This window comes from Pseudophryne corroboree, chromosome 6 (assembly GCF_028390025.1).
Source record: "Pseudophryne corroboree isolate aPseCor3 chromosome 6, aPseCor3.hap2, whole genome shotgun sequence".
NCBI classification, from domain to species: domain Eukaryota; kingdom Metazoa; phylum Chordata; class Amphibia; order Anura; family Myobatrachidae; genus Pseudophryne; species Pseudophryne corroboree.
Window position 1 is genome coordinate 266,930,326 of NC_086449.1, and position 576,716 is coordinate 267,507,041.

Sequence of the window (576,716 nt, forward strand, 5' to 3'; positions counted from 1 at the left end):
CTGCATATGATTCTCTCACCATTGAAAGAATGGTGGAGGATTATATGAGTGACCGCATCCAAGTAGGCACGTCACACAGTCCGTACTTATACTGGCAGGAAAAAGAGGCAATTTGGAGGCCCTTGCACAAACTGGCTTTATTCTACCTAAGTTGCCCTCCCACAAGTGTGTACTCCGAAAGAGTGTTTAGTGCCACCGCTCACCTTGTCAGCAATCGGCGTACGAGGTTACATCCAGAAAATGTGGAGAAGATGATGTTCATTAAAATGAATTATAATCAATTCCTCCGTGGAGACATTGACCAGCAGCAATTGCCTCCACAAAGTACACAGGGAGCTGAGATGGGGGATTCCAGTGGGGACGAATTGATAATCTGTGAGGAGGGGGATGTACACGGTGATATATCGGAGGATGATGATGAGGTGGACATCTTGCCTCTGTAGAGCCAGTTTGTGCAAGGAGAGATTAATTGCTTCTTTTTTGGTGGGGGTCCAAACCAACCCGTCATTTCAGTCACAGTCGTGTGGCAGACCCTGTCACTGAAATGATGGGTTGGTTAAAGTGTGCATGTCCTGTTTATACAACATAAGGGTGGGTGGGAGGGCCCAAGGACAATTCCATCTTGCACCTCTTTTTTCTTTAATTTTTCTTTGCGTCATGTGCTGTTTGTGGAATGTTTTTTGGAAGGGCCATCCTGCGTGACACTGCAGTGCCACTCCTAGATGGGCACGGTGTTTGTGTCGGCCACTAGGGTCGCTTATCTTACTCACACAGCTACCTCATTGCGCCTCTTTTTTTCTTTGCGTCATGTGCTGTTTGGGGAGTGTTTTTTGGAAGGGCCATCCTGCGTGACACTGCAGTGCCACTCCTAGATGGGCACGGTGTTTGTGTCGGCCACTAGGGTCGCTTATCTTACTCACACAGCTACCTCATTGCGCCTCTTTTTTTCTTTGCGTCATGTGCTGTTTGGGGAGGGTTTTTTGGAAGGGCCATCCTGCGTGACACTGCAGTGCCACTCCTAGATGGGCACGGTGTTTGTGTCGGCCACTAGGGTCGCTTATCTTACTCACACAGCTACCTCATTGCGCCTCTTTTTTTCTTTGCATCATGTGCTGTTTGGGGAGGGTTTTTTGGAAGGGCCATCCTGCGTGACACTGCAGTGCCACTCCTAGATGGGCACGGTGTTTGTGTCGGCCACTAGGGTCGCTTATCTTACTCACACAGCTACCTCATTGCGCCTCTTTTTTTCTTTGCGTCATGTGCTGTTTGGGGAGGGTTTTTTGGAAGGGCCATCCTGCGTGACACTGCAGTGCCACTCCTAGATGGGCCCGGTGTTTGTGTCGGCCACTAGGGTCGCTTATCTTACTCACACAGCTACCTCATTGCGCCTCTTTTTTTCTTTGCGTCATGTGCTGTTTGGGGAGGGTTTTTTGGAAGGGCCATCCTGCGTGACACTGCAGTGCCACTCCTAGATGGGCACGGTGTTTGTGTCGGCCACTAGGGTCGCTTATCTTACTCACACAGCTACCTCATTGCGCCTCTTTTTTTCTTTGCGTCATGTGCTGTTTGGGGAGGGTTTTTTGGAAGGGCCATCCTGCGTGACACTGCAGTGCCACTCCTAGATGGGCCCGGTGTTTGTGTCGGCCACTAGGGTCGCTTATCTTACAGACACAGCTACCTCATTGCGCCTCTTTTTTTCTTTGCGTCATGTGCTGTTTGGGGAGGGTTTTTTGGAAGGGCCATCCTGCGTGACACTGCAGTGCCACTCCTAGATGGGCCCGGTGTTTGTGTCGGCCACTAGGGTCGCTTATCTTACTCACACAGCTACCTCATTGCGCCTCTTTTTTTCTTTGCGTCATGTGCTGTTTGGGGAGTGTTTTTTGGAAGGGCCATCCTGCGTGACACTGCAGTGCCACTCCTAGATGGGCACGGTGTTTGTGTCGGCCACTAGGGTCGCTTAGCTTAGTCATCCAGCGACCTAGGTGCAAATTTTAGGACTAAAAATAATATTGTGAGGTGTGAGGTATTCAGAATAGACTGAAAATGAGTGGAAATTATGGTTTTTGAGGTTAATAATACTTTGGGATCAAAATGACCCCCAAATTCTATGATTTAAGCTGTTTTTTAGTGTTTTTTAAAAAAAACACCCGAATCCAAAACACACCCGAATCCGACAAAAAAAATTCGGTGAGGTTTTGCCAAAACGCGGTCGAACCCAAAACACGGCCGCGGAACCGAACCCAAAACCAAAACACAAAACCCGAAAAATTTCAAGTGCACATCTCTACTTTTAACAGATAATATTCATTTTTGTTGGTAATATTCTATTTAAAGTGATATCCCTGGGGTTATAAGCTCTGGAATAGTACTAATTTGTACTTCTGTTATAAAATTAGCAGTAGGTCTATAGCTATAGAGATGTCATTCTAAAGTGTGTATTTTACTCCCGGGAGAATTGTTGTTATTATAATCCAATTTATGCATTAAAATATATGCTTTTTTATTTGATTATCTAGCGCAACTTGGTAATTTTTTCTACTAAAGCATACTTCCAACATTTCCAAATGCCAAATCAGGACATAATCAACCCTGCCCATGATCTATCCAAACACAGCTCCAATCTGTCCACAAACACACAGCGGACAGTCCTGCAGACTGTGCGATTTACTCTAAAGCAGAGGTTCCCATACGCGGTCCTCAAGGCACCCCAACAGTCCAGGATTTAGGTATATCCATGGCTCAGCACAGATAGTTAAATCAAATTGATTTAGGTGCTAATTAAGTCACCTGTGGCCAAGCATGGATACATTTAAAACCTGGACCGTTGGGGTGCCTTGAGGACCGTGTTTGGGAACCTCTGCTCTAAAGTATTATTCCTTTTACCCGCCTATATAAATTATTAACACAAGATCCACTATCGAGTAGAGATGTGCGGCGGGCACTTTTTGTGTTTTGGTTCTGGTTCCATCCTCGTGTTTTGGATCTGGATTGGTTTTGCCAAAACCACCCTTTCATGTTTTGGATCTGGATGATGTTTGAAAAAAACATAAAAACAGCTAAAATCACAGAATTTGGGGGTAATTTTGATCCTACGGTAGTATTAACCTCAATAACATTCATTTCCACTCATTTCCAGTCTATTCTGAACACCTCACACCTCACAATATTGTTTTTAGGCCTAAAAGTTGCACCCAGGTGGCTGTATGACTAAGCTAAGCGACACGAGTGTGCGGCACACCTGGCCCATCTAGGAGTGGTACTGCAGTGGCAGGCAGGATGGCAGATTTAAAAAATAGGCCCCAAACAGCACATCATGCAAAGAAGAAAAAGAGGTGCAATGAGGTAGCTGTATGACTAAGCTAAGCGACACAAATGTGCGGCACAAACAACATAGGACGTGCTAGAATTTGCCCAGATGTAATACACGCACAATATTAGTGGCACAAGAGAGCGTACCCCTAAACCACACACACACACATGGCAAAGCCTATAAAATCAATTAGGATAATAATAACCCTTTTATTTGAAGCTATTATAACAATATGCAGCACAGGCGAGCGTACCCCTACACCACACAGGGCAAACCCTGTAAAAATGATTTGGATAATAATATAAGTAATGTACATAACCCTTTTATTTGGAGTAAATAATATACAGCACAGGACACCACCACCACTGGACTTATGGCAGCACAAGTCACCACCACTGGACTGATGCAGCACAAGACAGCACCACTAGACTGGACTTATACGGCAGTACCACTGGAATTATATGGCAGTACCACTGGAATTATACGGCATCATCACAGGACTTATACGCCAGTACCACTGGAATTATACAGCAGGATCACTGGACATATATGGTAGTATCACTGGACTGGAGTTATACGTCAGTACCACTGGAATTATACGGCAGGATCACTGGATTTATATGCCAGTACCACTGGAATTACATAGCAGGATCACTGGCATTATACGGCAGTACTACTGGACTTATACGGCAGGATCACTGGACATAGACGGCAGTATCACTGGACTGGACTTATACGGCAGTACCACTGGAATTATATGGCAGGATCACTGGACATGTATGGCACTATCACTGGACTGGACTTTTACGCCAGTACCACTGGAATTTTACGGCAGGATCACTGGAATTACACGGCAGGATCACTGGCATTATACGGCAGTACCATTGGACTTAAACGGCAGGATCGCTGGACATAGAGGGCAGTATCACTGGACTGGACTTATACGCCAGTACCACTGGAATTATACGGCAGAATCACTGGACTTATACGCCAGTACCACTGGAATTATACGGCAGTATCACTGGATTTATACGCCAGTACCACTCGAATTATATGGCAGGATCACTGGAATTATACGTCAGTACCACTAAACATATACTGCAGTAATACTGGACTGGACTTATACGCCAGTACCACTGGAATTATACGGCAGGATCACTGGAATTATACTATAGCCAGTACCACTGGAATTATATGGCAGGATCACTGGAATTATACGGCAGTACCGCTGGACATATATGGCAGTATCAATGGACATATACGGCAGTATCAATGGACATATACGGCAGTACCACTGGACATATACAGCAGCACAGGGACACCACCACAGGACTGATGCAGGATAGTACAGCACCACTGCAATGGACTGGACTTATACAGCAGCACTGGACATATGGCAGCTGAAGACACCACCACTGTGACTGGACTGATGCAGCACAATACACCACCACTGGACTGATGCTGCACAAGACAGCACCACTGGACTGGACTTATACAGCAGCACTGGACATATGGCAGTAGAGGATACCACCACTGTGACTGGACTGATGCAGCACAAGACACTACCACTGAACTGATACAGGACACAGAGGACGGAGACACGTCCTCTCTCTACACTCTCCAATGCCAGAGTGAAAATGGCGGCGACGCGTGGCTCCTTATATGGAATCCAAACCCCGCGAGAATCCGACAGCGGGATGATGACTTTTTGCCTCGTTCTAGTTTCCGAATCAGGCGGGAAAACCTGAGCCTGACTCGGATCCAGGCTCGGCTGGTGAAGTTCGGGCAGGTTCGGTTCCCAGGGAACCGAACCCGCTCATCTCTACTATCGAGGAAGGCTGAGAGAAGCCCTAATGCAAGGAGTTTTGTTAACGTACTAAGATCTGATCAAAATGTTATCCCAATCCTACTTCTGCCACTAGTTACCTGCTATTGTGTCTTTTTTTTTTTCTCTCTTCATTGCTCGCTTCCACCCCACCATGTGTTTTTCCTGTAATGTTTGCCTCCACTGATTGCACACCTTCCCATTGTGCCCTACATGCAGGGTACATCATACTACTACATAAGCATCAGTCTTCCCATATATGAACTTGGCCCTTGTATGGCTCACCTCCCACAGTGTAACCTTCAAAGTGTGCCCAACATGGCTGCCCCATATGATACGCTTGTGGATGGGATGAAAAATACATAGGCCTGATGGTTTTGATGGAACCCTACTCTGAACTGTAGGACTCTGAAATCACCCCCATTTTGTGTCATTTCTTCTAGGGGTGGACTATTCCACCCTGGGTAATCCTACGCTGAGCGCCCAAGATGGCTGCCGCACCTGGTACCTTTGTGAGGGTGGAATACACAACCCTTGGAAGTTATTGCCCAAAATGCCTACACCAATCCTGCATTATGCTTTCTGTGTGCTTAAGGTTTTCTTTTATGTCTGTGTTGCTTGTTTATTGTTGTATTACTCTAATCCTCTGTATCATGTGCATTGTTTTTGATATCTGTAAAGCGCCTTGAGTCCTGTTGGAGAAAGAGCGCTAAATAAATAAAATTATTATTATTATTATTATTATTAACATAAAAGCACATCACACTCTGAACTTACAACTTGAAGTCTAATTAATGCTTAGTTAAATAATAATAATAATATTGTTATTGTGCAGTGCATGCCACACTCGCGTCTGATTCAGATGTGATAAGAAATATGGTATCCCGTCTCTAGGTCGACCACACTTAGGTCGACAATGTCTAAGTCGACCACTGTTGGTCGACAGTAAGTAGGTCGACATGGTCTCTAGGTCGACATGTTCTAGGTTGACATGACAGAAGGTCAACATGAGTTTTTCACTTTTTTTCAGTTTTTGAACTTTTTCATGCTTTATGATCCACTTGGGCTACAAATGGGAACGGTAACCTGTGCCGAGCACAGCAAGGCACCTTGTCCGAAGCATGGCGAGTGAAACGAGCCATACGAGGGGACGCGGTGCACTAATTGGGGTTCCCGGTCACTCTACAGAGAAAACGACAGCAACATTTTTTTAAAACTCATGTCGACCTTCTGTCATGTCAACATTGTACATGTCGACCTAGAAACCATGTCGACATACTTACTGTCGATCAATAGTGGTCGACCTAGACACTGACGACCTAAGTGTGGTCAACCCTATGATCCACACCCTGCTTACATATGGTAATGCAGCAGGAGGCGTCGGGTATAAGTAGATACCTCCTGCATGCATGTGTGATTCTCTGCAGACGCAGCATCAGATCACCTGTGACACCAGCAGCCAGCTGAGTAACCCATCGCTGAGGCCAGGAAATCTCCAGTGAGAGATGGAAACCCTGGCCAGGCCATTCCCACAAAATGGAGGTGACATGCCTACTCTTAGGGAAACGGAGGCCGTAGCTGCCCACTCCCCACCCCAAACAGCTGCAGACTGTCAATCAACTGAAATCTGCAGACATACTACGCCAACGACACAGGACCCTTACTGCACATGTGCATAACTCCCAAATGTCCCAATTTTGGCAGGACAGTCACTTTTTTCATGGTCTTTCCCGCTGTCCCATCTGCAGGTTGCAGTGTCCCACGGTGAGGGGGAGGAGAGGGAGGGGGGGGGGGGGCAGTTGGGAGATTCCCCCCGTAACTCGAGCAGTGGTAAATAGATGCTGTGCGCATGCGCACATTGTCTATTCCCTGGCAGAGATGGACAGGGGGCATGGCCAGGAGCTCACTGGGCACTGTTCATGCCTCCATAGTAAGGAAACTGGGGGTCGTGGTTAGCGATCACAACACTTGCTGTGAGGCCACGCCCACTGATCAGAGGCCACACCCTCTTCAAGGGACAAAGAAATTGGAAGGTGTGCATGTGCAACACAGATCTGGCGCATGCATAATGTAACGAACATCAGTACATTGCGCCTCTAGCCACAGCAGCATTGTGACCTGAATCAGCCCCCTGTACATGAAGGAGATTTGGTCGCAAAATTGGTAAAAATGACTTGAAGAAAATAAGCACATGGATAGAGTATTCCCATCTGTAGGTTTTTGCCATCATTATCTGTGGGTAATTGCTCCTGTACTGTGGTAGATACAAAAGATACGCCTCCTAATAGGTATGTGTTCTTGATTTTGCAGGCCTGCATGAGCTGCATCTGTGTAAACACTTACTGTACTCAGTCTTCCCAGCATTCACAGCGGCGGAGGGCACCCTATGGTGAAGCAGAGGGACAGCAGCAGCAGCGCCTCTACCAATTACACAGCGCTGCTGCGGCTCCCTCCTCCTCCTTCTCCCCCGTATCGCTGCGCTCTTCTCCTCTCCTCGTGGGCGGCTGTGTGCTGCGGGCGGCGGTTGCCCGCAGCACACAGCTGCGTGTAATGAGTCAGTTTGACTCATTACATGCTTTGGGCCCCTGGACAGTGGCGGGCCCCAGTGCAAGGCACTGCCTGCACTGGCGGTAGTTCCGTCACTGTACTGCACTGGAACTGTGCAGAGCATCTTACTGTAACCCTCAGTCCTATTCTCTTTAGCATGTTATTCACAACCAAGCAACATTCAATATGACAACATTATGTGTGAAATAAAGTAATCCAGGTTTGTTCCAAACTGCATCATGCAGACTACACACTTAGGGGGACATTTACTAAGCAGTGATAAGAGCGGAGAAGTGAGCCAGTGGAGAAGTTGCCCATGGCAACCAATCAACACTGGAGTAACGTCTATCATTTGCATACTATAAAATTATAGAGAGCTGCTGATTGGTTGATGGGGCAACTTCTCCACTGGCTCACTTTTCCACTCTAATCACTGCTTAGTAAATGTCCTCCTTAGGGCCTTATTCAGTATTGGCATACTGATTTTATGCCTAGTGTGCACGCGTAGGGACCGTTCTGCACGTGCGCAGACAGGGCGAGGGCACAGCATGATTGACAGGCAGAGGCATTCACGGGGCAGTCGGGGGCAGCAATGCAGCGTTGCGGGGATGTGGTGTCAGAAACAGAGACTGGTCCGAGCACATGCGACCGACGCTTCGGGGAAAATGGCAGCAGCCCGATTGCCTTCGCAGCCAGCCTTATTCGGCGATACGATTGCAATTGAATTACGATCGTATCACTGGCGACCATTAGCATGCCGGGCGGCCTTGCCCTGTGCTGGGCAGTCCCCAGCATGCGATCCCAAGCAGTTGCAGTTTTGCTAATTTAGCAAAACTGCAATTGAAGCTGAATGAGAGCCATACAGCGCCCCCCCCCTTCCCCCCTCCCAGTGGCGTAACTAGAAATTTTTCTCCCCCAAGCCAAAAAATCCTTCGGCGCCCCCCCCCCCCCCCCCCCCCCATACACCCCGTAATTGGCACTAGCAAAGGTAGAAAAATGCGCGCGCCACAGGCGCGCGCTGGCAAAAAGGGGTGTGGCTTTGTCGAAATGGGCGTGGCTTTGCGTGGAGGGCGTGGCATTGCAGGAAAAGACTACCTTATACCCCAGTTTTGCAACCTGCACGCCCAGACGTTGGCCACCACAGGAAAGAAAAATAATCCTGATTCATGCCCCTTACATTATTTGTCATTTTTCCTCCTTATAGTAATGCCCAGTGTACATTATTCCACATACTGCAATGGCCCTTAGACAGTATTCCACACACAATCAGTGATCGCGCTGAGCCAAAAAAAAAGTGGGTCCCAGGGACCCTTCACTTTTAAAAATTGGGGTCCTACCGGTCTTTTTCTGGGTCCCATCGGAATGAAGGTTCTTATTAATTTTAATCTTGTTTGGACACTACAAAAGTGTTGCAAGATGGGGGGGATGGGGTGACAATGCTGCTGGGCTGTGTAGCATGCAGGACACCCTGCACCAGAGCTGTAACTAGACATTTTGGTGCCCTTAGGCAGAAAGTGAATTGGTGTTAGACCACTTAGACCATAAAGAACAGGTAGTGCGCGCCGCAAAATTTTAGGGGCGTGGCTTCATAGGGAAGGGGCGTGACCACATAATAGTGTCAATTCACATTACACCACACAGTAGTGGCGCTTATACACATTGCACCAGGTAGAACCTCCTATGCACACTGATCCAGGTAGATCACGTCATACACTTTGCTCCAGGTACAGCACGTCATACACTTTGCTCCAGGTACAGCACGTCATACACTTTGCTCCAGGTACAGCACGTCATACACTTTGCACCAGGTACAGCACGTCATACACTTTGCACCAGATACAGCACGTCATACACTTTGCACCAGGTACGCACCAGGTACAGCACGTCATACACTTTGCACCAGGTACAGCACGTCATACACTTTGCACCAGGTAGAGCACGTTATCATACACATTGCATCAGGTAGAGCATGTTATCATACACATTGCCGCTAGGTAGAGCAAGTTATCATACACATTGCCGCTAGGTAGAGCAAGTTATCATACACATTGCGTCAGGTAGAACACGTTATTATACACAATGCGCCTGGTAGAGCACGTTATTATACACAATGCGCCTGGTAGAACACGTTATTATACACAATGCGCCTGGTAGAGCACGTTATAATACACATTGCACTAGGTAGAACACGTTATTATACACAATGCGCCTGGTAGAGCACGTTATTATACACATTGCACTAGGTAGAGCACGTTATCATACACATTGCGCCTGGTAGAGCACGTTATTATACACATTGCACCAGGAAGAGCACGTTATCATACACATTGCGCCAGGTAGAACACGTTATCATACACATTGCGCCAGGTAGAACACGTTATCATACACATTGCGCCAGGTAGAACACGTTATCATACACATTGCGCCAGGTAGAGCACGTTATCATACACATTGCGGCAGGTAGAACACGTTATTATACACATTGCGCCAGGTAGAACACGTTATTATACACAATGCGCCTGGTAGAGCACGTTATTATACACAATGCGCCTGGTAGAGCACTGAGGCACATTGCAGTAACCACTCACTTATTACCTCCAGTTGCACGAAGGGGCCGTTTGACACAAGTGGCTTCGCCCCCAGCAGCTACTCACTGACACTCACCATTTTTTCTGACAGCACAGTGCAGTGAGTGCACTGGCACAAGTAGCCAGCCTGCGCCTGTAGTAGCCGCAGCCTGGAGGAGCTCTATGTGAAATCGCAAGCAGAGGCTGTTCTCTGGCAAGAAGGAGCTCGTCCAATCGCTTCCCCTGACGGGCTGGCCACTGCTAAATATACCGATAATCAGTTCCAACTGTGTCAAAGTAGTGGAGCCCCAGGTGCAATGGGAAAGTCAGTGTCACTGCACAGTTGTACTGATTACTGGTATATTTAGCAGTGGCCAGCCCGTCAGGGGAAGCGATCGGAGGAGCTCCTTCTTGCCAGCCTCTGCTTGCGATTTCACAGATAGCTCCTTCATGCTGCGGCGCCGGCTGGCTACTTGTGCCAGTGCACTCACTGCACTGTGCTGTCAGAAAAATGGTGTCAGTGAGGCCCTGACACTCTGAGCGGCCTCACATTGCACACACGGAGCTTGCAGCCCCCGGACATCCCGCATCTGCACCAGCTACTCCAGGTGAAGCGGGGCGATGCAGCACTGTCTACTGCTTACCTACAGCGGGAGCTGTGCAGCCCGGCCGGCTCCTGCTGGAAGGTAGTTGTCGGGTCTCGGTGGGGCGTTGAGCGGGTCCCGGGTAGGGGGGTGGCGGCGGGCAGATCCGGAGCTGTACTCCCAGTCGCAGAGGAGGGTGCTGGCGGCAGAGCGGCAGTGGAGCCGGATGAGCGGGACCAGTCTGTCAGCCCTGCAGCACAGATTCATGTGCTGGCGGGAGCAGGATTCAAAGCGGAAGATGCTGCAGGCTGTGATTGGATGGAGACTACAGGAGGTGATTGGCCGAGGAAACAGCCAGTCACCTCCTGCATTCCGCTGACAGGCTTAACACATGCAAACACATATTCAGATCAGCGCGTCCTGTGGGACCCGCTCATCTTCTAAATGTGAGTCCCGGGCGGCTGTTTCTGGGTAAAATACGCGCCATAGCGCGTTTTTGTGATCACTGACAATAATGCACATGACACAATATGCACACACCGTAATGCCCCCTACACATTATGCCACACACCGTAATGCCCCCGACACATTATGCCACACACCGTAATGCCCCCGACACATTATGCCACACACCGTAATGCCTGTGACACATTATGACAGGAATCGCAATGCCCGTTATACATTATGCTACACACTGCAATGCCCCTGATACATTATAGCACATACAATGTCTGTGACACAGTATGACACACACCACAATGATCCTGAGACATTATACCACATACCACAATGCCCGTGACATAGTATACAACACACCGTAATGCCAGATACATTATGACACACACTGCAATGTCCGTGATACATTATGCCACACACCGTAATGCCCATTACACATTAAGTTCTACAGTAAGGCTTCCAATTACTTTTAAATTACCTGCTCGTTGCCAGGGGTTTCATGCTCTTGGTTCCATGCACGGTGCCAGGATGTCATGCTCGTTGCCAGGAGTTTCATGCACTGGGTGTCATGCTCGTTGCTAGGGGGTAGTGCTTGTTGCTAGGGCCGTGCTCCCAGTGCCACATATGCTCCCAGTGCCAGATATTCCCCCACAGTGCCAGGTATATGCACCCAGTGCCAGATATTCCCCCACAGTGCCAGGTATATGCACCCAGTGCCAGATATTCCCCCACAGTGCCTGCTTCCCCCCCCAGTGCCAGGTATATGCCCCCCCAGTCCCGGGTATATGCCCCCAGTGCCGGGTATATGCCCCCCCAGTGCCAGGTATATTCCCCCAGTGCCAGGTATATGCCCCCCCAGTGCCAGGTATATGCCCCCCCAGTGCCAGGTATATGCCCCCAGTGCCAGATATATGCCCCCCCAGTGCCAGATATTCTCCCACAGTGCCAGATATTCCCCCCCAGTGCCAGGTATATGCCCCCAGTGCCAGGTATATGCCCCCAGTGCCAGGTATATGCCCCCAGTGCCAGGTACATGCCCCCCCAGTGCCAGTTATATGCCCCCAGTGCCAGGTATATGCCCCCAGTGCCAGATATCCCCCCCCCCCAGTGCCTGCTTCCCCCCCAGTGCCAGGTATATGCCCCCAGTGCCGGGTATATGCCCCCAGTGCCGGGTATATGCCCCCAGTGCCAGGTACATGCCCCCAGTGCCAGCTATTCCCCCCCAGTGCCTGCTTCCCCCCCAGTGCCAGGTATATGCCCCCCCAGTGCCAGGTATATGCCACCCCAATGCCGGGTATATGCCCCCAGTGCCAGGTACATGCCCCCAGTGCCAGGTATATGCCCCCCCAGTGCCAGGTATATGCCCCCAGTGCCAGGTACATGCCCTCAGTGCCGGGTATATGCCCCCCCCAGTGCCAGGTATATGTCCCCAGTGCCAGATCTGCCCCCCCAGTGCCAGGTATATGTCCCCAGTGCCGGGTATATGCCCCAGTGCCTGCTCCCCCGGCCCCCCCCCCTATGTGTTGGAGGGACACGAGCGCATCGCGCGTCTCTCCTGTGTCCCTCCTGGCTCTCCCCCGGCTGGTCTAATAAAGGAAGTGCCGTTCGTGAGCCAATCAGAGCTCACGAACGGCACTTGCTTCCTTAGACCGGAGCGATGCGCTCGTGTGCCTCCAACACATAGGGGGGGGGGGGCGGGGGAGCAGGCACCGCAGGGAGGGAGAGCCGGAGAGGAGATCGCAGATTGACATGCGGACGCTCGTCCGCATGTCAATCTGTTCTAAATCAGTGGCGCCCCCGCAGCCCCTCGCCCCCAAGCCACCGCGAGGACTGCGGGGGCAGTAGTTACGCCACTGCCCCCTCCCTTGTTCTATCCATTTATATTGTAGAAAATGAAAAAAACATTGCATACACGATGAAATTCATTCCTATACCTGTTGAGCAGGTTTTGGGCGTTGCTGCAGACTTTCTGTAGAATTTCACTAACTGCAGGGAAGAGTCACAGCCATTTAGCTTTATTTAACAAAAAGCATTCACAACTTTGCAGTTCGGTTATTTCTTGTATGTAATGTTAACATTTCCTCATTTATCTTCATTTTTTTCTGGTGTGCAATAACAGGAAGCGTAACACTTTGTAGATTGCACAGGGAGTTCAAGAAGTCCTCTCACAGTGACTAAGGACCTCATTCACAGATGAACGCAGATTGCTGCATACGCAACCAGATCTGCATCCATCTCCTCACATGCTGGGGGCCGCCCAGCACAGGACAGGGCTGCCCAGCTTGTGTGAGGCCTCCCCCCAATGCGTCCACAATTAGATTGCGTATGCATTGGAACTAAGGTTGAGTGACCCCTAGCAGAGCAACCCGGCTGCGCTGTCAGGCGGTCGGCCTCAATTTATTTAGTAAAAGGAGTAAAGCATAGGACGCCAGGCCTATTAGGACGCTGCAGTGGCTATTTTATGAAGTGGCTAGTTATAAAGTGGCAGCACAAAACAGCAGTGTTATACCTGTGTTTAACCGAAGAAAAACAGAAGGCAAACAAACTAACAAGATAACAGAAGAACTGCATCACAACCACAAAACGCTGGAACTTTATGTGGCCTCTCTGTGATACCCGCGTTTGGGGTACCCCTTCTGCTAGTTAAACCAGCTGCAGATGCACTATGAGGATTAAAATCCTTTTTACACTGGTTGCTAAGCAACTATGGCAACCAGGAGGGAAATATGTATAGCACTAGGACCCTGGGCTTTCCATCAGGATCCCTGCAGAGCGGGAAGCTGGGAGCGCTCTGATTGGCCGTGTTGTGTGGTGAGAGAAGAAGGGAGGAGAGCTGCAGTGAGCAGAGAGAGAGAGAGCAGCATGGCAGTGGAACAGGAGGCAGTGTGTCATGTGTGGGTGTGAAGAGCTGTACGCGGAGGTCTGGAGGCGCGCTGCGCTGGGAGAGACTGGGCATCGAGAGACGGCTGTCATCCTGAAAAGCAGCAGTGAGAAGTGACCGGCAGGAGCTGGCAACAGCAGCAGATAATACAGGTACTCTACTTCACCCCAGACAGCCCCCACATATGGGCACCCAGACCAACAGTGATCACCCTGACAGCTTGCAACATCACAGCCCCTTGGGACAGATCACAGCAGGACTCTATGTACAAGGAGAGGGACATATGGGATTTATTTGGAGCTGCCTGCCATTGTACCAGAGAGAGTCTTAAGGGATAGGGTTGTGTGAGACCCTCTGCTTCCCCTTACCACTGCAATTGCAAGGAAAACACGAAGTGACACTTATCCCTAGACTGTTTGAGCTGCAGCACAATGTGTGTGCCAGGATTGGGTCATTTGCTCTGTGACCCACTGTATGTGAAATTACTTACTCCACAGCGCCCTCTATTTGAAGCATTGCTATACTGTGAGATGACTTACTCCACAGCGCCCTCTATTTGAAGCATTGCTATACTGTGAGATGACTTACTCCACAGCGCCCTCTATTTGAAGCATTGCTATACTGTGAGATGACTTACTCCACAGCGCCCTCTATTGGAAACTGGTGCTATACATGGCAAGTAGCTGCTCCACGGCACCACCCGTTGGATTACAAATACTGTGCACAGTGCAAACTCATTCTACAGCACCCCCTGTAGGACAGTGATATAGCTGGAACATTTTGTCAGCAGCATAAACTGAACATATCCAATCTAGCGCCATCTAGTGACCCGTCAGTATAACGCATGCATACTCATGAAGCGGCTGTATAAAACGTCTGAATGTTGAAATTCTGAAATGCTCTTGTGTTATGTTATATTTTTAGTATGTGACTAAAAGTATCATGGCTTATTGAATTGCACTGAACTCTACTAAGAGGTGAATTTGGTCACATGGACCAGTGACTAACACTGTTTATAATAAATCTTTGTTCTGTATCCCACCGTAGTGGTCCTTTCACCTTTAAGGGGGGGTGTTGTCTATACTGGGGTATCCCCGTCCCTTCTGCCCAGGTCCTCCGCAGCCTTTCCACGCAGATTCCGCCCGACGTCGCGACAAGCAAGAACCGAACGACCAGAGAGGCCGCAACTGGACAGGCGTGAGACTGCAGGTACGCTTTACCACCTATCACATCTCCTCGCATCAAACATGAGAACACCAAGACCAGGCTTAGCACCTCTCTGGCTGAGAACATCAAGCCTGCCCCCGGGCCTAACCCCCAAGATGAACAGGGAACTGTGGGGCACAGGACCAGGTTCAGCAGGGACATCCCCATTGCTTCTGAGTATTGAGTATGCCCCCCACATTCTCCTACCCACCCGTACTAAGATCTGATCAAAATGTTAGCCCTATCCTACTCTGCCACTAGTTACCTGCTATTTTTTTTTTCCCTCCATTGCTCGCTTCCACCCCACCATGTGTTTTTTCTGTAATGTTTACCTCCACTGATTGCACACCTTTCCATTGTGCCCTACATGCAGGGTACATCATACTACTACATAAGCATCAGTTTTCCCATATATGAACTTGGCCCTTGTATGGCTCACCTCCCACAGTGTAACCTCCAAAGTGCGCCCAACATGGCTGCCCCATATGGTACACTTGTGGATGGGATGAAAAATACATGGATCTTGTGGTTTTGTTGGAACCCTACTCTGAACTGTAGGACTCTGAAATCACCCCCATTTTGTGTCATCACTTCTAGGGGTGGACTATCCCACCCTGGGTAATCCTACGCCGAGCGCCTAAGATGGCTGCTGCACCTGGTACCTTGTGAGGGTGGAATACACAACCCTTGGAAGTTATTACCCAAAATGCCTACACCAATCCTGCATTATGCTTTCTGTGTGCTTAAGGTTTTCTTTTATGTCTGTGTTGCTTGTCTATTGTTGTATTACTCTAATCCTCTGTATCATGTGCATTGTTTTTGATGTCTGTAAAGCGCCTTGAGTCCTGTTGGAGAAAGAGCGCTATATAAATAAAATTATTATTATTATTATTATTATTTAATCGTAGCGACTGTGTGTGACATCATGCACCTGCCCCGAAAATGGTCCCGGTCTGCCCCCGTACAACTGTGCTGCGGGTCGGTTCTGAATGACCCTCTGTGTGCTAAGTAATATCACAACAGAATGTTTTTTAAACACTTAATTTACATAAAATCAAAGAGCGATTGTTGCTTATTTATCTACATTAATACCCCCAATGGTTAGCATTCAAGTCCAATGGTGGGGAAACAGCGCATGTGCAGGACCCGTCCTGCATCCTCGTATGCAGTTGTCCCTAAGCCCCAGACTGACTGACAGACTTAGGGACAATAGGTAAATAAAATGATTAATACAGTGTTTGAAAAATGACAGTAAGGAGCTGATTGGTTGGTACTTTATCTCTCTCCATGGCTTAGTACATCTGCCCCTATGAGAGATGATGCAAATATTGTTTTAATATGCACGTGAACAAATGTAGAATGTAATAGAGCGGACACTCTCTGGCATAAGGAGCAATACAGCCTATATAGGGAAGGTGTACAGTAGTTGTGACGTCAATGGTTGTCTAAAGATAAACATATTACACAGTTGTTTACACAAGGATTTATCTCACTTGTGTATTATACTATAAATTGGTTGGAATTGTCTTCTTGGAGATATTTTTCTAATTTTCCATCTCTTGGTCTACTGTATTTTTTTTTATTCTCACCCATAGTCATACCTTCAACTTTGGCGTGCCCACCCACTTGATCTTTGGTAACAGGATTTAGGAAGGAACTCTATACTTTTCAGTTCAAGAGCATGGGCAATTTCGTAATGTTGGTTGCTCAGTGGAACCATAAAGTGTGGTTCTCTTAATGGTCCGTTATATGACAGGACATGAGTGCTGAACTGTAGATCTTAAAATATATACATTTAAATAAGAGACAACTCACTGAGCAATCTTTAGAGACATTTATTTAACGAGGAGCAAAATTCAGCTGGATTACAGCTCTTAAGGTCAGATTCTAAGATTGCTCATGATTTCCTCTGCTTTTTGACGAAACCAGTCATTAGCAGAACCTGCTCTTGCCTGTATACCAGGCTGTCTTCAGTCCTCTATCCCATCTGTGCGCTACTGGATGGTGCAAGATTTTTTATGTCTGATGATCTTCTCACCACGCTGTCCTTCTTTCATCTTCTCCAGTGTTTTAATGATCTAAGCACACATAGAAAGCACAAGTATCAGTATTTATCAACAAGTTTTAGCTAGTTAAGTTATTGCATATGAGAAATGGTCTCTAGCCAATAAGATCCTGTCATTTTCCAAACACAGGATATTTAGGAGCGGATTGTCTGAAGCACCATTTATCATACGCAACATGTTTTAAACAGCTAAAACTCATTGATAAATAAATGGTCCCCCGTAGTGAAATTACGGAAATATATTTTTTCTAAAAGTGGCAGTTTAAAGCCTTATGGAAACGCAGGCACCTATTACATTATCTCTTTAGCGCTATTCAATTGCATATACACGGTCGAATCACATTATTATGACCACCAACTAATAGCCAGAGTAAATGCTGTGGTCAGCATGGACAGCATCTAGACGGGCTGGGAGTGACTCAAGGTGCTGGTAGGTTGGCACAGGAACATTTTGACTGTAAACTGTGCCACTGTAGCGCGTCGGTCAACCCTCACACACACCTTCGTAGCTGATGTTCACCTCTCACATCAATGGCACATGGTGCTCTGCATGTTCCATGTTGGTTATTCGCAATGGTGCCATTTGTCCAGTCACAACACACCTTTACCACAGCAGCACGCAAACAGTTCACAAACTGCGGTATTTCGGGAACACTGTTACCCTTAGCCCTGGAAGCGGATAATCATCCCTATTTGCAACTTGGATAATTCGCATTTTTTACCCATGACAGCAACAAGTGAAAGGTGTGCAGACGGCCTATCGAACACTTTATATACCCACCAAGCCAGCGCAAGACACGTGACGTACTTCATGGACTACGCGTTGCCGATGTCAAATGTAGGAGGTGGTCACAATAATTTGTAGTTTAGTTTCTTTGGAAAATGATGAAACAGACTCCTGACAATACAAATCTCGACACTTACGTCTTCAGGGAATGGAAATCCACCACATTCCAGTTTAGAGAAGATCAACTCATCGTTAACTTTGACTTCAAAGCTATCTATTAAGGGAAAAAAAAAAAAAAAAGGGGGGGGGGGAAGGGGAAGGGGAAGAAAATTTTACAATACCTTTTGTGCCCAAAAGAATCACACGCCAGCCTTTGTCCCCTGTTCAACGTTTCAGTCAGTGATTTATCTGCATATATTTTGTTATTCATTCAACTAAGGGCATCAGGGAAGGTATTATTTGGAAGTGCATGTGAGACTTTGTGCTATATATATATATATATATATATATATATATATATATATATATATACACACACACACACACACACACACACACACACACACACACACACTCTGCACCCCCTATTTGAAATGTCAAGAAGCAGGACACAGCTTAACCTTATCCAAAAATATCACAGGCTCTTCTGAACGGTGGACTGCTCCCAGCTCGACTTCCTTAAAGATGAGCTGCCACAGGCACAATGGTGAGTGGGGACAAATGAGCAGGGTATGGAACAATTGGAGTGAACCACCACATTTGGGACATAATAACTGCCAGGCTTTGAGTAAAAGAACATATGTGGCAAAATATTGCTTTGCTGAAGTATCCATATATCCTTGTGTTACCCAAAGAGAGTAAAATTATCCAAGGGCAGAATTAGTTGTTCTTACTGTTTGCTTCCCCTAGATTATGGCAGAAAAACATCAAGGCATGTAAATGCCACTAAGCTATCATATAAAGAACTCAATGGGCCGATGTGGATAAGAATGGATGCCAGTTAGAGCAGGGGAAATCTGAATTGTGTATGTAAATGCAGACTTGCATGTATCTGGCACTTGCACAATTTTATGACTGGGTAAGTAGAATGGATAAGGGAAGGAGAAGTCTAAATGCCGCCATACATCTGGCAACTGTTTTACCCATTTCCCAGCTGGAATAGCAGCCATTAATGGTCAGAGATCTGTCTGCAAATCGGGGAAATTCTTCATGTAAAAAATCCTTGATTTGCTAATATATGTAATTTTGGGGCGGGATTGGAGAATCGAGATCTTTAAACCTGTTAAATATTCCCAGTTCCTGCCCCAGATAGGGAAATTGCACCAATCCGTAAAAGGTGTATGGGGGCCTACTAAAGTTATATATACACACAAGTGCAACAATACTCTGCACCGGTTAGAAGGTAGCTGTAAATAAGTACATGTTGGACTGCCAACACGGTGCCGGACAGATCATGAGATGTGTATGGCATCTGCTGTTTTTTGCATGTGATTTTATTTTATTTATTTATTTTTAAGTGTCACTTCTGCCCATTTTGAGAATACCTGCATCAGCCCAATAAATAACTTGAGGACACCAACTATAAAAATGTGATCTGTTCTGGGGGAGGAGCCATTAAGAAAACTGGTTATGCAGGTGTTAAACACAATAAAACATAGGGCCCAATTCAGACCTGATCGCTGCTGTGCGTTTTAACACAGGCAGCGATCAGGTCATAACTGCGCATGCGTATGCACCGCAATACTCACACGTGTCGGACAGCAACAACGGGTATCGCTGGTCAGCGATAGGATGGTGCGAAAAATTTATTTGCACGGGCGTTCGCAGGTGATTAACAGGAAGAGCCCGTTTGTGGGTGGCAACTGTTTATTGGGAGTTTACGGGAAAACGCAGGTGTGCCCAAGCGTTCTCAGGGAGGGTGTCCGATGTCAGCTCCGGCCCCGATCAGCCTGTTCTGATCGCACTGTAGGAGCAAGTATTATTAGCATTTTATATCCTGTGGGCAAAACCTTTGAAAAGCTAACTCTTAGTACATGAGGCCCCTTAATGGAATGATGTAAATGATGATGATGACGACGACGACGACCTTATACTTACTAACTCTGCCAACACCACCACTGATCTCCGCATCAGGTACATGCTCCTTAATAATAGATGCAAGCTCCCGATAACGGGGCTCATAGCCTCACCTTCCACTAAGGAGAGAAAACAAGGATAGTATTATATTTAATTACCTTGTTGATTGCTGGGTGCCGAACTATATATTCTGCCTATATTACTATTAATTCAACATAAGTTCTTAAAACATAACTGAATTATGATAATGTAACATAGGGTAGTCACTGACCTAGGTGTATAGCAAATAATACAATTTATGAACAAACATTACTTATTAATATTGATAAGTACAAATCTGTAACAAGTCACAAATGCGCCCTGTGCCGGCATCGCCCCCATGTATGCACATTGTCATGACGTAACCCGCATTACGTCATTAGGATGCTCCGGCGGTGCTGCTGCAGTGACTCTGGCTGTAGGGTGCTGTTCCAGGTCCCCCGTTAGCCAGAAGCAAGGACAGCTACGGTCCGACTAGGGGTGTGCCGCCGCATAGAGTGCATGGCTCTGTGAGACGGCACCTGCAGCACACCCCAGGTTATGACCCTGGATAAGTATTTACTAACCCTTACTTGTTATTATAATATACTGATAGATTGCAGGTGCTGGATATTTCCTGGGTTTGATTTAAAATGCAGCATGTATATAGATTTTTGTTTTGTATGCAAAATACTAATTAAGACAACCCACACACATTCTATCTAGGTGTATTCTACTCATACTAATTTGTCTTTTAACTGCACATGAATAATCCAGACACATATTTTAGGGCACCTTACAACAGAAATTTGCTCATACAGGGGCACATGTACTAAGCTTTGGAGAATGATAAAGTGTAGCAAGATAATGTACCAGCCAATCAGCTCCTAACTGCCATTTTAGAGGCTGGGTTTCAAAAATGACAGAAGCTGATTGGATAGTAGTTTCTCTCCACTAGCACTCTCCAAAGCTTAGTACAACTGCCCCATAAGGTTGAAAAAATGAGGAAATATTTCCAAGGGGCTTCGATGGAATAAATATTTGCTGTAGTTGTGTTGGAATCATCATGTCATGGCAACATAATGCCTTACAGGTAGTTATGGAATTGTCCAGTGGTCAGGTCATATTAGGAATCTGTGTCAGAACTCAGCATCCAAGAAAGTACAGCTATGCCTACATAGAGTGCATCTTCCATACAGAGGGCACCCAATGGGCGTGGCCCTGCGCCAATGCTCAGCTACGCCCTCTAGTATCAGGCTGGCCAATCTCTTGGTGGCCCTGGTAGTGTCCCACGCCTCTACAGACTTCAATAACATTGTATCATGGACAGATCATTCTGTAGGTTTAGCAGCGGTTGGGGGGAATTCAATTTGGCACGATGGACACGATGTGCCATTCTGGAATGACATATATAGTGCCCATCAGCAATGCAAGTTTTACCTTGCACCAGATCATGGCTGATATGTGCGCAACTGGGCGTTGCCACAGCAAATTGCGTTCAGTTGAAATCCCTCCTATAGCAGTAAAGAGGCTAACAGAACTGTTCTATGATCATGTCATTTTGGATGGATATAGGGGTCTATTGGGGTATTCAGTTAGTGGTGGTGGCTGTGAGGTGCAGGACTTTTGACCATTTATTTAGCACCGCCACCGGTAAGTCTGCGATGTTGCTTTACTGTAATTATTGGTGAGGAGTGCAGTCACACATCGCCGATAACTGAATACCCCTCCAGGTCTGTATTACATGGAACAGAAATATCATATTGGGCAGTAGTGGTTATCATTACTGCCTCAAAGCACTGAAGTCTTGGGTTCCACCCACCAAACGTCCTTTATGGGTGGAGTTTGTATGTTCTCTCTGGTTTGCATGGGTTCCCTCCAGGTACTCTGGTTCCCCGCCACAGTCATTAGACAGACAGTTGAAACTTGCACCAGCCCTAGGGCAGGTGCAATTCCTCCGTCTGAGTACAGGGTCCTGTGTAAGGGGACACAGACGCTTATAGCGACAATACCCGCATCTGCTTACCCACCCCCTGTAACCTCCACAGCACGCCCACTGAATACCACTGGTTGTACGTCCGATTCTGTTTTGCATCTCGGAGCGCTAACAATCAGGCTCTGTGCCAGAATACGGTCTATAACTCACATCTTCACTGCATGGAAATAAATGGTCTTATATAACCAGTTTGTAGTCTTATCTCTATAAACACTTACAGTAGGTTACATAGTACATACAATATCCTGCCATAAGGCGGTTTGTTTTTGCAATCTGATCTTTCCTGGTGATCCAGCACCCCTGCAGCCATACACTCTATTTCTCTCGTGTAAGAAAACCATTGCAAAAATCACTACTAGAACACTGCTGATCCATTACCACTCAAATTACTAGGAATCGTATGCATAGTCTGTGCTTACCAGTATTCTACGTAAATCTTCAGTGCTTGGCCCTTGCTCTGCATTCTGCTGCCTGTAATGTAATCAATGTAATGATGCTGGACGCTGTGTTGCTGCTATTTAAGGCAGCTGCAGGGAGTGGTCGGTGCAGGAAGAGGCTGCCCAGGAAATGTGCCTAGTCATCCCCAGTCAGTGCATCCTCTAGCCCCACCATGTGACTTGTTACCTGGACGTTCTGTATCCTAACAACAGCAGCATCACGCACTAAGCAGTAGCTGCGACACTTTCTTTCCAGGACTCGAGTTGGTTTATTTCTACTGTCTGAACAAGAATGCTTGGTACCAGCGTCAGCAATGGCGTGGTTACAGCAATCTGTTTCTGGTCACTCAGCTGAGATTGTATGAGGCTGGAACTGGAACCATACTGTACGTTCCATTCTGGGGCGAAGCACCCCAATAGGACGGCTTTCTTTATATATTTCTGTTCAGTAGATGGAAAAACCTGTTTAGTTCAAGCTTTTGTGTCGTGTGACGTTTCTGTGACATTGGTACACAATACACACAACAGGTTTACAAAGTTCGCTTCCACATCTACACAATTAGTCTTTCTATTATGCTGTTTGCACAGCGGCAGATCCAATCATATTTCAGAGATTCCTATTATTTAATAATGTCTTCTTTGCCACGAGGCTGAAGTTAGCTTCTTATTCAAGCTCCAGCTTCTTATTCAAGCTCCAGCTTCTTATTCACTTCTTATTCGAGCTCCAGCTTCTTATTCAGATCATTCAGTTTTGCAAGGGTTAATGAGTCTTGGGCAACAAATTTGACACCTGAAATTCACATAGTAGGGTCCCTTTCATATGACCCACATGTATTTTGCATTGCCCAACACTGGTTTGGGCATGAAATATGCTGGCAAAGTGGGCACATACACCATATTATGAGTTACTATTTTGAATAAATAGCTGTAGTTTTGCAAGGGTTAACAAGTCTCGGGCAACAAATTTGACACCTGAAATCAACAGAGTGGGCTCACTTGCATATGACCCACATGGATTTTGCCTTGCCCAACACTGGTTTGGGCATGAAATATGCTGGCAAAGTGGGCACCTTAACACTATAATTTTCGATTATGAATAGGTAGCTGTAGTTTTGCAAGGGTTAACGAGTCTCGGGCAACAAATTTGACACCTAAAATCGACAGAGTCGGGTCACTTGCATATGATCCACATGGATTTGCCTTGTCCAACACTGGTTTTGGCATGAAATACGCTGGCAAAGTGGGCACCTTAACACTATCATTTTCTATTATGAATAGCTGTAGTTTTGCAAGGGTTAACGAGTCTCGGGCAACAATTTTGACACCTTAAATCAACTGAGTCAGGTCACTTGTATATGACCCACATGGGTTTGCCTTGCCCAACACTGGTTTGGGCATGAAATACGCTGGCAAAGTAGGCACCTTAACACTATCATTTTCGATTATGAATAAGTAGCTGTAGTTTTGCAAGGGTTAATGAGTCTCGGGCAACAATTTTGACACCTGAAATCAACAGAGTCGGGTCACTTGTATATGACCCACATGGATTTTGCCTTGCCCAACGCTGGTTTGGGCATGAAATGCGCTGGCAAAGTGGGCACATACACCATATTATGATTTACTATTTTGAATAAGTAGCTGTAGTTTTGCAAGGGTTAACGAGTCTCGGGCAACAATTTTGACACCTGAAATCAGCAGAGTGGGCTCACTTGCATATGACCCACATGGATTTTGCCTTGCCCAACACTGGTTTGGGCATGAAATACGCTGGCAAAGTAGGCACCTTAACACTATAATTTTCTATTATGAATAAGTAGCTGTAGTTTTGCAAGGGTTAACGAGTCTCGGCCAACAATTTTGACACCTGAAATCAACAGAGTCGGGTCACTTGCATATGACCCACATGGATTTTGCCTTGCCCAACACTGGTTTGGGCATGAACTACGCTGGCAAAGTGGGCACCTTAACACTATCATTTTCTATTATGAATAAGTAGCTGTAGTTTTGCAAGGGTTAAGGAGTCTTGGGCAACAATTTTGACACCTGAAATCAACAGAGTCGGGTCACTTGCATATGACCCACATGGATTTTGCCTTGCCCAATACTGGTTTGGGCATGAAATACGCGGGCAAAGTGGGCACCTTAACACTATCATTTTCTATTATGAATAAGTAGCTGTAGTTTTGCAAGGGTTAACGAGTCTCGGGCAACAATTTTGACACCTGAAATCAACTGAGTCGGGTCACTTGCACATGACCCACATGGATTTTACCTTGCCCAACACTGGTTTGGGCATGAAATACGCTGGCAAAGTGGGCACATACACAGTATTATGAATTACTATTTTGAATAAGTAGCTGTAGTTTTGCAAGGGTTAACGAGTCTCGGGCAACAAATTTGACACCTGAAATCAACAGAGTGGGTATCTTTTTAATATGAAAATTGCAACATATATTAGATAAATATGGTAAAATTCATAAAACAAGACACACAATATACACTGAATTGTTGTCTAGCTAATCAAACAGAAAGCAACAAAGCTTGTATGGCTGCACACACTGCCAGTACAGCTTAACACAAATCAGCTAGACAAAACCAACCTACTATACAAACAATACACATCATAACCACAAGCAATGAAAAAATGAATGAAACCTTTTAGCCACATGTAAACCGTTTCAACAACAAAAAAACAAAAAGAAAATCTACGGGGAGGTGAAGAAAAGAAAGACAGAAGATGAACAAGAAAAGGATTTCTGCTACCCACTCAAGGGGGTTTCAAATGGCGCCAGAGCCTGGACCCCCCGACAGCATCCAACCTCCTCCTGTCCATATCCATCATCCTCCTAATCTCGTGTAGAATATTTCCCACCACCACTTCACAGGGGAGGAACTTTGCTCTGAGAGAAACCTGACACCGTGCACTCCATGTGTGAAACCTAATTGCTAAACTAACTAAAAAAATTGTGGTTAAATCATATCCTTTATACCCAATGAACGTCCCATAAACCCACTCAGGGTAACTATGCCCCGAAAGGCACGGGATGCGTAAGGCCCTTGAAACCGCTTTACAAACCTTTATATTGAAGGGACACTCAAGGAGGAAGTGGTCCATTGTTTTCTCCTCCCCTAGACATTCCTCACGTGGGCAACCACGATCATCGGCACTTGAGATTACCCCGCACATAAAGTCTCCCTTGGAAGGAAAGCCAGGCAATATCCCTGAACTTCAGTGGGATTCTCTGAGAATTAATCAGAGACAACCCATTTGAGCAGACACTGCCCGGGCAGTCCCTTAACAACAGCGGAGCATAGAAGTGAGTCTGTAAAATTCTTCCCTCCAACTCCCTTCTAGAGAAGTTTTTGACTTCACCCACTTCCAGCCCCCAAAGCCTCGTCATCTTCAAGCACAGTATAACGTAGATCGGGAGGTAGCTATGCCGGACTCCAAGGGTTTTTACTCAGCCACCATCCATCCAGAGCCCGAGGAAGGGAGACACCCAGGCCCTAAAAATTTCTACCCATCGAGGGAGAGTTTCTAGAAACAAACTCCTTAGACTTAGCTTTAAAAAAGTTGTAGCAAAAAACATTATAGGGTTGACCATTCCCTCGATCTGTAGGTAAACCCTCTCTTGGCCAGATTTATTCCATTCCCCCATAACATCAGGAAGAATAAAGAATACATCCTAGTCCACAAAGATTGTGGCAAAAAGCACACATAACTGACATACAAGAAAAGCGGAACCATGTAGGTTTTGCACAAATCAACCCTTTCCCTGAGAGAGAGCTGCCACCCTCTCCAGGACCACACCTTTCTAGTAGCATCTTCCAGCCTCTTATCCCAATTTTGAGTGGCATAATCACCACGGCCAAATTTATTACCTAGAACTTTTATCTCTGGACTGGCGTGGGGGAGACTATCCGGAAGGGCAAACTCGTCACCTTCCTCACCCATCCAGAAAGCTTCACACTTGTCCTGATTGATCCTGGAGCACGAAGCCTCAGAGTACTCACAGATAAGACGTTCCATGTCATGCGCCTCTGCCACAGACGACACGACCACAGTAACATCATCCGTATAGGCCGCCACTCTCAGTGGTAGCCCAGGGCCCAGCTGCACCCCTGCAACAGTAGCGCACTCAATCCTCCGCACAAAGGGGTCAATTGTGAATACGTACAGAAGGGGGCTCAGGGGACAACCCTGACGGACACCCGAGTCAACCAAAAATGCAGGCCCAACCCAACCGTTGACAAGCGGGAAGCTCTCAGCCTAATTGTAAATGACACATAGCCAATCTACCACCCTTACTGGAAGACCATACCTTTCCTGCACAGCCCATAGGTACTGATGATTAACCCAGTCAAAAGCCTTAGACTGGTCCAACGCCAGCAAATACCCCATTTTTCAGCACGACATTGCTCCACGGCCTCCCGGATGCCAAGGACAGCACTAAAGGTGCTTCGACCCTTTACAGTGCAATGCTGAGGCGGGGAAAGTAAAAGCACGGAAACTTCCATCAGCCGATTAAAGAGTACCTTTGCCAGAATCTTCCTGTCCGTATTGAGAAGAGCGATGGGGTGCCAATTCTCAAAATGGGCTGGGTCCTTGCCTTTAGACAATAATATGAGAGCAGAGGATCTCATAGAGGGAGGGAGCACTCCCTCATCCAGGCTTTCATTAAATACCTCTACAAGACGAGGAGCCAAGATGTCTGAGAAAACTTTTAAAAAATTCAGATGTTAACCCATCTGGGCCCGGAGATTTTTTTTATAGACAAACCATCTATAGCCTTCTTGACCTCCTTCACTGTCACATCATTCCCCAAACAGTCAAAAGAAGGATCAAGCTGCTCAAGCCCAGGTGTCTCTCTCAGGAACCGATCCATCCTCTATCTAATGAGTGACTGCTCAGACAAAAGGTCAGAGTAATAAGACCTGATGACTCCCAAAATACCCTCCCTGTCTCCATGAAGAGTACTCTGGTCATCAAACAGGCCCCGGACCTCCCTCAAATCAACTGATTTTCTGCAACTCTGGTAGGGATCAGGCGAGTGGTATTTCCCATAATCCCTCTCCAAAATCAAAGAAGCCAGACGATTATACTGATATTCTCTCATCTGAGCCTTCACCCGGGAGATTTCCCCACAATCCCTACGCACAGAAATCAAGAAATCTAGTTCCTTTCTCAGGCTTTGGTAGATACATCTTTTTGTCAAGTTTCTCCTGAATACTAGCCTTTGAAAAAACCTTTGAGTCCTCTTTTTACACTCCTCCCACCACTCAGATCTACTCCAACCAGCCTCCAGAAGTGTTTCCTGCAGTTGAAAAAAGTCTCTAAAGGACTGTCTAACTCCCTCCTCCTTCAGGAGCCCGGAAATTCAAACGCCAAAGGCCCCGTCCTTTCTGAGGGGTTTCTGAGACGTTCAAAGCACCACACAGAAAAACGTGATCGGAGAACTCTACTGGCTTTGTCTCAGGAGGCAAAGTTTTCAAGGACTCCTTAACAAAAAACCTATCTATCCTAGACTTACGGCTACCACAATGATAGGTGAAACCAGTGAGGTCTGGGAAATGGCGAACATGCACATTGACCAGACCAACCTCTCTAATCATGCTAACTAAAAAAATTGGATTCATAGCCCAGGGTCATCTTTGTGACTCCCCTATCTTTTGGCCTAATGACGGTGTTAAAATCACCACCAAAGATGATCTGCCGTAAAGAGAAATGGTTTTATCTCCCTGAAAAGACATTTCCTGTCCCAAGCTGTTTGGGGCCCATTGATGTTTATTAATCTCAGGTCATGTCCTCTCAGGTTGACATCCAAAACCATGCACCTACCTACCTGTAATTCTATAATCCTATGCACGTTTACCATATCAGTAAAAAGCACTGCCAACCCACAGTACGCCTTGGCCGCAAGAGACCAGAAGGAAGGCCCACGCTTCCACTGACCCTTGACCCGATGAAGTGTGGCCAGGTCACCTATCCTGGTCTCCTGCAAAAATAAAAAATCAACATCAACTGTATTGAAAAAATCAAAGGCCAAGAAACGAGCACGTTCGGAAAACACGGAAGCCACATTAATGGTGGCCCATCGCATAGGTTGGGGATCCATGTTTTTTGGATTATAGAAGTAGGATCCCATTCACTTTTTCTTTGCTTGTCTTTTAGAGTCCTCATCTGAGGATCCAACTCTTTTACATGCCATCCCAAAAGGGATAGCATCCTCGTCAGACAGGGAGATTTCTTCCACCTCCCCCTCCTCCTCCTCACTCACACTATCAGCAACAGGGACCACAGTCTCACTAAGTAGAATCTCGGACCCCTTCCTACGAATCCCCTTCCCAACAACACACCCCTCCTCCTTTACCACCTCGTCCGGGGGAGGATCCGGGTCAGGGGCCTTTGGGGTACTAATAAAGGAGCCACCTCTGGGACCATCCCCACCAGGGGACCCAGGAGTTTCATCAACCACCAACACACCTGAAGAATGAGGTGCTTCCCCTTCTGGACACTGAGCTACTTCAACCACGTCTAACAGGGGCCCTACAACTTGGCTCAACTCTATCCCCACAGGATCCCACTCATGCTCCCCCTGAGAACCATTTATTTCCAAGTGTTTAGTTTTGCTTTGGGCTTTACCTTGTCCCATTTTTCCCTGTTTATCCTTAGCTACAACCTCCTTCCCAGCAACTGACAGATTAGAGGCCTGCTTTGGCTTTCTATTTTTTGAGACATTTGGGACAAAAACTTATTCTTTTTCCCCAACCATGACCACCTCCCCCTCTTCTTCATCATCAGAAGAAGACAGGACATCGAACTTATTTGAGGAAACAACATCTGCCCTCTTGTTTTTAGGCTTCCACCTCCTCCCTTTATTGACGATCTGAAAGGATGCCTCCCCCTTTTCTGGCTGAACCTTTTCTTTCCCACCATCTTCTATTCTCTTCGAGATGTCCTGATGCTGCACAGTTACCGGTATGCTATCTTCGTGACCAGGACCAACCTCCGGCACCACTGCTTCCACCCCTGCACTATAATTATGCAAAGCCTTAGGGCATCGACTGTAGGGATGACCAACTGCACCGCAAAGATTACACCTGACCTTGCTGCATTCCCGGGACCCATGCCCCAACTGGCCACACAAAGCACATTTAATCACCTCACAATCGCTACTGAGGTGACGGAAGTCACCATACTTATGACAGGTTCTGGGTTGCCCAGGGTAGAAACACTGGAGCCGATCACGGCCAATGTATATGTGTCTAGTCTCAGCCCCTACCTGGTGTAACCTCACAAAAGCCGAATAGGCACAACCCCAAACCCCCCTAGTATGATCAAACTTTACCAAAGGAGATAGTACTGTACAAGACCTAGACAACCAATATATAATATCAGCAGGGGGAAGTGATTCATTACGCACCAACACAGTGATCTTAGCCCTGTCCTGCCTCGTGATGGTATGGACTTTGAAAAAACAATATGGTTCCTTCATCTTGTTTTTCTCCCAACGGGAGCCAAAGGCCTGCAGGCCATTCAGGGAGAGGAAGCTCAGGTCGAAATCTGGAGTTCTCACTGGGTGAATGCATGCAAAAAGATCTACAGCCTCAAACCCCAGTGAGAAGATCATAACTAAGAACTCCGACTTCGAAGGAGACTCCCCATCCCCTACCCATCTGAACTGCACCATATTTCTTCTTTTTATGGGCTGACCCCCACTCACCCCGAACTGAAGACCAGCACTCGTCCGACCAGGAGCCGCCAAAGAATTAGCGTACGAACCAGCACCCGGCCTAACCTCAGAGGGAGTTACAGGGAGACCTTCAGGTACCAGACCACTACCAGCCCCTATTCCCACACTCCCCAGCCCACCAGTCATCCTGACCTGGTTCGCCTGAAGCAAATTCACAGCTGCTAGAGCCCTCACCGGCATATCCATGTTACCATATACAGTTTCTACCAACATAACTTCTTCAGAGATTATCTACAGCTGGCAGTCCTTGAGCCAATCTCTGTCCCTCTTTCAGTATGGCTTCATACTTTGAAACACCCATCAACGTGGGTAATGATGTCACCTGCGATGTCATACCCGATGCGTCTTTGGCCCCGCCTCCCTCAGCCACCACGGCGACTAAGCCAGAGCCAGCCACCACAGGCTTACAGGGATGGCCAGCCTCAGCATCAACCACGGCCCGCGCCGCCCCCACACTTGCAACTTTAGAGGCGAGCGTTTCGGGGACAAGTCCACAGGGAGCAGCGACAGTCACCAGAGTCCCAGCAACCGCCACGCCCCCGCACTGTCACCACCCAGCACTCCCTCCAGGAGAGACGCCTCCCCCATTTGGAAGCCACCAGATACTGCCATCATTGGCCTTTCCACGATATCTACAGAACCATGCACGATCTTAGAAACATTACTTCCATCACAGCTCCCGACAGCCCCTTCCTTCTCCATAGGCTGGACTCCCACCTCCATACCCTCCATTGGAGGTTCTGATGCCGCTACTGAACGTGCCAGGACCCGGTCGCCACCGCCATCCTGTTCAGGCAGAGATTCCTGCAACTCCTTTTTCCCATGAGGCAGAACCTGACTACACAATGCTGACGCTGCCACCGAAACTGCAGGGATAGAGCTGCTACTGCCCCCACCATCCTGCTCAGGTAAGGACTTCATCAACACTTCTTTCTCCTGAGAAAGATCCAGATTACATAATGCTTTAATTCTTTCCTTTACTGCGGCTAGGCTAGTACTTAGCTCCTAAATCTCATCCTTTAGGAGAGCTCTCTCACGGCTGCTACAAGTGTTTCATTTCCTTCTCTTGAGGGAAAGACGAGAGGTTAAACAAGTCTGCTCCATTTTTAACTTCCAGGCTCATATTCACATATTCATCCATAGAGGATTCTGAGCTGCTATCAGAGACCACAGCATCCCCCGCTTCACCACAGGCAGGTACCTTCGCCATATCACCGCCTGGGGTTTCCTCACCCGGAGAGCCAGCATCCCGTGGTTTGGGGGTCACCAGTTTGGGATCCTGTTTCTTCACAGGGTCCACAATCACTGGGACTGCCACACTGACCAAATCTCCCAATGCTGGAACTTCCGCGGCTGTCTGCAGGCCAGAAATCCTAGGGACTCCTTTGGGCCCAGCAGCCCGGGACTCGCCCTCATCGTCCTCCCCAGTAGGATCCATCCTCCCCTGGGAGGATCCCAGGGGAAACACCGCAGGCTTCAAAAAAGGACCTGGGCCTAAGCTCTTTCCTGTGCAGTCTTCTACAGTCTCAGGCAACAAATCTGACACCTGAAATCAACTGAGTCGGGTCACTTGCATATGACCCACATGGATTTTGCCTTGCCCAACACTGGTTTGGGCATGAAATACGCTGAAATCCATGTGGGTCATATGCAAGTGACCCGACTCTGTTGATTTCAGGTGTCAAATTTGTTGCCCGAGACTCGTTAACCCTTTCAAAAAACTACAGCTACTTATTCAAAATAGTAACTCATAATATGGTGTATGTGCCCACTTTGCCAGCGTATTTCATGCCCAAACCAGTGTTGGGCAAGGCAAAATCCATGTGGGTCATATGCAAGTGACCCGGCTCAATTGATTTCAGGTGTCAAAATTGTTGCCCGAGACTCGTTAACCCTTGCAAAACTACAGCTACTTATTCATAATAGAAAATTATAGTGTTAAGGTGCCCACTTAGCCAGCGTATTTCATGCCCAAACCAGTGTTAGGCAAGGCAAAATCCATGTGGGTCATATGCAAGTGACCCGACTCTGTTGATTTCAGGTGTCAAAATTGTTGCCCGAGACTCGTTAACCCTTGCAAAACTACAGCTACTTATTCATAATCGAAAATGATAGTGTTAAGGTGCCTACTTTGCCAGCGTATTTCATGCCCAAACCAGTGTTGGGTAAGGCAAAATCCATGTGGATCATATGCAAGTGACCCGACTCTGTTGATTTCAGGTGTCAAAATTGTTGCCCGAGACTCGTTAACCCTTGCAAAACTATAGCTACTTATTTATATTAGAAAATGATAGTGTTAAGGTGCCCACTTTGCCAGTGTATTTCATGCCCAAACCAGTGTTAAGCAAGGCAAAGTCCATGTGGGCCATATGCAAGTGAGCCCACTCTGTTGATTTCAGGTGTCAAATTTGTTGCCCGAGACTCGTTAACCCTTGCAAAACTACAGCTACTTATTCAAAATAGTAACTCATATTACGGTGTATGTGCCCACTTTGCCAGCGTATTTCATGCCCAAACCAGTGTTGGGCAAGGCAAAATCCATGTGAGTCATATGCAAGTGACCCGACTCAGTTGATTTCAGGTGTCAAAATTGTTGCCCGAGACTCGTTAACCCTTGCAAAACTACAGCTACTTATTCAAAATGGTAAATTATAGTGTATGTGCCCACTTTGCCAGCGTATTTCATGCCCAAACCAGCGTTGGGCAAGGCAAAATACATGTGGGTCATATGAAAGGGACCCTACTCTGTGAATTTCAGGTGTCAAATTTGTTGCCCAAGACTCATTATTCCTTGCAAAACTGAATGATCTGAATAAGAAGCTGGAGCTCGAATAAGAAGTGAATAAGAAGCTGGAGCTTAAATAAGAAGTGAATAAGAAGCTGGCTGAATAAGAAGCTAACTTCAGCCTCGTTTGCCCTTTATTCTTCTGTTTGTGCTGTTTCTTTTGATGCAGCCTACTTTGTAAGGCTCTGTGGAGCGCAGACCCCTTGTTACACCATATAAATAAAGGATAATAATGTTACAAATGTCCAAAAAGCAGATGAGTGAAACATATAAATGGCCTATTGTGGGATCAATTGGAGGGGTGTGGTATGGAAGGTTGACCATACTTAGGTCGACAGGTCAAAAGGTCGTCATGAGTTTTTTTTGGGTGTCGTTTTCTCCGTACAGTGACCAGGAACCCCAATTAGTGCACTGTGTCCCCTAGCATAGCTCGCTTCGCTCGCCATGTTTCAGGCAAGGTGTCTCGCTCTACTACTGCTGCGCTCGGCATAGGTTACTATTTCATTCGTAGTCCACGTGGATCGTTAACTGTGAAAAAGTTCCAAAAAAGAATAAAAATTGTGAAAATCTCATGTCGACCTTTTGACCTGTCGACCTAGAACAGGTCCACCTAGAGACCCTTTCGACCTAGTTACTGTCGACCAATAGTGGTCGACCTAGACATTGTCGACCTAGAGACCGGATACCCAGTTGGAGAGTGAAGTGTAGAGCTGCAAGAGAATGACCAGCACAGGAAGTGTCACAGTAGGAAAGTAATTAGAAAACAATCTTGCGACTATCACTATGTGTATGGTTACACAGATATATAATGCAAACGCCAGACATTGCCACAATACACAGCCACGGTGCTGTTCTGAATAGCCTGTTGTGTAAACTAATTAGCAAATTTCCGAGCAATTATTACCTAACATTTCCTCTGTGTGATTGCAAACAACTTGGTAACTTACACTATTTTAAACATATTGGGGGTGATTCCGAGTTGTTCGCTCGCTAGCTGCTTTTAGCAGCATTGCACACGCTAAGCCGCCGCCCTCTGGGAGTGTATCTTAGCTTAGCAGAATTGCGAATGAAAGATTAGCAGAATTGCAAATAGAAATTTCTTAGCAGTTTCTGAGTAGCTCCAGACTTACTCACAAATAACGATCAGTTCAGTCAGTTTCGTTCCTGGTTTGACGTCACACACACGCCCAGCGTTCGCCCAGCCACTCCCCCGTATCTCCAGACACTCCCACGTTTTTCCCTGAAACGCCTGCGTTTTTCTGCACACTCCCAGAAAACGGTCAGTTTCCGCCCAGAAACACCCACTTCCTGTTAATCACACTACGATCAGCAGAACGATTAAAAAACTTAGTTACGACGTGAGTAAAATACCAAACTTTTGTGCTAATTTACTTGGCGCAGGCGCGCTGCGTACATTGCGCATGCGCAGTTTGCGACTAATCGCTCCGTAGCGGAAAAAAAAATAACGAGCGAACAACTCAGAATGACCCCCATTATCAGCAACAGGGCCTAGAGAATTTAAAGCCTAATTCAGACCTGATTGCTGTTGTGCGATTTCACAAGGCGGCCGATTATCAATCGACTGCACATCCGTACGGATCGTAGTGCACACGTGCGGGGCCAAACTGCGAAAGAACTTAGTGTCTTTTTTGATCTCTAGGTGTTTTGGCACACTGGGCACTAGATTGTGAGGCTGCGGGTTGCCCCTGGCACCAGTTTCGGCACACTGGGCACTAGATTGTGAGGCCGCGGGTCACCTCTGGCACCAGTTTCGACACACTGGCCACTAGAGTCTGAGGCCACGGGTCGCCCCTGGCACCAGTTTCGGCACACTGGGCACTAGATTGCGAGGCCGTGGGTCACCCCTGTCACAAGTTTTGGCACACTTGGCACAAGATTGTGAGGCCACAAGTAGCCCTTGGCACAAGTTTCGGCACACTGGGCACTAGATTGTGAGGCGGCGGGTCGCCCCTGGCACCAGATTTGAAACACTGGGCACTAGATTGTGAGGCCGCTGGTCGACCCTGGCACCAGTTTCGGCACACTGGGCACTAGATTATGAGGCCACAGGTCGCCCCAGGCACCAGTTTCAGAATACTGGGCATAGATTGTGAGGCCGTGGGTCAACCCTGACAACAGTTTTGGGACACTGAGCACTAGACTGTTAGGCCACGGGTAGCCCTTGGCATAAGTTGCAGCATACTTGGCACTAGATTGTGAGGCCGCAGGTAGCCCCTGGCACCAGTTTTGGCACACTGGGCACTAGATTATGAGGCCACAGGTCGCCCCAGGCACCAGTTTCAGAACACTGGGCACTAGATTGTGAGGCCGCGGGTCACCCCTGACACCAGTTTTGGGACACTGAGCACTAGATTGTGAGGCCGCGGGTAGGCCCTGTCACCAGTTTTGGCACACTGGGCACTAGATTGTGAGGATGCGGGTAACCCGTGGTACAAGTTTCAGCACACTGGGCACTAGATTGTAAGGCCGCTTATTGCCCCTGGCACCAGTTTCAGCACCTTGGGCACTAGATTGTGAGGCCGTGGGTAGCCCCAGGCACCAGTTTTTGCACACTGGGCACAATATTGTAAGGCCGCGGGGTTGTCCCTGGCACCAGTTTCGGCACACTGGGCACTAGATTGTGAAGCCATGGGTCACCCCTGGCACCAGTTTTGGAACATTGAGCACTGGATTGTGAGGTCACGGGTCACCCCGGGCACCAGTTTCAGCACACTGGGCACTAGATTGTAAGGCCATGGGTAGCCCTTGGCACAAGGTTCAGCACACTTGGCACTAGATTGTGAAGCTGTTTGTTGACCCTGGCACCAGTTTCGGCACACTGGGCACTAGATTGTGAAGCTGCTTGTTGACCCTGGCACCAGTTTCGGCACACTGGGCTCTAGATTGTGAGGCCGCGGGTAACCCTTGGCACAAGGTTCCGCACACTTGGCACTAGATTGTGAGGCCACGAGTCGCCCCTGTCACCAGTTTCAGCACACTGGGCACTAGATTGTTAGGCCACAGGTAACCCTTGGCACAAGTTTCAGCACACTGGGCATTAGATTCTGAGGCTGCTTGTTGCCCCTGGCACCAGTTTCGGCACACTGGGCACTAGATTGTGAGGCCGCTTGATGCCCCGACACCAGTTTCGGCACACTGGGCACTAGATTGTGGGCCGCGGGTCACCACTGGCACCAGTTTTGGCACACTGGGCACAATATTGTGAGGCTGCGGGGGCGCCCCTGGCACCAGTTTTGGCACACTTGGAACTGAATTGTGAGGCCTTGGTTAGCCCCTGGGACCAGTTTTGGCACACAGGGCACTAGATTGTGAAGCCACGGCTTGCCCCTGGCACCATTTTTGGCACACTGGGCACTAGATTGTGACGCCGAAGGTTGCCCCTGGCACCAGTTTCGGCACACTAGGCACTACAGTTTGAGGCCGCGGGTAGCCCCTTGCATCAGTTTCAGCACACTGGGCACTATATTGTGAGGCTGCATGTCGCCCATGGCACCAGTTTCAGCATACTGGGCACTAGAGTCTGAGGCCGCTGGTAGCCCCTTGCACCAGTTGCGGCACACTGGGCACTAGATTGTGAGGCCGGGGGTCGCCTCTGGCACCAGTTTCGGCACACTGGTCCCTAGAGTGTAAGGCCGCATGTCGACCCTGGCACCAGTTTCAGCACCCTGGGCACCTGATTGTGAGTTCACGGGTCGCCCTTGGCACCAGTTTCGGCACACTGGTCACTAGAGTGTAATGGCGCATGTCGCCCTTGGCACCAGTGTCAGCACACTGGGCACTAGAGTGTGAGGCCGTGGGTCGCCCCTGTCACTAGTTTCGGCACACTGGGCACTAGATTTTGAGGCCACGGGTAGCCCTAGGGACAACTTTCGGCACACTGGACAATACAGTGAGACCGAGGGTATCCCCTGGCACCAGTTTTGGCACACTGGGCACTAGATTGTGAAGCCACGGCTTGCCCATGGCACAAGTTTCGGCACACTGGGCACTGGATTGTAAGGCCGCGGATTGCCCCTGGCACCAGTTTCGGCACACTGGGCACTAGATTATGAGGCCGCGGGCTATCCTTGGCACACTTGTCACTAGACTGTGAGGCTGCGGGTCGCCCCTGACACCAATTTTGGCACACTGGGCACTAGATTGTGAGGCCTTGCGTAGCCCCTGGCAAGTTTCGGCACACTGGGCACTAGATTGTGAGGCCTTGGGTAGCCCTTGGCACCAGTTTCGGCACACTGCTCACTAGAGTCTGAGGCCGCTGGTAGCCCCTTACACCAGATTCGGCACACTGGTCACTTGATTGTGAGGCCGCGGGTCGACTCTGGCACCAGTTTCTGCACACTGATCACTAGATTGTTAGGCCACATGTCGATCCTGGCACCAGTTTCGGCACACTGGGCACTAGATTGTGAGGCCTTGGGCAACCCCTGGCACCAGTATCGGCACGCTGGGCACTTGATTGTGAGTCCATGGGTAGCCCCTAGCACCTGTTTCGGCACACTGGGCCCCAGATTGGGAGGCCGTGGGTTGCCCCTGGCACCAGTTTCGGCACACTGGGCACTTGATTGTTAGTCCATGGGTAGCCTCTGGCACCAGTTTCTGCACACTGATCATTAGATTGTTAGGCCACATGTCGACCCTGGCACCAGTTTTGGCACACTCGGCACTAGATTGGGAGGCCGGCGTCGCCTCTGGCACCAGTTTCGGCACACTGGGCACTAGATTGTGAGGCCTTGGGTAACCCCTGGCACCTGTTTTGGCACACTGGGCACTAGATTGGGATGCTGGGGGTTACCCCTGGCACCAGTTTCAGCACACTGGGCACTAGATTGGGAGGCCTTGGGTAACCCCTGGCACCAGTATCGGCACATTGGGCACTAGATTGTGAGGCCTTGGGTAGACCCTGGCAACAGTTTTGGCACACTTGGCACTAGATTGTGAGGCCGCAGGTATCCCCTGGCACCAGTTTCGGCACACTGGGCACTAGATTGTGAGTCCATGGATCACCCCTGGCACCAGTTTCGGCACACTGGGCACTAAAGTGTGAGGCCGCAGGTAGCCCCTGGCATCAGTTTCGGCACACTGGACACTAGATTGTGAGGCTAGGGTTCACCTCTGGCACCAGTTTGGCACACTGGTCACTAGAGTGTAAGGCCGCATGTTTCCCCTAGCACCACTTTCGGCACACTGGGCACTAGATTGTGAGGCCACGGGTAGCCCTTGGCACAAGTTTTGGCACACTGGGTACTAGATTGTGAGGCCCCTGTCAACAGTTTCGGTACACTGGGTACTAGATTGTGAGGCTGCGGGTAGCCCCTGGCAAAAGTTTTGGCACACTGGGCACTAGATTGTGAGGCCGTGGGTCGCCCCTGGCACCAGTTGTGGCACACTGGGCACTAGATTGTGAGGCCACGGGTTGCCCCTGGCACCAGTTTTGGCACATTGCACTAGAGTGAGGCCGCGGGTCGCCCCTGTCACTAGTTTCGGCACACTGAGCACAAGATTGTGAGGCCACGGGTAGCCCTTGGCACCAGTTTTGGAACCCTGGACACTAGAGTGAGGCCGCCGGTCACCCCTGGTACCAATTTCAGCACACTGGTCACTAGAGTGTGTGGCTGCGGGTCGCCCCTGGCACCAGTTTTGGGACACTGGGTACTAGATTGTGAGGTCTCGGGGCGCCCCTGGCACCAGTTTCGGTACACTGGGCACTAGATTGTGAGGCCTTGGGTAGCCCCTGGCAACAGTTTCAACACAATCGGCACTAGATTATGAGGCCTTGGGTAGCCCTCAGCATTAGTTTCGGCACACTGGGCACTAGAGTCTGAGGCTGCTGGTAGCCCCTGGCACCAGTTTTGGCACACTTGACACTAGATTGTGAGGCTGCGGGTAGCCCCTAGCACCAGTTTCGGCACACTGGGCACTAGATATTGAAGCCGCGGTTTGCCCCTGGCACCAGTTTCGTCACACTGGGCACTAGATTGGGAATCCGCGAGTCGCCCCGGCACCAGTTTCGGCACACTAGGCACTAGAGTGTGAGACCGCGGGAAGCTCCTTGCATCAGTTTCAGCACATTGGGCACTAGATTGTGAGGCCGCATGTCGCCCCTGGCACCAGTTGCAGCACACTGGGCACTAGAGTCTGAGGCCGCTGGTAGCCCCTTGCACCAGTTTCAGCACACTGGGCACTAGATTGTGAGGCCAGGGGTCGCTTCTGGCACCAGTTTAGGCACATTGATCACTAGACTGTGAGGCCGCATGTCGACCCTGGCACCAGTTTTAGCACACTGGGTACCTGATTGTGAGTCTGCGGATAGCCCCTGGCACCAGTTTCGGCACACTGGGCACTAGATTGTGAGGCCACAGGTAGCCCCTGGCACCAGTTTCAGGACACTGGGCACTAGATTGTGAGGCTGCGGGTAGCCCCTGGCAAAAGTTTTGGCACACTGGACACTATATTGTGAGGCCTTGGGTAGCCCCTGGCACCAGTTTCGACACACTGGGCACTAGATTGGGAGGCTTTGGGTAGCCCCGGGCACCAGTTTCGGCACACTTGGCACTAGATTGTGAGGCAGCAGGCAGCCCCTGTCACCAGTTTCGGCACACTGGGCACTAGATTGGGAAGCCGCGGCTTGCACCTGGCACCAATTTCTGCACACTGGGCACTAGATTGTGAAGCCGTGGGTCACCCCTGGCACCAGTTTCGGCACACTGGGCACTAGATTGTAAGGCTGCGGGTCGCCCCTGGCACCAGTTGCGGCACAATGGGCACTATATTGTGAGGCCGGGGGTCGCCTCTGGCACCAGTTTCTGCACACTGATCACTAGATTGTTAGGCCACATGTCGATCCTGGCACCAGTTTTGGCACACTGGGCACTAGATTGGGAGGCCGGCGTTGCCTCTGACACCAGTTTCGGCACACTGGGCACTTGATTGTGTATCCATGGGTAGCCCCTGGCACCAGTTTCGGCACACTGGGCACTAGGTTGTGAGCCTTGGGTAACCCCTGGCACCAGTTTCGGCACACTGGGTAATTGATTGCGAGTCCATTGGTAGTCCCTGGCACCAGTTTCGGCACAATGGACACTAGATTGGGAGGCCGTGGGTAGCCCCTGGCACCAGGTTCGGCACACTGGGCACTTGATTGTGAGTCCATGGGTAGCCCCTGGCACCACTTTCGGCACACTAAGCACTAGATTGTGAGGCCTTGGGTAACCCCTGGCACCAGTATCGGCACGCTGGGCACTTGATTGTGAGTCCATGGGTAGCCCCTGACACCTGTTTTGGCACACTGGGAACCAGATTGGGAGGCTGTGGGTTGCCCCTGGCACCAGTTTCGGCACACTGATCATTAGATTGTTAGGCCACATGTCGACCTTGGCACCAGTTTTGGCACACTGGGCACTTGATTGTGAGTCCATGGGTAGCACCTGGCACCAGTTTCGGCACACTGGGCACTAGATTGTGAGGCCTTGGGTAACCCGTGGCACCAGTTTTGGCACACTGGGCACTTGAATGTGAGTCCATGGGTAGCGCCTGGCACCAGTTTCGGCACACTGGGCACTAGATTGTGAGGCCTTGGGTAACCCCTGTCACCAGTATCGGCACATTGGGCACTAGATTGTGAGGCCTTGGGTAGACCCTGGCAACAGTTTCGGCACACTTGGCACTAGATTGTGAGGCCGCAGGCATGCCCTGGCACCAGTTTTGGCACACTGGGCACTAGATTGTGAGCCCACGGATCACCCCTGGCACCAGTTTCGGCACACTGGGCACTAGAGAGTGAGGCTGCAGGTAGCCCCTGGCATCAGTTTCGGCACACTGGACACTAGATTGTGAGGCTAGGGTTCGCCTCCGGCACCAGTTTGGCACACTGGTCACTAGAGTGTAAGGCCGCATGTTTCCCCTAGCACCACTTTCGGCACACTGGGCACTAGATTGTGAGGCCACGGGTAGCCTTTGGCATAAGTTTTGGCACACTGGGTACTAGATTGTGAGGCCACGGGTAGCCCCTGTCACCAGTTTCGGTACACTGGGTACTAGATTGTGAGGCTGCCGGTAGCCCCAGGCAAAAGTTTTGGCATACTAGGCACTAGATTGTGAGGCTGTGGGTCGCCCCTGGCACCAGTTGTGGCACACTGGGCACTAGATTGTGAGGCCGCGGGTTGCCCCTGGCACCAGTTTTGGCACATTGCACTAGAGTGAGGCCGCGGGTCGCCCCTGTCACTAGTTTCGGCACACTGGGCACTAGAGTGTGAGTCCGCAGGTAGCCCCTGGCATCATTTTTGGCACACTGGACACTAGATTGTGAGGCTAGGGTTCGCCTCTGGCACCAGTTTGGCACACTGGTCACTAGAGTGTAAGGCCGCATGTTTCCCCTAGCACCACTTTTGGCACACTGGGCACTAGATTGTGAGGCCACGGGTAGCCTTTGGCATAAGTATTGGCACACTGGGTACTAGATTGTGAGGCCACGGGTAGCCCCTGTCACCAGTTTCGGTACACTGGGTACTAGATTGTGAGGCTGCGGGTAGCCCCAGGTAAAAGTTTTGGCACACTAGGCACTAGATTGTGAGGCCGTGGGTCGCCCCTGGCACCAATTGTGGCACACTGGGCACTAGATTGTGAGGCCGCGGGTTGCCCCTGGCACCAGTTTTGGCACATTGCACTAGAGTGAGGCCACGGGTCGCCCCTGTCACTAATTTCGGCACACTGAGCACAAGATTGTGAGGCCACGGGTAGCCCTTGGCACAAGTTTTGGAACCCTGGACACTAGAGTGAGGCCGCTGGTCACCCCTGGTACCAGTTTCAGCACACTGGGCACTAGAGTGTGTGGCTGCGGGTCGCCCCTGGCACCAGTTTTGGGACACTGGGCACTAGATTGTGAGGTCTCGGGGCGCCCCTGGCACCAGTTTCGGTACACTGGGCACTTGATTGTGAGGCCTTGGGTATCCCCTGGCAACAGTTTAGACACAGTGGGCACTAGATTATGAGGCCTTGGGTAGCCCTCAGCATTAGTTTCGGCACACTGGGCACTAGAGTCTGAGGCCGCTGGTAGCCCCTGGCACCAGTTTCGGCACACTTGGCACTAGATTGTGAGGCCGCGGGTAGCCCCTAGCACCAGTTTCAGCACACTGGGCACTAGATTGTGAAGCCGCGGCTTGCCCCTGGCACCAGTTTCGTCACACTGGGCACTAGATTGGGAAGCCGCGGGTCGCCCCTGGCACCAGTTTCGGCACACTAGGCACTAGAGTGTGAGACAGCGGGTAGCTCCTCGCATCAGTTTCAGCACATTGGGCACTAGATTGTGAGGCCGCATGTCGCCCCTGGCACCAGTTTCAGCACACTGGGCACTAGAGTCTGAGGCCGCTGGTAGCCCCTTGCACCAGTTTCAGCACACTGGGCACTAGATTGTGAGGCCAGGGGTCGCCTCTGGCACCAGTTTTGGCACACTGATCACTAGACTGTGAGGCCGAATGTCGACCCTGGCACCAGTTTTAGCACACTGGGTACCTGATTGTGAGGTCGTGGGTCGCCCCTGGCACAAGTTTCGGCACACTGGTCACTAGAGTATAATGCCACATGTTGCCCTTGGCACCAGTGTCGGCACACTGGGCACTAGATTGTGGGGCCGTGTGTAGCCCTTGGCACAAGAATTGGCACACTTGGCACTAGATTGTGAGGCCACCGGTTGCTCCTGGCACCAGTTTCAGGACACTGGGCACTAGATTGTGAGGCCGCATGTCGCCCCTGGCACCAGTTTTAGTACACTGGGCATTAGAGTCTGAGGCCACTGGTAGCCCCTTGCACCAGTTTCTGCACAGTGGTCACTAGATTGTGAGGCCGCATGTCGCCCCTGGCACCAGTTTCACCCCTGAAACTAGTTTTGGCACACTGGGCACTAGATTGTGAGGCCACGGGTAGCCCCTGGCACCAGTTTCAGCACACTGGGCACAAGATTGTGAGCAGCGGGTAGTCCCTAGGACCAATTTCGGCACAAGATTGTGAGGCTGCGGGTCACCCCTGGCACCAGATTTGGAACACTGAGCACAAGATTGTGACGTCGCGGGTCACCCCTGGCACCAGTTTGGCACACTGGGCACCAAAATGTGAGGCCGCGGGTAGCCCTTGGCACAAGATTTAGCACACTTGGCACTAGATTGTGAGGCCGCGGATCGCCCCTGGCACCAGTTTCGTTACACTTGGCACTAGATTGTGAGGCCTTTGGTAGCCCCTGGCACCAGTTTCGGCACACTGGGCACTAGATTGTGAGGCCTTGGGTAGCCCCTGGCACCAGTTTTGGCACACTTTACACTAGAGTGTGAGGCAGCGGGCAGCCCCTGGCATCAGTTTCGGCACACTTGGCACTAGATTGTGAAGCCGCTGCTTGCACCTGGCACCAATTTCGGCACACTGGGCACTAGATTGTGACGCCGCGGGTCACCCCTGGTACTAGTTTCGGCACACTGGGCACTAGATTGCAAGGCCGTGGGTCGCCCCTGGCACCAGTTTCAGCACACTGAGCACTAGATTGTGAGTCCGGGGGTCGCCTCTGGCACCAGTTTCGGCACACTGCTCACTAGAGTCTGAGACCGCTGGTAGTCCCTTGCACCAGATTCGGCACACTGGTCACTTGATTGTGAGGCCGAATGTCGACCCTGGCACCAGTTTCAGCACAATGGACACTAGATTGTGAGGCCAGGAGTCGCCCCTGGCACCAGTTTCGGCACACTGGGCACTAGAGTGCTGCGAGTCTCCCCTGGCACCAGTTATAGCTCTGCCTTGTAGGCCGTGAGAAGTATAAAACGACATTGATTACAGTGAACTCGGGGTGAAGAGCTTAATTGGTTTTCCTCTGGATTTAGCAGATGCTTTTTCTGTTTATTGCTAAATATTTGGAATATAAGATTTACATTGCTAATACAGTTGTATGTAATCTAATAAACATATTCTTAAAATTGAGCTGGAGTAAATATTAAAGTATTATGAGCTGGTTTTAGCATGTGATTAGCTACAGATAAGTACACTACATGGGTGGTGATCATGCAAAACTACTAACTTCAGCCCTATTACTCTGTGCAGAGCATATTGTACGTGCCATCGCACTCCGCATAGTCACAGAAGTATGGGCAACATCTGTACTAGCAATTTAGAGAAGGTATAACTGGGCTGTATTGGGGCATTCCCACTGGGGTAAAGTTAAGTGAGGGCGTGTCGATACAATTGTGGTCTATGCAGCACTGGACGTAAGCGTAAATACATCTGTTTTCTCTAACGTCCTAGTGGATGCTGGGGACTCCGTAAGGACCATGGGGAATAGACGGGCTCCGCAGGAGACAGGGCACTTTAAGAAAGAATTTGGATACTGGTGTGCTCTGGCTCCTCCCTCTATGTCCCTCCTCCAGACCTCAGTTAGTTTGAATCTGTGCCCGGACGAGCTGGGTGCTGTTTAGTGAGCTCTCCTGAGCTTGCTATAAGAAAGTATTTTGTTAGGTTTTTTTATTTTCAGGGAGATCTGCTGGCAACTGACTCCCTGCATCGTGGGACTGAGGGGAGAGAATCAGCCCTACTCTCTGAAGCTAGGTCCTGCTTCTTAGGCTACTGGACACCATTAGCTCCAGAGGGATCGTGCACAGGATCTCACCCTCGTCGTCCTATCCCAGAGCCGCGCCGCCGTCCCCCTCGCAGAGCCGGAAGACAGAAGCCGGGTGAAAGAAGCAAGAAGACTTCGAAATCGGCGGCAGAAGACTCCAGTCTTCATATGAGGTAGCGCACAGCACTGCAGCTGTGCGCCATTGCTCCCACACTACACCCACATACTCCGGTCACTGTAAGGGTGTAGGGCGCAGGGGGGGGCGCCCTGGGCAGCAATTAGAGACCTCTTTGGCAAAAGTTTGCATAATATACAGTTGGGCACTGTATATATGTATGAGCCCCCGCCAAAAATTGTACATGAAAGCGGGACAGAAGACCGCCGTCGAGGGGGCGGGGCTTCTTCCTCAGCACTCACCAGCGCCATGTTTTTTCTCCACAGCACCGCTGAGAGGAAGCTCCCCAGTCTCTCCCCTGCAGTTACACGGTAGAAGAGGGTGAAAAGAGAGGGGGGGCACATAATTAGGCGCATAAATCAAAATAAACAGCAGCTACTGGGTTAACATTAAGTTACTGTGTTATTCCTGGGTTAATAGCGCTGGGGTGTGTGCTGGCATACTCTCTCTCTGTCTCTCCAAAGGGCCTTATGGGGGAATTGTCTTCAGATGAGCATTCCCTGAGTGTGTGGTGTGTCGGTGCGTGTGTGTCGACATGTCTGAGGTAAAAGGCTCCCCTAAGGAGGAGATGGAGCAAATATGTGTGTGAGAGGGTGTCTCCGTCGACAACGCCGACACCTGTTTGGATATGTGTAATTAAGTGCTAAGGTGAATTTATTGCACAAAAGATTAGAGAACAGATAGGAAATCTACCCATGTCTGTCCCTATGTTATCCAAAATAATAGACACTGATATTGACACGGAGTTTGACTCCAGTGTCGACTACGATAATGCAAAGTTACAGCCAAAATGGCAGAAAAGTATTCAATATATGATTATTGTAATAAAAGATGATTTGCATATCACTGATGACTCATCTGTCCCTGACACAAGGGTACACATGTTTAAGGGGAAGAAAGCTGAGGTAAATTTCCCTCCTCTCATGAGGAAAAAGAGCGGGAATCTCCAGACAAGAGACTGCAGTTTCCCACAAAGAATTCTCAGGCAGTATCCTTTCCCCACTAGAGCCAGGATATGATGGGAATCTTCCCCTAGGGTGTCACGTTTGCCCAAAAGGTAGCCCTGACGTAACAGCTATTCTCAGGGATCCTGCAGATAGCGTGCACATTCTGGTACACTACTCAGACCGGCGATTGTGTCGGCATGGGTTTATAGCGCTGTGGCAGCGTGGACAGGTACCTTATCAGCAGAGATTGAGACCCTAGTATGTATATAGATATATATATGTATATATAGAGATATATATATATATATATATTAAAGATGCTGTCTTAAGAGATATGTATATATAAAACATGCCCAAAGAGACATGAGTATACTGGGTCCTAGAGTCAAAGCTATGTCGATTTCTGCTTGACGTGTCCTGTAGAATATGCAATGGACAGATGATGCCGACTTAAGAGGCATATGGAAAGCTGAGGATTGTGTGGAGAAGGGTTCTCGGACCTGGTCTCTACAGCTATAGCTGGTAATTCTGATATTTTGCCTTATATTCCTGCACAGCCTAGGAAAGCACGACATTATCAAATGCAGCCTTTCGAACACAAAGAAACAAGAAAGTCCGAGGTGCGTCCTTTCTTGCCAGAGGCAGGGGCAGAGGAAAGAAGCTGCACAACACAGCTAGTTCCCAGGAACAGAAGTCCTCCCCGGCCTCCACAAAAATCCACCGCATGTCGCTGGGGCTCCACAGGCGGAGCTAGGCCCGGTGGGGGCACGCCTTCGTAAGTTCAGCCACAAGTGGGTTCACTCCCTGTTAGATCCCTGGGCAATAGATATTGTGTCTCAGGGATACAAGCTGGACTTTGAGAAGATGCCCCCTCACCGACGGCCCTGCCGGCTTCCCCCCACGAGAGGGAAACAGTGTTAACTGCAATTCACAAATTGTATCTTCAACAGGTGGTGGTCAAGGTTCCCCTCCTTTAACAAGGAGGGGGTTATTATTCGACCATGTTGTAGTCCCGAAACCAGACGGTTCGGTCAGACCCATATTGAATTTAAAATCCCTGAACATATACCTGAAAAGGTTCAAGTTCAAGATGGAATCGCTAAGAGCGGTCATTGCAAGCCTGAAAGGGGGAGATTTTATGGTGACTCGGGACATAAAGGATGCATACCTTCATGTCCCCATTTATCCACCTCATCAGGCGTACCTCAGAATTGCGGTACGGGATTGTCATCACCAATTTCAGATGTTGCCGTTTGGTCTCTCCACGGCCTTGAGAATATTCACCAAGGTAATTGCGGAAATGATGGTGCTCCTGCGGAAGCAAGGTGTCACTATTATCACGTACTTGGACGATCTCCTCATAAAAGCGAGATCAAGAGAGGAGTTGCTGAACAGCGTATCACTTTCTCTGAAAGTGTAACGGCAACACGGCTGGATTCTATATATTCCAAAGTCGCAGTTGGTTCCTACAGCTCATCTGCCTCTCCTAGGCATGATCCTAGACACAGACCAGAAAAGGGTTTATCTCCCGATAGAGAGAGCTCAGGAGCTCGTGACACTGGTCAGGAATCTATTAAAACCAAAACAGGTGTCAGTGCATCACTGCACTCGAGTCCTTGGAAGGAGGGTGGCATCATACGAGGCCATTCCCTTCGGCAGGTTCCATGCGAGGACCTTCCAATGGGACTTACTGGACAAGTGGTCCGGATCACATCTTCAGATTAATCACCCTACCCCCCAGGGCCAGGGTGTCTCTCCTGTGGTGGCTGCAGAGTGCTCACCTTCTCGAAGGTCGCAGATTCGGCATTCAGGACTGGGTCCTGGTGACCACGGATGCAAGCCTCCGAGGGTGGGGGGCAGAGACACAGGGAAGAAATTTCCAAGGGCTGTGGTCAAGGCAGGAGACTTGCCTTCACATCAATATCCTGGAACTAAGGGCCATATACAACGCCCTACGTCAAGCGGAGACCCTGCTTCACGACCAACCGGTTCTGATTCAGTCAGACAATATCACCGCAGTGGCTCATGTAAACCGCCAAGGCGGCACAAGGAGCAGGGTGGCGATGGTAGAGGCCACCAGAATTCTTCGCTGGGCGGAGAATCACGTAGGCGCACTGTCAGCAGTGTTCATTCCGGGAGTGGACAACTGGGAAGCAGACTTCCTCATCAGGCACGACCTCCACCCGGGAGAGTGGGGACTTCATCAAGAAGTCTTCATGCAGATTGCAAGTCGGTGGGAACTGCCACAGGTGGACATGATGGCATCCCGCCTCAACAAAAAGCTGCAGAGATATTGCGCCAGGTCAAGAGACCCTCAGGCGATAGCTGTGGACGCACTGGTGACACCGTGGGTGTTCCCGTCGGTCTATGTATTTCCTCCTCTTCCTCTCATACCCAAGGTGCTGAGAATCATAAGGAAAAGAGGAGTGAGAACAATACTCTTTGTTCCGGATTGGCCAAGAAGGACTTGGTATCCAGATCTGCAAGAAATGCTCACAGAGGACCCGTGGACTCTGCCTCTAAGACAGGACTTGTGCAACAGGGGCCCTGTCTGTTCCTAGACTTACCGCGGCTGCGTTTGACGGCATGGCGGTTGAACACCGGATCCTAGCAGAAAAAGGCATTCCGGATGAGGTCATTCCTACGCTGATAGAGGCTAGGAAGGATGTGACGGCTCAACATTATCACCGTATATGGCGAAAATATGTTGCTTGGTGTGAGGCCAGGAATGCCCCTACGGAGGAATTCCAGCTGGGCCATTTCCTTCACTTCCTACAGTCGGGAGTGACTTTGGGCCTGAAATTGGGTTCCATTAAGGTCCAGATTTCGGTCCTATCCATTTTCTTTCAAAAAGAACTGGCTTCTCTTCCTGAAGTTCAGACGTTGTAGAGGGAGTGCTGCATATTCAACCCCCTTTTGTGCCTCCAGTGGCACCTTGGGATCTTAACGTGGTGTTGAGTTTCCTGAAGTCACACTGGTTTGAGCCACTCAAAACCGTGGAGTTAAAATTTCTCACGTGGTAGGTGGTCATGCTATTAGCCTTGGCTTCAGCTAGGCGTGTGTCAGAATTAGCGGCATTATCACATAAAAGCCCCTATCTGGTTTTCCATATGGACAGGGCAGAATTGCGGACCCGTCCACAATTTCTGCCAAAAGTGGTGTCATCTTTTCATATGAACCAACCTATTGTGGTGCCTGTGGCTACTCGTGACTTGGAGGATTCCGAGTTGCTGGATGTGTTCAGGGCTTTGAAGGTTTATGTAGCCAGAACGGCTAGAGTCAGGGAAACAGAGTCTTTGTTTATCCTGTATGCATCCAACAAGCTGGGTGCTCCTGCTTCATAGCAAACTATTGCTCGCTGGATCTGTAACACGATTTAGCAGGCTCATTCTGCGGCTGGTTTGCTGCTTCCAAAATCAGTAAAAGCCCACTCCACAAGGAAGGTGGGCTCTTCTTGGGCGGCTGCCCGAGGGGTCTCGGCATTACAGCTTTGCCGAGCAGCTACTTGGTCAGGTTCAAACACTTTTGCAAAGTTTTACAAGTTTGATACCCTGGCTGAGGAGGACCTTGTGTTTGCTCATTCGGTGCTGCAGAGTCATCCGCACTCTCCCACCCGTTTGGGAGCTTTGGTATAATCCCCATGGTCCTTACGGAGTCCCCAGCATCCACTAGGACGTTAGAGAAAATAAGATTTTACTTACCGGTAAATCTATTTCTCGTAGTCCGTAGTGGATGCTGGGCGCCCGTCCCAAGTGCGGACTTCTTCTTGTTAGGGTCTCCTGCCCTGTGCTGCCATGTCGTCATGGCAACCGGGAGACAAGTGCTAGTGGAGTAACCTGAGCGCAGCTGATACTCCGGTTCGGGTCTTTTGCTGTGCAGTGGTTATAGGCTCTGTGCACGGCAGGGGATCCGGTGCTGGTTTTTGTGCTCACAGTCTGTGAGGTCTGAGTGGGGCGTGGACAGCACCTGCTTTATAAGGCCTCTTTTCAGGGTAAGCAGATGCTGCTGAATCTCTGTTGGTTAGTCAGTTCATGAAAGTTAGCCAGTACTGTGTAGCTTTGTATTTGTTTGTTGCTTACTGCAAATAGGCCTGGGGATTTGGTATTACACTCTGCCAATCCAGACCTAGCAGTAAGACTGGAGTCAGTCGTTTAGCTTGCTGGGGTTCTGTTATTACTCTGTGAACTTAGCAAGTTTGCGGCTGTATTCTAACACTTGCCGGTCTAATCCTGTCTCACTGTGCTAGGTGTCAGGGGTCAGTTTAGTGGCAGTAAGCTTAAACCTGTGCACTGCAAGTGAGAATCAGGATTGTGGAGGCTCTCCTTGTGTCTATCATTCCATCTCTGACCAAGGAGTTTACTGCCACACCCGTTGGTAACCCTTTAGGGTTTTGCTGTTGCCCTTAGCAACAGCATTTCGGGTTCTCTACGTATTAAAACACAACATCTTGCTTTTTACATCTGAGCAGTTCTAATACAAGGGAGATACCCAGTTCCTTAGCCTCTGGGCTTCTCTATTCACTGTGTGTGTATTTTGTTACCCTATCACCTTCTGTGTACGTTATGTCATATTCCCCAGTTTGTCTGTGAGTCCATTTGTTTTGCATAACAGTTCAAACACCAGTACATTCCTGCAGACACTGGAGTGCATAACAGTTCTGACACTAGTACTTTCCTGCAGGCACTGGTGTGCATAACATATTCAGCAGCCTAATACTCCTGTTGAAATTTTGTGGGAATATGGAGCATACCCCTCAAAATACGTTGCAACAGGTGGTCGATCAGGTGCAGGTCCTGACTCGACAATTTAATGATTTGTCCATTAAAATGCACACCTCCCAGGCTGCTGGCGGAGCTCCCGCAGCAGCAGCACCTGCAGGGGTTAAGGAGCCGAAAGTAAATCTCCCGGATCGTTTTTCTGGAGATCGCTCGCAGTTCTTTTGTTTCAAGGAGAGCTGCAAGCTATACTTCCGGCTTAGGCCTCAGTCTTCTGGGTCGGAGATTCAGCGGGTGGGCATAGTGATTTCCTTGCTACAAGGAGACCCACAGGTCTGGGCATATGGGTTGCAGCCTGACTGTCCGTCGCTTAAAAGTGTTGATGCTTTTTTTACGGCACTGGGCATGTTGTATGATGACCCTGACAAGACGGCCTCAGCCGAGGCTCAGATTTCGATCCTTAAGCAAGGGCGAAGGCCAGTTGAGGTTTACTGTACGGAGTTTCGGAGGTTGGCCCATGATACCCAGTGGAATGACCCAGCCCTGAGACACCAGTACCGAAGAGGTCTTTCTAACCAGATAAAGGACCAACTGGTACAATATCCCTTGCCTGATAGCTTGGATCAGCTCATGCAGTAATCCATCCGGGTGGATAGACGGCTGAGAGAGCGTAGGCTTGAAAGGGAGACTGAGATTTCCTTCCTTCCCAAGGGAACCTCAGACTCTGAGGAATTTTCTGAGGAGCCTATGCAGATTGGGGCTACCCGCCTCTCCTCGCGTGAGAAGACGCGGAGGAGACAGCAGGGGTTGTGTTTGTACTGTGGGAATAAAGGTCATGTGGTAGTATCATGCCCAGAAAAGCCGGAAAACTTCAGGGCCTGAGGGTGATGGGAAATATCCTGTCAGGCCAGAAGTCAGAATTTCCCAAGAAGACTTTTATCATTCCGGTGACCTTGAAGATCCTCGGTCAAACTGTCAAGACTGAGGCCTTTGTGGACAGTGGGGCCGACGGGGTTTTTATGGACCGCCAATTCGCCCTAAAACACTCTGTTCCCTTAGTACCCTTGGCATCGGAAATTGAGATTTGTGGGTTAAACGGGGAACCATTATCCCAAGGTAAAATTACCTCTTGCACTAGCCAGATTTCTTTGTTTATTGGAGCCACACACTCTGAAAAATTGTCCTTTTATGTGACTGTCTGTACTTTTGCCCCATTGGTGTTGGGGTTACCCTGGTTAAGGGCCCACAATCCTCAATTTGACTGGGTCTCTGGGGAGATTCTTAGTTGGGGTACTGATTGTTTCAGGAGTTGCTTGAGCCTTCCAGTCAGGCTCTCGCAGCTAAGTTTGCTAGGATTGCCAGGGTGTTATGCAGATTTTGCGGACGTGTTCTCCAAAAAAGTTGCAGAGGTACTACCTCCCCATCGCCCCTATGACTGTGCCATTGATTTGTTGCCAAATGCTAAGCTTCCCAAGAGCAGGTTGTACTCCCTGTCACGTCCTGAGACTCAGGCTATGGCAGAGTACATTCAGGAGAACTTGGCTAAGGGATTTATCAGACCTTCACAGTCTCCAGTTGGGTCGGGGTTCTTCTTCGTGGGTAAAAAGGACGGTTCGTTGCGACCCTGCATCGACTTCAGGGAATTGAACCGTATCACGATTAAAAACTCATACCCACTGCCTCTCATTTCGGTCTTGTTTGACCAGCTTCGTACTGCCACCATTTTTTCTAAGATTGACCTACGCGGTGCGTACAATCTAATCCGAATAAGAGAGGGGGATGAATGGAAGACTGCCTTTAATACCCACTCAGGGCATTATGAATATTTGGTGATGCCTTTTGGGCTCTGTAATGCCCCGGCAGTCTTCCAGGATTTCATGAATGATGTGCTCAGGGAATATTTGGATAGATTCTTAGTTGTATACTTAGATGACATCCTAATCTTCTCCCATTCCCTGGAGGAACATCGGAAGCATGTACGCTTAGTCCTCCAGAAACTCAGAGACCACCGGCTTGGGGCGAAGCTGGAGAAGTGCGAATTTGAAGTTCAGCAAATCGCATTTCTAGGATATATTATCTCCCCAGAAGGTTTCCAAATGGAGGGTTCCAAGGTACAGGCAGTCCTGGATTGGGTGCAGCCCACTAGTTTGAAGGCGCTTCAGCGTTTCCTGGGCTTTGCGAATTTTTATAGACGATTTATCGCTGGATTTTCGTCTATAGTGGCGCCCTTGGTGGCACTCACTAAGAAAGGGGCGGATGTTGCTCACTGGTCTTGTGAGGCTAAAGCGGCTTTTGCCCGTCTCAAAAGGGCATTTGTTTCGGCCAAGGTGCTGCGACACCCAGATCCAGAGCGTCCTTTTGTGGTGGAGGTGGATGCCTCTGAGATGGGTATTGGGGCAGTGCTTTCTCAGATGGGAGTGTCTGATAATCGCCTTCATCCCTGTGCTTACTTTTCCCGTAAATTTTCGCCTGCCGAGATGAATTATGACGTGGGTAACCGGGAATTGTTGGCTATTAAGGATGCACTCGAGGAGTGGAGACACTGGCTTGAGGGGGCTAAGTTTGTGGTCTCAATTCTCACTGACCATAAGAATCTGGCATATTTAGAGTCAGCGAAGCGTCTCAATGCCAGGCAGGCACGATGGGCTTTGTTTTTTGCTCGCTTTAATTTTTTGATAACATATCGCCCTGGGTCAAAAAACATCAAGGCTGATGCGCTCTCGCGGAGTTTTGCTCCAATCCAGGAGACCACCGAGGAGCCGTTGCCCATTGTTTCCCCATCATGTATTAAAGTGGGCATTACCCAGGACCTCTTATCATTAGTCCTTAGAGCACAGGAGCAGGCTCCTCCAGACCTTCCGGTAGGTCTTTTGTTTGTGCCTCCTAGGTTAAGACAGCGAGTGTTCCTGGAATTTCATGCCAAGAAGTCGGCAGGTCACCCGGGTATTGCCAGAACTCGGGAGTTGCTATCTAGGGCGGTGTGGTGGCCCTCGGTGGCTAAGGATGTGGATCAGTGGGTTCGGGCATGTGACATCTGTGCCCGAAATAAGACTCCTAGAGGGGTTCCTGTTGGCCCATTACATCCACTCTCTATCCCATCTAAGCCATGGACCCACATTTCAATGGATTTTGTGGTGGACTTGCCCAAATCCTTGGGGATGACAGCCATCTGGGTTGTCGTTGACAGGTTTTCGAAGATGGCGCACTTCGTTCCACTGGTTGGGCTGCCATCAGCCAGACGCCTGTCTGAATTATTTATGCTGCATGTTGTGCGTCTCCACGGGTTGCCACTTGATGTGGTCTCTGACCGCGGATCCCAGTTTGTGGCCAAATTCTGGAGGGCATTTTGTTCCGATCTCCAGATTTCTGTCAGCTTGTCGTCAGGCTACCATCCGCAGTCTAATGGGCAGACTGAAAGGGTGAACCAGTCCTTGGAGCAGTTCCTCAGGTGTTATGTCTCCAAGTGTCAGACTGACTGGGTTGCTCATCTGTCCATGGCGGAGTTTGCCTATAACAACGCGGCTCACTCTGCTACAGGGATCTCTCCCTTCCTTTGTGTGTATGGGCATCATCCTAAGGCCAATTCTTTTGACCCCCTGGACTCCACGCCTGGTGGTTCCTCTGTGGTTTCGGTCCTTAGAGGTATTTGGCGGAAAGTGAAGAAAGCCCTTGTGTCTGTGTCATTAGTGACCAAAAGGGTTTTTGATAAGCGGAAAAGACCCTGCAGCTTCAAATTAGGAGACTTCGTCTGGTTGTCTACCAAGAATTTGAAGTTGAGACAGCCATCTCATAAGTTAGGGCCCCGGTTCATCGGCCCTTATAAGATCACCAGGGTTATCAATCCGGTGGCATTTCAGTTAGATCTGCCCCGTTCTTTGGGTATCAATAAAACATTTCATTGTTCCCTTTTAAAACGGGCGATTAGTAATCCTTCTTCCAGTGGAAGACCTTCCCCTCTTCTGATACGTGGCCAGAGGGAGTTTGTTGTTGAAAGGATTCTTGACTCCAAGGTGGTTCGGGGTCGGCTGTCATTTTTGGTGCACTGGAAGGGGTATGGCCCGGAGGAGCGGTCGTGGGTGCGCAGTTGTGATCTTCATGCCCCCAGACTGATACGCTCTTTCTTCTCGCAGTTCCCCGATAAACCCGGTGGTAGGGGTTCTTTGACCCCTCGTCAGAGGGGGGGTACTGTTAGGGTCTCCTGCCCTGTGCTGCCACGTCGTCATGGCAACCGGGAGACAAGTGCTAGTGGAGTAACCTGAGCGCAGCTGATACTCCGGTTCGGGTCTTTTGCTGTGCAGTGGTTATAGGCTCTGTGCACGGCAGGGGATCCGGTGCTGGTTTTTGTGCTCACAGTCTGTGAGGTCTGAGTGGGGCGTGGACAGCACCTGCTTTATAAGGCCTCTTTTCAGGGTAAGCAGATGCTGCTGAATCTCTGTTGGTTAGTCAGTTCATGAAAGTTAGCCAGTACTGTGTAGCTTTGTATTTGTTTGTTGCTTACTGCAAATAGGCCTGGGGATTTGGTATTACACTCTGCCAATCCAGACCTAGCAGTAAGACTGGAGTCAGTCGTTTAGCTTGCTGGGGTTCTGTTATTACTCTGTGAACTTAGCAAGTTTGCGGCTGTATTCTAACACTTGCCGGTCTAATCCTGTCTCACTGTGCTAGGTGTCAGGGGTCAGTTTAGTGGCAGTAAGCTTAAACCTGTGCACTGCAAGTGAGAATCAGGATTGTGGAGGCTCTCCTTGTGTCTATCATTCCATCTCTGACCAAGGAGTTTACTGCCACACCCGTTGGTAACCCTTTAGGGTTTTGCTGTTGCCCTTAGCAACAGCATTTCGGGTTCTCTACGTATTAAAACACAACATCTTGCTTTTTACATCTGAGCAGTTCTAATACAAGGGAGATACCCAGTTCCTTAGCCTCTGGGCTTCTCTATTCACTGTGTGTGTATTTTGTTACCCTATCACCTTCTGTGTACGTTATGTCATATTCCCCAGTTTGTCTGTGAGTCCATTTGTTTTGCATAACAGTTCAAACACCAGTACATTCCTGCAGACACTGGAGTGCATAACAGTTCTGACACTAGTACTTTCCTGCAGGCACTGGTGTGCATAACACTTCTGCAATACTTGTATATAGTTATTGCTTAAATAAGGGTTATGTTATGGTTGCATCAGGGTTGATCTGATGCTCCGTTGTTGTTCATACTGTTAACTGGGTATGTTTATCACAAGTTATACGGTGTGATTGGTGTGACTGGTATGAGTCTTACCCTGGATTCCAAAATCCTTTCCTTGTACTGTCAGCTCTTCCGGGCACAGTTTCTCTAACTGAGGTCTGGAGGAGGGACATAGAGGGAGGAGCCAGAGCACACCAGTATCCAAATTCTTTCTTAAAGTGCCCTGTCTCCTGCGGAGCCAGTCTATTCCCCATGGTCCTTACGGAGTCCCCAGCATCCACTACGGACTACGAGAAATAGATTTACCGGTAAGTAAAATCTTATTTTCAGGCATTACATTTGCTGGCTGCTGCAAGTCTGCCCTGATGATGATTACAGGTATCAAACCAAGGGTAAGATGTACTAAGCCATGGAGAGAGATAAAGTGGTAGATAAAGTACCAGCCAATCACCCCTTGTCTTTTTTTCAAACACTGGCCCTCATTCCGAGTTGTTCGCTCACAAGCTGCTTTTAGCAGCATTGCACACGCTAAGCCGCCGCCTACTGGGAGTGAATCTTAGCTTAGCAAAATTGCGAACGAAAGATTCGCAATATTGGGAAAAGATTTATCTGTGCAGTTTCTGAGTAGCTCGAGACTTACTCTTCCAGTGCGATCAGTTCAGTGCTTGTCGTTCCTGGTTTGACGTCACAAACACACCCAGCGTTTGCCCAGACACTCCCCCGTTTCTTCAGCCACTCCCGCGTTTTTCCCAGAAACGGTAGCGTTTTTTCACACACTCCCATAAAACAGCCAGTTTCCGCCCAGAAACACCCACTTCCTGACAATCACACTACGATCACCAGAACGAAGAAAAAACCTCGTAATGCTGTGAGTAAAATACCAAACTTCTTAGCAAATTTACTTGGCGCAGTCGCAGTGCGAACATTGCGCATGCGCAATTAGCGGAAAATCGCTGCGATGCGAAGAAAATTATTGAGCGAACAACTCGGAATGAGGGCCACAGCCTGTAACATTGCAGTAATGAGCTGATTGGCTGGTACTATGGGGGTAATTCCAAGTTGATCGCAGCAGGAATTCTGTTAGCAATTGGGCAAAACCATGGGGGTCATTCCGAGTTGTTCGCTCGTTATTTTTTTTTCGCAACGGAGCGATTAGTCGCGAATGCGCATGCGCAATGTCCGCAGTGCGACTGCGCCAAGTAAATTTGCTATGCAGTTAGGAATTTTACTCACGGTTTTTTCTTCGTTCTGGTGATCGTAATGTGATTGACAGGAAGTGGGTGTTTCTGGGCGGAAACAGGCCGTTTTATGGGTGTGTGCGAAAAAAACGCTACCGTTTCTGGGAAAAACGCGGGAGTGGCTGAAGAAACGGAGGAGTGTCTGGGCGAACGCTGGGTGTGTTTGTGACGTCAAACCAGGAACGACAAGCACTGAACTGATCGCAGATGCCGAGTAAGTTTGAAGCTACTCAGAAACTGCTAAGAGGTGTGTAATCGCAATTTTGAGAATCTTTCGTTCGCAATTTTACTATGCTAAGATTCACTTCCAGTAGGCGGCGGCTTAGCGTGTGCAAAGCTGCTAAAAGCAGCTTGCGAGCGAACAACTCGGAATGACCCCCAATGTGCACTGCAGGGGAGGCAGATATAACATGTGCAGAGAGAGTTAGATTTGGGTGTGGTGTGTTCAATCTGCAATCTAATTTGCAGTGTAAAAATAAAGCAGCCAGTATTTACCCTGCACAGAAATAAAATAACCCACCCAAATCTAACTCTCTCTGCACATGTTATATCTGCATACCCTGCAGTGCACATGGTTTTGCCCAACTGCTAAAAAATTTCCTGCTGCGATCAACTTGGAATTACCCCCTTTATCTCTCTCCAAGGTTTAGTACATCTTACCCTAAGTGTAGGAATTAAGGCCCTCATTCCGAGTTGTTCGCTCACTAGCTGTTTTTTGCAGCAGTGCAAACGCTAAGCCGCCGCCCTCTGGGAGTATATCTTAGCTTAGCAGAAGTGCGAACGAAAGGATCGCAGCGCTGCTACAAAAAAAAATTGTGCAGTTTTTTCTGAGTAGCTGTAGACCTACTCCTACCTTGCGATCACTTCAGACTGTTTAGTTCCTGTTTTGACGTCACTAACACGCCCAGCGTTCGGCCAGCCACTCCCCCGTTTCTCCAGCCACTCCTGCATTTTTATCTGGCACGCCTGTGTTTTTCAGCACACTCCCCGAAAATGGTCAGTTACCTCCCAGAAACACCCACTTCCTGTCAATCACTCAACGATCAGCAGTGCGACTGAAAAGCGTCGCTCGAGCTTGTGTAAAACTACATCGGCTTTTGTGAAAGTACGTCGCGCGTGCACAGTGCGCACCATACGCATGCGCAGAAGTGCCGATTTTTAGCCTGATCGCTGCGAACAATGGAAGCTAGCGATCAACTCGGAATGACCCCCTAAGTTCATAACTATCGGTGTATGAGCGGTGCCATTGCACAGGGTGCATGGCCTTGTGGATGTCACCATCGATACCCCATGGCACCTGCATGTGGCTTGCAGGGTGCCAACTAGCACTGCTGCTAAGCTGCCTGGAACATCCAAGGACTGCTCTGGGCAGGCACCTTGCAGCCTGTGGAGCTGCCTGGAGCATCCTTAGGATGCTCTGCCTAGAGCCCGAGGCCACTCTCCCTAAGTGGGATTACATTACATCACAGGTTTAGGGAGCATGGTTGGTATGAGAAGGCATAGAGCCCTGTTCTGGCCCTGGTAGGGGGATGGTAATGGAATCCCGGCGCTTGGGATGCCAATGGTCAGAATTCCGACACCTAGTAAGTAAGTATTCTAAGCCTCCCCCTCTACCCCCCTAACCCTCCCTCCCCGCAGCCCAACCCTAACTTTCCCTGCTTAGTACCTAACCCTAACCCTCCCTTTCTGCAGCCTAACCCCCTCCCCTTAATGCCTAACCCTAACCCTTCCTTTTTCGTGCCTAAACCTAACCCTCCCTCTAGTGCCTTAACCTAAGCTCCACCCCCACGCAGCCTGCCCTTGCCCCTCCCCATAATTGTTACGAACGGGATGCCGGCAGTCAGGATTCCATCACCATCATTGTCATCGATGTCGGTATCCTGGTGTCAGTCTTGTGACCAGTGTCAGGATTCCAGCGTCGGTATTCTGACTGCCGGCATCCACAACGCCAGTATGCTAACCAGATCCCCTGGTAGGAATAGGTACAGAGTGCACCGCAAGATGCTTTCCTATAATTGATGCGTCTTCTCCTGCAAAATCAAATGTCGTTTTTACATAGCTACAGTACCTGTGCCCAGGGCTGGATTAATAATGGGGCGGATGGAGCTGCAGCACCAGGCCTCCCCATCAAACACTGCCAGTGTCACCTTACATGATACAGTATAATATGCAAAAAAATAACAATAGGTAGGTAACATCAAATGAGCACCCTGCCAAAGCGGGTGGTCATCAGTATGCCGACTGACGGGATCCCGGCGCACAGTATACCGGCGCCGGGATCCCGACAGCCGGCATACCGACAGTTATTCTCCCTCGTGGGGGTCCACGACCCACCTGGAGGGAGAATAAAATAGCGTGGCGCACGTAGCGCGCCACCGTGCCTGTAGCGTGGCGAGCGCACAAGGGGCTCATTTGCGCTCGCCACACTGTCGGTAAGCCAGCGGTCAGCCTCCCGGCGCCGGTATGCTGGTCGCCGGGAGCCCGACCACCGCCATACCATAGTGAACCCTGCCAAAGCTGCCTGTAAAGAGGACACACATAAGGAGAACCTCACTCCTTAACTAAACAAATAATGCAACCAAAAATTTTAATGTCCTTTCTATTGGCACTTATTATTGAAATCAGTCAATATATAGTAGAATGATACATCCCTTATTGTCTAAGGCAGGGGTGGGGAACCTCAGGCCCGCGGGCCGTATAAGGCCCGCAGAGCCACTTGATCCGGCCCGGCTCAACTAACCGTGGAGATGCCGGGCGCCAGCTGAGATTTTGTTACTAGCGGGCGCCTGGCTTCTTCCCCTCAGCAGCAGCCGAAGGCAGGAGCTCACTCCTGAGCTCTGGCTTCCGGCTCTGGCAGTGTGCGGCTGTGCGTTTCGCAATGGGAGAGATGTCATGATGTCTCTCCCATAGTTCTGAGGAGCGGACAGCCAAGCGGAGGGCAATGGTCTGGAAGCAGGAGCGGGGCTGGTGAGTATTGTGGGTTTCTCTAACGTCCTAGTGGATGCTGGGGACTCCGTCAGGACCATGGGGAATAGCGGCTCCGCAGGAGACAGGGCACAAAAGCAAGCTTTTAGGATCACATGGTGTGTACTGGCTCCTCCCCCTATGACCCTCCTCCAAGCCTCAGTTAGATTTTTGTGCCCGTCCGAGCAGGGTGCAATCTAGGTGGCTCTCCTAAAGAGCTGCTTAGAAAAAGTTTTTAGGTTTATTATTTTCAGTGAGTCCTGCTGGCAACAGGCTCACTGCATCGAGGGACTTAGGGGAGAGATTTTCAACTCACCTGCGTGCAGGATGGATTGGAGTCTTAGGCTACTGGACATAGCTTCAGAGGGAGTCGGAACACAGGTCACCCTGGGGTTCGTCCCGAAGCCGCGCCGCCGATCCCCCTTACAGATGCTGAAGATCGAGGGTCCGGAAACAGGCGGCAGAAGGCTCTTCAGCCTTCATGAAGGTAGCGCACAGCACTGCAGCTGTGCGCCATTGTTGCTACACACTTCACACTGAACGGTCACGGAGGGTGCAGGGCGCTGCTGGGGGCGCCCTGGGCAGCAATATTTAATACCTTTGATGGCAAAGAATACATCACATATAGCCATTGAGGCTATATGTATGTATTTAACCCAGGCCAGATATCTCAAAACCCGGGAGAAAAGCCCGCCGAAAAGGGGGCGGGGCTTATTCTCCTCAGCACACAGCGCCATTTTCCTGCTCAGCTCCGCTGTGAGGAAGGCTCCCAGGACTCTCCCCTGCACTGCACTACAGAAACAGGGTAACAAAGAGAAGGGGGGCATATTTTGGCGATATTTATATATTTAAAGCGCATATAACAAAAACAACACCTTTTAGGGTTGTTTATATACATTTTATAGCGCTTTTGGTGTGTGCTGGCAAACTCTCCCTCTGTCTCCCCAAAGGGCTAGTGGGGTCCTGTCTTCGATAAGAGCATTCCCTGTGTGTCTGCTGTGTGTCGGTACGTGTGTGTCGACATGTATGAGGACGATGTTGGTGTGGAGGCGGAGCAATTGCCGGTAATGGTGATGTCACCCCCTAGGGAGTCGACACCGGAATGGATGGCTTTAATTATGGAATTACGTGATAATGTTAGTACATTACAAAAGTCAGTTGACGAAATGAGACGGCCGGAAAACCAGTTAGTACCTGCTCAGGCGTCTCAGACACCGTCAGGGCCTGTAAAACGTCCCTTACCTCAGTCAGTCGACACAGGTACCGACACAGATGAATCTAGTGTCGACGGTGAAGAAACAAACGTATTTTCCAATAGGGCCACACGTTATATGATCACGGCAATGAAGGAGGCTTTGCAGATCTCTGATACTGCAGGTACCTCAAAAAGGGGTATTATGTGGGGGGTGAAAAAACTACCTGTAGCTTTTCCAGAATCAGAGGAATTGAATGACGTGTGTGATGAAGCGTGGGTTAACCCAGATAGAAAACTGCTAATTTCTAAGAAGTTATTGGCATTATACCCTTTCCCACCAGAGGTTAGGGCGCGCTGGGAAACACCCCCTAGGGTGGATAAAGCGCTCACACGTTTATCAAAACAAGTGGCGTTGCCGTCTCCAGATACGGCCGCCCTCAAGGATCCAGCAGATAGGAGGCTGGAAACTACCCTGAAGAGTATATACACGCATACTGGTGTTATACTCCGACCAGCAATAGCCTCAGCCTGGATGTGCAGTGCTGGGGTAGTGTGGTTGGATTCCCTGACTGAAAATATTGATACCCTGGATAGGGACAGTATTTTATTGACTCTAGAGCAATTAAAGGATGCGTTTCTTTATATGCGAGATGCTCAGAGGGATGTTTGCACTCTGGCATCGAGAGTAAGTGCGATGTCCATATCTGCCAGAAGAAGTTTATGGACGCGACAGTGGTCAGGTGATGCGGATTCCAAAAGGCATATGGAAGTATTGCCATATAAAGGAGAGGAATTATTTGGGGTTGGTCTATCGGATCTGGTGGCCACGGCAACTGCCGGCAAATCCACTTTTTTACCTCAGACCCCCTCCCAACAGAAAAAGACACCGTCTTTTCAGCCGCAGTCCTTTCGCTCCTATAAAAACAAGCGGGCAAAAGGACAGTCTTATCTGCCACGAGGCAGAGGAAAGGGTAAGAGAGGGCAGCAAGCAGCCCCTGCCCAGGACCAGAAGCCCGCCCCGGGTTCTACAAAGCCATCAGCATGACGCTGGGACTTTACAAGCGGACTCAGGAGCGGTGGGGGGTCGACTAAAGATTTTCAGCAATCAGTGGGCTCGCTCACAGGTGGACCCGTGGATCCTGCAGATAGTATCTCAGGGTTACATGTTGGAATTCGAAAGATCTCCCCCTCGCCGTTTCCTAAAGTCTGCTTTACCAACGTCTCCCTCAGAAAGGGCGACGGTATTGGAAGCCATTCACAAGCTGTATTCTCAGCAGGTGATAGTCAAGGTACCCCTCCTACAACAGGGAAAGGGGTATTATTCCACACTATTTGTGGTACCGAAGCCGAACGGTTCGGTAAGACCTATTCTAAATCTGAAATCCTTGAACCTGTACATACAGAAATTCAAGTTCAAGATGGAGTCACTAAGAGCAGTGATAGCGAATCTGGAAGAAGGGGACTTCATGGTGTCCCTGGACATAAAAGATGCTTATCTGCATGTCCCAATTTACCCCTCACACCAAGGGTATCTCAGGTTCGTGATACAAGACTGTCATTATCAGTTTCAAACGCTGCCGTTTGGGTTGTCCACGGCACCTCGGGTCTTTACCAAGGTAATGACCGAAATGATGGTTCTTCTACGAAGAAAAGGCGTATTAATTATCCCTTACTTGGACGATCTCCTGATAAGGGCAAAGTCCAGAGAACAGCTGGAAGTCGGTGTAGCACTAACCCAAGTAGTGCTTCAACAACACGGGTGGATTCTGAATCTTCCAAAATCTCAATTGTCCCCGACAACACGTCTGCTGTTCCTGGGAATGATTCTGGACACGGTTCAGAAAAAGGTGTTTCTCCCGGAGGAGAAAGCAAGGGAGTTATCCGAACTTGTCAGGAACCTCCTAAAACCAGGAAATGTGTCAGTACATCAATGCACAAGAGTCCTGGGAAAGATGGTGGCTTCTTACGAAGCAATTCCATTCGGCAGATTCCATGCACGAATATTTCAGTGGGATCTGCTGGACAAATGGTCCGGATCGCATCTGCACATGCATCAGCGGATAACACTGTCACCAAGGACAAGGTTGTCTCTCCTGTGGTGGTTGCAGAGTGCCCATCTGTTAGAGGGCCGCAGGTTCGGCATACAGGACTGGGTCCTGGTGACTACGGATGCCAGCCTACGGGGCTGGGGAGCAGTCACACAGGGAAGAAACTTCCAGGGTGTATGGTCAAACCTGGAGACGTCTCTTCACATAAATATACTAGAGCTAAGAACAATCTACAATGCTCTAAGCTTGGCGAAACCGCTGCTTCAGGGTCAGCCGGTGTTGATCCAGTCGGACAACATCACGGCAGTCGCCCACGTAAACAGACAAGGCGGCACGAGAAGCAGAAGAGCAATGACAGAAGCTGCAAGGATTCTTCGCTGGGCGGAAAATCATGTCATAGCACTGTCAGCAGTGTTCATCCCGGGAGTGGACAACTGGGAAGCAGACTTCCTCAGCAGACACGACCTTCACCCGGGAGAGTGGGGACTTCATCCGGAAGTTTTCCACATGATTGTGAACCATTGGGAAAAACCAAAGGTGGACATGATGGCGTCTCGCCTCAACAAAAAACTGGACAGATATTGCGCCAGGTCAAGAGACCCTCAGGCAATAGCTGTGGACGCTCTGGTAACACCGTGGGTGTACCAGTCAGTGTATGTGTTTCCTCCTCTGCCTCTCATACCAAAGGTACTGAGAATTATACGGAAAAGGGGAGTAAGAACAATACTAGTGGCTCCGGATTGGCCAAGAAGAACTTGGTATCCGGAACTTCAAGAGATGCTCACGGAAGATCCGTGGCCTCTACCTCTAAGAAGGGATCTGCTTCAGCAGGGACCTTGTATGTTGCAAGACTTACCGCGACTGCGTTTGACGGCATGGCTGTTGAACGCCGGATTCTAAAAGAAAAGGGCATTCCAGAGGAAGTTATTCCTACCTTGATTAAAGCTAGGAAGGAAGTGACCGCACAACATTATCACCGCATTTGGAGAAAATATGTTGCGTGGTGTGAGGCCAAGAAGGCCCCAACGGAAGAATTTCAATTGGGTCGATTCCTACATTTCCTGCAGGCAGGATTGTCTATGGGCCTCAAATTGGGGTCTATTAAAGTTCAAATTTCGGCCTTATCAATCTTCTTCCAGAAAGAATTGGCTTCAGTGCCTGAAGTACAAACTTTTGTCAAGGGTGTACTACATATACAACCCCCAATTGTGCCTCCAGTGGCACCGTGGGATCTAAACGTAGTTTTGGAATTTCTCAAATCTCATTGGTTTGAGCCTCTCAAATCGGTAGATTTGAAGTATCTTACATGGAAAGTAACCATGCTATTGGCCCTGGCTTCAGCCAGGAGAGTTTCAGAGTTGGCGGCTTTATCGTACAAAAGCCCATATCTGATTTTCCATTCGGACAGGGCAGAACTGCGGACACGTCCTCATTTTCTCCCTAAGGTGGTTTCGGCTTTTCACTTGAACCAGCCTATTGTGGTGCCTGCGGCTACTAGCGACTTGGAGGACTCCAAGTTACTGGACGTTGTCAGAGCATTGAAAATATATATTTCAAGGACAGCTGGAGTCAGAAAATCTGACTCGTTGTTTATCTTGTATGCACCCAACAAGATGGGTGCTCCTGCGTCTAAGCAGACGATTGCTCGTTGGATCTGTAGCACAATTCAACTTGCACATTCTGTGGCAGGCCTGCCACAGCCTAAAACTGTAAAAGCCCACTCCACAAGGAAGGTGGGGTCATCTTAGGCGGCTGCCCGAGGGGTCTCGGCATTACAACTTTGCCGAGCAGCTACGTGGTCAGGGGAGAACACGTTTGTAAAATTTTACAAATTTGATACTCTGGCTAAAGAGGACTTGGAGTTCTCTCATTCGGTGCTGCAGAGTCATCCGCACTCTCCCGCCCGTTTGGGAGCTTTGGTATAATCCCCATGGTCCTGACGGAGTCCCCAGCATCCACTAGGACGTTAGAGAAAATAAGAATTTACTTACCGATAATTCTATTTCTCGTAGTCCGTAGTGGATGCTGGGCGCCCATCCCAAGTGCGGATTGTCTGCATTACTTGTACATAGTTATTGTTACAAAAATCGGGTTATTATTGTTGTGAGCCATCTTTTTTAAGAGGCTACTTCTTTGTTATCATACTGTTAACTGGGTTCAGATCACAAGTTGTACGGTGTGATTGGTGTGGCTGGTATGAGTCTTACCCGGGATTCAAGATCCTTCCTTATTGTGTACGCTCGTCCGGGCACAGTACCTAACTGAGGCTTGGAGGAGGGTCATAGGGGGAGGAGCCAGTACACACCATGTGATCCTAAAAGCTTGCTTTTGTGCCCTGTCTCCTGCGGAGCCGCTATTCCCCATGGTCCTGACGGAGTCCCCAGCATCCACTACGGACTACGAGAAATAGAATTATCGGTAAGTAAATTCTTATTTTTTTTTTCTTTTAATGTGTGTAAGTGGTGCTACTAGAGGGCATATCTAATGGGGCATATTTAATGGGGCATAACAAGTGACTGGGGGCATATCTACTGGGGCATAACTACTGACTGGGGGTATATCTACTGATTGGGGGCATAACTACTGACTTGCTGCATAACTACTGGGGGCAGGCTAATTTTTAAGTTGATAATTTTTGTATGGCCCCCGGAGGATTTTATAAATATCCAAATGGCCCTTGGTAGAAAAAGGTTCCCCACCCCTGGTCTAAGGACACCACCTCTACTTGGACCACAGTGCAATTGTGGGTTTGTGAGAGTATATATAGCCTGTTAATCTCTTCTCCTTCACAATCTCTCACAAGACGTTATAGTCAGATGCATAAAATAGGTGAGAGGTAAAATCGTATTTTGGACCTTATTCAGCTTCAATTGCAGTTTTGCTAAATTAGTACAGGGCAAGGTCGCCCAGCACGCAAACAGACACCAGCGATGAGTTTGCAATTCAATTGCAATCGCACCGCTAAATTAGGGAAGCCCCCTGTCTGTGTGGCATGGCTGCGAAGGCAGGCGCAGAGCGTCCATGTTTCCCGTTGCAGTGGCCACGTGTGATGTCACGCGGCCACCCTGAAAGTAACCCAGACCCCGCTCCTGTTTATGCTGCACCCCCTCCCCCCCCCCCGCAATGCCTGCATGACCACCCTGCAAACGCCTCTGCCTGTCGATCATGCAGAGGCATTCGCATCACTGAGATACGAACGCATCTCCTGGATCGAGAACGCTCAGAACTAATGCTGCACTGGCCCGAAAATCGTCAGTATGCGATCCATACTGAATAGGGTCCGTAGTGTAGTACGTTTTAATCTAAACATGCAGAGTTTAAAAAAAAAAAGTATAAAGGTATAGAAAACACACATAAAAGATAAGCATTCCACAAGATGGTGTGAATAAAAGTGCAATTACAGACTGTGCATGAAACCAATGTAAAATAGCACTCTGCATAGATGTTTAAAGAAGTACCTGCGGGTGTATTGCAACCACAGCATAGCTCCCTGTCAGGAATCCTTTACCATCTACCGGATAATCCACACAAATGCCAATGCATTTCTGGGACCTTTCAAGGCCAGGAATAGTGGCTTTTTCTCCCACTGGTAAAGGCTCCTCTCTATCTATGGCCGCCAGCCCCAAGTAGTACAATGATTACTCCCTCGCTACTTACATCTATACTGTATTATGTTTTGAGAATTGTGTGTTGCTCTTTGTTACCTGTACTCCATTTTTGTTTTTTAATTACTGTTATGCTAAGTTTTGTCTCCCTGTACTGTCCTTTGTACGGCGCTGCGTAACACTTGTGGCGCCCTATAAATAAAATGTAATAATAATAATAAGATGCATCATCGCTTGGAGAGTGCTTAAATGGAGAGCGGAAAAGTACCAGCCAGTCAGCTCCTAACTTTCATTTTTCAAACACAGCCTGTAACATGACAATTAGGAGCTGATTGCTGATTGGCTGGCACTTTCTCTCTCTCCATTTTATCACTCTCCAAGCGACGATGCATCTAGCCCAGTGTGCTAGCCTCATCTCCTTCACAAAATTAAATACCAAATCTAGCCAATCATCTGTAGAATAGGTAATTTCGCTATAGACAACACACCTGCCTAAACAGGGCTGCCTCTCAGTGCAGCACATCCCTGCACCAATCCAGGGGCAATTGCAGGATTTCTAGAGGGGGGTTTCCAAATGCAATCTACAATCTCCCACTCTGCAAAACATTGGAGCAAGTGCGGGAGTCTGAGGGAGCAGTAGAAGAAACAGTACTGACCCTGAAACATATATGTGCACATTAGTATTTTTAAACACTTGATAGTGTATGGAATACAGTATTTATAATTAACACTATAGATGGTTTATAGGATAGACTGTATCAAACATATTTAACTAATATAAATAAAATAAGTGGTTAATAAAAGGTTAAACATACCATCATAAATACACAAATATAATAGAACCAGTAGAGACAGAACTGTACTGTCTAAGCACACATTATCCCACCTCATGCCTCTTCTTCCTGGCAGCTACTCTCAAAATACAAATGCTCATTACTTTCTCTCAAAACAATAGTAATGATTGACCCCGTTCAAAATATGGTATGGTATCAGCAAGGGTGTAGCTACCATAGGTGCAGGCAGTGCAGCTGCTATGGGGCCCAGAGCTGAGAGGGGCCCACCTTCCCTGTCAAAGTTACATGTGTTATACACATTTTTCGCCATTGGGTGGTACGTAGGGGTCCTTTCAAACTTTTTCCTTGGGGTCTGCAATATATCTAGGCTGTCCCTGGACCTGCTCATTGTAGTGTGGTATAAAATGAACTGGAGGGCATTTTAATGTTATATAATATGAATCGGGGCACTGTAATGAGGCACAATAAGAACGGGGAGCACTATATATAATAATGTGAATTGGGGGTACTGTGCGGCATAATGTGTACTGGCAGTTCTGAAATGTGACATAGGGTGAACTTAAGCACTACTGCGATTCATAAAAGAAACTAGAGCACTACTCTATGGCATAACATTAAATACGACTCTACTATGGTTCAGAAAATGAACTAGGGCACTATTATAGGGCATACAATAGCCTTGTCCCATCCCTGTCACTTCTGTTCTGGTGGCCCTGCCTCCCCTCTCTCTTGTCCCTGTCACCCCTAGCCTGTCCCATCCTTGTCACCTCTATGCTGGCCCTGTCTCTCCTCTCTCCTGTCACTTTTTTTTGAGGGGTGGGGGCACCAAACTCTAACTTGTCTCTGGGCGACAGGGATGAATTTATGTCACTGGTGGGTACTGTTGGGAAGCATATGAGTGAAAAGCTGGTAAGCAAGGGGCATGTTACATGTGAGGAAAACTGTGGTAGGCAGGGAAGCATGTAAGAAAAAAGCTGGGGGGCAGGAGTGGATTGAGGAATAAAATGGTGGGCCAGAGGATGTGAGGCAGCTGTTGGGCAGAGGGGCTTATACAGGTTGAGTATCCCATATCCAAATATTCCGAAATACGGAATATTCCGAAATACGGACTTTTTTGAGTGAGAGTGAAATAGTGAAACCTTTGTTTTTTGATGGCTCAATGTACACAATCTTTGTTTAATACACAAAGTTATTAAAAATATTGTATTAAATGACCTTCAGGCTGTGTGTATAAGGTGTATATGAAACATAAATGAATTGTGTGAATGTAGACACAATTTGTTTAATGCACAAAGTTATAAAAAATATTGGCTAAAATTACCTTCAGGCTGCGTGTATAAGGTGTATATGTAACATAAATGCATTCTGTGCTTAGATTTAGGTCCCATCACCATGATATCTCATTATGGTATGCAATTATTCCAAAATACGGAAAAATCCGATATCCAAAATACCTCTGGTCCCAAGCATTTTGGATAAGGGATACTCAACCTGTATTGGAAAAGCTGGAGGGGAGCATTTGACAAAATGTTTGTAGGGCACAGGGCATATGAAGGATGAACTGGTAGTTACAGCAGGGATGTGCAGTGAGGTAAATTGCTGGGGAGGCACTGGCTAGTGCTAGAGACAGATTTACACACAATATATGAGCCCAAGGGCGCATGTGGGCATTATACAAAGATGTAGCAGTATATACTGCTGGAAATTTGGTGAGTTTTGATCAGAGATGTGCAGAAAAGATAGGGAAGGCACCGCCTCACCTGCCATGGACTGTTTACTCCAGAGTTTTGACTATAAAAATGATTAGACCACAAGCCATTGAGTTACAGGGATGTTTGAGTGAAAAGCTAGTAAGCACGGATTCAGTATGATTTACCGGCGGGCAGGATGTCGCCTGTCAATATCCCAACAGCGGCATTCCACCCGTCAGAATGCCGGCAGTGGGGCGAGTGCAAAGAGTTCCCTTGCGGGCTCGCTGCACTTGCCTGGCTGCGGGTTCGGTGGCTCGCTGCGCTCACCACAGGATCTATTCTAATCTATCGGTGTCATGGACACCCACGAGTAGGAATAGTCCTGTTGTGCCGGGATTCTGGCTGGCAGCATTGTCAACTGTCGGGATTCCGGCGTCGGGATTGTGACCGCCGGTATCCCAACAGCCGGCAAATTAAATGCATCCTGTAAGCACATGTAGGCTAAGTACTGTAATTAGAGTAGTATAGTAGAAAGGGGCTTGGGAGTGCCATGGGAAAAGCATTTTGACATGGATGAATTGGAGAGGAGTGGGTACTAAGTCAGTTGTGGAGATGTGCCCTGTACCCCAGGACACATCCCAGCAGCAGCATGCAGGGGCTCTGTGTCCCCTGCGGGAAAACATGTCTCACAGCGCTGGGACAGTGTGTCTGTCCCCAGCGCCCTTTCAGTGTGTGGCAGCGGCGGGTGTCCGGTGCAGGGATCAGATGTCAGCGGAGTCGGGCAGCACCGCGGCAGCGGCGCTTTAAACTTGGCACCAATTTGGCTGCCAATAAGAAGCGCCACCCGCGGGATTTAAAATCCAGCGCCGTCCAATCATAGGAGGGCGCGGACGAGCCAAACGGCGCTCGCTGCATCATAGGCCCCGCCCCCAGCGTGTGACGTCAGACGCCGGGCGGGAGCCGAAGAAGAAGCCGCGCCGAAGAGCGGTGAAAAGCCGGGCGGCGCTGAGGAGAAGACGCCGTGGGAAGAGCTCCGGTGGTCGTGGAAGAGGCCTGAAGACAAGGGCAGCTCCAGAGAAGATGTCCAGCGGCGGCTGGACACGGAGAGGCGACAGCGGCGCCACTGGCCAGGATGGGCCAGTGGCAGAAGAGTGAAGAGGAGTGCTGGAGAGGCCACCAGTCGAGGAAAGCAAAAGAGCTAACGAAGCTCCCCCCTGGTGCCTCTCCCAACTGACAGGTAGGCCGGTGAGGGCGCCCCCCCCCCCCCTTCTCTCCTCTCTAGACTACCAGGGTCTTCGGGCATTAGGCCCGTGGGCACAGTCAGGCCACAGGCCTTTGGCAGCGCTGTAGGCGGGTACTAGGCCCGTGGGCAAGATCAGGCATTAGGCCTGCGGGGATATTACAGGGCATTAGGCCCTAGTTCAGTTTGGCGGACGCTAGGGATATAAGGTGGCCCTAGGCACTAGGCCCAGGTCACCCAACGGGCCCCAGGTTAGACGGGCGCTAGGCCCGTGGGTGATGTCAGGCCTCTGGCCTGTGTGTGATTAGGGGCTCTAGGCCCTGTAAATAAGTGATCCCCGAGGTGTGTAGGTAGGCAGGCCCCCTTGGCCTGAGCCCCATATAAGGAAGTGTACAGTGCCCACCCCCCAGAGAGCAGGTAGGGATTTAAAGGGACAGCACCGTTTTATCTTGTACTCTGATATTGTGATGTATGTTGTTACCGTGCAGGGCAAAGTGTTTGTTTTAAAGTTTGTGCATATTTTGTGTAGCACCACCCACACGAGCTAGTTTGAGGGCTCTGTTCATGTAGCTAGTGTAGAGGACGCACACTAGGGTAGTTCTTGGCCCTGCACGGCTGTTTTCTCTTTACCTCCTTACAGGCACCTGTAAGTGGAGAAGATAGGAGTGCAAGATTGTGACGGTGAGTAACATCTGTCCGTTTGTTCCTTTTGCGTGTGTTTGTCCCTATCTGTCTCCCTTCCTTCAGGGCGAACGGTGAACCTTGCACGCAGGTGCAAGGTTGAATTTACACCTGGTGCGAGAGTACCGATAGGTGAAATTCGGGCTCTGAGGCCGTGCGCCCAGGATGACCTTCACCTAGCCCGAAAGCTCCATTTTCCTCAGTTTCGGAGGGCGTTTCGGTCCACAGTTAGGAGGAACGGCACTCAGCAATCTCCTTCCCCCTAGGTCATCGTGTCCGGGTCCAACTGAAGATTTCCAGGTCCGTTGAAGGTTTCGGTACCTGAAGGTGAGAGAGTGCGGCGCCTGGTAAGTGGTAAATCTACACCTGCACGGCAGAAGGCACTACACCGCACCGCCACCCTCTTACATAGTATCTCACCTAGAGCTCCACAGGGACTGAATCCAGCTCTGGATAAGATGGTAATGTGTTGGGTTTGAGAAATAGGAAATTTGCTGTATATTTTAACATGGTAATTAGCATGGTGACAATCGCTGGGTATTTACTAGAACCAACGTGTCATGTTAGCATGCTGAGCATTATTATTATTATTATTAGTGGATTATTACTGCGAATAATTCATGTGCATTGACTAAATTTTAGTATTAAAGAGAATGTCCTTTTTTGGATAATTTGCCTCCATTACATATGTAGCAAAAAGGGGAAGAGTAATCCTCCAGTTCCTCGCTCTTCCGCAAATGTACTCTTTTTTTTTTACGTACTCTTCTTTTTAACCTGACTTGTGCTGAAGTACCATCCATATCCATCTCGTATTATCAACAGTGTGGACTTTACTAAATATAACTGGACAAAGTGTAGTAAAAGGTTTAGGTTGTAGCAGCTCTACTACAGCAAAATTGAGCAGGCTGCAGATTCATAAACTGTATGTACTAAGACAGTGATACACAGAAAGACATACCAGTTTAACAGAGATTACACTGAAAACAGTTATTTTAAAAAATACATTTTTATTCAACAGAAAATATGATTGCCATTAAAATACCAATGCATATCATAACAGCATAATACCAGAGGATTGATATAAAATATTTTGCATCTATATTTCCAAATACATTTTTTGGTTCATTTACAGTCACATTTTTAACATCCAAACCTGGTTCATATATAATCATATAGTTGCCATGTGGCTCTAGTATTAGCTCTTCGAGCCAGATTTAGAAATGATTGGGTTCAAGACCTGATAATTATAATTCCTTATCACTTACCGTGGCAATAAGGAATTCTAGATCTCCGGGTAGCACCAAAATCACATACAGGAGCCGCCCGGTGCTCTAATAGGAGCCCATCCCTGAAGTGTGTAAAAGTAAAGTGATCGCTAATGTGATCGCTGTATTATCAGATTCTGGATCCCTCTCTTGATACTTTTTGCGTAATGTAGCCCATAGGAAACAGTGGCTAATACCATCTGAACACGGGGTTAGTTGCCGGGGCCAATATCCGGAATGCAAAGGCAAATCTGACAGTTTAGCAACCCCCATTGACACTTGTAGGGGTTGCTTTGCTTTCGGAAATAGAGAGGTATCTGAGATATCTGCTGCAGTCTCTCCATGTTAAATGCTGGGATGCTTAAGTAAAATGTGTGGATACCACCTGAAAAAGGCTGTTTTGTTCTGGAAAAATGTTGTAAACAGATGCAATTATGCAATTCAATTGAAAAATACTGTGTAAACTGTGCTCTTGCTAATTGAAGTAGACCAACCAAAAAACAGCGCACAGCCAAGAATGTAGTCCTCAACAAATGCCTAGGCACCATGCTCACTACAGAGAGCTATAGACTGCTGGGTTGCATTTATCACACTGGCATGCCAAACGTCCACAAATAGGATCATGCACGCCTGAGCGCTATATATTTTGATTTCTTTGTATATTGTCTGTTTTCTTGGAATTGTTTGTGGTTCCTATTCAAAATATTTCTCAGGTTGCTCCACATTAGCGCACAGAGGCACCTCAAAATCCTTTTTAGTATAATAATAAGCAGTCCTTGGGCAATTTCAAGGATGAAAACCTTACAAAGGAGTGTAAAAAATATCAAATATAATAGTGAATTAATAGGAAATGAATCATTCTATACTACATATATATGATGCACGTCTCCCTCACGGACAATTCTTTTATTTGAAAACAAAAAACAGTACTACCTTCAGCAATGAGGAACTACAATGAGGACCACTTATATTAACTTGTAGAGAAACCTATTAGGAGAATGAGGAACTGTAGTGTTACATCTGAATACTACAGTGCCTTATGGCTAAAATAAGGAGATTCATTGTATAAGGCTCCACTCATATCTTTGGCACAGATTGCATATCACATGTTTTAATCTATTATACATTTTATTCTGTGAAACAAGATTTGATCATATAATACTTTCATTAACTGTTACATACTGTTGGAAATATACATGTCTGATGACATCCCCATGATGAAGTGATCCAATCAAATGTACAATAAACACAAGGGGATCACATATCCGTATTATGATGGGTTTTCTGACAGATGAATTGTCACCCATCTACCAGAGCCACAGCCTATATTGCATAGTATATAGCAGTCTAGTATACCAAGTCATTTAATGCTAAACCATAATATAAAAACAGCTTCTAGAAAAACCATCATGTTCCATTTGGATGTGACATTTTTGCTGGACATCACCAGTTTCTCTCAGATTTTTATAGTTATAAACTTCAATACTGAGTGAGCACAACCAGCCTGTTATTCATACTGTATACCAAAATAAATCCAACATAGCTGCTGCTACTGTTTTATCTGGACAACTTTGAACTTCCAACTTGTGTCCATGGGATACAGCAGAAACAGAATGTATGACACAAATACGGTAGGATAAAACTATTATTAAGCTTTATTTTCCTATTTGTCTCAAAGCTTCTATTTTTAAATTCTTCATTTACAGCAGTTATGGACAAAACACAGCATGTGATATAACTACAACCCCCAGGATGTTCCTCTGGATATTCATACCAGTAACTATTTTCTCTGTTGCCTGATGTATTAATGAATCTGATGCCAACACATTAATAATGTACCTTCTTACACGGTGTATATCAGAGTTATGCTCAAATGGATTTTTTGGCTTTCGCCAATGTACTGTGGGTAAACCATTAGCTACAGGGCCGTACATACGGGGAGATTTATCCCAGAGATGAATGCTGAGCGATCTAGCACGAACGCTCAGCACACATCTCTCCCCCGCTCAGCACACAGCACGATGTGTTCTGAGCGAGGAAGGGGGGACGGGGGGAATGCTCATTTCCAGTGATCTAACTAGATTTGGCCTGGTACCGGCGATAGCGTCACGAGGGTCCACGCATCGCTATCGCTATGGGGCATACACACGGAGAGATCAGTGCTTAATTTCTAAGCAATCTAGCCAGATTGCTTAGAAATTAAGCACAGATCTCTCTGTGTGTACCCCCCTTAATGCTGTATTAGCTACAGGTCTCTTACAATGTAATGATTCTTAGCAAATGTAACACAAGCCTCCATTAGGCATCAGGTGCCATACAGTAGGTAGCAAGTGCTGAAAAATGCAATATAATGCACATACTACATTTTAACATATATGCTTTCACTCAGCGGTGGTATTGTGGATTGCTAGTTAAGTCCTTCAGTATGACAATGGCTTCCATTGCCATAGCATAATTGTCCTAATGCTAAAACATAATTAAGGGTGCCACAACCTTTTTGGTTGGGGGGGGGGACGGGTCAGCGTGGGCAAGATACTATTTCACCCTGTCTCCCATAAATCGCTGAATGTTGCCCTCTCAGGGCACCTGGACTTACCTGCCACACCAGCTACCTGATGGCAGAGATATCTATCCATCTAACAACAGATGCGGTCTCTGTCAGCTTACCCGCGTGTACGGATCGCAGGGGCCGCATCATGATTTAATTTTCAGCAAAACCTTATTGGAAATGGGGTAAGATAGGGGGTGCCGTGGGGGAAAGGGGTGGGATAACAAAGGTGAGCTGACAAATGGGTGGACAAAGGTGGGTGAGAGAAGAGGTTAGTAACAATTGAAGTGGTAGGTGAGAAGGGTACAGGGCAGGTCCCAGAGGAGGGGCCAGCACACAGTAACTAGTCACACACCTTAAGGGCTGGACCTGGATACAGGGGGGTGGAGGGCCCTGGAGGCAGGTGGAGAAGGGCTGTGGGGAGGGCGGAAAGGGTATTATCTCCTTCCTGACACTGCCTGTATTAACTGTAGATGGCAGTCGCACTGCGCCCCTTAACCCAATACTTTCACAGACACCTCTCAAATATTTAGAGGTGGGCAAGCCATTCACTCCCCGACCCCGCCCGCCCCTGTTCCTGTGCCTATATACATAATTCACAATGTCAGGCTCTCAGAGGTCAAACAAAACCAATTAGAGATGAAATGACCTACAACACATTGCAGCAATTCATTGTACTATACTATAATGCAAGTTACATGACCAAGGGAGCTGTAATTAGTCACAGCATGACATTGACAGGTTGCTGGCTTGACCTTTCTGTTCCATAGCCTTCATTGAAGATGTTAGTGTTCCTTTGGAGTAAAGCTTCCTCTGTTATGTACTCATTCATTTTCATCTCTGTTACAACACATAAATACAGTCATCACATATGTGCAATAACACTGATGAAACAAAAGACGTAAAACATGGCAAGTGCATTCTTATACTATAACCCTTCCGCAGAAATCTATAGAAATATTAAGCAATGAGGTCAGTCAGTTACCACAACACCCACATGAGCGAAAGCACACACACACTGTGATCCTGACAACATGTAATAGTACATATACGTGGGTGGCACTGCATTTATTTCTACAAGGGCCGACATTCCCTAAATTCATTGCATTTCGGATGAAGAGCATGTTGTGTATTTTATGAACAGTTACTTATATAGTACCAGCATATTAAGTGACACTTTACACCTGGGAACAAAACAGTAATAAAACAAAACTGGGTAATAACAATCAGACATAAGAGGTAAGAGGGCCCTGCTCGTAATTTTACAATCCATGAGAAATTAGGCACTGATACACAAGGATAAGTGCTACCTATTTCATATTGGTCCAGACAGATTGCAGAGGTTCTTGGGGCCAGCGGTATGTGAAGTGAAAAAAGAGAGAATATTTAAAACAATGGGCCTAATTCAGACCTGATCGTAGCTGTGCAAAATTTTGACATGCGGGAGGACGCAAAGCACAGGGCTAGTCCGCCTCGCATGTCTGGCAGTCCCCTTGCCGCACAGGTACAAAAGCATCGCACGGCGGTGATGCTTTTGTACCTGAAGAGTAGCTCCCTAACAGCGCAGCCACCGCGGCCTGTGACGTCATGCAGCCACCGCGGCCTGCCCCCCGCACAGTCCGGGCACGCCTGTGTTGCCAGGACTGCGCCCCCAAAACGGACGCCCAATGCTGCCGGCCCTCCCGCCCAGCAAACGCCTCTGCCTTTCAATCGACAGGCAGAGGCGAGGGGGCGGGGGCAGCACTGACATGCGGGGTGGACTAGCCCTTTGCTGAGCGTCGCCCCGTATGTCTGGAAAGATGATCGTAGCTGTGCTAAATTTAGCACAGCTACGATCAACTCGGAATGACCCCCATAGTCTTTTAAACTGCTGTGTTTTTGCCACTGCTCTGTTGTTTAATTTAGCCAGTCTGCTCACTGCAGCCTTGTCCTATATTGGTGAACAACACTGTCAGCTGTGAGGTGGTCAGAATTGACTGGAAATGGGAGGGAATTAATGTTATACCCCTTTCACACATATGTGATGTGGGTTGGGGCTGCGTTACCGTCTGCTGGGATCCTGGCGGTCAGCATACCCATCCGGGTGCAGGGGAGCGAGCGCAACTAAGCCCCTTGCGGGCCCGCTGCGCTCGCCATGCAGCGGGCAAGGTGGTTCGCTGCGCTCATCACAGTTTCTATTCCCACTCAATGGGTGTGACAAAATTTCTAGTGTTCGGTATCCCAGCGTCGGCATGCTGACCGCTGGGATCCCGCGCACCGATCAGCTAACTGCATCTCCATGAAAATCCCGGGTTTTTGTACTTGAACATGCATCTACCTGGGATTTTGGTATGTCTGAAAGCAAACTCTCTTTCCCAGAGATGGACTGAGACTCTGGAATTTGCCGGCTAGCTATACCAGGCAATTTTCTGGGTCGCAAGTCTAATGGGGTTATTATTTAGGTTAATAATACTCTAGGAACAAAAAAAGGACAACATTGTGCGATTTTAGCTTTTTATGTCAGTTTAAAAAAAAAAAAAAAATGAAATCCAAAACCGGTCTCAGCGATTTAGCAAACCCAAAACCGGACGATGTTTTTCACTCTTCTGCACTCAGGGCATCTCTCAGTAAATAATCAGGGTAAAGTGACAGAAAGCAGACCTCTGAAATGACTTTTTCCTTCATAAGAATACATTAGTTGTTGTCTACTTAGAAAGCAATTTGCTGGAAAACATTTGGACAGATATTGTTTTATGAGCAGTAAAACATCTTTTTCTTCAGTGGTGTATAGAAATCCTATAAACTTTCTCTTTTTATGGAAAACATCCCAGCATCACAGAGAAACCTATAATTAGGCACATCTCAGAAAAATAATCTGCTACTGAGCATATATAGCAAGTATTACTATGGCATACTATACAACATTCTGAGCCACGCAGTGGTGATGTTGGACGCAGTAAGGTAATGTTTTTGTCTGTGCATGTGTCTGAGTTGCACCACACATGTATCCCAATGGTGTTCATTCAGAGTCGCAGTACAGATTCAGATGTATGCACCAAGAAGTGTATTAGAAATGTGTTGTGCGCTCACAGGGGGTTGTATAATCAGATGCAGATGTAACTGTTATGGGTGTGTGGCTGAAAGTGGTTGTGTACAGAGACGCTGAATGCTCACATTGGAGGCCATACTGAGACAGATGATAGGCACATAGCATGGGGCTGTTGCAAGTGTCAATGTTATGACAGATTGCAGCGTCTGTAGTCACTGACAGTGGGCGTCTTAGTCCTTGCACATTGAGATGCACAGCTGTACACCACAAAAACCGCAAGGATGACTGCAACTGCAGCCAACTCAGAATCAGTCCTAATGAGGCAAGAGCCCACCCCCCTTAACAAACCCCACCCCCTCAATAGACTAGCCCCCATTTGGGCTGCTTTCCTTGGCTGGTTTTCCATCCCAATCCGCCCCTGCCCTTAGGGGAGGTTTATTACAATTCTAATTACGTAGTTTTCCTATTTCCCACCTGATTAATACCTACTGTATGTTACATTTCAGCTTCCTAACATATCGGGAAGTCAGAGAATTAGTGATGAGTCAGTCAGTGAGTGAGGGCTTTCACATATAGATAGATAGATAGATAGATAGATAGATAGATAGATAGATAGATAGATAGATATATTGCTGTATGTGCGATGTAAGAAAACCTGTGGGAGAAAATGAATAGGAGGCTTAGAGGGACATGTACTAAGCAGTGATAAGAGTGGAGAAATAAGCCAGTGGAGAAGTTGCCCTTGGCAAGCAATCAGCATTGACGTAACATTTATAATTTGCATACTATAAAAGTATACAGAGCAGCTGATTGGTTGTCATGGGCAACTTCTCTACTGGCTCACTTCTCCACTTTTATCACTGCTTAGTACATGTCCCCCTTAGAATGCAGTCAGGCCACATATGTGTAGCACCATACATAGGGCCTAATTCAGATCTGATCGCTGCTGTGCGTTTTCGCACAGCGGGCGATCAAACACAAACTGCGCACACGTATGCACTGCAATGCGCAGGCGTGCAGCACGGCTACAAAGTGGATCGCCGCTCAGCAATGGGTTTGTGCGAAGGAGATTGACAGGAAGAGGGCATTTGTGGGTGTCAACTGACCGTTTTCAGGGAGTGTTTGGAAAAATGCAGGCGTGTCCATGCATTTGCAGGACGGGTGTCTGACGTCAAATACGGTCCTGAATAGGCTGAAGAGATCGCAGTGGCTGAGTAAGTTCTGGGCTGCGCAGAGACTGCACAAAATCAGTTTGTACAGCTCTGCTACACATGCGTTCACATACTTGCACAGCTAAAATACACTCCCCCTGTTGGCAGCGACTATCCGATTGCAGGGCTGAAAAAATCGCTGTCCAGTGATCAGGTCTGAATTAGGCCCATAGGTGCTTTAAAAGTGGAACCTGAACCAGTTACTTTCAATCTGATGAAGTCACTAACATGAGTGGAGGTGGTTGATAGATAGACAGTCAAAAGGTCGACATGGTCAAAAGGTCGAGGTTCCTTACAAACTGCTAAAGAAAAACTGTGGTGACAAATGCACCACAGTTTGTGATACAAAGTTCATACTGCAAATGTGTTGTGTTTTGACTAAAATTACATCTTGTTGTATTTTGACCATAATAATATCTTCTTGTGTTTTGACTATAATCACATATTGACACTTGTGACAGTAACTGCTGTGAAAAGTTCATAATGACGGTCAGATGTAATAAGCCTTGAAAAATTATACATTTCACAGTGATAAGTACCAATTAACCATCTCCTAACTGTCATTTTTCAAACCCAGCCTATAACATGGCAGTTAGGAGCTGATTGGCTGGTACTTTATCACCGTGAAATTGATCACTTTAAGGGTTAGTACATCTATGTTTCTATGTCTATCTCATCCTAAGTGTTATATTAATTATCATCTAAAATTAATTTGAATACGGGTTCCTACTGTAAGTTGAATAGCTCCAAAACGAAGGTGCTCCCTGTCAACTTCCCCCCAGCTTTATTACAATTTTTGAAAGCTCAATACACTTACACCTGGCAGGATAGAAGCTTTAAATATCTGGAGGTTCAGATCACCACAAAAGTGGCCTACCTTATAGCCTCCCCTTTCACATGAAAATAAATGTCACAAATGACTTCAGAATGGCTTTGAAAATGATGATTCTCCCCAAGTTACTGTATTTGTTTAGAACAATCCCTATTTTACTCCCTAATTTCTTACTGACCAACTTTAATACTATTTTCACCAAATGTGTCTTTTCGTATGGGCTCAATGGGCAGTTACCCAAGGGCCCCAGGAGTATAAGGGCCCTAGGCTGATAGCTGATGGTCCCCTTTTTCCAGACATACCAGATTTTTGAAAATCTGCCCTGGAGAACCAGAGATAACCAACTACACAGCAGTGGCCCCATCCAAGCCTGTTAATTGATCTTCCCAGCCACATATCTCAGGTTCTTTCTGACTGACACTGGCAGCTTGTCTCTACTTGTCTCTACTTTATCGTTGGTGGATTGCTGTGGCTCCTGAACTCTGATCCCCAAGTCCCCAGTATCTCCTGAAAGGTGGAACACTCTAGTATTTTTTTATCCTATTAAAAAGCTAACAAATCTATTTCCAGGAACTGGAGATACTGTATCTGCAATCAAGCAATCAGTCCTCCCACCAGAAAGTGATGGATATTAAGCCCATTGCAGTATCCACCCCTCCCCTGTGAATTAAACACCCCCTACCGCCCTGGAAGTCATGTACCGAAGCCCCTTCATTCAGCCCAATGCCCCTTCTACAGTTTAGTGTTCCCCCTACCGCTCCATCTCCCACCATATGCAATAAAGGAGTAATTAGCAGAAATTACTGCTCCAGGTCCTACATGCTGTGCGGAAGACACAACACCCACTACCACCTGTGGAACATCAAAGCTGCCACTGATATCACTCCCCACCCCTATCATTGGAGGATTGGTAGGGGTCCCAGTGCATTGCTTTTCCCAGGGGCCTACACTGCTGTTAAGACGGGCCCTGAGGAGCTTTGGCGTTTCCCGATTTACACCCCTATCTACTAGCATGTATCCTGGCTCAAATAGGAGTGTGGACTATTCAGGATGACCCCAAGTTGTGAGTTCTGTTAGAACGAGGTATGCTGTCCCCATTCCCTCTAACTGATATGTTAAAGTTACTGGCAGACAAAGGAAAGTATGTTAACCAGAGAAAACGGCTGCGCTGAATGTCAGAAGTGCAATGAAAAGAGAGCCAACATATGAATAATATAAAAATGTAATATGTAATAAAAGAGATGTTATGATATAATGATACCGATATAACAATGAACAATAAAATAACCCACAGAACTTGTCTCAAAGTGTCTGCACAACTGGAGGACTTATAATGTGTTGCAGCTATAATGTAAAGCTGAAGTCCATGTTCCACAGCTGCCGATGAACACTGCTATGAGTGCACAAACAATAAACAAATGGTGCAATAGTAAGACTCCAATGGTAATTATCTTTATGTCACCAGTTAAAGTTCAGTTGTTGATACCTCTCGGGTGGGCTGGTCCGTGTGCCGGGCGTCCCCGGTCGGATGTCCTGCGTTGCCCACAAAAGCTATGCAGCAGAGAGGGAATAAAGTGCTGTGTGCTGTAGAACTTGCTGGGACGGCTTGAGTGGTAACAGCCGCTGGAGACGGAAAAGCAGTAGACAACGTGTCCGGCTGAGTATGTTGGAGTTGCACCCAAGTATGACACCTGAGCAAGGTGTGTGGAGGGGCGGGTCACTTTATTCCCTCTCTGCTGCATAGCTTTTGTGGGCAACGCAGGATATCCGACCGGACTTCAGCTTTACATTATAGCTGCAACACAATTTAAGTCCTCCAGTTGTGCAGACACTTTGAGACAAGTTCTGTGGGTTATTTTATTGTTCATTGTTATATCGGTATCATTATATCATAACATCTCTTTTATTACATATTAAATTTTTATATTATTCATATGTTGGCTCTCTTTTCATTGCACTTCTGCCATTCAGCGCAGCCATTTTCTCTTGTTAGCTTTCTTGTTACATATCGACACATAGGTGTTCGGCTAGCGCAGAATCTCAGAATTTGTTTTTAATACATATTATATATTATGGGATGCATCCTCTGCTGAGGCGCTTTTTCAGCAGTTAATTTACCTTGTTCTGTTTTTGCAAAGGAAAGTATGTGGCCACCAGATCGTTTGTGATGCAATCTGCACGAAAGGCTTGGCTAAAACTGGTGTCCAAGTTGGACGATGTCTCCCTTCCCTTCACTGATCTTACATTGATGGGCTTGGTGTGCCTAATTCCGGATTTGCGATTTGACACTTGGCTGTCATCTCTCAGTGAGGTGACTGTGATGGATTATCTGTTATGCTTTACTCAAATACAATCACAGTTCTCTTTATCCCATAGGGATTCTGTGATTTTTTACAAATAAGACACTGGTTTATGGAGGCCACACAGTCCCCTCACAGAGTATCTCCTATATCTAAATATATTTGAGAATTACTTACTAAAAAGAACAGTAGAGGTGGTATAACAGTGTTACAACCTCTTAAATTGCTCCCAAACGCCACCAAAATTTGCTTCTCAGATGAAATGGGAAGCTGATCTTGCATATACTGTTTGATCGGAGGAGTGGCATTTAGTTTTCCAAACCTGTTTCCAACTGTCAGGGTGTATGTCCCACACTGAACACTTTTATAAGCTTCTTCACCGCCTATATTTTACGCCTGTCCATCTACATTCTATGTGGCCTTCTACCCCCAATATATGTTGGCACAATTGTGGCAATGTGGGAACTCTGCTTTACATTTTCTGGTCATGCCCTGCACTCACTAGTCTTTGGAATTCGGTGTTTGCTCTTGTTACTAGAGTCCTAGGATTCTCTGTAACCCCACATCCAAAGTTATTCTCCACTTATATTATGGTGCTCTGTCTCCTAGTGACGATTGCATAATGGGTCATATTCTTATTTCAAGAAGCTTTCGTCAATGGCTTATTTCGTCAATGGCTTATTCCGTCAATGGCGCACACCAATAGTTCCTACTATAGATGCTATTGAAAATGCGGTCCACTCCCATTATGAGTTTGAAACTGCAGGGGCCGTATATTACTTTTCAGTTTCCTGCCCCCTGTTGCGCTGGCTTCCCTGGAGCATCTATGGGGCTCTGTGATAACAATCAATAGAATCCCCTCACCGTAGTTGCAGAACTGTAAGTGGAGGGCTTAGGTGCAAAAATATAATTTGGGCCCACCTCCTCCAACCCAACTTCATTATTGTTCTGGGGGTAACTCATTGCTGGTCTGGGAAGCAGTGGGCCCCTTAGTCCTCAGGGGGCCCGGTACAATGCACTTGCTGCCCCAATGGTAGTTCCGTATCTGCCTCGCTGGATTTGGACACTTAAGTGTTTCTGTCTCATATCAAAGCCTCTCTGTACTGCATGACAGACTTACCTTATCAGCCAACACTCCCATATGCAGGGGTTAAAGTGGGCCGGAACGGGGAGGAACTGCGTTCCGTCACCTCCTTCTGGAGGCGGAAACCGTTCCGCCTCCGCCAGCCCACCTTCCCCTGGTTATACCCGAACAGATTCTGCAGATGAGCCGCGCTGCATGTCTAAATAGATGAGGGAGGCGGGCAGCACTACAGTGACATAGCCCGCCTCCCTCCTCCTATGACAAGCTGGGAATGAAACGCGGTGACGTCATGGAGCGACGTCTGGCTCATTCCCATCAGCGCGCCGCTCACACCGCACAGGGAGCAGCAGAGGAGCTGCTGCTGGACTTGCAAGGCGGAAAGAATGCCGTTGCAGTGCAGATTTGGAGCGGGCACAGAGATAAGAGCACCCAGACAGCTCCTACCTTACACGCAGCTGCACCTACTCTGTTCTGGATGTGAGAGGTGCACACAGCAGCCCACAGGGTACAGTGAGTGAATGCTGAAGGGAGGTATGGGGGGGGGGGGGGGGGTTCTACTTATATCACATGTCTCTAAATAGTATTCTGAGGTTTAGGGTTTTGTTTTTCTTCAAATCGTTGTTTTTTTGGGGGGGCGGGGTTTGGGGGGTGTTGTTAGTACTCATTGAGGATTTCTGGGGTTGTTATTAGTGAATAAGGGTATGGGTGCTTTGGGGTGTTATTAATGAATGAGGGTGTTGGGTGCTTTGGGGTGTTATTAATGAATGAGGGTCTGGGTGCTCTGGGGATTTTATTAATGAATGAGGGTGTGGGTGCTCTGGGGTGTTATTAATGAATGAGGGTGTGGGTGCTTTGGGGTGTTATTAATGAATGAGGGTGTGGGTGCTCTGAGGATTTTATTAATGAATGAGGGTGTGGGTACTTTGGGGTGTTATTAATGAATGAGGGTGTGGGTGCTCTGGGGATTTTATTAATGAATGAGGGTGTGGGTGCTTTGGGGTGTTTTTAATGAATGAGGAGTGTGGGTGCTGCTGATGTATTAATAAAGGAATGGTGGATTGGGGTGTATTAGGTCAGGTTATGGATCTGCTTAGCTGACAAATGAAACAAAACTAATATAAAGTGTGTATTGGGGGCAGCTTAGACTAGGGCAGTGGTTCTCAACTGTGTACCGTGCCTCTGGACCAGTGGCAATCAAAAGAAGGGGCGGCTATTTCAAAATCTGGCATGAGCCAATCACGGCTCGGGGACTGGCAGCTTCTCATTAGCTGGCGGTCCGGGAGCTATGAATGGCGCACAATTGGCGCCAGATTCAAAGTGCAGCCTTGCTTCTTTTGAATAGCAGCCGGTCTATGAGCCAGGACTATCTGGCAGCCGCTGCCAGCTTTACACCACAGCCAGGACCTGATGATTCAGGCCACAGCCACTGATGCAGGAGACCCAATTCTCCAGAGTCCAGGCTTTCAGGATGCAGGGGGTGAGAAAGAAGCAGGGGGTGAGTTGGGGGAGGGCGTGAAAGAAGCAGGGGGTGAGACAGGGAGGGGGTGAAAGAAGCAGGTGGTGAGTTGGGGGAGTGAGAGGAGCAGGTGGTGAGTTAGGGGAGTGAGAAGAGCAGGGGGTGAGATGGGGGAGTGAGAGGAGCAGGGAGTGAGTTGGGGGAGTGAGAGGAGCAGGGAGTGAGTTGGGGGAGTGAGAGGAGCAGGGAGTGAGTTGGGGGAGTGAGAGGAGCAGGTGGTGAGTTGGGGGAGTGAGAGGAGCAGGTGGTGAGTTGGGGGAGTGAGAGGAGCAGGTGGTGAGTTGGGGGAGTGAGAGGAGCAGGTGGTGAGACGGGGGAGTGAGAGGAGCAGGGGGTGAGACAGGGGAGTGAGAGGAGCAGGGGGTGAGACGGGGGAGTGAGAGGAGCAGGGGGTGAGACGGGGGAGTGAGAGGAGCAGGGGGTGAGTTGGGGGAGTGAGAGGAGCAGGGAGTGAGTTGGGGGAGTGAGAGGAGCAGGGAGTGAGTTGGGGGAGTGAGAGGAGCAGGTGGTGAGATGGGGGAGTGAGAGGAGCAGGGAGTGAGTTGGGGGAGTGAGAGGAGCAGGTGGTGAGTTGGGGGAGTGAGAGGAGCAGGTGGTGAGATGGGGGAGTGAGAGGAGCAGGGGGTGAGACGGGGGAGTGAGAGGAGCAGGGGGTGAGACGGGGGAGTGAGAGGAGCAGGGGGTGAGACGGGGGAGTGAGAGGAGCAGGGGGTGAGACGGGGGAGTGAGAGGAGCAGGGGGTGAGTTGGGGGAGTGAGAGGAGCAGGGAGTGAGTTGGGGGAGTGAGAGGAGCAGGTGGTGAGATGGGGGAGTGAGAGGAGCAGGTGGTGAGTTGGGGGAGTGAGAGGAGCAGGGGGTGAGATGGGGGAGTGAGAGGAGCAGGGGGTGAGATTGGGGAGTGAGAGGAGCAGGGGGTGAGATGGGGGAGTGAGAGGAGCAGGGGGTGAGATGGGGGAGTGAGAGGAGCAGGTGGTGAGTTGGGGGAGTGAGAGGAGCAGGTGGTGAGTTGGGGGAGTGAGAGGAGCAGGGGGTGAGATGGGGGAGTGAGAGGAGCAGGGGGTGAGATTGGGGAGTGAGAGGAGCAGGGGGTGAGATGGGGGAGTGAGAGGAGCAGGGGGTGAGATGGGGGAGTGAGAGGAGCAGGGAGTGAGTTGGGGGAGTGAGAGAGAAGCAGAGGCTGAAAGGGTCGCAGGGAGAGAGAGGTGCAGGGGGTGAGATGGGGGAGTGAGGCACAGGGAGTGAGAGGTGTAGGGGGTAAGAAAAGGAGAGAAAGATTCAGATGATTAGACACAAAGGAGAGCATATAGGGAGTATGGGATACCTAGGATGAAGATATGGACACATGAGGAGAGTAACAGACAAAGGAAACAAGAGAGAGGTGAGCAAAGGTTGTTCAACATATACTGCTATATTGTGAATCGAATCTAAAATTAGGAGGGGGGGGGCACTGCTGTGGGCATTGTGTGTGTAAAGGGCACTAGTATGTTGGGCGGGCAATGTGAATAAGAGTGTGCTACTGTGAGGCATTATTTTTAATTAGGGGTACTTTGAGTGGCCACGCCCCTTCCTTGTGAGGCCACACCCCTTTTGCGGTGCGCGCCTTCGGCGCGCATAGGGTGAGGGGTCGTGGGGGAGATGAGTTCCCCCACCTCTCCAGTACCACTTTAAGCCCTGCCCATATGTATATGTAAAAGCTTGCAACTTGACAATTTTTCCTGTTATTTGGTTTGTCTGTTTATCCATTTTGAACCTTATTGTGGACCTATGTATTTTATGATCACAAGTTAAATTTTGTGTACCTCCCTGCCTCTTCCCCACCTATTCCCTCTTTGTTTCTGTACCCTTTTCCTTCCCATTATTACATTTGCGAAACTTCAATAAAAAAATGTATATAAAATAATTAATTAATTAATTTTAATTTATTTTCTACGCTTGACCCATCTGAATCATGAAAGCAAAATACAGTATGACAAAGCCCTCATTTTCCAGACAGTATGGGGCCATTTAGTTGCACACAAAATACTGTGCAAAAATTATTGGAAAATGTTTGGGTCCTATAGTCACACAAAAAAGGAGAACGAACAAACAATGCACTGACAGGTTCTATAATTGTCCCCCAAATACCACTATGCGCTTGTTTTATGCCAGGTCAGATACTGTAATTAGGTATTTTCATGAAGCAGTGAAAAGAGTGGACAAGTGAGCCAGTGGAGAAGTTGTACATGGCAACTAATCAACTGCTACATATAATTTTAAAGAATGCACATTATAAATGTTATCTCAACACTGATTGGTTACCAAGGGCAGCTTCTCTTCTAGCTCACTTCTCCACTCTTTTCACTGCTTCATGAAAAGACGTCAATGAGTGTTAAAATTAGGATCTTAGCAACACAATATATCTTGAAAAAATACACAAGCGAAGCCTCCATAAGTATTACTAACACTTCAGACATGCAAAACATGCATACATAATATATTGTGCACCGAATCATAACTCATCACACACAGCATCAATCTTCTGTATACAACATCTCTCAAATATTAAAAACAGAAGACTTTATAAATATCAGATATATTGTGCCTGTGAGATCTGTTAAATTTTCCAGCTGACGGGATCCCGGCGGTCAGGATACCGACGCCGCAATCAGACAGCCGTAATCCCGGCAAAACAGGACTAATCCCACTCATGGGTATACACGACACCCAGAGAGTGTGAATAGATCCTTTGGAGAGCGCAGTGAGCAACAGAGTGCGCAGTGTGGCGAGTGCAGCGAGCCCGCAAGGTGACTCTTTGCACTCGTCCCGCTGACGGCATTCTGGCGGGTGGGATGCTACTGTCGGAATATGGACAGCCGGCATCCCGCCTGCCGGTAAATTATACTGATTCTGTGCCTGTTATGTCACAAAATACATATATTGTTTAATAATAATGACATAATAAGAATAATTGTATTTAGTTTTTGTAAATGTGGTGCATATTACCGCAGACATACTACTCCACTTCCTACTTACCTGGGAGTTTTAGATATCGGCAGCACGTGTTACACTGATGTTTTGTACAGAAGTTTTTAATGGCATCATCCCCAAGATTTGCTGGTCCAAATACCATATCATTTAATCTGGTGAAGAAGAAGAAAGGCATACTGTATATGGATGTATGATTTAAATAATGGAAGATACAGGTACACAACCGATTTTCCGGCAACCGATGATCCGGAACCTCTTTTAATCCGGACAATTTTGATTTGTCCGGATTAAAGGGGGTTAGGGACATCCTTTAATCCGGAACATTTTCTGCGCATGGGCGTAACACGCAGTACGTGCAAGTGTCAGTGGGTACAGCTTCCACGGACACTGCAGGTGACATAGCAAGCATCAGTGAGGCTGTTATGGCGTCCAAGGTCACAGCAAGTACCGCACATGGGCAGAAGACACAGCGCGCACAAGTGTCAGTGAGTACAGCTTCTGAGGGTACTGCAGGTGACACAGCAAGCATCACACACTACTGTGTTTATTCATTAATTAATATTATACTGTAGCATATATTTTACTATTTATTGCTTTAGAAATGTTCTGAAGGTGCAAAATTAGTTTCCACCGTTAATCCGGCAAAATCGATAATCCGGCACGGCACTGGAACCGAGGATGCCGGAAAATCGGTGGTGTACCTGTATTATAAGATTAAGCCTTTATTATCATTATATGGTTTTAATGAACTTAACTATGGGGGCTATTCAGAGATTGATGCAGATTTTGCTTACTTAGATGACCCTCCACTAAAGTACTAAAAATTGCTGATACTGTACAATTATTACCTACAGAATACATATGGTGCTAACCTGGTTGCAATACAATGATAATTAATTAAGCCTTTTTTTGGATTCTTTTTAAAAAACATATGCTTCACCAATGTGCAGATATAAATGCTCAGATTTATTGCATGTATGAAGGTCACATATTACAGTTATAGGCCGGGATGTAATGGGAGCCGATAATGGCAAAATGTCTGTTGTTTGAGGCTATTGCCACAAACATCGTGCATTTTGCAAAGTCGGCTAATGTAATAGTGGCTGCAAAGCGGCTTTTTCGGATGCTTCCGGCTCTAAAGTAGAGAGCCCGATAAAAAGTCGGATCCAGATGTTTTGCCTGTGTTAAGTATACAACTCGGCCAATGTAATGAAGTCCGATATTACAAGCCGAACACAAAACAACTCTAAAACTATCAGAGAATTTAGAGGTGGGTTTTTTTGGCCGAGTTTGTTATGAAAATGTTAGAAATCAATTATAAGTACACGTTTCAAGCACATTTGCAACGACTAAACACTTTTCAATACATTTTGACACTTAAAAACTCCAAAAAACCTTTGATCGGTAAAAATGCTCCACATGCTGTACATGTAATTTTTACATTATTTTCCCTGGAACATGTTTATTAGAGTCATATAAATGTTCTAAGTCGCACAAGCAGTTTCAGCTGAATCCAATGATATGTGACATACCTTTATTCTGTCTATAATTTCCAAATTCTCCATGTACTGTACCTTTTTTTTTTTTAACACACAAATGCGGCATAGACGCAAATGAATGTACTAAGGACCCGATTCAGACCTGATCGCTGCTATGCATTTTTCCTCTTACGTCCTAGGGGATGCTGGGGTCCACATTAGTACCATGGGGTATAGACGGGTCCACCAGGAGCCATTGGCACTTTAAGAGTTTGAGAGTGTGGGCTGGCTCCTCCCTTTATGCCCCTCCTACCAGACTCAGTTTAGAAAATGTGCTTGTCACAGCTAGGGGAGCTCTACAGAGCTTTTCTAGTAAAGTTTAACTTAGAGTTTTTTATTTTACAGGGAGGCTGCTGGCAACAGCCTCCCTGCAGCGAGGGACTAAGGGAGGGAGCAGTGTCCGCCCTGCGGGGTCTGATCCACTGTCTCCGCTGACTGGACACTGAGCTCCAGGGGGGTCTGATCGTTCTCCTCCACAGGGGGCCGCTCGCCCCAGCAGCATGCCGGCAACTCCTTACAGAGGTGAAGAAGTGGTGAGTGAGACACCGACCCTCCTAGCAAGCGGGGGGCCGGTGTGAAGATGGAGGCAGCGGGGAGGGAGCACAGTATTAACTGCACTCCTGGGAAGGCTCAGCGGTACATGGTGCGGTGCTGTGAGGGGCGCCCTGGGCCATCGCTTACCCCCTACACTGGTCCAGAAGCCTGTCGGTGTCCTCGGATCTCAGCCAGCACTAATTCCTCAGGCCAGTATAATCCATGAAGAGCGGGAAGACAGCGCCATTAAGGGGGCAGAGCTTCTCCTCAGAGTGGAGCCAGCAGCGTTTCAGCGCCATTTTCCTGCCTGCACAGCACTGAGAGGAAGAACAGGTCCCTCCACAGCAACTCCAGCTATCTGTACACGGTACCAGGGGTTTGTAGAAGGGAGGGGAGGCTGTAATAAGACTGTGTGTCCTATTAAGGTGCACAGTCAACGCTGACAAGGGGTCTCCCTTTGCTAAAAGCGCTGTGTGTGGGTTGGCTCCAATCTCTGTCTCTATCTTGCCATTCTTGGGGGGGAAACTCTGTCTGCCCCCACCTGTGTGTGTGTGTGTGAAGTGCTTGGTGGTCTCCTTTAGCTATGTCCAGGGACACTGTGTCATATGCTGCAGAGGATTTATCCTCCCAGGATGATCCCATTCCAAGTAATCAGGATAGCACTGGTTTAGTACAGATACCAGCAAGGGAGCCTGAGTGGTTTTCATCTATCAAATCTTGGATTTCTCAGATTTCTGACAGGGTTGCAAGTAATGAATCTGCAACCCAGGTATTACAGAGCTCTATGGCAGTATGGCCGGTTTCTGGTACCTCAGGATGCCCCGCTATATACCCTCACAAACGTGCGCTTGTGCATGTCTCACAATACCAATTCTGATACCGCAGACGGTGATGGGGATGTGTTGCGGGGGTCCGCATCTCTTGCAAAGGGGGTGCAATTGTTGATAGAGGCTATCAGGGATGTGTTGAATGTTAATGATACCACACCTGAGCAGGTTGAGGAGGCTTTTTTCACTGAAAATAAAAAAGCCTTGCTAACCTTCCCTGCGTCAAAGGATTTGAATGCTATATTTGAAAAAGCATGGGTAAACCCTGAGAAAAAATTCCAGGTCCCTAAAAGGGTCCAGGTGGCGTTTCCTTTCCCTGAGGAGGATAGGAAAAAATGGGAAAACCCGCTGATTGTTGACGCATCTGTGTCCAGACTCTCAAAGAAGGTGGTTTTGCCTGTTCTAGGATCTACCGCCTTAAAGGAGCCGGCTGATAGGAAAATTGATAACATGCTTAAATCAATGTACACTGCTTCTGGGGGCAATATTACGTCCCACTATTGCTAGTGCATGGATTGCAAAGGCAATAGTAAAGTGGTCGGCTACCTTACTTGAGGATTTGGATACGATGGATAGGGATGATGTTGCATTATATTTACGCAATATACATGATTCAGCAGGTTTTATGGTAGAATCCATGAAAGACCTGGGTTCCATAGCTGCGGGAATATCTTCCATGTCTGTTTCAGCTCGTCGGGGACTGTGGCTGCGCCAGTGGTCGGCTGACGCGGAATCCAGAAAAAGTGTGGAGTCCCTACCCTATACAGGTCAGGCTCTCTTTGGGGAAGCTCTAGACGTGTGTATATCCACGGCTACAGCGGGTAAGTCTCCGTTTCTTCCCTCAGCAGCACCTGCTCCGAAGAAATCCTTCTCTTCATCTGCAACGCAGTCCTTTCGGCCTAACAAGCCTAGAAGGGCCAGAATGTCCAATACCTTCTTTAGGGGAGGTCGAGTTAAGTCCAAGAAACCTGCAGCTGCAGGTTCCCAGGAACAACAGCCTGCTTCAGGTACGCCAAAGTCCTCCGCATGACGGTGGACCGCGCAACGTGGAGGTGGGGCCAGTGGGAGCGAGACTGAAGTGAGGTCTGAGTATCGCCCGGCCTGGATTCCTGGGTGATAGATATTGTATCCCAGGGATACAGGCTGGAATTTCAAAGTCTCCCTCCTCATCGCATTTTCAAATCAGGCTTACCAACTCTGTTTCAGCAATTGCTTAGTGTTCAAGCTTCGTTGGCTTGACGTGCCTTGTATGTGTGAGCTGGTATGAATCTCACCACTATCTGTGTATAATCCTTCTCTCGAAGATTTCTGTCTCCTCGGGCACAGTTTCTAGACTAAGTCTGGTAGGAGGGGCATAGAGGGAGGAGCCAGCCCACACTCTCAAACTCTTAAAGTGCCAATGGCTCCTGGTGGACTTGTCTATACCCCATGGTACTAATGTGGACTCCAGGATCCTCTACGGACTACGAGAAAAATAAGAATTTACTTACCGGTAATTCTATTTCTCGTAGTCCGTAGTGGATGCTGGGGACTCCGTAAGGACCATGGGGAATAGCGGGCTCCGCAGGAGACTGGGCACTCTAAAGAAAGATTTAGTACTATCTGGTGTGCACTGGCTCCTCCCTCTATGCCCCTCTTCCAGACCTCAGTTAAGGAAACTGTGCCCGGAAGAGCTGACATTACAAGGAAAGGATTTTGGAATCCTAGGGTAAGACTCATACCAGCCACACCAATCACACCGTATAACTTGTGATAAACTTACCCAGTTAACAGTATGAATAACCAACAGAGCATCAACCAATGGATGCCAACATAACATAACCCTTTATTAAGCAATAACTATATACACGTATTGCAGAAAGTCCGCACTTGGGACGGGCGCCCAGCATCCACTACGGACTACGAGAAATAGAATTACCGGTAAGTAAATTCTTATTTTCTCTAACGTCCTAGTGGATGCTGGGGACTCCGTAAGGACCATGGGGATTATATCAAAGCTCCCAAACGGGCGGGAGAGTGCGGATGACTCTGCAGCACCGAATGGGCAAACACCAAGTCCTCCTCAGCCAGGGTATCAAACTTGTAGAACTTTGCAAATGTGTTTGAACCCGACCAAGTAGCAGCTCGGCAAAGCTGTAATGCCGAGACCCCTCGGGCAGCCGCCCAAGAAGAGCCCACCTTCCTTGTGGAATGGGCTTTTACTGATTTTGGATGCGGCAATCCAGCCGCAGAATGAGCCTGCTGAATCGTGTTACAGATCCAGCGAGCAATGGTTTGCTTTGAAGCAGGAGCACCCAGCTTGTTGGATGCATACAGGATAAACAGCGAGTCAGTCTTCCTGACTCCAGCCGTCCCGGCAACATAGATCTTCAAAGCCCTGACTACATCAAGCAACTTGGAATCCTCCAAGTCACGAGTAGCCGCAGGCACCACAATGGGTTGGTTCAGATGAAAAGATGACACCACCTTTGGCAGAAACTGCGGACGAGTTCGCAATTCTGCCCTGTCCATATGGAAAACCAGATAGGGGCTTTTACATGACAAAGCCGCCAATTCTGACACACGCCTAGCTGAAGCTAGGGCCAACAGCATGACCACTTTCAACGTGAGATACTTTAGCTCCACCGTCTTAAGTGGCTCAAACCAGTGGGATTTCAGGAAAGCCAAGATCACGTTAAGATCCCAAGGTGCCACTGGTGGCACAAAAGGAGGGTGAATATGCAGCACTCCCTTAACAAATGTCTGAACCTCAGGCAGTGAAGCCAGTTCTTTTTGAAAGAAAATGGATAGGGCCGAAATCTGGACCTTTATGGACCCTAATTTTAGGCCCATAGTCACACCTGACTGTAGGAAGTGCAGGAATCGACCCAGCTGGAATTCCTCTGTAGGGGCCTTCCTGGCCTCACACCAAGCAACATATTTTCGCCATATACGGTGATAATGTTTTGCTGTCACGTCCTTCCTAGCCTTTATCAGCGTAGGAATAACTGCTTCCGGAATGGCCTTTTCTGCTAGGATCCGGTGTTCAACCGCCATGCCGTCAAACGCAGCCACGGTAAGTCTTGGAACAGACAGGGCCCTTGTTGTAACAGGTCCTGTCTGAGAGGCAGAGGCCATGGGTCCTCTGTGAGCATTTCTTGCAATTCCGGGTACCAAGTCCTTCTTGGCCAATCCGGAACAATGAGTATTGTTCTCACTCCTCTTTTTCTTACAATTCTCAGCACCTTTGGTATGAGAGGAAGAGGAGGAAACACGTAGACCGACTGGAACACCCACGGTGTTACTAATGCGTCCACAGCTATCGCCTGAGGGTCCCTTGACCTGGCGCAATATCTTTTTAGCTTTTTGTTGAGACGGGACGCCATCATGTCCACCAGTGGCAGTTCCCATCGATTTGCAATCTGCGTGAAGACTTCTTGATGAAGTCCCCACTCTCCCGGGTGGAGGTCGTGTCTGCTGAGGAAGTCTGCTTCCCAGTTGTCCACTCCCGGAATGAACACTGCTGACAGTGCTAGTACGTGATTCTCCGCCCACCGAAGAATCCTGGTGGCTTCTGCCATTGCCACCCTGCTTCTTATGCCGCCCTGGCGGTTTACATGGGCCACTGCCGTGATGTTGTCTGACTGAATCAGCACTGGTTGGTTTCGAAGCAGAGGCTCCGCTTGACTCAGGGCGTTGTATATGGCCCTTAGTTCCAGGATATTGATGTGCAGACAAGTCTCCTGACTTGACCACAACCCTTGGAAGTTTCTTCCTTGAGTGACTGCCCCCCACCCTCGGAGGCTTGCATCCGTGGTCACCAGGACCCAGTCCTGTATGCCGAATCTGCGGCCCTCGAGGAGGTGAGCACCTTGTAGCCACCACAGAAGAGACACCCTGGCCCTGGGGGGCAGGGTGATCATCCGATGCATCTAAAGATGCGATCCGGACCACTTGTCCAGCAGATCCCACTGAAAGATCCTCGCATGGAACCTGCCGAAGGGAATGGCTTCGTATGACGCCACCATCTTTCCCAGGACTCGCGTGCAGCGATGCACCGACACCTGTTTTGGCTTTAGGAGGTCTCTGACCAGAGTCACGAGCTCCTGAGCCTTCTCCTCCGGGAGAAACACCTTCTTCTGGTCTGTGTCCAGAATCATGCCCAGGAAGGGCAGACGCGTCGCAGGAATCAGCTGCGACTTTGGAATGTTCAGAATCCAGCCGTGCTGACGCAACACTTCCTGAGAGTGTGCTACGCTGATCAGCAACTGCTCCCTGGACCTCGCCTTTATGAGGAGATCGTCCAAGTATGGGATAATTGTAACCCCTTGCTTCCGAAGGAGCACCATCATTTCCGCCATCACTTTGGTAAAAACTCTCGGTGCCGTGGACAGGCCAAACGGCAACGTCTGGAATTGGTAATGACAGTCCCGTACCACAAACCTGAGGTACTCCTGATGAGGCGGATAAATGGGGACGTGCAAGTAAGCATCCTTGATGTCCAGAGACACCATAAAATCCCCTTCCTCCAGGCTTGCAATGACCGCTCTGAGCGATTCCATTTTGAACTTGAATTTCTTCTGATAAATGTTCAGGGATTTTAAATTTAAAATGGGTCTGACCGAACAGTCCGGTTTCGGTACCACAAACATAGTGGAATAGTAGCCCCTTCCCCTTTGAAGGGGGGGGACCTCTACCACCACCTGCTGGAGAAAAAGTTTGTGAATTGCCTCCAACACTATCTCCCTTTCCATGGGGGAAGTTGGTAAGGCCGATTTTAGGTAACGGTGAGGGGGCATCACCTCGAATTCCAGCCTGTATCAATGAGACACAATTTGTATAGCCCAAGGATCCACCTGTGAGCGAACCCACTGGTGGCTGAAAAGTCGGAGACGCGCCCCCACGGCTCCTGGCTCCGCCTGTGGAGCCCCAGCGTCATGCGGTGGATTTAGTGGAAGCCGGGGAAGACTTTTGTTCCTGGGAACTAACTGCATGGTGCAGCTTTTTTCCTCTACCCCTGCCTCTGGCAAGAAAGGACGCACCTCTGACCTTCTTGCTCCTCTGAGAACGAAAGGACTGCATTTGGTAATACGGTGCTTTCTTAGGTTGTGGAGGGACATAAGGCAAGAAATCTGACTTCCCAGCCGTAGCTGTGGAAACTAGGTCCGAGAGACCGTCCCCAAACAATTCCTCACCCTTATAAGGTAAAACCTCCATGTGTTTTTTAGAGTCGGTATCCCCTGTCCATTGCCGAGTCCATAAGACCCTTCTGGCAGAAATGGACATTGCATTAACTCTAGAGCCCAGCAGGCAAATGTCCCTCTGGGCATCCCGCATATATAGGACCGCGTCCTTGATATGTGCCAGGGTCAGTAGAACAGTGTCCCTGTCCAGGGTATCTAACTCCTCAGACAGAGAATCCGTCCATGCAACTACCGCACTACACATCCAGGCCGAAGCAATTGCTGGCCTCAGCAGTGTGCCAGAATGTGTATAAACCGACTTCAGGATAGCTTCCTGCTTTCTATCCGCAGGATCCTTTAGGGCGGCCGTATCCGGAGACGGCAGGGCCACCTTCTTGGACAAGCGTGTCAACGCCTTGTCTACCCTAGGGGAGGATTCCCAGCGTAACCTGTCCGTTGGCGGGAAAGGATACGCCATAAGTAATCTCTTGGAAACTATCACCTTCCTGTCAGGGGAATCCCACGCTTTTTCACATAATTCATTTAATTCATGTGAAGGGGGAAAAGTCACTTCATGCTTTTTCTCCCCATACATATAAATCCTCTTGTCAGGGACAGGATTTTCCTCAGAAATGTGTAATACATCCTTCATTGCTACAATCATGTAGCGGATGGCTTTAGTCATTTTAGGCTGCAACTTTGCCTCATCGTCATCGACACTGGAGTCAGATTCCGTGTCGACATCTGTGTCAACTATCTGGGATAGTGTGCCCTTTTGAGACCCTGACGGCCTCTGCGCTGTAGGATCAGGCATGGGATGAGACCCTGACTGTCCCCCGGTTACAGTTTTATCCAATCTGTTATGCAAGGAGTTTACATTATCATTTAACACCTTCCACATATCCATCTAATCAGGTGTCGGCACCGTCGGCGGCGACACCACACTCAGCTGCACTTGTTCTGCCTCCACGTATCCTTCCTCATCAAACATGTCGACACAGGTTTCGTACTGACACACCGCACACACACAGGGAATGCTCTGACTGAGGACAGGACCCCACAAAGGCTTTTGTGGAGACAGAGAGCGAGTATGCCAGCACACACCCCAGCGCTATATAACCCAGGGATTACACTGTACCTTAGTGTTTACCCTGTAGCTGCTGTTAATATATATATACTGCGCCTAAATTTATGTGCCCCCCCTCTCTTTTTTACCCTTTAATGCACCTGTATACTGCAGGGGAGAGCCTGGGGAGCGTCCTTCCAGCGGAGCTGTGAAGAGAAAATGGCGCTGGTGTGCTGAGGAAGAAGGCCCCGCCCCCTCAGCGGCGGGCTTCTGTCCCGCTTTAATGTGTAAAAAATGGCGGGGGCTCGGGCATATATACAGTCCCAGACTGTATATATGCCTCTCTTTGCCAAAAAGGTACTTAATTGCTGCCCAGGGCGCCCCCCCCTGCGCCCTGCACCCTACAGTGACCGGAGTGTGCGGTGTGCTGTGGGAGCAATGGCGCACAGCTGCAGTGCTGTGCGCTACCTTAAGTGAAGACAGGAGTCTTCAGCCGCCGATTTTGATGTCTTCTTGCTTCTGCTGCTTCTGTTCTTCTGGCTCTGCGAGGGGGACGGCGGCGCGGCTCCGGGAACGGACGATCAAGGTTAGGTACCTGTGTTCGATCCCTCTGGAGCTAATGGTGTCCAGTAGCCTAAGAAGCGCTACCTAGCTGCCGTGAGTAGGTTTGCTTCTCTCACCTCAGTCCCTCGTAGCAGAGAGTCTGTTGCCAGCAGAAGCTCTCTGAAAATAAAAAACCTAACAAAATACTTTCTTTTCTAGCAAGCTCAGGAGAGCCCACTAGGAGCACCCAGCTCGGCCGGGCACAGATTCTAACTGAGGTCTGGAGGAGGGGCATAGAGGGAGGAGCCAGTGCACACCAGATAGTACTAAATCTTTCTTTAGAGTGCCCAGTCTCCTGCGGAGCCCGCTATTCCCCATGGTCCTTACAGAGTCCCCAGCATCCACTACGACGTTAGAGAAAAGATTTACCGGTAGGTAACCAAAATCCTATTTTTTGCGATTATCGATTGACTGGCATGCAGTGAGGTGATAGGTGATAGATAGAAGAAGGTAGTTAGCTGCAGGGGTGAGAGAGGGAAGGAGTGGTGTAGGGGTTATAGACAGATGGAAGGAGGGAGTGAGGTGCAGGGGTGACAGATGGAAGAAGGGAGTGAAAACTGCAAGGATAAAGAGGAATAAAGGATATGATAGATCCAGGGCAGGTTCTAGACCTTGTTGCGGCCAGGGCAACAAGGTCTCGAACCGCCCCCCCCCCCCCCCCCCCCCCACCCCGACAGGTAAAACAGGGTTAGTGCGCGCCGATGGCGTATGTCAAAAAAATAGGGGCACGGCTTCATAGGGAGGGGGCTTGGTCCCTGTAGTTGTGCCCATAGTAGAGATGCCCCCTGTACATTTGCCCCTTTAGATGTACCCCCAGTAGAGATGCCCCTGTAGTTATGCCCCCTTAGCTGTACCCCAAGCAGTGATGCCCCCTTTAGATTTGCCCCCATTAGATGTGCCCTCAGTAGAGATGCCCCCATTAGATGTGCCACCAGTAGAGATGCTCCCTTTTGGCGCTGCTTACAAACACTAAAAACAAAAAACAATACTCATCAGCCCTGCTCCCGCTTCTTGACCGCTACTGCTCCGTCTCTGGCTGCCGCCGGCTCGTCTCTATGGGAGAAACATCATGACGTCTCTCCCATAGCAGTGCCGCACAGAATCTAGAGGTCAATTATGACCTCTAGTGTCTGTCTGAAAATGGAGCCGGCTGCGGGACGCAGGTGGGCAGCGGGCACCTGTGGGGTGACTGCGGCCGCACCCGCGGTCCGCAGCGCCCAGGGCGCCAACACTGCTCGCCCGTGTCTAGATCTGCTCCTGGATAGATCCAGGGGGTAAGTAAGGGAAGGAGAAAGTTACGGGAGCAGGGCTGACACTTGAGATATTCAGGGAAGGTGAAATAAAACAGATATGGGGAAGAGGTGGATGGACACAAGGTAGGTAGGGAACACAGTTTGGTTAATTATATATTATATAATATGTTTTCATTTATTCAATGTAGTGTTAAAATGTATCTAAAATAGATTTTTTGTAATAAAAAACCTTCAAGTTTCTGGGCTTCTAGGTGTACCACAGATTCCCGGCTGTTCTATTAAATTTTCCATAGCCCCAGTTCTAAATTCCCACTTCGACACTGTGTGTGTGTGTGTGTGTGTGTGTGTGTGTGTGTGTGTGTGTGTGTGTGTGTGTGTGTGTGTGTGTATATATATATATATATATATATATACACACACATACACAAATATATACAGTATATATTTGTTTGCTTTCTTGAGAAGGGATGGGGAGGAGGAGGGGGGATGATTATGTTTGTAAGTATGGAAAAGTTAGGTAATGACAATGAAAGCAAAGCTTTAGACCATCCATGATGTGTGGCTGTATCCCATGCTCACCTGCTGGCTGTGATGGCCACATCAAGCTTGTAAAAGTTGCATATTTGGGGGGCGTGGCCTGACCGGGATGGAAGTCAGCAGCATTTCTGCAGAGCTCCTACATTGCCTCATATAAAAGTGCCCCTTTTACCAAAAACAGCCCTGTAATTATGCCCCTTGTCTTAACTCATTTGCCTCCTGTCACCAGCGGACACCTCGGCGACGAGCTGCGGAGCCGGGAGATGCTACTATACGTCTCTGCGGGTTGCGGCCTTCGCCCTCTGCTAAGCCGGGGACTCGATTTTCACGTCCACCCGGCGGCTGAGCTCCACGCCGGAAATCGCGGGGAAACGGAGCCGCGGACGCCGCTCCCACACCATCCTGCAGCCTCACAGTGCCTGTCTCCCCTCCAGGGACCCAGCGGAATTCACTGACACACAGGGCAGTTAGCCCTGCATCACTACAAAGGAGGTGAGAATCACTTTAAGCCGCGGAGCACTCATACAGGCCTCTGCTGCAGCGGCAGCCATTTTATCTCTGACTTTCAAGTTCTCCCCAGCACTTAAGCATCATACCTGCCTCACTTTATTCCATATTCCTTGTCACTCTCCCTCCCTGTGCTGTTTTCTTTGGCAGTGTTGCTGGATACTGGAGGCCTCACACCAGCATTGCAAGGGCATATTGCACTGGCTGGCATTACACCCCAGTTTAAATAAGATTTTACTTACCGATAAATCTATTTCTCGTAGTCCGTAGTGGATGCTGGGGACTCCGTCAGAACCAGGGGGGATTAGCGGCTCCGCAGGAGACAGGGCACAAAAATAAAGCTTTAGGATCAGGTGGTGTGCACTGGCTCCTCCCCCTATGACCCTCCTCCAAGCCTCAGTTAGGATACTGTGCCCGGACGAGCGTACACAATAAGGAAGGATCTTGAATCCCGGGTAAGACTCATACCAGCCACACCAATCACACCGTACAACTTGTGATCTGAACCCAGTTAACAGTATGACAACGTAGGAGCCTCTGAACAGACGGCTCACAACAAGAACAACCCGATTTTTTTGTAACAATAACTATGTACAAGTATTGCAGACAATCCGCACTTGGGATGGGCGCCCAGCATCCACTACGGACTACGAGAAATAGATTTATCGGTAAGTAAAATCTTATTTTCTCTAACGTCCTAGTGGATGCTGGGGACTCCGTCAGGACCATGGGGATTATACCAAAGCTCCCAAACGGGCGGGAGAGTGCGGATGACTCTGCAGCACCGAATGAGAGAACTCCAGGTCCTCCTCTGCCAGGGTATCAAATTTGTAGAATTTTACAAACGTGTTCTCCCCCGACCACGTAGCTGCTCGGCAGAGTTGTAATGCCGAGACCCCTCGGGCAGCCGCCCAGGATGAGCCCACCTTCCTTGTGGAATGGGCCTTGACAGATTTAGGCTGTGGCAGGCCTGCCACAGAATGTGCAAGTTGAATTGTGCTACAAATCCAACGAGCAATCGTCTGCTTAGAAGCAGGAGCACCCAGCTTGTTGGGTGCATACAGTATAAACAGCGAGTCAGATTTTCTGACTCCAGCCGTCCTTGAAATATATATTTTCAATGCCCTGACAACGTCCAGCAACTTGGAATCCTCCAAATCGCTAGTAGCCGCAGGCACCACAATAGGCTGGTTCAGGTGAAACGCTGACACCACCTTAGGCAGAAAATGAGGACGCGTCCGCAGTTCTGCCCTGTCCGAATGGAAAATCAGATATGGGCTTTTATACGATAAAGCCGCCAATTCTGACACTCTCCTGGCTGAAGCCAGGGCCAGTAGCATGGTTACTTTCCATGTAAGATATTTAAAATCCACCGATTTGAGTGGCTCAAACCAATGGGATTTGAGAAAATCCAAAACTACATTAAGGTCCCACGGAGCCACTGGGGGCACAACCGGGGGCTGTATATGTAGTACTCCTTTTACAAAAGCCTGGACTTCAGGAACTGAAGCCAATTCTTTCTGGAAGAAAATCGACAGGGCCGAAATTTGAACCTTAATGGACCCCAACTTGAGGCCCATAGACAATCCTGTTTGCAGGAAATGTAGGAATCGACCCAATTGAAATTCCTCCGTGGGGGCCTTCCTGGCCTCGCACCACGCAACATATTTTCTCCAAATGCGGTGATAATGTTGTGCAGTCACCTCCTTCCTGGCTTTAACCAGTGTAGGAATGACCTCTTCCGGAATGCCTTTTTCCCTTAGAATTCGGCGTTCAACCGCCACGCCGTCAAACGCAGCCGCGGTAAGTCTTGGAATAGACACGGTCCCTGCTGAATCAGGTCCCGTCTTAGAGGTAGAGGCCACGGATTTTCCGTGAGCATCTCCTGAAGTTCCGGGTACCAAGTCCTTCTTGGCCAATCCGGAGCCACGAGTATCGTTCTTACTCCCCTTTGCCGTATAATTCTCAGTACTTTTGGTATGAGAGGCAGAGGAGGAAACACATACACTGACTGGAACACCCACGGTGTTACCAGAGCGTCCACAGCTATTGCCTGAGGGTCTCTTGACCTGGCGCAATACCTGTCCAGTTTTTTGTTGAGGCGAGACGCCATCATATCCACCTTTTGGTTTTTCCCAACGGTTCACAATCATGTGGAAGACTTCTGGATGAAGTCCCCACTCTCCCGGGTGTAGATCGTGTCTGCTGAGGAAGTCTGCTTCCCAGTTGTCCACTCCCGGAATAAACACTGCTGACAGTGCTATCACATGATCTTCCGCCCAGCGAAGAATCCTTGCAGCTTCTGCCATTGCTCTCCTGCTTCTTGTGCCGCCCTGTCTGTTTACGTGGGCGACTGCCGTGATGTTGTCCGACTGGATCAACACCGGCTGACCCTGAAGCAGGGGTTTTGCCAGGCTTAGAGCATTGTAAATCGCTCTTAGCTCCAGTATATTTATGTGAAGAGACATCTCCAGGCTTGACCATACTCCCTGGAAGTTTCTTCCCTGTGTGACCGCTCCCCAGCCTCTCAGACTGGCATCCGTGGTCACCAGGACCCAGTCCTGTATGCCGAATCTGCGGCCTTCTAACAGATGAGCCCTCTGCAACCACCACAGAAGAGACACCCTTGTCCGTGGCGATAAGGTTATCCGCTGATGCATCTGCAGATGCGATCCGGACCATTTGTCCAGCAGATCCCACTGAAAAGTTTGTGCGTGGAATCTGCCGAATGGGATTGCTTCGTAAGAAGCCACCATCTTTCCCAGGACTCTTGTGCATTGATGCACAGACACTTTTCCTGGTTTTAGGAGGTTCCTGACAAGTTCGGATAACTCCTTGGCTTTCTCCTCCGGAAGAAACACCTTTTTCTGAACCGTGTCCAGAATCATTCCCAGGAACAGCAGACGTGTTGTCGGGGTCAACTGAGATTTTGGGAAATTCAGAATCCACCCGTGTTGTTGCAGCACTACTTGGGTTAGTGCTACTCCGTCCTCCAGCTGTTCTCTGGACCTTGCCCTTATCAGGAGATCGTCCAAGTAAGGGATAATTAATACGCCTCTTCTTCGCAGAAGAATCATCATTTCGGCCATTACCTTGGTAAAGACCCGAGGTGCCGTGCACAATCCAAACGGCAGCGTCTGAAACTGATAATGACAGTTTTGCACCACGAACCTGAGGTACCCTTGATGTGAAGGGCAAATTGGGACATGCAGGTAGGCATCTTTTATGTCCAGGGACACCATAAAGTCCCCTTCTTCCAGATTCGCTATCACTGCTCTGAGTGATTCCATCTTGAACTTGAATTTTTGTATGTACAGGTTCAAAGATTTCAGATTTAGAATAGGTCTTACCGAGCCGTCCGGCTTTGGTACCACAAATAGCGTGGAGTAATACCCCTTTCCCTGTTGTAGGAGGGGTACCTTGACTATCACCTGCTGAGAAAACAGCTTGTGAATGGCTTCCAATACCGTCGCCCTGTCTGAGGGAGACGTTGGCAAAGCAGACTTTAGGAACCGGCGAGGGGGAGATTTCTCGAATTCCAACCTGTAACCCTGAGATACTACCTGCAGGATCCAGGGGTCCACCTGTGAGCAAGCCCACTGCGCGCTGAAATTCTTGAGTCGACCCCCCACCGCTCCTGAGTCCGCTTGTAAAGCCCCAGCGTCATGCTGAGGGCTTTGCAGAACCCGCGGAGGGCTTCTGTTCCAGGGAAGGAGCTGCTTGTTGCCCTCTCTTACCCTTTCCTCTGCCTCGGGGCAGATATGACTGTCCTTTTGCCCGCTTGTTCTTATAGGACCGAAAGGACTGCGGCTGAAAAGACGGTGTCTTTTTCTGTTGGGAGGGGGTCTGAGGTAAAAAGGTGGATTTCCCGGCAGTTGCCGTGGCCACCAAATCCGATAGACCGACGCCAAATAATTCCTCCCCTTTATACGGCAATACTTCCATATGCCGTTTGGAATCCGCATCACCTGACCACTGTCGTGTCCATAAACTTCTTCTGGCAGATATGGACATCGCACTTACTCTCGATGCCAGAGTGCAAATATCCCTCTGAGCATCTCGCATATAAAGAAAAGCATCCTTTAATTGCTCTAAAGTCTGTAAAATACTGTCCCTATCCAGGGTATCAATATTTTCAGTCAGGGAATCCGACCAGACCACTCCAGCACTGCACATCCAGGCTGAGGCGATTGCTGGTCGCAGTATAACACCAGTATGTGTGTATATACTTTTTAGAGTAGTTTCCAGCCTCCTATCAGCTGGATCCTTGAGGGCGGCCGTATCAGGAGACAGTAACGCCACTTGTTTTGATAAGCGTGTGAGCGCCTTATCCACCTTAGGGGGTGTTTCCCAGCGCGCCCTAACCTCTGGCGGGAAAGGGTATAATGCCAATAACTTTTTAGAAATTAGCCCTTTTCTATCTGGGTTAACCCACGCTTCATCACATACATCATTCAATTCCTCTGATTCAGGAAAAACTACAGGTAGTTTTTTCACCCCCCACATAATACCCCTTTTTGTGGTACTTGTAGTATCAGAGATATGCAAAGTCTCCTTCATTGCCGTGATCATATAACGTGTGGCCCTACTGGAAAATACGTTTGTTTCTTCACCGTCGACACTAGATTCAGTGTCCGTGTCTGGGTCTGTATCGACCGACTGAGGTAAAGGGCGTTTTACAGCCCCTGACGGTGTCTGAGACGCCTGGGCAGGTACCAACTGGTTTGACGGCCGTCTCATGTCGTCAACTGATTTTTGTAATGTGCTGACATTATCACGTAATTCCATAAACAAAGCCATCCATTCCGGTGTCGACTCCCTAGGGGGTGACATCACCATTACCGGCAATTGCTCTGCCTCCACACCAACATCGTCCTCATACATGTCGACACACACGTACCGACACCCAGCAGACACACAGGGAATGCTCTATTGAAGACAGGACCCCACTAGCCCTTTGGGGAGACAGAGGGAGAGTTTGCCAGCACACACCCAAGCGCTATAATATATATGGGAACAACCCTATATAAGTGTTGTATCCTTATAGCAGCTTAAATATAGTAATATCGCCAAAAAAAGTGCCCCCCCTCTCTGTTTTACCCTGTTTCTGTAGTGCAGTGCAGGGGAGAGTCCTGGGAGCCTTCCTCACAGCGGAGCTGAGCAGGAAAATGGCGCTGTGTGCTGAGGAGAATAAGCCCCGCCCCCTTTTTCGGCGGGCTCTTCTCCGGAGTCTGTGAGATCTGGCAGGGGTTAAATACATCCATATAGCCTCAAGGGCTATATGTGATGTATTTTTAGCCATAAAAAGGTATTATACATTGCTGCCCAGGGCGCCCCCCCAACGCCCTGCACCCTCCGTGACCGCTGTGTGAAGTGTGCTGACAACAATGGCGCACAGCTGCAGTGCTGTGCGCTACCTCAGGAAGACTGAAAAGTCTTCTGCCGCCTACTTCTGGACCTCTTCCATCTTCGGCATCTGCAAGGGGGGTCGGCGGCGCGGCTCCGGGACGAACCCCAGGGCGAGACCTGTGTTCCGACTCCCTCTGGAGCTAATGGTGTCCAGTAGCCTAAGAAGCCAATCCATCCTGCACGCAGGTGAGTTCACTTCTCTCCCCTAAATCCCTCGATGCAGTGAGCCTGTTGCCAGCTGGACTCACTGAAAATAAGAAACCTAAAAAACTTTTTCTAAGCAGCTCTTTAGGAGAGCCACCTAGATTGCACCCTGCTCGGACGGGCACAAAAACCTAACTGAGGCTTGGAGGAGGGTCATAGGGGGAGGAGCCAGTGCACACCACCTGATCCTAAAGCTTTATTTTTGTGCCCTGTCTCCTGCGGAGCCGCTAATCCCCCCTGGTCCTGACGGAGTCCCCAGCATCCACTAGGACGTTAGAGAAATATAATACCATATACCTTATCATTATATCTGCAGCACCCCTGTGCGCCCGGTCTGTTGCCACCTGTGGATTCTATCATCATCCACTCCTACCCCACATTTCCTGTGATCTCTATATCTACAAAGCTGAATATCCCAATTTCAATCCCTGTGATTCTCAGTACATTGTGGAGGAACCTGCGGTGCTGCTGGTCAGACTACAGTCCTTCGCTACAACACAATTTGAGATATCTACTTACTCTGCCAGGGATGCATTCACAGGAAAATTCACCCACAAGATTTGATATGTAACTGTACTTATGTAATGCGCTAATAGCCTTCCTAGCAAGCCTCAGCTTGATCAATAAGAGGGTGTCACTACAACTCCGACACTAACCTCTTTTGTCCTTGTTATTGCCTATATGGAAAAATACCTCACATCCTCTGCATCCACGCAGCCTCTTCAACAACGCCAAGAGAAACGTAGAGCAGACGCAAATATAACTTCTAACGCAGATACTATGGCTCTGTCTCCGGCTGCCAAAAAGTCGGTTGCTCCTCCAGACACCTATGTTACTTACAATGATGTGGTAGAGGCGATCAAAGCGACCATGGGGCCACTATTATCACAAGCAGTGTCGGACATTACCTCGCAATTAAACCGACTCACTCATCGTGTTGAGGAAACGGAAAACAGAGTTGGCACCTTGTTTCAAGACGTTTCTCATCTTACTCATGTAGTTCCCAAACTGGAGAAGGATAATTACCACCTCTGGAATAAGGTAGACGACCTGGAGAATCGGTCAAGAAGAAATAACATTTGTCTCGTGGGTCTACCAGAATCAGTTAAGGGCCCAGCCCTAGCCCACTTTGTGCGCTCTACTCTACCGACCCTTTTGGGGGTTGAATCTGAATGCCGCGACCTCGTCATTGAAAGAGTTCACAGAGTGGGTCATCAGTCGCCCTCTGCTAATAACCGCCCTCGGGTTGTCCTTTTTCGTTGTCTTAACTCTCTACATAAACAGACATTGTGGTCGGCCTCCCGCAACAAGAACCCTATTTTATGGGAATCAGCTAGGCTATACTTATTCCAAGATTTTTCAGTTGAATTATCCCGAGCACGAAAGGCCTTCTCTCCCATATGCTCCCGTTTAGTAGCTGATCACCGGAAATTCGCTCTGATTTATCCAGCCAGACTTCGACTATTTGATGGAACATCTCACAAAGATTTCAATACCCCCGCTGATGCTGAAGCTTTCTTGGCTGAAGCTGGAAGTTCTACCTTTCAAGCTGACATTGCTGATCCTCCTCCTACTACTCACTAATCTACACGGTGTTCAGATTAGACTGTACCACTGCGCCTTCTCATGGCTCTTACTCACCGAACATGACTAGTCTTATATTGATAGCCTCACACTTTTTCGGATGTTTAGGTTTAGGTCTAGCAGTTATCGGTATTATTTCCTAACTATGTTTGAGGCCTGTACAATTTTGCCTTGCTACCCTATACTTATCAAGGCTTTTCAAGTGCATTGTATTTTGTTGGTATACTCATATATTGCTTATCATTCTTCTAATGATGTTGACATTATTTGTTCTGTTTTGTATTTGTTATTCGTTATATTCCCCCTGTCTGTCTGTTTGTCTTTTTCCTCCTGTTTCTTCCCTCCCCCCCCCCCTTCCCTTTCTCTTTTTGATTGACAGGTTGAGTCGGGATGTTCCTTTCTGGTCCTTGTTTAGCTCCCCCATCACGTAAATGTCAGTACGAATAGGTACGTGGAATGTGGGAGGAATCAATTCCCCAGCTAAAAGACGTAAGATACTTACTTATATCTCTAAAATTAAATTAGACATTGTTTGCCTTCAGGAAACACATTTAACTCACTCGGAATCACTGAAGTTACAGATATTGGGTTGGAAATTATTAGTAGCTGCTCCATTTAATTCCAAATCGCGTGGAGTAGTCATTTTGGTCAAAAAATCCTTACCCATCTCTATCTCTACTTCAGTGATCGATCCTGAAGGTCGTTATTTGATTGCAGAAATTTTACTCAATAACTCCACGTATGTTTTATGTACAATCTATGCTCCGAATGTTTATAGGAAATCCTTTTTTACCAACTTACTTGCCAAATTGTTGCCATATAGCTCTAGCCCCATCATTTTATTAGGAGATTTTAATCTCATCTCCTCTCCTATACTAGACAAATCCACATAACAAAAATCACCCTCCTTCCTCCCAAAGTTAGGGATCCCAGCCCTTTCTGAACAACTCTGCGTGATTGATGTTTGGCGTGCACTGCATCCGACCGAAAAGGACTATACATGCCTGTCGGCGGCACATCAAACTCTTTCTCGCATTGACTATATTCTAGTAGCTACCTCCTTATTTCCCAAAATACATGAAGCCTCCATTGAACCTATAGGTTTGTCGGACCATGCGCTAGTCTGGATTACCCTTCAAACTACAATAGATAAAGGCCCTTTTAGACTCTGGAAATTTCCCAATTATCTGTCACAATCCGTGACATTTCGTCAGAAAATCGAGTCCGCATGGATGGACTATAAGTATGCCAATTTGGATTGTGAGTCCGCAAATCCTTCTCTATTCTGGCAAACGGGTAAGGCATTCCTTCGGGGTGTCATTATCTCGTACGTTGCAGCTGAGAACAAACGGTTAGCCACATCATATTTAGACTTACAATCCAAATTGACTGAGTCTTATCAAGCATATAAATCTGCCCCTTCACCATCTAATAAATTAACATATACTACAGCGAAAGTTCACTTTGATGAATATTTTAAACTTAAAAGCGAACGATCACTTTTCACTACTAATTACAAATTTCACAAATTTGGAAACAAGACAGGACGCCTTCTTTCCAATCTCCTAAGAGGCTCACAGCCACAAATGCTAGTTCACCCCCTCCGTCGTGAAGATGGCTCCTTAACAAACTCGAGTGACCAGATCACTGATGTTATGAAATCTTTCTATGAAAGAATATATTCTGACTCTCATCACGACAATCCTCCCTTACTTACTAATGATCCCTCTCATTCTTGGACGTTTCCCTCCCTTCCACAGTTCCCTGAGGAATTCTCACATTTATTGGAGGCCCCTATCTCCATTGAAGAAGTCACGAGAGCTATTCAATATTCCAAACCCCTAAAAGCCCCTGGTCCGGATGGCCTAACAGCGGAATTCTATAAGATTTTACTACCTAGGTCTGGGGAAAATGTGGTGGCATTTTATAATAATATAATCAGTACTCAATCTGTGCCTCTTTACTTTAACTCGGCAATCATTAAATTACTCCCTAAACCGGGTAAAGATCTATCCCTACCAGGATCTTACAGACCAATTTCCTTACTAAATTTTGATTACAAATTGTTTACTAAGATTTTAGCCGACAGACTGAAACTATATCTACCCCAGATTATACACCCGGACCAGACTGGCTTTATTTCAGGTAGACACTCAGTTGTTAATGTCCGTAAAATCTTGGCAATGATTCATCACTCGATCTCTCTCAATTCTGCCTCCCCTAAGATGATTGTATCTTTTGATGCCGAAAAGGCATTTGATTTAGTAGAATGGAACTATCTTTTCTCCACTCTACGTTTTTTTGGTTTCCCCCCATTTTCATATCCATTCTACAAACACTATACCATTCCCCCCAGTCACAAATTTCCTGTAATGGTTGTCTTTCGACATCCTTTTCTATCTCCCGCGGAACAAGACAGGGTTGCCCTCTATCCCCCCTTTTATTTGCCATAGCCATAGAACCACTAGCGATTGCAATACGTAACTCAACGTCAGTTGAAGGCATTGCTATCCGTTCCAAACAGCTAAAGGTATCATTATACGCAGACGACATGGTTCTTTTTCTTTCCAATCCATCTTCCTCTCTTCCAGCTGTCCTAAACCTCATTTCTTCTTTTGGATCCATTTCTGGCTATAAAGTCAACCTAGACAAATCAGTGATCCTCCCTATCCATGGCCCACCCTCGTTTTTTCAATCACTTCCTATTCTTCAGTCCTTTCATATTTCTCAATCCTCGGTTAAATATCTGGGTATACATATTTCAGCGGATTTATCGGACCTTTATAAATTTAACTTTACCCCAATCATTGCCAAGATTAAAAACTACCTGGACAATTGGATGTCTTTATCCATCTCCCTCCTAGGCAGATTAGCAGCCATTAAGAGTATTTTATTTCCAAAAATCTTTTATGTAATGCAGATGCTGCCGATTAGACTTCTCAAGAAAGATGTTCAAATTTTTAACTCTTTCTTTTCCCGCTTTCTGTGACAAGGGAAACGTCCTCGAATAGCCTATTCCAAATTACGACTACCCCGTAAGCATGGAGGCCTCGGCTTCCCTGATCTAACTTTATATTCTAATGCTATATTTTTTCGATATATTAGTGATTGGTTACTCGACACTAGTTCTTACACTGATACTCATTTGGATACTGCGTTGTTCTCACTCTACTCTCCAAATGCCCTGTTGCACTCTAAATTGTCTGATATTCCGACTTTCATTAAAAATAATCCCTTATTTATGGGCACATACCGGTCCTGGACTATAATAAATAGGAAATTTCACGCTAATCCTAGCTATTCCCCATACACGTCACTATGGGGGAATCCTGCTTTCCCCCCTTCTTTGTCTAATATATCTTTTCTTCAGTGGAAGGAGAAGGGCCTGGCCTCGATAACGAAAGTATTTGACCCCGGTGGCACCTTCCTTTCGTTCACCGACCTCCAATCCAGATATTCTATCCCATCTCATCATTTTTATATGTATCTCCAAACACGTCATTACATTCAATCCCTACCCACTCCTCCGACCACGGATAAAGTGATGTCACCATTTACTTCTCTCCTCAAACTTATCTCCTCCGTACCGTACAAAATTAGTTTATTGTATGAACCCCTAGCTTCCATTTCAGCCTCATCCCACTGGGAATCCTCTCTACAGAAATGGTCCATAGACGTCCCGGGTATCAACCTATTGTCAGACCTGCTCTCTCAATATGACACTTCTCTAAAATTTTTGCAATCTTTTTATTTTCAAGAGGTCCACATTAGAATGATACATAGAGCGTATATCTCCCCTGCTCAAAGGAGATATATGACAACCCTTGAAACCGGGGCCTGCATTAAATGCTCAATGTCTCATGCCACATTTATTCATTGCGTGTGGGAATGTGGTAAAATAAAAAAATTCTGGAATAAATTGATCCAACTAATCAACTCCATGTTCTCTACCACCGTACTCCCTGACCCTTTAGCATGTCTATGTGGAAATTTTAAAAACTGGGATTTAGGCCCAAATAAGAAATTAAAACTCCGTTTGCTAATTACGATTGTTACGGTTGCTAAAAAAATTATTCTTATCCATTGGACCCAGCATTCTGCTCCTTCCATATCAGAAGTCAAACACAAATTGTTACAAATATTATATTATGACAGACGCACTACTATGCCTGACATTGAACATGGAGTTGAAAAATTCTATCATAAATGGGAATATTTCATTAATATATTAGACGAGCATTCGCAAAACCATATTCTTCAATTATTTGAAAACACTTCATGGAACTTACTTAGGAGACTTTCTACTGATACAGGACATTTGTCCTAGGTTGAAAATCTACCTATTTAGATTTCGTCTGACAACACTAACTTGTCAGGATAGAACACCGGACTTAAGATGGTTTATTATCCCTTTCCTCCTCTTTCCCATCCCCTCCCCCCCCCCGATTCTTTATATGGTTTTGTTTTGTTTAGTTATGTTCTTACATGTGTTCAAAATGGTTGAGACATTTCACCATCTGTCGGATAGCTCTCTTTTTCTTTTACTTTGTTCTAAAAGGTACATTATGCTCTGACAGAATTATAATTAATGGAAGACTTTTTCTCCTTGGCTATTGTTGGATATGTTTGTACAATACTTTCTACTCTTCAGTCGTATTACTGGATTTTCTGTATGTTCTTTGTGGCTCATTTATTGCGATAATTTGAATTGTCCACTAAACTTTTGAAAATTCAATAAAATATATTATAAAAAAAAAAAAAGTTGCATATTTTGTCTTCTGTGCTGGACTCTTCTTGGCCTGCTATCTTATGGGGGTGTACTTCACTGGTGGCGCAAAAGGACAGAGAAGAGAAAAGGGGAGAGAAGAATTGGCATAGGGCTAATCTAGGCCTAAGTGTAATAATGTGGTTTACTCCCCTTGAGGAGCCAGCAACCTAGAAGCAGATCAATCAGTGGCCAACATCGATTAACTGAAAAAACAAAAGAAACAGGATTCTGCTACTTACCAGTAAATCCAATTCTCTGATTCCACAGGGGACACTGGAGGCTTATGCAGGGCCGTAACTACTTGTGTGCCAAGTGGGCTTGGCACACAGCGCAGTTGCCCTGAGGGTGCACGGCCAGCGGCATGTAATGAGTCAAATTGACTCATTACATGCCGCCTCTGAAGTCCGCGCCGTGCGCCGCAGCCGCGCTGGAGGAGAGAGAAGCGCCGGAGGCAGCTGAGAAGGAGGAGGAGGGAGGAGGACTGGAGCCGCAGCAGCGCTATTTCATTGGTAGTAAGCGCCGCTGCAGCATCCCCCTCTCCTTCCGTATAGGCTGCCCCGGCGCTGCTGTGGATGCTAGGATGCGGTTCCTCCATCCCAGCATCCACAGCAGCGCCAGGCAACCAATACGGAAGGAGAGGGGGATGCTGCAGCGGCGCTTACTACCAATGACATAGCGCTGCTGCGGCTCCAGTCCCCCTCCCTCCTCCTCCTTGTCCGATGCCTGCACACTGCACAGAGGGAGATGCCAGCACGAGGAGCCTGTCAGCGGGGAGAAGGTAAGTATATCCCTCTCTCTCTCTCTCTCTCTCTCTCTCTCTCTCTCTCTCTCTGGGGGACACCGTCTGCCATAATGTGTAAAAAGGGGTCCTGGCTGCCGCAATGTGTAAAAAGGGGGCCTGGCTGCCGCAATGTGTAAAAAGGGGGACTGGCTGCCGCAATGTGTAAAAAGGGGGACTGGCTGCCGCTATGTGTAAAAAGGGGGACTGGCTGCCGCAATGTGTAAAAAGGGGGACTGGCTGCCGCAATGTGTAAAAAGGGGTCCTGGCTGCTGCAATGTGTAAAAAGGGGGCCTGGCTGCCGCAATGTGTAAAAAGGGGGCCTGGCTGCCGCAATGTGTAAAAAGGGGGACTGGCTGCCGCAATGTGTAAAAAGGGGTCCTGGCTGCCGCAATGTGTAAAAAGGGGTCCTGGCTGCCGCAATGTGTAAAAAGGGGAACTGTCTGCTGTAATGTGTAAAAAGGGGGACGCTGTCTGCTGTAATGTATAAAAGGGGCTCTACCTGGTGTAGTGGCGCTACTGTGCAGCGTAATTTGAATAATGGAGACTACTGTGCACCGTAGTATGAATTGCTATTATTTTGTGGCCACGCCCCTTTCCCATGAAGCCACGCCCTATATATTTTTCACGCGAATACGGCGCGCACTGCCCCTATCTTGCATGGGGGAGGGGCGCCAATGTCGTTTCTTGCACACAGCGCTAAAATGCCTAGTTACGGCACTGGGCTTATGGCAGTGGGGTATAGACGGGTGGATAAGTGGAGCCGTCACTTTAAATTTATAAGTGTGACTGGCTCCTCTCCCTCTATGCGGAAAGAACAGAACTTTAGAGAAGGAGGTTAAACGTATGAAAAAGAATATAAAAATTGTGTAACAATCTGCACAACAGATGCAGTCACAACCAAACATACAATGGCAGGAAAACATCAGCGCATTGCGGGCATCCAGTGTCCCCTGTGTGAATTGGAGAAATAGATTTACCGGTTAGTACCAAAATCCACTAGGAGTCACTGAAGCCTTGTGACAGTGGGGACGTTCCAGAGCACCCTCACGGGCGGGAGACTGCTGAAACACCTGCAACACAGAGCAGCCAAATTGAGATTCAGGGGTTGCAAAGGCATCAAATCCATAAATTCTGATGAGTATTTTGTCCAGCCCAAGTAGCTGCATGACACAGTTGCATGGCTGAAACCCCTCGGGCAGCCATCCATGAAGGTCCCACTGAATGTGTGGAGTGTGTAGAAATGGATGCCAGTGGAATTTGAGAAGAAGCCAGATAGGCTTGTCGAATAGTGAGGTGAATCAAGCGATTCAACGTCTGTTTTGATGCAGTCCACCCCGGCTGAGCTGGATCATAGAGGATGAAGGAAGCATCTGATTTCCTCAGTTGAGCTGTCCTGCTCAAATACTGTAGATGCGCAAGGCTCCTGACACATCCAAAGAGTCAGAGGATGCAGAGTCCTCTAAAATAACAGGTACCACAGTAGGCTGGTTAATGTGGAAAGAAGAAACCACTTTGGGCAGAAAAAAATCCTGCTTTGTATGGAGTTCCGTTCTATCCTCATGGAAGACTAGGTAAGCAGAGCGACACAATAAGGCTCCCAGTTCCAAGACCCTTCTAGCTGAAGCAAAAGCCAAAAGAGAAATTTTCCAAAATGCTCAAATAAGTATTACTTTTTTGTCATGATGGATTGCACCTGAATGAGGAGGGGGCAGTGGTGCTGAGGGGAAGGATGGTTAGAAGGTTGGAGGAAATTTTAAACTAGGTGCCTGGGGGGAGGGTTTAGCAATAAATTACGGGTCATTCAGTAAGAATAGCTGGGGTGGCGTTAGTGAACAAAATGGGGGAGGAGTAGGGGGGAGGAATCGAGCAGATGGAAAGGGTAGTAACATGGGAACTAAAAAGGGTTTTAGAATAACAGTAACCAATGATGATTATGGGTCATCTTTGCTGCATAAGAATTATGATGTCCCTACCATAAGGGGAAATACATATCTCAATTGTATGTATGTAAATGCTAGAAGCCTTACAGGTAAAAAGGGGGAACTAGAAATCCTCGCAGCAAGCAAGGAATATGATATTATAGGCATTACTGAAACATGGTGGGATGAATCTCACGATTGGACAGTCAATCTAGAGTGTTACACGCTGTACAGGAGAGACAGACTAAATAAATGGGATGGAGGGGTATGTCTTTACGTAAAGCCATCTCTAAAACTTGTTATACGGGAAGATATTCAAGAAGGGACTGTAAATACTATTGGGACGTTATGGGTAGAAATTGCATGCGGGGGTAAAGGAATAAAGAAGTTATTATTGGGATTATGCTACAGGCCGCCTGGTATTAATGTGTCTGACGAGAAATTGTTACTGAATCAAATTGAAAGAGCAGCAGGAGTAGGAGACATAGCAGTGATGGGAGACTTTAACTATCCCGAGATAAACTGGAAAATCAATTCATGTAATACTGCTAGGGGCAATATGTTTTTAAACACGCTAAATGATAATTACTTAGTTCAATTAATCGAGGAATCAACTAGGTACAATGCAATCTTAGACCTGGTATTAACTAACAATGGGGAATTGGTATCAAATATTGAAGTAGGAGAGCCCATAGGTAACAGCGACCACAATATGGTCACATTCAATATCAGTTTTCATAAGCAGTCCCATACTGGCTCAACTAGGACTCTAAACTTTAGCAAAGCCAACTTTGACATGATGAAGGAAGCATTAAGGGACATTGAATGGGAAATTCTGTTTCATGGAAAAAATACTACAGAGAAATGGGATGTATTAAAATCACTGCTAATTAATAATACTCGTAAATTTATTCCCACCAGCAGCAAAAAAAGGAATAAAAATCCCAAACCAATGTGGTTTAACAAAAATATAAAAGAATTAATGGACAAAAAAAGACGAGCATTTAAAAAATACAAATCTGAGGGGGATGCAGAGTCATTTCAGCACTATAAGGACTGTAATAAAATTAGTGATGAGCGGATTCGGTTTTACTCGGTTCTCAAAACCGAATCTTATTGGCTATCCAAAACACGTGACATCAGTGTCAATAAGATTCGGTTTTGAGAACCGAGTAAAACCGAATCCGCTCATCACTAAATAAAATATGCAAAAAAGGAATAAGAGCAGCTAAAGTAGAAACTGAAAAACTAGTAGCAAAGGAAAGAAAAGCGAATCCCAAATTTTTTTTAAGTACATCAACAGCAATAGACTAAAGAAGGAGAGTATAGGCTTTTTAAAGGACAAGAGGGGAGTCTTAATCAAAAATTATAATGACATAGCAAACAAACTAAACAAGTTTTTTTCAATGGTTTTTACCAGAGAGGACCAAATGCTGGATCTAACACAAAATCTCAACAAAGATAATGTCCCACTGCTAAATGCTTATTTATGTGAGGAGGTAGTCTGTGACCGATTAAAAAAGTTAAAGATTAATAAGTCACCTGGTCCCGATGGAATTCACCCGAGGGTCCTTATGGAGCTGCACGCTGAACTAGCAAGACCTCTATTTTTGATCTTCATGGATTCGGTTAAATCGGGTATGGTTCCCAAAGACTGGCGTATAGCGGAGGTAGTGCCGATATTCAAAAAGGGGAGCAAAGCTGAACCAGGTAATTATAGGCCAGTTAGTCTTACATCTATAGTGGGGAAAGTATTGGAAGGTATTCTAAGGGACAGTAATCAAAAGTTCCTTGAAGCAAATAAGGTCATTAAAAGGAACCAACAAGGATTTGTGAAGGACAGATCATGTCAGACCAACTTACTTGGCTTTTATGAAACAGTAAGTGCGAACCTTGATCAGGTCAAGGAGGTGGATGTAATCTTTTTAGACTTTTCCAAAGCTTTCAACACTGTACCACACATGCGTCTTATCTATAAGCTACAAGAAATAGGGCTAGGGAACACAATATGCACTTGGGTCAGTAATTGGTTAGATAATAGAGAGCAGCGCGTTCTAGTCAATGGATCATTTTCAAATTGGACTAAAGTACTAAGTGGTGTGCCACAAGGGTCTGTACTTGGACCACTTTTGTTCAACATTTTCATCAACGACCTAACAGTAGGTCTAGACAGCATGGTGTCAATTTTCGCAGACAATACCAAATTGTGTAAGGTTATAAATACGGAGGGGGATGCTGAGTCTCTTCAGAATGACTTAACTAAACTGGAAGCATGGGCAGCAAAATGGAGAATGAGGTTCAACACAGACAAGTGTAAGGTAATGCACTGTGGGGGCAGGACCAAAAATAACACCTACATAATAAATGGGATAATATTAGGGGATTCTGTACTGGAAAAAGACCTAGGGGTTCACATAGATAACAAATTAAGCAGCAGTACCCAAAATAGGAGTGCAGCAAAGAAGGCTAATAAGATATTAGCATGCATAAAACAAGGAATTGATGCAAGGGACGAGAGTATTATACTCCCATTATATAAATCAATAGTGAGGCCACATCTTGAATACTGTGTGCAATTTTGGGCACCATATTACAAAAAGGATATCCTGGAGCTAGAAAAGGTTCAGAGGCGGGCGACCAAACTAATCAAGGGCATGGAGACGCTGGAATAAGAGGAAAGGCTTGCAAGGCTAGGCATGTTTACATTGGAAAAGAGGAGACTAAGAGGGGACATGATCAACATCTACAAATATATAAGGGGTCAATACACAGAGCTTGGGAGGGACCTGTTTTCTATAAGATCAGCACAGAGGACACGTGGTCACTCGCTTAGGTTAGAGGAGTTTCCGCACATTGAGGCGAAAAGGTTTTTTCACAGTAAGGACAATACGTGTTTGGAATTCCCTGCCTGAGAGAGTAGTAATGGCGGACTCAGTCAACACCTTTAAGAATGGGTTAGATAAATTCCTATTGGATAAAAATATTCAGGGCTATGGTGCGTAGGCACACATTATAGTTAATATAACTAGTCCTAACAAAAAATAACTAGTCCTATAATAAGACTGCATAGGAGACCACAGATAGGTTGAACTCGATGGACAGTTGTATTTTTTCAACCTTAGTTACTATGTTACTATGTTACTGTAGGAAAGAGAGTGTCAGGTTTAGGTCCCAAGATGCAGTGGGAGGAACAAAGGGAGGCTGCAATCCAACCAAGCCCTGGAGAAAAGTCTGCACTTCCAGAATTAAGGCTAGGCATCACTTAAAAAAATTGGAGAGAGCAGAGATCTGCGCTTTCAAAAACACTAGCCTTAATCCAGACGAGTAACCTGCCTGAAGAAAAAGCAGGAGTCGGGACAACCTGAACGTCGTGGTAAGAAACTGCTTACTTTTGCACCATACCACGAAAGATTTCAAAATACGATAACAGTTCGTTGAATTCACACGCTTTCGAGCCTGAAGCATAGTTGGAATCACAGACCTGGGAACACCCCTCTTTCTCAGAAATGCGGTTTCAACAGCCATGCCGTCAAATGCAGACGCTGTAAGTATAGATAGACAAATGGACCCTGTTGGAGAAGGTCCTCCCAGAGAGGCAGTGGCCAAGGGTCGTCTATTAGAAGAAGCTGCAGGTCTGAGTACCATGCTCTGCGAGGCCAGTCTGGAGCTATGAAAATGACTGTGGCATGTTTGCGCTTTATGCACTTGAGGACTCGAGGTAGAAGATGAAACGGCAGGAATAGATGAGCTGACACATCCAAGCAATCGTTAAAGGCGTTCACCGCCTTTGCTTCTGGGTCCCAAGTTCTGGAGCAGTACTGAGGGAGCTGATGGTTTTGCCAGGACGCCATGAGGTCTATTTGAGGCTCGCCCCAACGACGGACCAGCTGCATGAAGACCTGTGGTTGTTACGCCCATTCTCCCGGATGAAGATCCTGATGACTTAGGTAACCCATTTCCCAATTGTCTACTCCGGAGATGAAGATGCTGAAATCGCTGTGGCATACTTTTCGCCCAGAGGAGAATGCGATTTACATCCTGCATGGCTTCTTTGCTTCTGGTTCTGTCCTGTCTATGTATGCAACCACCGTTGCATTGTCTGACTGGACATGAATTGCCTGACCGCTGAGTAGAGGAAAAGACAGATGAAGGGCATTGTACACCACCCAGAGCTCCAGAATGTTGATAAGCAAGGATGACTTGTGAGGAGATGACTGCCCCTGGAAGTGACTGTCCAATGTCACTGCACCCCAACCTTCGAGACTGGCAAACCATCATCAGGAGAACCCAGTTCCATATGCCAAATTGATTCCCTTCTAGGAGGTGAGAGGGCTGCAACCACCAGAGCAAACTAGGCAATGCAGCTGTAAGCGTGACCCGGTCCACTGGGAGAGGAGATCCAGTTGAAAGGGTCGTAAATGAAAATTACCATACTGGATGGCTTTGAATGTAGCCACCCTCTTGCCCAGCAGGCAGAGGCAAAGGTATACAAAGACTCGCTGAGGTGCTGAGGTTGGAGAACTAGCCAGACCAGCTCCTGTATCGCCAGAGCTTTGTCCAGCAGAAGGAAAACCTTCTGAAGCACCATATTGAAGATCATCCCTAGGAACTGTAACCTCTGAGTTGGTTCAGGTGTCTTTTTGGGAAACTGATGATCGATCCTTACTCTATCAGTACCTGATGGGTTAAGGCAATGTACTGTAATAGCCTCTCCCTCGACCAGTTCTTTATGAGGAGTTCGTCCAGGTAAGCAATGATGGTCACCCCTTTCACATGGGGAAGCATCATCATCACTGCCATCACCTTTGTGAACACTCATGGTGCAGATGACTAGCCGAATGGGAGGGCTCTAGAACTGGTAGCGAGAATCCCTTATCTCAATTCTGAGGCAGGTCACCTTGGAATGTGGCGATAGGCGTCCTTGATACAAGGAACTCTCTGCAGCACTTGCTTCTCCTATCTGGCTCCCCTTCTTCCCTCCCATATTGTACTCCGAACGGGGACGGCAGAGTTTCACAGAATGATGTGGTTGCATTGTGACGCCACGTCACAACTGCTTCATTGCGTGAAACTCCGCCCCCCAGGCGGAGTTCTATGGATGGGAGGAGGTGGAGCAGAATAACAGTGCTCGTGGGCTAACGCCTACCAGCAATTATACACCCCTTGGCAATGAACATTACCATTGGCAACGAGCATTACCCTTGGCAATGAGCATGGATCCCAGAGCATGAAACCCTTGGCAACAAGCAAGGATCGTAAAGCATGAAACCCCTGGCAACAAGCATGACCCCCAGCGCATTAAACCCATGGCAATAAGCATGGACCCCAGAGCATGAAATCCCTGGCAACGAGCATGACACCCAGCACAAGAAACCCCTGGCAACAAGCAGATAATTTAAAAGTAATTAGAAGCTTTACTGTAGGGCATAATGTATCACAGGCATTGCGGTGTATGGCATAATATGGTGCAGGGGGCATAGTATGGTGCAAGGGGCATTACTGTGTGAGGCTTAATATGGTGGAATGATTTCTTGTTTCCTATAGTGGCTGATGTCTGTGGTCTGTTGTTGCATGGTCAAAAACTGGGGTGTAAGGTAGTCTTTTCCTGCAAGGCCATGGCCATTTTAGAGAGTTTACGGACATTTTAACGAGGCCATGCCCCATAACTGGGAACGTGCGCAAAATAGTTTTTTATATAGCTATGGTGGGAAGGGAAGGGGGAAGGGGGGACGAGCGCATTTTTGAATGTCTATGGGGGGAGGGCAAATTTTTTTAATGGTTGCACTGGGAGCCAAATTGTCTCGAAACAACCCTGGCAGTAACAATTGTAAGCCTAGCTTCTGTGGCATTTTTACACTTTTTGGGAAAAACTTTGACTATATTCAATGGAATGTGCCATGCTGTACAATGCTAGTGACATTTCTCTTATGAAGCCATAGCTCACCTGCGTTCCCCAGCTTTAATAACAGATGGATCAGTCAGATTTTCACCAACACCTTGAGGAAACACATATGTATAAGTTTTTATATTCAACAAAAGCATTTTTTTTTTTATTTAAAGATATCTTGCGTACTATACCTTACTCTTCTATTGCTCTACTATGCCAAGGTTTATCTAGACTATTTCCAGTGTTGCTTTATATACGGGTGTAGTATGGTATGCCGGCGGCCAGACTCCCGGCGACCAGCATACCGGCGCCGGGAGCCCGACCGCCGGCATACCGACAGCGTGGCGAGCGCAAATGAGCCCCTTGCGGGCTCGCTGTGGGCACGGTGGCGCGCTACGTGCACCATGCTATTTATTCTCCCTCCAGGGGGTTCGTGGACCCCTACGAGGGAGAATATCTGTTGTATGCTGGCTGTCGGAATTCCGGTGCCGGTATACTGTGCGCCGGGATCCAACAGACGGCAACCTGAAGACCACCCATATATACAGGATGGGAAATCCCAGAGTAGGATACAGAGGTCAGAGCAGAAAGACTTTTTGTACAACTTGTTATCACACGGTCTACAGAGGTTCTAATGTTATGTAACATACATGACTCACATTTTCATCATGAGAGAATGTAAAGTGTTATCTAAAGAATACATTTATAAAGCTACTAATACAGTAATAAACCGCACCCTTCCCCCCCACCCCCTTCGCAAATGCCTCTGCCTGATTGGGCGCCTGCAGAAAATATGTGCGCATGCGCAGGACCGGCTCTGCGCATGCGCCCGCATCCTTTTAGTAATTTCTTCAGTTGGATCGCATATTGCTATCCAGCCTGAATCGGGCCCATTATGCAGTGATTAGTTATGTATATGTATATTACAAACATTGTCTTATGTTAATATGTACATGGGATCTGCAGGGGTGTGTGCATGATTCTAACATATTTCAGCAAATTGATCACTACATGTGACACTTTTGCTTGAGAATTGCAATATACTGCACTGTTTGCAAATAAATCCAGCAGGTTTGTAGCTCCACGTTACAGACTATTATTACAGTGTTTTTTGATTCAGCCTGAGAACTCAAGGATGACTAAGATTTTTGTAGTTCATATGTAACATAGAGTGAAAAGTAAGACAGCTACCAGGACTCTTTAATTATGTCAGCGCAGTCTGCATTGTAAAGTGAATAAAGTTGGCCCCACCAGATGATGTATCACACGTGTACGCATAGTAGGATTTATATTTAGCAAGTTATCTGCACTAGCAGTATCGAGGTGCACAGTCTAATAGACCCCTGGTGTTCACCAGGGACTACAGCAAGGCAGTATAGACTTTGCTGCCAAAAGCCCTCAGGTTTGCGGCCCTCTTTATTAGAGATGAGTGGGTTCGGTTCGCCAAGAACCGAACCCCTCCGAACTCCATGGGTCAAACACGGTTCCGAGCCCCGCTCGATTGTTCCCGCCTGACTCGGAAAACCCGAACGAGGCAAAACGTCATCATCCCGCGAGATTTGGATTCCATATAAAGAACCGTGCGTCGCCGCCATTTTCACTCAGGCATTGTAGAGTGTACAGAGAGGACGTAGCTACGTTCTCTCAGTGTCAGTTCTCAGTATCAGTGCTCAGTATCAGTGCTTATTGCTGCTCAGTAATACTAGTACAGTGTCTCTCTTGTGCTGCATCTTGCTGCTGTAGGGTGCTGTGGTAGTAGTGCCCTGTGACTGTGTATCGGTCATCATCATTCCAGTCACAGTGGTATCTGGGGGGGTGACAATTCCAGAGTGCTTTTGTGCTGCACACTAATACTAGTACAGTGTCTTGTGCTGCTCAGTGTCAGTTCTCAGTAGTATCATCAGTGCTCAGTATCACTGCTCATTGTCTTGTGCTGAATCATGGTGCTCAGTAATACTACATTACTAATACTAGTTTAGTGTCTTGTGCTGCATCGTGCTGCTCAGTGTCAGTTCTCAGTAGTAGCATCAGTGCTCCGTATCACTGCTCATTGTCTTGTGCTGAATCATGGTGCTCAGTAATACTACATTACTAATACTAGTTTAGTGTCTTGTGCTGCATCGTGCTGCTCAGTGTCAGTTCTCAGTAGTAGCATCAGTGCTCAGTATCACTGCTCATTGTCTTGTGCTGAATCATGGTGCTCAGTAATACTACATTACTAATACTAGTTTAGTGTCTTGTGCTGCATCGTGCTGCTCAGTGTCCGTTCTCAGTAGTAGCATCAGTGCTCAGTATCACTGCTCATTGTCTTGTGCTGCATTGTGGTGCTCAGTAATACTACATTACTAATACAAGTACAGTGTCTTGTGCTGCATCGTGCTGCTCAGTGTCAGTGCTCAGTAGTATCATTAGTGCTCAGTATCACTGCTCATTGTCTTTTGGTGCTCAGTAATACTACATTACTAATACTAGTACAGTGTCTTGTGCTGCTCAGTGTCAGTGCTCAGTAGTATCATCAGTGCTCAGTATCACTGCTCATTGTCTTGTGCTGCATCTTGCTGCTGTAGGGTGCTGTGGTAGTGTCCTGTCACTGTGCATAGGTCATCATCATTCCAGTCACAGTGGTATCTGGTATCTATCTAGTGGTATCTAATTCCAGACATTACTGCCGTCTAATTCCAGATATATAACTGGCATATAATTCCACACATTAAAAAATGGAGAACAAAAATGTGGAGGGTAAAATAGGGAAAGATCAAGATCCACTTCCACCTAGTGCTGAAGCTGCTGCCACTAGTCATGGCAGAGACAATGAAATGCCATCAACGTCGTCTGCCAAGGCCGATGCCCAATGTCATAGTAGAGAGCATGTAAAATCCAAAAAGCAAAAGTTCAGTAAAATGACCCAAAAATCAGGGCAGTCAGGAGCAAGTGCTGACATCTGGTCCGGACTGAAGGACCTGCCAACGATTACTGACATGTCTGCTGTCACTGCATATGATTCTGTCACCATTGAAAGAATGGTGGAGGATTATATGAGTGACAGCATCCAAGTAGGCATGTCAGACAGTCCGTACGTATACTGGCAGGAAAAAGAGGCAATTTGGAGGCCCTTGCACAAACTGGCTTTATTTTACCTAAGTTGCCCCCCCTCCAGTGTGTACTCCGAAAGAGTGTTTAGTGCAGCCGCTCACCTTGTCAGCAATCGGCATACGAGGTTACTTCCAAAAAATGGGGAGAAGATGATGTTCATCAAAATGAATGATAAATTCCTCCGTGGAGACATTTACCAGCCATTGCCTCCAGAAAGTACACAGGGACCTGTGATGGTGGATTCCAGTGGGGACGAATTAATACTCTGTGAGGAGGAGGATGTACACAGTGAAAGGGGTGAGGAATCGGAGGATGAGGATGAGGTGGACATCTTGCCTCTGTAGAGCCAGTTTGTGCAAGGAGAGATTGATTGCTTCTTTTTTGTTGGGGGCCCAAACCAACCAGTCATTTCAGCCACAGTCGTGTGGCAGACCCTGTCGCTGAAATGACAGGTTTGTTAAAGTGTGCATGTCCTGTTTATACAACATAAGGGTGGGTGGGAGGGCCCAAGGATAATTCCATCTTGCACCTCTTTTTTTATTTATCTTTGCATCATGTGCTGTTTGGGGACTATTTTTTTAAGTGCCATCCTGTCTGACACTGCAGTGCCACTCCTAGATGGGCCAGGTGTTTGTGCTGCCCACTTGGGTTGCTTAGCTTAGTCATCCAGCGACCTTGGTGCAAATTTTAGGATTAAAAATAATATTGTGGGGTGTGAGGTGTTCAGAATAGACTGGAAATGAGAGGAAATTATGGTTATTGAGCTTAATAATACTATAGGATCAAAATTACCCCCAAATTCTATGATTTTAGCTGTTTTTGAGTTTAAAAAAAAAATCACCCGAATCCAAAACGCATCCGAATCAGAGGTCAGCTGACAGATCCTTTAAGTTATGATTGATTCCGCACATCCTGGGCTTCCTATACCTCATAGAGGTATAGGAAGCCCAGGACAGGCTATGGATGCAGGACAAAAAGGGGGACTCTGAAGAAGGGATCAGCATGGCAGTCAAAAGAATGGAGAGCAGGGGCCACATTGCAGGAAACAGCATGCCCAGTATTTGTATTAATAGATACTGTTTGAATATAGGAAGAGGTTTTTTTTATGACTGTATAGTGGGCTTGTAGTCAGTATTTTAGTATATTTTAGTAAGTATATGTTCTTTTTCTTAAATATTTTCCAGTGAAATAATGAAATGTAATAATTATTATTTTAACAATATGTGATCTGCTTTAGCCCTGGATATTCCAAATGGTCAACAGAAGGAATGTACCCTGCAGGTCCAGGACCAGAAATTCTCCTCTGGTGTACTCATAAGTCCAATGGCTGAAGGCCAGCATAGTCTTCTCCAGCCTATTTGTTGGGACGCTTTCATTTCCGGTGTTGTTATTGTATTTTCTAAACCTTCCAATCAGATTTTCTTCAATTGTGAACCACTGCCCGGCTGAGTGACAGTACATGAGGAGTACTTCCAGAAATCTGTCAACAAAGGAACTTTACATTAGCACTATATGGCCTGGCACAGTCAGATAATATTCAGCCAGAAACTACTACAATAGTAATCAGTGCATTTGTACGAGCATAAGACTGCACTCCAGGGTAACCATCAGCTATCCTTACAATGCCACTTACTTTGGAGAGTATGGGATTGTTTTCGGTTTCATTTGGTTGAAAGCAAACAGCAATTTCTGTGCGGCTCTCTGTTGCTGGATTTCCTAGAAATTAAAGTCATGTGAGATATTTAGGTAGGGTTGAAGGACAGGGGGCTACGTTAGTTAAGTACCATCATAAAATGAAAACAAACATGAAATAATATGTATTTATTCCATAATGTCCCCTTTTTTTTATGTGACGTTAAACTTGCTATAACACCACTTTTTGTGATAGATATTGAAAATAATGTACCCCTGTAAAATATTAGAGCAAAAGGTTCTGTGACCATATAGTGTACAATCATGAGGCTGCAGTACATTATTATTTAAAATAAGGGATATCAATTAGAAACACACGTCGTTTTTTGTATGAAATGCTCCTGATATCCACACATGTTGTATCTTCACTGACAGATGTCAAAATAGACAATACTTTTTCCAACTATGGAGGAGATCTATAATAGTAAACGTATAGTATGACGATGAGCTGTATTAACATCTCAGACACCGAACTGGGCAAGAGAAAACTACTCCGGCAATCTATGCAAGACCCCAGTGCTGATGCGCTATGTCTTACCTCCTGGTCGACCCCACTGTGCATGCACAATATATCACAAACATCGCAAAGCCTCATGCATAGCCTGAAACATCCATAGAAGCCGCCTGCCCAACCGCCGCAGGTTAGCATAAAAAATGATACTCCCAATTTATTCTTTTGCAAACATATCTGCAGTAATTCAAAATTGGGCGTGAGGTAATTTGGAATTTTTTTGGCTGAATTTTATATTCTGTAAAGTAGAGAAAGTAGATTTTTTTTCTACGTTATCTGCTTTCATACATACCAAGGTTCAATGTAAGGGGCAGACTTAACAACAAGTGATATTCCTGTTATCACTCGTAACACTTCAACCACTCCTTGTGACAGCTGCTTAGTTAACATGCTTCTTTAATTAAGACACGGGCTACTACCAACATAGAATGACTTAGGTCTGCAATCTATTCCCCAGCTGCAAACTGCATGACTTCCCCCCCAAATCCTGAGGCCTTAGTCTAAAGCCTATAAGCCGAAAGTTGATAAGACACTGTAAGACATTTGCAGAGGGGGACCATTCAATGCCACCATGGGTGCTAGATATAACTCTCAGGATCCTTGAGGAGCAAGGACAGAGGAAGTGAGTCCACAGAGTCCACCAAAAGTGGAGAGTTTGGAACCAAGTAAAGAAATGGCAAAAAAGAAAAAGAAAAAAGTGGTAGTGTAGCAAAAGAGTAGATAGGTATTTACATTTTCTCTATCGTCCTAGTGGATGCTGGGGTTCCTGAAAGGACCATGGGGAACAGCGGCTCCGCAGGAGACAGGGCACAAAAAGTAAAGCTTTCCGATCAGGTGGTGTGCACTGGCTCCTCCCCCCATGACCCCCCTCCAAGCCTCAGTTAGATTTTTGTGCCCGGCCGAGAAGGGTGCAATCTAGGTGGCTCTCCTAAAGAGCTGCTTAGAAAAGTTTAGCTTAGGTTTTTTATTTTACAGTGAGTCCTGCTGGCAACAGGATCACTGCAACGAGGGACTTAGGGGAGAAGAAGTGAACTCACCTGCGTGCAGGATGGATTGGCTTCTTGGCTACTGGACATCAGCTCCAGAGGGACGATCACAGGTACAGCCTGGATGGTCACCGGAGCCTCGCCGCCGGCCCCCTTGCAGATGCTGAAACAAGAAGAGGTCCAGAATCGGCGGCAGAAGACTCCTCAGTCTTCTAAAGGTAGCGCACAGCACTGCAGCTGTGCGCCATTTTCCTCTCAGCACACTTCACACGGCAGTCACTGAGGGTGCAGGGCGCTGGGAGGGGAGCGCCCTGGGAGGCAAATGAAAACCTATTTGGCTAAAAAATACCTCACATATAGCCTCCGGGGGCTATATGGAGATATTTAACCCCTGCCAGAATCCACTAAAGAGCGGGAGACGAGCCCGCCGAAAAAGGGGCGGGGCCTATCTCCTCAGCACACAGCGCCATTTTCCTTACACAGCTCCGCTGGTCAGGACGGCTCCCAGGTCTCTCCCCTGCACTGCACTACAGAAACAGGGTAAAACAAGAGAGGGGGGGCAAAATAGTGGCAAAAATTATATTATAAAAGCAGCTATACAGGGAGCACTTATTATAAGGCTATCCCTGTCATATATAGCGCTTTGGTGTGTGCTGGCAAACTCTCCCTCTGTCTCCCCAAAGGGCTAGTGGGGTCCTGTCTTCGTTAAGAGCATTCCCTGTGTGTCTGCTGTGTGTCGGTACGTGTGTGTCGACATGTATGAGGACGATATTGGTGTGGAGGCGGAGCAATTGCCAAATATGGGGATGTCACCTCCTAGGGGGTCGACACCAGAATGGATGCCTTTATTTATGGAATTACGGGATAGTGTCAACACGCTAAAGCAGTCGTTTGACGACATGAGACGGCCGGACAATCAATTAGTGCCTGTCCAGGCGCCTCAAACACCGTCAGGGGCTGTAAAACGCCCTTTGCCTCAGTCGGTCGACACAGACCCAGACACAGGCACTGATTCCAGTGGCGACGGTGACGAATCAACCGTATTTTCCAGTAGGGCCACACGTTATATGATTTTGGCAATGAAGGAGGCGTTACATTTAGCTGATACTACAGGTACCACTAAACAGGGTATTATGTGGGGTGTGAAAAAACTACCTATAGTTTTTCCTGAATCAGAAGAACTAAATGAGGTGTGTGATGAAGCGTGGGTTGCCCCCGATAAAAAGATGCTAATTTCAAAGAAGTTATTGGCTTTATACCCTTTCCCGCCAGAGGTTAGGGCGCGCTGGGAAACACCTCCTAGGGTGGACAAGGCGCTCACACGCTTATCTAAACAAGTGGCGTTACCCTCTCCTGAGACGGCCGCACTTAAAGATCCAGCAGATAGGAGGATGGAAAATATCCAAAAAAGTATATACACACATACAGGTGTTATACTACGACCAGCTATAGCGACAGCCTGGATGTGCAGTGCTGGAGTAGCTTGGTCAGAGTCCCTGATTGAAAATATTGATACCCTGGATAGGGACAATGTTTTACTGTCTTTAGAGCAAATAAAGGATGCATTTCTTTATATGCGTGATGCACAGAGGGATATCTGCACACTGGCATCACGGGTAAGTGCTATGTCCATTTCGGCCAGAAGAAGTTTATGGACGCGACAGTGGTCAGGCGATGCGGACTCAAAACGGCATATGGAAGTTTTGCCGTATAAAGGGGAGGAGTTATTTGGAGTCGGTCTATCAGATTTGGTGGCCACGGCTACAGCCGGGAAATCCACCTTTTTACCTCAAGTTACTCCCCAACAGAAAAAGACACCGACTTTTCAACCGCAGCCCTTTCGTTCCTTTAAAAACAAGAGAGCAAAGGGATATTCATATCTGCCACGAGGCAGAGGAAGGGGGAAGAGACAGCAACAGGCAGCTCCTTCCCAGGAACAGAAGCCCTCCCCCGCTTCTACAAAAGCCTCAGCATGACGCTGGGGCTTCTCAAGCGGACTCGGGGGCGGTGGGCGGTCGTCTCAAGAATTTCAGCGCGCAGTGGGCTCACTCGCAGGTAGATCCCTGGATCCTGCAGATAATATCTCAGGGATACAGGTTGGAACTAGAGACAGATCCACCTCGCCGTTTCCTGAAGTCTGCTTTACCAACGTCCCCCTCCGAAAGGGAGACGGTCTTGGAAGCCATTCACAAGCTGTACTCTCAGCAGGTGATAGTCAAGGTACCTCTTCTACAACAAGGAAAGGGGTATTATTCCACTCTATTTGTGGTACCGAAGCCGGATGGCTCGGTAAGACCTATTCTAAATCTGAAGTCCTTGAACCTGTACATAAAGAAGTTCAAGTTCAAGATGGAGTCACTCAGAGCAGTGATAGCGAACCTGGAAGAAGGGGACTTTATGGTATCCTTGGACATCAAGGATGCGTACCTCCACGTTCCAATTTACCCCTCACACCAGGGGTACCTCAGGTTCGTCGTACAAAACTGTCACTATCAGTTTCAGACGCTGCCGTTCGGATTGTCCACGGCACCTCGGGTCTTTACAAAGGTAATGGCCGAGATGATGATTCTTCTTCGAAGAAAAGGCGTATTAATTATCCCATACTTGGACGATCTCCTGATAAGGGCAAGGTCCAGAGAACAGCTAGAGATGGGATTAGCACTGTCTCAAGAAGTGCTAAAACAGCACGGGTGGATTCTGAATATTCCAAAATCCCAGTTAATGCCAACAACTCGTCTGCTGTTCCTAGGGATGATTCTGGACACGGTTCAGAAAAAGGTTTTTCTCCCGGAGGAAAAAGCCAAGGAGTTATCCGAGCTTGTCAGGAACCTCCTAAAACCAGGAAAGGTGTCTGTACATCAATGCACAAGAGTCCTGGGAAAAATGGTGGCTTCTTACGAAGCAATTCCATTCGGCAGATTCCACGCAAGAATTTTCCAGAGGGATCTGTTGGACAAATGGTCAGGGTCGCATCTTCAGATGCACCAGCGGATAACCCTGTCTCCAAGGACAAGGGTATCTCTTCTGTGGTGGTTGCAGAGTGCTCATCTATTGGAGGGCCGCAGATTCGGCATACAGGATTGGATCCTGGTGACCACGGACGCCAGCCTGAGAGGCTGGGGAGCAGTCACACAAGGAAGAAACTTCCAGGGAGTGTGGACGAGCCTGGAAACGTCTCTTCACATAAACATTCTGGAACTAAGAGCAATCTACAATGCTCTAAGCCAGGCAGAACCTCTGCTTCAGGGAAAACCGGTGTTGATCCAGTCGGACAACATCACGGCAGTCGCCCATGTGAACAGACAGGGCGGCACAAGAAGCAGGAGTGCAATGGCAGAAGCTGCAAGGATTCTTCGCTGGGCAGAGAATCATGTGATAGCACTGTCAGCAGTGTTCATCCCGGGAGTGGACAACTGGGAAGCAGACTTCCTCAGCAGACACGACCTTCACCCGGGAGAGTGGGGACTTCATCCAGAAGTCTTCCACATGCTGGTAACCCGTTGGGAAAGACCAATGGTGGACATGATGGCGTCTCGCCTCAACAAAAAACTGGACAGGTATTGCGCCAGGTCAAGAGATCCGCAGGCAATAGCTGTGGACGCGCTGGTAACGCCTTGGGTGTACCAGTCGGTGTATGTGTTTCCTCCTCTGCCTCTCATACCAAAAGTATTGAGAATTATACGGCAAAGAGGCGTAAGAACGATACTAGTGGTTCCGGATTGGCCAAGAAGGACTTGGTACCCGGAACTTCAAGAGATGATCACGGAAGATCCGTGGCCTCTACCTCTAAGGAGGGACTTGCTTCAGCAGGGTCCCTGTCTGTTTCAAGACTTACCGCGGCTGCGTTTGACGGCATGGCGGTTGAACGCCGGATCCTAAAGGAAAAAGGCATGCCGGAAGAAGTCATTCCTACTTTGATTAAAGCAAGGAAGGAAGTAACCGTGCAACATTATCACCGCATTTGGCGAAAATATGTTGCGTGGTGCGAGGATCGGAGTGCTCCGACGGAGGAATTTCAACTGGGTCGATTCCTACATTTCCTGCAATCAGGATTGTCTATGGGTCTCAAATTGGGATCTATTAAGGTTCAAATTTCGGCCCTGTCGATTTTCTTCCAGAAAGAATTGGCTTCAGTCCCTGAAGTCCAGACTTTTGTTAAGGGAGTGCTGCATATACAGCCTCCTGTGGTGCCTCCAGTGGCACCGTGGGATCTCAATGTGGTTTTGGACTTTCTAAAATCTCATTGGTTTGAACCACTAAAAAATGTGGATTTGAAATATCTCACATGGAAAGTGACCATGCTACTAGCCCTGGCTTCGGCCAGGAGAGTGTCAGAACTGGCAGCTTTATCTTACAAAAGCCCATATCTGATTTTCCATTCGGACAGGGCGGAACTGCAGACTCGTCCGCATTTTCTCCCTAAGGTGGTGTCAGCATTTCATCTGAACCAGCCTATTGTAGTGCCTGCGGCTACAAGTGACTTGGAGGACTCCAAGTTACTGGACGTTGTCAGAGCATTGAAAATATATATTGCAAGGACAGCTGGAGTCAGAAAATCTGACTCGTTGTTTATATTGTATGCACCCAACAAGATGGGTGCTCCTGCGTCTAAGCAGACGATTGCTCGTTGGATCTGTAGCACAATCCAACTTGCACATTCTGTGGCAGGCCTGCCACAGCCTAAATCTGTAAAGGCCCACTCCACAAGGAAGGTGGGCTCATCTTGGGCGGCTGCCCGAGGGGTCTCGGCATTACAACTTTGCCGAGCAGCTACGTGGTCAGGGGAGAACACGTTTGTAAAATTTTACAAATTTGATACTCTGGCTAAGGAGGACCTGGAGTTCTCTCATTCGGTGCTGCAGAGTCATCCGCACTCTCCCGCCCGTTTGGGAGCTTTGGTATAATCCCCATGGTCCTTTCAGGAACCCCAGCATCCACTAGGACGATAGAGAAAATAAGAATTTACTTACCGATAATTCTATTTCTCGGAGTCCGTAGTGGATGCTGGGCGCCCATCCCAAGTGCGGATTATCTGCAATAATTGTACATAGTTATTGTTAACTAATTCGGGTTATTGTTGTAGGGAGCCATCTTTCAGAGGCTCCTCTGTTATCATACTGTTAACTGGGTTTAGATCACAAGTTGTACGGTGTGATTGGTGTGGCTGGTATGAGTCTTACCCGGGATTCAAAATTCCTCCCTTATTGTGTACGCTCGTCCGGGCACAGTACCTGGCTGAGGCTTGGAGGGGGGTCATGGGGGGAGGAGCCAGTGCACACCACCTGATCGGAAAGCTTTACTTTTTGTGCCCTGTCTCCTGCGGAGCCGCTGTTCCCCATGGTCCTTTCAGGAACCCCAGCATCCACTACGGACTCCGAGAAATAGAATTATCGGTAAGTAAATTCTTATTTTTTGGACCATCCCCATACCTTGAGGAACCAATGGTAGACAGAGGGCCTGATTCAGAGACGCGGCGGGCTGTAATGGAGGCTGAGATTGCTGGAGGTGCGGGATACCAGCTGATCTCGGTTGTTTTTTTTAAGGGGGCAAACATTTCCAAGCAAAAACCATGCCTTGTAAGTGATTGCTCATTTAGAAAATGTCAGAGATCGGCTGGCATCCCGCACCTCTGGCAATCTCAGACTCCATTACATCTCACTGATGGTCACTTCTGAGATCCCATACGCAGCAGATATACCTGGGCCCTGCCTTGAATTGTCTTACACTGTACTACTGTACTACACTGTACTACTCTTCCCCTTTTCAATTACCTGTGCTTCTTGTCCTAGAGTCTACTCACCTTATCATTGTACTTATCTATACTTATTATTATACTCAGCAGATGTTAATTCTCCATTTCATTCATTTCACTTATATTTGCAACTTATGCATTTCAGTAAAGTGGGGCAGATTTAACTAGTAGATAAATGAGCTCTACTATTGTACAATTTATAGGTACAGGTGTGCGAACAGTACCTCCACGAAGGACACAAAGCTGAGGGGGCGACATGGCTGCTGACGGCCTTGAGAGCACCTCACTACACAAAAGGTTCAGAACTAGTCCTTATGATGCTCCCGGTTTCCTTCTTCCTGGTTCATTGCTCTCCCGGTACTTGTTCTATGACATGATGTCACGTGCACAGGGTGAGGGGGGTGAGGAGAGCTGGGCCAGGGCTCTTCTGCCCCTGCTATAGCATTATGACATTTGATTATAAAGAGTGCAAGAGCATAAATAGTTAACATGCTCAATAGTAAATATATTGAATATGTAATATTTCAAAGTTATAATACTTACTCTGAGACATAGTTGCATCACTGTATCATCTTTGTAAACTGCTGACCAGGTATTTACCACCTCTGGAAGGAAGGACTTGATGATGTAGTGGTTCCCAGCCTTCAGGATGTCATTTTCAGACCAGGTGCATATCGCTTTCACAGCTCTCCTCAACCCACCGCCCATCTCTTCCTTACTTAGAAACTCAATAGTAGCATAAACGCCGTTGTGTGACCAGGATGACATGCTGTTGTTGAGGATGTTGGGGGAGCTCTCTTCCAGACGATACACAGTCACCAACTCTTCTGCAATAAGTAATTTGTCCTTGTTTAATGCACACATATATGCTTGGCTATTACATAGCTTTAAATAACAGCTAGAAGTGCATTTTTTATTTAATTATTACAAATGTTGCATATTATTTGTTTTTAGTGATATAATGTAATAACCTGTTAGAAAACCATAATGCTGTTTATGGGATTATACACACAGTTTTCTACTTACCTACTGGAGGCAGGGGTGTAAAGGGAATATTCTGGGACAGACGACACAAGTTGTTTCTTTCAATTGCTGTAGGATATAAGTAACCCATTACTAAATACTGTAAGTGATAACAATTTAACATAGAAATATTTTCTTTAACACTGCTTACCTGAATAATAAAAAGATATCTCCATAGATGTTTTGAAATTACATCCAAACCCTAAAATAAAAAAAATAAAAAGAAGGTAACAACAGCTAGTAATTATAGCCTCCCGGATCTGCCGGATATTTGTATAATGTCTATAATTCAAAAGTTTCCAACTTTTTCCCCTGAAACTTTGTAAATTTATTTTCACCAACAACACTCCATATTAATGTCAAATATACAAATGCGGATTTGTGAAATTGCTAGTGCTGAAATACTGTCATTTGTACAGGTAATGTCATGTATTTGCAGGATATTGATGTCTGGGACCGGATAGTGATGACTGCCAGGGTGCCCTGTCAGGTGGGAGCAGTTGGGCACATTGGTTGTGTGCCTTGCTCACCAAGAATTAGGCATGTTCAGTTTTGGGAAAAGATTACTTAAATGAGATTGAGAAGAAACACTCTGATTGGGCAATTCATATAAGAGTTCACAGCTTGATTCTCCACTTAGTGTGGAGAGATTGGGCATTATTCTATACTTTCTATGGGATGTGTTCTGCGCTTTCCATTGTTACAGAACAGCACATTTCTACTCAACGTAATTTAAATATTCAAACACAATTATTTACATTTTCAATTGGGTCCCTAGCTACTTTGCACAGAACTGCCACAAAGGGGCCAGAATTCACAACATGGCATGGTCATGCCCCCATACATTGTGGCCATACCTCCCTCAAACCAGAGCACAGCATTTCTCTTGCTGGTCCTGCACCCACCAACACATTTGATCCTTGGTACCTGCCAAATCTGATTGATGTCTGAATATAAGCAACCAAACTGGAGGGTGTTATTATCACATACAAAGGTAGATCAAGGGTACTGGCCATTATACAGCATCAACCAAATACAGTAGCAACTAAGTTTGCTGGTAATACGACACCTACATTTATTGATCAATTAAGTCTAAATAAACCAAACTTGGATGCTACACTTACCATCCATCTACATTTCCAGTGCTTCCAGCTGAAAATGCAGTCAAACATTGACAGTGACCGTCAAGTGCATGGTCATTATACATACTGTATGTGCAGATATATACAGTTTGTGTTGATCAGTGACTCACAGCTGTTCAATACCAAGCTGAATATACATATAAACATGTATGGCCAGAATTAACCAAACCACACAGTAATGTCATTTACAATTTACACCAGAATTCATAGAACCTGAATGATTTGGTCTGACTGACCATTTAAGCATGTAGTTGCAATTTTGGCCCACTTTGGTCTGACATGACCAAAACAGCAGACACAAATAGCATCATGTTGACCACATAGACAGGTTTAGCTGAATGTTATTCATACAAATTAATTGTTCCACAATTAGACTGAAACATAGCACATCTACGATCACAATCTCTGACATGTGGGGGGACGCCCAGCACAGGGCTAGTCTGCCCCGCATGTCAAGCCTTACCCCCTTCTCCTGCAGAGGTGCGAAAGCATTGCACGGTGGCAATGCTTTCACACCCGGCGAGTAGCTTCCTGCCTACGCAATCTAGCTGCCCGCCTGCCCCCCTAACGCCGTTCGAACGCCACCAGCACGCCGCTTCCTGCCCCGCGACCTGCCCGATTTACAGGCAGAGGCGATTGCACCAGTGAGAGGCTTTCGCAACTCACTGTGTGCGCATGCGCAGTGCTGCTGCTGCGTGTGCGCACAAGACAATGGGCTTCAGGCTGCGATCGCTGCCGTTCTAGCGATCAGCTCTGAATTAGGCCCATTGTTTGGCACCCTGGCTCCCATCACAGGTCTCAGCTTAGGCAAATGCCCACGCTTCTTCCTATTATGTGTTGCAGATGAAATATGTGTAACCATATATAAAGTGATACCTGCTGACACCAGGGTTGTTTATGAATTTTTCTGTCCACCCTATTCTGCTACGTCTGTGACTTGTCTGTTTCCTGTACTGTGCGTTATCAGTGCACTGTCTGCCTGAGGCGTTAACTTGGGGACAATGAACTTTGGGTGCCTGGCAGCATTGCTCATTACTTCCATGGAGGGGTCTTTGTCTGAAATGACATGCACACTAGACTCCGCACCCAAGGATAGCCAGGCCCATCTAGTAGCTGCAGTGTGGGTCCTCTAATCATATCGCAACATAGCAATAAAAATTAAATGTTAATATTTATATATTGTATAAATACTTGTAAAATGTCTTACTGGTGAAGGCTTCTTTCTGGAGAGGCCTACAACAAATAAGGAGAACTTAACACCATCCAACAATAAATTAGACTTAATAAATATAAGCATAATACCCATTAGAGTTAAACTTACTTATTGTGTCCTGAAGACCTTCGGTAGTAATACTGTTCCTAATTAAAAAAAATTAAGCATAACAAAGCATGTAAGCAAGGTTTTTTCTAAACACTTGAACATTAGTTCTAATTATAGTTATTAAGATTCATCTTATTATTATTGTATGCCTGTTTACTGACTAAATATTCACGAACCAAACAAACCTTCAGTAAGGCTGCCTTGGAGTCTGTCTGACACAAATCTTCATTAGATACTGATGTATCCAAAGAAACTAGGACAAAAAAAAACAGATCAGATATAAATAAGACAAAATACCATCACAACATTCTGTCTCTACTCCATAAGCAGGTTATGATTGCCAAACTCCGTGTCTGGACCAGGGACGAACTGGGGGCATTAATAGGCCCCGACATGTGTAGTGCGCGTGTATGGAAAAATGGGCACGGGATGTACCATGATTCTCGTGTGTGTAGCATGAATCTCGTGTGCAGTGAATCCCTGTCTCTGCCGGGAGGCAGAGCTGCGAGAGCAAAATCTGCAACCAACTCTGAATAGCAATAAAGATTGAATATACAGTCAGAAACGTATGTGTTGATTGTACACAATGAAATTAGCTGTAATTTTCTATGGTTGCATGCTTATATTTATTCATGTTTCAGGTTTTATTATTTTTTTATTTTAAAAATTGTGTTTTTGAACTTATGTTAAATCCTTTTCCCTCAGTCCATTTGGGAACACTGAAAACAATGAACTCTGCAAAAGCCAGGGCTAGAGCATTGACCGAGGCTGGCTCCTCCATCTCTGTGGGTTCACACGCATATTCTGGACATCTGCCTCAACGCAATGCACAGGACATCCATCCACCCTAGACTGGGATTATCTTTGGGAAGTACTACCCTTCCCATACATATAGAAAATGAAGAAAGAAAAGAATAGGACAGTTGCACAACCCAGGAGAATGTGAAACTGAAAGAGACAATGGCCAGTGACAGAGAAGAACCCACAGAACGCCCAGCACACACCCCACATCTACTTCCTTACAGGTAAGAAGGCAGACACCAAGGAAAAGGACCTGCTGCTGGCTGCTCAATAAGATGGCCATGCAAAAACAGATGCTGCGGATTTGCAAAGTCATGGTACTTCTACCCACTACCCGGTAGGGGTGGCACCACCACTTAGATATCCTTTGACAAGTCTGGCTCTGCCATTACAGCCAGACCCATCTGATTCCCCTGGCACAAAGCATCCTGCACCTACTTGTTTGTGCAGTACCCATTGAAGGAAGCTTGTATGTTCTTCCTGTACATGAATGGGTTTCCTCCGAGTACTCCGATTTTATTCCCAGACTCCAAAAATATACTGGTAGGTTAATTGGCTCCCAATAAAAATTAACCTTAATGTGTGCGTGTACATGGACAGACTAGATTGGTCAAGTTATACCTATTTGCAGTCAAATTCTATGTTTCTAACTGTAAAGTCTTGCTTTGCGACTGCCATCCCAAGAGCCCCTGCACTGAACATAAATAGAACTACAAGCCTTAAGGTATGCCCAATCAGGTCCATCGTTTGCAATGCCAGATCTATAAGAAACAAGACTGCTACAATTACTGACCTTCACGAATCCTCAATTCTAGCCCGTATTACAGAAACTTGGCTAAATGAAAATGCAGCACCTATCTTGAACACTGCAATCCCAACAAATTATTCTGTCATTCACAACCCAAGACTTAACCACAGGGAAGGTAGAGTGGCCATATGCTTTAAAAAAAAGCACAAACTTAGTGTCCACCCAATGGAAATGACTTCTTCATTTGCGTGCATCGCTGCCCGGAGTTCTACAGAGTTAGGTTTCAGAGTACTTCTCATTTGCTGACCCCCTGGAGATGACAAATTATTTCTACAAGAAATTGCAGAAACTGTTGCTGGACCAGTTCTGGAGCATCAAATATAGATGAATCCTTGGGGATTTCAATGCATGGGTTGATGATGAGCTCTCACTTCTTGGCCAAGACCTCCTGTGCACAATGAATGCTCTGGGTCTCATACAATTAATTTATTCTGCTACATGTAAAAGTGGTCCCACTCTTAATTTTGTCTTCCAGGTTGGATTAGAAGTTTTTGACCTGAAAATAAACCCAGTTATGTTGTGAGACCACCACTCAATTTGGTTCTCAGTTGTAACCCCTCAAAATAGAACATTGCCCATGAAGTTGACTAGGTATCATCCAAGAAGGGGTATGACTCCCTAGGTTCTTGTACCACGTCTGGATCTCTCTGCGGTATTGGCTTGCCTGTGAAGATCCTTGTATCCTAGTCCATTACCATAATAGGGATGTGACAGCTGCAACAGATATTGTCCCTGTGCATAAACAACTCAAAATTCCACACCTTCAAGCTCCTTGGTTTAACAACAGTCTTAATGAACTCAAGAAAAGGAGTCGTAGGGATGAAAGACGATGGAGAAAGACTAATCTGGTAGAGTATAAATTAAAACTAATCAAACATATTGGAAACTATCAATCCAAAATCACCCATAAGAAAACAGAGTTCTTGTGAAATGAGATCATGGGAGCAAACAATAGGCCAACTAAGCTTTTCCATAGTAAGGAAAAAGTGAAACAGCCCTATAAGCTGTTTATGGTACAAAAGATTTTACATTTATTCATAAGATGGTACACTTTAAAGAGATTACCGTTGCAATGGAAAAGTGGTAAATGATGAATTCAAAGAAAAACAAATTGCATAAAATGAAAGGGCACATATTAGCACTGCAATTAATTACTAGAAATATATGAGCCAGGATTTATGTGTAGGATTTGTCCATGGAGACTGGCCACAATCCTGGGAAGAAAGTATGCGAGAGTGGTAGTTACTAACATGGTGGTTAGATGGATGACCTCTTGCAGCTTGTTTTTAGACCAGAAAAAGTTCTATTGAAAGCTCTGGCCTTGTCCTCTGTTATAAGTAGCAGTGATATTCCCACTCGTGGACTTCTAGGCTTGTCTCCTGGTATAATCCAAATTGCAGTAGTACCCAGCTCCTTTTCCGTAGAGATGCTTTGAAATAAGCATAACTGCAGCCTGATGAACCCTCTCCCAGTCAAGATACAATGAGTTTGCAAACTTCTTTGCAGAAAACATATCGTTGTCCGGGCTAAGATACCCAAAGTGCCATCAAAGGAGTGCCAAATTTCCAAGTCCGCCAATGTAAGACACCTGTCTTCCTGTACCAGCTTTGACCCAATAGATATAGAAAACATTGCTGAAATTACCCGAATATGTGTATACATAAATATATATATATATATATATATACAAATCCTCTTTAACACATTCATGCACTTAACTTGAGAGCTCGTTGTCAATGCCCTTTATTTAATAACACATTTTAATATACTGCTATACCCAGGATTCAAACCTATAACCTGTTGAATCAAACATCGTACTCTTTGAGCTATTTGATCCTGCATAAAATCTACGAACACTATATGAAGCTACTGATACTTTGTTAAAAAAAATAATCAGCTTTGCAATTGAGCAGATCTACTGTATGTAATGTGCAGCCACAGATCCAATCTCTTGCAGCCACACACTAAACAGATCTGCTCAGCCATAATGCTGATAATTTTTTCCCAAAGTACAAGGTAAGTTTCAAATAGTTAAAATTCTCTATCTTAGAATTATCTACCTTCCGATTCAAGGGCAGCTAACTCAATGAATAGAGTGTCTGACTGCAAGGCCACAGGCAATGGGTTTGAATCCCAGGTATGTCAGCATCTTGAAATTTAATAAAGGACAGTGTGACTGAATAACAAAGAAATCTCAAGATGAGTTCATGAATGTTGTATAGGTATTAGCAACAGAAGGGGACAGGGGCGGTCAGGAGATGCTGGGCTTCAAAAAGGAGAGAAGCGCCAACTGAAAGTAATGAAAGCAGATATTTGACAAGTGCAACCAACAGCGCCCCTGCCCTGCAGCGCTATGTGCGGTGCCCCCTCTGCACACACCTAGTTACGGCCCTGACAAAAACACTCAGCGATGAGTCAGTAGGGATGTGCACTTGCAATTTTTCGGGTTTTGTGTTTTGGTTTTGGGTTCGGTTCCGCGGCCGTGTTTTGGGTTCGACAGCGTTTTGGCAAAACCTCACCGAATTTTTTTTGTCGGATTCGGGTGTGTTATGGATTCGGGTGTTTTTTTCAAAAAACCCTAAAAAACAGCTTCAATCATAGAATTTGGGGGTCATTTTGATCCCAAAGTATTATTAACCTCAAAAACCATAATTTCCACTCATTTTCAGTCTATTCTGAATACCTCACACCTCACAATATTATTTTTAGTCCTAAAATTTGCACCGAGGTCGCTGGATGACTAAGCTAAGCGACCCTAGTGGCCGACACAAATACCTGGCCCATCTAGGAGTGGCACTGCAGTGTCACGCAGGATGGCCCTTCCAAAAAACACTCCCCAAACAGCACATGACGCAAAGAAGAAAAAAAGAGGCGCAATGAGGTAGCTGTGTGAGTAAGATAAGCGACCCTAGTGGCCGACACAAACACCTGGCCCATCTAGGAGTGGCACTGCAGTGTCACGCAGGATGGCCCTTCCAAAAAACACTCCCCAAACAACACATGATGCAAAGAAGAAAAAAAGAGGCGCAATGAGGTAGCTGTGTGAGTAAGATAAGCGACCCTAGTGGCCGACACAAACACCTGGCCCATCTAGGAGTGGCACTGCAGTGTCACGCAGGATGGCCCTTCCAAAAAACACTCCCCAAACAGCACATGACGCAAAGAAGAAAAAAAGAGGCGCAATGAGGTAGCTGTGTGAGTAAGATAAGCGACCCTAGTGGCCGACACAAACACCTGGCCCATCTAGGAGTGGCACTGCAGTGTCACGCAGGATGGTCCTTCCAAAAAACACTCCCCAAACAACACATGATGCAAAGAAGAAAAAAAGAGGCGCAATGAGGTAGCTGTGTGAGTAAGATAAGCGACCCTAGTGGCCGACACAAACACCTGGCCCATCTAGGAGTGGCACTGCAGTGTCACGCAGGATGGCCCTTCCAAAAAACACTCCCCAAACAGCACATGACGCAAAGAAGAAAAAAAGAGGCGCAATGAGGTAGCTGTGTGAGTAAGATAAGCGACCCTAGTGGCCGACACAAACACCTGGCCCATCTAGGAGTGGCACTGCAGTGTCACGCAGGATGGTCCTTCCAAAAAACACTCCCCAAACAGCACATGACGCAAAGAAGAAAAAAAGAGGCGCAATGAGGTAGCTGTGTGAGTAAGATAAGCGACCCTAGTGGCCGACACAAACACCTGGCCCATCTAGGAGTGTCACTGCAGTGTCACGCAGGATGGCCCTTCCAAAAAACACTCCCCAAACAGCACATGACGCAAATAAAAATGAAAGAAAAAAGAGGTGCAAGATGGAATTGTCCTTGGGCCCTCCCACCCACCCTTATGTTGTATAAACAGGACATGCACACTTTAACCAACCCATCATTTCAGTGACAGGGTCTGCCACACGACTGTGACTGAAATGACGGGTTGGTTTGGACCCCCACCGAAAAAGAAGCAATTAATCTCTCCTTGCACAAACTGGCTCTACAGAGGCAAGATGTCCACCTCATCATCATCCTCCGATATATCACCGTGTACATCCCGCTCCTCACAGATTATCAATTCGTCCCCACTGGAATCCACCATCTCAGCTCCCTGTGTACTTTGTGGAGGCAATTGCTGCTGGTCAATGTCTCCACGGAGGAATTGATTATAATTCATTTCAATGAACATCATCTTCTCCACATTTTCTGGAAGTAACCTCGTACGCAGATTGCTGACAAGGTGAGCGGCGGCACTAAACACTCTTTCGGAGTACACACTTGTGGGAGGGCAACTTAGGTAGAATAAAGCCAGTTTGTGCAAGGGCCTCCAAATTGCCTCTTTTTCCTGCCAGTATAAGTACGGACTGTCTGACGTGCCTACTTGGATGCGGTCACTCATATAATCCTCCACCATTCTTTCAATGGTGAGAGAATCATATGCAGTGACAGTAGACGACATGTCCGTAATCGTTGTCAGGTCCTTCAGTCCGGACCAGATGTCAGCATCAGCAGTCGCTCCAGACTGCCCTGCATCACCGCCAGCGGGTGGGCTCGGAATTCTGAGCCTTTTCCTCGCACCCCCAGTTGCGGGAGAATGTGAAGGAGGAGATGTTGACAGGTCGCGTTCCGCTTGACTTGACAATTTTGTCACCAGCAGGTCTTTGAACCCCAGCAGACTTGTGTCTGCCGGAAAGAGAGATCCAAGGTAGGTTTTAAATCTAGGATCGAGCACGGTGGCCAAAATGTAGTGCTCTGATTTCAACAGATTGACCACCCGTGAATCCTTGTTAAGCGAATTAAGGGCTCCATCCACAAGTCCCACATGCCTAGCGGAATCGCTCCCTTTTAGCTCCTCCTTCAATGCCTCCAGCTTCTTCTGCAAAAGCCTGATGAGGGGAATGACCTGACTCAGGCTGGCAGTGTCTGAACTGACTTCACGTGTGGCAAGTTCAAAAGGTTGCAGAACCTTGCACAACGTTGAAATCATTCTCCACTGTGCTTGAGACAGGTACATTCCACCTCCTATATCGTGCTCAATTGTATAGGCTTGAATGGCCTTTTGCTGCTCCTCCAACCTCTGAAGCATATAGAGGGTTGAATTCCACCTCGTTACCACTTCTTGCTTCAGATGATGGCAGGGCAGGTTCAGTAGTTTTTGGTGGTGCTCCAGTCTTCTGTACGTGGTGCCTGTACGCCGAAAGTGTCCCGCAATTCTTCTGGCCACCGACAGCATCTCTTGCACGCCCCTGTCGTTTTTTAAAAAATTCTGCACCACCAAATTCAAGGTATGTGCAAAACATGGGACGTGCTGGAATTTGCCCATATTTAATGCACACACAATATTGCTGGCGTTGTCCGATGCCACAAATCCACAGGAGAGTCCAATTGGGGTAAGCCATTCCGCGATGATCTTCCTCAGTTGCCGTAAGAGGTTTTCAGCTGTGTGCGTATTCTGGAAAGCGGTGATACAAAGCGTAGCCTGCCTAGGAAAGAGTTGGCGTTTGCGAGATGCTGCTACTGGTGCCGCCGCTGCTGTTCTTGCGGCGGGAGTCCATACATCTACCCAGTGGGCTGTCACAGTCATATAGTCCTGACCCTGCCCTGCTCCACTTGTCCACATGTCCGTGGTTAAGTGGACATTGGGTACAGCTGCATTTTTTAGGACACTGGTGAGTCTTTTTCTGAGGTCTGTGTACATTTTCGGTATCGCCTGCCTAGAGAAGTGGAACCTAGATGGTATTTGGTAACGGGGGCACACTACCTCAAGAAATTGTCTAGTTCCCTGTGAACTAACGGCGGATACCGGACGCACGTCTAACACCAACATAGTTGTCAAGGCCTCAATTATGCGCTTTGCAGCAGGATGACTGCTGTGATATTTCATCTTCCTCGCAAAGGACTGTTGGACAGTCAATTGCTTACTGGAAGTAGTACAAGTGGTCTTCCGACTTCCCCTCTGGGATGACCATCGACTCCCAGCAGCAACAACAGCAGCGCCAGCAGCAGTAGGCGTTACACGCAAGGATGCATCGGAGGAATCCCAGGCAGGAGAGGACTCGTCAGAATTGCCAGTGACATGGCATGCAGGACTATTGGCATTCCTGGGGAAGGAGGAAATTGACACTGAGGGAGTTGGTGGGGTGGTTTGCGTGAGCTTGGTTACAAGAGGAAGGGATTTACTGGTCAGTGGACTGCTTCCGCTGTCGCCCAAAGTTTTTGAACTTGTCACTGACTTATTATGAATGCGCTGCAGGTGACGTATAAGGGAGGATGTTCCGAGGTGGTTAACGTCCTTACCCCTACTTATTACAGCTTGACAAAGGCAACACACGGCTTGACAAATGTTGTCCGCATTTCTGGTGAAATACTTCCACACCGAAGAGCTGATTTTTTTGGTATTTTCACCAGGCATGTCAACGGCCCTATTCCTCCCACGGACAACAGGTGTCTCCCCGGGTGCCTGACTTAAACAAACCACCTCACCATCAGAATCCTCCTTGTCAATTTCCTCCCCAGCGCCAGCAACACCCATATCCTCCTCATCCTGACATCTTCAATCTGACTATCAGGAACTGGACTGCGGGTGCTCCTTCCAGCACTTGCAGGGGGCGTGCAAATGGTGGAAGGCGCATGCTCTTCACGTCCAGTGTTGGGAAGGTCAGGCATCGCAAACGACACAATTGGACTCTCCTTGTGGATTTGGGATTTCGAAGAACGCACAGTTCTTTGCGGTGCTTTTGCCAGCTTGAGTCTTTTCAGTTTTCTAGCGAGAGGCTGAGTGCTTCCATCCTCATGTGAAGCTGAACCACTAGCCATGAACATAGGCCAGGGCCTCAGCCGTTCCTTGCCACTCCGTGTGGTAAATGGCATATTGGCAAGTTTACGCTTCTCCTCCGACAATTTTATTTTAGATTTTGGAGTCCTTTTTTTACTGATATTTTGTGTTTTGGATTTTACATGCTCTGTACTATGACATTGGGCATCGGCCTTGGCAGACGACGTTGCTGGCATTTCATTGTCTCGGCCATGACTAGTGGCAGCAGCTTCAGCACGAGGTGGAAGTCGATCTTGATCTTTCCCTATTTTTGGAACCTCAACATTTTTGTTCTCCATATTTTAATAGGCACAACTAAAAGGCACCTCAGGTAAACAATGGAGATGGATGGATACTAGTATACTTATGGATGACGAGCGACTGCCGACACAGAGGTAGCTACAGCCGTGGACTACCGTACTGTGTCTGCTGCTAATATAGACTGGATGATAATGAGATGAAATCAATATATATATATATATAATATCACTAGTACTGCAGCCGGACAGGTATATATATTTATTATGTAATGACTGATGACGGACCTGCTGGACACTGTCAGCTCAGCAGCACCGCAGACTGCTACAGTAAGCTACTATAGTAGTATGTATAAAGAAGAAGAAAGAAAAAGAAAAAAAAAACACGGGTAGGTGGTATACAATTATGGATGGACCAGCGACTGCCGACACAGAGGTAGGTACAGCCGTGGACTACCGTACTGTGTCTGCTGCTAATATAGACTGGATGATAATGAGATGAAATCAATATATATATATATATAATATCACTAGTACTGCAGCCGGACAGGTATATATATTTATTATGTAATGACTGATGACGGACCTGCTGGACACTGTCAGCTCAGCAGCACCGCAGACTGCTACAGTAAGCTACTATAGTAGTATGTATAAAGAAGAAGAAAGAAAAAAAAAACACGGGTAGGTGGTATACAATTATGGATGGACCAGCGACTGCCGACACAGAGGTAGCTACAGCCGTGGACTACCGTACTGTGTCTGCTGCTAATATAGACTGGATGATTATGAGATGAAATCAATATATATATATATATAATATCACTAGTACTGCAGCCGGACAGGTATATATATTTATTATGTAATGACTGATGACGGACCTGCTGGACACTGTCAGCTCAGCAGCACCGCAGACTGCTACAGTAAGCTACTATAGTAGTATGTATAAAGAAGAAGAAAGAAAAAAAAAAAAACACGGGTAGGTGGTATACAATTATGGATGGACCAGCGACTGCCGACACAGAGGTAGCTACAGCCGTGGACTACCGTACTGTGTCTGCTGCTAATATAGACTGGATGATAATGAGATGAAATCAATATATATATATATATAATATCACTAGTACTGCAGCCGGACAGGTATATATATTTATTATGTAATGACTGATGACGGACCTGCTGGACACTGTCAGCTCAGCAGCACCGCAGACTGCTACAGTAAGCTACTATAATAGTATGTATAAAGAAGAAGAAAAAAAAAAAAACACGGGTAGGTGGTATACAATTATGGATGGACCAGCGACTGCCGACACAGAGGTAGCTACAGCCGTGGACTACCGTACTGTGTCTGCTGCTAATATAGACTGGATGATAATGAGATGAAATCAATATATATATATATATAATATCACTAGTACTGCAGCCGGACAGGTATATATATTTATTATGTAATGACTGATGACGGACCTGCTGGACACTGTCAGCTCAGCAGCACCGCAGACTGCTACAGTAAGCTACTATAGTAGTATGTATAAAGAAGAAGAAAGAAAAAAAAAAAAAACACGGGTAGGTGGTATACAATTATGGATGGACCAGCGACTGCTGACACAGAGGTAGCTACAGCCGTGGACTACCGTACTGTGTCTGCTGCTAATATAGACTGGATGATAATGAGATGAAATCAATATATATATATATAATATCACTAGTACTGCAGCTGGACAGGTATATATATTTATTATGTAATGACTGATGACGGACCTGCTGGACACTGTCAGCTCAGCAGCACCGCAGACTGCTACAGTAAGCTACTATAGTAGTATGTATAAAGAAGAAGAAAGAAAAAAAAAAAACACGGGTAGGTGGTATACAATTATGGATGGACCAGCGACTGCCGACACAGAGGTAGCTGCAGCCGTGGACTACCGTACTGTGTCTGCTGCTAATATAGACTGGATGATAATGAGATGAAATCAATATATATATATATATATAATATCACTAGTACTGCAGCCGGACAGGTATATATATTTATTATGTAATGACTGATGACGGACCTGCTGGACACTGTCAGCTCAGCAGCACCGCAGACTGCTACAGTAAGCTACTATAGTAGTATGTATAAAGAAGAAGAAAGAAAAAAAAACCACGGGTAGGTGGTATACAATATTAAATATATATATATTATATACAATTTTATATATATATATATATATATATATATATTAAACTGGTGGTCAGGTCACTGGTCACACTATTAGCAACTTGCAAGTAGTACTCCTAAGCAGACAATCACAATATATATTATACTGGTGGTCAGTGTGGTCACAATGGCAGTGTGGCACTCTGGCAGCAAAAGTGTGCACTGTACGTTATATGTACTCCTGAGTCCTGCTCTCAGACTCTAACTGCTCCCCACTGTCAGTGTCTCCCCCACAAGTCAGATAATATACAGTCACACTATCTATCACTTCAGCAAGTTACTAGTACTCCTCCTAATGCTCCCCAAAATTACTACTGTGTCTCTCTCTACTGTCTCACTCTCTTCTCTATAAACGGAGAGGACGCCAGCCACGTCCTCTCCCTATGAATCTCAATGCACGTGTGAAAATGGCGGCGACGCGCGGCTCCTTATATAGAATCCGAGTCTCGCGATAGAATCCGAGCCTCGCGAGAATCCGACAGCGGGATGATGACGTTCGGGCGCGCTCGGGTTAACCGAGCAAGGCGGGAAGATCCGAGTCGCTCGGACCCATGTAAAAAAACATGAAGTTCGGGCGGGTTCGGATTCCGAGGAACCGAACCCGCTCATCCCTATGAGTCAGCTTGTAGTATTTAATTAAATACATGTTAACATCAACAATGTGACAAGATCCCGGACAGATATCCCAGGCGCTACCTGTGTGAGTGGGGACAAAGTCCCACCCTGCGGGAAATCTCTCAGTGGGAGCGAATGTGGGCAGAAGGTGATATCACCATAGTACAGTATCTCAATAACCAGCTGCAAACATTCCCCAGCCAAAGTTGAAAAACAAAGTAAAATCAAACATCCAGCTCAGAGGGCGCGTAAAAGAGCTAACATTTCCAATCAATTTATTAGATATAGGCCCTGATGGATATAGAGGGGGATGAGCTTGAACATTCCAGTAACTATAAGTTGCTCAAGCGTCTGTCACCATACTCTATAACATACTGAGGGGCTAATTCAGTAAGGATCACTATTTTGATCCCCTGCCCAGTTTCCTGATTATCGAGAAACTGCGAAGGACCCATTCTGTGCATTTGCACAACTGTTTCTGTGTGATCGCAGGCAGCCGTCCATAAGCCTCTGCCTGATTCACAGGGCAGAGGCGTTTGGGGGCAGGGGCAGCCAGCATTGCTGGAAACGGGGGCTAGGCCAAGGTCTGTGCATAGAGACACAGATTTCCTGGCCTCGCAAGGCCCTCCTGCGATGGCCCGCCTGTGTAAGCTGAGGCTTACTCAGCAGGCCATTTGTGGGGAACATAGCGACCTTCGGTAGTGATGTAGATCCCAGGCTGCGACGCCAGTCACAGCGCTGGGAACACAAATGCAGCAAGCAGGTGTTTAACATCTACTGTATTTGCATTTTTAGTGATTTGCATTTGCAAAGCTGCTTGCATACTGCAGAAATGGAGAACAAAAACGATGAATCATGTGGCATACTGTATGTTCCACAACTACGACAAAGTTTGTCAACAAGTGATATAACATTTGTATTCTATAAGCCTTTATTTAACAATAAAGACAAAAATGTATAGTAAAAGGTAATTTCTCTGACGTCCTAAGTGGATGCTGGGGACTCCGTCAGGACCATGGGGATTAGCGGCTCCGCAGGAGACAGGGCACAAAAGTAAAAGCTTTAGGATCAGGTGGTGTGCACTGGCTCCTCCCCCTATGACCCTCCTCCAAGCCTCAGTTAGATTTTTGTGCCCGGCCGAGAAGGGTGCAATCTAGGTGGCTCTCCTAAAGAGCTGCTTAGAGTAAAAGTTTGTTAGGTTTTTTATTTTCAGTGAGTCCTGCTGGCAACAGGCTCACTGCTACGAGGGACTTAGGGGAGAGAAGTGAACTCACCTGCGTGCAGGATGGATTGGCTTCTTAGGCTACTGGACACCATTAGCTCCAGAGGGAGTCGGAACACAGGTCTCACCCTGGGGTTCGTCCCGGAGCCGCGCCGCCGACCCCCCTTGCAGATGCCGAAAAGTGAAGGTCCAGAAACGGCGGCAGAAGACTCTTCAGTCTTCATAAGGTAGCGCACAGCACTGCAGCTGTGCGCCATTGTTGTCAGCACACTTCATAGCAGCGGTCACTGAGGGTGCAGGGCGCTGGGGGGGGGCGCCCGGGGCAGCAATGATAGTACCTTATTCTGGCTAAAAATACATCACATATAGCCCCTGGGGGCTATATGGATGTATTTAACCCCTGCCAGGTCTCAGAAAAACGGGAGAAGAAGCCCGCCGAAAAGGGGGCGGGGCCTATTCTCCTCAGCACACAGCGCCATTTTCCCTCACAGAAATGCTGGTGGGAAGGCTCCCAGGCTCTCCCCTGCACTGCACTACAGAAACAGGGTTAAAACAGAGAGGGGGGGGCACTTATTTGGCGATATGTATATATATATTAAAATGCTATAAGGGAAAAACACTTATATAAAGGTTGTCCCTGTATAATTATAGCGTTTTTGGTGTATGCTGGCAAACTCTCCCTCTGTCTCCCCAAAGGGCTAGTGGGGTCCTGTCCTCTATCAGAGCATTCCCTGTGTGTGTGCTGTGTGTCGGTACGTGTGTGTCGACATGTATGAGGACGATGTTGGTGAGGAGGCGGAGCAATTGCCTGAAATGGTGATGTCACTCTCTAGGGAGTCGACACCGGAATGGATGGCTTATTTAAGGAATTACGTGATAATGTCAACACGCTGCAAGGTTGGTTGACGACATGAGACGGCCGGCAAACAAATTAGTACCTGCCCAGGCGTCTCAAACACCGTCAGGGGCTGTAAAACGCTCATTTACCTCAGTCGGTCGACACAGACACGGACACTGACTCCAGTGTCGACGGTGAAGAAACAAACGTATTTTCCTTTAGGGCCACACGTTACATGTTAAGGGCAATGAAGGAGGTGTTACATATTTCTGATACTACAAGTACCACAAGAAGGGTATTATGTGGGGTGTGAAAAAACTACCTGTAGTTTTTCCTGAATCAGATAAATTAAATGAAGTGTGTGATGATGCGTGGGTTTCCCCCGATAGAAAATTATTGGCGGTATACCCTTTCCCGCCAGAAGTTAGGGCGCGTTGGGAAACACCCTTTAGGGTGGATAAGGCGCTCACACGCTTATCAAAACAAGTGGCGGTACCGTCTCCAGATAGGGCCGCCCTCAAGGAGCCAGCTGAGAGGCTGGAAAATATCCTAAAAAGGTATATACACACATACTGGTGTTATACTGCGACCAGCGATCGCCTCAGCCTGGATGTGCAGCGCTGGGGTGGCTTGGTCGGATTCCCTGACTGAAAATATTGATACCCTTGACAGGGACAGTATTTTATTGACTATAGAGCATTTAAAGGATGCATTTCTATATATGCGAGATGCACAGAGGGATATTTGCACTCTGGCATCAAGAGTAAGTGCGATGTCCATATCTGCCAGAAGATGTTTATGGACACGACAGTGGTCAGGTGATGCAGATTCCAAACGGCACATGGAAGTATTGCCGTATAAAGGGGAGGAGTTATTTGGGGTCGGTCCATCGGACCTGGTGGCCTCGGCAACAGCTGGAAAATCCACCTTTTTTACCCCAAATCACATCTCAGCAGAAAAAGACACCGTCTTTTCAGCCTCAGTCCTTTCGTCCCCATAAGGGCAAGCGGGCAAAAGGCCAGTCATATCTGCCCAGGGATAGAGGAAAGGGAAGAAGACTGCAGAAGGCAGCCCATTCCCAGGAACAGAAGCCCTCCACAGCTTCTGCCAAGTCCTCAGCATGACGCTGGGGCCGTACAAGCGGACTCAAGTGCGGTGGGGGGTCGTCTCAAGAGTTTCAGCGCGTAGTGGGCTCACTCGCAAGTGGACCCCTGGATCCTACAAGTAGTATCCCAGGGGTACAGACTGGAGATTCGAGACGTCTCCCCCTCGCAGGCTCCTGATGTCTGCTTTACCAACGTCTTCCTCCGACAGGGAGGCAGTATTGGAAACAATTCACAAGCTGTATTCCCAGCAGGTGATAATCAAAGTACCCCTCCTACAACAAGGAAAGGGGTATTATTCCACACTATATTGTGGTACTGAAGCCAGACGGCTCGGTGAGACCTATTCTAAATGGGAAATCTTTGAACACTTACATACAAAGGTTCAAATCAAGATGGAGTCACTCAGAGCAGTAATAGCGAACCAGGAAGAAGGGGACTATATGGTGTCCCTGGACATCAAGGATGCTTACCTCCATGTCCCAAATTGCCCTTCTCACCAAGGGTACCTCAGGTTCGTGGTACGGAACTGTCACTATCAGTTTCAGACGCTGCCGTTTGGATTGTCCACGGCACCCCGGGTCTTTACCAAAGTAATGGCCGAAATGATGATTCTTCTTCAAAGAAAAGGGGTCTTAATTATCCCTTACTTGGACGATCTCCTGATAAGGGCAAGGTCCAGAGAACAGTTGGAAGTCGGAGTAGCACTATCTCAAGTAGTTCTACGACAGCACGGGTGGATTCTAAATATCCAAAATCGCAGCCGTTTCCGACGACACGTCTGCTGTTCGTAGGGATGGTTCTGGACACAGTCCAGAAAAAGGTGTTTCTCCCGGAGGAGAAAGCCAGGGAGTTATCCGAGCTAGTCAGGAACCTCCTAAAACCAGGAAAAGTGTCAGTGCATCATTGCACAAGAGTCCTGGGAAAAATGGTGGCTTATTACGAAGCGATTCCATTCGGCAGATTCCACGCAAGAACTTTTCAGTGGGATCTGCTGGACAAATGGTCCGGATCGCATTTTCAGATGCATCAGCGGATAACCCTATCTCCAAGGACAAGGGTGTCTCTCCTGTGGTGGTTACAGAGTGCTCATCTTCTAGAGGGCCGCAGATTCGGCATTCAGGATTGGATGCTGGTGACCACGGAGGCCAGCCTGAAAGGCTGGGGAGCAGTCACACAGGAAAAAAAAAAAAAAATTTCCAGGGAGTGTGATCAAGTCTGGAGATTTTTCTCCACATAAATATTCTGGAGCTAAGGGCAATTTACAATGCTCTAAGCTTAGCAAGACCTCTGCTTCAAGGTCAGCCGGTATTGATCCAGTGGGACAACATCACGGCAGTCGCCCACGTAAACAGACAGGGCGGCACAAGAAGCAGGAGGGCAATGGCAGAAACTGCAAGGATTTTTCGCTGGGCGGAAAATCATGTGATAGCACTGTCAGCAGTGTTCATTCCGGGAGTGGACAACTGGGAAGCAGACTTCCTCAGCAGGCACAACCTCCACCCGGGAGAGTGGGGACTTCATCGGGAAGTCTTCCACATGATTGTGAACCGTTGGAAAAGACCAAAGGTGGACATGATGGCGTCCCGCCTGAACAAAAAACTGGACAAGTATTGCGCCAGGTCAAAAGACCCTCAGGCAATAGCTGTGGACGTTCTGGTAACACCGTGGGTGTACCAGTCGGTGTATGTCTTCCCTCCTCTGCTTCTCATACCCAAGGTATTGAGAATTATAAGACGTAGAGGAGTAAGAACTATACTCGTGGCTCCGGATTGGCCAAGAAGGACTTGGTACCCGGAACTTCAAGAGATGCTCACAGAGGACTCATGGCCTCTGCCGCTAAGAAGGGACTTGCTTCAGCAAGTACCATGTCTGTTCCAAGACTTACCGCGGCTGCGTTTGACGGCATGGCGGTTGAACGCCGGATCCTAAGGGAAAAAGGCATTCCGGAAGAGGTCATTCCTACCCTGGTCAAAGCCAGGAAGGAGGTGACCGCACAACATTATCACCACATGTGGCGAAAATATGTTGCGTGGTGTGAGGCCAGGAAGGCCCCATGAAGAAATTTCAACTCGGTCGTTTCCTGCATTTCCTGCAAACAGGAGTGTCTATGGGCCTCAAATTGGGGTCCATTAAGGTTCAAATTTCGGCCCTGTCGATTTTCTTCCAGAAAGAATTGGCTTCAGTTCCTGAAGTCCAGAAGTTTGTCAAGGGAGTACTGCATATACAACCCCCTTTTGTGCCTCCAGTGGCACTGTGGGATCTCAACGTAGTTCTGGGATTCCTAAAATCACATTGGTTTAAACCGCTCAAATCTGTGGATTTGAAATATCTCACAGGGAAAGTGACCATGCTGTTGGCCCTGGCCTCGGCCAGGCGAGTGTCAGAATTGGCGGCGTTTGTCTCAAAAAAGCCCATATCTGATTGTCCATTCGGACAGGGCAGAGCTGCGGACTCATCCCCAGTTTCTCCCTAAGGTGGTGTCAGTGTTTCACCCGAACCAGCTTATTGTGGTACCTGCGGCTACTAGGGACTTGGAGGACTCCAAGTTGCTAGATGTTGTCAGGGCCCTGAAAATATAGTTTCCAGGACGGCTGGAGTCAGGAAAACTGACCTGCTGTTATCCTGTATGCACCCAACAAACTGGGTGCTCTTGCTTCTAAGCAGACGATTGCTAGTTGGATGTGTAGTACAATTCAGCTTGCACATTCTGTGGCAGGCCTGCCACAGCCAAAATATGTAAATGCCCATTCCACAAGGAAGGTGGGCTCATCTTGGGCGGCTGCCCGAGGGGTCTCGGCTTTACAACTTTGCCGAGCTGATACTTGGTCAGGGGCACACCCTGACTGAGGAGGACCTGGAGTTCTCTCATTCGGTGCTGCAGAGTCATCCGCACTCTCCCGCCCGTTTGGGAGCTTTGGTATAATCCCCATGGTCCTGACGGAGTCCCCAGCATCCACTTAGGACGTCAGAGAAAATAAGAATTTACTTACCGATAATTCTATTTCTCGTAGTCCGTAGTGGATGCTGGGCGCCCATCCCAAGTGCGGATTGTCTGCAATACTTGTACATAGTTATTGTTACAAAAATCGGGTTATTATTGTTGTGAGCCATCTTTTCAGATGCTCCGCTGTTATCATGCTGTTAACTGGGTTCAGATCACAGGTTGTACAGTGTGATTGGTGTGGCTGGTATGAGTCTTACCCGGGATTCAAAATCCTTCCTTATTGTGTACGCTCGTCCGGGCACAGTATCCTAACTGAGGCTTGGAGGAGGGTCATAGGGGGAGGAGCCAGTGCACACCACCTGATCCTAAAGCTTTTACTTTTGTGCCCTGTCTCCTGCGGAGCCGCTAATCCCCATGGTCCTGACGGAGTCCCCAGCATCCACTACGGACTACGAGAAATAGAATTATCGGTAAGTAAATTCTTATTTATGGACTATTGTGACTAGTAAGAGGTGGACAATTTTTCCAGTTTTGGGACTCAACTAATTTTAGTAAACAGATATTATGTATTTATAATACCTACCGATAAAATTAGAACGGTAGTTTCAGCATGAAATGTAAGGGGCAGGGGCACACATGGTGAAACATAGAGAAAGAGATCCACCTACCGAATGGGAGACAGAGGAACAAGAACAAAGCAGAGAGAGAGACAGGGGGTGATAGCGACAAATAAGACACACTTATGTCCTTTCTTGTTACAGTATTTTGATTTTATGACACAGAAATGTAAAAAAAAAAGCCAATAGCCCATGCTGGAAGCTGTTCTCAGCGAGCCTGTGCTATTTACAAACTCAGGATAAAATAAGACATAAAAACAGTAAAAATGTGAAAGTGTAAGCACCCTCTGCAGCATAAACAGCAGCCAGATGACAATGCCAAGAGTACTATTAAGGACCTGATTCTGAGTCACACACACAATGAAAAGTCGCAAAACTACAACTCGCTTTTGTAACATGCGGGGGGGGAGGGGGCTGCCCAGCACAAGGCAAGGCCGCCCCGCATGCCGGGTCCTGCCCCCCCGCTAACATGCAAGTGCATCGATATACAGCGATGCCCTCGCATGATTAAGGTTGCCCCCTGCCTACGCAGCCTAGCTGCAAATCGTGAGGAAACACCTCCGTTGTCCGGACCGCGCCCCTTAAACGGAGCATCGACATCCACAAAATGCAGCATCGATGCACCGTTACCTCCCCCCTCCAGGTCTTAAACTGTTATCGCAGTTTAAGACCTTGCACATGCATTCACCGGCATGTACGCACTGGCGCGCGCATGTGCACTTGTGCTGAAATTGCCGAATAGCAATTTCAGCACAATTGCGTCTACAGCTGAATTAGCCCCTTGGTCTACAAATTCCTCTTGTGTACATCTGTGCAGCCGAACCTGCAAAGACTGAAGAAGCCACTTTTAGCGTCTGTGCACTCTGTTATAGCAATTGTTGCATCCTTATACGCCACCATCAGTCACACCATTGAAATTTGCACCAGCCGTATGGCAGCTGCAGTGTCCTATCTGTCCATGGCCTTGTATGCTTGCAGCTGTGCGGCTGGAAACACAGCATTGACACAACCGTGATACCCCCATAATACTCTCAGTGAATGGCCCATTTTTGTGTGCAGTACTAGCCACCTCTCAGGATTGCCAATCGCTTTTCCACCACCTTTCTTATATTGTCTGTTCTGAGCACAACAGCATCTTTGTGCGTACACACTGCGTGACACAAACACCTTAGGGGTTTCCAGAACTTCTCCCGCATGCACAGTTGCAAATAATCACTAATAATAATCAACATCAGCATTATGTGCAGATTATCTGTGATTCAGGGATAAGGGGGTTATTCAGGTTTGTTAGCAAACCAAAAAAAAAAAAACACTTATGCGCAAAATCGTGTGCACTGCAGGTGGGAGAGATGTAACATGTGCAGAGAGAGTTAGATTTGGGTGGGTTATATTGTTTCTGTGCAGGGTAAATGGCTGCTTTATTTACTGCAATTTAGATTTCAGTTTGAACAGGGGCGCAGCCAGAACTTTGTGGGCCCCATAGCAACATTTTGAAGGAGCCCCAGTGCCTCTAGAGCTACACTTCTCTGCAGCAATTGTTAATTTTATGCCATCTAATAGTGCCCTAGTTCATTTTCTGAACCAAAGTAGAGCTATATTTAATGTTATACCCCACAGTAGTGCCCTAGTTTCTATTATGAATCGTAGTAATGCTTACGTTCACCCTATGTCACATTTCAGAACTGCCAGTACACATTATGCCACACAGTACCCCAATTCACATTATGACATACTGTATAGTGCTCCCCGTTCATATTGGGCCTCATTACAGTACCCCGGTTCATACTATATAACATAAAAATGCCCTCCAGTTAATTTTATATACCACACTACAATGAGCAGGTCCCGGGGGATACCTAGATATATTGCAGGCCTAAGGAACAAGTTTGAAAGGAACCCTACGTACCATCCAATGGCAAAAAATTTATATAACACATGTAACTTTGGCAGGGAAGGTGGGCCCATCTCAGCTCTGGGCCCCATAGCAGCTGCACTGCCTGGACATATGGTAGCTATGCCTTTGAGTTTGAACACACCACACCAGTCCACCACTGCTTGGTATTTTGCCCTCCCACATAACATAAACTGACATGCTGCATATTGTAACATACTCTGGCTTGTTAATGCACATGGAGAAATTGCTTGAAACTCTAGTGATTCTACGCAGGACTGAGTTCTTGTGAGGTGACCTTCATCATTATGGCATGACTGTAATTCAAAAGGAAGGAAGAACAATGTTATTTTTTGTATTGGATCTAGATAGAGCCAGTACTGCATTTACCATATAGGAAGACAAACACATGCCTAGAGCAACACTACACAGTGGCAGCATAGAATACAAATTGCTTTATTCTAATTTATTCCTTTTTCTTTTTAAATTGTCACTTATGTCCTGCATATTTACTCACAAAACCAAAAACAATTCTATGTTCTCTACTTTAATCCTGCACTTATTCTTATGTGTCAAATCAGTTATACTCATTCTTGCCAACTTTATATTTATCATCTTTGGGAGTTCCCAGAGGGAAGATGCCCATAGCTTTGATGGCACAATTCGCTGAGAATGGCATCATCACCCCCTGCCCATTTCACTAGAAAGTGGGCAGATGTGGGAATGTCACCCTCTATTATATTAGTCATTGGGCACTCCCTAAAATTTGTGAGTCTCCTACGTGCCGGGGGAGTAGATAAGTATAACTATGATGTAAGATCATTATAACGGGTTGGGGTAGATACTAGGCCAGCAGGTGTGTGGGAGATGGGGGTGGGGTGGGGGACTGGGCAAGCTCAATGGAGGCTCATGTGGGCTCGGTAGCTCGCTGCCACAGGTCCTATTCCCACTCTGTGGGTGTCGTGGACACCCAGGAGTGGGAATAGACCCTGTTAGCCAGTATCCTGACTGCCGGGATCCCGACCGCCAGCATATCAACTGCATCCCATTGTAACCATATCACATTTTATTTGGACAGTAGAAATGTATGTATGTTGTAAACAAAGTAGAATGATAGATGAGTTTAGGGGGATTACAAATGCATCTACTTAATAAGAGCTGCCAACTTTCCCTGATTTCCAAGGACAGTTCCAGGTTTTAAATATTGTAACAGGACATGTACCTTTTTCTTAATACTGACCAGCTGCAAAATAAGTAGTTATGGTACACTTACCGTCGATAACTCTATTTCTCCGAAGTTCACAGTATCCACAGGATAACATTGGGATATAAGGTAGCGTCAGCAGAATGGCACCAATCGATCAAAGCTTTCAGCCTCCCAGAATGCAATGAGCCAGTCTCCTATATCCCCGCCTCCTGGCTCAGACAATTCAGTTATTTTTCAACGCTCAAGGCAGGAGCATCATAGAGAACCCTAATCAGGCGAGAAGAACACATACACACACTTCCACACAAGAGGGAAGAGGTTAGTAAGTGTAAAGATCCTCAAATCAGGTGCGTCAGGGTGGGATCCCTGTGGATACTGTGGACTTCGGAGAAACAGAATTATCAACAGTATGGCTACCATAACTACTTATTTCTCCTGCAGGGTCCACAGACTATCCACAGGATAACATTGGGCTGTCCCAAAGCAATATTAGTGGAGGGGACGCTCCTGATTGAATAGGAGAATCCTTACATATCTTTCAGCTGAGGTACCACATTGTACTGCCTATGAAGGACCTACCTTACGAGTAGAGTGAGCCGACACATTAGCCGGAATAGGGAGATCAGCTAGAGAGTATGCTTCTGAAATGGTCATCCGAAGCCACCTCGCCAGTGTCTGCTTGTCAGCAGGCCATCCTCTCTTGTGAAAACCGTAGAGAATAAAGAGAGTGTCTGTCTTTCTGATAGCACTGGTACGATCCACGTAGATCCTTAAAGCATGGACTTCGTTCACTAATGCATCTCCTGCAGAAGTCCGGTCTCTGAAAAGCCGGAACAACAACCACTTCATTAAGGTGTAATTTAGAGATCACCTTATGAAGATAACCAGATCTAGTTCAGATAACTGCTCTGGATGAAATACCAGAAAAGGAGGGCAACATGATAACGACCCTAAATCTGAGACTCTTCTAGCTGAGGCAATTGCCAGTAGAAAGAAAACTTTTGCTGTCAACCATTTCAAATCCACTTTATTCAATGGTTCAAATGGGGCAGCTTGAAATGCCCTAAGGACGATTTCTAGATCCCAAGGGTCTGTAGGGGGAACAAAAGAAAGCTGAATGTAAAGCATTCCTTGAAAAAAAGTGCAAACATACTGCTGGTTAGCAATTTTCTTTTGGAACCATACAGTTAGTGTCGACACTAGTACCTTTAAGGAAGACACATGTAGACTTTTATCCATTTCTGCTTGAAGGAATGCTAGAACTCTTAAAACTCTGAAAGACCTCTGGTCATAATTTCTGGCAGTGCACCACTGAATATAAGCATGCCATAACCGGCAATAAATGCGAGACAAGGATGGTTTCCTTGCCTTAAGCATTGTTTAAATTACCTGCTGCAAAAACCCTTTTGCTTTCAGGATGGATGTCTCAAAAACCACGCCGTCAAAGACAGCCAATCCAGGTGTTTATAATGACAAGAACCCTGAGACAGTAGATCTGGACGTTGAGGCAGTAGAAACGGAATATCCCCGGACAGACTCTGCAGATCTGTGTACCAATGTCTTCTGAGCCATGCCGGAGCTATTAGTATCACGGTGCCCTTTCCTTGTTTGATTTTCCAAATCACCCTGGGGAACAGGCAATTGGGCAGATGAAACACCCATCTCACTGACAGAGCATCCACGAAGATCGCTTTGGAATCCTTTGTTCTTGACCCGTATGCGGGAACTTTGTAGTTCTGACAAGAAGCCATGAGGTCTATCTATGGCAGCCCCCACTTGTCTACCAGAATCTGGAAGACTTCTGGGTGTAAGGCCCTTTCGATAACATGAATGGCATGTCGACTGAGAAAATCCGCTTCCCAGTTTTGGACTCCCGGAATGAACACTGCGGACATGGACAGATGATGAAATTTGGCCCACCGTAACATGCAACTTACTTTCTTCATTGCCTTTTGGCTGCGAGTTCCTCCCTGATGATTGAGGTACGCTACTGCCGTTGCATTGTCCGAGCAAACCTGAACCGGTTTTCCTTGAAGTATGTCATTTGCCTGAGTAAATGCCATACATATGGCCCGAAGTTCCAATATATTTGTTGACAGGCAACTTTCTTTCTTGGTCCACTGTCCCTGAAAGCAACACTTTTCTGAGACTGCTCCCCAGCCCTGAAGACTGCCGTTCGTTTTCAGAATGTCCCACTCTGAGATCCAAAAGGGTTGCCCTTTTTCCAAATGGGATGTCTGTAGCCACCAGGCTAACGACCTCCATACTTCCTGAGGAAGGACCATAGTCTGAGTTTTTATCGTCTGATGCAGTCCATAGCATCTGAAAAGCATCAGACGTTGAAGGGGCCTTGAGTGAAATTAAGCATATTCCACCATGTCGAAATTTGATACCATAGATCCCATCACTCGCATTGCTGCATGAATGGATACTCTTCAACTGTGTAGTAGCTACTGAATACTTGTCTGTATTATGGATATTTTGTTCAGATGTAGAAAAATTCTGAAGCCTGGAATCCAATACAGCCCCCAGGTGCGTCATGTGTTGTGACGGAACCAGGGAAGACTTTGCCCAATTTATGAGCCATACTTGGCTTTGTAAACAGGCTATTGTCATTTGTAGATGGCACTGGAGAATTTCCTGAGATTGAGTCAGGATTAACAGGTTGTCCAGCTATGGGAAAATCCTTATCCCCTGACGACGGAGATAGGCAGCCATCACCACCATAATTTTCGTGAACATTCTTGTAACTGTAACCAGTCCAAATGGTAGGTCCTGAAACTGAAAATGTTGCCAGAGGATAGCAAACCTGAGATAGCACTGATGGGACAGTGCTATAGGTACATGTAGGTAAGCATCCTGGATATCTAGAGATACCATAAAATCCTCTAGCTCCAAGGACAAGCTCATGAAACGTAACGTTTCCATATGAAAACAAGGCACCCAAATGTATCTGTTCCAAGTTTTGAGATTGAGAATGGGCCGGTATGACTTATTCGGTTTCTGTACTAGAAACAGGTTGGAATAGAAACCTTGTCCCTGCTGAGCAGGAGGAACCACTACTATCATCCCTGATTGTAACAACTTCTGAACTTCCTCCCGTAAAAACTTATGGCTGCTAAAAACCAGCAGCCCACTGACCATGCTCCAGGTCCTGCCGCACCAACAAAAAACCTGAATTGCCTGAGGCAGGAGCACTGGCGTAATTACTGCCTCACAGCCACTGCGGTGGCTTGGAGGCGCGGGGCTGCGGGGGCGCCGCCGCTGCCACTGATTGCTGTTGTGAGTTTTGGGAAGGAGCCGGAGGGCACGTGCCTCCCCTGTGTGTCCCTCCTTGGTCTCCGGTGGCAGCGGCGTGTCTGTCAAAGAAGTGCCTATTCATGAGCCAATCAGAGCTCACAGACCAGCAGCCAATCAGGAGCCACAGCTGCCGGTCCGCGAACTGGCACTTCATTTGACAGACACGGCGCTGGAGACACAGGATGAACACAGCCAGGAGAGGCGTGCGCTGTGCCCTCCAGCCCCTTCCCAAAACTCACAGCAGCGGGGGAGTCCCAGTGAGGGTGTGTAACTGGCACTGGGGGGCATATTTGGCACGGGGGGTATATGTGTAACTGGCACTGGGGGGCATATTTGGCACTGGGGGTATATGTGTAACTGGCACTGGGGGGGGCAGATTTGGCACTGGGAGTATATATGTACCTTGCACTGGTAGGGGGGGCATATTTGGCACTGGGGGTATATGTGTAGCTGGCACTGGTGGGATATGGGGCACTGGGGGCATATGTGTATCTGGCACTGGGGGCATATGTGTTTCTGACACTATGGGGGCATATTTTTATCTGGCACTGTGAGGGAATATCTGGCACTGGGAGCACAGCCCTAGCAACAAGCATTACTCCCTGGTAACAAGCACAACACCCAGCTCATGAAATCCCTGGCAACAAGCATTACCCCCTAGCAACGAGCATGACACTCAGTGCATGAAACCCCTGGCAACGAATATTACCCACTGGCAACAAGCTTGAAACCAACCCAGCGCATGATACCTCTGGCAACAAGCGTAACACCTAGCACATGAAACCCCTGGCAATGGGCATGACACCCTGAGCATGAAAACCCCTGTCACCGTGCATGGAACCAAGAACATGAAACCTCTGGCAACGAGCAGGTAATTTAAAAGTAATTAGAAGCCTTACTGTAGGGCGTAATGGGCATTGCGGTGTGTGGCATGATGTATCACAGGCACTATGGTGTGTGGTATACTATATCACGGGCATTGTGGTATGTGGTATAATGTCTGAGGGGCATTGCAGTGTGTGACATAATGTATAACGGGCATTGCAGTGTGTGGCATAATGTGTCACGGACATTGCGGTATGTGTCATAATGTGTCACAGGCATTGTATGTGCTATAATGTATCAGGGTCATTGCAGTGTGTAGCATAATGTATAACGGGCATTGCAATGCATGGCATAATGTGTCACAGGCATTACGGTGTGTGGCATAATGTGTCGGGGGCATTACGGTGTGTGGCATATTGTGCCATGGGCATTATTGTGTGTGGCATAATATCTAAGGGCCAGTGCAGTATGTGGCATAATGTATACTGGGCATTACTATAAGGAGGAAAAATGACAAATAATGTAAGGGGCATGAATCAGAATTAATTTTTTTCCGGTGGTGGCCAACGTCTGGGCGTGCAGGTTGCAAAACTGGGGAATAAGGTAGTCTTTTCCTGCAATGCCACACCCCTTTATGAAAAGCCACGCCCATTCCAGCAAGGCAACACCCCCTTTTTGAGGCGCGCAGTTTCATCCCTTTGCTATTGGCAATTATGGGGGGGGGGGGGGGCGCCAGAGAATGTTTTGCCTTGGGGGAAAAAAACTTCTAGGTATGCCACTAGACAGGAGGCGGGGATATAGGAGACTGGCCCATTGCATTCTGGGAGGCCGAAAGCTTTGATCGATTGGTGCCATTCCGCTGAAGCTACCTTATATCCCAATGTTATCCTGTGGATTCTGTGGACCCTGCAGGAGAAATATAAAATAAAGCAATTCCAAATATGAGATGCAATTCTTATCATCTACTCTTACTCGCTCGGCTGTATAACCCCATATTTTTTGAAAAGGAGCTATTCTAGAGCAAAAACTGTCACTGTTATCAAATTCAGTAAGTGTACAATGATTCTCCCAAGGCATCTGCTCCCAAGGTCCACTGAGGTGATACTGCGGCTTGCGAGGTGCACCAATTGTGTAGCAAAGATGCTTCACTTTTTCCACCGTGCACATTTTCAGCTCTATCCACAAAGTTACAGGCAGATTGATCCAGTTCCAGGGACCATGAATTGGGTTTGCACCTTAATCTGCATTAGGCAGACAAGTTGGCAGACCTGCACACACACACAGGGCCGTCTTAACAGCAGTGAAGGCCCCTGGGCACAGCAGTGCTCTGGGCCAGTTACCCATCCTCCAGCAGTAGGGATAGGGCTGCTATCAGCGTCAGCTTTGATGTCCCACCGGTGGTAGGGGGTGTTCTATCTTGCACTCAGCATGTAGGTCCTGGAGCAGTAATATCTGCTAATTACTCCTTTACTGCACTGATAGGGTGAGAGGGAGAACACTAAACTGTTGGAGGGGGCATTGTGCTAAATGAAGTGGCCCTGGTGCATGACTTCCAGGGTGGTAGGGGGTGTTTAATATACGTAGGGGAGGGGTGGATAGTGGAGTGGGCTTAATATCCAGCATTTTCTGGTGAGAGAGCAGCTTGCTTGACTGCAGATATCTCCAGTTCCTGGACATAGATTTCTTAGCTTTGAATATGATAGAATACTAGGGGATCAAAGTTCAGGAGCCAGGATAATCCACCAACGAAATTATAAAACTGCAAACCAGATGTGTGGAGCTGGAGCAGAGGCCAGCTGCTTGAAGGATGATATCCCTTTTTCTGAGCATAGTAATGACAAGCTGCCAGTTTCCACTGAAAGGGGAGAGTTCCAGCTTTTGGAGTATATGCTCAGAAAACTCTAAATCAGACAGAACCCAAAATATTTTGCTGGGAAAAGCAATTAGGCTTGGATGGGGACTACTGCTTAGAAGTCAGATATCTTCAGTTCCCCTGGGCCAATTTTCAAAAATCTGGTATCCCTGGAAAGAGTGGACCCTCAGCTATCAGCCAATCAGCCCAGAGCCCTTATACTCCTGGGGCCCTTGGGCAAGTGCCCATTGAGCCCATATGAAAAGACGGCCCTGCACACACAGGCATGGCTGGACCTACCCTAAATTTTGCCATGGGATCTTGAGATGCACTGTTCCATCCCTGCCTATTATGGTGTGGATTACAGCCATATTAATATCAGATTGAAATCGCTGTGAGATATTATAAAACTAAGGACATTTTCAGTTATGTTGGTGTCCAATGGAAGACCTAAATAGCTGCAGGCCATGACTGGTTTGGAAAAGCTTAAGCTGATGATGGCAAAATGTCAGTATCATAGACAGGCATCTATTGGCTGTCAATAGTTATAAAACATGTAGTCATTTAACTGGAGCAGATGACACCATATGCATATGGCATAAAATCATTTATACGTAGAGCATCAGAATACATGTTCCTTGGCAGTTCTTTGACAGTTTAAGAAAAACTGCATATTGTAAAAAGTAAATATTACCTCTTCCTCAGCTGACATCTGCTTTGTTATTTGAAGCTTGATTCCTAAAGAAAATGGGAAAAATACAATTATAGTGTTGTTGACAAAAGAATACACAACCTTGCAAATCTATAACAGATAGAACACATTCTCTTAGGGACAGAAGTGAAAAACAAGTTGGATGTATGAAGCTTGTTTCCTAAGAAACTGTGGACCTTATTCAGGTTTGTTAGCAAACCAAAAAAGTTTTGCAATTGGGCAAAACCATGTTGTACTGCAGGTGGGGCATATGTAACATGTGCAGAGAGAGTTAGATTTGGGTGGGGTGTGTTCAAACTGAAATTTAAGTTTCAGTGGTGAAACTAAGCAGCCGATATTTACCATGCACAGAAACAATATAACCCACACAAATCTAAATCTCTCTGCACATGTTACATCTGCAGTACAACATGGTTTTACCCAATTGCTAACTTTTTTGGTTTGCTAACAAACCTGAATAACCCCCTCTGTTTGACAACACAAACTTGTCATAGCTGTCTGACAGGAGCCTGATATCACCTACACTGTTGGGAGATATTTCACTGTCAAAATAGATTTATCAGATATTGGAAAGAGATAAAGTACCAACTAATCAGCTTATAACCTAGATCTGCTGACATAATGGCTGATTTGGTAAGCATACATACCGCCCATACACACAGCCAGACATGCCGATATATCTGCAAGATATATTGTCATCGGCTGTGCTGCAGGGCCAAAGCCATAAGCCTGTGAACGACGTCATTCACAGAAATATCAGGTGTACACACTCGTCATCCCGCTACCGATATATTGTTACTGGCTTAAACTAACTATATATCGTACTAATGTGTACCCAGCATAATTTGTTTTTACATGCTCATAAAAGATCTGAGCACTCCACTCCTGAAATAATCTGTGATTCTGTGAACATTGAAATGATTTGGTACACAGAGCTGATGATCCTACAACATAATAAAAGAATAGAAAATAATAAAATTATTTTGTTCATTCATTACTAAATATTTAAATCTCCTCATTGTAACTCAACCATTGATTAATGTTTTTATGTATAAAGAGAATGCAATCCTCTAGGGCAGGCATGTCCAAACTGTGGTCCTCCAGCTGTTGTGAAACTACATATCCCAGCATGCCATGACAGAGTTTTGCTGTCAAAGAATGCTAAAGCTGTGTCAGGGCATGCTGGGATGTGTAGTTTCTCAACAGATGGAGGGCCGCAGTTAGGAGGGCCGCAGTTTGGCCATGCTAAAACTGTAGCAGGGCATGCTGGGATGTGTAGTTCAACAACAGCTGGAGTGCCAAAGGTTCCCCATCACTTCTCTAGGGTATGGTTTATAAAGGACTTGAATTGGTATAATAATTACCTGAATTTTTTCTTTTAGCCCACAGTTTCTGAAACACTCCAGTATTGTTGTTGGATTTTGGAAGAGGTTTGTCATCAAAGTTTTCAATAGTAACACCATGACACTCACTGTTCCCATTGGGGGATCCTTCAGGTGATGGGAGAGCATGCAATCTGAAATCTTCAGGACTGTTTTCATAGAGAGCGCTGCCATTGTCATCAATAAATACATGGTTAACAAAACCTTCTTTGCCGAGATCAGGTGACCTGGCAGATTCTGGACATGGTGAAATTGTTTGTAATGGCTCAATGTTATACAGCACAACATTTATTTCTGATGGGATCTGTATTTTTGTAGATGATTGGGGAGTATTCTGCACTTCTGGCAAGTTTGACGGAGACCTGGTCTTCGTAAAGTTGTAACCTAAGTTCTTGAGTTCTTCAGAGAGAGCTCTGTGCTGTGATTCTAGGAGGCATTCCGCTGATCGGTGCAAAGCACTGTGATCTGACAGGTGGATCTTTTGCTCTGAATTTGAATCCATGTGATTGAAACTCTTTTCTAAACCTGTGTGGGAAAAAGAACGACCCCAGATATGGTCACTTCTGCTTCTCTTCCACACGGTTGATTTCCCAAGTCCATCATCGGTGGTCTGCTTTGAAAGGCTTAAATCACTGGACCTAAAGCTGAGGCTTTTTTTTGATTCCATGGCTTTCTGAACAGTTAGAGTTTTCATGGAATCCAGCGTAAGACCTGACAGATCCTGCAGGTGCCCAATGTGATCATCTAAGTGGTGGAGTAAATTTTTAATGAAGCCGACATGATCTCTGACATCCTTCATGTCACTGAAGATATCTTCGACTCTTGAAAATAGAAGTGATGGAAATTATTGTATCGGGAACCTCGCTGCAACTGTGTCATTTCTAATCACTAATGGACCATGTGATAACATCAGAAATTACATCACCAAGAATATAAAACTTGACATAAGCATAACCTTCCTTTTGGTAATATACAAGCAGTCTTAAACACAATAAGGTCTGTCTATGTCTGTGTAAGCTAGAAAAATAATCTTTATTTATAATGTCTGTATATAAACGTGTGATAGGACAATGTTTGTCCTTGCAAGTCTAAGCAGGGATACAAGTGGATGAAGAAAAATCTTCATAATGTCCTACTCATACAAGCAAAGCGTGTGTAAAACAAGGCGCAAGAAAAATTAGGATTGACGAGAAACCTTTATTGGCTGACTGATTACCTTTATATTGATCCAAAGTCTACCAAGATATCTTCTTCTGTATAAACGTTTTATATCTAAAATTCATGGTCATAGCTAAGGTGGGTGCAGGGAGTGCCATTGCTATGAGGCCCAGAGGCTTAGCAGGCCCACCTCTGTGGCCTAATTCAACTGTACTCATGTCATAAAGTAGTCTACAAGGTCCCCGGAATTGCCTGCTTAGCACCGTGTGGCATAATGTGAACTGAGGGCACTATGTGTCATGTCTACTGGCAGCAGTAAAATGTTGCAAATTGTTAACTTGCAGCACTATAATGTGACATAATATGAACTGGGGTAGCTGTGCGGTATAATGTGAACTAGGGCACTACTATGGGGCATAACATTAACTGAAGCAACACTATAGTTCATATAATGAACTAGAGCACTACTGTGGTGCATACAATTAATTTGGTGCACTACTTGAGCGTATAAAATGAACAACTGCTGTGGAGAGAGGCATCTCCAGAAAGGGGAAGAGGCCTGTTAAAACTGTTGCTATGCGGTTGACAAAGTTCTGGCTATACCTCTGCTAAAAGTAATCTATTAACTATCAAAGGTAAACTTATCAATATGAAACACGATACACCACTGTGATATTAGACAGAAAGGAGGAAAATGAATGACCACATTTAAATTCATGCTAAGATTGCTGTAAGAGACAGACTGTACAATCTTAACATGTTTCATTAATAACGTACTGTTCACAATAGTGTAAAATTCTACACTATGATCATGGAGACTATCAAGTCACTAGAAAACAGTGACAATAGACATTATAGAGAGTATAGATATAGTAAATGGTTACTTTCTCATGAACATTTGTTTGGGGCACATAATGCCTACTTCACTGTGTAAGCTAGGTGGACTTTATGCTTGCTCAGGTTAGTATTCATAATATAAATGTACCTTTCAGTTGTTACTCGAATTCTTTCATCACTCTTTGATCCATCTTGGTCTTTCTTGTCATTGAAATAAATCTGTATACATTCTTCTTCAAATTCATGCAGCCTCTTTTTATCTTCTTCAGTCAAGAAGAGTTCTATGGGCAATTTATGACAATAATTAGGTATCATTAGTCTACTGGCTTCAGAGCTGGCCCTAGGTATAGGCTGTATAGGCAAATGCCTGGGCAATCTGAAAAAGCCTAGGGTTATCTGGACAGACACCTATATTTCAATTACAACTGCGCTGTAACCATTGTAGCTTTATTGTAGCTTTATTTATAGCTGTAAAGCTTTATTGCAGCGTAACGTGTGACATCATGAAGTCATGCAGCACCGCCGAGACAAACAGAGCAGAGGAGCCTCAGCGGGCAGCCAGATGACAGCTGCTGGTGGCCAGAAGACATCAAAGAAAGTAAGTGTGTTGGCTAGAGAAACACTTGTATGGGCTGGGGCCGGACCCTGCAGGGATTCATTCATGTTGTTTGAGATACTGTATTTCTCTTACGTCCTAGAGGATGCTGGGGTCCATTTTAGTACCATGGGGTCTTCTTAGTTTTTTTTTATTTTATTAGAACATTAGGTACAGGAAGGCTGCTGGCAACAGCCTTCTGCTTCGTGGGACTTAGGGGGGAGGGGGGGGGGAGTAGGAACCAACTCTGGAATTTAATGGTTCTCTATCTCCGCTGACAGGACACTGAGCTCCTGAGGGTGCTGATCGCAAGCCCACGAGGTGACCGCTCACTCCCGCAGCACAGCCGCCACCCCCTAACAGCCAGAAGATAGAAGGTGGTGAGTACAGCGACAGTGGCACGGTTAGCGGGTCACCGGCGGGAATAGCGGCCCAAGGGTGGGAGCGCAGCTCTGACAGGCTGCGCTCCAGGAAGGCTCAGCAACACTTAGTGTAGGCGCTTGGAGGGTCGTCCTTGGCCAGCGCAGTCACTCTAAACTGGTCACATACGCTAACAGGGGCTAATCCCGCTGTTAGCATAGATACCTCCGGCCAGTATTATCAAATTTGTGTGGGAAGCTGCGCGCCATTACAGGGGGCGAGGCTTCTCCTCAGAGCTGATCCAGCATTCACCAGTGCCATTTTCCTGCCTGCAGACATTCAAGAGGATGCTGACAGGGAGCGCTGACCCTCCAGATAATTCCAGTTACTGCGGTACCATGATTTTATAGACGGGGGAGGGGGGGGAGTGCATTGTTAGTAATAATCAACATATTAATGTTGGTTACTCAGTGCCGGCTTTTATCATAATAACTGCTCACAAGGGCGCTGCGTGGCTGGCTCCTTAGACTCTGTGACTCTCTGAAGGTACTCTGGGGGAAACTGTGTCTGACATTTTCCTGTGTGTGTGTGTGTGTGTGTGTGTGTGTGTGTGTGTGTGTGTGTGTGTGTGTGTGTGTGTGTGTGTCCCACATTACCATGTCTAAGGACTCTGTGTCCTGTGCTGCAGAGTGTTTATCTTCTCTTAAGGAGTCTATCCCATGTACTCAGGACTGCAATATACTGTCTCAACCTTTGGAATCCGAACCCCCATGGGTGGATTCTATAAGGGGAATGATATCCCAGATTTCAACAAGGATGTCACATACTGAGAAGGAGATGCAGTTTTTGAGGAAATTTGTGGAGGGGTTACAATTATTGGCCCCCACTAATTCATCAAAAACCCCACCTACATACCCACAAAAGCATACACTTGCCCAGATAAATGCAAGCTGACACTCATACCGACTTTGATACAGGGGGCGGTGATGGGGATATGCAGGGGGGGGGGGATGCATCCCTTGCTAAAGGGGTGCAACTAATGATTGAAGCCATTAGGTATGTTTTACACATTTCTGAGAACGTACCTAAACAGGTGGAGGAATCTTATTTTACAGAAAGTAAGAAATCCTCGCTTACCTTTCCGGCTTCCAAGGAGTTAAACTCTTTGTTTGAGAAATCCTGGGAAAACCCAGAGAAAAAATTCCAGATCCCAAAAAGGGTTCTCATAGCTTTTCCTTTTCCTGAAAAGGATAGGAAAAAGTGGGAAAACCCACCTATAGTTGACGCTTCTCTATCCAGTTTGTCAAAAAAGGTGGTTTTACCTGTTCCTGGGTCAACCGCTTTAAAGGAACCGGCTGACCGCAAGATTGAGACTACACTCAAATCACTATACACAGCTAATAGCGTCGCTTTACGGCCCACTATTGCTTGTGCGTGGATTTCAAAAGCCATAGTAAAGTGGTAAGGCACATTGGGAGTCATTCCGAGTTGTTCGCTCGTTATTTTTTTGTCGCAACGGAGCAATTAGTCGCTAATGCGCATGCGCAATGTTCGCACTGCGACTGCGCCAAGTAAATTTGCTATGCAGTTAGGTATTTTACTCACGGCATTACAAGGTTTTTTCTTCGTTCTGGTGATCGTAATGTGATTGACAGGAAGTGGGTGTTTCTGGGCGGAAACAGGCCGTTTTATGGGTGTGTGCGAAAAAACGCTACCGTTTCTGGGAAAAACGCGGGAGTGGCTGGAGAAACGGAGGAGTGTCTGGCCGAACGCTGGGAGTGTTTGTGACGTCAAACCAGGAACGAAACTGACTGAACTGATCGCAGATGCCGAGTAAGTGTGGAGCTACTCAGAAACTGCTAAGAAGTGTCTATTCGCAATTTTGCTAATCTTTCGTTCGCAATTTTGATAAGCTAAGATTCACTCCCAGTAGGCGGCGGCTTAGCGTGTGCAAAACTGCTAAAAGCAGCTTGCGAGCGAACAACTCGGAATGAGGGCCATTGCTAGAGGACTTAGATACTATGGATAGAAGTGACATTGATTTGTTCTTACGTCACATATAGGATTCTGCAGGGTTCATGGTGGAGGCCATGAAAGACCTTGTCATGCTGAATGCACGGGCTACTTCTCTGGCGGTCTCGGCATGCAGAGGACTCTGGCTACGCCAATGGACTGTGGCTGTGGAATCCAAGAGAAGTGTGGAGAACCTACCCTTCACAGGTCAGGGATGCTTTGGATGCATGGATCTCCACGGCAACTGCGGGTAAGTCAACCTTTCTTCCCTCAGAAGCACCAACGGCTTGGAAATCTTATCCTTCGCCTACACTGCAGTCCTTTCAGACGGCAAAATTTAAGAAATCCAAACCCCCTCCCACCTTCTTAAGAGGAGGTATGGGAAAGTCCAGAAAACCTGCAATATCAGGTTCCCAAGAACAGAAACCAGGTTCTGCTCCCTCAAAATTTGCAGAATGACGGTGGACCTCCCAGCCTGGAGGTCGGGCAGGTGGGAGCAAGGCTAAAAGATTTCAGTCACATTTGGGCGTCATCATGCCTAGACCCCTGAGTACAGGATATTGTGGCCCAAGGATACAGTCTGGAGGTTCAAGAACCCCCAACTCACAGATTCTTCGAATCAGGCTTACCAGTTTCGCTGACAGACAGCACTATTCTACAGGAAGCCATTCAAAAATTGGTTCAAACAAATGTCATTGTTCCTGTTCCACTCCACCTACAACACAAGGGTTATTACTCAAACCTGTTTGTGGTACCGAAACCGGACGGTTCGGTAAGGCCTATATTAAACCTAAAGTCATTGAACCCCTACTTGAGGGAATTCAAATTCAAGATGGAGTCTCTGAGAGCGGTGATCTCAGGTCTGGAGGAGGGGAAATTCCTGGTATCCCTGGATATCAAGGATGTGTACCTTCACATTCCGATCTGGCCGCCTCACAGGCTTATCTCAGATTTGCCCTGCTGGACTGTCACTATCAGTTCCAGGCACTGCCATTTGGCCTCTCCACAGCACCGAGGGTATTCACCAAGATCATGGGGGAGAGGATGTTACTCCTCCGAACACAGGGTGTGAACATAATTCCATATTTGGACGATCTGCTGATAAAAGCATCTTTCAAGGAGAAGTTGTTGCAGAGTATTGCTCTCTCATCTCGACTACTCCAGGATCATGGGTGGATCCTGAACCTTCCAAAGTCACATTTGGAGCCGACAAGGAGACTGCCCTTCCTAGGGATGATACTCGACACGGAAGTGCAGAGGATGTTTCTACCGGTGAAGAAAGCGTTGGTGATCAAATCAATGGTCCGGGATCTCCTGAAGCCAGCCCGGGTATCGGTTCATCAGTGCATTCGTCTTCTGGGGAAGATGGTTGCCTCCTACGAGGCTCTACAGTACGGAAGATTCCACGCGAGGTTCTCCCAACTAGATCTCTTAGACAAATGGTCGGGGATCACATCTTCACATGCACCAGCGGATACGCCTGTTGCCGAAAGTCAGAATTTCACTCCTCTGGTGGCTGCAAACTTCTCACCTACTCGAGGGCTGCAGGTTCGGGATACAGAATTGGATCCTTCTAACCACGGATGCAAATCTCAGAGGTTGGGGAGCAGTCATCCAAGGGAAAACTTCCAAGGAAGGTGGTCCAGTCAGGAATCTCTCCTCCCGATAAACGTCCTGGAACTGAGGGACATTTACAACGGCCTTCTACAAGCGGCACATCTTCTGCAAGATCAAGCCATTCAGGTTCAGTTGGACAACGTCACAGTGGTGTCCTACACAAATAGGCAGGGTGGAACAAAGAGCAGAGCTGCGATGTCAGAGATAACAAGAATCCTCCTCTAGGCAGAAAAGCACGCGGTGGCGCTGTCAGCAATCTTCATTCCGTGAGTGGACAACTGGGAAGCCAACTTCCTCAGCAGACACGATCTCCATCCAGGAGGATGGGGCCTCCACCCGGAGGTATTCGCAGAGGTAACAAGCCGATGGGGTGTACCTCAAATAGACATGATGGCCTCTCGCCTCAACAAGAAGCTTCGGAGGTACTGTTTCAGGTCGAGGAACCCGTACACAGTGGCGGTGGACGCACTGGTAACTCCGTGGACGTACCAGTCAGTGTATGTGTTCCCTCCACTTCCACTCATCCCAAGGATTCTCAAGCTCATAAAGAGAACAGGAGTTCAGGCGATCCTCATTGCTCCGGACTAGGGAGGTCAATCCCGGGGCATTTTTTCAATCCCAGGATTCGGGATTGAAAAATGCTCAATCCTGGGATTTTCGGGATCCCAGGATTGCAGTAGGGATCAGTGTAGGGAGCAGGGAGAGTATATGTGGAGTGCAGCGAGGGGTGGAGGGCAGCGAGGGTGGGTGTAGGGAGCAAGGGAGGGTGGGTGTAGGGAGCAGCAGGACAGTGGGTGTGCAGGGAGCATGTAAGGAGCAGGAAGGGAAGGTGGGTGTAGCGAGCAGGGAGGATGACAGGAGCAGAGAGAGAGAGGGATAGAGGGAGGATGTCTGGAGCAGTGAGGGAGTGTGGCTGTAGGTAGCGATACCACTTACTAATTAGGCGGGCCGCGGGCAGCAGCCATAGACACACACATACACTGACTGTGCTGGCCGCATTTCAAATGTAGCACTGGCCGCCAGCCAGTCAGAACTGGCAGTCCGGCAGCCAATCAGGAGCCGCGGCCGCTTCCCTGATTGGCTGCCGGACTGCCAGCTCTGATTGGCTGGTGGCCGGCGCTACATTTGAAATGCCGCCAGTGCGGTCAGTGTGTGTGTGGAACTACCTCCCTGACAGCCGGGCAGCGATGTGCTATAGTGCTCAGCGCTGTCCGGCAAAACTGCGCATGCGCACTCTAATCCTGTGAATCCCGGGATTGGGATTCAAATCCTGGCATTTTTGGGCCCAAATCCCGGGATTCCGCCGATCCCGATCCCGGGATTGGCCTCCCTACTTGGTACGCGGATCTTCTGGAATTACTGCTGGAGGATCCGAAGCCTCTTCCTCTTCGCTAGGACCTTCTGCAACAGGGGCCAATCGCCTATCAAGACTTACAGCAGTTATGTTTGACAGCATGGAGGTTGAACACCAGATCTTAGCTTGGAAGGGCATTCCGAAAAAGGTCATTCCTACCCTGATACAGGCTAGTAAGGGAGTAACGTCAAAACATTACCATCGGATTTGGAAAAAGTATGTGTCTTGGTGTGAATATTAGAAGTTTCCAACGGTGGAGTTTCAACTGGGATGGTTTCTCCTCTTTCTGCAAGCTGGTGTGGATGTCGACCTATGCTTGGTCTCCATAAAGGTCCAGATTTCGGACTTGTCCATTTTCTTCCAGAAACAACTGGCTGCTCTTCCTGAAGTTCAGACATTCTTGAAAGGGGTTCTGCATATTCAACCACCCTTTGTGCCGCCTACGGCACCTTGGGATCTTAATGTAGTACTGCAGTTCCTGCAATCAGGTTGGTTCAAGCCTTTACAGGACGTGGACGTCAAGTTTCTTACTTGGAAAGCGGTCACTCTGTTGGCTTTGGCGTCTGCTAGTCGTGTGTTGGAATTGGGGACATTGTCATGCAAGAGCCCCTACTTGATTTTCTATGAGGATAGAGCTGAGCTCAGAATGCATCAGCAGTTTCTTCTGAAGGTTGTGTCAGCCTATCATATCAACCAACCAACCTATTGTGGTGCCAGTGGCTACTGACTCCTCAATTACCTCCTTGGATGTTGTGAGGGCTTTGAAAATATATGTGAAGAGAACTTCTCGTCTCAGGAAGTCGGACGCTCTGTTTGTCCTTTATGATTCGAACAAGGTTGGGTGTCCTGCTTCAAAACAGTCAATTTCTCGCTGGATCAGGTTCACTATCCAGCATGCTTATTCTACGGCAGGCTTGCTGTGTCCAAAATCTGTTATGGCCCTCTCTACTCGTAAAGTGGGTTTTTCCTGGGCGGCTGCCCAGGGTGTCTCGGCTTTACAACTTTGCAGAGCCGCAACTTGGTCAGGGTTAAACACGTTTGCTAAGTTCTACAAGTTCGATACTTTGGCCTCTGAGGACCTAAAGTTTGGTCAATCTGTTCTGCAGGAACCTCAGCATTCTCCCTCCCGTACTGGGAGCTTTGGTACATCCCCATGGTACTAAAATGGACCCCAGCATCCTCCAGGACACAAGAGAAAATAGGATTTTAATTACCTACATGTAACCCCTTTTCTCGTAGTCCATAGAGGATGCTGGGCACCCGCCCAGTGCTTCGGATTCCTGCTTTGTTACTTGGTTCAGTTTGTTGGTTGAGCCGTTGCTGAATTGTTCAGAGTTGGTTAGCTTGGCTTTCCTGTTGTTGTACGTGTGATCTGGTGTGAATCTCACCACAATCTGTGTATTTCCTTCTCTCGAAGTATGTCCGTCTCCTCGGGCACAGTTTCTAGACTGAGTCTGGTAGGAGGGGCATAGAGGGAGGAGCCAGCCTACACTATTACCTCTTAAAGTGCCCATGGCTCCTAGTGGACCCGTCTATACCCCATTGTACTAAAATGGACCCCAGCATCCTCTACGGACTATGAGAAAAGGATTTACCGGCAGGTAATTAAAATCCTATTTATACATGTGCAGAGATCAGCTGCAACAGGGGGAACTGATGATCAGCCCTCCCTGATCCATGCTCTTCTGCGCTGTCTCTGCAATAAGGTGAGCGGCAAGTCCATAACATGGTGGGGGCTGTTAAACAGGGGGTGACATCAGGACTAGGGGGTTTATGCTGCCCCATAAAAAAGATTTTTGGGATGGGGGGGTATATATTAATAATAATAATAATAATAATAATAATAATAATATAAAAAAAATACCTATAGTGACACATGGGGAGGGAGGGTACTTAACTGGTGTTCATTGACATTGGGGGTGAGGGTACCACTAGAGGGAATATTTGTGATGGAGGTGGGAAGTAAAATTACAATGGGATCCTACGGGCCTAATTCAGCAGTAGAAAGGCGCCACCCTGACAGAAAGAAAAAACGCCCCATGCAAGTTTGCGAATGCATCGCAGATCGCTATACATTCACAGATGCATACGCAATTTCCAGAACACCGAAGATATTTTGCCATCTGAGCAAATGTGAGTAGGTCAGAGGCTGCCACTAGTCTGAGACTGAGATGGGCTGGAAGTTGACTGCGCACCCTTCCCTTAAACTTATGCTGCATTCACACCGCAAATGCCGGGTCCTACCCGGTAAGACAAACGTGTACTTACCGGGTGGGATCCGGCATTTGCGCTCCGTTGCAGGCTTCCCGACCCGGCAATATACCGGGTCGGTTGCCATGACAACGGAGGCCGCAGCAGCAGCAGGGGCGGGGGTGGAGGCGTCGTCGGGAGATGAGCTCATCTCCAGCGCCGCCTCTCCCTATCTTGTGAATGGGAACCGTGTCGCATCGACACGGCTCCCATTCACACCGCACCTGACCCGGTAATCAACCCGGGTAAAACCCTTCTTTTTTACCGGGTTGATTTACCGGGTCAGGCGACCCGCTAAATCGCCCAGTGTGCTTTCACATCGCACACTGACCCGGTTCGACACGGCAATATGCCGTGTCGGTACCGGGTTATTTGTGCGATGTGAAAGGGGTATAATAAAAACCACAGAGAGAAGCGCTGTCACTAAAGTATTAATATATTTTATTAAAAATGACCTTATTCATATATAAAAATTATGAGAAAACCTAAACATCCTGTGACTTTAAAAAATCTTTTAGCAGCAACACATCAAAACATGTAACAATTTGTATTCCTCACTAAGGTCTCCTTTGGAACAATGTATCAATCTACCCTTTATATAATGTATGGTAACTCTTGTGATTAACAGGAATTCCTTAGAGTAAGCTCCACGCGTGGGCTGATTGAAACACTTGAAACCATATATTGGTAGAGGGTTTAAAAGTTCTTCCGTGATGTATATAGGGATTATTCACATTGATGTCATCCGCTCCATTATTTGTGAAATCCCTATTTAGCTCTTATTTCTTAATAATGCCGTCCAGAATTGATCAGCTTTTCTTATGAAGCTTATAATTGCACAATAACAGATTAAGCATGTGACGCTATTTTGGAGTCTGTTATTATACTAAACCCAACTTATGCAATGGGCAACAATTGTGTTATGTCCGTAGGGCGCCGGCTGCCCGCTCTGGGACACTGCAATAGAATGTGCAGGGCTTGTGAGAAATAATAGATAAAACGCTCACAGTCTCATTCAGATCGGCATAAAAATTCAAAGGCTATAATGCTCTCTCACCACTTTCCATCAAGCTTCACCTGGAGCATACTGCTAGCTGTCATAAGCTGAATCTCCGTTTGGTGCGGTGAGCCAAATGCCGAATAGATGCTGGGTGAGGCGCTGAGCGGCGGATGCTGTCGGGGACGTGCTGCAGAAATCAGTCTCTGTTCGTGATGGTTAGCTGGATGCCAAGCAGAATGTCGGGCAATGATTAATTAATCCGTCTGATTACATTGCCCGACATTCTGCTTGGCATCCAGCTAACCATCACGAACAGAGACTGATTTCTGCAGCACGTCCCCGACAGCATCCGCCGCTCAGCGCCTCACCCAGCATCTATTCGGCATTTGGCTCACCGCACCAAACGGAGATTCAGCTTATGACAGCTAGCAGTATGCTCCAGGTGAAGCTTGATGGAAAGTGGTGAGAGAGCATTATAGCCTTTGAATTTTTATGCCGATCTGAATGAGACTGTGAGCGTTTTATCTATTATTTCTCACAAGCCCTGCACATTCTATTGCAGTGTCCCAGAGCGGGCAGCCGGCGCCCTACGGACATAACACAATTGTTGCCCATTGCATAAGTTGGGTTTAGTATAATAACAGACTCCAAAATAGCGTCACATGCTTAATCTGTTATTGTGCAATTATAAGCTTCATAAGAAAAGCTGATCAATTCTGGACGGCATTATTAAGAAATAAGAGCTAAATAGGGATTTCACAAATAATGGAGCGGATGACATCAATGTGAATAATCCCTATATACATCACGGAAGAACTTTTAAACCCTCTACCAATATATGGTTTCAAGTGTTTCAATCAGCCCACGCGTGGAGCTTACTCTAAGGAATTCCTGTTTTTTGTTTTTTTTTTAAATCTGTTTATTATGATTTTCATAGAGTACAATGTAAGACAGAAACAGATAGCAATTATTTGATGAATAAAGCACAAAAACAACATTGGTGTGTACATCAATCAATGTCAGGAATCAAATCTATAATATCGTCAAAGTCGTGGAGTAGATGTGATTCATCAATAAGAACACATTGCACTGGAGTCAAATAGTACTCCAAAAATCAAACCTCAGGAAACCCTTCCTTGAAGTAGAACATTAGAAACATTATATCAAACATAAGTCCATAAGAAAAGGGGGAGATAGAAGAATAGTAGAGAGAAAGTAGGGAGGGGGGGGGGGGGGGAGGACAGGGAAACACATAAGGATAAGTAGGGAGGAAGAATCAGGATGTTTTTTATCCATAAAGACAAAGTATGGTAGCAATTGATACTTCAATATCAGGACGGAGAGTACTAAATTTCAACTCCAGGGCTTATCTTAAGGTACGGAAAATAGTTTCATAACATGGATTCTTCCAATATCTTCCTGTGAAGGAACCATTCAGTGTGCTCAAATACCTTAAATATTTGGGCCTGTGTGGTCTGATCCCGCGAGTCAATGTAAAGGCCCCACTTTTTGTAGAAAGTTTTGACACCTGACTCTATATTTACTTGAGCCGATTTTCTGTCGTAATATAAGATCTGTAACAACTTACTATGAACTTCTACCAATGTAGGTGAAGAAGACGATAACCAGTGGGATAAAATAATTTTCTTTGATACTGTTACTAAGATAGTGAGAAATGGAATAATTCGCTGTTTCCCAGGCCCTAGATCCCATTCCGAAAAATTTGCCCATAAACAAGAAAGGGGCGTTGCTGATACACGTATATTCAATAGCTGATTAATGTAGGCTAATAATTTGTGCCAGAAACGTCGGATCAGACCACACTCCCAAAACATGTGATAGAAGGAAGCTATTCGAACATGACATTTGGGGCATTCCCCGGTTTCCAAGGGGTGAAATCGAGCATGTTGGGTTGGGGAGATATAGGCTCTCTGCAAAGTTCGGAGGTGAACCTCTTGTAGGTAAGGTGAAGCCAGGGCTTTCAGGGTAGAGACATAATGATCACTAAGTTGATGGTGATTAGTTAGGCCAGGTATATCCTTACACCATTGGGTAAATAGTCTGTCCCATCTACCCTCTGTTGTGCGAGAAGTCAGGATGGTATAAATCTGTCTAATGCGTGTTGGTCCGGCTTTGTGAATATTAAGTGTGACTAACAATGGGTGAGAGGAAGGGGATGAGTCATGTGGTATGTTGCGCATACGAGTTATTGAGTCTAGATAGTGTCGGGTCTGGAGATACATGAAAAAATGAGAGTGAGGCAGGTCATATTTCTCTCGGAGCGATGAGAATGGATATATAGAGCCCCCCGGGTCAAACACTTTGGAAGAGTTAGACAGACCCTTCTCTTTCCAGAGCCGGTAATTGGAGTTAGTGAGAGATGGGGGAAAGGCGGGGTTGCCCCATAGCGGAATACATACAGACACCTCAGGGTTACATTTAAATTTCTTGTGTAGGGTGCGCCAGTTGTAATAAATATCATGAAAAAGAGGATTGTTAAGGATGTGAGTTGGGATCAGGGAGGGTTTGGACAGAAGCAATGCTCCCGGGGAGTAGGGAGTAAATAAGGCCTCATCTAGAGCAGAGTCTGTGAAGAGTTCCCTGTCAAACAGCCAATCAGCAGCACATCGGAATAGAGTCGCCATAGAGTAGGACATATAATCAGGTACTCCAAAGCCTCCTGCGGCCTTAGGGGCCATGAGTTTATCCAAAGCGATGAATGCTTTTTTCCCTTTCCATAGGAATTTTGACATGATTTTTCGTAAATATTGGATGTCTTGAGTCTTAAGGCGGATCGGGAGCATCTGCATAAGATAAAATAATTTCGGGAAGACTATGCTTTGCAAGACGGCTATCCTCCCCAACAGTGACAGAGGCAGCAATTTCCAGCTATCTAGCAACGAGGTGACACGTGTTAAGGCAGGGGTGTAGTTCTCCTCATATAGTCTGGAGAGATTCGCTGGGATTTGAATCCCCAGGTAGGTAAGCTTTGTGTGGGAAATTTTAAAGGAAAGAGATGGGATGAGTTTGGAAATGTTATGGGCAGAAGGGCCCAGGGGTAGAAGCTCTGACTTGGCTACATTAATTCTATATCCCGCCCTAGTTCCGAATGCTTGTATCAATCCAAGGATCTCCGGGATGGAGGTCGATGGATCAGAAACGAATAACAGCATGTCATCGGCAAAAAGAGCAAGACGGAGGTCAATGTCTCCAATTTTGATTCCCTTAAAAACTCTCGATTGGCGTAGGGCTATCGCTAGGGGCTCCAGTGCTATTGCAAATAGTAAGGGCGATAAGGGGCAGCCCTGTCTAGTACCTCGTTGTATCTCAAATGATGAGGACAGTACCCCATTACAGGAAATCTGGGTTTGTGGAGCAGTATAGGAATTCCTGTTAATCACAAGAGTTACCATACATTATATAAAGGGTAGATTGATACATTGTTCCAAAGGAGACCTTAGTGAGGAATACAAATTGTTACATGTTTTGATGTGTTGCTGCTAAAAGATTTTTTAAAGTCACAGGATGTTTAGGTTTTCTCATAATTTTTATATATGAATAAGGTCATTTTTAATAAAATATATTAATACTTTAGTGACAGCGCTTCTCTCTGTGGTTTTTATTAATTTTTGTTTTTTGAGGCTCAGCACCTCAAATAAGTGAAGCTGCAGTCAGTATTAATATCATCAGTGTCTCATAGCCAGTACACCAGCGCCTACTTATATTTCTTTGTAGATTTTTTCCTTCCCTTAAACGCCTGTGCACGTCTGCGTTTTTTCTGACACACCCAGAAAATGGCAGGTTTCCACCCAGAAACACCAGCTTCCTGTCTGTCAAACAGCGACTACATTGTGATCTGTACGTAATTTCTATCGCTATTACCCCTCACACGTTCGACAATTGCTTGATTTGCGATTTCTGAGAATAGCGATCCATGCTGAATTAGGCCCTATGTACACAGGGTTGAGGGTGGGGTGCTATACACCCCCTAGGTATATTTGTTAAAATAGAATATTTAAATATATCTTTAAAAATACTTTTTAAACTTTCTTAAATAAAAAAATGACAATTTCTGAGTGGTTTTATTATGTGTAGACTGGGCCTGGATAGACACTTGTGTAGACTGAAGAGCCACAAGAGGGGATGAGACTGTGTGGCATGGGGAGCACAACACCATGAAGCCACCCCCTTCCGTGAGACTAGGCTCCTTTTACATATTTTCCCACATCGGATGTGTGGGTGGAATGGGAACAAGACAAAATTTTACCTAGGGCACAAAACTGGTCAGCGCCGGCTCTGACTGGCTTAATAAGATGTGCACAATTCACTTCCCTGTGATTTGCTGTCAAATGCCTAACAGAAGCTACAGAAAACATCCAATATTTACTAAGAGCAGCACATTTTCTTGAGTTTGGGTTCCCTTTGATACATCTGTTAGGGAAAGATTTTTTTATTTAACTTACTTGGCCCCGATGAAGTTGTTCCCTTTCTCCGTACACACAGCCTGCTAATAACAGCTGCTATATGGTTGAAGAGAATGAGCGGTGGAGGAAGTACAGGCTTGTTGTAATACTGCATGATAAAATGGTAACGCTGAAACTTGCACAGCTGGTTGGAAATACTTTTAAATTCCATGTAGACATTACTATAAGACATAAAGAAGCACATAATATATAATCACAAATGTAAATAAAATTACTGCTACTGTTATTTTTTTTACTACTTGGCAGTAAGCGGAACAGACTTCCTGGGGATGTGACGTTACAGGTGTCCCATAACTTTCTCAGTATCTCTCTTGTTTATTATCCAGTCCTTACTTCTCTTCTATTAGCCTTTATGTTACTTGTGATAACAATAATAATGGTTGAAATAAATAATTGTTGGAATGAGTCATATCTAGTGCTTATTGGCCCACATTGAGAATGTGATGCCTTTTTTAATAATGTTATATTTGCTAATAAGTACAAGTTTCTTATTAAGTATATATTTGTATGCACAGACGTCACAGGGTGGGTGCGGGCAGCGGGCCACGTCCGGGTGGCACCCTCCGCAGTGACAGGAGCTGGGTGCTGCAGTGTGACATTATCCTGCAGCACCTAGCTCCTGTCACTGAGAAGGAGCTGGCATTGCAGGCACAAGTCTCTGGGGCAGGCCCTGCATCCAAGGGAATGTGTCATGACTGTGGTTTTTGTGAACCCTGCGTGTATGTGATGTCCGTGTGGGTAACTGGAGGACTGTGTGTATATTGGCTGGTCTGTGGGAATCAGTGAGATGAAGAGCTTAAGGAGCAATCCCTGACCAGGAGTCGAACCCGGGCCTCGGCAGAGGGAGCCGTATCCTGACCACTGGATCACCAGAGACTTGGTGTTGATAGGAGGATGGTGAATGTATTGGTGAGAACGAACTAGATATACTGTCACAGGAATAGGTGTTTGTGTACTCAAGGTCTCAAGGTTACTATGAAATAGGTTCTCTAGAGTTGAGCAGAACTGGGAGGAGAGCTGAAGACGTTGAACCAAACTACCGGTGAGACTGAGAACTGCACTGTGAACCGGGCTGAGTACTGGTATAACTGGAACGCAACTGTAATCCTGGCTGGTTCCCGATATAACTGGAAACGCAACTGTATGTAGAACAATTACTGTGGCTGTGGCTTTAAAACGAGGCTGAAGAAGAACTGAAGACTGTAGCTGTGACTTTAAGACAAGGCTGAAGAAGAACTGAAGACTGTAGCTGTGACTTTAAGACGAGGCTGAAGAATACTGCAGCTGTGTCTTTAAGACGAGGCTGAAGAATACTGCAGCTGTGTCTTTAAGACGAGACTGAAGAATACTGCGGCTGTGTCTTTAAGACGAGACTGAAGAATACTGCGGCTGTGTCTTTAAGACGAGACTGAAGAATACTGGATAAAACTGGTAACTCAACTGTAATCCAGACTGGGTAGCAAAAGAGCAGAGTTTCACAGGAACTAAGGTAATAGTGTTACCTTTTAGGGAGCTCAGCTACTAAGCTCACACTGAGCTGTGTGACACAAGGAACTGGCACCTTTTGTAACACAAGTCTCTTTACTTATACTTCCTGGTCCTTGGTGATTGATGAACAGGGTCAGGTGATTCAGAGACTCATGTTAGGCTCTGATGTGGAGTGAGGCCTAGTAGGCCGGAAAAGCACTGAAGCCTAAACTCCTAAAATGAGCAGAGGATACTGGCTTTTAGGCACAAACACCAGAGAGCCAAGCACAGTGGAGAATGTATCTGGTGATCACTGGAGTCAGAGAGGCATATAGTATAATGACAACAATGATTGCTGTGTAGGCACAGCATAGAGAGACTTACTGAATTCAGTATTCACACAGAAGGTTAATTACAGGTGGAGCTCGTTAACTCTCACCTTCCAGGCAGAGAACTAAGCACTCAGGAAACTCATAGTACTGGCAAGCTGTTTATCCCAGTGAGCAGAAAAGACGCAGGATCAAGGACAGATGGCAGAGGTAAGTCATCAAACATGAGAACTACAGTCAGGATCATGACAGAATGCTGGGTATGCCCTCTGAATGATGTAACTGGGGGTCTTCATACTAGTCCATGCCCTCTCTGCAAAGGCAACAGGGACTCCCATGAGGTTACACCCATTTTTGGATGCACGAGAGGGGCTACTGTTGGCTGCACCACATGACACCGCCACTGCTTTTAAAGGTATACACTCATGTCGGTTATATAGCTGTCCATGCTATGTTGGTTTGCACTATGTTAGTGGCACCCAGCAGCGGTGGTTACTGTCGGGCACTAGAACCCTGTGGACACCGGCCGGTGCTGCAGGGAAATACATGGGATGCAGGAGGACCCAGTGGAAACCCAAAGCAGTGGGTCCCACCGTGCAGAATTGCGAACTTTCACAATTTGTTGGGAGTAGAGCTTCAGAGCCCAGGAGTGTGCTGCAGGAGGTGCTGCTGAGAAGGACAAGCTGGAGAGGGGCTACAGAGAGGGGCCTGTCACAAAACAGCAGCGGCCTAGTCTTCCTTGCTACAAATTCACTTACATGTCCCGGCTCTCCGGGGTATCTGGATGATAGGTCAACAGTGAAAAGTTTAACAAGCAATAGGTCAACACCAAATGGTCGACATGGTCAAATGGTCAACAGCGCCAGACTCAACCTATCCTACCCTGACATATAAGAAAGAACTATATTAGACCTCCCAGTTTCTGTCCATCCTCCAGCTACCAGAGGACGTGGAAGAGGTATCCAACCCTCATGTGTATGTATCCAACCCTCATGTGTATCCATCTTGGGCAGCTACTTCCCACAAGTATACACTGAGTTAACAGTCAAGGACACAATTTAACCCTTCACTGATACCACTGCACAGACTGTGGGGGAGATATTTGAAGCAGTGAAAAAGTGTAAGTAAAATTTTAGCTTTGAAGTAAAATGTGATCAAGTGCATTCTATAGCATTATAGGCAGCAGCTGGTTGGTTGCCTATTTTCACTGCTTCATACATCTCCCCCTGAGTGTTGTACTATGGAGACAGAGCCGTTTCTTGTGGCAGGTGAGGCGTGCATTCGCACTCTCTCACTCTCTCTCTCTCTCACTCTCTTTCTTTGTAGAAGGGGACTCTGACTGCCGTAATGTGTAAGATGGGGACACTTGCCTAACGTAATGTGTAAAATGGGGACACTTGCCTGCCGTAATTTGTAAGATGGGGACACTTGCCTGACGTAATGTGTAAAATGGGGACTCTTGCCTGCTGGAATGTGTAAAATGGGGACTCTTGCCTGCCATAATGTGTAAAATGGGGACTCTTGCCTGCCGTAATGTATAAAATGGGGACACTTGCCTGCCGTAATGTGTAAAATGGGGACACTTGCCTGCCGTAATGTGTAAAATGGGGACTCTTGCCTGTTGTAATGTGTAAAATGGGGACTCTTGCCTGCTGTAATGTGTAAAATTTGGATTCTTGCCTGCTGTATGTGTAAAATGGGGACTCTTGCCTGGAGTAATGTGTAAAATGGGGACACATGCCTGCCGTAATGTGTAAAATGGGGACACTTGTCTGCCTTAATGTGTAAAATGGGGACACTTGCCTGCCTTAATGTTTAAAATCGGGACACTTGCCTGCCGTAATGTGTAAAATGGGGACCCTTGCCTGCCGTAATATGTAAAATGGGGACTCTTGCCTGCCGTAATGATTAAAACGGGTACTCTTGCCTGCCGTAATGTGTAAAATGAGGATTTTATGTATCAAGGGCATTGCAGTGTGGCATAATATGGTGCAGGTGGCATTACTGTGTGGGGCTTAATATAGTAGAATTTTTCCCCCTGTGGTGGCCGTGATCTGTTGGTGCAGGGTCAAAAACTGGGGTGTAAGGTAGTCTTTCCAGATGAGGCCACACCCATTTTAATGAGACCATGCCCATTTTAACACGGCCATGCCCCCTTTCCGGGAGCACTCGCGCCTTTGGTGGGCACAAATTCTTTATTTTTTATATTTATTGGTGGGGGGCGCATTTTTTTATGGCAATGGGGGAGGCGCATTTTTAAATCTTGCACTGAGAGCCAAATTGCCTAGAAACAGCCCTGTATAGAGACATGTATCTAGCCATCACTACTTGCAGTAAAGCTGTGCCCAATAAACACCAAGCTTTCAAGTTGTACAGAAAATACAGACCCCTGCAATAACTCAGTGTGTACAGAGTGTATTTTAATTTACCGCAGCCTGAAGCACTGACAAAGGGACAGTGTTGATGTACATTTTTTCTGCAGGACTGTGTTATTGGTCAGCACTGACGGATAGTGCAACTCTGTAGGGTGTCAGTGCTTAAAGTGGTCCTAGAGAGGTGGTGGAACTCTCCCTCCGGCGCCCATGGAGTAAAAGGGGCGTGGTCTCAAAACAAAAGGGGCATGGTCACACAATAGTAATAATGCCCACAGTAGTAGCACCCCAATACACATAATGCCCACAGTAGTAGCACCCCGTAATACACAATGCCCACAGCAGAAGCGTCCCTTTTACAATGACCACAGTAGTAGTGCTCCTTATGCAATGTCCACTGTACTGGTAGTGCCCCTTATATAGAGCACATAGTATTGGCGACCCTTAAGCAATGCCGCCAGTAGTAGTGCCTCATATGTCCCCAGGAGTGATGCCCCTTATGAAATGCCCCCTTTACAATGCCCTCATTAGTAGTGCCCCGATTAGCAATGCCCTTAATGGTAATGCCCCTGTGTACTATTGCCCCCAGTAGTAATGTTGCCAGTAGTAATGCCCCCAGTCATTTAGCCCCCTGTAGTTTATCACCGGTAGTTTAGCCCCCAGTAGTAATGCCCCTGCAGTTATGACCCCTGTAGCTTACCCCCACTTTAATTTAGCCTCCCAGTGGTAATGCCCCTAGTAGTTTAGCCCCCAGTGGTAATGCCCCCTGTAGTTTAGCCCCTGCAGTTATGCCCGCAGTAGTTTAGCTCCCCCGTAGTAATGCAGCCAGTAGTTTAGCCCCCAGTAGTAATGCAGCCAGTAGTTTAGCCCCATGTAGTTTGCCCCAAGTAGGAATGCCCCCAGTAGTTTAGCCCCTGTAGTTATGCCCCCCTGTAGTTTGCCCCCTTGTAGTTTAGCCCCGCTGTAGTAATGCCCCTGTAGTTTGCCCCTAGTAGTAATGCCCCTGTAGTAATGCACCCCTGTAGTTTGCCCCCAGTAGTAATGCCCCTTGTAGTTTAGTCCCGCTGTAATAATGCCCCTGTAGTTATACCCCCAGTAGTAATGTGCCCCTGTAGTTATGCCCTCAGTAGTAATGCACCCCTGTAGTTATGCCCCCCAGTAGTAATGCATCCCTGTAGTTTGCCCCCAGTAGCTTGCCCCCAGTAGTTAGCCCCATGTAGCTTGTACCAAGTAGTAATGCCCCCAGTAGTAATGCTCTCTGTAGTTTGCCCCCTTGTAGTTTAGCCCCCTGTAGTAATGCCCCTTGTAGTTTAGCCCCCAAATAGTTATGCCCCCAGTAGCTTAGCCCCTGTAGTTATGCCCCCAGTAGTATGCCCCAAGTAGTAATGCGCCCCTGTAGTTTGCCCCCAATAGTTTACCCCTTATAGCTTGTCCCCTGTAGCTTGCCCCCAGTAGACGTGCCTTAAAAAAAAAAAACATGAGCTCAGTAGTGAGCTCCTGCCGCCGGGCTTCCAATGTGCGAGGAAAGCTGGGCGCCGCTGGTAACAGCGGGGGCCCGGCATCGCCCTGCGGCGCCGGCACACATCGGGTGAGGCGAGCCGGAGGAGGCGGAGCCGCGTTCTGTCTCCAAGTAGAACTGACGGAACGCAGTTCCGCCCCATTCCGGCTCACTTTAATCGCTGCTATCCGTGGGACCGTATCCCACAGTTCTGATGCTATACCAGAATTATGGGACTGCCTATTGCATCTATGTATAGAGACACTCAGTCAGTACTGAGCTACTTCATTCTCAGTTACCTCCAGCACCCGCCCCCCTCCCCCCCACTCCACCCCCTTCCCATCCCCACACACACACTTGGTGAGTGAAAATCTTCAGGTTAACCTGTTCTATGGCAGGACTCATTGCACAAAGGGGGACATGTACTAAACAGCAGTGGCGGATCCAGGGGAGGGGGGGGCACTCGGGCCCTTGCCCCCCCTGTCATTTGTGGCCTCCGTCCCCCGTTCTCCCCTGGCAACAGCGCCGCACAGGGAGATGACGGGCGCCCGCTGAGATTGTGTTACCAGCGGGCGCCCGTCTCCCTGCACAGCGGCAGCCGGAGGCAGGAGCTCAGTACTGAGCTTCGGCTTCCGGCGCTGTCACTGTGCGGCGTGCGCTATGGGAGAGACGTCAGTCATGACGTCTCTCTCATAGTGCTGAGGAGAGGACGCCAGGAGGAAGTCTGGTAGCAGGAACGGGGTTCGGTAAGTATGAAGTGTTATTATCTTCCTTAATGCAGCGGGGGCATCTACTGGGGGCAAACTACGGGGGGACATTACTACTGGGGGGGCATCAACAAGGGGCATTACTACTGGGTGGGGGCATTACTACTTGGGGGCATTATTACTGGGGGGCATCTACAGGGGGCATTACTACTGGGGGGTCATCTATTGGGGGCATTACTACTGGGGGCAGCTACTGGGGGACATTTTTACTGGGGGCCATCTACTGGGGGAATTATTACTGGGGGGCATCTACTGGGGGGTCATCTATTGGGGGCAAACTCCTAGGGGGCATTACTACTGGGGGCAAACTACTGGGAGGACATTATTACTGGGGGACATTATTACTGGGGGCAAACTACTGGGGGACATTATTACTGGGGGTCAACTACAAAGGGGCTAACTACTGGGGGCATACTACAGGAGGGCATTACTACTGGCGGCGTAACTACAGGGGCATTACTACTTGGGGGCTAAACTACAGGGGGGGGGGGGGCATAACTACAGGGGCCAAACTACTGGGGGATAACTACAGAGGCCAAACTACTGGGGGCATTACTACTGGGGGCTAAACTACAAGGGGGGCATAACTACAGGGGCTAAACTACAATGGGGCAAACTACAGGGGGCATTACCACTGGGAGGCTAAATTAAAGGGGTGGGTGTAAACTACTGGGGTCATAACTGCAGGGGCATTACCACTGGGGGCATAACTACTAGGGTGCTAAATGACTGGGGGCATTACTACAGGCAACATTACTACTGGGGGCAATACGAGCATTGCATAAGGGGCACCACTACTATGGGGTCTATATAACGGGCACTGCCAGTACAGTGGACATTGCATAATGAGCGCTACAACTGTGGGCATTGTATAAGAAGCGCCACCTCACATGCACCGAAGCCGCACGCAAATGTACTTGCCCCTTCTATGGTGCCCCCCCTATCATTTTCTTCTGGATCCGCCCCTGCTAAACAGTGATAAAAGTGGAGAGGTGAACCAGCGGAGAAGATGCCCATGGCAACCAATCAGCTGCTCTGTATACTTTTATAGTATGCAAATTGTAAATGTTACGTCAATGGCCACAGTGTGTGTTGCTATGGGTCTTTCAGTCAAGTGACAGTTATTGTACGCATGCACAGTGCTGTGAGCATACCTCCCAACTGTCCCGATTTTGGCGGGACAGTCCCGTTTTTCACGGTCTGTCCCGCTGTCCCACCCGCGGGTCGCAGTGTCCCGCGGGTGGGGGGTCAGTTGGGAGATCCCCCCCTGTCACCCGCTGCTCTGAGGAGAGCAGCGGTGAATAGATGCTGTGCGCATGCGCACAGCGTCTATTCACGGCAGAGAGGGACAGGGGGCATGACCAGCAGCTCTCACAGTGCTGTTCATGCCCCCATAATGCCGAAAACGGGGACGTGGCTTGCGATCGCGGCACTTGCCGCAAGGCCACACCCCTTTCCGCCAGGCCACGCCCCTAAAATCAGGCGCGCGCCGAAGGCGCGCGGTGTTGTCCCACCTCCGCTGCTGTCAAAGTTGGGAGGCATGCTGTGAGGTGTACAGTATCAAGATTATTTATGACTCCAGAAGTACTGTATTTCCATACTGCTATATTGAGATTGCATAGTTTGACTAAAGTAAGGCCCAATAGTGTTGCACATAGTAACAGCTAAGGTTCAGAGTACTACAGCATTGCAGTAATTGTTGCCCACATTGGTTTACACAACTGAAAGATCATTTTATACTGCTCCTATTATTGACCCATTTACATTTGAACAGTTTCCAGTGACTAAGTGTTCCAGATTAATAAATTCAAACATCTCTTTAGATTCTGGTGTCCGCCATGTATGAGGGATTTGGGGGTTCTCTGTTCCATGGAGCGGATCTAGGCACGGTCAAGCAGGGCGGGCGCCCAGAGCACTGTGGCCCACGGGTGAGGCCGCAGTCACCCGGCAGGCAGACCGCCACCCACCCATCCGCATCCCGCTGCCTGCTCCCCGGCTGCAGCAGGTGCCGTGGGCTGTGTATGCGCCCGCTGCAGCCGGCGCCATTGACAGACTCTAGAGGTCATAATTGACCTTTAGTGTCTGTGCGGCGCTGCAATGGGAGAGACGTCATGACGTCTCTCCCATAGAGAGGAGCCGGCAGCGGCCACAGACGAAGCAGCAGCGGTACGGTAGCAGGAGCGGGGCTGGTAAGTATTGATTTTGTTTTGTTTTGTAAGCGGCGCTACTCTAGGGAGCACAGCTAAAGGAGGCACAGTTAAAGGGGGCACAACTACAGGGGGCACAACCACTAGGGGCACAACTACAGGGGGCAAATCTAGTGGGGGTACAACTGCTGGGGGGCATAACAGTGGCCATGCCCCTTTCCTATAAAGCCATGCCCCTATTTTTTACCGCGTGCCTCTGGTGCGCTCTGACTCTGTTTTACCTGTGTGTGTGTGTGTGTGGGGGGGGGGGGGGCGAGGGGGACCGGTCTTGTCTGTTCCTCTGCCATGACGTGACAGGAAGAAAAAGTTCCTTCAGAGTCCAGGTACGATCCACACAAACACACACCACTAGGGGTGTCCCATGTTTATTGGAAAGTCTAGCTGTATCCTGCTTCCATGCAGCTCTGAAGTCAGTATTGCAAGGCTTGACCACACATTCCCCACACTAATTAATTGATTAATATTTTGTAACCAACCCTGATGAAAGCAAGTTCTGTGGGTGCTAGATCACTCCAAATATATGTACTGCCAATGCCACTAACCATGTCTTTGTATGGCATTTTATAGTCTACTCTCAATCTTTTTAACATGTGGCTCCTGTGCCTACTGCTGTATTTTGAAGATGAATGCAGCATAGTGCAATTGTCGATGGCTTATCTAATGAACATCCATGAATCTGTACCATCAGGAGTGATACACATGCAGGGGTTGTGAATGAGATGGGCACGTGCCCCATGTGCCTGTGGGGGCATCTGTGACATCAACATACTTGCAAAGAGCAGGCAGCCTGAGGGTAGCTGCTATAGTAAAATAGTTGGACTGCTAATCTGCAAGTCCAGTGACACTATGTAAAGCAGGGGTGTCAAACTCGCGGGCCGCATGCAGCCCCTACCGCATCCTTTTGAGGCCCGCTGGCAGGGGTCCTTTTGCGGCCTGTCTGCCTTGCTTGCAGCGAGGGCAGGAGAGTGAAGTGTGCACCTCTCCTGCTCCTCAGTCCGGCCTCCAGCGGCGGCATGGGTACCTTAAAACAGGCGCCGGTTCGTGAGCCAATCAGAGCTCGTGGACCGGCAGCCAATCAGGAGCTGCCGGTCCGTGAGCTCTGATTGGATCATGAACCAGCACCTGATTTAAAATACCCACGCCGCCACCGGAGACTGGACTGAGGAGCAGTAGAGGCGCACACTGCGACTCTCCTGCCCTCACACATAGCCAGGCAGCAGATCCCAGGCAGCAGCGGCAGTGAGCACATTTGGGGCATATGTTATTTGGCACTGTGGGGGCATGTTATCTGGCACTGTGGGGGCATATGTTATCTGGCACTGTGGGGTCATATGTATATCTGGCACTGTGGGGGCATATCTGTATCTGGCACTGTGGGGGCATATGTATATCTGCCACTTTTAGGGGCATATGTGTATCTGGCACTTTTAGGGGCATATGTGTATCTGGCACTATTGAGGGCATATTTGTATCTGGCCCCCATATGTCTATCACCATTTTTGGGGCATGCGCGCCTTTGGCATGCGCACACAGTACCACTAAGAAATGTTTCCTACTTACACCACCGCATTAAGGGGGTCATTCCGAGTTGTTCGCTCGCTAGCAGATTTTAGCAGCATTGCACACGCTAGGCCACCGCCCTCTGGGAGTGTATCTTAGCTTAGCAGAATTGCGAACGAAAGATTAGCAGAATTGCGAATAGAAATTTCTTAGCAGTTTCTGAGTAGCTCGAGACTTACTCCTACACTGCGATCAGCTCAGCCCGTTTCGTTCCTGGTTTGACGTCACAAACACGCCCTGCGTTCGGCCAGCCACTCCCCCGTTTCTCCAGACACTCCCGCGTTTTATCCTGGCACGCCTGCGTTTATCCGTACACTCCCAGAAAACGGCCAGTTTCCGCCCAGAAACACCCACTTCCTGTCAATCACACTCCGATCACTTCAACGATGAAAATTCTTCGTTCGGATGTGAGTAAATCTACTAAGTTTTGAGCTAAGATACCATGCGCATGCGCATTTTCGCCTTAATCGCTCCGTTGCGAAAATCGGCAACGAGCGAACAACTCGGAATGACCCCCTAAAGTAAATGTTTTCTTCACGATACTTGACATCTGTTTGATTATACTTTATTGTTGGTTTTTCTAAAAATAAACTTTGAAAATTGCATATAACACACTTTCTTTTTCTTGCGGCCCACACAAGACTTAGACCTAGATTATTCGGCCCAGTTGGGATTTTGAGTTTGACAGGCCTGATGTTGAGCATCAGCCCCAGACTATATATGGCTTCTCCATTAAATAGTGAAGGGGATGGACAGGTGCAAGGAGAGAGAGGGGAGTAAATATAGTATAGGGTTCCTGAAACTGGAATAAGGAAACGAGAAAAGATTTGTCATGTTCAAGATAGATTATACTACCAGCAAGATGAAATGAACACCCAAGCTGAGTCTTTGCCTCAAGGGACAGAAGACCTAGCTTTACCTCTGTACACACGGAACCTTGCTTGGCACTCCCTGACATGCTTACATCAAATTGTAGAATTCTACAGAGAATGACTATTTTCCTGAATGCTTGATGGACTGTGACTGCAATAAGGAGGACTTATGCCCCATCAAGAACATGTGTAACTGCACCGATATCAAGTTCACTACAAAGATCAATGGAGGTCATTCCGAGTTGTTCGCTCGCAAGCGGATTTTAGCAGATTTGCTCATGCTAATCCGCCGCCTACTGGGAGTGAATCTTAGCATCTTAAAATTGCGAACGATGTATTCGCAATATTGCGATTACACACCTCGTAGCAGTTTCTGAGTAGCTCCAGACTTACTCGGCATCTGCGATCATTTCACTGCTTGTCGTTCCTGGTTTGACGTCACAAACACACCCAGCGTTCGCCCAGACACTCCTCCGTTTCTCCAGCCACTCCTGCGTTTTTTCCGGAAACGGTAGCGTTTTTTCCCACACGCCCATAAAACGGCCTGTTTCCGCCCAGTAACACCCATTTCCTGTCAATCACATTACGATCGCCAGAACGATGAAAAAGCCGTGAGTAAAATTACTGAGTGCATAGCAAATTTACTTGGCGCAGTCGCAGTGCGAATATTGCGCATGCGCATTAAGTGGAAAATCGCTGCGATGCGAAGATTTTTACAGAGCGAACAACTCGGAATGAGGGCCAATGATCTATATTTAAATAATGTACAAGAATCGGCTTCCCAGAACTTTGTCAGATAAAACAGTTTTCATTAAGTAAATCAGCAAATGTGTTTCCATTATCAGAAAATTACCTGCTATAAACGTGTATTTAATGGGTGTGGATCATTAGATCGACAGTGTCTCGGTCGACAATGTTTAGGTTGACCACTATAGGTCGACAGCCACTATGTCGACATGGTTGGAAGGTCGACAAGGTTTCTAGGTCGACATGTGCTAGGTCGACAGGTCAAAAGGTCGACATGTTTTTTTGTGTCGTTTTCTTCGTAGAGTTGAGGGAACCCCAATTAGTGCACCGTGTCCCCTTGAATGGCTCGCTTCACTCGCCATGCTTCGGGCAAGATTACTGTTCCAATCGTAGTCCACGTGGATAGTTAAGTATGAAAAAGTAAAAAATAAAATAAAATAAATCATGTCAACCTTTTGACCTGTCGACCTAGCACATATCGACCTAGAAACCCTGTCGACCTTCCAACCCTGTCGACCTAGTGACTGTCAACCTATAGTGGTCGACCTAAACACTGTCGACCTAGACAGTGTCGATCTTCAGACCGGATCCCGTATTTAATATCTGTATGATTCATAATCTTTTACAATGTTATTATTTGCTATTTAACTTACTTGAATATAGCGATGAGAAAATTAACAATAATAATGTACTGAACAAACACATAAACAGCCTGTAGAAATCCATTCAGCCAGCTTCCAGTCCTGCAGAGCTGTCGCACAACTGTGTCGTTTGCACACTCTTGGGAAATGAAAAACAAAAAAACACATTAAAGCTCAAAGAAGTTCTGAGACATATATAGGCACAAAGCTGTATGTGACTTTTAATTAATATTCTTAGGTGGCAATTTAATAAGCGGTGATGGTGTCAAATATGAATTGTCTCTCCAGCACCTCCCTCATAGTAATGCGTAATGCTACATGGATGGATCATTCTGCTTGTGAAGAGACAGCTGATAAACATATACTGTACTCTATAGGCTTTTCAATATACAGCAATATGGGCCTATTACTGATAATTAGGGATGGCCATTGACCATAAATTAATCAAAATCATCGATGGTCTATGGTTAATGTTGATTACTTTAGCCATTGATGGGGGAGAACCAGATGGTTTCCTACCATCGGTGTTAAAGACCAACCAGATATTTTTTTCCCCTCTATATGGAGCATAGCTCTGCCCCCTATACCCGCAAAGCCCCGCTACCAGTCACTGATTGGCTGGCAGCCCACTCCATAGTTGAGAAGGCGTGACCATCGGTGGGTGAAACCATTGATGTTTCCCTAGCAGATGGTTTCATATAATCAATGTTAGCCATCAATGGTACCATCACTGGCGACTATCAGTTGATAACCCACAGATGGCCATCCCAGCTGATAATTAAAATGTAAAGAGAGTTGGAGTAATTTTTAGGACAGATTTTTTTAAAAGCTCACGTTATTGAGTGGCAGGGCAGTTTCCACTGGTGGGCGAGCTGTGCAGTCACTAGGACAACTCGACCCATGCTGGCTGCTGTCACATAGTAAAGGGCTGTGCATCCGTATACAGAGCCACCTCCCAGTGCTTCACTTGGTGGGCAGAGTTACCCAGAATGACCGGCACTTTATGGAGGCCTGCTGTATTTAATGCCCGCCGGGAGCACCAATGAGGAGTCATCTATGAGACGTGAGGTAGGGACTGGAGAGTGATGCTGGCATTTTGGGGAAGAAGGCAGGAGGCTGCAGCAGCATACTGTGACTTCAGTCACAGACCGGGCCCACCCACAGGTAGTCGACCATCCACTCCTGGCTCCTGTATTCTGCAGTCAGCTGCCTTGCAGTGATTGTGTCAGCCAGCAGTGTGCCACTACATTATTGAGTTGGCTGGGTGGACGGGCATCTAAGTCAGTGCCTGCTATGCCAGATACCATTGTGAGATTGATCATATGGAAGCAGCAGTCAGGTGATGTTTATTAAATAATTCCCAGACTGTCATCTGTATATCTATATATCTATATATGTACAGTGGGCGCAGGTGTATAGTGCAATATTATTTGTTGTTTGGGCCAATGTGTTTGGTTTATTTCCTATCTGGGTCAGTGTGTTTTATTTTTTTCCTGTGGACGCCAATATGTCTATTTTTTCCCCATCGTGGCCAATCTTTGAGGGTGCAGGGTTCAAAACTGGGATGTAAGGTAGGTTTTTTCTGCGCGGCCACGCCCCTTTTTGCATGCACACCAAAGGTGCATAAATATTTCTTGCTTCATTTTTAAATATCCGGCAGGGGTGAAGGGCATATTTTTACTGGGAACCATATTGTCTAGAGTGAGTCCGGTTGAAGAGTAGCTTGGATGATGGCCCTCATTCCGAGTTGTTCGCTCGCAAGCTGCTTTTAGCAGCTTTGCACATGCTAAGCCGCCGCCTACTGGGAGTGAATCTTAGCATAGTAAAATTGTGAACGAAAGATTCGCAATATTGCGATAAGACATCTCTGTGCAGTTTCTGAGTAACTCGAGACTTACTCGGCATCTGCGATCAGTTCAGCGCTTGTCGTTCCTGGTTTGATGTCACAAACACACCCAGCGTTCGCCCAGACACTCCTCCGTTTCTCCGGCCACTCCCGCGTTTTTCCCAGAAATGGTAGCGTTTTTTCACACACTCCCATAAAACGGTAAGTTTCCGCCCAGAAACACCCACTTCCTGTCAATCACATTACGATCACCAGAACGATGAAAAAGCCGTGAGTAAAATTCCTAACTGCATAGCAAATTTACTTGGCGCAGTCGCAGTGCGAACATTGCGCATGCGCACTAAGCGGAAAAACGCTGCGATGCGAAGAAATTTACCGAGCGAACAACTCGGAATGACCCCAGATGAGCGAGAAGGCTGTATGGTACCAGAGCTTCATACTCACTGGATCTGATTCACCATCTAGCACCCTGCTACCCTGCATCCAAGCAGTGGTTCTGCTATAGGACCATCTTCTCTAGCCCCCATCCCTGTGAACCAGGCATCTGTATATCTCCTGCTCCAGTCGTGGAGTAGTCTGCAATCCAGGCCTACAAGGTGGTTGTGCGCTTCCCTGCAGCTATGATGTCCCCAGCTTACCCAATAGCCCTGTAAGTACAGCTGCCTTCCCCTCGTTGATATGAAGACTCTGCTGGTTGGCTCTCCACTCTGCGCCTCTCACCTTTTTTCCACAGCTTTCCCAATTAGACCCTTCTGCTCACCAGTGGGCCTGCCCTGCAGTGGTGACAGCTGCCATATTGTTTTAACTTTCCGTCGGCGGAGGGCTCCCCTCCAGCCAAACTGTAATGGCCCTGAATTGTGCTATTCAGGCTGCTCCGGCGGCCTCATCTTTTTACAATAAACCCAGCTCACTGACACTAACCATGCTTCATCAAAGAGTGTTTGCATCGTATTCCACAAAGGTCAGGGGTGTGGATTTATTAGCCTGTAAAGACAGTTACCATTTGACGGTGGATATAGCCAGAAGGTTCTATATAATGGATGCCGCCATAGCAGGCCACAAATATATTACAGGCAACATTTGTGCCCCTATGTTTATAACAAGTATTTTTAGATCTCAGAAATAGATTATCCCCATGCTGAATCTCATATCCTACTTAGCGGGGACTTCAATACGGTGACCTCCAATATACTGGATAAACGATACCCATCTTGACATTCTACACATAAGTACAAGGCTGGTACCAAATATATGTGACCAACTACTACTGACAGATACAGTATATGCGACATCCAAGTGGCAAAGAACATACATTTTTCTTTCCCACTACCAATCGTTTTCTAGACTTGGGGGGTCATTCCGAGTTGATCGTAGCTGTGCTAAATTTAGCACAGCTACGATCATCTTCCAGACATGCGGGGGGACGCCCAGCACAGGGCTAGTCCGCCCGCATGTCAGTCCGGCCCCCACCGCACAAGTACAAAAGCATCGCACAGCGGCGATGCTTTTGTAGTTGAAGAGTAACTCCCGGCCAGTGCAGTTCCGACCCGATCGCTGTGCTGCGAACAGCTGCAGCGTGCGATTGGGTCGGAATGACCCCCATGATTACTGGTTGTTCTCCAGTACTTTCATTACACAGGTTGTTGATACAGGTATTGATCTCATCCTAGTGTCTGATCATGCCCCATTAAGACAAAACTACTTGTACAAAACTTTAATGATGCAGGATCGCATAACAATGGAGGTTCCTGACCTCTTTAGGGGCCTCACATAACTTTAAAGATATTCCTTTGTGAGCTTGGGACTAATTGTTCTAATGCATCTCGCAGACAACCCCTCATTATATTGCAGCTTATCAATTTCTACAGCTGCAGCTGTCGTTGCTCAGTGCACAGCACTGTCACTAGGTGTTGGCAGGGACTGTGCACATATAAAAACTATAAAAAAAAATGTCTTAGATGCTGCAGGTGTCACTAGGTAAATAATAGCTGGCGCATACGCACTGAGACACAAACGCCGGTATGGAAAGCCGATAGTGTGAGAGCGTTTATCACTAGACAGGTGATTTAATGCTCTCCCACAATGGCAACAGCTGCAATGATACATGCGGGTGATATCTGGACCTGCTTCACCGCGATCCGGAGGTGAAGTGGGTCCTTGCAAATAAAGTCCACAGCTGCATGTTCATACATCTACCCCATTATTCCTGTTCTTGGGTGTCATTTTCACTGTCAAAGCACAAGGAAGCTCGCCATGCTGCAGGCAAGGTGACTCGCTCCGCTACCGCTGCACTCGGCACAGGTTACTATTACCAATCGTAGTCCACGTAGATGGTAAAGTATGAAAAAGGTGTGCAAAAAAACCTTAAAAAGCTGTGTTGTTATGAGTCGACCATATGTGTGTCGACCATTACCATGTTAACCATTTAAACTGGTGCCTTTTTGTCAGTGTCAACCTAATGCCTGTCGACTATATGGGGTCGATCTAGACAATAATAGAGAAACTGCGCATGTGCACACCTGGCAGAGACATTCGAGGGGAGGGCTGGGGGCAGCCCCCATTTTCCGGGAGTGGTAAGGCCAGTTTTTTTGGCCTCGTAAGTTGCCGTGCGATGGCCGGCCTCAGCTTGCAGTCTGCGGGGAACATCGCGACCATTAGTCACAATGTTGATCCCAGACTGCAATGCGGTCGCAGCGCTGGGATCACAAATGCAGCAGGGAGGTGTGTAACCATACTGAATTAGGCCTTAAACCAGGGGTGGGCAATTAATTTCTATAGGGGGCCACATGAAAAATCTGAACTGTGTCGGAGGGCCAAACCAATGATGCTGATGTTACTTGCAGTGGTTTATACCGCCACTGTTAGTACGTGATTCTATACTTAATTGTATGTGGTTGTCCTAATAAATTTGTGGTTTTATGCACTGTGGTGCACACCCCTTCTTTTCAATTGAGTTGCACACATTACCTGACGGTGGATACGGGAATAAGGGGAAGACGCCAACCTAATTAAGAAGGTCTTAAGTGCACCAGATCCAGCGCTGGGTATTTATAGGACAAAATTAAGAGACAATCGAACCTCGGACTTGTAGTTCTACAAGCAGTTCTACTACACAATTTAGGGTACACACACACACACACACATAATTATTATTATTTTTTTATGTACAGGGGATATAATGTGTACCTGCCCAGGATCTCTATATTGGCGGTAGGAGAACGATCCTCTAGTCAGCAACATTACATACAGTAAGTGCTGGCCCTGTACAGTGATCTTGCTGTGTGCAGTTGTCCCACAGCATGGTGCTGACTGAGCGGCGCACCGTCAGGCAAGGAAGGACGACGGACGTATCAGGAGGCGCCTTGGGAACACGCTGGCGGTGACTGACAGGGAAGGCGGGCAATGGGAAACTATTGTGTCCTGCAGGATGCACTGTGAGTCACTCATCCTGTGTGCGCCTCAGCCAATAGCATTTCAGTATTGGCTGAGGCACACAGGACTGTGATTCACAGCGCGTCCTGCAGGACCCGAGCATCCATGGTGCAGGGAGCCTGTGGGCCGGACAGGGATTGTCAAAGGGCCGTATGTGGCCCGCGGGCCGTACTTTGCCCAGGTCTGCCTTAAACCATACATTTATTTTCTATGACTTTTTATTAACAATCTATTTACAATTGGTGCAAAACTTACCATCTATTTCGTAAGCAAACATTTCACCGTAGGTCATCCAGTATGGACGAAATACTACATCTTTAGCAAGAGACCAGGAAGGTTCTTCATTAGGATAAAGGATAGACTTCCTTGGAACACCAAATGCAAACACTACAATACCCATGATTACCACAATGAAAAACATTCTTGCCATCTAAGATAAAAAGGAAACATACTATTTTACAAACAAACTTGAGCACTACTACAGTATGTGCAGTCCTATACAAGACTTTTGTAAGAGAGGATGAGACAACATCTGTAACAATGATGTGGCTTACCACACATCAGACAGTCACCAAATTGGATAGTGCCTACTGTCCAGATCATCTGGATGCCTAACGCAATCATAAAGACTACTGTACATATCTTTTCATATAACAGTTTTCAGCTACCCAGATTCCATTTTCAATACAGTCAAAATAATAATCTTATTGATCATAGGCAGCTCAGGATTTTCCATCCAATTCCCCAATGTGATGGGCAGTTTGACATTTATGTGTGTCTACCCATACAGCTTAATACAGTAAATGTGTAATGTCCATGCAGTAGTATATCCAGGATTCAAAATATTTAATGTAAATCTCTTATTTCACTTTTTGGGATGTCTTACACATTTCTACATACAGTATCAAGATCAAATGTGAAGTGTTCACAAACTGTAATACACACCGGCTATTGTGTAAATGTTAGACTATTTTAGCATTTGTGTTATTACAGGCCCACCACCTCCTACATGATATTTCGCAGGTCTAAGTAAAGTAGGCAACAAATGAAGACACTCCAAAGACTTACCATTTTCCCAATCATGAAAACAAATGGGCCAGCAATTGGGTGCACAATTAATATGTCGAATAACTTCACAAACCAAAATGTAGTGTTCAGGCAGTATATTATTCTTCCAGCTGTAAAAACTAAATCTTCCGTGACGTTGTCTGTCAAATTTCTGGAGCCAAATCTTAATCCAAAACCAGCAAGGAAAGTGATTATTCCCAGGAACTCATTAACATTCAGGTAACTGCTGAACCAGACTTTAAGCTTCATTGAATTTTTACCAGCTTCTGAAGTGAAGATCTGAAGTGAAGCGTGTCGGCAAAAGATTAAGAATTTAATTAAATGACAGCAAGCTCATACAAAGTACAGTATATGTGTGTACTTTCAGACAAGAACGCCCAACACTATGCAACATATATATTAACAGTCCAGGAAACATTTAGCTGAAAGACCAGCACAAGAAACAACTTCCTGTCCTCACATGATCATTCACCTGCCATGTGTATCAACAGGAAAAAGGGGGCACTTGGACTGCACACCCTTTTTTAAACTTAATAAGAGATGCTACTATGCTAAGGCTTCTAATACCACACAAGAAAAAGAAAAATGCAGGTGCACACTCTAAGCACTAAGAATACGGTTAGTCAAAATAATTTTTATAAACTCTTATAATAAAGATAGAGCATAAGTGAAGTTCTTATACTCCATGGTAGTTTTTAGCACGTGTATCAACAGGCCTTATTCAGTATGGTACTACACTGACCTTGACACTTTACTTGGATGCAGTTCCTTGTTAATTGCACAAACAGGAGTTAAGTCGTATGGTACCTAGCATTGCCATTGTGCTTTCAGAATGACCACTACTGAATATATCCAGTATAAGTAAATTACACTGTTATATGGCATCACCAAGTGTCTGTAGCGCCATACACAAAGAAATACAATAGTATAAACATCAATCCTGGTAGGCAGGCCCGATGCTACCCGCTCAGCAAAGGGATGCAAAGCAGAGAGGCGCTCTTCCTGCTGTGCCTCCCTGCTGATGTCCCTGATGCTGCCAGCTGCTGCGCCTGTCACACTGTATGACAGGCAGCAGTGCTGGCAGCTTGAAACGTCCTCCCCCCACCTATGACAGTGGCAGTGTTCAGTCTGAAAAGGGTGTAGAGCTACATGGGACTGAGGGGGCGGAACTATACAGGACCAGGCTGCTACAGAGGAGGACGAGCTGCACCAGATCCAGCCAGCTAAACTTTGATAGGTACGTGGAGGGAAAAAGAGTGAGTGTGAAAAAGTTTGTGTGTGTGTATGTAGGTGTGTGTGTGGGGGCATAATGTGTATAAGTGGCACTACTGGGGGCACTATGTATATGCGGCACCACTACTGGAGGCATTATGTGTAAGCTGCACCACTACTGGTGGCATTATGTATAAGCTGTGCCAATACTGGTGGCATTATGTATAAGCCACACTACTACTGGGGGCATTATGTACAAGTGATGCCATTACTGGGGGCATTATGTATAAGCATGCCATTACTTGGGGCATTATGTATAAGCAGCACCACTACTAGGGACATTATGTGTATAAGGGGCACTACTACTGGGAGCATTATGAATAAACGTCACTACTGGTGGCATTATGCATAGGTCGCACTGCTACTGGGGGCATTATGTATAAGCAGTGTCATTACTGGGGGCATTATGTATAAGCACGCCTCTACTGGTGGCATTATGTATAAGCAGCACAAATACTGGGTGCTTTATGTGTATAAGGGGCATTATGTATAAGTGGTGTCTCTACTGGGGCATTATGTATAAGCACGCCACTACTGGGGGCATTATGCATAAGCAGCTTTACTACTGGGGACATTATGTGTATAACGGGCACTACTACTGGGGGCATTATGAATAAACATCACTACTGCTGGGAGTATTATGTGTATAAGCGGCGCTACATCTGGGGGCATTATATATAAGTGATGCCACTACTGGAGGCACTATGTATAAGCGGTGCCACTAATGGGTGCATTATGTTTAAGCAGCGCCACTACTGGGGTCATTATGTATAAGCTGTGCCACAACTGGGGGAATTATGTATAAGCAGTGCCACTACTGGGGGCATTATGTATAAGCAGTGCCACTACTCAGGGCCGTAACAAGGTGTATGCCGATGGTGCCTTGCCCACAGCTCAACTGCACTGAAGGCACACCATCAGGCAGCACACCCCCACGTATGAGCGTTTTAGTGAGTGAAGCAGTAGGGAAAGTCATGCTGTCCGCCGGCGCCTGTGTCTTGCCGCTGCCTCGGTAAGGGATGGGGAGCAGTGGCGCAGGCATCATTTGGTGTTACACAGCATAATCCCCCAAGCGGTAATTCCACCAGTGAGACCCGCTGCAAAGGAGAGGGAGCGCTATTGAAGCCGCCAGCTGCCGTATATAACCCGCCTCTGCTGATTCCGCCTGCTAGATCCACCGCCGCATCAGGAATGGAGAAGCAGTAGGAGCGCCTGTAGAACAGTGTCTGCGCCTGGCAGGTCTGGATGCCGGATTGCCCCCACAGGTGACAAAACATACACACACACTCCCTGCCTAATGTGACACACACTCTCCCTGCCTAATGTGACACACACTCTCCCTGCCTAATGTGACACACACACTCTCCCTGCCTAATGTGACACACACACACACACACACACACACACTCCCTGCCTAATGTGTAGAAAAAAGGGGGCTCTGCTGCCTAATGTGTAAAAGGGTGACTCTACCTGCCTAATGTGTAAAAGGGGACTCTAGCTGTCGTACTGTGTAAAGGGACCTCTGCCTGACGTAATGTGTAAAATGGGGACTCTACGTGCCATACTGTGTAAAAGGGGGACTCTACCTGCCTAATGTGTAAAAGGGGACTCTACATGCTGTACTGTGTAAAAGGGGGACTCTACCTGCCATACTGTGTAAAAGGGAGCTATGTGGCCACACCCCTTCCCCATGAAGCCATGCCCCTATAGTTTTGGTGCACGTCTACAACGTGCGTTGGCCTTGTTTTGTATTTGGTGGTGGTGTTGGTGGGGTGCTGATGCTGTTTCTTGCACACAGTGCTAAAATGTCTTGTTACGACAATGCCACTACTAGGGGCATTATGTGTATAAGGGATACTACTACTGGGGGCATTATGTATAAAACTCACTACTACTACTGGGAGTATTATGTGTATAAGCGGCACTACATCTGAGGGCATTATGTATAAGCAGCGCCACTACTGGGTACATTATGTTTAAGCACCGCCGCTACCAGGGTCATTATGTATAAGCAGCACTACTACTAGGGGCATTATGTATAAGCGGCTCTACTACTGGGGGCATTATGTATACGTGGCACTACTGTGGGTATTGTATGTATAATGGCACTACTACTGTAGGCATTATGTGAATAAGCAAAGCTACTTCTGTGGGGATTATGTGTATAAGCAGCACTACTACTGTGGGCATTATGTGTGTAATGGGCACTACTACTGGGGCATTATGTGTATAAGCGGTACTACTACTGAGGGCATTATGTGTACAAGCGTCACTACTACTGGGGGCATTATGTGTTTATGAGGCACTACTACATGTGGTGTAATGTGAATAAGATGGTGCTACTGTGTGGCTATTTTTGAAATGGGGCTACTATTGTGTGGCCATGTCCCTTCCTTGTGAGTATAGACCACCTTTTTTGACACGTGCTGTCACTTTGGTAAGTATGGGAGGGTGCAAATTTATAGTTTGCAGGGGAGCACTGAACCTACTGGTAGGTTACATAGTGGTAATAGTTTAGTTGGTAGTGTAACACTCCGTGGTTGGCAGGTGTCTATGTGGTTGGTAGAGGTGTCACAGGTGTTCGGTGGCTATGTGATGGATGCTTTCCCTATACCTTGTTTGCTGTATGTGGGTCAGGGAGGTAGGACAATTTAATATGCAAGCAGAGAGTTCAAGCTCAGCAATCTCCATATGGAATTTTCTTTATTGTGCTACAAGGAATTCTGGATAGAAAGTGATTATTAGATACATGGCAGAAATTAAACAATCACAATATAACAAATGAAGACGACAATCACAATGAAGAAAAAAATCACTTTAGAATGATATTATGAAAATAATGTTTACCTACAGCTCACGATTTCTGGACAATTCAAGAATTCAATCAATCACAGATACACACATAGGGGCTAATTCAGGCTGGATCCCAAATCACGATCCAATTGGAATTATTGCGTTTGCCACACATGCGCAGCACCCATCCTGCGCATGCACCTGCGAATGCAACGCTCCATTTTCCAGGCGGAGATGGAGTGTTGCGGGGGTGTGACCGGTAAACGGAAGGCGTGCCGGCACGAACGGGGCGTGGCGAGGGTGTGATCGCTGTGGCTGCCTGATGTCACATGCAGCCGCCGTGATCAGGGACATGGCGGCGGCCTTCCTACCGGAACGCAGGAAGCATCCCTAATTTCTGCTATGAAGCAGAAATTGTGATGCGATCGCAATTTCTGCTTCATCAAGGGGGTGAGGTGGCGGTCAGCATGCTGGGCGGCTTTGCCCTGCAATGGGCGGCCCCCAGCATGTAATCCAAAGCATAGCAAATTCTGCTAATTGCTGTGAAAAAGCACAGCAGCGATCTGGTCTAAATGACCCCCACTGTGTCTTTATACTGATCAGCGCTGTGCTCAAACAGGGGTTACTCTGCATGGTTCTCAGCAATAGGCCTGTGAGAAGAACCCCCTCTCCATGCGGTCATGGCCGGTGTAAATGTGACAAATGACAATAGGGCTCCTGCAGTAAGCAACAACAACAGTCTCCTTCATTCACTCTGAACTTCTCAGGTTACTCCAGGATCAAGCTCTTCAAACATGGCTGCGGCATACGTGCGTCTGCACAGGCCTGGTGGTGTCTGGTCCCCAGCTGCAGCTTCTAACGCCCACTCTACCGGTTCTCTCCAACATGCGGAAGTACCCTGCAGCCTTGACTCTGCATCGTTGCTCTCCACTGCCCTACGTGACCACCCAACTCTCACAACACGGCTGTCCTGCTCCGCTCTTCAAAGCCAGCCTGCTCCCCGCAATGGCTTCTATCCAACTCTGTGTCCACGCCCTCTTCTTTCCACAAGGCTGCGCTTGCTCTCAGCTTTACTGTACAGGGTGCGACAGGCCCCCAGGGGTACAGGAGAAACACTTGGTGGGCCCCACTGACTGGGGGCCCTTCTCCTCCTGTAGGGATCAGGTTCCAGACTATGTACTGATTATACATTATGCATATGTTACATTACACTGCACAGGACTTTGGTGTATTTTGTTCAGTGCATTGCTGCTATTAATCTGTACATTATTGTCCATGCACTAGCAGTATTTACTGTATATATTTATCAAGGGGCCCAGGCCATGCACTCGCTAATGGTTAGCCAAGCCTCTGTGGTGACAGGCCACACCCCTAAGCATAGTCCCCTACTACTGCATTGCTCCGGTGGACCCTTCATGCCCCAGTCCGACACTGTTACTGTCCAATCAGATCCTGCCACCTCATAAACAGGACATGTGACCCGACTCTGGTCCGTCCCTTAACCCTGCTGTGCTAGCCAAATGATACATAAGGTGCAATCACTGTCATTTATATGTTAAAAGGGTATACACAATTTTTCCGGGGTACCACAGTAGGGGTGGCCCTTCCTTTTTCTTGATTTTTGTTTTTCTTAAAAAATATTATTTTTTATGCTAATTCATAGCCTAGTTTATGAGGATTCCTGCAATTATATATGCAAGCTGTGTGCATCATTATTTCTTATGTACTGGATTTATTGTTTTGTTTAATGTTTTATTTAAAGAAATAAAAAAATCACTCAATTTAAAAATAAAAAATATTATGAAACCAACAATAAAGTTCTAATCAAATTTATTTCCTCAATACATACCTCACGTACTGTATCTACAGCTGTGGTAAATATGAATGAGACCACAATCCACTCTTGGACAGAAGGCAAACTTTCCATTTTAACCAGGACTACATATGTGTAGAGCATCAGAAACGCCAAGTAAGCCATCTAAAATCAAACATACAACAGATCAATAATTTAAAATGATGAAACATGTATATGGAACAGATCCCCCTAATTTACAGACTGTTATCCCATGTGGACCACACCGTCCATTCATTACAACATTTCCATCCTCACCTAAAATACCACCCAGGTAATAAACATTCTGGTTTTGAGTGGGAATTTCCACGTAGACCAAGGCTTTTCATGTAAACCCACTTCACTATACAATAACTCCCTTGCTTCTGCTCTTGTCTCTGTTGCTCTAATGACCTTTATTCACCTTCGCAAATCAACACCTTAACCCTGGCATTCCAAATTCACCAGATATCAGCAAAAATGTGCACGCACTACCGAGCACCAGTGATGGAAATCACACTCCAAGGCAGACTTCCTCCATTTTTCCGCCGAGGCCAATTTGAAGCCACCAATATGACCATGGCAGTCTTGCGCTTGATGAACTTGAGGACGCCGGGTAGAAGAGGAATGGACGAAAACAGATAAACTAGGTCCTATGGCCAGGGGACCGTGATTGCGTCTACCACCACCACCGCTGGATCCCTTGTTCTGGACACGTAGCAGGGCAACTGATGATTCAACCGGGAGGCCATGAGGTCCACCTGCGGACATCCTCATCTCCGGATGAGGACCTGAAATATGTCCGGATGAAAAGGCCATTCTCCTGGATGAAGATCCTGGTGACTGAGGTAATCGGCTTCCCAGTTGTCCACTCCTGGTATGAAGACTACTAAGAGGATTACCTGATGAACCTTCGCCACCTCTCTCATGGCCATGGGACTTTGCATTCCGCCTTGATGATTAATATACGCGACCTCCATCATGTTGTCCAACTGAACTCGCACTGGTCCTGTGTGCCGCTGTCGTCATCTGTGAAGGAGCTGCGTCTGTGTGGAACCGTGGGAGAGTTTGATCACAGCTGACAGTTACCTGGGTCTCCGAGTCTGTAGCTGGGAAGGTCTCTGGTAATAAACAACTGCTGCACTTCTCTCCTCCTGTATTCCACCTGTTGGACTGTGCTAATGCTGTATTTTTTGTGATTTTAAATGATGTGTATATTTTTTATATAAGGACTTTTTTTTATTGAACATCCTGCTGTGGATATTGCTTTTACTGGGGACACTAAGACGGGTCTGGGACTCCAGGTCGACAACAAAAAGGTCGACACACCTTAGGTCGACGCCAATTGGTCGACACACCTTAGGTCAACATTGACAAAAGGTCGACATGGACAAAAGGTCGACAGGAACAAGGTCGACATGGAAAAAGGTCGACATGATTTTTTTATGTTTTTTTGGTGTGTCGTTTTCTTCGTAGAGTGACCGGGAACCCCAATTAGTGCACCGCGTCCCCTCGCATGGCTCGCTTCGCTCGCCATGCTTCGGGCATGGTGCCTTCGCTCCGCTCGGCAGAGATTACCGTTCCAATCGTAGTCCACGTGGATCGTTAAGTATGAAAAGGTTCCAAAAAAGAAAAAAAATGTGAAAAACTCATGTAGACCTTTTTTCCATGTCGACCTTGTTCCTGTCGACCTTTTGACCACGTCGACCTTTTGTCCATGGCGACCTAAGGTGTGTCGACCAATTGGCGTCAACCTAAGGTGTGTCGACCTTTTTGTTGTTGACCTGGAGTCCGGATACCACTAAGACGACCTGCTAAAGATACCATTATATGAATGCGAGGCAGAACTTGAATGTAAATGTCCTTATGTGTGTATCTGTTAAGCTGATGCACTGTGTACTGTGACTGGGTGTATTCCAACCAATATCAGAGGGTGACAAGATACCTTTATGGGCCTAGGGGCGAGAATTTAAAAGTAAGTTAGTTTCCAAAAGAAAAAGAGTTTTCAAGGTGTATCGGGAAAGGAAGTCCTTTGCTGTGAACGCTGACATTATTGGTGCAATGCTATCTTCATTGACTTTCTCCATTTGAAGTGTGCTAACCAGTGAACTTTTTAAAAGGTGTTTTGGGAAAAAAGTCCCTGAACGTGAATTTTTATACTTTGGGTGCAGCGCAAATGTTCTCTGACTTTTGTACTTAAATTGTATCCTAAGGTTTTATGCGGGTATTACCTTACCCAGGTAGCGCGGATACTTGCTGATACCCTCTACTGACTTGGTTAAGCCCGCTGTCCAAGCCGGTTCTGTAGAGCGAAAAGAGGACAAGGGACCAGAGAACGGGCGCTCAGCTAGTGCTAATTCCCATTTCCTACGGGAAGCGACTCATTTCGAGGTTGAATTAGTCATAACCCACCCTAAGGCAGATGGGAGACCCCCTCGGCTGTGCAGGAATAACAGTGTAGTGCCATCTGCACCAGCCTGAGATAAATTAGCATTGCAGTTGGAACACAAAAAAACGCTTCTGGGAAGCCATTGTGGATGCAACCCTGCCTGTCATTCTCATACGGAGACACACAGAGACACATACTGCAGAGAAAAAACAATAGGGAAGGCTAAGGCAGAATAGAGGTAGAGAGAGAAACTACTCCCCTAATCAGATCCCCACACCCAACAACCCAGAATACCCCCCAGTGCACCTACATCCCCCAGAGATGGTGAAGCAGGGATGTCAGGAGGTGGATAGGATCAGCTTTAGTGCCACTGCTGTAGAAGTAGTGCTGGTGCAGCCAAATGGCGCCTGTACTCAGCTTGCTGTGAGGAAAGAGAACAGGAACAGCATGAAACAGCCACTGAGAAAGCTGCAGGGCCTACAGGAACACTGCAGGCCCCTGCTGCTGACTGACAAGCAGCAGCCCACAGTGATCGTGGCTCCACCCCCTCCTCCCCCACTGACCAGGACCCGCTGACTGCAACTATTTAGGTGGCCAGGCAACAACAGACTGATTTTAACAGTAATAAAATGCGTGCGACAATCCCCCACCCCACCCCCCCACACACACACCACCACCACTGTCCCAGCATGTAAGCACACTGACAATGCACCCCCATATAGCCAAGCTCAGTTGGAGCTAGCCGCACTGCATAAAAGAGAGCATCGGTCGCCTGAGACCTGGACCACACTTCTTAATAAGTGGCGAAGCGACTGTCCTGAGGCCAGAAAATAAGAATTTACTTACCGATAATTCTATTTCTCGGAGTCCGTAGTGGATGCTGGGGTTCCTGAAAGGACCATGGGGAATAGCGGCTCCGCAGGAGACAGGGCACAAAAGTAAAGCTTTCCGATCAGGTGGTGTGCACTGGCTCCTCCCCCTATGACCCTCCTCCAAGCCAGTTAGGTACTGTGCCCGGACGAGCGTACACAATAAGGGAGGAATTTTGAATCCCGGGTAAGACTCATACCAGCCACACCAATCACACCGTACAACTTGTGATCTAAACCCAGTTAACAGTATGATAACAGCGGAGCCTCTGAAAAGATGGCTCACAACAATAATAACCCGATTTTTGTAACTATGTACAAGTATTGCAGATAATCCGCACTTGGGATGGGCGCCCAGCATCCACTACGGACTCCGAGAAATAGAATTATCGGTAAGTAAATTCTTATTTTCTCTATCGTCCTAGTGGATGCTGGGGTTCCTGAAAGGACCATGGGGATTATACCAAAGCTCCCAAACGGGCGGGAGAGTGCGGATGACTCTGCAGCACCGAATGAGAGAACTCCAGGTCCTCCTTAGCCAGGGTATCAAATTTGTAGAATTTAGCAAACGTGTTTGCCCCTGACCAAGTAGCTGCTCGGCAAAGTTTTAAAGCCGAGACCCCTCGGGCAGCCGCCCAAGATGAGCCCACCTTCCTTGTGGAATGGGCATTTACATATTTTGGCTGTGGCAGGCCTGCCACAGAATGTGCAAGCTGAATTGTATTACACATCCAACTAGCAATAGTCTGCTTAGAAGCAAGAGCACCCAGTTTGTTGGGTGCATACAGGATAACAGCAAGTCAGTTTTCCTGACTCCAGCCGTCCTGGAACATATTTTCAGGGCCCTGACAACATCTAGCAACTTGGAGTCCTCCAAGTCCCTAGTAGGTGCAAGGCACCACAATAAGCTGGTTCAGGTGAAACACTGACACCACCTTAGGGAGAGAACTGGGGACGAGTCCGCAGCTCTGCCCTGTCCGAATGGACAAACAGATATGGGCTTTTTTTGAGAAAAAACCACCAATTTGACACTCGCCTGGTCCAGGCCAGGGCCAAGAGCATGGTCACTTTTCATGTGAGATGCTTCAAATCCACAGATTTGACTGGTTTTAAACCAATGTGATTTGAGGAATCCCAGAACTACGTTGAGATCCCACAGTGCCACTGGAGGCACAAAAGGGGGGTTGTATATGCAATACTCCCTTGACAAACTTCTGGACTTCAGGAACTGAAGCCAATTCTTTCTGGAAGAAAATCGACAGGGCCGAAATTTGAACCTTAATGGACCCCAATTTGAGGCCCATAGACACTCCTGTTTGCAGGAAATGCAGGAAACGACCGAGTTGAAATTTCTTTGTGGGGCCTTCCTGGCCTCACACCACGCAACATATTTTCGCCACATGTGGTGATAATGTTGTGCGGTCACCTCCTATCTGGCTTTGACCAGGGTAGGAATGACCTCTTCCGGAATGCCTTTTTCCCTTAGGATCCGGCTTTCCACCGCCATGCCGACAAACGCAGCTGCGGTAAGTCTTGGAACAGACATGGTACTTGCTGAAGCAAGTCCCTTCTTAGCGGCAGAGGCCATAAGACCTCTGTAAGCATCTCTTGAAGTTCCGGGTACCAAGTCCTTCTTGGCCAATCCGGAGCCATGAGTATAGTTCTTACTCCTCTACGTCTTATAATTCTCAGCACCTTAGGTATGAGAAGCAGAGGAGGGAACACATACACCGACTGGTACACCCACGGTGTTACCAGAACGTCCACAGCTATTGCCTGAGGGTCTCTTGACGTGGCGCAATACCTGTCCCGTTTTTTGTTCAGACGGGACGCCATCGTGTCCACCTTTGGTATTTCCCAACGGTTTACAATCATGTGGAAAAAACTTCCCGATGAAGTTTCCACTCTCCCGGGTGGAGGTCGTGCCTGCTGAGGAAGTCTGCTTCCCAGTTTCCATTCCCGGGATGAAACACTGCTGACAGTGCTATCACATGATTTTCCGCCCAGCGAAAAGTCCTTGCAGTTTTTGCCATTGCCCTCCTGCTTCTTGTGTCGCCCTGTCTGTTTACGTGGGCGACTGCCGTGATGTTTTTCCCACTGGATCAATACCGGCTGACCTTGAAGCAGAGGTCTTGCTAAGCTTAGAGCATTATAAATTTACCCTTAGCTCCAGTATATTTATGTGGAGAAAAGTCTCCAGACTTGATCACACTCCCTGGAAATTTTTTCCTTGTGTGACAGCTCCCCAGCCTCTCGGGCTGGGCTCCGTGGTCACCAGCATCCAAACCTGAATGCCGAATCTGCGGCCCTCTAGAAGATGAGCACTCTATAACCACCACAGGAGAGACACCCTTGTCCTTGGATATAGGGTTATCCGCTGATGCATCTGAAGATGCGATCCGGACCATTTGTCCAGCAGATCCCACCGAAAAGTTCTTGCGTGAAATCTGCCGAATGGAATTGCTTCGTAGGAAGCCACCATTTTTACCAGGACCCTTGTGCAATGATGCACTGTTTTTAGGAGGTTCCTGACTAGCTCGGATAACTCCCTGGCTTTCTCTTCCGGGAGAAACACCTTTTTCTGGACTGTGTCCAGAATCATCCCTAGGCACAGCAGACGTGTCGTCGGGATCAGCTGCGATTTTGGAATATTTAGAATCCACCCGTGCTGTTGTAGCAGTATCCGAGATAGTGCTACTCCGACCTCCAACTGTTCCCTGGACTATGCCCTTATCAGGAGATCGTCCAAGTAAGGGATAATTAAGACGCCTTTTCTTCGAAGAAGAATCATCATTTCGGCCATTACCTTGGTAAAGACCCGGGGTGCCGTGGACAATCCAAACGGCAGCGTCTGAAACTGATAGTGACAGTTCTGCACCACGAACCTGAGGTACCCTTAGTGAGAAGGGCAAATTTGGGACATAGAGGTAAGCATCCCTGATGTCCCGGGACACTATATAGTCCCCTTCTTCCTGGTTCGTTATCACTGCTCTGAGTGACTCCATCTTGATTTGAACCTTTGTAAGTGTTCAAAAAAATTTTTAGAATAAGTCTCACCTAGCCTTCTGGCTTCAGTACCACAATATAGTGTGGAATAATACCCCTTTTCTTGTAGTAGGAGGGGTAATTTAATTATCACCTGCTGGGAATACAGCTTGTGAATTTTTTCCCATACTGCCTCCTTGTCGGAGGGAGACCTTGGTAAAGCAGACTTCAGGAGCCTGCGAAGGGGAAACGTCTCGACATTCCAATCTGTACCCCTGGGATACTACTTGTAGGATCCAGGGGTCCTGTACGGTCTCAGCGCCATGCTGAGAACTTGTCAGAAGCGGTGGAACGCTTCTGTTCCTGGGAATGGGCTGCCTGCTGCAGTCTTCTTCCCTTTCCTCTATCCCTGGGCAGATATGATCTTATAGGGACGAAAGGACTGAGGCTGAAAAGACGGTGTCTTTTTCTGCAGAGATGTGACTTAGGGTAAAAACGGCGGATTTTCCAGCAGTTGCCGTGGCCACCAGGTCCGATGGACCGACCCCAAATAACTCCTCTTCCTTTATACGGCAATACACCTTTGTGCCGTTTGGAATCTGCATCACCTGACCACTGTCGTGTCCATAACATCTTCTGGCAGATATGGACATCGCATTTACTCTTGATGCCAGAGTGCAAATATCCCTCTGTGCATCTCGCATATATAGAAATGCATCCTTTAAATGCTCTATAGTCAATAAAATACTGTCCCTGTCAAGGGTATCAATATTTTTAGTCAGGGAATCCGACCAAGCCACCCCAGCTCTGCACATCCAGGCTGAGGCGATCGCTGGTCGCAGTATAACACCAGTATGTGTGTATATACTTTTTATGATATTTTCCAGCCTCCTGTCAGCTGGTCCTTGAGGACGGCCCTATCTATAGACGGTACCGCCACTTGTTTTGATAAGCGTGTGAGCGCCTTATCCACCCTAAGGGGTGTTTCCCAACGCGCCCTAACTTCTGGCGGGAAAGGGTATACCGCCCATAATTTTCTATCGGGGGGAACCCACGCATCATCACACACTTTATTTAATTTATCTGATTCAGGAAAAACTACGGTAGTTTTTTCACATCCCACATAATACCCTCTTTTGTGGTACTTGTAGTATCAGAAATATGAAACACCTCCTTCATTGCCTTTAACGTGTGGCCCTAATAAGGAATACGTTTGTTTATTCACCGTCGACACTGGATTCAGTGTCCCTGTCTGTGTCTGTGTCGACCGACTAAAGTAAACGGGCGTTTTAAAACCCCTGACGGTGTTTTTGAGACGTCTGGACCGGTACTAATTGTTTGTCGGCCGTCTCATGTCGTCAACCGACCTTGCAGCGTGTTGACATTATCACGTAATTCCCTAAATAAGCCATCCATTCCGGTGTCGACTCCCTAGAGAGTGACATCACCATTACAGGCAATTGCTCCGCCTCCTCACCAACATCGTCCTCATACATGTCGACACACACGTACCGACACACAGCACACACACAGGGAATGCTCTGATAGAGGACAGGACCCACTAGCCCTTTGGAGAGACAGAGGGAGAGTTTACCAGCACACACCAAAAACGCTATAATTATATAGGGACAACCTTATATAAGTGTTTTCCCTTATAGCATCTTTTTTATATATTTCTAACGCCAATTTAGTGCCCCCCCTCTCTGTTTTAACCCTGTTTCTGTAGTGCAGTGCAGGGGAGAGCCTGGGAGCCTTCCCTCCAGCCTTTCTGTGAGGGAAAATGGCGCTGTGTGCTGAGGAGATAGGCCCCGCCCCTTTTTCGGCGGCCTCGTCTCCCGCTCTTAACGGATTCTGGCAGGGGTTAAATATCTCCATATAGCCTCCGGAGGCTATATGTGAGGTATTTTTAGCCAAAATAGGTATTCATTTGCCTCCCAGGGCGCCCCCCTCCCAGCGCCCTGCACCCTCAGTGACTGCCGTGTGAAGTGTGCTGAGAGGAAAATGGCGCACAGCTGCAGTGCTGTGCGCTACCTTTAGAAGACTGAGGAGTCTTCTGCCGCCGATTCTGGACCTCTTCTTACTTCAGCATCTGCAAGGGGGCCGGCGGCAAGGCTCCGGTGACCATCCAGGCTGTACCTGTGATCGTCCCTCTGGAGCTGATGTCCAGTAGCCAAGAAGCCAATCCATCCTGCACGCAGGTGAGTTCACTTCTTCTCCCCTAAGTCCCTCGTTGCAGTGATCCTGTTGCCAGCAGGACTCACTGTAAAATAAAAAACCTAAGCTAAACTTTTCTAAGCAGCTCTTTAGGAGAGCCACCTAGATTGCACCCTTCTCGGCCGGGCACAAAAATCTAACTGGCTTGGAGGAGGGTCATAGGGGGAGGAGCCAATGCACACCACCTGATCGGAAAGCTTTACTTTTGTGCCCTGTCTCCTGCGGAGCCGCTATTCCCCATGGTCCTTTCAGGAACCCCAGCATCCACTAGGACGATAGAGAAAGTTAAAAAATTAAAATAAATACAAATAAATCAAAATAAATCAAAGAAAATAGGGCTGGAGCTCAGCACGACGTGACCGGCTCCCATCAGCACATTTCTAAGACTGATGGGGCATAGAGAGGGAGGAGCCTTCACACTTCTACATACTGTATGTGCCAGCACGCACTAACCACCGACCTGTCTATACCCCAGTGTAATCACTATCCAGTGTCCAATAGTGGATGAAAGAGAAATAGAATTTGTATCCAATTTCAGCAGAGAAACATTTCAAACTAAAGATTTTATCAATTGTAGAGCAGCCTTTGATATCAGTGGCACACGCGGGGGGGTCCGAGTACCTGGAAACCCCCCCTGATGACCCTAACAAACATTTTGAGACAGCTGTGCCTACATCTCAGCAAAAGCCGTGGTCGCGAATGCGGAGCTGCAGCAACAGCAGAGAGCTTGGCAGTTCTCTGCTTACAGAATGTCCCAGGTGCTGTGGGAACTGCTGGCTGCGCATGCTCAGCCACAGTAGCTCCCTCCACCCTCACACTGCCGTGGCCGCCCCTATGCTCCCAGCCCTGGTGTAGTGCATACAGTAAAAAACACTGTATATGTAAGTTTTACATCTTTGTTTATGTGTGTATTTGTATGGTATGTAGGTATGTATGCGGGTTTGTGTGTGTGCTTGTGTATGTACAGTTTGTATGTATGTGTGTTTACGTGTTTGTGTATGTATATATAAATGTGTGATAGATTTTATATATATATATATATATATATATATATATATATAGAATGAAGAATAAGGGCGGCACTCACGCAGACTTTTGCTGATGTAGAATAAGTCAGTTTAATGATCCGACATGTTACGGGGACTCACCCCGTCCTCAAGGCCCTGAGGACGGGGTGAGTCCCCGAAACATGTCGGATCATTAAACTGACTTATTCTACATCAGCAAAAGTCTGCGTGAGTGCCGCCCTCATTCTTCATTCTATACATTGAGGAGCAATACCTCTGGGAGGGCACCGCAGCACCTAATTCTGCAAAGAGGAGTGCCGGGACTTTCTGTATTAATATATATATATATATATATATATACACATACACACACACACACACACACACACACACACACACACACACACACACACACACACACACACGTTGAGTATCCCTTATCCAAAATGCTTGGGACCAGAGGTATTTTGGATATCGGATTTTTCCGTATTTTGGAATAATTGCATACCATAAAAAGGAGAGAGGATTGACTGCATAGGAGAGGAAAGGGTTAAACATCTGGGGAGGGGTGGACCCAGCTGTAAGGAAAGTACAGCCTTTGAGGGGGAGGGCTTGTTATATATAGGGAAGGAGAAGCCATTTTAAGTCTCTTGGTGACTCGGTTTCCTAGTTTGGTGAGTGCTGCAGTGACAGCTAAAACTTTGTTTTTTCCCTTGTCTTTTGCTCATTCACCTGTGGCTGCTCTTCCCCCCTCCTATCTATATTGTATCACTGGTCTGTCTGCTCACAATGGCTTCTAGACCCCGGCGAGTTTTGAGGGCCCCGGCTCGTTTCAGCTCGGAAGTCCGAGCGGGCCCTGAGGAGGCTGTGGGTGGCCTGAGGGACGGGGCTCCGTCCTCTCGGGCCTCTACATCCACGGCCGTAGGCAGCGGGGGCCGGGCGGTATCGCCGCCAGGGGCCAGGAGCATGTCAGCAGGAAGAGGGCGGCGTGAGGGACCGGTCGTCCCTTCAAGCCTCCCAAGGACCAGCGGGCGGCGGCCGTCCCCTCCGGGAGCCGCCGTACCCGGGAGCAGATCGGGCGCCCGCGGGCGCGCGCATGCGCGCTGCGGTGAGCGCCCGGCAACTGAGAACACCTCTCCTGCCTCGCCGCGGCCGAGGGTTAATGCCGGGCGGGGGGAGAGGACTGTTGGGGGAGAAAGCGGTCGCCGCGCGGGGCCTATGCAGGAAGCCCGCGCGGCGGCCGACGAGGAAGAGCATGGCGGGAGACCGTGTGCGGGAGGACGTGGGACGCGCGCCCGAGGCGCGCGCGCGCCCACGCTCGTGCCGCAAGCTGCTGGCCGCGCGCGTGCACGCGCAGCAGTGCTCCCGGCGGACGGATCACCTGTTCCTTCTCCCCGTATGCCGGTAAAAGGCAGGGAGAGGGAGCACATGAGGGGGGTGCAGCGTATGCCTCAGGTAGGCAACGCTGGGCGCATAGGGGCGGCAATAGGCAGTAGGGGTACAACACCTGCAGCAAGGGATGCCCGGGGCCAGCGGGCGGGTGCGCCCGCCGCGGGCCCGGTGTCGCGCGGGGGGACACGCACGGGGGGGCAGCAGTTACCCGCGGATACCGCGGGTCACAGCAGGCCCCGAGGCAGGAAGGAGGACAGGGAATGGGTCAGCGGCCGCAGGGCCGCGGCACGGGCCGCAGAGCCCGGCAGTGTGTCCTCCGCGGGGTCAGGGGACTTTTCTGCTTTCTCAGGCAGGGAAGAAGCTGGCTCTGAAATGGAGAGTGGCGGAGCCGTTAGGGGGGCCCTTGATTTCGACAAACAGGGTCCCGGGGGCGCATCAAGTAGTCAGCGGGCGCGGGCTCGCGCCCAACCAAGGTCCGGCCACCCATCGGGCGGCGGTTCCGCGCGGCGCGCCGCGCGGGATGGGGGTCAGTCTGCAGCACGCAGGGGGTCTGGCGACCTTAGAGCATCAGCGGCACAGCGAATAGCACGGGCCTGCCGAGAGCTGGGGGCCGCTGCGGCGGAGCTTGAGCTAGGACCTAGGGGTGAGCGGGGGCGCACAGTCACCGCGCATTCCGCACGGGGTGCCCGGCGTCCGCCACAAGCGTGGGCCGGGCCCTCTTCTTCTTTTTTGTCTTCCACAGAGGGCCATAGTGAAAGAGATGGGGCGGACTCCGTGGCGGATGAGGATTGGCCGGAGGATGACGAAGGATCCGGGTCGGAGAGGTCGAGAGCATCCGGTGAGTTGGTCCACTCTATATCGGTTTCCACCACGAGCTTGAGTTCGCGAAGCTCTTCTTCCTCCGCGTCCTCCTCTTCTTTAGCGTCGCAGGCGTCTGACGCGGATAGCACTGCTAGGGCAAGGAGGGAGGCCGAGAAACTTGCCAAAAGAGCGGCAAGGCAGCAGAATAGGCGCAAGCGACGCAGGCGAATGAGTGTAGAGGAGCGTAGGGCAAAGAAGAGGCGAGATCTGCCGGGGGTAGTGCGCTGCGAATACACCGCAGTTATGAGGGGGCTGCGAGATAGCTGCCGCAAGAAAATATGTAGGGGTGACTTTGTGGACTTATTCGTCTTGACGAGGGCCATGAAGAGGGATTACAAAGCGGCGGCCGCTAAGACAGGCATGGGTACTGAAGCTTTCCGGTCTTTTGATAATTGGCTGGCCGGTTTTTGGGTGTTTGCGGCATGCTATTTGGAGGATAGGCCGGAAGAGCACATGAATATCATCCGGTACCTGCATCTAGTGCATGACATGCAGCGCACGTCCGCGGGCTCGGAATGGCGCCAGTACGACCAAGAGTTTAGGGAGAAACAGGATGGGCTGCGGGTCATGGATTTTGGCTTCAAAGACGTGGAGGTATGGCTCAAGGTTACCCGGGCTTCACAGCAAGAGGCGGAGCCCCTGAAACAGGGGACAGGTGTGCGTCGCGCAGGGTCATCAGCACAGGGGGCGGCCACGGACGGAGGAACGGCCAGGACAGGCGGGTTGGCCGCTCGTGGGGGCGGGCGATCTGCTACTCGGGGGAAATGCTTCGCTTTTAACAGCGGAACATGTACCTATGGCAAACAGTGCCGGTTTCGTCACTCCTGCCACCATTGTGGGGGAGCCCACCCAGCCTCCTCCTGTTTCAAAGGGGGGCGACAGGGAAGCAAGGGGAAGCAGCCTTACTCTAAGCAGGCCACGAGCGGGACCGCTCAGCAGAGCCCCAACGCCAGTTAAGTTGTTAACAATGGGCAAATGGTTGAATATGTATCCAAATAGAGAGGATGCTAAGTTTTTGTTATACGGTTTTAAGTTTGGTTTTCGCTTGCCTGTTGCAAGCGAGGTATCAGTGCGGGCGCAGAGAAACCTCCAGTCAGCACGGGCATTGCCGACCGTCCTGCGGGAGAAAGTAGATAAGGAGGTCAGGTTGGGCAGGATGGAGGGGCCTTTTAGATCACCCCCGGTGGATGACTTGGTCGTCTCCCCGGTCGGGGTGGTTCCGAAGAAGACCCCGGGCGCCTTTCGGCTCATACAGCATCTGTCTTACCCGCCGGGGGCTTCGGTCAACGACGCAATTCCACCGGCCTTTTGTTCGGTGGTGTATCAGTCATTTGACGAGGCGCTAGAGATGGTCCGCAGCTACGGGAGCGGGGCACTCATGGCTAAGATCGATGTTGAGTCAGCTTTTAGATTATTGCCTTTGCATCCTGACTCATTCCGTTTCATGGGTTTCCGGATTGGGACGGAGTATTTCATCGACAAATGTCTGCCGATGGGATGTTCCGTTTCATGCTCATTTTTCGAGCGCTTTAGCACTTTTCTGCATTGGTGTGTGGAGTCGACGTCAGGCGGTCACGGGGTTGCGCATTACCTTGACGACTTCCTATGCGCAGGTCCGGCAAATGACACAAGGTGCGCCGATTTGTTGTTTAGTACCCAGGCTCTTTTTTATCACTTCGGTGTTCCTGTAGCCGAGGACAAAACGGAAGGTCCGGACTCCTGTTTACTCGTTCTTGGGGATTGAGATCGACACAGTGGCGGGGGAGTGTCGTTTGCCGCAGGACAAAGTGTCAAAGCTTCGCGAAACCATTTGCCGGTTCAAAGGCTCGCGCAAGGTCACGCTGCGTCAGGCGCAGTCCTTGCTGGGTATGCTTAACTTTGCTTGTCGGGTAATTCCGATGGGCAGGGTTTTCTGCCGGAAGCTTGAAAGGGCTACGGCGGGGTGTGCCAGGCCTCATCATTTCGTTCGACTGTCCTCTGAGTTAAAAAGGGATTTGGCCATCTGGGCTTCATTCTTGGAGGATTTCAACGGTGTGAGCATATGGCAAGCGCCAGCTGTAGACAGTGACCGGTTGCAGCTGTTTACCGATGCCGCCGGGGCCCATGGATTTGGTTGTTTTTTGGAGGGATCGTGGTGCGTGGCATCCTGGCCGGAAAGCTGGCATAGTGAGGGTCTTACAAGGGATCTGTTACTACTGGAACTTTTTCCCATTATGGTAGCCCTGGAGGTTTGGGGAGACAGGCTGGCTAATCGCAGCATAGTGTTTAGATGCGACAATCTGGGCGTAGTGCATGCGATAAATAACCAGAGGGCGAAATCGCTAGTGGTGCTGAGGGTGCTTGGGCACTTGCTTTTGACGTGCTTGCGTAGGAATCTATGGTTCCGGGCGCAGCATGTTCCCGGCTTGGAAAACGAAATCGCGGATGCATTGTCGCGGGGACAGTGGGAAAGGTTTTGGGTTTTGGCACCCGAGGCCGAAAAACAGGGTTTTCATTGTCCTGATTATGTTTGGCAGGTGATCGGGCCGGATTGGAAGGTCTAGCGTTGCGGTCTGTAGCGCCGGCCACGCTCAAAGCGTACGGACAGGCATGGAGCGAGTGGGAGGCGTTTGTTCAGAGTCGTCAACATCAAGGTAAGAGCAAGCATCGGTTGATGCTCTCTTTTATGTGGCAGCTCTACGTTTCGGGTAGGTCGCGAGCGGTGGTGGCCCGGTACTTAGCTGGCGTCTCATTCTTCTGCAAGCTGCGAGGCGTCCCGGATGTAACAAGCAGTGAGGTGTTACGGAAGGCTATGAAAGGGTGGGCGCGAGTTGCGCCGACACCGCCGGATAGTAGGCGGCCCATCGATGCGGCTTTGTTGCCGGCCGTCATCAAGGCAGTGGGGCGAATAGCGTCGTCCAGGTTTGAGGCGCTTTTGTTCCGTTTAGCCTTCTCGATGGCTTACCACGGGGCTTTTCGAGTTTCAGAATTGGTAGCGCCTTCCAAGAGGTCGGAATCGCGCATGCTGGTCGGGGACGTAGTAGTGGGTGAGAGGTCCTTGCTGTGCAGATTGCGGCGATCCAAGACGGATCAAGTGGGCAGAGGGCGCTGGGTTACGATGGTTCCGGCGCTAGAGGTAAGCGTTTGCCCAGTGGGTCTGGCAATGCAGTATCTGGGAGTGCGACCCGCTAAGGAGGGGTCATGGCTATTGCACTATGACGGGCTGCCAGTCACAAAATACCAGTTCCGGTGGATGCTGGGTCGCTGTCTGACGGGCTTGGGCCTCTCACCTGCTGCTTTCGGTACCCATTCCTTTCGGATAGGCGCGGCGACATCGGCAGCTGCGGCGGGTTTCTCCAGGACTGAGATCCAGGCGGTAGGGCGATGGAAGTCGTCCAGTTATAAGCGGTATATTCGCCCTGTCACTTGAGAGGGCGCCCGGCACTGGGGGCATTTGTTTTTAATTTGCAATTCATTATGCTGTTTCAGTTCTGTGTTTTCATGAATGTTGTGCGTTTGTTAATGTTTGTTCCCCCGTTTTCGTTATCCTACTCAGGGATTAGCTACTCGCCGTTGCTGGCATGAGCCGGCAGCGGGGGTCTGGAGTTATTTGCGATTTTTTGCCTGACTTGACGGACTGAATTCTAATCTATAATTCGGCTAATTTGGTCTAATCAGAGTCCCTCAGCAGGTCTTTACGTTCACCTCCAGCTGAGTTATTACATGTGTTTCCCATTTTATATCCCCCCTCCCCTCCCCCCCCCCTTTTTTATTTCGTTTGTTTAATTTGATTTCCCCTTTGTGTCTTTAATTGCGCTTTAAATTGGCAACGAAACATGGTGCAGTCGGCTAGGCCGTGACTGCTGCAATGGCGAGATTTAAAGTTTTTCTTTTTTGGCAGATCCTTCAGTATAAACATTAAATAAGCCTCTTAGTAATCAATTCTACCCCTCTTTTTCCCTTCAGGATGGTTCGAAGACTGTTTGCCCATTTGGGTGGTTGGCCACTCTTACATTTACTGGGCGGCCAGGTTTGTGGCCTCAGAAGGGTCTCAGGCATTGTTTGGATCTCAGGGTGTCAGATGGCTCGGCTGGCGAGGAATGATGTGGGGTGAGCTGAGGAGTAAGCTAGTGAGTCAGGCCAGAGAGCATGGAGTCCCTAGGGTTTTGGTTGTCCATCTAGGTGGCAACGACTTGGGGAAGAGGACATCCTTGGAGCTGCGGTGGGCCATGATACAGGATCTGGCAAGTGTGACCGCGCAATGGACCAATTGTTTGTTGGTTTTTTCCATGATGGTGCCGAGATTGTGTTGGAGGGGTGTGGCGGATGGTCGCCGGATTGATGAGGCCCGGAAAAAGGTGAACGGAGCTGTGGCAAAGTGGGTGCTGTCCCACGGTGGGAGGGTGGTTCGCCACCCGAGGATACGGTTCAGAGACAGCCACCTTTTCCGGCGCGATGGAGTACATCTATCCAATGAGGGGATGATGTTGTTTCTGGAGGATCTAGGTTTCGCTTTGCAGGAGTTAGGGTAGGTTTATGGTGGCGGTGCGAAAGATTTCGGAGATGAGTCTTTCGCTGTTGGCGGAAAAGAACGGCAGTTTCGTATGGTAGAGAAAACTGTAGTGTTTTACAGTTTGTTTGTGGTTTAGGTGCACTCACCTCCATCGACTTATGGCCGCTTGACCACCCATCCGGGAAGGCAGCGGCAGGGCACCCAGGAGCGGTGGGTAGTCACTGTGGGGGTTGAGTTGTCACCTATTACCGGTTTATGGTAAGCTTTTAGTAAATTTATAGGATTTAGTTAATTAAGTTAATTTAGATTAAGGAGCCGTTCTTTTGGGCCGCCACCATATGCCAGCTGGAGCGGCATATTAAATTAATCTCTTTTATTACAGGTTTCCCAATGGTTAGGGACAAATAAATAGCTAGCAATTTTCTGCCAAATTCAAGTCTCAGTGTCGTTATTTCTGGTTATGCTTGTGAATGCTTTACTTTCAAAGAAAGGGGTCCACCAATTATCACTAAGATGTTTAGGAGAGAGGATTGACTGCATAGGAGAGGAAAGGGTTAAACATCTGGGGAGGGGTGGACCCAGCTGTAAGGAAAGTACAGCCTTTGAGGGGGAGGGCTTGTTATATATAGGGAAGGAGAAGCCATTTTAAGTCTCTTGGTGACTCGGTTTCCCACCCACCCGCCCTGGTAGTTGGAAATAGTGGCACGTGGTGCTGTGGCTCTAAGTTGTTGGCTGTTTTATCGTTGGCTATTTATTGGCGGAAAAGAACGGCAGTTTCGTATGGTAGAGAAAACTGTAGTGTTTTACAGTTTGTTTGTGGTTTAGGTGCACTCACCTCCATCGACTTATGGCCGCTTGACCACCCATCCGGGAAGGCAGCGGCAGGGCACCCAGGAGCGGTGGGTAGTCACTGTGGGGGTTGAGTTGTCACCTATTACCGGTTTATGGTAAGCTTTTAGTAAATTTATAGGATTTAGTTAATTAAGTTAATTTAGATTAAGGAGCCGTTCTTTTGGGCCGCCACCATATGCCAGCTGGAGCGGCATATTAAATTAATCTCTTTTATTACAGGTTTCCCAATGGTTAGGGACAAATAAATAGCTAGCAATTTTCTGCCAAATTCAAGTCTCAGTGTCGTTATTTCTGGTTATGCTTGTGAATGCTTTACTTTCAAAGAAAGGGGTCCACCAATTATCACTAAGATGTTTAGGAACGAAAGACTGCATAGGATAGAGTGAATATAAGCACCCTGTTTGTTTATGTAACTAAGCTAGATAGATCTGGTTTTTGTGTTGATATTAGTTGATAGGTCATTGAAGTTTGTCAATCAAATAAGTTATCCAATGAGAAGGGTTTAGGTAGGCGGGTTATATTAGTTTATTTAAGTGAGGGCTGAGGTAATCTGATTCCTCTTGCCATTTTTGTGATCCCAGGACTGGTAATGTACCGGTAACTGGTATCACTCTGCAGTGTTATCAATATTATTTAGGTTGTTATTATAGCTTAGGTTGTTATTATAGCTTAAGTTTTTGTTAATCATCTTTAAATTAGTTATTATTGTGGTTTAGCTGTTGTTTATTTAGTTAATTTCATAAGTGTTTAATTTAGTCAAGGCTGTTAATTTTCTTGTCCTGTACTGAGGTAACTTTGTTAGCTTCTATTTACTTAGTATACCTCGCCCCCGCCGCAGTGCGCCCCCTACCGGCTGGCTGGTTGAGGCATCTAAGCCTATCACTGCAGCTGCTGCCTCTCCGGCGCTGAGAGGAGCACGGCATTACGCTGTGAGGGGAGCCAGGCGGGCAGTCCCCAGCGCCCGCGCTGCTCGGCCAGAGGCAGCGGTGAGCGCTCACCCGCCTCTCTGTCCCTCTGTGCTGCGGGCACACACCCCGGCCTCCATTAATAGCAAGCAGCGGGTTAGGTGCATCGGCCCCTGCTGCTAAAAGCCCCGCCCCCGTCACCATGTCAAATAACATGGTGGACATTAGCCCTCCTCCCACAGCTTCAGGAGCTGGGGGGGGGGGGGGGGGGGGGGAGAGCACGGCTGCGGGGGCATCATTATTTATCCAGCAGGGCTCCGGGGGAGAGGCAGTATATTAGCCTCTCCCATATCAGGAGACCAGAATGTTAGGCAGGAAAATATAATAAGGGAGAATTTCAATTCTCCAGGGTCTGCAGTGGCAGGCTCAGATTTGGCAAGGGGATTGCTTAGAATCCCCCCCCCCCCTCCCCCTCCTTCCTCTCAATTACAAATGAAGGCGGGTGGGGGTTTTTCAGCCCCCGCAGGTTTCATGGTCCCCATATTTCAGCCAAGGGGCTCCACAGAATATAATGCATCTGCATGTGGCAGGGCAGCAGCATTTGTTTAATACTCAAATGCCTCATTTAAGTCAGTTTTACCAACCCTGTGCCGTACTTCAAGTTGTGCAATTTCCCCCCTCCCCCCGTCCCCCGGCAGGCAGGCAATCAATATGCACATTGGTTGCAGCCTGCACCTAATCAATTCATGAGCGCTCATCAGATAGGTTTGCCGACCCTGCCCCAAGTTCCCCCACCGGCCGGACCCCCATCACCACGGCAGTTGGAGGTGAATATTGCACGTGCGCAATCTCAAGTACGAGCGGCGTCGGTAGTGACCGGCTGGTCAGAAGGGGCCGGTCAAGCAGGAAGTAATGTTGTTTTATTGAGTCCGCAGGTTTTAGCATCTCATACAGCTTCATTGGACACATCAGCAGCAGGCAAGATTCCACTGGACGCAGGAGACGCGGACGCGTGTCCTTCTACTTCTGGAACTGGTGAGAAAAATTCAAAAGTTCAGCTTAGCGCGAATTTTTCTCATTCCGACGAATCATCCGATACGTCTAGTTCACTGGAGAATCCGCGCAAATTTATGCGGACATTCATTCAGCATCTTAGAGGGAAGCGTAAAAGTTCAAAGGGAAGGTGTAGCGTAGCGAGCAGCTCGGCTCCTGATGCAACAGGTGATAGCGTACATTGCGCAAATATGGCAATTCTAAGAGGAGTTAGGTCTAAGGTTAGGGAAAGAATAAAGAAAGGCCGATTTGTAGATATGTTTGCGATTACGCATGACGCTAAAAAAGCGTTGGGCACAGCAAAGGCTGGGGGGGCGGCTGCTGAAGAAGCTAGAAGGAATTATCCTAACTGGCTTGCGGGGATTTATATATTTGGGCTTGCTATATGGAGTCTCGTCCATCAGAAATCATGAATATTCTGAAGTATTTTCACCCGGTACATAATATGTATCTTACGGCGAGGCAAAATGTTTGGAGGCAGTATGATGAGTTATTTAGGAAAAAGCAGGATGGCCAAAAGATTTTAAGTTTGGGGTTTAAGGATGTGGAGGTATGGTTAGAAGTGACTCAAAGCAATAGGCTTCCTATGGAACAGACGGGTAGAAGGCAGCCCTTTCAGGTCAGACCAGGTTTTAACACGGCAGGAGGAGGAAAATGTTACGCGTTTAAAAACGCACAATGTAATAGGGGAACATTGTGTCGATATAGGCACGTCTGAATGCTGTGTGGAGGAAATCACCCAGCAAAGGACTGCAACAGACCCGCAGTTCAGTCAGCGGGTAGGGGTGAGCAGAGAACCGTTCCTAGATAAAGCGGAGTCACCAGTGAATTTAGAAGTTTTAGAACGATGGTTAGGCCGCTATCCTCTTAGGGAGGAGGCAGCATTTTTATTGCAAGGTTTTAAATTCAGTTTCAATCTACCTGTAGTTAGGCCGGTTATAGTTTTGGCCAGAGAAACCTAAAGTCAGCTACAGATTTTCCAGGGATAGTAAGAATGAAGATTGCAGCTGAAATTGTTTTAGGGCGTATGTGTGGCCCTTTTGAAAGTCCACCTCTAGCTGAATTTTGCGTTTCTCCATTGGGGGTAGTTCCAAAGAAAGAGCCAGGAAGATGTAGGATAATTGAGTACCTTTCCTACCCGGAAGGGGGCTCAATAAACGAGGCTCTTGACCCCTCTTTGTATAGCGTAAAATATCAGTCTTTTTGAAGAAGCTGTAGCTATGGTTAAAGGTTTTAGTTCGGGAGCGTTGTTAGCAAAAGTGGGTATAGAATCAGCCTTTAGACTGTTACCGCTGCACCCTGATTCGTTTAAGTTTATGGGTTTCAAGATGGATGGTCAATTTTATGTAGATAGGTGTTGCCTATGGGCTGTTCAGTTTCGTGTTCTTATTTTGAAGGTTTTAGTTCATTTCTCTACAGTGGTGTGTGCGGGCAGGCACCGGTCAGTTGGGAGTCACCCATTATTTGGATGGCTTCTTGTTGGCAGGTCCTGCGGGTAGCTCAGTGCGCCAGGAATTATTTTTTTTAGTTCAAGCGCTTTTTTCGGTTATGGGTGTACCGATAGCTAAAGATAAAACAGAGGGGCCTGTGACCCGTTTATCTTATCTGGGCATAGAAATTGATACTGAGGCAGGCCTTTGTAGATTGCCAGCGGAGAAAGTGAATAATTTAAGGATCTTGTTAGAAAATTTTATTGCAGTAACATTTTTGAGTGAGTTCAATGGTGTACGCATTTGGTTGCATGAAGAAATGAGTAATCGTGAGCTGCAGTTTTTCACAGATGCATCAGAGTCGTTAGGTTTCGGTGCTTATTTTGAAGGGGAATGATGCGCCGAAGTTTGGCCTGAGGAATGGCGCACAAGGAAGTTTACTGACAGTATGCTTTTGCTTGAGCTTTTTCCAATAATTGTCGCAATTGAGATATGGGGTTTTAGGCTTAGGAATCAGAGGATTTTATTCTGGTGTGATAATTTAAGGGTGGTTCAAGCGATTAATATTCAAAAATCTTCGTGTTCACACGCTTTGAGGTTGCTACGGCATTTGACCGTCAGGTTTTTACAGTTGAATATAGATTTGAATGCTAGGCATGTCCCTGGGGTTGAGAACGAGATAGCGGATGCTTTATCTCGTTTTCAATGGGATAGATTTAGAGCATTAGCCCCAGCAGCAAAAATGGAAGGTTTATCATGTCCCGAATTTGTATGGCAGATCATCAAACCGGCATGAAAGCTTTAGCATTGAAGGCGTTGGCCCCGGGAACTTTGAGATCGTATTCTGCAGCTTGGGAGGATTGGCAGGCGTATTTGAATTCTGGAGGTAGGGGTAAGAGTATCCACGATGCTATATTAGAATTTGTATGGTTATGGCATGAGAGGGGTCGTTATAAAGCAGCGATGTTGGGTGCTTTAGCAGGAATTTCATATTTTTTGCGTTTGGAAGGGTTGTCAGACCCAACTAAATCTTTTATTTTTTCAAAGGCTTTGAGGGGTTGGGCTAAGGAGCAAGCAGGTGTAAGTGGCGCACGTAGACCAATAGACATTGAGTTATTGAAAGAGTTAATTATCGCGGTTTCTGGTATTGCATTAGGGGAATTTGAGGTCGCCCTCTTTTAGTTTAGCATTTGCTATAGCTTTTTTCGGCGCTGTTAGATTAGGTGAGATAGCGGCAAAAAGCAAAAGTTCAGTGGATTCAGGCATGTTGTTAAATAATGTAGTGTTGAAGGATAATAAGCTGCTTATTAAAATACACCATTCCAAAACGGATCAACTAGGGAGAGGTAAATGGATTTCTTTTCCTATGCATAAGGAGCCGAGCATTTGCCCAGTAAGATTAGCAGAGGCTTATGGTCAGTTTCGTCCAAAAGGGGGGAGCAATGGTTGGGTCATAAGGATCTTAATCCTTTATCCAAATTTCAATGCACAAGTGTCTTCAATATGTGTTTGATAGCGTTGGACCTTCCGCTGGAGAGTTATGGGACCCATTCTTTTAGGATAGGTGCAGCAACTTGCGCAGCATCGACAGGTTCTTCCAGCGAGGATATTAAAAGGTTAGGGCGCTGGAAGTCGGATGTTTATAAGGGATATATTAGGAGTGATAAGTTGCAGTAGTGGTAGGCGTCCTGCGAGTTTGTTGTTTCGGAATCCCAGGGCCATAAGCCACCCGCCGTTAAAGGGGGATTGGAGTTCTTTTCACCTTTTTCCTCACAACATTTTTGAGGTTTGGTGTTGTTCACCTCCATCTGGGTCGCCTAAACAACTAAGTTTTTATCCTTCCCTGTTTCTCTTTAGCAGTTTCGTTAAAGATTATAGTAATATTGAATAAAATGTTCTTTGTTTTGTTGTTTTTTCTACAGTTTTTTTGTTTGACATTATCAAGCCGGGTGTGGATTGTGTGTTACTCATATATTTATTGGGCCAGTAGGCACAGGATGTCCAAGTTGTTCCCTTTTGAAGTGAGGTGGATAGGTTTAAGGGGAATGAGATGGAACAACCTATTAGGTGTGCTCTGGAACTTCGAAGAAAAATGGGGTGCCCCTGATTGTTTGGTGATACATTTAGGTGGCAATGATCTGGGTACATTTAAAGGTATAGAACTTATTAACGCCATAAAAAAGGATTTTCAGATAATCACAGAGCATTGGCCTTTGGTTAAGGTGGTATGGTCAGAAGTGGTACCGTGTAGATTTTGGAGGGGCACCCAAGGGGGAGCGGCTTTAGATAAAGTAAGAAGGAAACTCAGTGCCCAACCTCCAGATATGTCATTAGTTTAGGTGGAAAAGTTGTTAAACACCCAGATTTGCGTTACGAGTAGGAATATTTATATAGGTTGGATGGAGTGCATTTATCTGAGAGTGGTTTGGAGTTACTTGTCACAGCCTTATTGAGGTGTTGAAAGGAGGTTTGAGGTTTTAGGTTGTGGTGGCGGTTTTCGTAGTCTAGAGCCTCCGAATTTGGCGGAAAGCAGTGCTATTCGGCGGCTTAATTTAGCGCAGCAGAGCTTGGCTAGCATTTCCCCTTTGAGAAAAGGCGAGTCGGTCACTACCTCAGGGGAGGACCAGGTCACCATCTTATGGAGGGACCAGCACTGTGCTAATTAAGGGGAGATGGTTCTACCCAGGACGGATTGCGCAAGGGGCGGAAACTCCGCCCCATTTGTTTAAAAATTAAAGTTTTAAGCCATGGCCGAGTTGACACTGCTTTTTCGCCACCGGTGAATAATATTTTCAATTCTGATTAGAATTTAATAAATCTGGCTGTGACCTCCATTTTTTCCAATTTATACAGTTGTCTGTGTCATTATTTCTAGGTTTATTGGTTCTAGTTTGTGTAATAAATAAAACATATGGGTGACTTATGAGATATCATGGTGATGGGCCCTTAAGTCTAAGCACATAATGCATTTATGTTTCATATACACATTACACACACAGCCTGAAGTCAATTTTAGCCAATATTTTTTTATAACTTTGTGCATTAAACAAAGTGTGTCTACATTCACACAATTCATTAATGTTTCATGTACACCTTATACACACAGCCTGAAGGTCATTTAATACAATATTTTTAATAACTTTGTCTATTAAACAAAGTTTGTGTACATTGAGCCATCAAAAAACAAAGGTTTCACTATCTCACTCAAAAAAGTCCGTATTTCGGAATATTTGGATATATATATATATATATATATATATATGTATATGGAGTAATGGGAGTATGGCGCCACAGGTGTATGTGTGTAGAATAAATAGTTAAGGTTTAAAAAATACCAAACTTTAGACACTCCTTTAAAAATATAAGGTGTCAGCTGACCCCTAAGAAATTGGGCAGGGATAAGCTGCCTTGCAGTCAAGGATATGAAAAAGGGGATAGGGGTATCAGCGACCGACAGTGTCTAATGGATAAAAAATAAATATGAAGAATCTAGCTGGATACGTTTCTTTATAAAAAATAACAATATGTTTATTTATACAAGAGATAATTAAAAAAGGCGGGCTAAAAAATCATAGGCATAAGATGTTAATAGAACTACATAAAAGTAAAGCTAAAAATGCACAAAATACTGACAATAATAAACTAAAAGCGTAAATACTTTTAGGATAAGAAAATAGTGCTCATCTTAAGAAATGGAGCGTCAATTGAGGTGCATCCAACGCGTTTCGTCCATCAGACTTCATCAAGGGGCCCCTTGATGAAGTCTGATGGACGAAACGCGTTGGGTGTACCTCAATTGACGCTCCATTTCTTAAGATAAGCACTATTTTATTATCCTAAAAGTATTTTCGCTTTTAGGCCCTCATTCCGAGTTGTTCGCTCGCAAGCTGCTTTTAGCAGCTTTGCACACGCTAAGCCGCCGCCTACTGGGAGTGAATCTTAGCTTATCAAAATTGCGAATGAAAGATTAGCAAAATTGCGAATAGACACTTCTTAGCAGTTTCTGAGTAGCTCCACACTTACTCGGGAACTGCGATCAGTTCAGTCAGTTTCGTTCCTGGTTTGATGTCACAAACACTCCCAGCGTTCGGCCAGACACTCCTCCGTTTCTCCAGCCACTCCCGCGTTTTTCCCAGAAACGGTAGCGTTTTTTCGCACACACCCATAAAACGGCCAGTTTCCGCCCAGAAACACCCACTTCCTGTCAATCACATTACGATCACCAGAACGAAGAAAAAACCTTGTAATGCCGTGAGTAAAATACCTAACTGCATAGCAAATTTACTTGGCGCAGTCGCACTGCGGACATTGCACATGCGCATTAGCGACTAATCGCTCCGTTGCGAGAAAAATATAACGAGCGAACAACTCGGAATGACCCCCTTAGTTTTTTATTGTCAGTATTTTGTGCATTTTTAGCTTTACTTTTATGTAGTTCTATTAACATCTTATGCCTATGATTTTTTAGCCCGCCTTTTTTAATTATCTCTTGTATAAATAAACATATTGTTATTTTTTATAAAGAAACGTATCCAGCTAGATTCTTCATATTTATTTTTTATCCATTAGACACTGTCGGTCGCTAATACCCCTATCCCCCTTTTTCATATATATATATATATATATATATATATATATATATATATACATACGCTGAATTGATGTATTATTGAATTTTTAATACACGCTTGCTGCATAAAAAAAGCCTCTGAGTGCCATTCCATCCAGAAGTCTATATCAGCGGTGAATTCCGTTTTTGGATCAGGACACCGGGGTAATTGGACCGTTTATTGAGTGCCGGACCCAGCTTGATTATATATATATATATATATAGCAAAAACCGTCTCTCCGGGATGGATTGCTGCTCCTCTCCTCTATGCAGCAAGAACCAGGCGGCACTCCACGGATTTTGGTAAATAATTGTGTATTCAAAGCATGTCAAAAAATAAATACAGACATAGTGGACACCAATGTTTCAATGCCTCCTGGGCATTTTTGTCAAGGTGCTATGCTGTGTAATGTGTATCCAAAACATTTTGGTTTTTGATACACATTACACAGCATAGCACCTTGACAAAAATGCCCAGGAGGCGTTGAAACGTTGGCGTTCACTATGTCTGTATTTATTTTTTGACATGCTTTGAATGCACAATTATTTACCAAAATCCGTGGAGTGCCGCCTGGTTCTTGATGCATAGAGGAGAGGAGCAGCAATCCATCCCAGAGAGCCGGTTTTTGCTATAGTATTGGAGGAAGGCACCCCGGTGGCTGTGAACAGGACAGTGAGTGCCATTATAACACATGAATATATATAGAGAGAGAGAGAGAGAGAGAGAGAGAGAGAGAGATGTGCACCGGAAATTTTTCGGGTTTTGTGTTTTGGTTTCGGTTCCGCGGCCGTGTTTTGGATTCGGACGCGTTTTGGCAAAACCTCCCTGAAAATTTTTTGTCGGATTCGGGTGTGTTTTGGATTCGGGTGTTTTTTTTAACAAAAAAACCCTCAAAAACAGCTTAAATCATAGAATTTGGGGGTCATTTTGATCCCATAGTATTATTAACCTCAATATCCATAATTTACACTCATTTCCAGTCTATTCTGAACACCTCACAATATTATTTTTAGTCCTAAAATTTGCACCGAGGTCGCTGGATGACTTAGCTAAGCGACCCAAGTGGGCGGCACAAACACCTGGCCCATCTAGGAGTGGCCCTGCAGTGTCAGACAGGATGGCACTTCAAAAAAATTAGCCCCAAACATCACATGATGCAGAGATAAATAAAATAAAAAAGGGGGGCGTGGCTTGGCTGCCAACTGAGGTGACTGCTTTTTCTACAAGCTCCGGCCTGCTGCCTTAAAAAAAAGGCTCATTATAACTAAAAAGCAGCCCTCTCCCCACCCCATCAGTACCCCAGTCCCCACCTAACTGACCTCACCCCCGTGAGACTGAGCCGAGGCCTCGAGTCTGGAGACGTGACGGGCGGCACGACGGAGCCGTCTGCGACGATCCTACTGCCGCATCTCCTGTTAGCACCTGACCCGCCGCTCCCCGCCGCTGCCTGATCACCTGCACTAGCGGCCAGGACCCGGAGAGGAGGACGAGAGAGGACCTCCGGACACCCAGGCTCCGGTGCTGTGGCCAACTTTGCGGCGCCCGCCGCGGACTTCCAGAGCGGCAAGCGGGCCTCCGGGCACTCGTGCGGCTTCCTCCTGCACTCGCTGCTGCTGCCACCGGCCTCTCCGCCCCCGCTGCAGCTTTCCCCGGGGGCTTACCTGCACGGCTGTGCCCGGGGAATACAGCCGTCCGGGTGCCCTGTGTGGCGGCTGCCATACTGGATCTCCCCCCTGCCTGAGCTGAGCTGTAGGAGTCCTGGTCATTGGCTGGACCGTGACCAGACTCCCCCTGCCATCTGCGCCCCCTGAATTGCCCCAGAAGGGGGGTGAGTACCCACACAAGTGGCCTATATATATATATATATATATACTCTTTCTACTTTATTTTTCTTTTTTGTCTCTGAAGGGGAAGCTGGGTTCTGTGCACTACAGGCTTTATCTTTGACTGTTTGGCTCCCCCCTGTGGTGAAAGGCTTCATCTGCACCAGGATTTATATTCCTATATTTCCACCTATCTGCTTGACCTTGCCTGTTTCTCCGAGCCACACAGGACCCCCATAGAATCATGTTTCTCTCCCCTACACTGATACGTGACTTGTTCGGTGCTCTTTATTGACCCCCCAATGTCTCACCCCTAAACATCCTATCTCTCCCCTCTTGGCCCTGAGTCGAGCTACTGGAGCAACCCATCTACCTACTCCTTTGTCATTTATTCTCGCCTTCTACGTCCTCACAAGATGCCTAAAGGAGGTAAAAAGTCTCAGGGAGCTGACTTCACACCCTTCCTCATGAAAAAGGCGCCCCTGTCAAATCTAGACCTGATAATCCCGACCATTCTCATGAACCCTCCGACTCCAAATCTGAAGTTGACGATCTCGCACCCATTACACGGCGAGACTTTCTCTCCCTTCTCAAGGAAGTCAGGGATGTTAAGACTTCTGTCCAAGCCCTTCACTCGCTGAAGACCGAAATTGCAGAGAACGGTTCCAGAACTGACCAACTTGAGAGGCGAGTCGAGGAGGTGGTGACGTTTCAACAATCCGACGAGACCGACTTCCAGCAGATGCGCCAAGATATTTCCCAACTACAGGAAGATCATGAGGACCAGGACAATAGGGCAATTAGAAACAACTTGAGGATCCGGGGTGTCCCAGAAGATGTAGAGGCCTCCCACCTCGACCTATACCTTAAACGCCTCTTTACCCAGCTCTCCCCTGACACCCCCGAAGATCACCTTCTTTTAGACCGTGCTCATTGTGCTCTTCGTCCTCGCTCACAGGATTCCTCCCGACCCAGAGACGTTATCCTCAGAATGCATTACTTCACTGCGAAAGAGGCCATTATGAAGGAGGTTCGTCGACTGAGTTCTGTTACCTTCGAGAATGCCCCCTTGCAGATCTTTCAAGACCTCTCCCCGATCACCTTAGCTAAACGCAGGGACTTTAAACCCGTCACTCCGAGACTTTCCCAGCACAACATCAAATACCGTTGGGGTTTTCCGTTGCGCATCCTGGTCTGGCATCAAGGGAAATTGCTTACGGCCAGAAACCTATCTGAGGCTCAATCCCTACTGTCAGAAATAGGCATCCCCACTGAAGGAGACACTTCCACCGTACCCCCAATCACTCAAAAGCAGAGGATGGCACCTCTACCTCCCCGTTCGGAATGGTCTACGGTCCCGGCAACAACGACCTTTTCAGCTCCACCTCCGGTAACCTGACTTGTCACCAGACCCAATGTTTTGTTACTTGATATCTCCGGTTATGATGGTCTATAACGGCCATACTCCCCCTTCGGGGAGCCATTTGAGTTTGTGTTTAGAATTTTCATGTTTTAACCTTGATAACCTTTAATTTTGCTCAAATAATTATGTTTCCAGCATTTATTGTAACGTGATGCCCTGCTTTTTCACTCCCTCCCTGCTTTTCTCCTATTCTTGCTCCACCTGCTCTTTAGTTTTGCCTCTACTTCTTGCTTATCCCTCAGGTTCCCCAAGAGGGGATTGTTTGTTTGTATGTCACCTCCTACTATTCCCATTGAGATGCACCAATCAGATGCCTTACCACGCCCCCTTAGGGCTTTTTGCCCTTTAGCTGACCTAGATGTTCTCCAGACATCTAGTATCCCTTCCTTCTGTCGGCGCCAATGGTCCTGGCCTCGATTGCCGGATGACCAACTGTCCCTCCCTCCCTTCCGATCTCCTTCTTTCACCCTCCTTTTTGCCACGATATCTCTTGCTTTCTGTTTCCTCTTTGCACCTTTCCATTCCTCCATGCCATCTCTACGGTCCAACACCTTTTCTACTCTGCCTGTCTCTCAGTTAGTTGCCCATGGGTCTGCGGGTTCTTTCTTTTAATGTAAAGGGGCTCAATAGCCCCCAAAAATGTGGAAAGCTCTTTGCCTCTCTTAAGCTCCGCAAGGGTGACCTGGTTTTCCTCCAGGAGACTCATTTCTTGCACAACTTTCATCCTGAACTACGATGTAAGCTATACCCTGACTCCTTTCATGTGTGCGACCATGGTTCCAAAAAACGAGGGGTCGCAATTATGATTGCTCGTCACCTCACTTTTGAACTTATTGAGTCCCATACTGACAAAGAGGGCCGCTTTCTTATATTGGTGGGGAAACTAAATAATAAGCTATGTACGCTAGTTAACATATATGCCCCAAATCAACGTCAAGATCTATTTTTCTCCAAACTAGACACTCTCATAACCCAATTTTGACAGGGAGAACTCATTCTCGTGGGGGATTTTAACTCTGTTCTCAACTCCACATTGGACCGCTCGGCCTCTGTACCTTCAGCCCCCTCCTCGGACTCCCTCCACTCTAGGTCTCTCCTCCGTCTCATGAAGTCCCAACTCCTCTACGATTCCTGGAGGATGAAAGATCCATCTGCTCGTGACTATACATTTTATTCTTCATCCCACAATTCATACTCCCGCATCGATATGATCCTGCTCAGTTATGAATTTGCTCTGAATCTTCAATCTGCCCATATACACCCACTTATTTGGTCTGATCATGCTCCTATCTCCTGTGATATTTCAGGCTTACTCTCTCGCCCTCATCTGATGACTTGGCGCCTTAACGACTCTCTGCTTCACAACCCTGAGGTCCTGTCCCATCTTCACTACCAGCTTTCCGATTATTTTGCCCTCAATGATTCCCCAGATATTTCTAGATCTACTCTTTGGTTAGCCCACAAAGAGGTTCTCCGGGGACATTTGATCAGCATGGCTTCCAAGAATAAGAAACAATCCTTCACCCAGATTAACACACTTTCCCTTAAACTCCATGACTTAGAATGCCAGCATAAAGCGTCTTCTGACCCGACTATTTTATCTGAACTTCATACAGTCAAGGCGGAACTTGATCTCCTCCTTTCTAGACAAGTGGCTACACGTCTTAAATGGCTTTGCCAAACATTCTATGAGAAAAGGGACAAGGCAGACAGGATCCTGGCTTCGCGACTACGATCTACTAGGGCACGAAACAATATCATATCGATTAGAGTCCCCCACAACCATCTGACTCATGACCCTGTTGCCATTAGAGCAGCTTTTCAAGCCTACTATACTGACCTGTATAACCTCCCCTCTCCTTCCCTCCCCTCATCCTCTCCGACTTGATCTCTGGCTTCCTTTCCGAAACTAATCTCCCCAAATTATCTCATGACGCTTTGGAACATCTTAACACAGATCTCTGCGGAGGAAATTGCTCAGACTATAACGATTCAAAAATCGGGCAAATCTCCTGGTCCAGATGGCTTTACAGCCTTATACTATAAAAAGTTCTCTACCCTCCTCATCCCTCACCTTCAGTCCCTTTTCAATCGGGTACTCCATGGCGACCCTTTCCCTCTGAGATGCTGGAAGACAGGATTGTTGTGATCCCTAAGGAAGGTAAAGATCCACTTAACTGTGCTAGCTACTGTCCTATTTCCCTCCTGAACCCACATCTGAAGATATTTGCTAAAATTCTGGCAAACCGTTTGAACCCGTATCTCTCATCCCTGATCCATTATGACCAAGTGGGGTTTATTCCGGGTCGCCAGGCGAGGGACAACACCAGACGTGCTGTCGATCTTATTCATATCTCAAACTCCAGGGGATCCCCTACTATTGTGCTCTCTTTAGATGCTGAAAAAGCTTTTGATAGGATCTCCTGGGGTTTCCTCAAATCTGCTCTCACAGCCTACGGCTTGTCTGGTGACTTCCTCACTGGTCTCCTGGCACTATAATCTACCCCTTCTGCTAGAGTATTGATTAATGGCGTGCCATCTGCCCCAGTCCATATCTCTAATGGCAAATGGCAAGGATGTCCCCTATCTCCATTGATTTTTGCCCTTATAATTGAACCGCTTGCCTCCCAAATTAGATCCCATAATGACATACATGGCGTTCAAGTGGGCCATACCGAGCCCAAAATCACTCTCTTTGCGGATGATATTCTTCTCTCCCTGACGCAACCTGCAATATCTCTCCCGAACCTATTCTCGGTCCTCCGATCTTATGGTGTTGTTTCGGGCTATAAAATTAATTACTCCAAGTCGGAGGCCATGTAGCTCCATGCCCCCCCCCCCCCCCCCCCCCCGAGAAGCCGAATCCCTCAGAACAAATTTGACCTTCAAATGGCAAGCCAAGAGGATCAAATATCTGGGGATTAATCTCACCTCCCATTATGACTCTCTCTTCCGTGAAAATTTCCCACCTCTGTTCTCCAAGATGCAATCTGACCTGTCATCTTGGAATAGTCTTATTATTTTGTGGCTGGGCAGGATCATCGCCGTCAAAATGAATATAATCCCCAAATGGCTTTATCTCTTCCAGACTCTCCCTGTTGCCGTCCCTGCCTCCTTCCTTCGCAATACTCAGAAAGCCCTTATCCGTTTTATTTGGAACCACAGGCCCCCACGCATTGCCGCAGACACCTTGAAAAGACCAGTTTCTGACGGTGGTAGGGATCTTCCTGAAATTAAACTCTACTATCTTACCTCTCATCTCTCCCATGTTATAGCCTCCTATGCTCCCTCTGGATCAGTTTCCTGGCTTGACATTGAATCGGCTTACATTTCCCTCCCAGATCTGACCCCCTTATGGGGTCTACCCTCCACATCCCGACCCCTTACTTCCAAATTGCTTCCTACCATCAAATTTAATCTTAGAATCTGGGACTGTTGTTCTGTAAAGCTGAATCTTACCACCCTCCCCTCCCCCTTACCCCTATTTGGCAGAACCCTCTATTTCCTCCAGGTTCCTCGATTATGAGATTTCGTACATGGACTCAACTGGGGTTTAAATTTCCAGCTGATCTTGCCAATCAGGGCCAATGGCTATCCCTGACTGATCTCCAACAGAAAAACCCTTCACAAACTTTTAACCCCTTTGAATTCCTACAAATTCGCCATTTTTTATGCTCCCTGCACCCACTCAAGTGCCCTTACCCCCTTTGAAAAGATATGTAAAAACTCCCCCCTCTCCAAAGGCTTAATCTCCCAGCTCTATGCCCTTCTCTTAGACGCCACCCTTCCCCCTTCCAGACCCCATGAAACTGCTTGGGAACGAGATCTTGGACCTCCCCCAACAGCTGAGTACTGGGACGACATAAGACTGGGGATTGCAAGGAGCTCAATTGCAACCAACATCAAAGAGACTTTATACAAGGTTTATTATCGCTGGTATTATACTCCTGACAAACTCAATAAGCTCTTTCCATCTACTTCTCCGAATTGCTGGAGAGGTTGTGGCTGTAGAGGTACTATGCTCCACATATGGTGGACCTGTCCGATAATTACCCCTTTTTGGAACTTAGTTCATGCACTCTTGAACTCCCTCCTCGAAACCCCTCTGCTGAAAGACCCTTGGGTCTTTTTACTGTGTTATCTTCCCCCAGCCCTTGATAAATTCTCAAAAAGACTAGCAACACACATCTTAATAGCGACAAAATCACTGATAGCTCTCAATTGGGAAAAAACCTCTCCCCCTCCTCTCGCTGCCCTCAAAGCCAAAATCTGGCACATTGCAGCAATGGAGAGGATTACCTACTACCTCCATGACCGAGGATATACTTTTGACCAGGTTTGGGCTCCTTGCAGAGCGTAGATCGTTTCTTCCTCTTTTGCATTGTTAATCTCTCCCGTGGACGATGACCGGTGTCCCCCCCCCCCCCCCTTCTTCTAGCTCTCGCTCACCATGCTTTTCTTGGCCTTTTTATACTCTCTTGCTTCTCTCCCTCCCTCTTATCCTACATATCATAGTTCGATATATACTTGTTGCTGTAAGACTGTATCGTGGTATCCCTCCTCCCCTCCCCGCCATTCTTCTTCATCCCCCCCCCACCTCAATATCCATTCGATACTGATTCAATTTTGGTTTTTGGTTTATGTTATTCTTTAAAATACTATGGTCGTTCTTGATTTGTTTGTGGGCTCGGTTTGCCCGTTTGCTACTTCTATTTGTACTGTTTCTACTTTAACTGACCATACAAAATAAAGAATTAAAAAAAAAAAAAAGAGGTGCAAGATGGAATTGTCCTTGGGCCCTCCCACCCACCCTTATGTTGTATAAACAGGACATGCACACTTTAACAAACCCATCATTTCAGCCACAGGGTCTGCCATACGACTGTGGCTGAAATGACTGGTTGGTTTGGGCCCCCACCAAAAAAGAAGCAATCAATCTCTCCTTGCACAAACAGGCTCTACATAGGCAAGATGTCCACCTCCTCCTCATCGTCTGATTCAACACCCCTTTCACTGTGTACATCCCCCTCCTCACAGAGTATTAATTCGCCCCCACTGGAATCCACCATCACAGGTCCCTGTGTACTTTCTGGAGGCAATTGCTGGTGAATGTCTCCACGGAGGAATTGATAATTCATTTTGATGAACATCATCTTCTCCACATTTACTGGAAGTAACCTCGTACGCTGATTGCTGACAAGGTGAGCGGCTGCACTAAACACTCTTTCGGAGTACACACTGGAGGGGGGGCAACTTAGGTAAAAATAAGAATTTACTTACCGATAATTCTATTTCTCATAGTCCGTAGTGGATGCTGGGAACTCCGAAAGGACCATGGGGAATAGCGGCTCCGCAGGAGACTGGGCACGAAAGTAAAAGCTTTAGGACTACCTGGTGTGCACTGGCTCCTCCCCCTATGACCCTCCTCCAAGCCTCAGTTAGGATACTGTGCCCGGACGAGCGTACACAATAAGGAAGGATTTTGAATCCCGGGTAAGACTCATACCAGCCACACCAATCACACCGTACAACTTGTGATATGAACCCAGTTAACAGCATGATAACAGAGGAGCCTCTGAAAAGATGTCTCACAACAATAATAACCCGATTTTTGTAACAATAACTATGTACAAGTATTGCAGACAATCCGCACTTGGGATGGGCGCCCAGCATCCACTACGGACTATGAGAAATAGAATTATCGGTAAGTAAATTCTTATTTTCTCTGACGTCCTAGTGGATGCTGGGAACTCCGAAAGGACCATGGGGATTATACCAAAGCTCCCAAACAGGCGGGAGAGTGCGGATGACTCTGCAGCACCGAATGAGAGAACTCCAGGTCCTCCTCAGCCAGGGTATCAAATTTGTAGAATTTAGCAAACGTGTTTGCCCCTGACCAAGTAGCTGCTCGGCAAAGTTGTAAGGCCGAGACCCCTCGGGCAGCCGCCCAAGATGAGCCCACTTTCCTTGTGGAATGGGCTTTTACAGATTTTGGCTGTGGCAGGCCTGCCACAGAATGTGCAAGCTGAATTGTACTACAAATCCAACGAGCAATAGTCTGCTTAGAAGCAGGAGCACCCAGCTTGTTGGGTGCATACAGGATAAACAGCGAGTCAGATTTTCTGACTCCAGCCGTCCTGGAAACATATATTTTCAGGGCCCTGACTACGTCCAGCAACTTGGAATCCTCCAAGTCCCTAGTAGCCGCAGGTACCACAATAGGCTGGTTTAAGTGAAACGCTGAAACCACCTTAGGGAGAAATTGAGGACGAGTCCTCAATTCTGCCCTGTCCGTATGAAAAATTAGGTAAGGGCTTTTATAGGATAAAGCCGCCAATTCTGAGACAGGGCTAACAGCATTACCACTTTCCATGTGAGATATTTTAAGTCCACAGTGGTGAGTGGTTCAAACCAATGTGATTTTAGGAACCCCAAAACTACATTGAGATCCCAAGGTGCCACTGGAGGCACAAAAGGAGGCTGTATATGCAGTACCCCCTTGACAAACGTCTGAACTTCAGGAACTGAAGCTAGTTCTTTCTGGAAGAAAATCGACAGGGCCGAAATTTGAACCTTAATGGACCCTAATTTTAGGCCCATAGACAGTCCTGTTTGCAGGAAATGCAGGAAACGACCCAGTTGAAATTCCTCTGTAGGGGCCTTCCTGGCCTCACACCACGCAACATATTTACGCCAAATACGGTGATAATGTTGCACAGTTACATCCTTCCTGGCTTTGATCAGGGTAGGGATGACTTCATCCGGAATGCCTTTTTCCTTCAGGATCCGGCGTTCAACCACCATGCCGTCAAACGCAGCCGCGGTAAGTCTTGGAACAAACAGGGTCCCTGCTGGAGCAGGTCCTTTCTTAGAGGTAGAGGCCACGGGTCCTCCGTGAGCATCTCTTGAAGTTCCGGGTACCAAGTCCTTCTTGGCCAATCCGGAGCCAGGAGTATAGTCCTTACTCCTCTCCTTCTTATGATTCTCAGTACCTTGGGTATGAGAGGCAGAGGAGGGAACACATACACTGACTGGTACATCCACGGTGTTACCAGAGCGTCCACAGCTATTGCCTGAGGGTCCCTTGACCTGGCGCAATATCTGTCTAGTTTTTTGTTGAGGCGGGACGCCATCATGTCCACCTTTGGTTTTTCCCAACGGTTCACAATCATGTGGAAGACTTCTGGGTGAAGTCCCCACTCCCCCGGGTGGAGGTCGTGTATGCTGAGGAAGTCTGCTTCCCAGTTGTCCACTCCCGGAATGAACACTGCTGACAGTGCTATCACATGATTTTCTGCCCAGCGAAGAATCCTTGCAACTTCCGTCATTGCCCTCCTGCTTCTTGTGCCGCCCTGTCTGTTTACGTGGGCGACTGCCGTGATGTTGTCCGACTGGATCAACACCGGCTGACCCTGAAGCAGAGGCCTTGCTTGACTTAGGGCATTGTAAATGGCCCTTAGTTCCAGGATATTTATGTGAAATGACGTTTCCATGCTTGACCACAAGCCCTGGAAATTTCTTCCCTGTGTGACTGCTCCCCAGCCTCTCAGGCTGGCATCCGTGGTCACCAGGACCCAGTCCTGAATGCCGAATCTGCGGCCCTCTAGAAGATGAGCACTCTGCAACCACCACAGGAGAGACACCCTTGTCCTTGGAGACAGGGTTATCCGCTGATGCATCTGAAGATGCGATCCGGACCATTTGTCCAGCAGATCCCACTGAAAAGTTCTTGCGTGGAATCTGCCGAATGGAATCGCTTCGTAAGAAGCCACCATTTTTCCCAGGACCCTTGTGCATTGATGCACTGACACTTGGCCTGGTTTGAGGAGGTTCCTGACTAGCTCGGATAACTCCCTGGCTTTCTCCTCCGGGAGAAACACCTTTTTCTGGACTGTGTCCAGAATCATCCCTAGGAACAGCAGACGTGTCGTCGGAATCAGCTGCGATTTTGGAATATTTAGAATCCACCCGTGCTGTCGTAGTACTACTTGAGATAGTGCTACTCCGACCTCTAACTGTTCCCTGGACCTTGCCCTTATCAGGAGATCGTCCAAGTAAGGGATAATTAAGACGCCTTTTCTTCGAAGAAGAATCATCATTTCGGCCATTACCTTGGTAAAGACCCGGGGTGCCGTGGACAATCCAAACGGCAGCGTCTGAAACTGATAGTGACAGTTCTGTACCACAAACCTGAGGTACCCTTGGTGAGAAGGGCAAATTGGGACATGGAGGTAAGCATCCTTGATGTCCAGAGACACCATATAGTCCCCTTCTTCCAGGTTCGCTATCACTGCTCTGAGTGACTCCATCTTGAATTTGAACCTTTTTATGTAAGTGTTCAAGGATTTCAGATTTAAAATAGGTCTCACCGAGCCGTCCGGCTTCGGTACCACAAACAGCGTGGAATAATACCCCTTTCCCTGTTGTAGGAGGGGTACCTTGATTATCACCTGCTGGGAATACAGCTTGTGAATGGCTTCCAATACCGCCTTCCTTTCGGAGGGAGACGTTGGTAAAGCAGACTTCAGGAACCGGCGAGGGGGAGACGTCTCGAATTCCAATTTGTACCCCTGAGATACTACCTGCAGGATCCAGGGGTCCACTTGCGAGTGAGCCCACTGCGCGCTGAAATTCTGGAGACGGGCCCCCACCGTGCCCGAGTCCGCTTGTAAGGCCCCAGCGTCATGCTAAGAACTTGGCAGAAGCGGGGGAGGGCTTCTGTTCCTGGGAAGAGGCTGCCTGCTGCAGTCTTTTTCCCCTTCCTCTGCCCCGGGGCAGATATGAGTGGCCTTTTGCCCGCTTGCCCTTATGGGGACGAAAGGACTGAGCCTGAAAAGATGGTGTCTTTTTCTGCTGAGAGGTGACCTGGGGTAAAAAGGTGGATTTCCCAGCCGTTGCCGTGGCCACCAGGTCCGATAGACCGACCCCAAATAACTCCTCCCCTTTATACGGCAATACTTCCATATGCCGTTTGGAAACCGCATCACCTGACCACTGTCGCGTCCATAACCCTTTTCTGGCAGAAATGGACAGCGCACTTACTCTTGATGCCAGAGTGCAAATATCCCTCTGTGCATCTCGCATATATAGAAATGCATCCTTTAAATGCTCTATAGTCAATAATATACTGTCCCTGTCCAGGGTATCAATATTTTCAGTCAGGGAATCCGACCAAGCCACCCCAGCACTGCACATCCAGGCTGAGGCGATTGCTGGTCGCAGTATAATACCAGTATGTGTGTATATACTTTTTAGGATATTTTCCAGCTTCCTATCAGCTGGTTCCTTGAGGGCGGCCGTATCAGGAGACGGTAACGCCACTTGTTTTGATAAGCGTGTGAGCGCCCTATCTACCCTAGGGGGTGTTTCCCAACGCGCCCTAACCTCTGGCGGGAAAGGGTATAATGCCAATAATTTTTTAGAAATTAGCAGTTTTTTATCGGGGGAAACCCACGCTTCATGACACACCTCATTTAATTCATCTGATTCAGGAAAAACTACGGGTAGTTTTTTCACACCCCACATAATACCCTTTTTTGTGGTACTTGTAGTATCAGAAATGTTCAAAACCTCCTTCATTGCCGTGATCATGTAACGTGTGGCCCTACTGGAAAATACGTTTGTTTCCTCACCGTCGACACTGGAGTCAGTGTCCGTGTCTGGGTCTGTGTCGACCATCTGAGGTAACGGGCGCTTTAGAGCCCCTGACGGTGTTTGAGACGCCTGTACAGGTAATAACTGATTTGCCGCCTGTCTCATGTCGTCAACAGTCTTTTGTAAAGTGCTGACGCTATCACGTAATTCCTTCCATAAGACCATCCAGTCAGGTGTCGACTCCCTAGGGGGTGACATCACTATTACAGGCAATTGCTCCGCCTCCATACCATTTTCCTCCTCATACATGTCGACACAACGTACCGACACACAGCACACACACAGGGAATGCTCTGATAGAGGACAGGACCCCACTAGCCCTTTGGGGAGACAGAGGGAGAGTTTGCCAGCACACACCAGAGCGCTATATATATACAGGGATAACCTTATATAAGTGTTTTTCCCTTATATAGCTGCTGTATTGATTTATCTGCCAAATTAGTGCCCCCCCTCTCTTGTTTTACCCTGTTTCTGTAGTGCAGGACTGCAGGGGAGAGTCAGGGAGCTTCCCTCCAACGGAGCTGTGAGGGAAAATGGCGCCAGTGTGCTGAGGAGATAGGCTCCGCCCCCTTCTCGGCGGCCTTTCTCCCGCTTTTTTAAGGAAAAACTGGCAGGGGTTAAATGCATCCATATAGCCCAGGAGCTATATGTGATGTATTTTTTTTGCCATCTAAGGTGTTTTTATTGCGTCTCAGGGCGCCCCCCCCCCAGCGCCCTGCACCCTCAGTGACCGGAGTGTGAAGTGTGCTGAGAGCAATGGCGCACAGCTGCGGTGCTGTGCGCTACCTTATTGAAGACAGGACGTCTTCTGCCGCCGATTTCCCGGACCTCTTCTGTCTTCTGGCTCTGTAAGGGGGCCGGCGGCGCGGCTCTGGGACCCATCCATGGCTGGGCCTGTGATCGTCCCTCTGGAGCTAATGTCCAGTAGCCTAAGAAGCCCAATCCACTCTGCACGCAGGTGAATTCGCTTCTTCTCCCCTTAGTCCCTCGGTGCAGTGAACCTGTTGCCAGCAGGATTCACTGAAAATAAAAAACCTATACTTAAACTTTTTCACTAAGCAGCTCAGGAGAGCCACCTAGTGTGCTCCCTTCTCGTTCGGGCACAAAAATCTAACTGAGGCTTGGAGGAGGGTCATAGGGGGAGGAGCCAGTGCACACCAGGTAGTCCTAAAGCTTTTACTTTTGTGCCCAGTCTCCTGCGGAGCCGCTATTCCCCATGGTCCTTTCGGAGTTCCCAGCATCCACTAGGACGTCAGAGAAATAAACCCAGTTTGTGCAAGGGCCTCCAAATTGCTTCTTTTTCCTGCCAGTATACGTACGGACTGTCTGACGTGCCTACTTGGATGTGGTCACTCATATAATCCTCCACCATTCTTTCAGTGGTGACAGAATCATATGCAGTGACAGTAGACGACATGTCAGTAATTGTTGGCAGGTCCGTCAGTCCGGACCAGATGTCTGCACTCGCTCCAGACTGCCCTGCATCACTGCCAGCGGGTGGGCTCGGAATTCTTAGTCTTTTCCTCGCAGCCCCAGTTGCGGGAGAATGTGAAGGAGGAGCTGTTGACAGGTCACGTTCCGCTTGACTTGACAAGAGTCTCACCAACAGGTCTTTGAACATGTGCAGACTTGTGTCTGCCGGAAAGAGAGATACAACGTAGGCTTTAAACCTAGGATCGAGCACGGTGGCCAAAATGTAGTGCTCTGATTTCAACAGATTGACCACCCATGAATCCTGGTTAAGAGAATTAAGGGCTCCATCCACAAGTCTCACATGCCTAGCGGAATCGCTCCGTTTTAGCTCCTCCTTCAATCTCTCCAGCTGCTTCTGCAAAAGCCTGATGAGGGGAATGACCTGACTCAGGCTGGCAGTGTCTGAACTGACTTCACGTGTGGCAAGTTCAAAGGGTTGCAGAACCTCTCACAACGTTGAAATCATTCTCCACTGCGCTTGAGTCAGGTGCATTCCCCCTCCTTTGCCTATATCATAGGCAGATGTATAGGCTTGAATGGCCTTTTGCTGCTCCTCCATCCTCTGAAGCATATAGAGGGTTGAATTCCACCTCGTTACCACCTCTTGCTTCAGATGATGGCGGGGCAGGTTCAGGAGTGTTTGCTGGTGCTCCAGTCTTCGGCACGCGGTGGCTGAATGCCGAAAGTGGCCCGCAATTCTTCGGGCCACCGACAGCATCTCTTGCACGCCCCTGTCGTTTTTAAAAAAATTCTGCACCACCAAATTCAATGTATGTGCAAAACATGGGATGTGCTGGAATTTTCCCACATGTAATGCACGCACAATATTGGTGGCGTTGTCCGATGTCACAAATCCCCAGGAGAGTCCAATTGGAGTAAGCCATTCTACGATGATGTTCCTCAGTTTCCGTAAGAGGTTGTCAGCTGTGTGCCTCTTATGGAAAGTGGTGATACAAAGCGTAGCCTGCCTAGGAACGAGTTGGCGTTTGCGAGATGCTGCTACTGGTGCCGCCGCTGCTGTTCTTGCTGCGGGAGGCAATACATCTATCCAGTGGGTTGTCACAGTCATATAGTCCTGAGTCTGCCCTGCTCCACTTGTCCACATGTCTGGGGTTAAGTGGACATTGGGTACAACTGCATTTTTTAGGACACTGGTGACTCTTTTTCTGACGTCTGTGTACATTCTTGGTATCGCCTGCCTAGAGAAGTGGAACCTAGATGGTATTTGGTACCGGGGACACAGTACCTCAAGCAATTCTCTAATTCCCTGTGAATTAACGGTGGATACCAGACACACGTTTTACACCAACACAGCTGCCAAGACCTGAGTTATCCGCTTTGCAGCAGGATGACTGCTGTGATATTTCATCTTCCTCGCAAAGGACTGTTGACAGTCAATTGCTTACTGGAAGTAGTACAAGTGGTCTTCCGACTTCCCCTCTGGGATGACGATAGACTCCCAGCAGCAACAACAGCAGCGCCAGCAGCAGTAGGCGTTACACTGAAGGATCCATCGGAGGAATCCCAGGCAGGAGAGGACTCGTCAGACTTGCCAGTGACATGGCCTGCAGGACTATTGGCGTTCCTGTCTAAGGAGGAAATTGACACTGAGGGAGTTGGTGGTGTGGTTTGCAGGAGCTTGGGTACAAGAGGAAGGGATTTAGTTGTCAGTGGACTGCTTCCGCTGTCACACAAAGTTTTTGAACTTGTCAATGACTTCTGATGAATGCGCTCCAGGTGACGTATAAGGGAAGATGTTCCTAGGTGGTTAACGTCCTTACCCCTACTTATTACAGCTTGACAAAGGCAACACACGGCTTGACACCTGTTGTCCGCATTTCTGTTAAAATAATTCCAGGTGATTTTTTTTTTCTTATTTGACCAGGCATGTCAATGGCCATATTCATCCCACAAACAACAGGTGTCTCCCCGGGTGCCTGACTTAAACAAACCACCTCACCATCAGAATCTTCCTTGTCAATTTCCTCCTCAGCGCCAGCAACACCCATATCCTCATCCTGGTGTACTTCAACACTGACATCTTCAATTTGACTATCAGGAACTGGACTGCGGGTGCTCCTTCCAGCACTTGCAGGGGGCGTGCAAATGGTGGAAGGCGCATGCTCTTCACGTCCAGTGTTGGGAAGGTCAGGCATCGCAACCGACACAATTGGACTCTCCTTGGGGATTTGTGATTTAGAAGAACGCACAGTTCTTTGCTGTGATTTTGCCATCTTAACTCTTTTCAGTTTTCTAGCGGGAGGATGAGTGCTCCCATCCTCATGTGAACCTGAACCACTAGCCATGAACATAGGACAGGGCCTCAGCCGTTCCTTGCCACTCCGTGTCGGAAATGGCATATTGGCAAGTTTACGCTTCTCATCAGACGCTTTTAATTTAGATTTTTGGGTCATTTTACTGAACTTTAGTTTTTTGGAATTTACATGCTCTCTACTATGACATTGGGCATCGGCCTTGGCAGACGACGTTGATGGCATTTCATCATCTCGGCCATGACTAGTGGCAGCAGCTTCAGCACGAGGTGGAAGTGGATCTTGATCTTTCCCTATTTTACCCTCCACATTTTTGTTCTCCATTTTTTAATGTGTGGAATTATATGACAGTAATATATCAATAGCAATGGCCTACTGTACTGTACTATATATGTATACTGTTGGTCACCAAAATGCTGCACTGTAATACTATATATACTGCTCACAATAATGCAGCACAGATATGGAATGGATACTTGCAGTGACACAGAGCTGCAAGATACAGCAATGGCATACTGTACAACTATGGCCCTCATTCCGAGTTGTTCGCTTGCTAGCTGCTTTTAGCAGCATTGCACACGCTCCTCTGGGAGTGTATCTTAGCTTAGCAGAATTGCGAACGAAAGATTCGCAAAATTGCGATTAGAAATATATATACTGCTCACAATAATGCAGCACAGATATGGAATGGATACTTGCAGTGACACAGAGCTGCAAGATACAGCAATGGCCTACTGTACAACTATATACTGTTGGTCACCAAAATGCTGCACTGTAATACTATAGATACTGCTCACAAAATGCAGCACAGATATGGAATGGATACTTGCAGTGACACAGAGCTGCAAGATACAGCAATGGCCTACTGTACAACTATATACTGTTGGTCACCAAAATGCTGCACTGTAATACTATATATACTGCTCACAAAAATGTAGCACAGATATGGAATGGATACTTGCAGTGACACAAAGCTGCAAGATACAGCAATGACCTACTGTACAACTCATACGCGCACGCAGGGGGGGTTTCCGAGTACCTGGAAACACCCCCTGCCCGCCGATCCATCGCGCCGCTGACCAATATTTATTTATTTATTTTGACACGGAGGAGCTCCGCAGGCTGTTTCTGTCTTGCGGCAGCTACCTCCTCCACACTGAGACGCTGGCTGAATGGACACTAGAGGGAGCTGCAGCGCACAGCTCCTGTCAGCCTCAGGAAGCTACTGTACCATGGAGCTTTGATGCAGAGAGCTGGCCGGGTGAGGCTCCACGGACTCTGCAGCAAGCCACCAGGTAGTTGGTGGGTGCTGATGGGTCCCGAGGGGGAGGAGTGGAAGGGGTTCTGATGCTGGCCGGGTCAGTGCTCAGGCACTGTATTCCACTCTGCAAAAGAGTGTACAATATATTTAGAATCACAGGCCTGGGGATGTGGGCAGGGGTTTTCTGGGAGAGGGGGGGTTACTTTAATAAAAAATGATGGTATATTTTCTCTACATGATAGTGGCTTTGTTTTTTTTTAACCTTTTTGTGAAAGAGGCGTGTGTGTGACAGTGTGTCTGTGTGTGTAACATAAATGTATATTTACAGCATATACCGTGTGTGTGTGTGTGTGTGTGTGTGTGTGTGTGTGTGTGTGTGTGTATTTATGACATTCAGGTGTGCTATATAAAGCTATATGTGAGTGTGTTTGTGACATTTGTGCTATATGTATGTGTGTGTGTGTGTGTGTATGTATATATATATATATATATATATATATATATATATACACTGTATATAGGAGTGCACCCTGACAAGTGAATGTTGGTACTATCAAGGGAGTGCCGTGTGTGTGTGTGTGTGTGTGTGTGTGTGTGTGTGTGTGTGTGTGTGTATACATACACACACACACACACACACACACACACACAAAGCACTGGCAGCACTCCTTGGTCTGGAATCGGAATCGTGCGGACATACACTATATATATATATATATATATATATATATATATATATTGTATTTACATAGGAAACCCCCCTGTAAAAATCCTGCGTTTGCCCCTGCAACTATATAATGTTGGTCACCAAAATGCTGCACTGTAATACTATATATACTGCTCACAAAAATGCAGCACAGATATGGAATGGATACTTGCAGTGACACAGAGCTGCAAGATACAGCAATGGCCTACTGTACTGTACTACTATTATACTGGTGGTCCCCAGTCCCCACAATAAAGCACACTGAGCAGAGATATTTGCAGCACACTGAGCACAGATATGGAGCGTTTTCAGGCAGAGAACGTAGATATTTTCAGCACACTGAGCACAGAAATTTGCAGCAGACTGAGCACAGATTACAGAGCTTTTCAGTGAGAGAACGCAGCCACGTCCTCTCCGTTCAATCTCCAATGCACGAGTGAAAATGGCGGCGACGCGCGGCTCTTTATATAGAATATGAATCTCGCGAGAATCCGACAGCGGGATGATGACGTTCGGCCTCGTTCGGGTTAACCGAGCAAGGCGGGAAGATCCGAGGCTGCCTCGGAACCGTGTAAAATAGGTGAAGTTCGGGGGGGTTCGGATCTCGGAGAACAGAACCCGCTCATCTCTAATATATATATATATATATATATATATATATCTGCAAATGATGAATGGCACGCTTTGCTAATACTGCACAACATGCTCTGGTGCCCGTCAGAATCAGATAATATGTACGGAAGCAGGACGGCACTCACAGAGACTGGTAAACCATAGAAAATCAGCACAGTACGCTGCAGCTGTATGTCAATGTTTATGTATGTATGTTTGTGTGTGTATATATCTCCTATATAATAGCCCAGATCTGTGACTCTGTGACTGTGTGGGTAACGCTGGGCGTGGCTAGGAGCTCTCATTGAGTTAGCCGCAGGTCTATCACACCCAGTCCACAGCAGATTGGGCGAGAAACGTCCTCCTACACAGGTTACATCCAATGGGAGGCTCTGCCCTTTGGCTACTGTGTGTTCCCAGAGCAGGATTAACAATGGGGCTGATGGAGCTGCAGCTCCAGGTCCACACCCCAAAATAGGCCAACTGCATCTGCAGCAACATACCCTCCAACATTTTACACATGAAAATCACTACAAATGCGAAAAGGGAGCGTGGCCACGGGTACAGTGGCGTGACCGCGTCCCTTTTCCTATACTTTCAAAGAAAGTTTGGAGAGCCAAAAATCGATACAGACCATAAAAAATAGGACCTTTATCTGCCAAATAGGTACAGTCGGAGGGTATGCCACTGCAACTGCAGCAAGTCTGTGCGTTGTAGATAGGGAAAAAAAAACCTTTGACTGCAGCGTCCTATGTCCTGCTGCCAGTCCGCCTGCCCCCTCTGGCATTAACAATCCCCACTCCCTAGCCGCGGCGCAGGTGGAACAAAAGCTGCTGCGGGCACAGGCACAGATGTGTATGAAAGCGGCACAGCGGAAGGCTTTCATAGCCCTCCCTGCGCCGCATACTCTTTGAGCCCCGGAGCCTCCTCTGCGTGTGATGTCACAGAAGTGCCTCCCTGCCACAGCCACGCCCAGATCCCCAGAGGCCCTGACTCCGCAACACAGCACCTGGGCTGCCGGTCTGTAAGCCCCGAGATGGCTAATGTAACGGATAGAGTGAGTGATATCGCGGAGGGTAATGTCTTGACGCTGAATCAATGTAAAAGGTGACAGTGCTATACAGTGCAGTGGGTGTACAGCTTCTTTCCTCTGCCCCCGGCTCTGACAAGAAAGGACGCACCTCAGACTTTCTTGTTTCTTTATTCGAAAAGCTGCATTTAATAATGTCGTGCTTTCCTAGGCTGTGCAGGAATATAAGGCAAAATATCAGAATTACCAGCTATAGCTGTGGAGACCAGGCCCGAGAACCTTTCTCCACACAATCCTCAGCCTTCCATATGCCTCTTAAGTTGGCATCATCTGTCCAATGTATATTCTACAGGACACGTCAAGCAGAAATCGACATAGCTTTTGTCTCTAGGACCCAGTATACTCATGTCTCTTTGGGCATGCTTTATAATTATATATCTATCACTTAAGACAGCATCTTAAAATATTTATATGCATACTAGGGTCTCAATCTCTGCTGATAAGGTACCTGTCCACGCTGCCACAGCGCTATAAACCCATGCCGACACAATCGCCGGTCTGGGTAGTATACTAGAATGTGCACACTATCTGCAGGATCCCTGAGAATAGTTAGTGCAAACAGGACACCCAAGGGGAAGATTCTCAACACATCCTGGCCCTAGTGGGGAAAGGATACAGCCTGAGAATTCTCTTGTGGGAAGCTGCCGTCTCCTCTCTGGAGATTCCCGCTCTTTTTCCTCATGAGAGGAGGGAAATTTACCTCAGCATTCTTCCCATTAACATGTGTACTCTCGTGTCAGGGACAGATGAGTCATCAGTGATATGCAAATCATCTTTTATTCCAATAATCATATATTGAATATCTTTTAGCCCTCTTGGCTGTAACTTTGCATTATCGTAGTCGACAGTGGAGTTAAACTCTGTGTCGATACTTTGTTATTTTGGATAGTGAACATAGAGAGACTCTGAAGGACTCTGTGACATAGGGACAGACCAGGGTAGATTTCCTTTCTGTTCCCTAACCTTTTGTGCAATAATTTTACCTCAGCACTTACACATATCCAAACAGGTGTCGGCGTTGTCAACGGAGACACCCTCCCACACACATATCCGCTCTATCACCTCCTTAGAGGAGCCTTTTACCTCAGACATGTCGACACACGCGTACCAACACACCACACACACAGGGGATGCTCTATTTGAAGACAGTTCCCCCACCAGGCCCTTTGGAGAGACAGAGAGAGAGTATGCCAGCACAAACCACAGCGCTATATAATACAGGGATGTACACTATACTGAGTGATTTTTCCCCTATAGCAGCTTATATACACAGTTTTGCGCCTAAATTTATGTGCCCCCCCTCTCTTTTTTACCCTTTGTGTACCAGGATACTGCAGGGGAGAGCCTGGGGAGCTTCCTTCCAGTTGAGCTGTGAAGAGAAAATGGCGCCGGTGTGCTGAGGAAGAAGGCCCGGCCCCCTCAGCGGCGGGCTTCTGTCCTTTTATGTACTTTAATGGTGGGGGTTAATGCACATATACAGTTTATCAGACTGTATTATGTGCTTTTCGCCAAGTAAGGTAATCTAATTGCAGCACAGGGCACCCAGCGCCCTGTACCCATCAGTGACCGGAGTGTGTGGTGTGCTAAGGGAGCAATGGCGCACAGCTGCAGTGCTGTGCGCTACCTTAATGAAGACCGGAGTCTTCAGCCGCCGATTTTCAACTTCTCTTCGTTCTTCTGGCTCTGCAAGGGGGACGGCGGCGCGGCTCCGGGACCGGACGACCGAGGACTGGGCCTGTGTTTGATCCCTCTGGAGCTAATTGTGTCCAGTAGCCTTAGAAGCCCAAGCTAGCTGCAAGCAGGTAGGTTCGCTTCTCTCCCCTCAGTCCCACGTAGCAGTGAGTCTGTTGCCAGCAGATCTCACTGAAAATAAAAAACCTAACAAATACTTTCTTTTCTAGGAAGCTCAGGAGAGCCCCTAGGGTGCAGAGCCCGTCTTACCCCATGGTCCTTACGGAGTACCCAGCATCCACTAGGACGTCAGAGAAAAAGAGGTGCACCAAGGTCGCTGTGTGACTAAGCTAAGCGACCCAAGTGGCCGACACAAACACCTGGCCCATCTAGGAGTGGCACTGCAGTGTCAGACAGGATGGCAGATTTAAAAAATAGTCCCCAAACAGCACATGATGCAAAGAAAAAAAGAGGTGCAATGAGGTAGCTGTGTGGCTACGCTAAGCGACCCAAGTGGCCGACACAAACACCTGGCCCATCTAGGAGTGGCACTGCAGTGTCAGACAGGATGGCAGATTTAAAAAATAGTCCCCAAACAGCACATGATGCAAAGGAAAAAAGAGGTGCACCAAGGTCGCTGGATGGTTAAGCTAAGCGACCCAAGTGGCCGACACAAACACCTGGCCCATCTAGGAGTGGCACTGCAGTGTCAGACAGGATGGCAGATTTAAAAAATAGTCCCCAAACAGCACATGATGCAAAGAAAAAAAGAGGTGCAATGAGGTAGCTGTGTGGCTACGCTAAGCGACCCAAGTGGCCGACACAAACACCTGGCCCATCTAGGAGTGGCACTGCAGTGTCAGACAGGATGGCAGATTTAAAAAATAGTCCCCAAACAGCACATGATGCAAAGGAAAAAAGAGGTGCACCAAGGTCGCTGGATGGTTAAGCTAAGCGACCCAAGTGGCCGACACAAACACCTGGCCCATCTAGGAGTGGCACTGCAGTGTCAGACAGGATGGCACTTCAAAAAATAGTCCCCAAACAGCACATGATGCAAAGAAAAAAAGAGGTGCAATGAGGTAGATGTGTGGCTAAGCTAAGCGACCCAAGTGGCCGACACAAACACCTGGCCCATCTAGGAGTGTCACTGCAGTGTCAGACAGGATGGCAGATTTAAAAAATAGTCCCCAAACAGCACATGATGCAAAGATAAATTAAAGAAAAAAAGAGGTGCAAGATGGAATTGTCCTTGGGCCCTCCCACCCACCCTTATGTTGTATAAACAGGACATGCACACTTTAACAAACCCATCATTTCAGCGACAGGGTCTGCCACACGACTGTGACTGAAATGACTGGTTGGTTTGGGCCCCCACCAAAAAAGAAGCAATCAATCTCTCCTTGCACAAACTGGCTCTACAGAGGCAAGATGTCCACCTCCTCCTCATCGTACGATTCCTCACCCCTTTCACTGTGTACATCCCCCTCCTCAGAGATTATTAATTCGTCCCCACTGGAATCCACCATCTCAGGTACCTGTGTACTTTCTGGAGGCAATAGCTACAGGCACTCACCAAATAGTAGAAAACTAGCTTTTATTTCACCTCAAATGGTGTCTCATAACGATATTGAAAGCATAATGGCAGATCAACGTTTCGGTCCTGGACGGACCTTTTTCAGGATCACAATGATTGAAACAGCAGGAAAGCCAGCAGCCTGCTGTTTCAATCATTGTGATCTTGAAAAAGGTCCATCTGGGAGGGGGTTTGGAGCACCGCGGGTGGTGGAGGGGGGGGGGGGGCGTGGCGGTGCCGCGGATGGGGCCTGGAAGTACTGCACCCTCCACGATATCACTCACTCTATCCGTTACATTAGCCATCTCGGGGCTTCCAGACCGGCAGCCCAGGTGCTGTGTTACGGAGTCAGGGCCTCTGGGGATCTGGGCGCGGCTGTGGCGGGGAGGCACTTCTGTGACATCACACGCAGAGGAGGCTCCGGGGATCAAAGAGTATGTGGCGCAGGGAGGACTATGAAAGCCTTCCGCTGCGCCCCTTTCATACACATCTATGTCGGTGGCCGCAGCAGCTTTTGTTTGCTTGACGTGTCCTGTAGAATATACATTGGACAGATGATGCCAACTTAAGAGGCATATGGAAGGCTGAGGATTGTGTGGAGAAAGGTTCTCGGGCCTGGTCTCCACAGCTATAGCTGGTAATTCTGATATTTTGCCTTATATTCCTGCACAGCCTAGGAAAGCACGACATTATTAAATGCAGCTTTTCGAATAAAGAAACAAGAAAGTCTGAGGTGCGTCCTTTCTTGTCAGAGCCGGGGGCAGAGGAAAGAAGCTGTACACCCACTGCACTGTATAGCACTGTCACCTTTTACATTGATTCAGCGTCAAGACATTACCCTCCGCGATATCACTCACTCTATCCGTTACATTAGCCATCTCGGGGCTTACAGACCGGCAGCCCAGGTGCTGTGTTGCGGAGTCAGGGCCTCTGGGGATCTGGGCGTGGCTGTGGCAGGGAGGCACTTCTGTGACATCACACGCAGAGGAGGCTCCGGGGCTCAAAGAGTATGCGGCGCAGGGAGGGCTATGAAAGCCTTCCGCTGTGCCGCTTTCATACACATCTGTGCCTGTGCCCGCAGCAGCTTTTGTTCCACCTGCGCCGCGGCTAGGGAGTGGGGATTGTTAATGCCAGAGGGGGCAGGCGGACTGGCAGCAGGACATAGGACGCTGCAGTCAAAGGTTTTTTTTTCCCTATCTACAACGCACAGACTTGCTGCAGTTGCAGTGGCATACCCTCCGACTGTACCTATTTGGCAGATAAAGGTCCTATTTTTTATGGTCTGTATCGATTTTTGGCTCTCCAAACTTTCTTTGAAAGTATAGGAAAAGGGACGCGGTCACGCCACTGTACCCGTGGCCACGCTCCCTTTTCGCATTTGTAGTGATTTTCATGTGTAAAATGTTGGAGGGTATGTTGCTGCAGATGCAGTTGGCCTATTTTGGGGTGTGGACCTGGAGCTGCAGCTCCATCAGCCCCATTGTTAATCCTGCTCTGGGAACACACAGTAGCCAAAGGGCAGAGCCTCCCATTGGATGTAACCTGTGTAGGAGGACGTTTCTCGCCCAATCTGCTGTGGACTGGGTGTGATAGACCTGCGGCTAACTCAATGAGAGCTCCTAGCCACGCCCAGCGTTACCCACACAGTCACAGAGTCACAGATCTGGGCTATTATATAGGATATATATATATATATATATATAAAACACATACATGCGCATATACATACACATCCACCCACGGAAATCCCCCTCACAAAATCCTGTGTTTGCCCCTGGATATATACATTATACAATGTGGCTGTGGAAAACTTTATGTGGACGAACCACGCGCATGTTACATTCTAGATTTATGGAACATTGGCAGAACATAAATAAGGGAATTAAAACACATCCACTATCTAGCCATATTGTACAATGTAAAAACTTTTCTCCAAAAGATGTCAGAGTAAAGGGAATAGAACAAATAAAATGAACACCAAGGGGTGCAGGTAGGTATAGCTTACTATACCGTAGTGAAGCTTTCTGGATCTATAGGTTTCCGATTGGACTGAATGATACAGTTGAACTTAATAATATATAAACTAACCCGGCAAAGTCTGTATCTACTTGGGAGTCTTTGGTACAGCTCTGCTGCGCGTGGCACCAGAGGACCATTTGGGTCATAAGCAACCGGAGAGGATTTATCAGGGGGATTAGAGATGTTAAATAAAGTTTTCTGGATCTGTAGGTTAAATACAATGTTTCCGATTGGACTGAATGATACAGTTGAACCTGTAATATATAAATTCATCTGGGAGAGTTTGTATCTATTTGGGAGTCTTTGGTATCGCTCTGTTGCGTGTAGCACTAGAGGTCAATTAGGGCCTTGTGCAACATGAGGATATAAACATTAATATAAATATAAAAAATATTATCTGAGTCAGGAAATGTACTTTACGTGTAGCTTCTCTATATTTAATGTATATGCATATACATGTGCATATACAATATACGTGTATATATGTGCCGGTATGAATTAGTTATATATACCTTTCTGCAAATGGAATAGTTGATCTCCTAACATAGATAACAATATGTATGTGGTTTACGGACCTGTAATTGTATTTATGTATACCGGAAATTATGACAATATTGAAACATGGAAAATTATTCAGTGTAACATTAAAAAAGATGAAACATTACAGTTTTTCTAATTGTTTTATATATATATATATATATATATATATGTATATATAAATTATTCACCATAGTTTGATATATGGAATGTTTCCTATTGAATAACTGTTTTTTAGATGTGGAGTAATTGTATTGGAAATGGAATACTAAAATATCTAAGCCTCATATAAACCAATTGTGCTAGAAAAGATTACAGAAATAATAAAAAGTAAATCAATAATAGATCGTCCTGCCACGTCAATTATTTAAAGTAAAGGTGGTGGAACACAGATGGAAGCCTGGAACGCAAATCGGCATCTAAGAGCAGCAAATATGCATGCGCAGGACAACCAGGAAATACTGGAACGCAGATCGGCATTGGGAAACTAAAGATGGCCGCCATGCATGCGCACAATATAGGAAATGGGAAAGAGGCTTGAAAAGCAACCATGGCCAGGAGTCTGTGAATTACCCCAATGGAAAGTACAAAGGAAGGACATGGTAAATGAATACTTTTATCATTTTTTTCTTCTAACATGGTCATGTTAAAATTCTAACCCGTAAAGCATGCTGTAACACTAACAAACCCCATATAGGAGTTAATTGGAGGCTTGCTTAATTGCTATACGCCATCAAAATTAACGGTAGCTTTGTGAAATTGACTCCTTGTTGTTACCATATTAAATGTGAATACTGTAATGAAAGTACAGCCAATTAAGAGATTGTGGATTGGTTGTTTGGGGTTTGAGCTGCCCATTTATATACAGGTTGAGTATCCCATATCCAAATATTCCGAAATACGGAATATTCCGAAATACTGACTTTTTTGAGTGAGAGTGAAATAATGAAACCTTTGATTTTTGATGGCTCAATGTACACAAACTTTGTTTATTACACAAAGTTATTAAAAATATTGTATTAAATGACCTTCAGGCTGTGTGTATAAGGTGTATATGAAACATAAATGCATTCTGTGCTTAGACTTAGGTCCCATCACCATGATATCTCATTATGGTTTGCAATTATTCCAAAATACGGAAAAATCCGATATCCAAAATACCTCTGGTCCCAAGCATTTTGGATAAGGGATACTCAACCTGTATATATAAATAATACAAAAATAAGAAATAAATTAATATAATATATGACCTGTTATAATAAATGCCTTTTAAGAAATGAAGTCTCTCTCTCGAGAGAGAGAGAGAGAGAGAGAGAGAGAGAGAGAGAGAGAGAGAAAAGATTGCATTTCAGACTTAATCGGAGAGAGACAGTAAATGTGACTGTATATAGTGGGATAAAACTATGAAAAAAAATAAGGACTGATATACAGGGTGTTATATGCATGATCAGCTGATAATTTTTATGTAACTGTGTTAATTGTTAAAAAAATAAACAATATTTAATAAAGCTAAAAAAACAACTTGCCAGCGCTCTTTTGTTTGTTTTTTTCTTTGGTACTCTCGAAAAAAAAGGGTGGAGTATTCCCTTTATCCACAGAAGGCTGCAGGCAACTTGCTCAACACTGAATATTTGATTGGCGCCAGGTGTTTCTTTTTTCTTATTTTCTACATTTTCACTGTCTGTGCCCAAGGATCGACATTCATTTAGGATGTGGTATGTTAGGTCGACATTTGATCATTTATGCCCTTGTGTCAACTGTTAATTATCTATGTCTGCCATTCAAGTTGTGACTAATTTTTTAAATATTTTGATTTTAAACACTATTTAAATAATATTTTTAAATGACAAAAAAAGTATTTTAACTTTTGTTAAATTTGAACAGTGTTTGAATTTCGCAATTTATGTTTACTGTTCTATTTGCAATTGACAATAAAAAAATTGTCACATGCCTCGAACATGGTCTAGAAAATATACCCACATTTTTTGTAATTGTTCTAAAATACAAGAAGCTCTGGCAAATTTTTGTGCTGATTGAACATAACAGGTAATGAAACTACCCTCTTTGAGCAACTGTAATTGCAACCATCATACACAGTACTGTGCAGCAGAACATATAGATGTCTTCTCATATAGCTAGCCTCCATACATCATGCAGCGTATTGAGGCCAGATATACTGTATGCCGGTCCAGTGCAACTCTGCAAATGTCACGACTAGACCGGGTGGCCAGATTAAGCCTTAGAGGCCCAGGGGGACTTAAGACAGGGGGATCCAGGGGAAGGGGATTGTATATTACCTCTCAACATGACCCATTCCAGGAGGGATAAAATGCTCTATACCTGGACTTCTCTCTTAATATACTGTATAATTGGCATCACCTGTGTTGAACTATTTAATTGATAATAAGGTGATTGCAATTATAAATTAAGAGGGAAGCCCACACAGAAACCATTTTGTTCCTCCTGGAATGGATCATGTTGGAAGGGATGGATAGTGTATATTAAATTTAAACCAATTGTGTATATTAGATATAAACTAACAGTTTACTAATGCCTGAGTACTGGGTATAGCTCTACCTAACTGAGAAATAATTACTTTATAAAGTTTTCTTGTAGTGGAACAACATCCTTAAAATACAAATAGAAAAATAAAATCTATCATTTATCTTGCAAAATGTAATAGCAGCAGCCTCTGTACTACTTGCACACTGGGACAGGACTCAGGAGGACTCTGTATGTATGTGTGTGTGTCTCTCTAGACCCGAATGCTCTCATTAGATAACAGGTTACACAGGACCCAGACAGCCAGGCAGAGAGGAGGAGAAGCTGGGATCCCTGGGTCACTTATAGGTCTCTCCCCCCTCCTATCTCTCCTCTGGTCGGGAAGTTCTGTTGGTAGCTCATGAAACCTGATACTCCTGTGTCTCTGCCAGCACTGCATATTGTCCTGCTCACATCCTGGCCACCTGGTTCTGCTGTTGCACAAAAGGGAGAGCTAGTGATGTCAGTGTACTCCAGCTGGGATTACCCTGACAGAAGGGGTCCAAAGGTACAGTCTCCTTCTGCATCCTAGTCACATCTCTTTGTAACTGAGTTGCATTTTTGGCAAAAAAGAAGGCAGACACTAAAAGATTCTCACACAACCTGGCGTGGCAAGAGGGGCTGTTTGCGTGACTGCAGCAAAGATGTATGAGGACATACTGTATCTGTATATAAAGAATATTATCAGATAGGTACTGAAATTTCTATCTAACATATTCCCAGTGGAGCTGTAACTGTGCACTTTCTCAGTTTTAAGTAAATCTCAAACCCATCCCCGGGGGCTGGTGGCAGCTGTGTGACATATCAATATTCATTAAATCTCATACTTGATCATTGATAAGTTATCATCTGAAGCCTTTCTTTGATTATATTTGTACACTTGCAAGCACTGAGTATATATATTTACCGTGTTAAACCAGAATTTCGCAATGGGTGCATGGTAAAATGCAAAGTATTTCTGTGCCAACGAAAGATGTTGAGGTTTTCCTTGAAAACTTGTCTCGGGAACATTTGCTCCAGATTCATAAAATGTATCCTCTTTGTAAGCATCCTGAAAAAAACAATTGTACAGAATTATAGTTTACAGAGCAATATTCAAAAAAAGATTACTGACACAAGTCTGTCCTATAAAGCTTAGCAGTGAACTGATTGGAGAAGTGCTGCCTTCTGTTCATTAATATGTTATTAATGCTGTGTTCAAGCTGCGTCTTTGAAAATTCATTGGCATTGTCTGAATCAATCAGACCTTAAATATTAACTATGTTTTGATGCATGTCAGAGAGATTCCTGAATTTTGAGCATAGACAACCCTCCCGCACCCTGAACACTTCTGATTATGCGATTCATGATATATCTAATATGTCAACATCTGGAAAATGCTGACATGGATGGAATGTCGACATATGGCATGTTCATATAGTGAAAGTGTCAACATTAGCAGTGGGGTTAGACTTAAAGGTTAGGCTCGTGGTTAGACTTACCTGATTTCAACAGTATTGACAGGATAAATGTCAACATGATGTTGACATCATGTTGACGTGGTCAAGTTCTCTGTTGACCACGTCAACAACATTATGACCACGTCAACATTCTATTGTTAACATTATTAATTTGGAAATGGTCAACTTTGACATAATAGACGGAAACCCTTCGATTACATACAATCTGGGGAAGGGAGTGATGTAAATCTTCTGTTTAAAGCACTGAGTAATATATAGCTGCTACTGTATATAAATACTGTAACTGTTAATATCTTTTTCCATTCTGTTACAAGCAGGGATAAAGTACAAAGGTCTTTGCTTATATCAGGTGTTGTTTGTCAGCTCTCTACATCCTTATTGTGTAACAGGAAAGCTACTGTACTGTACTTTGAGGAACGGAAAGGGGTAATTACAACAGTTTAATGTAGAGGTAACACAATTTTTCCATTGTATTTGTCTATTGTAATATTAAGTTATGAATGTTTAATACATTTCCCATATCTCCAGAAGGATATAAATACATTTGAGAGTGTACAAAGAAGGACAACTAAAATGGTACATGGCCTACATCACAAAACGTACCCGGAAAGGCTAAAAGATCTTAACATGTATAGTATGGAGGAGAGAAGGGAAAGGGGAGACATGATACAAACTTTCAAATATACCAAGGGTTTTAACAAAGTTCAGGAGGGAAACTTTCTTCAAAGGAAGAGAAGTATTAGAACTCAAGGACATACACTAAAACTGGAGGGAGGCAGGTTCAGGGGAAATTTAAGGAAAAATTACTTCACAGAAAGGGTAGTGGATAAGTGGAATAGTCTCTCATCAGAGGTGGTAGAGGGTAAGACTGTAGAGCAATTTAAACATGCTTGGGATAGGCATATGAATATCCTTACAAAGAAATAAGGTTAAAAAATGGTTGAGATTACCTAAAGGATTAAAAAAAGGGGCAGACTAGATAGGTTAAGTGGTTCTTATCTGCCGTCAAATTCTATGTTTCTATATTTCACTTGCACAGCGAAAATACACTCCCCCTGTAGGCGGCGACTTTCTGATCGCAGGACTGCACAAATCTCTGCCCAGTGATCAGATCTGAATTACCCCCATAAATTGAGTTTTATTAACAATATAAGGGAATTCAAATTAGCCATGGTAATTTGCTGTGGCTAATTGGTCCCCGGCACTATAAGGGATTTTTTTTCACCTTCCTGGAGGCAGATGAAAAAAATCCCTGATAAATTACTCGTTTTCGCGATCATGGTCACAAAAACAAATGGATCTGGGAACTTATCTGGATCTTGTGTGTTTTTGCACAAGAACAGCGGGGGGTTTTCGGGCAAAAAACACAGGCCGCAATTGAATTGCCCCCCCCCCCAAAAAAAAAGTCAGGCAAAACATCACGGTAAAACCCAGCTTTTTTTGCCCAAACATTTTTCGGGCACAATTGAATTCCCCCATAGTGTTATCTAAGAGGCAGACTAGATGAGCCGAGTGGCTCTTATCTGCTGTCAAATTCTATGTTTCTATGGGGGTCATTCCGAGTTGATCGCTCGATAGCAATTTTTTGCAGCGCTGCGATCAGGTTAAATCTCGGCAAAACTGTGCATGCGTATGCACCACAATGTGCAGGCGCGTTGTACGGGTACAAAGAGGATAGGTGCTGGGCGATTGATTTAACGAAGAATCGCAAGGTGATTGACAGAAAGAGGGTGTTCATGGGTGTCAACTGACCGTTTTCTGGGAGTGTTTGGAAAAACGCAGGCGTGTCCAAGCGTTTGCAGGGCTTATATCTGACGTCAATTCCGGGACCGGACAGGCTGAAGTGATCGCAGCGGCTGAGTAAATCCAGAGTTACTCAGAAACTGCAAAAAACTTTTTTGTGCCATTGGCTGCAACAGCGTTCGCACACTTCCAAAGCGAAAATACACTCCCCATAGGCGGCGACTATCTGATCACAGCGCTGCAAAAAGTTGCTAGTAAGCGATAACCTCGGAATGACCACCTACGTTACATCAGTCTTTGACAGAGATGTGCATTTGTAGCACACATGCCAATCTGTTTAATAAACTACACATGCACAAAGGTAACACATGTAACAAAAACAGGCTCTGCAGCTGATTGGATACTCATCTTTCCTGGCAATGACTAATTGGTATTTATGAGGTTTTCCTTTCTATTGGGCAGTCCATGGCCCTTACAAACTATTGGTATGGGGTCCACAAATGTCTAGTTATGCCTCTGACCTACACAGTTTTCTAGACCACAGAAATATATTAGGAAAGCCCAATTTCATAATCTTACCAGAGTTACCCCTTCTTCCGAGTACTTCACCTGCCATGGTTCATTCCATATCATTTCATGAGCATCCTGAGACACTGGAATGTGGGACATTCGTGCTTTGGTTTTGTATTCCAACAGTGGTATTATTGGTGGCAACAAAATACCTAATATCACCTGAAAATGTAAACGTGTCATTTTAAATAAAAGAGAATTACTGATCATTAATGATGAATGATAAATTAGGTTAAATCACACTTTCTTTCTCATACTTCCTAGCAGTCACTTTACACCGGGAGCTGTGGCCACCTCCACTGTACTCAGTAAACCTACCATGACCTTACCTGTCTGTGCTGATAGACCTAGTCATGGCCCCAGGGGTGCAGCAAGGGTGGCTTTGGTGGAGTGGAGCTCCCGGCATCAGAAAAGTTAGAAGGTGCACTGCTGCCTGCTCCCCCTCTCTCCATCATACCGCAGGCCACTGTACAGGCATCCGCAGAGCAGGAGAAGCAGAGGGATGCACACTGACTCAGACTCGGAGACTAGGTAGAGAAAAGGGCAGGCCAGAGGTGACAGCAGAAGACACTGACAGCCAGCACATGCCGGAGCTCTGCTGCCCTCTTTATAAGTCTCACTGCCTGCTTGTACTGTAGCTTTGCAGCAGACTTACTTCTGTCCTGCTGAACCACTCTCTGTCCCACCTGCTGCAGCACCTCTTTCTGCCCCAGATGTCGCAGCACCTCTCTTTTCTCTGGCTGCTGCAGCACCTCTTTCTGCTGTGGCTGCTGCAGCACCCCTCTCTTTCCCCCGGCTGCTATAGCACCTCTCTCTGCTCCAGCTGCTGCAGTACATCTCTCTGCATTAGAAACTGCAGAGTAACATGTATAAGCAGCTCTACTGTGTTGTAACGTGTATAAAAGGCTCTACTGTGGTGTAACATATATAATTGGCTCTACTGTGTGGCGCAAAGTGTGTGGTGTAATATGAATAACAGACATTACTGTGTGGTGTAATGTGAATAACGGACAATCCTGTGTAATCTGAATTGGTACTATATGTGGCCACGCCTCTTACCCAAGAAGCCATGCCTTCGGCACCCACTGTCCCAATTTTATACATGGGGGTGCCCTTGCTCCAAGCACCATGGCACCTAGCTACATCTGCATGGCCCCACCAAATGGCCCACACTGTCAGGTCATGAACCCACAGGGATGAGTATTGTGACATGTTGACAATCCAAAAATTGACTGGTGGGTTTATTGGCTCCCGACAAAAAGAAAAGAATAACTCTAGAGTGTATGTGTGTGCATGTAAAAGGGCATGTGTTTAGGGTTGACTAGATGGGATCTTATCTGCCGTCACATTCTATGTTTCTGTGTTGTGGATATATGAAGGGGATGCAATCAATTTGCCAACAGCCAACAATGCCGACAGCTGAAATCCCGATGCACAGGAGCTATTCCCAGTCGTGGGTGTGAGAATAGAACCTGTGGTGAGCGCAGTAAGCCACCAAGCCTGCAAGGGGACCCTTAGAGCTCGCCCCGCTGCATGCATTCTGGTGGGTGGAATACCACTGTCGGGATCTTGACAGCTGGCATCCCGCCCGTCAGTAACTAGTTTGTAACCCATATGAAGCTACAGGGTGAAGTGTGGTGTTCTACAGGTGACAAAGATAGCATGAGGACATGTAAGGATACAGTTGCTCATGATCATTTAGCTGTAAGATGTTATCAGGGCCGAAACTAGGATTTTCATCACCCGTGGCAAGGCAGTAATTTGCCCCCCCCCCCCCCCCCCCACAATAAATAAATAAATAAATAATTATATATATATATATATATATATATATATACCAGATTATCTTCAAGACCCTGCTGAGGGTCTCAAATAGAGGGCACTCACCAATCGCTTTCCAAAGATAAAAAGTTTTATTTAGACCATTGAAGTCATCACATACATGTCGACGTTTCGGCTTCGCAGAGCCTTTTTCAAGACCACCACAGGAGACATCTGTTCAGCACGCCAGAGAGCAGTATACTGACATCTGCCTCCCGGGCTCCCTTATATAGCACAAACCCAATCACCTTAATGATTTAGAATCAGAATCAGCTTTATTGGCCAGGTATACTTACGTATACTAGGAATTTGTCTTCGGTTTGCTATACAACAGCCAAGTAGGTAACAGGTAAGCAGGTGTGTGTGTGTGTGTGTGTGTGTGTGTGTGTGTGGGGGCAAGTAAAGTTACACAGATAGGTATACCGTAGGGACACAAGTGAGTTACATGTACGTCTAGTCAGTCAATGTTCAGGAGTTCAGCAGGCGGACAGCTTGGGGAAAGAAACTTTTGAGGCTTCTGGTGGATCTGGCGGGGACAGCCCTGTAACGCCTGCCTGAAGGAAGCAAGTTAAACATGCTGTGGCCGGGGTGTAGCTGGTCTTTTACTATCTTCATTGCCCGCTTTTTAGCTCTGGACAAGTACAGGTCCTGGACTGAGGGAAGGTCGGCCCCGATGATCTTCTCTGCGGTTCTGACCACCTTTTGGAGCCTGCATCTGTCCCTCGCGCTGGCGGAGCTGTACCATACGAGTATCGAGGAGCACAGTACCGACTCCACAATCGCGGAGTAGAAGAGGAGCAGGAGCTTCTGTGGGATGTTGAACTTCCTTAGTTGCCTGAGGAAGAACAACCTCTGCTGCGCTTTCCCAACAGTGGCGTCAGTGTTGGACCCCCATTTAAGGTCCCTGGAGATTGTGGTCCCTAGAAACTTGAAGGAGTCCACTAGCGATACCACACTGTCAGCAATCGTTAGCGGAGGTGCACTAGATGACTTCTTCCTGAAGTCCACTATCATCTCGACAGTTTTGAGGGGGTTGAGGTCAAGGTTGTTGTGGATGCACCACTGGGCCAGCCGGTCTACTTCCCGTCTATAGGCCGATTCGTCCCCATCCTTGATGAGGCCGATGACGGTGGTGTCATCGGCGAATTTGATGATCCTTACTGATTGCGCCTCTGAGGTACAGTCATTTGTGTACAGGGAGAAGAGCAGGGGTGAGAGGACACAGCCCTGAGGGGCCCCTGTACTGATGGACCGCGCTTGAGAGGTGAATTCCCCAGCTTTCACCACCTGTGTCCTATCTGTCAGGAAGTCTATTATCCAGGAACAGGTAGCTTCTGGGACCCCTAGGCGAAGTAATTTGGGGTGGAGGATGCTGGGGACGATTGTATTGAAGGCCGAGCTGAAATCGACAAACAGGACCCTCGCGTAGGTACCGGGAATGTCTAGGTGCTGTAGAATGTAGTGCAGGCCCAGGTTGACTGCATCCTCGACACACCGATTCGAGCGATAGGCGAACTGCAGGGGGTCCAGTTGGGGGCCAGTCACAGTTTTCAGGTGATTCAAAACCAGACGCTCGAACGTTTTCATGACCACAGACGTCAGTGCTATCGGCCTGTAGTCGTTCAGGTTCGTGATAGTGGGTTTCTTGGGGACCGGGACTATAGTAGACCTTTTGAGGCAGGAAGGGACTTTCTGTAGCTCCAGCGATTTATTGAAGATCTTGGTGAATATGGGGGCGAGCTGACCCGCACATGCTCTTAGGGCAGATGGTGACACTCCGTCAGGACCCGGAGCTTTCCTGGTTTTGGTCCTTTTGAACAATGCCTCCACCTCTTCTTGGGTGACTTGCAGTGCCTGGGGTTGGCCGTCGGTGTTCGGGGCATCGTAGAGGTGATTGTTTGGGTTGCAGGGGACTTCTTTTGCGAACCTGCAATAAAAGTGGTTCAGTTCATCTGCAAGGTCTTGGTGCATGGCGGTGGACTTTGATGTTTTCCTATAGTTGGTTATGGATTGCATTCCTTTCTATACAGATACGGGGTCATTGGTGGAGAGATCGTTTGTCAGCTTGTCCAAGAACCGCTTTTTTGCTAGCCTGATTCCTTTAGTCAGAGAGTTCCTAGTACGGTTGTATAGTGCTCTGTCACCGCTGCTATAGGCCTCCTCTTTGGCTCGACGAAGTTGCCTGAGCTGGGCATTGAACCAGGGCTTGTTGTTGTTGTAAATGCGGTAAGTCTTGGTAGGTACACACATGTCCTCACAGTAGCTGATGTAGGATGTGACAGTGTCTGTCAAGTCATTCAGGTCGGTTGCCGAGGCTTCAAAGACCCCCCATTCCGTGCAGTCAAAGCAGGCCTGGAGCTTCATCTTGGCCTCATTGGTCCATTTCTTGACAGTCTTAACGACAGGCTTAACTGCTCTCAGCTTCTGTGTATAGGTAGGGAGTAGGTGGACGAGGCAGTGGTCAGATAGGCCGAGTGCAGCACGCGGGATAGACCGGAAGGCAGACTTGAGGGTAGTGTAGCAGTGATCAAGGGTGCGCCCTTCCCTAGTGGGACACGTGACTTGTTGTTTGTACTTAGGTAGCTCCTTGCTCAGGTTAGTTCTGTTGAAGTCACCCAGTACTATAAGCAGAGAGTCTGGGTGTTTTTGTTCTATGTCGGATATACATATGGCCAGGTGGTGCAGGGCTTCGTTCGCGCAGGCGAGGGGGGGGATGTACACTCCCACAAGGACAATTGAGGCAAATTCCCGGGGGGAATAGAAGGGGTTGCAGTTGATACTCAGCATCTCCAGGTGAGGGCTGCATGATTTGCCTATGATCGTGACATTGGTGCACCATCCGTCGTTGATGTAGAAGCAGATGCCACCACCCTTAGTTTTTCCTGAGAGAACCTTGGAGCGATCGGCCCTGAAGAGACTGAAGCCCGGCAGAGACATCGGGTTGTCCGCAATATGGTCGTCCAGCCACGTCTCCGTAAAGCAGAGGATAGATGACCCTGTAATGTCTGACCCTGCGCTGCCCAGAAGGAGGGACAATTCGTCGAACTTGTTTGCCAGTGAGCGCACATTCGAAAGCAGGATCGCGGGTAGTGCAGACCGGTGCCCTCGCCGCCGCCACCTCACTAGGGCGCCTGCGCGACAGCCTCTCCTCTGAGTCCAGGTCCTTCTACTAGGGCCGACATGAGGGCCTCCGTCATTCTCTTTCCGGGGCCGGTGATCCATCCGCCAGTCGCCACCTGGGCTGCGGGGGGGTGCGGCCGCTCGGTCATCCACTTCGGTGTCCACAACGTCTGCATCCTTGCCACACAGGGCAGCAAGGGCAGCGAGGGCTGCAAGGGCCGCTGATCTGCCCGTCGACGGGCCCGAACGTGTGGTAAGCACCTCGGGAGCGCTCCAACTAAGGAGGGCTTCCCTGCTGTATTTGGTCACCGGTGGGGTAAACAAGGGCAAGGGAAAACAAGGGGAAACAGGTATTTTGGCTGAGCTGCGTAGCTCCGAGGCAGCCATCTGCGGCGCCATCTTAGATTGTAATCGCAATAATCGTTGTTGCTGTAACCTATTGCTGCTCCTTAATACAATGGGTATATTTGAAACAAGTGATACTGTAAATAAAATAACTGCTTTTTCTGTTGCTGATTTAGTCAAAAGCAGGCTTGTGGAGAGGTGTTAGAATCCAATTCATGTTGTGTAGGTGTGAAAGATCTCAGTGTGAGAGGCCTTTGAAGTAAATTTCTTGTGGGGGGTAGTGATAACATGTGTCCTTTGGAATGGCTCCTGCAAATTGAAGTGAGCAGTGACCCTTCAGTGATTCAGAGCCTGAATATACTGTATATTAGTTGATTAATGCAAGAAGTCAGTTATTTTTTGCTCAGAGAACAGAGGTGAATGATGTCTAAGTGAGGGGCTGGATGGAGCCAAATATAGGTTGTAGTTCACAGTACCTTGTCTGGGATGTCCAATGCAGAGCACAGTAAATTCCAAACTGAAGGACTTCTAAGTGGAGAGTTGCAGAGGTTTCAATCTAGTGTGTATCTCAGCGCAGGAATGCAATCCGTTGGTTTTGATCAGATGTCCGCGTAGAGTAGAACAAGTTAAAGGTAAGTCCTTGGATATTTACGATGATTTATGGGTCAGTTGTGGTGAATTTCAGCTGTTTTATGGAGATGATCAGGAGCATGCAAAAGGTGATGCAGCCATCCTGGTGTTACATTGTATTTAATTACCTGATTGCCTAGAGCAGCCCTGTCCCAGTGTTCCATATAATCACTGGAGCAGGTAACCAATTAGGACATAAATAACAACCGATACTGATGTACTGCAATACAGGGCTTTATTAAATACCTGTACTGGAAAGACCGACATATCACATACTTACAGCACTGTGTTTAATGTGTAAAACTCGCGGTATGACCGGAAGCGCATCATATGCGCTCCTCTGTTCACCGCTGTGCGTTCCACTGACATCGACCGGAAGCGCGTCATATGCGCTCAACCGGTAAGCACTGTGCGTTCCATCAGTACTTCCACCTAGGCACAAATCGTGTGTCTCATAGGGGAAAAACGAACATAGTCATCATCTCCATATTTTAAGCTAATGGTTATACTCATAAATCATAGTCTGACACATTGGACCCGCCATCACATAGGCTGCGGTCTCATAGACTAACTATATATAGGAGCCCGGAAGACAATGCACACATAGTCCCTTTAGAAGTATATACATACAAATATACCAGTGCATCAGAAAACCTGTCATGCTGATGCACAATGGTAAATACCTACATAGAAGAAAAAAAACAACAAACAAAGGTTTAAATTGCATAGAGAAAAGAGTATTACTATTTCTAAATATTCAATTATTTAAAATAGACACTTCTTGCTAAGACTATATCAGGATCGAAAACGATCCCCGTCTAATGTATGAAGATCTTTAGTGGATTATTTTTATTGAGTCCACGAGGTGTGATGGTGTCCAGTCTGTATATCCATTATGACTCAAGTTTTTTTAACGCTAGGACCCTATCACAACCTCTTGTTAATTCCGGTACCTGATCGATGATCATACACCGCAGAGTTGAAACCTGATGATTATGGAGAAGAAAATGTTTGGCAACAGGTTTATCAGTAGTATTTGTCTGGATCGCAGCTCTGATTGAATAACGGTGGTTTGCCATTCTATCCCTGAATGGTCTACTCGTCATACCCGTGTAGTAGAGACCACATGGGCATATTATCACATAGATGACGAAGGCACTTATACAGGATAGGTTATAACGGATACGAATTTTCGTACCGTTATGTGGGTGCCGGAATTCCTTACCACTCAACATCGAATTACAGGTGGTACAGCCTTTGCACTTGAAACAACCCGTCCTGCCAGACCTTAGCCAGTGCGTTGGTGGTGGGGGAGGTGGGGGGGTGCTGCGGGTGGGGTGGAGGGTGTAGCGGGGGGAGAGGTTGGTATAGGGGTGGGGGTGGTGCGGGTGGGGGAGGGGCATGGGGTTTTGCGGGGTGTGGGTGTTACGGGTGGGGGAGGGGGCGGGAGTGCAGCGGGTGGGGGAGGGGTGTGTGCTGCGGTTGGGGGAGGGGTGCTGCGGGTGGGGGAGGGGGGGGAATGCCGCGGGTGGGGGAGGGGGTGGGAGTGCCGCGGGTGGGGGAGGGGTGTGTGCGGGGGGTGGGGGCGGGAATGGCGTGGGTGGGGGAGGGGTGCCGCGGCTGGGGGAGGGGTGCATGATGCGGGTGGGGGAGGGGTGCATGGCGCGGGTGGGGGAGGGGTGCGTGTTGCGGGTTGGGGATGGGTGCGTGCCGCGGGTGGGGTGCCGCGGGTGGGGGAGGGGTGCGTGACGCGGGTAGGGGAGGGGTGCGTGCTGCGGGTGGGGGAGGGGTGTGTGTCGCGGGTGGGAAAGGGGTGCCTGCCGCGGGTGGGGGAGGGGTTCCGCGGGTGGGGGAGGGGTGCGTGTCGCGGGTGGGGGAGGGGTGCGTTCCGCGGGTGGGGGAGGGGTGCCGCGGATGGGGGAGGGGTGCGTGCCGCGGGTGGGGGAGGGGTGCATGCCACGGGTGGGGGAGGGGTGTGTGCCGCGGGTGGGGAGGGGTGCCGCGGGTGAAGGAGGGGTGCGTGTCGCGGGTGGGGGAGGGGTGCGTGCCATGGGTGGGGGAGGGGGCGGGAGTGCCGCGGGTTGGGTGGATGCCGCGGGTGGGAGGGTGCGGGATGCCGTGGGCCGTGTGCCGTGGTTGGGTGGGGTGGATTCTGTGGTTGGCGCGGGCCGTGTGCGGCGGGTGGAGGTGGTGGGTGGTGTGTGTGCCGCGGGTGCGGCTGTCAGCGTTGGTTCTCCTCCACACTGTGCGGCAGGCAGCGGTGAGAGCGCCGCTTACAGTCCTCGGCTGCAGTGTCACCACCAGGTGCAGCAGGGAGTGTACGGGGAAGGGGGAGAGAGGGGAAGGGGCGGAGATGGGGAGGGGACTGGGCGGGGATGGGTGGACAGAGGGAGGGGACTGTTCCTGCCCTGCATCCAGCCGCCCAGATCTGTGCCTGTGACTCCGCCCAGCGTTACGGGCACAGAGTCACAGACTAAGGCAAATATATAGGAGATGTATATACTTCTAAAGGGACTATGGGGGTCATTCCGAGTTGTTTGCTCGCAAGCGGATTTTAGCAGATTTGCTCACGCTAAGCCGCCGCCTACTGGGAGTGAATCTTAGCATCTTAAAATTGCGAACGATGTATTCGCAATATTGCGATTACACACCTCGTAGCAGTTTCTGAGTAGCTTCAGACTTACTCGGCATCTGCGATCAGTTCAGTGCTTGTCGTTCCTGGTTTGACGTCACAAACACACCCAGCGTTCGCCCAGACACTCCTCCGTTTCTCCGGCAACTCCTGCGTTTTTTCCGGAAACGGTAGCGTTTTTTCCCACACGCCCATAAAACGGCCTGTTTCCACCCAGTAACACCCATTTCCTGTCAATCACATTACGATCGCCAGAACGATGAAAAAGCCGTGAGTAAAATTCCTAACTGCATAGCAAATTTACTTGGCGCAGTCGCAGTGCGAACATTGCGCATGCGCATTAAGCGGAAAATCGCTGCGATGCGAAGATTTTTAAGGAGCGAACAACTCGGAATGACCCCCTATGTGTGCATTGTCTTCCGGGCTCCTATATATAGTTAGTCTATGAGACCGCAGCCTATGTGATGGCAGGTCTAATGTGTCAGACTATGATTTATGAGTATAACCATTAGCTTAAAATATGGAGATGATGACTATGTTCATTTTTCCCCTATGAGACACACGATTTGTGCCTAGGTGGAAGTACTGATGGAACGCACAGTGCTTACCGGTTGAGCGCATATGACGCACTTCCGGTCGATGTCAGTGGAACGCACAGCGGTGAACAGAGGAGCGCATATGATGCGCTTCCGGTCATACCGCGAGTTTTACACATTAAACACAGTGCTGTAAGTATGTGATATGTCGGTCTTTCCAGTACAGGTATTTAATAAAGCCCTGTATTGCAGTACATCAGTATCGGTTGTTATTTATGTCCTAATTGGTTACCTGCTCCAGTGATTATATGGAACACTGGGACAGGGCTGCTCTAGGCAATCAGGTAATTAAATCATTAAGGTGATTGGGTTTGTGTTATATAAGGGAGCCCGGGAGGCAGATGTCAGTTTACTGCTCTCTGGCGTGCTGAACAGATGTCTCCTGTGGTGGTTTTGAAAAAGGCTCTGCGAAGCCGAAACGTCGACATGTATGTGATGACTTCAATGGTCTAAATAAAACTTTTTATCTTTGGAAAGTGATTGGTGAGTGCCCTCTATTTGAGACCCTCAGCAGGGTCTTGAAGATAATCTGGTTTATGTGGAAGTCTATACAGGCCTCCTTGTGGAGCACCCCACTGATGACTGTGATATAGCTGTGAGTGCGGACTTATACAATGCAATATATATATATATATATATATATATATATAAATAACAATAAAAAAACAAGCAAACCCTGTCAGATTGTCAAACATTAAAAAAAAAAAAAAAGGGGGGGATACTATTGGACAATGGGGGTCATTCTGACCCGTTCGCACGCAGCGGTTTATCGCTGCGGTGCAAACAGGTGTGGAATGCGCGGCGGCCGCAGTGCGCATGCGCAACGTTGCCCGGCTACAGGGGTCGCCGGGTTACGCCGCATCTAAAGAAGAAAGCGGTCGCAGCATGGACCGCAAAGAAGATTGACAGGAAAAAGGCGTTCCAGGGCGGATCCGGATCATTTGGAGCCGTTTTCGGGGAGTGGTGAGTAAAACGCAGGCGTGTCCAGGAGAACGGGGGGCGGAGGAGTGACGTCAATGCCGGGTTCATCATCGCTGGATCCATCGCACAGGGTAAGTAGGTATAGGCCTAGTCTAGTTTTGCTTGAAATTTTATTTAGCTTAGCAGGGCTGCACAAGCGATCGCAGCCCTGCTAAGCTAAAATACACTCCCCCATAGGCGTGTGCTAGTTGATCGCAGCAGCAGCAAAAAGTTGCTGGCTGCGATCAACTTGGAATGACCACCAATATTCCTCTATGTGCCCCAAATGCCCTAAGCGTCACATGCCCCTCAGCAGCGTGTTCCACTACATGCCCCCCTGTGTATCCCCATATATTGCACTATGGGGGTCATTCCGAGTTGATCGCTAGCTGCATTCGTTCGCTGTGCAGCGATGAGGCAAAAAAAGGCAATTCTGTGCATGTGTATGTGGCGCAATGCGCACGCGTGGCGTAATATTACAACAAACTATGTAGTTTCACACAGGATCTAGCGAAGTTTTCAGTCGCACTGCTGGCCGCAGAGTGATTGACATGAAGTGGGCGTTTCTGGGTGTCAACTGACCGTTTTCAGGGAGTGTTAAAAAAAAATGCAGGCGTGCCAGGAAAAACGCAGGCGTGGCTGGGCGAACGCAGGGCGTGTTTGTGACGTCAAAACAGGAACTGAACAGTCTGAAGTCATCGCAAACGCTGAGTAGGTATTGAGCTACTCTAAAACTGCACAAAAAATGTTGCCGCCGCTCTGCGATCCTTTCGTTCGCACTTCTGCTAAGCTAAAATACACTCACAGTGGGAGGCGGCATAGCGTTTGCACGGCTGCTAAAAACTACTAGCGAGTGAACAACTCGGAATGACCACCTATATCACAACACTTCATCACTGCACTACATTCCCCTATCCACTGCACTACATCACTATATTATATCCCCTACGCGCTGAACTACATCACTACATGACCCTATACACTGCAATACATACCCTATATGCTACACTACATCACTACACTACATCCCCTTATATGCTACACCACTTCAGTGCACTACATGCCCCTATATACTGCAGTACATTACTACACTGAATACCCTATATGGTACACTACATCACTACACTACATCCAGGGCCGGTGCAAGGTTTCTAAACACCTTAGGCAAAATTTGAGCTTTCTGCCCCCCTGAAGAGATGGATGAACCCGGTGACACAGGACATGGGCACATGAGGGGCAACATGGGGACATGAGGTGGGTAGGAGGGGATGAAGGGACACAGGACATGGGGATAAGAGGGGGTGTGACACAGGACCTGGGCACATGAGGGAGAGGAGGTTACACAGGACCTGGGGACATGGTGGGAGGTGTCACAGGACAAGTACAGTACTAATGAGGTGGAGGAGATGACACAGGACCTGCGGACATGAGGGTAGAGAGAGGGAGTGGAGGGACACAGGACCTTGAGACATGAGGGGGACAAAACAGGATTTGGGGGGGTGACACAAGCACTGAGGACATGAGGGGGAAGGGGTGACACAGTACCTGGGAACCTGAGTGGGAGGGGGTGGCACAGGACATGGGCACAAGATGGTGGAAAAGGGAAGGAGGGAGACAGGACCTAGGGACTTCAGGGGGGAGGTGGGACATAGGACCTGGGGACATGGGGGAGGTGACACAGGACATGTACAGTACACGAGGGGGAAAGGGTGACACAGGACACTGGGCACAAGACGGGGGAAGAGTGAGGAGGGACAATGGACCTAGGGACATCGGGGTGGAAAGAGGTACATAGGACCTAGGGACATTGGGAGGGGGGGGAGAGGTACATAGGACCTAGGGACATTGGGAGGGGGGGGAGAGGTACATAGGACCTAGGGACATCGGGGGGGGGAGAGGTACATAGGACCTAGGACATCAGGGGGTGGAAGAGGTACATAGGACCTAGGGACATCAGGGGGGGAAGTGGTACATAGGACCTATGGTCATCAGGGGTGGGGGATGGGTACATAGGACATAGGGACATCGGGGGGGAGGTACATAGGAAGAGTTGTGGTGGTGTGGACTAGATGGCGCTATCGCTCAAGCGGTGATGGTGAATATGAGAGTGCTCAAAAAAATACTTAGCTGTGCCGTCTCCGGACGGAAAGTCAAGGGTGTTCAATGTTCAACTTGTGATAGAGAGCTCAACCGTGTTCAAAAAATAGGAAAATGAAACAGAAGTATACAATGTGTAGTATTGTCGCGTGAAACAAAATGAGGCAATAAAGTAGTCTACGGTTTTTGCCGATAGGCTAGTAGGCTTCACTAGGCAATGTGAATGGTCAGAGAATTGGTGATCTTTTTAAACCAACAAATTGAGACAGTGTTCTCATATAAACACACCTGACTTACAAAAAGACAGGTGTTGACATGCCCATAAAGGTATCTTTTCAAGATGTGACGTGCTCTTTATCAATTGGTGGTTGAAGACCAGGATCTAAATGGTATCTGCTATTGTGAGAGAGGGGCGTACCTAACACTGACGTGAGGGAAGGTCGATATCCTCATATAGCGGTTTCTTTCAAGGACATCGTTCCAAAGGGGTTATCATGGTGGTTAAATATCCGATGCTGGAATACTCGACCATATATGAAATGTGAAACAGAAGTACACAATGTGTAGTATATTCAAAAAACATGTGGTATCTTAGCCACTGTTTATAGGCGTACCTAATTTCAAAATTATCAGTATCTTTCTATGCTGGTAGTGAAACCATAGAATTCCTAAAAACACACCTGACTTACATAGAGACAGGTGTCTGGACGCCCATAACAGTATCTTTCAAGAGATATGGGGTTCTCTATCAGTCAGTGGCGGGTAGCCAAACTTAAAATAGTGAGGGAGGCGTACCTAACACTCACGTGCAAAACGGTTAGTGTCCTCATATAGCGGTTTCTTTCAAGGACCTCGATCCAGGAGTAGTAAAAAGTAACATTTATTCAAAGTACATAACATAAAAAACAGGCTGATCTTAGCGTAAGAGTCCGGCTCTGATGGAAGTGAGAACCGTCTTGGAACAATAAGTGGCCAACTTAGGGGTTCCAAAAAAAAAATATTTCTGACAAGGTCCTACCTTCCTTCAGAGTCCAATAGACAGGTCCGCTGTTGAAGAGCCCCCTCTAAGCCAACACATTTCGAGTCAGGAGACTCTTTTTCAAGGCATGATGGTCCAAACAAACAGGTTCCCCTATTTATAGCAAGACATAGTGACATCACTTCTGGTCACATGACCGGAACTGGATGCTGAGAGTTCAGAAATTAAAAGAATTAATAAAATTAATAAAAAGTTCTTCTTACTGTTTAGGATGTATGTTATCGTATAAAACGCTCCATTATTGACATAAAACAATGCTCATTTGGGATTATACCAGTAAAAATAAGGATCGACTCCCCCTATGGGTTGTGGGACATGTAGTAAAAAATGGGAGTAATTCAGGAAAAGGACGTCCGTGACCGGAAGCCGCTAGGCTTCCTGGGTAATGTAGTCTATGTATCCATAGGAAGTGGCGCTATTTGCGGCCAGAAAGCTTTGTTACTGACATAGAACAAAGCTTATTTCAATAGTCACATTTATAAACTAAAGTGAACTTTCACTGGGGATTATTGAAAACAAAAGTAATTGCTAAAAAGAGAGGCCGGCCGCGGCCGGAAGCCGCTCGCCTCCTTGGTGATGTAGTCTGTTGCCCATCCAGGAAGTCGCGCTGTCCGTGGCCAGGGCGGAAGTCCATTTCAGATGCATCTTATTCCCGGAAGTGCCAGCTGCGGCGGAAGTGCCGCTATACTTCTGGGTAATGTAGTTCCCAGTTCTTATGTGTCCATAGCTGTTGAAGCAAAAGTAAAAGTGCCGCTTTGATTCTGGGTGTTGTAGTTCCTTGGTGTAATAAACAGTCACAGCAGGATTAAAGAGTTGATGCTTGCAAAGGTCGTTTTTTTATATAAAAGTTGCGGAGGAAACAACCACAGTTAGTGGTGCTCATTGCTTGATTACTAAAAGAGTTAACAGAAATAATAGTGAATTACATTCTTATTGCTGGTTTTTTGGATATAAATGTTAAGTAAAGAGAAGATAAATTGGAGGGCAATTAAACATGGAAGGCAAGGCAAATTTCACTTGTTAGATAAGTGTTGAGGAATAAGAAGTGACCCAAGTGATAGTAACATGCATTTTAAAAGGATTTAACTTTTAAAGGGCCAGTGTGTAAGAAAACATACTGTGCTTAGAAAATGAAATTAAACACAACTTTACAAAATGGAACATGCTGTTTTTAAGGTGAACCTCTATCACACAGGTTCTCAAACTCGGTCCTCAGGACCCCACACAGTGCATGTTTTGCAGGTCTCCTCATAGAAGCACAATTGAAATAATGAGCTCCACATGTGGACCTTTAAAAATGTGTCAATGAGTAATTAATACACCTGTGCACCTGCTGGGTTACCTGCAAAACATGCACTGTGTGGGGTCCTGAGGACCGAGTTTGAGAACCTCTGCTCTATCAGAAAAATATTCATTTTCCATGATCTTAAATGTAGTGGAACAAATAAAGGTGACATATAACGATATAGGTATTATTGGTATTTTTTCACTAAAATTGTAGTATTTTCGTTAAAGGAACCACTTCAATTCAAAATCATGGTTCAGTCCGCCTGGAGTAAGAGTATTGAGTAGAAAGATGGTTTTCATTTCCGACATCGCAAGGTTTTTCTCTGTGTTCTTGTCCTTCCATGTGGCTTTGATGTGTTTGATTCCAATGAATTTTTTTATATGTTGGGTGGAGCAACCATGTTTGGTTTTAAAATGATTGGAGAGATGATGGGTCTCTATTCCCTTTTTGACATTCCTCAAATGTTCTTCTATTCTGATCTTTAAGGGTCTAGTGCAGGCTTTTTCAACCAGTGTGCCGTGGCACACTAGTGTGCCGCGACCAGTTGCAAGGTGTGCCGCGGAGCCAGAGCAGTGTCCTGCACCTTCAGAGTGAACTGTTGGCCCGGGCTCTTTTTAGAGGATCAGTCATGCTCCGGCCGTGACCTATGACTTGAAGACGCAGCGGTGTGATATCATAGGTCACTGCTGCCGCGTCTACCACCCAGCCAGCCCACTTGCCTGCTTACACATCTTCCAGTTCCCGCCTGCATACACAGCTTTCCTTGACAACCCACATCCACACCTGCCCAACCGCCCCCTGCTCAGTATTTGCAGCACTCCACTATGAACGCCTGCAACCGAGGGACAGGGAGGAGGACAGCTGACCGGTAGGGGCTAATATTTGTTATTTTATTTCTCCTGTGGGGAACAATAAGATTTATGTGGGGAGAATAAGGATTTATATGGATTTATGGGGGGAACAATGTGAATAATTAATGTGGGGAGCAATACGATTTATGTGGGGAGAAATGTGATTGATTTATGTGTGAGCAACATGATTTATGTGGGGAGCAACTGTGTAGGCCAATGTATGTGTGGATTTTTCTTTACTGTGAGGGCCAATGTGTGTTTTTTGTTTTTTTTCTGTAGGGAACTGATGGTGTGCCCTGGGAATTTTAAAATATTATTCGGTGTGCCGTGACTAAAAAAAGGTTGAAAATCACTGGTCTAGTGGTTCGTCCGATATAACAAAGTCCACAGGAGCATTCAATTAGATAAATAACATTGGCAGTGTGACATGATATAAAATCTTTGATCTTGAACTTGACGTTGTTAACTGTTACTTCACAATATTTGCTGGTGGAATCTTTGATGTTTTTACACCCAATGCATAAACCACAGCGATGGAATCCTTTAGTTCTAATAAGGTTACGGGTTGGCATTGGTAACGTGCTTCTTACCAGTTGATTCTTTAGATTCTTGGATTTTCTATAAATAAAATTAGTTTTTTTTGGGATAATGTCCGTAAGAATGGGATCTTTTGTTAAAAGATACCAATTTTTGTTGATAATTTTTTCTATTTGTTTATGTTGGCCATCATATTGGGAGATGAATGCCCACTGGAGTTTATCTGATTTCTTTTCTTTTTTCTTCTTTTCTGGTTTCTTTACAAACAAAGTTGTGCGATCTATCATTTCTACCTCACTAATGACTTGATCGAGTACTTCTTCTTTGTATCCTTTCTTGAGGAAATTCTCCTTCATTTCTAAAGATTGCTGTTTAAAGACCTTTTGGTCGCTGCAATTCCTATGAACTCTTAGAAATTGGCTTATGGACACCCCTTTTAGCCATAGGGAGTGATGTTGGCTGTCTGTCGGGATATACGTATTGACGTCTGTTGGTTTATGATAGATCATAGTGTTCAAAATGTTATTTTCCTGATAAATGGTCAAATCTAAAAAATTGATTTGTTTATTACTGGTGACCAAGGTGAATTGTAGATTTACGTCATTATCATTCAACGATTCAAAGAATTTTTCCAGATCTTCTAGTGGAGATCTCCAGAAAATGAGAACATCGTCTATAAAGCGAAACCAATGTGTGAGGGGTCCACCCCAAGGTATGCCACCATGAATGGCTCTATTCTCCCAAAAGCTCATAAATAGATTGGCATAGCTTGGGGCAAATTTCGTCCCCATTGCAGTACTGTTCTTTTGTAGAAAAAAATCACAGTTGAAGAAAAAATAATTATTCTTTAATATAAAGTTGATTGCTTCCAAGGTAAAATCCTTTCTCTCTTTTGTTAGGTCCGTCTTGTCAAGGAACCAAGTGATGGCTTCCAGTCCCTGTTCGTGTCTGATACAGGTATACAGGGATGTCACATCGGCGGAGGCCATATACATGCCTTCTTCCCACTTGATATTTTGAAGTTTCGTGATGACATCACCTGTATCTTTCAGATAGGAGGGGGTGGAAGTGACGAGAGGCTGTAGGATGGAGTCTACCAGGGAGGAGAGGTTAGATGTTAAACTCCCAGTGCCAGCAATAATGGGCCTCCCTGGGGGATCTACTAGGCTTTTATGAACTTTAGAAAGTATGTAAATGGTGGGAGTAACCGGATCTTCTATATTCACAAATTCATATTCTGTTTTTGATATACCTTGGCTTTGCTGATGTTTGTCCAAGAGTTTAAGGAATTTCTCTCTGATTGTGTTAGATGGATCACTTTTAAGCTTAGTGTATGTTTCACTATCTGCCAGCTCTGTATTGACTTCCTTAATATAATCCTCACGGTTTAGTATAGCAATACCACCGCCTTTGTCGCAAGGTTTGAAAATGATCTCTCCATCTTTGCTAAGATCCTCGATGATCTGCCTCTCCCGTTTATTGAGATTGAATCTCATCTTCGGTTTTTTAAGGTTCTTAACTTCTTCCAATACCAGTTTGGAGAAGGTCTCAATAAAGTTCCCTTTAACATGAGTGGGATAAAATTTGGACTTTTTCCTTCTTTTGCTGGAATTCTCTTCCTCCGGAGTTGCAGGGGTGCCAGATGGTTCTTCTGAAACTCCTGTCTCGGTTCTATTATCCAATTCCTTTAAGGCAAAGAATTTCCTTAGAGTAATTTTTCTAATAAACTTTTGGATATCAATATATTTTTCAAAGTCGTTATTTGCCTTAAAGGAATTGGACAATAGAACCGAGACAGGAGTTTCAGAAGAAACATCTGGCACCCCTGCAACTCCGGAGGAAGAGAATTCCAGCAAAAGAAGGAAAAAGTCCAAATTTTATCCCACTCATGTTAAAGGGAACTTTATTGAGACCTTCTCCAAACTGGTATTGGAAGAAGTTAAGAACCTTAAAAAACCTAAGATGAGATTCAATCTCAATAAACGGGAGAGGCAGATCATCGAGGATCTTAGCAAAGATGGAGAGATCATTTTCAAACCTTGCGACAAAGGCGGTGGTATTGCTATACTAAACCGTGAGGATTATATTAAGGAAGTCAATACACAGCTGGCAGATAGTGAAACATACACTAAGCTTAAAAGTGATCCATCTAACACAATCAGAGAGAAATTCCTTAAACTCTTGGACAAACATCAGCAAAGCCAAGGTATATCAAAAACAGAATATGAATTTGTGAATATAGAAGATCCGGTTACTCCCACCATTTACATACTTCCTAAAGTTCATAAAAGCCTAGTAGATCCCCCAGGGAGGCCCATTATTGCTGGCACTGGGAGTTTAACATCTAACCTCTCCTCCCTGGTAGACTCCATCCTACAGCCTCTCGTCACTTCCACCCCCTCCTATCTGAAAGATACAGGTGATGTCATCACGATACTTCAAAATATCAAGTGGGAAGAAGGCATGTATATGGCCTCCGCCGATGTGACATCCCTGTATACCTGTATCAGACACGAACAGGGACTGGAAGCCATCACTTGGTTCCTTGACAAGACGGACCTAACAAAAGAGAGAAAGGATTTTACCTTGGAAGCAATCAACTTTATATTAAAGAATAATTATTTTTTTCTTCAACAGTGATTTTTTTCTACAAAAGAACGGTACTGCAAGGGGACGAAATTTGCCCCAAGCTATGCCAATCTATTTATGAGCTTTTGGGAGAATAGAGCCATTCATGGCGGCATAGCTTGGGTGGACCCCTCACACATTGGTTTCGTTATATAGACGATGTTCTCCTTTTCTGGAGATCTCCACTAGAAGATCTGGAAAAATTCTTTGAATCGTTGAATGAAAATGACGTAAATCTACAATTCACCTTGGTCACCAGTAATAAACAAATCAATTTTTTAGATTTGACCATTTATCAGGAAAATAACATTTTGAACACTATGATCTATCATAAACCAACAGACGTCAATACGTACATCCCGACAGACAGCCAACATCACTCCCTATGGCTAAAAGGGGTGCCCAAAAGCCAATTTCTAAGAGTTCATAGGAATTGCAGCGACCAAAAGGTCTTTAAACAGCAATCTTTAGAAATGAAGGAGAATTTCCTCAAGAAAGGATACAAAGAAAAAGTACTCGATCAAGTCATTTGTGAGGTAGAAATGATAGATCGCACATCTTTGTTTGTAAAGAAACCAGAAAAGAAGAAAAAAGAAAAGAAATCAGATAAACTCCAGTGGGCATTTATCTCCCAATATGATGGCCAACATAAAAAAATAGAAAAAATTATCAACAAAAATTGGTATCTTTTAACAAAAGATCCCATTCTTACGGACATTATCCCAAAAAAAACTAATTTTATTTATAGAAAATCCAAGAATCTAAAGAATCAACTGGTAAGAAGCACGTTACCAATGCCAACCCGTAACCTTATTAGAACTAAAGGATTCCATCGCTGTGGTTTATGCATTGGGTGTAAAAACATCAAAGACTCCACCAGCAAATATTGTGAAGTAACAGTTAACAAAGTCAAGTTCAAGATCAAAGATTTTATAACATGTCACACTGCCAATGTTATTTATCTAATTGAATGCTCCTGTGGACTTTGTTATATCGGACGAACCACTAGACCCTTAAAGATCAGAATAGGAGAACATTTGAGGAATGTCAAAAAGGGAATAGAGACCCATCATCTCTCCAATCATTTTAAAACCAAACATGGTTGCTCCATATATGGTTGCTCCAACATATAAAAAAAATCATTGGAATCAAACACATCAAAGCCACATGGAAGGACAAGAACACAGAGAAAAACCTTGCGATGTCGGAAATGAAAACCATCTTTCTACTCAATACTCTTACTCCAGGCGGACTGAACCATGATTTTGAATTGAAGTGGTTCCTTTAACGAAAATACTACAATTTTAGTGAAAACATACCAATAATACCTATATCGTTATATGTCACCTTTATTTGTTCCACTACATTTAAGATCATGGAAAATGAATATTTTTCTGATAGAGGTTCACCTTAAAAACAGCATGTTCCATTTTGTAAAGCACAGCATGTTTAATTTCATTTTCTAAGCACAGTATGTTTTCTTACACACTGGCCCTTTAAAAGTTAAATCCTTTTAAAATGCATGTTACTATCACTTGGGTCACTTCTTATTCCTCAACACTTATCTAACAAGTGAAATTTGCCTTGCCTTCCATGTTTAATTGCCCTCCAATTTATCTTCTCTTTACTTAACATTTATATCCAAAAAACCAGCAATAAGAATGTAATTCACTATTATTTCTGTTAACTCTTTCAGTAATCAAGCAATGAGCACCACTAACTGTGGTTGTTTCCTCCGCAACTTTTATATAAAAAAACGACCTTTGCAAGCATCAACTCTTTAATCCTGCTGTGACTGTTTATTACACCAAGAAACTACAACACCCAGAATCAAAGCGGCTTTTTTACTTTTGCTTCAACAGCTATGGACACATAAGAACTGGGAACTACATTACCCAGAAGTATAGCGGCACTTCCGCCGCGGCTGGCACTTCCGGGAATAAGATGCATCTGAAATGGACTTCCACCCTGGCCATGGACAGCGCGACTTCCTGGATGGGCAACAGACTACATCACCCAGGAGGCGAGCGGCTTCCGGCCGCGGCCGGCCTCTCTTTATAGCAATTACTTTTGTTTTCAATAATCCCCAGTGAAAGTTCACTTTAGTTTATAAATGTGACTATTGAAATAAGCTTTGTTCTATGTCAGTAACAAAGCTTTCTGGCCGCAAATAGCGCCACTTCCTGTGGATACATAGACTACATTACCCAGGAAGCCGAGCGGCTTCCGGTCATGGACGTCCTTTTCCTGAATTACTCCCATTTTTTACTACATGTCCCACAACCCATAGGGGGAGTCGATCCTTATTTTTACTGGTATAATCCCAAATGAGCATTGTTTTATGTCAATAATGGAGCGTTTTATACGATAACATACATCCTAAACAGTAAGAAGAACTTTTTATTAATTTTATTAATTCTTTTAATTTCTGAACTCTCAGCATCCAGTTCCGGTCATGTGACCAGAAGTGATGTCACTATGTCTTGCTATAAATAGGGGAACCTGTTTGTTTGGACCCTCATGCCTTGAAAAAGAGTCTCCTGACTCGAAATGCGTTGGCTTAGAGGGGGCTCTTCAACAGCGGACCTGTCTATTGGACTCAGAAGGAAGGTAGGACCTTGTCAGAAATATTTTTTTTTTGGAACCCCTAAGTTGGCCACTTATTGTTCCAAGACGGTTCTCACTTCCATCAGAGCCGGACTCTTACGCTAAGATCAGCCTGTTTTTTATGTTATGTACTTTGAATAAATGTTACTTTTTACTACTCCTGGATCGAGGTCCTTGAAAGAAACCGCTATATGAGGACACTAACCGTTTTGCACGTGAGTGTTAGGTACGCCTCCCTCACTATTTTAAGTTTGGCTACCCGCCACTGACTGATAGAGAACCCCATATCTCATGAAAGATACTGTTATGGGCGTCCAGACACCTGTCTCTATGTAAGTCAGGTGTGTTTTTAGGAATTCTATGGTTTCACTACCAGCATAGAAAGATACTGATAATTTTGAAATTAGGTACGCCTATAAACAGTGGCTAAGATACCACATGTTGTTTGAATATACTACACATTGTGTACTTCTGTTTCACATTTCATATATGGTCGAGTATTCCAGCATCGGATATTTAACCACCATGATAACCCCTTTGGAACGATGTCCTTGAAAGAAACCGCTATATGAGGATATCGACCTTCCCTCACGTGAGTGTTAGGTACGCCCCTCTCTCACGATAGCAGATACCATTTAGATCCTGGTCTTCAACCACCAATTGATAAAGAGCACGTCACATCTTGAAAAGATACCTTTATGGGCATGTCAACACCTGTCTTTTTGTAAGTCAGGTGTGTTTATATGAGAACACTGTCTCAATTTGTTGGTTTAAAAAGATCACCAATTCTCTGACCATTCACATTGCCTAGTGAAGCCTACTAGCCTATCGGCAAAAACCGTAGACTACTTTATTGCCTCATTTTGTTTCACGCGACAATACTACACATTGTATACTTCTGTTTCATTTTCCTATTTTTTGAACACGGTTGAGCTCTCTATCAAAGATTGAACATTGAACACCCTTGACTTTCCGTCCGGTGACGGCACAGCTAAGTATTTTTTTGAGCACTCTCATATTCACCATCACCGCTTGAGCGATAGCGCCATCTAGTCCACACCACCACAACTCTTTCTGTTCCACTTTTGTACTACCTGGGATAAGTTCACCGTTGGACCAAGAAGGCAGCAATCGGTTTACTAGAAGCGCCATTAAGGATTTCACCCTCCCTTTTTCAATTTGGGAGGTACATAGGACCTAGGGAAATCAGGGAGGAAGAGGTACATAGGACCTAGGTACATCGAGGGGGGGAGAGAGGTACATAGGACCTAGCGACATCGGGGGGGGGGGGGGGTACATAGGACCTAGGGACATTGGGAGGAAGAGGTACATAGGACCTAGGGACATCAGAGGGGGGAAGATGTACATAGGACCTAGGGACATCGGGGTGGGTGGGAGAGGTAAATAGGACCATGGGACATCAGGGTGGGGAAGAGGTACATAGGACTTAGGGACATCAGGGGGGAGCTGGGACACACAACCTCACCTGGGAACATTGGGGAGGAAGAGAGCATTGGGGGGGATACAGGATCCAGCACTGTGCCGGCAGTGGTGGTTGTGTATGCTGAGGGGAGATTCTTTCCTCACCTCAGATCTGTTTCTTCTACTCTGTCCAGTGACTATACTGTGTGTGGGGGCAGCTCCAGTCAGGCACTGTTTGTCCAGCAGCCGGTGATGGCAAGAATGCAGTACTCAGAGCTGAAAGCGTTGGCTGGGTACAGCTGCAGCTTCTGCGCAAGCGCAATGCCACAAAGACGCCTGCAGGGAACCTGGAAGTTCGGGCGGCGGGTGACGCGCTGTCCTCCTCTGTCTCTGGCGCCTGCCTGTCAGCTCTGCGTTCACTCTTGCTGGCACTGATCTCTATGGCTGAAATTACTTGTGCCTGACTCCCTGAGCAGCTGATGACATACTGCGCTGCTCCTATGCCCGCCAACCCCTAATCTAGGACAAGGATGTCTCTCTTTCAGAGACATCCTTCATTTTTCTAACAGGCAGTCTCAGCGGGCTGCCCCCTCAGGTCTCGGCGACCATAGGTAGCTGCCTAAAGCTGCCTAATGGAAGCGCCGGCCCTGACTACATCCCCTTATATGCTACACCATATCAGTGCACTACATGCCCCTATATACTACAATACATTACTACTCTGCATATTCTATGGGTCTGGGACTGAGGGTCGACAGCACAAAGGTCGACACACCTTAGGTCGACGCCAATTGGTCGACACACCTTAGGTCGACATGGACAAAATGTCGACATGGACAAAAGGTCGACATGGACAAGGTCGACATGGAAAAAGGTCGACATGAGTTTTTTATGTTTTTTTGGTGTCGTTTTCTTCGTAGAGTGACCGGGAACCCGAATTAGTGCACCGCGTCCCCTCGCATGGCTCGCTTCGCTCGCCATGCTTCGGGCATGGTGCCTTTGCTCCACTACCGCTTCGCTCGGCACACTTTACCGTTCCAATCGTAGTCCACGTGGATCGTTAAGTATGAAAAGGTTCAAAAAAAGAAAAAAAATCGTGAAAAACTCATGTCGACCTTTTTCCATGTCGACCTTGTTCCCGTCGACCTTTTGTCCATGTCGACCTAAGGTGTGTCGACCAATTGGCGTCGACCTAAGGTGTGTCGACCTTTGTGCTGTCGACCTGGAGTCCGGATACCATATTCTATATGGTACACTACATCACTACACTCCCCTTATAAGCTAAACCAAATCACCCCATCTTGGAGGCAAAGCAGAGGTTGATACTGCTAACTGGGAGCACAGTGCCGATAATAAAGTCTGTCTTTAAACTCACCACAAAGCTGCTGTAGTGATACTCGGTAAGAGGAGGTTGTCCAGGCTCTTAGGTTCCACTGTCAAGTGTACAGCTAGCTCAATGGTGTGCAGCCGGCAGCTTGTTATTGGTTGGTGCTGGGCAGGCAGCCGGGATCATAGCCTGCTGACAAACACAGCACCAACAGCTCGCTTCTACAGATTGCTCGGTGCACCTCACGCTATTCGCAGCACTGCGTGGCAAAGAAGAGAGTTTGAGACAGTTGCCAGCATAGGAGTGATCCCAGGTACTGGAGCTCACCCACACAGCATTGGAGCCAGCTGCAGGCAGACAGATGGCTCAGAGACACTGCCCCCGGGAGCCATCTGCTGTCTCACTGGAGCAGCACAGCACTGCTGGTCAAAAAATTTTAAAAAACCTGGTCCTCTGTAGCACCTCGGCGCCCCCTCAAATCCTGCACCCGGGGCGCATGCCCCCTTAGCCCCATCTGTATTCCATAAATGTATACTGTGCAATGTCTCTGTATATTTTGGGCCTGATTCAGATTTCTACTCAATGCCGGTATTTACAGAGGGAAGTAAATATTGGTCTACTGCGCATGCATCACAGTCGCTCTATGCATGCGCAGTGATTCATTAGCAATGGCTGCTGCAAAGAGGATTTATTTGCAAAGTGATTGACAAGCAGGGACCATTTCAGGGAGATAATGGGGAGTGGCGGTAAAAATGCAGGAGTATCACGATCATTTTAGGGGTATGTCTCAGTATGTGACTGCAATACCATACTCAGAAAACATGGTACCAGTGCCATTCGGCGCGACCATAGGAATGCGACAATCAAATGATCTGTGACTGATGCTGCATCTTTGTTAGCAGTTACTTGGATCTGCAAAGCTGCCTGTGGGTGTCAAAAAACTAATCCTGGCAGCTCTGATATTTGCATATTTTCACACAGTGAATTGGCTGGGTGAAGCACATTGGCCACGCCCCCTCTGCTGATGGACACCAGAAGCAACCACCCGACAGCAAGCAGGAACTGCTCTGGCTCCCACTCTCTTCCGCATTGTCGAGCTGCCAGTTGCATTCTGGGAGGTGGTTGATAGATAGACAGTCAAAAGGTCGACAATCAAAATGTCGACATGGTCAAAAGGTCAACAGTCAAAAGGTGTAAGTCGCCTTGCCATTTTGTATGGTTGACACATGTTTTTTAGGGGTTTTTAAATTTTTACAACTTTTGCTGCATTTACTATCCATGTCACAAACTATTACCATGTGGCGAGCGAAGCGGAGCGAGCCACCAAGCCCGAAGCGTGGCGAGCGAACGCATTTCATCAAATAGACTATCCATGCCACAAACTACTGTATCACCATTAGTAACCTTGTGGCTAGTGAAGCTGAGCAGAGCGAGCCACCGCGCCCGAAGCATGGCAAGCTGGCGAGGAGACGCATCTCAACAAATTGGGGTAAAAAAAGGTTTAAAAACACAAAACAACAACCAACATTTTTTGTGTCGACCTTTTGACCCTGTTGACCTTTTGATTGTCGACAGGGTCAAAAGGTCGACGACGGCTCCACATGCAGGGCAGCTGAGTTACGGCTGTCCCCACTTCCCTGGCGGTGGCGCCGCGGCCGCACGTAGGGACTGTGTAGTGATGTGTCCAGGAAGGACTCTGTGCTAAGATCATGGACTTTCAAATTATTTTTTAGTCTACAACTTGGTATTTTGTTTTTTATATATTTTTTATATTCTATAATAATATTTTGTGTGTATACACTATTTGGGATCCACCTCCATAGGGAAATTAAATATGAAGTGCTATTTTTAATTGAATTGTGACTGGTCAAATATAACTGGTTTATTAAAATATATTATTTAAATTATCGGAATTGGTATCATTTAAATTCTGGCCATACCGTGTATCTTATTTTATAGCGCAAGGGGAAAATTGTTTTTTAGAAAATATAATAAACAAATAAATATTCTGACTAGATTGCTTAGAAATTAAGCACACATCTCTCCGTGTGTATAGCCCATATCGATAGCAAGTCACGGCCCCACGCGTCGCTATCGCTGACTCTAGATTGGCCTGCATGCAGGCCAATTCTAGTCAGATCACTCACTTCACTGTTGGGTGAAGTGAGCAGTTACCCCCCACCCCTCGCTCAGCACACATCTCTGGAACACATCTCTCCATGTGTACACCCCTTTAGAATTAACCAAATTGTCATGAGTTTAATATGTTAGGACCAGAAAACTGTATTAATAGGGGGTAGTGAAAAAAAAAGGGTTAAAGCGAGTTATTACAGCACAAGTGTTTTAGCCTGTAGAGTTAATTGAAGCTACATACTGTAGGTAATATAATGAACTGACCAGGATTGCCATTTAATCAGTGGTGAAGAAGACGACGTAGACTATTTGAACCCAATAGTTTCCAATTCAAAACAACGCTAGATACTAGAAATAATTTTAGATAAAAGAGGAGGGTCCGCCCTTTTCCAATATTGGGCCAAAGCGGCTCTTGTAGCTATTAATATGTGTCTAATAATATATTTATTATGAGATTGAACAGACAGGGGTAAGAAATGTAAGAGGGCGTTTTCAGGAGTTTGAGGAATCATTTCCTCAGTAACTTTATTAATTAATTTGAAGACCTCTTTCCATAAAAAGCTAATTAGTGGACATGATCAAAAAATGTTAACTAATGTACCCTCGTGACCACAGTGTCTCCAACAAAATTTGGAGGATTCGGGCCATATGAGAGCATTGTACCATAAAGAGAAGCCACCTTTGTGAGGCACAGCGGACAAAACATATGGAGGGGAGAGGGAAGAGGCTGTGCAGACAATGGGGTATATTCAATTGCAGTCGAAAACTGCCGTCTGTCGAAAAGACGGCAGTTTTCGACTTTTTAAGGTCGAATCCCGATTTTCGACAAGTCGAGGCATTCGACTTGTCGAAAAGCACGTGGATCGGCGGAATAGCTGCCGATCCACGTGTTGATGTCGAAACGGGGCCAAAATCCGACAGGTTTTGGCCCCTTTTTCGACTATCTCAATCCGACATCAAAATGATGTCGGAATGAGATGGACCCAGAGGAGGCGAGGGGGGGGGGGGAGCTGCAGGGAGACGGGGGGACAGCCGGCGGGCATACAGGAGATCAGCGCTACGATCAGCGCTGCAGCTGGATGTCACTCACCCGCCCGACCTCACGGCAGCTTCCACCCAGCTCCAGTACGCTGCTGGAGCCGGGTGGAAGCTGCCGTGAGGTCGGGCGGTGAGTGACATCCTGCTGCAGCGTTACTCCGTAGCGCTGATCTCCTGTATGCCTGCCGGCTGTCCCCCCGCGGCTCGCCCCCCTTCTCCTCCTCTGTGTCCTATCTAAAATTCGACTTGAAAAAGTCGAATTTTAGATGGGATTGAATAGGGGTTGAATATACCCCAGTGAGTTGCTCAAAACCCAATGTCTTATTTGCAAATATTTATAGAAATCCTTTCCAGGAACAGCATATTGAGTTTGAAGTTGCTGAAAGGACTTATGGTGGGAATCATCATACAAATCTCTAATCATTAAAATGCCAATTTCAGACCAATTGTGGGGGCATAGATCAGGAAATAATCTCAAAACGACAAATAGAGAAATATTTGAGGATGGGAGAAAAAACTTTACTAATAGGTTAATGAGTCTGTCCCAAACAGTAAGAGTATCTGAAATGCTTTTCAGTGATACAGAGTGAAACGGTCTATCAGAAGGCTTGGCCCAGATTAAGTAACGTAGGTAAATTGTTTTTTTTCATGTGGGGGTCAATGTGTTTCTTTCATTTAGAGGCAAATGCATGGTCTTTATTTTACCTCTCGGTGCCAACGCATGGGGAGGGGGGGCTTTCAAGATTTTGCTATAGGGTCCACAAAGTTCTAGTTATGCCTCTGATTACTTGAATTATTTTTTCTTTTGATAGTTACTTTTAAAGATGTCGTATTGTAATTACCTTAAACCATGCATTTTTCCTCAGGTTAAGTCTCCCCATCCACATATCTGTGAGTAGCTTCTGGGTACAAGCGTGGGAAATAAAATTCCGAACATTTCCAGAAACTGCAAGTTTAAGGCAAGTAGATTTACTCCAGCTGCTTAGTTCATATGTCAATAACTTCATTGTCATTCTTTCATTCTGTTTGTAGGTATTCTCGAGGAGTTCTACCGCTAGATGAGCAAATTCTCTATGAGAGAGAAAACAATAAAAATAATAAAAGCAGGTCCTCTACAACATTACTTGGCAAACAAATATTCTTTTCAAATGCTCTATAATTTCTTTTTACAGCAAAAAATTGTACAAGCTATTCCTTAATTCCTTCTATAATGTTACCTGACCTGTATGCTCATTAATTAGCACCTAACTGTCTAGGTTTCTAATTGGAAATGTTGACAATATACATCCATTAATGAATTAAAAATAAGCGTGCTTACTTGGAATAAGCTTTCAGCTTATCTGGTGTATCATCAAAAATATCCCATTGGCGAGCCTCATGGGCCATGGCTCGATAAAGACATGTGGCCACCAATGCTTTAGCCATTGATTCTTCTCCATGCTGCCAGAAAAAGAGCGCCATCTTCTGTCTCTTCATCAACACTGCCCAGACTAGAAGCTCATTAAAGACATAATGGAAAGGTATTCTATTGTCATCTTCATTTTCAATGATTCCAGCTCTGTCTGACTTGTGTGTAGCTTCTTTCTCACACACGCCATTCTGCCAACAGAAAGACATGAATATCTTATTAGCTATTGGTAGGAAATATCCATGGTCTTAGAATCCAGGTTATTGGAAATGCTCATTGCAATGCATAACCTCCACTAGACTGCCCCTAAATAGCTCTTAAGATGGTTTTGTGAAGCTGTTTCCAGGTCTTGTCTATTTCATGCAACCCTTAATAAGCCCAATTGATTGATTGATTGATTGATTGATTGATTGATTGTAGATCGCCCTCACTCATCTGCCCTCCAATATCATAAACCAAAAGCATTTCTATTTCTTGGTTTCAGCACTCTGTGATGCTACTACCCAGTTCATCCATATCAAGAACTAGAACTTCATTAAATAAACAGATCAATTCAGCAGTCTTCTATGAAGACTAAGGGGGTATGCAATTAGCTCTGATTGCTTTGGAGCTAATTAATTCACCTCCCTAAGTATTCAATTGCGGGCCGTTTTCGTCCGTTTTGAAGGCATTTTCGCCAATGCCTTTTCACCTTTTTTTAGGTGAAAAGGTATTGGCGAAAAATGCCTCAAAATTGGTGAAAATGACCCACGTTTTGATGGAAAACACATGGATTCGATAATACACGTGTTTTCCACCCCAGCATAGGCAAAAAAATGGCCCTGCCATTGCATAGGGCGAATCCCCATTCACCCTAAAAATAGCAAAAAGCTCACTTTTTTCGCCTAGTCGAAAAAAATGGAGCTAATTGCATACCCCCTAAGTATGAATTTACATGTGTCAACTTCACCTCTGTTAGAAATGAAATAGCTTGCATGATCAACATAACACAAATATGGACCATACAGTTTCTTTTGAGAGTACTCAGGAAGACGGTTCCACTGTACAATTTTGAAATCCACCAAATAAGAGTAGAGTCAGATATAGTTACTCTTATCACAGCAAAGTCCCAATCTATCCTCAAAGATTCCTATCCTACAACAAGAATAATAACTTGCTTTGCCTGGTAAATAAGACATGAATACCTTAGTCTTGAAGGGCTGAGCAGCTTGAAGGAAATGACCGTGTCTTGTTTTTTCCTTTTTTTGTGTTCGGTCCAAAGATTTATCAGTTTTGTTGCCTAAATCAGTTGGGACTGAGGGCTGAGAAAAACAAAAACAAAATGCCACTTCAGTTAAAGATTGAATACAGCTTTTAAAACCATTTAAATGCAGAGATGCAATCATTTTCCATCCCGAACTTGTGCAGTCCTCCCAATTTTATTTCATGTTATTATATAGAGTAGCGAATGTGTAAATCTAATATATACATTTTTACTAACCTGTAAGGGTGATTTACTAACCATAACACGTGGACATGCAGCAAGTTTGTCACAAATGTATTAGTTTTAAGAGAGGAGGGGACCCGTGTGCAGCCTCCGTCGTGGGCCCCGTCTTCTCCGGCAGCAAGTAGACTCTGGCATACTGCCAGAATCTACTGCGCATGCGCAGGTCTCCGGGAACATGGCACCCGTGCCTTGTTCCCGGGGACATCTCCAGTGCGCATGCCATTTTCTGAGTGATTTATGCTTGCACTAGAGGGCACTCGCCACGGGACTCCGGAATGGTAAGTATATTAAATGGGTGCAGTGTGTGCGGTGTGGGCCCACCTGAACCCAGGGGCCCACTGCACCCATTATAGAAACGCCAATGCATAGCTGCCACCTCCATCCTGCTTTTGGGAAGTAGCTCTGTGTTAATGATTCTTTCCAAGATTGTGAGAAATAGTAACAGCATTACTTATAAGTTCTGCCTAATATCACTGACCATTAATTATTACAGCCTGTCCATTTTCACCTAAAATACTGCCAGTTCTTCCATGGTTAATTCAGTAATAGCTAAATGACAGGAAAATGTTGCTAGTTGGAGAATATTTGATGTCTTATGGACCTACAGTATACTAATCATTATAAAGCGCAAAGTGTATCTCTTTGAGAGTTTTGGAGATATCTAGCCTCCTCCACTTCAGATTGTGGACAAAAATCTAGTTGTTTTACAGGGGGCAGAAAAAGCTTAATGATAGTGCATTCATCTGAGAACACCTTCACTCCATAGATATACTATAGACCTTATTCAGCTTCAGTTGCAGTTTTGCTAAAATAGCAAAACTGCAATTGCGTATGATCACATGCTGGGGGCTGCCCACCAGTACAGGGCAAGGCTGCCCAGCATGCTAATTGCCGCGAGCGATCCAATCGCAATTCAATTGTGATCGCATCGCAGAATAGATGTAGCTCCTGCATACATAGCCCCTGCGTACATAGGGGCTACATCTATTTTTCTGGGTCTGCGATGCAGGCGCACCAGTGCCATGTTTTGTACCCCCCCCCCATTTCTAATACCACAACCCCGCAATGCCGCATCGCCACCCCTGACCGCCCTGCAAACACCTCTGCCTGTCAATCAGGCAGAGGCGTTTGCATCACTGTGATGCGATCACATGTCCCTGCCTGCACACGCACAGAGCCGGCCCTACACGTGAATATTGGTCCTGAAGTCGGGAAAGTGCAATCACATTACATCAGCGATGTGTACTGAATAAGGCCCTATATCTCATCCTGCAGCGTGATATATTGTTTCTCCATTTGTGCAATATAAAAGCCGCATTACTGCACCTAATATATATTCGGGATTGAGCCAATCCAAATGCCCTGTCTCCAGATGGAGCATTTTGTATCCCAGGCAGTCAACACCATTGTGGCTTGATAAGTAATGTGCTTATCCATATAGGTAAGTGAGATAGAAAAAGTGTAAAAGAGCAATTTACCCCCATTTTTACTTAAATTACCTTTTTTTGTCATTAAAGTTTCCAGATGGGCTATCGAACATCAACATTACAAAAACGATAGAACTGATTAACTGACTTTTATATGTTGGACTGTATCACTCTGCTAGCGCTATCCTGTAATGTGGAGTTCACCTTTACTTTGGTTTTTTAATGTGAATTTATTGGGTTTAGCTGATTCTCTTTTCTCTTATGTAGAGAACAGTTACCAGCAGGGCCGGCGCTACCATTAGGCAGCTTTAGGCAGCTGCCTATGGGCGGCAGCCACTAGAGGGCGGCATGCTCCTCCTGAATCAGTTTTAGTGCTGGTAAATGGCAGCAGCTGATCTAGCGCCGATGGAAGCAGGGCATTTCACCGAGGCCTGACACTGTGAAGGGGCCCACAGCTGCCGGCATTACAATGAGTCACACTGACTCATTATATGCCGCAGCTAGCCAGCCACCCACCGCCGCCAGTCTGTCTCTCCCCCTGTATTAACTTTTGCTGATGCAGTTAGGACCCGGCCAGAGGAGGAGAGGCCGCTCTCCCCTCTCCTCTCAGGTCCTCCCCTTTCCTCCGACCCCGTCTTCGTTCTGCCGTATTATGTATGAACGGTGTGGCAAATGGTGTCCCTGCTGCGTGTGATCAGGCTCCCTGTCCGTTCCTCTGTCCGCCCTAATACATGCGGCTGCGGCGCCGGGGATGGTTAAGAGATGGTGACATCAGATCCCCAGAGCACAACAACTGAGGTAGTCGTTGCTGTGCGCTGGGGATCTGATGTCACCATCTCTTAACCATCCCCGGCGCCGCAGCCGCATGTATTAGGGCGGACAGAGGAACGGACAGGGAGCCTGATCACACGCAGCAGGGACACCAATCGCCACACCAGCCATACGCGCATGCAGGGGGGGGGGGGGGGGGGGTTCCGAGTACCTGGAAACCCCCTCTGCACACTGGCGCAGCTCACTGATTTCTAATGGAGGAGCACGCACTGCGGCTGTGTGTCCGGATGGTAGCTTCATAGGGGCAAATGCAGCATGCATCTCCCAGCTACCACACAGACTAGCAGTACCCATGACAGAGCACTGACAGCGATGTGTGCTCGCAATCGCATGCATAGGGGATCCAGTCAGGGATGCGGTGGCATGTCTTCTTTCTGATGTCCCTCCCACCCGGGGACGAATTGGCCCAGCCAGCGGGATTTCCAAGGTACTTCCTTTCTCATTAGTAGCCACGGCCTGCCAGCACCACGGATAGCGCTGCGGCCGCACAAGGCACTAATCTCAGAGGTCAGAGGAGGCGACTCTTGTAGATCACAGCTAATTGTGTGGCTGTGGAGCAGCAGCACTGGTGCGCTGCAGTCTGAATGGCCACAGCCACACAGCTCTTACCTTCCTCACTGGTTGCGCCTATCCCCACTACAGCGCAGTGGAAGCATGCTGCGGGACGACCTACTACTCTGTGAAGGCCATGCACGCTGTGTTGCCGTGGAAACAGTGATCAAGCTGGTAAGCACTCACTGAAAATGGGGGTTATTTTATTGTATACAGTAACTATTGCAACCTTGTGTTACTTATTGATCCCCTATCAGTACGTTGTCTCTCTCTCTCCAATATCTCACTCTACCCCTCCCTCATCTCACTCTTTATCTCTCCCCATGTCGCGCTCCCTACCCCCATGTCTCTCACCCCAACATATCTTGTTCACCCCACTACTAATCCCAGCCTACCCTCTTGCTCTGCACTACTACTCACATCCTTCCTCTTATTCTCACTAATACTCTCGGCCGCTTGCCACAAAAGGTTATAGACTGTATGGAGTTCATGCTCCAGGGAGGGTGATAGGCTAACCAGCCCTATCCCCTATCCTCACAGTATAGTATCACCCTAATCTCCACCCCTGCCTCTGGAACATATCCATAAACCATTTTACCTCCTGGAACATACCCTACCCCCAGGCCCCTTAGACATACAGTACCCCACGGGCCCAGGGACATACAATGCTTGCCCTCCCACTTCTTCTCCCCAGCTCCAGGAATGTACACAACACACCATACCACCACCACCCTTGCCCCAGGGACATATACTGCCCCATATACTACCTAGTGTTAATTCTAGCACCCTACAACTAATCAATGAGGACATATTTTGAACGACTTCAACAATACGTCACCTATATAATTTTGACCGTAAAAATGTAAATATGCCCTCCTCACCGATTAGGTGGAGGGTAATATACTGAACACTACCAACCCCCCACCCCACCCCCTTGCATATCTCTCTCCATGCCCCAGCTTCCAGCCTCCCTCTCACTCTGTGATTTATATGTTTTATATATATATATTAGAGATGAGCGCCTGAAATTTTTCGGGTTTTGTGTTTTGGTTTTGGGTTCGGTTCCGCGGCCGTGTTTTGGGTTCGAACGCGTTTTGGCAAAACCTCACCGAATTTTTTTTGTCGGATTCGGGTGTGTTTTGGATTCGGGTGTTTTTTTCAAAAAACACTAAAAAACAGCTTAAATCATAGAATTTGGGGGTCATTTTGATCCCAAAGTATTATTAACCTCAAAAACCATAATTTACACTCATTTTCAGTCTATTCTGAATACCTCACACCTCACAATATTATTTTTAGTCCTAAAATTTGCACCGAGGTCGCTGTGTGAGTAAGATAAGCGACCCTAGTGGCCGACACAAACACCGGGCCCATCTAGGAGTGGCACTGCAGTGTCACGCAGGATGTCCCTTCCAAAAAACCCTCCCCAAACAGCACATGACGCAAAGAAAAAAAGAGGCGCAATGAGGTAGCTGTGTGAGTAAGATTAGCGACCCTAGTGGCCGACACAAACACCGGGCCCATCTAGGAGTGGCACTGCAGTGTCACGCAGGATGGCCCTTCCAAAAAACCCTCCCCAAACAGCACATGACGCAAAGAAAAAAAGAGGCGCAATGAGGTAGCTGTGTGAGTAAGATTAGCGACCCTAGTGGCCGACACAAACACCGGGCCCATCTAGGAGTGGCACTGCAGTGTCACGCAGGATGTCCCTTCCAAAAAACCCTCCCCAAACAGCACATGACGCAAAGAAAAAAAGAGGCGCAATGAGGTAGCTGACTGTGTGAGTAAGATTAGCGACCCTAGTGGCCGACACAAACACCGGGCCCATCTAGGAGTGGCACTGCAGTGTCACGCAGGATGTCCCTTCCAAAAAACCCTCCCCAATCAGCACATGATGCAAAGAAAAAGAAAAGAAAAAAGAGGTGCAAGATGGAATTGTCCTTGGGCCCTCCCACCCACCCTTATGTTGTATAAACAAAACAGGACATGCACACTTTAACCAACCCATCATTTCAGTGACAGGGTCTGCCACACGACTGTGACTGATATGACGGGTTGGTTTGGACCCCCCCCAAAAAAGAAGCAATTAATCTCTCCTTGCACAAACTGGCTCTACAGAGGCAAGATGTCCACCTCATCTTCACCCTCCGATATATCACCGTGTACATCCCCCTCCTCACAGATTATCAATTCGTCCCCACTGGAATCCACCATCTCAGCTCCCTGTGTACTTTGTGGAGGCAATTGCTGCTGGTCAATGTCTCCGCGGAGGAATTGATTATAATTCATTTTAATGAACATCATCTTCTCCACATTTTCTGGATGTAACCTCGTACGCCGATTGCTGACAAGGTGAGCGGCGGCACTAAACACTCTTTCGGAGTACACACTTGTGGGAGGGCAACTTAGGTAGAATAAAGCCAGTTTGTGCAAGGGCCTCCAAATTGCCTCTTTTTCCTGCCAGTATAAGTACGGACTGTCTGACGTGCCTACTTGGATGCGGTCACTCATATAATCCTCCACCATTCTATCAATGTTGAGAGAATCATATGCAGTGACAGTAGACGACATGTCCGTAATCGTTGTCAGGTCCTTCAGTCCGGACCAGATGTCAGCATCAGCAGTCGCTCCAGACTGCCCTGCATCACCGCCAGCGGGTGGGCTCGGAATTCTGAGCCTTTTCCTCGCACCCCCAGTTGCGGGAGAATGTGAAGGAGGAGATGTTGACAGGTCGCGTTCCGCTTGACTTGACAATTTTGTCACCAGCAGGTCTTTCAACCCCAGCAGACTTGTGTCTGCCGGAAAGAGAGATCCAAGGTAGGCTTTAAATCTAGGATCGAGCACGGTGGCCAAAATGTAGTGCTCTGATTTCAACAGATTGACCACCCGTGAATCCTTGTTAAGCGAATTAAGGGCTGCATCCACAAGTCCCACATGCCTAGCGGAATCGCTCCCTTTTAGCTCCTTCTTCAATGCCTCCAGCTTCTTCTGCAAAAGCCTGATGAGGGGAATGACCTGACTCAGGCTGGCAGTGTCTGAACTGACTTCACGTGTGGCAAGTTCAAAGGGCATCAGAACCTTGCACAACGTTGAAATCATTCTCCACTGCACTTGAGACAGGTGCATTCCACCTCCTATATCGTGCTCAATTGTATAGGCTTGAATGGCCTTTTGCTGCTCCTCCAACCTCTGAAGCATATAGAGGGTTGAATTCCACCTCGTTACCACTTCTTGCTTCAGATGATGGCAGGGCAGGTTCAGTAGTTTTTGGTGGTGCTCCAGTCTTCTGTACGTGGTGCCTGTACGCCGAAAGTGTCCCGCAATTTTTCTGGCCACCGACAGCATCTCTTGCACGCCCCTGTCGTTTTTTAAAAAATTCTGCACCACCAAATTCAAGGTATGTGCAAAACATGGGACGTGCTGGAATTTGCCCATATTTAATGCACACACAATATTGCTGGCGTTGTCCGATGCCACAAATCCACAGGAGAGTCCAATTGGGGTAAGCCATTCCGCGATGATCTTCCTCAGTTGCCGTAAGAGGTTTTCAGCTGTGTGCGTATTCTGGAAACCGGTGATACAAAGCGTAGCCTGCCTAGGAAAGAGTTGGCGTTTGCGAGATGCTGCTACTGGTGCCGCCGCTGCTGTTCTTGCGGCGGGAGTCCATACATCTACCCAGTGGGCTGTCACAGTCATATAGTCCTGACCCTGCCCTGCTCCACATGTCCGTGGTTAAGTGGACATTGGGTACAGCTGCATTTTTTAGGACACTGGTGAGTCTTTTTCTGAGGTCTGTGTACATTTTCGGTATCGCCTGCCTAGAGAAATGGAACCTAGATGGTATTTGGTACCGGGGACACAGTACCTCCAACAAGTCTCTAGTTGGCTCTGCAGTAATGATGGATACCGGAACCATGTTTCTCACCACCCAGGATGCCAAGGCCTCAGTTATCCGCTTTGCAGTAGGATGACTGCTGTGATATTTCATCTTCCTCGCAAAGGACTGTTGAACAGTCAATTGCTTACTGGAAGTAGTACAAGTGGGCTTACGACTTCCCCTCTGGGATGACCATCGACTCCCAGCGGCAACAACAGCAGCGCCAGCAGCAGTAGGCGTTACACGCAAGGATGCATCGGAGGAATCCCAGGCAGGAGAGGACTCGTCAGAATTGCCAGTGACATGGCCTGCAGGACTATTGGCATTCCTGGGGAAGGAGGAAATTGACACTGAGGGAGTTGGTGGGGTGGTTTGCGTGAGCTTGGTTACAAGAGGAAGGGATTTACTGGTCAGTGGACTGCTTCCGCTGTCACCCAAAGTTTTTGAACTTGTCACTGACTTATTATGAATGCGCTGCAGGTGACGTATAAGGGAGGATGTTCCGAGGTGGTTAACGTCCTTACCCCTACTTATTACAGCTTGACAAAGGGAACACACGGCTTGACACCTGTTGTCCGCATTTCTGGTGAAATACCTCCACACCGAAGAGCTGATTTTTTTGGTATTTTCACCTGGCATGTCAACGGCCATATTCCTCCCACGGACAACAGGTGTCTCCCCGGGTGCCTGACTTAAACAAACCACCTCACCATCAGAATCCTCCTGGTCAATTTCCTCCCCAGCGCCAGCAACACCCATATCCTCCTCATCCTGGTGTACTTCAACACTGACATCTTCAATCTGACTATCAGGAACTGGACTGCGGGTGCTCCTTCCAGCACTTGCAGGGGGCGTGCAAATGGTGGAAGGCGCATGCTCTTCACGTCCAGTGTTGGGAAGGTCAGGCATCGCAACCGACACAATTGGACTCTCCTTGTGGATTTGGGATTTCGAAGAATGCACAGTTCTTTGCTGTGCTGCTTTTGCCAGCTTGAGTCTTTTCATTTTTCTAGCGAGAGGCTGAGTGCTTCCATCCTCATGTGAAGCTGAACCACTAGCCATGAACATAGGCCAGGGCCTCAGCCGTTCCTTGCCACTCCGTGTGGTAAATGGCATATTGGCAAGTTTACGCTTCTCCTCCGACAATTTTATTTTAGGTTTTGGAGTCCTTTTTTTTCTGATATTTGGTGTTTTGGATTTGACATGCTCTGTACTATGACATTGGGCATCGGCCTTGGCAGACGACGTTGCTGGCATTTCATCGTCTCGGCCATGACTAGTGGCAGCAGCTTCAGCACGAGGTGGAAGTGGATCTTGATCTTTCCCTAATTTTGGAACCTCAACATTTTTGTTCTCCATATTTTAATAGGCACAACTAAAAGGCACCTCAGGTAAACAATGGAGATGGATACTAGTATACAATTATGGACTGCCTGCCGACTGCAGACACAGAGGTAGCCACAGCCGTGAACTACCGTACTGTACTGTGTCTGCAGCTAATATAGACTGGTTGATAAAGAGAAGATGTCTATGTAACTATGTATGTATAAAGAAGACTGAAAAAAATCCACGGTTAGGTGGTATACAATTATGGACGGACTGCCTGCCGAGTGCAGACACAGAGGTAGCCACAGCCGTGAACTACCGTACTGTACTGTGTCTGCAGCTAATATAGACTGGTTGATAAAGAGAAGATGTCTATGTAACTATGTATGTATAAAGAAGAATGAAAAAAAAACACGGTTAGGTGGTATACAATTATGGACGGACTGCCTGCCGAGTGCAGACACAGAGGTAGCCACAGCCGTGAACTACCGTACTGTACTGTGTCTGCAGCTAATATAGACTGGTTGATAAAGAGAAGATGTCTATGTAACTATGTATGTATAAAGAAGAATGAAAAAAATCCACGGTTAGGTGGTATTACAATTATGGACGGACTGCCTGCCGAGTGCAGAGACTCAGAGGTAGCCACAGCCGTGAACTACCGTACTGTGTCTGCTGCGACTGGATGATAAATGATATAAAAAATATATATATATCACTACTGCAGCCGGACAGGTATATATTATATATTATATAATGACGGACCTGCTGGACACTGTCTGTCAGCAGAATGAGTTTTATTTTTATAGAATAAAAAAAAAAAAAACACACAAGTGAAGTCACACGACGAGTGTTTAACTTTTTCAGGCAATCACAATATAAGTATACTACTAACTATACTGGTGGTCAGTGTGGTCAGGTCACTGGTCAGTCACACTGGCAGTGGCACTCCTGCAGCAAAAGTGTGCACTGTTTAATTTTAATATAATATGTACTCCTGGCTCCTGCTATAACCTATAACTGGCACTGCAGTAGTGCTCCCCAGTCTCCCCCACAATTATAAGCTGTGTGAGCTGAGCAGTCAGACAGATATATAATATATATAGATGATGCAGCACACTGGCCTGAGCCTGAGCAGTGCACATAGATATGGTATGTGACTGACTGAGTCACTGTGTGTATCGCTTTTTTCAGGCAGAGAACGGATATATTAAATAAACTGCACTGTGTGTCTGGTGGTCACTCACTATATAATATATTATGTACTCCTGGCTCCTGCTATAACCTATAACTGGCACTGCAGTAGTGCTCCCCAGTCTCCCCCACAATTATAAGCTGTGTGAGCTGAGCAGTCAGACAGATATATATAATATTATATATAGATAATAGATGATGCAGCACACTGGCCTGAGCAGTGCACACAGATATGGTATGTGACTGACTGAGTCACTGTGTGTATCGCTTTTTTCAGGCAGAGAACGGATATATTAAATAAACTGCACTGTGTGTCTGGTGGTCACTCACTATATAATATATTATGTACTCCTGGCTCCTGCTATAACCTATAACTGGCACTGCAGTAGTGCTCCCCAGTCTCCCCCACAATTATAAGCTGTGTGAGCTGAGCAGTCAGACAGATATATATAATATTATATATAGATAATAGATGATGCAGCACACTGGCCTGAGCCTGAGCAGTGCACACAGATATGGTATGTGACTGAGTCACTGTGTGCTGTGTATCGCTTTTTTCAGGCAGAGAACGGATTATAAAGTAAACTGCACTGTCCTCACTAGTAAACTCTCTCCACTCAGTCTCTACACTTCTACAGTAACAGTACTCCTCCTAGTCAGCTCCAGTAAATCTCTCTCAGTCTCTTATAATCTAAATGGAGAGGACGCCAGCCACGTCCTCTCCCTATCAATCTCAATGCACGTGTGAAAATGGCGGCAACGCGCGGCTCCTTATATAGAATCCGAGTCTCGCGATAGAATCCGAGCCTCGCGAGAATCCGACAGCGTCATGATGACGTTCGGGCGCGCTCGGGTTAACCGAGCAAGGCGGGAAGATCCGAGTCGCTCGGACCCGTGAAAAAAAACATGAAGTTCTGGCGGGTTCGGATTCAGAGAAACCGAACCCGCTCATCTCTAATATATATATATATAAAATTGTGTGTGTGTGTAATCTGGAAACCCCCTCTTAAAATTCTTGCGTTTTCCACTGCCGGCACCTACAATCGCTCTGCAGACAGTGGCCTGGGCACCACAGGGAGCTCCATGGTGTACGTAGCTCAATGCACGGCACTGACAGCTTCCTCAGTGCTGATTCTGTGCTCGGCCAGCCCGCCCACCAGCCCGCCACAGCACTTTGCAGGAATTGGGCAGCAGCATAAGCCCATGGGTGATGGGGCAGCAGTGGCAGTGACTCTGGGTGCTGTTGGGCAGCCCATGTATGTCCCATCCTATCTGTTGCACCAAATGCCCAGGGCCACCCAGTATACCTGTTGATGGTGAGGATGACAGGTATGAAGCGTTTTACATTTGTCTAAATGCTATAAGTGCACCTTGTTTCCAAGAACATGAGCAAAGTTTCTGTTTACTGTATGACACACTTGAACAGCAGGTTTTATAGTGTTGAAAGTGGAGTTGTTAAATATTGTGATATTATCTACAGTTCCATTTTAATATTATCTACCTATTCCCATCTATTTAATGTACTCAGTAATACATAGCGGGGTATTCAATTACCCCGACTTGCTGTCAGGTGAGATTTATCGCCACCGGGGGCTATCTAAATAGCCCCGATAAACCTGCAAAAATCTGCAAAATTCCAGATAACAGCCACATTTTTATTAGAAAACGGGGCTATTTCACCTGAAAATACACAGGTTTCACTGAACTTGTGTGTTTACGGGTGTAACTGCAACTTTTACTGGCCGAGCTAATCAAATAGCCCGACCGCAACACCCGAAGAAACATCAGGGTTTTTTTACTCCCGATGTCTCTTCAGGAGAAATTGAATATCCCTCATAGGGGGAGATTCAAATGCGTGAAAAGTCAGTTGGGTGTCTGTCTATTAGATAGGAGAAAACAGACTCCCAACTGACTTTTCAAACATTTGAATCTCCCCCTATAGTGTCTTGAGCAATAACACATGAAAGTAGTGAATATGTATACGTATTTCTGTTCTTTGCTTAATGCTTACTGTAAAATATATTGCTGATTTTAGATATGTTTGTCCTATATCACCGTGTATCTGCCAAGAACCTTATACCACAATGTTAGCCTTTGTTGGCATTAACTATATTCCTCCTTGTTTTTGTCACAGGCAATATTGTCTGTTAGTGGGTAAGCAGTTTGTACTGTGAATCACAATTGTTCATAATCTGTCACCCTGTCCCTCACCCCATCACCCTGTGCCTTTCCCTGTCACCCACAGCCTCCTTCCATCACTCCTGATCACCCTGTGCTTCTCCCTGTCACTCTGCCTATCCCTGTCACCCTCTCACCGTCACTATCTGCCTTTCTCTATCATTCTCTGCATCTCACAGCTACCCTCTTTCCCTGTCACCCTCTACCTCACCCTTTCATCCACTCCCTGTCACCATCTGCATCTCCATCTCCCACAGTACAGCCTCTCCCCATCACTCTCTCGGTCACCTTCTTCCTTTCCCTGTCACCCACAGCCTATCTCCATCACTCTCCATCACTGTCTGCCTCTTCCTGTTACCATCTCTCCATCACCCTCTGAACACAGCCTCTCTCCGTCACCTTTTCCCCACTCAGCATCACTCTCTGTCTCTCCCCGTCACCCTCTGACTCTCCCCATCACCCTCAGCCTCTCCCTGTTACTCATCCTTTGCCTCTCCCTTTCACCCTCTGCCTCTCCCTTTCACCCTCTCTCCATCACCCCCTGACCACAGCCTCTCCCCATCACCTTTTACATACTCCCCGTCACCGTCTGCCTTTCCCTGTCACCCACTGCCTCTCCCTGTCATCATCGGTCTCTCCCCATGACCCACTGCACGCCACCCACTTCCTCTTTGTGTGACCCTCTCCATGTCACCCACTGCCTCTAACCATCACATTCCCTCTCTCACTGTCACCCACTGCCTCTCATTGCCATGGGGCATATTATTAACTTGGAGTGGGTGGCTGAGGGGGGCCCAAAGCATATTTTTGCACCGGGGCCCACCACTCACAAGTTCCGCCACTGATATATATATTTTATTTTATTTACAAACAGGAAAGGGGATATGGGGCACAGAATCAATAAATAAATAAATATATATATATATATATATATATTTACAAAGGCGAGTGACTAGCATATGCAACTATAATTAAAGAAGGAAACATAATAGGCAATCACTGGGATTCATGAAAAGGATGGATTCATATATATATATATATATATATATATATAAAATGTAGTTTTATTGTTATGTATAACATGTACCATGGGAGCCATCAAAGCACACTGCAGGGTGTACTACTGTGTGGCGTAACATGGATGTGCTCTACTGTGTGGTTTAATGTAAATGGGCTCTACTGTAGTGTAACGTGAATACGGGACACTACTGTGTGATGAAACATCAATAAGAGGCACTACTGTGACGTAACGCAAATATGGGGGTTGGGGGGGGGGGTTAGGCTTAAGTTTTGCCTAGGGTGCCGGAAAACCTTGCACCGGCCCTGGTTACCAGGTATCACTGGTTGCACCAGAAGTTTCTTGTGGGGTCAACATGGGTCATCATTTATTCAGTTAAAAACTGTTTGCTATATTTTTAATTTAAATAGAAAACTCTTGCAGTATTTCAACCTTCCAACATGATAGCACAGTAAATACCTGACTGATCCGCTTGTACATAGCCCTGAAGCGTCTCTTGGTGTAGCTGCATCTATACGTTCCACCCATGAGGTATTCTATCACAAGCCCAACATCCTGGAGACTGATCTTGTACTGTGCTGAGAGTTTACCCTGAAACGAGTAAAATATATCAGGAGACATATAGGAAATTTGCATTTTTACTTATATATATAACATCATTTGTTTTATTTTGCCATTGCAGTTGTCTTATAGAAATAATAAACTACAAATGTATAATATTTTTTTCTGTTGATTGAGTTAATACAAAGGTGTTACTAAGGACCTGATGCATAGAGAGCACTATTCTAATTTGTGTGACATAAATTGAGAGCTTGGCCCTGGGGAGTAGAGGGAGGTGGTGGCCACCCAAAGCAGGTAGTGTGTGTGTTATGAGAAGGTGATCTCCCTGATCCCTTCACTGGAACGACCAGTGGTGCATACCAGGACATTATAATGTTGACATTATGAATGTCAACAAACTGACACCAAATGTTGCATTTCCTACACTAAGACCTCTATGCACACAATTAAAATGCGCACATTATACACTATCACCAAGACTATGCACAATTAGTAATAACGTGTCTTTCATACAAAACTCTGTGTTGGGATAATAGGCTATTATCTCTTCACACTTATAGGAAAAAGAGAACATGTTAGGGACCCACCAGATGAGTTCACCTGGTCGCAGTTGGTGGGCCCATAATTTTCGCCAAAATTATGCTAAGCACCTCAATTTTATTCAATGTTATATTGCAGAGTTTATTGTAATTATTCTGATTAGCAGTGTTTAGGCACTATAAAGAACTTTTAGTATGGGTGTGCACTGGCTCCTCCCTCTATGCCCCTCCTCCAGACCTCAGTTAGATCTTGTGCCCAGAGGAGATAGGGTGCATTACAGGGAGCTCTCCTGAGTTTCTCTGATTAAAGAATTTTGTTAAGTTTTTTATTTTCAGGGAGCACTGCTGGCAACAGGCTCCCTGCATCGTGGGACTGAGGAGAGAGAAGCAGACCTACTTAAATGATAGGCTCTGCTTCTTAGGCTACTGGACACCATTGGCTCCAGAGGGAGTCGGAACGCAGGTCTCACCCTGCCGTTCGTCCCGGAGCCGCGCCGCCGTCCTCCTCGCAGAGCCGGAAGATAGAAGCCGGGTGAGTATTAGAAGAAAAGAGGACTTCAAGGCGGCAGAAGACTTCAGATCTTCACTGAGGTAAGCGCGCAGCAGGCACAGATGGGTGCAGGGCGCAGGGAGGGGGGGGCACCCTGGGCAGCAATAAACCTCAAGGCTGGCATATTGGTATATATTAGGCTGCGGAGGCAGAAAATAGATAAACCCCCGCCATTTTTTATAAATTGAAGCGGGACCGAAGCCCGCCGCTGGAGGGGGCGGAGCTTGGTCCCTCAGCACTAACCAGCGCCATCTTCTCCCCAGAGGCTGCAGAGACGCTGGCTCCCTGGACTCTCCCCTGCTGAACACAGATCAGAGGGCTGAAAAAGAGGAGGGGGGCACAATTATTGGCGCAGTGATTGTGGAAGTTATTATTAGAACAAAAAAGTGCTATCTGGTGTTATTCCACTGTAAGTGGGCGCTGGGTGTGTGCTGGCATACTCTCTCTCTCTCCAAAGGGCCTGGTTGGGGAATTGTCCCTTTATAGTTATATCCCGGTGTGTGGGGGGTGTCGGTACATGTGTGTCGGCATGTTTGAAGCGGAAGGCTCGTCGAAGGAGGAGGTGGAGCAGATGAGTGATGAGTCCCCGTCGCTGGTGCCGACTCAAGAGTGGATGGATATGTGGCATATGTTAAATGCTAGTGTGGCATCATTACATAAGAGACTGGACAAAGCAGAGTCCAGGGAGACTACATGGGGTCAATCCACGGATTGGACCGACTCACAGGGCCCTTCAGGGTCTCAGAAACGTCCCTTGTCACAAATTGTAGACACGGATACCAACACGGAGTCTGACTTCAGTGTCGACTACGATGAAGCAAGATTGCACCCTAGGGTGACAAAAAGTATTCAGTGTATGATTATTGCAATAAGGGATGTTTTGCATATCACTGATGAACCCTCTGTTCCCGACACGAGGGTACACATGTTTAAGGGGAAGAAGCAGGTAGTAACCTTTCCCCCATCTCATGAACTTAACGAGTTATTTGAAAAAGCCTGGGAAACTCCAGATAAGAAACTGCAGATTCCCAAAAGGGTTCTTATGGCGTACCCTTTCCCTACGCAGGACAGGGTACGTTGGGAATACTCTCCCAGAGTGGACAAGGCTTTAACACGCCTGTCCAAGAAGGTGGCACTGCCGTCGCCAGACACGGCGGCCCTCAAGGATCCTGCAGACCGCAGGCAAGAGACTACGTTAAAGTCTATGTATACACATACTGGTGCTTTGCTCAGACTGGCAATTGCGTCGGCATGGGTATGTAGCGCAGTTGCAGCTTGGACAGATACCTTGTCAGCTGAACTTGATACCCTAGATAGGGGATAACATTTTATTAATTTTAGCCCATATTAAGGACGCAGTCTTATATATGAGAGACGCTCAAAGAGACATCGGATTGCTGGGTTCCAGAGCCAATGCCATGGCTATTTCTGCGAGATGAGCCTTATGGACCCGCCAATGGACGGGTGATGCGGACTCTAAAAAACATATGGAGGTTTTACCTTACAAGGGTGAAGTGTTGTTTGGGGAGGGGCTCGCGGACCTGGTTTCCACAGCTACAGCGGGTAAATCTACCTTTTTACCTTTTGTTCCTCAACAACAAAAGAAAACTCCACAGTGTCAGATGCAGTCCTTTCGGTCGCAAAAGTCCAGAAGAGGTTGGGGCTCCTCCTTCCTTGCCAGAGGTAAGGGTAGAGGAAAAAGAACAACTGCTTCGGCTGGTTCCAAGGAGCAGAAGTCCTCCCCGGCTTCTACAAAATCCACCGCATGATGCTGGGGCTCCCCTACGGGAGTCCGCATCGGTGGGGGTACGCCTTCGACTTTTCAGCCAAGTCTGGGTTCGGTCAGATGTGGATCCTTGGGCGATGGAAATTGTTTCCCAAGGCTACAAGCTGGAATTCGAAGAGGTGCCCCCGCGCCGAGTTTTCAAGTCGGCCTTACCAGCTCCTCCCCCAGAGAGGGAAGTAGTGTTAACTGCAATTCAAACGCTGTGTCAACAGCAAGTGATTGTCAGGGTTCCCCTGGTCCAACAGGGAAAAGGGTATTATTCGACCCTGTTTGTGGTCCCGAAGCCGGATGGTTCGGTCAGACCCATTTTAAATCTAAAATCCCTAAACCTGTACTTGAAAAAAATAAGAATTTACTCACCGGTAATTCTATTTCTCGTAGTCCGTAGTGGATGCTGGGAACTCCGTAAGGACCATGGGGAATAGACGGGCTCCGCAGGAGACTGGGCACTCTAAAAGAAAGATTAGGTACTATCTGGTGTGCACTGGCTCCTCCCTCTATGCCCCTCCTCCAGACCTCAGTTAAGGAAACTGTGCCCGGAAGAGCTGACACAACAAGGAAAGGATTTGGAATCCAGGGTAAGACTCATACCAGCCACACCAATCACACTGTACAACTTGTGATAACCATACCCAGTTAACAGTATGAACAACAACTGAGCCTCAGTAACAGATGGCTCATAACAATAACCCTTTAGTTAAGCAATAACTATATACATGTATTGCAGAGAGTCCGCACTTGGGACGGGCGCCCAGCATTCACTACGGACTACGAGAAATAGAATTACCGGTGAGTAAATTCTTATTTTCTCTGACGTCCTAGTGGATGCTGGGAACTCCGTAAGGACCATGGGGATTATACCAAAGCTCCCAAACGGGCGGGAGAGTGCGGATGACTCTGCAGCACTGAATGAGCAAAGGCAAGGTCCTCCTCAGCCAGGGTATCAAACTTGTAGAACTTAGCAAATGTGTTTGAACCCGACCAAGTAGCAGCTCGGCAAAGCTGTAAATCCGAGACCCCTCGGGCAGCCGCCCAAGAAGAGCCCACCTTCCTTGTGGAATGGGCTTTTACCGATTTAGGATGCGGTAACCCTGCCGCAGAATGAGCTTGCTGAATCGTGTTACAGATCCAGCGCGCAATAGTTTGCTTTGAAGCCGGAGCACCCAGTTTGTTGGGTGCATGCAGGATAAACAGCGAGTCAGTTTTCCTGACTCCAGCCGTCCTGGCTACATAGATTTTCAAAGCCCTGACTACGTCCAGCAACTTGGAAGCCTCCAAGTCCCGAGTAGCCGCAGGCACCACAATAGGTTGGTTCAAATGAAACGCTGATACCACCTTTGGGAGAAATTGGGGACGAGTCCTCAATTCTGCCCTGTCCATATGGAAGATCAGATACGGGCTTTTACATGACAAAGCCGCCAATTCTGACACACGCCTAGCTGAAGCCAAGGCCAACAGCATGACCACCTTCCACGTGAGATACTTTAGCTCCACGGTCTTAAGTGGCTCAAACCAGTGTGATTTCAGGAAATCCAACACAACGTTAAGATCCCAAGGTGCCACTGGAGGCACAAAAGGGGGCTGAATATGCAGCACTCCCTTAACAAACGTCTGAACTTCAGGCAGTGAAGCCAGTTCTTTTTGAAAGAAAATAGATAGGGCCGAAATCTGGACCTTTATGGATCCTAATTTTAGGCCCATAGTCACTCCTGACTGTGGGAAGTGCAGGAATCGACTCAGCTGGAATTCCTCTGTAGGGGCCTTCCTGGCCTCACACCAAGCAACATATTTTCGCCATATACGGTGATAATGTTTTGCTGTCACGTCTTTCCTAGCCTTTATCAGCGTAGGAATAACTTCATCCGGAATGCCCTTTTCCGCTAGGATCCGGCGTTCAACCGCCATGCCGTCAAATGCAGCCGCGTTAAGTCTTGGAACAGACAGGGCCCCTGCTGTAACAGGTCCTGTCTGAGAGGCAGAGGCCATGGGTCCTCTGAGATCATTTCTTGTAGTTCTGGGTACCAAGTTCTTCTTGGCCAATCCGGAACGATGAGTATAGTTCTTACTACTCTCTTTCTTACTATCCTCAGTACCTTGGGTATGAGAGGAAGAGGAGGGAACACATAAACCGACTGGTACACCCACGGTGTCACTAGTACGTCCACAGCTATCGCCTGAGGGTCCCGTGACCTGGCGCAATATTTTTTTAGCTTTTTGTTGAGGCGGGATGCCATCATGTCCACCTGTGGCAGTTCCCAACGGTTTACAATCTGTGTGAAGACTTCTTGATGAAGTCCCCACTCTCCCGGGTGGAGGTCGTGCCTGCTGAGGAAGTCTGCTTCCCAGTTGTCCACTCCCGGAATGAACACTGCTGACAGTGCTAGCACGTGATTCTCCGCCCATCGAAGAATCCTTGTGGCTCCTGCCATTGCCATCCTGCTCCTTGTGCCGCCCTGGCGGTTTACATGGGCGACCGCCGTGATGTTGTCTGACTGAATCAGTACAGATTGGTTTTGAAGCAGGGGCTCTGCTTGACTCAGGGCGTTGTAGATGGCCCTTAGTTCCAATATATTTATGTGTAGAGAAGTCTCCAGACTTGACCACTCTCCCTGGAAGTTTCTTCCCTGAGTGACTGCCCCCCATCCTCGGAGGCTTGCATCCGTGGTCACCAGGATCCAGTCCTGTATGCGGAACCTGCGTCCCTCGAGAAGATGAGCACTCTGCAGCCACCACAGCAGAGACACCCTGGCCCTTGGGGACAGGGTGATCAACCGATGCATCTGAAGATGCGATCCGGACCATTTGTCCAACAGATCCCACTGAAAGATCCTTGCATGGAACCTGCCGAAGGGAATTGCTTCGTAAGAAGCCACCATTTTTCCCAGGACTCGCGGGCAGTGATGCACCGACACCTGTTTTGGTTTCAGGAGGTCCCTGACCAGAGATGACAATTCCTGGGCCTTCTCCTCCGGGAGAAACAATTTCTTCTGTTCTTTGTCCAGAATCATTCCCAGGAAAAGCAGACGCGTCGTAGGGATCAGCTGCGACTTTGGGATATTCAGAATCCAGCCGTGCTGTTGCAACACTTCCTGAGAGAGTGCTACGCTGACCAACAACTGCTCTTTGGACCTCGCCTTTATGAGGAGATCGTCCAAGTACGGGATAATTATAACTCCCTTTCTTCGAAGGAGTATCATAATTTCGGCCATTACCTTGGTAAATATTCTCGGAGCCGTGGAGAGACCAAACGGCAACGTCTGGAATTGGTAATGACAGTTCTGTACCACAAACCTGAGGTACTCCTGGTGAGGTGGGAAAATGGGGACATGCAAGTAAGCATCCTTGATGTCCAGCGACACCATAAAATCCCCCTCTTCCAGGCTTGCAATAACCGCCCAGAGCGATTCCATTTTGAACTTGAACTTCTTTATATAAGTGTTCAAGGATTTTAAATTCAGGGTGGGTCTCACCGAACCGTCCGGTTTCGGTACCACAAACATTGTGGAATAGTAACCCCTGCCCTGTTGAAGGAGGGGGACCTTGATTATCACCTGCTGGAGGTACAGCTTGTGAATTGCCGCCAGTACTACCTCCCTTTCCCTGGGAGCAGCTGGCAAGGCTGATTTGAGGTAACGGCGAGGGGGAGTCGCCTCGAACTCCAGCTTGTATCCCTGAGATACAATTTGTACAGCCCATAGATCCACTTGTGAGTGAACCCACTGGGTGCTGAAGTTTCGGAGACGTGCCCCCACCGCACTTGGCTCCGCCTGTGGAGCCCCAACGTCATGCGGTGGACTTAGTGGAAGCAGGGGAGGATTTTTGTTCCTGGGAACTGGCTGCCTGGTGCAGCTTCTTTCCTCTACCCTTGCCTCTGGCCAGAAAGGATGCTCATTTGTCCCGCTTGCCTTTCTGAGGCCGAAAGGACTGCATTTGATAATACGGTGCTTTCTTAGGCTGTGAAGGAACCTGAGGCAAAAAAGTCGACTTCCCAGCAGTTGCTGTGGATACGAGGTCCGAGAGACCGTCCCCAAATAGTTCCTCACCCTTATAAGGCAAAACCTCCATGTGTTTTTTAGAATCAGCATCACCTGTCCACTGCCGAGTCCATAATACTCTCCTGGCAGAAATGGACATTGCATTAATTCTAGATGCCAGCAGGCAAATGTCCCTCTGTGCATCCCGCATATATAAGACGACGTCTTTTATATGTTCGATGGTTAGCAAAATAGTATCCCTGTCGAGGGAATCAATGTTGTCTGACAGGGTATCAGTCCATGCTGCTGCAGCACTACACATCCAGGCTGAAGCAATAGCAGGTCTCAGTAGAGTACCAGAGTGTGTATACACAGACTTCAGGATAGCTTCCTGCTTTCTATCCGCAGGATCCTTTAAGGCGGCCGTATCCTGAGACGGCAGTGCCACCCTTTTAGATAAGCGTGTTAGCGCCTTGTCCACCCTAGGGGATGTTTCCCAACGTAACCTATCCGTTGGCGGGAAAGGGTACGCCATCAGTAACCTCTTAGAAATCACTAGTTTCTTATCAGGGGAACTCCACGCTTCTTCACACAAATCATTTAATTCATCAGATGGGGGAAAAGTCACTGGCTGCTTTTTCTCCCCAAACATAATACCCCTTTTGGTGGTAACCGGGTTAATATCAGAAATGTGCAATACATCTTTCATTGCAGTAATCATGCATCGGATGGCTTTTGTAGACTGTACATTTGTCTCATAGAAACATAGAAACATAGAATTTGTCGGCAGATAAGAACCACTTGGCCCATCTAGTCTGCCCCTTTTTTTTTTTTTATATTATTTTTTATCTCTAACCTTATTTGATCCTTATTTCTTTGTAAGGATATCCTTATGTCTATCCCATGCATGTTTAAATTGCTCTACTGTCTTAGCCTCTACCACCTCTGATGGGAGGCTATTCCACTTGTCCACTACCCTTTCTGTGAAAAAAAATTTCCGCAAATTTCCCCTGAACCTCCCCCCCCCCTCCAGTCTCAGTGCATGTCCTCGTGTCCTATTGCTTCTCTTCATTTGGAGAATGTTTCCCTCCTGGACTTTGTTAAAACCCTTGATATATTTGAAAGTTTCTATCATGTCCCCCCTTTCCCTTCTCTGCTCCAAACGATACATAGCAATTTTCTCTGCTGAAGGAGGAGATAGCAAAACTGCATGCTGAGATTTGTAGGATGTCTGTGTCTTTGAAGCCTCCACTGCCTCAGAGAGCCACCAGAAGACATTCTGCCTGGACTACTGTGGGCTCTCAAGGGCAGAGATTTCCAGAGGGACACAGACATCTCCCGCAAGCGGTGACACTGCAAAACTCGTATGCTACTCTTGCAGGGCTGGAAGATACAACTAATAGAGGCACTACAGAACAGGAGGATATGGGGACTTCTACCAACTATAAGAACAGAAAATGGAACAGGAAAATTGCATCTCCAAAAAGGACTGCACTTCTCTTGGGAGATTCCATTATTAGAGGAATACATCTGGGAAATGCAAATGAAGTAGAGAAACAAGTAAGGTGCTTACCTGGAGCCACAGCTCCAAGGGATAAAGAGCGCATGCTAAGAATTGTAAAGGCAGCAAGAAAAGATGGGGAGGTGGATGTCATTGTCCACCTAGGGACAAATGACCTGGCAAATGCTGAACTCATGGCTGTAAAAGATGAATTTAGGAAGTTAGGGACTGCTCTGAAGCAGGTGGCAACCACTGTATCTTTTTCAGAAGTATTGCCAGTACACAGAGGGAAAGACAGAACTCATTGCATCAGAAACTTCAATGTTTGGCTAAGGACATGGTGCAATGAGGAGAGATTTGGATTTATAGGCCACAGTCACACCATCTGGCAAGATAGGAGCTTATACAAAAGTGACGGTCTGCACCCATCTTCAAGGGGAATAAGAATACTAACTGAACAGTTTGGATGCTTCATCAAGAACTATTTAAACTAACAAAGGGGAGCAGTGAACCAAACAGGAATAAAGAAATCTGCTCCCCCAACACAGAGGTATTGTTTCTGCAGGCAAAGGGAATAGGAAGCATATCCACAGCAACAGAAGATAATTCAGATCAAAACCAAATAAAAATAGGCAGAGAGAAGAACATAGCTAGGAACAGAAAAAGCACAAACAAAACTCTAAAAGCTATGTGTGCAAATGCTAGGAGCTTAGGAAATAAAATCCCAGAACTAACTGCAATAATGACAAGGGATGATCTAGACATTGTGGCAATTACAGAGTCATGGTACAATGAAAATCATGACTGGGACATAGCTATACCGGGATATACTTTATTTAGGAAGGACAGAATTGGAAAAATCGGAGGAGGGGTAGCAATGTATGTAAAAAATGCCATTAATACTACATTAATACAAAGTATTGAAGATAAGCGTGTTAGCGCCTTGTCCACCCTAGGGGATGTTTCCCAACGTAACCTATCCGTTGGCGGGAAAGGGTACGCCATCAGTAACCTCTTAGAAATTACTAGTTTTTTATCAGGGGAACTCCACGCTTCTTCACACAACTCATTTAATTCATCAGATGGGGGAAAAGTCACTGGCTGCTTTTTCTCCCCAAACATAATACCCCTCTTGGTGGTAACCGGGTTAATATCAGAAATGTGCAATACATCTTTCATTGCAGTAATCATGCATCGGATGGCTTTTGTAGACTGTACATTTGTCTCATCCTCATCTACACTGGAGTCAGACTCCGTGTCGACATCTGTGTCTACCATCAGAGCTAGCGGGCGTTTTTGAGCCCCTAACGGCTTCTGAGTCGCCTGGGCAGGCGCGGGCTGAGACCCCGGTGGTCCCAAGGCTGCTGCGTCATCGAACCTTTTATGTAAGGAGTTGACACTGTCGGTTAAGACCTTCCACATATCCATCCAATCAGGTGTCGGCCCCGTCGGGGGCGACACCACACTTATCTGCCCCTGCTCCGCCTCCACGTAACCCTCCTCATCAAACATGTCGACACAGCCGTACCGACACACCACACACACACAGGGAATGCTCAGACTGAGGATAGGACCCCACAAAGTCCTTTGGGGAGACAGAGAGAGAGTATGCCAGCACACACCACAGCGCTATATAACACAGGGATTTACACTATAAAAAGTGATTTACCCAATAGCTGCTTAAATATCTTATTTGCGCCTAAATTTATGTGCCCCCCCTCTCTTTTTTACCCTTCTTGTATCAGGATACTGCAGGGGAGAGCCTGGGGAGCTGCTTCCAGCGGAGCTGTGAAGGGAAAATGGCGCTGGTGTGCTGAGGAAGAAGGGCCCGCCCCCTCAGCGGCGGGCTTCTGTCCCGCGTTTTATGTAACTTAATGGCGGGGTTTTTTACACATATACAGTTTTCAGACTGTATTATGTGTATTTTAAGTGCCAAAAGGTATTATTATTGCTGCCCAGGGCGCCCCCCCCCCCCCCCCCAGCGCCCTGCACCCTACAGTGACCGGAGTGTGTGGTGTGCTGTGAGAGCAATGGCGCACAGCTGCGGTGCTGTGCGCTACCTTAATGAAGACAGGAGTCTTCTGCCGCCGATTTCATCGCTTCTCTTCTGTCTTCTGGCTCTGCAAGGGGGACGGCGGCGCGGCTCCGGGAACGGACGATCGAGGTCAGGCCCTGTGTTCGAACCCTCTGGAGCTAATGGTGTCCAGTAGCCTAAGAAGCACAAGCTAGCTGCAAGCAGGTAGGTTTGCTTCTCTCCCCTCAGTCCCACGTAGCAGTGAGTCTGTTGCCAGCAGATCTCACTGAAAATAAAAAACCTAACAAATACTTTCTTTCTAGCAAGCTCAGGAGAGCCCACTAGGAGCACCCAGCTCTGGCCGGGCACAGATTCTAACAGAGGTCTGGTGGAGGGGCATAGAGGGAGGAGCCAGTGCACACCAGATAGTACCTAATCTTTCTTTTAGAGTGCCCAGTCTTCTGCGGAGCCCGTCTATTCCCCATGGTCCTTACGGAGTTCCCAGCATCCACTAGGACGTCAGAGAAATTCAAATTCAAGATGGAATCGCTCCGAGCTGTAATATCCAGCCTGGAAGGGGGTGATTTTATGGTGTCGCTAGACATAAAGGATGCTTACCTTCATGTCCCCATATATCCCTCTCATCAGGAGTACCTGAGATTCGCTGTACAGGACTGAAATTACCAGTTTCAGACGTTGCCATTTGGGCTTTCCACGGCCCCGAGGATTTTCACCAAGGTGATGGCGGAAATGATGGTGATCCTGCGCAGACAAGGAGTCACAATTATCCCATACTTGGATGATCTCCTGATAAAGGCGAGATCAAGAGATCAATTGCTGAAGAACGTGTTGCTCTCCCTGAGAGTGCTCCAACAGCATGGTTGGATTCTCAATCTGCCAAAGTCGCAATTGGTTCCAACGAATCGACTATCGTTTCTAGGCATGATACTGGACACGGAACAAAAGAAGGTCTTTCTCCCGTCCGAAAAAGCCCAGGACCTCCAGAACATGGTCAGAGACCTGCTAAAGCCAAAAAGAGTGTCAGTTCTTCAATGCACTCGAGTTCTGGGGAAAATGGTGGCCTCATACGAGGCCATTCCCTTCGGCAGGTTTCATGCGTGGACGTTTCACTGGGACCTTCTGGACAAGTGGTCCGGGTCCCATCTACAAATACAACAGAAAATAACACTGTCCCGCAGGCCAGGGTGTCTCTCCTATGGTGGCTGCAAAGTGCTCACCTTCTAGAGGGTCGCAGGTTCGGCATTCAGGACTGGGTTCTGGTAACCACGGACGCAAGCCTCCGAGGGTGGGGAGCAGTCACGCAAGGAAGAAATTTTCAGGGACTATGGTCAAGCCAGGAGTCTTGTCTGCACATCAACGTGCTGGAATTAAGGGCCATATACAACGGCCTACGACAAGCGGAGAATCTTCTTCGAGACCTACCGGTTCTGATTCAATCAGACAATATCACAGCCGTGGCTCATGTGAACCGCCAAGGCGGGACAAGGAGCAGAGTAGCGATGGCGGAAGCCACCAGGATTCTTCGCTGGGCGGAAAATCCCGTAAGCGCTCTGTCAGCTGTCTTCATTCCGGGAGTGGACAACTGGGAAGCAGACTTCCTCAGCAGGCACGATCTCCATCCAGGAGAGTGGGGACTTCATCAAGAAGTCTTTGCAGAGATAACGGGTCTCTGGGGAATTCCTCAAATAGACATGATGGCGTCACGCCTCAACAAGAAGCTTCGGAGGTATTGTGCCATGTCCCGGGACCCTCAGGCAATAGCAGTAGACGCCCTGGTAACACCATAGGTGTTTCAGTCAGTCTATGTGTTTCGTCCTCTTCCTCTCATCGCAAAAATTTTGAGGATCATAAGACGAAAAAGAGTACAGACAATACTCATTGTTCCAGATTGGCCTCGAAGGGCCTGGTACTCAGATCTTCAGGAAATGCTCACAGAAGATCCTTGGCCTCTTCCTCTCAGGGAGGACCTGTTGCAGCAGGGGCCCTGCGTGTTCCAAGACTTACCGCGGTTACGTTTGACGGCATGGCGGTTGAACGCCGGATCCTAGCTGGGAAAGGTATTCCGGAGGAGGTCATACCTACTCTAATAAAGGCTAGGAAGGAGGTGACGGCGAAACATTATCACCATATCTGGAGGAAATATGTCTCTTGGTGTGAAACCAAGAATGCTTCTACGGAAGATTTCCATCTGGGCCGTTTTCTCCACTTCCTACAGACAGGAGTGGATATGGGCCTGAAGTTGGGCTCCATTAAGGTACAGATTTCGGCCCTATCTATATTCTTTCAGAAGGAATTGGCTTCTCTACCAGAAGTCCAAACTTTTGTAAAGAGAGTGCTGCACATCCAGCCTCCTTTTGTGCCCCCAGTGGCACCATGGGACCTGAACGTGGTGTTGTAGTTCCTTAAATCACACTGGTTTGAACCCCTACAAACGGTTGAATTAAAGTTTCTCACCTGGAAGGTGGTCATATTATTGGCCTTGGCTTCGGCAAGGCGGGTGTCAGAATTGGCGGCCTTGTCTCACAAGAGCCCCTACTTGATTTTTCATGTGGATAGAGCAGAATTGAGGACGCGTCCTCAATTTTTGCATAAGGTGGTGTCTTCATTTCATATGAACCAGCCTATCGTGGTGCCTGTAGCTACGAGTGACTTGGAGGACTCCAAGTCCCTGGATGTAGTCAGGGCATTAAAGATTTATGTAGCCAGGACGGCTAGGGTTAGGAAAACAGAGGCTCTGTTTGTCCTGTATGCAGCCAACAAGATTGGTGCGCCTGCTTCGAAGCAGCCTATTGCTCGCTGGATCTGTAACACTATTCAGCAGGCTTATTCTACGGCTGGATTGCCGTTACCAAATTCGGTAAAAGCCCATTCCACTAGGAAGGTGGGCTCTTCTTGGGCGGCTGCCCGAGGCGTCTCGGCTTTACAGTTGTACCGAGCAGCTACTTGGTCGGGTTCAAACACTTTTGCAAAATTTTACAAGTTTGATACCCTGGCTGATGAGGACCTCGCGTTTGCTCAATCGGTGCTACAGAGTCGTCCGCACTCTCCCACCCAGTTTGGAGCTTTGGTATAAACCCTATGGTCCTTACGGAGTCCCCAGCATCCTCTAGGACAGGGGTGTCAAAGACAAGGCCCGCGGGCCAAATCCGGCCCACCAGACCTCGTCTGATGGCCCGCGGTGCCACCGCCATGAAACCCCCTTCTCCCGAGTGCCCAGCTCGGGGGGGGGCGGGGCTTCGCGGAATGACGCGATTGCGTCGTGACGTCACGGCGCAAACGCGTCATTCAACGAAACCCCGTCGGAGGAGGGAGAAGGGAGCCGCGCAGACGAGGAGGGAGAGGCGGCTGAAGAGCGGCGAGAACCGCTTCAAATGTAAGTCAGCCCCTCTCCCTTCCTCTCTTTCTCTCTCTCTCCCTCCTTCCACCACCTGCCGCAATGTGTAAAATGGGGACCTGTGCCTGCCACAATGTGTAAAATGGGGACCTGTGCCTGCCACAATGTGTAAAATGGGGACCTGTGCCTGCCACAATGTGTAAAATGGGGACCTGTACCTGCCGCTATGTGTAAAATGGGGACCTGTGCCTGCCGCTATGTGTAAAATGGGGACCTGTGCCTGCCACAATGTGTAAAATGGGGACCTGTGCCTGCCACAATGTGTAAAATGGGGACCTGTACCTGCCGCTATGTGTAAAAAGGGGACCTGTGCCTGCCACAATGTGTAAAATGGGGACCTGTGCCTGCCACAATGTGTAAAATGGGGACCTGTACCTGCCGCTATGTGTAAAATGGGGACCTGTGCCTGCCGCTATGTGTAAAATGGGGACCTGTGCCTGCCACAATGTGTAAAATGGGGACCTGTGCCTGCCACAATGTGTAAAATGGGGACCTGTACCTGCCGCTATGTGTAAAATGGGGACCTGTGCCTGCCACAATGTGTAAAATGGGGACCTGTGCCTGCCACAATGTGTAAAATGGGGACCTGTGCCTGCCACAATGTGTAAAATGGGGACCTGTACCTGCCGCTATGTGTAAAATGGGGACCTGTGCCTGCCACAATGTGTAAAATGGGGACCTGTACCTGCCGCTATGTGTAAAATGGGGACCTGTGCCTGCCGCAATGTGTAAAATGGGGACCTGTGCCTGCCGCAATGTGTAAAATGGGGACCTGTGCACTATAAAAGGGGGCACATGGCTGGGCACTATAAAAGGGGGCACATGGCTGGGCACTTTAAAAGGGGGCAGATGGCTGGGCACATATAAGGCAGGTGGAGCGGTAAATTTTGGATAGACCTACAGATACAACCGGCCCTTTGATGGGGACCAAACTGCTGATGCGGCCCCCGATGAATTTGAGTTTGACACCCCTGCTCTAGGACGTAAGAGAAAATAATAAGATTTTACTTACCGATAAATCTATTTCTCGTAGTCCGTAGTGGATGCTGGGGACTCCGTCAGGACCATGGGGATTAGCGGCTCCGCAGGAGACAGGGCACAAAAATAAAGCTTTAGGATCAGGTGGTGTGCACTGGCTCCTCCCCCTATGACCCTCCTCCAAGCCTCAGTTAGGATACTGTGCCCGGACGAGCGTACACAATAAGGAAGGATTTTGAATCCCGGGTAAGACTCAAACCAGCCACACCAATCACACCGTACAACTTGTGATCTGAACCCAGTTAACAGTATGACAAACGTAAGAGCCTCTGAACAGACGGCTCACAACAATAACAACCCGATTTTTTTTTTGTAACAATAACTATGTACAAGTATTGCAGACAATCCGCACTTGGGATGGGCGCCCAGCATCCACTACGGACTACGAGAAATAGATTTATCGGTAAGTAAAATCTTATTTTCTCTGACGTCCTAGTGGATGCTGGGGACTCCGTCAGGACCATGGGGATTATACCAAAGCTCCCAAACGGGCGGGAGAGTGCGGATGACTCTGCAGCACCGAATGAGAGAACTCCAGGTCCTCTTTAGCCAGGGTATCAAATTTGTAGAATTTTACAAACGTGTTCTCCCCCGACCACGTAGCTGCTCGGCAGAGTTGTAATGCCGAGACCCCTCGGGCAGCCGCCCAGGATGAGCCCACCTTCCTTGTGGAATGGGCCTTGACAGATTTAGGCTGTGGCAGGCCTGCCACAGAATGTGCAAGTTGAATTGTGCTACAAATCCAACGAGCAATCGTCTGCTTAGAAGCAGGAGCACCCAGCTTGTTGGGTGCATACAGTATAAACAGCGAGTCAGATTTTCTGACTCCAGCCGTCCTTGAAATATATATTTTCAATGCCCTGACAACGTCCAGCAACTTGGAATCCTCCAAATCGCTAGTAGCCGCAGGCACCACAATAGGCTGGTTCAGGTGAAACGCTGACACCACCTTAGGCAGAAAATGAGGACGCGTCCGCAGTTCTGCCCTGTCCGAATGGAAAATCAGATATGGGCTTTTATACGATAAAGCCGCCAATTCTGACACTCTCCTGGCTGAAGCCAGGGCCAGTAGCATGGTTACTTTCCATGTAAGATATTTCAAATCCACCGATTTGAGTGGCTCAAACCAATGGGATTTGAGAAAATCCAAAACTACATTAAGGTCCCACGGAGCCACTGGGGGCACAACCGGGGGCTGTATATGTAGTACTCCTTTTACAAAAGTCTGGACTTCAGGAACTGAAGCCAATTCTTTCTGGAAGAAAATCGACAGGGCCGAAATTTGAACCTTAATGGACCCCAATTTGAGGCCCATAGACAATCCTGTTTGCAGGAAATGTAGGAATCGACCCAATTGAAATTCCTCCGTGGGGGCCTTCCTGGCCTCACACCACGCAACATATTTTCTCCAAATGCGGTGATAATGTTGTGCAGTCACCTCCTTCCTGGCTTTTACCAGTGTAGGAATGACCTCTTCCGGAATGCCTTTTTCCCTTAGAATTCGGCGTTCAACCGCCATGCCGTCAAACGCAGCCGCGGTAAGTCTTGGAATAGACACGGTCCCTGCTGAAGCAGGTCCCGTCTTAGAGGTAGAGGCCACGGATCTTCCGTGAGCATCTCCTGAAGTTCCGGGTACCAAGTTCTTCTTGGCCAATCCGGAGCCACGAGTATCGTTCTTACTCCCCTTTGCCGTATAATTCTCAGTACTTTTGGTATGAGAGGCAGAGGAGGAAACACATACACTGACTGGAACACCCACGGTGTTACCAGAGCGTCCACAGCTATTGCCTGAGGGTCTCTTGACCTGGCGCAATACCTGTCCAGTTTTTTGTTGAGGCGAGACGCCATCATGTCCACCTTTGGTTTTTCCCAACGGTTCACAATCATGTGGAAAACTTCTGGATGAAGTCCCCACTCTCCCGGGTGTAGATCGTGTCTGCTGAGGAAGTCTGCTTCCCAGTTGTCCACTCCCGGAATGAACACTGCTGACAGTGCTATCACATGATCTTCCGCCCAGCGAAGAATCCTTGCAGCTTCTGCCATTGCTCTCCTGCTTCTTGTGCCGCCCTGTCTGTTTACGTGGGCGACTGCCGTGATGTTGTCCGACTGGATCAACACCGGCTGACCCTGAAGCAGGGGTTTTGCCAGGCTTAGAGCATTGTAAATCGCTCTTAGCTCCAGTATATTTATGTGAAGAGACATCTCCAGGCTTGACCATACTCCCTGGAAGTTTCTTCCCTGTGTGACCGCTCCCCAGCCTCTCAGACTGGCATCCGTGGTCACCAGGACCCAGTCCTGTATGCCGAATCTGCGGCCCTCTAACAGATGAGCACTTTGCAACCACCACAGAAGAGACACTCTTGTCCGTGGCGATAAGGTTATCCGCTGATGCATCTGCAGATGTGATCCGGACCATTTGTCCAGCAGATCCCACTGAAAAGTTCTTGCGTGGAATCTGCCGAATGGAATCGCTTCGTAAGAAGCCACCATCTTTCCCAGGACTCTTGTGCATTGATGCACAGACACTTTCCCTGGTTTTAGGAGGTTCCTGACAAGTTCGGATAACTCCCTGGCTTTCTCCTCCGGAAGAAACACCTTTTTCTGAACCGTGTCCAGAATCATTCCCAGGAACAGCAGACGTGTCGTCGGGGTCAATTGAGATTTTGGAAAATTCAGAATCCACCCGTGCTGTTGCAGCACTACTTGGGTTAGTGCTACTACGTCCCCCAGCTGTTCCCTGGACCTTGCCCTTATCAGGAGATCGTCCAAGTAAGGGATAATTAATACGCCTTTTCTTCGCAGAAGAAACATCATTTCGGCCATTACCTTGGTAAAGACCCGAGGTGCCGTGGACAATCCAAATGGCAGCGTCTGAAACTGATAATGACAGTTTTGCACCACGAACCTGAGGTACCCTTGATGTGAAGGGCAAATTGGGACATGCAGGTAAGCATCCTTGATGTCCAGGGACACCATAAAGTCCCCTTCTTCCAGATTCGCTATCACTGCTCTGAGTGACTCCATCTTGAACTTGAATTTTTGTATGTACAGGTTCAAAGATTTCAGATTTAGAATAGGTCTTACCGAGCCGTCCGGCTTCGGTACCACAAATAGTGTGGAATAATACCCCTTTCCCTGTTGTAGGAGGGGTACCTTGACTATCACCTGCTGAGAATACAGCTTGTGAATGGCTTCCAATACCGTCGCCCTGTCTGAGGGAGACGTTGGCAGAGCAGACTTTAGGAACCGGCGAGGGGGAGACTTCTCGAATTCTAACCTGTAACCCTGAGATACTATCTGCAGGATCCAGGGGTCCACCTGTGAGTGAGCCCACTGTGCGCTGAAATTCTTGAGTCGACCCCCCACCGCCCCTGAGTCCGCTTGTAAAGCCCCAACGTCATGCTGAGGGCTTTGCAGAAGCCGGGGGGGGGGGGGGGGGCTTCTGCTCCTGGGAAGAAGCTGCTTGGTGCACTCTCTTACCCTTTCCTTTGCCTCGGGGCAAATATGACTGTCCTTTCGCCCGCTTGTTCCTATAGGAACGAAAGGACTGCGGCTGAAAAGACGGTGTCTTTTTCTGTTGGGAGGGGACCTGAGGTAAAAAGGTGGATTTCCCGGCTGTTGCCGTGGCCACCAAATCCGATAGACCGACCCCAAATAATTCCTCCCCCTTATACGGCAATACTTCAATATGCCGTTTGGAATCCGCATCACCTGACCATTGTCGCGTCCATAAACTTCTTCTGGCAGATATGGACATCGCACTTACTCTCGATGCCAGATTGCAAATATCCCTCTGAGCATCTCGCATATAAAGAAAAGCATCCTTTAATTGCTCTAAAGTCAATAAAATACTGTCCCTATCCAGGGTATCAATATTTTCAGTCAGGGAATCCGACCAAACCACCCCAGCACTGCACATCCATGCAGAGGCGATGGCTGGTCGCAGTATAACACCAGTATGAGTGAATATACTTTTCAGGGTAGTTTCCAGCCTCCTATCCGCTGGATCCTTGAGGGGGGCCGTTTCAGGAGACGGTAACGCCACTTGTTTAGATAAGCGTGTGAGCGCCTTATCCACCCTAGGGGGTGTTTCCCAGCGCGCCCTAACCTCTGGCGGGAAAGGATATAATGCCAATAACTTCTTTGAAATTAGCAGTTTTCTATCGGGGTTAACCCACGCTCCATCACACACTTCATTCAATTCGTCTGATTCAGGAAAAACTACAGGTAGTTTTTTCAGACCCCACATAATACCCCTTTTTGTGGTACATGCAGTATCAGAGATATGCAAAGCCTCCTTCATTGCCGTGATCATATAACGTGTGGCCCTACTGGAAAATACGTTTGTTTCTTCACTGTCGACACTAGATTCGGTGTCCGTGTCTGGGTCTGTGTCGACCGACTGAGGTAAAGGGCGTTTTACAGCCCCTGACGGTGTCTGAGACGCCTGTACAGGTACTAACTGGTTTGCCGGCCGTCTCATGTCGTCAACTGATTTTTGTAATGTGCTGACATTATCACGTAATTCCATAAACAAAGCCATCCATTCCGGTGTCGACTCCCTAGGGGGTGACATCACCATTACCGGCAATTGCTCCGCCTCCACACCAACATCGTCCTCATACATGTCGACACACACGTACCGACACACAGCAGACACACAGGGAATGCTCTTATCGAAGACAGGACCCCACTAGCCCTTTGGGGAGACAGAGGGAGAGTTTGCCAGCACACACCCAAGCGCTATAAATATATAGGAACAACCCTATAGAAGTGTTGTCTCCCTTATAGCAGCTTAATATATATCAAAAAACGCCAAAAAAGTGCCCCCCCCTCTCTGTTTTACCCTGTTTCTGTAGTGCAGTGCAGGGGAGAGTCCTGGGAGCCTTCCTCGCAGCGGAGCTGAGCAGGAAAATGTCGCTGTGTGCTGAGGAGATAGGCCCCGCCCCCTATTTCGGCGGGCTCTTCTCCGGAGTTTGTGAGACCTGGCAGGGGTTAAATACATCCATATAGCCCCAGAGGCTATATGTGATGTATTTTTTAGCCAGAACAAGGTATTCTCATTGCTGCCCAGGGCGCCCCCTGCAGCGCCCTGCACCCTCCGTGACCGTTGGTGTGAAGTGTGTGACAACAATGGCGCACAGCTGCAGTGCTGTGCGCTACTTCATGACGACTGAAAAGTCTTCTGCCGCCTGTTTCTGGACCTCTTCACTTTTCGGCATCTGCAAGGGGGTCGGCGGCGCGGCTCCGGGACCGGACTCCATGGCTGGGCCTGTGTTCGATCCCTCTGGAGCTAATGGTGTCCAGTAGCCTAAGAAGCCAATCCATCCTGCACGCAGGTGAGTTCACTTCTTCTCCCCTAAGTCCCTCGTTGCAGTGAGCCTGTTGCCAGCAGGACTCACTGTAAAATAAAAAACCTAAAAACTTTTTCTAAGCAGCTCTTTAGGAGAGCCACCTAGATTGCACCCTGCTCGGACGGGCACAAAAACCTAACTGAGGCTTGGAGGAGGGTCATAGGGGGAGGAGCCAGTGCACACCACCTGATCCTAAAGCTTTATTTTTGTGCCCTGTCTCCTGCGGAGCCGCTAATCCCCATGGTCCTGACGGAGTCCCCAGCATCCACTAGGACGTCAGAGAAAAGATTTTAAACCTACCGGTAAATCTTTTTCTCCTAGTCCGTAGAGGATGCTGGGCGCCCGTCCCAGTGCGGACTTACTCTGCAAGACTTGTATATAGTTGTTGCTTACATAAGGGTTCTGTTACAGTGGGAATCGGTCTTTGACTGATACTGTTTTTTGTTCATATTGTTAACTGGTTGCATATTTCCAGGTTATATGGTATGCTTGGTGTGGGCTGGTATGAATCTTGCCCTTAGATTAACAAAATCCTTTCCTCGTATTGTCCATCTCCTCTGGGCACAGTTCTCTAACTGAGGTCTGGAGGAGGGGCATAGAGGGAGGAGCCAGTGCACACCCATACTAAAAGTTCTTAATAGTGCCCATGTCTCCTGCGGAGCCCGTCTATACCCCATGGTCCTTACGGAGTCCCCAGCATCCTCTACGGACTAGGAGAAAAAGATTTACCGGTAGGTTTAAAATCTTATTTTTTCACCCATAAACTAGTAGAACACACTTACACTCTACCGCCTCAAGCACTACACAGCACCAGATCCTCAATTAAAATTCAATCACCTGTCATGGTTTGTCACGGCAAATATTACAATGTCAGCATTAACGGCATTTTAGCTGTATATGAATATAAAACCACCCTCAACCGCCAAACTGGCTTGAGGGAATAGCTGACCTTTGTCATTAAAGACTATCAATTAAAAAAACCTATAAATTGTTATAATTATATATAGATTTAATAATTTTGAGACAAAAAAGTTAAGTCAACCTTCTAGCATGATAGCTCAGTCCATATAATGTACTATAATTGTTTTTGGGCACACATTCAATAACCCATTTATATGTCTACCTCATCTGTAATTCTGTCCTCAGGTTCTCTCAACAGGTCATGTTTTCAAGATTTTCTACTCAGATGAATTATTCTAACTGGGTCAGGCTATATCCCAGCTATACTCAGACAAAAAACCTAAAATGCTTACTATTGGGTTACATTTTGATTGAAGTGAGTTGTAGAACGATTCTAGGAAAATCATCTCTTCAATATATACAGTAGATGTCTAATACCAAACTAGTCCTTTCCTGGTAATTGTCGGTTTAGACAACTATCATTCATTTGACTGAATTATTCAAGCTATATAAGCATACTTGTCTAATTATTATCTCAATGACTCTATTTTATACCAAAGCCCTGCATCTGTTGCTTTCAATGTCACCTATGTCGTATTAATTAGTAATTCAAAAGAAAAACTTTTTAAAAAACGATCAGTGGGCATCTATTAATATTTGTGGTTTTGATTATCCATATTTATTTATTACATGTAAGTAAGCGGGGCCAATGGTGACAGCATATTTGAAGTCACAATTTGAAAACAGACAGTGCAATGTAATCAGGGCTGCAACTACTGTAGCTTTAAACAAGTGTTGGCAAGCAAATGAGGAGTGTGCGTGTGTGTGGGGTGGGGGGTGGGGGGGTGGGGGGGGATTTGGGGTAGTCCTAAGTAGGGCATTTCCTGGTCCAGTGCTGGCCTTGAACATGACCTTTTTTACAAATGGCCAATGCTCTATATAGAAGTAAAATGAGGAGGATATTGCTAGTACAGTATTTTATCCCTTTCTCACTGTATTATTATATAAAGTGAAGAGCAACAATTATACAATTGGTAAAGCAGTTAGCTTCCCGACGGATGGTATCCTGGCGGTTGATATACCGATGCCAGGATCCCGAAGGATGCTGCAATTCCAGCATCTACACACTGACGCTGCACAGGATACTGGTCACAATACCAACAGCTTGAACCCCCGAACGTCCATCCAGCGGAAGGCGCTGGTGTCCTGCTGTGGGGGGGGGGGGGGGGGGCTTTTTGGTGGAGGGCAGGGAAGTTTAGGGATAGGAACCGGGGAGGGAGGGTTAGGGTTAAGCACTTAGCAGGGGAGGTTAGGGTTAGGCACCAAGCGGGGAGTGTTAGGTTTAGGCAGCAGGAAAGGGAGGGTTAGGGTTAGGAACCACCAGGGAGGGTTAGGTTTATGCACCCACAAGGGAGGGTTAAGGTGTGTACACACGGAGCGATTTTGACTATATAGTCAAAATCGCTCAGAAAGTTAGTGCATATCTCTCTCTGTGTACACAGTGAGCGATAGCGATGCACGTCCCCGCCAGGTCGCTATTGCTGGGAATAATAGACTGTGCAGGCAAATCAATTTTGACTAGGTCGCTGGAAATGTAAAAGCATCCTTTTATTTAAAGTTAGTCAAAATCTCCTACTGCCAGTTCAAGGTAAATCGCTCAGTGTGTATGCACCTTTAGAGTTAGGGTAGAGGGTAGAGGAAGGTTAGGGTACTTTAGAAAGGGCTGCCGGGATTCTGATGGATGGTATGCCGCTGTAGGTACCCTGACTGCCGGCATCCCGTCCATCGGGAAATCATACTGAACCCATACAAATGACACTGTGCAGTCTAAACACATACAGAATAACAATTCATACTGAGAAATACACCTCAGTGTGGTCGATGTGTATTTCAACCAGCGGTGCAAGTATGTGGGTACGCTCGGGTACGGAGTACCCATAAGTATTTGGCAGCAGGTACTCAGTACCACCTGCCACACACTTTGCCATTACCACAATTATAATGTGCCACAAAGCAACAAGACTTCCTCCCACTTTGTCAGGGTTACTGGGAGTGCGACAGTGGCTGTATTTTCCTGTTATAATGGAGGCATTACTATATATTGTTATTAAATTGGGGGCATTACTATATATATATATACTATATATACTATATATATTTCTATTATACTGGAGGTATCACTATATATTTCTATTATACTGGAAGCATTACTATATATGTTTAGCCTTGCCTCCAGATAATAATAAAAAAGGGGCTGTTGTGTGGCCACGCGGCTAATGTCATGTAGCCACTCCCACTAGCAGCATGTGGCCACGCCCCCTCACAACACATGACCACGCCCATTTTTCTGCACTCAGTACCACTAAGAAAATATTTCTACTTGCACCACACTGATTTCAACAGTGGTGTGGCCCATTGTGTTGACATTCGTAATTTCAACCAATGGGACATCACCTATTTCATGTGTTCCTGAGTCATATATTAACTGGGATGTCATCTGGGCAGCTTCACTCATCGTTAGATGATGTATTTAGTAGTGATGAGCGGGTTCGGTTTCTCGGAAACCGAACCCCCCCGAACTTCACGCTTTTTACACGGGTCCGAGGCAGACTCGGATCTTCCCGCCTTGCTCGGTTAACCCGAGCGCGCCCGAACGTCATCATCCCGCTGTCGGATTCTCGCGAGGCTCGGATTCTATCGCGAGACTCGGATTCTATATAAGGAGCCGCGCGTCGCCGCCATTTTCACACGTGCATTGAGATTGATAGGGAGAGGACGTGGCTGGCGTCCTCTCCGTTTAGAGTAGACTAGAGAGTAGTAGAGACACTTGATTTACTAATTTTGGGGAGCATATTAGGAGTACTACTTGCTGATAGTGTGACCAGTGACCACCAGTTTAATTAATCCGTTCTCTGCCTGAAAAAAAACGATACACAGTGTGACACAGTCACATACCATATCTGTGCTCAGCCTCAGTGTGCTGCATCATCTATGTAATACTGTATATCTGAGTGCTGAGTGCTCACTGCTCACACAGCTTAATTTGGGGGAGACTCGGGAGCAGTTATAGCAGGAGTACATATTTTAACAGTGCACACTTTTGCTGCCAGAGTGCCACTGCCAGTGTGACTGACCAGTGACCACTGACCACCAGTATATTGTGATTGTCTGCCTGAAAAAGTTAAACACTCGTCGTGTGGTGTTTTTATTCTATAAACGCATTCTGCTGACAGTGTCCAGCAGGTCCGTCATTATATAATATATACCTGTCCGGCTGCAGTAGTGATATATATATATTTTTTATATCATTATCATCCAGTCTATATTAGCACTGCAGCAGACGCAGTACGGTAGTCCACGGCTGTAGCTACCTCTGTGTCGGCAGTCGCTCGTCCATCCATAATTGTATACCACCTACCCGTGGTGTTTTTTTTTTTTTCTATCTTCTTGATACTAGTAGCTTACTTTAGGAGTCTGCAGTGCTGAGCTGACAGTGTCCAGCAGGTCCGTCATTATATAATATATACCTGTCCGGCTGCAGTAGTGATATATATATATATTTTATATCTCATTATCATCCAGTCTATATTAGCACCAGACGCAGTACGGTAGTCCACGGCTGTAGCTACCTCTGTGTCGGCAGTCGCTCGTCCATCCATAATTGTATACCACCTACCCGTGGTGTTTGTTTGTTTTTTCTATCTTCTTGATACTAGTAGCTTACTTTAGGAGTCTGCAGTGCTGAGCTGACAGTGTCCAGCAGGTCCGTCATTATATAATATATACCTGTCCGGCTGCAGTAGTGATATATATATATTTTTTATATCATTATCATCCAGTCTATATTAGCAGCAGATGCAGTACGGTAGTCCACGGCTGTAGCTACCTCTGTGTCGGCAGTCGCTCGTCCATCCATAATTGTATACCACCTACCTGTGGTGTTTTTTTTTTTTTCTATCTTCTTGATACTACTAGTAGCTTACTTTAGGAGTCTGCAGTGCTGAGCTGACAGTGTCCAGCAGGTCCGTCATTATATAATATATACCTGTCCGGCTGCAGTAGTGATATATATATATTTTATATCTCATTATCATCCAGTCTATATTAGCAGCAGACGCAGTACGGTAGTCCACGGCTGTAGCTACCTCTGTGTCGGCAGTCGCTCGTCCATCCATAAGTATACTAGTATCCATCCATCTCCATTGTTTACCTGAGGTGCCTTTTAGTTGTGCCTATTAAAATATGGAGAACAAAAATGTTGAGGTTCCAAAAATAGGGAAAGATCAAGATCGACTTCCACCTCGTGCTGAAGCTGCTGCCACTAGTCATGGCCGAGACGATGAAATGCCAGCAACGTCGTCTGCCAAGGCCGATGCCCAATGTCATAGTACAGAGCATGTAAAATCCAAAACACCAAATATCAGTAAAAAAAGGACTCAAAAATCTAAAATAAAATTGTCAGAGGAGAAGCGTAAACTTGCCAATATGCCATTTACCACAAAGGAGTGGCAAGGAACGGCTGAGGCCCTGGCCTATGTTCATGGCTAGTGGTTCAGCTTCACATGAGGATGGAAGCACTCAGCCTCTCGCTAGAAAAATGAAAAGACTCAAGCTGGCAAAAGCACAGCAAAGAACTGTGCGTTCTTCGAAATCACAAATCCACAAGGAGAGTCCAATTGTGTCGTTTGCGATGCCTGACCTTCCCAACACTGGACGTGAAGAGCATGCGCCTTCCACCATTTGCACGCCCCCTGCAAGTGCTGGAAGGAGCACCCGCAGTCCAGTTCCTGATAGTCAGATTGAAGATGTCAGTGTTGAAGTACACCAGGATGAGGAGGATATGGGTGTTGCTGGCGCTGGGGAGGAAATTGACCAGGAGGATTCTGATGGTGAGGTGGTTTGTTTAAGTCAGGCACCCGGGGAGACACCTGTTGTCCATGGGAGGAATAGGGCCATTGACATGCCTGGTGAAAATACCAAAAAAATCAGCTCTTCGGTGTGGAAGTATTTCAACAGAAATGCGGACAACATTTGTCAAGCCGTGTGTTGCCTTTGTCAAGCTGTAATAAGTAGGGGTAAGGACGTTAACCACCTCGGAACATCCTCCCTTATACGTCACCTGCAGCGCATTCATCATAAGTCAGTGACAAGTTTAAAAACTTTGGGCGACAGCGGAAGCAGTCCACTGACCAGTAAATCCCTTCCTCTTGTAACCAAGCTCACGCAAACCACCCCACCAACTCCCTCAGTGTCAATTTCCTCCTTCCCCAGGAATGCCAATAGTCCTGCAGGCCATGTCACTGGCAATTCTGACGAGTCCTCTCCTGCCTGGGATTCCTCCGATGCATCCTTGCGTGTAACGCCTACTGCTGCTGGCGCTGCTGTTGTTGCTGCTGGGAGTCGATGGTCATCCCAGAGGGGAAGTCGTACTCGTAAGACCCCTTTTACTACTTCCACCAAGCAATTGACTGTCCAACAGTCCTTTGCGAGGAAGATGAAATATCACAGCAGTCATCCTGCTGCAAAGCGGATAACTGAGGCCTTGGCATCCTGGGCGGTGAGAAACGTGGTTCCGGTATCCATCATTACTGCAGAGCCAACTAGAGACTTGTTGGAGGTACTGTGTCCCCGGTACCAAATACCATCTAGGTTCCATTTCTCTAGGCAAGCTATACCGAAAATGTACACAGACCTCAGAAAAAGACTCACCAGTGTCCTAAAAAATGCAGTTGTACCCAATGTCCACTTAACCACGGACATGTGGACAAGTGGAGCAGGGCAGGCTCAGGACTATATGACTGTGACAGCCCACTGGGTAGATGTATGGACTCCCGCCGCAAGAACAGCAGCGGCGGCACCAGTAGCAGCATCTCGCAAACGCCAATTCTTTCCTAGGCAGGCTACGCTTTGTATCACCGCTTTCCAGAATACGCACACAGCTAAAAACCTCTTACGGCAACTGAGGAAGATCATCGCAGAATGGCTTACCCCAATTGGACTCTCCTGTGGATTTGTGGCATCGGACAACGCCAGCAATATTGTGTGTGCATTAAATCTGGGCAAATTCCAGCACGTCCCATGTTTTGCACATACCTTGAATTTGGTGGTGCAGAATTATTTAAAAAACGAGAGGGGCGTGCAAGAGATGCTGTCGGTGGCCAGAAGAATTGCGGGACACTTTCGGCGTACAGGCACCACGTACAGAAGACTGGAGCACCACCAAAAACGCCTGAACCTGCCCTGCCATCATCTGAAGCAAGAAGTGGTAACGAGGTGGAATTCAACCCTCTATATGCTTCAGAGGTTGGAGGAGCAGCAAAAGGCCATTCAAGCCTATACAACTGAGCACGATATAGGAGGTGGAATGCACCTGTCTCAAGAGCAGTGGAGAATGATTTCAACGTTGTGCAAGGTTCTGCAACCTTTTGAACTTGCCACACGTGAAGTCAGTTCAGACACTGCCAGCCTGAGTCAGGTCATTCCCCTCATCAGGCTTTTGCAGAAGAAGCTGGAGACATTGAAGGAGGAGCTAACACAGAGCGATTCCGCTAGGCATGTGGGACTTGTGGATGGAGCCCTTAATTCGCTTAACAAGGATTCACGGGTGGTCAATCTGTTGAAATCAGAGCACTACATTTTGGCCACCGTGCTCGATCCTAGATTTAAAACCTACCTTGGATCTCTCTTTCCGGCAGACACAAGTCTGCTGGGGTTCAAAGAACTGCTGGTGACAAAATTGTCAAGTCAAGCGGAACGCGACCTGTCAACATCTCCTCCTTCACATTCTCCCGCAACTGGGGGTGCGAGGAAAAGGCTCAGAATTCCGAGCCCACCCGCTGGCGGTGATGCAGGGCAGTCTGGAGCGACTGCTGATGCTGACATCTGGTCCGGACTGAAGGACCTGACAACGATTACGGACATGTCGTCTACTGTCACTGCATATGATTCTCTCCCCATTGAAAGAATGGTGGAGGATTATATGAGTGACCGCATCCAAGTAGGCACGTCAGACAGTCCGTACTTATACTGGCAGGAAAAAGAGGCAATTTGGAGGCCCTTGCACAAACTGGCTTTATTCTACCTAAGTTGCCCTCCCACAAGTGTGTACTCCGAAAGAGTGTTTAGTGCCGCCGCTCACCTTGTCAGCAATCGGCGTACGAGGTTACATCCAGAAAATGTGGAGAAGATGATGTTCATTAAAATGAATTATAATCAATTCCTCCGTGGAGACATTGACCAGCAGCAATTGCCTCCACAAAGTACACAGGGAGCTGAGATGGTGGATTCCAGTGGGGACGAATTGATAATCTGTGAGGAGGGGGATGTACACAGTGATATATCGGAGGATGATGATGAGGTGGACATCTTGCCTCTGTAGAGCCAGTTTGTGCAAGAAGAGATTAATTGCTTCTTTTTTGGTGGGGGTCCAAACCAACCCGTCATTTCAGTCACAGTCGTGTGGCAGACCCTGTCACTGAAATGATGGGTTGGTTAAAGTGTGCATGTCCTGTTTATACAACATAAGGGTGGGTGGGAGGGCCCAAGGACAATTCCATCTTGCACCTCTTTTTTCTTTCATTTTTCTTTGCGTCATGTGCTGTTTGGGGGGTGTTTTTTGGAAGGGCCATCCTGCGTGACACTGCAGTGCCACTCCTAGATGGGCCAGGTGTTTGTGTCGGCCACTAGGGTCGCTTAGCTTACTCACACAGCTACCTCATTGCGCCTCTTTTTTTCTTTGCGTCATGTGCTGTTTGGGGAGTGTTTTTTGGAAGGGCCATCCTGCGTGACACTGCAGTGCCACTCCTAGATGGGCCAGGTGTTTGTGTCGGCCACTAGGGTCGCTTAGCTTACTCACACAGCTACCTCATTGCGCCTCTTTTATTTCTTCTTTGCGTCATGTGCTGCTGTTTGGGGAGTGTTTTTTGGAAGGGCCATCCTGCGTGACACTGCAGTGCCACTCCTAGATGGGCCAGGTGTTTGTGTCGGCCACTAGGGTCGCTTAGCTTACTCACACAGCTACCTCATTGCGCCTCTTTTTTTCTTTGCGTCATGTGCTGTTTGGGGAGTGTTTTTTGGAAGGGCCATCCTGCGTGACACTGCAGTGCCACTCCTAGATGGGCCAGGTGTTTGTGTCGGCCACTAGGGTCGCTTAGCTTACTCACACAGCTACCTCATTGCGCCTCTTTTTTTCTTTGCGTCATGTGCTGTTTGGGGAGTGTTTTTTGGAAGGGCCATCCTGCGTGACACTGCAGTGCCACTCCTAGATGGGCCAGGTGTTTGTGTCGGCCACTAGGGTCGCTTAGCTTACTCACACAGCTACCTCATTGCGCCTCTTTTTTTCTTTGCGTCATGTGCTGTTTGGGGAGTGTTTTTTGGAAGGGCCATCCTGCGTGACACTGCAGTGCCACTCCTAGATGGGCCAGGTGTTTGCGTCGGCCACTTGGGTCGCTTAGCTTAGCCATCCAGCGACCTCGGTGCAAATTTTAGGACTAAAAATAATATTGTGAGGTGTTCAGAATAGACTGAAAATGAGTGGAAATTATGGTTATTGAGGTTAATAATACTTTGGGATCAAAATGACCCCCAAATTCTATGATTTAAGCTGTTTTTTAGGGTTTTTTGAAAAAAACACCCGAATCCAAAACACACCCGAATCCGACAAAAAAAATTCGGTGAGGTTTTGCCAAAACGCGTTCGAACCCAAAACACGGCCGCGGAACCGAACCCAAAACCAAAACACAAAACCCGAAAAATTTCCGGTGCTCATCACTAGTATTTAGATGTCATGAGTGATGTTACCATTGTGATGTCAGCTGTCATATGAACCATTTAATGCTACCTGAATTGTCAATCAATTTTGATGTAGGGGGGAGATGTATCGATCATTCTAAAGAGTACAAGTGGAGAAGTTGCCCACAGCAATAATAATCTTCTGTCATTTTATAGAATGTACTTTATAAATGCCACCTAGAAGCTTTTTGGTTGCTATGGGCAACGTCTCTACTTGTCCACTTCTCCACTGTTTAGGAGGCTTGATACATCTCTTACACAGTCAGTCATCAAAGATGTCACCCTGTACCTTGAATCAGGGGTGTATCTAGGCGTCTGAACGCCCCTGGCAAAGTAAGGAACTGGCGCCCCCCACCTCCCCCACCCAGGGACACAGAGGGCGGAGTTACAGATAGGCTGAGGTAAGGGACACTGAGGGAAAATTACAGGGAGGGTGCGGGTAGGGACAATGAGGTGGAGGGCTTACAGGGAGGCTGAGGTCAGGGACACTGAGGGGCAATTACAGGGAGGGTGTGGGCAGGGACACTGAGGGGGAATTACAGGAGTGTGCGGGCAGGTACACTGAGGGGAAATTACGGGGAGGGTATAGGCAAGGGACACTGAGGTGGAATTACAGGAGGGTACAGGCAGGGACACTGAGCGGAGAGTCACAGGGAGACGGAGGTCATGGACACTAAGGGGGAATTACAGGGAGGGTTTGGGTAGGGAAAATGAAAGGGAGAGGCTACAGGGAGGCTGAGGTCAGGGACACTGAAGGACAATCACAGGGAGGGTGCAGGAAGGGACACAGAGGGAATTACAGGAGTGTGCGAGCAGGGACACTGAGGGGGGAGTCACAGGGAAGCTGAAGTCAGGAACACTGAGGGAGAATTACAGGGAGGGTGCGGGCAGGGGCACTGAGATGGAATTATGGGGAGGGTGCAGGCAGGGACATTTTAGCGCTGTGTGGAAGAAACAGGCTCAGCGCCCCCACCATCTTTAAAATAGGGCCAGTGCGCGCTGTAGGTGTGTGCCAAAACTATAGGGGTGTGGCTTTATGTGTAAGGGGCGTGCACCACAAAATAATACCAATTCATATTACGCTGCTCAGTGGTCTCCATTAATCAAATGACGCCACTTACACACATTACACCAGGTAGAGCCCCATTTTACAGATTACTCCAGGTAGAGCCCCTATTACACATTATGGCAGGCAGAGCTCCCTTTTGCACATTACGGCAGGCAGAGCTCCATTTTACACATTACGGCAGGCAGAGCTCCCTTTTACATGTTACGGCATACAGAGCTCCCTTTTATACATTACGGCAGGCAGAGCTCCCTTTTACACGTTACAGCAGGCAGAGCTCCCTTTTACACATTACGGCAGGCAGAGCTCCCTTTTACACATTACGGCAGGCAGAGCTCCCTTTTACACGTTACAGCAGACAGAGTTCCCTTTTACACATTACGTGTCGGTTCTCTGTCCTCAGTGCCTATGTACTGTGGGCCGAGAACACTCAGCACACACCTAGCTACGGCCCTGTACAAAAGGGCAGGGACACTGAGATGGAATTACGGGGAGGGTGCAGGCAGGGAGACTGAGGGGGAATTACGAGGAGTGTGCAGGCAGGGACACTGAGGACTAAACACAAAAAAAAAAAACTGCTGGAAAAAGCGCCTCAACGTTAGATTAAAATAGAAATAAAAATGGACAATTATGATAAACTTATGAAAGCCACGATTCCTGAGAGACTGCGCTTGCCGGAATACTATGCGTGGTATTGGGACAGAGACAAGAAAAAAACAAACGGCTGCGCTGAATGTCAGGAAAAGTGTATATATGAAGAGAGCCAATGTATAGAAAAATGCAATATTTATTAATAAAAAATAAAAATGATTGCAAACATGTATACCGGTAATATAGATCTAATGATTAAAAGGATAAATTACACTACAATTATCTCATAATGTCTGTAATTTCTTGTAGTTGATGCTAAATAGCAGACGTGTTATGGATGGTAAAAGTCCGTGATCCACAGAATAACGTCAATTACTGCTGTACAGACAGATGGTGAACAGGGTGCACACAGTGTTTTCCCAATTGTAATGGTTATGTGTCACTGAATTGAAGCAGATCTCAATACCTCTCCGGTGGGCTGGTCAAAGCCGAGCGTCCTCGGCATATGAGTCCTGCAGTGCCCACGTAAGCTGTGCAGTGAAGGGGAGAAACAAAAGCCGTCTACTCACAAGCTGACTGTGGTGGCGTGCGTGTTGGTGCCGCTGGTGACGGGAGATAACAAAGGGAAAGTCCAATATGGATCTAGGTCGATCTGCACCTTGTAGTTACACCTGAGCAAGGTGTGTGTGAAGGCGGGACCCGTCTTCACACACACCTTGCTCAGGTGTAACTACAAGGTGCAGATCGACCTACATCCGTCTACTATTTAGCATCAACTACAAGAAATTACAGACATTATGAGGTAATTGTAATGTGATTTATCCTTTTAATCATTAGATCTATATTACCGGTATACATGTTTGCAATCATTTTTATTTTTTATTAATAAATATTGCATTTTTTTATACGTTGGCTCTCTTCATATATACACTTTTCCTGACATTCAGCGCAGCCGTTTGTTTTTATCAGGGACACTGAGGAGGAATTATGAGGAGGGTGCGGGCAGGGACACTGAGATGGAATTACAGGAGGGTGCAGACAGGGAGACTGAAGGGGAATTACGAGGAGTGTGCAGGCAGGGACACTGATGAGGAATTACGGTTAGGTTGCTGGTAGGGACACTGAGAGGGAATTACGGGGAGGGTGCGGGCAGGGATACTGAGGGGGAATTACAGGGGTGTATTGGCAGGGTCACTGAGGGGGCAGTTACAGGGATGGTGCGGGCAGTGACACTAATGGGGAATTACAAGGAGGGTGCGGACAGGGACACCGAGGGGATATATGCACACATACATACAGTTAAAAACCCCTCTCTAGGTGTTATTGCACTACATGTCCCAGCAAATCCAATTGACAAGGTGTGCTGGGACTTGTAGTCTCAACACAGCTGGATAGGCAGTCACTAGTCTAGATACTTCTCCATACAGAGCTCTTTGTAACCTGTGATCCAGACTGCCAGGATAGACCATGCAGTGCAGCTACGGTACCCCAGAAAATGTACAGGTATGCTCATGCTGCACTGCTGATTGTAGTGGCTGGTGTTTGGTGACAGACCGCGTGGGACCAATGAGAAGGGGAGCAGATGAGGAAGAGGAAGTGCCTCGCCCCTCCCCATACCTGGATGTGCCCCGCTCCCCGGCTATATTCACCATCATTGTTACTGTAGTCACAGAGAGTGTCAGAGTGCAATACGCTTCTGATAGGCCGGGAGTGGATGAGCACTGCTAAAGGGATGTATTCAGTGAGAACTACCATGTCATTCTACCCCCTGGCACGGGTGGCACTGCCAGGCGGCGCCCCCTCCTGGCCGGTGCCCCTGGCAAGTGCCATACTGGCCAATAGGAAGATACACCCCTGCCTTGAATACAGTGATACATCATACCAGTATTTGCATTCTGCCAGAGATGATGGCATTAATGATGTTTTTAAAGATATCAATGCTATCCTTTCAAAATATAATGTAGACTGTACCATAGGTATGCAGTCACTATGTGGCCATTTCACATGCTGACATTCACAACGTTGACAGCATTAGGTCAACAATGATGATGACATCATGATTAAAATATTGACATAGGGTTGCCGTAAGGGTGATCGTTAGGAACAGAATCAGTAGAAAACCAGTATTTCGACATATCATCAGTGTCATGCTGAATGCCGACATGCTCAATTCGACATTACAGTCATGTCAGCATTGATGTTATGTCACTATTGTTATATTAACATACTGCTGATTCTATCTTAAATGCTAACCATAAGACGAATGGCAACCCTCCTGCTAAACCAAACACTAGCCATGACCTGAAACTTTGAAACAGTATCCCTAACCTCCTGGAAATGTCAGAATTTTGAACTGTGAATTTTGAACATATATACCAAACCCAGACCACATATAAAAATGTCCAGCAATACATTTTAATGATGTGTTCTGTACGGTGAGTATAGAGAATGAAAATGGGACACATTATTTGGACATTTGGGAGTTTACAAATTGTCGAGTTATAAAACCTGGCGCTTCTGATTGTGTTTAAGCCTGATATATAATAGGGCAATGCTTTTACTAGCCGTGCCTTGGGCTTTATGTCCCCAGTCATTTGTGCACTGACAACTATCATCTTTATTTTACTGAAATGTAAAAATGTTAGTTCTTTTTTTGCTGAATTCCAGGAAACCATCATTTAGCAACATGATAGTTATAAACTTTGTTTGCTACCAATCAGACACATTCTCAGCTGCCCATCAAATCCTGTGGGAAGCTGCCTCCCTTTTGCTGCCTTGGCTTTGGCATTGTATCAGCCGAAACTGCCTCCAACATCACAGGTCGTTTTGAGATAATCACAAAAATGAAGAAATTCTTCCACTTGTCAATCAGACCAACAGCTGGGATGCAGTCAATTTGCCAGTGGCTTTCAGGTTACCGACGCCAAAATCCCAACAGCCGACAAAGCCGGCATCCGGAATCCCAGCACACTAGGGCTATTCCCACTTAGCCTGCCAGAGTGTCCGCTGCCAGCATTCTGGCGGCAGTATGTTGCCGTCAGGATATTGACAGCCGGCATCCCGTCCGCTGGTAAAACATATGCAGCCCCAACAGCTCTGTTAATAATCTATGTTACATAGCTCTTGTAGAATATGCTGCAGCTACCTTCTTGACATCCTGGATAATGTGTAGAAGAGTTTCTTTACTGGCATCTGGAGTCTAAAATGAGACAAAAGAGCATTTGTACTTATTTGCAATTCATGTAGATGTTCAAATAAACCCCAAAAATTGTTAAAATGACATGATGGCCCAGTACCTGTCAGCTTCTTATCTATGAATAGCCGTGCAGCCCTGGGCTGTAACATCATAGCCTAGTACCACATTTCCATTCACAGGTAAGAAGCTGCTGCCCATTTGGCCAGCGCGTTATAAGCAAGTGCCGCAGTGAAAATAAAGATATTGAAAGAGTGACCATGTCATGAAATCTTTCCAGAGAAAAAGGATAAACACCGCTCACTTATGCCCAATTAAAATTTCCTCCTCATCTCATTTAAATAGCTATGTACAAGTGCGCTGTCAGCAGCCGCTGGTATAGGGATGGTCAAATTCCCTTAAATACTGTAGATACAACAGAAACAATACAGAAACCAGCGCTGGATGTGCGGATTTAAATAATCTGGACGGTTTGTCCAATAAATGCCAAAGGTCGATATCAGGAATCCAAGATCGCTGGTGTGGTGTCGGCTATCAGATTTAGGGGTACATTTACTAAGCAGTGATAAGAGCAGAGAAGTGAGCCAGTGGAGAAGTGCCCATGGCAACCAATCAGCACTGATGTAACATCTATAATTTGCATACTATAAAATGATACAGAGCTGCTGATTGGTTGATGGGGAAATTTCTCCACTGGCTCACTTCTCTGCTCTTATCACTGCTTAGTAAATGTACCCCTAAACCTGATATAGACCTTTGGCATTTAATGGACACTGCACTCCACCACCTGGATTATCATCTTAAAATCCTACTATCTGGACTCCCCTTTGACCATAAATGGACAATTCCTAAGGCTGACATCACATCAAGGGATGATGTCAACTGTTCTGGTAATATCCAGTGTTTATTGCTGACTGTTATTATTTGGAGGAGGTCCTAGCCTATGAAGACTCATTTACAGGAACCTTTTTGGCAGATTGGCTGAATTCAAAAATATTTCAATTAGTTGACAGCTTAATTCAAACCATTTCTTTGGCATTGTTTACATTTTTCTAGCTTTTATATATATACATACCCTTTTATATATATTTTTTTTTGAATGTTCATTGGTAAATAAATTGTTGATTTTTTAATTTTACAAACCGTCCAGATTATTTCTATCCGCACAGCCAGCGTTGGTTTCTATATTGTTTCTATCATCTCATTTAAATAATACTGTCCTATAAAATTACAAACTTATGTGATTAAACTGTACAACAAGGCACTTTTGCAATCTGCGGAAGTTCTCCCAAACTGCTACCCTCACAGATGGTGACCTCCATGCTCTCACATAAAACTAAGTACTTTATAAACTGGGCTTACCTATATGTAGGTTTTCATGCTGCCATTTTTTACTCAAATAATTATTGTCATGGAGGGAACCGGAACATTATCTTGCTCCTTCACAATACTGTATATTCTTAATAAAGAAATCATCGTACTATTTCCAGGTTTCCTTAAAATATTTACTGCAATATTGTTTGCTTAATCAAGCTTAATTAAAGATATATAATACAGTATATAACATACTACTTATATTTAGTTAACTGGAGACATGCGTAAATTACATTATGTTATTTAGTATCTAATAAGATATAAAATAAAAGCAGTAGATGTCAGCCATGCTACATATAATATTTTACAGGAAGATATGATATACTTGGTCTCACCCATGAGTTAATACAAACACAAATTCACGAGTGGATAAGACAATTGCAAATGACTACCTGACCTTGAAATTCTTATAAACCATCTTACTGTATATACGTACATACATATTTTGCCTCAACACTGTTATCATCAGTTTGCTAGGAATTGAATTATTACCCATCCCCAGTGCTTACTGCGTTGTACAATTCCTCCAGCCTGGGTATTGTCAGAAATTTCTGCATGCTGACTCCATTTTCTATGAGAAGTTTGACAAATGCAACCCTGTCCATGACAAGTGCATCCAGCATGGCTTGTTCCAAAGGTTTTGTCTGAGGGAAAGTATATATATTATATATCATTATTTTTAAAACTCATATTTTGTTCTGTGCATCCACATATTTCAATCAAATGTAAACCATGAGAACATACCAACCACTGTTGTCCGTGTACAAAAATATAGTTTTGGGCTATGTCTAGTCTGTCCCATGCCAATACCAGAGCCAGCTGATCATATGGAGACATATTAGTACCTAAACAGAATTATACAAAGAGATTTACAGTCATATTGTAAAATGACACATTTTAATGTAAGGACTATATTTCCATTTTAATGTCTTATATTATTAAAGATAACCTGTCATGAGGTTGGAGAACCACATTTTATTTATTTATAATACATGTTAATGGACTTTTGTCCATTGGCATTCGTATAAATAAGATACGTATGCCTAATTTACAATTTAATTACATCTCTAGCTAGGGACGAACTGGGGTCCGAATTTGGCCCTGGCATGTGCGTGCACACGCGCACCTTCACACATGCCAGGGGCACGCGCTCCATGTACAGGGGCACGCGGACACTAAAGTCGTGGGTGTGCCGTGAGTCAGGGGGCGTGAACTCGTGGCACACCCCTGTTTCCATGGAGATAGGCGGGGGGCGCGACCAGCACATGGGGGCTTCCTGCGAGTCATGGGGGCGTGGACTCGTGGCACAACTCCATTTCTATGGAGACGGGAGGGGAGGCGGGGAGGATGCGGCCAAAGCAGAGAGCCGGAGTCCAAAATTCAAATAGGGGAGCCACACCAACTGCCAGTGAGTCCCAGCCGGCGATGTTTGGCAGTGCTTGGGGCAGCAGTTGGTGAGGCAGTCATATAGTGTAATAACCCCAGACAGTAAAATGAAGCAATTTAAATTAAAGCTCAAAGAGACTGTTTCAGATGCGGATGTAACTACAATGATGTCACAACTCAGTGACTATAGGCAGACTGCGCACATGTATCGCGGTTGCAGTGTGCGTGTGCCAAGGTACCTCTGCAATGAGGAATCAGTCGCTGAGTGAAAGGAAGAGGTCATTTGGGTAAGGTAATGGGTAGTGTCTGCAAAAACGCAGGTGTGTCGTGACTGTTTTCGGGGTGTCTCAGCGTGTAACTGCGTAAGCATAAAACATGGCACCAGTGTCGCAGCTCCCGTAGCCATTTTGTGCAGCCATGGAGGCACTCAGAAATTCAATGTTCCTTACAGCAGCAATGGAGTACGCAGTTGCTGAGCAGGGTGCAATGGCTTCAGTGGGTGTCTCTGTTCACTTGTGGGTGGCTGCTACACTTGCGATGCCTCATAGTTCCATTACTGAAAAGGATCGCTACTGCATTGGCATTGAATCAGGTTTTAAATTAGCAGTATTCACCTTGTATTTAGAGCAAACAGTGTTTAACAAATTATAACAAACAACACAAAACCTCATTGTAAAGAGAGTAGGATCAGGATAGCATAAAGGAGCTACAGTGTATCAGACAGAGAAATGGTGACATAATACTGACTTTTTAAAAGTGAGGTGAGGATTGCAACATCAATATCCTGATGTTCTTCTGGCCCAGCATGATATACAGTTATCTAGAACACAAATATAGTCATAAGAGTAACACATATACAGCCTATAACCACCCATTTATCTATATAAAATTATATGGATGCTGTATTCCTCTTGTGGAAACTGCAATAAATAACACAAAATAGCCATCCCAAGAGCACTGCCTTTGGTGATATCTACCACTATAAAGAGCTGACTTAGGCCAACAACCCATTAACTTTTTTCTAACACTAGTACAAGCATGTAGTATGGAACCTATTGGCTTCAATGGCACCATACCGACTTCCACTTGTGACTCTGACATGACAGCAACATTTGGACACTGCATGCTCTATTTACTAGCATGGAACATAGGGCCTAATTCTGAGTTGATCGCAGCAGCAAGTTTGATAGCAATTGGGCAAAACCATGTGCACTGCAGGTGTGACAGATGTAACATGTGCAGAGAGAGTTAGATTTGGGTGGGTTATTTCGTTTCTGTGCAGGGTAAATACTGCCTGCTTTATTGTTACAATGCAATTTAGATATCAGTTTGAACACACCCCACCCAAATCTAACTCTCTCTGCACATGTTATATCTGTTCCCCCTGCAGTGCACATGGTTTTGCCCAATTGCTAACAAACTTGCTGCTGCGATCAACTCAGAATTACCCCCATAATGTGTTTGCAAGGAGGTTAATGGCATGTCCTACATTCTATACCCAACAGCAAGTATAAGAGCTGATTATATACTGCATGTACAGCGCCATTGGATTCATTTTTAGGTAGGCCCTTATAGCAGAAATTCTAACATTAAAATGGTATCTTACTAATGATACCTAATTAGACAAGTTGATAACTAAGTATGAGGGCTTAGGTTACCAAAAAATTGTAATGATCTCACTTGTGCTTGGGATTGTCCAACAATAGGTGATGGTATAGTTCTCTCTTATTTCCAATGAAATCATCCATACATGTAGACAAAAAATAAAACAATACGATAGTGTAATATTGTTAAAACTTTTAACTCCACACAAGAATGTTTGATGGAAAGTGGTGGAAACAGTCCCTTCCAAGAGATCAAGATTCCCAGATTCTGTTCCAGACACCCGAAATATGATAGATGCTAAGCACTGGGTAGACGCTTACATGTACAGTATGCTTACTTCAACAAAGTTGGTGCTAAGAACATAAAGGCTTCTTTAACACTTTGTTCTCTACCCATGGATGGTCATATGAGACTGACAGGATTCATCAACTCCACCATGCATGGGTAGAGAACAAAGTGTTAAAGAAACCTTTATGTTCTTAACACCAACTTTGTTGAAGTATTCATACATGGAAGAGTCTACACAGTGCTTACCATCTATCTCATTTCTGGAATGGAATCAGGGAATCTTGATCTCTTGGAAGGTAGTTTCCACCACTATTCACCAAACATTCACGTGTGGAGTTAAAAGTTGTAACAATATTACACTATTGTATTGTTTTATTTTTTGTCTACATATATGGATGATTACATTTGAAGTAAGAGAGAACTATACAATCACCTATTGTTGGACAATCCCAAGCGCAAGTGAGATTGTTACAATTTTTTGGTATCTATATTCATATAAGTTTGGTGACTTATTTTCTTTGATATTTTTACTGCTTTGGTGTGCAGCGCCATGGGTGTGTATACCTTTTATTGTTTATGAGGGCTAAAGTGTTTTGCATGTTCAAATAATATTAAAGTATTGATTTCTATATAAAATCCAATCTGAACATAATTTTTTTTCTTTCTAGCTTCCATTTGACCAGTTCATCCATGTTTTCATGTTATAAGCACAGCTGAGAGCTGTTTATGTTGTCTTGTTTAATAATACTAACCTGATCTCTGATTAAAAATGTAACAATACAGTGAGGGTAATGATGCAAAGACGTGACTAATAAGTTGCATGTATAAAATGTGACTTATATAGAGGCGCACTCAGTAGTGAGGTCCCCTGGAGCCCGCTGCAGAATCTAAACTTGGGTCCTGTCACATCCCTCAAGACTGAAAATACCCTCTCATCTAAAGCAGGTGTGAGCCCCACTCAGTGATGATTACAGAGCTCCCACCTAAATCAGGACACTGAGAGGTATGGAATACGACAGGTATGGAATACAGCAGGTAAAAAGATTATACATTAGCCATATATGGCCTCAATAAATGAGAAATAAAAAACACTGCTATATAGAAAAGGCAATTACAGTAGGCAGACTGCGAAACTCACTAGGTGCTTGGCCCTCATGCAGGCCATTAAAGTCTGGAACATGTGTCCAGCTTCCAACTGATTAAGGCTGAGTGTTTTCCTTATGGTGGCAATAACATCTGACTGAGTGTCTTCTGGCAGATTCCTAAGAGTAAGCAAGATGTTAACAGAGTAAGTCAACAATGGTGACAGCTTCTTCATCGTACCTCAGCCGATCCAAATGATTCTCTTACCCTTGGCTCCCTGTCTGCTTATAAACATATGCCAGTATGTCTGCTGCTCTGCCACTTCCTTCACACACCACCACTGGCACTGGAGGGCTTTGCTGTAGATAATCAAACACTGTGAGGATGGTGTTGGGTCCACCTTCTACCACTAGAGCCACAATAGGTATTCGCTTGCCAGTCCCTAAAGAAATGTGACAGTGAATAAAAGATCTGACAGACAAGTGCAATATATTACATCATGGACGGTTAGAAGTAGCCTGATATTAGGAGCAAGTAAAATAAAATAATACATATTTTCATGTGATGTATCTCCCAGGGAGTGGGGATGGGGGCGTTAGTGTATGTCCCAGGGAAAAGCAGGTGGTGTATGCTACATATTGTATGTTTATTTTATTATTTATTTTATTAACAGTTTCTTATATAGCACAGCATTGATACACAAGGATAGATGCTACCTATTGCATAATGGTCCAACAGATTGCTAGGTTCTTAATAGGTTGTATGATATGATCACCCAGCAATTTTGGCAAAGGGTCAGGATGGTGTGAGAGTAGAGAAAGACAAAATATGTGAGGTTATGTGGACTGTACAGAGATGATGTAATTAGACAGGGAAGCATTGAAGGTTTATGCGGGTGGGTCTGGAATTTGATAGGCTTGTCTGAAGAGGTGAGTTTTCAGGCAACGTTTAAAGGTTTGGAGACTAGAGGCGAGTATTATTGTAAGTGGGAGGGCATCCCACAGAGTGGGTGAAGCCCGGATAAAGTCCTTCAATTTTGAGTGGGAACAAGTAATACGTGTGGATGAGAGACGCAGATCTTGTGCAGAGCGAAGAGGTTAGTTAGGAAGATATCTTGAGATGAGTGAAGAGATGCATGTTGGTGCAGTTTGGTTAATAGCCTTGTATGAAAGTAAAAGTATTTTATATTTAACATGGTAGAATACAGGTAACTAATGAAGGGACTGACAGAGCGGATCTGCAGATAATGAACGTCTAGCGAGGAAGATTAGCCTTGCAGCTGCATTCAAAATGGATTGTAGTGGTGAGAGCCTATGTTTGGGAAGACCAATCAGGAAAATATTACAATAATCAATGCGGTAGATATTGAGAGCATGGATCAGAGTTTTTGCTGTGTCCTGTGTAAGATATGGTTGGATTTTGGATGTTTCTTAGATGTATGTAAAATGATTTTGAGACAGATTGAATGTAGGGAACAAAGGACAGTTCAGAGTCAAGAATGACACCTAAGCAGCGAGCTTGTGGGGTAGGGATGATTGCTGAGTTATCAACAGTGATAGAGATATCAGGCTGGGAACTACTATTGGCCGGTGGAAATATAATTAATTCTGTTTTGGAAATATTGAGTTTGAGGTGGCGAGATGTCATCCAAGATGAAATGGCAGAAAGGCCCTCAGTGACACGGCCCAATACAGATGGTGACAAATCTGGGCAGGATAGGTAGGATAGGTAGATTTGAGTATCATCTGCTTACAGATGATACTGAAATCCAAAAGAGCTGATTAGTTTGCCAAGAGATGCGGTATAGATAGAGAAAAGCAGAGGACCTAAGACTGAGCCTTGCGGTACTCCAACTGAGAGAGGTAGCGAAGAGGAGGTGGAATCAGAAAAAAGAACACTGAAGGAACTATTAAATAAGTAGGATGAGAACTAAGAAAGGGCTGTGTCCTGAAGACCTAGGGATTGCAATGTTTGTATGAGGAGAGAGTTGTCAACAGTGTCAAAGGTAGCAGAGAGATCAAGGAGAATAAGTAATGAGTAATGAATGGTCTTTAGATTTAGCAGTGACCAGATCATTCACTACTTAGTCACTACCTTAGTCAGTGCTGAAGTGTTGGGTACGAAATCCTGATTGAATTGGGTCCAGTAAGTTGTGTGAGTTTAGAAAGTGTGTGAGGCGAGTGTAGGCAAGTCTCTCAAGTAGCTTGGAGGGGCATGGGAGCTGAGAGATGGGATGGTAGTTTGAGAGAGTGTTTGGGTCAGAATTTATTTGTTTTTTCGGAATGGGAGTAATCACTGCATGCTTGTACAGAGAAGGAAAGATACAAGTAGACAGAGAGAGATTACAGATTTTAGTTAAGGTTGGGATGAGCACAGCAGACAGAGTTTTACTAATTTGTGAGGGTATAGAACAAGACGAGAGGTAGTAGAGTAGGCAGAATGATAAGAGTGCAAATACTTCATCTTCATTTGTGGGATCAAATGAAGAAAAAGTGTTAGAGGGTTCAGGAAGGGAATTGAGCAGGTCACTGGCTGTGGTAGAGCATACCATTTCATTTTGGATGTTATCAATCTTGTTCTTGAAATAGGACGCAAGATCTTGCGTATGTTCCGAGAGAGTAGGGATGGATATTGGAAACTGATGCTGAGAAACCATCAATGTTCCTGATTCCAATGCAAGTACTTTTTCCATCGAATATTGGGTTTCCAATAGTTTCCAGCCATTGAATGTTGCTTCCGATGCCCATTCTATGGTTGACTGTTTGAATTCAACTGCGGACACTCAAAGTAGTGTTCACAGTTCAGCTAATCTGAGCATGCACAAAGCTCCAGCTGCTGCTGCACACGTGCACATGTGCACATTATAACAATTGATGGATATATCATTGTAAGGTTATATAATGTGATGGCTACAAGCAGGATCACATGATTTGATGCTGGGCTTCCGATGTCCATGCCTATGGGAGGGGTAGAGTTAAGGTTCGGGCAGTGAATGTTCCAGGGGTGGGCAATCTTGCATGTGTAGTCTATGTCCCGAGGAGAGTTGCAGTATACATTACCCACAGTTGCCCTTAACTTGCGCATGCCAATAGAAGGGGGGTGACAATGTCAAAACACTAACATTGGACTCTAAGCCTGTCTAGTAAAACTATTTACTAAACCTAGTAATAAACAATAGTACCTTGAATCTCTATTAATTTCAGTTGCAGTACAAGGTAGGCTAGAAGCCAAAATTAGTTTATTGTGCTTCCACTGCATACTGTCTGTGTTTCTTCTATTCAATCAACCCAACCCTCCTAGCGCTGTGATTGATCAGATGAAATGCTGCAAATCTCAAGGGTAATTGGTTGAAACCCTTAGCATTTAAACCAAGAAAAAAAGTTTTTTGCACAAAAGAATGAGAATGCGCTACTTCAATCTGATGTAGATTTTAATACAATTATATATTCACACACATCACATTGATACTGGCCAGTATCATATAAACCACTATAAAAACATATACATATAATAAAAGATAATAAGTTGCTTCTCTTATAAAAAGATATGAAATTTATCCATATCTATACATTGATGTTAATACTGAGGCAGTTCATGTACTTTTATTATTAGCCAAGCAGTTCATGCATTAATTATTAGATTATGAGATCCTAACATACAGACGCGTTTCTCCGCCTACTCTCATGCATCAGCGGCTTCCTCAGTGTCCAATGATTTGACACTGTGAAGCCGCTGACGCATGAGAGTAAGCAGAGAAATGCGTCTGTCTGTTAGGATCTCCTTGCACGGAGTGCAGCTCGATACACAGCACCATTATACATTGGCCGGCCGGCGGAAACATCTGAAAACCCCAGTGCTAAGGGGGAATGGGTGAGCAGATTGTTTAAGGTACCCACGGAACTCCAGATAAGGCTGCAGATTAGAGCACCAGCTGGGAGGGGGAAGGAGAGCAGCCTGAAAGGAATACGGGCAAAGTGAAATTGCTACATAGTAACTATAAATCAGCTCATTAGTTACATGGTGCAGTAAAACAAGGACTGCTACATATGGGACGGATACAATGTTGCAAAGAGTCAATGAATGCTAATTGAATTAGTGATATGCACCGGACATTTTTCGGGATTTGTGTTTTGGTTTTGGATTCGGTTCCGCGGCCGTGTTTTGGATTCGGACGCGTTTTGGCAAAACCTCACCGAAATTTTTTTGTCGGATTCGGGTGTGTTTTGGATTCGGGTGTTTTTTTACAAAAAACCCTAAAAAGCAGCTTAAATCATAGAATTTGGGGGTCATTTTGATCCCATAGTATTATTAACCTCAATAACCATAATTTCCACTCATTTCCAGTCTATTCTGAACACCTCACAACTCACAATATTATTTTTAGTCCTAAAATTTGCACCGAGGTCGCTGGATGGCTAAGCTAAGCGACACAAGTGGCCGACACAAACACCTGGCCCATCTAGGAGTGGCACTGCAGTGTCAGGCAGGATGGCACTTCAAAAAAATAGTCCCCAAACAGCACATGATGCAAAGAAAAAAAGAGGCGCACCAATGTCGCTGTGTGACTAAGCTAAGCGACACAAGTGGCCGACACAAACACCTGGCCCATCTAGGAGTGGCACTGCAGTGTCAGGCAGGATGGCACTTCAAAAAAATTGTCCCCAAACAGCACATGATGCAAAGAAAAATTAAAGAAAAAAGAGGTGCAAGATGGAATTGTCCTTGGGCCCTCCCACCCACCCTTATGTTGTATAAACAGGACATGCACACTTTAACGAACCCATAATTTCAGCGACAGGGTCTGCCACACGACTGTGACTGAAATGACTGGTTGGTTTGGGCCCCCACCAAAAAAAGAAGCAATCAATCTCTCCTTGCACAAACTGGCTCTACAGAGGCAAGATGTCCACCTCATCATCATCCTCCGATTCCTCACCCCTTTCACTGTGTACATCCCCCTCCTCACAGATTATTAATTCGTCCCCACTGGAATCCACCATCTCAGGTCCCTGTGTACTTTGTGGAGGCAATTGCTGCTGGTGAATGTCTCCACGGAGGAATTGATTATAATTCATTTTGATGAACATCATCTTCTCCACATTTTCTGGAAGTAACCTCGTACGCCGATTGCTGACAAGGTGAGCGGCTGCACTAAACACTCTTTCGGAGTACACACTGGAGGGAGGGCAACTTAGGTAGAATAAAGCCAGTTTGTGCAAGGGCCTCCAAATTGCCTCTTTTTCCTGCCAGTATACGTACGGACTGTCTGACGTGCCTACTTGGATGCGGTCACTCATATAATCCTCCACCATTCTTTCAATGGTGAGAGAATCATATGAAGTGACAGTAGACGACATGTCAGTAATCGTTGGCAGGTCCTTCAGTCCGGACCAGATGTCAGCACTCGCTCCAGACTGCCCTGCACCACCGCCAGCGGGTGGGCTCGGAATTCTTAGCCTTTTCGTCGCACCCCCCAGTTGCGGGAGAATGTGAAGGAGGAGATGTTGATGGGTCACGTTCCGCTTGACTTGACAATTTTCTCACCAGCAGGTCTTTGAACCTCTGCAGACTTGTGTCTGCCGGAAAGAGAGATACAACGTAGGTTTTAAATCTAGGATCGAGCACGGTGGCCAAAATGTAGTGCTCTGATTTCAACAGATTGACCACCCGTGAATCCTGGTTAAGCGAATTAAGGTCTCCATCCACAAGTCCCACATGCCTAGCGGAATCGCTCTGTTTTAGCTCCTCCTTCAATGTCTCCAGCTTCTTCTGCAAAAGCCTGATGAGGGGAATGACCTGACTCAGGCTGGCAGTGTCTGAACTGACTTCACGTGTGGCAAGTTCAAAGGGTTGCAGAACCTTGCACAACGTAGAAATCATTCTCCACTGCGCTTGAGTCAGGTGCATTCCCCCTCCTTTGCCTATATCATGGCCAGATGTATAGGCTTGAATGGCCTTTTGCTGCTCCTCCATCCTCTGAAGCATATAGAGGGTTGAATTCCACCTCGTTACCACCTCTTACTTCAGATGATGGCAGGGCAGGTTCAGGACTGTTTGGTGGTGCTCCAGTCTTCTGTACGCGGTGGCTGAATGCTGAAAGTGGCCCGCAATTCTTCGGCCACCGACAGCATCTCTTGCACGCCCCTGTCGTTTTTTAAATAATTCTGCACCACCAAATTCAATGTATGTGCAAAACATGGGACGTGCTGGAATTTGCCCAGATGTAATGCACGCACAATATTGCTGGCGTTGTCCGATGTCACAAATCCCCAGGAGAGTCCAATTGGGGTAAGTCATTCTGCGATGATCTTCCTCAGTTTCCGTAAGAGGTTGTCAGCTGTGTGCCTCTTCTGGAAAGCGGTGATACAAAGCGTAGCCTGCCTAGGAACGAGTTGGCGTTTGCGAGATGCTGCTACTGTTGTTGCTGCGGGAGGCAATACATCTACCCAGTGGGCTGTCACAGTCATATAGTCCTGAGTCTGCCCTGCTCCACTTGTCCACATGTCCGTGGTTAAGTGGACATTGGGTACAACTGCATTTTTTAGGACACTGGTGACTCTTTTTCTGAGGTCTGTGTACATTTTCGGTATCGCCTGCCTAGAGAAATGGAACCTAGATGGTATTTGGTACCGGGGACACAGTACCTCAATCAAGTCTCTAGTTGCCTCTGAATTAACGGTGGATACCGGAACCACGTTTCTCACCGCCCAGGCTGCCAAGGCCTGAGTTATCTGCTTTGCAGCAGGATGACTGCTGTGATATTTCATCTTCCTCGCAAAGGACTGTTGGACAGTCAATTGCTTACTGGAAGTAGTACAAGTGGTCTTCCGACTTCCCCTCTGGGATGACGGTCGACTCCCAGCAGCAACAACAGCAGCGCCAGCAGCAGTAGGCGTTACACTCAAGGATGCATCGGAGGAATCCCAGGCAGGAGAGGACTCGTCAGACTTGCCAGTGACATGGCCTGCAGGACTATTGGCTTTCCTGGGTAAGGAGGAAATTGACACTGAGGGAGTTGGTGGTGTGGTTTGCAGGAGCTTGGTTACATGAGGAAGGGATTTAGTGGTCAGTGGACTGCTTCCGCTGTCACCCAAAGTTTTTGAACTTGTCACTGACTTATGATGAATGCGCTGCAGGTGACGTATAAGGGAGGATGTTCCGAGGTGGTTAACGTCCTTACCCCTACTTATTACAGCTTGACAAAGGCAACACACGGCTTGACACCTGTTGTCCGCATTTGTGTTGAAATAATTCCACACCGAAGAGCTGATTTTTTTTGTATTTTGACCAGGCATGTCAATGGCCATATTCGTCCCACGGACAACAGGTGTCTCCCCGGGTGCCTGACTTAAACAAACCACCTCACCATCAGAATCCTCCTTGTCAATTTCCTCCCCAGCGCCAGCAACACCCATATCCTCATCCTGGTGTACTTCAACAGTGACATCTTCAATTTGACTATCAGGAACTGGACTGCGGGTGCTCCTTCCAGCACTTTGTCAAAGTCAGAAAAATATCACGCTACACACTGCCATATTTGCACCTCATGCGTGTCCCCGCTGCGTGTGCATGAGCTCTCCCGTGCGTGCGCATACTCGCTGTTGCGTGCACCCGCAGGCGCACGGTGTGCGCATTTACGGTAGAGTTTGTATGCGTCTAGCGTGCGACTCAATCGTTACATATTTTAACCATATAATGTATATTGTAGATTATGGTCCCTTTGATAGAATCTGAAAGTTTAGTTAATGTAGCATGTTCATAGACAAAGAGATCCCTCTTTGTTTGATACGAAGGGTCAGACAGGGGTTATACAGTGGTGTTTAGTATCCATCGGAAGAGTATTTAATTAGCAATATTCCGGTGTTGGTTTGAAGCGGATAACTCGCTCGTGCGAATAGTTATGGACATAAGAAGTTTATGAACATTTACTGTATTTGCACTTTATTATCCATGCGGCGGGAAACCTAGTTTCCCACCCACCTGAGCAGTTGGAAATAGTCACAGCCCACCTGTATGAATCAACCTATGACCTTTTGTTATAATGCGAAGACGAATTCCTGTGTCCAATGAACAATAAGAATATAGGGACCATTGTACTGTATTTTGTGTAGGGTATAAAAGGACAAGCCGATCTGGGCCAGCTCTCTATTCTCTTCAACGGTTCTCATTGCTGATAATCGGGAGCTGGATATCCAGAAGGCGCATGCGATTGTTTCCCTTTGTGCGTAAGTTTCTCTGCAATCATATTGTCTTTATTGTTATAAGCCATTCTCTCTCGTTCTCTCTCACTTTCTCTCTCTCTCTCTCTCTCCCCTTTTCCCCTTTAAAAGTAATTGTATCTTTATTGTATTTTATGTGTAGTTACTTGGTTAGATATTCTATGTTATTTTGGTAGTGTATAACTTGTATTGTATTATTCTTTTTGAACGTTCATTCATTTCCTTAAAAGGCGTTAGACCCTTAGACCGGTATTGTGTGTTCATTATATTGCAGAGGGTAATAGGAGCGTCTCTATCGCTCAAACAGCTTTAGTGTAAACAAGGTTAAGCAGCGTTATATAGCTACAGTGTTTCAATACAAGGTCTACAGTGTAAGAATATCCTTTCTGTGTGTTACATTCAAGGTCTACTGATTGTTATCTTGTGAGCGTCTGCGCCGCTCGTGATCTCCTCGTGGTCTCGAGCGTCCGCTACGCTGATAGCGTAGCATTACGGTAGTCGCTCACCTATAGTGTGCCCGATACCAACAGCGTATTCTCGCGAGCGTTTGTGTCGCTCGAGCGGCTCGCTCCCGATACAGCGTCCGCTACGCTAAGAGCGTACCCTTACGGTACCTCGTGCGCCAATTGCGTACTGTGTTCTTTAACCTTTTACAGTGTTTTAAATAAGATAAATATTAGGCTTTATCAATTGGCGGCTCGTCCGTCCTTCACATATCTGCACTAGGTAATTTCAGCAGACATTATCGGTCAGCAAAGGGCGGGAGGTAATATTCCTCATAGTGCTGACCAAGATAAGCGTCTGCTTCGCTTAGTAAAGGGTGCTGAAGGAATCCGGAACCGGAGGTAAGAACAATACGCTAGTGTCTTTTAAAACTGTTTTTTTTTCTGTTCTGTCTTGCGTACGCACGCACGCATACATCTGCATTTCTTTTAATTCGTGTATTTTCACATATCACTCTCTTGTTTGCCATTTCACAATTGATAACGTGCTAGGAAAGATTTGTTGCTATTAGTAGTTAAAGAGTAAAAGTAATACATTAAGGGGTAATTTGTAAAGCACGCACACAGCTTTGAGAGACCTGTGTGGTGCTCGGTAGATGAATACAATTAAAGATCATCTACATTGATAAACGTGTTAATTGTATTTCTGTGGACATATCTGGCTGGCATACACGTGTCTCTAACAAAAGGGTGAGACTAGTGTACGCAACACAAAGGCCGACGCACGTAGCGTATATTACGCAGCGGAGCGTCCGGGTACGCCCACATAATTCAAAACACATGGTAGTATTATTTTTAACAGGCGAAAAGGAGGCAACGCGATAAATAGCGCAAGTCAATTTTAGTGTCCAAAATTTTAAGCTAATAGATCCTTCTCCAATTTGCGACTTATCTGGTCTAGACTATTTACTGAATGAAAGGAATTTCTGCGCAGAAATAAAAATTAAAGTGTACATGTGGTGAGTGTTTGCATATATAAGTTTTTACAATTTTTGGGTTGAACCACAAGAAGTCGAGTTCTCGTGAGGTACATACATGTAAGTGACGTGCATGGTGGCTGGGGAGGCATCCCTTGTTAAACATAAATTTGAGCATTAGAGTATAGCAGACCAGGAGGTCTACTGTAGCACAAGACCAGGAGGTCCGGAACAGACCAGGAGGTCTAGGTACAGCAGACTAAGAAGTCCGCTATAGAGAAGTAGCACAACACCAGGAAGGGTTGGTGCGGAACCCATATAGGCCATTGAAGCTCTGGCTGAAGGAATTTGCAGCCGAAATTTTCGATTCCACTGGTCGCTCCGCACATAAGATTAGTTGCTTATGTGCAGAACGATTGTACCGCACGTAATTGTGTGCATTAGTTAGTAACCTGACCAGTACCATTTGCGTACGAAAGGGGTCATAAACGCTATTTGTACACTCTAACGTGATTTGTGTAATTTTTTTTATTTTAAGGGAGGTTCGCTGGTCACTCGGGAACTATCCAACAACCGATACTTGCTGGGGACTGGTAGGTCCAACACGCCCCAGTAAGTAAAGGTTCATAGGGGCCCTAAGTTGGGTACAGCAGCTCTGAATCAGTGATTGCAGTACTGGCCAACGTGGGCGAGGAGTGAGTGGAGTACTCGGTAAACTTCGCCGCCGGCCTGCCCCGGACATCTTGGTTTTTGTAAGGGTTCGCTGAAGAAAGCAACACCTGCAAGTATGGGGGCCAGTTGTTCAGGTAGGGGGCGATCAACCTTGGTTCGGGTTGATTTAGTGAACCGACCAATCGGGTCGGCAAGGTATGTAATGTGTGAAAAATACGGTTCACACACAGAGGTTTTATGTGATGAATGGGAAAGAATAACTGTGCATGACGAGGAGAAGTTTCCCCGGGTAGGTAGCTTTAGCCCAGATGTGTTACAAAATCTTAGGAGAAGGATATGTCTCATTAAATCAACAAAGAGACGGATCGAACATTATGATTGTTTAAAGTTATGGCAAAAGGAAAGTGAAATACAAAGAAACTTAACTTACATATCTGACTCTCATCTTGGGAAGAGAGACATGGCAATGGAGAGGATTATGGTTGCAGAGAATGGCGCAATGTTGTACGATAAAAATGCACTTAGTAACTGTATTAAGAATGAAAGTAACAAATGTAATAATGTTTATGAAAATGAAAGTGTAAAAATTACAAATGTTAACCTGTGCAAGTCGCACTCCATGTTAAACTTCCCTCAGGACTACAAGAAAGAAAGTAAGCCCAGCACGATGTCGGTACCTCTTCCAGAAGCCATCCTACAAGACATCCAGGTGGACGCGACCAAATCGGTAAAGGCAGTAATCAAACCCCCTAACGGAGGGTCAGGTGAGGTCGTGTCCACAGGTACGTACGGTGTTATATATCACGCACAAACAAATGTACCTCATATTGTAAGACCAACACAAGGTGATGTAATTGAATTTAGTCCTGTCAGGGTGATCACAGTCCCCAATGGGAAGACTGACGATCAGGGAAGCATTCCCGTCAAGGACAGTGCAATGCGCCGTCCCTGGTCCCGGATGGAATTGAGAGCAATTATGTCTGAATTTCCTGATCCTAGGAAAAATCTAGTCGCATGTCAAAGGTTCATTAAAGAACTAGGAAACTCAACAGAACCCACCAACAAAGATTGGCGGACAGTGCTGAGGGCATTTTTCCCCTACAGTGTTGACCCTGCGAAATTTATTGCTGATTGTCAATTAGACACGGAGGTACCTTGTACGGAGGAACACAATCAGGAGTGTATTAAGCGGATCAACCGACAGTTGGGAGTATATTTCCCTGCCATTGTCAAGTGGAATGAAATTTTCTCCATAAGACAAAACGAAGGGGAAAGTATTTCCAATTATTTTAATCGAGCACTGCAAGTAATGGCTAGAAACACTGGGATCACGGACATCAAGACAAATGTAAATCATAGAGAAGTAGCAGTATCTGTGTTAATGAATGGTTTAAAGGAGGTATTGAGAACAAGGGTACAGACCACCAACCCAAACTGGAGAAATATCTCGGTGGCCGCATTAAGAGAGGCCGCTATTGATCATGATCGGAATATCACCAGACACCGGGAGTCACAAAGTGATAAGTTAATGGCCGTAAGTATACAGGCCCTAACCACAAGACCACTCCAGCATAAGCCCCAAACCCCTGCGAGAAATTCAAATGTGGAAGTCTGTTACAATTGTCATAAAGAAGGTCATTTTGCAAGAGATTGTAGATCAAGAAGTAGACCAAATTCATATAAACCCCCTAGACAACAACATAACCATGATATCCAAGGAAGCAGGGAAGTACAGGGAAAACGGTTGATGGTGATGAGCATCCGAGCGTTTGAGGAAGCATCAAATCAACCAAGACCTCAGGTCACTGACACTTGGAGGAAGCCCAGGGTTTGTTATCTTTGTAAAAGAGAAGGGCATTATGCCAGTAACTGTAACAGCTCACATAAAGTCAGACCCCCCAGACAAGAACACGAGCAAAGTTATGACACATCAAATTATAATCAGGGATCAGATAGGAAGAATTTTGGCCCACACCCATGATATGTAGTCAGGAAAGGTGATCATTAGGACTGATGGTAAGCCTGAGGTTATTGTTAACAAGTTGGGAGGTCATTCCTTGAGGACACAGGAATGACCGGGTAAAATTTGTAATGTATCTGTGAAATGATTTCTTTTTCCCCATCTCTGACAGTCATCGGCAGGACTCAAACATTGCATAGCTACTTGGTCCTTGCAGAAGTCTACCAAACCCCAGCATGACCTACCCGCATCAATGTATCCTGGCCAGATACAAAGGGTGGAGTATGGAGGTGCTGGTGGGAGGGACTGCGCAAGGATACCATTGGACATGTAGATATGACAGCCTGATGATGAACGGCAGATCTGACAATGTTTTTTTTTTCTCTCCTGAAAAATGTTTGAAAAATGTTTTTTTCTGTTTATTGTTGATTTATGTGATGCATATATATATGAACGGTTCTCTCTCTCTCGTTGTTGTTTTTTTCTCTCTCTCTTCTTTCTCATGTTCTCATAACGTTACAGATGGTATGTCACACATTAGTTGGACAAATGGTAATGCAAGATTTATTCTCCTTACAGAAAGATCGCTGGTTTGGAAGAAATATTGTATCACCGGAGTGTTCGGTTGGAAGACTGAGAGACAGCACCTTTGAGATGACAGCAGAACAAGAAGAACAACAAGACTAGAGAACTAATTATCGTAACAAGTTTCTCTCCCCCTCAAACTGTTTTTCTGTACCCCCATTACAAATTTCTCCTTTTCTCCTCCTGTAAGATGGACTCGCCTCAAGAGACTGTGATCCGTGTTTTCATGTTGACCCTGATGTTGACCAGAGCAGTCTGTTTCGGTGAGAGTACCAGTGAGGTCGAGAAAGGATCCAGAATGGGTTTCTCTGATGACTGAGACGAAGGTGTAAATTTCCAATAGCAGCACAATCACCAAGCAAAGGCGAGTACCGGAAACGATCTAGCAGCCATGTTATTTGTAAACATTGTGAAGGATTGTTAGCTGAAAAGAGAACTGTATCTGTAGACTCTGTGACAGTGTAGTAGAGGATGGGTGCATCAAGAAATGTCAGTCCAGTTTTAACATTAACATGGACCGGCACCCATTGAGTGACTATCACTCCTTAGTGGGTAAAGTGTTAAATCAGACAGATTGTTGGGTATGCTCTCAAGTACCTCAAGGCCATAGCAAATCAGGATTAGTACCATTCCCTTTAACGGTAGGGGAGGTACTTGAGCTAAGTGGTGGGAGGCCGGTGGACAGGAGGTTTAATATCTCCAGTCCTCCTAGTTTGAAGCTCCACCAATATCATGTGGATAGATCCCTAATATGTTTTAACATTTCCAATCCCCGAAAGCCGGGAAATTGGGAAGTGTCATGGAATAACAAAACCATGACCTTTTCATATAGAGCCGATAGAATGCCTACAGATACAGAGCTCATACGCCACATAGCCGGTAGTGGAAAATCTTTCCGATATAGGTATACCCTAGGAAGTAGGATCATGAGAGCTGGAGAAGTATCACCAGGATACTGGGCACAGATCGTACAAACTGATAGGTGTACTAAACAGATGGGAGAATTAGGGTTAGGAGAGTTCACATGGAAAATGTGTAACATGGTAATGACATATTCAGTCCCATATGTTCTCCCCGATGATGCATATTTCATATGCGGGAGAAAGGCGTATGAGCAGCTTGCCCCAAACTCAGAAGGATTATGTTATATTGGAAAAGTACTGCCTGAGGAAATGACTGTATCGCATACCAAAATGAAAGATATTCACCGTGGTGCCCAAGCTCCTTATACTCACACTCATTACGAGCACGTAGTTAAAAGGCAACTGACAGTAAGGGCAGAGCATCCAGCCTCTGACCTGATCCATGAATCCACCGGGATTCAGGTTCTACTCGCGTTAGACATCACTCGCACCGCCAGAGAAGTGTTGAATTATAGATACATATCTGCGCTTGCAAATTTATTAGACAATATCACTGAAATGTATGACGACACTTTTAAATATACCGGAAGGGAGCTCCAAGCTTATAAAACAGAACTGGTTCAGCATAGGATGGTTCTTAATTATCTCACGGCAGTAACAGGTGGATATTGTGTCACACTGGCAACGCAGTACAGCGTAAAATTCTGCACGTATATTACGAATAGCACCGAGGACCCGGTCGAGGTCATAGACCAAAAGATGGACGATATTCTCCAGTTAAAGTGGGAATTTCGCAAGAGACACAATCTCACCCTTGCTACTGTGGGTAATGAGCTGACCGGTTGGGTGTCATGGTTGAACCCGCGAAATTGGTTCTCTGGTTTAGGAGAATGGGCTCAAGGAGTTATAATGGATGTAGGGAAATTTCTTTTGTGTATCTTGGGTGTTGTCATATCGATTGGCTTGATATTTAGATGCGTTCAGGCTTTAACGAAGTGTAAACAAAGTACTAAGGTGATGAGTCTAAGGAGTGAGGACATTATAATTCCAATGGATTTGATTTATGACCCAACGATAGAGACAATGTTGCGATGAAAATGTGATTCTACGGTCCGTTTCTTTCACCCGTTTCTCCTTTGTTTTTCTCCAAGGTAAAAAGACCCGCTTGGAAGAGGATTTTGACAGCCTTGTATACAGACAACAGATGGACTAAAGAAGAAGTCTGACAACCTTGTACACAGACAACTGATGGACTATGCCATAGACCCCCATATCCCTAGTACTTTTAATTTTACGCTAGCCCAACACTTTTTGTAAGTCTATGGACATTGATACAGCTTTGCTTGCGTTTATTGGCAAAAGCACAAAGAGACTACAGTCAACATGTACATCAGACAAGACTTCAGACAAGACTTCAATCAACAAATGTATATTAACCTCACATAGAATATCACTGCATTTACCATAATTGTTTCTTATCTTCATCTCTGCAACCTTCAGGTAATGACACACATAGTCGATAGGGAATACAGGTACAGATATCAGCACTCACATATTCCCCCATTCATGTATCATCAACTAAAATGTGCTCCCCCATTTTGTTGCAACCAAAAGCCGAAAAGAGCTCGGTAAAGTTTGACAGCCCATCCACAGACCCTTAATACGGGATAAGAAGGAATTCAAATGTATACTTCGCAATACCTCGAAGCTTGATTTAAAACACGTACGGCACGATGATACATGACCCCCCAAACATGGATTCATACACACATGCTTCTGCTATCTCACTAGGTCATACCCTTTTCCTACCTTCTCCTTTCCTCCCCTACCCAATCATAGAAATGTATTTACACATGACATATATTTTTCTCTTTTTGAAATGTTTTAGAAAGTGGCAGTTATTGGTGACTGCCAAAGGGTGGACTGTCAAAGTCAGAAAAATATCACGCTACACACTGCCATATTTGCACCTCATGCGTGTCCCCGCTGCGTGTGCATGAGCTCTCCCGTGCGTGCGCATACTCGCTGTTGCGTGCACCCGCAGGCGCACGGTGTGCGCATTTACGGTAGAGTTTGTATGCGTCTAGCGTGCGACTCAATCGTTACATATTTTAACCATATAATGTATATTGTAGATTATGGTCCCTTTGATAGAATCTGAAAGTTTAGTTAATGTAGCATGTTCATAGACAAAGAGATCCCTCTTTGTTTGATACGAAGGGTCAGACAGGGGTTATACAGTGGTGTTTAGTATCCATCGGAAGAGTATTTAATTAGCAATATTCCGGTGTTGGTTTGAAGCGGATAACTCGCTCGTGCGAATAGTTATGGACATAAGAACTTTATGAACATTTACTGTATTTGCACTTTATTATCCATGCGGCGGGAAACCTAGTTTCCCACCCACCTGAGCAGTTGGAAATAGTCACAGCCCACCTGTATGAATCAACCTATGACCTTTTGTTATAATGCGAAGACGAATTCCTGTGTCCAATGAACAATAAGAATATAGGGACCATTGTACTGTATTTTGTGTAGGGTATAAAAGGACAAGCCGATCTGGGCCAGCTCTCTATTCTCTTCAACGGTTCTCGTTGCTGATAATCGGGAGCTGGATATCCAGAAGGCGCATGCGATTGTTTCCCTTTGTGCGTAAGTTTCTCTGCAATCATATTGTCTTTATTGTTATAAGCCATTCTCTCTCGTTCTCTCTCACTTTCTCTCTCTCTCTCTCTCCCCTTTTCCCCTTTAAAAGTAATTGTATCTTTATTGTATTTTATGTGTAGTTACTTGGTTAGATATTCTATGTTATTTTGGTAGTGTATAACTTGTATTGTATTATTCTTTTTGAACGTTCATTCATTTCCTTAAAAGGCGTTAGACCCTTAGACCGGTATTGTGTGTTCATTATATTGCAGAGGGTAATAGGAGCGTCTCTATCGCTCAAACAGCTTTAGTGTAAACAAGGTTAAGCAGCGTTATATAGCTACAGTGTTTCAATACAAGGTCTACAGTGTAAGAATATCCTTTCTGTGTGTTACATTCAAGGTCTACTGATTGTTATCTTGTGAGCGTCTGCGCCGCTCGTGATCTCCTCGTGGTCTCGAGCGTCCGCTACGCTGATAGCGTAGCATTACGGTAGTCGCTCACCTATAGTGTGCCCGATACCAACAGCGTATTCTCGCGAGCGTTTGTGTCGCTCGAGCGGCTCGCTCCCGATACAGCGTCCGCTACGCTAAGAGCGTACCCTTACGGTACCTCGTGCGCCAATTGCGTACTGTGTTCTTTAACCTTTTAGAGTGTTTTAAATAAGATAAATATTAGGCTTTATCAACTTGCAGGGGGCGTGCAAATGGTGGAAGGCGCTAGCTCTTCCCGTCCAGTGTTGGGAAGGTCAGGCATCGCAACCGACACAAGTGGACTCTCCTTGGGGATTTGTGATTTAGAAGAACGCACATTTTTTTGCTGTGCTTTTGCCAGCTTAAGTCTTTTCATTTTTCTAGCGAGAGGATGAGTGCTTCCATCCTCATGTGAATCTGAACCACTAGCCATGAACATAGGCCAGGGCCTCAGCCGTTCCTTGCCACTCCGTGTCGTAAATGGCATATTGGCAAGTTTACGCTTCTCATCAGATGCTTTCAATTTTGATTTTTGGGTCATTTTACTGAACTTTTGTTTTTTGGATTTTACATGCTCTCCACTATGACATTATGCATCGGCCTTGGCAGACGACGTTGATGGCATTTCATCGTCTCGGCCATGACTAGTGGCAGTAGCTTCAGCACGAGGTGGAAGTGGATCTTGATCTTTCCCTATTTTAACCTCCACATTTTTGTTCTCCATTTTTTAATGTGTGGAATTATATGCCAGTATCAATAGCAATGGCCTACTACTATATATACTGCGCACAACTGAAATGCACACAGGTATGGATGGATAGTATACTTGACGACACAGAGGTAGGTAGAGCAGTGGCCTTCCGTACCGTACTGCTATATATACTGGTGGTCACTATGTCAGCAAACTGCAAAACTAAAATGCACCACAGGTATAGAATCTAGATGGATAGTATACTTAATGACGACACAGAGGTAGGTACAGCAGTAGCCTTCCGTACCGTACTGCTATAAATAGTATACTGGTGGTCACTGTGTCAGCAAACTGCAAAACTAAAATGCACCACAGGTATAGAATGTAGATGGATAGTATACTTAATGACGACACAGAGGTAGGTACAGCAGTGGCCTTCCGTACCGTTCTGCTATATATAGTATACTGGTGGTCACTGTGTCAGCAAACTGCAAAACTAAAATGCACCACAGGTATAGAATGTAGATGGATAGTATACTTAATGACGACACAGAGGTAGGTACAGCAGTGGCCTTCCGTACCATACTGCTATATATAGTATACTGGTGGTCACTGTGTCAGCAAACTGCAAAACTAAAATGCACCACAGGTATAGAATGTAGATGGATAGTATACTTAATGACGACACAGAGGTAGGTACAGCAGTGGCCTTCCGTACCGTACTGCTATATATAGTACACTGGTGGTCACTGTGTCAGCAAACTGCAAAACTAAAATGCACCACAGGTATAGAATGTAGATGGATAGTATACTTAATGACGACACAGAGGTAGGTACAGCAGTGGCCTTCCGTACCGTACTGCTATATATAGTATACTGGTGGTCACTGTGTCAGCAAACTGCAAAACTAAAATGCACCACAGGTATAGAATGTAGATGGATAGTATACTTAATGACGACACAGAGGTAGGTACAGCAGTGGCCTTCCGTACCATACTGCTATATATAGTATACTGGTGGTCACTGTGTCAGCAAACTGCAAAACTAAAATGCACCACAGGTATAGAATGTAGATGGATAGTATACTTAATGACGACACAGAGGTAGGTACAGCAGTGGCCTTCCGTACCGTACTGCTATATATAGTTTACTGGTGGTCACTGTGTCAGCAAACTGCAAAACTAAAATGCACCACAGGTATAGAATGTAGATGGATAGTATACTTAATGACGACACAGAGGTAGGTACAGCAGTGGCCTTCCGTACCGTACTGCTATATATAGTATACTGGTGGTCAGTGTGTCAGCAAACTGCAAAACTAAAATGCACCACAGGTATAGAATGTAAATGGATAGTATACTTAATGACGACACAGAGGTAGGTACAGCAGTGGCCTTCCGTACCGTACTGCTATATATAGTATACTGGTGGTCACTGTGTCAGCAAACTGCAAAACTAAAATGCACCACAGGTATAGAATGTAGATGGATAGTATACTTAATGACGACACAGAGGTAGGTACAGCAGTGGCCTTCCGTACCGTACTGCTATATATACTGGTGGTCACTGTGTCAGCAAACTGCACAACTGAAATGCACCACAGGTATAGAATCTAGATGGATAGTATACCTAATGACGACACAGAGGTAGGTACAGCAGTGGCCTACTGTACCGTAATGCTATATATTATATACTGGTGGTCACTGGTCAGCAAAACTCTGCACTGTACTCCTCCTATATAATATTATACTGGTGGTCCCCAGTCCCCACAATAAAGCAGCACACTGAGTACAGATATGGAGTGTTTTTCAGGCAGACAACGTATACTGGTGGTCACTGTCAGCAAAACTCTGCACTGTACTCCTGCTATATAATACAGCTGCTCCCCAGTCCCCACAATTAAGCAGTGTGAGCACAGATATATGCAGCACACTGAGCACAGATATGGAGCGTTTTTTTCAGGCAGAGAACGGATAACTGGTGGTCACTGATCAGCAAAACTCTGCACTGTACTCCTCCTATATTATACAGCTGCTCCCCAGCCATCCCCACAATTAAGCAATAATGCACAATCAAGTTCAACAATAACGGAGAGGACGCCAGCCACGTCCTCTCCCTAACATTTCCAATGCACAAGTGAAAATGGCGGCGACGCGCGGCTGCTTATATAGAATCCGAATCTCGCGAGAATCCGACAGCGGGATGATGACGTTCGGGCGCGCTCGGGTTAACCGAGCCATGCGGGAGAATCAGAGTATGGCTCGGACCCGTGTAAAAAGGGTGAAGTTCGGGGGGGGTTCGGTTTCAGAGAAACCGAACCCGCTCATCACTAAATTGAATACTCACATGTGTGAGAAGGCACGGACTGCTACATCTAATAATTAATGCATGAAGTGCTTGGCTAATAACTAAAGTACATGGACTACCTCAGTATTAACATCAGTTATTAAGTATAGATATGGATACATTTCATATCTTTTTATAAGAGGAGCAACTTATTATCTTTTATTATATGTGTATGTTTTTATAGTGGTGTATATGATACTGGCCGGTATCAATGTGATGTGTATATATATATAATTGTATTAAAATCTACATCAGATTGAAGTAGCGCATTCTCATTGTTTTGTGCAAAAAACTTTTTTCTTCTATTCAATGTTTGAGAAATGATTTATTCAAAATCACTACACTGTTTGTCATGAGGTTATCAGCACCTGTTTAATATATTTGTAGTTCCTATTACTGCCTCACAGTGCTGAGGTCTTGGGTTCAATTCAATGTGTGTGTGTCTGTGAGTGTGTCTGTGAGTGTGTGTGTGTGTGTGCGTGTGTGTGTGTGTGTGTGTGTGTGTGTGTGTGTGTGTGTGTGTGTGTGTGTGTGTGTGTTTGTGCTAAGTAGGAAATATAGATTGCAAGCTCCACATGGGCAGGGACTGATGTAAATTACTTTTCTGTGTAAAGTGCCTTGGAATATGAGTGCACTATATAAGTAACTGCTAATAATTTTTCTAAATTCACCATAGAGGATCATTCTACTTTAAAAACCTACTACAATCTCAGAGCTACTCACTTGCATGTATTTGTTTTTGACAGATTCTACTTTCTAACTCTCTTCGTATGTGAACTTCTGCTCCGTGCCGTCCAACTGTGCCGTCGTCCACCAAGATGAAGTGGGTATGGAGGCTATTGAGGACATGGAACTTGCTGAGTGGGTTCATCAGAGTTTGGTATGGAGCTACAACCTTGAAGAAAACAAAGCACAGTGAAAGTTAAAAGTATAAGAAGAAAACATCTTAAAAGACATGAAAAAGATAAAAAGAAATGTTGCATTACATCTCTTCCGATAAGATCTTGTCTACCATCAATTATTCCCCATGGGGTTATTCCGACAACACAGATCTTATGGCACAACTGGGAAGCATGTTCCTTCAAAGCATCTCCAATGTGTTCTGTGACCCCTATGTTCAACAAGAAAACAGACATATAACAAAACTTTTTAATGGCAGTTTGTCACCTTCCATCAAAATGCAACTTTTTGTTTAAATTAATGTCACAACATTGATATTATTATATCGAAGACACTGAATAGTCTGGTTATGTGATATTATCACCATAATCTAAACCTATGGGGAATATCATGTTACAGGGACATAACACCAGCGCCAGTTAAAGACTAAGGTCAACAAGTTAACTGACTTGTACCATCTACAGCAATATGTACAGTCAGTTTAAAGAACCTCCAAATGCTGCAGTACTGGATAAAGAATGACCTGGATCCCTGTAAATTTATTATGGGAGATCATTTATGGTTTATGGATGCAGCTAGTAATAAGCAATTCTGGGTAGCAATAAGGAATAATGCTTATGATAAAATGAACCCTGGTATATAAGTGTTTTTGAGTGGTAGATTATAAAATTCACCTCTACTGGGACAGAGACTCATGTGAATCATGGGCGTATCTATAATGGTCACAACATACCCTGCGTATGTTGTGTACACAGGCTCCTGAGTCCAGGGAGGCCCACACTGCACACCTGACACCAGTGGTGCAAGTAGAAAAAATGTCTAACGGGTACTGTGTGCGTGCGCTAAAGGCGCGCGCGGTAAAAAATGGGTGTGGCCAAATACCACATGGGGCGTGGCCAATGAAAATGGGGGCGTGATACACATACGGGGGGAGGGGCAGATACACATATGACCCCAATAGTGCCAGATACAAGTTGCCCCACAGTGCCAGATATACATTGCCCCACAGTGCCAGATATACATTGCCCCACAGTGCCAGATACACATTGCTACACAGTGCCAGATATACATTGCCCCACAGTTCCAGATATACATTGCCCCACAGTGCCAGATACACATTGCTTCACAGTGCCAGATATGCCCCCAGTGCCAGATACACATTGCTTCACAGTGCCAGATACACATTGCCCCACAGTGCCAGATATACATTGCCCCACAGTGCCAGATATACATTGCTTCACTGTGCCAGATACACAAATGCCCCCAGAGTGCCAGATACACATTGCTTCACAGTGCCAGATACACATTTCCCACAGTGCCAGATACAAAAATGCCCCCACTGTGTCAGATATACATTGCCCCCCAGTGCCAGATACAGAAATGCACCCACAGTGCCAGATATGCCCCCAGTGCCAGATACAGAAATGCCCCCAGTGCCAGATACACAAGTCCCCCCAGTGCCAGATATGCCCCCAGTGCCAGATACACATGTCCCCCCAGTGCCAGATACACATGTCCCCCCAGTGCCAGATATGCCCTCAGTGTCAGATATGCCCCAGTGCCAGATACACATGTCCCCCCATTGCCAGATATGCCCCCAGTGCCAGATATCCCCCATTGCCAGATATGCCCCCAGTGCCAGATATGCCCTCAGTGTCAGATATGCCCCCAGTGCCAGATACACATGTCCCCCCATTGCCAGATATGCCCCCAGTGCTAGATATACATGCCCCCCAGTGCCAGATACACATATTTCCGCAGTGCCACATATGCCCCCAGTGCCAGATACATATGTCCCCGCAGTGCCACATGTCCCCAGTGCCAGATACACATGTCCCCCTTTTGCCAGATATGCCCCCCAGTACCAGATTTGCCCCCAGTGCCAGATACACATGTCCCCCCTTTGCCAGATATGCCCCCAGTGCCAGATATGCCCTCAGTGCCAGTTATACATGCCCCCATTGCCAGATATGCCCCCAGTGCCAGGTATACATGCCCCATTGCCAGATATACATGCCCCCAGTGCCAGATACACATGTCCCCCCTTTGCCAGATATGCCCCCAGTGCCAGGTATACATGCCCCCATTGCCAGATATACATGCCCCCAGTGCCAGGTATGCCCCCAGTGCCAGGTATACATGCCCCCATTGCCAGATATACATGCCCCCCAGTGCCAGGTATACATGCCCCCATTGCCAGATATACATGCCCCCAGTGCCAGGTATGCGCTCCCCTGCTCACCGCTGCTGTCTTGTGTGTGAGGGGAGGCGTCCTCAGTGTCCGGCGGGTGGCGGGTGCGGCTGTGTCTGTTCAATTCAGCGCCGATCCATGAGCCAATCAAAGCTCGCGGTCCGGCAGCCTTGGCTGCCAATCCGCGAGCTCTGATTGGCTCACCGGTGGCGCTGAATTAAACGAAGACACTGAGGGGCAGGAGAGGCGCAGGCTGCGCTAGTTCCCTTCGTAAAGCTTAGCTTAGCGTCTAGTTCCCTTCGTAAAGAGGACCTTTGCTGTGCGGTGCACGATGACATCATCGCGCACCGCACAGTAAAGGACCTCTCCACGAAGGGAAACTAGACGCGTACAGCGGCAGCGGGGGGGGGGGGGGCAGCAGCCAGTGGCAGCAGGCGGGCAGTGGGGGGCACACAGCAGCAGCAGATCTTGCCCTGGTGCGGCGCCCTCCGGAAGGCGGCGCCCCGGGCAAAAGTCCTGCTTGCCCGTGGCAAGATCTGCTACTGGGTCCACTAGTAGCCATGGGCACTCTAAGAATTTGATAGTGTGGGCTGGCTCCTCCCTCTATGCCCCTCCTACCAGAATCAGTTTAGAAAATGTGCCCGGAGGAGCCGGTCATGCTGAAGGAAGCTCCTAAAGAGTTTTCTGCATTTATTTTAAATGTTTGTTATTTTCAGGCAGGGCTGGTTGGCACCAGCCTGCCTGCTTCGTGGGACTTAGGGGGGGGGGGGGGAACGGCCCAACCTCTTGAAGGGTTAATTGTCCCGTTCCCTGCTGACAGGACACTGAGCTCCTGAGGGAACTATTCGCAAGCCCCAACACGGCGAGTGTACATTCCCACAGCACGCCGCCACCCCTAACAGAGCCAGAAGAATGAAGAGTGGTGAGTACTGAGTCGGCGTCCCTGTTAGCGAGGCACAGGCCATTATGGCAGCACGAGGGTACGGAGATGCATGGCTTCTCAATGTGGCGGAATGTGTCTCCGGACACAGTACACAACAGCGTCTCTGTATACTGTATATAGTACCCAGACTGGCAAACACAGCCTTAAAACTGTTCTGCTCCAATTTAAGCACAAAAATTACCTCAGCCAGAATTAAAAAAACAAGAAGACCGTGCTCCATTGAAGGGGCGGGGCATCACTATGAGAGGATCCAGGAGCTCACCAGCGCCATTTTCCCTCTGCAGTGGACACAGACGCTGACTGACAGGGGCGCGCAGCTCCTCCGGTGTGACTCCAAATTACCTCAGCAGTACCAGGGGGTCATAGCAGGGGGGAGCGATTATTAGTGTACTAAGTCCCCTATCAGATGTGAGGAATCTTATTTTAATGTAAAAAAGAAGTCCTCAGTCACTTTTCCTGAGTCAAAGGAACTGAGTACCCTGTTTAAAGAACTATGGGTTAATCCCTAAAAGGTTGCTCTCATCTTTTCCTTTTCCTTTGGAAGATAGGAAAAAATGGGAAAATCCGCCCATAGTGGACGCATCAGTCTCTAGGCTGTCACAAAAGAGTGTATTGCCTGTCCCTGGTGCAGCCTCCCTAAAAAACACAGCTGATCATAAAATTGAGACCACACTCAATTTATTGTACACAGCTGCTGGGGTGGCCCAAAGACCCACTACTGCATGTGCGTGGATCACAAAAGCCATTGCTAAATGGTCAGGTAACCTAATTGAGGGGTTAGATTCCTTGCCTAGGGGGGATGTTGTTTTACTCCCGCAGCATATACAGGACTCTGTGAACTTTATGGTGGAGGCCATAAAAGAGATAGGCTTGCTTAACGCACGCACCACCACTATGGCAGTGTCGGCACGCAGGGGTTTGTGGCTACGCAAGTGGACTGCTGATGCGGACTCCAGGAAAGGCGTGGAAGGCCTACCATTCATGGGAGAGGCCTTGTTTGGAGATGAACTAGACAAATGGATCTCCAAAGCCACTGCGGGTAAGTCTACGTCTCTTCCTTCTGCAGCTCCCCCAAGCAAGAAGACCTATTCAGCTTCTAAGTTGCAGTCCTTTCGGACGACCAAGTTCAAGGGCAAACCCAGAGGTGCTTCTACGTCCTCCAGCGGAGCAAGAGGTAAACCACGCAAACCAGCAACTGCAGGCACTCACGAACAGAGCTCAGGCTCTGCTTCCTCAAAGCCTTCAGCATGACGGTGGACCGCAATGCCTGGAAGGCTGTCAGGTGGGAGCCTGACTACGATTCTTCAGTCAGATCTGGTCAAGTTCGTGCCGTGTTTCTTGGGTCATGGATCTTATTTCCCAGGGCTACAGACTGGAGTTCCAAGAGCTCCCACCTCACAGATTCTTCAAATCAGGCTTACCAGTTTCACAAGAGGCAAGTATAACTTTATAGCATGCCATCCAAAAACTGGTACAGACTCAAGTCATTGTTCCAGTTCCACCTCATCTGCAAAACAAGGGGTACTATTCCAACCTGTTTGTAGCACCGAAGCCGGACGGTTTGGTAAGGCCAATTCTGAACCTCAAGTCGTTTAACCCGTGCTTATGAGTGTTCAAATTCAAGATGGAGTCTCTGAGAGTGGTAATCTCAGGTCTGGAGGAGGGGGAATTCCTAGTGTCTCTGGATATCAAGGATGCGTACCTTCACATTCCGATCTGGCCGCCTCATCAGGCTTACCTACGGTTTGCACTGCAGGTCTATCACTACCAGTTCCAGGCCCTGCCATTTGGTCTCTCCACAGCACCGAGGGTGTTCACCAAGGTGATGGCAGAGATGATGTTTCTACTTCGCAAACAAGGAGTGAACATAATTCTATACCTGGACGATCTCCTGATAAAAGCACTGTCCAGGGAAAGGTTGCTGGACAGCATTGGTCTCTCAACCAAACTCCTCCAGGATCACGGGTGAATTCTGAACCTTCCAAAATCTCACCTGGAGCCAACACAGAGGCTTCCATTACTGGGAATGATACTGGACACAGAGTCGCAGAAAGTGTTCCTTCCGTTGGAAAAGGCATTGGTAATCCAGTCGATGGTTCGGGATGGCCTAAAGCCAACCTGGATACCGTACATCTATGCATTCGCCTTCTGGGGAAAATGGTGGCCGCTTACGAGGTGCTTCAATATGGAAGGTTTCAAGCAAGACCCTTCCAGCTCGATCTGTTGGACAAATGGTCTGGATCACATCTTCACTTGCACCAGAGGATCCATCTGTCGCCAAAAGCCAGGATCTCCCTTCTGTGCTGGCTACAGACTTCTCACCTCATTGAGGGTCGCAAGTTCGGAATTCAGAACTGGATTCTGTTAACCACAGACGCAAGACTCAGAGGTTGGGTAGTAGTCACCCAGGGGGTGCAGTTTCAAGAAAGATGGTCAAGTCAGGAAGTCATCCTTTCAATCAACATTCTGAAACTCAGGGCCATATACAATGCCCTTCTGAAGGCCTCACATCTTCTTCAAGATCAGGCCATTCAGGTCCAGTCGTACAACGTGACGGTGGTGACGTACATAAACCGACAGGGCGAAACGAAAAACAGAGCAGCAATGTTGGTGGTGTCAAGAATTCTCCTCTGGGCAGAAAAAAACGCTGTGGCGTTGTCAGCGGTCTTCATTCCAGGAGTAGACAACTGGGAAGCAGACTTCCTCAGCAGACACGACCTGTACCCGGAAGTGTTCAGGTGCATGACACGTCGATGGGGATATCCACAGATCGAAATTATGGCCTCTCGTCTCAACAAGAAGCTTAGGCGGTATTGCTCCAGGTTGAGAGACCCACAGGCAGTGGCGGTAGACACCCTGATGACTCCATGGGTCTTTCAGATGGTGTATGTGTTTCCTCCACTTCCTCTGTTCCCAAGAATTCTAAAGCGAATAAAAAGGGAAAAGGTTCAAGCAATACTCATTGCTCCGGACTGGCCAAGAAGGACCTGGTACGCAGACCTTCTGGATATGCTCCTTAAAGATCCATGGCCTCTACCTCTTCGTGAGGATCTTCTGCAACAGGGCCCGTTCGTCTATCTGGACTTACTGCGGCTACGTTTGATGGTATGGAAGTTGAATGGCTGATTCTAGTCAGGAAAGGGATCCCTAACAAGGTTATCCCGACTATGATCCAACCTGGAAGGGGGTAACGTCTAAGCATTACCATCGTATTTGGAAGAAATACGTCTCTTGGTGTGAGAGCAGAAATTATTCTGCGGTGGAATTTCATCTGGGATGTTTCCTGCAGGTGTGGATGTGGGCCTAGGTCTCGTCTCCATAAAAGTCCAGATTTCGGCCTTGGCCATTTTCTTTCAAAGACAATTGGCTTCTCTCCCTGAGGTCCAGACTTTCTTGAAAGGTGTTCTGCACATCCAACCTCCCTTTGTGCCTCCCATGGCACCTTGGGATCTCAATGTGGTGTTGCAGTTTAACCAGTCGGACTGGTTTGAACCGTTACAGGAGGTGGACATAAAATATCTTACGTGGAAGACCGTCACTGTCATCAGCAAGACATGTGTCGGGGCTGGGGTTTTGTCTCACATTAGTCCCTATTTAAATTTCCATGAGGACAGAGCTGAACTCGGTACTCGTCAGCAATTTCTTCCTAAAATGGTGTCTGCATTTCACATCAACTAACCTATTGTGGTTCTGGTTGTTACCGACACCTCTGCTACTTCAAAGTCTTTGGATGTTGTGAGGGCTTTGAAGGTGTATGTAAAGCGAAGCTCGTCACAGAAAATCGGACTCGCTTATATGATCCCAATAAAATTGGGTGTTCTGCTTCGAAGCAGACAATTGCATGCTGGATCAGGCTTACTATCCAGCATGCTTATTCCATGACAGGTTTGCCATGTCCAAAATCTGTACAGGCCCACTCTACTAGGTCAGTGGGTTCTTCCTGGGCGGCTGCCCGGGGTGTCTCGGCTGTACAGCTCTGCTGAGCAGCTACTTGGTCAGGTTTGAACACGTTTGCTAAGTTCTACAAGTTCGATACTTTGGACTTTGAGGACCTTCAGTTTGGTCAATCAGTTCTGCAGGAACCTCAGCACACTCCCACCCAGTTTGGGAGCTTTGGTACATCCCCATGGTGCTAAATGGACTCCAGTATCTTCTAGGACGTAAGAGAAAATAGGATTTTAATTACCTACTGGTAAATCCTTTTCTCGTAGTCCATAGAAGATACTGGGTGCCCGCCCGGTGCTTCGTTTTTCCTGCACTGTTACTTAATTAAGTAATGTTGGTTCAGCCGTTGCTGTTTCAGTTTCAAGTTTGGTTAGCTTGGCTTTCCTCTTGTTGTGTGTGCTGGTTCGGAATTTCACCACTATCCTTATCTATCCTTCTCTCAAAGTATGTCCCTCTCCTCGGGCACAGTTTCCTAGACTGAGTCTGGTAGGAGGGGCATAGAGGGAGGAGCCAGCCCACACTATCAAATTCTTAAAGTGCCCATGGCTCCTAGTGGACCCGTCTATACCCCATGGTACTAAATGGAACCCCAGTATCCTCTACGGACTACGAGAAAAGGATTTACCGGTAGGTAATTAAAATCCTATTTTTCCCATTGTCGCTGGCAAGAAAACCCAGTGAAATATACAGGTTAAAAACAATAGAACATCGACACACATACATTTATATTGTGCTTGAAAAATAAAGAGTGTTTTAAAAAAAACACAGTATCTGTCTGTTATGTCTCAATCTTTTATCCTATTAATGAGTTGCCGATTTAGAGATGTTACACATACAGACTGAGGAGAAAAATAAGTTCCCAATTTAAGCTGATAATGGATTTTATAGATAGCTAACAATGGTGTGTTCAACCTTTTTTGGATATGAACATCAATGTATATATTCAACTTACTGTATATCAATGACGATAATAATGGCCGTATTCTCTTATTGATTATATATGATACAGTCAGACTATTTGTGATCTTCAGATTAGAATATAACTTTCAGACATCCATGATAGATATCCCCTTCAAGGCACTCCTGTGTAAGTATAACCTGCTAATTACCTACTTACAAATAGGACAAACCTATTATGCAGGAACAAAGGTATACTTGATAAGGGATTAATAATAAAACATGCTATAAATAGTTTTCCCAACGTTTTGGAGTAATTTACTGCTTGCCTTATATTTGGCAATATATCCCATCAAGGTTTAAGGTAAAGTTATACAGGTCTTTATAATAATTAATTTTACAAAGGAAAAGGGGGGATGGGAAAACTACTGCACTAGTACCGTATTCTAAATTGAACAATGAAGAAACCCCAACTTACAATTCATAACAATTCCTTGGGGTAAATTTACTAAGATGGGTGTTCTATTTAAGATGAGATGTTGCCCATAGCAACCAATCAGATTCCAGATATTATCTTCTAGAAGGTGCTAGATAAATGAGAAGTAGAATCTGATTGGTTGCTATGGGCAACATCCCATCTTAAATAGAACTCTCATCTTAGTAAATTTACCCCCTTGTCTTATGTATCAACTAGGGGTGCTGCCACACATATATTGTTGCCAATATATATAGATAGGTTTTGGAACAAGGAAGAAAAGATTGGTCTTAGGTGGCGCACTAATACAAATGATTTTACATTTAAAATATAACTTTTATTTCATATACTTAAAAAGCCTGTAACTGTGAAATATTAAAATAAATTAAAGGACAAGTGAAAGACAAAGTGCATCCTCCATGTCCGTAACAACAGAAGATCAAGTCATGGTGAATATATTGGAGGAATTAGAATCAGGGATTGAACAACCTCCCGACCCTTCCCCATATGATCCCCATAAAATTAAGAATAAGTAATCCTTTTTCCCGGACTTTAAAATTTCCCCCTCAGCAAAAGTGTTCTATGATTTAGTTTCTAGGGACCTCGATCTCATGTTCACACAAAAACATCCATTCCAATCAGGCGCTGACAATTTAGCAAAAGGAGAAAGAGAGGCACTACAGGAGATCATGAAATGGCATGACATTATAATCAAGCCCTCTGATAAAGGGGGCAATATAGTTTTGTGGCCTAGGAACATGTATGTAGCAGAACTGAGAAAACAGCTAAATGATGCTAGTTGTTATAAGCCATTAATCTTTAATCCCACGAAAAACTTCCTCTGTCTTTATAATTCCATCATTTCGAGAGCACATCATGATGGTGTAATTAAGAAAAAGGATTTTGACTTCCTTAAAACAGAGAATACAAGAGTTGCAACATTGTACCTGTTGCCCAAGGTACACAAGAATGACCGGACCCCTCCTGGGAGACCCATTGTCTCTGGTGTGGGGAGCCTCACGGAAAAGGCAAGCACCTTTGTAGACCAATATTTGAGCAGCATGTGCTGACACTGCCTTCCTACACCAGGGACACTATGGATGTGTTAAAGAAGTTGCAGGACATGATAGTGAGTAAGGGTACATGGCTTGCCACTTACGACATTGGAAGCCTGTACACAAGTATCGACCACAATAAGGGAGTGGCAGCCGTTAAATACTTTTTGGACATGGGAACTCATCGCGAGTTCAATGACTTCTTAATCTCCCTATTAGAATTCATACTAACAAAAAACTACTTCATCAGCGAAGAGAAATTCTACCTCCAGGTTAGAGGGACAGCGATGGGGACGGCTTGTGCCCCATAGTACGCCAACCTCTACCTGGGATGGTGGGAGAGGGAGCATGCATTTAATGAAACCTTGGAGAGATATACGCAACACATCCTCCTACACCTCCGTTACATCGATGATGTCCTGATAATTTGGGAGGAAGAGGAGGAACTCTTGGACGATTTTATCACCATTCTTAATCATAATGACCTCAATCTGAAATTGACGGGAGAGAAGGACCAGAGAGAAATTAATTTTCTGGACCTGAGTATCAGGATAGAGATGGATGGAAGTATCAGCACTGATGTATTCAGGAAAAAGACGGCAACAAATAGCATCTTACACTTTAACAGCTCTCACTTACCTGCAACTATCAAAGCATTTCCCAAGGGGGAATTACTCCGTACAAAGAGGAACTGCTCAAGTACGACAACATACTCTGAACGTGAGAAACAAGTATGTGATCGACTTAAAAAGCGAGGATACAGTAACAGATGTATAAAATCTGCTGTTAGTAGTGTCAAAACCTATACGAGAGACTCTCTCCTGACCCCCAAAGTAAAACATCAAAGCGAAGAACCAGTAAGATTCGTTAGTACATTCAATCCACAATGGAGGAGGATTAATGGAATCCTACAGAAACACTGGCCAACTTCACATACTGATGAGATCTTGAAGCAAGTGTTACCGGATAGAGTGCAAAGTAGTTGGAGGAGATCCAAAAACCTACGGGACTTGGTTGTCCGAAGTCATCTCACAACCCCTACCAGATCATTGTACAATAAGAAAGGGTCCTATCAATGTGGCCACTGTAAAGCATGCCAATACATGATAGTAAAACAATCCTATATAGATAAATTCGGCAAGAAGTGGCTGATTAAAAATTTCATCAGTTGCACCACTATGGGTGTGGTTTACCATCTGGAATGCCCTTGTGGCAAAAGATATATAGGTAAAACCATTCGACCATTAAAAGTACGGATTCTGGAGCATGCTAATAGCATTAAATATGCAAAACAGGATGCGAGAAGATTTAAGACCTTGACACCAGTGGCCAAACATTTCTTACAACAACATGGAGGTGAAACTGGAGGGTTGAAAGCATATGGCATGCAACGCATCCAACTGGGTATTAGGGGAGGTGACCTGGACAATGAGCTGTTAAAATTAGAAACCAAATTAATCTTCTTGATGGACAGCATGCATCCAGTGAGGTTGAATGAATATAACAGCTATCTCCCATTTCTTTGAAGAACATTCTATGAATTAATAAGATGTACAAGTTGTTTTATTTTATTCACAGAAGTAACAGTCCTAACTCAGTTCAGCTATAGAAAACACACATTAGGGACAAAATTGAGGTTATAATACTTATCCTGTGGATAGGTCCCAGCCCAAGTATAGACAGATATGGTGCAATGGAAAAAAGCAAGGATTATTGCTACAATAACTCATAATAATCCATGAACTGCGCTCAGTGACAATCACCATGTAAACACAAAAAAGGGGCTTCATCCAAGATTCCCTAATACTGGACACTTACCGTTGATGTTAGACTGTGTGATTTCATGGTGAAAATAATTATGTAAGTACAATTGTATACAAGCATCATAAATAAACAGCGCAATTAAACTCATCATAAGTGAAATGATAGGTTATAGTCATGATGAAATTTAACAAATTATATAGTGGAATACACATGTTGGAACCATGCTTAAGAGGTGGTATATAATGTATAACTATCCACATTATGACAGATGAATCTGTAAAATAATATCTATATCTATACTACTCCAAGTCTCTTGAGACACAATATGATGATATGAATAAGATCAACCAGGACCGATGCACAGTGAATAGGCAGTGGGTTGGAATTTTTTATTGAGGATTATAAATCTGCTAATAAAGGAATATGCCATGTCATATCACACATTTGAATCATATCTATATGTTTCACTGTACACACTTCACGTTTATTAATTCATTCATATATCACACACGTAATGAATAACTGCACAACATCAATGGCACTATCATACATTTTAATAATTATTCATGACACTTCAACTTACACACCCTGAAATTTAACATAATCACTGTTTAATTGAGTTCATATTAATTATATATAATTATTATTCACAAGGGCACGGTTTTCACATATTATTTACACTTTTGGACTTTGTTTTTTGCACATTATATTTTTTCTTACTATTTTCACAAATCTGACGTCACGCCCCTTGTGGACACCTATACTCTTTGTCACATTAATACAAGATACTGTGTATGAGATTAAAATACACAAGATTAACAGAGATACACATAAATATTATTTATAATGAACCCCTGGTGGAAGGGTGAACGAATTTCCTCGTAATTCACTGCAGTGTATGGAATATGAACTCCAATATGAGCACTACTAACTTAATCTGTTCACAGAAATGATAAAGCAGAGTCCAGAACGATAGAGATCTAATGTCACACTCGCGGCGCTGCGGCTGCCGCGCTTACCGCTCCGGGTGCGCTGGATCTCTTGGCGGTTGCCGCCCCCGGTGGGCACCGGGTTGTTGCGTCTTGCTGGTGCTGCCTCCGGCGGGTTCCCGGGGTGTGGGCGCCGCCATTGCGCCTGGCGTTCACGGGAGCGTGGTGGGCGAGTGACGTCATAGGCCCCTTCCGCCAATTGGGAGAGAGCGGGAAGTTCAAAGGAAGACGCCGTGCAGAGCTCCGGCGCCTGAGTATCGTCTCTTCTATGATCACCAGTGCAAGCAGCGTTCAGTGAGTTCTCTAACTGAACGTCTCCTGTGTACCAGTGTTTGCAGAGTATCTCTCAGTGGAACATTCCTAGTGCTTCCAGCGTTTGCAGAGTATCACTCAGTGGAACATTCCTAGTGCTTCCAGCGTTTGCAGAGTATCACTCAGTGGAACATTCCTTGTGCTTCCAGTGTTTGCAGAGTATCACTCAGTGGAACATTCCTTGTGCTACCAGCGTTTGCAGAGTGTCACTCAGTGGAACAATCACTGTGCTACCAGCGTTACAGTGTATCACCTAGTGGAACATTCACTGTGCTACCAGCGTTACAGTGTATCACCTAGTGGAACATTCACTGTGCTACCAGCGTTACAGTGTATCACCTAGTGGAACAATCACTGTGCTACCTGCGTTACAGTGTATCACTCAGTGGAACATTCACTGTGCTACCAGCGTTACAGTGTATCACTCAGTGGAACATTCACTGTGCTACCAGCGTTACAGTGTATCACTCAGTGGGACATTCTCTGAGTTACAGTGTTTCTCTTAAGGGGACACCTCCTGTGTTTCCTGTATTACATGATATCTCCAAGTGGAACGCCTTCCATACTTCCAGAGTTACACTGAATCTTAAATCCTCATTCATTTCTTCAACATCGCTCACAAGCTTCTCATTCTTCAAACATCGCTCACAAATTCTTCATTCTTCAGTGTGCTTCATCATCGTTCTCAAAACCTTATTCATTTCTTCAGCATCGCTCAGAAGTTCTTCATTCTTCTGTGTGCTTCACCATTCATCTCTTCAGCATCGCTCACAAGTTCTTCATTCTTCTGTGTGCTTCACCATCGTTCTCAAATCATCATTTAATTCTTCAGCATTATACGCCAGTTACTATGGCTAGTTCTGCATGAGGAAAACTTACATCCAGCCATCCCTGCTCCGGCCCAGCTGTGGTTCCTCCTTCCGATCATCGGAAGAACCCCCGAGTTCTCAACACTCCGAACCCAGGTCAGTGACAGTATACTCAGGCCACATGGACCCAGGGGATCGGAACCCAGAATCAAGTGCCATCCAAAACTTTGTTTCCCGAGTTCAGAGTCAGGAGGCGGTACAGGGCCAGGTGATGCAGTATCTCCAGGAATTATCCGGCCGGCTGGATCAAATTCAGGCTTCCCTGGCTTCTGTAGTTCCAGCTCCAGTTCCAGTACCCGCTCCAGTGGTTGCCACCAGTAATGTTCAATCCTTTTCCGGAACCAGGTCACGCCTTCAGCTTCCCACTCCCTCTCGCTATAATGGGAATCCAAAGAATTGCCGTGGTTTTCTAAATCAATGCGAGGTGCATTTTGAACTTCTCTCAATGGATCCCCACGGATCGGGCCAAAGTGGCATACATTATTTCCTTGCTTGAAGGTTCAGCGTTGGATTGGGTCTCTCCGTTGTGGGAGCGATCTGACCCTTTGGTTTCCAGTTACACCAATTTCATCGCATCATTCCGAAGGATTTTTGACGAGCCCGGCAGAATGATCGCTGCTTCCTCGGACCTGCTCCGAGTCCGTCAAGGCTCCCGTTCAGTGGGACAGTATGTGATTCACTTCCAGACCATAGCCTCGGAACTACGCTGGAATAATGATGCTCTCCGGGCCGCTTTCTGGAACGGGCTCTCCGACCGTCTAAAAGACGAGCTGTTCACTAGGGATCTGCCAGATTCCTTAGAACAGTTGATCTCACTCTGCGTTAAGGTGGATCTCCGCATGCAGGAATGAGGTGGCGAACGTAGTCGGTCGGATCGATCCAGATTCCGGTCTCTCCCGTCTAAGCAAACAGTTACCCCAAGTTCAGATGAACCCATGCAAATCAATCGATCCCGGCTATCCCCGGAAGAACGACAGCGCCGTCGTGAGGGTAAACTCTGCCTCTACTGTGGAGCCGCAGATTACTTTATCAAATACTGCAAGTCCCGTCCGGGAAACGGGCAGTCCTAGCTTGTTCCGGAGAAGTCGAGTTAGGGGTTACATCTAAATCTTCTCAGACAGTGGATTGTTTACTCTCCGTGTCTCTGTTTTCTGAGTCTATAGCTAAACCTGTTAAAGCCCTGCTGGACTCTGGGGCTGCAGGGAACTTTGTTTGTCTTTCTTGTGTTCAGAGTCTGGGTTTACAGTTACAGTCTGTCAAACGACCTATTACGTTGACCGCCATCAATGGTACCAAAATATCTAATGGTCTTATTACAAGTCGCACAGAGCCAATCAAGCTGCAGGTCGGAGCTCTGCATCAAGAACATCTGGAGTTCCTAGTAATTCCGGAGATGCCTCACGATCTTGTTCTTGGTCTACCTTGGCTTAGAATTCACAATCCTCACGTCGACTGGAAGTCGTCACAAATAGTGTCCTGGAGTTCGTTTTATCACTCTAATTGTCTCACTCCTGTTTACCCGCTCCGTGCATCTTCCAAGTCGGATGAGGAGCTTATTCCAGAGGCCTATCGGGAGTTCACAGACGTATTTTCAGAACAGGCGGCCGATCAGTTACCACCGCATAGACCCTGGGACTGTCCCATTGAGCTTATCCCAGGGAGAATGCCACCTCGGGGACGCACATATCCCTTATCATTACCCGAGACCCAAGCTATGTCGGACCACATCAAGTCTAATCTGCTGAAAGGATTCATTCGCCCCTCTACCTTCCCGGCTGGAGCAGGTTTCTTTTTCGTGAAGAAGAAGGACGGAGGGTTAAGACCATGTACTGATTATCGTGGCTTAAACGATATCACCGTTAAGAACAAATACCCTCTACCGCTAATCGCGGAGCTATTTGATAGGGTTCGTGGAGCCCACGTCTTCACTAAGCTCGACTTAAGGGGAGCCTATAATTTGATACGTATCCAACAGGGGGACGAATGGAAGACGGCCTTTAATACCAGAGACGGGCATTACGAGTATCTGGTAATGCTGTTTGGCCTCAGCAATGCCCCTGACGTTTTTCAGGGATTTGTAAATGAAATCTTCCGAGATATGTTATATCAAAGCGTAGTGGTGTACTTGGATGACATTCTGATATTTTCTAAGAATCTTGCAGAGCACAGAGTACATGTCAAAGAAGTACTTCTTCGCCTACGAAGGAATCGTCTCTACGGCAAGATTTCCAAATGCGTCTTCGAGGTCCCTTCAATTCCATTCCGCGGATATGTAATCTCAGGTACGGAGCTTCGCATGGATCCGGAGAAACTCACTGCCATTCGGGACTGGACTCAGCCTCTCTCCTTGAAAGCGGTACAAAGATTTCTGGGCTTTGCAAATTACTACCGGAAATTTATAAAGGGATTTTCTACCACTGTTGCACCTATTACTGCCCTAACCAAAAAGGAGTCTGACCCAAGTCACTGGTCTTCAGAAGCTGAAGTAGCATTTGCCCGGTTGAAATCAGCCTTCATGTCTGCTCCGGTACTCCAACAACCAAATTTTTCTAAACCATTCTTCTTGGAAGTCGATGCTTCTTCAGTAGGCATCGGTGCCATTCTTTCACAGTACTCCTCTGATGGGAAGTTACATCCACGTGGTTTCCATTCTCGTAAGTTCTCTCCTGCTGAATGAAACTACACCATTGGAGATCAGGAGCTTTTAGAAATAAAATCTGCCCTAGAAGAATGGAGGTACTTATTGGAAGGTGCTCAACACCTAATTACGATCTATACCGATCACAAGAACTTGTTGTATATCAAGACGGCCCAGTGCTTGAATTCCCGTCAAGCTAGATGGGCGCTCTTTTTCACTCGATTCTCATTTGTTATTAAGTACCGGGCTGGGACTCTCAACGCTAAGGCTGATGCTCTGTCTCGTTCTTTAATGGCCTCGGATGAGGAGAATTCCTTTGAAAAGAGTTTGATTCTCAGTCCAGTCTCTATTTCAGCAGCTCCTACTACTCTTGGTCCTCCTCCTGGGAGAATGTCTGTACCAGTTGAATTTCGTCCAAAGTTGCTGCAGTGGGCTCATATCTCCAAGTTTTCCGGTCATCCTGGTGTTCAAAAAATGTGTGAATTTCTACGAAGGTTATATTGGTGGGACACCATAAAGAAGGATATACAAGATTATGTCAACTCATGTCCTCAATGTGCTCAGCACAAAACTCTTTGTCTGCCTCCTGCGGGGTTGCTTCGTCCACTGTCCATTCCTAAGAAACCCTGGACCCATATTTCCATGGACTTTGTTACTGAATTACCCCTCTCCAAGGGTTACAATACCATCTGGGTGATTATTGACCGCTTTTCTAAAATGGCACATTTTGTTCCGTCGTCCGGGTTACTAACGGCTCTCAAGTTGGCTTTACTATTTATTCGTGAACACTTCCGCCTGCACGGGTTACCTCGGGAGATAGTCTCTGATCGAGGGGTACAGTTCACTGCTAGATTCTGGAGGGCCCTCTGTTCAGCTTTACAAATAAAACTCAAGTTCTCATCTGCTTACCATCCACAAACCAATGGGCAGACTGAACGCGTCAATCAAGATTTAGAGACTTTTCTCCGCGTTTATCTTTCTCCTTCGCAGGACGATTGGGTGGAACTGTTACCCTGGGCCGAGTTTGCCCATAACCATCTGTATCACTCTTCCACTGGTGAGTCTCCATTCTTCATTAATTATGGATTCCATCCACGAGTTCCAGAATTACCCATCTCTCCTTCGGAGGATGTTCCTGCTGCAGCTTCTACTCTCCAGCACGTCAGTCAAATCTGGAGTAAGGTTCATGCTAATCTCAAAAAAATCTCTGGCCGCTACAAATTCTTTGCGGATAGAAAACGGCGAGCAGCTCCTCAATACAAAGTTGGTGACAGGGTATGGCTCTCTACCCGCAATCTTCGTTTAAGAGTGCCCGCTATGAAGTTTGCTCCGAGGTTCATCGGTCCTTACCCTGTTTTGCAAGTCCTGAACCCGGTTGTCTGCAAATTGGGGTTGCCTTCCCACTTTCGGGTACCAAATTCGTTCCATGTTTCTCTTCTTCGTCCCCTCATCTTAAATCGGTTCCATTCAGAGTCTCCTAGGCCGACCTCGGTAGAGACTGAAGCTGGAACAGAATTTGAAATCAAAGCTATTCTTGACTCTCGTTATCTTTACAAGAATTTACAGTATCTGGTAGAATGGAAAGGTTATGGTCCTGAGGAGAGGAGCTGGGTCAAAGCTTCTGAAGTCACTGCTCCCCGACTAGTCCGGATCTTTCATTCTAAGCATCCCACGAAACCAGGAAAGTGTCCAGGGGCCACTCCTAGAGGAGGGGGTACTGTCACACTCACGGCGCTGCGGCTGCCGCGCTTACCGCTCCGGGTGCGCTGGGTCTCTCGGCGGTCGCCGCCCCTGGTGGGCACCGGGTTGTTGCATCTTGCTGGTGCAGCCTCCGGCGGGTTCCCGGGGTGTGGGCACTGCCCTTGCGCCTGGCGTTCACGGGAGCATGGTCGGCGAGTGACGTCATCGGCCCCTTCCGCCAATTGGGAGAGAGCGGGAAGTTCAAAGGAAGACACCGTGCAGAGCTCCGGCGCCTGAGTATCGTCTCTTCCATGATCACCAGTGCTAGCAGCGTTCAGTGAGTTCTCTAACTGAACGTCTCCTGTGTACCAGCGTTTGCAGAGTATCTCTCAGTGGAACAATCCTAGTGCTTCCAGCGTTTGCAGAGCATCACTCAGTGGGACATTCCTAGTGCTTCCAGCGTTTGCAGAGTATCACTCAGTGGAACATTCCTTGTGCTACCAGCGTTTGCAGAGTGTCACTCAGTGGAACATTCCTTGTGCTACCAGCATTTGCAGAGTGTCACTCAGTGGAACAATCACTGTGCTACCAGCGTTACAGTGTATCACCTAGTGGAACATTCACTGTGCTACCAGCGTTACAGTGTATCACTCAGTGGAACAATCACTGTGCTACCTGCGTTACAGTGTATCACTCAGTGGAACATTCACTGTGCTACCAGCGTTACAGTGTATCACTCAGTGGAACATTCACTGTGCTACCAGCGTTACAGTGTATCACTCAGTGGGACATTCTCTGAGTTACAGTGTTTCTCTTAAGGGGACACCTCCTGTGTTTCCTGTATTACATGATATCTCCAAGTGGAATGCCTTCCATACTTCCAGAGTTACACTGAATCTTTACTCCTCATTCATTTATTCAACATCGCTCACAAGCTTCTCATTCTTCAAACATCGCTCACAAATTCTTCATTCTTCAGTGTGCTTCATCATCGTTCTCAAATCCTCATTCATTTCTTCAGCATCGCTCACAAGTTCTTCATTCTTCTGTGTGCTTCACCATCATTCTCAAATCATCATTTAATTCTTCAGCATTATACGCCAGTTACTATGGCTAGTTCTGCATGAGGAAAACTTACATCCGGCCATCCCTGCTCCGGCCCAGCTGTGGTTCCTCCTTCCGATCATCGGAAGAACCCCCGAGTTCTCAACACTCCGAACCCAGGTCAGTGACATCTAATTATTATTATCTTTTCCTCTAGTGCATGGTTTATCTTGATAGTGATTGGTCCATAGATAATGTGATCGGACCAGAATAAACATTAGATCCCGAATGAAGGGACCTGCGCTACTATTGGATGCTGTAATCATGTGACCGGGGAGATGCCCCGTGATTGGAGCGGCTACTTTGTGATAATCCGGTTACCGAAGACATTCTGGTTAGCCCGGAGGAAACTAACTGTGAAACACGTGTTGGCGATTCACACCTCACCCACATGCTTTACTAAAATGTGCTTGTCAATGATATGTCCATGATTAGGCTTATATTATAGGTGCAAAGTGTGATTACAAACCATAGAATTAATTACAACTTAAGCTGAACACTGCACCCATGATTAAGGGCCATTAAGCTATCACGCAGCAGCAGAGAACTTTAACACACATCTCGCCACCTCAAACTTAATATTTCCAAAACAGAATTAATTATATTTCCACCGGCCAATAGTAGTTTCCAACCTGATATCTCTGTCACTGTTGAGAACTCTGCAATCACCCCTACCCCACAAGCTCGCTGCCTAGGTGTCATTCTTGACTCTGAACTGTCCTTTGTTACCCACATTCAATCTGTCTCAAGATCATGTTACATACATCTAAGAAACATATCCTAAATACGCCCTTATCTTACACAAGACACAGCAAAAACTCTAATCCATGCTCTCATTATCTCCCACATTGATTACTGTAATAGTCTCCTGACTGGTCTTCCCAAACATAGGCTCTCACCACTACAATCCATTTTGAATGCAGCTGCGAGGCTAATCTTCCTTGCCAGACGTTTATCGTCTGCAGATCCGCTCTGTCAGTCCCTCCATTGGTTACCGGTATTCTACCGTATTAAATATAAAATACTTTTACTCACATACAAGGCTATTAACCAAACTGCACCAACATACATCTCTTCACTCATCTCAAAATATCTCCCTACCCGACCTCTCCGCTCTGCACAAGATCTACGTCTCTCATCCACACGCATTACTTGTTCACACTCAAAATTACAGGACTTTATCCGGGCTTCACCCACTCTGTGGAATGCCCTCCCACGCACAGTAAGACTCGCCTCTAGTCTCCAAACCTTTAAATGTTCCCTGAAAACTCACCTCTTCAGACAAGCCTATCAAATTCCAGACCCACCCACATAACTTTCAGTGCTTCCCTATCTAATTACATCCTCTGTAGAGTATTCATTACATCACATATCTTGTCTTTCTTTAGTCTCACACCCTCCTGACACTTGGATTACTTTGTGGGGTATCATCATACAACCCATTAAGAACCTAGCAATCTGGTGGACCATTATGCAATAGGTAGCATCTATCCTTGTCTATCTATGCCTATTTCCCTATAGATTGTAAGCTTGCGAGCAGGGCCTTCCTACCTCTATGTCTGTCTGTTTTTACCCAGTTTTGTTCTATTACTGTTGTTCTAATTGTAAAGCGCAACGGAATATGCTGCGCTATATAAGAAACTGTTAATAAATAAATAAATAAATAAATAAACACACTGCATATTCATTTGCATATGTAGGACTGTGCAATACTGACAGCCTGATAATATGTAACAGCTTGAAATCCCAGTGTATCAGCTTGCAGCTGCAGACTAAAAGCTGTGAAACACATTGTAAATAATTAAAGATTGTTACAACACTCTTTGATACATTTAGGGATAAAGTGTGTATATATAACACAGCCTGATAATATGTAACAGTCTGAAATCCCAGTGTATCAGCCTGCAACCGCAGACTAAAAGCTGTGAAACATATTGGGCCTAATTCTGAGTTGATCGCAGCATCAAATGTGTTAGCAGTTGGGCAATACCATGTGCAGTGCAGGAGAGGCAGATATAACATGTGCAGAGAAAGTTAGATTTGGGTGGGGCGTGTTCAAACTGAAATCTAAATTGCAGTGTAAAAATAAAGCAGCCAGTATTTACCCTGCACAGAAACAAAATAACCCACTCAAATCTAACTCTCTCTGCAAATGTTATATCTGCCCCCCCTGCAGTGCACATGGTTTTGCCCAACGGCTAACAAAAATCCTGCTGCGATCAACTCAGAATTACCCCCATTGTGCATAATTAAAGCCTGTCACAACATCCTCTGATACACTTAGGGATAGAGTGTATTCATAAACCTGCATGATAAATACTGCAGTAAGCTGCTAGCCTGGATTCTGTGAACTATGATGATTGAAATCATATAGATATACAGGAGGGGTATTTAGCACATAAATCTTATTTAAGCTTATTTCACAATATTATTTTTTAGTGCATCTCTTGTGTATGGAATATCCTAATTAGCTCCTGATCCTGATCTAAAATGCGCTGATACTAAAACGGGTGGTCTTCATTATGCCGGCTGTCGGGATCCCGGCGCACAGTATACCGGCGCCGGAATCCCGACAGCCGGCATACCGACACTTATTCTCCCTCGTGGGGGTCCACTGCCCCCCTGGAGGGAGAATAAAATAGCGTGGCACGCGTAGCGCGCCACCGTGTCCGCAGCGTGGCAAGTGCAGCGAGCCCGCAAGGGGCTCATTTGCGCTCGCCACACTGTTGGTATGCCGGCGGTCGGGCTCCTGGCACCGGTATGCTGGTCGCCGGGATCCCGACCGCCGGCATATCGTACTACACCCACTAAAACACCCTTTTCTCTCCCACATTACTAATTACTAGGACAACTCTCACTGTTAATAAGAAATTGAGCAGAATACTGACAATTTATTAATTATTGATCTGTATTCCCAGATAAAGTTGTATTAACAGGTTACTTGCCAACAGTAATTAACAAGAGGGGATTTAACCAGAATTATTGTGCCCAGATGGATACATAGCGCTATACTAGGCAGCGTCGACAACCGAGATTGAAAACGCTAGCCACATGAGAAATTTTTATTACATTCACGCTGTTTGAATAGGCAATTTGCCAACAGCAACTAACAAGAGGGCACTGAAAGTTATGTATTGGGTGCTATACCAGTACAATTGCATTGCATGAGGCAGCGTTGACAGCAGAGACTGAGAACGCTAGCCAGGTACAATAGTTCTGTCCCTAGATTAGCTATACGATTGGGCAAGCTGCCAATAGTTATTTGAAGAAGGAAATTACAAGAACAGCACTCTACAATACAGTACAATGTACCATATGGGACAGCACTGACAGCAGAGTCTGGAAATGCTGACCAACATTGTACTTTTATATAATTGTCAGTACAAATTTGATTGATGCTCATCAGTGGTGATACAGCATTATGTGTTAATATAAATAGATCAATTAGTATCAAGAAGGATAGTGGTATAGCGAATATTGTGGGAACATCGGATGATGTAGCCACAATTTTGACAGGCAAGGAGCTAATTGGGACATATTGAGTTTATCCGGTCTACCCTATCAGATTCAACATCTAATAACATACATGTTACAGTACACTTAAGGAGCCCATATCATATTAAATTGATTGACAGAATTGTGGTTCACTTAGGTGGAACTTTTGTTACTCTGATAAGCACGCATACTCATAATCGAGGTCATTGTACACAATAATTGAAGTATTTTATATAGAGACATTGCACAGCATAGTGGGTGTACAGTAGTGTGTGGTTTTTTAATAATCACAGGTTGCACTTTGTCTTTCACTTGTCCTTTAATTTATTTTAATATTTCACAGTTACAGGCTTTTTAAGTATATGAAATAAAAGTTATATTTTAAATGTAAAATCATTTGTATTAGTGCGCCACCTAAGACCAATCTTTTCTTCCTTGTTCCAAAACCTTTATAATAAATAGCCTGAGAGCAGAACATTATTGCATCATTCATTCATAATGATAGAGTAGCTATACTCCCTTTATAAAATATATGGGAGGTTTCAATAAAATATAGATGTTTAATACAGCTGAAGTATGCCAGCTAATCATAAACTGATGTTCATATATCTTCAAAATTTGTAATAATGTTTGGTATTTCAGATAAAGAAGTGAGCACACCATTGTATGATCTTGTTTAGTAATTGTTACACTATCTTCAGTGGAATTCAATGTTTCACTTAGTTTTCCATAACAGCAAATTTGGCTACATAATTTCTGACCTGTAGAAACATTGTATCTCAACCTAACATAGGGCCTAATTCAGACCTGGTCGCATGCAGGCTATTTTTCACACTGCTGCGACCAGGTAATCGGCGCCTACAGGGGAGGGGATAATCACTGTGCAGGGGTGTGATCGGCTGTGCAGTCAGCTGCACAAACAAAAGTTTGTGCAGTTTCTGCACAGCGCAGGACTTACTCAGCCGCTGCAATGATCCTGGAAGAAGCTGACGTCAGGAACCCTCCCTGGAAACGGCCGGGCACGCCTGCATTTTCCTGGACACTCCATGAAAACGGTGAGTTGACACCCACGGACGGCCTGTTCCTGTCAATCTTCTTGAATTCGGCGCTGCGAATGCTTTCTTCGTTAGTTTCATCTCTCCGTGGCGACGGACGTCGCCGGCGGCCGACGCGCCTGTGTATTGTTGCCCATGCACATGCGCTGTTCAGACCCGATCACACGGCTGCGAAAAAAGGCAGCATGCGTTCGGGTCTGAATTACCCCCATAGTGAAATTGTCTGTAATTGTGTTAATAATAAGAATTTACTCACCGGTAATTCTATTTCTCGTAGTCCGTAGTGGATGCTGGGTACTCCGTAAGGACCATGGGGTATAGACGGGCTCCGCAGGAGACTGGGCACTCTTAAAAGAAAGATTAGGTACTATATCTGGTGTGCACTGGCTCCTCCCTCTATGCCCCTCCTCCAGACCTCAGTTAGGGAAACTGTGCCCGGAAGAGCTGACATTACTAGGAAAGGATTTGGAATCCAGGGTAAGACTCATACCAGCCACACCAATCACACCGTACAACTCGTGATAACTATACCCAGTTAACAGTATGAACAATAACTGAGCCTCTCTCAGATGGCTCATACATTAACCCTTTAGTTAAGCAATAACTATATACATGTATTGCAGAGAGTCCGCACTTGGGACGGGCTCCCAGTATCCACTACGGACTACGAGAAATAGAATTACCGGTGAGTAAATTCTTATTTTCTCTGACGTCCTAGTGGATGCTGGGTACTCCGTAAGGACCATGGGGATTATACCATAGCTCCCAAACGGGCGGGAGAGTGCGGATGATTCTGCAGCACCGAATGAGCAAACTCAAGGTCCTCCTCAGCCAGGGTATCAAACTTGTAGAATTTTGCAAAAGTGTTTGAACCCGACCAAGTAGCAGCTCGGCAAAGTTGTAAAGCCGAGACCCCTCGGGCAGCCGCCCAAGAAGAGCCCTCTTCCTCGTGGAATGGGCTTTTACTAATTTAGGATGCGGCAGTCCAGCCGCAGAATGTGCAAGCTGAATCGTGCTACAGATCCAGCGAGCAATAGTCTGCTTTGAAGCAGGAGCACCCAGCTTGTTGGGTGCATGCAGGATAAATAGCGAGTCAGTTTTTCTGACTCTAGCCGTCCTGGAAACATAAAGTTTCAGGGCCCGGACTACGTACAGCAACTAGGAATCCTCCAAGTCCCTAGTCGCCGCAGGCACCACAATAGGTTGGTTCAAATGAAACGATGATACCACCTTAGGGAGAAATTGGGGACGAGTCCTCCATTCTGCCCTTTCCATATGGAAGATCAGATATGGGCTTTTACATGACAAAGCCGCCAATTCTGACACACGCCTAGTCCAAGCTAAGGCCAAAAGCATGACCACTTTCCACGTGAGACATTTTAGCTCCACGGTCTTAAGTGGCTCTAAGCAGTGGGATTTTAGGAATCCAACACAACGTTAAGATCCCAAGGTGCCACTGGAGGCACAAAAGGGGCTGAATATGCAGCACCCCTGTACAACGTCCGAACTTCAGGCAGTGAAGCCAGTTCTTTTTGAGAGAAAAAGGGATAGGGCCGAAATCTTGGCCTTTATGGATCCTAATTTTAGGCCCATAGTCACTCCTGACTGTAGGAAGTGCAGGAATCGACCCCCCTGGAATTCCTCTGTAGGGCCTTCCCGGCCACACACCAAGCAACCTATTTTCGCCATATACAGTGAAAAAGTCTTGCTGTCACATCTTTCCTAGCCTTTATCAGCGTAGGAATAACTGCATCCGGAACGCCCTTTTCCGCTAGGATCCGGCGTTCAACCGCCATGCCGTCCAACGCTGCCGCGGTAAGTCTTGGATCAGACAGGGTCCCTGTTGCAACATGTCCTGACTGAGAAGGCAGAGGCCATGGGTCCTCTGAGAGCATTTCTTGCAGTTCCGGGTACCGAGTCCTTCTTGGCCAATCCGGAGCAGAGAATATTGTTCACACTCCTCCGTTTATTACAATGCTCAGCCCTTGGGTCTGAGAGGAAGAGGAGGGAATATATAGACCGACTGGAACACCCACGGTGTTACTAGTGCGACCACAGCTATCACCTGAGAGTCCCTTGACCCAGCGTAAAACCTTTTTTATTGAGGTGGGACGCCATGTAGTCCTCCTGAGGCAGTTTCCATCAATTTGCAAAACTGCGTGAAGACTTCCTGATGAAGTCACTACTTTCCCGGGTAGAGGTCGTGTCCACTCCCGGAACGAACACTACTGACAGTGCGCTTACTTGATTCTCCGCCCAGCGAAGAATTCTGGTGGCTTCTACCCTCGCCACCCTGCTCCTTGTGCCGCCCTGGCGGTTTACATGAGCCCCTGCGGTCTGACTGGATCAGAACCGGTTGGTCGCGAAGCAGGAACTCCGCTTGACTTAGGGCGTTGTATATGGCCCTTAGTTCCAGGATATTGATGTGAAGGCAAGTCTGTTGGCTTGACCACAAACCTTGGAATTTTCTTCCCTGTGTAACTGCCCCCCACCCTCGGAGGCTTGCATCCGTGGTCACCAGGACCCAGTCCTGAATGCCGAATCTGCGGCCCTCGAGAAGGTGAGCACTCCGCAGCCACCACAGGAGAGACACCCTGGCCCTGGGGGATAGGGTGATTAATCGATGCATCTGAAGATGTGATCCGGACCACTTGTCCAGTAAGTTCCATTGTCCTTTCCATGGAACCAGCTGAAGGGGATGGCCTCGTATGATGCCATCATCCTTCCCAGGACTCGAGTGCAGTGATGCACTGACACCTGTTTTGGTTTTCAATGGATTCCTGACCAGTGTCATGAGCTCCTGAGCTCTCTCTATCGGGAGATAAACCCTCTTCTGGTCTGTGTCTAGGATCATGCCTAGGCGAGGCAGATGAGCTGTAGGAACCAACTGCGACTTCGGAATATATAGAATCCAGTCGTGTTGCCGTTTCACTTCCAGAGAAGGTGATACGCTGTCCAGCAACTGCTCTCTTGATCTCGCTTTTATGAGGAGATCATCCAAGTATGTGATAATAGTGACACCTTGCTTCCGCAGGAGCACCATCATATCCGCCATTACCTTGGTGAAATTGGTAATGACAATCCCGTACCGCAATTCTTAGGTACGCCTGATGAGGTGGATAAATGGGGACACGAAGGTATGCATCCCTTATGTCCCGATTCATTTCAGGCTTGCAATGACCGCTCTTAGCGATTCCATCTTGAACCTGAACCTTTTCAGGTATATGTTCAGGGATTTTAATACAATATGGGTCTAACCGAACAGTCTGGTCTGGGATTATAACATGGTCGAATAATAACACCCTCTTGTTGAAGGAGGGGACCCTTGACCACCACCTGTTGAAGATACAATTTACGAATTGCAGTTAACACTGGCTCCCTCTCTTGGGGGGAAGCCCGCCGGGTCCTCGGTGAGGGGGTATCTTCTCACAGTCCAGCCTGTATCCCTGCGATACAATTTCTATTGCCCAGGGATCTAACAGGGAGTGAACCCACTTGTGGCTGAACTTACGAAGGCGTGTCCCCACCGGGCCTAGCTCCGCCTGTGGAGCCCCAGCGACATGCGGTGGATTTTTGTAGAGGCTGGGGAGGATTCTGTTCCTGGGGACTAGCTGTGTTGTACAGCTTCTTTCCTCTGCCCCCGGCTCTGACAAGAAAGGACGCACCTCAGACTTTCTTGTTTCTTTATTCAAAAAGCTGCATTTAATAATGTCGTGCTTTCCTAGGCTGTGCAGGAATATAAGGCAAAATATCAGAATCACCAGCTATAGCTGTGGAGACCAGGCCCGAGAACCTTTCTCCACACAATCCTCAGCCTTCCATATGCCTCTTAAGTCGGCATCATCTGTCCAATGTATATTCTACAGGACACGTCAAGCAGAAATCGACATAACTTTTGTCTCTAGGACCCAGTATACTCATGTCCCTTTGGGCATGCTTTATAATTATATATCTATCACTTAAGACAGCATCTTAAAATATTTATATGCATACTAGGGTCTCAATCTCTGCTGATAAGGTACATGTCCACGCTGCCACAGCGCTATAAACCCATGCCGACACAATCGCCGGTCTGGGTAGTATACTAGAATGTGCACACTATCTGCAGGATCCCTGAGAATAGCTAGTGCAAACAGGACACCCAAGGGGAAGATTCTCAACACATCCTGGCCCTAGTGGGGAAAGGATACAGCCTGAGAATTCTCTTGTGGGAAGCTGCCGTCTCTTGTCTGGAGATTCCCGCTCTTTTTCCTCATGAGAGGAGGGAAATTTACCTCAGCATTCTTCCCCTTAACATGTGTACTCTCGTGTCAGGGACAGATGAGTCATCAGTGATATGCAAATCATCTTTTATTCCAATAATCATATATTGAATATCTTTTAGCCCTCTTGGCTGTAACTTTGCATTATCGTAGTCGACAGTGGAGTTAAACTCCGTGTCGATACTTTGTTATTTTGGATAGTGCACATAGAGAGACTCTGAAGGACTCTGTGACATAGGGACAGACCAGGGTAGATTTCCTTTCTGTTCCCTAACCTTTTGTGCAATAATTTTACCTCAGCACTTACACATATCCAAACAGGTGTCGGCGTTGTCGACGGAGACACCCTCCCACACACATATCCGCTCTATCACCTCCTTAGTGGAGCCTTTTACCTCAGACATGTCGACACACGCGTACCGACACACCACACACACAGGGGATGCTCTATTTGAAGACAGTTCCCCCACCAGGCCCTTTGGAGAGACAGAGAGAGAGAGTATGCCAGCACACACCACAGCGCTATATAATACAGGGATGTACACTATACTGAGTGATTTTTCCCCTATAGCAGCTTATATACACAGTTTTGCGCCTAAATTTATGTGCCCCCCCTCTCTTTTTTACCCTTTGTGTACCAGGATACTGCAGGGGAGAGCCTGGGGAGCTTCCTTCCAGCTGAGCTGTGAAGAGAAAATGGCGCCGGTGTGCTGAGGAAGAAGGCCCGGCCCCCTCCGCGGCGGGCTTCTGTCCTTTTATGTACTTTAATGGCGGGGGTTAATGCACATATACAGTTTATCAGACTGTATTATGTGCTTTTCGCCAAGTAAGGTAATCTAATTGCTGCCCAGGGCGCCCCCCCCCCAGTGCCCTGCACCCATCAGTGACCGGAGTGTGTGGTGTGCTAAGGGAGCAATGGCGCACAGCTGCAGTGCTGTGCGCTACCTTAATGAAGACCGGAGTCTTCAGCCGCCGATTTTCAACTTCTCTTTGTTCTTCTGGCTCTGCAAGGGGGACGGCGGCACGGCTCCGGGACCGGACGACCGAGGACTGGGCCTGTGTTCGATCCCTCTGGAGCTAATGGTGTCCAGTAGCCTTAGAAGCCCAAGCTAGCTGCAAGCAGGTAGGTTCGCTTCTCTCCCCTCAGTCCCACGTAGCAGTGAGTCTGTTGCCAGCAGATCTCACTGAAAATAAAAAACCTAACAAATACTTTCTTTTCTAGGAAGCTCAGGAGAGCCCCTAGGGTGCATCCAGCTCTGGCCGGGCACAGATACTAACTGAGGTCTGGAGGAGGGGCATAGAGGGAGGAGCCAGTGCACACCAGATATTGTACCTAATCTTTCTTTTAAGAGTGCCCAGTCTCCTGCGGAGCCCGTCTATACCCCATGGTCCTTACGGAGTACCCAGCATCCACTAGGACGTCAGAGAAATATATTTATGTGTGCCTCTGTACTGTATCTCTAAGTTACTCCCTGTCACACTCCAGACTTTTAAAACCACTTTCCTATCTATGTGATGATTGTCCTGGCTGGTGCAAAGGTCTGTGCGTGCTGTGTTCACACATCACTCCCAGAGTTCTGCGGGCGTTAATCCTGCATGAACTCTCCTGCAGCAGCTGCTGCCTCTGTGCAAAGCACTTCACAGCGCTGTCTTCCATTGTTCCACGGTTCGTTCTCTATTGTGCTCACTTCCTGGTGTTTGGGCCTAGTCAGAGTTTCCCTCCAAGTTTGGACATGGGTACTGCCATCTTGGATTCCATCAGCTGATCCTCCATTGCCAAATCCTGGAGCTCCTTTCATCAGCTGACCCCAGCATCCAATGAATCTACACTCTAAGGTATAAAGGAAACTTCGTGGGATTACCAATTCACCAGTATAACAGTCTCTACTCAGGAAGTGCAGCTCTGTGCTGAGCTCCTCCGTTCTAGTGACTTTGCTTTGATCCAGTTCCAGACTAGTGATTTCCAAGTTCCAAGTATTTCTGCAATTACATCTGCATCTCTGGACTCTACAGTGTCAAGATACCGGATCCAGACCAGTCAGCACTCCAGTCCGGTCTCCATTGTTATATGAACTATCTCTTTTTTCAGGATTTCCAATGTCATCATTCCGGATCCAGCCCAGTCAGCACTTCAGTCCACTCTGGTTCCAATTTGGCCTACATTTCGGTTCTATTCCAGTCACCAACCCGGTTCCATTCCGGTCATCGTTCCTGTTCCATTCCAGTCATCGTTCTGGTTCCATTCCGGTCACTGTTACATTTGCTAAAGCTGGTATTCATTTCTACTTACAGAATCTTCAGTGATCCACAGACTCTACTCTTTAATAAAGTTTTAATCATGTTACATCAGCCTTCGAGCTTATTACTGTTCTAACACCAATGATTCTTCTGAATACATGTTCCAAGTTCCATGAACCATACCTGGTTAAAGCTTGCTCGCTTCATTCACACTCCCTCTGTGCCAGCTCTGCCAGAGATGCCTGACCAACCCAAAATTAACCCTCAGTCATGATACTCCCTATTCGATTAAGCATATAGGTCCATCTCACAACATAATTCTAAATCTGTCTCCTCTGCTCATCCCAACCTTAACTAACATCTGCAATCTCTCTCTCACTACTGGTATATTTCATTCACTGTTCAAGCATGCAGTGATTACTGCCATTCTGAAAAAAACAAAATTCTGACCCTAACTCTCTCTCAAACTACCGTCCCATCTCTCAGCTCCCATGCCTCTCCAAGGTACTTGAGAAACTTACCTACACTCGCCTCACACACTTTCTTAATTCACACAACTTATTGGACCCACTTCAGTCAGGCTTTTGTTCCCAACACTCCAAAGAGACAGCACTGACTAAAGTAGTGAATGATCTAGTCACTGTGAAGTCCAAAGGCCATTACTCACTTCTTATTCTTCTAGATCTCTCTGATGCTTTTGGCACTGTTGACCATTCTTTTCTCATACAAACACTACAATCCCTAGGTCTTCAAGACACATCCCAGTCAGCACTCCAGTCCATTCTGGTCTCCATTGTTATATGAACTCTCTCTTTTTTCAGGATTTCCAATGTCATCAAAAGTTACTAAAGCAAATTGAAAGAGCAGCAGGAGTAGGAGACATAGTAGTGATGGGAGATTTTAACTATCCAGAGATAAACTGGAAAAACGATTCATGTGATACTGCTAGGGGCAATGTGTTTTTAAACACACTTAATGATAACTACTTAGTTCAACTAATTGAGGAACCAACTAGGTACAATGCAATCTTAGACCTGGTATTAACAAACAATGGGGATTTGGTATCAGGTATTATAGTAGGGGAACCCATAGGAAACAGCGACCACAATATGGTCACATTCAATATCAGTTTCCATAAACAGCCCTATACTGGCTCAACTAGGTCTCTAGACTTTAGCAAAGCAAATTTTGAAAAGATGAGGGTATTTTTCAGGGATATTGAATGGGAAGGTTTGTTTTTAGGAAAAAATACTACAGAGAAATGGGAGGTACTAAAATTCATGCTAGCTAAAAATACACTCAAATTTATTCCTACGAGCAGCAAAAAAAGGAATAAAAATCATTAACCGATGTGGCTTAACAAAAAGATTAAGGAATTATGGGCAAGAAAAGGCGAGCATTTAAAAAATACAAATCTGACGGCGAAGCAGAGTCATTTCAGCACTATAAGGAATGTAACAAAATATGCAAAAAGGAAACTGAAAAACTAGTAGCAAAGGAAAGCAAAGCGAATCCCAAAAAATTATTTAAATACATTAATAGCAAGAGATTAAAGAAGGAGAGTATAGGCCCTTTAAAAGACAAGTTGGGAGTCTTAAGCAAATATGATAATGACATAGCGGACACACTAAATGAGTTTTTTTCAACAGTATTTACTAGAGAGGACCCAATTCAGGGACTAACATATAATCTCACTGATAGGTACTTATTTAAGCGAGGAAGTAGTCTGTGACCGATTAAAACATTTAAAGATTAATAAGTCACCAGGTCCTGATAGTATTCACCCAAGGGTTCTAATGGAGCTTCATTCTGAACTTGCAAAACCGCTATTTTTGATCTTTAAGGATTCAGTAATATCAGATATGGTTCCCAAAGACTGGCATATAGCGGAAGTAGTGCCTATATTCAAAAGGGAAGTAAAGCTGAACCATGTAATTATAGACCAGTTAGTCTTACATCTATAGTGGGGAAAGTATTGGAAGGTATTCTAAGAGATAGTATTCAGAAGTTCCTTGAAGTCAATAAGGTCATTAAAAGGAATCAACATGAGTTTATGAAGGACAGATCCTGTCAAACTAACTTACTTGGCTTTTATGAAACAGTAAGCGCAAACCTAGATCAGGGTAAAGAGGTGGATGTAATCTTTTTAGATTTTGCCAAAGCGTTCGATACTGTACCACACATGAGACTTATCTACAAGCTACAAGAATCAGGGCTAGGAAGAACTATATGCACTTGGGTCAAAAACTGGTTAGATAATAGGGAGCAGTGCGTTGTGGTTAATGGATCTTTTTCAACTTGGACTGAAGTGCTAAGTGGTGTGCCGCAAGGCTCAGTATTAGGACCGCTATTGTTCTATATTTTCATTAACAACCTAACAGAAGGTCTAGAGAGCATGGTGTCAATTTTTGCAGATGATACCAAATTGTGTAAAGTTATAAATGCGGAGGGGGATGCTGAGTCGCTTCAGAATGACTTAGTTAAATTAGAAGCTTGGGGAGCGAAATGGAGAATGCGCTTCAATACAGACAAGTGTAAGGTAATGCACTGTGGTAACAAGAACAAAAATAACACCTACCTACTAAATGGGGTAAAATTAAGGGATTCTGTACTGGAAAAGGACTTAGGTGTCCTCATAGATAGCAAACTAAGCAGTAGTACCCAAAGAAGGACTGCAGCAAAGAAGGCTAATAAGATATTAGCATGCATAAAACGGGGAATTGATGCTAGGGACGAGAGTATTATACCCCCGTTATATAAATCACTTGTGAGGCCTCACCTTGAATACTGTGTACAATTCTGGGCACCTTACTACAAAAAGGATATCCTGGAGCTAGAAAAGGTTCAAAGGCGGGCGACCAAACTAATTAAGGGTATGGAGATGCTGGAATACGAGGAAAGGCTTGCAAGACTAGGCATGTTTACACTGGAAAAGAGGAGATTAAGAGGGGACATGATCAACATTTACAAATATATAAGGGGACAATATACAGATCTTGCGCAGGACCTGTTTTTGGTTAGATCAACACAGAGAACTCGTGGACACTCGCTCAGGTTAGAGGAGAGGAGATTCCACACAATACAGTGTAAAGGCTTTTTTACGGTAAGGACGATACGTGTTTGGAATTCCCTGCCTGAGGGAGTTGTAATGGCCAACTCAGTCAACACCTTTAAGAATGGGTTAGATAAATTCCTAATGGATAAGGATATCCAGGGTTACGGGGCATAGTCACGCACTATGGTTATTATAAAAAAAGAGGGGTTAATTGGAACGGCAGTCAGCAACTTCAGTCAAAATTTTATACAAAATAATCGTGCATAGGAGACCACAAATAGGTTGAATCCGATGGACAATTGTCTTTTTTCAACCTTAGATACTATGTGTCACGGCGCCGCGGTCTCCATACTTACCTCTCCGGGCGCGCTGGGTCTCCGTGCGGCCGTCCTCGCTGGCGGGTCCCGGCGTCCGGCGTTCCGTCCAGCCGGCGTGTGCGTTCGACGTCCTCGGGAGGTGCGGGTGACGTCATCGGCCCGTCCTCCAATCAGGTCCTGGCGGGAAGTTTAAATTCAGACGCCGGGCAGTGCTCCGGCGCCTGAGCATCATCGTTGCTACTGTACCTGTGATCTCCAGTGCTCCGTGCCTCCAGCATTCCCGTGCCTCCAAGCACCTCCGTGCCTCCAGCACCTCCGTGCCTCCAGCACCTCCGTGCCTCCAAGCACCTCCGTGCCTCCAGGCACCTCCGTGTCTCCAAGCACCTCCGTGCCTCCAGCACCTCCATGCCTCCAAACACCTCCGTGCCTCCAAGCACCTCCGTGCCTCCAAGCACCTCCGTGCCTCCAGCACCTCCGTGCCTCCAAGCACCTCCGTGCCTCCAGCACCTCCGTGCCTCCAAGCACCTCCGTGCCTCCAGGCACCTCCGTGCCTCCAGGCACCTCAGTGTCTCCACGCGCTTCAGCGCCTACAAACACTTCCGTGTCTCCAAGTCCTGTGCACGTTAGTGCAGTTGTGTCTCCAGCACCCAGTATTCTTCTGTGATTCACCAGCACCTTTCAAGTTCTCTCTTTCAGGAGACCTTCAGCGTCCACACGTGCCTCCTGTCCGCCGACCTGATCCTGCATGAGGAAAACTTACAACCGGCCATCTCTGCTGCGGTCCAGTTGCGGTTCCACTTCCCGGTCACCGGAAGAAACCCCGAGTCCACAATCCTCCCAAACCAGGTCAGTGATACTATGTTATCATTCCGGATCCAGCCCAGTCAGCACTTCAGTCCACTCTGGTTCCAATCTGGCCTACATTCCAGTTCTATTCCGGTCACATTCCGGTCATCGTTTCGGTTCCATTCCAGTCATCGTTCTGGTTCCATTCCGGTCACTATTCCATTTGCTAAAGCTGGTATTAATTTCTACTTACATACTTGACTCAGAACTGTCCTTAATTCCCGACATTCAATCACTCTCAAAATCATGTTATATGCATCTACAAAACATATCCAAAATATGACTATATCTTACACAAGACACTGCAAAAACTGTAATCCATGATCTCATTATCTCCTGCATTGATTATTGCAATAGTCTTCTTACTGGTCTTACCAAAAAGAGACTCTCACCATTACAATCCATTCTGAATGCAGGCTAATCTTCCTCGCTAGACTTTCATTGGCTGCAGATCCACTCTTGGCTGTCAGTACCTCCATTTGTTACCTGTATTTTACCGTATTCAATATAAAATACTTTTACTCACACAAAAGGCCATTAACCAAACTAAACCAATGTACATTTCTTCGCTTATCTCAAAATATCTTCCAACCTGACCTCTCCACTCTTCTCAAGATCTACGTCTCTCATCCACACTCATCACTCGCTCCCAAGCACGATTGCTGGACTTTCTCGGGCTGCACCCACCCTGTGGAATGCCCTACCATGCACAATAAGACTCTTCCCTAGTCTCCAAACCTTCAAGCATTCCCCGAAAACTCACCTCTTCAGGCTAGTTTATCATATTCGAGAACCACTCACTCACACCTAACGCTATTGGCACGCCCCCTCCCGCCCCACGACTGCATCTGTCTGTCAATCCACAAAGGAATTGCGCACTCCACAAAGGAATTCAGACAGCGATCACTGCCGCTGCAGCGATCCAGTCTGAATTACTGCCATGAGCACTGGTGTTGCAACCCCAAGTGCATGAAAGGAAAAGACTGGGTGGAATAACTTCAAATGAAAAAAGTTTTTGTCATCATGATGCTGAGGGGCGGGGCAGCATCATAACTTCAGCTAAGGGGGACTGGAAAGGCAAACTGGCATGTTACTGGTGATGTGGGAATGCACATATATTGGCTGGGAGTGTCCATATGTCATCCTAGTGACACTGAGGGGAGGGGGCGGCTGGTCAACTTTCCCTATCACAATGTACATAGGTGATAGTCATAGTAGTGCTGAATGAGATCATTTGATTCTCATAGTATGAAAAAATTACTTGCAGCTTATCTCTCTGTAATAATAAAAAAGTGGGGATAATTGTCCTAGCGGTTAAGCTGATCTGGATTGTCTAAATAAAGTTGTGTAATAATAAAACAATAACAAAAGGATTATGTCATGGGAAAGGCACAAAACTGTGAAAGCGTGTGAGTGAATTAAAAAAGTGAAAACAACCCATATAAATAAAAAGACAGCAATATGACTAATAAAGAATATATTAAGGTTAATGTTATGTTGTGATGTGAGTGACATTTTGTGTGAATGAAAATTAATTGTGTTGGTGTGTAATGTGGGGAAGTATTGAAGGTAAGAGAAGATGTGGTACAAGGGATGAGAAAAAATTATGAGTACATTGTAAGTAGGTACTTATTGTGTGAAATATAAAGTGTAAGAACAGTATAAGTCAGGGTTCAAAAATATGAAGGGGCGACCAGAAATTAATTAAAGAATGGTAAGTATGGAACTTAAAGGTCACAGGAAAGCGCTATAGTTGATTGTCTCGTTGAGACCACATGAGAGTATTTAAGTCCATTCACTTTTTCTTTGTAGTAGTGTTTTCCTGAGGTCTCCACCTCTGATGCCTAGTCGGACTTTCTCCAGGCCAAAAGCCTTCAGATCATTATTGGAACCTTTATGTTTTTTGTGGAAGTGTCTGGTAACATAAGTGATATTCTTCATCTTCTCTATATCATTAGCCACATTCCGGATGTTTCCTGCATGTTCTAGCATCCTTTGTTTCAGGACAATACACAACACCCATTGCATTATAGTTGAAAAATTGATGAATGTTGACCATTTCTCCAAACCTGTCCCTGACCACATGGATTTTCACCATATGGTTGCATGCTTTATATTTGTTGCATGGGAACGTTCCTTTAATCTTTGTTTTTTTCTTGGGGTTTCTTTGAAAATGGGTTCATACCAAGTTGACCTGCAGGTTTGTAGAGTGTCGCCAGCTAAATGCGGGTTGGGGATCTAGGGCATCTTTAAGGTCTCTGTCCAGCATGAGTGTTTTTGAACAACCATTTGTAGGTCTTGCAAGTTTTTGCAGAAGTCTTCTACAAAGCAAAACTTTTCTCTGTTGTCTGTCTCCCTCTTTCTATTATCGGGGAAAATGTATTTATTCCATATTGGAGACTTGATATATAGCCCGTTTTATAGTTCTCCTGCTATACCCCCTATTTATTAGCCTGTGTGTGAGTTCAATGCTCTTGTTCTTGAAAGTGTCATCATCTGAGCAATTTCTGCGAAGCCTGAGGAATTTGCCCTTAGGGATGTTTCTAAGTGTTGGGGGAAAGTGGAAGCTTCCATGATGGAGTAGGCTCTTGGTTGCTGTTTCCTTTGTAAAAACTTCTATGGCCACATTGCTGTGTCTTCCTTGTAGAGTTTGAGGTTCAGGAAGGTGACTGAATTCTTATTGATGTCAAATGTAAGATGCAGATTCATATTATTGGAATTCAAAGAGGAGATAAAGGGGGTCATTCAGATCTGATCGCTGCTGTGCATTTTCTCACAGCGGGCGATCAGGTCCTAACTGTGCATGCATATGCACCACTATGCGCATGTGCATCATACAATAACGGGCATCACTGGTAAGCGACAGGATGGTGCAAAAAATTTGATCGCATGGGCATTCCCAAACGTTTTCAGGGAGGGTGTCTGATGTCAGCTTCGGCCCATATCAGCCTGTTCTCATCACACTGGAGGAGTAAGTCCTGGGTTGCACACAGACTGCACAAAGTGAATTTTCACAGCTCGGCATACACATGCGATTGTGCACTTTTACGACAAAATTTCACTCCCCCTGGAGGCGGCGACTATCTGATTACAGGACAGCAAAATTAGCAGCCCAGCGATCAGATCTGAATTACCCCCAAAGTACAGTAGATCCTCATGTGTTCCTTGCGATATCAAGAAAATGATGTCAATATAGCGTTGCCTAAGATGATTTGATCCACATATTTGTCATTGGTTTCACAGAAGACATACTCTTACTCCCACCACCCAAGGAACAGATTCACATAGGTTGGCACACGGGCCACTTCCATGACTGTACCTCGGGTCTGCAGAATTTGTTGTTGAAGGTAAAATTATTACGAAGGAGAATACACTCCAGGAGCTCTAGTACGAGCTAATTTCATTCTTCCATGCTTTCTGTTTGAAGAAAGTGTTTCACTGCCCTGAGGTCATCTTGGTGATTGATGCTTGTGTAGAGGGCCTCGCCAGCAAGTGTTACTAGCAGTTGGTTTTCCTCTAAGGTTTACATCATGCAACTTCCTTATGGCATCTGATATACAGTATGTTGTAAGTATAAAGGTAAACTGATTACGTGATGTTTAAGGTGTCTGTCCACAAATATGCTTGCTTGCTCGGTGAGTCCTCCAATCCCAGAGACTATTGGTCTCCTGGGTGGTCCGGATAGATTTTTGTGCACCTCTGGGTGCATATAAAATTTGGGGGGCTTTTGGTTATCCACCTTTAAAAATTCACATTCCTGTTTAGAGATACCATCCTTGTATATACCAGATTAAAGTTGTCTGTGGGATTAAATATAAATTAATTATAAGCAATGGATCCCCCAGTTGTATCTGTGCTTCTACCAGATTGGATAGTTTTGGTCATATGACAATGTTACCACCTTCCCAGTTTTTGAGGTCTCTCAGACCTTTTTTTAATTCTTTTTTTTTTTATAAACTTTTTATTGAGACATCATTGATATCATATTACAAAGTATAAGTGTACAAATAAAGTAGTATACAGTAACATATAAGGATTATAGCCAGGGGTCGTACAACGCAGTCACTTATGTCAGACCAGAAAAACTTTTGCATGATGTTTGAATAATTTGTCGATACATTGATGGTGTTATACATCATAGACTTAACTGTAGGGGGAGCCGTCATAATTGTCTATTCTTAAACCAAGGATAGAAGCTGGTCCTGTGCAGCCAGCCTAGTTAAGTACCATGTAGTGTTCTTGAGGCTGTTATGAATGTGTAGCCGTGTAGTGAGGGGCAAAGTGGATATATAAGATCCCCAGAGATTGAAAAACCTGTCTACTTGTTTACCCCTATCAACAATAGCCTCCACCCAGTCCATCCTAAATATATGGTGTAATTTGCTCAAAAATAATGGTATCTGTGGTGGCGCGCTATCTATCCACCCTTGTAGAATCGTTTTTTTCCCGGCCGCACTAAGGGCTAACAGTAGTTTCTTACATTCCGATGGCATGCGAAGAGTGGGATCGATAATACCCAGGGCTGCCCATTCGGGGGTAAAGGGTACATAAGTTATTAAATTAGCATCCGCATATCTCCTAATGAGATGCCAAAAATATTGTACAATTGGGCATGCCCACAAACAATGATATGTGTCAGCCTCACTCTGGTGGCATCTTGGGCAAGAGTGTGTTTCCGACGTACCCATATGGTAGCGTCGTAACGGGGATAGATAAGTGTTATGATACACATTAAGAAATAATTCAGTGTATATGCTTGCTGGGAGGACCTTTCGAGAGTATAGTAGTGCTTTTTCCATTGTTGGTATGGTCAGTCCGGGGAAATGAGCCAACCAGTTAGACATGCCTCCTGTCACAGCGGCATGGTCTAGTATTGTCCTCAAGAAGGTGTAGTGTATGGATATGGCCTTGTGTCTCGGTACTGGGTGCAGTAAGAGGCTATCTAGTGGATTAGTCCAATCCCCCTCCGCAAAATCTGTAAGAATATGCCTAACGTAAAATTGCGTTTGCAAGAATGGAAGGGAGAACGAGACGACTTCAGCATGTCTCGTTGAAACCTCTGAGAAGGTAAGCAAACGGCGGTCCTCCACCGATACTAATGATCTAATTGATGTTATACCAGCCTCCCTCCATGTCGTGAAGGGATGGGCAGCCATGCCATTCAAAAATTCTGGGTTTTTAATTAAGGGCAAGTGCAGGGAGTAGTATTGATTCAACTTCGCATTGTGGCGCAGTATGTGCCACATTTTTCTAGTAGACCACAGAAGTGGGTTAGACCTGATATGATCCAGTATCTCCCAATCATGTTGGTGAAGAAAACATGTCAGACCCACAGTTGCAAAAAATGCTGTTCGAGAGATGTGTTTGTATATACAGAACTATTTTGCAGCCAATCTCTCAAGTGTCGCAGAAGTGCAGCGTAATTATAAACTACTATATCTGGAAAGTTGATACCTCCATTGGACTTAGGTTGGGCAAGTTTACGCAGAGCAATACGTGCCCGGCCTCCCTTCCATATAAAGGTTCTGATTAGTTTGTTGATCGTTTGGATGTCCTGTTTGGTCAGCAGTATGGGAAGTGTTTGCAGTGGATATAATATGTGCGGTATAGCCACCATTTTTAGCAGGTTAGCCCTGCCTAGATATGACAGTGGAAGACATTCCCATCTCTTAATATCATCAGTTAAAGTGTGTATGGCCTTGCTTACGTTGATTTTATATAGTTCAGACATATAGCGTGGCACCATCACCTCCAAATAGATAATATATGTGGACACCCAATGAAGGGGAAAGTGTGAGGTCCAGCTCGGATATGTCACATTACCATACAACAGTAGCACTTTAGATTTATCCTGAATGCGGCCTAATAATTGGATCTTGTCTAGGATCAAATTAAGGGTATGCTCAGGGTCAGATATATATAGAAGCATATCGTCAGCGAAAGCGGACAGCTTGATTTCCTGTCCACCCACTTTTATGCCCCGAAAAACCGACCAATCCTGCAGTGTCCTAAGCAACGGGCCAGGTTAAATAGCAGCGGTGACAGAGGGCATCCCTGTCGGGTACCCCTTTCCAAAAGGAATCGTTGGCCCCTGATCCCATTTATTAATAAAGAGGCAGATGGATTGTCGTAGATGTATCTGACATAATTAATGAAGCCCGTATCAAAGCCTCTTCTCTCCAACACAGTAAACAAATGTGGCCACAAGACCATGTCAAAGGCCTTGTTGGCATCGAGGCTAAGAAGCATATTCGAATCTAGACATGGAGACTGAGATGCCGCTACTGCCGCTAGCGCCATGCGGATTGCTTTAACCGCATGTTGACCAGTTACAAAACCCATTTGTGTTGTAGTAAGTATATCAGATTGAAGCCGCATTGCCATTATCTTGGCCAATAGTTTGTAGTCAACATTTAATAGGCTAATTGGTCTGTATGAGGAGAGAAAGTTGGCGTCCCTACCAGGTTTGGGGATGAGTGTAATAATACAACCATATTTAAAGCCAAACCTGTTGGCTTTAAATATGGTTGTATAATTTGCACTCTTGTTCCTTGACAAAGACCCCCAGAGGGTAGAAACACGTAGGAAGAGTGCTTCAGGCTTATCCATCATTGTTTTCCCCTCTGTAATTGATGTTATAAACACCAGGCAGGGAATGCGGTTTTCGGCCGACGGCCATACCTGTTCAATTAGCATCATTTTCAGTTGAGGTTTTCCATGTATGGTTTTTGCCCATCTTTTAAATAAAATCCCTTTTTTATCAGTACATATTTTATTCCCATAATTGAGGAGAATTATGACATGGAGCGTCTAAAGAAACCTTGATGCGAGGATCATCGTTTGTGGAGTAGTGAGTACGGTACGCTTAATCTGACAAAGATTTTTTCACATCTATATCACAGCTAAAGATACCTTTATGTGCGGATAGACACCTTATACATTGTGAGTGGGGTACGCATTGGATCCCTAACATCTGTATCTGCTGTTGTTTGAAAGAAGTTTGGGACGTATTGCACCATGATCTTGTATTGTTTTTATTTTATATCATCTTGAGCGACTACTGGAAATAGAGGTCTTTTTCTGTGAGAACGGGAGCAGAGGATTAGAAGAAAGGACTTTCTCATCTGCGGCACTGATTTGACCCTGTTTTTGGACATTAAGTATACATTGTCTAATTGATTTATGTGAAACAACACTGAGCGCTATTTACTTGTAGATTCTTCTGGTATAATATGTCAAGTATGTCCACCTGCTCTGGGAGTCAGTGGTTCTTGGCATAGTCAGTGACCTGTTAACTGTAGGGTCATCTACCATGTTAAAGTCTCCACCCACTATTAAAGAATAAATAGTTCTGCCTAGAAGAATGTGAGTGATGTCTTGAAGGAATATGTGTGTATTAACATTCGGGGCGTATAGATTGACAAGGGTAAATTTGGAATGAAAGAGCTCTATGTCCATTATGATATATCTGCCTTCAGGGTCAATGATTTCTGTCAAAACAGTGACGGGGAGATTTTTTCGAAAAAGTATGGCAACCCCTCTGGATTTCGTACGGAAAGGAGCAGCAATACAAGAACCAAGCCATGGGGCTTTCAATACATTCTCCTCACCCGTCAGCCAGTGTGTTTCTTGTAAGAAAATCACATCCGGATGAGAGCGTTTAAGGTGCGTGATCACACGTCGTCGCTTGACAGGGGAATTAAGTCCTCCCACATTCCAAGAGATGAATTGTAGTGGCTTCGGGGGTATTACCTCAGATGAGGAAGAATCTGGTGGTGGCATGGCTACCCAATCCCCTCAGGGCAGTGAATTATCTGACGGATAAACAACATAAGTAAGCATATATTGACGGCTCCCCTCGTGACCTAAGATCTCCAGGGTAGTAAATATTTCGACAGCAGTAACATCAGTATACATGACATGCAACGCACAGTCCCAGCATTTGGGATTTCAATTGTATATCATAATGTCTTGTACCTCTATTTTCTAACATTTTCCTAACAACCAAAACTATGGTGGGCACCAACTAGGCCTAGTGGTGCGCACACTGAACGCTATCAAGAATAAACACTGAAGTAGTGAGAATATGTACTTTTAGGTTAATACAGAATCAACTAAAATAAGAAAGAGAAAAGAAAAGAAAATTTTAAAGGCAGGTTAACACATATCCGCCCGAGGCGGTGGTACCCAAGTCATTCAACCATTTGCGCCCCGCTGATTGCTTTCCTAGTTAAAAGATGACCTTGTCGGGGAGCCGTGAGTCAGGAAGCGAGCTCGCGCCACCTCTGGGTCAGTATAAAACATCTGATTTCCATTCTCCAAGACCCGCAATTTAGCTGGGTAGAGCAGGGCGAACCGGACATTTTCACTGTGCAGGTGGGAGCAGACTTCAGAAAATTCCTTTCTTCTCTGAGCCACAGCTGCCGAGAAATCTTGGAATTTCAGGATCTTGTGGCCCTTGACCAATAATTCCCTGTTTTTACGGTAAGCTGCAAGGATTTGTTCCTTGGCCCTGTAGTCTAAGTAACGGGCGATGACTGGTCGAGCTTTCGCGCCCCGTCCTGCATTGCTCCCAGCCTATGTGCTCTTTCGATATATGGGATTTCATCTACAATTCCCAATGAGGTCGGGAGGTCTACACTAAGATAGGAGGTAAGAGCCGGGCCCGGCAAGGACTCTGGAATTCCAATAAATCTGAGATTATTTCTACGAGATCTATTTTCCAGGTCCTCAACCTTATCCTGCAAGTGTTGAATCAATTTGTCCTGGGCTGATACCCCCTCCCGACAAGACTGAGCCAAATCTTCAGTGTCACTCAACCTCGTCTTCAATGCGGTTATGCGCGTTGTATGGGAATCTATGCGAGCTAAGCCCGCGTCCAAACGGGCTTGTAAGTCGTCAAATCGTTTATCAAGAAAGGGCATGAGAAAATCGGAAATCTCTTTAGCTGTCAGGGGAGGGGATTTATCACCATGTGAACCTGAGGATTCTGACCTATGTTCAGCTGGGGAGGGCGGTCCCGACTTAGGGGGAGCGTCCTTCCCCTTCCCCGTTTTACAAGAATTGGCAGATTGATTTGGGGGCATGGCTTTGTCGAGGTATTTGTCCATACCCCAGGGAATGAGATATGGAATGATTAGCGTCTCCTGTGGGCGATGGTCCCGCAGGTATAGGCAATGATATTTAAGCTAAGTTAATTGTGTTTGGAGCTCGAGCGGAAGTGCGAAACCAACCAAATTATTCAAAACATACTAAAATACATTAATCTTCAAAATAACAAACGTCACAAAGAATACTCAGCAGGGGAGGAATAGAAATATATCACATGAAACCCTGAGAGTATGAAAAATAACAAACGTCACAAAAAATACTCAGCTGGGGAGTAATAGAAATATCAACAACAAAATAATTAGAAAGCTTCAAAAATCAATAAATAAGGCTCAAGCTCAGTAATCAAGCAGCTGGGATATAGAGTCCTCTCCTGATAAAGGGTCATCTCAGTGTAGCACCAGCTGGTGCTATACGTTGCCTGTGGGTACAGTGGACACTCGGACAAGGGTAGGTGGGGGATTGCAACAGGGTGCAGCAGCACAATCCGTAGGGAGCGTTGATACACCCCTATTGTGACACAACTAAAAAAAATGGAGTATCAAAAAACTCCAAAGAAAGGGCCAATCTGTCCCACACAAGTATAAAGGTTCCCAGACACACTCTGAGTGCACAAAGGAAAAGTGTAGTAGGGGGAGAGAAAAAGAGGGGTAGGCAAGGGTAGCTTCAGTCAGGGAGGGGAGAAATATACCGCAACGGGGGGGAAGGGATCACACAGAAGGAAGGACGGTACCAAGTATGGGGTAGAGTAAAGGTGGAAACGAGGAAATTGTTAGTAAAAAGTGGTGGGGGAGACAAACAGTATTAGTACCTGGAGCGTTGGTAAAATCCGTGCCAGTTAATCATCCAGCACACCAATCGTCTGACTCTCCTGCAGCTTGGCTTCACCCTCAGGGAGATAGCGGGCGTGTCACCTCGTACACGGAGAGTGGCGGCAGGTAGCAGAATACTCCTGGGGTCACCGACTAGTATAGGGTCCCGGAGACGGCAACCTTGAGATCCCCCGGACATCAGCGAGAGAGTCGGGCGCACAGCCGCACCATTCTCAGCGGTCCCTCTCAGCGGCACGAATAGGGATGGATCATCTCGGTCCCAGGGAGTCCAGCTGTCCCAACCTCTATGAGAGTCCCACCGGGTAAGTAGGAGAAGAGGTCCGGAAATAGTGCAGGAAGCAGCTCCCTCCAAACAGGACGCCAGCCAGGGAGACAGTGGGTTCCGTCAGGGAGGAGGGAAGAGTCTGTCACCCAAAGGTAATAGACAACACCAGTCAGGATCGTTCGTCCGCTAGGTCCCAGGGCCTCATCTGCATTGACTTGTAAAAGGTAGATGAAGCCAGTTAGCAGGGACCCCGCCCGTTCTCGGCGCCAATACAGTGACTCCCCGGGTGTCCAGCAGCAGAGTGTCGCGGTAGTGAGCCGGAGGATGAATCATACGGGGTGAGGTTAAAGTGAGAAAGTTCCTCCACGCCAGTCCCGCCGGTCACAGCACAACAAGGGTCAGTGTAGGAGCCGCCGTCAGGATCCAGCCGGTGAGCTGCAGGAACTGGGGAAAGGGGGGAGATCCTAGACCACACAGACTGCACTGGCGGGGAGAGAAATATAATGCGCCTCGGGGACAGGAGCACCGGCGGTCACAGCTGCAACACCAACGTCATCCAAGTGCAGGATCAGTATGTACAGGGGCTGTTCCGGCCTCCAGCGCAACAAGGGCAGTTCAGTGAGCTGGAGAGGGAGCGCAGCACGGGTCAGTACTTCCCCCGCGATGTCCTCGGGCACGCACTCAGCACCGCTGAGATCCCAGGGAGTCGCTCAGGTGGGTGTTAGAGCAGGGCGCCACAGCGGTAGAGTCGCCGGCCGCAGGTAAGAGTAGCAGCGCTTCCAGCAGCGGTCCACAGAGGGATGAGGATGGGGGGGGTAGCCCAGATCACAGACCACCGAGCAGAGCAAGGGAGACCGTGCAACAGCCAGGAGTGGTGTTTTCCATCCCGTCAGACACGTTGCTGCTGAGATGCCAGGCAGCCTAGGGGGCCATCAGTCACGGTGGCCAGACTCCGGTGTTATAAGATCGCTCCACAGCACATCAGGCATCAATCCCCTCCACACAGCCAGATCTATCCACACAGGGTGGTAGAAATTGTAAAAGCAGTCGAAATGTGGAGGATGGAGGTAGATTGGGGAGCCGTTGTCTGGAGTCTCAATAAAAATCGGCCATGCTGGATGCCCCGCCTACCGAAAGCCCCTTTTTTAATTCTAATGTAAGACTGTCACCAAAATTAGGGTATTTTTTCTGGGTGGTATATGGATTGTCAAGGTCCCTAGAAGCAAGGTCTGTGAAGATTTTCACCTCAGGGCAGAATGCATCTTGAGGCATGAATGTTGATTTATTTTTACATGAGGTTCTTCTATTCATTAGGGTGAAAGATCATTCCTCCTCTGTGTGGTCGGAAAGTTCTACTAGGGCTTCAAAGGCTTGTAGCTCTTTCATGGTTTTATTGTTAAGCAACATATGTGATATCCTGTTACTTAAAGTCAGATATACTGTGCGTCCAGAAAGTATTCACAGCGCTTCACTTTTTCCACATTTTGTTATGTTACAGCCTTATTCCAAAATGGAATAAATTAATTTTTCCCCTCAAAATTCTACACACAAAACCCCATAATGACAACGTGAAAAAAGTTTTTTTTTACATTTTTGCTCATTTATTAATAATAAAAAACTAAGAAATCACATGTACATAAGTATTCACAGCCTTTGCTCAATACTTTGTTGATGCACCTTTGGCAGCAATTACAGCCTCAAGTATTTTTGAATATGATGCCACAAGTTTGGCACACCTACTGTATCTTTGGTCAGTTTCCCCATCCCTCTTTGCAGCACCTCTCAAGCTCCATTAGGTTGGATGGGAAGCGTCGGTGCACAGGCATTTTCAGATTTCTCCAGAGATGTTAAATCGGATTAAAGTCTGGGCTCTGGCTGGGCCACTCAAGGACATTCCCAGAGTTGTCCCGAGGCCACTCCTTTGATATCTTGGCTGTGTGCTTAGGATCGTTGTCCTGCTGAAAGATGAAATGTCGCTCCAGTCTGAGGTAAAGAGCACTTTGGAGCAGGTGTTTTCATCCAGGATGTCTCTGTACATTGCTGCATTCATCTTTCCCTCTATCCTGACTAGTCTCCCAGTTCCTGCCACTGAAAAACATGGTTTGGCCTGGTTTCCTCCAAACATGACGGCTGGCATTAACGCCAAAGAGTTCAATCTTTGTCTCATCAGACCAGAGAATTTTGTTTCTCATGGTCTGAGAGTCCTTCAGGTGCATTTTGGCAAACTCCAGGTGGGCTGCCATGTGCTTTTTACTAAGGAGTGGCTTCCATCTGGCCACTCTATCATACAGGCCTGATTGCTGGATTGCTGCAGAGATGGTTGTCCTTCTGGAAGGCTCTCCTCTCTCCACAGAGGAATGCTGTAGCTCTGACAGAGTAACCATTGGGTTCTTGGTCACCTCCCTGACTAGGGCCCTTCTCCCCCGATCACTCAGTTTAGATGGCCGGCCAGCTCTAGGAAGAGTCCTGGTGGTTCCGAACGTCTTCCATTTATGGATGATGGAGGCCACTGTGCTCATTGGGACCTTCAAAGAAGCAGATATTCTACTGTACCCTTATCCAGATTTGTGGCTCGAGACAATCCTGTCTCAGAGGTCTACAGACAATTCTTTTGACTTCATGCTTGGTTTGTGCTCAGACATGCACTGTCAAGTGTGGGACCTTATATTAGACAGGTGTGTGCCTTTCCAAATCATGTCCAATCAACTGAATTTACAACAGGTGGACTCCAATTAAGCTGTAGGAACATCTCAAGGATGATCAGTGGAAACAGGATGCACCTGAACTCAATTTTGAGCTTCATGACAAAGGCTGTGAATACTTATGTACATGTGATTTCTTAGTTTTTTATTTTTTATAAATTTGCAAAAATCACAAAAAACTAAATTATGGGGTATTATGTGTAGAATTTTGAGGGGAAAAAAGAATTTATTCCATTTTGGAATAAGGCTGTAACATAACAAAATGTGGAAAAAGTGAAGCGATGTGAATACTTTCCGCATGCACTGTATAGTTATTATTGTTAGCCTCTGACCTACCAGGGAATTTCAAGACACTTTGGGGTACATTTACCCATTTACCAAGCAGTGATAAGAGTGGAGAAGTGAGCCAGTGGAGAAGTTGCCCCATTAACCAATCAGCAGCTCTGTATCATTTTGTAGTATGCAAATTATAGATGTTACTTCACTGGCTCACTTCTCCGCTCTTATCACTGCTTAGTAAATGTCCCCTTTTGTCTCTGCTTACGGTCAGACATATGATCATTACTGGATAGCCTTGGCCCATTTAGGGGTGTGTTAGGTGAGAGAATTGTCAATTGAGTAATTATAATCACCAATATGATCACCTGACTGGTTGGCTATCCATGTGTTTCTAGTTTTTCTGTTATTTGTTTCCTTTAAAATGTGGGGTACTATTTGTTTTTTTAATGGAGAAATAAAAGTTCTGTTTCTACTAGTATTATACCTCATTTTCGGTGGATTAGTGCCCCAACAAAGAGAGTACTTTTCTTTAAATCCATACTATACACTTTCTTCTCATACAAATACTACATTCCCTAGGTCAGTGTCTTCTAACCTTGGTCCAGGTTTTAGTAATATTCATGCTTGAGCACAGATGGTTAAATCAAAATAACTAAAGTACTTATTAAGTTGCGTGTGCTCAAGTATGGATATCCTTGAAATCTGGCCTGTTAGTGTGCCTTAAGGACTGTGGTTAGGAACCCCTGCCCTAGGTCTTCAATACAAAGAAGGATGATGGATGGATGATGGATGATGGATGGATGATGGATGATGATGATGATCATAATCATCATCATAATCATCATCATCATCATCATGATGATGATGATTATTATGATGATGATGATTATTATTATTATTATTATTATATGACAATACTGATTAAATAATTATTTCACTGGCTCCACTTACTCCCTTAAGTCATTTGGAATAATACAAGACTCAGTACTAGGTCCTCTCCTCTTCTCTATCTATACCTCTTCGCTGGGGAAAGTAATTAGCCTAGGTGTCATCCTTGACCTTTCTTTGTTCCACAAACCCCATCTGTATCAAAATCCTGTTACTTACATTGAGGAAACATTTTCCGAATACACACATATCTCATACAAGACACTGTATACATTTTCATATATACACTCATTATGACCCGCATTGATTATTTTACTTCCCTCTTTACTACTGTCCCACTAACTAGATTATCAGCAGCTATTTCCAATGCAGCAACTAAGCAAATCTTCCTCATAAAACATTATTTTATGGCTGCCCCTCGTTGTCAGTGCCTACACTGGTTACCTGTTTTTCTTCACATTCTAAAATACCCAGGGCCGAATCAAGGTCTGTGGGGGCCCCTGAGCAACAAACTTGTGGGGGCCCTTATCAATTACTATATATATATATATATATATATATATATATATATATATATATATATACACTGTTCAAAAAAATTAAGGGAACACTAAAATAACACATCCTAGATCTGAATGAATGAAATATTCTTATTAAATACTTTGTTCTTTACATAGTTGAATGTGCTGACAACAAAATCACACAAAAATTATCAATGGAAATCAAATTTATTAACCCATGGAGGTCTGGATTTGGTGTAACACTCAAAATTAAAGTGGAAAAACACACTACAGGCTTTGATGTAATGTCCTTAAAACAAGTCAAAATGAGGCTCAGTAGTGTGTGTAGCCTCCACGTGCCTGTATGACCTCCCTACAACCCACACAAGTGGCTCAGGTAGTGCAGCTCATCCAGGATGGCACATCAATGCGAGCTGTTGCAAGAAGGTTTGTTGTGTCTGTCAGCGTAGTGTCCAGAGCATGGAGGCACTACTAGGAGACAGGCCAGTACATCAGGAGACGTGGAGGAGGCTGTAGGAGGGCAACAACCCAGCAGCAGAACCGCTACCTCCTCCTTTGTGCAAGGAGGAACAGGAGGAGCACTGCCAGAGCCCTGCAAAATGACCTCCAGCAAGCCACAAATGTGTATGTGTCTACTCAAACGATCAGAAACTAGAGATGTGCACCGGACATTTTTCAGGTTTTGTGTTTTGGTTTTGAATTCGGTTCCGCGGCCGTGTTTTGGATTCGGACGCGTTTTGGCAAAACCTCCCTGAAAATGTTTTGGCGGATTCGGGTGTGTTTTGGATTTGGGTGTTTTTTTTCAAAGAACCCTCAAAAACAGCTTAAATCATAGAATTTGGGGGTAATTTTGATCCTATAGTATTATTAACCTCAATAACCACAATTTACACTCATTTCCAGTATATTCTGAACACCTCACACCTCACAATACTATTTTTAGTCCTAAAATTTGCACCGAGGTCGCTGGATGACTAAGCAAAGCGACCCAAGTGGGCGGCACAAACACCTGGCCCATCTAGGAGTGGCACTGCAGTGTCAGACAGGATGGCACTTAAAAAAATTGGCTCCAAACAGCACATGATGCAAAGAAAAGAGAAAAAGAGGTACAATGTGGTCGCTGGACGGCTAAGCTAAGCGACACAAACACCTCAATATCACAGGAATTATTTGTTCTAATCAATGGTATTACTGGTCCAAATCACTGGAAGAAAATGACAAAATCACTGAATTATTTGTTCTAATCAATGGTATTATTGGTCCAAATCACTGGAAGAAAATGGAATGGATGGATACTTGCAGTGACACAGAGCTGCAAGATACAGCAATGGCCTACTGTACAACTATATACTGTCAGTCACCAAAATGCTGTACTGTAATACTAAAAGCTATAGAAAAGTATATATATTATTGTATATATCAGTACAGACAGAGCAGTGTAACTGTGACACATGTGTCCTGACAAGCAGTATAGAAGCTATAGAAAATAAGAAAAGTATATATATTATTGTATATATCAGTACAGACAGAGCGGTGTAACTGTGACCCATCTGTCCTGACAAGCAGTATAGAAGTTATAGAAAAGTATATATAATATTACTGTATATCAGTACAGAGCGGTGTAACTGTGACCCATGTGTCCTGACAAGCAGTATAGAAGCTATAGAAAAGTATATATAATATTACTGTATATCAGTACAGAGCGGTGTAACTGTGACCCATGTGTCCTGACAAGCAGTATAGAAGCTATAGAAAAGTATATATAATATTACTGTATATCAGTACAGAGCAGTGTAACTGTGACACATGTGTCCTGACAAGCAGTATAGAAGCTTTAGAAAAGTATATATAATATTACTGTATATCAGTACAGAGCGGTGTAACTGTGACCCATGTGTCCTGACAAGCAGTATAGAAGCTATAGGAAAGTATATATAATATTACTGTATATCAGTACAGAGCGGTGTAACTGTGACCCATGTGTCCTGACAAGCAGTATAGAAGCTACAGAAAAGTATATATAATATTACTGTATATCAGTACAGAGCGGTGTAACTGTGACCCGTGTGTCCTGACAAGCAGTATAGAAGCTATAGAAAAGTATATATAATATTACTGTATATCAGTACAGAGCGGTGTAACTGTGACACATGTGTCCTGACAAGCAGTATAGAAGCTATAGAAAAGTATATATATTACTGTATATCAGTAGTAGTACAGAGCGGTGTAACTGTGACACATGTGTGTCCTGACAAGCAGTATAGAAGCTATAGAAAAGTATATATAATATTAATGTATATCAGTACAGAGTGGTGTAACTGTGACCCATGTGTCCTGACAAGCAGTATAGAAGCTATAGAAAAGTATATATAATATTACTGTATATCAGTACAGAGCGGTGTAACTGTGACCCATGTGTCCTGACAAGCAGTATAGAAGCTATAGAAAAGTATATATAATATTACTGTATATGTGTATAGAAAAGTATATATATTACTGTATATATATATATATATATATATATAATATTACTATATACTATATATTACTATACTATATAAATATATATATAATATTACTGTATACTGTGTATAGAAAAGTATATATATTACTGTATATATATATATATATATATATAATATTTATATATAATATTACTGTATATCAGTACAGAGTGGTGTAACTGTGACCCATGTGTCCTGACAAGCAGTATAGAAGCTATAGAAAAGTATATATAATATTACTGTATATCAGTACAGAGCGGTGTAACTGTGACACATGTGTGTCCTGACAAGCAGTATAGAAGCTATAGAAAAGTATACATAGGCGTGCGCACGGGGGGTGCCTGGTGCGCACAGGCACCCCCTAATGTGCGGCACCCCCCACACGCCAAGCCTGCTGCAGCACAATGGAGTGATCACTGCTAATTCCTGGCTGTGGTACTCCCCCCTCCGCTGCGGCAACCACAGCCAGGGCAAGCCGAAATACAGTATGCTGAGCCATTGCTCAGTTTAACTGGGGCAGCAGCGACTTTCTATACTGATTTGGAGTTTTTTTTAAAGTGGGCGTGGCCACGGAGGTCCGCTATTAGACCACACCCCCAACTTTCCCTGAGCCCGGCAATCTACTGTATGTGCAGCCCGCTTTCTCTTGCTGGTGCAGGTGGATCTCTGACAGCAGCCATCCCATGGAGCCCAGCTAAGAAGGAGAAGGTAAGGTTTGTGTCAGTGTGTGTCAGTGTACTTGACTGTGTGTGTGTCTGTGTCAGTAGACCCAGCAACATGGGGCAAAGAGTACACCTGTGCCAGGCCCCAAGGTTCTGAGGCGCCCCGAGGTTCTGAACACCCCCAGGGCCGGATTAAGCCCCCAGGGGGCCCGAGGCACTCAAAACAGGGTTGCCCCTTTCCCTCTTGTTGGTACCACATCCCCTGGCTGTGCCTCGTCCCCCAGTGGCAGGTGTTATATATATATATATATATATATACTTTATAAGGCGCTAAATACATTATTAAACGTGGTGGGGGCTCATGAAATATTTAAGGGAATCATTCAATATATATGAAGTGGGGAAACATTAAATAGGGGTGAACTTGTATCATTATTATATTAGAGCCCCCATCACATGTTTAATAATCTATTTAACACCTTATAAAATATATTTAATGATTCTCTCCCCCCAGCCGCCCCCACCCCACTCTCCTCAGTTACATACCCGCCACTGATCACCGCAGGGCTGACAGGCACCTTCATAGTCTGTCCTGCCGCCTCCCAATGTCCCGCTCCTCATTGAATTCATAGGGGATGAGACATCACGTCATGATGTCTCATCCCCGAGTGTCAGTTGCGCAGCGCCGCTACTCACACTGGCGCTGCAGACGGAGTGGTGAGTATGCGGGCACATATTCCATTGCAGGCGGGGATGACTCTGCTTGTCTTAAGGCTCCGCTGCGGGCAGCAGCACTCCCGCTGCTGCTGGGAGTGCTGCTGCTGCTGCTGGTGGATCCTGGAGACAAGTAGAATCAAATGTAGACAGCAGCTCCGGATGGGGAGCCCCCTTAGAAAGAGGGTCCCGGGGTACTTACCCCCTGGACCCCACCCCGTTAGATCTCTGCTATAGTGTACATGATCCAGGAGGAGCCACAGCATCACAGAACCGCAGCATGACAGAAGAAGCACAAAGCAGCTGCAGACACCCTCCCCACTCATGAGGAAACTGACACAGAGACAGTGTGGTGTCTGTGTATTTTTACTATATTTCCATTCTCATGAAATCTCTCTCTCTGTCTCTCTATCTTTCCCTCCCCCTCTCTCATTCCCCCTCTCTCCCTATCTTTTCCTCCTTCTCCCCCTCTCTCTCTCCCCCTCCCCCACTCCCCCCCCCCCCCCCCCCCATATATCTCTCTCCTACCTTTCTCTCCCTCACTCTCTCTATGGGGCCCATTTATCATGGATTACATAGTGAGCTCGGCAGGATCTTACCGCAAAGGATCGCATTGCAATATGCAATCCCTTCAGGTGACCACGATGCACTGAGGCATTTCTGGCGGAAGGTTCTGAGGGAACCCAGCCGGCTCTACTTTCCCCGATCTTTACCCCATAGGATACAATGGGGTATCGCAGTCAAATATTGCAGTAGCTGCGGGGAACATTGATACATTGTGCAGCATTGCATCCCCCATAGAAACCTATGGGGGATGGGGTTGCGGGCAGAAATGGAGGGATCGCAGCAGGTATCTCCGATACCTGCTGCAATCCCTTCTTTATACATACCAGGGAAACTTAATATTTGCGGCTAATTTCTGAAAACGGGTGTTTTCAGGGGACATAGCCGCAAATATTTTTTGATAAATGAGCCCCTCTGTCTCTCTCCTCCGTATCCCTCTCTCCTTTTCCCTCCCCCCTCTCTTCTGGGGGGGATCTCTCTATCTCCCCCTTTCTCTCTCAGTGGTCGAGGTGCCACCTGACCTGCAGTCATTTACTTCTACCACGGTCTATTCCAGCGGGGTAAGGCTTCATGGTCATGCTGGATTATAGGTGCTGTGCTGGGTCAGAGGCGGAGCTACAGATGTTGCCACGCTCATCCATCATTGCGGCATGGATGGCGTGACTAGTGTGCCTTAGTCTATGATGCACATGTGCATGTTCACGCGCATGCCATAGACTTCTGTGGAGCGATAGTTGGCTAAAACTATTCACAACAGAGCGTTCAGTGCAGCTTGCCGTGATGCATATGCCCGTGGGTACACACCGTGGCAAAGATGAGGCTGGCTACATCTGTAATGGCGGTGCTAGGGGCACCAGCCAAAATCTGCCTTGGGCATCAAATTGATTAGGGCCGGCTCTGGGCATAATGTTAATATGGCTCATACCGTGTGTCATAAAATGAATTTCGACTCATACCGTGTGGCATAATGTGAATTTTGGCTCATACCGCGTGGCATAATGTTAATTTTGGCTCATACCGTGTGGCATAATGTGAATTTGGCTTATACCGTGTGGCATAATATGAATTTTGGCTCATACCGCGTGGCATAATGTTATTTTTGGCTCATACCATGTGGCATAATGTGAATTTGGATCATACTGTGTGGCGTAATGTGAATTTTGGCTCATACTATGTGGCGTAATGTGAATTTTGGCTCATACTGTGTGGCATAATGTGAATTTCGGCTCATACTGTGGGGTAATGTGAGTAAGGGACACTGCTGTAAGTAGCTTGTGAGCATGGGGACATGTATGACAAATGCTGGTGTCCTGCAGAGGAGGAGTGTGATGGCATAGAAAGAGGCAAATGTGGTTCTGATGGCACGTGTTAGTTTTAAACTGTATTTGTGTTTTATTAAAAAACTCAAATGTTCAGCCCCCTACATCTCCCATACTTTTCAGAATGTCCCACTCAAATTTAGGTTGTAGGTGCTTGGGGGTGCAAGGGGTGGGGGTGCATATGCACCTAGGCCCACCACTCTCTAGTTCCGTCACTGGGTCAGGGATAGGTTGGGGAAGTGGAAGCAGCAATAGGGTGCAGCGGCAGCTAGGCCTCAGGGTTATGCCGTAGCGGACAGTCAGTACCAGCCGGTGGTCACACCATTATGTTTCATTTTATTTCTCTGGGGTGTATTATATCTATGTTATTTGTAGGAACTATGGAGAAATTAAATTAAGCCATGTGATATTACTGAGATAATGTAAAATAGTGTTAGACACGCCCCTCCGGCGGTGCACCCCCTAATAAAATAAGCTGCGCACGCCTATGCAAGTATATATATTATTGTATATATCAGTACAGAGCAGTGTAACTGTGACACATGTGTCCTGACAAGCAGTATAGAGGCTATAGAAAAGTATATATTTTACTGTATATCAGTAGTAGTACAGAGCGGTGTAACTGTGACACATGTGTCCTGACAAGCAGTATAGAGGCTATAGAAAAGTATATATTTTACTGTATATCAGTACAGAGCGGTGTAACTGTGACATGTGTGTCCTGACAAGCAGTATAGAAGCTATATAAAAGTATATATATTACTGTATATCAGTACAGAGCAGTGTAACTGTGACACATGTGTCCTGACAAGTAGTATAGAAGCTATAGAAAAGTATATATATTACTGTATATCAGTAGTAGTACAGAGCGGTGTAACTGTGACACATGTGTGTCCTGACAAGCAGTATAGAAGCTATAGAAAAGTATATATAATATTACTGTATATCAGTACAGAGCGGTGTAACTGTGACACATGTGTCCTGACAAGCAGTATAGAAACTATAGAAAAGTATATATATTATTGTATATATCAGTACAGAGCTGTGTAACTGTGACCCATGTGTGTCCTGACAAGCAGTATAGAAGCTATAGAAAAGTATATATAATATTACTGTATATCAGTACAGAGCGGTGTAACTGTGACCCATGTGTCCTGACAAGCAGTATAGAAGCTATAGAAAAGTATATATAATATTACTGTATATCAGTACAGAGCGGTGTAACTGTGACCCGTGTGTCCTGACAAGCAGTATAGAAGCTATAGAAAAGTATATATAATATTACTGTATATCAGTACAGAGCTGTGTAACTGTGACCCATGTGTGTCCTGACAAGCAGTATAGAAGCTATAGAAAAGTATATATTATATACTGGTGGTCCCCAGTCCCCACAATGCAGCACACTGATCAGATATTTGCAGCACACTGAGCACAGATATGGAGCGTTTTCAGGCAGAGAAAGTAGATATTTTCAGCCCACTGAGCACAGATTATTTGCAGCACACTGAGCACAGATATTTTCAGCACACTGAGCACAGATTACGGAGCTTTTCAGGGAGAGAACGCTGCCACGTCCTCTCCGTTCAATCTCCAAAGCACGAGTGAAAATGGCGGCGACCCCCGGCTCCTTATATAGAATACGAATCTCGCGAGAATCCGACAGCGGGATGATGACGTTCGGGCGCGTTCTGGTTAACCGAGCAAGGCGGGAAGATCCGAGGCTGCCTCGGAACCGTGTAAAATGGGTGAAGTTCGGGGGGGTTCAGATCCCGAGGAACCGAACCCGCTCATCTCTATCAGAAACAGACTCCATGAGGGTGGTATGAGGGCCCAACGTCCACAGGTGGGGGTTGTGCTTACAGCCCAACACCGTGCAGGACGTTTGGCATTTGCCAGAAAACACCAAGATTGGCAAATTCGCCACTGGCGCCCTGTGCTCTTCGCAGATGAAAAAAGGTTCTCACTGAGCACATGTGACAGACGTGACAGAGTCTGGAGACGCCAAGGAGAACGTTCTGCTGCCTGCAACATCCTCCAGCATGACCGGTTTGGCAGTGGGTCTGTAATGGTGTGTGGTGGCATTTCTTTGGGGGGCCACACAGCCCTCCATGTGCTCGCCAGAGGTAGCCTGACTGCCATTAGGTACCGAGATGAGATCCTCAGACCCCTTGTGAGACCATATGCTGGTGCGGTTGGCCCTGGGTTCCTCCTAATGCAAGACAATGCTAGACCTCATGTGGCTGGAGTGTGTCAGCAGTTCCTGCAAGACGAAGGCATTGATGCTATGGACTGGCCCGCCCGTTCCCCAGACCTGAATCCAATTGAGCACATCTGGGACATCATGTCTCGCTCCATCCACCAACCCTTGTTGCACCACAGACTGTCCAGGAGTTGGCGGATGCTTTAGTCCAGGTCTGGGAGGAGATCCCTTAGCAGGCCATCTGCCACCTCATCAGGAGCATACCCAGGCATTGTAGGGAGGTCATACAGGCACGTGGAGGCAAAACACACTACTGAGCCTCATTTTGACTTGTTTTAAGGACATTACATCAAAGTTGGATCAGCCTGTAGTGTGTTTTTCCACTTTAATGTTGAGTGTGACTCCAAATCCAGACCTCCATGGGTTAATAAATTTGATTTCTATTGATAATTTTTGTGTGATTTTGTTGTCAGCACATTCAACTATGTAAAGAACAAAGTATTTAATAAGAATATTTAATTTATTCAGATCTAGGATGTGTTATTTTAGTGTTCCCTTTATTTTTTTGAGCAGTATATATATATATATATATATATACACAATCGTCCACACCATGAGGCTCCAGCAGGGGCTTATGTAGCAGACCAGACCAGCACTCCTTTAACTGATAAGTTATTTTAATGCTTTAAAAGACAATGTGCAATACAAGCATAGTTCAAGCATAGTTGGCAATCCAGCAATAAAATTGTTAGCATCTCACGATTCCTCTGGGGTCCTCAGACCAAACCAGCTACAGCTCCCAACAGCCGTTTCGGACCATGCCGTCATCAGGGGAGTATCAACCATCTGCAGCCTACCAGTGCTTCTTTTATGTGCTAATAGTCAAACCTAACTGTGTACACCTGTTGAGTTAATTCCCAATCCACAATCAGTACTCACCACCGTGATTCCGCTGCCATAGGAACCCGCCGCTACCTTCACCACCCACACCACACCCCTGTGTCCTCCTCAACCTTCCTGATTCCTCACTTCCTGATTACTTAATCGTGGCGGCGTCTGCACCGCTGTGCGGCGCGCCATCGCATGACACAGCCGCGACAAACCGCACGCGCATGCGTTGCCTAGCAACACAACTGCGTCACGCTTCATCGCGACTAGTGTCCGCCAGATGACGCGCACACACGCGTTGCCCAGCAACCCGATCGGACCAGGAAGTGCGTCCACAGCCAGGTTCCTGAGTGAGTCATCGACAGGGCGTGCGTTCCAGTGTCAGGGCGTTACCTGGCAACCACAGCACAACGTCCCCACAGTTGCTGCACTGACAGTGCATGGGACACATACATATCTAAACATAAATACATTTAAATAAGATGCTGTGGTTAATGGCACACATCACTGGTCTTGATCATGGGACAATTTTTATCAACAATTACAATACTCTAACCATACTATATCCATAACATAGTTTTATAATAAACAACAGTCCCATCCAACCATAGTCTCCAAAGGGATATGGCCATCAACCACAGCATCCAATATCTATCTAATCCAGACAATATATATATATATACAAAATATTTACATACAATACAAAATAAAAATTTGATCATGAAATTTAGGCTGTGGAGTACGTCACCACAGGCCCAAAATAGCATATAGGTAGACCGTACTAATTTATATAACGGCAAACCTGTTCCACCAGTATAAACAATCATTGTTATCACAAAAACGGTGAAAATGACAGCTCCTCATTTAGTCCATCCGGGGTTAATGTGTTCATCTGGTAGATCCATCTACATTCTTGTCTCAACAACAAGTTACCCCTATCCCCACCTCTTCTCAGCGGTGGCACGTGATCGAGTGGCATGAATCTAAAGTCCTTAATCAAATGTCCACTGGCAACAAAATGTCTCGCCACTGGCGGAGTGCTTGGCTCTATTTGTTGATATGCTTTTTTTATGGACGACCGGTGCATCGAGATTCTTTCTTTGACCATCCGGATGGTCTTACCCACATACAGCTTGTTACATGGGCAAATGATGACGTACGTCACATATCTGGTCTCGCATGTCATCCTATGTCGGAGTTGGTACTCGTCCCCCAGACTTGGATGCACAAAGCTTTTTCCTGACCGCATGAAGCTGCAGTTCGCACAGCTACCACATTTGTAAGCTCCTTTTTGTGGACTTAACCAACCGGAACTAAGACCAACCCGTGGACTAATATCAGAATATGAGACCCTTTCTTTCAGATTCCCACTTCTTTTGTAGCTGAATAGTGGGGTATTACTACAATATCTGCTTAATACAGGGTCCGTCTGAACAATGTGCCAATGTTTTAAAAATATTCGTAGAGAAGCAACCGTCTCTAATTCCCACTAGAACATCTAGGTACTCAATTTCCGTAAAACTATATTTACAGGTAAATTTGATGGAACCAGGTCTGCCGTTAAGATGATCAACAAAATCCAATAGAGCCGTTTCACCACCAGTCCACAACAGGAACAGGTCATCTATGAACCTTACATAAAAAAATACAAATTTAGAAAATTCTGGATCCTGTATAATGTTAAACCGCTCAAAATCATACATAAATGAATTTGCATATGAAGGGGCCATGTTAGACCCCATAGCTGTCCCGTTTAGCTGCAAATAAAATGAATTATCAAATAAAAAAGAATTTTTATGCAAAATGATCTCTATCAGCAGTAACAAAAAATCAATTGGTGGACCTCCATATTGTGGACTGGCGGTGACGGCACTTCTCACAGCTTCTACACCTTCATTGTGTGCAATATTGGTGTATAAACAGGTGACATCTAGTGTCACCAGCATACACCCTATAGGAGGTGGACCACATGCCTCAAGCTTGTTAATAAAATCAGACATGTCCCTAATATAGAAGGGGGTGTCTTGAACCACCGGCTGCAGGTGGTAATCGACAAATTGGGATAAAGGCTGTCCCAGAGACCCATTAGACGATATGATGGGCCTACCCGGAGGATCCACCAAACTCTTGTGTATCTTAGGTAAGATGTACAAGAGGGGGATCCTCGGGTAGTCTTGGGTCAGGAACCTTGCAGTTTGTTCATCAATCCAGCCATTAGTATGCCCCAAGCAAATTACCAAATCAATCTCCCTTTTAAACTTATCAGTCGGGTCAAAAGTGAGCTTTTTATAGCAGCTGGTATCCTTCAGCTGCCTAGTGACTTCAGCAACATAATCCCCCCTGTTTAAGACAACTATACCCCCGCCCTTATCTGCAGGGCGGATGACAATGGCGGCATTATTGCGTAGGGATTTAATGGATAAATGTTCTTCCTTGCTGAGATTAGAATGTTTAATCCTAGCTCTCTGTAACAATGGTAATGTATCTCTTTTAACCAAACGCATGAACGCCTCAATAGAGGCATTCGAAGAGGGTGGGTCAAACACACTGGGAGCCTTAAATGGTGTATACTTTTGTTCATTGGGGGATTTCTTACTAAAAAAATCCTTAAGTCTCAATTGCCTGTGAGATTTGTATAATTCTATTTCAAAATCAAATGGTTTCTGTCTATACGTTTGTACAAAAGTTAAACCCTTGGACAAAACAAAACCTGTATTTCTGAATCTGTCAGTTCATAAGATGACAGGTTAAATACCGCTATCTGCGGCTCCCTTTGGCATTCTTTTCCCCTGTATTTTTTATGTTTGACACCCCCTTTCCGTGTGCGTTTTCTACATCCTTGTCCCCGCCCCTTTTGCTGCGGGTGTACAGTTTCCCTCCTAAAAAAGTCTGTTTCTTTTGTTTACTAGATTGATCCGAATCACTTTGAGATGTGTTGGAATCAATATCCGTAAACGGTCTAGTTGGTCTCCTACGGAAAGCCTGTCCTGTATTCCATTGTCGTCTATTGGGTTGTGACAATAACCATGGGTACACTCTAAGGTCCCTATAGTCCTCTTTTACCTTCTTATATTTTGTTTTTTTGAAGGCTAATAACTCAGCTCTAAATCCTGTCACACTCTCCTCTAATTTTGCTAACCAATCAGTATTAGTGTCAGTTTGAAAACTATCCAACCCTGATGCCTCACAAGCCCGCAATTCCTTTTCCACATTTTTCATATCACTATTAACCTGTTGTATTACTAAAAGCATTAGATCAAAACTACATTGATTTAGGATAAGACAAAACTCCTTACAGTTACGTCCAAGAGTTGGCTGATTTCTAATCCTGAACCCTCTGGGAATTAAGTTGTCTTTATGGTACTGAGATAGAGTAAGCCCATGTAACTCCAACTCAACCATCCTCTTACGTAAACGTAACAAATCATCATATATTTCCAATGGGCTATCCTGATCAAATGCTAATTGATCTGTATTAGTGAATAGAATTTTTGACACATCCTTATCTGAAAATCTCTTCGTACCCGAGATGTCACCAGCACTAAATTCCATGATCAAAAAGGTCACACACTTAAAAGACTGTTAACACTCAGTCTAAAAAACAGACAATAAATGACAAACACTATAAAACCGTGGTGCAGTTTTGAGTCCAATTGCGGAAATCAATAAATAGATGATGAAAACCGCACTTCACCAAGTCACAAAATATCGGGTGCCAGGTCAAATAGTAGCATATCCAATCGTCCACACCATGAGGCTCCAGCAGGGGCTTATGTAGCAGACCAGACCAGCACTCCTTTAACTGATAAGTTATTTTAATGCTTTAAAAGACAATGTGCAATACAAGCATAGTTCAAGCATAGTTGGCAATCCAGCAATAAAATTGTTAGCATCTCACGATTCCTCTGGGGTCCTCAGACCAAAACAGCTACAGCTCCCAACAGCCGTTTCGGACCATGCCGTCATCAGGGGAGTATCAACCATCTGCAGCCTACCAGTGCTTCTTTTATGTGCTAATAGTCAAACCTAACTGTGTACACCTGTTGAGTTAATTCCCAATCCACAATCAGTACTCACCACCGTGATTCCGCTGCCATAGGAACCCGCCGCTACCTTCACCGCCCACACCACACCCCTGTGTCCTCCTCAACCTTCCTGAATATATATTTATACACACACATATATATATATATATATATATATATATACACACACACACGTATGCAGAGTATCAGAAGAGAAAACTGACTCAGTGAAATATTACACAGCGAAGAAGGAAAGAAGGGAGTGCTGGGAGGGATGGCATCAGTCTGCAGCTACCAAGTTCCTGCAGCCTGAGACACTGAAGTGTGATGAGTAGACCTCGTTCTAAAACTCTCATTTGGGATACTTCAGAGTGCTGTCTTGTGTGCAGAACTAGTACCAGTCCTTGGCAGCAGGATCCCTACTGTATTCCCTGCTCCATGCCCGGCAGCGGCAGGAGCAATAGCAGCTCCCAGTACTCCGGAGAGTCTGGAAGCTGCGAGCACAACAGCAACAACAGCAGAGCAAAGCTGCTTCTCCTGTCCTAACATACAAGGCCACCAACATTCAGTTCCTCACATTTCAAAGTATCTGCCAATTCAAAGCCACTCTGTACAAAATCTATGTCCAATGGCGTAAGTTCGTCTCAGGCGCCCGGAGGCAAGAGAAATATTGGTGCCCCACCCCGAACCACTATAAATATATAGGGGTTTGGGGGGCACCAATATTTTTCTTGTCGACTATATAGGACAGAAGGTCTTCGCAAAGGGGTGGGGGGGGGGAGGGCAGATAGAGCAATGGAGATCAGAACAGTGGGTGGGGGAGGCAGAGTGGAGGGGGAGATGAGGCAGAGTGGCGGTCATTTGTGACTAGTGAGTGTGTGTGTGTGTGTGTGTGTGTGTGTGTGTGTGTGTGTGTGTGTATTTATATATATATATACACACACACACACACACACACACACCTATATATCTGCAAACATACCTTTTTTATAGGCATTGTCTGTATGAGGATTAGTGTCCAGAACAAAGCCACCTCGTTCCTAATCGTCGGCAGCAGAAGCAGTCCCAGATTAGTAGCAGTCATGGGCTGAGCAGATACACTCGGCACAGGGGAGAGCCTCAGCTCCAGGTGCCCATTCAACATGTGGTACCGACTTTTGCAGCTATAACACTGCCTTGCACGCGTGTCCAACAACCTTCCCCTCCCCGCACACTCACCCGCAGCAACGGTGGCAGCAGCAGCTTCTCTCTTAACTCCCACAGTCACTGCAGCCGCGCACATGTGCCGTGATTTCCCGGGGCTGAGCGCTGGAGGGACCTCGTTACAGCCCGCGGCTGGCGGGCTTACAGGACTGAGTCAGTTTGACTCATTACGGCCGGCACGGAAGTGGAGACGAGGTGCCCCCTTCAGGTCAGGAGCCCGGCGGCAGCAGACTCCGCTGCCTCCCAGAGTTCCGCCTCTGTCTATGTCAGCTCCCATAACTGTTTTCAGGCTGCACCCACTGTGTGGAATTTCATCTCTTGTGCAACAAGACTTTCCTCTAGCCTCCAAACCTTCATACATCTCTCCGAAAAGTCACCTATTTAGGCAAGCTTATTAAATTACCGTATTACCATCCTAATCACCCTAAGCTATTCTAACTGATAACCTTTACATGACATTTATTTTTCATTTCTCAAACAAGCCACTGATTGCTAAACCATTATTGCTGAGAGATCAAATCACAACCGCATTCAGCACTTTCCCACAGCAATGTGACTGCACCAATATGTAATATGCAGTGATGTCACTGGACTCAGTGACACCTAGTGCGCCAAATAACTCCCCCCCCCCACACCCACTTGGAACGAAGGCACTGACGCCAAAAAGTGTGTGGCCTCACAAGAGAGGCATGGCCTTGCATACTCCCCGTTTACTTTACTCTGGGGGAATGGCCAGTATTCCCGGAGATGCTGGGCTAACTCCAGAGACTCACGCTCCTTTTCAGTGACAGGAGCTGGGAGCTGCACGATAATGTCACAGTGCAGCACCTGGCTCATGGTCACTGAGGAGGAGTTGCCATTTTGGTGTCACCCCCGCGGAGTGTGACACCCAGGTGCAGTTTACGCCCCCTAGTGAGACCTGTGTAATATGTTGCACTTAACCTCATGTGTTAAACTCCTATTTTCCTATAGATTATAAACTTGCAACCAAAGTGCCTCTTACCGCTTTGTCAATTATCACCAAGACTTACTACTGTATTTGTTCCTATTTGTAAAGTGTTGCAGAATATGCTGCTGCTAAATAAGTAAATGCATTAGACATGTCTTGTCAGTTACCATTATTGACTGCTCCTGTCAATATCCAGGCTCCTGTTGTTACTGCAGCTTTAACGAATCCCCTTGACAGTGCTTCTTTAATACGGGGGTTTAGGTCAAATTTCTGCGTCCCACCATGTACAGAGATAACCAACTTTGGGAGCCGCATCCGCCATTCCTTGACCATGAGGTGAAGTATGTCTCCAATCTTACTGTCGCTTGATAATCTAGCATACTAAAAGTCAAGGTAAACATTACACTAGATAATCACATCAATAACACTTTAAAGTCATTTAAAGTATTCTATTCTTTGTATACAGTACCAATTACAGTATCTACCCTATATAAAGTTTAGGTATTTCAGCAAATTCTTCTGGCTGGTGTTGTGCAAAGTAAACTGTGTTTTACAATAATATGAATCCAAAAGTCTGCCAAGTAGCATGCACAGAACCAACAGACGCAAGGAAATAAATTGTGAGTAAAAGAAAACTAGGAAAAAACAGAAAATGCAAACATAACTTCTAAGGCATGGAACACTGTGTATATTATCATCACAGGCACAGAGGGGGTATGAGCAGGTACAGATTATCTGTGCCATGGGCAGTGTAAGGGGGCATGTGCAGCCGCCGTGCATGAGTCTACTGCGCTATGCTCCCAGTGATGCCTGTGGCGCAGATGGTGTGGTAAGCATTTTGAATGGGTGCAGGATGTACAGTGTGGGCCCGTATGCACAGTACACTCTAGATACACCTATGGCCAGGGAGTTTGTAGAGGCTCAGGAGTGCAGGGTGGGTGGTGGTGGTGGTGGTGGTGGGGGGGGATTTTGCCTTAAACTGTGATATTGTGATCAAGACCCCCAATGCGCACGCTGCTGCACACCACATTAATTTAGACAATGAGGGAGTCATAACCATATCCCCTCCAGCAGCCAAGCACCAAGGCCCGCCAAAAGTTTTGGCAGCCATAGCTATCATCAATATATAGAATTAATGTGGCAAAACAGGGACATTGCAGTCTGGGCCGGGGAAATGGGGGGGAGCATAATGCCATCTATCCCCCCAGGCCAGTTTAATTTTCCAGTAATGTGGGGCCGCCAGCCACATGCTCCACACTGATGTGAAGTATGATGGACAGGAGACATACAGAGGATGCACCCTGGAAGATCAGCTATTGTTACCAGGATAATCAGCGTGGCTGATCAGCCGTACTGAGGGGTAAATGTATGACCAGGTGTTATAGGGGAAAGTGCTATCAATTTTGACAGCTGCAAGTGTCATTGCCCCATTCACAGCACTGTTATTGGCTGCTGCAGCTGCTGGGCTGCACAGGAGATCTTGTGATGCTTGAAAGATCTCGCACATGCCCAGTGGAGCCAGCAGGAAGAAGAGAGACAGCACATCAGCCTTAGGCTTATACGCTGTGGGCTGTGGGAGGGATCACCAGAGGGGGCAGTTTTAACTCCCTCACTCTAGCATCCAAGATACTAATACATCTTGTCACTATTGCTTCCTGCTTTTCCTTGATAAAGAGGCAAAGCACGAAGCTCTATAGCGGCAAGGCATGTGCTGCTATAATACATGTCAAGTGGTCTGTAGAAACAGAAAGTTTGCCTGAATGCTTTATGAGGCAGGGTTTGCTGAAACACAAGTCTTGTGTTTGCACTATCCTTGGAGAGAATTGAGTTGTTGCTAAAAACAAAAAAAAAAATGCAAGCAAAAGCAAATTGTTTGTGAAATTGGTGCAGCAGAGAAAGGGTTAAAGTTAAAAAGATGTTTTTTTCCCAGGTGAATGTGTTCTCTTTTGAGAAAGCTGTGGTTCAAAGAGGAACCTCTTGCAGGGACAGTATGCTGGTAAACGTAATTGTAATGCCCCAAACACCGGTATGGAGGAAATACTGGAAACGCTCATGAGTGAGCAGTGGTGAAGTCGACAGCAGTAGCAGCAATTCCAGCAGCAGCTAATACAGATGCAACAGCAGCAAGAAATGTAGTTTATTTAGCTGTTGCTGCAATGCCAGTTACAACAGCCAGGTCCTAAGAAGGAGCGTAAGTTCCAGAAAATGTCAGCTACAACATATAAGCCTACCTTGCCACCTTCTAGAAAATGGCAAAGAGGGTAAAAGGGCCACCAGAAGTCTGGGTGGAGAAGCTGGCACCAAACTTGTCCAGTGAGGCCCAGCAGGTTTATATGACCCTTGATGAGAAGGAGGTGTTCGTGTACTTGACTTTGAAGGCGGAGATACCTGCTCATGTCAGTGTTACCGGGCCAGGCCAAGCTCAGTGCTTCCATGAGTGATGTTTCTCCAAAGAAACTCTGGTCAGAACTCAGTTGGCCGCTTTGATCAAAATACAAGAGAAGTGGTTGAAACCAGAGGGAAACTCACCCCAACGGATGGTGGAGCTGCTGGTAATTGACCACTGCTCCCAGACTTTAGACCTAGACCTGCAAAAGTGGGTGATTCAGGCAGAACCCCCCCGAGGAACACGACATGCTAGTGTAGAGATGTGCTTTGAAGTTGGTGAAACCCGGGCATTTCTGCAATGAGTGCTCAAGCAGACTGTCACGTACCTATGGATTGTACAGTTGCTTGGTTAGGTTCCACCTCTCCTAGTTGCTGCATGGCTGCTGTGGCCCCAAAGTTAGTGTACCTCCTTATTCTGTGGCAAGATTTTCCCTTGTTCCAGGAAGTTATCACTGATCGGATCCAGCTGGACATTTTGGCAACTGATGGACTGGCAAAACATCCAACCTTAAAGGAATTGGTCCAACTTCCACTGGATTCAAGAAGGGAGTCGACAGAACTGTTGTTTATGGATTCTGGATACAGGTGAACAACTGCTACTCATCCCAAGCCTTGACCAAGAAGGTGGGACAAATAAGCCTGGGCCGGGGACACGGTTGTGGAAACTTTGGTCCCACCAGATAGTACTGAGGACTGGTCCCCAATTCCAAGACTTGTTTCACTAGAGGAATGTGACAGGGATTAACATAATGATGTTACCCTAGAAAATGCATTTAAAACTGTTATTGAAGTTAATGGTTTAGTGAAAGCTGCCAGGATGGCAGAAGGTGAAACATATTATTTTGTTAAGAGACATTTGTTGTACAGAGTGGGGGTTGTTTAAGGAACGTATAATGATCAACTGCCCAGAATGTCATAAAACATCTTCAAACTCTGCTTATCGGGCCTCCCCTAGAGTTTAGAAGCAAGGTGGAAAGGGCGAAGAACAAATTTGTAGTGTGAATGTATTAAAGCCTTCGGATGAAGGCAACCCTGAGGCCTCAATAATAGCCATTAAAACGGAGGATTGGGAGATGTACATTAAGTCCCCTGGGATACCACCTCTGAGGCAAAGTGTGGTAAGAATGGAGAGATGGAACAGGGACAGATTTTTCCCTACACCTGGGTGTGCTACTCATAAAAAGCACAATATTGAGGGTCATTCCAAGTTGATCGCTCGCTAGCAGTTTTTAGCAGCCGTGCAAACGCATAGTCGCCGCCCACGGGGGAGTGTATTTTCGCTTTGTAGGAGTGCGAATGCCTGTGCAGCAGAGTGCATGCAAACATATTTTGTGCAAAACAAGACAAGCCCTGCAGTTACTTATCCTGTGCGATGATTGCTGCAACGAGTTACACGGTAATGACGTCAGATACCCGCCCAACAAACGCCCGGCCACACCTGCGTTTTTCCAACCACTCCCAAAAAACGGTCAGTTGACACCCATAAACGCCCTCTTCCTGTCAATCTCCTTGCGTTCGGCTGTGCGATTGGAATTGTTGCTAGAACCAGTGCAAAACCACAAAGGACTTCGTACCCGTGCGGCGCGCGTGCGCATTGCGGTGCATACACAGATTAGCCGTTTTTTCACTGATCGCTTACGCAGCGCACAACGGCAGCTAGCGATCAAATCGGAAATGACCCCCATAGTCTCATTGACTGGAGCGAGATGTAAACAACGGCCCTACAATAGACCCAAAGCTAGGCGGGCTACAGTAAAGCAGGAATTTGGAAATATGTTTGAGGAATGTATATCAGGAGATGTGTAGAAATTCAGGCACTTTCTGCTGTGAGTAGGGGCTCCCGCATTGGGACTTTACCGTCGCTCGGGATCCCGGCCGTCAGGAGACCGACGTCGGCAGGGAGCGCAGAGAGTCTCCTTCTCCCACTATTCCTCCTCAGGTGTTGGCATGGACCACCAGCTGAGTGGGAATACGAGGCCTCGGTCGGGATTCCAAGCACCGGCATTTCCCCGGCTGTCGGGATTCGGGGTTTGGGCATTGGTATCCTGAACGTCAGGATCCTGACAGCTGGTAAAATAACAGCATCTCCTATTGAAAACTTGTAGTACTTGAGTACTGTGCACAGGAGATCCCCTGACAATTTATTGAATGTGGAACTTTTTGAAGGGAAGAGTGAGGGAGATTTGAAAAGTACAGTTGTGCAAAGTTGGCAGAGGCTTCAAAAAGACTCTTGGCCTGATTCAGAGGTGAGCGCTGCTGCAACCGTACTAGTGCCCCTTTGATGGAGTCATCAGTGTGATAATATGCTAATGGTAGTTTCAGCCTTACCCTTGTGCCCTGGCATTCACTGGTGAGTGCAAAGCCTGAGATGCCCATTTACTGTATGCAGTAGCACTGACAGTGATCATACACAGTCCACAATTGGCACACCATTGCGAACAGCATCGACCAGTGGCGTAACTAGGGGCCCACAGCCCCTGCAAACGCTTGGGGGTGCGCAGGGCTTTGGGGTGCCCTAGCCACCGCCACTGATTTCTGCTGGGAAGGAGGGACACGGAGGGCACAGCGCGTGCCTCTCCTGTGTGTCCCTCCTGGGTCTCCGGCGGCCGCGGCGTGTCTGTTAAATTAAGTGCCCAGCACTTCATTTAACAGACACGCCACTGCCGCCGGAGACGCAGGAGGGACACACAGGAGAGGCACGCGCTGTGCCCTCCGTGTCCCTCCTTCTCGAATCGCACAGAAGCGGGGGAGCAGCGGGGGAGCCCGGGGGGGCGGGGGGGGGGGTGTACCTGGCACTGGAGGAGCATATTTAGAACTGAGGGGGTGTACCTGGCACTGGGGGAGCATATTTAGCACTGGGCGGGGGTGTACCTGGCACTGGGGGAGCATATTTAGCACTGGGGATGGGCATATTTGGCACTGGGGGAGGGCAAATTTGGCACTGGGGGAGCATGTTTGGTACTGGGGGGGCATGTTTGGCACTGGGGGGTATATGTGTACCTGGCACTGAGGGGGGGGGGCATATTTGGCACTGGGGGTATATGTGTACCTGGCACTGGGGGAATATGTGTACCTGGAACTGTGGGGGAATATCTGGCACTGGGGGCATATGTGGCACTGGGAGCACAGCCCTAGCAACAAGCATTAACTCCTTGTTACAAGCACAACACCCAGCTCATGAAATCCCTGGCAACAAGCATTACCCCCTAGCAACGAGCATGACACCCAGTGCATGAAACCCCTGGCTACAAATATTACCACCTGGCAACAAGCTTGAAACCCAGCACATGATACCTCTGGCAACAAGCTTAACACCTACCGCATGAAACCCCTGGCAACGAGTATGACACCCTAGGAAAGAAAACCCCTGGCACCGTGCATGGAACCAAGGGCATGAAACCCCTGGCAACGAGCAGGTAATTTAAAAGTAATTAGAAGCCTTACTGTGTAATGGGCATTGCGGTGTGTGGCATAATGTATCACGGACATTGCGGTGTGTGTCATAATGTGTCACAGGCATTACGTGTGGCATAGTATTTCTCACGGGCATTGTGGTATGTGGTATAATGTCTCAGGGGCATTGCAGTGTGTGGCATAATGTATAACGGTCATTGCGGTATGTGTTCATGCCGTGAACATCTCAGCTTTGCTTGCATACTGCCATCAGGCTACCTCCCACTTGCCTGCACCTCTTGTCATTTGTCTGTCGCCCCTCCCCACTAGATCGTTAGCTCTTCAGAGCAGGGCCCTCTTTCCTCTTGTTATCTAAGCCCTCGTCTCAACACATTTCACTCGCAGCTCTCCCCTATTCAACGACCATCTTTATCCTGCTAGTAAAGGCTCATCTCCATCTATGGCCACCAGCCTCTAGTAGTACGATGATCACTCCATCAATACTTACATCTTAGCTGTATTATGTCTTGAGAACGTGTGGTGCTCTATGTTACCTGTACTCTATTTCTGTTATTTATTTACTGTAATGCTATGTTTTGTCTCCCTGTACTGTCCTTTGTACGGCGCTGCGAAACACATGTGGTGCCTTATAAATAAAATGTAATAATAATAATTACGGTGTGTGGTATACTATATCACGGGCATTGTGGTATGTGGTATAATGTCTCAGGGTCATTGCAGTGTGTGGCATAATGTATCACGGACATTGCGGTGTGTGTCATAATGTGTCACGGACATTGCGGTGTGTAGCATAATCTGTCACAGGCATTGTGGTATGTGCTATGATGTATCAGGGGCATTGCAGTGTGTAGCATAATGTATAATGGGCATTGCGATTCCTGTCATAATGTGTCACAGGCATTACGGTGTGTGGCATAATGTGTCACAGGCATTACAGTGTGTGGCATAATGTGTCACAGGCATTACGGTGTGTGGCATAATGTGTCGGGGACATTATGGTGTGTGGCATAATGTCTAAGGGCCATTGCAGTATGTGGCATGTGGCATAATGTATAATGGGCATTACTATAAGGAGGAAAAATGACAAATAATGTAAGGGGCATGAATCAGGATTATTTTTTTTCCTGTGGTGGCCAACATCTGGGCGTGCAGGTTGCAAAACTCGTGTATAAGGTAGTCTTTTCCTGCAATGCCACGCCCCTATATGCAAAGCCACGCCCATTTCAGCAAGGCCACGTCTTTTTTGCGGCGCGCGCGCAGATTCATCACTTAGCTAGTGCCAATTATGGGGGGGGGGGGGCGCCAGAGAATTTTTTGGCTTGGGGAAGAAAAATTTCTAGTTACGCCACTGGCAGCAACGTTTGCACCAGTCTGTGGCAGGCGCAGTATCTTCATCACATGCTATTGCGTACGGTATTTGCCGGTATCAGAAACGCGTTCTCAGACGCATAGCCATTTGTATAGAAGCCATGTTGTGATGAAGATACTGCGCCTGCCATAGACTGGTGCAAACGTCGATGCCAGTGGCATAACTAGAAATTTTTCTCCCCCAAGCCAAAAAATTCTCTGGTGCCCCCCCCCCCCCTTCCATAATTGGCACTAGCTAAGTGATGAAGCACGCAGATTCATCACTTAGCTAGTGCCAATTATGGGGGGGGGGGGGGGCGCCAGAAAATTTTTTGGCTTGGGGGAGAAAAAATAAGAATTTACTTACCGATAATTCTATTTCTCGTAGTCCGTAGTGGATGCTGGGGACTCCGTCAGGACCATGGGGAATAGCGGCTCCGCAGGAGACAGGGCACAAAAATAAAGCTTTAGGATTAGGTGGTGTGTACTGGCTCCTCCCCCTATGACCCTCCTCCAAGCCTCAGTTAGGATACTGTGCCCGGACGAGCGTACACAATAAGGAAGGATATTGAATCCCGGGTAAGACTCATACCAGCCACACCAAGCACACCGTATAACTTGTGATCTGAACCCAGTTAACAGTATGACAAACGTAGGAGCCTCTGAACAGACGGCTCACAACAATAACAACCCGAATTTGTTTGTAACAATAACTATGTACAAGTATTGCAGACAATCCGCACTTGGGATGGGCGCCCAGCATCCACTACGGACTACGAGAAATAGAATTATCGGTAAGTAAATTCTTATTTTCTCTAACGTCCTAAGTGGATGCTGGGGACTCCGTCAGGACCATGGGGATTATACCAAAGCTCCCAAACGGGCGGGAGAGTGCGGATGACTCTGCAGCACCGAATGAGAGAACTCAAGGTCCTCCTCAGCCAGGGTATCAAATTTGTAGAATTTTGCAAACGTGTTTGCCCCTGACCAAGTAGCAGCTCGGCAGAGTTGTAATGCCGAGACCCCCCGGGCAGCCGCCCAGGATGAGCCCACTTTCCTTGTGGAATGGGCCTTGACAGATTTAGGTTGTGGCAAGCCTGCCACAGAATGTGCAAGTTGAATTGTGCTACAAACCCAACGAGCAATCGTCTGCTTAGAAGCAGGAGCACCCATCTTGTTGGGTGCATACAATATAAACAGTGAGTCAGACTTTCTGACTCCCGCCGTTCTTGAAATATATATTTTCAATGCCCGGACCACGTCCAACAACTTGGAATCCTCCAAATCGTTAGTAGCCGCAGGCACCACAATAGGCTGGTTCAGGTGAAACGCTGACACCACCTTAGGCAGAAAATGAGGACGCGTCCGCAGTTCTGCCCTGTCCGTATGGAAAATCAGATATGGGCTCTTATATGATAAAGCCGCCAATTCTGATACTCTCCTGGCTGAAGCCAGGGCCAGTAGCATGGTTACTTTCCATGTAAGATACTTCAACTCCACCGATTTGAGCGGCTCAAACCAATGGGATTTGAGAAAATCCAAGACTACATTAAGATCCCACGGTGCCACTGGGGGCACAACCGGGGGCTGTATATGTAGTACTCCTTTTACAAAAGTCTGGACTTCAGGAACTGAAGCCAATTCTTTCTGGAAGAAAATCGACAGGGCCGAAATTTGAACCTTAATGGACCCCAATTTGAGGCCCATAGACAATCCTGTTTGCAGGAAATGTAGGAATCGACCCAGTTGAAATTCCTCCGTGGGGGCCTTCCTGGCCTCACACCACGCAACATATTTTCTCCAAATGCGGTGATAATGTTGTGCAGTCACCTCCTTCCTGGCTTTTACCAGTGTAGGAATGACCTCTTCCGGAATGCCTTTTTCCCTTAGAATTCGGCGTTCAACCGCCATGCCGTCAAACGCAGCCGCGGTAAGTCTTGGAATAGACACGGTCCCTGCTGAAGCAGGTCCCGTCTTAGAGGTAGAGGCCACGGATCCTCCGTGAGCATCTCTTGAAGTTCCGGGTACCAAGTTCTTCTTGGCCAATCCGGAGCCACTAGTATCGTTCTTACTCCCTTTTGCCGTATAATTCTCAGTACTTTTGGTATGAGAGGCAGAGGAGGGAACACATACACTGACTGGAACACCCACGGTGTTACCAGAGCGTCCACAGCTATTGCCTGAGGGTCTCTTGACCTGGCGCAATACCTGTCCAGTTTTTTGTTGAGGCGGGACGCCATCATATCCACCATTGGTTTTTCCCAACGGTTCACAATCATGTGGAAGACTTCTGGATGAAGTCCCCACTCTCCCGGGTGTAGATCGTGTCTGCTGAGGAAGTCTGCTTCCCAGTTGTCCACTCCCGGAATGAATACTGCTGACAGTGCTATCACATGATCTTCCGCCCAGCGAAGAATCCTTGCAGCTTCTGCCATTGCTGTCCTGCTTCTTGTGCCGCCCTGTCTGTTTACGTGGGCGACTGCCGTGATGTTGTCCGACTGGATCAACACCGGCTGACCTTGAAGCAGGGGTTTTGCCAGACTTAGAGCATTGTAAATCGCTCTTAGCTCCAGTATATTTATGTGAAGAGACATCTCCAGGCTTGACCATACTCCCTGGAAGTTTCTTCCCTGTGTGACCGCTCCCCAGCCTCTCAGACTGGCATCCGTGGTCACCAGGACCCAGACCTGTATGCCGAATCTGCGGCCCTCTAACAGATGAGCACTCTGCAACCACCACAGAAGAGACACCCTTGTCCGTGGCGATAAGGTTATCCGCTGATGCATCTGCAGATGTGATCCGGACCATTTGTCCAGCAGATCCCACTGAAAAGTTCGTGCGTGGAATCTGCCGAATGGAATCGCTTCGTAAGAAGCCACCATCTTTCCCAGGACTCTTGTGCATTGATGCACAGACACTTTCCCTGGTTTTAGGAGGTTCCTGACAAGTTCGGATAACTCCCTGGCTTTCTCCTCCGGAAGAAACACCTTTTTCTGAACCGTGTCCAGAATCATTCCCAGGAACAGCAGACGTGTCGTCGGGGTCAACTGAGATTTTGGAAAATTCAGAATCCACCCGTGTTGTTGCAGCACTAGTCGGGTTAGTGCTACTCCGTCCTCCAGCTGTTCTCTGGACCTTGCCCTTATCAGGAGATCGTCCAAGTAAGGGATAATTAATACGCCTCTTCTTCGCAGAAGAATCATCATTTCGGCCATTACCTTGGTAAAGACCCGAGGTGCCGTGGACAATCCAAACGGCAGCGTCTGAAACTGATAATGACAGTTTTGCACCACGAACCTGAGGTACCCTTGATGTGAAGGGCAAATTGGGACATGCAGGTAAGCATCCTTTATGTCCAGGGACACCATAAAGTCCCCTTCTTCCAGATTCGCTATCACTGCTCTGAGTGACTCCATCTTGAACTTGAATTTTTGTATGTACAGGTTCAAAGATTTCAGATTTAGAATAGGTCTTACCGAGCCGTCCGGCTTCGGTACCACAAATAGCGTGGAGTAATACCCCTTTCCCTGTTGTAGGAGGGGTACCTTGACTATCACCTGCTGAGAAAACAGCTTGTGAATGGCTTCCAATACCGTCGCCCTGTCTGAGGGAGACGTTGGCAAAGCAGACTTTAGGAACCTGCGAGGGGGAGACTTCTCGAATTCCAACCTGTAACCCTGAGATACTACCTGCAGGATCCAGGGGTCCACCTGTGAGCAAGCCCACTGCGCGCTGAAATTCCTGAGTCGACCCCCCACCGCTCCTGAGTCCGCTTGTAAGGCCCCAGCGTCATGCTGAGGGCTTTGCAGAACCCTGAGAGGGCTTCTGTTCCTGGGCAGGGGCTGCTTGCTGCCCTCTCTTACCCCTTCCTCTGCCCCGAGGCAGATATGACTGTCCTTTTGTCCGCTTGTTCTTATAGGACCGAAAGGACTGCGGCTGAAAAGACGGTGTCTTTTTCTGTTGGGAGGGGGTCTGAGGTAAAAAGGTGGATTTTCCGGCAGTTGCCGTGGCCACCAGATCCGATAGACCGACGCCAAATAATTCCTCCCCTTTATACGGCAATACTTCCATATGTCGTTTGGAATCCGCATCACCTGACCACTGTCGCGTCCATAAACTCCTTCTGGCAGATATGGACATCGCATTTACTCTCGATGCCAGAGTGCAAATATCTCTCTGAGCATCTCGCATATAAAGGAAAGCATCCTTTAATTGCTCTATAGTCAATAAAATACTGTCCCTATCCAGGGTATCAATATTTTCAGTCAGGGAATCCAACCAGACGACCCCAGCACTGCACATCCAGGCTGAGGCGATGGCTGGTCGCAGTATAACACCAGTATGTGTGTATATACTTTTTAGGATAGTTTCCAGTCTCCTATCAGCTGGATCCCTGAGGGCGGCCGTATCAGGAGACGGTAACGCCACTTGTTTTGATAAGCATGTGAGCGCCTTATCCACCCTAGGGGGTGTTTCCCAGCGCGCCCTAACCTCTGGCGGGAAAGGGTATAATGCTAATAACTTTTTTGAAATTAGCACTTTTCTATCTGGGTTAACCCACGCTTCATCACATACATCATTTAATTCCTCTGATTCAGGAAAAACTACAGGTAGTTTTTTCACCCCCCACATAATACCCCTTTTTGTGGTACTTGCAGTATCAGAGATATGCAAAGCCTCCTTCATTGCCGTGATCATATAACGTGTGGCCCTACTTGAAAATACGTTTGTTTCATCACCGTCGACACTAGATTCAGTGTCTGTGTCTGGGTCTGTGTCGACCGACTGAGGTAAAGGGCGCTTTACAGCCCCTGACGGTGTCTGAGACGCCTGGGCAGGTACTAACTGGTTTGCCGGCCGTCTCATGTCGTCAACTGATTTTTGTAATGTGCTGACATTATCACGTAATTCCATAAACAAAGCCATCCATTCCGGTGTCGACTCCCTGGGGGGTGACATCACCATTATCGGCAATTGCTCTGCCTCCACACCAACATCGTCCTCATACATGTCGACACACACGTACCGACACACAGCAGACACACAGGGAATGCTCTTATCGAAGACAGGACCCCACTAGCCCTTTGGGGAGACAGAGGGAGAGTTTGCCAGCACACACCCAAGCGCTATAATATATATGGGAACAACCTTATATAAGTGTTGTTCCTTATAGCAGCTTAAATATATAAAAATATCGCCAAACAATGCCCCCCCTCTCTGTTTTACCCTGTTTCTGTAGTGCAGTGCAGGGGAGAGTCCTGGGAGCCTTCCTCACAGCGGAGCTGAGCAGGAAAATGGCGCTGTGTGCTGAGGAGAATAAGCCCAGCCCCCTATTTCGGCGGGCTTTTCTCCCGGAGTTTTAGATATCTGGCATGGGTTAAATACATACATATAGCCTCAATGGCTATATGTGATGTATTCTTTTGCCATAAAGGTATTAAATATTGCTGCCCAGGGCGCCCCCAGCAGCGCCCTGCACCCTCCGTGACCGCTTGGTGTGAAGTGTGTGACAACAATGGCGCACAGCTGCAGTGCTGTGCGCTACCTTCATGAAGACTGAAGAGCCTTCTGCCGCCTGTTTCCGGACCTTCAATCTTCAGCATCTGTAAGGGGGGTCGGCGGCGCGGCTCCGGGACGAACCCCAGGGTGAGACCTGTGTTCCGACTCCCTCTGGAGCTAATGGTGTCCAGTAGCCTAAGAATCCAATCCATCCTGCACGCAAGTGAGTTGAAATTCTCTCCCCTAAGTCCCTCGATGCAGTGAGCCTGTTGCCAGCAGGACTCACTGAAAATAAAAAACCTAAAAACTTTTTCTAAGCAGCTCTTTAGGAGAGCCACCTAGATTGCACCCTGCTCGGACGGGCACAAAAACCTAACTGAGGCTTGGAGGAGGGTCATAGGGGGAGGAGCCAGTACACACCACCTAATCCTAAAGCTTTATTTTTGTGCCCTGTCTCCTGCGGAGCCGCTATTCCCCATGGTCCTGACGGAGTCCCCAGCATCCACTTAGGACGTTAGAGAAATTTCTAGTTACGCCACTGGCATCGATGTTTGCACCAGTCTATGGCAGGCGCAGTACCTTCATCACAACATGGTTTCTATACAAATGGCTATGCGTCTGAGAACGCGTTTCTGATACCGGCAAATACCGTACGCAATAGCATGTAGTACAGTCAGATGAATGCATGCATTGTAAGGGGTATTGTTACTAAGGTGTGGATTTTTAGAAGTAGAGATGTTGCCCATAGCAACTAATAAGATTCTATCTAATATCTTCTAGAAGGTGCTAGATAAATAAATAGAATCTGATTGGTTGCTATGGGCTTACGCCTTTACCGTACATCTCAAAAAACTGCAACTATAATAGGAATGTGTAAGCTGATTACTTTACATTCACTGTGTGATATTGGTTGCATTATCTACCTTTATGTCACATACAATTTAGCTCTTTTTTATGACAACACAAATATACGCACTCAGGGGCTAATTCAGACCTGATCGCTGCTGTGCGTTTTTGCACAGCGGGCGATCAGATCTGAACTACGCATGCGCCGCAGTGCGCATGTGCATGCCTGAGAGCCGATGGCCATCTCAGCCCAGAAACTGCCTCTGCCTGATTGACTGGCAGAGGCGGTCGCTGGGCGGGAGGGGGCGGGCTGGCGGCATCTGGCCGCAGTTTTGGGGCATGGACCGGCCACCGCAGGCGTGCCCGGACCATGCGGGGGGAGCGGGCCACGGTGGCTGCATGATGACAAGTAGCTCCCTGCAGAGCGCGCGCAGGAGCTGCGCAAGTAGGGAGCTACTCCTCAGGTACAAAAGCATCGCCGCTGTGCAATTCTTTTATACCTGTGCGGGGGGGGGGGGGGGCATAGCGGACATGCGGGGCACACTGGCCCTGTGCTGAAACTGATCATAGATGTGCTAAATTTAGTACATCTACGATCAGGTCTGAATTAGGCCCTCAGTCTTAAGACGTCTTGGATAGAGCAAGGACAGATTAGGCCTATGTACATGACTCCATGTTTGTGGGTGGAGCTACTTGGAATAGAAGTTAGGTAATTCTTTACTACATGCCATACAAACAAGTCTGTCTTATAATATTGTATAAGATAATTGCTGTACTTGGCTATTTACACATTAATTTAGTGGATGTGGAAGAACCCACATCTCACCAAAAGAAAAGAAATTCCTTTGTTTGGAGCACTCTTTTGAATTATCTATGTGAATGAAATGAGAAAATGAGAGTTTGAATATATTAAAACTTAGCTTTTATTCTTCCTTACTTGACTAAAATTTGAAAGGGGTATAGTATACATATCAATAATTAAATCCCTTTGTGGATAGTGGTAAAATATAAATGAGAGCAATTACAATGGTTTATCATATAATAATGTAATTGCTCAAATAGTGAAAATTATAAAGATAGTAATCTACCAGACCATTCAGGTAGACAGCAGTCGTGATATTTTGTACTCTTGTATGGTCAGAAAATTCATGACCATTGAGATATCACGAGTTAGTTCAGACTAATTATATGCGTCTGATCATCAAGCGATGTGAATAGTTCTGAATGAATTCATTGGATCAACTTCTCCCCACATCTAAATCTAGCTTATGCACAAAAGGACTGTTCCTTTGTCATGGAGCGGAAATGCTATCCATAGCTGTGTTTAAAAAGTAAAAGATGACATTTAAATTCCCTAGCGTAAAATGTATCACAATTGTACGGAACAGATAGATGCATAAATGGCCACCTTGTAGTGGGGCCAAGTTTCAGTCGCTGTGTGCATAATCATGGCTCGGGCTCAAGTGGCGCATTTAGACCCTGCAAGGCTTGTCAGCATCAGGGCCTATCTAACACCACGACGGGGTCTTTAGCTAGTGTGCCTGTTTTTTATTTCCACGGCACAGTCGACGGTCCCACTCTCATCTTTCCTCCGCTCTTGGATGAGGTCGGACAGCAGATGGGATCATTTGACTAGAGTGTCCATCTTTTTCTTTTTCCTCTTCCCCCCTCCCCTCTTTATTTTTCTATACCAAAATACAATTATTGTCTATGAAACAGTGTATTTCCAGATTTTTCATTTCAAATGTTATTGAATGTTTATTGATTTACATGATTATGCACACAGCGACTGAAACTTGGCCCCACTACAAGGTGGCCATTTATGCATCTATCTGTTCCGTACAATTGTGATACATTTTACGCTAGGGAATTTAAATGTCATCTTTTACTTTTTAAACACAGCTATGGATAGCATTTCCGCTCCATGACAAAGGAACAGTCCTTTTGTGCATAAGCTAGATTTAGATGTGGGGAGAAGTTGATCCAATGAATTCATTCAGAACTATTCACATCGCTTGATGATCAGACGCATATAATTAGTCTGAACTAACTCGTGATATCTCAATGGTCATGAATTTTCTGACCATACAAGAGTACAAAATATCACGACTGCTGTCTACCTGAATGGTCTGGTAGATTACTATCTTTATAATTTTCACTATTTGAGCAATTACATTATTATATGATAAACCATTGTAATTGCTCTCATTTATATTTTACCACTATCCACAAAGGGATTTAATTATTGATATGTATACTATACCCCTTTCAAATTTTAGTCAAGTAAGGAAGAATAAAAGCTAAGTTTTAATATATTCAAACTCTCATTTTCTCATTTCATTCACATAGATAATTCAAAAGAGTGCTCCAAACAAAGGAATTTCTTTTCTTTTGGTGAGATGTGGGTTCTTCCACATCCACTAAATTAATGTGTATCTGGTACATAAATTCCTAGGAGCACCTCCAACGTTAAAATAACTGCCCATGGGGGTTTAATTGGTTCTTCTGTTTAGTTGGTTTTGTTATTATTTTAATTAATTATACTAAGTCTGGTGCAGGATAAATTTTGTTTTGTACTTGGCTATTTACAATATTTATGTTCTTCATGACAACAATCAGCTGATAAGTAGCATGACATAAAATAAATGACTTGCCTTGGCTTTGCAGACATTTGATCCTCCTTGAAAGTCAATAGTGCCATATGCATCTGTAGAACTCTTCACTGTGCACTTCTGCACTGTCCACACATCTGATGTTGGTTGATAATCTGAGAGATTTATGCCAGTGTTTCCAGCATGAAGACTGTGTTCTCTGATTAGCCGACCACAGCAGCACCTAAAAACGCACTAACATTTACATGATGTTTTGTGTGACAGTATAACGGAGCAGTCATTTTTATAGGTACAATTTGCACAGTTTATATACCATCCCTCACTCTCTATACATTACATGATAAGCAGATATTGATAGTGTAACATGTCATGTCCATGGTCATCCTGATCTTCCCAGACAATACAATATTAATGATGCTTCATAACTTACCGGATAAGCTGCTGACAAATCTGACATCCCGGGATACATCTAATGAAATAAGGAAACAAGAGAAGGGGTGAGTAGTTACTCTCAGGGGTGGTTTGGAAATATAAAGAGTCTCAGGAAAACAATCTATAAGTGATCTCATGCAGGTATGTCCTACATAGAATAGGTAGGTGAAGCCAGTGGTAGCTGAAGCCAATAGATTATGCAGTATAAAGTAGAAACAAAATAGCATTGCTTTTGCCTACACGTACTTAAGAGTTAAGGTGTTACAACTTACAACCATGGGGTTAGGGGTGCCCTTACCCTTAAGAAGAAGTTCCACTCTCACAGTGCCCTCTGTACCTCTTCTTGCAGGCAAAGATCAAAACCACATACTTTTAAAATAAGAATTTACTTACCGATAATTCTATTTCTCATAGTCCGTAGTGGATGCTGGGGACTTCGTAAGGACCATGGGGAATAGCGGCTCCGCAGGAGACTGGGCACAAAAGTAAAAGCTTTAGGACTACCTGGTGTGCACTGGCTCCTCCCCCTATGACCCTCCTCCAAGCCTCAGTTAGGATACTGTGCCCGGACGAGCGTACACAATAAGGAAGGATATTGAATCCCGGGTAAGACTCATACCAGCCACACCAATCACACCGTACAACCTGTGATCTGAACCCAGTTAACAGCATGATAACAGAGGAGCCTCTGAAAAGATGGCTCACAACAATAATAACCCGATTTTTGTAACAATAACTATGTACAAGTATTGCAGACAATCCGCACTTGGGATGGGCGCCCAGCATCCACTACGGACTATGAGAAATAGAATTATCGGTAAGTAAATTCTTATTTTCTCTAACGTCCTAAGTGGATGCTGGGGACTCCGTAAGGACCATGGGGATTATACCAAAGCTCCCAAACGGGCGGGAGAGTGTGGATGACTCTGCAGCACCGAATGAGAGAAACTCCAGGTCCTCCTCAGCCAGGGTATCAAATTTGTAGAATTTAGCAAACGTGTTTGCCCCTGACCAAGTAGCTGCTCGGCAAAGTTGTAAAGCCGAGACCCCTCGGGCAGCCGCCCAAGATGAGCCCACCTCCCTTGTGGAATGGGCATTTACAGATTATGGCTGTGGCAGGCCTGCCACAGAATGTGCAAGCTGAATTGTACTACAAATCCCGCGAGCAATAGTCTGCTTAGAAGCAGGAGCACCCAGCTTGTTGGGTGCATACAGGATAACAGCGAGTCAGATTTTCTGACTCCAGCCGTCCTGGAAACATATATTTTCAGGGCCCTGACAACGTCTAGCAACTTGGAGTCCTCCAAGTCCCTAGTAGCCGCAGGCACCACCATAGGTTGGTTCAGGTGAAACGCTAAAACCACCTTAGGGAGAAACTGAGGACGAGTCCTCAATTCCGCCCTGTCCGAATGGAAAATCAGATAAGGGCTTTTACAGGATAAAGCCGCCAATTCTGACGCGCGCCTGGCACAGGCCAGGGCCAACAGCATGACCACTTTCCATGTGAGATATTTTAACTCCACAGATTTAAGTGGTTCAAACCAATGTGACTTTTGGAACCCAAAAAAACTACATTGAGATCCCAAGGTGCCACTAGAGGCACAAAAGGAGGCTGTATATGCAGTACCCCTTTTACAAACGTCTGAAACTTCAGGGACTGAAGCTAGTTCTTTTTGGAAGAAAATTGACAGGGCCGAAATTTGAACCTTAATGGACCCCAATTTCAGGCCCATAGACACTCCTGTTTGCAGGAAATGTAGTAATCGACCCATTTGAATTTCCTCCGTCGGGCCTTTCTGGCCTCGCACCACGCAACATATTTTCGCCAAATGCGGTGATAATATTTTTCAGTTACATCCTTCCTGGCTTTGATCAGGATAGGGATGACTTCATCCGGAATGCCTTTTTCCTTCAGGATCCGGCGCTCAACCGCCATGCCGTCAAACGCAGTCGCGGTAAGTCTTGGAACAGACAGGGTCCTTGCTGGAGCAGGTCCCTTCTTAGAGGTAGAGGCCACGGATCCTCCGTGAGCATCTCTTGAAGTTCCGGTTACCAAGTCCTTCTTGGCCAATCCGGAGCCACTAATACAGTGCTTACTCCTCTCCATCTTATAATTCTCAGTACCTTGGGTATGAGATGGCAGAGGAGGGAACACATACACTGACTGGTACACCCATGGTGTTACCAGAGCGTCTACAGCTATTGCCTGAGGGTCCCTTGACCTGGCGCAATACCTGTCGAGTTTGGTTAATAATCATGTGGAAGACTTCTGGGTGAAGTTCCCACTCTCCCGGGTGGAGGTCGTATCTGCTGAGGAAGTCTGCTTCCCAGTTGTCCACTCCCGGAATGAATACTGCTGACAGTGCTATCACATGATTTTCCGCCCAGCGAAGAATCCTTGCAGCTTCTGCCATTGCCCTCCTGCTTCTTGTGCCACCCTGTCTGTTTACGTGGGTGACTGCCGTGATGTTGTCCGACTGGATCAACCCCGGCTGACCTTGAAGCAGAGGTCTTGCTAAGCTTAGAGCATTGTAAATGGCCCTTAGCTTCAGGATATTTATGTGAAGTGATGTCTCCAGGCTTGACCATAAGCCCTGGAAATTCCTTCCCTGTGTGACTGCCCCCCCAGCCTCGCAGGCTGGCATCCGTGGTCACCAGGACCCAGTCCTGAATGCCGAATCTGCGGCCCTCTAGAAGATGAGCACACTGCAACCACCACAGGAGAGACACCCTTGTCCTTGGTGACAGGGTTATCCGCTGATGCATCTGAAGATGCGACCCGGACCATTTGTCCAGCAGGTCCCACTGGAAAGTTCTTGCGTGGAATCTGCCGAATGGGATTGCTTCGTAGGAAGCCACCATTTTTCCCAGAACCCTTTCATTGATGTACTGAGACTTGGCTCGGTTATAGGAGGTTCCCGACTAGCTCGGATAACTCCTTGACTTTCTCCTCCGGGAGAAACACCTTTTTCTGGACTGTGTCCAGGATCATCCCCTAGGAACAGAAGACGAGTCGTCGGAATCAGCTGCGATTTTGGAATATTGAGAATCCAATCGTGCTGCCGCAACACTACCTGAGATAGTGCTACACCGACCTCCAACTGTTCCCTGGATCTTACCCTTATCAGGGAATCGTCCAAGTAAGGGATAACTAAAATTCCCTTCCTTCGAAGGAGTATCATCATTTCGGCCATTACCTTGGTAAAAACCCGGGGTGCCGTGGACCATCCATACGGCAGCGTCTGAACTGATAGTGACAGTTCTGTACCACAAACCTGAAGTACCCTTGGTGAGAAAGGTAAATTGGGACATGAAGGTAAGCATCCTTGATGTCCCGAGACATCATGTAGTCCCCTTCTTCCAGGTTCGCAATCACTGCTCTGAGTGACTGAATCTTGAATTTGAACCTCCGTATGTAAGTGTTCAAGATTTTAGATTTAGAATCGGTCTCACCGAGCCGTCCGGCTTCGGTACCACCACAGTGTGGAATAATACCCCGTTCCCTGTTGCAGGAGGGGTACCTTGATTATCACCTGCTGGGAATACAGCTTGTGAATGGCTTCCAAAACTGCCTCCCTGTCAGAGGGAGACATCGGTAAAGCCGACTTTAGGAAACGGCGAGGGGGAGACGTCTCGAATTCCAATTTGTACCCCTGAGATATCCCTTGAAGGATCCAGGGGTCTACTTGCGAGTGAGCCCACTGCGCGCTGAAATTCATTGAGACGGGCCCCCACCGTGCCTGATTCTGCTTGTAAAGCCCCAGCGTCATACTGAGGGCTTGGCAGAGGCGGGAGAGGGCTTCTGTTCCTGGGAACTGGCTGATTTCTGCAGCCTTTTTCCTCTCCCTCTGTCACGGGGCAGAAATGAGGAACCTTTTGCCCGCTTGCCCACGAAAAGACTGCGCCTGATAATACGGCGTCTTCTTATGTTGAGAGGCGACCTGGGGTACAAACGTGGATTTCCCAGCTGTTGCCGTGGCCACCAGGTCTGAAAGACGACCCCAAATAACTCCTCCCTTTAATAAGGCAATACTTCCAAATGCCGTTTGGAATCCGCATCACCTGACCACTGTCGTGTCCATAACCCTCTACTGGCAGAAATGGACAACGCACTTAGACTTGATGCCAGTCGGCAAATATTCCGCTGTGCATCACGCATATATAGAAATGCATCTTTTAAATGTTCTATAGGCAATAATATACTGTCCCTATCTAGGGTATCAATATTTTCAGTCAGGGAATCCGACCACACCAACCCAGCACTGCACATCCAGGCTGAGGCGATTGCTGGTCGCAGTATAACACCAGTATGTGTGTAAATACATTTTAGGATACCCTCCTGCTTTCTATCAGCAGGATCCTTAAGGGCGGCCTCTCAGGAGAGGGTAGAGCCCTTGTTCTTACAAGCGTGTGAGCGCTTTATCCACCCTAGGGGATGTTTCCCAACACACCCTAACCTCTGGCGGGAAAGGATATAATGCCAATAACATTTTAGAAATTATCAGTTGTTATCGGGGGAAACCCACGCATCATCACACACCTCATTTAATTTCTCAGATTCAGGAAAACTACAGGTAGTTTTTCCTCACCGAAAATAATACCCCTTTTTGGTGGTACTCGTATTATCAGAAATGTGTAAAACATTTTTCATTGCCTCAATCATGTAACGTGTGGCCCTACTGGAAGTCACATTTGTCTCTTCACCGTCGACACTGGAGTCAGTATCCGTGTCGGCGTCTATATCTGCCATCTGAGGTAACGGGCGCTTTAGAGCCCCTGACGGCCTATGAGACGTCTGGACAGGCACAAGCTGAGTAGCCGGCTGTCTCATGTCAACCACTGTCTTTTATACAGAGCTGACACTGTCACGTAATTCCTTCCAACAGTTCATCCACTCAGGTGTCGACCCCCTAGGGGGTGACATCACTATTACAGGCAATCTGCTCCGTCTCCACATCATTTTTCTCCTCATACATGTCGACACAAACGTACCGACACACAGCACACACACAGGGAATGCTCTGATAGAGGACAGGACCCCACTAGCCCTTTGGGGAGACAGAGGGAGAGTTTGCCAGCACACACCAGAGCGCTATATATATATAGGGATAACCTTATATAAGTGTTTTTCCCCTTATAGCTGCTGTATCTTTAATACTGCGCCTAATTAGTGCCCCCCTCTCTTTTTTAACCCTTTCTGTAGTGTAGTGACTGCAGGGGAGAGCCAGGGAGCTTCCCTCCAACGGAGCTGTGAGGGAAAATGGCGCCATTGTGCTGAGGAGATAGGCTCCGCCCCCTTCTCGGCGGCCTTATCTCCCGTTTTTCTGTGAATTCTGGCAGGGGTTAAATGCATCCATATAGCCCAGGAGCTATATGTGATGTATTTTTAGCCATCTAAGGTGTTTATATTGCGTCTCAGGGCGCCCCCCCCCCCAGCGCCCTGCACCCTCAGTGACCGGAGTGTGAAGTGTGCTGAGAGCAATGGCGCCAGGGCCGTTTCTAGACAATTTGGCTCCCAGTGCCAGATTTCAAAATGCGACCCCCCCCCATTGCTATAAAAAAAAATTGCGTCCCCCCCCCCCATATAGCCAGAAAAAAGCATGCGCGCGCCGAAGGCGCGCGCGCTCCCGACAAGGCTGTGTGGCCTGATTGAAATGGGCGTGGCCTCATTACAGTGGGCATGGCCTCGTCTGATATCACACCCACCACAGGGGGAAAAAGTAAAAATAAAAAAGTCCCCTTTTTACACATTACACCAGGCAAGTGTCCCCATATTACACAGCGCGGCAGGCAGGTGTCCCCATTTTACAAAGTGCGGCAGGCAGGTGTCCCCATTTTACAAAGTGCGGCAGGCAGGTGTCCCCATTTTACAAAGTGCGGCAGGCAGGTGTCCCCATTTTACACAGTGCGGCAGGTATCCCCATTTTACACAGTGCGGCAGGTGCCCCCATTTTACACAGTGCGGCAGGTATCCATTTTACACAGTGCGGCAGGTGCCCCCATTTTACACAATGCGGCAGGTATCCCCATTTTACACAGTGCGGCAGGTGCCCCCATTTTACACAGTGCGGCAGGTGCCCCCATTTTACACAGTGCGGCAGGTGCCCCCATTTTACACAGTGCGGCAGGGGCAGGTGCCCCCATTTTACACAGTGCGGAAGGTATCCCCATTTTACACAGTGCGGCAGGTATCCCCATTTTACACAGTGCGGCAGGTATCCCCATTTTACACAGTGCGGCAGGTGTCAAGTGGGGGGAGTGAGGGGGGGGGGGTGAGAGAGAGAGAGAGAGAGAGAGAGAGAGAGAGAGAGAGAGAATGAATACTTACAACTTGCCGCTCTTCGGGTCCCGCGCGCCGGCCGCCTCCTCTGTCGATGGTTATCTCCAGTCCTCCTCTCTCTCCCCCCGAGCGCTCCTGCTCGGGGGGGGGGGCTTCGCGAAATGACGCGTTTGCGTCGTGACGTCACGACGCAAACGCGTCATTTCGCGAAGCCCCGCCCCCGAGCAGGAGCACTCGGGGGGAGAGAGAGGGAGGAGAGCAGTGGTCACAAAGTGCCACGGCGGGCGCCCCGTGCGGTTGCACGGCTCGCCCGCCGCTAGAAACGGCACTGAATGGCGCACAGCTGCGGTGCTGTGCGCTACCTTATTGAAGACAGGACGTCTTCTGCCGCCGATTTTCCGGACCTCTTCAGTCTTCTGGCTCTGTAAGGGGGCCAGCGGCGCGGCTCTGGGACCCATCCATGGCTGGGCCTGTGATCGTCCCTCTGGAGCTAATGTCCAGTAGCCTAAGAAGCCCAATCCACTCTGCACGCAGGTGAGTTCGCTTCTTCTCCCCTTAGTCCCGCGATGCAGTGAGCCTGTTGCCAGCAGGTCTCACTGAAAATAAAAAACCTAAAACTAAACTTTTCACTAAGCAGCTCAGGAGAGCCACCTAGTGTGCACCCTTCTCGTTCGGGCACAAAAATCTAACTGAGGCTTGGAGGAGGGTCATAGGGGGAGGAGCCAGTGCACACCAGGTAGTCCTAAAGCTTTTACTTTTGTGCCCAGTCTCCTGCGGAGCCGCTATTCCCCATGGTCCTTACGGAGTCCCCAGCATCCACTTAGGACGTTAGAGAAATATGTGTGACTTATTGTGAGTAAACCCTAGCATCAACAATTACTTTTTTAGGTTCAAAATCAATGTATATATTCCCATAAAAGCACCACGTAAAATAAATTTCAAGACAAAGCAGGTACAGAATTATACTGTTTTGGGTGACAATTTGGCCAGTATTACTAATAGATATATAATACAGACCGGGCCGGACTGGCCATCTGGCACTTCTGGCACATGCCAGAAGGGCCGATGGGCAGGTGCACCGATCCGGTCCCTTAGAGAGCCGGGAAGGCAACGCACAGCGCAGCCTCCGGCTCTCTGCTTCTGCCGCCCCCACCGGTCTCCATGGAAATGGGGGCATGCCGCGAGTCCATGCCCCCAGACTCGTGGCGCACCCAGGGCCGGCGCTACCATTAGGCAGCTGCCTAGGAGCGCCGGCCGCTGGACGGCGGCACTTAGTCAGCAGCACAACATGAGCAATGAGCGGCCGCCACTGTCCCCCTTCCCCGCAACCCACAGCACCAGTTTTGTTTTTGTGTTTTATGTTTCTGCGGGTTCCGGAGGGGCGGGAGGACTGAGGATAAGCGCCGGCTATTAATTAGAGGCAGCAGCCGCCTGCCCCTCAACCATCACAGCTGCCCGCCAGCAGCAGCAACGGGAGCAGTGCTTCCTCGCCAGCAGCAGCAGCCAAGCAATGTTAACCCTGACGTCACTATGAGCCGGGAGATGGCAGCAGCGGGGAGAAGTAATCCCTCCACTACTTCCTTGCCAGCGGTAAGATGCCGCCGCCCCTTTGATGCAGCTGTCCCTGCCTGGAGTCACACCCCGGGGAAGAGGTAATGACCAAAGTCTGCTGCCCTGGATGGAGGCGGAGACGGGTTGGATTTATGTATGAAGACCGTGTAAATATGGATGTATGTATATATGGAGGAAGTGTATGTGTGGGTGGATATATATATATATATATATATATATATAGAGGCAGAGTGTAGCTGTATGTATGTAGGCAGTGTATGGATGTATATATGTGCGTATGTATGTATGGAGGCAGTGTATGGATGGATGTGTATATGTACGGAGGCAATGTATGGATGTATATATGTATGTATGTACGAAGGCAGTGTATGGATGTTGTCGAAGTCAGAAAATATTACAACACATACATTGCGTACAAACACCACATAGATGGCCTCCGTGTGCATACGTGTTCGGCTGTGATTGCACATGTTCGCAATTTGCGTATGGTCGCTCCCGCGGTCCTGCGCATTAGAGCGTGGTATAAGTAATTACAGTGGAATTTGTACTCTCATGGAAAAGCCACAAAGACATATCATAAATCTAATCTATATATTGTATAAATCCCACACTGTCTGCTTTTTCTTCTAAATAGCATGAAGATCAGTCACACATAAATTAAAACTCACAGAGACTAAAATACAATGGCCTTATTTGCACTAGGCTTTGAGATTCTATGAAGAAGGCAAACACCTTTGTTTACTAGGATAGCCGAGTTTCTATTTAAAACAATAAGTACTGGATTGTCATTGTCTCACCTGAAGACAAAAACAAACGAAGAAACAATACCCAGTAACCGAAGCTGCGAGAAACTCAATTAGCAAATAGCTAACCAAGATACAAACCAGACATTTAGAAATCTGAGATATTAACATTCATAGTTTAAACTCTTGGAGATGTATGTGTTTGTATATATATATATATATATATATATATACATATATGTATATATACATATATATATATATATATATATATATATATATTTCCTAACAAATTGTAATAGCAGGAGTATGTGTGTGTGCATATATATATATATATATATATATATATGAGTATATGGATATATGTGGATATATGTATATCTTGAGGATGGAAATAGATAATCATATCATGTGTGGGATCATATTGTTCAGAGTCACGTAAACATTAATCTGATGGGAATAAGAATATTATTATATATTACCACATTAAGTTATTATGTATGATTAATGTGATGGGTTTAATTGGTTATGGGGCGGGAACTCAGATGGAAACAACAGAAAACCACATCTCAAGTCCTAGCCGTCGCCCACTTCTTGAGCTGACCAATGATCTCCGGTACACAGGATATGTCCCACCCCCGAAACAATGGAAGAAGAGCACACAGTGTCTATTGTATTAGGTTTTGGAAGAATTGTATAAAGAGAGCCTGCTGCAGGCCTGGTCAGATACAAGACTCACAAAGTTATCTATCTAGATGACAGAGGACCAGACTGGGTAGCGCGGCAAAATCCAATCACGTATGTACCATTGACTGTAGCCATTATTCTGTTATATTGTATTGTATTGTATTGTAACCCCCTTTCAGTAATAATATGCTGTGGTGTCGGAACCCAGCAGTTTAATTACAATCTGGTGTCGTGTCTTCCTTTCCTAAGGTTTAAAGTGTATTATTATCGCATTGCATAGCTGTTAAGGGTTTGCGGTGTATCTCTGGGTGTGTACGTGCTGTGTGTACTTTGTACCGTCAGCGCGGCGTTTGTACGCAAAGTCCATACACAGTACGGGACTCTTTACGCTAATAGCGTAAAGAGTACGTAGAGTGTGTATAAAGTATAGCGGCCGCAGCGGCTCCATGGTAAAGTGTATTTAAAGTGTGTTTAAGGTATAGCTTTCATCCCTGTATATAAATCAGCTTTATCAATTGGGGGCTCCGTCAGGGATTTCACATACTCACAGCCTAACAGGTCACAGCAGACTTAATCTATCAGCAAAAGGGTGGACAGAAAGTATCCTACGTAACCTTTTCTTGGTCGGTGGATACACTAAAAACCCTACTTGTGTGCTGATCAGATTACGTCTGCTCTGTATGGTTTGTAGAGATGCTGGTAGAACCCATAAAGTAAACAGGAAAAAAGCTATTTAAAAATCTGATTTTTTTTTTTGGCGCCAAAAGCGTACACAACAAAAGGCACCCATACCCTTTGTATACCCTCTCACATTGTTGCCATAAGACTCAAATTGTTAGATTAATTTAGATCTGTGTGAAACCGGTTACATTTTGTTGCTATATAGTTAAAGCTAAAATAAATGGTTAAGGAAGTAAGTGTAAAGCACAAACGTAGTCTGGCCTGGTTGTAAAGGTAAATACAGAAAGAAACTGTGCTGTGTTAAGTGAGCGATTATAGTTAGTATTGCTCACATTTATAGAAGTTGTGTGATTTGTTTTATTGCATACGCACATTGGTACACGTGGTACGGAACGTGAGGACAGCGTACAAAAGCGTGCACGTGGCGCAAGGCTGCCCACGTGGCATAGAGGTACGCACGGTTGCGTAATTACGCAAGGTTGCGTAGGGTTGTGTGCGCATAATAAACCCACACGATAGTTCATTTAGTTTAAAGGTGGGACAGTAGCCATGCTACAATAGCACAAAACTGCCCGGTTTGTAAAGCAGATTAGTATAAAAAAAAATTTTTTAAATTGCCTCTGGGGTAAAGCTGCCAACCTGAATGAATCCAAATTTTCTGTACAGAAAAACAAAGTGTATTTGAGTGAGCGAACGTAGGAGTGAGTGGATATTTGAACCCAGGGAATTCGGGATCCCGTCGTGTGGTACATCAAGAAAAGTGGAGGCTTGGTGGCGTGAGGCGGCTGACTCACGTTAGTATAAGGTTTAATATGCAAATTGTGAGGTGATTTGCAAAGGAGCGTGATAGTGCATAATTACTGCAAAGTATTGAAGTAAAAAGGTTTTTGTATTACGCTCCGGGCTGAGGGTCACAGTTTGTACATTGACCCGTGGTTGTACGGCAGATAGGTAACAAGTACCTATACGCTGTGCAATTGGACCGCGCGTTTGTGGGTGCGATATATACAGCGTGACTTGATATCCCTTTACGAACTTTTGCGTAAAATCTCGGTATCATTAGCGCTGTGTAGAGCATACGCAAGCGTGATTTGTGTATAAGTGTATAGGGAGTTTTCGCTGGTTTCTTTTAGGAAAATCTCCAGCAGTGTATATTCACTGGAATAGGTAAGTCACTCCTAAACACTTCCAGTGAATAGAAACCAGATAGGGGCCTCACTGGGTTCGTGGTGGTCACTATTGAAGTGAGTCGTGGTACTCAGCGGAGAAGGAGTGGGTGAAAGCGCTCTAAGAACTTTCACCGTCTATTCGTATTGTGCATTGGGGATTGCGTAAAAAGGAAAAAGTCCGCGATGGGATCCAATTGCACAAGCGGTGGACGTTTTGTAGCCAGGGTTCAGGTTGAAGAGCCACGGCCCAAGGGGTCAGCGAGGTTTGTTATGTGTGGTAAATATGGATCACACACGGAAGACTTTTTGTCTGAATGGGTACGTGTGAGGATATTGGGTTCAAAATCACTCAGTCACGGTGGTAGATGAAAACCAACAGTGGTTTATTGACAGAATAGGTTATAACACAGCTCAGCACACTTCTGTGATCCAATTCTACACGACAATCCCTCCTGGAGCTCCTGACAGAACATTACTTCTTAGTCAGTCTCCTGCCTCTCTCTCTACCTCTGTCTCACGTCCCCTCTTTGCTATTATCAAACCTTTGTCTTTCCTACAATAAGGCGACACCCCCAGACAGTTTCAGAGCAACCCTAGTTTCACATGCCCAGGCATGTCCCCTAGGCCACAATAGATGTTAACTAAAGTAACCTTACTTAATCTGATTGTGTGGCCTGGAATCCATTGTGTGGGGAAGAATGAGGGGGGTGTATGGCCTGACATCTGAGACTGGCTGTATCTTCCCAGACAGAGCAAATACATAGGTTATCTGATCGTCACATGGGGAAACATTATTTTACAAACTATAGCAGAATAACCAATACATTCATATATATACATTGAAAACATAACTGTACCCTTGTAACAATAATATCATACAATATAATACAATATTGCCTAACATATAACTAATAACATATTGGCAATTGGTGAAGTCCATGTGTAGGACCAGGGCTAGGAAAGTAACCACGTGTCTTTTACCACTGAGCGACACGACGCGCCAGCTGTGTCATCACATGTCGTCACATTACCTTCCCCTACTTTCTCGCCCTGTGTCCTAAGTAGCTTAAGCTTGCTGAGCGCAGTGATGCTCTTCTACATCAGACAGTCTGTGCCCCATCATAACGGGTGGTCTTCTGTTTGCCGGCGGTCGGGCTCCCGGCGCTCAGTATACCGGCGCCGGGAGCCCGACAGCCGGCATACCGACAATTATTTTCCCTCGTGGGGGTCCACGACCCCCATAGAGGGAGAATAAAATAGTGTGGCGCGCGTAGCGCGCCACCGTGCCCGTAGCGTGGCGAGCGCAGCGAGCCCGCAAGGGGCTCATTTGCGCTCGCCAAGCTGTCGGTAAGCCGGCAGTCGGGCTCCCGGCGCCGGGATGCTGGTCGCCGGGAGCCCGACCGCCGGCCAGCCGTAGTGAACCCATCATAACAATGACTGGCTGGTTTCTCATGTGGGTCTGGTGGTTTTTGGGAATAGCACTTTACAGTTTGTACGGAGCCCACCAGCGTCCCAGGTCCAAAGTCTGTGGTAATTGTCATGAGGCTTGTGTGGGAATTTCTTTCCCCGGTCTGGTGGGTGTGTGGCCCACAGTACATAACTCAATACAGTCTTACCAGGGTCTGGTGGAAACGTGATCAGCAGTACATAGTTCTTGTATTTCCCCCCGGTGTCCCATCCAAATACATTAATCAAAGTCCCCTTTGTAGAGAGCCGCTGGGTTGGGGTAACAGCATGTGCAACAGTATAATTCAGTAAGTCCAATAACTGCACCTGGGGACTTAATAATTCCCCTACACCCAACTGGGTAACCTCACATTTCAAATAGTCACAATTTTCCTCCATAAACTAAATCTGATCTCTGGGGCCCTCACTCTCCCTCCCCAACCATGTATTCCCTGGGAACCCCACTTCCATCACCTCTGGTGCATCAGGACAGTGGCTTCCCTCCCCCAAACATGAACCACGGGTATGGTAATTGTCAGGGCACAATGGGGATTCCTTCATGCCAGAAGTTTCTTCTGTGCTATCCTGGGTAAATGCTTCCTCCAGCCTGGCTAGCTGGGTAACTTGTGGGATCCTACTCTGAGTCTTGTATGCTTTGGCCTGGAGTACAATCTGCTCAGCTTCCTTGTGTGTATCCACCAACTCGACCATCGTTGTACTGGAACATGGATGTAGGTTCACCGGGACAGTGGCATTACCTTCTCCATTCACTGCTACATGTACTGGCTGACCACCATTGTCCTGGTTAGAGTCAGTCATTTCACCTTGCACACAATGCCAGTCCAAAACACATTCAGGTGCCCTAGAGTAGAGCAACATGTTCCCTTCCAGTTCCTGAGCTGATGCTATTTTCACCAGGTCTGATACCTGGATTTTCTCTGAGTCACAGGGAAGATTCTGGCATTCAGACTGCAGCTCCTTACCATCAAGTTCACTGAATGAGAACAGACCTCCAGAATCTTCTGGGAGAGATGCAATTGCTGGAGATACACTGGGCCCTTCCTGAACATCCTTTTCTGATAAAATAACTGGGGCAGCCATGAACATAGCTTCACAATAGGCCTCCCTCAGCCGAATATGCTGATCAGCCTGAAGTGAGACCCTGTCTGCACTAGCCATGCTTATAGTTGGGACATTGCCACCTACTGCTGCCCTCGCAGAGATCTCCTCTTCCACCTCTGCCAATAGGAAGGCATAGTGCATCTTCTCCTGGGGTGTTTGGATGACAGACCCCACTTCCTTCTCATTTTCAGTAGCCTCCCCCAAACACAACACTGTAAATGGCTCAATAGCCAGGACTGGTTGGTGCTCACCTGAAGGATTCCCTTGGAGGCTCTGTTGCTGAAGTGGTGGTCGGGTGATAGTGGCAACTTCTTCCTCAATGTCTCGCTGGCACTCTGGGATGGTTTCTATATCCTCCAAGCCTGCAAATGGCCAGTTGTAACACAGCTCAGGCCGGTCACTGAGTGTTTCACTGTGACATTCCCCCAGGGACAAGAGAACGGGTTGCAGACAGTGCTTCCTTGCATCCACCTGGTCAAGGTCGTTCTTTTCCAGTGTAACATACTGGGCAGACAGTTCTTGACACTCTCTCACTAAGTCCTCATCCTCCATCTCAGCAAAAGGGAAGTTGTAGTGCAGTTCCTCCTGGGGTGCCTGGATTGTGCTCACTGCTGTCTTCACTTCGTGTGCTTCCTTCCGTATAGACCACTGGGCAACTTCTTCCCTTGGGTATGGGAGAAGCTGTTGCAGGTGGTGCCTTTCCACATCCACCCTGTAACACTGGCCTCGCCATGCTGGGGTATCCAGGGGCCCCCGATCCAATGCCACTTCCTCTGGCTCTGTCCGGGAAGACAATTTACTCTGCACTTGCCCTTCCGTCTCTGTATATTGTATCCTTTGTGTCATTTGGGCCACTGTGGCGATCACTTCCTCCCTGAATTCCTCAAACTCTGGCTCCCCCAGCAGATTCCATGTGGCTGCTTCACTTCTGCAGTGCATGAACGCATTCCCCAGATGACACAACTTGTCCTGTATGCTGGATACTCTCCACCTGCTGATTTCCCACTGAGCTTCATTCCAGTACTCCCAAATGTACTGCATTTTGGAAACTATAAATAAAAGATCCGGCTTCTCAGCCTGCCGATATGCTGACAAACTTCCAACCACAAGCTCCACTGCCCTGGTTCCATTACTGGTCTCCTCCGCTGAGGCCTCGACCATATCCTCCTCTTCCTCCTTATCACAAGGGTGCTCAACGTCCCATTGAGCCAGTTTTCCAATTAGGGATTCCTTGGTATCCACTGTATTAAACTCAATCCGTCTTGCTCGACAGAGGTCCTGTAGTTGATCCTTCTTGCTGTAACGGTAGCATAGCGGGGCGGAATCCATTGCCTGCTGTGGTTTATACCTTTCTGCTGGTGTCTTGAGTGATCCCACTGCTGCCGCCAAATGTGAGGATATTGGGTTCAAAATCACTCAGTCACGGTGGTAGATGAAAACCAACAGTGGTTTATTGACAGAATAGGTTATAACACAGCTCAGCACACTTCTGTGATCCAATTCTACACGACAATCCCTCCTGGAGCTCCTGACAGAACATTACTTCTTAGTCAGTCTCCTGCCTCTCTCTCTACCTCTGTCTCACGTCCCCTCTTTGCTATTATCAAACCTTTGTCTTTCCTACAATAAGGCGACACCCCCAGACAGTTTCAGAGCAACCCTAGTTTCACATGCCCAGGCATGTCCCCTAGGCCACAATAGATGTTAACTAAAGTAACCTTACTTAATCTGATTGTGTGGCCTGGAATCCATTGTGTGGGGAAGAATGAGGGGGGTGTATGGCCTGACATCTGAGACTGGCTGTATCTTCCCAGACAGAGCAAATACATAGGTTATCTGATCGTCACATGGGGAAACATTATTTTACAAACTATAGCAGAATAACCAATACATTCATATATATACATTGAAAACATAACTGTACCCTTGTAACAATAATATCATACAATATAATACAATATTGCCTAACATATAACTAATAACATATTGGCAATTGGTGAAGTCCATGTGTAGGACCAGGGCTAGGAAAGTAACCACGTGTCTTTTACCACTGAGCGACACGACGCGCCAGCTGTGTCATCACATGTCGTCACATTACGTATGACTGACAAAGATAGGGTACCATTCCCTAGGGTGGGCAGCTTTGAACCAGAGGTATTACAGAACTTAAGGATAAGGATATGTCTGATAAAATACAAGAAACAAAGGATTAGACATACAGATTGTTTAAATTTATGGCAACAGGAGGGGGATGTGCAAAGGGAATTAGCTCGCGCAGCAGGTTCCAAACCTAGCGGGAAAACAATGGCGACTGCACCACCAGCACCATATATTGTGGGGGAGAAAGTGGCTACAGACAATGGTACATTGGTACAGGATAGGAGAGTAATTGATAAATGTACTAACGCTAACCCTTGCCAGTTGTATCCCATTTTAAATTTTCCCCAGGACTGCGAGCAGGAAGATGAGCTCAGCACGATATCGGCACTCTCTCTAGCAGCCACCATACAGGACACTCAGGTGGGCACGGCCCAACCAACAAGAGCAGTAGTCAGGCCCCCTAGCGGAGGGATAAGTGAGGTTGTGTCCACGGGTAAGTACAGTACCATACATTATGCAGAGACAATAGCTCCCCACATTGTAGAATCAAACCAGAATGATGTAACTGAATTAAATCCTGTCAGGGTGATTGCAGTCCCCAATGGGAAGACTGACGCTCAGGGAGTCACTCCCATCAGGAACATTGCCATGCACTGTCCCTGGTCCCGAGCAGAGTTAAGGTCAATTATGTCAGAATTTCACGATCCCAGAAAAGATCTAGTCGCATTCCAGAGGTTCATTAAAGAGTTAGGTAATGCCAATGAACCCAAGAACAAAGATTGGCGAACACTGCTACAGGTATGTTTACCCTCAAATATTGACCCCGCAAAATTCATAACTGATTATAAGTTAGACGCAGAAGTACCTCTCACTGATGTATACAATCAGGAGAATGTACGGCAAATCAATCTGCAATTAGGAGTATATTTCCCTACTGTTGTCAAATGGAATAAAATCTTTTCCATAAGACAAAAGGAAGGTGAAATGGCATCCGAATATTTCCATCGAGCACTGCAGTAAATGTCTAGATACACTGGGATCGAGGACATAAAAGATAATGCGCATCACAGGGAGGTAGCTGTTACTGTATTAATGGACGGGTTAAAAGAAGCATTAAGAGCAAGGGTACAGACCTCTCTACCAAACTGGAGAGGTATCTCGGTGGCTGCATTGAGAGAGTCCGCTATCGAGCACGACAGGAACATCAGTAAGCAGAGGGAGTCTCAGGGGGAAAAGCTGATGACAGTGAGTATAGACGCACTTACCAAAAAGCCATATCAAGCAAAACCTCAGATCCCTGATGGTAAGTCACTTATAGTAACATGCTATGCTTGTCACCAGGTAGGACATTACTCGAGGGAATGTAAGAATAAAGGTACACATAATGTATACCGACCCCCTAGACCAGGATATGAACCAAACTATAATGCACATAATTGGGATCAGGGACCACTTAGGAGAAATTACGAGCCACATGCAGGGGAAACAAGGAGGTACCCACCAAGGAGAAACTGGCAGGCCTCTGAAAATTCTCAGCTACCCCCCTCACATATTGTAGCTGCCAATGCGCTGCGAGAGGGTCTCAACACACAATAGGGGTTGGGCCACACCTGTAGTCTGCAGCCAGTGAAGTTGATTGCTAGCCTTGGTAGTGAACCTGAGGTAACGGTTGATGTAGCTGGTGTACCATTACCTTTTCTCGTAGATACAGGGGCAGCCAGGTCAGTGTTAAATTCAACGATAGGTATAAAAACCATGGGTAAAACAATTTCACCAATGGAAGTAACAGGAACTGTGCAACAATACCCTTTCAGTAGACCGGCAGAGATTACGATAGGGCCTTTGCAAACCACACATTCTTTTCTGCTGGCTGCATCAGCTCCGACTAATCTACTCGGCAGAGATTTATTGTGTAATATGCGGTGTGTCATATACTGTACTCCTGAGGGTGTCTTCCTGGATATACCTGGGAACCACGCTCAAGATATATTAGACACCCCTCAAAGGCTAATGTCGCATTCTACTGTTATAGACAAGTGTCCATCAAAGGTAGAGGAAATGATCTCACAAATACTGGGTTCCCTTTGGACCAAAGATGGACAAGACACTGGATTGATAGCGAATGTAGCTCCAGTAGTAGTACAAGTAAAAGATGGTAGGATAGCTCCAAAAATCCCTCAGTATCCTCTAAAGCCAGAGGTAGAATTAGGAGTGTACCCTGTCATAGAGCGGCTGCTACAGCAGGGCATCCTAGTCAGGATGTCCAGCACTGCCAATAGTCCCATCTTCCCTGTGAAAAAGAGTGGGGGGAGGGGTTACAGGCTAGTGCAGGATCTAAGGGGGATAAACAAGATAGTTGAGAGCCAATTCCCCGTAGTGCCCAATCCAGCTGTCATCCTCATGCAAATTCCCTCTACGGCAAAATTTTTCACTGTCATTGACCTCTGTTCTGCTTTCTTTTCTGTCCCTCTTCACCCTGACAGCCAATACCTTTTTGATTTTACATACAGGGGAGTACAGTACACCTGGACTCACCTCCCCCAAGGTTTCATTGACAGCCCGAGTATTTTCTCTCAGACCTTGCATGACTGTTTACAATCCTTTCAACCTGAGAGTGAATCAGTGCTAATACAGTATGTCGATGACTTATTGTTATGTTCTGACTCACTCGAATCATCCTTGAAAGACACGAAACAGCTTCTGTTTCATCTTTCCCAAACGGGACACAAGGTTTCAAAGGATAAGTTGCAGTTGTGCCAGACCAGGGTAAAATATTTGGGACATTGCTTGACTCAAGGACTTAGACACCTCTGATAGAATACAGGCGATTCGCGACATGACTCTGCCACAAACGCAGCAACAGATCCGCACTTTCCTTGGAATGTGTGGGTACTGCCGAAACTGGATCCCAGGGTTTTCTATACTGGCTTTACCTTTGCAAGAAATGGTCTCTTCGAACAAACCAGAACGGATTTCGCACACAGATGAGTCCGAACTGGCATTTGAGAGACTCAAACAGTGCCTATCACAGGCACCTGCATTAGGTATGCCAGATTATGAGAAGCCCTTTGAATTGTACGGTACCGAAAGTGCAGGTTGCGCGGCAGGGGTTTTAACAGAGACATGGTGATGCCAGCAGACCGGTAGCATACTACAGTGCACAGTTGGACACTGTAGCGCAGTCTCTCCCCACTTGCTTGCGAAGTGTTGCAGCGATAGCTTTGCTGGTAAGTAAAAGCGAAGATGTAGTGTTAGGACATGACCTGACCATTCATACACCTCATGCAGTATCAGCCTTACTGAACTCAGCCCAAACCAGACATGTCTCATCTGCTCGGTTTACAAAGTGGGAATTATCACTGATGGCCCCGGTAAACATCACCATTAAGAGATGCAGCTCACTAAATCCTGCAACTTACTTGCCAAGTGTGCCTGGACAGGCACAAAGGGTGGAGGATGAGAATAATGGTGAAGGAGGATTTAGTGCAGATACTGATACGCATGATTGTATGGAATACCTGAATCAGATTTTCACAACGAGACCTGACATCAGTGACAACCCACTGGAAGGAGGAGACTTTTCCTTCTACACTGACAGTAGTTGCCACAGACAGACAGAATCAGGAGACTTGTGCACTGGATATGCAGTTGTAGACGACAGAGGTATCATAGAAGCTGAACCCCTGGGCCCACCGCACTCAGCACAAGTTGCTGAGTTGGTCGCCCTAACCAGAGCGTGTGAATTGGCCAAGGGTAAGTCAGCTAATATATACATGGATTCTAGGTACGCCTTTGGAGTAGTGCATGATTTCGGGGCCCTATGGCGCCTCAGAAATTTCATGACGGCAGCTGGCACACCTGTAGCGCATGCGTCCCACATAAAAAGACTTCTAACAGCGATACAGGAACCAGACAGAGTGGCTGCTATCAAGTGCAAAGCACATACTTACAACCAAGACCCAATTTCACTTGGTAACAGCCGGGCAGATGAAGCTGCTAAATCAGCAGCCAGCACCCCCATACAAACGAACATCACATCACTGATGACATTCAACACAATCAATACACAAAAATTAATTGAAATGCAAGATTTGTGTTCATTACAGGAAAAGGCGGTCTGGAGGTCAAAGGGGTATGGCCAGGAGCCCTCAGGACTTTGGACAGGTGGACACGGTAAGCCAGTGGCCCCCAGAGCATATCTTCCAAGTCTAGCTGAGGCGGCACACGGTCTGACTCATCTGGGCAAAGAGGGTATGTGCAAGCTGGTAAGAGCCTACTGGTGTGCGCCAGGATTCTCTTCTCATGCAGGTAAGAGAGCAATGACATGTTTTACTTGCTTGAGGAAGAATATTGGAAAGTCAATACCAACAGAGCCATCCCATATCCCTCCGACAGACGGACCTTTTCAGGTAATACAAATCGATTTCATACAGTTACCACCCTGTAGGAATTTAAAATATGTGTTAGTTTGTATTGATGTATTTTCCAACTGGGTAGAAGCGTTCCCTGCTGCCACAAATACTGCTACATTCACTACAAAGAAAATTGTGCATGAATTTGTGTGTAGATATGGTATCCCTAGAATAATTGAAAGTGACAGGGGTACCCATTTTACAGGTGAAGTCTTTCAGGTCATGTGCAAACTGACAGGAATTAATAGCAAGCTGCATACTCCGTACCGTCCACAGGTGAGTGCAAAGGTGGAGAGAGTGAACAGCACTATTAAGAACAAGCTGAGCAAATTAATGGCTGAAACTGGATTGTCATGGCCAGAAGCTTTGCCACTAGTGTTGTACAGCATCAGAACCACTCCCAGGTCTCCCCTTAACCTATCACCCTTTGAAATTCTTTTTGGTCGACAACCTCATGTAATGATAGACCCCCAGGATGTTTTGAAATGTAATAATGAAGTGACTGTGAAATATTTGGTTGGGATGAGCCAGCAGCTGAGAAATCAACAAAGAAATTTAAAGCTGGTGATTCCTGACCTACCGAACAGTAATTGTAATGACATTGAACCTGGGGATTATGTGATGATTCGAAATTTCTTACGCTCAGGTTGCCTCATAGACAGGTGGGAAGGACCATATCAAGTCTTGTTAACCAGCACGACAGCATTGAAGGTCACCGAAAGAGAGACTTGGGTCCACTCGTCCCACTGCAAGAAGGTCGCTGACCCGGAGAGAACTCATGACAAAGAGCAGAGTGTAGAGAATCTCGTATCACTGGAGTGTCTGTTCCGGGAAAGTTGAGTGGCAGGACTGTTGAAGGGCATCTGAGCACAGAGAGTAACAAGATCTAGAACGGTTGTCGTACCACTTTCTTTTTTCACCTCCCCCTGCATTTTTCCTTTCTTTTCTCCTTCTTATTTTCCTCCTTTCCCCTAACGAAATGGATCGATCACAAGAGACTGCGTTTCGGGTTCTGTTAGTAATTCTGGTTCTGATAAGGACAGTTTGTTTTGGTGAGGGTCCCAGAGAGGTCGAGCAGGGATCTGGAATGGGTTCTGATGGCAAGTATGAATTTGTAGGATCTCAGGATCAGCACATCACTTTAGTAAAGGCTGGCATCAGTAAGCGCTCTGGTAGTCAGGGAGCTCGGAGGCACTGTGAGGGGTTATTGTCTGATGAATATTGACAACCGTTCTAGAATTGTGAGAATATAGTCGAGGATGGGTGCATCCAGAGATGTCAGTCGAACCTTAATATCGACATGGACCGTCATCCGTTGAGTGATTACCACTCACTAGTGGGTAAGGTCTTAAACCAGACAGAATGCTGGGCGTGCTCACAGGTACCTCAAGGTCAGAGCAAGTCAGGATTAGTACCGTACCCTTTAGCAATAGATGAGGTACTCGAATTACGGGGTGGGAGACCGGTGGACAAGAAATTCAATATCTCTAGGCCCCCTAGCTTGAAGCTCCACCAGTATCATGTAGACAGGTCCTTATTGTGTTTTAATATTTCCAATTACCGAAAACCGGGAAATTGGGAAGGGACGTGGAATAACCAGACAATGACCTTTTCACACAGAGCTGATAGGATACCCATAGACTCTGAACTTGTACGCCAAATAGCCAAAAGTGGGAGGTATTTCCGGTATAGGTATACTTGTGGAAGCAAGACCATGTGGGTTGGAAAAGTATCGCCAGGGTATTGTGCTCCTATCATCCAGCTTGATACTTGTACTGAGCAGATGGGAGAACTAGGGATTGGTTTCTTTACTTGAAAAATTTGTAATATGGTGATGTTATATTTTGTCCCCTATGTTCTCCCAGATGATGCCTATTTCATATGTGGGAGGGAGGCGTACAAGTGGCTTGCCCCGAGCTCAGAGGGATTGTGTTATATTGGGAGAGTACTGCCAGAGGTCATGACCATAACCCATGATAAGATGAAAGACATTCAACGCAGTGCTCAGGCTCCTTATACTCATACTCACTATGAACACATCATCAAGAGACACCTCATAGATAGGGCAGAGCACGCAGCCTCTGATTTAATCCACGAATCCACCGGGATTCAACTCCTTCTCGCATTAGACAACACCCGTACTGCCAGAAGAACTATAAATTATAGGTATATCCACACGCTAGCGAACTTGATAGACAATATCACTGAGATGTATGACGACACCTTCAGGTATACGGGAAGGGAGTTACAAGCCTACAAGAAGGAACTGATTCAGCACAGAATGGTCCTTAATTATGTCACAGCCGTGACAGGTGGGTACTATGTTACTCTGGCAACTCAATATGGTGTGAAGTGCTGTACGTACATTACGAACAGCACTGACAACCCCACGGAGATCATCGATCAAAAGATGGACGATATCTTGCAGTTGAAGTGGGAGTTCAGGAGGAAGCACAACCTTACCTTAGTGACTGTGAGTAATGAACTGACCAGCTGGGTCTCATGGTTGAACCCACGCAAATGGTTCTCAGGTTTAGGAGAGTGGGCTCAGAATGTCATTATGAGTGTGGGGAAGTTTCTCCTTTATATCCTGGGAGTCGTCATAATTATTGGTCCGATATTTAGGTGTGTTCAAATTCTGATGCGGCGCAAGCACGGCACAAATCTGATGAGTCTAAGGAGCGAGGGCACTGTTATAGCAGCAGATTTAATTTATGACCCATCCATAGAGACAGTGTTATGATAAGGATTGCAAATTCATTTCATGGCCTGTTTCTTTCACCCGTTTTTCTTTTGTTTCCCCCTCTGCCCAGATACATCCATCTGGAAAAGACATCAGCCCTACCCAAAATGTTTATGTGAATGTATTTTATATATGTGTCTTATCTTCATCTCTGCAACCTCCAGGTAATGGCACACATAGTCGACAGGTGATATCTACATATACTAGCACTCACATATGTTTCCCCCTCCATGTATCATCAACTAAATGTGCACCCCATTTGTTGGAACAAAAAAAGCCGAAAAGAGCTCGGTAGTGTTTGTTGGCCCATTTACAGACCCTTAATATGGGATGAGAAGGATTTAATGTATACTTCGCAATACCTCGAAGCTTATCTAGAACATATATGGCACGATGATACATGCCCCTCAGACATGGATTCATACATACATGCTTTTTACTATCCCACTAGGTCATACAATTCCCACCTACAACTCTTCCCCGATCATCCAAGCTTTTGTATATATTGTATAGGTTATTTTTTTTTTACCTGTTTATTGATTAGTTAGTGGCAGTTATTGATGACTGCCAAAGGGTGGACTGTCGAAGTCAGAAAATATTACAACACATACATTGCATATAAACACCACATAGATGGCCTCCGTGTGCGTACGTGTTCGGCTGTGATTGCACATGTTCGCAAATTGCGTATGGTCGCTCCTGCGGTCCTGCGCATTAGAGCGTGGTATGAGTAATTACAGTGGAATTTGTACTCTCATGGAAAAGCCACAAAGACATATCATAAATCTAATCTATATATTGTATAAATCCCACACTGTCTGCTTTTTCTCCTAAATAGCATGAAGATCGGTCACACATAAATTAAAACTCCCAGAGACTAAAATACAATGGCCTTATTTGCACTAGGCTTTGAAATTCTATGAAGAAGGCAAACACCGTTGTTTACTAGGATAGCCGAGTTTCTATTTAAAACAATAAGTACTGGTTTGTCATTGTCTCACCTGAAGACAAAAACAAACGAAGAGACAATACCCAGGAACCGAAGCTGCGAGAAACTCAATTAGCAAATAGCTAACCAAGATACAAACCAGACATTTAGAAATCTGAGATATTAACATTCATAGTTTAAACTCTTGGAGATGTATGTGTTTGTGTGTATATATATATATATATATATATATATATATATATATACACATATATATATTTCCTAACAAATTGTAATAGCAGGAGTATGTGTGTGTGTGTGTGTGTGTGTGTGTGTGTGTACATATATATATATATATATATATATGAGTATATGGATATATGTGGATATATGTATATCTTGAGGATGGAAATAGATAATCATATCATGTGTGGGATCATATTGTTCAGAGTCACGTAAACATTAATCTGATGGGAATAAGAATATTATTATATATTACCACATTAAGTTATTAATAATACCAGATTTATGTATGATTAATGTGATGGGTTTAACTGGTCATGGGGCGGGAACTCAGATGCAAACAACAGAAAACCACATCTCAAGTCCTAGCCATCGCCCACTTCTTGAGCTGACCAATGATCTCCGGTGCACAGGATATGTCCCACCCCCGAACCAATGGAAGAAGAGCACACAGTGTCTATTGTATTAGGTTTTGGAAGAATTGAATAAAGAGAGCCTGCTGCAGGCCTGGTCAAACACAAGACTCACAAAGTTATCTATCTAGATGACAGAGGACCAGACTGAGTAGCGCAGCGAAATCCAATCACGTATGTACCATTGACTGTAGCCATTATTCTGTTATATTGTATTGTATTGTATATATTGTAACCCCCTTTCAGTAATAATATGCTGTGGTGTCGGAACCCAGCAGTTTAATTACAATCTGGTGTCGTGTCTTCCTTTCCCTGCTAAGGTTTAAAGTGTATTATTATCGAATTGCATAGCTGTTAAGGGTTTGCGGTGTATCTCTCAGTGTGTACGCGCTGTGTGTACTTTGTACCGTCAGCGCGGCGTTTGTACGCAAAGTCCGCACACAGTACGGGACTCTTTACGCTAATAGCGTAAAGAGTACGTAGAGTGTGTATTAAGTATAGCGGCCGCAGCGGCTCCATGGTAAAGTGTATTTAAAGTGTGTTTAAGGTATAGCTTTCATCCCTGTATATAAATCAGCATTATTAATGTATATATGTACGTATGAATGGAGGCAGTGTATGGATGTATGTATGGATGTGTATATGTACGTATGTATGGAGGCAGTGTATTGATGCATGTATGTACGTATGTATGGAGGCAGTGTATGGATGTATGGATGGATGTGTATATGTACGTATGTACGGAGGCAGTGTATGGATGTGTATATGTACGCATGTACGGAGGCAGTGTATGTATGTATGTATGTATGTATGTATGTACGTACGTATGTATGGAGGCAGTGTATGGATGTATGTAGGTACATATGTATGGAGGCAGTGTATGGATGTATGTAGGTACATATGTATGGAGGCAGTGTATGGATGTATATATGTATGTATGTATGTATGTATGTATGTATGTATGGAGGCAGTGTATGGATGTATGTTTGTATGTATGAGAGAGGCAGTGTATGGATGTATATACTGTATGCATGTATGAAAGCATCAGTGTATGGCTGTATCTATGTATGAAAGGGGCAGTGTATGGATGTATATATGTATGAAAGGGGCAGTGTATGGATGTATATATGTATGAAAGGGGCAGTGTATGGATGTATATATATATGTATGTATGTATGTATGAGAGAGGCAGTGTATGTATGTATGTATGTATGTATGTATGTATGTATGTATGAGAGAGGCAGTGTATGTATGTATGTATGTATGTATGTATGTATGTATGTGAGAGGCAGTGTATGTACAGTATGTATGTATGTATGTATGTATGTATGACAGGAGCAGTGTATGGATGTATATATGTATGTATGAGAGAGGCAGTGTATGTATGTATGTATGTATGTATGTATGTATGAGAGAGGCAGTGTATGTACAGTATGTATGTATGTATGCATGTATGTATGACAGGGGCAGTGCACGGATGTATATACAGTATGAGAGAGGCAGTGTATGTATGTATGTATGTATGTATGTATGTATGAGAGAGGCAGTGTATGGATGTATATATATATGTATGTATGTATGAGAGGCAGATTACGGATGTATATATTTATGAAAGGGGCAGTGTATGTATGTATGTATGTATGTATGTATGTATGTATGAGAGAGGCAGTGTATGGATATACAGTATATGTATGAAAGGGGCAATGTATGTATGTATGGATGTATGTAAGTATGAGAGAGACAGTGTTTGGATGTATGTATGCATGAGAGAGGCAGTGTATGGATGTGTATATATATATATATATATATATACTGTATATATATATATATATATATATATATATATATGTATGTATGTATGTATGTATGTATGTATGTATGTATGAGAGACAGAATGAAATAGAAAGAGATAGGCTGCTGGTTAGGGTGCCAGGATCTGGGAAGGGGGTGCCACTGAGTGTACCCATCAAATAATTTAGGATGTCTTTGAGCGATACGTCTTGTCATACTCAATGCAGTCAGACGGCTGGGAAATGTATAAGACACCGCCTCTTCGCTTTCACCTTACTGACTGGGAAAGTGGGTAATTGATGGTGTTGAGGGCCACTAGGCAGAAGTTTTGCCTAGGGTGCCAAGAAACCTTGCACCGGCCCTGGGCGCGCCCCCACCCCCAGCAAGCGTTGCCATGGTAATGGGGGCGTGCCACAAGTCCACGCCCCCATGACTCGTGGCACGCCCCTGTACATCGTGGCAGCGCGACCCCCGTGATGAGCGCGCGCAGTCACGAATGCCCGGCCGATATAGAGCCCCAGTCCGTCGCTGAATACAGAAATAATTCTCTTTACCACCATACAATACAGACAACATCCTAGTTAATACCATATAATACAGATAGCATTCAGGGTTCCTATAAATGGGTGCCCAGTATGACTACCTCTGTGAATGTTTGCCCAGTATGTGTCACTGTCTGTCCATGGGCCGGATCCAGATGTGATTGGAGGTACTATCGCGATAGCTCTAATATGGTAATGCAGCTGGAGATATCACGCCTCCTGCTGCATTACTGATCAGAACTGGGGGGGGGGGGGGGGTCATTCCGAGTTGATCGCTAGCTGCTGTTGTTTGCAGCACAGGGATCAGGCTAAAAATCAGCATTTCTGCGCATGCATATGCACCGCAACGGGCACGCGCGATGTACGGGTACAAAGCACGTTGTGGTTGTGCACAGGTTCTAGCAAAGTTTTCAGTCGCACTGACGGCCGCAAGAAGATTGACAGGAAGGGGGCGTTTCTGGGTGTCAACTGACCGTTTTCAGGGAGTGTTTGCAAAAACACAGGTGTGTCTGAAAAAACGCAGACGTGGCTGGACGTTCGCTGGGCGGGTGTATGACGTCAAATCCGGACACGAATAGGCTGAAGTGATCGCAAGCGCTGAGTAGGTTCAGAGCTACTCAGAAACTGCACAAAGTGTTTTAAAAGAGCTCGGCTGCACAGGCATTAGCACTTCTGCTAAGCTAAAATACACTCTCCAGTGAGCGGCGGCTTAGTGTTTGCACGGCTGCTAAAAGTAGCTAGGGAGTGATCAACTCGGAATGACCCACAGTGTCCTAGGACACAGTATTGGATCTTCCCCAGCACCATTGGCCAATTGCGTGACCCATGGGGGTCGCATAAGCCAGACCCTGCAATTCCTACCTAGAGGCCACAAAACCTCCGTCCTCTGATGTAACTGAGAAACAGTGGTCATCATCACCCCCTCCCCCAAACGGCATCAGACTGTCAATCACTGACAGTCTGATTCTGTAGTGTTAACAATGTCGCAGACCCATACAGTACATGCGCAGTATGAGTCCGGCGCATGAACAAAGTACCAAACATCGGTACTTTGCTGGATGAACCTCTACTCTGTCCACATGAGGGCACATGTGAATACAGTGTCTGATAAATCACTTACCATAAGATGGTGATGGGGAAGCAGAGGTACAAGTCACTTTCACAGGGTTTTTTGGGGGATTGGTCAAAAGTGGTCCAGCAGTGAGTGTCTCCCATCGGTTTAGAAGAGCGGAGAGGGTGAATTATAGGGGTGATCTGTGTGGTGGGATGCACAAATATTTTTGATTGGCAAGAGGATTTGATATTTGCAACAGCTTATAGCTCTGAATGTGATGCAATGGGTGTGCTATGACTATTCGACAGTCTTTAGTTCGACAATCATTAGGTCAACATGAGAATGTCGACAGGGTTGAACTGTTGACATACAGCATGTTGGCATGCTCTGCACTTTGACAGTGACAATATCAACATTCATAATGTCTTGATATATCCCTCGTGGTCCAGTGGCTTCCTACCATCTACCAGAGGCAGCAGAGGCTCCATAATCGTCTTTCAGGTCCCAGCGATCATGTGAGGATCAGCTCTCGAGCAGAAATGAGGATTGGCGTTCCATTGAGTATTTCACTCCTATCCCTAATCCCGAACCCACCACAATGCGGAGTTGCACCAATCGGTCAAAGCTTTCTGGCCTCCCAGTATGCAATGGGCCCGTGCATATATCCCCACCTCCTGGCTCAGGTAAATCAGTTGTATTCCAAAGCTCAAGGCAGGAGCATCATAGATAGCCCTAATCAGGCGATAAGAACACCCATGCACACCCTTCCGTACAAGAAGGAAGAGGTTAGTGAGTAAAAGTATCCTCAAATCAGGTGCGTCAGGGTGGGATCCCTGTGGACTTAGGAGAAATATCAACGGTAAGTTCTTACCATAACGTATATATTTCTCCGGTAGGGTCCACAGGTTATTCACAGGATAACACTGGGATTTCCCAAAGCAATTTAGTGGTGGGGACACTCCTGATTAGACAGGAGAATCCTTCACCAGAATTCAGCGTCCTGAGAGGCAAAGGAATCTATGGCATAACGTCTAATGAATGTGTTAATGGAAGACCATGTGGCTGTCTTACATATCTGTTCTGCTGAAGCACCACGCTGTGCTGCCCATGATAGACCTACTTTACGTGTAGAGTGAGCAGAGACATTGGGTGTCATTCCGAGTTGATCGCTCGTTGCCGATTTTCGCAACGGAGCGATTAAGGCTAAAATGCGCATGCGCATGGTACGCAGTGTGCATGCGCTACGTATTTTAACACAAAACTCAGTAGATTTACTCACGTCTGAACGAAGAATTTTCATCATTGAAGTGATCGGAGTGTGATTGACAGGAAGTGGGTGTTTCTGGGCGGAAACTGGACGTTTTCTGGGAGAGTGCGGAAAAGCGCAGGCGTGCCAAGAAAAAACGCGGGAGTGGCTGGTGAAACGGGGGAGTGGCTGCCCGAACGTAGGGCGTGTTTGTGACATCAAACCAGGAACGAAACGGCCTGAGCTGATCGCAATCTGTGAGTAGGTCTGGAGCTACTCAGAAACTGCTAAGAATTTTCTATTCACAATTCTGCTAATCTTTCGTTCGCTATTCTGCTAAGCTAAGATACACTCCCAGAGGGCGGCGGCCTAGCATGTGCAATGCTGCTAAAATCTGCTAGCGAGCGATCAACTCGGAATGACCCCCATTAGCCGGAACAGGGAGATCAGCTTGAGAATATGCTTCTGAAATCATCATCCGAAGCCATCATGCCAGTGTCTGCTTATCAGCAGACCATCCTCTCTTGTGAAATCCGTAGAGAATGAAAAGAGAATCTGTCTTTCTGATGGCACTGGTATGATCCACGTACTGTAGATCCTTAATGCATGGACCACATCCAGCGATGCATCTCCCGCAGAAAGGCCCAGTACCTGGAAAGTCGGGACTACAATTTCTTCATGAAGTTGGAATTTAGACACCACCTTCGGAAGATACCCAGATCTAATTCTGAGAACTGCTTTATCTGGATGAAAAATCAGAAATGGGGAACGACATGATAATGCCCCTAAATCTGATACTCTTCTAGCTGACGCCATAGCCGGTAGAAAGAGAACTTTAGCTGTGAACCATTTAAGATCCACTTTATTAAGTGGTTCAAATGGGGCAACTTGAAGGGCTTTCAGGACTAGACTTAAGTCCCAAGGCACTGCAGGTGGAACAAAAGGAAGTTGAATGCGCAGCATTCCCTGGAAAAAAGTATGCACATCCAGTAAATTGGCAATTTTCTTTTGGAACCATACAGTTAATGCCGACACTTGCACTCTCAAGGAAGCCACCTTCAAACCTTTATCCATTCCTGCCTGAAGGAATGCTAAGACCCTGGAAACTCTGAAAGACTTAGGGTCCATTTTCTGTTCACTGCACCAACGAATATAGGTTTGCCATATTCGGTGATAAATACGAGCTGAGGAAGGTTTCCTTGCTCTAAGCATAGTTTAAATTACCTGCTGTGAGAATCCCCTTGACTTCAGGATAGAGGTTTCAAGAGCCACGCCGTCAAAGACAGCCGAACCAGATGTCTGTGATAACAAGGACCCTGCATCAGTAGATCTGGACGTTGAGGGAGCAGAAGTGGAGCATCCATCGACATTCTCTGCAGATCAGTGTACCAATGCCTTCTGGGCTAAACCGGAGCTATTAGTATCACGGCACCTTTCCCTTGTTTTATCTTTCTCACCACCCTGGGTAATAGGGTGATTGGAGGAAACACACAAGCCAGATGAAAGTCCCATCTCACCGACAGGTCATCCACAAAGATCGCTCTGGGATCCTTTGATCTTGATCCGTATGCGAGAACTTTGTTGTTCAGATGGGACACCATGAGATTTATCTCTGGCAACCCCCACTTGTCTACTAGAGTCTTGAAGACCTCCGGGTGTAGAGCCCATTCGCTTGACTGAATGGTGTGTCAACTGAGAAAGTCCGCTTCCCAGTTTAGGACTCCCGGACGAACACTGTGGACAAGGCTAGATGATGAAGTTCTGCCCACTTTAGTATGTGACTTACCTTCTTCATCGCTTTTCAGATGAAAGGTCCTCCTTGATGGTTGAGGTACGCTACTGCCGTCGCATTGTCCGAGCGGATCTGGACTGGTTTTCCCCGAAGAATGTCCTTTGCATGAATCAGTGCCATGTATATGTCCCGAAGTTCCAATATATTTATTGGCATGCAACCTTCTTCCTTGGTCCATTGCCCCTGGAAACACAACCTTCCTGGCACTGCTCCCCAGCCCTGGAGTCGGAGACTGGCATCTATCATCAGAATCTCCAAATCTGATATCCAAAAGGGTCTCCCCTTGTCCAGATGGGATGTCTGTAGCCACCAGGCTAATGACCTTCTTACTTCTATCGTAAGAACCATAGTCTGTGTTTTTATCGTCGGATGCAACCCATTCCATTTGGCAAGAATCAGACACTGCAGAGGTCTCAAGTGGAATTGTGCATACTCCACCATGTCAAATGTTGACACCATCAAAACCCATCACACGCATTGCTGCGTGAATGGATACCTTTTGACTGTGTAGCAAGTCCTGAATCCTTGACTGAACCTTGGATATCTTGTTCAGGGGTAACATTACTCTCTAAAGACTTGAATCCAGCACAGCCCCCAAGTGAGTCACCCGCTGTGACGGAACCAGAGATGATTTTGCCCAATTTATGAGCCACCCGTGCTTCTGCAGACACGTTATTGTCTGTTGCGATGACATAGGGGCAATTCCTGCGACTGTACCAGGATTAAAAGATCATCAAGGTATGGAAAACTTCTTATCCCCTGCTGACAGAGATAAGCTGCCATTACCACCCCAACCACCATCTTGGTAAATACTCTGGGGGCTGTGGCTAACCCAAAAGGTAGGGCCTGGAACTGAAAATGCTGTTGGAGGATAGCGTACCTGAGATAGCACTGATGGGACAGTGCTATAGGAACATGTAGGTAAGCATCCTGTATATCCAGGGATACCATATAATCCCCTGGCTCCATGGCCAAAATGATGGAATGTAAAGTCTCCATGTGAAACCGAGGTTTCACATGGAGGGCGAAAGTTTCCTTTGGCACCCCCCGACAGGCAAAATAGGGTTAGTGCGCACCTCAGGCGCGTGCAAAAAAATAGGGGCGTAGCTTCATAGGGAAAGGGTGTGACCACAGTTATGCCCCCTGTAGTTGTGCCTCTAGTAGAGTTGTGTCCCTGTACTTGTGCCCCCTGTAGAGTTTTGCCCCCTGTAGCTGTGCCCCCAGTAGAGTTGTGCCCCCTGTAGCTGTACCCCCAGTAGAGTTGTGCCCCCTGTAGAGTTTTGCCCCTGTAGCTGTACACTCTCTAGAGTTTTGCCCCCTGTAGCTGTGCCCCCTCTAGAGTTGTGCCCCCTGTAGTTATGCCCCTAGTAGCGCCGCTTACAAAAAATTTTTTATAATAAAATAAAAAAATACTCGCTAGCCCCACTCCTGCTTCCCGACCACTGCTGCTGTCTCTGCTGCCGCTTCTCAGATCAATTAGGACCTCTAGTGTCTGCGGCCGCTCCCACAATGTCGCACGGCAGCATGTGGGATCTGTGACGGTCAGGTGGCGCATCAGGAGCAGCGCCCTTCAGGATGCGGTGCCCTGGGCAAAAATCCTGCTTGCCCGTGGCAAGAGCCACTCCTGCGTGCCAGTGTCATGTGATCACATACAAATGCGGCGCATCAACTAGCAACCATGCAGCATGTAATCCAACACTGCCCACTGTCACCAATGTAAATTAAGCATGACAAACAGAGGCATCACTTAACAACACCCGTTGCTGGCAAACGGGGGTTGGATTCACGGCAGGGAGCATGGCTAAGCGCCCGACCCCTGTTTTCGGCACATTGTGGGTCCGGGGGATGCAGGCTTACCCCGGAGACTGGTGCATCTGCAGTGCTGGCTTCTGCATTGTTACAGGAGCCAGGTTGCAGCACGTTATGCTATAGTGCAGCACCCGGCTCCTGCCACTGAGCAGGAGATGGCCCTTTGGTGTCACCACTCGGAGGGTAACACCCGAGTGGGAGCCGCATCCCTGCACCCACCTTGTAACGCCACTGAGGACACATTATACACTATTACTTTAAATGTATAAATGTAGATATGTACATGAACTGATGATACTCTTAGTGGGGTGTCACAATATTGTCTTTCAAATATGGGTGCCCACAAAGTTGCCGATGTCAATATGGGAGTGAGAGGTCACATAGTGCCCCCCTGCCCCACGGATGAAAAACCTAAATTTTCCGAAGTGCAGGGTAACATTGTCTGGTGTTCATAGGTGATCACCAGACAAAAAGTACTAAGGGGATCTATTTTTTTAAAGAGTGGCTCCCCTTCTTTCTAAAATGGGTGCCTGTGGGTGCCTGTGATTGCACGAATGCCAGGTTGGGGGATCTTTCCCATCCCTGGACTTTATGATTTTTCTGTAGTGCAGGTGGTTATGCCAGATGATCACACTGATCACCCGCCAATAAGATCTAAGGGTGACACATAGGGGGTAATTCAGACCTGATCGCTAGGGTGCGTTTTTTGCATCCCTGCGATCAATAAGTCGCCGCCTACAGGGGGAGGGTATTAGCGTGTGCAGGTGTGCTACCGCATTTATAGCAGAACTGCACAAACATCAGTTTGTGCAGTTTCTGCTCAGGTCAGGACTTACACAGCCGCTGCGATGATCGGGGCCGGAGCTGACGTCAGAAACCCTCCCTCCAAACGCCTGGTCTCTCCTACGTTTTCCCGGTCACTTCTCTAAAACGGTCAGTTGCCACCCACAAATGGCCTCTTCCTGTCAGTCATCTTGCGATCGTCCGTGCGATCGCATTTTTTGCACCATCCCGTCGCTATACACCGATGCCGGCGCATTGAGGTGCATACGCATGCGCAGTACAGACCTGAACGCCCACTGTGCAAAAACGCACAGCAGCGATCGGGTCTGAATTACCCCCATAGTTTCAAAGATGGACTCCCTTCTTTCAAGTGAGGGTGTCCCATATTTCTAAGTTCTAAGGGTTAGGAAGATAGAGGTCCTTCATACCCAGCATTTTACATTATATTTTTATTTATTTTAAAAATGCACAAGCCGGTAGCATTTAACAATCCAGTCCTCCATTTGCCAGGCGTCCCCACCGGTCCTTAGGAGTCGTAGGGAGAATATAATTATTTTTCTTTGTTATGCAGCCCCTCACTGTGGAGGACGAGTGGGGCTAGTCCTCCTCAATCTAGCTGTATATCCTAAGGATGAGTCCCACTCGTATTCCACAGCAAATGGGTTAAAGTTAGTGATGCGCACCGGAAATTTTTCGGGTTTTGTGTTTTGATTTTGGATTCGGTTCCGCGGCCGTGTTTTGGATTCGGACGCGTTTTGGCAAAACCTCCCTGAAAATTTTTTGTCGGATTCGGGTGTGTTTTGGATTCGGGTGTTTTTTTACAAAAAACCCTCGAAAACAGCTTAAATCATAGAATTTGGGGGTCATTTTGATCCCATAGTATTATTAACCTCAATAACCATAATTTCCACTCATTTTCAGTCTATTCTGAACACCTCACAATATTATTTTTAGTCCTAAAATTTGCACCGAGGTCGCTGGATGGCTAAGCTAAGCGACACAAGTGGCCGACACAAACACCTGGCCCATCTAGGAGTGGCACTGCAGTGTCAGACAGGATGGCACTTTAAAAAAATTGTCCCCAAACAGCACATGATGCAAAGAAAAAAAGAGGCGCACCAAGGTCGCTGTGTGACTAAGCTAAGCGACACAAGTGGCCGACACAAACACCTGGCCCATCTAGGAGTGGCACTGCAGTGTCAGGCAGGATGGCACTTCAAAAAAATTGTCCCCAAACAGCACATGATGCAAAGAAAAAAAGAGGCGCACCAAGGTCGCTGTGAGACTAAGCTAAGCGACACAAGTGGCCGACACAAACACCTGGCCCATCTAGGAGTGGCACTACAGTGTCAGGCAGAATGGCACTTCAAAAAAATTGTCCCCAAACAGCACATGATGCAAAGAAAAAAAGAGGCGCACCAAGGTCGCTGTGTGACTAAGCTAAGCGACACAAGTGGCCGACACAAACACCTGGCCCATCTAGGAGTGGCACTGCAGTGCCAGGCAGGATGGCACTTCAAAAAAATTGTCCCCAAACAGCACATGATGCAAAGAAAAAAAGAGGCGCACCAAGGTCGCTGTGTGACTAAGCTAAGCGACACAAGTGGCCGACACAAACACCTGGCCCATCTAGGAGTGGCACTGCAGTGTCAGACAGGATGGCACTTCAAAAAAATTGTCCCCAAACAGCACATGATGCAAAGAAAAAAATAGGTGCATCAAGGTCGCTGTGTGACTAAGCTAAGCGACCCAAGTGGCCGACACAAACACCTGGCCCATCTAGGAGTGGCACTGCAGTTTTCTAGCGAGAGGATGAGTGCTTCCATCCTCATGTGAATCTGAACCACTAGCCATGAACATAGGCCAGGGCCTCAGCCGTTCCTTGCCACTCCGTGCCATAAATGGCATATTGGCAAGTTTACGCTTCTCATCAGACGCTTTCAATTTTGATTTTTGGGTCATTTTACTGAACTTTTGTTTTTTGGATTTTACATGCTCTCTACTATGACATTGGGCATCGGCCTTGGCAGACGACGTTGATGGCATTTCATCGTCTCGGCCATGACTTGTGGCAGCAGCTTCAGCACGTTGTGGAAGTGGATCTTGATCTTTCCCTATTTTAACCTCCACATTTTTGTTCTCCATTTTTTAATGTGTGGAATTATATGCCAGTATCAATAGCAATGGCCTACTACTATATATACTGCACACAACTGAAATGCACCACAGGTATGGATGGATAGTATACTTGACGAAACAGAGGTATGTAGAGCAGTGGCCTTCCGTACCGTACTGCTATATATACCGGTGGTCACTGTCAGCAAAACTCTGCACTGTCCTCCTCCTATATAATATACTGGTGGTCCCCAGTCCCCACAATAAAGCAGTGTGAGCACAGATATATGCAGCACACTGAGCACAGATATGGAGTGTTTTTCAGGCAGACAACGTATACTGGTGGTCACTGTCAGCAAAACTCTGCACTGTACTCCTCCTATATAATACAGCTGCTCCCCAGTCCCCACAATTAAGCAGTGTGAGCACAGATATATGCAGCACACTGAACACAGATATGGAGTGTTTTTCAGGCAGACAACGTATACTGGTGGTCACTGGTCAGCAAAACTCTGCACTGTACTCCTCCTATATAACATACTGGTGGTCCCCAGTGCCCACAATAAAGCAGTGTGAGCACAGATATATGCAGCACACTGAGCACAGATATGGAGTGTTTTTCAGGCAGACAACGTATACTGGTGGTCACTGTCAGCAAAACTCTGCACTGTACTCCTCCTATATAATACAGCTGCTCCCCAGTCCCCACAATTAAGCAGTGTGAGCACAGATATATGCAGCACACTGAACACAGATATGGAGTGTTTTTCAGGCAGACAACGTATACTGGTGGTCACTGGTCAGCAAAACTCTGCACTGTACTCCTCCTATATAACATACTGGTGGTCCCCAGTGCCCACAATAAAGCAGTGTGAGCACAGATATATGCAGCACACTGAGCACAGATATGGAGTGTTTTTCAGGCAGACAACGTATACTGGTGGTCACTGTCAGCAAAACTCTGCACTGTACTCCTCCTATATAATACAGCTGCTCCCCAGTCCCCACAATTAAGCAGTGTGAGCACAGATATATGCATCACACTGAGCACAGATATGGAGTGTTTTTCAGGCAGACAAGGTATACCGGTGGTCACTGGTCAGCAAAACTCTGCACAGTACTCCTCCTATATAATATACTGGTGGTCCCCAGTGCCCACAATTAAGCAGTGTGAGCACAGATATATGCAGCACACTGAGCACAGATATGGAGTGTTTTTCAGGCAGACAACGTATACTGGTGGTCACTGTCAGCAAAACTCTGCACTGTACTCCTCCTATATAATACAGCTGCTCCCCAGTCCCCACAATTAAGCAGTGTGAGCACAGATATATGCAGCACACTGAGCACAGATATGGAGTGTTTTTCAGGCAGACAACGTATACTGGTGGTCACTGTCAGCAAAACTCTGCACTGTACTCCTCCTATATAATATACTGGTGGTCCCCAGTGCCCACAATAAAGCAGTGTGAGCACAGATATATGCAGCACACTGAGCACAGATATGGAGTGTTTTTCAGGCAGTCAACGTGTACTGGTGGTCACTGTCAGCAAAACTCTGCACTGTACTCCTCCTATATAATACAGCTGCTCCCCAGTCCCCACAATTAAGCAGTGTGAGCACAGATATATGCAGCACACCGAGCACAGATATGGAGTGTTTTTCAGGCAGACAACGTATACCGGTGGTCACTGTCAGCAAAACTCTGCACTGTACTCCTCCTATATAATATACTGGTGGTCCCCAGTGCCCACAATAAAGCAGTGTGAGCACAGATATATGCAGCACACTGAGCACAGATATGGAGTGTTTTTCAGGCAGACAACGTATACTGGTGGTCACTGTCAGCAAAACTCTGCACTGTACTCCTCCTATATAATACAGCTGCTCCCCAGTCCCCACAATTAAGCAATAAGCACAAATATTATTAATAAACGGAGAGGACGCCAGCCACGTCCTCTCCCTAACATTTCCAATGCACTAGTGAAAATGGCGGCGACGCGCGGCTGCTTATATAGAATCCGAATCTCGCGAGAATCCGACAGCGGGATGATGACGTTCGGGCGCGCTCGGGTTAACTGAGCCATACGGGAGAATCCGAGTATGCCTCGGACCCGTGTAAAATGGGTGAAGTTCGGGGGGGTTCGGTTTCCGAGGAACCGAACCCGCTCATCACTAGTTAAAGTTATAATAACGGCATGGTTAAAATGCTTTAAGTAGCATTACAACTGTGTCGGGATACTTACTTCAGCTTTATCATGTCTACATAGTCACTGCCGACATAGTAACTGTAGACATCCTGCCTACATACACATTGTAGTATATAGTAGAGATGAGCGCCTGAAATTTTTCGGGTTTTGTGTTTTGGTTTTGGGTTCGGTTCCGCGGCCGTGTTTTGGGTTCGACCGCGTTTTGGCAAAACCTCACCGAATTTTTTTTATCGGATTCGGGTGTGTTTTGGATTCGGGTGTTTTTTTCAAAAAACCCTAAAAAACAGCTTAAATCATAGAATTTGGGGGTCATTTTGATCCCATATTATTATTAACCTCAAAAACCATAATTTCCACTCATTTTCAGTCTATTCTGAATACCTCACACCTCACAATATTATTTTTAGTCCTAAAATTTGCACCGAGGTCGCTGGATGACTAAGCTAAGCGACCCTAGTGGCCGACACAAACACCTGGCCCATCTAGGAGTGGCACTGCAGTGTCACGCAGGATGTCCCTTCCAAAAAACCCTCCCCAAACAGCACATGACGCAAAGAAAAAAAGAGGCGCAATGAGGTAGCTGACTGTGTGAGTAAGATAAGCGACCCTAGTGGCCGACACAAACACCGGGCCCATTTAGGAGTGGCACTGCAGTGTCACGCAGGATGTCCCTTCGGCATGCGGTGGCTGAAGGCAGAAAGTGTCCCGCAATTCTTCTGGCCACCGACAGCATCTCTTGCACGCCCCTGTCGTTTTTTAAATAATTCTGCACCACCAAATTCAAGGTATGTGCAAAACATGGGACGTGCTGGAATTTGCCCATATTTAATGCACACACAATATTGCTGGCGTTGTCCGATGCCACAAATCCACAGGAGAGTCCAATTGGGGTAAGCCATTCCGCGATGATCTTCCTCAGTTGCCGTAAGAGGTTTTCAGCTGTGTGCGTATTCTGGAAACCGGTGATACAAAGCGTAGCCTGCCTAGGAAAGAGTTGGCGTTTGCGAGATGCTGCTACTGGTGCCGCCGCTGCTGTTCTTGCGGCGGGAGTCCATACATCTACCCAGTGGGCTGTCACAGTCATATAGTCCTGACCCTGCCCTGCTCCACTTGTCCACATGTCCGTGGTTAAGTGGACATTGGGTACAGCTGCATTTTTTAGGACACTGGTGACTCTTTTTCTGAGGTCTGTGTAAATTTTCGGTATCGCCTGCCTAGAGAAATGGAACCTAGATGGTATTTGGTACCGGGGACACAGTACCTCCAACAAGTCTCTAGTTGGCTCTGCAGTAATGATGGATACCGGAACCACGGTTCTCACCACCCAGGATGCCAAGGCCTCAGTTATCCGCTTTGCAGTAGGATGACTGCTGTGATATTTCATCTTCCTCGCAAAGGACTGTTGGACAGTCAATTGCTTGGTGGAAGTAGTAAAAGTGGTCTTACGACTTCCCCTCTGGGATGACCATCGACTCCCAGCAGCAACAACAGCAGCGCCAGCAGCAGTAGGCGTTACACGCAAGGATGCATCGGAGGAATCCCAGGCAGGAGAGGAATCGTCAGAATTGCCAGTGACATGGCCTGCAGGACTATTGGCATTCCTGGGGAAGGAGGAAATTGACACTGAGGGAGTTGGTGGGGTGGTTTGCGTGAGCTTGGTTACAAGAGGAAGGGATTTACTGGTCAGTGGACTGCTTCCGCTGTCACCCAAAGTTTTTGAACTTGTCACTGACTTATTATGAATGCGCTGCAGGTGACGTATAAGGGAGGATGTTCCGAGGTGGTTAACGTCCTTACCCCTACTTATTACAGCTTGACAAAGGGAACACACGGCTTGACACCTGTTGTCCGCATTTCTGTTGAAATACCTCCACACCGAAGAGCTGATTTTTTTGGTATTTTCACCTGGCATGTCAACGGCCATATTCCTCCCACGGACAACAGGTGTCTCCCCGGGTGCCTGACTTAAACAAACCACCTCACCATCAGAATCCTCCTGGTCAATTTCCTCCCCAGCGCCAGCAACACCCATATCCTCCTCATCCTGGTGAACTTCAACACTGACATCTTCAATCTGACTATCAGGAACTGGACTGCGGGTGCTCCTTCCAGCACTTGCAGGGGGCGTGCAAATGGTGGAAGGCGCATGCTCTTCACGTCCAGTGTTGGGAAGGTCAGGCATCGCAACCGACACAATTGGACTCTCCTTGTGGATTTGGGATTTCGAAGAATGCACAGTTCTTTGCTGTGCTTTTGCCAGCTTGAGTCTTTTCATTTTTCTAGCGAGAGGCTGATTGCTTCCATCCTCATGTGAAGCTGAACCACTAGCCATGAACATAGGCCAGGGCCTCAGCCGTTCCTTGCCACTCCGTGTGGTAAATGGCATATTGGCAAGTTTACGCTTCTCCTCCGACAATTTTATTTTAGGTTTTGGAGTCCTTTTTTTACTGATATTTGGTGTTTTGGATTTGACATGCTCTGTACTATGACATTGGGCATCGGCCTTGGCAGACGACGTTGCTGGCATTTCATCGTCTCGGCCATGACTAGTGGCAGCAGCTTCAGCACGAGGTGGAAGTGGATCTTGATCTTTCCCTAATTTTGGAACCTCAACATTTTTGTTCTCCATATTTTAATAGGCACAACTAAAAGGCACCTCAGGTAAACAATGGAGATGGATGGATACTAGTATACAATTATGGACGGACTGCCGAGTGCCGACACAGAGGTAGCCACAGCCGTGAACTACCGTACTGTACTGTGTCTGCTGCTAATATAGACTGGTTGATAAAGAGATGTCGTAGTATGTATGTATAAAGAAGAAAGAAAAAAAAACCACGGTTAGGTGGTATACAATTATGGACGGACTGCCGAGTGCCGACACAGAGGTAGCCACAGCCGTGAACTACCGTACTGTACTGTGTCTGCTGCTAATATAGACTGGTTGATAAAGAGATGTCGTAGTATGTATGTATAAAGAAGAAAGAAAAAAAAACCACGGTTAGGTGGTATACAATTATGGACGGACTGCCGAGTGCCGACACAGAGGTAGCTACAGCCGTGAACTACCGTACTGTGTCTGCTGCGACTGGATGATAAATAATGATATAAAAAATATATATATATCACTACTGCAGCCGGACAGGTATATATATTATATAATGACGGACCTGCTGGACACTGTCTGTCAGCAGAATGAGTTTTTTATAGAATAAAAAAAAAAACACCACACAAGTGAAGTCACACGACGAGTGTTTAACTTTTTCAGGCAATCACAATATAGTATACTACTAACTATACTGGTGGTCAGTGTGGTCAGGTCACTGGTCAGTCACACTGGCAGTGGCACTCCTGCAGCAAAAGTGTGCACTGTTTAATTTTAATATAATATGTACTCCTGGCTCCTGCTATAACCTATAACTGGCACTGCAGTGCTCCCCAGTCTCCCCCACAATTATAAGCTGTGTGAGCTGAGCACAGTCAGATATATAATATATACATAGATGATGCAGCACACTGGGCTGAGCAGTGCACACAGATATGGTATGTGACTGTCTTGTACTCCTGGCTCCTGCTATAACCTATAACTGGCACTGCAGTGCTCCCCAGTCTCCCCCACAATTATAAGCTGTGTGAGCTGAGCACAGTCAGATATATAATATATACATAGATGATGCAGCACACTGGGCTGAGCAGTGCACACAGATATGGTATGTGACTGAGTCACTGTGTGTATCGTTTTTTTCAGGCAGAGAACGGATATATTAAATAAAACTGCACTGTCTGGTGGTCACTGTGGTCAGTCACTAGTAAACTCTGCACTCTCTTCTACAGTACTCCTAAGCTCCAGTAAATCAGGTCAATCTCTCTCTCTCTCTCTCTCTCTCTCCTAATCTAAATCACTGTACTCCCTAACAGCTGCTCCCCGTCCCCAATCCTCCCCACAATTATAACTAAGTCACTCAGTCTTTACTCTTTTCTACTATAACGGAGAGGACGCCAGCCACGTCCTCTCCCTATCAATCTCAATGCACGTGTGAAAATGGCGGCGACGCGCGGCTCCTTATATAGAATCCGAGTCTCGCGAGAATCCGACAGCGTCATGATGACGTTCGGGCGCGCTCGGGTTAACCGAGCAAGGCGGGAAGATCCGAGTCGCTCGGACCCGTGAAAAAAAACATGAAGTTCGTGCGGGTTCGGATTCAGAGAAACCGAACCCGCTCATCTCTAGTATATAGTAGGTATTTTGAGTCAGGTCGCAAGTGATTTGTGGTTGCTCTGTGTGATTGAGAAACATATTTGGTGATAATAAGTACATTGCATGTATTTTTCAGAACATTATTACTTAGCATCACTTTAAATTTATACTGTAGTAAGACGTGAGAAACTTACCTGTGAGGTTCTCTTGAACTTGGTATTATAGAAACACAATCCCGCTTATAAAATGTCTTTTCCATCCAAGGTAAGTCGTTCTGAAAAGCAAAGTCACAGGTGAATGCTATTTTTCCCAAATTGTACATTGTTTTTCCATTTTGTACATCGTTACACAAACATTTTCTTTGCTTTATTCATGGTGAGTCTTGGATATGACAATTACCAGATCACAAACAGGTAACTGACACTTATTTTCTAATGTTAAAATATGGTGGCAGTACGGATGGTGTAATGGTTAGCATTACTGCCTCACAACACTAAGGTCATGGGCTCAATTCCCACCATGGCCCTAACTGTGCAGAGTTTCTATATTCTCTCCGTACTTGCGTGAGTTTCCTCTGGGTACTCCGGTTTCCTCCCACAATCCAAAAATATACTGGCAGGTTAATTGGCTCCCAACAAAAATTAACCCTAGCGTGAATGTGTCTGTGTGTACATGTGATAGGGAATATAGATTGTAAGCTCCACTGGGGCAGGGACTGATGTGAATGGCCAAATATTCTATGTAAAGCGCTGGGGAATATGTGTGCGCTATATATTATAAATACCTGGTAATAAATAAATAAATGGTGCAGCTCTGTTACATTAACTACAGTGCCATGCACTAAAGAGACAAGAGCTAATTGCAATGATATAACTATCAGTCTTCACCTTCCTAATGAATCTGTACAAATGCTAAAGCTAATATTGCAATGTGCTGCAGTAAAACACAACACAAAGATCTAACCACCTGGCTAGTATTTTACAGACCTGGAAAGTAAAATTTGGCGTTCTGATGCTATCAATAGGATAAAGCATAACACATGGAAGGATAGGGGCTGCAGTGGCAAAGGGCTAACAGGAGCCCAACGGAACAGACCTCCTCTAGCTGCTTGTCTGTGATGGCAGAGGTGCAGGTAAAACCTGCTGACACTTCCACTGCTGCACCCTGCAATGCTGGTACCTATGCACTTCTACCCTATGGCAGCATAGCAGGTACACAGCTATCTTTTCTACCCAAGATCCTCCATACTCCATATCACAAAAGGGACATTGGGGGTCATTCCGAGTTGATCGCTCGCTATAAACTTTTTGCAGCGCTGCGATCAGGTTAAATCGCAGCAAAACTGCGCATGCGTATGCACTGTAACGCGCAGGCGCGTCATACGGGTACAAAGAGGATCAGTGCTGGGTGATGGATTTAATGAAGAATCCATCCGCACAGCTGATCGCAAGGTGATTGACAGAAAGAGGGCGTTTGTGGGTGTCAACTGACCGTTTTCTGGGAGTGTTTGCAATAACGCAGGCGTGGTTTGCAGGGCGGGTGTCTAACGTCAATTCTGGGACCAAAAAGACTGAAGTGATCACAGCGGCTGAGTAAGTCCAGAGCTACTCAGAAACTGCAAAAAAAAATGTTGTGCCTTCGGCTGTAACAGCGTTCGCACACTTGCAAAGCGAAAATACACTCCCCCATAGGCGGCGACTATCTGATCACAGCGCTGCAAAAAGTTGCTAGCGGGCGATCACCTCGGAATGACCCTCATACAGCACTAGCTTCTCTGCCCAACTCCTGCCACTGCCTTTCAATGGATGTTGCAAGATATAGGAACACTTAGAACAATAAATCTGCTGTAGAGAATTAAGACTTGGGAAAAGGTTTATATTCTAGCAGAATGTTGAAACACTTTGAATAACCATTTCCACTAATATTATTGGTATACACGTTTGTGCAGGGCCATCTTATTGTATGGAACACTGGACAACTACCCAGGGACCCACGATTCTAGGGGCATTCGAGTAGATGCCCCCCTGGCTGGTGTCTCCAGGGCTTCTTGGCAGGCAGGTAGAGAATGCTACCGGACTGCTCTGATTGGGAATTATACACAATCACAGTGGCCAGGCATTCTCTACATGCCTCCCAGCATGCAACCAGATGGTGAAAGGCTGTCAACATGCTGAATGGCGGATGGCTGGAGCTATCCATCAATCAGAGTGCAGTATTCTCTACTTGCCTCTCAATCTGCTGCCAGATCAATTTGCGATAACATTGCTGAATTGTAGATGCCCCCCTGCCTCCGCAGCCTGGCTGTTAAGGCAGACACAGAGCATCCATTTTCTGGGTCGCATCAGGCGCATGTGACATCACACAGATGACCCGAACCTGCCCCGTTTCCGAAGCCACGCCCGCCCAATACTGAGTTGCCACCGTGCACCCACCCCAAATGCATTACTGTGCTTGTGGACACACAGATCGGGAACTGCGCATGTGCACCAGCCTCAAAACAGTTCAGTATGTGATCGCATCTTAGATGTGATCCAAACGTAATAGTGTCCTATGACCGATGCGCGTGCACAGACCCTATGCACGTGGCCACTGCAAGCGAACACAGCAGCTGCATCCATCTATGTCCCTGTAGATTTGTTAAATGGTATGAAGTTTGAGCAGGGTGACTCTTCATCCCGTTTTCTCCAGGACAATCCAACTTTTTTTTAATGTTGTTCCTCCTATCCCATCTGTTTGACATTTTGTTCTGGTCTTTAATAATTGTACAGTATTTAAAGCTAATTTTAATTTAAAATATTTACAACTTTGAGATAAATCAGGATGAAAAGAAAAATAGTTTTTTTTACAAAATTGGCTTTCAGACAGTGGTATGCGTATTATTGTCAGCTGGTATGCAATTATGAATTCCAATCCCAGACACTGTTTGAAATCCTGGGATTTCAGGATTACAAGGATTCAATCCCAGGATTGTGATTAAAAGAAAAAAAATAAACAAGTAACTGAAGCCATGAGTCCACCTATTTATATTCTTCTGCTCTGCCTTGAATGTTTGTTGATTTTGCAAACTATGGGGGTTATTCATTTGCATCGCTATGCGATGCAACCGCAATAACCCCATATGCAGTAGCAATGCGCACGCGCAGGTACCGTCCTGCGCGGGCACTAGCAGCCAATTGCAGTAGCAGCCACTGGGCAGGCCATTCAGCATGCTTGTTGGCCTTGCCCTGGGATGAGCGGCCCCCAGCATGCGACAGAAAGGATTGCAAATTATTTATTTTTTTAGCAGGGTCTGCAATCCATACTGAATAACCCCCTACAGTATATTCAAACATTTCTTGTTTCTTCTCTGATCTGCTAAAAGTACATATTTAGAAAAAGCAGGGTGTTCAGATTTTATTTCCACTATATACGACTGCAGAGAAATCATGTGCTGGCTTTACTGTATTACAAGCTTTACCTGTTTCCACATATGGGGCATAATTGAAACAATGTGCATTTTAGCCAGATCAGACCCAGGATTTAGGTGTGAAAAGGGTATAATAGAGTTTCTGGCTATGCTGGTTTCAATGCATTCGCAATTTCAAGATCAAACATTTGCTTTAAATTACAACAAATCTGTGTATGTGCTCCGGGTTTTTCTTGTTGATCGTCATTATTCTCTACTCTTAAGCATTTGTGTCCGGCTCATTGCCATATTGCTAGCCTCTCAACTAATTCTTTTTTGTGTGATTATGGTGTAATGTGGCATGCCCCCTTGGCGGTAGGTGAAATGATGGCCTATAGAGTACTGGTTAAACTACAAATTTATTTTAAAGCAATATAATGAAATATATACAAACAACACAGAAAACATGTATCATACCCCTTTCAGACAGAAGATGAAATTACTGGGTGAAGCAGTCCCACCCGATACTTTCATGTAACACACGGGTCCTTTTCCTGTGTGAAAGGGTCAACCCGTGTTGTAATTCCCGGGACTTCGACCCAGGAATTTACCAGGGTCGGAGACACGGGAATTAGGACACGGGTTGACCCTTTCACACAGACAAAATACCCGTGTTGATTCGCAAATTACCGGGTCGAAAATTTCGACCCGGTAATTTGCATGTCTGTGTGAAGGGGGGGTCAGGCAGGTCCCGGCAAAACGACCCTGCACTGAAATGCCGGGTAATTGCCGGACTTTCAGACTTTTCTGTCTGAAAGGGGTATTAATCATAAATAAGAACAATGGCGCTTACACCAGTATGTACGGGTAATCACAGTGTGCAGTAGGTGGATAGAGAACATATAGGTAGCTCAGCTCTAATAGCACACTTAAATGATAATCCAATAGTAAAGCTTATGCACAGTTTAAAAGAAGTTAAATCACATACACAGTGGTAGATGAAGGAGCCGCAGATGAAATCTACCTTGAGGAAGAGCCACAGGGCTCTAAACGTGTCAGCATTCCTGTGCTTGCTGCCATCAACACCAAGGATCTTGCGCTATCACCAGTGGAACAATCTAAGCAGCCAGACACAGGGTACATTTCCCAGGGTAACTTGCTACATAACACCTGTGGCTCCTTCATCTTCTACTGGGTATGCGGTTTAACTTCTAATAAGCTGTGCCTAAGCTTTACCATTGCATTATCATTTAAGTGTGCTATAAGAGTTCACTATATGCTAGTGATCCACCCACTGCACACTGTGATTGCCTGCACATACCGGTGCAAGCACCATTGTTCTCATTTATGATTTATTCATGTTTTCTGTGTTGTTTGTATATATTTTTAATATTATTGCTTTCAGATACTTTAACCAGTACTCTATAAGCCCATCATGTCACCCAGTACCACGGGCATGCCACATTACACCATACTCTCTGCCTCCTAGGGTAATTTGGGTTACACTAAGTACTGTATACTCCCAGGCTGCTTGATCAGACTGTGCCACAGAGGTACCTTCAACTTTGCCATACGTATTTTTATGTGCTACCCTGTGATTATTAGAATATATATATTGAATATCTGCATATCCATGTATATCGGCACGAGAAATACTACAATAACAAATACCTTGGTGATCCTGTCCAATCATGGGGTAGCCATGAACAAATAATCTCCAAACAGAGGGACGGCACTCATAGGATTTTGCAATAGATTGTATTCAAAGAAAGAGAAAAAGATCATCCAATGCTTACATCATCAACGTTTCGGTGTAGACCACCGTCATCAGGATGTGTACAGATACACAGCAACACAAACGAATGGTGAACATAAAACAATGAACAACTTACCAGCCTTATAAAGACCCCTAAGTGTGCATAACCACAAACACATGTGTAGCCCGCCCCCCGCACGACGGGGCGCTCACCAGAGGCGTCATGCTTACGCGCGCCCCGGCCGCGTCCCGACGTCGCCATGACAACAGCCGTGGTTACCAAGGCAACCAACGAGGCAGCAGTCGCGTCAGAGCTGCTAGCCCACCGGCGCTCACCAGCGGCATCACACTTACGCGCGCCCCGAGCACGTCCCCCCGCAACCATGGCAACAGCCACGGTTGCTGCGGACGCTAGCAAGGTAGCCGCCCCGCCGGGCCCAATTGGCCCACGTCACCTCGCTGCCAGGGCTGTGGGTGGGAGCCGGGCAAAATTAACAAATAAACAATAAAAACACTTTAAAAACAACACCGGATCCCCGATGCATAAACTGTGGGGCACAGGGACACCCCTTCTGATCACAGGACTACTGAAAACAGAAATGGGAAACAACCATTTAGGGTGACATAACCTATGGTTCACAATGATAAATTCATGCAGAAATTTCCTATACCATATTGGAACATAGAACAAAACCAGAGCTGGAACTCCGGACATACAGTATGTTATGTATGTACACTTGTGAATATTAATCTGTCACAGTGTAAACAACTGAAAACTAACAAACTGAGCCAATAGATCGAGTATATAAATATACTTAACACCAGTATGATCACATTTGGATACAAGGAACATATGTAGCAAGATAAATCGAACATCCCTAATGCCAAACAAGCTATTGAATTATTATACTGTAACAACACTATAATAACTAGGAGCCCCATACACCTTTCCTGCACTGAACATCAGGTTAAACTGTTCCAGCAAATTTTCTCATTCAAACCCCGTGGGGCAACAGTATCAAGCCGGACAATCCATCTCGCTTCCATGATAAGTAACTGCTTCTTTCTATTGCCACCACGTTTGAAATCAGGAAGATGGTCAATGATCATGTACTTGAGACTAGCCAGGCTATGGTTCCTGTCTGCAAAATGTTGTGCCACAGGCTGTTCACTTTTGACAGAATTTAATGCTGCACGAATAGCAGACCGATGTTGGTTGGCACGTTCCTTGAATTGGCGGATAGTTTTCCTACGTAATAGTACCCACACGGGCAGCGGATAATGCAGATCACATATGTGGTTGTGCACGTGACCGCATGCCTGATCTGAATATATTTACCACTATGTGGGTGTCTGAACGAACCACCAACATCCAAATGGTTGCACGTAGCGCAATTAAGTTTGAGAGACATAATTTGGTCACATTACAAACAGACACCTCACATGACTGGCTCACACAATTACAAAATCAATGTGACAAATACCGACAGGACCTTATCAAATTTAAAAAAGGTCAAACGCCTGAAGGTAGTACAGGACTATGAGGACAACCGTGCATACCGCTGGATCAATGGAGATACACCTAGATATTCACAATCATTTAATAGGAACCAGAGAACACGGACAGTAAGACAACCGACTGAAATTACAACCTCACAGAGTGATAGTGACTTTGCCATCTCAGAGGGAGAGGACACAGGGAGCTCCCAGTCGGCCCCTTTAGGGGCGCGCACTCGCACGTTAAACCAGAACACAAACGTGTCCGCACGAGAAGAGGTGGTCAATAAAAGAGGGGTAGGAAGGCCCCCATGGAAGAGGTACAAGTAATTTTCAATCTATCGGATAGGGTGCTGTCTGCAGATGAACAGTCGGTACTCAATAAGGGACTGGCATTTGTCCCGACAAATAACCACTCCTCTTTTGATTGGAGTTGGGACTTGCACAAATTCAGCAGGAGAATGAGACTTTGTGAACATTTTGCCAATTCAGCACCTGCGGACAGTAGTGTGGTACAAGATCCTGTGGAAAAATTCTGCAGGCAGAAAATAAAATCTTCTTTTGATCCACCGGTACAGAACCCTTCCATCAAATGTTTTACCAGACTCCTCGATGAATCTATTCGAAAGTATAATGCTGAAAACAGATCTGTGAGATACAATTTGACTCGGGCAGAGAGGACGGCACTCATTAATTTGGGACGATATGAGGACATTGTCATCCGCCCCGCCAACAAGGGCGGGGCGATTGTCATCTTAAATACTCATGATTATCGCAATGAAATGCTACAACAACTGAGTGACCATCAAGTATATAAGAAGTTGCCAAGGGATCCAACGGCGGTGTTTAAAAAAGAACTTGATCAAATTCTCCTTTCTGCAAAACAAAATAACATCATTTCTGATAAGGTCTTTAAAGCATTATCCCAGGAGTTCCCTGTCACCCCGATCCTCTATTCTTTTCCAAAGATTCACAAAAACCCCACGTCTCCACCCGGTCGGCCCATTGTTTCCGCAAGGGACTCTCTGTATCAGCCTGTGTCCCAGTATTTGGATAGTCTTTTACAGCCGTGCATCGTGCATGAAAATACTTACCTCAAAGATACCTCAGCATTTCTGGCTGCAATTCAGGAGTTTACACAGGGTCCTTTTGATTTGTTAATGTGTACAATGGACGTACACAGTTTGTACACTTCCATCCCGCATGATGAAGGTCTTGCGGCGACTGCAGAATTATTACGGGACAATCACAATTATAAGGGGCCTGATTTAGATTTTACGTTACAATTATTGTCCTTAGTGTTACACCGTAATTATTTTCTTTTTGATTCTCAATATTATATTCAAACAGCCGTGTGTGCGATGGGGTCGAACGTCTCACCGACATATGCCAACATTTTTATGCTCATTCAAGAAAATAGGTTATTCCTGAGCCAGCCTGAGTTCATGCAATCTACTAAATTGTTTTTACGATACATCGATGATTTGGTGGTCTTTTGGGCAGGTACTCAAGAATCATTTAGTTCATTTATGGACAGCATTAATAGGTCACAAGGCCCCATCAAGTTTACATATAGCACAAGTTATGAAGAAATTGAGTTTCTTGATGTTAAATTGGCAAGACGCGAGGGATGCTTGGTGACATCAGTGTTTTCAAAACCCACAGACCGTAACACGTTACTCAGGTTCTCTAGTCATCATCCACCAGCCTTGAAGGCAGGACTGCCCTATTCACAAATGTTACGTGTGGCCAGGATCAACAATGACAGGGCCTTACTGGAAGTCCAATTGGACAGTATGGTTTCGAAATTCATCTGTCGGGGTTATCCGGAGCAATTATTAATGCAGCAAAAAAAGAAAGTGCTTAGCATTCCACGTGAACCTCTTTTCTCCGAGTGCCCGCAAGCAACAATAAGTGAATAGAATTATGTGGCCCTCTTTATTTACAACTAGCAGTAATATCACATCACAAGCCACTAAAGCGTTGTGGCCCATTATTAGCACTGATTCTGAACTGACGGGGTTGAGGAACAAATCTCCCATGGCATGTTATCGTTGTGGAAGAAATATTCGAGATATGGTGGTGTGCACGGACATTTCCAGGTTTAAAAAAGAGCCTTCTGGGATGATGTCTATGAGAAAAGCTGGGTGTTATAGGTGTATTAATTGCGCTACGTGCAACCATTTGGATGTAAGTGGTTTGTTCAGACACCCACATAGTGGTAAATATATTCAGATCAGGCATGCGGTCACGTGCACAACCACATATGTGATCTACATTATCCACTGCCCTTGTGGGTACTATTACGTAGGAAAAACTATCCGCCAATTCAAGGAACGTGCCAACCAACATCGGCAGCATTCATTTCTGGCAAAAGTGAACAGCCTGTGGCACAACATTTTGCAGACAGAAACCATAGCCTGGCTAGTCTCAAGTACATGATCATTGACCATCTTCCTGATTTCAAACGTGGTGGCAATAGAAAGAAGCAGTTACTTATCATGGAAGCGAGATGGATTGTCCGGCTTGATACTGTTGCCCCACGGGGTTTGAATGAGAAAATTTGCTGGAACAGTTTAACCTGATGTTCAGTGCAGGTATGGGGTTCCTAGTTATTATAGTGTCGTTACAGTATAATAATTCAATAGCTTGTTTGGCATTAAGTATGTTCGATTTATCTTGCTACATATGGTTCCTTGTATCCAAATGTGATCATACTGGTGTTAAGTATATTTATATACTCGATCTATTGGCTCAGTTTGTTAGTGTTCAGTTGTTTACACTGTGACAGATTAATATTCACAAGTGTACATACATAACATACTGTATGTCCGGAGTTCCAGCTCTGGTTTTGTTCTATGTTCCAATATGGTATAGGAAATTTCTGCATGAATTTATCATTGTGAACCATAGGTTATGTCACCCTAAATGGGTGTTTCCCATTTCTGTTTTCAGTAGTCCTGTGATCAGAAGGGGTGTCCCTGTGCCCCACAGTTTATGCATCGGGGATCCGGTGTTGTTTTTAAAGTGTTTTTATTGTTTATTTGTTAATTTTGCCCGGCTCCCACCCACAGCCCTGGCAATGAGGTGATGTGGGCCAATTGGGCCCGGCGGGGCGGCTACCCCGCTAGCGTCCGTAGCAACCGTGGCTGTTGCCATGGTTGCGGGGGGGGGGGGGGGGGGGACGTGCTCAGGGCGCGCGGAAGTGTGATGCCGCTGGTGAGCTAGCAGCTCTGACGCGACTGCAGCCTCGTTGGTTGCCTTGGTGACCACGGCCGTTGTCATGGCGACGTCGGGACGCGGTCGGGACGCGGCCGGGGCGCGCGTAAGCATGACGCCTCTGGTGAGCACCCCGTCGTGCGGGGGGCACATGTGTTTGTGGTTATGCACACTTAGGGGTCTTTATAAGGCTAGTAAGTTGTTCATTGTTTTATGTTCACCATTCGATTGTGTTGCTGTGTATCTATCCTGATGACGGTGGTCTACACCGAAACGTTGATGATGTAAGCATTGGATCTTTTTCTCTTTCTTTGAATACAATCTATTGCAAAATCCTATGAGTACCGTCCCTCTGTTTGGAGATTATTGAATATCTGCAAAATATCTTCTTCCTCATATATGGGATCATTCTACAAATATTTCTAGATGTCGTTAATGTCTTCTTAGTGCCTTTGGCTTATTCAGTAATATAAGGTGTGAAACATTATTTGCAAAAATAGTTTTTTTTTGTTTATTTACTTGAAGGTTATCTGTCATGCACACGTATGCATCCTGTTGACACAACTCTTCTACAGCTACTTTTATTGGAGTCAGTATCTCCACTATTTCAGCAAGTTTAGTGAAATTGCTTTCTTCTAGAGTTACAGGATAATCAAATCAATCAGTGCTGTGTGAATGGAGGTCTTTGTAGTGAGAAAGCATTCAGGCCCGACAACTCTGAGCTTCCCCCAGGTCTGCAATTCACTGTAAGTGATATTGACCTTTTTTTTTTTGCTGTTATATAATTTTGTAGAATGACATCATTGTCCACCGAACACCATTTGAATATTACAGCGATTTTCTGAACATGTTTGACAGTTTCATTTATATTTTGTAAATCAGATGGTTCAAATGATCATACAAGGTTGGAAGTTAAGTTATTCTCATGTCCATTACTTATATTTGTGTCAGGATTGTCATCATCATCGTATTAGGCAGAGGTACATGATAATCGGCAACGTTGTGAATACAAGAAGAGGACAGATCGGCCATTGTTACAGATGAAGTGGGCTTTGTAGGTTGTGACTATTCACTTGGGGTAAGGATCTCGTGACCAGCGGTCGGGATCCTGGCCACCGGGGGAGGGGAGGGGAGAGGCGAGCGCGAGTGGGAATAGTGGCATGCCGTGGTAGTTGGCATGCCGACTGTTGGGATATCCAGCTGTCGGGATTCCAGCATCGATATACTGACCGGCAGGATACCGACCGCCGGTAACATGATTACAGCCCCACACTTGCACCCTATTCTCAGGGAACACTGCAAACTGTTTTGTGGCTACAAGTTTTTCTAGCTGGTAACCTCACATTTGGACCAACTATGGCAATTGCTGCAATTTCATTTGAGTGACACATTGCACTCATTTAACAGGATTTTACAATTTCAACACAATTTTCCTCAGGCATCAATCTGTGAACTTTGACCAAGCCCAACTTCCAGAATTTGTTTTGGCCATATAAGATAATATTCATGTGTGTTTGCATAGTAGCAGAAGAGGCCCATCTTCTAGCAGAGAAGAAATTATGTTCCCATACTCTATAATATAATTTCTCTGACGTCCTAGTGGATGCTGGGAACTCCGTAAGGACCATGGGGAATAGCGGCTCTGCAGGAGACTGGGCACAAAAGTAAAAGCTTTAGGACTACCTGGTGTGCACTGGCTCCTCCCCCTATGACCCTCCTCCAAGCCTCAGTTAGATTTTTGTGCCCGGCCGAGAAGGGTGCACACTAGGGGCTCTCCTGAGCTTCTTAGTGAAAAGTTTAGTTTTAGGTTTTTTATTTTCAGTGAGACCTGCTGGCAACAGGCTCACTGCATCGAGGGACTAAGGGGAGAAGAAGCGAACTCACCTGCGTGCAGAGTGGATTGGGCTTCTTAGGCTACTGGACACCATTAGCTCCAGAGGGACCGAACACAGGCCCAGCCTCGGAGCTCGGTCCCGGAGCCGCGCCGCCGGCCCCCTTACAGAGCCAGAAGCAAGAAAAGGTCCGGAAAAATCGGCGGCAGAAGACATCCGTCTTCAACAAGGTAGCGCACAGCACTGCAGCTGTGCGCCATTGTTACTCAGGCACACTTCACACTCCGGTCACTGAGGGTGCAGGGCGCTAGGGGGAGGCGCCCTGAGCAGCAATGTAAAACACCTTGGCTGGCATAAATACACCACATATAACCCCCAGGGCTATATGGGTGTATTTTAACCCCTGCCAGAACTCACCTAAAAAGCGGGAGAAAAGGCCGCCGAGAAGGGGGCGGAGCCTATCTCCTCAGCACACGGGCGCCATTTTCCATCACAGCTCCGCTGGAAGGACGTCTCCCTGACTCTCCCCTGCAGTCCTGCACTACAGAAAAGGGTAAAAAAAGAGAGGGGGGGCACTAATTTGGCGCAGTTTTATACTAACAGCAGCTATAAAGGGAAAAGCACATTTTATAGTGGTATTCCTGTGTGTGTGTATATATATGTGTGTGTATATATATATATATATATATATATATATATATATATTATAGCGCTCTGGTGTGTGCTGGCATACTCTCCCTCTGTCTCCCCAAAGGGCTAGTGGGGTCCTGTCCTCTATCAGAGCATTCCCTGTGTGTGTGCTGTGTGTCGGTACGATTGTGTCAACATGTTTGAGGAGGAAAATGAGATGGAGGCGGAGCAATTGCCTATTATACAGTTGTCACCCCCTAGGGAGTCGACACCTGAGTGGATGAGCTTGTGGAAGGAATTGCGTGACAGTGTCAGCTCCTTACGACAGACAGTTGACGACATGAGACAGCCGGCTACTCAGCTTGTGCCTGTCCAGGGGTCTCAAACGCCATCAGGGGCTTTAAAACGCCCGTTACCTCAAATGGCAGACACAGACACGGATTCTGACTCCAGTGTCGATGATGAGGAGACAAACGTGACTTCCACTAGGGCCACACGTTACATGATTGAAGCAATAAAAAATGTATTGCATATATCTGATAATACAAGTACCACTAAAAAGGGTATTATGTTTTGGTGAGAAAAAACTGCCTGTAGTTTTTCCTGTATCCGAGGAATTAAATGAAGTGTGTGATGAGGCGTGGGTTTCCCCCGATAAAAAACTAATAATTCCTAAAAGGTTATTGGCATCGTACCCTTTCCCGCCAGAGGATAGGGCACGTTGGGAAACACCCCCTAGGGTGGATAAAGCGCTCACACGCTTGTCTAAACAGGTAGCACTACCCTCTCCTGATACGGCCGCCCTAAAGGAACCTGCCGATAGAAAACTGGAGAATATCCTAAAATGTATATACTCTCACACGGGTGTTATACTGCGACCAGCTATCGCCTCAGCCTGGATGTGCAGTGCGGGCCTGGCGTGGTCGGATTCCCTGACTGAAAATATTGATACCCTAGATAGGGACAGTATATTACTGACTATAGAGCATTTGAAGGATGCATTTCTATATATGCGTGATGCACAGAGGGATATTTGCCGACTGGCATCAAGAGTTAGCGCGCTGTCCATTTCTGCAAGAAGAGGTTTATGGATGCGGCAGTGGTCAGGTGATGCGGATTCTAAAAGGCACATGGAAGTATTGCCTTATAAGGGGGAGGAGTTATTTGGGGTAGGTCTATCTGACCTGGTAGCCACGGCAACTGCTGGAAAATCCACATTTTTACCCCAGGTAGCTTCTCAACCTAAGAAGACGCCATATTATCAGGCGCAGTCCTTTCGGCCCCATAAAGGCAAGCGGGCAAAAGGCGCCTCATTTCTGACCCGTGGCAGAGGGAGAGGAAAAAGGCTGCAACAAACAGCCAGTTCCCAGGAACAAAAGCCCTCTCCCGCCTCCGCAAAGTCCTCAGCATGACGCTGGGGCTTTACAAGCGGACTCAGGCACGGTGGGGGCCCGTCTCAAGAAGTTAAGTGCGCAGTGGGCTCACTCGCAAGTGGACCCCTGGATCCTTCAGGTGGTATCTCAGGGGTACAAATTGGAATTCGAGACGTCTCCCCCTCGCCGTTTTCTAAAGTCTGCTTTACCGACGTCTCCCTCAGACAGGGAGGCAGTATTGGAAGCCATTCACAAGCTGTATTCCCAGCAGGTGATAATCAAGGTACCCCTCCTACAACAGGGAAAGGGGTACTATTCCACACTATTTGTGGTACCGAAGCCGGACGGCTCGGTGAGACCAATTTTAAACCTAAAATCCTTGAACACTTACATACAAAGGTTCAAATTCAAGATGGAGTCACTCAGAGCAGTGATTGCAAACCTGGAAGAAGGGGACTATATGGTGTCTCTGGACATCAAGGATGCTTACCTACATGTCCCAATTTACCCTTCTCACCAAGGGTACCTCAGGTTTGTGGTACAGAACTGTCACTATAAGTTTCAGACGCTGCCGTTTGGATTGTCCACGGCACCCCGGGTCTTTACCAAGGTAATGGCCGAAATGATGATACTCCTTTGAAGGAAGGGAGTTTTAGTTATCCCTTACTTGGACGATCTCCTGATAAGGGCAAGATCCAGGGAACAGTTGGAAGTCGGAGTAGCACTATCTCAGATAGTGCTGCGCCAGCACGGTTGGATTCTCAATATTCCAAAATCGCAGCTGATCCCGACGACACAAATGGTCCGGGTCGCATCTTCAGATGCATCAGCGGATAATCTTGTCACCAAGGACAAGGGTGTCTCTCCTGTGGTGGTTGCAGAGTGCTCATCTTCTAGAGGGCCGCAGATTCGGCATTCAGGACTGGGTCCTGGTGACCACGGATGCCAGCCTGAGAGGCTGGGGAGCAGTCACACAGGGAAGAAATTTCCAGGGTTTGTGGTCAAGCCTGGAGACATCACTTCACATAAATATCCTGGAGCTAAGGGCCATCTACAATGCTCAAGCCTAGCAAAACCTCTGCTTCAAGGTCAGCCGGTGCTGATCCAGTCGGACAACATCACGGCAGTCGCCCACGTAAACAGACAGGGCGGCACAAGAAGCAGGAGGGCAATGACAGAAGTTGCAAGGATTCTTCGCTGGGCGGAAAATCATGTGATGGCACTGTCAGCAGTGTTCATTCCGGGAGTGGACAACTGGGAAGCAGACTTCCTCAGCAGACACGACCTCCACCCGGGGGAGTGGGGACTTCACCCAGAAGTCTTCCACATGATTGTGAACCGTTGGGAAAAACCAAAGGTGGACATGATGGCGTCCCGCCTCAACAAAAAACTAGACAGGTATTGCGCCAGGTCAAGGGACCCTCAGGCAATAGCTGTGGACGCTCTGGTAACACCGTGGGTGTACCAGTCAGTGTATGTGTTCCCTCCTCTGCCTCTCATACCCAAGGTACTGAGAATCATAAGGAGGAGAGGAGTAAGGACTATACTCGTGGCTCCGGATTGGCCAAGAAGGACTTGGTACCCGGAACTTCAAGAGATGCTCACAGAGGACCCGTGGCCTCTACCTCTAAGAAAGGACCTGCTCCAGCAGGGAACCTGTCTGTTCCAAGACTTACCGCGGCTGCGTTTGACGGCATGGCGGTTGAACGCCGGATCCTGAAGGAAAAAGGCATTCCGGATGAAGTCATCCCTACCCTGATCAAAGCCAGGAAGGATGTAACCGTACAACATTATCACCGTAATTGGCGTAAATATGTTGCGTAGTGCGAGGCCAGGAAAGCCCCTACAGAGGAATTTCAACTGGGTCGTTTCCTGCATTTCCTGCAAACAGGACTGTCTATGGGCCTAAAATTAGGGTCCATTAAGGTTCAAATTTCGGCCCTGTCGATTTTCTTCCAAAAAGAACTGGCTTCAGTTCCTGAAGTTCAGACGTTTGTCAAGGGGGTACTGCATATACAGCCTCCTTTTGTGCCTCCAGTGGCACCTTGGGATCTCAATGTAGTTTTGGGGTTCCTAAAATCACATTGGTTTGAACCACTCTCCACTGTGGACTTAAAATATCTCACATGGAAAGTGGTAATGCTGTTAGCCCTGGCTTCAGCCAGGCGTGTCTCAGAATTGGCGGCTTTATCCTATAAAAGCCCTTACCTAATTTTTCATGCGGACAGGGCAGAATTGAGGACTCGTCCTCAATTTCTCCCTAAGGTGGTTTCAGCGTTTCACTTGAACCAGCCTATTGTGGTACCTGCGGCTACTAGGGACTTGGAGGACTCCAAGTTGCTGGACGTAGTCAGGGCCCTGAAAATATATTTCTCTGACGTCCTAAGTGGATGCTGGGGACTCCGTAAGGACCATGGGGAATAGCGGCTCCGCAGGAGACAGGGCACAAAAGTAAAAGCTTTAGGATCAGGTGGTGTGCACTGGCTCCTCCCCCTATGACCCTCCTCCAAGCCTCAGTTAGATTTTTGTGCCCGGCCGAGAAGGGTGCAATCTAGGTGGCTCTCCTAAAGAGCTGCTTAGAGTAAAAGTTTTGTTAGGTTTTTTATTTTCAGTGAGTCCTGCTGGCAACAGGCTCACTGCAACGAGGGACTTAGGGGAGAAGAAGTGAACTCACCTGCGTGCAGGATGGATTGGCTTCTTAGGCTACTGGACACTAGCTCCAGAGGGACGATCACAGGTACAGCCTGGATGGGTCACCGGAGCCGCGCCGCCGACCCCCTTGCAGATGCTGAAGAGAGAAGAGGTCCAGAAATCGGCGGCTGAAGACTTCCCAGTCTTCTTAAGGTAGCGCACAGCACGGCAGCTGTGCGCCATTGCTCTCAGCACACTTCACACCAACGGTCACTGAGGGTGCAGGGCGCTGGGGGGGGCGCCCTGGGCAGCAATGAAAGTACCTATGCTGGCTAAAAATACATCACATATAGCCTCTGGGGCTATATGGATGTATTTAACCCCTGCCAGGTTGTCAGAAAAACGGGAGAAGAAGCCCGCCGAAAAGGGGGCGGGGCCTATTCTCCTCAGCACACAGCGCCATTTTCCTACACAGCTCCGCTGCTAGGAAGGCTCCCAGGCTCTCCCCTGCACTGCACTACAGAAACAGGGTTAAAACAACAGAGAGGGGGGGCATTTTGTGTGGCGATATTATAATATATTAAGATGCTATAAGGGAAAACACTTATATAAGGTTGTCCCTGTATAATTATAGCGTTTTGGTGTGTGCTGGCAAACTCTCCCTCTGTCTCCCCAAAGGGCTAGTGGGGTCCTGTCCTCTATCAGAGCATTCCCTGTGTGTGTGCTGTGTGTCGGTACGTGTGTGTCGACATGTATGAGGACGATGTTGGTGAGGAGGCGGAGCAATTGCCTGTAATGGTGATGTCACTCTCTAGGGAGTCGACACCGGAATGGATGGCTTATTTAGGGAATTACGTGATAATGTCAACACGCTGCAAGGTCGGTTGACGACATGAGACGGCCGGCAAACCAATTAGTACCTGTCCAGGCGTCTCAAACACCGTCAGGGGCTTTAAAACGCCCATTACCTCAGTCGGTCGACACAGACACGGACACTGACTCCAGTGTCGACGGTGAAGAAACAAACGTATTTTCCATTAGGGCCACACGTTACATGTTAAGGGCAATGAAGGAGGTGTTACATATTTCTGATACTACAAGTACCACAAAAAAGGGTATTATGTGGGGTGTGAAAAAACTACCTGTAGTTTTTCCTGAATCAGATAAATTAAATGAAGTGTGTGATGATGCGTGGGTTTCCCCCGATAGAAAATTATTGGCGTTATACCCTTTCCCGCCAGAAGTTAGGGCGCGTTGGGAAACACCCCCTAGGGTGGATAAGGTGCTCACACGCTTATCAAAACAAGTGGCGTTACCGTCTCCAGATACGGCCGCCCTCAAGGAGCCAGCTGATAGGAGGCTGGAAAATATCCTAAAAAGTATATACACACATACTGGTGTTATACTGCGACCAGCGATCGCCTCAGCCTGGATGTGCAGCGCTGGGGTGGCTTGGTCGGATTCCCTGACTGAAAATATTGATACCCTTGACAGGGACAGTATTTTATTGACTATAGAGCATTTAAAGGATGCATTTCTATATATGCGAGATGCACAGAGGGATATTTGCACTCTGGCATCAAGAGTAAGTGCGATGTCCATGTCTGCTAGAAGATGTTTATGGACACGACAGTGGTCAGGTGATGCAGATTCCAAACGGCACATGGAAGTATTGCCGTATAAAGGGGAGGAGTTATTTGGGGTCGGTCCATCGGACCTGGTGGCCACGGCAACAGCTGGAAAATCCACCTTTTTTACCCCAAGTCACATCTCAGCAGAAAAAGACACCGTCTTTTCAGCCTCAGTCCTTTCGTCCCCATAAGGGCAAGCGGGCAAAAGGCCAGTCATATCTGCCCAGGGGTAGAGGAAAGGGAAGAAGACTGCAGCAGGCAGCCCCTTCCCAGGTACAGAAGCCCTCCACCGCTTCTGCCAAGTCCTCAGCATGACGCTGGGGCCGTATAAGCGGACTCAGGTGCGGTGGGGGGGTCGTCTCAAGAGTTTCAGCGCGCAGTGGGCTCACTCGCAAGTGGACCCCTGGATCCTACAAGTAGTATCCCAGGGGTACAGATTGGAAATTCGAGACGTCTCCCCCTCGCAGGTTCCTGAAGTCTGCTTTACCAACGTCTCCCTCCGACAGGGAGGCAGTATTGGAAACAATTCACAAGCTGTATTCCCAGCAGGTGATAATCAAAGTACCCCTCCTACAACAAGGAAAGGGGTATTATTCCACACTATTTGTGGTACTGAAGCCAGACGGCTCGGTGAGACCTATTCTAAATCTGAAATCTTTGAACACTTACATACAAAGGTTCAAATCAAGATGGAGTCACTCAGAGCAGTGATAGCGAACCAGGAAGAAGGGGACTATATGGTGTCCCTGGACATCAAGGATGCTTACCTCCATGTCCCAATTTGCCCTTCTCACCAAGGGTACCTCAGGTTCGTGGTACAGAACTGTCACTATCAGTTTCAGACGCTGCCGTTTGGATTGTCCACGGCACCCCGGGTCTTTACCAAGGTAATGGCCGAAATGATGATTCTTCTTCAAAGAAAAGGCGTCTTAATTATCCCTTACTTGGACGATCTCCTGATAAGGGCAAGGTCCAGAGAACAGTTGGAGGTCGGAGTAGCACTATCTCAAGTAGTTCTACGACAGCACGGGTGGATTCTAAATATTCCAAAATCGCAGCTGATTCCGACGACACGTCTGCTGTTCCTAGGGATGATTCTGGACACAGTCCAGAAAAAGGTGTTTCTCCCGGAGGAGAAAGCCAGGGAGTTATCCGAGCTAGTCAGAAACCTCCTAAAACCAGGCCAAGTGTCAGTGCATCAATGCACAAGAGTCCTGGGAAAAATGGTGGCTTCTTACGAAGCGATTCCATTCGGCAGATTTCACGCAAGAATTTTTCAGTGGGATCTGCTGGACGAATGGTCCGGATCGCATCTTCAGATGCATCAGCGGATAATCCTGTCTCCAAGGACAAGGGTGTCTCTTCTGTGGTGGCTGCAGAGTGCTCATCTACTAGAGGGCAGCAGATTCGGCATTCAGGACTGGGTTCTGGTGACCACGGATGCCAGCCTGAGAGGCTGGGGAGCAGTCACACAGGGAAGAAATTTCCAGGGAGTGTGGTCAAGTCTGGAGACTTCTCTCCACATAAATATACTGGAGCTAAGGGCAATTTACAATGCTCTGAGCCTAGGAAGACCTCTGCTTCAAAGTCAACCGGTGCTGATCCAGTCGGACAACATCACGGCAGTCGCCCACGTAAACAGACAGGGCGGCACAAGAAGCAGGAGGGCAATGGCAGCAAGGATTCTTCGCTGGGCGAAAAATCATGTGATAACACTGTCAGCGGTGTTCATTCCGGGAGTGGACAACTGGGAAGCAGACTTCCTCAGCAGGCACGACCTCCACCCGGGAGAGTGGGGACTTCATCTGGAAGTCTTCCACATGATTGTGAACCGTTGGGAAAGACCAAAGGTGGACATGATGGCGTCCCGTCTGAACAAAAAACTGGACAGGTATTGCGCCAGGTCAAGAGACCCTCAGGCAATAGCTGGGACGCTCTGGTAACACCGTGGGTGTACCAGTCGGTGTATGTGTTCCCTCCTCTGCCTCTCATACCCAAGGTACTGAGAATTATAAGACGGAGAGGAGTAAGAACTATACTCGTGGCTCCGGATTGGCCAAGAAGGACTTGGTACCCGGAACTTCAAGAGATACTAAGAAGGGACTTGCTTCAGCAAGGATCATGTCTGTTCCAAGACTTACCGCGGCTGCGTTTGACGGCATGGCGGTTGAACGCCGGATCCTAAGGGAAAAAGGCATTCCGGAAGAGGTCATCCCTACCCTGGTCAGAGCCAGGAAGGAGGTGACCGCACAACATTATCACCGCATTTGGCGAAAATATGTTGTATGGTGTGAGGCCAGGAAGGCTCCCACGGAGGAATTTCAACTCGGTCGATTCCTGCATTTCCTGCAAACAGGAGTGTCTATGGGCCTCAAATTGGGGTCCATTAAGGTTCAAATTTCGGCCCTGTCGATTTTCTTCCAGAAAGAATTGGCTTCAGTTCCTGAAGTCCAGAAGTTTGTCAAGGGAGTACTGCATATACAACCCCCTTTTGTGCCTCCAGTGGCACTGTGGGATCTCAACGTAGTTCTGGGATTCCTCAAATCACATTGGTTTAAACCGCTCAAATCTGTGGATTTGAAATATCTCACATGGAAAGTGACCATGCTGTTGGCCCTGGCCTCGGCAAGGCGAGTGTCAGAATTGGCGACTTTGTCTCACAAAAGCCCATATCTGATTGTCCATTCGGACAGGGCAGAGCTGCGGACTTGTCCCCAGTTTCTCCCTAAGGTGGTGTCAGCGTTTCACCTGAACCAGCTTATTGTGGTACCTGCGGCTACTAGGGACTTGGAGGACTCCAAGTTGCTAGATGTTGTCAGGGCCCTGAAAATATGTTTCCAGGACGGCTGGAGTCAGGAAAACTGACTTGCTGTTATCCTGTATGCACCCAACAAACTGGGTGCTCTTGCTTCTAAGCAGACGATTGCTAGTTGGATGTGTAGTACAATTCAGCTTGCACATTCTGTGGCAGGCCTGCCACAGCCAAAATATGTAAATGCCCATTCCACAAGGAAGGTGGGCTCATCTTGGGCGGCTGCCCGAGGGGTCTCGGCGTTACAACTTTGGCGAGCAGCTACTTGGTCAGGGGCAAACACGTTTGCAAAATTCTACAAATTTGATACCCTGGCTGAGGAGGACCTGGAGTTCTCTCATTCGGTGCTGCAGAGTCATCCGCACTCTCCCGCCCGTTTGGGAGCTTTGGTATAATCCCCATGGTCCTTACGGAGTTCCCAGCATCCACTAGGACGTTAGAGAAAATAAGAATTTACTCACCGATAATTCTATTTCTCGTAGTCCGTAGTGGATGCTGGGCGCCCATCCCAAGTGCGGATTGTCTGCAATACTTGTACATAGTTATTGTTACAAAAATCGGGTTATTATTGTTGTGAGCCATCTTTTCAGAGGCTCCGCTGTTATCATGCTGTTAACTGGGTTCAGATCACAGGTTGTACAGTGTGATTGGTGTGGCTGGTATGAGTCTTACCCGGGATTCAAAATCCTTCCTTATTGTGTACGCTCGTCCGGGCACAGTATCCTAACTGAGGCTTGGAGGAGGGTCATAGGGGGAGGAGCCAGTGCACACCACCTGATCCTAAAGCTTTTACTTTTGTGCCCAGTCTCCTGCGGAGCCGCTATTCCCCATGGTCCTTACGGAGTTCCCAGCATCCACTACGGACTACGAGAAATAGAATTATCGGTAAGTAAATTCTTATTTCATTACTTGGATGGCAGTTGTTTTGCTTTTAATGGCCTTATTGACCACTCTGTTTCGTACGCCGGACATGGTTGAAGATAATATATATTGCCTTAGATCCTATGATGAAGCAAATATGTTGTCAGGCTGTCTAAAGCGGACAATGGTGCTAAAGCTGCATCTGGTGGTTTTATTTCTGAAGGCCCAAAATAATAATCTGATAGTTTTAGTTTCATAAGTTGCGGTCCCTCAACAATACTGATTTTATTAGAACTTGGTACTAGGTGTACTTGTATACTATGTTTGGAAGATAAATGTGTAGCAAACCACTTGTAGAATCGCCCATTGTTTTTAGCATAGCCCATTATTTTTAGCATAGCGCAGCACTTCTTGCATTTTTCAGTTTGATTTTCTCACACTAAAACTTTTTATGTAGAACATACGAATATGAGTTTAACTGTGTGGCTGCCATAATGTCAAACTATGTGTATTTTACTAGTACCTCATTTGCACACAAAATACTGTAGAGCATAGAATTAGTGGAAAATGAAATTTTTGTTGCCTGCGGATGGGTGTGTGTCACACCTGCACTTTGTGTTGGTTACTATTGCTGTAGCCTGCAGTGCTGCTGTTACACTCTTAAAGAAAGAAAAATATAAGTGTGTGTTTGTAGATCTATAAATTGTTCTTGTCATTTAGCTGCTACTACCAGGAGCATTCCACAGTGACAAGTAAAAGTATTACTCACAAACCTGAGCCCCAGGGTAGCAAGCTGTTATATACTGAATTGCTTTGCTTCGTATTTCAGGTGACTGTGTTTGAAGCACCCTTATGTTTTCGGCGGATTACCTTGCGTAAAAGCCAAGAGCTACAAGGTGAATTTATAGGGATCTTAATATTGCTGATAACAGGAGGGCTGAAGCTACAGCAGCAGACAGCAGTGTTACCCAGTAATATAGTCGAAGCATATGCAGATAGCCAGGGTTCCAGATCTGCCTTGTTTGTTTTTCCCTTGGTAGCAGGAGTAGCAGCATGACCTTACCATCTTTACCTGCATCCAGTGTTTGTCAGTTACGCTAATACATAAGTGTTTTTATTGTGAGTTTGTTACTTTTATTTGGGAAATAAAACCTGAAAACAGTATTATGCTATGCATTCTGTTTTAAAGACTGCTGAATTATACCATCAGATAAGACGCATATTCATTTGTGATACGAGACCATCCACACACTCAGTTGCACACTTTGGTTACTTTTTAAAGATATTTTCAACCTGGGCCGACCCAGATTGTTCTCACAATGGGCAAGTTCTTGTTTTCAAAAAGTTCTGCACATAACAGCTGTAATACAATGAAATTGAGTTGGTTAGAGACATGAGTGGGCCAGTATATTTAGAGGTTATATGTGCATGATGCATGACCTCATGCCAAGGGGCGGGGCTGCCAGCTGCCTGGGTAGAACGGCACTGGCTGGAGATGCTCAGAGGGGCTATACAGGCTGCCATGTGCATATCTGAAGTGTCCAAAGGATGCTCCCGATGGCACTGCAACAGTGGATGCAGGGAGCATTCGGCGGCAATGGTGCTGCCTTCAGAGTCCTGCGTTCTGTACGACAGTACCGCTCACACACCCTTAGTTATGTCCCAGGTAAGAAAATCTAACTGAAAGGTAATTGCACCCACTTTCTTTTTTTTTTTTTTTTTAAACATTTTTTAAGCCATCATTGATTACAGACATGCAAATACAGGCAGGTCAACAAATACATAACAAAAAGACGAGTATAAAACCGTCCTTGACAGGAGGGGATTTCTGAGTTGTCATTACTGAACATGAGATTAAGGCCTATACATGTATAGAGGTCAGGAATTAGGCATCAGAAAGGAGGATAGCAAAAAAAAAGTACCAAAAAATGGATAATTGGGCGCTTTTAGGTGCTGCTGCTGCTATAACGTTAGGGGTAGTCACACCCCAACCATATACTAAGAAAAGAAACCAACAACAATAGCAGCGCTATTGAGATATTGAGTAAAGATTGTGATAAGAAGGATTGAGTGATAAATAATTCACATTTAATAAAATATAAAATTGGGCCTCATTAAAAATTGGATACACAAATCCAAAAACAATTCATAGCAATAAAAACAGTAAGTGTGGGTCAGACACTATGGCTACCTATCACAATAACATCCGTTCCTATTGAATATACTGGATTGTAGAGCAGATGGAGACAGAGCCTCCTCCTGATGCGTTTCGCTGCAGGCACTGCAGCTTTATCACCTTTGATAAAGCTGCAGTGCCCGCAGCGAAACGTGCCAGGAGGAGGCTCTTTGGGTCGACAATCACGTCAGTCTACTGCCGCATCACATCCGGACCAACTACTGGACTTTGCTACCTGCAGAAAAAGTGAGGCAATTTCCTACAACTGGAAGCACCACCAACCCTTTCTTCATAAAGAGGACACCACACTACATTGAGGATTCCAAACCTGGCTGGTTTTGAGTAAAACATCAGAGACACTCTTAGGGGACTACACCTCTAGCGGTTTGGGTAGAGTTTATTGGTGGGACTGCGCCGTCAGTCTGTCTCCATCTGCTCTACAATCTAGTATATTCAATAGGAACGGATGTTATTGTGATAGGCAGATTGTCTGACCCACACTTACTGTTTTTATTGCTATGAATTGTTTTTGGATTTGTGTATCCAAATTTTAATGAGGCCCAAATTTATATTTTATTAAATGTGAATTATTTATCACTCAATCCTTCTTATCACATCTTTACTCAATATCGCTACTATTGTTGTTTATTTTATCAGAAAGGAGGATGACCAGTAAGAACAATTTCTAGTTCATACCATGATGTCAGTCGAAAACAATTTCTCAGTGCAAGTTTCATAGATTGGTGTAAAGTATGCATGTAGGGTATCCCTGTGTCTGCAAAAGTAGCAACTAATGTTTTTTCATTTGTTGCAGCCTCCGTCCAGTCCATCTGGAACAGATACTGAATTCTAGGCATCAACAAAGAAAGCGGAATCGGTGTTGTGTCAACCCATCTAGAGAGGATAGTCTTTTTAGATGCAGCCACCAATTTATTAAGCAATAGGCGAGCCCCTTAAGACAGAGCCATACCACCCTTCCCTTGTGTAAATATTCCAGAAAGTCCAATCTTTAATTATCTGAAATGTAATGTGAAGTGTTGTGTTAATGTAACCCTGCAAGTCAGCCCAGAATTGTGCAACTATCTGGCAATCCCACAAACAATGGGGGTCATTCCGAGTTGATCGCTCGCTAGCAATTTTTAGCAGCCGTGCAAAATGCATGGTCGCTGCCCACTGGGAGTGTATTTTAGCTTAGCAGAAGTGCGAACGGTTGTATCGCCGAGCGCCTGCAAAAATACTTTGTGTAGTTTCAGAGTAGCTCAAAACCTACTCGGCGCTTGCGATCACTTCAGACTATTCAGTTCCGGATTTGACGTCACACACCCGCCCAGCGTTTGCCCAGCCATGCCTGCGTTTTCCTTGGGACGCATGTGTTTTTCCAAACACTCCCTGAAAACGGTCAGTTGCCACCCAGAAATGCCCACTTCATGTCAATCACTCTGCGGCAACCAGTGCGACTGAAATGCTTTGCTAGACCCTGTGCAAAACTACATCGTTCGTTGTGCCCGTACGTCGCACGTGTGCATTGCGCCGCATACGCAGAACTGCCAGTTTTTAGCCTAATCACCGTGCTGCGAACAAATGAAGCTAGCGATCAACTCGGAATGACTACCAATGTACGATGTCTGCATTCGGAGAACCACACTAAAAGCAATTAGAGTCTATGGAACATCCCGTTAGGAAATGTAATTTAGGTGTATAATACGCCCTATGGAGAATCTTTTGGTGGATTTCTGTGTATGTGATCGCCACCAGTTGTTTGTTCATCTGTACATAGGATGAGAGAATCGTTTTCATGGAGAGATTAGGAAAGTCTAACTGCCATCTCAACAGCCCAACTGTGGTGGAGTCTATGTTAAGTGTTTTATTGAAGTTAGAATAAATGTGTGAAGTGGTAAAAATCATTGGGGTATATGCTGGAATTCGACCGTTTTTTAATTCGACAGTCAGACACCCTGCCGCCGGGACCCGAATTCGACATATTCAATAAAAACGGATTCGACAGTCCCGCTGTCGAAAAATGGACCAATTGACGGATATGTGCGTCTTGGATTCGACTTTTTGGACGGCACAAAAGTATTTAAAAAAAAAACGAAAAAAATGCGTGGGGTCCCCCCTCCTAAGCATAACCAGCCTTGGGCTCTTTGAGCCGGTCCTGGTTGTCAAAATATGGGGGGGGGGAAGGGGGGAAATGACAGGGGATCCCCCGTATTTTTACAACCAGCACCGGGCTCTGCGTCCGGTCCTGGTGCAAAAAGTACGGGGGACAAAAAGCATAGGGGTCCCCTATATTTTTAACACCAGCATCGGGCCCCACTAGCTGGAGAGATAATGCCACAGCCGGGGGACACTTTTATACTGGTCCGGGTAAATGCGTTTTCTTTTTTTGCCAAGTACGTGGATTACAAAAAAGAAGAGGACCGATCTACACTGGATTTTGGTGAGTATAATTTTATTTTCAGGTACACCGTGGATTCTACTTGGAGAAGTGGACTGAACCTCGTGTGAACATAGGTAAGTATGTATGTATGTTGGTGTGCATGTATGTAATAAAGTTTTACTTTCACGGTGTCTGTGTACTGTTTTTATTTGGGTATTTTTTTTTTGCAGTTGAACTACAGGTACCAGCGAGCCCGTTTCCCCCCCGCATGCTGGTACTTGTGGTTCTCCAAGTACCAGCTTGCGGGGGAGGCTTGCTGGGACTTGTAGTTCTGCTACAAAAAACAATACTCTTTCTTTGTGTCACTTGGCTATCAGCCTCCCATCCGCAGCCCATGGATGGGGGGGGGACAGCCTCGGGCTTCACCCCTGGCCCTTGGGTGGCTGGAGGGGGGAACCCCTTGATTTAAGGGGTCCCCACTCCTCCAGGGTACCCCGGCCAGGGGTGACTAGTTAGTGATTTAATGCCAGGGCCGCAGGGACCGGTATAAAAGTGTCATTATCTCTCTGACTAGTGGAGCCTGGGGCTGGTGTTAAAAATACGGGGGACCCCTATGCTTTTTGTCCCCCGTATTTTTGGCACCAGGACTGGACGCAGAGCCCGGTGCTGGTTGTGAAAATACGGGGGATCCCCTGTCATTTTTTTTTGTCCCCGTATTTTTACAACCAGGACCGGCTCAAAGAGCCCGAGGCTGGTTATGCTTAGGAGGGGGGACCCCACGCATTTTTTTTCTTCTTGATTTTAACCCATTCCCACTGAAAAGCATGCTTTGAACTCTCCATATTATGTAAACTATATAAATAATACTTGTGTCTCCTAATAGACAAACCAAGTACATAATCCCTTCTAATTTAAATAGATATACTATTAGCAATAAAAAAAAACACAAAACAACATGTTTTTAAAACTTTTTATTAGATTCCGCCAGCAAAGTGAGGCGGAATGAAATTGACGAAATTACTGTCGGAAAGCACTGTTGTCGAATCGACATTCTTCAATTGAATATACTTTTGTCGAAAAGCCGCATTTTTACCATTGCAGACATGTCGAATTTCAAAAAGTTGAATCTGAAACGTCTGTTTTTTTTTTGTCAAAGTACTGTATTGCATTGTACCCCGTTTTTCGACATTTGCAATTCAACCGCAATTGCATATACCCCATTGTGTCTCTCCTCACTGTGTCATGTAAAGTATTATGCATGTCTCTCATTGTTAAACTAGATAATAGTTTTAGTAATAAAGCTAAAAGCCTAGAGAAATTGAAACAATGGGAATGACAATTCTGGAAATTTAGTCTATATTTGAGAACGGGTAAGAGGTTGAAGGTGAACAGGGTCCAAAAATTGGTACAGGTTGGTATGTAATAAAACCTGAAAACAGTATTATGCTTTGCATTCTGTTTTAAGGACTGATGAATTATACCATCTCTTGGGTGTGTTCCTGAGATTTGACATCTCTTAAAAATTGGTACGGGTTTTAGAACATAATCCCCTCTGATACCAAGTGTAGAAACATGGGTGTGTGGTGTATGGCAAAAAGGTCGGATTAGCCCATAATGGCATGAATAACGAAGAGAACTTTTGTAAAAAATTTTACTAGAGCGTAAAAGTCTCCATGCTTCACACGTAGTGCGTAAAAGAATATTGTCTTTGAGGTCCCGTTCTAGAGCTCTAGGGTGTGTGTGCAAAAGTTAAACCAACTCTCTGTGGGGGCTAAAAGCCTGTTCCCTTGACTTCTTCTTATAGACATTTCTGCCACCAATCCAATTTAATGCGATGTTATAGTTCGCTGCTATGGCATATTCCCTAAGACATGATAAATTGACCCCATCCAATTCTTTGTGTTGCTGCAGTTTAAACAAAGATAGTCTAGGTTTCTTACCTGCCCAGATAAACTTACTAAGGGTAGTATTAAACAGTTTGAGATCCCATTTAGTGGTTAACACAGACCACATTTGCACTAAATATAAGAACCTAGGAAATGCGGTCATCTTACATACAGTAGGTGACATCTCCAGATATACGATAAGGGTAAACTTTTCCATCTACTAAAGTCAGAGTACATCCTAGTAAACAATGGGGTATAATTAATGTCATACCAAGTCGTGGGATCCGAGGAGATGTAAACTCTGAGGTATTTAATGGAGGACTGTGCCCAGGAAAAGGGGAAAGCATCACCCCAACCTGATTTAGCATCCGTTCCCAAGGTTAGAGCCACTGTTTTTGAGTAATTCAGTTTAAAACTAGTGACACGGTCTAACCTTTCCATTGTAGATAGTAGCAAGGGAATAGCTTGTTTGGGGTTTGAGAAATAGAGCAGAAAGTTATCCGCAAAAGCAGACACCTTAATTTCTTTCGTACCTAGGGTAATACCGGTCCAGTCCTTAATCGTTTCAAAATCGGGTCCAATGCTAAATTAAACAAAAACAGGGACAGCGGACACACCTGCCTAGTTCCTCAGTATAACGAAAAGGTAGGGGAGTTCAGAGAGTTAATGGTAAGAAAGGCTTTCGGCTCTCTATGGAGCATATTGAAAACATGTATAAATTCATGTCCAAACCTTCGATATTCAAAGATTCGGGTTAAGTGGGCCCAGGACACTATCAAAGGCATTATTGGCGTCGCAACTGAGAACGATACTATATTTGTCTTTCATAGATCGAGTATGCAAGATGGCAGCCAACAAAGCTGGAATATTGGTCACGGAGTGACAGCCTTTAACAAAACGTGCTTGGTGAAGTAGAGTAGGTAACAGCAGTTGTAATCTCAATGTCATGAGTTCTGAAAATTTTTCAAAATCCTGATTTAACAGGGAGATTGGCCTATAGGAGGAGACCAGTCTAGGGTCTTTGTCAGCCTTCGGTAGTAAAATGATACGGGCCTCATTGAAACGGTCTGGAGCAGTATTACCACTGATAATAGAGTCGTAAAAGGTATGCAAGTGCGGGGTCACATAAGGAGACAGTCATTTATAGTAAGTTGCCGAATACCCATCTGGGCCCGGCGTTTTCCCTGATGGAAGCGAAGCAATTATATTAGAAATTTCAAATTCCGTTATAGGCGCTAACAACTGTTCCTTATCTGCGGGCATCAATTTAGAAGAGTTAAGGTGTGTACACACAGTGAGATATTTTCTTTCAATTTTGACTATATAGTCAAAATCTCAAGAAAAGTTAGTACAGATCGTAAGCTGAAAGTCACCTTGCGATCCCGATGCACGGTCCCACCAGGTCGGCATCACAAGAAAAGATAGACTGTGCAGGCAAGTCAATCCTTGCTAGATCGGTGTACTATCTAGTTCATCTCACATGTCAATTACATCTCACATAAGCCAAAATCGTAAGCACACCTAGTCCATATCTCAAGAAAAATTTGTCAAAATCGGTGGTGCTGGGCTCCGGGGAGTTCAAGGGAAATAGCATAGTCAAAATCGGCCATAGCAAGGATCTCACCGTGTGTACACACCTTTAGATTGAAGTAATAATTCAACGCCATCCTGCGACTCATCAGGTGAGGCTGTATACAGAGATTTAAAGTATTTTAAAAAGGCAGTTTCAATTTTATCTGGGGATGTGGTGCATTCACCCAATGGCAGTTTAATCAAGGTGATATGATTGAGGTCTGTAGCAGCCTTAGACATAGTCGCCAATAATTTCCCTGACCTGTTGCCCCATCTAAAATGTCTGTTCTTCTGAAAAGTCACGTGAAGTAGGGCTTGTACCATACATAAAATGTCATGTAAAGATTTAGCGTCTCTATAGGATACTTTGTTTTGCTCGGAAGGGTCAGCCAATGGGGTAGAATACATTTTGGCAACCTCATCACTAGCTTGCATGAGTTTTAAATGTAGCTTTTTCCTCTGATGATATAATATGTCCTCTCAGGACCGGTTTTGATGCCTGCCAGAACAAATGTATAGCCTGACTATGTTCCGAGTTGTCACGTAATTCTGAAAAGTCTGGGTCAAATGCTTCCTAAAATCATCTGAACTAAATAAGTAGTCCAGGAACCTCTAGTTGAAAGAGGTGTATCTTGGGGTGTCTAATTTGAGAGTAAACCATGTTTGGGCGTGGGACGAAATTAAGATATCCCCCGGCAGCAGTGACCCTGTGTAACAATAATCTAGAAATTAACCAGTAATCTAACCGGGATGAGGTGTTATGGTAGTGGGAATAGAAAGTGAACTCCCTGAATGTAGGGTGAAGATATCGCCAGGTATCAATTAATTGGAAAGTATCTATAACTAATGATAGACTAGATGGGCCCCCTTTCTGATCGTCCTGTGTGGACCACTCCCAAAGGCATCTAGTTTCGGATCTATGACCAGATTAGGTCTCCCCCTAAAATGAGTTGCCCCGTCAGCCCATTCTTGCAATGACACAAAAATATCATTATAAAACGCGGCATTTGGACCGGGGGGAGGCATATATGCAAGCCAGGGTATACTTCTCCCCTTCTGCAATCACTTTCAAAAACAAAAACCTACCCTCGGGGTCGGCCCACTCCTGCGGTATATCATAAGAAACGTTCTTGCCGAACAAAATTAGTACTTCTCTAGATTTTGACTTACAGTATAAGATGCACTTTTAAAATCTTTTAGCCACTTATCCCTAAGGACATTGGGATCCCCCTCTTTCCAGTGCGATTCTTGCAGGAAAACTAGATCAGGCTTAAAACGTCTAAGATGCCTAAGTACCTTTTTCATCTTCACCGATGTATTCAAACCCTCCACATTCCATGACAATATCTTAATGGAGGACTTAGCACTATGTACCCCTGCCATTTGAGTTGGGGAATGCATCATTAACCAATACCTGTCCTGTCCGTACAAACATGAGGCAAATAAACCAAGAGGGCCGCCCCCCCCCCCCCCCCCCCATCCCAGCCACCAGGAAAAGGGGCCGTAAGCATAGTGTCTGAGCAAGAACTTGACTGTGAAATAACTGAAAAAGAATAACTGTCAAAACATATCTAAAAAGCAGAGTCAACCCAGTATGCATTATATTTCTGTATTTTAAGATTCCAGGAAGAGGGTTCACCAGCACCTTCGAGTGCAACGAAACCAGCACTATGAGAATAAGAACAGTGAATGGCAAGTAACGGTAACCATAGCCACTTTACGAATGGCATAAACACTAACATAGCACAGACATGGTTATCAAAATACGCAATAAATCTTGGAAGAAAACATAATAACTCCTGCATTTTTCAAGTAAACAAACAGAAACATAATTACGATCCATACGGTCGTAGTGGAAAACTTCTGGAGGTATCAGTCATTGTCCCCATTCGCAGAGCTTGGGGAGGACAAGGTGAGGGAGCGAACAAAGTTCTTTGCAGGTTTGATGTCATCAAAGTAAATCGGTTTGTCATTGTGGATAACTATAAGTTTTGCCGGATAGAGCAAGGCAAAACAGATATTTTTCTCAAATAAAGCTTTGCAGATTGGTGAGAATTCTCTCAGCACCTTCATACAAGAGATCTCTCATTTTACGGTAAGCATCCAGGATCTTGACCTGGGGGGTCATTCCTAGTTGATTGCTAGCTGCATTTGTTCGCAGCGCAGCGATAAGGCTAAAAAACGTCAGTTCTGCATATGCGGCGCAATGCGTACGCGCGACGTATGGGCACAACAAACTATGCAGTTTTGCACAGGGTCAAGCGATGCATTTCAGTCGCACTGGTTGCCGCAGAGTGATTGACATGAAGTGGGCATTTCTGGGTGGCAACTGATCGTTTTCAGGGAGTGTTCAGAAAAACGCAGGCGTGACAGGGAAAACGCAGGCGTGGCTGGGCGAACGCTGGGCGGGTGTGTCACATCAAATCCGGAACTGAATAGTCTGAAGTGGTCGCAAACGCTGAGTAGGTTTTGAGCTACTCTGAAATTACACAAAACATTTTTGCAGGCGCACTGCGATACAACTGTTCACACTTCTGCTAAGCTAAAATACACTACCAGTGGGCGGCGGCATAACGTTTGCATGGCTGCTAAAAACTGCTAGCGAGCGATCAACTCGGAATGACCCCCCTTATCCAAGTAATTCAGCAATTTGAAAATAACGGTTCGTGGTCTCTGCTGTTGAGGAGAGTTTCGTTCCGGACCTATGCGATGGGCTCTTTCCACAATAATAGGAGCATTGTCCATATCAATGTGCAAGGCTTCACGCAACCACGTAATAACCAGATGGAGAAGGTCCCTATTTGTAACAGATTCCGGTACTCCGATTAAGTGCAAATTGTTACATCTATTTCTGTTTTCGATATCCTCCAGTTTATCATGCATTACGGTGATGGTCGACTCGTGGGTTGTTATAAGGGTCTTTGCTTCATGAAGCTCATCTTCCAAGGAGGAGATTCTCTCCTTCGCTTCATCCAACCTTGTCGAATGGTGTTTCAGCTGAGTGATTGCGGACTCTATGGCGTCCATCAGAGAAGCCAGTTTAGCATCGAGCAAGGGAGAGATTATTTCAGAAATTTCTGTCGCTTTCTGTACTGATGAAGTACTAAATGAGTTAGATGCTAGGATATTATCCAAAGGATCCTCCAGACTTAGTGAGCGTGAAGAAGAGGCAGGGCCGACAGTGTGTTGTTTGTCTTTTGCCTTATTGGACTGAGAGCCTTTTGTGACTCGTTGCGTTCTTGCCACATATTTATCCACGATGACAATGATGTGACAATATGAAATATATGAAGTGGCAGCAAAGGCGGGGGATATTGAATAGAAAAGAACCAGTGTATCCGAGCCCAATGATCGCTATCCACCAATGTCCAAGTAAACAAACAGTAATAACAATTACAGGCTTAAGGTCACAGCAGCCTGTGCTAGAAATCAACAGGGTAGCCGGTCAGGTCTCCCTTGCAGCAGACTGGAACAGGTCACTGGGTTAATAGACAGAGTGCAGGCCTCAATAATAATAACCCCTTCACAGAAATACAGGATAATTCATTGGTGGAAGCCTCAGAGAGGGAGTAAATAGCAGGTATAGATGACATGAATGATGCGGGGCCAAAGCATGTAACATAATAAGAAAGTCTGTATACAGTAATGCAGTAGCATCACTCAGCAGGGGTCTTGTGCACTCAACGCACTCTGAAAATGCCACCCGGTCCAAGCCATCTGTGTAGCAGGCTTAATAGCCAGTGGCAGGGGATTAGAGAGTCAAGGTAGCCAGGAATGGCCCCTCCAGCCTCTGTGCACTGCGCGGAGGTGGGAACCAGGTAGTCAGTTACCGTGTCTCCATGCGGGTAGGGGTCCCACAGCAGGCTGCGGGGACGAGCAGCTGGGCAAGCGGTAGAGGGAGAGGGGGGCCGCTGTGAAGAAGGTGCAGGATCTCCTGACACTGCATGCCAAAGCCGCTTCCGGGAGCCATCAGAGGTAGGAGGAATGCAGGGGGAGTCGGGGAAGTGCCCGGTCGCATCCAAGGTGCAGAATTCCGGGAAGGGTGGATAGGTGGAGGGCACCCTCTTGTCCACCAATATCTCCCACACCTCCGCAGCCGATCTGAGTGTACAGCACCCAGGGAATATCCCAGATAGCTGCGCTGTTCAGGAGCAGGGAGCACATAAAATGCGACCTGTTGCCAGGCCCGCCCACCGGAAGTCGCACCCAATTTCTCTGACGTCCTAGTGGATGCTGGGGACTCCGTAAGGACCATGGGGAATAGCGGCTCCGCAGGAGACTGGGCACAGCTAAGAAAGATTTAGGACTACCTGGTGTGCACTGGCTCCTCCCACTATGACCCTCCTCCAGACTTCAGTTAGAATCCTGTGCCCGGCTGAGCTGGATACACACTAGGGGCTCTCCTGAGCTCCTAGAGAGAAAGTATATTTTAGGTTTTTTATTTTACAGTGAGATCTGCTGGCAACAGACTCACTGCAGCGAGGGACTAAGGGGAGAAGAAGCGAACCTACCTAACTGGTGGTAGCTTGGGCTTCTTAGGCTACTGGACACCATTAGCTCCAGAGGGATCGACCGCATGGAACTGGCCATTGGTGTTCGGTCCCGGAGCTGCGCCGCCGGCCCCCTTACAGAGCCAGAAGCAAGAAGAATCCGGAAAATCGGCGGCAGAAGACATCAGTCTTCACCAAGGTAGCGCACAGCACTGCAGCTGTGCGCCATTGCTCCTCATACACACTTCACACTCTGGTCACTGAGGGTGCAGGGCGCTGGGGCGGGGGGAGCCCTGAGAAGCAATAAATACACCTTGGCTGGCAAATATATCACAATATATAGCCCCAGAGGCTATATATGTGATAAATACCCCTGCCAGACTCCATAAAAAAGCGGGAGAAAAGTCAGCGAAAAAGGGGCGGAGCTATCTCCCTCAGCACACTGGCGCCATTTTCTCTTCACAGTGCAGCTGGAAGACAGCTCCCCAGGCTCTCCCCTGTAGTTTTCAGGCTCAAAGGGTTAAAAAGAGAGGGGGGGCACTAAATTTAGGTGCAATATTGTTTATACAAGCAGCTATTGGGGGAAAAATCACTCAGTTATAGTGTTAATCCCTGCATTATATAGCGCTCTGGTGTGTGCTGGCATACTTTCTCTCTGTCTCCCCAAAGGACTTTGTGGGGTCCTGTCCTTAGTCAGAGCATTCCCTGTGTGTGTGCTGTGTGTCGGTACGGCTGTGTCGACATGTGGGATGAGGAAGGTTACGTGGAGGTGGAGCAGAGGCCGATAAATGGGATGTCGTCCCCTGTGGGGCCGACACCAGAGTGGATGGATAGGTGGAAGGTATTAAACGACAATGTCAACTCCTTACAAGGCTGGATGACGTAAAACAGCTGTGGGACAGCCGGCTTCTCAGCCCGCGCCTGCCCAGGCGTCTCAAAGGCCATCAGGGGCTCAAAAAAGCGCCCGTTACCTCAGATGGCAGACACAGATGTCGACACGGAGTCTGACTCCAGTGTCGACGAGGTTGAGACATATACACAATCCACTAGGAACATCCGTTACATGATCTCGGCAATAAAAAATGTGTTACGCATTTCTGACATGAACCCAAGTACCACATAAAAGGGGTTTTATTTTTAGGGAGAAAAAGCAGCCAGTGTTTTGTTCCCCCATCAGATGAATGAATGAAGTGTGTAAAGTAGCGTGGGTTCCCCCAATAAGAAACTGGTAATTTCTAAAAAGTTACTGATGGCGTACCCTTTCCCGCCAGAGGATAGGTCACGTTGGGAGATATCCCTTAGGGTGGATAAGGCGCTCACACGTTTGTCAAAAAAGGTGGCACTGCCGTCTTAGGATACGGCCACCTTGAAGGAGCCTGCTGATAAAAAGCAGGAGACTATCCTGAAGTCTGTATATACACACTCAGGTTATATACTGAGACCTGCAATCGCCTCAGCATAAATAGTGCTGCTGCAGCGTGGTCTGATACCCTGTCAGATAATATTAATACTCTAAGACAGGGAAAATAGTTTGCTAACATAGAGCATATTAAAGACGTCGTCTTATATATAAAGGATGCACAGAGGGATATTTGCCGGCTGGCATCCAGAATTATTGCAATGTCCATTCTGCCAGGAGGGTATTAGAAATCCGGCAGTGGACAGGTGATGCTGCCTATAAAAGGCACATGGAGATTCTGCCTTATAAGGGTGAGGAATTGTTTGGGGTTGGTCTCTGGGACCTCGTATCCACAGCAACAGCTGGGAAGAAAATTTTTTACCTCAGGTTTCCTCACAGCCTAAGAAAGCACCGTATTTCCAGGTACAGTCCTTTCGGCTTCAGAAAAGCAAGCGGGTCAAAGGCGCTTCCTTTCTGCACAGAGACAAGGGAAGAAGGAAAAAGCTGCACCAGCAGCCAGTTCCCAGGATCAAAAATCTTCCCCCGCTCCCTCTGAGTCCACCGCTTGACATTGGGGCTCCACAGGTGGAGACAGGTGCGGTAGGGGCGCGTCTCGGGAACTTCAGGGACCAGTGGGTTTGCCCACAGGTGGATCCCTAGGTTCTGCAAATAGTATCACAGGGATACAGGCTGGAGTTCGAGGCGACTCCCCCTCGCCGTTACCTCACCTCAGCCTTGCCTGCTGCCCTCGGAGAAAGGTAGTACTGGCGGCAATTCACAAGCTGCACCTTCCAGCAGGTGAAATCTAGGTACCCCTCCTTCAACAAGGCCGGGGTTACTATTCCAAAATGTTGTGGTACCGAAACCAGACGGTTCGGTGAGACCCATTCTAAAATTGAAAGCCTTGAACACTTATATACGAAGGTTCAAGTTCGAAATGGAATCGCTCAGGGCGATTATTGCAAGCCTGGATGGTATCACTGGACATCAAGGATGCTTACCTGCATGTCCCTATTTACCCTCTTCACCAGGAGTACCTCAAAATTGTGGTACAGGATTGTCATTACCAATTCCAGACGTTGCCGTTGGTCTGTCCCCAGCACCGAGGTATTTACCAAGGTAATGGCCGAAATAAATATCCCGTACTTGGACGATCTCCTTATAAAGGCGAGGTCCAGGGAGCAGTTGTTCGGCGGAGTAGCACTATCTCGGGAAGTGCTACAACAGCACGGCTGAATTCTGAATATTCCAAAGTCGCAGCTGGTTCCTACGACGCGTCTACTGTTCCTGAGTATGGTTCTGGACACAGAACAGGATAAAAAGTGTTTCTCCCGGAGGAGAAGTCCAAGGAGTTGTCGTCTCTAGACAGAGACCTCCTAATACGTATACAGGTGTCGGTGCATCAATGCACGCGAGCCCTGGGAAGGATGGTAGCTTCTTACGAAGAAATTCCATTCGCCAGGTCCCATTCAAGGATTTTCCAGTGGGATTTGTTGGACATGTGGTCCGGGTCGCATCTTCAGATGCATCGGCGGATAACCCTGTCTCCAAGGGCCAGGGTGTCGTTGTTGTGGTGGCTGCAGAGTGCTCATCTTCTAGGGGGCCGCAGATTTCGGCATACAGGACTGGGTCCTGGTGACCACGGCTGCCAGCCTTCGAGGCTGGGCGGCAGTCACACAGGGAAGAAACTTCCAAGGCTATGGAAAAGTCAGGAGACTTCCCTACACATAAATATTCTGGAACTAAGGGCCATTTACAATGCCCTAAGTCAGGCTAGACCCCTGCTTCAACACCGGTCGGTGCTGATCCAGTCAGACAACATCACGGCGGTCGCTCATGTACACGACAGGGCGGCACAAGAAGCAGGATGGCGATGGCAGAAGCCACAAGGATTCTCCGATGGGCGGAAAATCATGTGTTAGCACTGTCAGCAGTGTTCATTCCCGGAGTGGACAACTGAGAAGCAGACTTTCTCAGAAGACACGACCTCCACCCGGGAGAGTGGGGACTTCATCCAGAAGTCTTCCAAATGATTGTACACCGTTGGGAAAGGCCACAGGTGGACATGATGGCGTCCCGCCTCAACTAAAAGTTACAAAGATATTGCGCCAGGTCAAGGACCCTCAGGCGATAGCTGTGGACGCTCTGGTTACACCATGGGTGTACCAGTCGGTGTATGTGTTCCCTTCTCTGCCTCTCTTACCCAGGGTAATGAGAATAATAAGAAGGAGAGGAGTAAGAACTATACTCATTGTTCCGGGTTGGCCAAGAAGAGCTTGGTAACCAGAACTCCAAGAAATGATCTCAGAGGACCTATGGCCTCTGCCGCTCAGACAGGACCTGCTGCAGCAGGGGGCCTGTCTGTTTCAAGACGTACCGCGGCTGCGTTGACGGCATGGCGGTTGAACGCCGGATCCTGAAGGAAAAGGGAATTCCGGAGGAAGTTATCCCTATGCTATTTAAAGCTAGGAAAGAAGTGAACGCTAACCATTATCACCGCATATGGCGGAAATATGTTGCGTACTGTGAGGCCAGGAAGGCCCCAAAGGAGAAATTTCAGCTAGGTCGATTTCTGCACTTCCTACAGTCAGAGGTGACTATGGGCCTACAATTGGGTTCCATTAAGGTCCAGATTTCGGCTCTATCGATTTTCTTCCAAAATGGAACTGGCTTCACTGCCTGAAGTTCAGACATTTGTCAAGGGAGTGCTGCATATTCAGCCTCCTTTTGTGCCTCCAGTGGCACCGTGGGACCTCAACGTGGTGTTGGGTTTCCTAAAGTCACATTGGTTTGAGCCACTCAAAACCGTGGATTTAAAATATCTCACGTGGAAAGTGGTCATGCTTTTGGCCTTGGCTTCGGCAAGGCGGGTGTCAGAATTGGCGGCTTTGTCATGCAAAAGCCCCTATTTGATTTTCCATATGGATAGGGCAGAATTGAGGACTCGTCCCCAGTTTCTTCCTAAGGTGGTATCAGCTTTTCACTTGAACCAACCTATCGTGGTGCCTGCGGCTACTAGGGACTTGGAGGACTCCAAGTTACTGGACGTAGTCAGGGCCTTGAAAATTTATGTTTCCAGGACGGCTGGAGTCAGGAAGACTGACTCGCTATTTATCCTGTATGCACCAAACAAGATAGGTGCTCCTGCTTCAAAGCAGACTATTGCTCGCTGGATTTGTAGCACAATTCAGCTTGCGCATTCTGTGGCTGGCCTGCCGCAGCCTAAATCTGTAAAAGCCCATTCCACGAGGAAAGTGGGCTCTACTTGGGCGGCTGCCCGAGGGGTCTCGGCTTTACAACTTTGCCGAGCTGCTACTTGGTCAGGGGCAAACACGTTTGCAAAATTCTACAAATTTGATACCCTGGCTGAGGAGGACCTTGAGTTCTCTCATTCGGTGCTGCAGAGTCATCCGCACTCTCCCGCCCGTTTGGGAGCTTTGGTATAATCCCCATGGTCCTTATGGAGTCCCCAGCATCCACTAGGACGTCAGAGAAAATAAGATTTTACTCACCGGTAAATCTATTTCTCGTAGTCCGTAGTGGATGCTGGGTGCCCGTCCCAAGTGCGGACTGTCTGCAATACTTGTATATAGTTATTGTTAACTACAAGGGTTATTGTTGAGCCATCTTTTGAGAGGCTCTGTTGTGTTCATACTGTTAACTGGGTATATTATCACGAGTTATACGGTGTGATTGGTGTGGCTGGTATGAGTCTTACCCGGGATTCAAAATCCTTCCTTATTGTGTCAGCTCTTCCGGGCACAGTATCCTTACTGAAGTCTGGAGGAGGGTCATAGTGGGAGGAGCCAGTGCACACCAGGTAGTCCTAAATCTTTCTTAGCTGTGCCCAGTCTCCTGCGGAGCCGCTATTCCCCATGGTCCTTACGGAGTCCCCAGCATCCACTACGGACTACGAGAAATAGATTTACCGGTGAGTAAAATCTTATTTTTTTTACCATTTAAATGGTCTAATAAATTCAGAACCAAATTGGAAGACTGACAATTACTAAGGGGAGTATTCAATTAGTGGCATTCTGATTTTTTTTCTCTGGCACCTCCCAACCACCAACATCCCAGATTTTTCAGCACATACATTTTTCTTTTAGACATTATTCATATTACTGTATATGCTTTGTTACCATAAATTAAGACTAATATATATTCTGTGATGTACTGTATATTGTGACAATAGTCCTCTACTCATACAAAGTCTATAAATGGGATGCGGTCAAGATGCCGCCGGACGGAATCCCGCCGGTCGAAATACAGACGCCGGAATCCCGACCGCCACAATCCCGACATATTCTCCCTCCGTGGGTGTCCACAACACCCATAGAGGGAGAATATAATAGTGTGCCGAGCGTAGCGAGGCACCATGCCCGCAGCGTGGCGAGCCCGCAAGGGGCTGCGTTCCGCTCACCACCCCTGTCGGGATTGTGTGGTCGGGATTCCGGCGTCGGTATTTCGACCGCCGGGATTCCGACCGGCGGCATTTAGTACTGATCCCCTATAAATGGCTCCTGAGCAAAGTCAGGATCAAGGCCGCCCTGCAATAATTGCAGGCCGGCAATGAGCATGTGACATAGCCACATTTTTTTTTACCTCTAAAGGCAGCTGGAAAAGTAATTTTTGTTGAAATTTTGTTATTAGTGCTGACCTCAATTTTTGCTATTCATTTTGTCATTGATATTGTTGTTTGCCTTATTTAAAATATAATTATTATAATTTAGTACATTATCTTCTGGCAATTTAAGATGAAAAACCAGCAATAGTCTTCTTTGGATGTGTATTGCTTTAAGAACCAAAAACATCCATCTTCTGTGTCTGTAGTACTGCAGAAAAAAAAACTCAGCTTGAAGAAGTATAAACCTCATTTCTTATGTGACTGGAGTACTAAAAAACAAACAAAGCAAACCAATGGTGTATCCTGGGTGGTGGTGCACTCAGAGGGCCTTATTCAGGTTGGGTCGCTATTAAGAAATTGCAATCGTCCCAAAACTGCTTCTGCAGAATTGCGATCCAGTCGCAGAAACAGAGTACCATCGACAGTTGCGGTTGACCCAGGGTTACTCAGAATAAAGAGAATGCAGTCGCAACGGCACCATGTTTTTAATTGCAAGCAACTGCAACTGACATCAGATACATGCCCAGAAAATGGCCATGACCCGCCTACGTTTAGCAACCACTCCCCACATATGCCATATTAACACCCATGGAATGGCCACTTCTTGTCAATCAAATTGCAGAAAAAGCTCCATCTTCCGTGAAGATCCTGGACTCAGCATTCCCACAAAAGGAGACGACACAAATCCGTTGTAGGATATGGAGGCCATTGCTGCCCCCTCCCAGCCCCCAAACAGCTGCAGTCTGTCAATCTCTTGACGTCTGACAACGCAGGACCTGTACTACACATGTGCTGTACAGGCCTGTTGCATGCACAAAGTGCCGAACATCTGTACATTTCTGACATGTGCCACAACAGCGCTGGAAACTGAATCAGGCCCATTGCACAAACTATGATTTCCCCCAGATGCAATATGAATATAAACACAGGTATGTTTGTCAAGAGCAAAACCTCTGAAGGATAAATCTATACAAACTGTCAATGTCCCCGGAAGGGAGGGATTAGTTGGTAACCATGATGCATATGTAGATTTTAATTATCTGTAAATACAGGTCTGCTATTTTATCTTACATTGCCAACCGAAAGCAAAGATCTTTAAGAGGAAGTTCATGTTTCACAATAAATCAAATATGACGGCACATTGGGTGGAACTGTTAGAAATATTAGGTGTGTCTCTAGTATAATTTTTGGTTCGTATGAGCATTTATTTATATTCCAGCAGCATAGTCTGCATTAATATAGTAGTAATACAGTGCCAGCTATGCCAGATACACATGTCCCTACAAAGCCTGCTATGCCCCCAGTGCCAGATACACATGCCCCCACAGTGCCAGCTATGCCCCCCGGTGCCAGATACACATATCCCCTCAGTGCCTACTATGCCCACAGTGCCAGATACATATTCCCCCATAGTGCCAGCTATGCCTCCAGTGCCAGATACACATGTCCCCACAGTACCTGCTATGCCCCCAGTGCCAGATACATATGCCCCCACAGTACCAGCTATGCCCCCAGTGTTAGATACACATGTCCCCACAGTGCCTGCTATGCCCCCAGTGCCAGTCCAGATTTGCCCCCAGTGCCAGATACACATGTCAATAACCATAATTTCCACTCATTTTCAGTCTATTCTGAACACCTCACAATATTATTTTTAGTCCTAAAATTTGCACCGAGGTCGCTGGATGATTAAGCTAAGCGACCTAAGTGGCCGACACAAACACCTGGCCCATCTAGGAGTGGCACTGCAGTGTCAGACAGGATGGCACTTCAAAAAAATAGTCCCCAAACAGCACATGATGCAAAGAAAAAAAGGCGCAATGAGGTAGCTGTGTGACTAAGCTAAGCGACCCAAGTGGCCGACACAAACACCTGGCCCATCTAAGAGTGGCACTGCAGTGTCAGACAGGATGTCAGTTTTAAAAAATAGTCCCCAAACAGCACATGATGCAAAGAAAAAAAGAGGTGCACCAAGGTCGTTTGTGCAAGGGCCTCCAAATTGCCTCTTTTTCCTGCCAGTATACGTACGGACTGTCTGACTTGCCTACTTGGATGCGGTCACTCATATAATCCTCCACCATTCTTTCAATGGTGACAGAATCATATGCAGTGACAGTAGACGAAATGTCAGTAATCGTTGGCAGGTCCTTCAGTCCGGACCAGATGTCAGCACTCGCTCCAGACTGCCCTGCATCACCGCCAGCGGGTGGGCTCGGAATTCTTAGCCTTTTCCTCGCAGCCCCAGTTGCGGGAGAATGTGAAGGAGGAGCTGTTGACGGGTCACGTTCCGCTTGACTTGACAATTTTCTCACCAGCACGTCTTTGAACCTCTGCAGACTTGTGTCTGCCGGAAAGAGAGATAAAACGTAGGTTTTAAATCTAGGATCGAACACGGTAGCCAAAATGTAGTGCTCTGATTTCAACAGATTGACCACCCGTGAATCCTGGTTAAGCGAATTAAGGGCTCCATCCACAAGTCCCACATGCCTATCGGAATCGCTCTGTTTTAGCTCCTCCTTGAATGTCTCCAGCTTCTTCTGCAAAAGCCTGATGAGGGGAATGACCTGACTCAGGCTGGCAGTGTCTGAACTGACTTCACGTGTGGCAAGTTCAAAGGGTTGCAGAACCTTGCACAACGTTGAAATCATTCTCCACTGCGCTTGAGTCAGGTGCATTCCCCCTCCTTTGCCTATATCGTAGGCAGATGTATAGGCTTGAATGGCCTTTTGCTGCTCCTCCATCCTCTGAAGCATATAGAGGGTTGAATTCCACCTCGTTACCACCTCTTGCTTCAGATGATGGCAGGGCAGGTTCAGGACTGTTTGCTGGTGCTCCAGTCTTCGGCACGCAGTGGCTGAATGCCGAAAGTGGCCCGCAATTCTTCAGGCCAGCGACAGCATCTCTTGCACGCCCCTGTCGTTTTTTAAATAATTCTGCACCACCAAATTCAATGTATGTGCAAAACATGGGACGTGCTGGAATTTGCCCAGATGTAATGCACGCACAATATTGGTGGCGTTGTCCGATGTCACAAATCCCCCCAGGAGAGTCCAATTGGGGTAAGCCATTCTGCGATGATGTTCCTCAGTTTCCGTAAGAGGTTGGCAGCTGTGTACCTCTTATGGAAAGCGGGGATACAAAGCGTAGCCTGCCTAGGAACGAGTTGCCGTTTGCGAGATGCTGCTACTGGTGCCGCCGCTGCTGTTCTTGCTGCGGGAGGCAATACATCTACCCAGTGGGCTGTCACAGTCATATAGTCCTGAGTCTGCCCTGCTCCACTTGTCCACATGTCCGTGGTTAAGTGGACATTGGGTACAACTGCATTTTTTAGGACACTGGTGACTCTTTTTCTGACGTCTGTGTACATTTTCGGTATCGCCTGCCTAGAGAAATGGAACCTAGATGGTATTTGGTACCGGGGACACAGTACCTCAATCAAGTCTCTAGTTCCCTGTGAATTAACGGTGGATACCGGAAACACGTTTCTCACCACCCAGGCTGCCAAGGCCTGAGTTATCCGCTTTGCAGCAGGATGACTGCTGTGATATTTCATCTTCCTCGCAAAGGACTGTTGGACAGTCAATTGCTTACTGGCAGTAGTACAAGTGGTCTTCCGACTTCCCCTCTGAGACTTGACAGTGACATGGCCTGCAGGACTATTGGCTTTCCTGTGTAAGGAGGAAATTGACACTGAGGGAGTTGGTGGTGTGGTTTGCAGGAGCTTGGTTACAAGAGGAAGGGATTTAGTGGTCAGTGGACTGCTTCCGCTGTCATCCAAAGTTTTTGAACTTGTCACTGACTTCTGATGAATGCGGTCCAGGTGACGTATAAGGGAGGATGTTCCTAGGTGGTTAACGTCCTTACCCCTACTTATTACAGCTTGACAAAGGCAACACACGGCTTGACACCAGTTGTCCGCATTTCTGTTGAAATAATTCCACACCGAAGAGGTGATTTTTTTATTTTTTTTATTTTGACCAGGCATGTCAATGGCCATATTCGTCCCACGGACAACAGGTGTCTCCCCGGGTGCCTGACTTAAACAAACCACCTCACCATCAGAATCCTCCTTGTCAATTTCCTCCCCAGCGCCAGCAACACCCATATCCTCATCTTGGTGTACTTCAACAGTGACATCTTCAATTTGACTATCAGGAACTGGACTGCGGGTGCTCCTTCCAGCACTTGCAGGGGGCGTGCAAATGGTGGAAGGCGCAACCTCTTCCCGTCCAGTGTTGGGAAGGTCAGGCATCGCAACCGACACAATTGGACTCTCCTTGGGGATTTGTGATTTAGAAGAACGCACAGTTCTTTGCTGTGCTTTTGCCATCTTAACTCTTAAGTTTTTTTCTAGCAGGAGGATGAGTGCTTCCATCCTCAGGTGAAGCTGAACCACTAGCCTTGAACATAGGCCAGGGCCTCAGCCGTTCCTTGCCACTCCGTGTCGTAAATGGCATATTGGCAAGTTTACGCTTCTCCTCAGACGATTTAGATTTAGATTTTTGGGTCATTTTACTGAGCTTTATTTTTTTGGATTTTACATGCTCTCTACTATGACATTGGGCATCGGCCTTGGCAGACGACGTTGATGGCATTTCATCATCTCGGCCATGACTAGTAGCAGCAGCTTCAGCACGAGGTGGAAGTGGATCTTGATCTTTCCCTATTTTACCCTCCACATTTTTGTTCTCCATTTTTTAATGTGTGGAATTATATGCCAATAATATATCAATAGCAATGGCCTACTACTATATATACTGCGCACAACTGAAATGCACCACAGGTATGGATGGATAGTATACTTGACGACACAGAGGTAGGTAGAGCAGTGGCCTACTGTACCGTACTGCTATATAGTATATACTGGTGGTCAGCAAACTGTGCAAAACTGAAATGCACCACAGGTATGCATGGATAGTATACTTGACGACACAGAGGTAGGTAGAGCAGTGGACTACTGTACCGTACTGCTATATATATATATATATATATATATATATATATATATATATATATATATATATATATATATATATATACATACATACATGTCCATGAAGTGGCCGGCACTCGGAAGGCCTCCATGGGCTTTCTGGCTCAGGTGCCATCCTATGAGGTTTCACCTCTATCCATATCCCACAGAAAAGGCGGCACTCAGAGACTTGGTGAATAACAGAAATTCTTTAGTGAACAAACTGCATGGTTACATCATCAGAGCTCGCGGACAGGCAGCCGCGACTCCTGATTGGCTGCCGGTCCGCGAGCTCTGATTGGCTCACTAACCGGCGGCTGGTTTCTAGTCCTACACGCCGCCGCAGCCGCCCGACAATAGCCGCGCTCTCCTCCGTGTGGTGACAGCTGAGACACGCTGCCGCCGGACTGAGCGGCAGCGTGTCTCACTGAGAGGAGCGGGTGGGCCGGTTCCCCACCCCTGGTATAGAGGGACAAACACAGGCTTTTCTTGAGGGTATGGAGTTTTTTTTTTTATAAATAAATACATTATCTATCTATCTATCATACCTCCCAACACGACCCTCTCCAGGAGGGACACAATGCCCTGCTTCTGGACTTCCCTCTTAATGCATGATTGCCAGCACCTGTGGTGAACAGGTTAATGGATAAGAAATATGTTACACCACAGGTGAGAGCAATCATTTATTAAGAGAGAAGTCCAGGAGCAGAGCATTGTGTCCCTCCTGGAGAGGGTCATGTTGGGAGGTATGATAGGTGTGTATATATATATATATATATATATATATATATATATATATATATATATCTACCTATATATATATATATATATATATATATATATATCTACCTATATATATATATATATATATATATATACACACTGCTCAAAAAAATAAAGGGAACACTACAATAACACATCCTAGATCTGAATGAATGAAATATTCTTATTAAATACTTTGTTCTTTACATAGTTGAATGTACTGACAACAAAATCACACAAAAATTATCAATGGAAATCAAATTTATTAACCCATGGAGGTCTGGATTTGGAGTCACCGTCAAAATTAAAGTGGAAAAACACACTACAGGCTGATCCAACTTTGATGTAATGTCCTTAAAACAAGTCAAAATGAGGCTCAGTAGTGTGTGTGGCCTCCACGTGCCTGTATGACCTCCCTACAACCCACACAAGTGGCTCAGGTAGTGCAGCTCATCCAGGATGGCACATCAATGCGAGCTGTGGCAAGAAGGTTTGTTGTGTCTGTCAGCGTAGTGTCCAGAGCATGGAGGCGCTACCAGGAGACAGGCCAGTACATCAGGAGACGTGGAGGAGGCCAACAACCCAGCAGCAGGACCGCTACCTCCGCCTTTGTGCAAGGAGGAACAGGAGGAGCACTGCCAGAGCCCTGCAAAATGACCTCCAGCAAGCCACAAATGTGCATGTGTCTACTCAGTCGATCAGAAACAGACTCCATGAGGGTGGTATGAGGGCCCGACGTCCACAAGTGGGGGTTGTGCTTACAGCCCAACACCGTGCAGGACGTTTGGCATTTGCCAGAGAACACCAAGATTGGCAAATTTGCCACTGGTGCCCTGTGCTCTTCACAGATGAAAGGAGGTTCTCACTAAGCACATGTGACAGATGTGACAGAGTCTGGAGACGCCAAGGAGAACGTTCTGCTGCCTGCAACATCTTCCAGCATGACCGGTTTGGCAGTGGGTCAGTAATGGTGTGGGGTGCACAGCCCTCCATGTGCTCGCCAGAGGTAGCCTGACTGCCATTAGGTACCGAGATGGGAACCTCAGACCCCTTGTGAGACCATATGCTGGTGCGGTTGGCCCTGGGTTCCTCCTAATGCAAGACAATGCTAGACCTCATGTGGCTGGAGTGTGTCAGCAGTTCCTGCAAGACGAAGGCATTGATGCTATGGACTGGCCCGCCCGTTCCCCAGACCTGAATCCAATTGAGCACATCTGGGACATCGTGTCTCGCTCCATCCACCAACGCCACGTTGCACCACAGACTGTCCAGGAGTTGGCGGATGCTTTAGTCCAGGTCTGGGAGGAGATCCCTCAGGAGACCATCTGCCACCTCATCAGGAGCATGCCCAGGTGTTGTAGGGAGGTCATACAGGCACGTGGAGGCCACACACACTACTGAGCCTCATTTTGACTTGTTTTAAGGACATTACATCAAAGTTGGATCAGCCTGTAGTGTGTTTTTCCACTTTAATTTTGACGGTGACTCCAAATCCAGACCTCCATGGGTTAATAAATTTGATTTCCATTGATAATTTTTGTGTGATTTTGTTGTCAGCACATTCAACTATGTAAAGAACAAAGTATTTAATAAGAATATTTTATTCATTCAGATCTAGGATGCGTTATTTTAGTGTTCCCTTTATTTTTTTGAGCAGTGTGTATATATATATATATATATATATATATATATATATAATGTTGTTTTTTTTCAGAGTATACCTTACATATAGCATACATACTGCACAGCGGGGTAGATGTATGATATAGTATGGGGAGGGGAGTGGTATCAGCACAGGTTATGATACGACTTTTTCACCATGTATTATAGCGGCAGTGTGCCCAGTGATAGCTGCAGGTGACGATGGCCTAACTCCACAGCAGGGACAGAGCTATCCCTGGCTGTGGCGGGTGCTGACACTCAGCAGCATGTGAGGTCTTACGAGATCTTACGCATGCCCAGTGAGCTGGCTGGAAGGGATAGATACAATGCATCAGCACTAGGCTGATGCGCAGTGGCCACCGACAGGCATCACCAGAAAACTCCCCCTCCCTGGCAGCCAAGATGTTAATACATCTTAGCGCTAGTGCTGCCCGCTTCGCCTTGGTAAAGAGGGGAAGTGTGATAGCGGCACGATATGTGCCAATATCATACATTTACCCCAGTATACCTTATGCACATGCATCACTGACAAGGCTGTCTCCATCTCTGGGGGAAAAAATGTGGTTTATCAGGGGAGGGGTTTTGGGTACTCAAAGTGTGGGGTGAGGAGGTACACATAAAGCCGGCACAGCCAGGCAGGCAGTGGTGACAAGAGGTGGTGGGCCCCCCAGTCTTAAGTGACCCGGGCCCCCCAAATGCTTAATCCGGCCCTGACCACACCACTACTAGGATCTCGCAAGATGATGTCAATCTCTACAGCTGGCTCTGGACGTCCTCTTTGGAATCAACAGGATTCAGGTGGCAGGCAGGGACTGAGAGGAAGCAGGCATGCAGCTGGCTGGGCGTGGCCCGTGGGTTTAAGAAGTGGCGCAGCTCACCTCAGTCGTTAAGAATCAGCAGCAGGGCTGGTCATCTCGTCGGGAGCTAGCCTGTTAGGCTGCAGCACTGTGAGTTGAGAACTGTGACTGTGAGTGACAGACACAGCACTGAGGTGCAACCCACTTCACTAGAGGGGTGGTAGTGGGGTTACTGCATTCCTCTCACCATGGTCTCACTGCTGTTTAAAGCCGCAGTTTGTGGCATTTTATAGTGAGGGCAGAGTCACATGGCATTGCGGTCCTGCCCCTGGTTATTTAAAGCTGTTATTCACTGAATTTTACAGTGAGGATGAGGCTGCATGTCATCATGGCCCTGCCCAGAGCCATTCAAAGCCACTATTTGCAGCATTTTACAGTAGAGCAGGGCTAGGATGACACAATTCAATGCAAATCACGTCATCCAACCTACGGGCCACCCACTTCAGTTAGCAAGTAAGCAGTACTGGGAGTTGGGCCAACTCTGTTGGAACGCCAAGAGAGTCCCCCTAAATTCGCTGGCAAGTATGATGCAACTGGTGTTTCACAGATGCATATGGAGTTTGCATAGCAAAGTGGTGGCCTCTCTGTTGTTAAAAATTGTGCATGTTATAATTGAAGGAGCTGGCTCCCTCAGCAGCGGTATGGAAAGCTGGCTGAAGGATGGGCATACCTCTGCACTTGATCATATGCCCATATCCAAAATGTTTACAAGAAGTTATTTAAATGACATTCAAGAGTTGCAGAGAACACATTTGCAATAGCATTCCCTGGTTTGTGGGCAGCTGCAGACCATTTTTTCTTTCCTGCAAAAACATTCCTCTTTTTCACACATCATTGGATGCACTGCGAACCAGGCCTCAGTCCAGGGTTGGGAAATTACTTAGGTTGCAGGGGCGACCAAACAAGTTTTAGTAAACAGTCACACAAATAAATGTCAATATGCACCACGCAGTAGAACTCTGTGGTCACCTATGGCACTCAGTTTTTCCCAGAGTCTTATTATACACAGCACAGTAGTATTCCCAGGTCATGTATGCCACTCAGTTGTGCCTTCCGCCTTATTATGTACCGCACAGTAGTACCCCCATGTCACCTGTGCACACAGTTCTGCACCAGGCTCAAAATAACACTTACCGGTAGGGCTCTCCGTATTTCTTCTCTGACTTCTAACCTGTAATAACCTTGCTGGGAGAGAGGATATCAATGGGTTGCTGTCCTGAGCAAATGGGCCAGTCTCAATAGTCTGGCGGGTCGTATATGGGCCTGTGCTACTAATGGTATGCCTTTTGCACTTTCCAGGCACAATTTGTCTGGGAAAGTCTATTCTATCAATATAATAAAAACATTAAGTTCAGTAACGTTTGTCTTAATTAAAGTCCCAATGTTCTCTCACTCGTGAGTTATTTAAGACATAAATAAGGTGAAAATTAGCAAAATCTTACAGGAAAAGATAGGGCAACATTTGCCTTCATTCCAGCCTTATAAGATTTTCCTATATGGGGCTAGTTTGACAAACTATTGATAATTTTACCTTTCCCACCAGTCCAGCAAGAACTGCAATCAACCAATGGGAATACATGAGTGCTCCTTGTTATGCATTTGTTACATTATATGCACATTGGCCCTCATTCACACCCATTGGATCGGCTTCCTGATGCGAAAAGTACCGAAGTTCAGTACTTTGCGCATGTGCAGAACCTATTCTGCGCATATGGGAACGGGTCCTGCGATGTAGGACGCAGACCGGCAGCAGACTGTCAGTTATTGACAGTCTGATGCCATTTTGGGGGCAGGCAGGGGGTGGCAACAGTCTCAGTTTGTGAAAATGGAGGTGTAGGGGAGGGAAGAGGCCAGAGAACCCCATCGTTGGATAGAGATTTCTTGGCCCCTGCAATGGGAGGCTTGCGCGTTCCTATAGGTGCCTCAAGCCACCCAATGACGAGTCAGTAATCCGATGCCTGAGTTCTATGAGGCAGGTCGAATCACTACTAAAGCAGGAGGCGTCTACTTGTTATAGACCATAGTGTATTTGCATATTTTATGGTTTGCATATGAATGAGTCCAATAAAAAAAGCAGGGCACATATCATTTTCTGGTGGCCTGCTGGGGTTTAAAAAAACTTCAGTTAAGATATGGCTGTTGGACAATCATTAGAATTAAAAATATATTGTAAAATATAGAACATAACATTTAACACATGATCAAGTTGGTACTATCATGATGATATGAATGTACTGTAGGTGATTTTCCCCACAGCATGCCCACGCTGAGCACCGGCTGCTCACATGTAGTTGCAGCAGCTGGTAGATTCAGATTGATGATACGCTATAAGTAGGTGCTATAATGTTACTGACTAGCACAACATTCCCAGTCTGATGGAGGCAGAAAGTGGCAGCTCTCTCATACAGTAAGAAGCCTCAGGGATGAATCCATGGGCAAAGTACCAGAAGGGGGGGAATGTGAGCACATGCAGCACCAGGGCCATCTATACAGTAGTGTAGGCCACTGGGCACAGAAATGCACTGGGCCCCCTACCCATCCTCCAGCGGTAGGGGTGGGGGTGCTATCAGCGGCAGCTTTGATGTCCGACGGGCGGTAGGGAGAGTTCTATCTTCCACTCAGCATGTAGGACCTGGAGCAGTAATTTCTGCAAATTACTCCTTTATTGCACAGATGGGGTCATCATTTTCTGGTGGTAGGGTGCAGCTTGCTTGACTGCAGATATTCCAAGTTCCTGAAAATAGGATTTTAATACCTACTGGTAAATCCTTTTCTCTTAGTCCGTAGAGGATGCTGGGGTCACATTTAGAACCATGGGGGTATAGACAGATCCGCAGGAGACATGGGCACTTTAAGACTTTCAAAGGGTGTGAACTGGCTCCTCCCTCTATGCCCCTCCTCCAGACTCCAGTTATAGGAACTGTGCCCAGGGAGACGGACATTTCGAGGAAAGGATTTATTGTTAAACCACGGTGAGCATCTTACCAGCTCACACCACAAGCATGCCGCAGAACGTGGCATTCAATAGAATACAAGCCAACGGCATGAACAATTGCAGCAACATGCTGACAAGAACCGTAACACAACATGTGTGTAACCACAATTAATAACTGCAGATACAGTACGCACTGGGACGGGCACCCAGCATCCTCTACGGACTAAGAGAAAAGGATTTACCGTTAGGTATTAAAATCCTATTTTCTCATACGTCCTAGAGGATGCTGGGGTCACATTTAGAACCATGGGGTTATACCAAAGCTCTAGAATGGGCTGAAGAGTGCGAATGACTCTGCAGAACCGAATGACCAAACTTGAGGTCATCATCGGCCAAGGTACCAAACTTGTAAAACTTAGCAAAAGTGTTTGCCAAGTAGCTGCTCGGCAAAGTTGCAATGCCGAGACCCCCCTGGCAGCCGCCCAGGACGAGCCCACCTTTCTAGTAGAATGGGCCCTCACCGATTTCGGTAACGGCAATCCAGCCATGGAATGAGCCTGCTGAATCGTACCACAGATCCAGCGTGCACTAGTCTGCTTGGAAGCAGGACCCCCAACCTTGTTGGGAAGATACCGGACAAACAGAGCCTTTGTTTTCCTACTCTGAGCCGTTCTGGCGACATAAATCTTCAAAGCTCTGATCACATCTAGAGACTTTGACTCAACGAAGGCGTCAGTGGCCACAGGCACCACAATAGGTTGGTCCATGTGGAAAGATGAAACCACCTTCGGCAGAAATTGTTGACGTGTCCTCAATTCTGTTCTATCTTCATGGAAGATCAAATAAGGGCTCTTGTGAGACAATGCCGCCAACTCAGACACCTGCCTTGCAGAAGCCAAGGCCAACAGGATGACCACTTTTCAAGTGAGGAACTTTAACTCCACCTTCTGTAAAGGTTCAAACCAATGTGATTGAAGGAACTGCAACACCACATTAAGATCCCACGGTGCCACAGGAGGCACAAATGGAGGTTGGATGTGCAACACGCCTTTCACAAAAGTCTGTACTTCTGGAAGGGAGGCCAACTGTTCCTGAAAGAAACTGACAAGGCCGAAATCTGTACCTTAATTGAGCCCAATTAGAGGCCCGCATCCACACCAGCCTGCAGAAAATGGAGAAAACGTCCCAGCCGAAACCCCTCCGTTGGAGCATTCTTGGACTCACACCAAGAAACATATTTTCTCGAAATACGGTGGTAATGTTTAGACATTACCCTTTTTCTAAGTTGAATTAGTGTGGGAATTACTTCACTGGGAATACCCTTACGGGCTAGGATTCGGCGTTCAACAGCCATGCCGGCAACCGTAGCCGCGGTAAGCCTTGATACACGCACGGCCCCTGCCGTAGTAGGTCCTCGTGCAGAGGAAGAGGGCAGGGATCTCCTATGAGTAATTCCTGAAAATCTGGATATCAAGCCCTCCTTGGCCAGTCTGGGACAATGAGGATTGCTCGAATCTTTGTTCTTCTTAGATTCTTAGAACTTTTGGAATGAGAGGAAGTGGAGGGAATAAATACACCAACTGAAACACCCACGGTGTCACCAGTGCATCCACTGCTATTGCTTGAGGGTCTCTCGACCTGGAACAATATCTCTGAAGGTTCTTGTTGAGATGAGATGCCATCATGTCTACTTGAGGAACTCCCCAACGACTTGTCACCTCTGCAAAGACCTCTTGGTGGAGGCCCCACTCTCCTGGATGGAGATCATGTCTGCTGAAGAAGTCTGCTTCCCAGTTGTCCACACCTGGAATGAAGATCGCTGACAGAGCGTTTGCATGTCTTTCCGCCCCGCGGAGAACCTTTGTGGCTTCTGCCATCGCCGCTCTGCCTTTTGTTCCGCCCTGGAGGTTTATGTACGCTACTGCTGTTACATCGTCCGACTGGATCAGTACGGGCAGATCTGTAGAAGGCCGTTGTAAATGACCCTTAACTCCAGAACGTTTATGTGGAGACAAGTCACTGGACTCCACCAACTCCCTTGGAAGTTTTCCCCCCTGTGTGACTGCACTCCAGCCTCGGAGGCTTGCCTCCGTGGTTACCAGGATCCAGTCCTGGATCCCGAACCTGCGCCCCTCTAGGAGGAGAGAGCTGTGTAGCCACCACAGGAGTGAGATTCTGGTCTTAGAAGACAGGATTATCCTTCGGTGCATGTGTAGGTGGGATCCGGACCACTTGTCCAACAGGTCCCACTGGAACACTCTGGCATGGAATCTGCCAAACTGAATGGCCTCGTAGGCCTCAACCATCTTCCCTAGCAACCGAATGCCTTGATAGATGGACACTCTTGCTGGTTTCAGAATATGTTTGACCAGGCTCTGAAGTTCCAGAGCCCTTTCCATCTGTAGTTCTGTGTCCAGTATCATTCCCAAAGACGACAGCCGCGTCGTTGGAATCAACTGTGAGTTTGGCAAGTTTAGGAGCCAACTATGTTGTTGAAGAACTTTCAGGGAGAGTGCAATGTTTTGCACCAACTGGTCCCTGGATCTCGCCTTTATCAGGAGATCGTTCAAGTACGGAACAATATTGACCTCTTGCTTTCGAATGAGAACCATAATTTTGCCGTGGACAGACCAAACGGCAACGTCAGAAACTGGTAATGACAATTCTGAATAGCAAACCTCAGGTAAGCTTGATGAGGAGGAAATGGAAATCTGTAAGTAGGCGTCCTTTATGTCTACCGAAACAAAATTTCTGTATGTAGAAATCGAGGGATTTCCGATTCAGGAGTGGTCTGACCGAGCCGTCCGGCTTCGGGACCACGAAGGGGCTTGAAAAAATGGCCTCTCCCTGTTGTGACGGAGGAACCAGGACAATGACATGATGCTTACACAACTTTTGTATTGCGTCGCATACTACCTCCCTGTTCGGAGGAGAACTGGTAAGGCCGATTTGAAAAATCGGTGAGGGGAAACGTCTTGAAACTTCAGTTTGCACCCTTGGGACACTATTTGTAAAACCCACGGGTCCAGGTCCGAATGAATCCAGAACTGACTGAAGAGTCTTTAGACGTGTGTGTCCCCCCCCCCCCCCCCCGGTGCGGGCTCCCGCAAGAGAGCCCCAGCGTCATGCGGTGGATTTGGCAGAAGCAGAGGATGACTTCTGTACCTGTTATCTTGAAGAGGCTGCGGACCTCTAACCTCTCCTCCTTGCTCTACCTGCAAAGAAAGGGGAATCTTAACTTCTTGTGTATCTATTGGGTCGAATGACTGCATCCGATAATGATGCGTCATCATCCATTGTGCTGGAACAAAGGGCAAGAAGGTTGACTTACCTGCGGACACTGCCGAAATCAAATTAACTAGGCCTTCACCAAACAAGGCCTCACCTTCATAGTGAAAGGACTCCATTTCTTCCTAGCCGAGACCGCCCGTGGATACATAACTAGAATATAACGTAGCTTCCTGTATACGATCCGCTGGATTTGTGACGGGGTCCCCTGCAGAGCAGGGGGTGACTCCCACTTTATTCTGTCTGCGGCAGGAAACGAATAACAACCGGAATCCTCCTGGGGATTTGTCTTGTCAGGCTGACCCAGACTTTCTCAAACAGAGCGCTCAGCACATGAGATGGAGGAACGTTACCTCAGCTTTTAGTATATATCTTTACATACATCCACATATACACACATACACATATATATATATATATATATATATATATATATAATATCTACATATAGACCCCTCCGTCAGGAACAGCAGGGTCCTCAGTGACGTTGATACGTCCTTAATATCTACAAACATGTACTGAATGCTCTTTGCCAATATTGGATCTAATCAGGAAACATTATGGTCGACATAGGAATCAGTATCCGTGTCGGTATCAGTGAGTAGTAACTGGGCAAAATAAAATTTTTGCGACCCCGAGGGACCTGAGGGAAAAGAAGTATAGATATGAACATCACGTCCTCCATAGATATTTCTACGTCTGTGTCTGGGACACAGATTTATGCAACCGTACTCTGATATGAAACACATTATCATTCAAACTTTTACCCAGTCAGTTACTGGTGGTGCCGACAGGGCCACCATTACACGTCTGTGTCCCTAATATAGTTTTGTCTTGGGAAAAAACATTCAGCCACCGACATGTGGACACACATGTACCAAGTACCCCCAGACACACCGGCTTATGGGGGACAGACCCACAGTAAATCTGTGAAAGGGACACAGAGGATTTTTCAGCTCACAACTCAGCGCCAAAAACACACAGTCTGGGAAATAATAAACTGTTATATGACAGACTTGTAGCGCTTTATAGATTAACAAAAAGCACCCATATTGCTGTGCCCCCCCCTGTTTTTTTTTTGTCCCGCTCATAAATAAATAATTTATTCAGCTGGCGTGGGTTAGGACAGTGCCTTGGCACTAATGTCCCCCCTTGCCAGTTGTTTTAATGAGGATTTATGCTGCCCATGGCGCCCCCCCCCTGCAGTGCTTTGTGTGTGTGGGAGCATGGCGCGCAGCGTCTGCCCGCTGCGCGGTACCTCAGAATGCCGTCACTGAAGAGAAGTCTTCTTTTCTACTGCTACTCACCTGTCTTCTGACTTCTGGCTCTGTAAGTGGGTGACGGCAGGCTGTGGGAGCGAGCATCTGAGCGTACCCAGCGATCAAACCCTCAGGAGCTAATGGTGTCCTGTAGCCAGAAGCAGAGCCCTTGAACTCACTAAAAGTGGGTCATACTTCTCTCCCCTAAGTCCCACGAAGCAGGGAGACTGTTGCCAGTAGCCTCCCTGAAAAGTCTCTCAGTAGAGCTCCCCTGTAGTGCGTCCAGTCTCACTGGGCACAATTCGAAAACTGGAGTCTGGAGGAGGGGCATAGAGGGAGGAGCCAGTTCACACCCGTTGAAAGTCTTAAAGTGCCCATGTCTCCTGCGGATCCGTCTATACCCCATGGTTCTAAATGTGACCCCAGCATCCTCTAGGACGTATAAGAAAATAGATTTCTTAGCTTTGAATGGTATTAAAAGAACAAAAAACACCTTTCAGGAGGTACAGAGACTTGGGGATCAAAGTTCTGGAGCCAGAGCAATCCACCAGTGAAAATATAAAACTGCATACATACCAGGCATGTGGAGCTGGAGCAGGGACTGGCTGCTGGAAGGCTGATATCTCTGGTTCTGGGCATAGCAGAAAAAAGCCGTCAGTGTCCAACGAAAGGGGAGAGTCCCAGCTTTTGGAGTATATACTCAGAAAAACTCTAAGTTATACACAGCCTGAGATATCTGGCTGGGAAGAGCAATTAACAGGCTTGGATGGGGATCACTGCTTTGAAGTCGGATATCTCCGGTTCCCTAGGGATGATTTTCAAAAATCTGGTACCCCTAGAAAAAGGGGACCCTCACCTATCAGTCTAGAGCCCTTATACTCCTGGGGCCCTTGGGGAAGTGCCCATTGAGCCCATATGAAAAGATGGCCCTGTGCAGCACCCATGCAGCTTTTACCAGCTCAGCAGATTATAGAAACTGGTTCATTATGACTTCATGCTTGAAGAAACATGCAAATTCTGGGAATATGCTAATTGGGGGAAAACACCTTTATAGAAGTAATTGCTGTATTATTATTGGTGTGGTTACCACATTCTCTTATATTGTATTTTAAATGCTGCCATTAATAGAGGATCATATCCAGGGGCGGATTGGGAACAAAAAGCAGCCCTGGAAAAATTTGTACTAGTGGGCCCCACATGGGCAGCACCAGAGGTGTAAGGTCTAACCATGGGCCATGGCAGCAGCACCCTCCCCCCCCATACTTTCCAGATAGTGGGCATGTCCAGCATCAAGGGGGAAGTTAAAAAGAAATTAAATTAATATTATGAGCACATTATATGATACACCTTCACAATTTAGGAAACTATATCATTCTTTAGAAATATATATTTTCTTGGTTATTACACCAACTGTATCCCAATCACTATTCACTCAATCTTATATGTCAGCCAAGCAGGCAGACAGAGCATACACTAGATCAGGGGTGGCCAAACAGTCGATCGCGATCCGCTGCCCAGCCACCCGAAGCCGCGCCTCTCCTGCCTGCCGTCCTGCCCCTCAGTCTGGTCTCCGGCAGTGACGGCGGAGTGTATAGCTCAAATCAGGCGCCGGTTCGTTAGCCAATCAGAGCTCGCGAACCGGCGCCTGATTTGAGCTATACACTCTGCCGTCACCGCCGGAGATCAGACTGAGGGGCAGGACGGAAGGCAGGAGAAGCGCGCGCTGCGCTCTCCACACAGCACGGTGAGCACTGTGGGGGCATATGTGGCAATGTGGGGCATATGTGGCACTGTGGGGGCATATCTGGCACCGTGGGGGCATATCTGGCACTGCGGGCACATGGCACAGTGGCGGCATATGTGGCAATGTGGGGCATATGTGGCACTGTAGGGTCATATCTGGCACTGTGGGGGCATATCTGGCACTGCGGGCACATAGCACTGTGGGGGCATATCTGTAATCTGGCACTGGGGGCATATCTGGCACTGCGGGCACATGGCACAGTGGCGGCATATCTGGCACTGTGGGGTCATAGCTGGCACTGTGGGGGCATAGCTGGCACTGTGGGGGCATAGCTGGCACTGTGGGGGAATATCTGGCACTGTGGGGTCATATCTGACACTGTGGGGTCATATCTGGCACTGTGGGGGCATATCTGGCACTGCGGGCACATGGCACAGTGGCGGCATATGTGGCACTGTGGAGGCATATGTGGCACTGTGGGGGCATATCTGGCACTGTGGGGGCATATCTGGCACTGTGGGGGCATATCTGGCACTGGGGGCACATGGCACTGTGGGGCATATCTGTAATCTAGCACTGTGGGGGCATATCTGGCATTGTGGGTGCATATCTGGCACTGGGGGCATATCTGGAACTGCGGCCACATGGCACTGTGGGGGTATATCTGTAATCTGGCACTGTGGGGGCATATCTGGCACTATGGGGGCATATCTGGCACTGCGGGCACATGGCACTGTGGGGGCATATCTGTAATTGGCACTGTGGGGGCATATCTAGCTGTGTGGGCACATGGCACTGTGGGGGCATATCTGTATCTGGCACTGTGGGGGCATATCTGTATCTGGCACTGTGGGGTCATATCTGGCACTGTGGGGTCATATCTGTATCTGGCACTGTGGGGGCATATCTGGCACTGTGGGCACATCACACTGTGGGAGCATATGTGTATCTGGCACTGTGGGGGCATATGTGTTTGAGGTTTTTACCTGTGGGGGCCAATGTGTTATTTCGTGCGAGACAGTCATTACACTCTGTGCAGCAAGGCTACGTCCCTTTTTTTTGTTATACCACGCCCACTTTTTGTTATACCACACCCACTTTTTGTTATGCCACACCCCCTTTTTTATTATTCCTCCTAGGTAGATTACAAAAGCTTTTTAGCTTTCAAAGTAGATCGCCGACTCCAGAAGTCTGGCCACCCCTCCACTAGATCATCTGCAATCACAGGCTAAGTAGCAGTAATTTTCATATATGCAAATTATTTAGCATCTTATTCATTAAGTCTATAAAAAGGACCACATGTCCTCAAACAAAACAGGCCCCACGGTTGCGTCGGCCCACCGGGAATCTTCCCTGTAAGCCCTATGGCCAATCCGCCTCTGATTATATCACATTACAACAAATCAACCAGCTAGATAAAATCAGTTTAGAAACGTATTCAGGTAATATATGCTGTGGCAATACAGATGATATCAGGCAATTGACCCAATATTACAGTGTATATGGCAAGCTTATTACCTTTCCATTTCAGAGAGGAAACATGACAAGGGTGAGTAACCAGAGGTGTAGTCAAAACAGCAACGGAATTTGCTGTGCTATATAAGAAACTTAATAAATAATAAATTAGGGTTACAAGTTACAACCATTTTATTTGTTAGATTTGTTTTATCTAATTACTCAAATAAACATCCTCCCCCCCCCCCCCCCCCCCGCATCAGAACCCCATCATGCTCTTATAGGACAACCCAGTGGATTCTCATGCCTCAGAGCCACACTACCCCCCTTAGTCGCCTCCTACAAGAAGCTGATTGGCTGGCCACCATTTAACATTCGTAACGAGTGATAATCAGAATATCCCTCGTTGTTATATTTGTCTCTTAGGGGGTCATTCCGAGTTGATCGCCCGTTAGCTATTTTTTGCAGTGCTGCAAACAGATAGTCGCCACCTATAGGCTAGTGTATGTTTGCTTTGTTAGTGTGCGATCGCATGTGCTGCCGAGCACTACAAAAAAGTTTTGTGCAGTTTCTGAGTAGCTCCGAACTTACTCAGCCGCTGCGATCACTTCAGCCTGTTCTTGCCCGAAATTGACGTCAGACACCCGACCTGCAAACGCTTTGACACGCCTGCGTTTTTCCAGCCACTCCCAGAAAACATTCAGTTGACACCCACAAACACCTTCTTCCTGTCAATCTCCTTGCGATTGGCTGTGCGAATGGATTCTTCGTAAAATCCATCACTCAGCAACGATCCGCTTTGTACCCATACGATGCGCCTGTGCATTGCGTTGCATACGCATGCGCAGTTCTGACCTGATCGCAGCGCAGAGAAAAATACTAGCGTGCGATCAGGTCGGAATGACCTCCTTAGTACAGTACAGTGGGCACAGGGCGGTTATTACATTACGCAATGATGCCTGCTACCTACTAAACTACAGCACTTGAGCATTGCACTGCAGACACCTGATTGACCACATGGTCCACCAATCACCAGCAGCCAGATCTCCTATCCCCCCTCCCCCCCCTCCTTCCCATGAGAAAGTTTAAATGACACAAAGAGTGGTGTATTTGGAGGTCCCAGGGAGAGCGCTACAGGCACACAAGGCACAGGCACCTCTCTGCTGCTCCTCCCTGTCCATCATACGGCTTACACTACTGCTGCATCTGCAGAGGCCCTTGGAGTAGATCCTGCCATGGGGGTTGGGGCTGCAGGATGGTATACAGCTGCCAGTGAGATACTTGTACATCCAGACTGAGTATTGCTGGGCACACCCTCATTTTCTACATAGGTAATAGTCAGAGCTGGCCACAGCAGGAACAGAGCTCTCTGTATACATTCTGTAGCTCTTTCCACTGGGCCAGTGACAGACATATAATTTGCAGGTGCCCCAGGGCAGGTGCAAATTCACACAGATACTAATGATGATGAGGATGGCCATTAGCACTAGCTAACAGCTCCTGATTGGTTGATTGCAGATTCACAGCTGTAGCTGCTACAGTAGGTGTCTTTTTGCTTTGCATGTGCATATGTTATGAGCTTGTGAGTGCGTATGATACTCCTTTAACATATACATGGAAATCCCAGGTTTCTGCACGTGAACACACATCTGGGATTTTTTATGTGCAAAGTACGACCCAGGACCAGGGTCACAAAGCTGAGACCTGGGGATTTGCCGGCTTGCTAGACGCAGTAAGTTTCCGGGTAACATGTCTGACTGCAGTCTTTCCCCTTTCACACCGCCAATGCCGGATTCCACCCGGGAATTGGAAACTAGAGATGTGCACTTGAAATTTTTCGGGTTTTGTGTTTTGGTTTTGGGTTCGGTTCCGCGGCCGTGTTTTGGGTTCGAACGCGTTTTGGCAAAACCTCACCGAATTTTTTTTGTCGGATTCGGGTGTGTTTTGGATTCGGGTGTTTTTTTCAAAAAACACTAAAAAAACAGCTTAAATCATAGAATTTGGGGGTCATTTTGATCCCAAAGTATTATTAACCTCAAAAACCATAATTTCCACTCATTTTCAGTCTATTCTGAATACCTCACACCTCACAATATTATTTTTAGTCCTAAAATTTGCACCGAGGTCGCTGGATGACTAAGCTAAGCGACCCTAGTGGCCGACACAAACACCTGGCCCATCTAGGAGTGGCACTGCAGTGTCACGCAGGATGGCCCTTCCAAAAAACACTCCCCAAACAGCACATGACGCAAAGAAGAAAAAAAGAGGCGCAATGAGGTAGCTGTGTGAGTAAGATAAGCGACCCTAGTGGCCGACACAAACACCTGGCCCATCTAGGAGTGGCACTGCAGTGTCACGCAGGATGGCCCTTCCAAAAAACACTCCCCAAACAGCACATGACGCAAAGAAGAAAAAAAGAGGCGCAATGAGGTAGCTGTGTGAGTAAGATAAGCGACCCTAGTGGCCGACACAAACACCTGGCCCATCTAGGAGTGGCACTGCAGTGGCACGCAGGATGGCCCTTCCAAAAAACACTCCCCAAACAGCACATGACGCAAAGAAGAAAAAAAGAGGCGCAATGAGGTAGCTGTGTGAGTAAGATAAGCGACCCTAGTGGCCGACACAAACACCTGGCCCATCTAGGAGTGGCACTGCAGTGGCACGCAGGATGGCCCTTCCAAAAAACACTCCCCAAACAGCACATGACGCAAATAAAAATGAAAGAAAAAAGAGGTGCAAGATGGAATTGTCCTTGGGCCCTCCCACCCACCCTTATGTTGTATAAACAGGACATGCACACTTTAACCAACCCATCATTTCAGTGACAGGGTCTGCCACACGACTGTGACTGAAATGACGGGTTGGTTTGGACCCCCACCGAAAAAGAAGCAATTAATCTCTCCTTGCACAAACTGGCTCTACAGAGGCAAGATGTCCACCTCATCATCATCCTCTGATATATCACCGTGTACATCCCGCTCCTCACAGATTATCAATTCGTCCCCACTGGAATCCACCATCTCAGCTCCCTGTGTACTACTTTGTGGAGGCAATTGCTGCTGGTCAATGTCTCCACGGAGGAATTGATTATAATTCATTTTAATGAACATCATCTTCTCCACATTTTCTGGAAGTAACCTCGTACGCCGATTGCTGACAAGGTGAACGGCGGCACTAAACACTCTTTCGGAGTACACACTGGTGGGAGGGCAACTTAGGTAGAATAAAGCCAGTTTGTGCAAGGGCCTCCAAATTGCCTCTTTTTCCTGCCAGTATAAGTACGGACTGTCTGACGTGCCTACTTGGATGCGGTCACTCATATAATCCTCCACCATTCTTTCAATGGGGAGAGAATCATATGCAGTGACAGTAGACGACATGTCCGTAATCGTTGTCAGGTCCTTCAGTCCGGACCAGATGTCAGCATCAGCAGTCGCTCCAGACTGCCCTGCATCACCGCCAGCGGGTGGGCTCGGAATTCTGAGCCTTTTCCTCGCACCCCCAGTTGCGGGAGAATGTGAAGGAGGAGATGTTGACAGGTCGCGTTCCGCTTGACTTGACAATTTTGTCACCAGCAGGTCTTTGAACCCCAGCAGACTTGTGTCTGCCGGAAAGAGAGATCCAAGGTAGGTTTTAAATCTAGGATCGAGCACGGTGGCCAAAATGTAGTGCTCTGATTTCTACAGATTGACCACCCGTGAATCCTTGTTAAGCGAATTAAGGGCTCCATCCACAAGTCCCACATGCCTAGCGGAATCGCTCCCTTTTAGCTCCTCCTTCAATGCCTCCAGCTTCTTCTGCAAAAGCCTGATGAGGGGAATGACCTGACTCAGGCTGGCAGTGTCTGAACTGACTTCACGTGTGGCAAGTTCAAAAGGTTGCAGAACCTTGCACAACGTTGAAATCATTCTCCACTGCGCTTGAGACAGGTACATTCCACCTCCTATATCGTGCTCAATTGTATAGGCTTGAATGGCCTTTTGCTGCTCCTCCAACCTCTGAAGCATATATAGGGTTGAATTCCACCTCGTTACCACTTCTTGCTTCAGATGATGGCAGGGCAGGTTCAGGCGTTTTTGGTGGTGCTCCAGTCTTCTGTACGTGGTGCCTGTCCTCCGAAAGTGTCCCGCAATTCTTCTGGCCACCGACAGCATCTCTTGCACGCCCCTGTCGTTTTTTAAAAAATTCTGCACCACCAAATTCAAGGTATGTGCAAAACATGGGACGTGCTGGAATTTGCCCATATTTAATGCACACACAATATTGCTGGCGTTGTCCGATGCCACAAATCCACAGGAGAGTCCAATTGGGGTAAGCCATTCCGCGATGATCTTCCTCAGTTGCCGTAAGAGGTTTTCAGCTGTGTGCGTATTCTGGAAACCGGTGATACAAAGCGTAGCCTACCTAGGAAAGAGTTGGCATTTGCGAGATGCTGCTACTGGTGCCGCCGCTGCTGTTCTTGCGGCGGGCGTCCATACATCTACCCAGTGGGCTGTCACAGTCATATAGTCCTGACCCTGCCCTGCTCCACTTGTCCACATGTCCGTGGTTAAGTGGACATTGGGTACAACTGCATTTTTTAGGACACTTGTGAGTCTTTTTCTGACGTCCGTGTACATTCTCGGTATCGCCTGCCTAGAGAAGTGGAACCTAGATGGTATTTGGTAACGGGGGCACACTACCTCAACAAATTGTCTAGTTCCCTGTGAACTAACGGCGGATACCGGACGCACGTCTAACACCAACATAGTTGTCAAGGCCTCAGTTATCCGCTTTGCAACAGGATGACTGCTGTGATATTTCATCTTCCTCGCAAAGGACTGTTGGACAGTCAATTGCTTGGTGGAAGTAGTAAAAGTGGTCTTCCGACTTCCCCTCTGGGATGACCATCGACTCCCAGCAGCAACAACAGCAGCGCCAGCAGCAGTAGGCGTTACATGCAAGGATGCATCGGAGGAATCCCAGGCAGGAGAGGACTCGTCAGAATTGCCAGTGACATGGCCTGCAGGACTATTGGCATTCCTGGGGAAGGAGGAAATTGACACTGAGGGAGTTGGTGGGGTGGTTTGCGTGAGCTTGGTTACAAGAGGAAGGGATTTACTGGTCAGTGGACTGCTTCCGCTGTCGCCCAAAGTTTTTGAACTTGTCACTGACTTATTATGAATGCGCTGCAGGTGACGTATAAGGGAGGATGTTCCGAGGTGGTTAACGTCCTTACCCCTACTTATTACAGCTTGACAAAGGCAACACACGGCTTGACAAATGTTGTCCGCATTTCTGGTGAAATACTTCCACACCGAAGAGCTGATTTTTTTGGTATTTTCACCAGGCATGTCAATGGCCCTATTCCTCCCACGGACAACAGGTGTCTCCCCGGGTGCCTGACTTAAACAAACCACCTCACCATCAGAATCCTCCTGGTCAATTTCCTCCCCAGCGCCAGCAACACCCATATCCTCCTCATCCTGGTGTACTTCAACACTGACATCTTCAACCTGACTATCAGGAACTGGACTGCGGGTGCTCCTTCCAGCACTTGCAGGGGGCGTGCAAATGGTGGAAGGCGCATGCTCTTCACGTCCAGTGTTGGGAAGGTCAGGCATCGCAAACGACACAATTGGACTCTCCTTGTGGATTTGGGATTTCGAAGAACGCACAGTTCTTTGCGGTGCTTTTGCCAGCTTGAGTCTTTTCATTTTTCTAGCGAGAGGCTGAGTGCTTCCATCCTCATGTGAAGCTGAACCACTAGCCATGAACATAGGCCAGGGCCTCAGCCGTTCCTTGCCACTCCGTGTGGTAAATGGCATATTGGCAAGTTTACGCTTCTCCTCCGACAATTTTATTTTAGATTTTGGAGTCCTTTTTTTACTGATATTTGGTGTTTTGGATTTTACATGCTCTGTACTATGACATTGGGCATCGGCCTTGGCAGACGACGTTGCTGGCATTTCATCGTCTCGGCCATGACTAGTGGCAGCAGCTTCAGCACGAGGTGGAAGTGGATCTTGATCTTTCCCTAATTTTGGAACCTCAACATTTTTGTTCTCCATATTTTAATAGGCACAACTAAAAGGCACCTCAGGTAAACAATGGAGATGGATGGATACTAGTATACTTATGGATGGACCAGCGACTGCCGACACAGAGGTAGCTACAGCCGTGGACTACCGTACTGTGTCTGCTGCTAATATAGACTGGATGATAATGAGATGAAATTAATATATAAATATATATAATATCACTAGTACTGCAGCCGGACAGGTATATATATTTATTATGTAATGACTGATGACGGACCTGCTGGACACTGTCAGCTCAGCAGCACCGCAGACTGCTACAGTAAGCTACTATAGTAGTATGTATCAAGAAGAAAGAAAAAAAAAAAAAAAACGGGTAGGTGGTATACAATTATGGATGGACCAGCGACTGCCGACACAGAGGTAGCTACAGCCGTGGACTACCGTACTGTGTCTGCTGCTAATATAGACTGGATGATAATGAGATGAAATTAATATATATATAATATCACTAGTACTGCAGCCGGACAGGTATATATATTTATTATGTAATGACTGATGACGGACCTGCTGGACACTGTCAGCTCAGCAGCACCGCAGACTGCTACAGTAAGCTACTATAGTAGTATGTATCAAGAAGAAAGAAAAAAAAAAAAAACACGGGTAGGTGGTATACAATTATGAATGGACCAGCGACTGCCGACACAGAGGTAGCTACAGCCGTGGACTACCGTACTGTGTCTGCTGCTAATATAGACTGGATGATAATGAGATGAAATTAATATATATATATATATATATATATATATATATATATAATATCACTAGTACTGCAGCCGGACAGGTATATATATTTATTATGTAATGACTGATGACGGACCTGCTGGACACTGTCAGCTCAGCAGCACCGCAGACTGCTACAGTAAGCTACTATAGTAGTATGTATCAAGAAGAAAGAAAGAAAAAAAAACACGGGTAGGTGGTATACAATTATGGATGGACCAGCGACTGCCGACACAGAGGTAGCTACAGCCGTGGACTACCGTACTGTGTCTGCTGCTAATATAGACTGGATGATAATGAGATGAAATTAATATATATATATATATATATATATATATATAATATCACTAGTACTGCAGCCGGACAGGTATATATATTTATGTAATGACTGATGACGGACCTGCTGGACACTGTCAGCTCAGCAGCACCGCAGACTGCTACAGTAAGCTACTATAGTAGTATGTATAAAGAAGAAGAAAGAAAAAAAAAAAAAAAACGGGTAGGTGGTATACAATATTATATATATATTATATACAATTATATATATATATATATATATATATATATATATTAAACTGGTGGTGATTATTAAACTGGTGGTCAGGTCACTGGTCACACTATCAGTGTCACAACTGAGGGCCTGAGCTGACGGGAGGCAGCCTCAGTTGTAGGGGCTGAGATGTACCGGAACCTGGGAGGTTGTATCAGACCCCTGGACATGTAAGTAACATGAATAATAACTGCCCGAAGGCGTGACCACGACAACTTGGATAAAAGTCAATGATGTTTATTATGACAACTCCGCAACACAGCAGCAGTAAAAGAAAACGTAAAAGTCAGCAAAGAATAAATACAGTTCCTGGGTACTACAGGATGGCAGGAGCCACAGGGCACTGGTAGTGTGAGATAGTTCTTATGATCTTCTAGATGGAAAGTCCTTACCAGGCCCGACTGTAGCAATGGAGATAACCCAGGATTGTGCCAGCTGGTGTTCCAGGAAAAGCTGGGTTGCTGAAGATAAAACAGCTGCTGTGGATACTGGCTGGAACCAGACTGTTGTTAGCACGGAGTGGATACTGGCTGGAACCAGTTAAATAATAAATGAACTTGGGAGCGATGAAATATGAACTGAAATATAGAACTTGAGAGCGGAGAAATAATAATACCGGTGGAGAGTGGTAAAGTGTAGAAAGGACACCGGCCCTTTAAGGGAAGCTGTACTCTGCTGGAAGCTGAGCTGGAAGCAGGTAATGTTGTAGCTGGAAACAGATGAATCCACAATGGATTGGAGAGTCAGGCTACACCGCAGGTGGAATGCTGGTGCGGGTCTCTATGGTGGAAGTCTTGAGACAGGAGCTGGAACCTGGAAGACAATCACAGGAGAGAGACAAACAGGAACTAGGTTTGACAACCAAAGCACTGACGCCTTCCTTGCTCAGGCACAGTGTATTTATACCTGCAGCAAGGAAGGGATTGGCTAGGCAATTATGCAGATTATCAATACTGAGAACAGATTGGTGGAAATGATCAGCTGACAGAATCCAAGATGGCTGCGCCCATGCAGACACTTGGAGGGAAGTTTGGTTTGTAATCCATGTGGTAATGAAAACAGTAATGGCGGCGCCGGCCACCGGAGACAGGAGGCGCCAGGCTGACAGATGCACATCCAACCACGCGGACACAGCGGAGGCCGCGGCTGACGTAATCGCCACTCAGACACTCTGCATGCAGAAGTTCAGGGACGGCGGCGGAGGCCGCGGGAGACGCCATGCCAGGTGTAATATGGCGTTTACTGTGACAGCGTCCCAGAGTGACAGGAGAGGATACAGGAATGTACACATCAGGATAACAGATGGGATCCGGTCCTGGAGCGCTGAGCCAGCCTTAGGAGGCATCTGATGGGTAAGAAATGGCGTCCAGATACCCGGATCGTGACAATCAGCAACTTGCAAGTAGTACTCCTAAGTAGAGATGAGCGGGTTCGGTTTCTCTGAATCCGAACCCGCCAGAACTTCATGTTTTTTTTCACGAGTCCGAGCGAATCGGATCTTCCCGCCTTGCTCGGTTAACCCGAGCGCGCCCGAACGTCATCATGACGCTGTCGGATTCTCGCGAGGCTCGGATTCTATATAAGGAGCCGCGCGTCGCCGCCATTTTCACACGTGCATTGAGATTGATAGGGAGAGGACGTGGCTGGCGTCCTCTCCGTTTAGACACTTGATTTACTAATTTTGGGGAGCATTAGGAGTACTCAGTAGTGTACAGTGCAGAGTTTTGCTGATAGTGACCAGTGACCACCACTTTTATTTATAATCCGTTCTCTGCCTGAAAAAAGCGATACACAGCACACAGTGACTCAGTCACATACATACCATATCTGTGTGCACTGCTCAGGCTCAGGCCAGTGTGCTGCATCATCTATATATATTATATATCTGTCTGACTGCTCAGCTCACACAGCTTATAATTGTGGGGGAGACTGGGGAGCACTAGTGCAGTGCCAGTTATAGGTTATAGCAGGAGCCAGGAGTACATAATATTATATTAAAATTAAACAGTGCACACTTTTGCTGCAGGAGTGCCACTGCCAGTGTGACTAGTGACCAGTGACCTGACCACCAGTATATAATATTAGTAGTATACTATCTCTTTATCAACCAGTCTATATTAGCAGCAGACACAGTACAGTGCGGTAGTTCACGGCTGTGGCTACCTCTGTGTCGGCACTCGGCAGCCCGTCCATAATTGTATATACCAGTGACCTAACCGTGGTTTTTTTTTCTTTCTTTATACATACATACTAGTTACGAGTATACTATCTCTTTATCAACCAGTCTATATATTAGCAGCAGACACAGTACAGTGCGGTAGTTCACGGCTGTGGCTACCTCTGTGTCGGCACTCGGCAGCCCGTCCATAATTGTATATACCAGTGACCTAACCGTGGTTTTTTTTTCTTTCTTTATACATACATACTAGTTACGAGTATACTATCTCTTTATCAACCAGTCTATATATTAGCAGCAGACACAGTACAGTGCGGTAGTTCACGGCTGTGGCTACCTCTGTGTCGGCACTCGGCAGCCCGTCCATAATTGTATATACCAGTGACCTAACCGTGGTTTTTTTTTCTTTCTTTATACATACATACTAGTTACGAGTATACTATCTCTTTATCAACCAGTCTATATATTAGCAGCAGACACAGTACAGTGCGGTAGTTCACGGCTGTGGCTACCTCTGTGTCGGCACTCGGCAGCCCGTCCATAATTGTATATACCACCTAACCGTGGGTTTTTTTTCTTTCTTTATACATACATACTAGTTACGAGTATACTATCTCTTTATCAACCAGTCTATATATTAGCAGCAGACACAGTACAGTGCGGTAGTTCACGGCTGTGGCTACCTCTGTGTCGGCACTCCGCAGCCCATCCATAATTGTATATACCAGTGACCTAACCGTGGTTTTTTTTTCTTTCTTTATACATACATACTAGTTACGAGTATACTATCTCTTTATCAACCAGTCTATATATTAGCAGCAGACACAGTACAGTGCGGTAGTTCACGGCTGTGGCTACCTCTGTGTCGGCACTCGGCAGCCCGTCCATAATTGTATATACCAGTGACCTAACCGTGGTTTTTTTTTCTTTCTTTATACATACATACTAGTTACGAGTATACTATCTCTTTATCAACCAGTCTATATATTAGCAGCAGACACAGTACAGTGCGGTAGTTCACGGCTGTGGCTACCTCTGTGTCGGCACTCGGCAGCCCGTCCATAATTGTATATACCACCTAACCGTGGTTTTTTTTTCTTTCTTTATACATACATACTAGTTACGAGTATACTATCTCTTTATCAACCAGTCTATATATTAGCAGCAGACACAGTACAGTGCGGTAGTTCACGGCTGTGGCTACCTCTGTGTCGGCACTCGGCAGCCCGTCCATAATTGTATATACCACCTAACCGTGGTTTTTTTTTCTTTCTTTATACATACATACTAGTTACGAGTATACTATCTCTTTATCAACCAGTCTATATATTAGCAGCAGACACAGTACAGTGCGGTAGTTCACGGCTGTGGCTACCTCTGTGTCGGCACTCGGCAGCCCGTCCATAATTGTATATACCAGTGACCTAACCGTGGTTTTTTTTTCTTTCTTTATACATACATACTAGTTACGAGTATACTATCTCTTTATCAACCAGTCTATATATTAGCAGCAGACACAGTACAGTGCGGTAGTTCACGGCTGTGGCTACCTCTGTGTCGGCACTCGGCAGCCCGTCCATAATTGTATACTAGTATCCAATCCATCCATCTCCATTGTTTACCTGAGGTGCCTTTTAGTTGTGCCTATTAAAATATGGAGAACAAAAATGTTGAGGTTCCAAAATTAGGGAAAGATCAAGATCCACTTCCACCTCGTGCTGAAGCTGCTGCCACTAGTCATGGCCGAGACGATGAAATGCCAGCAACGTCGTCTGCCAAGGCCGATGCCCAATGTCATAGTACAGAGCATGTCAAAACCAAAACACCAAATATCAGTAAAAAAAGGACTCCAAAACCTAAAATAAAATTGTCGGAGGAGAAGCGTAAACTTGCCAATATGCCATTTACCACACGGAGTGGCAAGGAACGGCTGAGGCCCTGGCCTATGTTCATGGCTAGTGGTTCAGCTTCACATGAGGATGGAAGCACTCAGCCTCTCGCTAGAAAACTGAAAAGACTCAAGCTGGCAAAAGCACCGCAAAGAACTGTGCGTTCTTTGAAATCCCAAATCCACAAGGAGAGTCCAATTGTGTCGGTTGCGATGCCTGACCTTCCCAACACTGGACGTGAAGAGCATGCGCCTTCCACCATTTGCACGCCCCCTGCAAGTGCTGGAAGGAGCACCCGTAGTCCAGTTCCTGATAGTCAGATTGAAGATGTCAGTGTTGAAGTACACCAGGATGAGGAGGATATGGGTGTTGCTGGCGCTGGGGAGGAAATTGACCAGGAGGATTCTGATGGTGAGGTGGTTTGTTTAAGTCAGGCACCCGGGGAGACACCTGTTGTCCGTGGGAGGAATATGGCCGTTGACATGCCAGGTGAAAATACCAAAAAAATCAGCTCTTCGGTGTGGAGGTATTTCACCAGAAATGCGGACAACAGGTGTCAAGCCGTGTGTTCCCTTTGTCAAGCTGTAATAAGTAGGGGTAAGGACGTTAACCACCTCGGAACATCCTCCCTTATACGTCACCTGCAGCGCATTCATAATAAGTCAGTGACAAGTTCAAAAACTTTGGGTGACAGCGGAAGCAGTCCACTGACCAGTAAATCCCTTCCTCTTGTAACCAAGCTCACGCAAACCACCCCACCAACTCCCTCAGTGTCAATTTCCTCCTTCCCCAGGAATGCCAATAGTCCTGCAGGCCATGTCACTGGCAAGTCTGACGAGTCCTCTCCTGCCTGGGATTCCTCCGATGCATCCTTGCGTGTAACGCCTACTGCTGCTGGCGCTGCTGTTGTTGCCGCTGGGAGTCGATGGTCATCCCAGAGGGGAAGTCGTAAGCCCACTTGTACTACTTCCAGTAAGCAATTGACTGTTCAACAGTCCTTTGCGAGGAAGATGAAATATCACAGCAGTCATCCTACTGCAAAGCGGATAACTGAGTCCTTGACAACTATGTTGGTGTTAGACGTGCGTCCGGTATCCGCCGTTAGTTCACAGGGAACTAGACAATTTATTGAGGCAGTGTGCCCCCGTTACCAAATACCATCTAGGTTCCACTTCTCTAGGCAGGCGATACCGAGAATGTACACGGACGTCAGAAAAAGACTCACCAGTCTCCTAAAAAATGCAGTTGTACCCAATATCCACTTAACCACGGACATGTGGACAAGTGGAGCAGGGCAGGGTCAGGACTATATGACTGTGACAGCCCACTGGGTAGATGTATGGACTCCCGCCGCAAGAACAGCAGCGGCGGAACCAGTAGCAGCATCTCGCAAACGCCAACTCTTTCCTAGGCAGGCTACGCTTTGTATCACCGCTTTCCAGAATACGCACACAGCTGAAAACCTCTTACGGCAACTGAGGAAGATCATCGCGGAATGGCTTACCCCAATTGGACTCTCCTGTGGATTTGTGGCATCGGACAACGCCAGCAATATTGTGTGTGCATTAAATATGGGCAAATTCCAGCACGTCCCATGTTTTGCACATACCTTGAATTTGGTGGTGCAGAATTTTTTAAAAAACGACAGGGGCGTGCAAGAGATGCTGTCGGTGGCCAGAAAAATTGCGGGACACTTTCGGCGTACAGGCACCACGTACAGAAGACTGGAGCACCACCAAAAACTACTGAACCTGCCCTGCCATCATCTGAAGCAAGAAGTGGTAACGAGGTGGAATTCAACCCTCTATATGCTTCAGAGGTTGGAGGAGCAGCAAAAGGCCATTCAAGCCTATACAATTGAGCACGATATAGGAGATGGAATGCCCCTGTCTCAAGTGCAGTGGAGAATGATTTCAACGTTGTGCAAGGTTCTGATGCCCTTTAAACTTGCCACACGTGAAGTCAGTTCAGACACTGCCAGCCTGAGTCAGGTCATTCCCCTCATCAGGCTTTTGCAGAAGAAGCTGGAGGCATTGAAGAAGGAGCTAAAAGGGAGCGATTCCGCTAGGCATGTGGGACTTGTGGATGCAGCCCTTAATTCGCTTAACAAGGATTCACGGGTGGTCAATCTGTTGAAATCAGAGCACTACATTTTGGCCACCGTGCTCGATCCTAGATTTAAAGCCTACCTTGGATCTCTCTTTCCGGCAGACACAGGTCTGCTGGGGTTGAAAGACCTGCTGGTGACAAAATTGTCAAGTCAAGCGGAACGCGACCTGTCAACATCTCCTCCTTCACATTCTCCCGCAACTGGGGGTGCGAGGAAAAGGCTCAGAATTCCGAGCCCACCCGCTGGCGGTGATGCAGGGCAGTCTGGAGCGACTGCTGATGCTGACATCTGGTCCGGACTGAAGGACCAGACAACGATTACGGACATGTCGTCTACTGTCACTGCATATGATTCTCTCAACATTGATAGAATGGTGGAGGATTATATGAGTGACCGCATCCAAGTAGGCACGTCACACAGTCCGTACTTATACTGGCAGGAAAAAGAGGCAATTTGGAGGCCCTTGCACAAACTGGCTTTATTCTACCTAAGTTGCCCTCCCACAAGTGTGTACTCCGAAAGAGTGTTTAGTGCCGCCGCTCACCTTGTCAGCAATCGGCGTACGAGGTTACATCCAGAAAATGTGGAGAAGATGATGTTCATTAAAATGAATTATAATCAATTCCTCCGCGGAGACATTGACCAGCAGCAATTGCCTCCACAAAGTACACAGGGAGCTGAGATGGTGGATTCCAGTGGGGACGAATTGATAATCTGTGAGGAGGGGGATGTACACGGTGATATATCGGAGGGTGAAGATGAGGTGGACATCTTGCCTCTGTAGAGCCAGTTTGTGCAAGGAGAGATTAATTGCTTCTTTTTTGGGGGGGGTCCAAACCAACCCGTCATATCAGTCACAGTCGTGTGGCAGACCCTGTCACTGAAATGATGGGTTGGTTAAAGTGTGCATGTCCTGTTTTGTTTATACAACATAAGGGTGGGTGGGAGGGCCCAAGGATAATTCCATCTTGCACCTCTTTTTTCTTTTCTTTTTCTTTGCATCATGTGCTGATTGGGGAGGGTTTTTTGGAAGGAACATCCTGCGTGACACTGCAGTGCCACTCCTAGATGGGCCCGGTGTTTGTGTCGGCCACTAGGGTCGCTAATCTTACTCACACAGCTACCTCATTGCACCTCTTTTTTTCTTTGCGTCATGTGCTGTTTGGGGAGGGTTTTTTGGAAGGGACATCCTGCGTGACACTGCAGTGCCACTCCTAGATGTGCCCGGTGTTTGTGTCGGCCACTAGGGTCGCTAATCTTACTCACACAGCTACCTCATTGCGCCTCTTTTTTTCTTTGCGTCATGTGCTGTTTGGGGAGGGTTTTTTGGAAGGGACATCCTGCGTGACACTGCAGTGCCACTCCTAGATGGGCCCGGTGTTTGTGTCGGCCACTAGGGTCGCTAATCTTACTCACACAGTCAGCTACCTCATTGCGCCTCTTTTTTTCTTTGCGTCATGTGCTGTTTGGGGAGGGTTTTTTGGAAGGGCCATCCTGCGTGACACTGCAGTGCCACTCCTAGATGGGCCCGGTGTTTGTGTCGGCCACTAGGGTCGCTAATCTTACTCACACAGCTACCTCATTGCGCCTCTTTTTTTCTTTGCGTCATGTGCTGTTTGGGGAGGGTTTTTTGGAAGGGCCATCCTGCGTGACACTGCAGTGCCACTCCTAGATGGGCCCGGTGTTTGTGTCGGCCACTAGGGTCGCTAATCTTACTCACACAGCTACCTCATTGCGCCTCTTTTTTTCTTTGCGTCATGTGCTGTTTGGGGAGGGTTTTTTGGAAGGGACATCCTGCGTGACACTGCAGTGCCACTCCTAGATGGGCCCGGTGTTTGTGTCGGCCACTAGGGTCGCTTATCTTACTCACACAGCGACCTCGGTGCAAATTTTAGGACTAAAAATAATATTGTGAGGTGTGAGGTATTCAGAATAGACTGAAAATGAGTGTAAATTATGGTTTTTGAGGTTAATAATACTTTGGGATCAAAATGACCCCCAAATTCTATGATTTAAGCTGTTTTTTAGTGTTTTTGGAAAAAAACACCCGAATCCAAAACACACCCGAATCCGACAAAAATAATTCGGTGAGGTTTTGCCAAAACGCGTTCGAACCCAAAACACGGCCGCGGAACCGAACCCAAAACCAAAACCCGAAAAATTTCAGGCGCTCATCTCTACTCCTAAGCAGACAATCACAATATATATTATACTGGTGGTCAGTGTGGTCACAATGGCAGTGTGGCACTCTGGCAGCAAAAGTGTGCACTGTACGTTATATGTACTCAAGAGTCCTGCTCTCAGACTCTAACTGCTCCCCACTGTCAGTGTCTCCCCCACAAGTCAGATATACATTATACAGTCACACTATCTATCTATCACTTCAGCAAGTAGTAGTACTCCTCCTAATGCTCCCCAAAATTACTACTGTGTCTCTCTCTACTCTAGTCTCACTCTCTTCTTCTCTTCTCTATAAACGGAGAGGACGCCAGCCACGTCCTCTCCCTATGAATCTCAATGCACGTGTGAAAATGGCGGCGACGCGCGGCTCCTTATATAGAATCCGAGTCTCGCGATAGAATCCGAGCCTCGCGAGAATCCGAAAGCGGGATGATGACGTTCGGGCGCGCTCGGGTTAACCGAGCAAGGCGGGAAGATCCGAGTCGCTCGGACCCGTGTAAAAAAACATGAAGTTCGGGCGGGTTCGGTTTCCGAGGAACCGAACCCGCTCATCTCTATTGGAAACGAGTCCTTCCCGGGTGGGATCCGGCATTGGACGCTGTTGCTGGCTTCCCTGACACGCCAATATGCCGGGCGGGTTGCCATAGCGGAGGGGACGGAGCCAGCAGTGGGGGCGGAGGTGGCGCTGGGAGATGAGATCAACTCCATGCCGCCTCTCCTTGTTGTAGTGAACGGGTCCTGGGTCGCATCCACCAGGGAGCCCATTTACGCTGCCATTGACCCGGTATTCAACCCGGGTATAACACTGCTTTATTCCCAGGTTGAAATCCCGAGTCAGGCGACTCGGGATTTAGGCTATGGCGCTTTCGCAGCGCACGCTGACCCGTGTCGATACCGGGTTATTTGTGTGGTGTGAAAGGGTAGAGAGACTTTTGTTGTTTGTTTTTGGAAGAGGAGCATTGTACCTGCTGTATTAAATTTTTGTTTTATTCATATCTAACAGCAAATGCATTTTTTGCTATCCAAGCAAATGTTGTAAAGCATGGTAGACATTACGGGCCTTATTGAGAATTAATTGCATTTGTGTGATGAATATATGCAGAAAAGATGTACACAAACAAGGGCACACTCAATTGTATCACATGTATCTGAAGATGTGTCCATCTCAAAGACAGTAGTATTGGCACCAGGCTTACAAGCAGAGGCGGATTGGCCATAGGGCTTACAGCAGGGGTGGGCAATTATTTCAGCTGAGGGGCCACTTGACACTTTCCTGTCAGTATCCGAGGGCCACACATAAAATAGCAGCTCCCCCCCTCCTCCATGCGCCAAAAATATGGGGATGTGGCTTGTGTGGAAGGGGCGTGGCCAAAAAATCATACAGATTCATATTAGGCTGCACAATAGTCTCCATTATTTAAATGATGCCACACAGTAGCGCCACTTACACACATTACACCAGGTAGAGCCCCTTTTACATTACAGCAGGTAGAGCTCTCTTTTACACACTGTGGGTGGCGGGGGGAGGGTTTGGGTTAGGCTGCGGGGAGGGGAGGTTAGGGTTTGGCACCGCCCTCGGAGGGTTAGGGTTAGGCTACTGGGGAAAGGGCCCTAGGTTTAGGCAGCCATGGGGGGTGGTTAGGGTTAGGCACCAAGGGTTAGGTTGCGGGGAGGGAGGGTTAGGGGGTTGTGGAGAAGGGAGAACACCCCTTACTTACCCCTGTCAGTTTCGAGATATCGGGATCCCAGCGTCTGTATTTTGACCGACGGGATCCCAAGTGGCGGTGAATCATACTGATCCAACACATACACAGAGCTACATATACATAGTTACACAGACACATATACAGAGTTACAGACATACAGTATACATAGAGTTACACAGACACATATAGAGCTACAGACACGTATACAGAGCTACAGACACATATACAGAGCTATAGACACATATACAGAGCTATAGACACATATAGAGTTACACAGAGACATATACATATACAGACACATACACAGAGTTACAGGCACATTATCATTTACAGTTACACAGACATAATATAAGTTATGGTCCCTCATACCTTAAATGAAAGAATGTCACTGCATGAAAACTTTGACTTCTTTGGAAGTCCATCATCCTACCTGCCATGCATAATAAAGTGCAGGAGCATCAGGGCTGTGCTCCGTGCTGGATAGCCCCGCCCCCTGCAGGGACACTACTTCCTCCTTCTTTCTTCCTTCTGATAATCAGGGATGGCCCATTGAAGGAGGGGGGCCCAGGACACATGCCCCGAGAGACCCCTGCTACTGAGAGCCCTCCATTCTCCGCACGGCAAAGCAAGCAGTCCTTCCCCCTGTCTCAGAGGCGGAGCTTTGCCTGGCTGGGTGAGTGAGAGTAGCAGGGGGAGGAGGAGCTGCGCTGACAGGGAGCAGGGGGGGAGAGATCGCATAGTGACGGCTGCGGTTAAGAGAGCCGCGCTGCCGCAGGCATCAGCTCGCAGCCGCTGCTGGTGACCTGGGCTGGAAGCTGGCCGGGACAATGACAAGCGGCCCTGTTGGGCCGCTTGTCATTGCATGCAGGTGGGAGGCAGCGGGCCGGGCAAGATCGGTTCGTGGGCCGCATCCGGCCCGCGGGCCGTATTTTGCCCACCCCTAGCTTACAGGGAAGTTTCCCGGTGGGCCGACGCACCCGTGGGGCCTGTTTTGTTTGAGGACATGTGGTCCTTTTTATAGACTTAATGAATAAGATGCTAAATAATTTGCATATATGAAAATTACTGCCACTTAGTTAGCCTGTGATTGCAGATGATCTAGTGGCGGGGTGGCCAGACTTTTGGAGTCGGCGATCTACTTTGAAAGCTAAAAAGCTTTTGTGATCTACCTAGAAGGAATAATAAAAAAGGGCGTGGTATAACAAAAAGTGGGTGTGAATAACAAAAAGTGGGCGTGGTATAACAACAAAAAAAAGGAACGTAGCCTTGCTGCACAGAGTGTAATGACTGTCTCGCACGAAATAACACATTGGCCCCCACAGGTAAAAACCTCAAACACATATGCCCCCACAGTGCCAGATACACATATGCCCCCACAGTGCCATGTGCCCACAGTGCCAGATATGCCCCCACAGTGCCAGATACAGATATGCCCCCACAGTGCCAGATATGCCCCCACAGTGCCAGATATGCCCCCACAGTGCCAGATATGCCCCCACAGTGCCAGTAATGCCCCCACAGTGCCAGATACAGATATGCCCCCACAGTGCCATGTGCCCACACAGCTAGATATGCCCCCACAGTGCCAATTATAGATATGCCCCCACAGTGCCATGTGCCCGCAGTGCCAGATATGCTCCCACAGTGCCATGTGGCCGCAGTTTCAGATATGCCCATAGTGCCAGATATGCCCCCACAGTGCTAGATTACAGATATGCCCCCACAGTGCCATGTGCCCGCAGTTCCAGATATGCCCCCACAGTGCCAGATATGCCCACACAGTGCCAGATATGACCCCACAGTGCCAGATATGACCCCACAGTGCCACATATGCCCCACAGTGCCACATATGCCGCCACTGTGCCATGTGCCCGCAGTACCAGATATGCCCCCACAGTGCCAGATATGCCCCCACAGTGCCAGATATTCCCCCACAGTGCCAGATATTCCCCCACAGTGCCAGATATGACCCCACAGTGCCAGATATGCCCCACACTGCCACATATGCCGCCACTGTGCCATGTGCCCGCAGTGCCAGATATGCCCCCACAGTGCCAGATATGCCCCCAGTGCCAGATTACAGATATGCCCCCACAGTGCCATGTGCCCGCAGTGCCAGATATGCCCCCACAGTGCCACATATGCCCCACATTGCCACATATGCCGCCACTGTGCCATGTGCCCGCAGTGCCAGATATGCCCCACGGTGCCAGATATGCCCCCACAGTGCCACATATGACCCACATTGCCAGATATGCCCCCACAGTGCTCACCGTGCTGTGTGGAGAGCGCAGCGCGCGCTTCTCCTGCCTTCCGTCCTGCCCCTCAGTCTGATCTCCAGCGGTGACGGCAGCGTGTATAGCTCAAATCAGGCGCCGGTTCGCGAGCTCTGATTGGCTAATGAACCGGCGCCTGATTTGAGCTATACACTCCGCCGTCACTGCCGGAGACCAGACTGAGGGGCAGGACGACAGGCAGGAGAGGCGCGGCTTCGGGTGGCTGGGCAGCGGATCGCGATCGACTGGTCGCATGTCCGCGATCGACCAGTCTATCGCGATCGACTGTTTGGCCACCCCTGATCTAGTGTATGCTCTGTCTGCCTGCTTGGCTGACATATAAGATTGAGTGAATAGTGATTGGGATACAGTTGGAGTAATAACCAAGAAAATATATATTTCTAAAGAATGATATAGTTTCTTAAATTCTGAAGGTGTATCATATAATGTGCTCATAATATTAATTTAATTTCTTTTTAACTTCCCCCTTGATGCTGGACATGCCCACTATCTGGAAAGTTTGGGGGGGAGGGTGCTGCTGCCATGGCCCATGGTTAGACCTTACACCTCTGGTGCTGCCCATGTGGGGCCACTAGTACAAATTTTTCCAGGGCCGCTTTTTATTCCCAATCCGCCCCTGCTTACAAGTATGTATACTGGCGCCTAATGATACCTTAAACTGGGTACACATTGGCGATTGAAGGCCGATATATCGCGAGCGGAGAAGTGGGTGTGTCTAAACTATATGTCTTTGAACAGCGTCACTCTCAAACAGATTGTTTCGGCTCTGTTGCACAGCTGATGCCCAATATATAGCAGGCTGTGTGTACAGGAAGTCCGCTGACAGTCTGTAGTCTTGCTGCAGGGACTGACATCACAACTGGGCGCGCAAAACCAAATGCCCACCCAGCTGGATGTCAGTACCGCCATATTGAGCGGCTTATCAGTAAGTGTATATACTTTCCTGAATTGGCTGCTACGTCAGCAGGATGGCAGTCGGAGGACGTCACTGTGGTGTGTACCCAGCTTTAAAGATGGGGTTTAAGAGCGATAGAGGTAAATGCCAAAGTAACATTACCCAATTTGTACCCAATATATTAATGTAATAAAGGTTCATACATGAGAGAAAATACCTTACTGTTATTATTTCTATATAAAGCGTACTCAAACACACTCATCTGTTGATCAGTAGCGGATCTTGCCACGGGCAAGCAGGACTTCTGCCGGGGCGCCGGCGCCATCCGGAGGGTGCCGCACCATGGCAAGATCCGCTGCTGCTGTGCTGCCGCTGCCCGCTGTGAAGGGAAACTAGACGCTACGTATCTAGTTTCCCTTCGTGGAGAGGACCTTTTCTGTAATGATGTGCGGTGTGCGTTGACATCATCGCGCACCGCACAGCAAAGGTCCTCTCCACGAAGGGAACTAGAAGCGTAGCGTCTAGTTTTCCTTCGTGGAGAGGACCTTTGCTGTGCGGTGCGCGATGACGTCATCACGCACCGCACTTCATTTCAGCGGCGCTACTACTGTACAGGGGGCATAACTGACCACGCCCCCTGTATGAAGCCACGCCCCCTTATGGCCGCCCGGGGCGCAAAAAGCCCCTGAACCGGCCCTGCTGTTGATATACCGCTTTGCAAAGCAAATCTTCCTGCAGTCACCCAAATGGAAATGACACATTATGTGAACAGACAACTGCAATTTGTAGTACTGTAATATACTGTAACTGCAAGATTAATGAATTAAGTAGTGTCAGCTGGAGAGGTCAATATGCAAAGCTGTGAATCAGAAGCATCTACTGTAGATAGAGTTCTTAATGATATTATTGCTCTAGTTTGCCAGGACACACTAGAGTTACACCTTGTAAGCACTTATAAATAAAGAGATGTTGCCGTTTATTTATAAACTTGTTTACAGCTTATACATTTTACACAGCACTTTACAGATAGTATTTGGGCATTCACATCAGTCCCAGTGGATCTTACAATCTAAATTCCCTATGATATGTACACACATAAATACACACTAGGGTTCATTTTTGTTTTGGTCGGAGCCAATTAATGTACCAATGAATTTTTAGATTGTGGCAGGAAACCGGAGTACCCGGAGGAAACCCACACAGGCACGGGGAGAATATACAAACTTCACACTGATAGGGCCATGGTGGGAATTGAACCCATGACCTCAGTGCTGAAGTGCTAATCATTACACCAATGATGCTACACACTTGCGCAAACATTCATTTTCTGTACACAGCTTACTCTTGCCAACTGTTATACTGCCTCTCCAGGCAAATTGGATACAACTGTATGATACGTAAAAGTAAAAAAATGTACACATTTTTAGCGTGCATGCGTAGTATGGAAATACATATACTATGCCACAGATTGCTGTGTGTACAACTCTAAATAAAACCCTAAGAGTTGTCAGGAACACTTTGGTTCACTAGCCACTGTAATCATTAATCCCCTGTGATTTCAGCGATCTGGATACAGGACTACTGTGTATAACAGTTACATTTACAAATAATATTTTGGAAATTCAGGAAAATTTGAAGAAAATGTAATTGTATTACATTTAGAATTCAGGTACTTTCTGGTGAATTTTATTATATATATATATATATATATATATATATATATATATATATATTTGTTTTTATTTTATTTTTTTCCATTTAGACATTTTCTGGCAAAATTAAACATAATTCAATTGAGTTATAAATAATTTAGCTAAGATTAATTTTGCATGATTCTACCCAATCCAGCAATATGGGTAAACTGCATCCCAAAATACAATCCATAGTTTCTATTTACATTTACCAAGCATTCTAGCAGGTACTTTCAGATGCACAGAGCTACTACAGGACTTACTAGCACAAGGTACAAATACAAAAAGGATATTTTCTTATATAATATCATACACCTAAAGTAAGGTACTTCATTATTCAGATAGTCACAAAGTCTGTACCAGTTTTGCTCGACTAAACCACTTAACTCCAAGTCATTTTAAGATACAATCTTACAAAATTTCATGGAATTTGTCTATTTAAAAAAACAAACAAACAAACAAACGTTTTTTGAAAAAGATAGAAAATTCCAAGGTGGGGGTGAGGATTATTCTATTAACCCTATTGTTAAAAAAAATAGGTACGAAATTTCAAGAGGCAGCATCTTCACTAAAGGAAAAGCAATTATTGTATATTGGTAGGCATTCATCACTCACAGCTTATATTGATATTTACCAAAATGAGTGCTTGCGAGTCGTGACAATAGCAGGCAAATTACTTAGGACACATACAATGCCAAATGTTGTAATGTCTATGAAAGTATGAACACATTGCATTACATCTATCACAGTGCAGCTATAACAACATATTAATGGAATTGCAGTGAGTAAGTCAGTCCCAACTTACCATTTTCATTGCTCCAGGACCACACTTTTATAAAGTATGTCTTCTTGCAGGCTTCCAAGCTATATCTTACTTCTACAATGTGAGACTCCAGATCAGACTAGTCCAAAGGGAGATATAGCTGCTTTGTACTTTACTTTAATTCAGCTTATATTTCAAAAGTAGAATTTCAAGAATGTTCCATTCTGCCATGTGGGAACTGCTGCAGGACAAGCTGACCTGTGATCTGTTAGCAACCAAATTATCAGGAACCAACCAAACAGGTCTGAGAGGATAAGTAAATGGTCTGAGATGAAAGTGAACAGTGGCATCAAGTTGTAAAGCCATTAGTTACTGCATATGCTTACTGAGTGAATTCCTTATATGAATGAGTCATTCGGAGCATTTTCAGAACTTAATTGCTTAACAAAACAGGTGAACAGATCACCAAACCTAAAATACATAGACAACTTGTTGGAACTACTGCATGTGTTATAGTGACAATATTTGCCTGTTGGGGTAAACATGTTTTCAGTACAAATCACAACTAAATAACACATGTGCACACAATCATTTCATATTGCATGAACGGACTACAGAATGTAACTCCGCCGGGCCGGATGCCGACTGTCAGTATCCCGACAGCGGCATCCCGCCAGGCAGAATGCCGGCAGCGGTGTAAGCTGCGCTCGCCACAGGATCTATTCCCACTCTATTGGTGTCGAGGACACCCACAAGTGGAAATAGTCCCTGTGCGTCAGTATTCTGGCTGGCGGGATTCTGACATTGGCATCATGACAGCTGGCAAATTGAACGGATCACGCCTGAACATTTAGATATACTGGTAATACAAGTATTCATAATTCTTAAAAAATTTGAGATGAGAATTGTTTTTTTCAATTTGGAAAAAGGATACTACCTTCACAGAACAGTACGAAATTGCATTATTATTTTACACTAGGTGCTTCATCGCGCCCTACGGGCACTCTGCACACCGTCGTAAGGGGCTACACCCCCTTAACCCCTGCAGGGCACACTGTACAGAATGCATCGGGTGTGAGGGGGACCGCGGATGGGGGAGGGGGTCGGGAGGCGCTGCGGGAGGGGATGTGCGGGGGAGTGGGATCCGTAGGTCGGGATGCGCTGCGGGGGGGGGGGGGCGTTTGTGCCGCGGGTAGGAGAGGGGCAGGTACGGGGATCTGGTGGATGGGGGAGGGGGTTCCGGAGGCGCTGCAGGTGGGGAAGGGGCGAATGTGCTGCGGGTGGTGTAGGGGGGTCTGGAAGCGACGTGCGTGAGGGAGGGGCAGGTGCGGTGGTGCGGCAGATGGGGGAGGGGGCAGGAGGTGCTGCGGGTGGGGGAGGTGCAGTTGCGGGGGATGACTGCAGATGGGGGGGTGTCTGTAGATGCTGTGGGGGGGAGGGGGGTCTGCGGTTGGGAGGTTCTGTGGATGAGGGAGGGGCAGGGGAGGGGGGCCGTGGGTGGTGTAGAGGGTCTTGAGGCGCCGCATGTGGGGGAGGGGTGGCGGAGCGGCGTGTGGTGGAGGGGCAGGTACGGCGGATGGTGGAAGGGTCCGAAGGCACTGCGGGTGGTGGATGGGCGGGTGCCGGGGTGCTGCAGGTGGGGTAGGGGGTGAGGAGGCGCTGCGGGTGTGGGAGGGGCGGTTGTGGGAGTTGACCGCGGATGGGTGAGGGTGTCTGTAGAGGCTGTGGGTGGAGGGGGGCCGGATGCGGGGGGGTCTGTGGTTGGGAGGGTCTGTGGTTGAGGGAGGAGCAGAGGAGTGGGGGCCGTGGGTAGTGTAGGGGGTCTCGAGGCAGCGCATGTGGGGGAGGGGTGGTGGTGCAGCGGATAGTGGAAGGGTTAGAAAGCGCTGCAGGTGGTGGATGGGCGGGTGCGGGGGTGCTGTGGGTAGGGGATGGGCAGGTACGGGGATCTGGCAGATGGGGGAGGGGGTTCCGGAGGCGCTGCAGGTGGGGAAGGGGTGAGTGCGCCGTGGGTGGGGTAGGGGGTCAGGAAGCGACGGGTGTGGGGGAGGGGCAGGTGTGGGGGTGCCGCAGATGGGGGAGGGGGCAGGTGCGGGGGTGCCGCAGATAGGGGAGGGGGTCCAGAGGCGCTGCGGGTGGTTGAGGGGCGGGTGCAGTGGGGTCGCGGATGGGGTAGAGGGTCAGGAGGTGCTGTGGGTGGGGGAAGGGCGGTTTCGGGGGATGACTGCGGATGGGGGAGGATGTCTGTAGATGCTGTGGGTGGAGGGGGGTCTGCAGGTGGTAGGTTCTGTGGATGAGGGAGGGGCAGGGGAGTGGGGGCCGTGGGTGGTGTAGAGGGTCTGGAGGCGCCGCGTGTGGGGGAGGGGTGGCGGAGCGGCGTGTGGGGCAGGGGCAGGTGCGGCAGATGGTGGAAGGGTCCGAAGGCACTGCGGGTGGTGGATGGGCGGGTGCGGGGGTGCTGCAGAGGGGGTAAGGAGGCGCTGTGGGTGGGGAAGGGGCGGGTGCGGGGGTTGACCGCGGATGGGGGAGGGTGTCTGTAGAGGCTGTGGGTGGAGGGGGGGCGGATGCGGGGGGGCTGTGGTTGGGAGGGTCTGTGGTTGAGGGAGGGGCAGGGGAGTGAGGGCCATGGGTGGTGTAGGGGGTCTGGAGGCAGCACTTGTGGGGGAGGGGTGGTGTCGCGGCAGATGGTGGAAGGGTCCGAAGGCGCTGCAGGTAGTGGATGGGTGGGTGCGGGGGTGCCGCGGGTGGGGTAGGGGGTTAGGAGGCGCTGGGGGTGGGTGAGGGGTGGTTGTGGTGATGTCAGCGGATGGGGGGTGGGTTGGGGGGGCTGTGGTAGGGGGTTGGGAGGTACTGCGGTGGTGGGAGGGGGGCTGCGGGTGGGGTAGGAGTTACGGAGGCACTGCGTATAGGGGAGGGTCTGGGCAGGTGCGGCGGACGGTGGATGCGCTGCGGGTATTGTACCTGCCAGAAAGGTAGTTGGAGGTTAATCATTAACAGCTATCAGTTACACTGCTAATCTCTCTGGCCCAAGGATCCCATCTCTCAGCAGCAGCAGGGCTGCAAGACCCCCGGGCTCAGTGTCAGGGTAACTCTCGCGCTGTCGCGGGCAGCCGGAAAGCATAGCAGTGTGCGGTGTCCCTGCGCCGCCCCACATACAGCGGGCCGCACTGGCCACATCAGGCAGCCATCATGTCCGCAGCGGGGACCGGCTCTACCAGGAGCACCGGACGGAGTGCTGTGGAGGGCTGTGCTGGCAATAGGAGCGTGGTGCAGGGTTGCCTCTCTCTTTGCTGGGCCAGGCCGTTGTATGGGCTACTCTGACAGGCGGCAGGGGAGAGGCGCCGGGGCTCAGACAGGCGGGAGTGAGAGCCGCTTGGCGTCAGGCGGAGAGTCACCTCCCGCCGCGGGACCAGGGGGGGGGGGGGTTGCAGGCCTGGGTCGGAAGACTGGGGACATGGCGCGTGGTGTGTGGCAGAGCTTCTCCTCATTAGCAGCCATCACTGATCTCCATAGATTAATAGATTAGCCCACATCTGTGACTCCACCCAGTGTTAGAGGGCCAGGCACAGAGTCACAGGGCTAATATATAGGAGATATTCAGGTATAACCCTCAAAGGATCAGTTCATTTACAGGTGATATGCTGCAGAGCATCGTCGCAATCTGCCACTTGTGGTACAGATGTAGCCATGCTTATCTTGCTGTGATGTAGCATGCTGCATGGCGAGCCGGGCTGTGACTATTCACAGCTGGGGATCACTACAATAATTCTATTAGAAATTCATGGAGCGATCGCCGACTGCGAATAACTGCAGAACGGCATGCCATGCAGCAAGCTGTGTTGCAGCATGGCTACATCTGTAACTCTGAAATAGCTAGTTTTCCTGCACACGTCAATGGGGTAGGAACTAAACAGACCATGTGAATAGACGTGATTTGTCATTCTGGAATTGCACATTGGGTGATATTCAATTATTTAGATAGCGGCAGCCAGTAGATAGCACCCAACATAGCTATTCAATTGTTGCTCCGTTCGGGTGCGATCGGCTGCCAGCACCAGCAGTTCAGCTCACATACCCCGGGGGATAGCAAGCTGAAATTAGTGAAAACAGTGACTTATCACGTTGCGCCTATTCGTTTGGTCGGGTTTAGCCACTTTACAAGGCTAAACCCAACCTCTCTGGGCACTGCAAGCGTGATAAAAAGAAACAATTTAATATGGTCCCCACCCCAATCTCCCGTCACTTTAGACGGGAACAATAAACAATTGAATATTGCCCATTTTGTGCATCGTCTGTAATTGAACTGCCCCAAGGTATGTTAATATTAAAGAGTATTTGTCAGAACAAGTGCAAAACTTCGGCTGGGTACACACTTGCCGATAGCATAACAGATGTGACATTGTGCAAGATCCCCACCACAAACAATATCGTTCATATACACTGAATAACATTGTTTGCTTCTCGTCAGTGACGGCATGCACCCACATCCAGGTGCATTGCATGCCGTCTTGTACAATATCTTTAGATTTCAAGGTGAAAACTAAATATATTGTACATCATTAATGACCCGTGGGAGCGAGCATCGTTAATGATATAGTGAATACACACTGGATGTAAATGATATATCGTTCTACCACTGTATCAGATGAT

At 46.7% G+C, this 576,716-nt stretch overlaps 1 protein-coding gene, 3 long non-coding RNA genes and 1 pseudogene across 5 annotated transcripts; 2 read left to right on the forward strand and 3 right to left on the reverse strand.

Moving 5' to 3' along the window:
- Positions 1–17,196: 17,196 nt before the first annotated feature.
- Positions 17,197–22,817, reverse strand: LOC134932004 (migration and invasion enhancer 1-like; annotated as a pseudogene).
- A 49,556-nt stretch (positions 22,818–72,373) lies between these two features.
- LOC134932005 (transient receptor potential cation channel subfamily M member 7-like) lies at positions 72,374–431,679 on the reverse strand. Of its 2 annotated transcripts, XM_063925995.1 has the most exons (35): positions 431,470–431,679; positions 367,635–367,759; positions 367,372–367,543; positions 347,041–347,215; positions 346,829–346,952; positions 344,545–344,617; positions 343,156–343,256; positions 342,921–343,055; positions 340,990–341,043; positions 306,225–306,356; positions 293,061–293,177; positions 291,787–292,067; positions 291,311–291,539; positions 263,407–263,559; positions 260,532–260,675; positions 205,925–206,053; positions 200,011–200,289; positions 199,198–199,372; positions 193,677–193,803; positions 181,184–181,365; positions 167,680–167,812; positions 165,519–166,357; positions 164,137–164,180; positions 156,479–156,575; positions 136,350–136,417; positions 136,165–136,202; positions 136,051–136,076; positions 133,853–133,903; positions 133,705–133,770; positions 133,222–133,505; positions 125,371–125,453; positions 125,012–125,217; positions 120,702–120,753; positions 88,111–88,217; positions 72,374–75,967 (listed from the first exon to the last, which is right to left on the reverse strand). In XM_063925995.1, the coding sequence occupies exons 1-35, from the start codon at positions 431,633–431,635 to the stop codon at positions 75,849–75,851; spliced, it is 5,286 nt and encodes a 1,761-aa protein (XP_063782065.1). In that variant the 5' UTR covers positions 431,636–431,679; the 3' UTR covers positions 72,374–75,848. The 2 variants fall into 2 exon arrangements, with proteins under 2 accessions (XP_063782065.1, XP_063782066.1); XM_063925996.1 differs by lacking the exons at positions 72,374–75,967; positions 88,111–88,217; positions 120,702–120,753; positions 125,012–125,217; positions 125,371–125,453 and adding an exon at positions 132,909–133,114.
- LOC134932007 (uncharacterized) lies at positions 295,598–367,887 on the forward strand. The gene is made up of 2 exons (XR_010179220.1): positions 295,598–296,346; positions 367,395–367,887. It is a non-coding gene; the product is annotated as an uncharacterized LOC134932007 (long non-coding RNA).
- Positions 431,680–447,456: 15,777 nt separating the features above from the next.
- LOC134932006 (uncharacterized) lies at positions 447,457–495,454 on the reverse strand. Its single transcript, XR_010179219.1, has 4 exons — positions 494,977–495,454; positions 490,115–490,194; positions 447,839–447,877; positions 447,457–447,631 (listed from the first exon to the last, which is right to left on the reverse strand). It is a non-coding gene; the product is annotated as an uncharacterized LOC134932006 (long non-coding RNA).
- A 4,453-nt stretch (positions 495,455–499,907) lies between these two features.
- Positions 499,908–515,627, forward strand: LOC134932008 (uncharacterized). Its single transcript, XR_010179221.1, has 4 exons — positions 499,908–500,061; positions 500,417–500,523; positions 512,377–512,443; positions 514,538–515,627. It is a non-coding gene; the product is annotated as an uncharacterized LOC134932008 (long non-coding RNA).
- Positions 515,628–576,716: the final 61,089 nt, after the last annotated feature.

Bases quoted from the DNA above. Each gene is read 5' to 3' on its own strand.
- LOC134932005 (XM_063925995.1), bottom strand. From the start codon at position 431,635: ATGGTCAAGGAATGGCGGATGCGGCTCCCAAAGTTGGTTATCTCTGTA. The intron at 344,618-346,828 runs GTGAGTTTCGCA...TTTGTGTTCTAG, and splicing joins GCATGAGGGCCAAGCACCTA to ATAACTGTATATCATGCTGG. The intron at 167,813-181,183 runs GTAAGTTAAATA...AATTGCCCATAG, and splicing joins AACAACTTCATCGGGGCCAA to AACTCTTCTTGACTGAAGAA.